At 41.5% G+C, this 575,700-nt stretch overlaps 2 protein-coding genes and 2 long non-coding RNA genes across 4 annotated transcripts; all 4 read left to right on the top strand.

The window, feature by feature from the left end:
* Positions 1 to 82,085: 82,085 nt before the first annotated feature.
* Positions 82,086 to 99,550, top strand: LOC117516608. The gene is made up of 3 exons (XR_004562483.1): positions 82,086 to 82,233; positions 88,593 to 88,597; positions 99,535 to 99,550. It is a non-coding gene; the product is annotated as an uncharacterized LOC117516608 (long non-coding RNA).
* A 106,503-nt stretch (positions 99,551 to 206,053) lies between these two features.
* LOC117517989 (roundabout homolog 2-like) lies at positions 206,054 to 540,822 on the top strand. The gene is made up of 27 exons (XM_034179106.1): positions 206,054 to 206,577; positions 214,475 to 214,801; positions 393,657 to 393,814; positions 393,950 to 394,070; positions 397,181 to 397,319; positions 421,659 to 421,795; positions 429,649 to 429,773; positions 433,552 to 433,723; positions 449,290 to 449,495; positions 457,299 to 457,380; positions 457,470 to 457,635; positions 459,524 to 459,690; positions 459,768 to 459,889; positions 470,743 to 470,974; positions 493,641 to 493,765; positions 493,859 to 494,030; positions 496,454 to 496,630; positions 498,895 to 498,921; positions 499,044 to 499,083; positions 501,952 to 502,079; positions 503,822 to 504,094; positions 513,980 to 514,148; positions 514,433 to 514,690; positions 520,489 to 520,691; positions 529,092 to 529,253; positions 529,376 to 529,637; positions 540,765 to 540,822. The coding sequence occupies exons 1-27, from the start codon at positions 206,523 to 206,525 to the stop codon at positions 540,820 to 540,822; spliced, it is 4,263 nt and encodes a 1,420-aa protein (XP_034034997.1). The 5' UTR covers positions 206,054 to 206,522.
* LOC117517988 (roundabout homolog 2-like) lies at positions 540,746 to 556,825 on the top strand. Its single transcript, XM_034179105.1, has 6 exons — positions 540,746 to 540,933; positions 541,218 to 541,475; positions 547,253 to 547,401; positions 555,857 to 556,018; positions 556,141 to 556,401; positions 556,818 to 556,825. Exons 1-6 carry the CDS (start codon positions 540,848 to 540,850, stop codon positions 556,823 to 556,825), a joined length of 924 nt encoding a protein of 307 aa, XP_034034996.1. The 5' UTR covers positions 540,746 to 540,847.
* On the top strand, positions 547,400 to 558,042 carry LOC117517672. The gene is made up of 4 exons (XR_004562789.1): positions 547,400 to 547,454; positions 555,857 to 556,018; positions 556,141 to 556,401; positions 557,123 to 558,042. It is a non-coding gene; the product is annotated as an uncharacterized LOC117517672 (long non-coding RNA).
* Positions 558,043 to 575,700: the final 17,658 nt, after the last annotated feature.

Raw genomic sequence — 575,700 nt, 5'->3', positions numbered from 1 at the left:
CCAGCTTGGGCACTCCCTGGCATTTGACCTTTTTGATGATATTTCTCCTTATCTTGATACTTCAGAATATAGCCCCAATAAGCTATATTGTCTGTACCCTTCTTTGACCCATCAGTGTACATAGTCCAGTCGTATAGCTCCATAGGGAGTTGCCTCTCCTTCGACAACTTTTTTGTCGCCGACTGTTTTGGCCCAATCTCCAGCTCAGGGTCTAGCAGGATGTCCTCCCACCTTCCCCATCTGGCATTTGTGGCTTTAGTACTCTCAATAGTTCCTTTTCTTAGGAACCGGTGGACTTGGCTTTGAGTGATAACTTTTATTCCCTGACCTTGTGCAAGTTCTTTTAACGCACTCCAATATCTAGCCAGGACTGCCAGTTCTTTTTCTTCCGGTGGATATTTTCTCTCAATCGAAGACAGAGTATAGCTCCACAATGTTACCATACCCCCTCCTTCGTTGCTCACTTTTACCACCGAATCCTCTTCTTCACAGCTTATTTCGGCTAGCAGACGAGTAGTCAGACTACGCGGCTCCAGCCTAACTGCGTCTTGAATGGCTTTCTTTAGCTTTTCCAAGCAATCCTGATCTGTAGCTGTCCAAATCCATTGCTTTTGCTCTTGTCCATTAGGTTTCTTCTTGAGTCGAGCATAAAGGGGCTTTGCGTATCTCTGATAGTGTGGAACGTGATCTCTCACATAGTTACACAATCCCAATATTTTCTGTAGGTCATTCTCAGATTGCGGTGGTTTAATCTGACTCAATTTTTCTCGGTATACTTCTGAGAGTCCCAGATCTGATGATACCTGGAATCCCAAATAGTTAACCTTGAACTGTCCAAACTGACATTTCTTCAGGTTGAGTTTTAATCCAGCTTCTGTGAGCTTCTGAATCACCTTTTGCAGCCGCATTAGGTGTTCATTTTCATCATCATCTGCGATAAACACATCATCGATGTAGACTGTTACTCCCAGATCTTTTAATATGTCCATTACTGCTGCTTGGAACACATTTGATGAATTTCTGTATCCCTGCGGGAGTCGTTGCCACACATAACTTTTCCCTTTATGTGTGAATGCCGTCTTCCCTTGTGACTGTTTTGCTAATCGCAGGGAAAAGAATCCATTTGCCAGATCAATGCAAGATTTGTATTTCTTAATTTGGAGCATTTTCAGTGCTCCTTGGGGATTTATCAAACTCGCTCTATTGGCTATTGTTCGTCGATTGAGAGCTTTGAAGTTGATCACTGATCTCCAGCCTCCTCCTGCCGACTCTGGCTTCTTAACTGCTTGGATGGGGCTGTTAGTGATCGGATTCAATTCCACTCGAATGATCCCCAAAGTTTCCAATTCTTTTACTATTTTATCCATTTCCTCAACCGCTCCAGGGTTCAAGGGATATTGTCGCACCGGCGGATGTACTCCTCCTTCGATGACATGAATGTATTTAGCCCCAAATCTCCACAATCATTTTTAAATCATGCTACTTTAGCTTTGGAGATAATTTTCCTCAATTTTTCTTTCCCTGCTTCAGAGAAATCACTTTCTTCAATCTTTTCTTCTGTGACAGCTGGTACATCCACTTCTTTGTACCAGCTTACCAGACTCTTTCCAATTGGAGTCATATCCATTTGTACAACTCTTGCTTGTAATTTTTTCACTCGTCGTCTTAGAGTTCGAAGCCTCTTGGGCCGATGTAATTCTCTCAAATCCTTGACTGTTATCAAATTAAAGGGGCCTTTTATCCAAACTACCCCTTTCCATATTCCAAATGGTCTTTTCTCCGTTGCCGCATTTGCATACTGGATCATTAGGTATCCTTTGGTCTCGAGGCTTCTGCGGGTCATGGACACCTCTGCTCCCGTGTCTACCAGGTACGGTTCTCCATCCACATCAGTGTAGATATTGTCCCCCTCCCAGTAGGCATGGTCTAGCGTGACCTGCGCCTCCGAAGCCATTACTTCTTCTGCCCTCCAGCCGCCGCTGAGGCTTGGCGGACTTCCTGGAGGGCTTTCCTTTGTTCTGGAGTTAATTTGTCGTACTCCTCTTTAGGGAGATAGCCACCACTACGAGGTGCAGGTGTAGGTCGCGATTGTGGTGGTGGAGGTGGTGGACCTCTTGGGCGAGAGCTCCATTGTCCAACTGGAGGCCTTTGATTATTCCTCTGTGGTGTTTGATGCAGCTGAGGAGGTGGTGGTTTTGGCACTGAATTTCTTTTCTCCACTCCCACCGGTTTTTGTCCTGATCTCGGTGTGCTCTCCTTCTTCCTCTTTTCTTCATAGAACTGCTGCTCCAGATCCCAGCTCTTTACCACCGCGTCCATTTGTGGGACTGTAGTGCCCTCTATGGGCATTTTCACAAAGGTTATCTCCCCTCTTCTTCCATTAGTGACCTCTCTCAGTGCCCTAACATAGCGTTGTGGCAAAATCGTCTGTTTTAGCCCATGCCAAACTTGAACTAATGTTTGACCTTTGTCTAGTCCAGCTTTAGCTCGAGCAATATGGGAATCTTCATCATTGGGATCCTCCAACACTAACCTGGCATAATGGTTTCGTGCTGGTTCACCCCGACTGATGGGTTGACTGGTAACTTGGGCCAGCCACATAGATTTACCCTCTTCGCTGTTAGAAGCTTTGTCAATAAGGGGCCACACTTCTTTCAAATAGTCCTTTAGGTCTTCATTTGGTTCTTTCTCTCTCACCAGCATCTTTAATTTCTTGAATTCACGGAATTCCCTGCCGTCTGCTTGAATTTCAGCTTGAATTGCTGGCCGACTTTGCTCTCTAGATCCAGCAGGAAAGTCCTGATTTGGGAGGCTCGCTTGTAATCCTGACGATGGTGGAATTGTTTCTCCCTCATCATCCAGATTTTCCTCATTAATTTCTCTCAACACTTGTCGTGACCAGCGTAAAGCTGCTGTTTTTAGTTTTCTCAACATCACATCAGGGGCAACGCCTAAATAGGCGACTCTGAAGTTATTTGTTAACTCTTTACAGGCAGTCAGTGTAGGATAGAAGGGCCACATTAGTATATTAGCCCACTCCCCAACAGTGGCTGTTACCTCGAGAGTTTTCTTTTCATCTTGTCGCTCAATCCACTCTTCTGGAATGTCATACCCAGTTTGTCCAACTTCTGGAGCATAGGTTTGTTTCATGTCTCGGGTCTCCACTGGGTTGACCCTGACATCTCTTGCAATTCTCTCTGATGCTACATGCACATTATACACCCCAACTTCTTTCTTTCGTCCTCTGTAGCGTCCAGTTCGTAGTCTTCTGGGCGTGAGACTTCTCTTTCCCCTACCACAGATAGCGGTTCATCCTCTTCCGAGTCTTGTGGATTGATTTCCTCTTCAGACTCTCTTTCCTGGTCCTCATCCATATCAGATTCATGGGAAGGACTTGGGTCTTGTAGTTGTGGGTCCCTGTTTTGTTCTGACTTTCGGGGTGACCCTGTTGCTTCGGCATTTCCGACAGGTAGAGGAATGAATATAGGATCCTCTTCTCCATTATCCGGTGGAGGAGCCTGGAAAGGCTCTCTCATCCGAGATTGGGAGGTTGTGGGTTGTATGATGGTCTGGAGCCCACTTGCAACTTGTTTTAATGTTGGTCGTGGGGTTTTAATCCTTAATTGCTGCACTCCTACAGCATGAACTGATCTTTTCTCACTTGTCGCCGTGGGGATGGACTGCATCACTAGCGGGGGACTAGTTGCCATTCCACCTGCTCCAACTGCACCCTTCCTTGGACCTGCTCTATTTGGTCCTAGGTTCACCGCTTCAAGTGCCCTTCTCACTTGATCTTGCTCCTGCTCATTGCTAGTGACCACCACAATTTCTCTCATTGATCCCCATGCTCCTGGGGTACGCATGTGTAGGTTCACAGCTGCCATGGCAACTTTTTCTGCCTCTTCCCATGTCATATGTCCAGATCGTAATCCGTCCACACATATCACCACTCGCCGATGCTGGCGTTCTTTGGCCAAATCAATAGCTGTTCCCAGAGTTTTCAACATTTTCTCTGTATATTCGATTGAATTTTCTCTCCCTGGGTAGCTTTCAAAGGGCACATGTATGAGTGCATGATAAGCCATTTGTGGTGCACTTGTTATCACTATCGATTTTCCGTCCAGACCTCTCCCCTTTATATTCTTAAGCTCTTCTTGGTATTCTTTGCCTGCCTGCTCCTTGAGCTTTGCTTGGAATTTTCGGTTGGCAATTTTCAGTCTGTGATTTGTGAAGACAATGAGACTATCTCCATCTATATCCCAAGGACTGCCAAAATAATGATATGCCCGTCCTCCGTCTTGGGTCACCATTTTTTTCGTCCCTTCGGGAATAGGGTCCAATTCCTCCATGTAATCAGATTCAGTGTATACATGGTGGGTTTTTGATTTGGATTTTCTAAAAATCTCTTGCGAATGCCCTTCCTCTTTAGTATGATAACTCGGTCCGGCAACACAGTCTTCAGCTTTAAGCTGTTCCAAACTTCTGGGCCCACTTTTCGACAATTGATGGAATATCTGTCCAGACACTCCCTGAAGGCTTCTTCGTCTTTTATCCTGCTCAACCAGGCGTTTTGTCTGTTTTCTGACTGTTGAGGTTGTTCCTCTCACACTTCCCAAGGGCAAATTTGGCCACTCTGGTTCAAAGCTTGTGTGGAGCTGGTCAGGGCTTTTGTATTCTTGACCATTTCCCCCAGGATTAGGACCTCCCGGGGATAGCGGTTCATCTCCACTTCCCTCTGGTTTGTGTTCCTCATCACTTTGTTAGGATTCGGCCTGGAAGTCTATCTTGCCTTCGTCTTCATTATTGAGGATCTGACTTCCACTCATATCGTCCATTTTAGGATATTGTTCCTTAAGCATTCTTCCTAACCCTTTTAGCCGTTCTGCCATGGACTTAAACTCAGCATATACGGACGCTGATTTTGCTTTAACATCAACTAGTACCATCTCTACTCCCAACAACCCAGCTGTCATTTTTACTACAGAGTCATAACTTTTCTCAGGACTTATTAAGGTGGTGATTTGTCCTCCTCTCCACTCTTCTCCGAGAAGTTTGCACCACCATTCAAACCACCCTCTGGTCCCCATCTTGTCCTTTGGGACTGGTGGGCTCCCCAAAACGGCCAGGATCTGCCCCTCCTTATGCTTACCCGGATAATATATCCCTAATGTGTGTATAGTTCCCGCCATATCTTCTTTGAAACATTCTTCATCAGTTTCCACACTTTGGTCTATGACATATTTTTGAACTGTTTCTGCCCAAGTATCATATCCTCGTCCATACAATACCACTCTGTGTGGCCGAAAATCTACTTCTTTTCCCCCTTCAAGTTCGGATTCAGGGTTTGCTACGGAACCTGGCTCTTCTTCAGCCATATTTTCACTGCTTATTCTTAATACTAACCTTACTGTTTCGTACTAATTGTCCCCCCTTTATTCTCTCGGTTGCTGAGATTGTCGATTCCACCACTGTCATCTCCTTGACTTCAGCTATGGTCCTTGTCGTCTCGAGTCGTCTGCCCCTTAAAGCCTCTCTTAGCGCTTCGAGTCAGGGATAAGTGACAGACTACTTGGCTATTCGGTGCTAATTCCAGAGGTTAACTCCAAATCAGCTGCTCCTTTTCCCGCTTCTCCCCTCAGGAACCTCACGGGTTGATGATCCCATTCTCTCTTGTAGATCACCATTTTGCACGGTATACTCTCATACCTGCTTTCTTGACGATCTGATCCAGCAGGCTCCCTCGCCTGCTTCCCTTCCTCGTCGTTTCGTGACGATCCAGCAGGCTATCCCCGTCTGCTTCTCGTCCCAGTCCAGACGATCCAGCAGTGACACGTCTGCTTCTCGTCCTTGATCCCAGCTCCCTGGGATAATTACTCCTGTTATCTTTGCTTCGTCCTTCTGGTGGTCGCCTCCAAATTTTCAGACCTCTGGAGGACAGATATGTTTCAAGCCGTTACTGGACCTATACAGGCCATCAGCCGACACTCTCCACAACGCTGTCTCCTTTGGTGATCCACTCAGGGGCTTTCCACCTACCCAATGGCAAAGACTCTCCTTTGGCCAGGATTCTTCCTCGGACCCGACTACACTTTGTCAGGTCCCTGTTCGGGCGCCACGTGTCAGATCCCTCTTTCTCACATACACGGCACACGCTCACCCCCCGATGAGTGCGTTTGTGTACGAAACCAGCTCTCCGTCTCTGGGGTCCGACCTTCGTGTCTCCACGGGTATTACCCGGCAGGGCTGCACAAAGGCTGTTCAAGCTGGTGGCGAGGAGATTCGTCTAGCTGCTCACTGCCTCCATCCGGACGTCCACCCCGCTGAAGCTGATCTCGCACCCCGGTCGAATAGCCTTCTCAGGAACCAGGATACGAACCGGCCACGCCCGTTAACGGCAGCTCTCCTCTTATGGATCAGGGCTCTTGGAATGTTGCTAGATTTTGAATTCAGTGACTCGTACAGCGAGTCCCCAGGATGTGTTATTTTCATTAAAAACCAGACTAACCTTTTAGAGCACTTTTTGATGTTGTACACCCAATGAACTTTAACTTTTACACCTTAAGAAGCATCAATAATCCAATGTCCGAGCCGTAACACTTTAACTGCATGCTTGGAAATTTATTGCAGGTTTTGCAAGTGCCGATAACATAATCAAAATAGGTTATATGATGATAATTTCACAACAGTAATTCAAGTATAATTAGAATAATGATTGGCAGAGATTTTTGTTTTTAATTCAATAATTCTGACTGATCTTACTTCGACTGGGACTGGATTGACTTCTTAACAATTTTTTCTAGGAGTGAGGGAAGGAGGTTTTTTAGGTTAAGTCCCCAGCTCGATGAACTTGATTTCCTCTTCATCAGCTATTAATCTTTAGCTGACCACGATCCTTGTGTGATGTTATAATCCTTCAGGAAGTTAATCCACATAAGAGTTTATTCCTTCTTCAACCAACCAAAAGTTGATCTAATCCATTCTGGTATGCTGTGTTGTTCCTTGAGAGAGAAAACGTTGAACATTCCCCACTCAGACTTAAGGCCAGTGATTATTCTCCAATGTTCTGCTACTCCGTGACTGGACGGCCTGAGTGGGAGTTGAAATCTCTCTCAGATGATCTTTATGGCTCCAATCCTCTCACTCCACGAGTCCAATTGCTGCTCACAAGATGGTCAAGTCTTGTGATCTCCTCGTAGCAGGGGAGAAGTGGCAACAGCACCTCTCCCTGGAAGAATAACCCCGTTTCCTGGTGTTTCACAGTTTATATATGTGCTTGACTCTTGTTGTCTTCAGATGATCTTGGTTACCATGGGGACGTTGGTGACTCAAAACCTCCTCCCTTCTCCTTCCCTTACTGGAAGTCTTCTACAGCCCCTTGCCAGTAACTTATTTCTCAAGTTCCTCTTTTCTGTTAACACTTCAGCTTTTCTGAGAATTCATTCTTTTTAAATCATTTCTTCAAAATCACATCAATCATATTCAGTCATGTCATTACAACTCTCTTTCACATAAAAACAATTCATATGATCATATACAACCATTTTCATTCCTTATTATTCATTTCATATTTTACTAACATTTTAATCATTTGATCAGTTGTTTAACATCAGCTTTTCTTGCCCTGCTTGCGACATCTTCTTCACTTCCTCTTTTCGTCTGACTCTGCACTCTTTATGAAAAACAACTTCTTCACTTCCTCTTTTCGTCTGACTCTGCACTGTTTATGAAAAACAACTCATATAATCATTCGTTTCACTTATTTGTAACATACTTTTTCTAATCAACTCTTAACTTCAACACATTAATACTTCATTTAATCATGCTTGTCATGTTAGAATCATTCTTAGACATTACTTTTAACACATTAATACTTCATTTGATCATACTTGTCATGTTAGAATCATTCTTAGACATATTCCATCGTATCCCATTTGTAACATATCCCATTTGTAATGGAAAAGTCTGGTATGATCTCACTTACTCCAGGAAAGTACCAAAAACTGTGCAGTAATCCAACAGCATGTATATTAATTCCATGGCACGTATTATATTCCAAGATGAAAACAAGCTGAAAGCAAGCTTAAAGTCATCTTTCTCGACAGTAGTTGTAAAACAGCTAACTGATCATCTGCAGAGGAATTGTCTATTTGAAGAGTTTCAGTCAGGTTTTAGAATTCATCATAGTACAGAAACAGCATTAGTGAAGGTTACAAATGATCTTCTTATGGCCTCAGACAGTGGACTCATCTCTGTGCTTGTTCTGTTAGACCTCAGTGCTGCTTTTGATACTGTTGACCATAAAATTTTATTACAGAGATTAGAGCATGCAATAGGTATTAAAGGCACTGCGCTGCGGTGGTTTGAATCATATTTATCTAATAGATTACAATTTGTTCATGTAAATGGGGAATCTTCTTCACAGACTAAGGTTAATCATAGAGTTCCACAAGGTTCTGTGCTAGGACAAATTTTATTCACTTTATACATGTTTCCCTTAGGCAGTATTATTAGACGGCATTGCTTAAATTTTCATTGTTACGCAGACAATACGCAGCTTTATCTATCCATGAAGCCAGAGGACACACACCAATTAGCTAAACTGCAGGATTGTCTTACAGACATAAAGACATGGATGACCTCTAATTTCTTGCTTTTAAACTCAGATAAAACTGAAGTTATTGTACTTGGCCCCACAAATCTTAGAAACATGGTGTCTAACCAGATCCTTACTCTGGATGGCATTACCCTGACCTCTAGTAATACTGTGAGAAATCTTGGAGTCATTTTTGATCAGGATATGTCATTCAATGCGCATATTAAACAAATATGTAGGACTGCTTTTTTGCATTTGCGCAATATCTCTAAAATTAGAAAGGTCTTGTCTCAGAGTGATGCTGAAAAACTAATTCATGCATTTATTTCCTCTAGGCTGGACTATTGTAATTCATTATTATCAGGTTTTCCTAAAAGTTCCCTGAAAAGCCTTCAGTTAATTCAAAATGCTGCAGCTAGAGTGCTAACAGGGACTAGAAGGAGAGAGCATATCTCACCCATATTGGCCTCTCTTCATTGGCTTCCTGTTAATTCTAGAATAGAATTTAAAATTCTTCTTCTTACTTATAAGGTTTTGAATAATCAGGTCCCATCTTATCTTAGGGACCTCATAGTACCATATCACCCCAATAGAGTGCTTCGCTCTCAGACTGCAGGCTTACTTGTAGTTCATAGGGTTTGTAAGAGTAGAATGGGAGGCAGAGCCTTCATCTTTCAGGCTCCTCTCCTGTGGAACCAGCTCCCAATTCAGATCAGGGAGACAAACACCCTCTCTACTTTTAAGATTAGGCTTAAAACGTTCCTTTTTGCTAAAGCTTATAGTTAGGGCTGGATCAGGTGACCCTGAACCATCCCTTAGTTATGCTGCTATAGACTTAGACTGCTGCGGGGTTCCCATGATGCACTGAGTGTTTCTTTCTCTTTTTGCTCTGTATGCACCACTCTGCATTTAATCATTATTGATTGATCTCTGCTCCCCTCCACAGCATGTCTTTTTCCTGGTTCTCTCCCTCAGCCCCAACCAGTCCCAGCAGAAGACTGCCCCTCCCTGAGCCTGGTTCTGCTGGAGGTTTCTTCCTGTTAAAAGGGAGTTTTTCCTTCCCACTGTTGCCAAGTGCTTGCTCACACGGGGTCATTTTGACCGTTGGGGTTTTTCCGTAATTATTGTATGGCCTTGCCTTACAATATAAGGCACCTTGGGGCAACTGTTTGTTGTGATTTGGCGCTATATAAATAAAATTGATTTGATTTGATTTGAAATATGTCCAAGGAGCACCAAGTCAGCAAGAGGATGAGTCAGATGATCAACCATCTACTTCAAGCAGCCAACAACCCCAGCAAGGTTCAAGTTCAGGTACAGAGTATGGGGGTGGGGGGCCTCCCTGACCAGTTATGCTTAGGGCCTCCAAAACCTTAGCAGCGGCCCTGCATATATATTCTGAAAGTACAGGTTGTCCTGAAAAAAGAGACACAAAAACTTGATTGTGGGATGCAGGGAGAGCTGTTAACAGCAATAATAAAACATTTATGCCAGGTGAGTGAACTGTCCAAAAAATGCCCTTGGACCCCAGAGGGTTAAATTAAGCCAATGTGTGGCATGAACATGTGCCATGAAAACTACTGCCATCTACTGGCCAGTCGAGAGCAGTGTTCATGGCAGTATGAACATTCATTAAAAGTAATGAATCCACTTAATAAACAGAATTTTCAGTTTTCAAATTGTCTTTTTCTTTACAAATGAAACCAGCAAAACCTACAGCACATTTCAGTAAGTTGTGTGTGCAGCCAAGTACTCATGTCAGGAAACTAATTTACCCATAATGCACTGCAGCATGAGTCTAAATGCTAAAACCTTCAAAATTAGTGCATTACTTTCAAACTAAAACATATAGTTGATATTTTCACTCTATAAAATGACATACATGACGTTAATTTAAATTACTTGTCCAGAATTAGTTTGTTTAAAATTTTAACCATAAGTCAAAATTGTATGCCTGTGAATAACTTGGGTGATATGCTGGCAAGTCTGTATGTTGTGAAGTTGTTTTTTCCTCTTTTTTCCTTTTGTTCTTCGCCTCCTTTAGCTCTGCTCACCAGGTCTCCTTTGCTGAGAGAAGGCTCATCTGACACAGAAGCGCTTTCTTGTTGTTGTGTCAGTAGCTGCTACTGTACTGAAGTCAGTACTGAAAGATATCGGTTTAGCTTTTATCTGTAACTTCTGCCAAATTTTTTAGGGGTTTATCGGTTCAGCTTTATAAAAGTTGACTTTTCAGTTAGTGGATTATCAAAGCAAACGTTTTGGTTACCTGTGCCCACCACTGGTGTTCAAGTTTACGTCTTCTAAAAAGAATGGATATAACAATGAGTGGGGAAGCTGGACCAAGTAAGAAAGCAAAAACTTACCACTTCCATCCAGAATGGGAGGAAGACTTTTTTCCACAAAGTCCTATTCGAAATGCGCTTGTCTGATCTGCCAATCTACCATCACTATTCTGAGAAAGGGAAATGTGGAGCGGCACTTTCGGACTGTTCATAAAAGCTGCGAGACTGACTTCCCTCCAAAAAGCGAGCTAAGAAAGAGAAAGGTAAAGGAACTAAAATCACAATTGTCCAGACAGCAGTCATTTTTCTCACACCTGACTTCAAAAGCCACTGAAGCATCCTTCCGGGTGAGTCACTCCATTATTAAGCACAAGAAATCCTTCCAAGATGGAGAGATGATAAAAGAGGCATTTATTGAAACAGCCGACTCCTTGTTTCGGGACTTTAAAAAACAAACTGGACATATTATCTTCAATCAAAGCTCTCCAGCTGTCAAGAAACACTGTTACACTGCTCTGTGAAGTCATGGCCGAGGATTTGACACAGCAGATTTGGAAGGACATCACGCACTGTGTGTGTTTTTCATTGCAATCAGATGAATCTACAGACGTGAGCGATACAGGACTTTTATTCAGATGATGTTTAAAGATATGACTGCAAAAGAGGAGCTGTTAACAATACTGCCCATGAAAGAACATACACGGGGAGAGGACATTGTCCCATCTTTCTAAAACTTTATTGAGAAAAACCATCTTCCAGTGTGCAAATAAGTGTAAATCACCATGGACAGCGCACCTGCAATGATTGGCCATGGATTTATTGCCAAGTGCAGAGAGGATGACGCTTTCCCAGATTTCCTTCATTACCACTGCATAATACACTAGCATGCATTATGCACAAAAAAGCTAAACATAAAAGAGATAATGGATGTGACAATGAATATCACCTGTTCTGTTCGAGCTAGATCTCTTCAAAGACGGCTGTTCTGTGCACTTCAGGAGAAGACTGACTGTGGCTGCTCTGAGTTGTTGCTGCACACTGATGTGAAATGGCTTAGCAGAGGGAAATTCCTGCAGAGTATCTGAGACCTCTGTCTGGAGATAAAGAAGTTTCTCCTAGTTCAGTGGCTACTTAACATAGCATTTTTAACTGATTGGAACAACATGCTGAATGAGCTTAATTTAGAGCAGCAATGACAAGACAAACCATAGTCAATGATTAGCTCAGTTAATGTTTTCAAACGAAAAAGGCAACATCTGGTTTAAAGCTGCAGCACCATGATTTGGGCAACTTCCTAAACTTTGCATCAAAGCTGGAGATGCAATGAAAGGTGTGTCCACAGTGTTGTGTGCGCCGCTGAAGAGGAGGTACTGCTGGCCCACCACCACCAGATGGCGCCCTGCTTGGAGTGCGGGCTTCAAGCACAAGAGGGCGCCGGAGCCACTGGGAGTGACAGCTGTCACTCATCATCAGCACCAGCTGTCACTCAGTCAACTCATCACCATCACCATAAAGGCCGGACTGCAACTCCACCTCCTCGCCGAGAAATCAGCTACCTTGGAGGTAATTTCTCTGCTGACTTACAACATTGAGTAATAATCTGAACTTCTTTGCAGCCGTTTTCCTGTGGTGTTGCCTTATCTGTGGGATTGGCGTTTGGTGTGATCAGCGACGGCTTCGCTCCACACCCCAACCAGATAAGTGGTTAGACAGGAGCTGCACGAGTGTGTGACGGGAGGTGGAGGTGCTCCCTCCCAAAAGAACACAGACTGTGGGATTACTGAGTGTGCGTACTCACACTCACCTGTGCTGTTTCTGTTCTCTGCCAGCAAGTACCAGGTCTGACAGCTGGAGACGGTGACCACCTGGGGACCCAGGACTTGGCGGCTCCGGTGTTCTTCAGATCCATTGGCGGTGAGGGCCGTGTGGGATCCGGCTCGGTTCTGGACGGGCATCTCCTATCCTCAAGCCTGCCCACACGTCACCCAACGTGTAATTGACTATAGTCCCAAACTGATTGTTGTCTGTATTCCGTTGTGCACAATTTACAACATTAAATTGTTACTGTTTGGCTTATCCATTGCCCGTTCTTTTACGCCCCCTGTTGTGGGTCCGTGTTCCTACACTTTCACAACAGGATTTCTCGGCCAGCGTCATGGATCCCAAGGGGCGTCAACCATCGCTTGAACAGCCAATGGAAGAGCGAGGTGCACAGGCACCAGCAGGAGGCGTGTTAGGTGAGCTGCAGCACATCTTAACCGCTTTTACTGCTCGGTTGGACTTAGTTACCGAGCAGAGCATTGTTCTCAGTCGAAGGATGGAGGCTCTCACCGCCCAGGTGGAAGCGCATGCTCAGGGCGCTGCTGCAGCACCTCCTCCTGCTGACCGAATGCCAGAGACAGACATTCCACTGGTCGTTCAACGAACCCCCCCACCTTCCGCTGAAGCATACATAAGCCCTCCGGAGCTGTACGGAGGCTGTGTGGAGACATGCGCGGACTTCTTGATGCAGTGCTCGCTCGTCTTTTCACAGCATCCCGTTATGTACGCGTCAGACGCTAGCCGGGTGGCTTACGTTATAAATTTGCTTCGAGGAGAGGCACACGCCTGGGCTACGGCGCTCTGGGAGCAGAATTCACGGCTCCTAACGATTTACACTGAGTTTGTGAGGGAGTTCCGACAGGTGTTCGAACACCCTCATAGAGGTGAGACAGCTTCAAGCGTGCTGCTGTCGATAAGACAGGGGTGTCGGAGCGCAGCGAAGTATGCAGTCGACTTCCGCATCGCGGCAGTGCGAGCCGGCTGGAATGCTGTTGCGCTCCGCGCAGCCTTTGTAAACGGACTGTCCCTGGTCCTTAAGGAGCACCTGGTGGCGAAGGACGAGCCGCGGGATTTAGACGGGCTTATCGACCTGGTTATACGATTAGACAACCGATTAACAGAACACCGACAGGAGCGAGACGAAGGGCGTGGTCAGGCACAAGCCGTCCCTCTTCCTCCCGGGTCCGAAAGGGAGCCGACTTCCCCACGCTCCACAGCCAGGGCTCTCCACGTGACGACAGCTCCCCCTGCTGACGTTGCTATGGAAACGAGCAGGGCCAAAAAGCGATCAGATCAGAGACAAAGGAGGCTGTGTTTTCTCTGCAGCTCAACCGAGCACACACAGAGAGAATGCCCCAAACGGTCAAAACAGCATCACTCGTCCTTAGAGACTGGGCTAAGGGTGGGTCACAATACCCACGCGGGGAGACCCCGAAAATCTGCACGTATCCCAGTCACGATCCTGAGTGGGGATCTAACCCTTCACGCCCCAGCACTGGTGGACACGGGGTCGGAGGGGAATCTGCTGGATAGCAGATGGGCAAAGGAAGTTGGGCTCCCTCTAGTGGCCTTACCGTCACCATTGTCGGTGCGGGCACTAGATGGCACCCTTCTTCCACTAATCACACACCAGACACAGCTCGTGACTTTGGTTGTATCTGGGAATCACAGGGAGGAGATTGTGTTTTATGTAACACCTTCTACCTCCCGAGTGATTTTGGGTTTTCCATGGGTGTTAAAACACAATCCCCGGATTGATTGGCCGTCTGGGATTGTGGTTCAGTGGAGCGAAACCTGCCACCGGGAGTGTTTAGGATCCTCGGTTCCACCCGGTGTGACAGCTAAGGAGGAGGTTTTAGTCCCCCCCAATCTGGCGGCGGTGCCAGCCGAGTACCATGACCTTGCTGACGTCTTCAGCAAGGATCTGGCACTCACGCTGCCCCCACACCGTCCGTACGATTGTGCCATTGATTTGATACCGGGCGCTGAGTACCCGTCCAGCAGGCTGTACAACCTCTCACGTCCGGAACGCGAATCAATGGAGACCTACATCCGGGACTCGTTAGCTGCCGGGTTGATCCAGAACTCCACCTCACCAATGGGTGCTGGTTTCTTTTTGTGGGCAAGAAGGAAGGCGGACTCCGTCCATGCATTGATTACAGAGGGCTGAACGAGATCACGGTTCGCAACCGATACCCGTTACCTCTGTTGGATTCAGTGTTCACTCACTTGCATGGAGCCCAAATTTTCACAAAATTGGATCTTAGGAATGCTTATCACCTAGTTCGGATCCGGGAGGGAGACGAGTGGAAGACGGCATTTAACACCCCGTTAGGTCACTTTGAGTACCTGGTCATGCCGTTCGGCCTCACCAATGCGCCCGCGACGTTCCAAGCATTGGTTAATGACGTCTTGCGGGACTTCCTGCATCAGTTTGTCTTCGTATATCTAGACGATATACTCATCTTTTCTCCGGATCCTGAGACCCATGTCAAGCATGTACATCAGGTCCTACAGCGGTTGTTGGAGAACCGGCTGTTTGTGACGGGCGAGAAGTGCGAGTTCCACCGCACGTCTTTGTCCTTCCTGGGGTTCATAATCTCCTCCAACTGCGTCGCCCGTGATCCGGCCAAGGTTGCGGCGGTGAGAGATTGGCCCCAACCAACAAACCATAGGAAACTTCCTCGGTTTTGCAAATTTCTACCGGAGGTTCATCAAGGGCTACAGTCAGGTAGTTAGCCCCCTGACAGCCTTGACCTGCACAAAAGTCCCCTTCACCTGGTCGGATCAGTGCGAAGCCGCGTTTAGGGAGTTGAAACGCCGGTTCTCGACTGCACCGGTTCTGGTGCAGCCCGATCCCAATCACCAGTTTGTAGTTGAAGTGGACACCTCTGACTCAGGGATAGGAGCCGTGCTATCCCAGAGCGGGGAGTCCGACAAGGTTCTCCATCCATGTGCCTACTTTTCCCGCAGGTTGACCCCGGCTGAAATGAACTATGACGTCGGCAATAGGGAACTTCTTGTGGTGAAGGAGGCTCTTGAGGAGTGGAGACACCTGTTGGAGGGAGCATCGGTACCATGTACGGTTTTCACGGACCATTGGAACCTGGAGTACATTCGGACCGCCAGGCGTCTGAACCCCAGGCAAGCCCGCTGGTCACTGTTCTTCGGGCGTTTTGACTTTCGGATCACGTACCGCCCCAGGACGAAAAACCAACGATCTGACGCCCTGTCCCGGGTGCATGAAGAGGAGGTCAAGACCGAGCTGTCAGACCCGACGGAAACCATCATCCCCGAGTCCACTGTCGTGGCCACCCTCACCTGGGACGTGGAGAAGACCATCCGGGAGGCCCTGACACGGAGCCCGGACCCGGGGACAGGTCCGAAGGACAAATTGTACGTCCCACCAGAGGCCAGGGCTGCGGTCCTAGACTTCTGTCACGGTTCCAAGCTCTCCTGTCATCCAGGGGTGCGAAGGACTGTGGCAGTGGTCCGGCAGCGCTTCTGGTGGGCGTCTATGGAAGCCGACGTCCGGGAGTATGTCCAGTCCTGCACCACCTGTGCCAGGGGCAAAGCCGACCACCACAAGGCCGAAGGCCTCCTCCAGCCTCTGCCCGTGCCTCATCGCCCCTGGTCTCACATCGGCCTGGACTTTGTCACGGGCCTCCCGCCGTCCCAGGGCATGACTACCATCCTCACGATAGTGGACCGGTTCTCCAAGGCGGCCCACTTCATGGCCCTCCCGAAGCTCCTGACGGCCCAGGAGACTGCAGACCTCCTGGTCCACCATGTAGTGCGTCTGCATGGGATTCAATCGGATATTGTCTCGGATTGTGGTCCTCAGTTCTCCTCCCAGTTTTGGAGGAGCTTCTGCAGGGAACTGGGGGCCACCGTAAGTCTCTCGTCCGGGTACCATCCCCAGACGAACGGGCAGGCAGAGCGGACGAATCAGGAACTGGAGCAGGCCCTCTGCTGCGTGACCTCCATGCACCCGACGGCCTGGAGTGACCATCTGGCCTGGATCGAGTACGCTCATAATAGCCAGGTATCATCAGCTACCGGCCTCTCCCCATTTGAGGTGTGTTTGGGGTACCAGCCCCGATTGTTCCCGCTAGTGGAGGGAGAGGTCGGGGTGCCCTCGGTCCAGGCCCATCTGAGGAGGTGCCGTCGGGTGTGGCGTACCGCCCGCTCTGCCCTGCTCAAGGCCCGGATGAGGGCTAAGGCCCATGCAGACCGCCGGCGTGCCCCGGCCCCTTCGTATCAGCCCGGGCAGGCGGTTTGGCTTTCCACGAAGGACATTCCACTACAGGTAGAATCCCAAAAACTAAAGGACAGGTTCATTTGACCATTTTCCATACTTAAAGTCCTTAGTCCGACCGCAGTGAAGCTGAAGCTACCAGCTTCACTGCGGATTCATCCAGTGTTCCATGTTTCACGAATCAAACCCTACCACACATCAACTCTCTGCACCCCCGGACTGGCGCCGCCTCCTGCCCGGATCATAGATGGAGAGCCTGCCTGGACCGTGCGCAGGCTCCTGGATGTCCGTCGAAAGGGCCGGGGGTTCCAGTATTTGGTGGACTGGGAGGGGTATGGACCCGAAGAACGCTCCTGGGTGAAGAGGAGCTTCATCCTGGACCCGGCCCTCCTGGCCGACTTCTACCGGCGGCACCCGGACAAGCCTGGTCGGGCGCCAGGAGGCGCCCGTTGAGGGGGGGGGTCCTGTTGTGTGGGCCGCTGAAGAGGAGGTACTGCTGGCCCACCACATGGCGCCCTGCTTGGAGTGCGGGCTTCAAGCACGAGTGGGCGCCGGAGCCACTGGGAGTGACAGCTGTCACTCATCATCAGCACCAGCTGTCACTCAGTCAACTCATTACCATCACCATAAAGGCCGGACTGCAACTCCACCTCCTCGCTGAGAAATCAGCTACCTTGGAGGTAATTTCTCTGCTGACTTACAACATTGAGTAATAATCTGAACTTCTTTGCAGCCGTTTTCCTGTGGTGTTGCCTTATCTGTGGGATTGGCGTTTGGTGTGATCAGCCACGGCTTCGCTTTACACCCCACCCAGATAAGTGGTTAGACAGGAGCTGCACGAGTGTGTGACGGGAGGCGGAGGTGCTCCCTCCCAAAAGAACACAGACTGTGGGATTACTGAGTGTGCATACTCACACTCACCTGTGCTGTTTCTGTTCTCTGCCACCAGTACCAGGTCTGACAGCTGGAGACGGTGACCACCTGGGGACCCAGGACTTGGCGGCTCCGGTGTTCTTCAGATCCGTTGGCGGTGAGGGCCGTGTGGGATCTGGCTCGGTTCTGGACGGGCGTCTCCTATCCTCAAGCCTGCCCACACGTCACCCAACGTGTAATTGACTATAGTCCCAAACTGATTGTTGTCTGTATTCCGTTGTGCACAATTTACAACATTAAATTGTTACTGTTTGGCTTATCCATTGCCCGTTCTTTTACGCCCCCTGTTGTGGGTCCGTGTTCCTACACTTTCACAACACACAGCTTGATATTGTGCACTACACAGAGCAAATTGACAGTTGTCTGTCAGATTTTGGAAAGCACTTTCAAGACTTTGCTTTACTTGAGCCAGTTGCTACATTTATGTGCTACCCATTTTGTGTAGCTGATGAGGTTGATTTACTGGCATCCAAAATTTGCAGCAAGTGCCAGTTTCCCTAATGTAATCAGAGCTATTGACTGCACACATATTTCTGTAAACATGCCATCACATGATGAATTTGTTTTTGTTAATAGGAAACATTTTGATTCTATCAATGTTCAAATTATATGTGATGCGCAAATGCATTGGGTTGTGTTGGGAATGGGCTAGGGGTTGGCATGGTGTGTGATGGGTGCCTGCTTGAGTAAAAAGACTATTCATGTAATTGTTCCGAATGAAAACCAGCGCGGGCATATTTGGGGAATATACGCATTCAAATATGATTTTTGTTATTGTTAATTTATTTTTATTTTTATTTCTTTATGGTTAAACTACAGCTACAGAGCTTCTTAACAAGCCCCAGGTTGTGACTGTCACACACTATCAGCTGTGGTGCACCTCATTTTTTTTTAAACTTCACTGTGTGTGCGCTGCTCTGAGTCCACAGCATTAATGGTCTCTCTCTCTCTCACACACCCACACACACACATTCCCACACACTTCCATTTCATATTTATCCCATTTGACAGGATACCAAATAAAATACCCCTGCATGTCTACACTTCATTTCCATTCATCTGTAGCTGACACTCGGCATAATTTCTTTTCTTTGTTTATGTGGAATGATCGGACAGAGAGGTCCCAGGTACCATTTAAATAAATTAGCATATTTAAATGGAGGCTTGGACAGGGACAAGTTTGGTACTTTTGCATGTGCACTCATTTCCACATTGACTGGGATGTATAATCTGAACGTGCTTGGATCCATGCGTACGCACACTTTGATACATCTGAATGTTTTTGAGCGTACAACAGTTTCTGGGTTTTATCGTACACCATGTTTCGGTAGGAAATCCATGCAAGTCTTTGTACATGAGGCCCCAGGACTCTAAAGTCTTGGACCTTTATTCTCTTGCATTCTATTGGTATCACCAAACAGGTCTGTATCAGGATGGTCAGGAATTGCTGGACACAAATGCACGGCTCAAACAAACAGCTCTGTTTGTTAAAAGGCTTTACTCGGGTGGATAGCAGAGGTCGGTACACAAGTAGGCAGTGCAGAAAAAGCAGCAGTACACAAATCATCAGGCTTAAGGTGTGGTCATTGCAACAGGCTGGAGGTCAGGAACACACAAGGAGGCAGGCAGGACTATGGAACGCAGGTACAGAGCTGGAAAGTGGCACAAGGCACAACAAACAGGTGAAGGACTAACACACCCAGTGAGTTTATATAATCCCAGGTGATGAGCAGCAAATCAAGAACAGGTGTGCATGAAAAGCACCAGAACAAACACCCACCACCAAAAACCAAGAGACAGAAAAGAGAGGTAGAGAAAGACAGATCCAAGCAGTAAGACCCAGCAAGAGAATAAACATACAAAACCAATTAATAAAAAATAACAGACCAGAGAAAAATAAAAACAGATAACCAAACAAACTCAAACCCTGACAGTCTGATCACCAATCTTACCCACTCCATAAGCATTTCCCAGGATCTCTCGATCTGAAAGGAAGATGACTCAAAGACATGAATATCACTGTCGAGATAAGTTTTGTAAAATTTACTTTTTTTTTGTTACTTTTGGGATTGATGTGCAACAATTTAACACAGACAAATACCATAGGCAGGAGACCTCACTGTCATTGAAAATCAAACAAACACCAGGAAAAGGCATCATCAATAATTATTTTACATTTTGTGCGTGTTGCACGTGTGCATCATGATATTTAAAGGTCAAACGGTGTCATGCTGCCAGTATTACACTGTGAAAAGACTTAAAAGCGTTGGTGCTCTGGAATGACTGTGTTGCAGAGAGGCAGGACAGCTAATGGAGACAATCTCTCTCCATTACAATACCATCTGTTCCGCTGAGTACTATTGCTGACAGCTGCACACATGCTGGAGTGAGACCTAGAGATCAGACAGAAAGGTCTGACTCCCTGTGCTCTCACAGAACCTAATAGAACCAGTTACTGAACAACAAAGACCTAATTGGCAGAAATGATCAGCATAATTCTAAATTTCCACTGTTTTGTTCTTTCCAGGAACAAGTGCTGAGTTTTGTTCCATTTAGTGACATCAGAAAGACATTTTTCTTTTAGATCATTGCTCCCACTGATCCATTGCGCCTCCTCCCACTTGACTCTACAAATCTCTAAAACAACTGCATGTCTTATTGGTCTTCCAGCTGTTTCAGGTGTACTGTTATTAAGCTATTTTCTTGTTTTATTTAGACTGATCAAAATTTTACATTTATTAGCAGTTACCCACGTACATATTAACATTCAACAGGTTTTGTGGCTATCGGATCAAAAGAGAAAGCAAAGCCTTATGATCTGACAATAAATGTGTTCATAATTCATATTCATATTGTCTCTGGAGACAACCTGAGGGCATCAATCAATCAATCAATCAATCAACTTTTTTCTTATATAGCGCCAAATCACAACAAACAGTTGCCCCAAGGCGCTCCATATTGCAAGGCAAGGCCATACAATAATTATGAAAAACCCCAACGGTCAAAACGACCCCCTATGAGCAAGCACTTGGCAACAGTGGGAAGGAAAAACTCCCTTTTAACAGGAAGAAACCTCCAGATGCCCAAAACACCTCAACTGGCTCTTTCGATGTGAAAGAGCAGAGGCTCTACTCCACATCCCTCCTGGATAGTAAAGCTTCTCACCCTGTCGAGGTGTGTAAGCCCTGATACCTGAGAGGGGAGTCTCATTTCTCCCGCTTATATCAGTGATCTTACTCTTTCAGTCATTACCCAAAGTTCATGACAATAAGTGAGGACAGGAGCCTAAATCAACTGGTAAATTGAGAGTCTCACCTTCTAGCTCAGCGCTCTCTTCACCACGATGGTCCGGAACAGTGTCCATAAAACATCAGACGCCACACAAAGCCACCTATTGATCTCACGCTCGAATTTACCACCACTCCAAACAAGACCCCAAGATACTTCAACCCCTTTACTTGGGGCAATAACTCTCACCCAACCCAGAAGAAATCGTCCACCATTTTCTGACATGGTCACAGATTTGGAGGTGCTGATTCTCATCCCACTTGCTTCACACTCAGCCTCAAGCCTTCTCAGTGCACAGTAGTGCACATTGGAGGTCACTGCCTGATGAAGCCAAGAGAACCACATAATCAGCAAAAACCAGAGATGCAACTCTGAGGTCACCAAATTGGACTCCCTCCAGTCCCTGGCTGTGCCTTGAAATACAGTACATGAACATCATGAACAGGATTGGTGATAAGGGGCTGCCCTGGCGGAATCCAACACCCACTGGAAACAGGTCTGATGTAATTCTGAGAATGTGGACATAAAGTAGCTCCTTTGGTCATACAGAGACCAGATTGCATGTTGCTGTGAATCTGGTACCCCACAGTCCTGCAACACGCCCCATAGGATACCTCAAGGGAACTGGTCATACACCTTTTCCAAGTCCACGTAACACATGTAGACTGGTTGATCATACTCCCAAGACTGTTTTAATATCCTTGCAAGGGTAAAGAACTTGTCCACTGTTCCATGAAAATTCAGTAAGGTATATCTTCTATTATACATTCTAAATCTAAGGTGGAACGCTCCAAGTTTATCCTAAGGTGCAACTCCATGATTTCTAAGTTGGAGAACTTGCAAAACCACAGAGAGTTCAAATACTTATTTTCCTCACTGTATATATATATATATATATATATATATATATATATATATATATATATATATATATATATATATATATACGACCCCAATTCCAATGAAGTTGGGACGTTGTGTAAAATGTAAATAAAAACAGAATACAATAATTTGCAAATCCTCTTCAACCTATATTCAATTGAATACACCACAAAGACACGATATTTAATGTTCAAACTGATAAACTTTATTGATTTTGTGCAAATATTTGCTAATTTTGAAATGGATGCCTGCAACACTTTAAAAAAAAAGCTGGGTCACTGGTATGTTTACCACTGTGATACATCACCTTTCCTTCTAACAACACTCAATAAGCATTTGGGAACTGAAGACAGTAATTGTTGAAGCTTTGTAGGTGGAATTCTTTGCCATTCTTGCTTTATGTACAACTTCAGTTGTTCAACAGGCTGGGGTCTCCGTTGTCATATTTTGTGCTCCATAATGTGCCACACATTTTCAATGGGTGACAGGTCTGGACTGCAGGCAGGCCATTCTAGTACCTGCACTCTTTTACTACGAAGCCACGCTGTTGTAACATGTGCAGAATGCGGCTTGGCATTGTCTTGCTGAAATAAGCAGGGACATCCCAGAAAAAGATGTTGCTTGGATGGCAGCATGTGTTGCTCCAAAACCTGGATGTACCTTTCAGCATTGATAGTGCCATCACAGTGTGTAAGTTGCTCATGCCATGGGAACTAACACACCCCAATACCATCACAGATGCTGGCTTTTGAACTTGGCCCTGTTAACAATCTGGATGGCCTTTCCCCTCTTTTGTCCGGAAGACACGACGTCCATGATTTCCAAAAACAATTTGAAATGTGGACTCATCAGACCACGGCACACTTTTCAACTTTGCGTCTGTCCATTTCAAATGAGCTCGGGCCCAGAGAAGGGGGTGGCATTTCTGGATGTTATTGATGTATGGCTTTCGCTTTGTACAGTAGAGTTTTAACTTGCACTTGTAGATGTAGAGATGAACTGTGTTAATTGACAATGAAGTGTTCCTGAGCCCTCGCGGTAAGATCCTTTACACAATGATGTTGGTTTTTAACGCTCTGGGGTCCAATGGCATTGTTTGGACAGTTCACTCGCCTGGCATAAATGATTTATTATTGCTGTTAACAGCTCTCCCTGCATCCCACAATCAAGTTTTATGTCTCTTTTTCAGGACAACCTGTACTTTCAGAATACATATGCCATAGTTGTGTTTTATAAGTGTAATAAAGGTTTACAATCAGAAATAAGAAAGGCAAAGGTAAAGCGGAAATAATTGTAACTATAATAAACAACTGTTTTGACACTTTATGAAGGTAATTTTGGCTCTTGTGTGAAAGAATGTCCAACAAAAAGGTTCAAATGCACATTTGCACACAAATGCATATTTTGAACAATATATACACAATGGTCTATGTGTTTTGTTTGTGTTCATCTCAAAGTAATTTCTGTCTGCTATTACACAAACGTCGCATCACAAACTTCTGCTTCTAGTGTGTTTTGGAGTGTTGTGTCCTGCTCTGAAAGCAGCTTTGACAGTTTGGCCCATTTACACTCTGAGTACTGGCCCCTCCCCCCTTGCTCCATTGATATGGTAAACAGTGATTTACGCCGGAGCAAGAGAGCTTGCCACAGGCTTATTCAATAACATTCACAGGTAATGAGGAGTGGAGCATCTCTAAAACTCACACAATCTGTGTTTGAGCACGTGAGATTGTCATCAGAGGCCCTCCATCTGCTCACTTTCACGGATCGCTGTGCATAATGGTGCAGGGAGCATTGGAGTGAACAGCCAGATGGCTATTCAAATGGGCCAACTAGTAACACATCACTGCTAAAAAATGATCTTTGGTTTATCATGTGAGGTAAATCTGCTCTACGATTGGATTTTGGAAAACCATGTGATGGTGAACCAATTCCGACTGGACACTCACATTGCGCACATCATCACACAGCTTCTATAAGGAGTACAAAGATGGCCGATGGCTGGCTCAAACGTACGCAGAGGTAACTTTTCAGCAAAAAAAAAAGTATGTTTCTATCTCATATCATAAAAAAGTTATTTATAATTTAGTAGAGCTTGGTCTCAGCCATCGTATATGATGGCGTTGGCCCCAGAGGGTTAATGCAGTGCTGCCTGAGGGATCGAAGGTCACGGGCATTCAATGTTGATTTTCGGCCTTGGCGCTTTTGTGTAGAAAGTTCTCCAGATTCTCTGAATCTTCTGATTATATTATGGGCTATAGATGATGGAATCCCTAAATTCCTTGCAATTGAGAACATTGAGAAACATTGTTCTTAAACTGTTGGACTATTTTTCCATACAGTTGGTCACAAAGTGGTGATCCTCACCCCATCTTTGCTTGTGAATGGCAGAGCCTTTTGGGGATGCTCCTTATATACCAAATCATGACAATCATCTGTTTCCAATTATGTGTTCTTTGAGCATTCATCAACTTTTCCAGTCTTTTGTCGCCACTGTCCCAGCTTCTTTGAAAAGTGTTGCAGGCATCCATTTCAAAATGAGCAAATATTTGCACAAAAACAAAAAAAGTCTATCAGTTTGAACATTAAATACACTGAAAAAAATGATACTTTGGATCAACTTAAAAAAATTGATGTAATTTGTTACAGCTAATTTTTTATAGTTTCTCACAATGTATATTTAGTATTTTGTAAAGTGATTCCAGCAGATTTAAACTGCAAACCACAATTTTCCATTAGACCAATGTAAATAAGTACTTTGAATTAAGTGAACTGTGTTTCACTTTTTTCAGTGTATCTTGTCTTTGTGGTGTATTCAATTGAACTTAGGTTGAAGAGGATTTACAAATTGTATTCTGTTTTTATTTACATTTTACACAACTTCCCAACTTCATTGGAATTGGGGTTGTAACATCTAAATATCTAAGAAAAAAGAAAAAAGAGTAGAGCCACTTAGGTGCCTGGTCTTGAGAACCAGGGATGGTAGGTTGAAAAGCTTTTTTATCCCATGGGAACTCTCTTTACCCACCTAAGTGGCTTAATAATATGGACAGCATGTATATAAGTGAGATTTACACATTTAGGGCAGTAAACATGCACAGGCATTCCGAGTGATAACGACAGTAAACAACATATACAAGAAATATTGTTACTACATAATATTATAGGAGTTACCTCCTGAAACCTAAGTGTTCATACAGGAGAAGCTTGTAATATACATCTACCTAGTCTGTAGACTTGTAAAATTAAATTATAGCCAGTAGGCTAAGCGATAAACCTGGTTATGTTATTATGAAAACAGATGCTATGATGTAATATGTTATAGGTTTCTATCTAAAATTCACTCTGCTAGCTAGGTTATGGATTGCTACTATAGGAAATTCCATACTCTACATGCTTTATAATGCAAACCCCAAACTTAGATACTATCTATTGATATATATTAAAGAACCCTTTAAACTGAAGAACCATTAAAAATCTACACCACGTAAAATAAAAGTGCAAATCTCGAAAGTAGGCTAACTATAGTCAGATGAGCTACTGTTAATTTAGCCGTTAACTAGCCTACGTACCTTGCTAGCCAACAAAGTTAAACAAAGCTAGTAACTGGCATATAAAGCACAATAGCATCGCTTCACGCTACAATAACGGTCATATCAACAAATACATATAACAACAAGTGCAAACAAAAGTTGTATATTAAGTTTAGTTTCCCAAACAGAACTGACTATGTTGTTAGCTATGACAAACCATGCTGCAGCCGGCTCGATGAGCTAACGTTAGCTGCTAGGTTTAGCTAATTGTACCCCACTCCTCCCTTGTTATCACTAATATAATAATATGAAAAAAAATGCCCCCCCCCCCCCCCCCCAAAAAAAAGACATTTGTATATATTCACAACTATAAAACATGCTGAAATGTATATGGAGACAAGATATAAGTACCGTAGTGAAAGGATATTGAGGTGGAACAGCTCCTGGTCCATCCATGACCAGGATGGAACCCGCATTGCTCCTCCTGCATCTGAGGTTCAAATCTAAGGTTGCCGTGAGGGCAAATTCCCAAGTGGACTGACACTACGGGGGAGCAGATTGAGGAAATAACAGTCATTATAAATATTTTTAAAGTTTTCTTTTTTGTTTTTTAAGACTGTACCTCTTGTCACATTTGTTGCATTTTGACTGGATTTTAAGTTTTATTTCTTTTGCAATCTCTGATAATTGTGTTTCTGAATATTTTAGCGACAATAACAAACAAATATTCATCAGTCTAAGATCACGACAAGCTTTATCTCTGAAACGAAATGCACAAACGGAAAAATAATCACCATTCATTCACTAAATGAACTTTGAAAAATCACAAACTTTGTTTTCTTTTAGTTTTTTAATTGGTTTTATTTGCTGTAAATAAATAATTTGGGCTTTTAAATGTTCGACAAAGCAAATAAATTCACGATGCCGGTTTGGTTTCTGGCAAGCTGTAATCATCTGTTTTTTTCTTCTTTATTCTACTTTCTGGATTCCATGTCTTTTAACAATAAACAGTTTGTTTGTTTTGTTTTTTTGTGACATAGCCTTTAACTGTTGCCCTGTGAATCAGTTCAACTGGTTGCCCTGCAAAGATGATGAAAATGGTGATGGTGTCCCGCAGCCCGGATGATTTTCTATAAATTTTACAACAAGTGCAGCCGATGTCATCTAACATTGTATTTCTTGCACACATTTTTGTCAACACTCCTGTTCACAGTATAAAATAAATAAATGCGGCTGCGGATGTGGTCAGAGAGATTCACCGTGAAGCCATCCTTCTACATGAAACATTTATTTCTCCTAATTCTCCTTGCAAAAGCTTTGAGTGGTAATAACATGCTTCTTTCCGCTTGGCCGTGCCAGACGAGCGACAGGAAGACTGTAGGCCATAATTATCCTGTTTGTTCAGAGACCCAGTGCTTTTTATTATTTAAATCTCCTAGGGCTGTGAAAGTGCTGAGAGGCAATTCTTTCTCCCATTTTTTGCCATGCTGTGTTAGTCAGTGCTAATGCCGCTCTATAATTTTTTTGATGTTCTGTTTGCTCTGCATTCATCAACAACGGGAAAATGGCTTTACTGAAAAAAACGAAAAGTGGCATGACAGCACTGACAAATAACTTGAACTAATGTCTTTATGCAGACATAAGCATTGGTGATAAGAGACATAGAATACCCCGTGTTATTATAACAAATCACCTTTTACACAGGATTATTCCATTCAACAGCCCAAATTCTTAAAGGGATAGCGACGTTTTCCTTTTTGACCATCATTTTTTGAGAGTAAAAGGGTATTCACAAATTGTTCAGACACATTTATAAATGGAAAATAGTAAATGGACTCCATTTTTATCACGCATTTATGGTCAAAGCACTTTAAATTGATGCTACACATTCACCCATTCATACATGCACTCACACACCAATGTTAGGGCCCTGATTTTCTGAATTAGGCACCTTGAATGAAACACTTTAATCACTATATCTTCGATTTCATGACTCCATTCTGCATACACAGTCAGGTTCAGATGTTGTTGTTTTTTCTTTTCATCTATGTCACCACACCATCAGAATGGAGTTGAAATTAAACCATCAACACACTTTAATTAACACAAATATTTCATTAAACATTTAGGCATTTTGGTCATTTTTTGGACACAGTCCCTCCTTTTTTCAGATCAATGACACTCTGTTCAGATTGGGGTTTGCGATCCAGCTCAAGCCACATCCTACACCAGATTGGAAAGTTTGGACTCGGTGTTATTTTGCACAGAAAATAAGATGGAAATCAATAATCAACAATAAACTGATAAATTTTATCCCAGAGACTTTGACTCAAGCGTAATTCCTCAACATCATAACAAAATTCCAACTTACCTGGTTTTCCAGAACATGTCACTAGGGGCCATTTTGAGTAATAAATCCATAGAGTATGTTGATAGATACAAATCAAAAGATTGTTTAATGTCAATACCTTGAGCCTTCTATCCTATGCAGCGACGTGCCTATTGGAGACCTGTGACTCAGGCATTAGGAATCCATCTAGAAAAAGGAAACAGAATACAGCAGAATCCATGATCATTTACAAGAGCAACAGAAATGGACTTGTACATTTTCAGAGCAACTTTCAATGTTCAAGTACAGATTGCTCAGTTTTGAGGTCACATAATGCAGATGTTTAATTGTTTTTCTAGCTCTTATTTTGCAAAGATGTGGATTTTGTGGTGAAATCTGTGAGGGGAAGAACTTCTCTGTGTGCAACAAGCTTTCCAGACTGGATCCTGCACACATGTCCAAACTCACAATGGCTCAAGCCCTCCTTACACTTGTGCATGTGTGTATGGAGTGCTTACTGGACCACAAGGACAACCTGGCTGTTGTATATTTGTTGAGTAGGAATAAAGGACAGCGCAATGGATTACTTAAATGCAGAGGATCGCCTGGCTTTGAACAGGTAAATGTGAATATGTACGTTTTCAAAAAGTAATTCATTTATAACCTCACAAAAAGTTAACTTTTTAAGTTGATTTCATCAACCTGCAGTCTGTCACAGCAGATGACATGAATTCTGCTGTTATCTTTTTCTGATGCTGACATCTGAAGGAGTGCAGGGGTGTGTATGCTTGTGAGTGAATTTTAATTAATTAATTAAAAGAATGAATTAAATTGTTTTATGGAGCACTTTACTGGAGAAGACACTGTGGCCGCACAGACTGTTGTTTCATGTCATGGTCCTGAGATAGCTGCATTTACGTTCAGACTGCAGTGAATTCCTCTCAAATCTGCGTGATGGAAAATAATCGGTCTTAAATCTGATTTGCGCCATTCAGATTCAGAACAGAAAAAAAAAAAAAAACAACTATCTGGCTAGAGTTAGATATGGGCCAAATCCCCCTGTAGCTGGATTGCAAATCCCAGTCTCAGTGGGGTCTAAAAGTAACTGGACAAACTAAATGTGATTATTTTAAATATAAATCATGATCACATTTACAGCCAGCCTGAGACAAATCATGACATTGATACATGAACATTTCCAAGAACATCTCAAAAAAGAAAATCATGGAAATGTAAAAAAAAAAAAAAAGTTGTCAATTTTTTTCAGAAGTGAAAATGTTGTATATTCTTGACTCATTACATAGACTCAACAATTTGCATAGATTTTTAAAAGTTATTTCAACTTATTTCAAATTTCAACTCAATTAATGCCACAAGACTTCTCTACTTAAGTTGCAATAACTTTAGTTAAGTTGAAATAACTTTAAAAAGTCTATGCAAATTGTTACGTCACTTTTTTTCTCGTTGAGGCAGCGGTTAATTTTTTAGTGTATAAGATAAAATACGTCTTTATAAAATACTTTTTTTTACATATGGCTTTAAAATCACATTTGAGTAACTTACTATTTATGCAGTATAAATGCTGTGAATATTTCAGTCTGGTTCAGTATTCAAAACTATAACCAGTAATGAATAATTACTTCATCTGTAAAGTAAATAACTGCAGCCAACATGGAACAAATGAGTGTTCAGTTTAGATTTAAAGGACTAAACTTAAACTGTGGGAATGCCATGATGTATGTCATATTGATTTTTCAGTCTTACATCAGTAGATGCTCAAAATTTATGAATAAACTAAAATATTTAACTGGTATGTGTTGATTACAACATAGTCTGGTGGCATACATAAAGCACTTGGATGGTTCTGTAAGTGCAAACTGGCACCTGTCCACAGGCTGAACCTTACCCTGATCTATGAAAAGCTGTTCCCCTGGGTAATTTTGGCTCCAACACTGTGCAGAGACCAGATAAGAGCCAGCCTCCCTGCCACACAAATCCCCACACGGCCAACTACTCTATTTCAAAGCATGATACTGAAACTATGTTGAGGGGCACCTGGATTGTCCCTGGACTTACACCAAAGGGCTGACAAAGTGTCAGTATTAGATACCTCCAGATGAGAGCATGTTTGTTCCACAGTTGGCTTGTGTGCCACAATAAATGACCTTAGTGTTGCCCACTTTCCAGATAATCTTGTTTTTATCCAGTGTCTTTAATCTTGGTCCAGGCTTCTTGAACCATACCTTAGTGGTGCTGCCGTCACTCACGCTGATGCACTGTGCTTCTCTCTCCTCGATTTATCCTCAGCCCTACTCTAAAATCCTCATCTTCTCTCTTCTCTGTCCCTCTTCCCCTTCAAGCAGTTTAAAATCATATTTCCATAGCACGAACACTCCTTCTCTTTCCTCTACTTCTGCTCGCTTATTTCTGCCCCCTATTGGCCTCTACTGGTGGTTGGCTCTCACTGCGGTATTGTATCACTTCCTGTTCCGGAGCACAGCGGTGTTTTGCTGTATCTGTTAGCTGTTTAATCTGCGCAGTTAGATTGATCTAGTTATCAATCAATCAATTTTCAATCAATTTTTTTATATAGCGCCAAATCACAACAAACAGTTGCCCCAAGGCGCTTTATATTGTAAGGCAAGGCCATACAATAATTATGTAAAACCCCAACGGTCAAAACGACCCCCTGTGAGCAAGCACTTGGCTACAGTGGGAAGGAAAAACTCCCTTTTAACAGGAAGAAACCTCCAGCAGAACCAGGCTCAGGGAGGGGCAGTCTTCTGCTGGGACTGGTTGGGGCTGAGGGAGAGAACCAGGAAAAAGACATGCTGTGGAGGGGAGCAGAGATCGATCACTAATGATTAAATGCAGAGTGGTGCATACAGAGCAAAAAGAGAAAGAAACAGTGCATCATGGGAACCCCCCAGCAGTCTACGTCTATAGCAGCATAACTAAGGGATGGTTCAGGGTCACCTGATCCAGCCCTAACTATAAGCTTTAGCAAAAAGGAAAGTTTTAAGCCTAATCTTAAAAGTAGAGAGGGTGTCTGTCTCCCTGATCTGAATTGGGAGCTGGTTCCACAGGAGAGGAGCCTGAAAGCTGAAGGCTCTGCCTCCCATTCTACTCTTACAAACCCTAGGAACTACAAGTAAGCCTGCAGTCTGAGAGCGAAGCGCTCTATTGGGGTGATATGGTACTACGAGGTCCCTAAGATAAGATGGGACCTGATTATTCAAAACCTTATAAGTAAGAAGAAGAATTTTAAATTCTATTCTAGAATTAACAGGAAGCCAATGAAGAGAGGCCAATATGGGTGAGATATGCTCTCTCCTTCTAGTCCCCGTCAGTACTCTAGCTGCAGCATTTTGAATTAACTGAAGGCTTTTTAGGGAACTTTTAGGACAACCTGATAATAATGAATTACAATAGTCCAGCCTAGAGGAAATAAATGCATGAATTAGTTTTTCAGCATCACTCTGAGACAAGACCTTTGTTGTGAAAGTGTAGGTACACGGACCCACAACAGGGGGCGCAATGAACGGACAATGGAGAAAGGTGAATAACAAGTTTTACTGTTGTGAAAAGAGCACAACCAATACAACAATTAATAATTTGGAGTTTGAAGCCGAAATCTGCTGGTGTCGTGTGGGCAGGCTCGAAGGTAGGAGGCGTCCGTCCTAGTCGAACCGGAACCACCCAGATTTCCTCTGCCACCGAACCCCAGAAGTACTGGAACCGCCAAGTCCCGAATTCCCAGGTGGCCACTGCCTCCGCTCGTCGGATCCGGTACTGCTGGCGGGAAAGAGCACAAACACACAGGTATGGATGCGACAGCACCCAGTAGACGGAGAGGGGAGAAGCCGCCTCCACCTCTTGTTACAATGAAGCAGGAAAGGTGAGTACTTATCCAAGCAAGTAGCTTTCTGTAGTCAGCTGTCCTGAAAAGGTTTACCAAGGTTTATCAGAGTCTTCAATATGAGCTTGCAGAGAAGGTTGCCTTAATCTCAAGGCGATATCTCGGCACTGAGGTGGAGACGCTGTCCTGCTGATATACCTCCGTCCTGAGTGCAGTCAGCTGTGTCCAGTAATGGGTGACAGCTGTCACCCTGGCAGCCCTCGTCGGCGGCAGCGCCCTCTGGTGCCTGGAGCCCGCACTCCAGGCAGGGCGCCCTCTGGTGGTGGTGGGCCAGCAGTACCTCCTCTTCAGCGGCCCACACAACAGGACCCCCCCCTCAACGGGCGCCTCCTGGCGCACGACCGGGCTTGTCCGGATGGCGTCGGTAGAAGTCGGCCAGGAGGGCCGGGTCCAGGATGAAGCCCTTCTTCACCCAGGAGCGCTCCTCGGGGCCGTACCCCTCCCAGTCCACCAGGTACTGAAAACCCCGGCCCATTCGACGGACATCGAGGAGCCGGCGCACGGTCCAAGCCGGTTCCCCGTCGATGATCCGGGCAGGAGGTGGTGCCGGACCCGGGGTGCAGAGGGGTGAGGTGTGATGGGGTTTTATCCGGGAGACGTGAAACACTGGGTGAATCCGCAGTGAGTTCTTGGAGCTTGGGGGAGTCCACTTGAAGGGGAATGTCCTTGGTGGACAACCACACTTCCTGCCCAGGACGATACGTGGGAGCCGGGGCCCGCCGCCGGTCTGCATGTTTCTTCGCCCTCGTCCGGGCCTTCAACAAAGCAGAGCGGGCAGCACGCCACACCCGACGGCACTTCCGTAGGTGGGCCTGGACCGAGGGCACACCGACCTCTCCCTCGACCACCGGAAACAAGGGGGGCTGATACCCCAAGCACACCTCAAACGGGGAGAGGCCGGTGGCTGATGACACTTGGCTGTTGTGGGCGTACTCGATCCAGGCCAGGTGGGTACTCCAGGCCGTCGGGTGCGCGGCTGTCACACAGCGTAGTGTCTGCTCCAATTCTTGGTTGGCCCGCTCTGCTTGCCCGTTGGTCTGGGGGTGGTACCCGGACAAAAGGCTGACCGAGGCCCCCAGTTCCCGGCAGAAGCTCCTCCAGACATGTGAGGTGAACTGGGGACCGCGATCGGAGACGATGTCTGATGGTATGCCATGCAGACGGACGACGTGGTGGACCAGGAGGTCCGCTGTCTCCTGGGCCGTAGGGAGCTTCGGGAGGGCCACGAAGTGGACCGCCTTGGAGAAACAGTCCACTATCGTGAAGACGACGGTGTTTCCCTGGGACGGCGGGAGACCCGTGACGAAGTCCAGGCCGATGTGGGACCAGGGGCGATGAGGCACGGGCAGTGGCTGTAGCTGCCCTGAGGTCTTCCTGTGATCGGCCTTGCCCCTGGCGCAGGTGGTACAAGCCTGGACGTAGTCCCGGACGTCGGTCTCCAGGGATGCCCACCAGAAGCGTTGCCGGACGACTGCCACGGTCCTTCGCACCCCTGGGTGACAGGAGAGCTTAGAACCGTGACAGAAGTCTAGGACTGCGGCCCTGGCCTCTGGTGGGACGTATAGTTTGTTCTTTGGTCCGTTTCCGGGGTCCGGGACACGGGTCAGGGCCTCCCGGACGGTCTTCTCCACGTCCCAGGTGAGGGCGGCCACGATAGCGGACTCCGGGATGATGGGATCCGGGGGATCCGACGGTTCCGTTCTGACCTCCTCTTCGTGCACCCGGGACAATGCATCCGATCGCTGGTTCTTGGTCCCGGGGCGGTAGGTAATCCGGAAGTCAAAACGGCCAAAGAACAATGACCAGCGGGCTTGCCTGGGGTTCAGACGCTTAGCGGTCCTGATGTACTCCAGGTTCCGATGGTCAGTGAAAACCGTGAATGGCACGGCTGTTCCCTCCAACAGATGTCTCCACTCTTCGAGGGCCTCTTTCACAGCAAGGAGTTCCCGATTGCCGACGTCATAGTTCCGTTCAGCGGGGGTCACCCTGCGAGAAAAATAGGCACACGGGTGAAGGACCTTATCGGTCTTCCCGCTCTGGGAGAGCACCGCTCCTATCCCTGAGTCCGAGGCATCCACTTCAACCACTAACTGGCGGCTAGGATCGGGCTGCACCAGAACTGGTGCAGACGAGAAGCGCCGTTTCAACTCCTTGAACGCGGCCTCGCACCGGTCCGACCAGGTGAAGGGAACTTTTGGAGAGGTCAGGGCTGTCAGGGGGCTAACTACCTGACTGTAGCCCTTAATGAACCTCCTATAAAAATTAGCGAAACCGAGGAACTGTTGCAGCTTCCTACGGCTTGTAGGTTGGGGCCAATCTCTCACCGCCGCAACCTTGGCCGGGTCCGGGGCGACGGAGTTAGAGGAGATGATAAACCCCAGGAAGGACAAAGAAGTGCGGTGGAACTCACACTTCTCGCCCTTCACAAACAGGCGGTTCTCCAACAACCGCTGCAGGACCTGACGGACATGCCGGACATGAGTCTCAGGATCCGGGGAAAAGATGAGTATATCGTGCAGATACACGAAGACGAACCGGTGCAGGAAGTCCCGCAGGACATCGTTCACCAATGCTTGGAAGGTCGCGGGAGCGTTAGTGAGACCAAACGGCATGACCAGGTACTCAAAATGGCCCAACGGGGTGTTAAATGCCGTCTTCCATTCGTCTCCCTTCCGGATCCGAACCAAATGATAGGCATTCCTAAGATCAAGTTTGGTGAAGATATTGGCTCCATGCAAGGGGGTGAACACCGAATCCAACAGGGGCAACGGGTATCGATTGCGAACCGTGATTTCGTTCAACCCCCTATAATCAATGCATGGACGAAGCCCGCCATCCTTTTTACCCACAAAAAAGAAACCAGCACCCATCGGAGAGGTGGAATTCCGGATCAACCCGGCAGCTAATGAGTCCCGGATGTAGGTCTCCATTGATTCACGCTCCGGCCGTGAGAGGTTGTACAGCCTACTGGACGGAAACTCACTGCCTGGAACCAAATCAATGGCACAATCGTATGGGCGGTGAGGAGGAAGCGTGAGAGCCAGATCCTTGCTGAACACATCAGCGAGGTCATGGTACGCCGCTGGCACCGCCTTCAGATTGGGCGGGACTCGGACCTCCTCCTTAGCTTGGGAGCCGGGAGGAACCGAGGAACCTAGACACTCCCGATGGCAGGTTTCGCTCCACTGAACCACCACCCCGGACGGCCAATCAATCCGGGGATTGTGCTTTAGCATCCATGGAAACCCTAGAACCACACGGGAGGTGGCCTGAGTCACGAAGAACTCAATCACCTCCCGGTGGTTACCTGACACCACCAGAGTTACTGGAGGTGTCTTATGTGTGATTGGTGGGAGTAGGGAGCCATCTAGCGCCCGAACCTGCACAGGCGAGGTAAGAGCCACCAGAGGGAGCCCTATCTCCCTGGCCCATCTGCTGTCTAGCAGATTCCCTTCAGAGCCCGTGTCCACCAGTGCTGGGGCCTTCAGGGTTGAATCCTCATAAAGGATCGTGACTGGGAGTCGTGTAGCAATGTGGGTGTGTCCCACGTGAATGTTTTGGCCCACCCCTGGCCCAGTCTCTAGGGGCGGGCGTTGGAGTTTAACCGCTCGGGGCAGTCGTTTGCCATGTGCTCACTCGAGCCACAAACATAACAAGCTCCGTGGGCCCGCCTCCTTTGTGCTCCAGGTGCCCTAAATGTTGCCCTGCTCGTGTCCATAGCTTCGTCAGCAGGGGGAGCCATAGGCGCACGGAGCGCAGGAACAGAGGAGCGTGGGGAGGGCGGAGCTCGATCGGACCCGGAAGGGAGAGGGACGATGCGTGCCTGGCCACGCCCTTCGCCTCGTTCCCGACGGCGTTCTTCTAACCGGTTGTCGAGTCGTATAACTAGATCGATGAGCCCATCGAAATCCCGCGGTTCGTCCTTAGCCACCAGGTGCTCTTTTAGGACCAGAGACAGTCCGTTTACAAAGGCAGCGCGGAGGGCAGTGCTATTCCAGCCGGATCTCGCCGCCGCGATGCGGAAGGCGACTGCATAGGCAGCTGCGCTCCGACGCCCCTGTCGTATGGACAGTAGTGCGGTTGAAGCGGACTCGCCTCTGTTGGGATGATCGAACACCGTTCTGAGCTCCCGTACAAACCCATCGTATGAATGAAGGAGCCGTGAGTTCTGCTCCCAGAGCGCTGTAGCCCAAGCGCGTGCCTCCCCGCGAAGCAGGTTTATGACATAAGCTACTTTGCTAGCGTCAGTCGCGTACATCACGGGACGCTGTGCGAAGACGAGCGAACATTGCATCAAAAAATCCGCGCACGTCTCCACACAGCCTCCGTACGGTTCTGGAGGGCTTATGTAAGCTTCTGGGGACGGAGGAAGGGACCGTTGAACGACCAGTGGAACGTCACTCTCACGCGCAGGGTCCTCGGGAGGGAGAGCCGCAGCGGCGCCCGGAGGGCGCGCTTCCACTTGTGCGGCGAGAGCCTCCACCCTGCGGTTTAGGAGAACGTGCTGCTCGGTCATCAAATCGATCCGAGTGGTGAAAGCGGTGAGGATCCGCTGCAACTCACCGACTACCCCTCCCGAAGCCGCCGATGCGCCCTGTTCTTCCATTGGCCGTTCAACAGCCGGTTGACGCCCCTCGGGATCCATGACGCTGGCCGAGATATCCTATTGTGAAAGTGTAGGTACACGGACCCACAACAGGGGGCGCAATGAACGGACAATGGAGAAAGGTGAATAACAAGTTTTACTGTTGTGAAAAGAGCACAACCAATACAACAATTAATAATTTGGAGTTTGAAGCCGAAATCTGCTGGTGTCGTGTGGGCAGGCTCGAAGGTAGGAGGCGTCCGTCCTAGTCGAACCGGAACCACCCAGATTTCCTCTGCCACCGAACCCCAGAAGTACTGGAACCGCCAAGTCCCGAATTCCCAGGTGGCCACTGCCTCCGCTCGTCGGATCCGGTACTGCTGGCGGGAAAGAGCACAAACACACAGGTATGGATGCGACAGCACCCAGTAGACGGAGAGGGGAGAAGCCGCCTCCACCTCTTGTTACAATGAAGCAGGAAAGGTGAGTACTTATCCAAGCAAGTAGCTTTCTGTAGTCAGCTGTCCTGAAAAGGTTTACCAAGGTTTATCAGAGTCTTCAATATGAGCTTGCAGAGAAGGTTGCCTTAATCTCAAGGCGATATCTCGGCACTGAGGTGGAGACGCTGTCCTGCTGATATACCTCCGTCCTGAGTGCAGTCAGCTGTGTCCAGTAATGGGTGACAGCTGTCACCCTGGCAGCCCTCGTCGGCGGCAGCGCCCTCTGGTGCCTGGAGCCCGCACTCCAGGCAGGGCGCCCTCTGGTGGTGGTGGGCCAGCAGTACCTCCTCTTCAGCGGCCCACACAACAACCTTTCTGATTTTAGAGATATTGCGTAAATGCAAAAAAGCAGTCCTACATATTTGTTTAATATGCGCTTTGAATGACATATCCTGATCAAAAATGACTCCAAGATTTCTCACAGTATTACTAGAGGTCAGGGTAATGCCATCCAGAGTAAGGATCTGGTTAGACACCATGTTTCTAAGATTTGTGGGGCCAAGTACAATAACTTCAGTTTTATCTGAGTTTAAAAGCAGGAAATTAGAGGTCATCCATGTCTTTATGTCTGTAAGACAATCCTGCAGTTTAGCTAATTGGTGTGTGTCCTCTGGCTTCATGGATAGATAAAGCTGGGTATCATCTGCGTAACAATGAAAATTTAAGCAATACCGTCTAATAATACTGCCTAAGGGAAGCATATATAAAGTGAATAAAATTGGTCCTAGCACAGAACCTTGTGGAACTCCATAATTAACTTTAGTCTGTGAAGAAGATTCCCCATTTACATGAACAAATTGTAATCTATTAGACAAATATGATTCAAACCACCGCAGCGCAGTGCCTTTAATACCTATGGCATGCTCTAATCTCTGTAATAAAATTTTATGGTCAACAGTATCAAAAGCAGCACTGAGGTCTAACAGAACAAGCACAGAGATGAGTCCACTGTCCGAGGCCATAAGAAGATCATTTGTAACCTTCACTAATGCTGTTTCTGTACTATGATGAATTCTAAAACCTGACTGAAACTCTTCAAATAGACCATTCCTCTGCAGATGATCAGTTAGCTGTTTTACAACTACCCTTTCAAGAATTTTTGAGAGAAAAGGAAGGTTGGAGATTGGCCTATAATTAGCTAAGATAGCTGGGTCAAGTGATGGCTTTTTAAGTAATGGTTTAATTACTGCCACCTTAAAAGCCTGTGGTACATAGCCAACTAACAAAGATAGATTGATCATATTTAAGATCGAAGCATTAAATAATGGTAGGGCTTCCTTGAGCAGCCTGGTAGGAATGGGGTCTAATAAACATGTTGATGGTTTGGATGAAGTAACTAATGAAAATAACTCAGACAGAACAATCGGAGAGAAAGAGTCTAACCAAATACCGGCATCACTGAAAGCAGCCAAAGATAACGATACGTCTTTGGGATGGTTATGAGTAATTTTTTCTCTAATAGTTAAAATTTTGTTAGCAAAGAAAGTCATGAAGTCATTACTAGTTAAAGTTAATGGAATACTCAGCTCAATAGAGCTCTGACTCTTTGTCAGCCTGGCTACAGTGCTGAAAAGAAACCTGGGGTTGTTCTTATTTTCTTCAATTAGTGATGAGTAGAAAGATGTCCTAGCTTTACGGAGGGCTTTTTTATAGAGCAACAGACTCTTTTTCCAGGCTAAGTGAAGATCTTCTAAATTAGTGAGACGCCATTTCCTCTCCAACGTACGGGTTATCTGCTTTAAGCTACGAGTTTGTGAGTTATACCATGGAGTCAGACACTTCTGATTTAAAGCTCTCTTTTTCAGAGGAGCTACAGCATCCAAAGTTGTCTTCAATGAGGATGTAAAACTATTGACGAGATACTCTATCTCCCTTACAGAGTTTAGGTAGCTACTCTGCACTGTGTTGTTATATGGCATTAGAGAACATAAAGAAGGAATCATATCCTTAAACCTAGTTACAGCGCTTTCTGAAAGACTTCTAGTGTAATGAAACTTATTCCCTACTGCTGGGTAGTCCATCAGAGTAAATGTAAATGTTATTAAGAAATGATCAGACAGAAGGGAGTTTTCAGGGAATACTGTTAAGTCTTCTATTTCCATACCATAAGTCAGAACAAGATCTAAGATATGATTAAAGTGGTGGGTGGACTCATTTACTTTTTGAGCAAAGCCAATAGAGTCTAATAATAGATTAAATGCAGTGTTGAGGCTGTCATTCTCAGCAGTGTGGATGTTAAAATCGCCCACTATAATTATCTTATCTGAGCTAAGCACTAAGTCAGACAAAAGGTCTGAAAATTCACAGAGAAACTCACAGTAACGACCAGGTGGACGATAGATAATAACAAATAAAACTGGTTTTTGGGACTTCCAATTTGGATGGACAAGACTAAGAGACAAGCTTTCAAATGAATTAAAGCTCTGTCTGGGTTTTTGATTAATTAATAAGCTGGAATGGAAGATTGCTGCTAATCCTCCGCGCCGGCCCGTGCTACGAGCATTCTGACAGTGTGACTCGGGGGTGTTGACTCATTTAAACTAACATATTCATCCTGCTGTAACCAGGTTTCTGTTAGGCAGAATAAATCAATATGTTGATCAATTATTATATCATATACCAACAGGGACTTAGAAGAGAGAGACCTAATGTTTAATAGACCACATTTAACTGTTTTAGTCTGTGGTGCAGTTGAAGGTGCTATATTATTTTTTCTTTTTGAATTTTTATGCTTAAATAGATTTTTGCTGGTTATTGGTAGTCTGGGAGCAGGCACCGTCTCTACGGGGATGGGGTAATGAGGGGATGGCAGGGGGAGAGAAGCTGCAGAGAGGTGTGTAAGACTACAACTCTGCTTCCTGGTCCCAACCCTGGATAGTCACGGTTTGGAGGATTTAAGAAAATTGGCCAGATTTCTAGAAATGAGAGCTGCTCCATCCAAAGTGGGATGGATGCCGTCTCTCCTAACAAGACCAGGTTTTCCCCAGAAGCTTTGCCAATTATCTATGAAGCCCACCTCATTTTTTGGACACCACTCAGACAGCCAGCAATTCAAGGAGAACATGCGGCTAAACATGTCACTCCCGGTCCGATTGGGGAGGGGCCCAGAGAAAACTACAGAGTCCGACATTGTTTTTGCAAAGTTACACACCGATTTAATGTTAATTTTAGTGACCTCCGATTGGCGTAACCGGGTGTCATTACTGCCGACGTGAATTACAATCTTACCAAATTTACGCTTAGCCTTAGCCAGCAGTTTCAAATTTCCTTCAATGTCGCCTGCTCTGGCCCCCGGAAGACAATTGACTATGGTTGCTGGTGTCGCTAACTTCACATTTCTCAAAACAGAGTCGCCAATAACCAGAGTTTGATCCTCGGCGGGTGTGTCATCGAGTGGGGAAAAACGGTTAGAGATGTGAACGGGTTGGCGGTGTACACGGGGCTTCTGTTTAGGGCTACGCTTCCTCCTCACAGTCACCCAGTCAGCCTGCTTTCCCGGCTGCTCGGGATCTGCCAGGGGGGAACTAACGGCGGCTAAGCTACCTTGGTCCGCACCGACTACAGGGGCCTGGCTAACTGTAGAATTTTCCACGGTGCGGAGCCAAGTCTCCAATTCGCCCAGCCTGGCCTCCAAAGCTACGAATAAGCTACACTTATTACAAGTACCGTTACTGCTAAAGGAGGCCGAGGAATAACTAAACATTTCACACCCAGAGCAGAAAAGTGCGGGAGAGACAGGAGAAGCCGCCATGCTAAATTGGCTAAGAGCTAGTAGCTACGCTAAGCTAGCGGATTCCTAAAAACACGCAAAGTGAATAATGTGTAAATAATTTAGAGGTGATTCAGCAGAAGGAGTGCTTTAGTTAAGGCACGTAAAGATTACACTGGGAAACAAATCGTAATCTAGATAACTACATCAATCTAACTGCGCAGATTAAACAGCTAACAGATACAGAAAAACACCGCTGTGCTCCGGAACAGGAAGTGATACAATACCGCAGTGAGAGCCAACCACCAGTAGAGGCAAGCAATCGACTATCACCAGCCAATAACCACTAGTTATCTAGATAACGATTTGTTTCCCAGTGTAATCTTAACGTGCCTTAACTAAAGCACTCCCTCTGCTGAATCACCTCTAAATTATTTACACATTATTCACTTTGCGTGTTTTTAGGAATCCGCTAGCTTAGCGCAGCTACTATCTCTTAGCCGATTTAGCATGGCGGCTTCTCCTGTCATTCCCGCACTTTTCTGCTCTGGGTGTGAAATATTTAGTTATTCCTCGGCCTCCTTTAGCAGTAATGGTACTTGTAATAAGTGTAGCTTATTCGTAGCTTTGGAGGCCAGGCTGGGCGAATTGGAGACTCGGCTCTGCACCGTGGAAAATTCTACAGCTAGCCAGGCCCCTGTAGTCGGTGCGGACCAAGGTAGCTTAACCGCCATTAGTTCCCCTCTGGCAGATCCCGAGCAGCCGGGAAAGCAGGCCGACTGGGTGACTGTGAGGAGGAAGCGTAGTTCTAAACAGAAGCCCCGTGTACACCGCCAACCCGTTCACGTTTCTAACCGTTTTTCCCCACTCGGCGACACACCCGCCGAGGATCAAACTCTGGTTATTGGCGACTCTGTTTTGAGAAATGTGAAGTTAGCGACACCAGCAACCATAGTCAATTGTCTTCCGGGGGCCAGAGCAGGCGACATTGAAGGAAATTTGAAACTGCTGGCTAAGGCTAAGCGTAAATTTGGTAAGATTGTAATTCACGTCGGCAGTAATGACACCCGGTTACGCCAATCGGAGGTCACTAAAATTAACATTGAATCGGTGTGTAACTTTGCAAAAACAATGTCGGACTCTGTAGTTTTCTCTGGGACCCTCCCCAATCGGACCGGGAGTGACATGTTCTCCTTGAATTGCTGGCTGTCTGAGTGGTGTCCAAAAAATGAGGTGGGCTTCATAGATAATTGGGAAAGCTTCTGGGGAAAACCTGGTCTTGTTAGGAGAGACGGCATCCATCCCACTTTGGATGGAGCAGCTCTCATTTCTAGAAATCTGGCCAATTTTCTTAAATCCTCCAAATCGTGACTATCCAGGGTTGGGACCAGGAAGCAGAGTTGTAGTCTTACACACCTCTCTGCAGCTTCTCTCCCCCTGCCATCCCCTCATTACCCCATCCCCGTAGAGACGGTGCCTGCTCCCAGACCACCAATAACCAGTAAAAATCTATTTGAGCATAAAAATTCAAAAAGAAAAAATATAGCACCTTCAACTGCACCACAGACTAAAACAGTTAAATGTGGTCTATTAAACATTAGGTCTCTCTCTTCTAAGTCCCTGTTGGTAAATGATATAATAATTGATCAACATATTGATTTATTCTGCCTTACAGAAACCTGGTTACAGCAGGATGAATATGTTAGTTTAAATGAGTCAACACCCCCGAGTCACACTAACTGTCAGAATGCTCGTAGCACGGGCCGAGGCGGAGGATTAGCAGCGATCTTCCATTCCAGCTTATTAATTAATCAAAAACCCAGACAGAGCTTTAATTCATTTGAAAGCTTGACTCTTAGTCTTGTCCATCCAAATTGGAAGTCCCAAAAACCAGTTTTATTTGTTATTATCTATCGTCCACCTGGTCGTTACTGTGAGTTTCTCTGTGAATTTTCAGACCTTTTGTCTGACTTAGTGCTTAGCTCAGATAAGATAATTATAGTGGGCGATTTTAACATCCACACAGATGCTGAGAATGACAGCCTCAACACTGCATTTAATCTATTATTAGACTCTATTGGCATTGCTCAAAATGTAAATGAGTCCACCCACCACTTTAATCATATCTTAGATCTTGTTCTGACTTATGGTATGGAAATAGAAGACTTAACAGTATTCCCTGAAAACTCCCTTCTGTCTGATCATTTCTTAATAACATTTACATTTACTCTGATGGACTACCCAGCAGTGGGGAATAAGTTTCATTACACTAGAAGTCTTTCAGAAAGAGCTGTAACTAGGTTTAAGGATATGATTCCTTCTTTATGTTCTCTAATGCCATATACCAACACAGTGCAGAGTAGCTACCTAAACTCTGTAAGTGAGATAGAGTATCTCGTCAGTAGTTTTACATCCTCATTGAAGACAACTTTGGATGCTGTAGCTCCTCTGAAAAAGAGAGCTTTAAATCAGAAGTGCCTGACTCCGTGGTATAACTCACAAACTCGCAGCTTAAAGCAGATAACCCGTAAGTTGGAGAGGAAATGGCGTCTCACTAATTTAGAAGATCTTCATTTAGCCTGGAAAAAGAGTCTGTTGCTCTATAAGAAAGCCCTCCGTAAAGCTAGGACATCTTTCTACTCATCACTAATTGAAGAAAATAAGAACAACCCCAGGTTTCTTTTCAGCACTGTAGCCAGGCTGACAGAGTCAGAGCTCTATTGAGCTGAGTATTCCATTAACTTTAACTAGTAATGACTTCATGACTTTCTTTGCTAACAAAATTTTAACTATTAGAGAAAAAATTACTCATAACCATCCCAAAGACGTATCCTTATCTTTGGCTGCTTTCAGTGATGCCGGTATTTGGTTAGACTCTTTCTCTCAGATTGTTCTGTCTGAGTTATTTTCATTAGTTACTTCATCCAAACCATCAACATGTCTATTAGACCCCATTCCTACCAGGCTGCTCAAGGAAGCCCTACCATTATTTAATGCTTCGATCTTAAATATGATCAATCTATCTTTATTAGTTGGCTATGTACCACAGGCTTTTAAGGTGGCAGTAATTAAATCATTACTTAAAAAGCCATCACTTGACCCAGCTATCTTAGCTAATTATAGGCCAATCTCCAACCTTCCTTTTCTCTCAAAAATTCTTGAAAGGGTAGTTGTAAAACAGCTAACTGATCATCTGCAGAGGAATGGTCTATTTGAAGAGTTTCAGTCAGGTTTTAGAATTCATCATAGTACAGAAACAGCATTAGTGAAGGTTACAAATGATCTTCTTATGGCCTCAGACAGTGGACTCATCTCTGTGCTTGTTCTGTTAGACCTCAGTGCTGCTTTTGATACTGTTGACCATAAAATTTTATTACAGAGATTAGAGCATGCCATAGGTATTAAAGGCACTGCGCTGCGGTGGTTTGAATCATATTTGCCTAATAGATTACAATTTGTTCATGTAAATGGGGAATCTTCTTCACAGACTAAGGTTAATTATGGAGTTCCACAAGGTTCTGTGCTAGGACCAATTTTATTCACTTTATACATGCTTCCCTTAGGCAGTATTATTAGACGGTATTGCTTAAATTTTCATTGTTACGCAGATGATACCCAGCTTTATCTATCCATGAAGCCAGAGGACACACACCAATTATCTAAACTGCAGGATTGTCTTACAGACATAAAGACATGGATGACCTCTAATTTCCTGCTTTTAAACTCAGATAAAACTGAAGTTATTGTACTTGGCCCCACAAATCTTAGAAACATGGTGTCTAACCAGATCCTTACTCTGGATGGCATTACCCTGACCTCTAGTAATACTGTGAGAAATCTTGGAGTCATTTTTGATCAGGATATGTCATTCAAAGCGCATATTAAACAAATATGTAGGACTGCTTTTTTGCATTTATGCAATATCTTTAAAATTAGAAAGGTCTTGTCTCAGAGTGATGCTGAAAAACTAATTCATGCATTTATTTCCTCTAGGCTGGACTATTGTAATTCATTATTATCAGGTTGTCCTAAAAGTTCCCTGAAAAGCCTTCAGTTAATTCAAAATGCTGCAGCTAGAGTACTAACGGGGACTAGGAGGAGAGAGCATATCTCACCCATATTGGCCTCTCTTCATTGGCTTCCTGTTAATTCTAGAATAGAATTTAAAATTCTTCTTCTTACTTATAAGGTTTTGAATAATCAGGTCCCATCTTATCTTAGGGACCTCGTAGTACCATATCACCCCAATAGAGCGCTTCGCTCTCAGACTGCAGGCTTAATTGTAGTTCCTAGGGTTTGTAAGAGTAGAATGGGAGGCAGAGCCTTCAGCTTTCAGGCTCCTCTCCTGTGGAACCAGCTCCCAATTCAGATCAGGGAGACAGACACCCTCTCTACTTTAAGATTAGGCTTAAAACTTTCCTTTTTGCTAAAGCTTATAGTTAGGGCTGGATCAGGTGACCCTGATCCATCCCTTAGTTATGCTGCTATAGACTTAGACTGCTGGGGGGTTCCCATGATGCACTGTTTCTTTCTCTTTTTGCTCTGTATGCACCACTCTGCATTTAATCATTAGTGATCGATCTCTGCTCCCCTCCACAGCATGTCTTTTTCCTGGTTCTCTCCCTCAGCCCCAACCAGTCCCAGCAGAAGACTGCCCCTCCCTGAGCCTGGTTCTGCTGGAGGTTTCTTCCTGTTAAAAGGGAGTTTTTCCTTCCCACTGTAGCCAAGTGCTTGCTCACAGGGGGTCGTTTTGACCGTTGGGGTTTTACATAATTATTGTATGGCCTTGCCTTACAATATAAAGCGCCTTGGGGCAACTGTTTGTTGTGATTTGGCGCTATATAAAAAAAAAAAATTGATTGATTGATTGATTCCAATAACCTACTTTCACTTTCTAAAGGTATTTTGGGGGACCATACCTGCTTGTTCCAGATCAATGCCAACTCATTCAGTTGGCAGTCCCCCTACATGACTCTGCTCAACAGTAACATCACTCATGGTAACATCAGTAACAACAATAATAATAATAATACCATCACGTATCACCTTCATGCATCGGAGTGTCCAGGACATTCAGCGTGAAATTCTGCCTGAAGAGGAGGTGGATCAATGCACAAACAGCCAATAATTACATTCATCAGAATGCCCATTTCAATAAAATGTCTGATTTCATCATAAATTAAAAATAATTTAAAAAAAATCAGAAAAAACTCACCTGTTTCTGTCTGTTTTTGTCCTGTACAAATCCTTTTGTCATGTCTTCCTTGTCAGCTCCATCGGAAAGTTGTGTGCATACTCAAAAATTTCAGCAGATTTCAGACAAAGAACTTTACTGATGGTTGCATGTTTGTTTCATCCTGTACTTGTTCTTAGCTTGCCAGTGGATGTCCAGTCAAAGTTAAGCTGCTTTCTCATGTCAACAGCAGAAATACTGTCACAGCATAATTGTGTCTGCAGCGGCAGACTGCAGGAGGTGACATGAAGTGCGGTCATTACTCAATGATAACGACAAGGACAATAATTTACTTAATTGAAATGTTTTACTCAACGTTACATTAAAACTTTGGTCACAGCTTAAAAACGTAACTTTCTGTGAGGTTATGAATTAATTCCTTTCTGAAATATCACATAGATTATTCCTACCTGTTTAAAATCATGTGGCTCTCTGCACTTAAAAAATCAGTCTCTTTTTTTTTCCTTATTAAAGCCAAAACAACATCCATTTGCTACAGATTAAAATTTTCAATCACCTTCTCACTGAAGATAATGCAGTCAGTGATTGTCCACTCATTCTTTCAGAGCAAGAAATGCACTGAAACCTGACACATTCCATGATTTTCTATGTACATTACATATTGTTAATTAAACCCATTCTGATTGGTTTACTCAGTCCACCACAATGTGTGTCGCAACTCTTGCAAACTCTCAAAGTTGTCAAAGTCAGCTTGGGACTCCGGCAAGGACGGTCACATTCCTCGCCTCTCCTCTCCTCCTTTCTGTTCTCTATCTCTGCTCCAACCTTTAAAGTCCCAGCTTCACCAGACTGTGAATTCTTCAAATTAAGATTTGGATTAACCATGGAATTGATCAGTTGGTATCTCAACGTTACTGACACCTTTTTTTCGACAAGGAAATCAGGGCTGGTGGACCCTGCGTGCCCTGATGGAACCTACTCAGTGGACTATGCTCTCGACGCCTGAGAGAATGGAGTGTGACATGCTTGGCTCCACTCTCCGTGGAAGATGAGGATTTATTTCTATTCACTTTTACGGTGGGAGGTTTGGCACTGATTGGTTTGTGTGCTGCCCTGATCCACAGGAATATTAGCAAGACGGCTGCTTCCAGAATCTTGTCCCCTCATCTGTCCATCATGATTAATGAGTTGCAATGCTGTGTAATCTCAGACTGTGTGAACTCTTGAACTCAAATGCAAAATGGATACCATCTTGGAGCATATCACAGCATTGCAAAGGAATGTGCTGTTGAGGACCGGAGAATATTCTTCATAAATTTGGACTCTAGGCAGTCAGAGGTGCAGTAAATGGAATTTGTATCTCTCCACCTAACATCAACATGGCACCCTTATCAGCTCCTGAAGGCCAAATACCCTGCTCTTCCCCCAGAAGGATCTACGGCCTTGGTGAAGGAATCCGGCTCCCCCTTCTCATATGTCACTCCCACCCCCATCCTGCTGTTGCCTAGCAACGTCAGACCTTACACACACACACAAACTTAACTCATCTGCACACGACGCATGTCCCCCTCCCTCCATCCCTATTACCCCCCTGTGTCTCTCCATTCCCGTCACCCTGGCTTCCTCCCTGCCACCTCAAAGGCAGTGCAGTTGGTACTGCTGCAGCCTTCAACTCCCCAAACTGGGTGGCACGGGACCCTCCTGCTGCAGCCTTCACCCACTTTGCCTCAATTCGGATGACGGACTGCTTCAAGTTTAGTGCACATAAACAATGTCAAATGCATATGTGCTGTCTTTAATTCTGATGTGTGCCATTATTACGGTAAACAAGTAATAATTGTGGATTAATTATGCCTATTTGCTTTAGTGAGGGCAATAAAAATAAGAGTTATGTATTTATTTTCTCAGTAATCCTGGAAATACTGGACCGAGGTACCAATAGCTGCTGAAAGTAGATGCTAGCTGACACCATTTGCATACAAAATTAAACAAGATAAAAAAAAATCACTTGATGAAATACTGAAGCACAAACATCTTAAATGATCCTTTAGGACAATTAACAACACATCATGCCATATTATTACAGATATTTGTCATAAAGTACTCAGAAAAGACAAACACGCTCCTTCACAATAGCTAGCAACCACAGTGAGTGACCTCTGTGCTACCGGAGCACTGAGTCTCAATTGAACAGCACAGACTAGCGGTCACTCAAAGGGACGACATCCCTAATTATGCATACTTAGGGATGCATCACCCCATTTATAGTTCGAGAGACCAAAACCACTTTTTTGTTCCACATTGTAAACATGTTTACATCTCCTCTGAAGTTGGGCATTTTAACATGGGCTGCTATGGCAATCTGCTCCTTTCTGGAACCAATCTCAAGCAGCCAGTTAAGGAACTGTAATTTTTTCTTCTCTCTGTTGCGCCTCATTTTGGACCACCAAAGCTCAACATATTGCTTGGAGGTATTTAGAATGATCTGGTGAAAGTTAACTGTCCTCTAGTTCATCATTATTATCTACTCTTTTACTATGGTGAGTTACAAGATAACAGCATTCACTGATGTATGTATTTATTTATTTGTTTTTAAGTTATTGCTTGCACAAAGCTGGCTGTGATAAACTAATGCACCAACCTACCCACATCCTCATCTACATTTTTGCTGTACAAGCCCTTTGCTGTTGCCAGCACAGGAAATTAGATTTTCACTCCTCCCCTTACGTTGACGAAAGAGCTTCACAGTGCATGATTATAACAAAATGCATGTCTTTAGATTTATTTCACACACTCTGATAGAATTTTTTTGCACATTTTCAGGAGAAACACATATATATCCATACAAGGAACCATGTTGATGACGGAGAAAGTGTTCGTTCAGTATCAGCCATGATTGCAGCGTTTTACAACCCCAATTCCAATGAAGTCGGGTTGTTGTGTAAAATGTAAATAAAAACAGAATACAATGATTTGCAAATCCTCTTCAACTTATATTCAATTGAATACACTACAAAGACAAGATATTTAATGTTCAAACTGATAGACTTTTTGTTTTTGTGCAGATATTCGCTAATTTTGAAATGGATGCCTGCAACACAGTTCAAAAAAGGTGGGACAGGACAACAAAAGACTGGGAAAGTTGATGAATGCTCAAAGAACACCTAATTGGAAACAGGTGAGTGTCATGATTGGGTATAAAAGGAGCATCCCCAAAAGGCTCAGTTGTTCACAAGCAAAGATGGGGTGAGGATCACCACTTTATGAACAACTGCATGAAAAAATAGTCCAACAGTTTGAGAACAATGTTTCTCAACGTTCAATTGCAAGGAATTTAGGGATTCCATCATCTACAGTCCATAATATAATCAGAAGATTCAGACAAGGCCGAAAACCAACATTGAATGCCCATGACCTTCGATCCCACAGGCAGCACTGCATTAACCCTCTGGGGCCAACGACGTCGTATACGATGGCTAAGACCAAGCTTTACTAAATTATAAATAACTTTTAAATGATATGAGATAGAAATGACTTCTTTTTTTTTTTGCTGAAAAGTTAACTCTGCGGACATTCGAGCCAGCCATCAGCCATCTTTGTGCTCCTCATAGAAGCTGTGTGATGACGTGCGCAATGTGAGTGTCCAATCGGAATTGGTTCACTGTCACATGGTTTTCCAAAATCCAATCATAGGGCAGATTCACCTCACGTGAAAACCGAAAGATCATTTTCAGGAGTGATATGTTACTAATTGGCCCGTTTGAATAGCCCCCTGGGTGCTCCAATAGTACATACTGTTGGGCTCCAAATGCGCCCTGCGCCATTACGCACAGCGATCAGTGAAGCAGACGGAGAGCCTCTGATGACAATCTCACATGCTCAAACAAAGTGTGTAACTATCAGGATTACTCCACTAGTTTGCATGTGAATGTTACTGGATAACTCTGTTGCTTTCTCTGCATAAAGCACTGTTTACCATATCAATGACAACAAAACGCATAGACCATTTTGTACATACTGTTCAAAGGTTTCTGTGTAGGCTCTCAGTTGTCCAGGTGGTTTCCATAGTAGAGAAGCTTGAATCTTCTACTGGACTGGGTTGCTTGACATGAGGACGTTTCGCTTCAAATCACAGAAGCTTCCTCAGCTAAAATTCTTGCTCTGGTAGTCTGACTTCTGTCTTGACTCTTGTAGAGAAGAATAAACCAGAAGCCAACAAAAGATGGAGTTTTTTAACCTAACCAGACCCCACCTACTGAGAGGCTGACTGCTATAGGCTAGTGACTAAACAATAGCTCTAATTACCACCTATTGTGCTCTAGTTAGCACTCTCCTAATGACAGGACGGAAGCCTCCCCTGATGGCTCCCTTGACGACTCTCTCCTGATGACGTGAATGACTCATTACCATGAACAAAAGACTGAAACTGCTTTGACCTGAGTACCACATTGTAAACAGGGGACAAAGCGTGTCTGAGACCCGCTCCGCGGTTAAGGCTGGGTTTCAACTGTTTTACAAAGAATGCTTCCTTGACTGTGTCAAGGAAGCACCTCCTTGACACCTCCTTGACACGCCTTTGTTGGGTGAGTAACCTGCACTGAGCGAGCATCCCACTGAGGTGTGAATGGTGGTTTCATACTCAAGGCTCCAGGGAAAAAATGACCAAACCATTGGGCCTCAGGATAAAAACTAGGCTCTTTATCTTTTAGAGACTCATGTAGTGTTCACCTCTTTGTGTACCTGCACCACACAAGGCTTGTTTTAATTTTCACGTGTGATAGCAAAAAATAATAAATAAATAATAAAATGTTGATAGGCATTTGATGAAGCCAGAAGAGGGCAATGTTATACAAATACTGACTGTTTATGAGTTCAATGGTACGAATATTTTATGAGGTGAAAGCTGAAACATACCATTCAACGAGGGGAAGCCGAGTTGTATGGTATGTTCCAGCGTCACCAAATTAAATATTCATTCCACTGAAAGAATGTAAAAACATTCATTATTTGTTTTATATAACGGCTAAAATAGATCCTTGTCATTTGGCATTTTATTAATTTATGAACAACAGAAAAGGGACTTACATTTTGGTGTTTCACTGCTGCTAAAGTCCAAATTGTAACGTGTGGTCCAGTGATGTTGTACGTGGACTTCGGACATCCATAAAGAAGAAAAAAAAAAAAACAGAGTTTGTGTAGTTCCTCAGTCCAGCCAAAAATCACATCAGCTTTTCATCTGAACAGCTCTTCATGCATCCAGACGACTTACAGTGGAGTGGATTGTGTGTGTGTTCAAGAATTAGCAGCATCAGTTAGCTCAATCAAATCATCGTGTTGTTGTCCCCCGTGTGCGTGCACACACACATGCAACCAGGTCAGCACTTGTGCATGCGTGTACTACCAAGTGCAGCGAAAAAAATCATGTCAGAAATTAGTCCAGTTTTTCATTCCAACTTCCTGCCAACAGCCTCCAGACAGCACAGTGGATTTGTTTTGTGTGTGTGTTTGTGTGTGTGTATGTTTCTGTGTTACAAGAATTAGCAGCATCAGTTTCAAATCATTTCTCGGTAGAGTCGTTGTCCCCCGTGTGCACGCACACACACTCAACCTGGTCACCACTTGTGCATGCGTGTACTACCAACAAAAAACTGTGTATGTCCTCAGTGCAGTGAAAAGAAATCACATCAGAAATTAGTCCAGCTTTTCATTCCACCTTCCTGCCAACAGCCTCCAGACAGCACAGTGGATTTGTTTTGTGTTTGCGCATGCGCGTGCATTGAGTGTGTGCGCACGCATGTGTAGTCGTGCGTGCATGCACGAGCATGTTTGGACGCGCGTACATGAGCATGTGTATGCAAGAGCATGTGCGCGCGCGTGTACAAGCATATGTGCATGTGTGCAGAGTGCAGTGGTACCATACGTATGGAACCAAATTTGCACACTAAATGGAACCAAACTGCACTCTAAATGCAATGCAACACAAATGGGATGAATTAATCCATGTCATGTGACATACAAAGCACCAATCAAATGACAAGGATCCACTCAGCCTTTATATAAAATTTTATGGAGCCTATAAAATCTTGAGTTAAAACACAGCTGTTCTGTCTTACCTGTGATTAACTGGATATTCTAATCCAATTACATTTTTTTCTGCAAATCTGATTGGTTAATTGTGTGAGATTTCAGACCGTATAATAATCAGGGTAACGGTGGCAAAATATTCAATCATTTCACATTTGGGTGTATTACTCCGTGCCCTGACCGGTGTTCTGACGAGATGTCATTCCTGTCGACAGGCCAGCCCTCCGTGCAACTGTACATGCGCACGCCTGCGCAATATTGTCGGGATGCGGAACTGTCAATTTATGCGCCGATACACACAATTCGACAGAACACGGCAGCGCAGCTGCAAGCTATTAGCGCGAGAAAGTCTCGTACTGACGACGCTGCCGAAATGGGTGAATTTAAGCTACCATACAAAAGTATTGATGTGGATTCTGATACAGAATTACTGTTTCACATTTGATGGATTTCATGGATTTTCACATTTGATGGATTACTCCGCGCCCTGACCGCTTTTGGAGCAATACTGCCTAGAATGGGAATAGCCCACTTGTGTCTGATGATTTGCGGATGTTCATGCTGTTATACGGTTGCAAATATCTGTTTTAAATGGATAACCAGCGATAACCATTCCCTAATTATGTGGTACTTTGTGGTTATTGTAGAATTGACACTGTTCTGGTCTTATGGTTACTTTAATGTGTGATTATTAAATGTGTACTTCATTTTATCGTCATCCATCCATTTTCTATGCCCGCCTACTCCAATTAAAGGACATTAAAGGGAGCCTATCCTAGTAGTCATAGGGCGCGAGGCAGGGTACACCCTGGACGGGACGCCAATCTGTCGCAAGGCTCATTTTATCTTTTTTTTTTTATTTTGAATTTGTTGGTACAGTATAAGAACATGCTTCTTTTTCATTTCTGTATTTTTGTGTTTTGTGGTGTTGCATTGATTTTGTGGACTATGTAGTTTTTGTAATGTCTTATTTAAATTAAGCTGTTATTATTACGTATTATGAAGATTAAGAAGCGTGTGTTTTGCCCCCTGGTTGAACCATGCTGTGCCCTCTGTTAATCAGGGAGTGCCTGTAGAAGCTTTGGTTCAACTCTCTGACATTTGCAGTCAAGTGCGTACTCCCAAACTGCAGAAAATGTCACTCAAGAGCACAGCTTTAATTCTCTCTCGATGACACTTTCAGCAAGTTTCAATAAAATGACTTCAGTTCCTGTTGGAGTATGAAAATAATTTATTCCACATTGTCAGTCATCAAGGGCCACTCTTCTATATGCAGCTACAGCGCATTTTTACTAGACTCAGAACAACTTATCTGTCATGTGAAAACATCTTAAATAAGTTTGTTTTAGGGTGCCTTTAAAGTTATGGTTTCTATTCTCTGGGAAATAAAATTTAAAAAGTAACTGCACAGAGGCTTGTGATGCCACTTGCTGCCTGCTCTTCATACCACCACCGCAACATTACTTCTCAAGGCATGATTCTACAAACCACATCACAGTTTTACACTATCTTTCACTCAGTGCAAAGCAGCACACAGCCCACCACAAGTGTAACAGGTCGGTTGCACACAAAATGTTAAGCTGCCTTGACATTTTGTGAGTGCACTCTCGCGCACTTTGTCGTGACAATGCCACCCGCTGTGTTCCCAGCTGGATGCTGCACTTTGTACACTGGATGCTGCATATTTAAAATAATTACTTCATAGTGGATTAATCATTTTCTCTCAGAGTTTGGGTGTTGAACACACCTCTAATCACTTTCGGAATCACGGGGACCCATTTCATCTGCAGCATTTTTTTTTCTTTTTCTCTTTCTTGCATTTCATGAGGTGGAAAATGCATTTGAAGCCATCTAAAAGGTCACTATTTGCAATGTTTATATTGTAATGGCTTGGTAAAACTGTTGCATGTTCATTCGTTCTTATGAGCAGCTATAAAAGTATGTTTATGATAGATTTGACATCTCGTTATAATCGTTCAGATGAGCTGTGCTGTGATGTGCTGACAGAATCACTCGCACTCACACCCAGTGTTCTTTTAATTGTTTGCGGAATGTTCATGTGACGTTCACGTAATTAACCCTCTGGGGTCGGAGGGCATTTTTTTGGACAGTTCACTCGCCTGGCATAAATGTTTTATTATTGCTGTTAACAGCTCTCCCTGCATCCCACAATCAAGTTTTACGTCTCTTTTTTCAGGACAACCTGTGCTTTCATAATATATATGCTTTTGTTGTGTTTTAAAGTGTAAAAAAGGTTTACAATCAAAAATAAGGAAGGAAAAAGAAAGCAGAAAATAATTTTCCACACACATTTATTCAAAACACAAGCAAACTATGATAAACAACTGTTTTGACACTTTATAAAGGTAATTTGAGGTGTTGTGAGAAAGACTGTACAACAAAAAGGTTCAAACAATAAACACAAATGCACATTTGAACAATATATACAAAATGGTCTATGCATTTTTTTGTCTTCATGGTAAAAGCAACAGAGTTATCCAGTAACATTCACATGCAAACTAATGGAGCAATCCTGATAGTTACATACTCTTTGTGTGAGCACGTGAGATTGTCATCAGAGGCTCTCCGTCTGCTTCACTGATCGCTGTGCATAATGGCACAGGGCGCATTTGGAGCCCAATAGTATATACTCATTGGAGCACCCAGGGGACTATTCAGATGGACCAACTACAACCCTTGGCAAAAAATTATGGAATCACCGGCCTCGGAGGATGTTCATTCAGTTGTCTAATTTTGTAGAAAAAAAAGCAGATCACAGACATGACACAAAACTAAAGTCATTTCAAATGGCAACTTTCTGGCTTTAAGAAACACTATAAGAAATCAGGAAAAAAAAATTGTGGCAGTCAGTAACAGTTACTTTTTTAGACCAAGCAGAGGGAAAAAAATATGGAATCACTCAATTCTGAGGAATAAATTATGGAATCCCCCTGTAAAATCACTAGAATTTTGTTGCACCACCTCTGGCTTTTATAACAGCTTGCAGTCTCTGAGGCATGGACTTAATGAGTGACAAACAGTACTCTTCATCAATCTGGCTCCAACTTTCTCTGATTGCTGTTGCCAGATCAGCTTTGCAGGTTGGAGCCTTGTCATGGACCATTTTCTTCAACTTCCACCAAAGATTTTCAATTGGATTAAGAGCCAGACTATTTGCAGGCCATGACATTGACCCTATGTGTCTTTTTGCAAGGAATGTTTTCACCGTTTTTGCTCTATGGCAAGATGCATTATCATCTTGAAAAATGATTTCATCATCCCCAAACATCCTTTCAGTTGATGGGATAAGAAAAGTATCCAAAATATCAACGTAAACTTGTGCATTTATTGATGATGTAATGACAGCCATCTCCCCAGTGCCTTTACCTGACATGCAGCCCCATATCATCAATGACTGTGGAAATTGACATGTTCTCTTCAGGCAGTCATCTTTATAAATCTCATTGGAACGGCACCAAACAAAAGTTCCAGCATCATCACCTTGCCCAATCAATCAATCAATCAATCAATTTTTTTATATAGCGCCAAATCACAACAAACAGTTGCCCCAAGGCGCTTTATATTGTAAGGCAAGGCCATACAATAATTATGTAAAACCCCAATGGTCAAAACGACCCCCTGCAGATTCGAGATTCATCACTGAATATGACTTTCATCCAGTCATCCACAGTCCACGATTGCTTTTCCTTAGCCCATTGTAACCTTGTTTTTTTCTGTTTCGGTGTTAATGATGGCTTTCGTTTAGCTTTTTTGTATGTAAATCCCATTTCCTTTAGGCAGTTTCTTACAGTTCGGTCACAGACGTTGACTCCAGTTTCCTCCCATTCGTTCCTCATTTGTTTTGTTGTGCATTTTCAATTTTTGAGACATATTACTTTAAGTTTTCTGTCTTGACGCTTTGATGTCTTCCTTGGTCTACCAGTATGTTTGCCTTTAACAACCTTCCCATGTTTGTTTGTATTTGGTCCAGAGTTTAGACACAGCTGACTGTGAACAACCAACATCTTTTGCAACATTGCGTGATGATTTACCCTCTTTTAAGAGTTTGATAATCCTCTCCTTTTATTCAATTGACATCTCTTGTGTTGGAGCCATGATTCATGTCAGTCCACTTGGTGCAACAGCTCTCCAAGGTGTGATCACTCGTTTTTAGATGCAGACTAACGAGCAGATCTGATTTGATGCAGGTGTTAGTTTTGGGGATGAAAATTTACAGGGTGATTCCATAATTTATTCCTCAGAATTGAGTGTTTCCATATTTTTTTCCCTCTGGTTGGTCTAAAAAAGTAACCGTTACTGACTGCCACAATAATTTTTCCTGATTTCTTATAGTGTTTCTTAAAGCCAGAAAGTTGCCATTTGAAATGACTTTAGTTTTGTGTCATGTCTGTGATCTGCTTTTTTTCTACAAAATTAAACAACTGAATGAACATCCTCCAAGGCCGGTGATTCCATCATTATTGCCAGGGGTTGTAGTAACATATCACTCCTGAAAATGATCTTTGGGTTTTCACGTGATGTGAATCTGCCCTACGATTGGATTTTGGAAAACCATGTGATGGTGAACCAATTTCGATTGGACACTCACATTGCGCACATCATCACACAGCTTCTATGAGGAGTACAAAGATGGCCGATGGCTGGCTCAAAGGTCTATGGAGTTAACTTTTCAGCAAAAAAAAAAGTAAGTTTCTATCTCATATCATTAAAAAGTTATTTATAATTTAGTAAAGCTTGGTCTTAGCCGCTCGGCCCCAGAGGGTTAATATGTAACAGAGATTTTGAACATTTCAAAATTTTCTCTGCACACTTGCACAAAGCCAAACTGTTTGCAATGAGTTTATTCTCCTGCACGGCAGAGTGCATGCAAGTGCATGGATCAAAGTCATGCAAGCACCCATGTCATGTAAATAGAGTACAACTGCACTCATTTGTGCAGTGGCTATAGGCCTTGACATGAGGTGCTCAACAGTACCCCCCCCCCCCCCCCATCCCATGTCTGACTCCACAAGGAAGCCCTGGAGGTAAGTCTTTTTCTCACTGCGCCACTCATGAAGAGGTCATTTTTGAATTACCCATTGTCTGCCTCCGCACCTGGGACCAATTTGCCAGTGGAGGCTATTCCACGAGCTGATGCTCCAGAAAACACACTTCTCAGGCTCACTGGAGCTCACTGCGTCTGAGCTGGAGTACTGCATCTGAGGTTCTGCAGACTCTGTACCAGACCTTTGTGGTGAGGAAAGCGCTGAGACAAAAGACAAGACTCTCAATTTTCCAGTCGATTTGTGCTTGTGCCGTCACCTGTGGTTATGAGCTTTGGCATCTGAGTGTGGAATGTCTTGGGGGCTAATTCTTCAATTCTGTTTACCTACTGTGCTTCAACACTGCAGCTGCTGGATTAAACTTCCTCGTATAATGGCAACTTTTTTAGGGAAGTTAATGGAGCCACGCAATAGTATGAAACACTTAGGAGAAAAATGCACGGCAAAGAGTACCAAGAATGCATGCTAGTGACTTCACCTATGCAATGGGACAAATAATGAAGGTCACATCATATAGAATCCACCAATCAATTTCCCTGAGGGAGTGTTCCCAAGGGATCAATACATTTCTATCTAATCTAATCAAATGACAAGGATCTATTAAGGGGTCACACAATTGGAGATAATGTCCTGATTCTACTGAGTCATTTACCTTGCCACTGCTCTTAGTGCTGACACCACGGAATGAGTAAGTTCGAGACCATATTTGTTTATAGTACTTTTTTGGCACTTGTATACATGACTTAAATTGAAACTGAAATTAATCTGCATGGACCACATTTCACTGTGTATGTCAGATTTTAAAGAATGAGAACAAACTCTGCCACAGTCCCTAATACACTGTCACAACTCAAAGGTCAAGCACAAAATGGAAGCAGCATGAAGCAGATATTGATTGTAAAAATAAAACAATTTCTTGTTCGCTTTTAGTCAACTTCTTTCATTTACAAGTTTAACACAGATGCAATAGCAATCAACAAAATTTAAAAAAAGAGGGCCAGTGGTGAATGAAATGAATAGGAATAAATATAACCAGGCAATCTGTTGTCTAAATCAAAAATACAACTCGAAGCTCACTGACTAAAATCCCCAGAAATAGCAAAAACAGAACACCTAAACTATCTGCCTACTTTTGCCTCAAGGAAAGAACAAGAAAAGCAGAGACTCCTACAAGGAGCGAGCATAAATAAGATGAAGAATCTGGATGTTATGTGGACGTGTAAATCTGCTGAGAGTTACACCAGGTGCCTTAGATTAATGATGTAGAAATATAACAAACACTATTCCCATCAAAACAGGTGGCAGAGGGTGAACTGTTTACATGAAATCTCAGGCACCTGGGATGAGAACAGCGCCGACGTATTTATTACAGACAAATGATGGTTCAAAGTTTTGGAATGGAGGGCTTGTTAATGAAAAGGTAGCTAACTTAATAGGGCTGATGGGCATCTGCATGGAACTGGAACAACTGTGCCATAGGTTCAGGAGGTGGTTGAAGTGAATGGGTTGAATGGTAAACAGTAAACAGACTCAAAGCTCCAAGCTTTACAGTGATGCCTCGCATTCACCAATTCAAACACCGATGTCAAGATGCTGCTATGCAAAGTGCTCAAATGCACACAGGGAACAATTTGGGGAATAAGGACCTTGCCCAAAGGCTCTTAGTGATTTTCTGGTATGACTGGGATTTAAAGAGAAGATTCTCCGGTCACAGACCCACTGCTTTAACTTGCTGACCATCACATGAATGGTAAATGGACCGCAGTTATATAGTGCTTTTATTGAAAGGGCTTTACAATGATTCCTCACATTCACCCATACATATATATATATATATACACCTCATATGGCTGCCATATAAAGGGCCTTTCACACTGCAAGCTTCAGCATGACGCTTTAACGCCCCCCAACACATCGTAACGCCAGGCCCAGTGTTGCCACAGTTACTTTGATAAAGTAATCCAATTACTGATTACTCCTTGAAAAAGTAACTTAGTTACTTTACTGATTACTCAATTGGAAAAGTAACTAAGTTAGATTACTAGTTACTTTTTAGTTACTTTCCACAGCTGCTGACAACCACCCTCTGCCACCTCAACATGACAATGATACCTGTTTTGCCAAAACTCACTTTATAGTCACCCTTTCTTGACTTCAATGAAAATAAATACTTGTTTTATAAAAAGTAAAATAATCTTTCTTGACCTCATATTTAACTGTTGACAGCACTGTAACAGTAAAACTTGCAATTTCTAACCTACATTGTTTATAAATGTAACTATTAAATTCTAACATTTTTCTAACATTTAAATTCTCTATAAAGATTTTACTTGTCAAAATTATTATTATTTGTAGTTGTAGTAAAAAACGGCTTCAAAACTGGACCTTTAATCTAGGGGTGTTGTGGGGGGGGGCACATCCTTGCCCCACGCCCCCATTCCATCTAGATTCGCCCCTGCTTTGGCGTTTGAGCACAAAGAATGGATAACATTTATTTATGCAGAAAACATGACCAGATTTACAGGTAAGAAAGTTTTATTGTGTTTTCACATCATGTGGTCCTCAGAGAGTTTAGGTGCATTTGAGTGGAAAATAGTGTTAGTTGTTGACACGTCGCGGAGGATCAGCTGTTTTTAACGAGACGATACGGAGCGGCTCAGCTCAGAATTCTAAATAAAGGAGAAAAATAAAGCATAAAAATGACTTTGTAAAGCTCAGTGCAGGTGTGCTGTTTTCACCGCGCTTTAAGAGTTGAGGACGAGTCGTAGCTGATGAAAAGCTCACAGCTCGCTTAAAGTGGGCAGTTCAGTCGAACCCCGACCCCCTGTCCACGGACCAAATTTAATGCTGCTGTCGACCCACAATGCAAAAATAATAGTAACGCACAGTGACTTGGAGAAGTAACTTTAATCTGATTACTCATTTGGAAAGATTAACGCGTTAGATTACTCGTTACAAAAAAAAAAGTGGTTAGATTAGAGTAACGCGTTACTAAGTAACGCATTACCGGCATCACTGGCCAGGCCGATGTGTTTCCAACACATCGTGACGTCAGACGCGTCGCTTCGGAAGCGGCAAGGGGGGGGAGATTGCGGCTATGTCACACTCTGGCTGTTTCCACAACCTGAAAAAAGTTCAGCGATCGCCATCTTGAATTTGCGTCGCCTGAACCACAAAAAACCTTTAAAAAACAGCAGTAGAGTGATTCTCCCATCACCCTGCTGGGAGAAGCTTTTTTTCAGCTACTTTTCGGAGTAACGCTAACCGAGGGAGGACTGACGACTTGGTGGGATATCGATCGAACCGCGACAGCGGGCCGACCCGCATGGAGAAGCCGGCCTTCAGGCATTATCACTGGGCAGACTGAGGCAGGCAGCTGGGGGGATGGAACAAACCCACTCAGTCTGAAATCTCCCACTTTTTGGATATATGCGAAGACCCAGTTTGCCCAGTGGAGGTTAATTCTGCAGCTTTATCGAGGTGAGGATAAAATAAAAGTAAAATGTGATGTTTCTGCACTGCTGTGAAGGTTTATTGATCGGCTAACGTTAGCTTAGCTTTTTAGCACAGTTGATGTGAGTGAACGCTTTAATTTGTAGATGGTTCAGTCTTTCTTATTTTTACCAAATAAAGCTACAGCTTTTTTCAGACACCAGAAAAGCTCAACTTTAAATAACTTATTTTTTCAGGTGTTTTTTTTTTCCATTGTTTTTTCCTTTTTTATATATATAAACTGTTTAGTGTTTCATTATATTTAAAGAAATATTTTTATTTGTCCCAGTCAGTAACATTTGCTGTGCAGACAACCAAACTTCCATTGATGAGCTGAACACCACGAAGTCCAGTCGAAAGAAAACATCTCTGCTCTTCAAAATAGGACAGAAGTGTCTTTCAGCAACACCACCAGAGTTCAAAGCTGCAGAAGAGACCTTTATCTGGTCCCGAGAATCCAGCATAACATAACCTGCTTCTAAATAAAAGGCTCTTTCAACAGCAACTATTTTATTATTTTTAAAAAGCTGCTTCATTTTATATTTTAACAATAAATGAACGGATCATTAAAAATGTCCACAAATCAAAGTCCAAAGACATTTGCACAGGTAGAAGCACTCCACTTACTGTGCTCAAATTCATATTTTAGAAATGACTGTCCTGATATATATATATATATATATATATATATATATATATATATATATATATATTAATCATGAGGTTTATGTCACAGAAATACTACTTTACAATCACACTGCAGTCATTGTTAAATTATTTCCTGTTGCATTTATAATAAACATTTGTATTTATTTAGTGTCTGTTTTTCTGGTTGAAATGAAATAGAAATAATCTACCAGACTTAAAAAAAATGTACAAATTTCCATGTTATTTTATTTGTCTAAAAATAAATGTCCAAGTTTCCTTATGTTAAACAAGAAATTGTCTAATCTGAAATAACAGGTGGTTTTAATTTACAGATGAAAGGTTTCTATAGAACCATTTATTGATTTATTTAGCTATTTTAATTACAAGTGTTCTAAACTTTTTTAAACAGTAATCAGAAATTTTGAGGTAACAAACAACAGCAACAAAACATTCCCAATGATTTTTCTTCAGAAAACTGCTCTATAAATGAGCAGTCCTGTCGCACGTTAATGTTTTGTAGAGATCAGTGGTTTCTGCACCATTCCATTTTGTACAGATCAGTGGTTTCTGCACCAATCCGTTTTGTAGAGATCAGTGGTTTCTGCACCGATCCGTTTTGTACAGATCAGTGGTTTCTGCACCGATCCATTTTGTAGAGATCAGTGGTTTCTGCACCGATCCATTTTCTAGAGATCAGTGGTTTCTGCCACGAGTCTTCCATGTTTTGGTCTGACGCGTCGTTCCTATTGGACAACGCGAAAGTACATCACAGCTCAGAGTGTCAAAAGTTGGATTGGATTGAACTTTGACCGCGTCAGCCTGCCGACAAGCGCCAATGCGCGCTCCCGTCAGAAGCGCCGGTTTAGCTCGGCTTTTGACGCGACGCTTCTGACGCATCTAAAAAGCAACGCGTCTCATTGAAAATAATGCTTTTTAGACCGATTTTTGACGCTTCTGACGCATCTGATGCATTCAGTGTGAAAGGCCCTTAAGGCAGCATGCTGCACACAAGCAAGCAAAATAGTGATTTTCCTTGCCACCAGACCATCATCTACCATAGGGTATGTCAGAGTAGGTCTGGTACATGTCCATAAACGTTCCATAAGGTAACACTTGAAGCACACACCTGTAATCAGTCTTGGTCTCTATACTGGTCATCCAACTCCTGTGCCACTGATCCAACTGTTTGGTGGCATGGATCGGTCAGAAAGGAAAGGATCTTTCTTATTGAATTGCTGCCATATTATATTTAGCTACTGAAAGACTTTGCTGCCGGGTACCACAAAAACCATCTGCAGCTCAACACCTCAAAGACAAAGGAGCTGGTCATTGACTTTGGGATGTCAAGACCAAGTCTGCATCCACTTCTGATCGAGGGAGCTGAGGTGGAGGCTGTGGATTCCTACAAGTACCTTGGGCTGTGGCTGGACAGCACACTGGAGTGGACAACCCACATCAACTACCTGTACAGGACAGGACAGAGCAGGCTGTACTTTCTGAGGAGGTTGCAGGCATTTAACATCCACAGGAAACTCCTTTGGGTGTTCTACCAGTCCGTAGTAGCCAGCATCCTCTTTTACACCGTGGTGTGCTGGGGGGGCAGCACATCAAAGAGGAACCCATCCAGGCTGGACAAACTGATCAGGTGGGCTGGCTCCATGTTTGGCAGGAAGGTGGACTCTGGTGATGGTGGCAGAGAACACTGGACAAACTGCTGGACATTATGGACGATGCCAGTCACGCTCTGCACACTGTCATCAGCAACCACAGGAGCAGGGTCCCCCAGCCGGGAGCCTGCGTGCCCAGATGGAACCTATCCTGCGGGCTATGTTCTCGATGCCTAGGAGAAGTGGTACATTGCGTGCTTGGCACCACTCTCCATGGAAGATTTTGAGGATTTATTCTTATTTGCTTTTATGGCAGGAGGGCTGCTGCTGCTTGGATTAGGTGCTACCCTCACCTACCGGAGCGCTGCTACCAAAACCACAACTCCATACCTGTCCATCATGATTAATGAGGTGGGCAAGGCAGTACAGTCTCAGACTGCATTATCTCTTGAACTTAAACACAAATTGGAAATCATCTCAGAGCAAATGTCTGCCTTGCAAAGGAATTGATGTTGGAGACCAGTGAATATATTCACAGTTGGATATGGACAGTTAAAGAGAGGTCGTATTGGAACTCTGTGATTCTCTGCCTAACTCAAACATGGCAGCCTTATCAGCTACCAAAGGTTAAAATGCCTCGTTTGTTTTCCTCCAGAAGGATTTCAACGGCCTTGGTGAAGCATCTGGCTCCTTTTCATTTGCCCTCCCCTACAGTCTGCGGTCGTCAAGGCCACTCCAGACTCTACGCATACACAGACAGAGACTGATATGTAGTCATCTTCACACATGATGCATGCCCCCAACCCCTACCCTCTCACATTTGTTCCTTTGTCTTTGTTCTGATGAAATGTTATTGAGCTGTTTTGCACCTGTCTTAACGCAACCCTGAGAATGTACTTGTTATTATTTCACTGATAGCATAACTTTGTTTTTGTAGCCACTAACGACTGGGAGTGAAGAGCTGGAGGTTATTTTGACCTTTATGCTGTACAAATGCTTTGCTTACTGTACAAACCAGGACACTCCAAGCTTTTGCAGAACAGATGATAAGTGCAAACAGAGGAGCCTGCAAGAACGGGATGTGCTGACCTCCATTGATAAGATTAAACAAAAGTTTCTCCACGCAGCTGCAATCATTAGTATACGTGCCATAAGATGTTTTGCTTTACGGGAAGAAACTTGTCTTGCGATGCTTCCCCCCACCCTTAGGACAAGTTTCACAATGTGGGTAGGGCTTTCTCCTAATAAAAAGAGTGAACATGCGCAGCAGTCCTCAGTGCTTTCAGTGGTACTACGTGTACGGACTGTCTGCACTCCTCGCGAGCTAAATTTGACTTTCTGTCTCACTGGTGTTTCTTGACTCTGTTTGTCTTGTTAAAGGTTTTAAGAATGTCTGGAGGAGAAAATACCCAACATTGACTGGGGGCTCAGTCCGGGATCTCAACAACACCGGAGGTGTCCGGCGGAGGTCGTCAAGTCCAGACGTAAATCCTTGGCCAAGGTCCGATCGATTGATCGTGTCTGCAATTGTCGACCGCCGTTGGCATCGTCTGGGTGACGAGATTTTCCCGAAGAAGACAGACAGGAGGTCGAGTCAGTGAGTAGAATTTCTTTGTAACAGTACTGAGTGAGTGGTGATCAGATCACATAAACAGTTAAACTCCGCAAGCGATGACGCAGAATCGTCTGTTAATGAAACACAGTTAAATTCTGCGAGGAGGTCGGACTCCTCTACGATGGCGAGGAACGCACGTAGTTAAATTCCGAAGGAGGGTGCGGACTCCTCTGTTTATATACGCGTACCGGTAGATCACATAAACAGTTAAACTCCGTAAACGATGGCGTGGAATCGTCTGTTAACGTAAAGCAGTTAAACTCCGCGAGGAGGGCGGACTCCTCTACGGTTGCGAGGAACGCACGTAGTTAAATTCCGGAAGGAGGGTACGGACTCCTCTGTTTTAAATACGAAGTAATACCGGTTTTGAGAATAAAAGTGTGAAAGTGTAATACTTTGGACAGAGTAAGTGACAACCGTGTGTGGAAGCAGAAGCAAGTGATTCCGCTTCCTACGGGGAGGTGAAAGGAATCAACCACACGACGGACTGTTAATTGTCATGTCCAAAGAAAGTGAAAAACTTCAGATTTAGAACACCCTAGGTGTGCCCCCATCTGAAGTCCAAATTATAACGAAGAATAATAAAAATGGGGGGACAGACGTCTTAAAAAAAGAAAATTTATCAACTGACGACTGGAAATTTATGGAAGCAAAAAATCCAAAGACAACAAAGAAATTGGAGACCAATGGATGAAAGAGCACAGTGGAGTAAACACCGAAGGCTGGGATTGGTGGCTGGAAGGGATGGGAAAATGGAGGTCTTTGATTTCTTCGCTATTAGTGTCTATAGCAGTGTTTGCTGCGATTTTAACATTGTGTGGATGTTGTTGTATTCCATGTCTTCGAGGCCTTGCAAATAGAATGATAACCACAGCAATAGGTCCAGGACCAGGAGGGGGACCGGCTTCATATCCATGTGCTTCTTATGCTCTGTGCTGCTATACAATGTTGCTTGAACCTCAATTTCCCTGAGGGGATCTTCCCAAGCGATCAATAAAGTTCTATCTAATCTAATCTATCTTGAATCAGACATGTTTATTATTATATTCAGTTGAGATTTGCACAATCCTGGTTGTGATATGATTTCTCTAAGGATCTTTCATTTACAGTCTCACTGTACGTTATCAAAATGAACCAAAAGTCTCAGTCCCTGTCACCCCCCTGTCAATGTTAACTTCTGTATTTTTTTATTAACATATGTTCTTAATCAAATGCATACAATGCATACAAAAAGTATTCACAGTGTTCACAGTGTCACTATTTCCACATTTTGTCATGGTACAGCCGTATTCCAAAGTGAAGTAAATTCCTTCAAATATTTTTTATATATTATTATATTTGCAAATTTATTCAAAATACAAAAACAAACAAACAAACAAACACCTAAGAAATCACAGGTACTTTGCTCAATACTTGTTGATGTGCCTTTGGCAGCAATGACAGACTCAATTCTTCTTGAATATGATGTCATAAGCTTGGTGAACCTGTCTTTGGGCAGTTTTGCCCATTCCTCTTTGCAGCACCTCTCAAGCTCCATCAAGTTGGATGGGAGCATCGTTGCACAGCCATTTTCAGATCTTTCGAGAGAGGTTTCATTGGATTCAGGTCTGGGCTCTGGCTGGGCCACTCAAGGACATTCACAGAGTTGTCCTGAAGCCACTCCTTTGATATCTTGTCTTTGTGCTTAGGGTTATTGTCATTTAGGTGGTTTCTTACAGTTCGGTCACAGACGTTGACTCCAGTTTCCTCCCATCCGTTCCCCATTTGTTTTGTTGTGCATTTTCGATTTTTGAGACATATTGCTTTAAGTTTTCTGTCTTGTTGCTTTGATGTCTTCCTTGGTCTACCAGTATGTTTGCCTTTAACAACCTTCCCATGTTGTTTGTATTTGGTCCAGAGTTTAGACACAGCTGACTATGAACAACCAACATCTTTTGCAACATTGCATGATGATTTACCCTCTTTTAAGAGTTTGATAATCCTCTCCTTTGTTTCAGTTGACATCTCTCGTGTTGGAGCCATGATTCATGTCAGTCCATTTGGTGCAACAGCTCTCCAAGGTGTGATCACTCCTTTTTAGATGCAGACTAATGAGCAGATCTGATCTGATGCAGGTGTTAGTTTTGGGGATGAAAATTTACAGGGGGATTCCATAATTTATTCCTCAGAATTGAGTGATTCCATATTTTCTTCCCTCTGCTTGGTCTAAAAAAGTAACCGTTACTGACTGCCACAATAATTTTTCCTGATTTCTTATAGTGTTTCTTAAAGCCAGAAAGTTGCCATTTGAAATGACTTTAGTTTTGTGTCATGTCTGTGATCTGCTTTTTTTTCTACAAAATTAAACACCTGGATGAACATCCTCCGAGGCCGGTGATTCCATAATTTTTGCCAGGGATTGTATGTGGACAAATGTGTGCCTTTCCAAATCATGCCCAATCAACTGAATTGAGCCCAGGTGGACTCCACTTTAACTGCAGAAACATCTCAAGGAACATCAGTGGTTTCACCTGAGCTCAGTTTTGAGGTTCAAGGCAATGACTGAACAGTTATATACTTTTTGTATTATTATTTTTAATAAATTTGCAAAAAATGTCAAAAAACCTTTTTCATATTGTCATTATGGGATATTGTGTGTAGAATATTGAAGAAAAATTAATTTCATCCATTTTGGAATAAGGCTGTAACATAATATGTGGAAAAAGTGAAGCGTTGTGAATACTCTTCGAATGCACTGTAAAAGACAGAGAAAAGAGGAATTGATGTTGCATGAACATATGATATGTGTGAGACAATATAAATGCAAAATTTCAATATCATAACTTGCACAAACGTGAAATTTCTGCTGTTGCCAAGTAAACAGCAAAATGTTTATTGTTAATTCAACTAACACTTGGTTATACAGTAATTAACACTGTTGTGACTTTTATGTAGAGCAGACATCTCTTGAAATAACTTGCCAGTATGTACACCTGGGTTGGATTCCTGGTCATGCTACTTGTTTGGTTGACCAAAACACTTCATCTCCATTGTCCCAGACCACTTAGATGTAAATGGCTACCAGCCTGGCTTGGAGGCATAACTTGCAATGCATCAATGGGCCTGCGGACGTATCATATCATATCCTCTTCTTTCATGTTTAATTTCAATTCAGTTCAGTTCAGTAGGCCTGACAATGCATATTTCGGCCTTGATTGGTTAGTGCTTCAACACAGCTACTTTCAACAATAGGAGGATGAAATCATATTTACCCAGTGCTTGCCCTATATTGATTTGAATGCGTTCAGAGTTGGTGCAGATGATACCTCTTGGAGGAGTGCATTCCAGGTCCTTGTAGCTGTCAGTGTTAGAAAGGGCTGCTTCACAATAGTTGCTTGACTAGCTTCCTATTGTGCCCTCTGGTATTGCTGTTCCCCAGTTTGATGCAAGGAATATGTTTGTACAACTCGCTCAGGTCACCATGAACCCTTCTGAAACTGAGACTGGGTAACCAGCATCATATGACAGTCATGAAGTCATCCTTCATTGCAGAAATGTTCTGAATGTGAATTGAATGTTCTCCAGCAAGTTGGCATCTTTGCTGTAGACTGAGTTATAGGCTCTGTTCATGTAGTCTCTGTGTGGTCTCTAAAGATGTATAACGTTTTACCAGTATTTCACCATCCAGATATGTCTCAGTAGTTTGCTGGCTTTGTTCACTTGCTGTTCACAGTGGGATCTAAATGTGAGGACTGGGTTAATATAAACACCTAGGGCTTTCCAATAATGTTTTATCAAGCTTGACAACTTGGTTGCCCTTCCTCACATGGTACCTACATAAATGGTTCCTGCTGTTGGTCCGGATCCATAGCTTTGCATTTGTCTATGTTAAATCTCAGCAACTGCTTCCTGAAGTCCTTGTTGGTTTCTGTTGTTCCCTATCTCCGTGAAAATCTTTGTGTCTTCTGCAAGCATCTGTATTGTGGCATGAACAATTATTGGCATGTTATTTTCAAATATAATTACTGGATGACTGGATGTCTTTGGTATTAGATCGCTTTAGAGGATCCTTGGGTACCACTGGAACAATGTTGTATAAAGTACCGGAAAATCACACTTAAGTAAAAGTACAGATACCCACTAAAAAAAAGACTTTGGTAGAAGTTCAAGTCACTGATTGAAATGCTACTCAAGTAAAAGTCTTAAAGTATCTAGTATTTATTGTACTTAAGTATGACAAGTAATGTACAACTAAATGTACTCAAGTATTGAAAGTAAAAGTACAAGTAAATGTTAATAATCAAAAACGGACTGATTTTTTTTATTTTTATAAAAGTTTATCTAGGCTTGTAAATGACTGGTAGTATTAGTCAAAATACTGAAAACTGTGCACATCACACAAAAACACTTCAGAAACAAGGTTTCAAAACCTAAACGAGAGTAGGCTACTCACTAGGTGAACACAGGAAACACTTATTTATAGTTATTTTCATTGTTACATGGTTTTATCTTTTCTGTTGTGTTTTGTTTCATTATGTTCTTTTTGTCTCTTTCTCTAAAATTGTATTGTAACATTATTAGTCTATTTTTATTGACTATTATTGTCTATTATGTAGACTATTATTGCTGTTGCTATAATATATGAATAAAAATAAATTTAAAAAATTACAGTTTGATTCTTTTAAGACAACGAACGCTGAGTCATTAATTATACAGCACAAATGTGCTGATGTGTACAGCTTAATGCTAACTTTAACATTGAAAACGGCATAGACATGCTAACGCATTAGCATCGGTCCCGTTTTTAAGTTCTAAAATACATCTATCAACTGTTTCAGAAGACTATAACAGGTCGGCTTAACATAAAAATATTAAATATTACATATATTACATATTACATACAATATTACATACATACATATGCTCTTCAGGGTTTTAGCGGGGAAAAATTAGGATAAAGCAAAATAAAGCAATCAATCCACGAATCGTAGATCGAACCACTGCTTCGACCTGCGAATCACTGCTTCAATTGGTTCAAGGTTCAAAGCAAAGCAGCGCTGCAGAAAAGTTGATTCCAGACCCGCTGCAGGTCTGTAATCAATGTAGAGAAATGATCATTTTCCTGACAAACACCCTCCAAGTGCGCAACTGCAAAAAAGCCTAGCGGACATGCCTCATGACAAATCGGCCTGCATACATGTCAACCCCTTTGAGGGTCCACCTGTATAACTAAGTGAGAAAATCCTTATAACCTCCAAATTGCACCAAAATCAGTTTTATTACAGTACACACAACCGCATAGTGGTATCACGTAACTGGGTTTTTGTCCACATATTATGAGTTGCCACAATGACATTAAAGTCAGGATCATTAGTTTTTCCCCCACAGTTGAATTTCAAACAATAGAGATCTAGTATTCATGCGTCAAGCTGAATTTTATAGAACTGAATGTGTCAAATTTAGTTATTTTTTACAGAAACAATAACTGTGTGTCACTAGTGGAAATAAAATCATGAAAAATAAATTGAATATAATAAACAAAATAAAAAACATACCTCAGAACTTCATCAAGTTTATCGAAAAATCGCCTCGCCAGTGCCGATGTTGCAGACTGGCATGTCGATGATCCGAAACTTCACCCGGTGTGTTTATTAGGGACGAGTATCGATAAGATTTTATCAATACCATTATCAATTCCGCTTATCATTCTGATTCCTTATCGATACCTCTTGTGAATTTTTTGTGTACTAAAAATAGGCTTTACAGCTTTTCTATGTCAGCGGGTCAAACAGCTTTTTCTTATCGTGCACCCGCTCTGTGGAACGGTCTTCCTGCGACCGTGAGACAGTTGGAGTCTGTGGACATTTTTAAGTCAAGACTTAAAGCCTATTTTTAATTCTCTTTCTTATGAATAGTTTTTATTTTTTATCTGTTTTATTCTTTTACTTCTGTTTTTAATTATGTATTTGAATTTTTTTTTTTTTTTTTTATTTATTTTAATTTTCTATGTTGAACTGTTCTATGTGAGGTGCTTTGAGACGGCTTTTGTTGTGATTTGGCGCTTTATAAGCCGATTAAATTGAAATTGAATTGAACAACATTTTATTGAGTCTTAAAGTAAATAAATATGAAATTGGTCACTGGATCCTTGATTTCTGGACATAATAAACTCTACATGGTGGATCCTTGATCTCTGGACATAAATAGAACTAAAATCTGTAGTTTTTGTCAAAAGCATTTCCTTTCAGACATTTTGGCATGAATGTCTTTCCATATATCTGAGCTCTTACAGCTGGATGTGCTTCACGTCAGCATCAGTTTAATTCATAAAGAACACAGGATGTCTCATTTTGGGAAGAAAAAAAATGTTTTAGTCGATTGTAGTTTATTTTCTGTATTACAGCGTTTGGAAAGAGGTGTCATTTTATTTAAAGCGGTAATTTTGTGTCAACGGAACGTAGGACGATTCTCGTTTCTTGACTACAACATGACAAGAGTCCCAGTTAGTGACTTTAATCCACACAAAAGTGACTCACAATATTTTAATGGCTTTGAGAGGAGTTAAGAAGCGGACTTACCGGTTCTGAAGAGCAACGAATCAAAAGAACCACGAGCCAGTGGTTTGAAGCATTGCTTCAATGGCTCACTTATCAAAGTGGAGTCGTGCTGCAAATGATTACAGACCCACTGCAGACCAAACCCTGAATATCCATCCGTAAGAGTTGTACGCCCGTATGACTCTGAAACTCGGAAAAATCTGTATAATTTACGGACAATCCGTATAGGTTGACATGTATGGGCCTGACTTCGTTGCAGTCACTAGTAATCAGTGGTGTCTCTAGGTGAAAACACGACTTTTTTCGTGTGTGCTTGTTTTTTTTTGTAACGAGTAACGACAGGGCGAACAGAAAATGTATCAGAGTAGAAGTATGCAATTAAGGTCGGAAATGTAGTGAAGTAAAAGTGAAAGTAAGCTGAATTAAAAAACTCAAGTAAAGTACAAAATCTCCCAAAACGTACTTAAGTACAGTAGTGAAGTATTTTTACTTTGTTACTATACAACACTGCACTGGAATGACTGTGTTAAGTGCTGAAATGACTTTGTGTCACCAGTTAGGGAGAAAAATATGAGGAGTATCACTTGTGTTGTGAAATCATCAGCTTTGGCATTTTGGCCATGTGGTTCATTTCTCTGTGCGTGATCCAGCATGCAGGTGTTAAGGACTCCAGTGGCTGGAGAAGACCAAGGGGGCACCCACTTTTTACCTGGCTGCGGTACATAGATGATACTTCCAATGGGGGCGGACCAGTTGTATGGCTTAGTGGTTTCCATCCAGGACCTAAGGCGGTTAAGTGGTATCATGCATACAGCAAAGTGTTGCACCAGCACATATTCCAAGATTTAATGTAATAATAATAATAATAACACAGACAGTTGCTGATGCTTAGTTGTTGACAGTTGCCGACTGTCAAAACCTGATTAAATACAACTCTTTTGAGCACGTAATAGAAATTGCATAGCTTGATCACAGAAAAAATGTGTACTTAGTTTGAAATGTGGTCACACATTGCGCATACTGTTTTTTAGTTTTCAATTCAATTTCAATTTATTTTCATTTATATAGCTCCAAATCACAACAGAGTTGCCTCAAGGCACTTCACGCAAGTAAGGTCTAACCTTAGTAACCCCCAGAGCAACAGTGGTAAGGAAAAACTCCCTCTGAGGAAGAAACCTCAAGCAGAACAGAATGATTTTCCAGCCTATCAAGTAGAATATGATGAGCAGCCGATCTGCTCTGTGTCAGCCTGATCCTGTCAGATCTCATAAGCGTACTTGGATGGGAGACCTCTTTGGAACACCAGCGTCTGTGTGTGTTTCTCCAGGTGAAACTGGAGTTGGGTCAGGAAGGGCATGCGGCGTAAAACAATTACCAATGCGGATCTGGCTGTATCTGCTGTGGCAACCCCGAACAAAACCAGGAGCAGCCGAATGAATGACAACAAGTACAATATGATGATCCACAGTATCAAATGCAGCACTAAGATCTAACAGCACAAGAACCATAGTGGTGTCCGAATCCATTACAAGCAGAAGATCATTCACTACCTTTAGTGAGAGCCGTCTCTGTGGAATGATATTTTCTAAAAGCAGACTGAAGTGGCTCAAAGAGATTATTCTCAGTAAAATAATCCACGAGCTGCCGTGAAACCTCTTTTTCCAGAATTTTAGAGCAAAATGATAGATTTTATATTGGTCGATAGTTTTTTCAATACATTAGGGTCAAGATTAGGTTTCTTAAGTAATGGTTTAATCACTGCAGATTTGAAACATTTAGGAACAGATCCAGAAGTTAAAGAAAGATTAATAATTTCCAGCACAGATGGTATAGGATCAAATAAACAGGTTGTGCTTTTTGTTGATGTTACGAGTTTTGTCAGCATGCCTAGAGAGATAATCTCAAAATCTGCAAATCTAGGCAATACCTCAGTAATGGCACCTACCTCAATAGCAGGGTGTAGTGGCTGGGTTAAGGCATGCTGGGATATGTTTAACCTAAAGTCTTCTATTTTCTTCTCAAAGTAATCAGGAAATCTTGTGCTATAGTGATAAATAAGGTTGTTGTTCCACTAAACACGGCAGTGAAACTGTAAACTTAATAAGTGAGTGATCAGAGACCTCTGATGTAAGAGTCATGATGTCAATATTTGTGACAGCAATACCACGTGCACAAACCAAATCCAGGGTATTTCCACTAATGTGCGTCGATTCCTGAATGCATTGCCAAAATCCTAATGCATCCACAATTTCCATAAATGATTTGCAGAGGTGATCAGAAGGCTTATTTATATGAACGTTAAAGTCACCAATGATCAGAATGTTATCTGCACTAGTTGACAAGTTAGAGATGAATGCACCAAATTCATCTAAGAATTCAGAATATGGGCCAGGAGGCCTATATACAGTGACAAAGTAATATGGCTGATTTTTATTCTTCTGACCTTGGCAATGCATAATATCCTGAGCAGAGCGGAGAATCAGATGCTCAAACGAGTTATATTTGTGACCCCCAACAGCTAATAAGCTAAACCTAGATTTATAAATAAGAGCAACACCGCCACCTTGCTTCGCATCACAAGGGACATTACTAAATGTGTATGTCGGTGGGCAGGCCTCATTTAAGGGGAGGACAGCTGTAGGTTTAAGCAAGGTTTCACATAACTCAATCATATCTAAGTGATGATCACTAATTAGATCATTAATCACAATGATTTTGAGGACAGTGATCTTATGTTAATGAGACCCAGACTAAGGATCTCAGTGGGGTTGACAGTTGGACTGTTGGGTTTAGGGGTGGTTCCAGAGTAGCATATATAAGATGCCTAGAAGTAGGTTTAAGTTTGAGACATTCCACACGAGTTGTAGGTAGCAGACATGAATCTTTGATATTGCTGGAACAACCATTGGGCCATCCTCAATGTCAACATCATTCAATGTAGTAATGGGTATTACGTTTTCAAACATATCTGTCATGAGCTGGGTAGGCGTGGCACAGAAGGAGGTTGAACACAAATGCAGACTCAAAATACTGAGGTTTACGTTAAAGGCTTTATGTCAAAAATCAGGCTGGGGTTCGGTACACAAAAAGGCAGTCCAAGAAGCAGCGGCACAGGCAGGGGTCAGGCAGAGGTGTAGTCAACAACAAGCATGGTTCAAAAATACCAGGAGACACAATACATGGGCAGAGGCAGGAGCAAGGTCAAAAAACAAGCACGGTCAAAAATGGCAAGGCATATACAGAGCAAAAACAAAGGCTGGAACGTGGACAAAAATCAACAAACTACCAGGGAGTGGAGAAAGTGAGGAGCTTAAATAACAGGTGCAAGTAATTAGGGAAACACGGCACAGGTGTCAGGGAAGGTTCTGGAAGGGGTGTGGTCAGATGAGACAGAGGTGAGACAGGAGTCAAGAGAGTGCAAGAAGACAGAGCAGACAGAATTACAATGAAGGTGAGAGAAGCAGATGCAAGATAGTGCAGGAAGACAAATGCAAAGTGAACAGGACCTGACAGATGGTAAAACCTACCACAGTGATCAAAATAAAACACAAAGACAAAAGATGAACAAAACCCAAGTCACAATACAAAAGTCACAATACAAAGAATAAAAGACTAAGACCAAAACCAGAATGGAACTATGTGGAACCATAAAACAGATAATTCAACATAAGACAAAAGAAAAGCAAACAGGAAATAAAACTATGAATATACAAAGGTAGGGATGAAGCTAGACCATGACTAAAGTAAGATAAACAGGAAATAATTGAAACAGAACATAAAACCACAAAAGTATTACACACAGGAACAAGATAATCAGAACCAAAGTATGATGAGACTAGATTAATAACTAAAATAAAATGACCAAATAAAACAATAAGGGACAAAACATGACTGGGCCAGACTGGGGCCGAAACCTGCAATATCCCTCTATGATTTGTATATGTATATGATCTGTATATGTTTTTAAACATTGCATACTTAGCTGTTTTCATTATTTTAAAAAAATGTTTTATGTGTCATAAATGTACAACACGGTCTACTCCAGTTTTTTTAAATGAGAAACATGTCAAATATATAAAAGTTAATAGAAAAATAATCAAGTACTATGTAACAGATGCACATAGAAATTCAAAAATGTAAGACATGGAGCTCAGGAATCAATATTGTGTCTTCGGGGCACAGCATTTTGCAGTTTATCTGTGAAAAATGTGATTTTACCTTTCATCAAATTGCACTGACATAGCAAGGTCTATGACCTGGTCTGACTATAGATGAAAGCTTGTTGTGGCCTTCTACTTCCAATAAACACCATTATGAATTTATGATGGAGCTGTCTGACTGCTTTTAAGGGTAGTAAATATCTGAATGAGATCATTTTAGAGACAGCGCCATAGTGCAGATGAAAGGGTCAAGAAGACTGAAAAGCATTCCTTTGAACAAGAAGGGCACCTCCATTTAGTTTAGTTTTTTGGGGAGTGGATCAGACTTTTTTATTTTCTGAGGACAGGATGGAGAACCACAACTTTTTCATCCTAAAGATCCTTACATAAATTTTACATAAGGTCAGAGGTCTGGAAACATTATAGTGAAGCGAGCTCACATAAATAATAGTAGCTGTGTTGTCCGTATATAACAAAACATCAATCGTCCGCCCATTTATCACACAGTAGTATCTGTCTACTTAGAGGCAGATAATGACTGGTTTCTCCTGATCCCCATAAAGCCTGAACGGGGCTACATTCTCCAACAACTATAACTATGTTTGCATCAGAGAAAGGCCAGGTCACTGTGTGCCAGGGTTCAGCTAACCGCTCTCGCTGCACAGCTATGAAACTGGCGGAAATATAGACTCACCTGGATGATGCAATGATGGTAAGACAGCAGCTCTGCAACAAATATGACAGGATTCAACATAGTGTTGTTTAGATTATTATTACAGTTGTTCATACAGTACGTTTTTGACTTGCACTGTAAAAAATGTCATCACCCACAGTGCAAATGGAAAGTACTCACAATGCTTCAGTTTTTTTCACATTTTGTTATGTTATGGCCTTATTCCAAATGGAGCAAATTTATTTTTCCCCTCAAAATTGTTCTCACAACACCCCATAATGACAACATGAAAAAGGTTTATTTAGAATTTGTTGCAATTTTATTTAAAAAAAAAGTAAGAAATAGCATGTACGTAAGTATTCACACTCTTTGCTTAATACTTTGTTGATGTACTTTTGGCAGCAGTTACAGCCTCAGGTCCTCTTGGATATGATGCCACAAGCTTGGTGTGCCTATCTTTTGGCAGTTTAGCCCATTCCTCTTTGTAGCACCTCTCAATGTCCATCAGGTCGGATGGGGAGCGTCTGTGCACAGCCATTTTCAGATCTCTGCAGAGATGTTCAATCAGATTCAGGTCTGGGCTCTGGCTGGATCACTCAAGGGCATTCACAGAGTTGTCCTGAAGTCACTCCTTTGATATCTTGTCTTTGTGCTGAGGCTCATAGTTCTGCCGAAAGATGAGCCATCATCCCAGTCTGAGGATAAGAGCACTCTGGAGGAGGTTTTCATCTAGGATGTGTTTGTACATTTTTCTCTGTGTCCAAGGTACTGATGATGTCTCACAAGGGTGACAGCTGCACACCACAGGGCACTGGACTGACCATGAGATGCCATAGTTGAAGCTGACACAGCACACTGCAGTCTGGGTTTGGAATAAAACACTGCCACAGTTACAGGCCCAATGATGGCATGATGGATGGACACTGGCCCTGCATCCCAGGGTTCTGGATGCCCCCCTGCTTGTGGAGTAATTGCTTGTGTGGTCATCTAAATAATGCAATTTGTTTTTGATGTACTTTAGATTTCTGTTTTCTGTTTCTTCAGCTTTGTAAAATCTTTGTAAAAACCCAACTATTCGAATAATCTAAGCAGTGGGTCACCGCTCTGAGTCTGGTCTGCTTGAGGTTTCTTCCTCAGCATCATCAGAGAGAGGTTTTCCTTACTACTGTTGCCTGCGTGCTTGCTCTAGGGGTTGGTTAGACCTTACTCGTGTGAAGCACTTTGAGGCAGCTTTGCTGTGATTTGGCAGTATATACGTAAATGAAATAAATTGAAATTGAATTAAATTGAATACTGTGTGTAGAATTAAAAAAAAAAATTATTTCATCCATTTTGGAATAAGCCTGTAACATAACAAAAGTAGAAAAGTGAAGCACTGTGAATACTTTCCAGATGAACTGTAAATATTTCAGTTTTTTAAACCTCATTTATATCCTGGATCGTGTCTAAACTTGATGCCAACATGTAACATACTGGTAACCCAACTGAACTACCTGCGCCGGGTGCAGAACATCAATATGCAAAATTCAAAACCGCAATTTAACAAGTTGTGACATTTTAAATTAAATACTGTCAAACTAAGCATGGTATGCACACTATGAGAAGGCTTGATATAGTTATTGAGAAAAAAAGGTGGACCTTTTTCCACTGCAGAGATAAACTAGTAGTTTGACATTAAAATCTGAGTCCTAAGGGTGGTATTGTCCTTTGCAAAGAGATGAAAAGGCACAATAACATCTGTTCCACTTTAATGCTGCCTGTTTACTGTAGGATGACTACAGAGCTGGAGTTTTATTGACATTTGTGATATGAATGAGCACAAAGACATGTGAATGTCACAGTGTGCGTTATGTGACTTCTGACCTGAAGGGGGGGGGGGGGGGGGATACAGGACCCATTTTAGAGCAGTGCGCTGATTGTGACCCACTCAAGTATATGAATGTGTTTCAACGATGCAAATAATTATAAATAGTGTTGATATGCATAAATGATAAAAATGATCTGATTATAAACCAGTAAAAACCCTGATAGCTAAGTTTAAAACTTCAAAGAATATCTGTTTTGTGTGTTTTGCCAACCACAAACAAGTTATTCAAGTTATTCATTAGGTATTTTCCGTAGTTTCATTATAATTTATTAATCCATGTATAAGTTAATGAAGTGGTTTACCTGCACACAGTTAATAGTGATTACTAAACACAGTTAACAGTTACAACATTTTTCAGAGTAAATGTTGCAATTTTCTAAAAAAGGTTTCCTTGGATTTAATAAAAAAAATTATGTCAACTGGATCTGCAAATCTGTGTTACATAGCTCCTACAATACATAATGTTCTTAGAGCAACATGTAATACATTTTATTTAGGAAGGTTGTATTGATTCAATGAAAAGTTAGTGAGTTAAGCTTAAGTAACTGACTTAATTATATAGCTACAGTCTGCTTCATGATTTACTCCAGTAACACAGTCAATGTGGGCTTTTTTTGTCTCCAAATGTAATATAGCCTTAATATGGTTTTAATATGGCTTTAATTTGGGCCATTTGTTGCACTCAACAAATGTCCATTTCCTTCTCTTGTAACCTGCGGTGTATTCAACATTTCAACAAGTCTCAATAAGACTAAATAATAAAGGATTATTAACTGAGCGCGGAGGTCTGTACAGGAAAATATCAAAGCGAGGTGTAAGTAAAGACCGAGCGTTTGGGCCCCTTCAAACATAACACGATTGAGGCAGAATAACACACTAAGGAAGAGTCAAATGGCAATTTATGGGAAATTGGACCGGCACTTGAACGCCTCGTACAGCAGTCGCCACATTCATTCGGGCAAGGCACATGCACTCTATATTCACGTGCCACTAGCACTGGAAACTCATTCGAACGGCGGGCATGATGAGGTCGCACTGCCTTCTGATCGTGTTCAGAGCATTTGAACGGCATGTCGTACGCAGGTCGGACATATTATGCCGCAGCTGAGCGGCGGCTGAAAATCATCGGCCATGTTGAACTATGGCTGATTGATGCCATCAAGGCAGTCCTCACACCAGCGGCCGAAGTCATCGAATGCCGGACGAAAGCCATTTGACCCACTCTCGGCCGGAGTTGTCTGGAGTCCAGGTGCCACCCACAAACATACAACACTCGCAGGCCACTTAGAAAAGGCAGGGCCATTCACTCTGCCAGGACGAAAATAGAGAGCAGCTGACCACTTTCGACCTGTGTTCTGCGACATGCCAGCACATTTTTGAAATGCGCACGAGTCTGCCGTTACCAAGCACCACATATCATGCAAGGCCCTCCCCAACCCCCAACCATGTGGCATATGAGTGTGTTGTGCCCCACCCCCTCCCCCCACAACACAGATGTTTGTGAGGAGCTGCGTCGGAACTCGCCGGAGGACATATGTCGTGCCATCAACAACATGAACAAAACTCCACACACTGCACCATTTGTGGGCGGGCTCACCATAGCTCTTGTGACATGCTGATAATTACGTACTGAAAAAGATCACATGGGGACCAGCCACCCATGTCTGAGCGTGCACAGCACGGTGTGAAATTTGTCATTCAGCTGGCCAGCCAGGCTAATGAACCTTCCACCACGTAAATTTTACTCCACATAACAGACAGAAAGAGTGGAAATAAAGCATCAGGTAAGGTGTTAACTCATTCATGCTTTGCTCATCACGCTGTGGTCAGTTGTTCCAGCTGGCAGAGGCTCAGTGCACATGACGTGTTAAAATAAAACACAGAGAACAGGACAACAAATAAATACATACAACAATAACTACATACATAATCACATAACAAATACATTAAATAAATCACACAACAAAGGAACAGAGACTGAGACTTTGGTGCTTGAGCTGAGTTGTTCGGTAAGCTGGGAGTGTCCACAACAGCCGCTGCTGTTGGGATCTGTGGATTCGCACATCACAGCTGGAGAACACATACCATGTTATGACGGACATCACCTTACAACACTCATGTGTGTGGGCATGCTGTCCTCACGTGGAAAATACATAAAACATATCGCCTTTGCAAGGGCAAGAATGACAATGCAGTGCGCATTTTGGCAATTGTGTCAAAACTTGACAGTTTTTGTGACAATTCTCAATGATGCATGACAGTTTGGGCTCTACTAGAACCATCACAGAAACCACTACGAACACTATCACACACTCTTCAGGATCACCACTAATCAAGATGGATCAACATGCTCAGTGCGAACTCCACGTCATGAAGCGAAATGAGGGTAGTGCGTGACATTCTTGAAAGATTTTTTTGACAGCTAAAACATCCTCCACCAACACACACTGTTAAGAAACCTATTCAGATCCATTAAGAATGTCAGGAATGTGCCATGGATGACAGAAAAATTACATTCGTAACATGTCATACCTGTGTGAACCCAGCCCAGTCTCACATTTTTTTTCATCCTTCCATCACGAAATGAGTAAAATTTTTGTGACAGGGTTTTTTTTAATTCACTATTCCTAACCCTACTCCTACCCCGACCCTAACCTTAACCATAACCTAATCTTACTCCTTCCCCCCACCCTAACCATAACCACCCCGACCCCCCCCGCTTCACTTTTAATTTTGTGCAGCCATCGCGGAATAAATTAGAATGAATTTGTGCTGCCGTGACAAAAATGAGGTGCTTTTCGTCACAATATCACGAACCAATAGATTAATGTATATTTTGTGCTGCTGAATCACGACTTGCTGTGAGACCAGGGTGGGTTTACCACATTTGTTTTGTGGGCATGACCTGAGATGATGTCCCAAAAATTCATATTCCTCACAGCGTGAGCTTTCTGAGCATTTATCAGAGGCAGGTGAAATCAAGCTAATTTCCCTGTGTTTATGACTTAGTTTCCCTGGGTATATGGCACCAAAAATAAAACAAAATACATCAATATTTTCATAAGTCTTTATTTATTTATAATAGTAAACCCATTTCAGATTTTATTTACTAGTGATATGCACTTTAAGCAACTCAACTTGAACTATGCACAGATATTTCATATTGGACTTTTGAGTTGTATAATATTTTTGTACATTTTTTGGCATTTTAGTTGGATTGTTATTGCCTGATGTCAGTCCATTTGTTTCAAAAACTGTACTTTCACTCTAAGTGCTGACCTAATTCCAACTGTGAACGTTGTGAGTATGGGTTAGAGACTGCACCCTTCCTGACAAATAGCTGCAATCTAACAACCATCATCACTATCAACAACAATAGTGTTATTTCAGCTAAACTGAAAGCAGCACTGGTGAACACAGCAACAACAAATTGATGACAAAATGTCACCCATCCAGCTCTGACACAAGGGACGCCAAGAGAGTCTGAGCACACACAAAAGACTTTACATTAAAAGTAGCAGCTGTGACAGTTGCTGTTGCTCGCAAAACTTTAATAAAGTTGTAAAATATCAGGCTCCGAGAAAACATTCCTCGGGTAAAATGAAAAAATGCATATGCTGACAGAGTTTGAAACCAATCAGGCCCACAGTAGCGGTGGAGATAGCAAACAGGCTAGTGCAAAATAATTCACATTCACGCACACATGCATGCGCCCGCACACTGCTTCTGCCAGCAGCTTTCAGGCACATCACAGCCAATTGTGTGCTCAGTGTCTTGCTCAAGGACACTTTGACTCACAGGCAGGAGGAGCCAGGGATCGAAACAGAAACTCTGTTATTTACCTTTTGCTGAATGAACAGTTACCATAATACCATAGATCATACACAATGCTTAACTAATGTAGAATGCTATTTTTGTAATGCATGAATTAATGCAAGGGTTTTGGCCAAGTGGTTAGTGCCTTTGGTTTCAGTGTAGAAGGTTCCTGGTTCAAACCCCAACCCTGCCACATTTCTCCATGTAATGTGGAGTTGCATCAGGAAGGGCTTCCGGTGTAAAAATTGTGCCAGAATCAACATGCAGGTCCACCTTGGATCTACCCCGAGTGCAAACGAGGGAGCAGCCAAAGGGACTTACTTACTAATGTGAGATGTATCAAGAATTCTTCTTGCTCTGTATGAACTATTGATCAGGTCAATGTTAGTCCAATAGTTGTAACACAAAAAAAGGAAACTTTGCAGGATTGTCCAGAAAATGTGCAGAATCACATACTAAATTCCTTGAAAATTTCCTGTTGCTTTTTAAAAATCCAAGATGTTGTCCAAAGGCCAGCACGGTGGCTTCATGGTGTCTCACAGCAAGGGGGTTATAGGATCAATTCGCACCTGTGGCCTTTCTGTGTGGAGTTGCATGGGTTCTCTCCCATTCCTCTGGTTTCCGCCCACAAAAACAAAACATGCAGGTTAGGTGGATTGGAATCTTTAAATTGTTCGTAGGTGTGCATGCAAGTGTGAATGTGTTTGTCTATATGTGGCCCTGTGACTGACTGGCATCCTGTCCAGGGTGTACCCCGCCTCACGTCCTATGACTGCTGGGATAGGCTCCAGCCCCCATGTGACCCTTAATTGGATTAAGCGGGTGAAGATCAGTGAGTGAGATGCTGTCCATGTCACTTTTTTTTTTGGAAATTATAAATATAATGCAATGCTAAAATACCCTTGACTATATGAAAATAGGAAACAGAATGTGGGCTTTTAACCTCTTAAAATAGGTCAAGGTTACTCATTTTTAAACTTGTCCAAGGTCTGTGTCCCAATAATGTAAAGTTTTCTGTTTTTTTTTTGTTTTTTTTTGTAAAACTTACATCAGTTGCTAACGGTGTATTTTATCATCTTAATTTGGTGATAGAGATAGATAGATAGATAGATAGATAGATAGATAGATAAGCAGATCTGATTTGATGCAGGTGTTAGTTTTGGGGATGAAAATTTACAGGGTGATTCCATAATTTATTCCTCAGAATTGAGTGTTTCCATATTTTTTTCCCTCTGGTTGGTCTAAAAAAGTAACCGTTACTGACTGCCACAATAATTTTTCCTGATTTCTTATAGTGTTTCTTAAAGCCAGAAAGTTGCCATTTGAAATGACTTTAGTTTTGTGTCATGTCTGTGATCTGCTTTTTTTCTACAAAAAATTAAACAACTGAATGAACATCCTCCAAGGCCGGTGATTCCATCATTTTGCCAGGGGTTGTAGTAACATATCACTCCTGAAAATGATCTTTGGGTTTTCACGTGATGTGAATCTGCCCTACGATTGGATTTTGGAAAACCATGTGATGGTGAACCAATTTCGATTGGACACTCACATTGCGCACATCATCACACAGCTTCTATGAGGAGTACAAAGATGGCCGATGGCTGGCTCAAAGGTCTATGGAGTTAACTTTTCAGCAAAAAAAAAAGTAAGTTTCTATCTCATATCATTAAAAAGTTATTTATAATTTAGTAAAGCTTGGTCTTAGCCGCTCGGCCCCAGAGGGTTAATATGTAACAGAGATTTTGAACATTTCAAAATTTTCTCTGCACACTTGCACAAAGCCAAACTGTTTGCAATGAGTTTATTCTCCTGCACGGCAGAGTGCATGCAAGTGCATGGATCAAAGTCATGCAAGCCCATGTCATGTAAATAGAGTACAACTGCACTCATTTGTGCAGTGGCTATAGGCCTTGACATGGGGTGCTCAACAGTACCCCCCCCCCCCCCCATCCCATGTCTGACTCCACAAGGAAGCCCTGGAGGTAAGTCTTTTTCTCACTGCGCCACTCATGAAGAGGTCATTTTTGAATTACCCATTGTCTGCCTCCGCACCTGGGACCAATTTGCCAGTGGAGGCTATTCCACGAGCTGATGCTCCAGAAAACACACTTCTCAGGCTCACTGGAGCTCACTGCGTCTGAGCTGGAGTACTGCATCTGAGGTTCTGCAGACTCTGTACCAGACCTTTGTGGTGAGGAAAGCGCTGAGACAAAAGACAAGACTCTCAATTTTCCAGTCGATTTGTGCTTGTGCCGTCACCTGTGGTTATGAGCTTTGGCATCTGAGTGTGGAATGTCTTGGGTGCTAATTCTTCAATTCTGTTTACCTACTGTGCTTCAACACTGCAGCTGCTGGATTAAACTTCCTCGTATAATGGCAACTTTTTTAGGGAAGTTAATGGAGCCACGCAATAGTATGAAACACTTAGGAGAAAAATGCACGGCAAAGAGTACCAAGAATGCATGCTAGTGACTTCACCTATGCAATGGGACAAATAATGAAGGTCACATCATATAGAATCCACCAATCAATTTCCCTGAGGGAGTGTTCCCAAGGGATCAATACATTTCTATCTAATCTAATCAAATGACAAGGATCTATTAAGGGGTCACACAATGGAGATAATTGTTCCTGATTCTACTGAGTCATTTACCTTGCCACTGATCTTAGTGCTGACACCACGGAATGAGTAAGTTCGAGGACCATATTTGTTTATAGTACTTTTTTTGGCACTTGTATACATGACTTAAATTGAAACTGAAATTAATCTGCATGGACCACATTTCACTGTGTATGTCAGATTTTAAAGAATGAGAACAAACTCTGCCACAGTCCCTATACACTGTCACAACTCAAGGTCAAGCACAAAATGGAAGCAGCATGAAGCAGATATTGATTGTAAAAATAAAACAATTTCTTGTTCGCTTTTCTTTTAGTCAACTTCTTTCATTTACAAGTTTAACACAGATGCAATAGCAATCAACAAATTTAAAAAAGAGGGCCAGTGGTGAATGAAATGAATAGGAATAAATCTAACCAGGCAATCTGTTGTCTAAATCAAAAATACAACTCGAAGCTACACTGACTAAAATCCCCAGAAATAGCAAAAACAGAACACCTAAACTATCTGCTACTTTTGCCTCAAGGAAAGAACAAGGAAAGCAGAGACTCCTACAAGGAGCGAGCATAATAAGATGAAGAATCTGGATGTTATGTGGACGTGTAAATCTGCTGAGAGTTACACCAGGTGCCTTAGATTAATGATGTAGAAATATAACAAACACTATTCCCATCAAAACAGGTGGCAGAGGGTGAACTGTTTACATGAAATCTCAGGCACCTGGGATGAGAACAGCGCCGACGTATTTATTACAGACAAATGATGGTTTCAAAGTTTTGGAATGGAGGGCTTGTAATGAAAAGGTAGCTAACTTAATAGGGCTGATGGGCATCTGCATGGAACTGGAACAACTGTGCCATAGGTTCAGGAGGTGGTTGAAGTGAATGGTTGAATGGTAAACAGTAAACAGACTCAAAGCTCCAAGCTTTACAGTGATGCCTCGCATTCACCAATTCAAACACCGATGTCAAGATGCTGCTATGCAAAGTGCTCAAATGCACACAGGGAACAATTTGGGGAATAAGGACCTTGCCCAAAGGCTCTTAGTGATTTTCTGGTATGACTGGGATTTAAAGAGAAGATTCTCCGGTCACAGACCCACTGCTTTAACTTGCTGACCATCACATGAATGGTAAATGGACGCAGTTATATAGTGCTTTTATTGAAAGGGCTTTACAATGATACCTCACATTCACCCATACATATATATATATATATACACCTCATATGGCTGCCATATAAAGGGCCTTTCACACTGCAAGCTTCAGCATGACGCTTTAACGCCCCCCAACACATCGTAACGCCAGGCCCAGTGTTGCCACAGTTACTTTGATAAAGTAATCCAATTACTGATACTCCTTGAAAAAGTAACTTAGTTACTTTACTGATACTCAATTGGAAAAGTAACTAAGTTAGATTACTAGTTACTTTTTAGTTTACTTTCCACAGCTGCTGACAACCACCCTCTGCCACCTCAACATGACAATGATACTTGTTTTGCCAAAACTCACTTTATAGTCACCCTTTCTTGATTCAATGAAAATAAATACTTGTTTTAATAAAAGTAAAATAATCTTTCTTGACCTCATATTTAACTGTTGACAGCACTGTAACAGTAAAACTTGCAATTTCTAACCTACATTGTTTATAAATGTAACTATTAAATTCTAACATTTTTCTAACATTTAAATTCTCTATAAAGATTTACTTGTCAAAATTATGATTATTTGTAGTTGTAGTAAAAAACGGCTTCAAAACTGGACCTTTAATCTAGGGGTGTTGTGGGGGGGGGCACATCCTTGCCCCACGCCCCCCATTCCATCTAGATTCGCCCTGCTTTGGCGTTTGAGCACAAAGAATGGATAACATTTATTTATGCAGAAAACATGACCAGATTACAGGTAAGAAAGTTTCATTGTGTTTTCACATCATGTGGTCCTCAGAGAGTTTAGGTGCATTGAGTGGAAATAGTGTTAGTTGTTGACACGTCGCGGAGGATCAGCTGTTTTTAACGAGACGATACGGAGCGGCTCAGCTCAGAATTCTAAATAAAGGAGAAAAATAAAGCATAAAAATGACTTTGTAAAGCTCAGTGCAGGTGTGCTACGGTTTTTGAGGAGCGAGTCGTAGCTGATGAAAAGCTCACAGCTCGGCTTAAAGTGGGCAGTTCAGTCGAACCCCGACCCCCTGTCCACGGACCAAATTTAATGCTGCTGTCGACCCACAATGCAAAAATAATAGTAACGCACAGTGACTTGGAGAAAGTAACTTTAATCTGATTACTCATTTGGAAAGATTAACGCGTTAGATTACTCGTTACAAAAAAAAAAGTGGTTAGATAGAGTAACGCGTTACTAAGTAACGCATACCGGCATCACTGGCCAGGCGATGTGTTTCCAACACATCGTGACGTCAGACGCGTCGCTTCGGAAGCGGCAAGGGGGGGGAGATTGCGGCTATGTCACACTCTGGCTGTTTCCACAACCTGAAAAAAGTTCAGCGATCGCCATCTTGAATTTGCGTCGCCTGAACCCACAAAAAAACCTTTAAAAAACAGCAGTAGAGTGATTCTCCCATCACCCTGCTGGGAGAAGCTTTTTTTTTCAGCTACTTTTCGGAGTAACGCTAACCGAGGGAGGACTGACGACTTGGTGGGATATCGATCGAACCGCGACAGCGGGCCGACCCGCATGGAGAAGCCGGCCTTCAGGCATTATCACTGGGCAGATGAGGCAGGCAGCTGGGGGGATGGAACAAACCCACTCAGTCTGAAATCTCCCACTTTTTGGATATATGCGATAGACCCAGTTTGGCCCAGTGGAGGTTAATTCTGCAGCTTTATCGAGGTTGAGGATAAAATAAAAGTAAAAATGTGATGTTTCTGCACTGCTGTGAAGGTTTATTGATCGGCTAACGTTAGCTTAGCTTTTTAGCACAGTTGATGTGAGTGAACGCTTTAATTTGTAGATGGTTCAGTCTTTCTTATTTTTACCAAATAAAGCTACAGCTTTTTTCAGACACCAGAAAAGCTCAACTTTAAATAACTTATTTTTTCAGGTGTTTTTTTTTCCATTGTTTTTTCCTTTTTTATATATATAAACTGTTTAGTGTTTCATTATATTTAAAGAAATATTTTTATTTGTCCCAGTCAGTAACATTTGCTGTGCAGACAACCAAACTCCATTGATGAGCTGAACACCACGAAGTCCAGTCGGAAAGAAACATCTCTGCTCTTCAAAATAGGACAGAAGTGTGTCTTTCAGCAACACCACCAGAGTTCAAAGCTGCAGAAGAGACCTTTATCTGGTCCCGAGAATCCAGCATAACATACCTGCTTCTAAATAAAAGGCTCTTCAACCGCAACTATTTTATTTTTAAAAGCTGCTTCATTTTCTTATTTTAACATAAATGAACGGATCATTAAAATGTCCACAAATCAAAGTCCAAAGACATTTGCACAGGTAGAAGCACTCCACTTACTGTGCTCAAATTCATATTTAGAAATGACTGTCCTGATATATATATATATATAGTATTATATATATATATATATATAATCTATATATATATATATTAATCATGAGGTTTATGTCACAGAAATACTACTTTACAATCACACTGCAGTCATTGTTAAATTATTTCCTGTTGCATTTATAATAAACATTTGTATTTATTTAGTGTCTGTTTTTCTGGTTGAAATGAAATAGAAATAATCTACCAGACTTAAAAAAAATGTACAAATTTCCATGTTATTTTATTTGTCTAAAATAAATGTCAAGTTTCCTTATGTTAAACAAGAATTGTCTAATCTGAAATAACAGGTGGTTTTAATTTACAGAGAAAGGTTTCTATAGAACCATTTATTGATTTATTTAGCTATTTTAATTACAAGTGTTCTAAACTTTTTTAAACAGTAATCAGAAATTTTGAGTGGTAACAAACAACAACGCAACAAACATTCCCAATGATTTTTCTTCAGAAAAACTGCTCTATAAATGAGCAGTCCTGTCGCACGTTAATGTTTTTGTAGAGATCAGTGGTTTATGCACCATTCCATTTGTACAGATCAGTGGTTTCTGCACCAATCCGTTTTGTAGAGATCAGTGGTTTCTGCACGATCCTTTTGTACAGATCAGTGGTTTCTGCACCGATCCATTTTGTAGAGATCAGTGGTTTCTGCACCGATCCATTTTCTAGAGATCAGTGGTTTCTGCCACGAGTCTTCCATGTTTTGGTCTGACGCGTCGTTCCTATTGGACAACGCGGAAAGTACATCACAGGCTCAGAGTGTCAAAAGTTGGATTGGATTGAACTTTGACCGCGTCAGCCTGCCGACAAGCGCCAATGCGCGCTCCGTCAGAAGCGCGGTTTAGCTCGGCTTTTTGACGCGACGCTTCTGACGCATCTAAAAGCAACGCGTCTCATTGAAAATAATGCTTTTTAGACCGATTTTTGACGCTTCTGACGCATCTGATGCATTCAGTGTGAAAGGCCCTTAAGGCAGCATGCTGCACACAAGCAAGCAAAATAGTGATTTTCCTTGCCACCAGACCATCATCTACCATAGGGTATGTCAGAGTAGGTCTGGTACATGTCCATAAACGTTCCATAAGGTAACACTTGAAGCCACACACCTGTAATCAGTCTTGGTCTCTATATGGTCATCCAACTCCTGTGCCACTGATCCAACTGTTTGGTGGCCATGGATCGGTCAGAAAGGAAAGGATCTTTCTTATTGAATTGCTGCATATTATATTTAGCTACTGAAAGCCTTTGCTGCCGGGTACCCACAAAAACCATCTGCAGCTCAAACACCTCACAAGACAAAGGAGCTGGTCATTGACTTTGGGATGTCAAGACCAAGTCTGCATCCACTTCTGATCGAGGGAGCTGAGGTGGAGGCTGTGGATTCCTACAAGTACCTTGGGCTGTGGCTGGACAGCACACTGGAGTGGACAACCCACATCAACTACCTGTACAGGACAGGACAGAGCAGGCTGTACTTTCTGAGGAGGTTGCAGGCATTTAACATCCACAGGAAACTCCTTTGGGTGTTCTACCAGTCCGTAGTAGCCAGCATCCTCTTTTACACCGTGGTGTGCTGGGGGGCAGCACATCAAAGAGGAACCCATCCAGGCTGGACAAACTGATCAGGGGGCTGGCTCCATGTTTGGCAGGAAGGTGGACTCTGGTGATGGTGCAGAGAACACTGGACAAACTGCTGGACATTATGGACGATGCCAGTCACGCTCTGCACACTGTCATCAGCAACCAACAGGAGCAGGGTCCCAGCGGGAGCCTGCGTGCCAGATGGAACCTATCTGCGGGCTATGTTCTCGATGCCTAGGGAAGTGGTACATTGCGTGCTTGGCACCACTCTCCATGGAAGATTTTGAGGATTATTCTTATTTGCTTTTTATGGCAGGGAGGGCTGCTGCTGCTTGGATTAGGTGCTACCCTCACCTACCGGAGCGCTGCTACCAAAACCCACAAACTCCATTACCTGTCCATCATGATTAAGAGGTGGGCAAGGCAGTACAGTCTCAGACTGCATTATCTCTTGAACTTAAACACAAATTGGAATTCATCTCAGAGCAAATGTCTGCCTTGCAAGGAATTGATGTTGGAGACCAGTGAATATATTCACAGTTGGATATGGACAGTTAAAGAGAGGTCGTATTGGAACTCTGTTGATTCTATGCCTAACTCAAACATGCAGCCTTATCAGCTACCAAAGGTTAAAATGCCTCGTTTGTTTTCCTCCAGAAGGATTTCAACGGCCTTGGTGAAGCATCTGGCTCCTTTTCATTTGCCCTCCCCTACAGTCTGCGGTCGTCAAGGCCACTCCAGACTCTCCGCATACACAGACAGAGACTGATATGTAGTTCATCTTCACACATGATGCATGCCCCCAACCCCTACCCTCTCACATTGTTCCTTTGTCTTTTGTTCTGATGAAATGTTATTGAGTGTTTTGCACCTGTCTTAACGCAACCCTGAGAATGTACTTGTTATTATTTCACTGATAGCATAACTTTGTTTTGTAGCCACTAACGACTGGGAGTGGAAGAGCTGGAGGTTATTTTGACCTTTATGCTGTACAAATGCTTTGCTTACTGTACAAACCAGGACACTCCAAGCTTTTGCAGAACAGATGATAAGTGCAAACAGAGGAGCCTGCAAGAACGGGATGTGCTGACCTCCATTGATAAGATTAAACAAAAGTTTCTCCACGCAGCTGCAATCATTAGTATACGTGCCATAAGATGTTTTGCTTTACGGGAAGAAACTTGTCTTGCGATGCTTCCCCCCACCCTTAGGACAAGTTTCACAATGTGGGTAGGGCTTTCTCCTAATAAAAAGAGTGAACATGCGCAGCAGTCCTCAGTGCTTTCAGTGGTACTACGTGTACGGACTGTCTGCACTCCTCGCGAGCTAAATTTGACTTTCTGTCTCACTGGTGTTTCTTGACTCTGTTTGTCTTGTTAAAGGTTTTAAGAATGTCTGGAGGAGAAAATACCCAACATTGACTGGGGGCTCAGTCCGGGATCTCAACAACACCGGAGGTGTCCGGCGGAGGTCGTCAAGTCCAGACGTAAATCCTTGGCCAGGTCCGATCGATGGATCGTGTCTGCAATTGTCGACCGCCGTTGGCATCGTCTGGGTGACGAGATTTTCCCGAAGAAGACAGACAGGAGGTCGAGTCAGTGAGTAGAATTTCTTTGTAACAGTACTGAGTGAGTGGTGATCAGATCACATAAACAGTTAAACTCCGCAAGCGATGACGCAGAATCGTCTGTTAATGAAACACAGTTAAATTCTGCGAGGAGGTCGGACTCCTCTACGATGGCGAGGAACGCACGTAGTTAAATTCCGAAGGAGGGTGCGGACTCCTCTGTTTATATACGCGTACCGGTAGATCACATAAACAGTTAAACTCCGTAAACGATGGCGTGGAATCGTCTGTTAACGTAAAGCAGTTAAACTCCGCGAGGAGGGCGGACTCCTCTACGGTTGCGAGGAACGCACGTAGTTAAATTCCGGAAGGAGGGTACGGACTCCTCTGTTTTAAATACGAAGTAATACCGGTTTTGAGAATAAAAGTGTGAAAGTGTAATACTTTGGACAGAGTAAGTGACAACCGTGTGTGGAAGCAGAAGCAAGTGATTCCGCTTCCTACGGGGAGGTGAAAGGAATCAACCACACGACGGACTGTTAATTGTCATGTCCAAAGAAAGTGAAAAACTTCAGATTTAGAACACCCTAGGTGTGCCCCCATCTGAAGTCCAAATTATAACGAAGAATAATAAAAATGGGGGGACAGACGTCCTTAAAAAAGAAAATTTATCAACTGACCGACTGGAAATTTATGGAAGCAAAAATCCAAGACAACAAAGAATTGGAGACCAATGGATGAAAGAGCACAGTGGAGTAAAACACCGAAGGCTGGGATTGGTGGCTGGAAGGGATGGGAAAATGGAGGTCTTTGATTCTTCGCTATTAGTGTCTATAGCAGTGTTTGCTGCGATTTTAACATTGTGTGGATGTTGTTGTATTCCATGTCTTCGAGGCCTTGCAAATAGAATGATAACCACAGCAATAGGTCCAGGACCAGGAGGGGGACCGGCTTCATATCCATGTGCTTCTTATGCTCTGTGCTGCTATACAATGTTGCTTGAACCTCAATTTCCCTGAGGGGATCTTCCCAAGCGATCAATAAAGTTCTATCTAATCTAATCTATCTTGAATCAGACATGTTTATTATTATATTCAGTTGAGATTTGCACAATCCTGGTTGTGATATGATTTCTCTAAGGATCTTTCATTTACAGTCTCACTGTACGTTATCAAAATGAACCAAAAGTCTCAGTCCCTGTCACCCCCCTGTCAATGTTAACTTCTGTATTTTTTTATTAACATATGTTCTTAATCAAATGCATACAATGCATACAAAAGTATTCACAGTGTTCACAGTGTCACTATTTCCACATTTTGTCATGGTACAGCCGTATTCCAAAGTGAAGTAAATTCCTTCAAATATTTTTTATATATTATTATATTTGCAAATTTATTCAAAATACAAAAACAAACAAACAAACAAACACCTAAGAAATCACAGGTACTTTGCTCAATACTTTGTTGATGTGCCTTTGGCAGCAATGACAGACTCAATTCTTCTTGAATATGATGTCATAAGCTTGGTGAACCTGTCTTTGGGCAGTTTTGCCCATTCCTCTTTGCAGCACCTCTCAAGCTCCATCAAGTTGGATGGGGAGCATCGTTGCACAGCCATTTTCAGATCTTTCGAGAGAGGTTTCATTGGATTCAGGTCTGGGCTCTGGCTGGGCCACTCAAGGACATTCACAGAGTTGTCCTGAAGCCACTCCTTTGATATCTTGTCTTTGTGCTTAGGGTTATTGTCATTTAGGTGGTTTCTTACAGTTCGGTCACAGACGTTGACTCCAGTTTCCTCCCATCCGTTCCCCATTTGTTTTGTTGTGCATTTTCGATTTTTGAGACATATTGCTTAAGTTTTCTGTCTTGTTGCTTTGATGTCTTCCTTGGTCTACCAGTATGTTTGCCTTTAACAACCTTCCCATGTTGTTTGTATTTGGTCCAGAGTTTAGACACAGCTGACTATGAACAACCAACATCTTTTGCAACATTGCATGATGATTTACCCTCTTTTAAGAGTTTGATAATCCTCTCCTTTGTTTCAGTTGACATCTCTCGTGTTGGAGCCATGATTCATGTCAGTCCATTTGGTGCAACAGCTCTCCAAGGTGTGATCACTCCTTTTTAGATGCAGACTAATGAGCAGATCTGATCTGATGCAGGTGTTAGTTTTGGGGATGAAAATTTACAGGGGGATTCCATAATTTATTCCTCAGAATTGAGTGATTCCATATTTTCTTCCCTCTGCTTGGTCTAAAAAAGTAACCGTTACTGACTGCCACAATAATTTTTCCTGATTTCTTATAGTGTTTCTTAAAGCCAGAAAGTTGCCATTTGAAATGACTTTAGTTTTGTGTCATGTCTGTGATCTGCTTTTTTTTCTACAAAATTAAACACCTGGATGAACATCCTCCGAGGCCGGTGATTCCATAATTTTTGCCAGGGATTGTATGTGGACAAATGTGTGCCTTTCCAAATCATGCCCAATCAACTGAATTGAGCCCAGGTGGACTCCACTTTAACTGCAGAAACATCTCAAGGAACATCAGTGGTTTCACCTGAGCTCAGTTTTGAGGTTCAAGGCAATGACTGAACAGTTATATACTTTTTGTATTATTATTTTTAATAAATTTGCAAAAAATGTCAAAAAAACCTTTTTCATATTGTCACTATGGGATATTGTGTGTAGAATATTGAAGAAAAATTAATTTCATCCATTTTGGAATAAGGCTGTAACATAATATGTGGAAAAAGTGAAGCGTTGTGAATACTCTTCGAATGCACTGTAAAAGACAGAGGAAAAGAGGAATTGATGTTGCATGAACATATGATATGTGTGAGACAATATAATGCAAAATTATCAATATCATAACTTGCACAAACGTGAAATTTCTGCTGTTGCAAGTAAACAGCAAAATGTTTATTGTTAATTCAACTAACACTTGGTTATACAGTAATTAACACTGTTGTGACTTTTATGTAGAGCAGACATCTCTTGAAATAACTTGCCAGTATGTACACCTGGGTTGGATTCCTGGTCATGCTACTTGTTTGGTTGACCAAAACACTTCATCTCCATTGTCCCAGACCACTTAGATGTAAATGGCTACCAGCCTGGCTTGGAGGCATAACTTGCAAGGCATCAATGGGCCTGCGGACGTATCATATCATATCCTCTTCTTTCATGTTTAATTTCAATTCAGTTCAGTTCAGTAGGCCTGACAATGCATATTTCGGCCTTGATTGGTTATGTGCTTCAACACAGCTACTTTCAACAATAGGAGGATGAAATCATATTTACCCAGTGCTTGCCCTATATTGATTTGAATGCGTTCAGAGTTGGTGCAGATGATACCTCTTGGAGGAGTGCATTCCAGGTCCTTGTAGCTGTCAGTGTTAGAAAGGGCTGATTCACATAGTTGCTTGACTAGCTTCCTATTGTGCCCTCTGGTATTGCTGTTCCCCAGTTTGATGCAAGGAATATGTTTGTACAACTCGCTCAGGTCACCATGAAACCCTTCTGAAACTGAGACTGGGTAACCAGCATCATATGACAGTCATTGAAGTCATCCTTCATTGCAGAAATGTTCTGAATGTGAATTGAATGTCCTCCAGCAAGTTGGCATCTTTGCTGTAGACTGAGTTATAGGCTCTGTTCATGTAGTCTCTGTGTGGTCTCTAAAGATGTATAACGTTTTACCAGTATTTCACCATCCAGATATGTCTCAGTAGTTTGCTGGCTTTGTTCACTTGCTGTTCACAGTGGGATCTAAATGTGAGGACTGGGTTAATATAAACACCTAGGGCTTTCCAATAATGTTTTATCAAGCTTGACAACTTGGTTGCCCTTCCTCACATGGTACCTACATAAATGGTTCCTGCTGTTGGTCCGGATCCATAGCTTTGCATTTGTCTATGTTAAATCTCAGCAACTGCTTCCTGAAGTCCTTGTTGGTTTCTGTTGTTCCCTATCTCCGTGAAAATCTTTGTGTCTTCTGCAAGCATCTGTATTGTGGCATGAACAATTATTGGCATGTTATTTTCAAATATAATTACTGGATGACTGGATGTCTTTGGTATTAGATCGCTTTAGAGGATCCTTGGGTTACCACTGGAACAATGTTGTATAAAGTACCGGAAAATCACACTTAAGTAAAAGTACAGATACCCACTAAAAAAAAGACTTTGGTAGAAGTTCAAGTCACTGATTGAAATGCTACTCAAGTAAAAGTCTTAAAGTATCTAGTATTTATTGTACTTAAGTATGACAAGTAATGTACAACTAAATGTACTCAAGTATTGAAAGTAAAAGTACAAGTAAATGTTAATAATCAAAAACGGACTGATTTTTTTTATTTTTATAAAAGTTTATCTAGGCTTGTAAATGACTGGTAGTATTAGTCAAAATACTGAAAACTGTGCACATCACACAAAAACACTTCAGAAACAAGGTTTCAAAACCTAAACGAGAGTAGGCTACTCACTAGGTGAACACAGGAAACACTTATTATAGTTTTTTCATTGTTACATGGTTTTATCTTTTCTGTTGTGTTTTGTTTCATTATGTTCTTTTTGTCTCTTTCTCTAAAATTGTATTGTAACATTATTAGTCTATTTTTATTGACTATTATTGTCTATTATGTAGACTATTATTGCTGTTGCTATAATATATGAATAAAAATAAATTTAAAAAATTACAGTTTGATTCTTTTAAGACAACGAACGCTGAGTCATTAATTATACAGCACAAATGTGCTGATGTGTACAGCTTAATGCTAACTTTAACATTGAAAACGGCATAGACATGCTAACGCATTAGCATCGGTCCCGTTTTTAAGTTCTAAAATACATCTATCAACTGTTTCAGAAGACTATAACAGGTCGGCTTAACATAAAAATATTAAATATTACTCACAGACATATGCTCTTCAGGGTTTTAGCGGGGAAAAATTAGGATAAAGCAAAATAAAGCAATCAATCCACGAATCGTAGATCGAACCACTGCTTCGACCTGCGAATCACTGCTTCAATTGGTTCAAGGTTCAAAGCAAGCAGCGCTGCAGAAAAGTTGATTCCAGACCCGCTAGGTCTGTAATCAATGTAGAGAAATGATCATTTTCCTGACAAACACCCCCAAGTGCGCAACTGCAAAAAAGCCTAGCGGACATGCCTCATGACAAATCGGCCTGCATACATGTCAACCCCTTTGAGGGTCCACCTGTATAACAAGTGAGAAAATCCTTATAACCTCCAAATGCACCAAAATCAGTTTTATTACAGTACACAAACCGCATAGTGGTATCACGTAACTGGGTTTTTGTCCACATATTATGAGTTGCCACAATGACATTAAAGTCAGGATCATTAGTTTCCCCACAGTTGAATTTCAAACAATAGAGATCTAGTATTCATGCGTCAAGCTGAATTTTATAGAACTGAATGTGTCAAATTTAGTTATTTTTTACAGAAACAATAACTGTGTGTCACTAGTGGAAATAAAATCATGAAAAATAAATGAATATAATAACAAAATAAAAAACATACCTCAGAACTTCATCAAGTTATCGAAAAATCGCCTCGCCAGTGCCGATGTTGCAGACTGGCATGTCGATGATCCGACTTCACCCGTGTGTTTATTAGGGACGGTATCGATAAGATTTATCAATACCATTATCAATTGCTTATATTCTGATTCCTTATCGATACCTCTTGTGAATTTTTTGTGTACTAAAAGTAGGCTTTACAGCTTTTCTATGTCAGCGGGTCAAACAGCTTTTTCTTATCGTGCCCGCTCTGTGGAACGGTCTTCCTGCGACCGTGAGACAGTCGGAGTCCGTGGACATTTTTAAGGCAAGACTTAAAGCGTATTTTTATTCTCTTTCTTATGAATAGTTTTTATTTTTATCAATTTTATTCTTTTACTTCTGTTTTTAATTATGTACTTAATTTTTTTTTTTTATTTATTTTTTTAATTTTCTATGTTGAACTGTTCTATGTGAGGTGCTTGAGACGGCTTTTGTTGTGATTTGGCGCTTTAATAAAGCCGATTAATGAAATTGAATTGAACAACATTTTATTGAGTCTTAAAGTAAATAAATATGAAATTGGTCACTGGATCCTTGATTTCTGGACATAATAAACTCTACATGGTGGATCCTTGATCTCTGGACATAAATAGAACTAAAATCTGTAGTTTTTGTCAAAAGCATTTCCTTCAGACATTTTGGCATGAATGTCTTTCCATATATCTGAGCTCTTACAGCTGGATGTGCTTCACGTCAGCATCAGTTTATTCATAAGAACACAGGATGTCTCATTTTGGGAAGAAAAAAAATGTTTTAGTCGATTGTAGTTTATTTTCTGTATTACAGCGTTTGGAAAGAGGTGTCATTTTATTTAAAGCGGTAATTTTGTGTCAACGGAACGTAGGACGATTCTCGTTTCTTGACTACAACAGACAAGAGTCCCAGTTAGTGACTTTAATCCACACAAAAGTGACTCACAATATTTTAATGGCTTTGAGAGGAGTTAAGAAGCGGACTTACCGGTTCTGAAGAGCAACGAATCAAAAGAACCCACGAGCCAGTGGTTTGAAGCATTGCTTCAATGGCTCACTTATCAAAGTGGAGTCGTGCTGCAAATGATTACAGACCCACTGCAGACCAAACCCTGAATATCCATCCGTAAGAGTTTGTACGCCCGTATGACTCTGAAACTCGGAAAAATCTGTATAATTTACGGACAATCCGTATAGGTTGACATGTATGGGCCTGACTTCGTTGCAGTCACTAGTAATCAGTGGTGTCTCTAGGTGAAAACACGACTTTTTTCGTGTGTGCTTGTTTTTTTTTGTAACGAGTAACGACAGGGCGAACAGAAATGTATCAGAGTAGAAGTATGCAATTAAGGTCGGAAATGTAGTGAAGTAAAGTGAAAGTAAGCTGAAATTAAAAAACTCAAGTAAAGTACAAAATCTCCCAAAACGTACTTAAGTACAGTAGTGAAGTATTTTACTTTGTTACATACAACACTGCACTGGAATGACCTGTGTTAAGTGCTGAAATGACTTTGTGTCACCAGTTAGGGGAGAAAATATGAGGAGTATCACTTGTGTTGTGAAATCATCAGCTTTGGCATTTTGGCCATGTGGTTCATTTCTCTGTGCGTGATCAGCATGCAGGTGTTAAGGACTCCAGTGGCTGGAGAAGACCAAGGGGGCACCCACTTTTTACCTGGCTGCGGTACATAGATGATACTTCCAATGGGGGCGGACCAGTTGTATGGCTTAGTGGTTTCCATCCAGGACCTAAGGCGGTTAAGTGGTATCATGCATACAGCAAAGTGTTGCACCAGCACATATTCCAAGATTTAATGTAATAATAATAATAATAACACAGACAGTTGCTGATGCTTAGTTGTTGACAGTTGCCGACTGTCAAAACCTGATTAAATACAACTCTTTTGAGCACGTAATAGAAATTGCATAGCTTGATCACAGAAAAAATGTGTACTTAGTTTGAAATGTGGTCACACATTGCGCATACTGTTTTTAGTTTCAATTCAATTTCAATTTATTTCATTTATATAGCTCCAAATCACAACAGAGTTGCCTCAAGGCACTTCACGCAAGTAAGGTCTAACCTTAGTAACCCCCAGAGCAACAGTGGTAAGGAAAAACTCCCTCTGAGGAAGAAACCTCAAGCAGAACAGAATGATTTTCCAGCCTATCAAGTAGAATATGATGAGCAGCCGATCTGCTCTGTGTCAGCCTGATCCTGTCAGATCTCATAAGCGTACTTGGATGGGAGACCTCTTTGGAACACCAGCGTCTGTGTGTGTTTCTCCAGGTGAAACTGGAGTTGGGTCAGGAAGGGCATGCGGCGTAAAACAATTACCAATGCGGATCTGGCTGTATCTGCTGTGGCAACCCCGAACAAAACCAGGAGCAGCCGAATGAATGACAACAAGTACAATATGATGATCCACAGTATCAAATGCAGCACTAAGATCTAACAGCACAAGAACCATAGTGGTGTCCGAATCCATTACAAGCAGAAGATCATTCACTACCTTTAGTGAGAGCCGTCTCTGTGGAATGATATTTTCTAAAAGCAGACTGAAGTGGCTCAAAGAGATTATTCTCAGTAAATAATCCACGAGCTGCCGTGAAACCTCTTTTTTCCAGAATTTTAGAGCAAAATGATAGATTTTATATTGGTCGATAGTTTTTTCAATACATTAGGTCAGATTAGGTTTCTTAAGTAATGGTTTAATCACTGCAGATTTGAAACATTAGGAACAGATCCAGAAGTTAAAGAAAGATTAATAATTTCCAGCACAGATGGTATAGATCAAATAAACAGGTTGTGCTTTTTGTTGATGTTACGAGTTTGTCAGCATGCCTAGAGAGATAATCTCAAAATCTGCAAATCTAGGCAATACCTCAGTAATGGCACCTACCTCAATAGCAGGGTGTAGTGGCTGGGTTAAGGCATGCTGGGATATGTTTAACCTAAAGTCTTCTATTTTCTTCTCAAAGTAATCAGGAAATCTTGTGCTATAGTGATAAATAAGGTTGTTGTTCCACTAAACACGGCAGTGAAACTGTAAACTTAATAAGTGAGTGATCAGAGACCTCTGATGTAAGAGTCATGATGTCAATATTTGTGACAGCAATACCACGTGCACAAACCAAATCCAGGGTATTTCCACTAATGTGCGTCGATTCCTGAATGCATTGCCAAAATCCTAATGCATCCACAATTTCCATAAATGATTTGCAGAGGTGATCAGAAGGCTTATTTATATGACGTTAAAGTCACCAATGATCAGAATGTTATCTGCACTAGTTGACAAGTTAGAGATGAATGCACCAAATTCATCTAAGAATTCAGAATATGGGCCAGGAGGCCTATATACAGTGACAAAGTAATATGGCTGATTTTTATTCTTCTGACCTTGGCAATGCATAATATCCTGAGCAGAGCGGAGAATCAGATGCTCAAACGAGTTATATTTGTGACCCCCAACAGCTAATAAGCTAAACCTAGATTTATAAATAAGAGCAACACCGCCACCTTGCTTCGCATCACAAGGGACATTACTAAATGTGTATGTCGGTGGGCAGGCCTCATTTAAGGGGAGGACAGCTGTAGGTTTAAGCAAGGTTTCACATAACTCAATCATATCTAAGTGATGATCACTAATTAGATCATTAATCAACAATGATTTTGAGGACAGTGATCTTATGTTAATGAGACCCAGACTAAGGATCTCAGTGGGGTTGACAGTTGGACTGTTTGGGTTTAGGGGTGGTTCCAGAGTAGCATATATAAGATGCCTAGAAGTAGGTTTAAGTTTGAGACATTCCACACGAGTTGTAGGTAGCAGACATGAAATCTTTGATATTGCTGGAACAACCATTGGGCCATCCTCAATGTCAACATCATTCAATGTAGTAATGGGTATTACGTTTTCAAAACATATCTGTCATGAGCTGGGTAGGCGTGGCACAGAAGGAGGTTGAACACAAATGCAGACTCAAAATACTGAGGTTTACGTTAAAGGCTTTATGTCAAAAATCAGGCTGGGGTTCGGTACACAAAAAGGCAGTCCAAGAAGCAGCGGCACAGGCAGGGGTCAGGCAGAGGTGTAGTCAACAACAAGCATGGTTCAAAAATACCAGGAGACACAATACATGGGCAGAGGCAGGAGCAAGGTCAAAAAACAAAGCACGGTCAAAAATGGCAAGGCATATACAGAGCAAAAACAAAGGCTGGAACGTGGACAAAAATCAACAAACTACCAGGGAGTGGAGAAAGTGAGGAGCTTAAATAACAGGTGCAAGTAATTAGGGAAACACGGCACAGGTGTCAGGGAAGGTTCTGGAAGGGGTGTGGTCAGATGAGACAGAGGTGAGACAGGAGTCAAGAGAGTGCAAGAAGACAGAGCAGACAGAATTACAATGAAGGTGAGAGAAGCAGATGCAAGATAGTGCAGGAAGACAAATGCAAAGTGAACAGGACCTGACAAGATGGTAAACCTAACCACAGTGATCAAAATAAAACACAAAGACAAAAGATGAACAAAACCCAAGTCACAATACAAAGTCACAATACAAAGAATAAAAGACTAAGACCAAACCAGAATGGAACTATGTGGAACCATAAACAGATAATTCAACATAAGACAAAAGAAAAGCAAACAGGAAATAAAACTAATGAATATACAAAGGTAGGGATGAAGCTAGACACATGACTAAAGTAAGATAAACAGGAAATAATTGAAACAGAACATAAAACCACAAAAGTATTACACACAGGAACAAGATAATCAGAACCAAAGTATGATGAGACTAGATTAATAACTAAATAAAATGACCAAATAAAACAATAAGGGACAAACATGACTGGCCAGACTGGGGCCGAAACCTGCAATATCCCTCTATGATTTGTATATGTATATGATCTGTATATTTTTTAAACATTGCATACTTAGCTGTTTTCATTATTTTAAAAAAATGTTTTATGTGTCATAAATGTACAACACGGTCTACTCCAGTTTTTTTAAATGAGAAACATGTCAAATATATAAAAGTTAATAGAAAAATAATCAAGTACTAATGTAACAGATGCACATAGAAATCAAAAATGTAAAGACATGGAGCTCAGGAATCAATATTTGTGTCTTCGGGGCACAGCATTTTGCAGTTTATCTGTGAAAAATGTGATTTTACCTTTCATCAAATTGCACTGACATAGCAAGGTCTATGACCTGGTCTGACTATAGATGAAAGCTTGTTGTGGCCTTCTACTTCCAATAAACACCATTAATGAATTTATGATGGAGCTGTCTGACTGCTTTTAAGGGTAGTAAATATCTGAATGAGATCATTTTAGAGACAGCGCCATAGTGCAGATGAAAGGGTCAAGAAGACTGAAAAGCATTCCTTTGAACAAGAAGGGCACCTCCATTTAGTTTAGTTTTTTGGGGAGTGGATCAGACTTTTTTATTTTCTGAGGACAGGATGGAGAACCACAACTTTTTCATCCTAAAGATCCTTACATAAATTTTACATAAGGTCAGAGGTCTGGAACAATTATAGTGAAGCGAGCTCACATAAATAATAGTAGCTGTGTTGTCCGTATATAACAAAACATCAATCGTCCGCCCATTTATCAACACAGTAGTATCTGTCTACTTAGAGGCAGATAATGACTGGTTCTCCTGATCCCCATAAAGCCTGAACGGGCTACATTCTCCAACAACTATAACTATGTTTGCATCAGAGAAAGGCCAGGTCACTGTGTGCCAGGTTCAGCTACCGCTCTCGCTGCACAGCATATGAAACTGGCGGAAATATAGACTCACCTGGATGATGCAATGATGGGTAAGACAGCAGCTCTGCAACAAATATGACAGGATTCAACATAGTGTTGTTTAGATTATTATTACAGTTGTTCATACAGTACGTTTTTGACTTGCACTGTAAAAAATGTCATCACCCACAGTGCAAATGGAAAGTACTCACAATGCTTCAGTTTTTTTCACATTTTGTTATGTTATGGCCTTATTCCAAAATGGAGCAAATTTATTTTTCCCCTCAAAATTGTTCTCACAACACCCCATAATGACAACATGAAAAAGGTTTATTTAGAATTTGTTGCAATTTTATTTAAAAAAAAAGTAAGAAATAGCATGTACGTAAGTATTCACACTCTTTGCTTAATACTTTGTTGATGTACTTTTGGCAGCAGTTACAGCCTCAGGTCCTCTTGGATATGATGCCACAAGCTTGGTGTGCCTATCTTTTGGCAGTTTAGCCCATTCCTCTTTGTAGCACCTCTCAATGTCCATCAGGTCGGATGGGGAGCGTCTGTGCACAGCCATTTTCAGATCTCTGCAGAGATGTTCAATCAGATTCAGGTCTGGGCTCTGGCTGGATCACTCAAGGGCATTCACAGAGTTGTCCTGAAGTCACTCCTTTGATATCTTGTCTTTGTGCTGAGGCTCATAGTTCTGCCGAAAGATGAGCCATCATCCCAGTCTGAGGATAAGAGCACTCTGGAGGAGGTTTCATCTAGGATGTGTTTGTACATTTTTCTCTGTGTCCAAGGTACTGATGATGTCTCACAAGGGTGACAGCTGCACACCACAGGGCACTGGACTGACCATGAGATGCCATAGTTGAAGCTGACACAGCACACTGCAGTCTGGGTTTGGAATAAACACTGCCACAGTTACAGGCCCAATGATGGCATGATGGATGGACACTGGCCCTGCATCCCAGGGTTCTGGATGCCCCCCTGCTTGTGGAGTAATTGCTTGTGTGGTCATCTAAATAATGCAATTTGTTTTTGATGTTACTTTAGATTTCTGTTTTCTGTTTCTTCAGCTTTGTAAAATCTTTGTAAAAACCCAACTATTCGAATAATCTAAGCAGTGGGTCACCGCTCTGAGTCTGGTCTGCTTGAGGTTTCTTCCTCAGCATCATCAGAGAGAGGTTTTCCTTACTACTGTTGCCTGCGTGCTTGCTCTAGGGGTTGGTTAGACCTTACTCGTGTGAAGCACTTTGAGGCAGCTTTGCTGTGATTTGGCAGTATATACGTAAATGAAATAAATTGAAATTGAATTAAATTGAATACTGTGTGTAGAATTAAAAAAAAAAAATTATTTCATCCATTTTGGAATAAGCCTGTAACATAACAAAAAGTAGAAAAAGTGAAGCACTGTGAATACTTTCCAGATGAACTGTAAATATTTCAGTTTTTTAAACCTCATTTATATCCTGGATCGTGTCTAAACTTGATGCCAACATGTAACATACTGGTAACCCAACTGAACTACCTGCGCCGGGTGCAGAACATCAATATGCAAAATTCAAAACCGCAATTTAACAAGTTGTGACATTTTAAATTAAATACTGTCAAACTAAGCATGGTATGCACACTATGAGAAGGCTTGATATAGTTATTGAGAAAAAAAGGTGGACCTTTTTCCACTGCAGAGATAAACTAGTAGTTTGACATTAAAATCTGAGTCCTAAGGGTGGTATTGTCCTTTGCAAAGAGATGAAAGGCACAATAACATCTGTTCCACTTTAATGCTGCCTGTTTACTGTAGGATGACTACAGAGCTGGAGTTTTATTGACATTTGTGATATGAATGAGCACAAAGACATGTGAATGTCACAGTGTGCGTTATGTGACTTCTGACCTGAAGGGGGGGGGGGGGGGGGGGATACAGGACCCATTTTAGAGCAGTGCGCTGATTGTGACCCACTCAAGTATATGAATGTGTTTCAACGATGCAAATAATTATAAATAGTGTTGATATGCATAAATGATAAAAATGATCTGATTATAAACCAGTAAAAACCCTGATAGCTAAGTTTAAAACTTCAAAGAATATCTGTTTTGTGTGTTTTGCAACCACAAACAAGTTATTCAAGTTATTCATTAGGTATTTTCCGTAGTTTCATTATAATTTATTAATCCATGTATAAGTTAATGAAGTGGTTTACCTGCACACAGTTAATAGTGATTACTAAACACAGTTAACAGTTACAACATTTTTCAGAGTAAATGTTGCAATTTTCTAAAAAAGGTTTCCTTGGATTTAATAAAAAAAATTATGTCAACTGGATCTGCAAATCTGTGTTACATAGCTCCTACAATACATAATGTTCTTAGAGCAACATGTAATACATTTTATTTAGGAAGGTTGTATTGATTCAATGAAAAGTTAGTGAGTTAAGCTTAAGTAACTGACTTAATTATATAGCTACAGTCTGCTTCATGATTTACTCCAGTACACACAGTCAATGTGGGCTTTTTTGTCTCCAAATGTAATATAGCCTTAATATGGTTTTAATATGGCTTTAATTTGGGCCATTTGTTGCACTCAACAAATGTCCATTTCCTTCTCTTTGTAACCTGCGGTGTATTCAACATTTCAACAAGTCTCAATAAGACTAAATAATAAAGGATTATTAACTGAGCGCGAGGTCTGTACAGGAAAATATCAAAGCGAGGTGTAAGTAAAGACCGAGCGTTTGGGCCCCTTCAAACATAACACGATTGAGGCAGAATAACACACTAAGGAAGAGTCAAATGGCATTTATGGGAAATTGGACCGGCACTTGAACGCCTCGTACAGCAGTCGCCACATTCATTCGGGCAAGGCACATGCACTCTATATTCACGTGCCACTAGCACTGGAAACTCATTCGAACGGCGGGCATGATGAGGTCGCACTGCCTTCTGATCGTGTTCAGAGCATTTGAACGGCATGTCGTACGCAGGTCGGACATATTATGCCGCAGCTGAGCGGCGGCTGAAAATCATCGGCCATGTTGAACTATGGCTGATTGATGCCATCAAGGCAGTCCTCACACCAGCGGCCGAAAGTCATCGAATGCCGGACGAAAGACCATTTGACCCACTCTCGGCCGGAGTTGTCTGGAGTCCAGGTGCCACCCACAAACATACAACACTCGCAGGCCACTTAGAAAAGGCAGGGCCATTCACTCTGCCAGGACGAAAATAGAGAGCAGCTGACCACTTTCGACCTGGTTCTGCGAATGCCAGCACATTTTTGAAATGCGCCACGAGTCTGCCGTTACCAAGCACCACATATCATGCAAGGCCCTCCCCACCCCCAACACATGTGGCATATGAGTGTGTTGTGCCCCACCCCCTCCCCCCACAACACAGATGTTGTGAGGAGTGCGTCGGAACTCAGCCGGAGGACATATGTCGTGCCATCAACAACATGAACAAAACTCCACACACTGCACATTTGTGGGCGGGCTCCCATGCTCTTGTGACATGCTGATAATTACGTACTGAAAAGATCACATGGGGACCAGCCACCCATGTCTGAGCGTGCACAGCACGGTGTGAAATTTGTCATCAGCTGGCCAGCCAGGCTAATGAACCTTCCACCACGTAAATTGTACTCCACATAACAGACAGAAAGAGTGGAAAATAAAGCATCAGGTAAGGTGTTAACTCATTCATGCTTTGCTCATCACGCTGTGGTCAGTTGTTCCAGCTGGCAGAGGCTCAGTGCACATGACGTGTTAAAATAAAAACACAGAGAACAGGACAAACAAATAAATACATACAACAATAACTACATACATAATCACATAACAAATACATTAAATAAATCACACAACAAAGGAACAGAGACTGAGACTTTGGTGCTTGAGCTGAGTTTGTTCGGTAAGCTGGGAGTGTCCACACCAGCCGCTGCTGTTGGGATCTGTGGATTCGCACATCACAGCTGGAGAACACATACCATGTTATGACGGACATCACCTTACAACACTCATGTGTGGGCATGCTGTCCTCACGTGGAAATACATAAAAACATATCGCCTTTGCAAAGGGCAAGAATGACAATGCAGTGCGCATTTTGGCAATTTGTGTCAAAACTTGACAGTTTTTGTGACAATTCTCAATGATGCATGACAGTTTGGGCTCTAAGAACCATCACAGAAACCACTACGAACACTATCACACACTCTTCAGGATCACCACTAATCAAGATGGATCAACATGCTCAGTTGCGAACTCCACGTCATGAAGCGAAATGAGGGTAGTGCGTGACATTCTTGAAAGATTTTTTTGACAGCTAAAAACATCCTCCACCAACACACACTGTTAAGAAACCTATTCAGATCCATTAAGAATGTCAGGAATGTGCCATGGATGACAGAAAAATTACATTCGTAACATGTCATACCTGTGTGTAACCCAGCCCAGTCTCACATTTTTTTTCATCCTTCCATCACGAAATGAGTAAAATTTTTGTGACAGGGTTTTTTTTAATTCACTATTCCTAACCCTACTCCTACCCCGACCCTAACCTTAACCATAACCTAATCTTACTCCTTCCCCCCACCCTAACCATAACCACCCCGACCCCTCCCCCGCTTCACTTTTAATTTTGTGCAGCCATCGCGGAATAAATTAGAATGAATTTGTGCTGCCGTGACAAAAATGAGGTGCTTTTCGTCACAATATCACGAACCAATAGATTAATGTATATTTTGTGCTGCTGAATCACGACTTGCTGTGAGACCAGGGTGGGTTTACCACATTTGTTTTGTGGGCATGACCTGAGATGATGTCCCAAAAATTCATATTCCTCACAGCGTGAGCTTTCTGAGCATTTATCAGAGGCAGGTGAAATCAAGCTAATTTCCCTGTGTTTATGACTTAGTTTCCCTGGGTATATGGCACCAAAAATAAAACAAAATACATCAATATTTTCATAAGTCTTTATTTATTTATAATAGTAAACCCATTTCAGATTTTATTTACTAGTGATATGCACTTTAAGCAACTCAACTTGAACTATGCACAGATATTTCATATTGGACTTTTGAGTTGTATAATATTTTTGTACATTTTTTGGCATTTTAGTTGGATTGTTATTGCCTGATGTCAGTCCATTTGTTTCAAAAACTGTACTTTCACTCTAAGTGCTGACCTAATTCCAACTGTGAACGTTGTGAGTATGGGTTAGAGACTGCACCCTTCCTGACAAATAGCTGCAATCTAACAACCATCATCACTATCAACAACAATAGTGTTATTTCAGCTAAACTGAAAGCAGCACTGGTGAACACAGCAACAACAAATTGATGACAAAATGTCACCCATCCAGCTCTGACACAAGGGACGCCAAGAGAGTCTGAGCACACACAAAAGACTTTACATTAAAAGTAGCAGCTGTGACAGTTGCTGTTGCTCGCAAAACTTTAATAAAGTTGTAAAATATCAGGCTCCGAGAAAACATTCCTCGGGTAAAATGAAAAAATGCATATGCTGACAGAGTTTGAAACCAATCAGGCCCACAGTAGCGGTGGAGATAGCAAACAGGCTAGTGCAAAATAATTCACATTCACGCACACATGCATGCGCCCGCACACTGCTTCTGCCAGCAGCTTTCAGGCACATCACAGCCAATTGTGTGCTCAGTGTCTTGCTCAAGGACACTTTGACTCACAGGCAGGAGGAGCCAGGGATCGAAACAGAAACTCTGTTATTTACCTTTTGCTGAATGAACAGTTACCATAATACCATAGATCATACACAATGCTTAACTAATGTAGAATGCTATATTTTTGTAATGCATGAATTAATGCAAGGGTTTTGGCCAAGTGGTTAGTGCCTTTGGTTTCAGTGTAGAAGGTTCCTGGTTCAAACCCCAACCCTGCCACATTTCTCCATGTAATGTGGAGTTGCATCAGGAAGGGCTTCCGGTGTAAAAATTGTGCCAGAATCAACATGCAGGTCCACCTTGGATCTACCCCGAGTGCAAACGAGGGAGCAGCCAAAGGGACTTACTTACTAATGTGAGATGTATCAAGAATTCTTCTTGCTCTGTATGAACTATTGATCAGGTCAATGTTAGTCCAATAGTTGTAACACAAAAAAAGGAAACTTTGCAGGATTTGTCCAGAAAATGTGCAGAATCACATACTAAATTCCTTGAAAATTTCCTGTTGCTTTTTAAAAATCCAAGATGTTGTCCAAAGGCCAGCACGGTGGCTTCATGGTGTCTCACAGCAAGGGGGTTATAGGATCAATTCGCACCTGTGGCCTTTCTGTGTGGAGTTTGCATGGGTTCTCTCCCATTCCTCTGGTTTCCGCCCACAACCAAACAAAACATGCAGGTTAGGTGGATTGGAATCTTTAAATTGTTCGTAGGTGTGCATGCAAGTGTGAATGTGTTTGTTTGTCTATATGTGGCCCTGTGACTGACTGGCATCCTGTCCAGGGTGTACCCCGCCTCACGTCCTATGACTGCTGGGATAGGCTCCAGCCCCCATGTGACCCTTAATTGGATTAAGCGGGTGAAGATCAGTGAGTGAGATGCTGTCCATGTCACTTTTTTTTTTGGAAATTATAAATATAATGCAATGCTAAAATACCCTTGACTATATGAAAATAGGAAACAGAATGTGGGCTTTTAACCTCTTAAAATAGGTCAAGGTTACTCATTTTTAAACTTGTCCAAGGTCTGTGTCCCAATAATGTAAAGTTTTCTGTTTTTTTTTTTTGTTTTTTTTTGTAAAACTTACATCAGTTGCTAACGGTGTATTTTATCATTCTTAATTTGGTAGATAGATAGATAGATAGATAGATAGATAGATAGATAGATAGATAGATAGATAGATAGATAGATAGATAGATAGATAGATAGATAGATAGATAGATAGATAGATAGATAGATAGATAGATAGATAGATAGATAGATAGATAGATAGATAGATAGATAGATAGATAGATAGATAGAAAGTTCTTTTAAGCAATGGTATGACATCTGTTGAAGCATATCATTTCAATGTTTTGTTTTTCCTATTATCCAATAAGGACTTTTGGGAAATGAACAATTTTCCCAAATATGACTGTCTTAATATTCCCCATCACTGAGAGAAATTAGCACAAGCAACAATTACATACAATTCTGTGCCATAATTACAATCAATCTTTATTTTAACACAAAGAAAGAAGTCAATTATGAAGGAAACTTTCATTTAACTGAAATCTCCACACTGCTGTCAATGTTCTGGCACATTTCTTAATTTGCTTGTTGTGATCCAATATGGTTAATGAATCTTGCTGAGTGGGCTGGGGGACTTAATGGGAGCCAGCTGTGCACATCTTTAGTTTTAATAGCTGATTGTTCAGATGATAGTTGGGTGGAAACATCATAGTAGGTTTTTTATGTTTGTTTTCAGTTAAAAGACAACTATGTTGAGAAAAACAGCAAAGTTTACACACTGCAAAAATGGGACCTCTCAAAATAAGCCAAGTCATCAATCTTGCCAAACTGTCTTGTATTTAAAAAAAAAATAAAAAAAAACCTGCAAATGGGGTAAGAAAAATTTAATTGCTTAGAATTCTCAAAACTAGCAAAAAATGCCTAAGCACTGAATAATCAAAACGAGCATTAAAACTAGACGGAAATGCTAAAATTGAAGCAATCTGTGCTGACCTCAAGCAATTAAATCGCACTTATTTAAGACAAAGATTAGATTAGATTAAATTAGATTAGATTAAATTAGATTAGATTCAATTAAAAAACAGTTTCTACCCAACTGCTGTTAGATATATGAATGCAACTGGAATCAAATAGCCATGCCACATGGCACACTTGAAATGAGTGCAGTATTTGTTTATGTGCAAGTATCCACAGTTTTGTACATACTTTTCTCTTTTTTATATGCAGTCTCGTTTTGCTACTGCATTCTTATATAGTTTTTTTCTTTTTTATTTGCACTCTGCACATACCTCTTTCATTCTGTTAAATTTTATGTTTATTTTATTTTCTTCTCCAGACCATTCAAGTCAGCATGTGGTTTACTCAGGTTTATATTTCTTTATATTTGCACTGAAAGCCTTGTACCTTAACTTTCGTTTTACTGGTTACTGTGACAATAAAGAATCTGTATGCCAAGATGTTAGTGCGCTTGGTTTCAGAGCGGAAGCTTCTCGGTTCAAACACTATGTCATGCCGGCCCTGTTCCAGGCTTTAATCCTTATTTTGCCTCTTTATTTGGTTCATTTCCATCTGCCCCAGTTGTGGTTATTCTCTGTTCTAGTTTTGCTTTGTTACTTTGTTTTTTGTTGCTTTTATACTTTGGCCATAAGTTCAGTTCCATTCTAGTTTGTGTTTATGTTTGGAATTTTATCACTTCTGTGTAGGTTTTACAGAAAACTCACTCACACTGACCAATATCTGCTCTTTGGCTCAAACCACCCCCTTGAACACAAACTCAGGGTGATCAGGACTCTTCAACATAGAGCCCTACAGGTGCCCACAACTGTAGAGGGAAGGGCTAAAGAACAACAACTTGTACGGAAAGCCCTCACAGTATGTGGGTACCCACGATGGTCCCTGGACAAAGTGCAGAAAGTCCCAGAAAACAAAGAGACCAGATTGACAGGAGACGGAGACAAGAAGAAGAGGATTGTCTCTCCCTTATTTAGCAGGAGTAGGGGAAAAACTACAGAGGATCTTCAGACAGCACAAAATTCCACTTTACTTTAAACCGGTTAACACCTTGAGACAGAAATTAGTTCACCCTAAGGACAGGATCCCTAGTTACAAACAGAGCAGTGTAGTGTATTCTATCAGATGTCAGGAAAACTGTAAAGAACACTACATAGGTGAAACTAAGCAACCTTTACACAAAAGGCTATACCAGCACCGCAGAGAGGGTGCCAGTGGACCTCAGTCTGCAGTTCATCTCCACCTGAAAGACACTAACCACACGTTTGAGGACAAGGAAGTTAAAATCTTAGCCAGAGAGAAGAAATGGTTTGAGAGAGGTGTCAAGGAAGCATTCTTTGTAAAACATTTGAAACCTAGCCTTAACCGGGGAGGGGTCTGAGACACGCTTTGTCCCCTGTTTACAATGGGGTGCTCAGGTCAAAGCAGTTTCAGTTTTTTGTTCATGGTAATGAGTCATTCATGTCATCAGGAGAGTCATCAAGGGAGCCATCAGGAGAGACTTCCGTCCCATCATTAGGAGGGACAGCTGCCCTGTCATTAGGTGTGCTAACTAGAGCACAAAAGGTGCTAATTAGAGCTATTGTTTAGTCACTAGCCTGTAGCAGTCGGCCTCTCGGTAGGAGGGGTCTGGTTAGGTTAAAAACTCCAGCTTTTGTTGGCTTCTGTTTTATTCTTCTCTACAAGAGTCCAGACAGAATTCAGACTACCAGAGCAAGAATTTTAGCTGAGGAAGCTTCTGCGATTTGAAGTGAAACGTCCTCAGGGTTTTGTTTTCTGTCATCTTGTGGGTTCTGTTTTATTCATAATTTGTTTAACCTATTTGTTTTCTTTATCAGTGCCAGTTCAGTTTTGCTTCAGTATTTATTTTCCATGTATTCTCTAATCAGTTCTCGTGCAGTTTCTTCATGCTTATTAATTTCTGTTTTAGTTCTCATGTACATGACCGATTCTATATTCCTGTTGATTGTTATATTTTATTGTCCTCAGTCTCTGTTCATCGTTCTCTGTTTTTCTCACACCCCTCTGATTATGTCACCCCCAAGAGCCTGGTCTGCTTGAGGTTTCTTCCTTATAGGGAGTTTTTCCTCACCACAGTTGCCTAGTGTTTGCTCTGGGGGTTGGTAAGGTTAGTCCTTACATGCGTAAAGTGCCTTGAGTTGACTTTCTTGTGATCTGGTACTATATAAATATAATTATAAGTGAATAGTATTGATGTGTATGTCTCTGTGTTGACATGTAGCAGTGAATTTGTATTTATGGAAATATGACTGATTAGAACTGATGGACTTGTACTACCAGGGGTGGGCGCTGATAAGCTTTGCTTCAGCCCACAACCTTTCAGACTCACAAGTATTGTTTATGAGTTTGTGGAATTGTTTTTGAATATTTTGTGTGCTGAATAAATTCTATTCTATGTTCTCTCTGCATCTGCCATGTGTCCCTGTCTCTCACTTTGATTCAGTTTACTTTGTCTTTCTATTCACTCACTCACATTTCACTCACATATCTTTGTGTATTACATCACTACAGTTTGTGCACTCCCCACCTCACAATCTTGCCCATATATAATCTTTGTCCACTACCCTTACCAAAAAGTAGTATATGCAAGTATGTTTCAAGTATACTTCTAGTTTACTTTTTATATACTTATAAGTACTATTTTTGGTAAGGAGTTTGCCAAGCCGTGTTCCATTTTTTGCTCTGTTCTCCTCGACTATGCCTCTTGCCTCTCCTCAGATGTCCGTGTTTGCTCGTGCCACAGAACCCCGCTTGTCCATGACTGGATCTCAGCCTGACTGTGCTTGTACCTCTGCCTCGCTGACTGATCACATGTGTACCGTACCTGAGCCTGGAATAAAGACCATGATTTCATTCACACCTAAGCCTAGTCTGGGAGTCTGTATTGCGGGTCCAGCCGCTCCCGGTGCCGGGCCACGGCCTGCCCTGACACCCTACCCTGTCATATTTCTCAATGTAATGTGGAGTTGCGTCAGGAAGGGCATCCAGTGTAAAAATTGTGCAAAATCGACATGCAGAGCCACCTTGGATCTGCTGTGGCGACCCCGAGTGAACACAAGGGAGCAGCCAAAGGGACTAACTTACTTACTATCTGTATCTGTATATTTGGAGAAACTATGGATATTAGTTAACAACACTGAACAATGTTTGATAATTACATTCTGGACTGAAAAGCCATTTCATCAGGGGGCAGTAAATCATCTATATATTAAAGTGTACGTGCGTGCATGATTTTATCTCATAAGTTCAATGTAAATACATAATATAATTGTAAATAGGTTAAAAATACATGGGTGACACAAGAAACTGAAAACACTTATTTCCATTGTGGTCCATTTAAAGTAGACCTGCACTAAAATAAATGCAGTCAGATCTTCGGTCATGTCATTTTGTGTCCCGTGGCCATTCTGATTACAGCATGGTGGCCGCTGTGATTACACCGTGCATTTGGCGAACAATTGCAGAAGTTTCAACGTCGGCGTGAAGAAGCCTCACGGCACCGTGGTGCTGTGAGAGATCCGCTGCTAACAGAAATCCACTGCTCCCAGAATTTTATTTGGCAATAAAATTATATAACAATAGATAAAAATACCGCAGAGGATAACACAAGAACGCTTCCAATACGGATGCTTATTTACATTGTGGTCCTAGAGCACCAAGCTGCTGATCCGCAAGCTGCCCTTGCAGCGCCTGGTGAGAGAAATCGCTCAGGACTTCAAGACCGACCTCCGCTGTCTTGCGGCACGTTTGGTGAGTATACATTTCTTTTATTGTTGCTTGAAAATGATTTTTGGGGACTTTTTCCATACGCCCATTTGATTGAGTGGTGTCGCATTGAAAATGTACTGTCTTTTGCCTCCGGTGTTACCATCGCGGGGTACGGATGCGGGACCTGCAAAGAATTCAAGTCATTAAAAAGATATAAACCTCTCTCAGCGGCCACGGAGCTCTGCGGCTCCGATTACCGAGACCGTGCAGCGCTGCGGATTTTGCAGCAAGAAGTCTGTCTTTGCAGGCAACAGGTGTTACTGGCCGCTCCGCATCAAAACAGAGAAGAACATCACCTGCTGTCGATGTTGCCGCTGATCTGAGCATGCAGAGCTGTATCTCGCATTCATTGCAGCTTACTTTTGGATGTTGAAATCCAGATGTGTATAACAGTAACATTACTAACAGATAAAATCAATTTCACGGCAGGATCTGACTGAAGGCTTTTTTTTTTTTTGATCGGACTGAAGGCGCAAGCGCGTCGTCTTCTCCCCGACGTCATGGAAATGACTTGGATGTACAAACTGTTTTCATGGAGGGCTAAATTTTAGCTGCAAATTTGTGATTTTTTAACAAAGATTTCTCTGCTGAATTACAAATTTGGGCTTACAGATTTACTTTACTGCATTCATAAGAGTCTTATAAATACATATCAGCTATTTCTTTCTGAGATCTGACCACATTTATTTCAATGCAGGTCTACTTTAAAAATAAAGTGATGAAATAAACGTAAATAAAATTTATAAAGGCAAAGAGGATATCTCATGCCAATAGAGGAGATCTCGTGGGAATTCAGTGGAAAGTCAACACGGAAACAGGAAATGCAAAATGTTGAACACTTCCTGAACCGACATTACAGGAGATTAACATGTTTTTGAGTATGTTGTTTTTGCTGTGGTATGTTTATCCTTCGTAAGGTTTTGGTGTAACTTTTTGTTTGTTTCAATTAAAACTCTGGGGCCGACGCCGTCGTATACAATGGCTAAGACCAAGCTTTACTAAATTATAAATAACTTTTGAATGATATGAGATAGAAACTTACTTTTTTTGCTGAAAAGTTAACTCTGCGGACTTTGAGCCAGCCATCGGCCATCTTTGTACTCCTTATAGAAGCTGATGACGTGCGCAATGTGAGTGTCCAATTGGAATTGGTTCACCGTCATATGATTTTCCAGAATCCAATCGTAGGGCAGATTTACCTCACGTGAAAAGCCAAAGATCATGTCTTTTGTTCATTCGCGTTATCAGGAGAGTGTCAAGGGAGCCATCAGGAGAGGCTTCCATCCCATCATTAGGAGGGACAGCTGCCCTGTCATTAGGATGGTGCTAACTAGAGCACAATAGGTGCTAATTAGAGCTATTGTTTAGTCACTAGCCTATAGCAGTCGGCCTCTCGGTAGGAGGGGTCTGGTTAGGTTTTAAAAACGCCAGCTTTTGTTGGCTTCTGTTTATTCTTCTCTACAAGAGTCAAGACAGAATTCAGACTACCAGAGCAAGAATTTTAGCTGAGGAAGCTTCTGCGATTTGAAGCGAAACGTCCTTGCGTCAAGCAACCCAGTCCAGTCGAAGATTCAAGCTTCTCTACTATTTCACACAAGACCTCAAATTACCTTTATAAAGTGTCAAAACAGTTGTTTATTATAGTTTGCCATTTGTTTTGAATAAATGTGTGTGGAAAATTATTTTTTGCTTTATTTTTTCCTTGCCTAGTTTTGATTGTAAACCTTTATTACACTTATAAAACAGAACAAGAACATATATATTCTGAAAGCACAGGTTGTCCTGAAAAAACAGAGACATAAAACTTGATTGTGGGATGCAGGGAGAGCTGTTAACAGCAATAATAAAACATTTATGCCAGGCGAGTAAACTGTCCAAAAAATGACCTCGGAACCCAGAGGGTTAAGAAAAACAAAAAGACAAAGAGGAGATTTCATGCGAACAGAGGAGATCTCATGGGAATTCAGTGGACAGTTGACACTGAAACAGGAAATGCTAAATGTTGAGTCGACACTGAAACCGGGAAAGCTAAAGTGAGAGGCAGTGCACACATTGACAGCTCATGAGGTCAGACAATGACTTTTTAGTGTGTAAATTACATGAAGGGTTTTAGCCATGCAAATGTTCCCCAGGACCATTTACTGAAAAAAAGTCTGAAGGACCTAAATGAGATGGTGAGGACTTTCCAGGCATGTGAGAGGCACATAAAAATAAAATAAAATAACATGGTAGGGGGTTAAGAGCGTTTTAGCCATGCAAATACTCCCCAGAACTATTTTACTGAAAAAAGTCTAAAACTAAATGATATGGTGAGATGGTGAAGTGCTTTGCTCATTCATGTCGGCAACATACACATATTAATAATAATACTGTGTATATGATAACAAAAACCTAAACAATTTATAAATACTCAGACTCACTTTATTGTCACTCGACCTTTACAGGCAGAATGAAATGCAGTTTCTCCAGGTCTTGGTGTAGTTAACTGGGACAATTTAATCTAACCTTTGTAAACTTTGCAATGTACAATATGCACACCTCTGTGGACATAGAATATACACTCAACAAAAATATAAACGCAACACTTTTGGTTTTGCTCCCATTTTGTATGAGATGAACTCAAAGATCTAAAACTTTTTCCACATACACAATATCACCCTTTCCCTCCCCAGTTTAAATCTGTGATAGTGAGCACTTCTCCTTTGCTGAGATAATCCATCCCACCTCACAGGTGTGCCATATCAAGATGCTGATTAGACACCATGATTAGTGCACAGGTGTGCCTTAGACTGCCCACAATAAAAGGCCACTCTGAAAGGTGCAGTTTTATCACACAGCACAATGCCACAGATGTCGCAAGATTTGAGGGAGCGTGCAATTGGCATGCTGACAGCAGGAATGTCAACCAGAGCTGTTGCTCGTGTATTGAATGTTCATTTCTCTACCATAAGCCATCTCCAAAGGCGTTTCAGAGAATGTGGCAGTACATCCAACCAGCCTCACAACCGCAGACCACATGTAACCACACCAGCCCAGGACCTCCACATCCAGCATGTTCAGCTCCAAGATCGTCTGAGACCAGCCACTCGGACAGCTGCTGAAACAATCGGTTTGCATAACCAAAGAATGTCTGCACAAACTGTCAGAAACCGTCTCAGGGAAGCTCAACTGCATGCTCGTCGTCCTCATCGGGGTCTCGACCTGACTCCAGTTCGTCGTCGTAACCGACTTGAGTGGGCAAATGCTAACATTCGCTGGCGTTTGACACGTTGGAGAGGTGTTCTCTTCACGGATGAATCCCAGTTCACACTGTCCAGGGCAGATGGCAGACAGCGTGTGTGGCGTTGTGTGGGTGAGCAGTTTTCTGATGTCAATGTTGTGGATTGAGTGGCCCATGCTGGCAGTGGGGTTATGGTATGGGCAGGCGTCTGTTATGGACGAGGAACACAGGTGCATTTTATTGATGGCATGTTGAATGCACAGAGATACCGTGACGAGATCCTGAGGCCCATTGTTGTGCCATACATCCCAGAACATCACCTCATGTTGCAGCAGGATAATGCACGGCCCCATGTTGCAAGGATCTGTACACAATTCTTGGAAGCTGAAAATGTCCCAGTTCTTGCATGGCATACTCACCAGACATGTCACCCATTGAGCATGTTTGGGATGCTCTAGACCAGCGTATACGACAGCGTGTACCAGTTCCTGCCAATATCCAGCAACTTTGCACAGCCATTGAAGAGGAGTGGACCAACATTCCACAGGCCACAATTGACAACCTGATCAACTCTATGCGAAGGAGATGTGTTGCACTGCATGAGGCAAATGGTGGTCACACCAGATACTGACTGGTATCCCACCCCAATAAAACAAAACTGCACCTTTCAGAGTGGCCTTTTATTGTGGACAGTCTAAGGCACACCTGTGCACTAATCATGGTGTCTAATCAGCATCTTGATATGGCACACTTGTGAGGTGGGATGGATTATCTCAGCAAAGGAGAAGTGCTCACTATCACAGATTTAGACTGGTTTGTGAACAATATTTGAGGGAAATGGTGATACTGTGTATGTGGAAAAAGTTTTAGATCTTTGAGTTCATCTCATACAAAATGGGAGCAAAACCAAAAGTGTTGCGTTTATATTTTTGTTGAGTGTATATACAAGGCACAGGGTCAGCAGCAGTGTTAGAGTATTAAGAAAGTCACAATGTGCATGTTTGGTGGTGGATGTTGAACTGTTCAACAGCCTGAAAGCATTTGGGTAGAAGCTGTTTTTTCAGTCTGGATGTTTTTTTCCTCAAAAAATAGAGGCGTTGGTGGGCTTTCTTATTGACAGCTGTGGTGTTGGTGTGCCAGGTGAGAGTGTTGGAGAGGTGGACTCCAAGGTACCTGATGGAGGAGACGAGCTCCTCTGCTGCTCCGTCGATGTAGAGGGGGGAGGGGATGGTGGGGGCTGACCTGCGGAAGTCAACAAACAAACCAATCAACTTTACAAGTTGAGTTTGAGTTGTAAAGTTGAGTTCAACATCCAAAACTTGTAAGATCTCTTTATGTTAAAGAGAGGTAGCAAGTGGACACATAGTGGGGAAAATACGTATTTGACCCCCTGTCTGTTTTGCAGTTTTTTCCATCTACAAAGAATGGAGAGGTCTGTCATTTTTATCATAGATACACTTCAACTGTGAGAGACAGAATCTAAAAACAAAATCTAGAAAATCACATTGTATGATTTTAAATAATTAATTTGCATTTTATTGGATAAAAACGTATTTAACCCTCTACCAACCAGCAAGAATTCTGGCTCTCACAGACCTGTTAATTTTTCTATAAGAAGCCCTCATATTCTGCACTCTTTACCTGTATTAATTGCACCTGTTTGAACTTGTTACCTGTATAAAAGACACCTGTTCACACACTCAATCAATCACACTCCAACCTGTCCACCATAGCCAAGACCAAAGAGCTGTCTAAGGACACCAGGGACAAAACTGTAGACCTGCACAAGGCTGGAATGGACTACAGGACAACAGGCAAGCAGCTTGGTAGAAGACAACAGCTGTTATGATTATTTATTAAAAAGTGGAAGAAACGCAAGATAACTGTCAGTCTCCCTCAGATCTCACTTTGTGGGGTAAGGATGATTCTGAGAAAGCTCAGAACTACACAGGAGGACCTGGTCAATGACCTGAAGAGAGCTGGGACCACAGTCACAAAGATTACATTAGTAACACATGATGCTGTCATGGTTTAAAATCCTGCAGGGCAGCAAGGTCCCCCTGCTCAAGCCAGCACATGTCCAGGCCCGTTTGAAGTTCACCAGTGACCATCTGGATGATCCAGAGGAGGCATGGGAGAAGGTCATGTGATCAGATGAGACCAGAATAGAGCTTTTTGGAATCAACTCCACTTACCATGTTTAGAGGACAAGAACAACCCCAAGAAAACCATCGCAACCATGAAGCATGGGGGTGGAAACATCATACTCTGGGGGTGCTCTTCTGCAAAGGGGACAGGACGACTGCACCATATTGAAGGGAGGATGGATGGGTCATGTATTGCGAGATTTTAGCAAACAACCTCCTTCCCTCAGTAAGAGCATTGAAGATGGGTCATGGCTGGGTCTTCCAGCATGACAATGACCCCAAACACACAGCCAGGGCAACTAAGGAGGGGCTCCGTAAGAAGCATTTCAAGGTCCTGGAGTGGCCTGGCCAGTCTCCAGACCTGAACTCAATAGAAAATCTTTGGAGGGAGCTGAAACTCCAAATCTGAAAGATTTGGAGAAGATCTGTATGGAGCAGTGGACCAAAATCCCTTATGCAGTGTGTGAAAACTTGGTCAAGAACTACAGGAAACATTTGACCTCTGTAATGGCAGACAAATGTTTCTGTACCAATTGTTAAGCTCTGTTTTTCTAGGGGTCAAATACTTATTTTATGCAATAAAATGCAAATTAATTATTTAAAAATCATACAATGCGATTTACTGGATTTTTTTTTTGTTGTTTTTTTTTAGATTCTGTCTCTCACAGTTGAAGTGTATCTATGATAAAAATTACAGACCTCTCCATTCTTTGTAGGTGGGAAAACCTGCAAAACTGACAGGGGGTCAAATACTTATTTTCCCCACTGTAACAAAATGAGGCTGCAATGTTTTAGAGTGTAGATAGATGGCAGAGATATGATGGACACAATATTTCACATTATTTATGTTGCCCATAAGAAGGAATGGAAAGGTATCTGTACTGTAACGTCTATGGATATAACAGCCTGTTCAGATCTCCGGCGGTGTGCACTGTGCAACACACTGACCTGCACTGAGACACGGTGCTTTCAGTTTGTTTGTGCACTGTTCACATTCACAGCACATGATGAATGCCTGCCACATACATGTTATTACATATCAACATTTCTTTTGCCCTCCCTGCTCGGGGTCCAGTGGAGGTGGACAGACGAGGCACAACATGCTGGCAGACTTTGCTGTGACCGATTGATCTCTGAGCTCAATCAGCTGTGATCAGATCATTTCAAATGTTATGAGGCCATCAGAATATGTAGATTGAGATCAGTTGGTGCACAAACTGCACATAGCCCGCCTCAGATGTGCGTCCCATCTTGACAGCACCAAGAGTGTTTTGAACTGTGCAACACACTTGGGACAGCCGAGTGAATGGGACCAAATATGTAGACTGCTCGGAGACTACTGTCTGTCAGTCTTCAGACAGCACCTGAACACTTGAAGTCAGAGAGTGATTTGATATCTGTAAGTCCCTTCAGCTGCTCCCTTAGTTTCACTCTGGGTTGCGACAGCAGATCCGAGGTGGATCTGCATGTTGATTTGGTAGATGTTCTACACCAGATGCCCTTCCTGATGCAAATCCACATTATGTGGAGAAATGTGGCAGAGGTGGGGTTTGAACCAGGAACTTTGGGCACTGAAACCAAGCACACTAACCACCACTTGGCCATCATCCCTGCAGAGTGATTTTTTTTTATTCTGCATTCAGACGAAAACATTTGAAGATACACATAATATAAGCAACATCACCAGAACATTTGACAATTCTGAATGTATAAATCTGTAAAAACATGGAATGATTAAAAAAAACAAAAAAAAAAAACATAGAGTTTACCCACTTTGTGGCTGTTTTCATAACCTAAATGGAGAAAGGCCAACACTGGCTGCTGCCAAAGTCAAGTTACACGGGCAACAATGACACAAAACTTACTCAGTGAAAGCCCTCCACTTGGTCATGGTCTTATTTGCTTTCGCGAGCCATTTCACATTTTTTTGCAAGAAACATACTGGTGTTTTTCCTGTGCCGCCGCACCACGCCGGCTTCGTACCGACGCGCGGACCCGTCCGCACGTCTTTCATTAAAAAAATCTCCTTTAACAGTGGAATATCCAGATAAAATGCTGAAACCGACTTCTTCTGAAACTTCTCTGTTCTCTCACGACGTCATGGATCAATAGAGCCTGAAATGTGGAGGTTTTCAGCTTGAAACAGGCTGACGACGGCACCTGATAGCGCTGCGCGACGTCTCGCACCGTGGGAAGTCCTTAAAGTGACAAGATCACCTAAAAATCTCTCATCAGCCGTTAAAATTTTCACTGAAAACCAGCTTAATTTTTCGAACCGTGTCCACGTATTGACAGCCCTCGTACCTTCCACCTCCAGGAAGAGAGAAAGTAGGAAAGTAGAGAGGGAGATATTCCACAAGCATCCTATCAGAGCAGAGGGATGAAAGCTCACATTATCCCACACTACCACATACTTTGTCAGATTGTCACCAATTTGATCTCTCTCATTCTCAGGGAGTATGTCCCTGTAAAGTGTGTCAAAAAATGTCAGCAGATGTTGGGAGATGTCGCCCCTCTTCCACGAGGCTGACCTTCCATGTGTTGCCATATTGTAGATACAGTATGCACCTTGTGCCTATCACACCTCTTGGTTTACACATTCTTGTCAAGTGGGGGTTCATGGGATTCAACTGGGAGTGACTGTCAAGAAGTGTCTCAACATTGGTTGTAACTACAGTTTTTATTGATTGCTTTGACGCAGTAGTCGACTCAAAATCCACATTTCTCAAAACAGTTAATGCAGAGGCCTAAACAGTGGCACCAATGGTCAAAATGACACATTTTGCTCACAAAAGGCTCCAACTCTGCTAAAACATTTAAAATATGGACCAAAAGCAAATTTTGCCCTCAAACAACACAACTTGCACACAAGTGCATAAGCGCTTCCAATCAGTCATTAGACAAGGGGCATCAAAATACAAAATAAAGCACTCAGTGTGAATCAGTGCTGCATTACTGCTCATTGTACCTAAGAGCTACAGTAATGACTGAGCAGCTTACATGTCAGTGCCATTTGTAGTCAAATTTGCCTTCTTGCAAAAAAATAGATCCAGAATCAGATATGCTGTGATGAAAATTTTATTGATTGCAGTATTCATTCTTGATTTTTTTATAGAGTATGAAAGAAAAATAAAATCCATCACTGTGTAAGACATTAGAAAAATAAAAATAATAATTCTGTACAATAAAGAAAAAAATCTCTTCTAGTCTATTCTCTCTTGATGAATAGGCCACATGGCCTATCTACATCACACTCAATATTCTCCCTTGCGATGCACCTAGGGAAAAATCTTCTAGCATGCCTTATCCATCCTTGGCATGCCTCTGCATTTATATCTTGGGCAGCAGTGGTCATTGCATCGAGCAAGGGCATCTGCTCATATTTACATTTCTAAATACCCCCTGATCTGCAATCACTGCTGCCCTGATTTCACGCAGCCTAATGGCATTATTTGCCAGAACCATGTTCACAATGGCTGCCTCCTGCTCAGCATTCAAAATTCTGCGTCTACCACCACCGACCGGTAGCCTTTCGATTCTATAAAGAAATTACATGAAATACTGTATATCACTACAGATATATCTGTATATACTGTATAAGCGACATTACCTGTTCTCCAGTCGAAAAACTCTGACAATGGATGCAACCGTGTTTCTATTGAGAACAGGTTGGACTCTTTGTCCAGCCTCTCTAAGTGAAAGACCATGATTTACCACATGATCAATCACAGTTGTCCAAATTTCATCTGTGACTTGAGCCCTTCCAGCTGCACCTCCACCTCGCACACGGACTCCTCTTCCTTGGACTCCTCTTCCCCCGAGCCCTCTACCTCTTACTCTCACTCTCATGTGCCTTAGACCATCCATGCTTGCAAGTTACCACACACAACATGGCACCTTTTAAGCCTGCAGACTGATTGCAAATTGAAAAGTTGTGTGAAGCAGTGTCAAACAGGTGCTCCAGTGATTTGATACCGGTCAAGATGTTTCTAAGAGATGGGAACATATGGTTTCTGGTTACCACAGCTAAAGCAATGGAGTTTGGACTGCTTGAATGACATCTGCGTTAACTGATTTGCAAAAGGGTGGGGGAAGTGTATCAAACCATTGACAATGGGTTAACTCATTTGCAAGAGGTGTTTTTTGCTCTGCTGAGAGAGTGATGATGAAGACTGAGAGGTTACCAGTTTCTTCAAACAGGTCAAAGCAATCAATAAAAACTGTAATGCTTCACACACCCCTTTCATTAGTAAAAGCTAAAGTTCAGCTGAGAGAAGTTAATGAATTAAGGAGACATTTTCAGGAGAACAAAATAAAAAAGATTATATATATATATATATATATATATATATATATATATATATATATATATATATATATATATATATATATATATATAAAGTGCTTGACACATTTTGACGTGTTCAACATTTTTGAGTGGAATGACTCAAGCAATGAAACAAGGACTATTAGTTGTAAAGAGAATGACTATTCAGCTTTTACAAGAATAGTTTATTTTGACAGACATGACAAAAACAAGTTCAAATTGATCAAATTGCAGAGAGATGTATGTACTCAATTGCTGCATGTGCAAAAGCATGTGCACTTTGATGAAATGAACATGAAACTGCCACTTGGTTGTGCTTAAATGACTAAATGTTGTGGAGGTTGCACTAACTAATGTGTAAATTTTAATACTGTTATGAGAAATGCACCAAAGTGATTGTAGTATTAGTATTATAGGAAGGAGTATTAGTAGAACTGTAGTAAGAAGAAGAAGCAAATTCTACTAGTTTTGAGTTCCAGAATAGTATTTTGCACTACATCCAAAACTGAATCATTTATTTCCAGGAGGATTATCTACAGTAGTGTTCAGAATAATAGTAGTGCTATGTGACTATTTTTCAATTTCAATTTATTTTCCTTTATATAGCACCAAATCACAACAGAGTTGCCTCAAGTCGCTTCACACAGGTAAGGTCTAACCTTACCAACCCTATCTAAAAAGACTAAAAAGATTAATCCAGGTTTTGAGTACATTTCTTATTGTTACATAGGAAACAAGGTACCAGTAGATTCAGTAGATTCTCACAAATCCAACAACACCAAGCATTCATGATATGCACACTCTTAAGGCTATGAAATTGGGCTATTAGTAAAAAAAAGTAGAAAAGGGGGTGTTCACAATAATAGTAGTGTGGTATTCAGTCAGTGAGTTCACCAATTTTGTGGAACAAACAGGTGTGAATCAGGTGTCCCCTATTTAAGGATGAAGCCAGCACCTGTTGAACATGCTTTTCTCTTTGAAAGCCTCAGGAAAATGGGACGTTCAAGACACTGTCCAGAAGAACAGCATAGTTTGATTAAAAAGTTGATTGGAGAGGGGAAAACGTATACGCAGGTGCAAAAAATTATAGGCTGTTATCTACAATGATCTCCAATGCTTTAAAATGGACAAATAAACCAGACACACATAGAAGAAAACGGAAAACAACCATCAAAATGGGTAGAAGAATAACCAGAATGGCAAAGGCTCACCCACTGATCAGCTCCAGGATGATCAAAGACAGTCTGGAGTTACCTGTAAGTGCTGTGACAGTTAGAAGATGCCTGTGTGAAGCTAATTTATTTGCAAGAATTTGAAAGAAGTCCCTCTGTTAAATAAAAGACATGTGCAGAAGAGGTTACAATTTGCCAAAGAACACATCAACTGGCCTAAAGAGAAATGGAGGAATATTAGTTGGACTGATGAGAGTAAAATTGTTCTTTTTGGGTCCAAGGGCCACAGACAGTTTGTGAGACGACCCCCAAACTCTGAATTCAAGCCACAGTTCACAGTGAAGACAGTGAAGCATGGTGGTGCAAGCATCATGATATGGGCATGTGTCTCCTACTATGGTGTTGGGCCTATATATCGCATACCAGGTATCATGGATCAGTTTGGATATGTCAGAATACTTGAAGAGGTCATGTTGCTTTATTCTGAAGAGGACATGCCCTTGAAATGGGTGTTTCGACAAGACAATGACCCCAAGCACACTAGTAAACAAGCAAAATCTTGGTTCCAAACCAACAAAATTAATGCCTCGCAGATGGGAAGAAATCATGAAAACTGTGGTTATCCAACTAAATAATAGTTTAGTCATTCACAGGATTGTTAAAAAAGCAGTTTGAACATAATAGTTTTGAGTTTGTAGCGTCAACAGCAGATGCTACTATTATTGTGAACACCCCCTTTTCTACTTTTGTTTTGTTGTTGTTACTAATAGCCCAGTTTCATAGCCTTAAGAGTGTGCATATCATGAATGCTTGGTCTTGTTGGATTTGTGAGAATCTACTGAATCTACTGGTACCTTGTTTCCCATGTAACAATAAGAAATATACTCCAAACCTGGATTAATCTTTTTAGTCACATAGCACTACTATTATTCTGAACACTATTGTATGTCCTCACCAAATGTCATTGCACCAGGAAGGGCATCCGGAGTAAAACTTGTGCCAATTCAACATGCAAATCGACCTCGGATTTGTTGTGGGAGGAGCCAAAGGGACTTACTAGTAGTAGGAGTATTACTATTACGTAGTAGTAGAGGTAGTTGAAGCAGCAGAATCTCAGTCAGAAAGTGTAGCAGAGTAGTACTAGAATTAGAGGAAGTAGCAATAGCATTTCATTAACTCACTCGATGCCATTGACTCTAAAACGCGTCTTTTCCAATAGTAACGCCCCGTGCCAAAGACACGTCATTGAGCCAATTTCTTTTCTTCTCTTTTCTTTTCTTGTGGTATGTTTGTTGTTGACATGGACATAGAACTCAATTTTCTGTGGGTCTTGAAAACACTCAAATGCTGAAGAAATCCTGGCACTGGGATGTTCTGAACTTTGAAAATGGCTGGCACTCAATGAGTTAAAAACACGTCAGTAGTAGTAAATGTATAAGTGGTTTTCATAGTAGTAGAGTAGCACTATGTTATTTTAAAGTTATTTTATATACTCAACAAAAGTATAAATGCAACACTTGGTTTTGCTCCCATTTTGTATGAGATGAAGTCAAAGATCTAAACTTTTTCCACATATACAATATCACCATTTCCCTCAAATATGGTGTCTAATCAGCATCTTGATATGGCACACCTGTGAGGTGGGATGGATTATCTCAGCAAAGGAGAAGTGCTCACTATCACAGATTTAGACTGGTTTGTGAACAATATTTGAGGGAAATGGTGATATTGTGTATGTGGAAAAAGTTTTAGATCTTTGAGTTCATCTCATACAAAATGGGAACAAAACCAAAAGTGTTGCGTTTATATTTTGTTGAGTGTACTAAAGTTTTAGCAGTATTAGTAATAGTACGTGAAATATCAGAAATAGCATTAGCAGTAACAGAAGAAGCAGTAGTAGTTGCATTTTACAGAGAAACTATATAGAATTAGTAGTATTAGTAGTAGCAGCAGTAAACAAAGTAGTAGTAGCATTTCATTAAGAAACAAAGCAGTATTAGTGGCAGTAATATGAGCAGAGGAGCTAGTAGTAGTACTAGTACTAGTAGTAGTAGCATTTCATTGAAAAATGAAGCCATAATAGGAGTAGTAGTGGAGGTAGTAGTAATAGTAGAATGTCACGAAGAAACAAAACTAGTAGCAATACCTGTAGTCACAGTAGTGGAGGAAATAGTACTAGTAGTAGCATTTCATTAAGAACCATATGATTTGTGACTTCACAAATCATATATATCAGTTGTATTTGCAAAGACAAGATTCAAGTTTTTTAATGTTTTTCAATAATTTTAGGTAATTTACTGAGTGAAAGCAGGAAAAATATTTTCACAATACATACAGTATATTACACTATTTTGTCACCCTTCTTTTCGGAACAATTCACTATTTGTAGTTACGGCTTAAAATTTGCTTTGATTAGCAGATTCACACAATGACTCACAAAATTACAGTGAACTCAACAGTGTGTGTGTGTCTGTGTGTGTGCGTGTGTCAATGCATCAACAAAAGAAACTTTTATACGTCTAAAGATAACAACTGACTGCCTCTACTGGTGGTTGGCTCTCACTGCGATATTGTATCACTTCCTGTTCCGGAGCACAGCGGTGTTTTGCTGTATCTGTTAGCTGTTTAATCTGCTCAGTTAGATTGATCTAGTTAACTAGATAATGATTTGTTTCACAGTGTAATCTTCACGTGCCTTAACTAAAGCACTCCCTCTGCTGAATCACCTCTAAATTATTTATACATTATTCACTTTGTGTGTTTTTAGGAATCTGCTAGCTTAGCGCAGCTACTAGCTCTTAGCCGGTTTAGCATGGCGGCTTCTCCTGTCTCTCCCGCACTTTTCTGCTCTGGGTGTGAATTGTTTAGTTATTCCTCGGCCTCCTTTAGCAATAATGGTACTTGTAATAAGTGTAGCTTATTCGTAGCTTTGGAGGCCAGGCTGGGTGAATTGGAGACTCGGCTCCGCACCGTGGAAAATCCTACAGCTAGCCAGGCCCCTGTAGTCGGTGCGGACCAAGGTAGCTTTTCCGCCGTTAGTTCCCCTCCGGCAGCCCCCGAGCAGCCGGGAAAGCAGGCCGACTGGGTGACTGTGAGGAGGAAGCGTAGTTCTTAACAGAATCCTCGTGTACACCGCCAACCCATTCACATTTCTAACCGTTTTTCCCCACTCAGCGACACACCCACCGAGGAACAAACTCTGGTTATTGGCGACTCTGTTTTGTGAAGTTAGCAACACCAGCAACCATAGTCAATTGTCTTCCGGGGGCCAGAGCAGGTGACATTGAAGGAAATTTGAAACTGCTGGCTAAGGCTAAGTGTAAATTTGGTAAGATTGTAATTCACGTCGGCAGTAATGACACCCGGTTACGCCAATCAGAGGTCACTAAAATTAACATTGAATCGGTGTGTAACTTTGCAAAAACAATGTCGGACTCTGTAGTTTTCTCTGGGCCCCTCCCCAATTGGACCGTGAGTGACATGTTTAGCCGCATGTTCTCCCTGAATTGCTGGCTGTCTGAGTGGTGTCCAAAAAATGAGGTGGGCTTCATAGATAATTGGCAAAGCTTCTGGGGAAAACCTGGTCTTGTTAGGAGAGACGGCATCCATCCCAGTTTGGATGGAGCAGCTCTCATTTCTAGAAATCTGGCCAATTTTCTTAAATCCTCCAAACCGTGAACATCCAGGGTTGGGACCAGGAAGCAGAGTTGTAGTCTTACACACCTCTCTGCAGCTTCTCTCCCCCTGCCATCCCCTCATTACCCCATCCCCGTAGAGACGGTACCTGCTACCAGACCACCAATAACCAGCAAAAATCTATTTAAGCATAAAAATTCAAAAACAAAAAATAATATAGCACCTTCAACTGCACCACAGAGTAAAACAGTTAAATGTGGTCTATTAAACATTAGATCTCTCTCTTCTAAGTCCCTGTTAGTAAATGATATAATAATTGATCAACATATTGATTTATTCTGCCTTACAGAAACCTGGTTACAGCAGGATGAATATGTTAGTTTAAATGACTCAACACCCCCGAGTCACACTAACTGTCAGAACACTCGTAGCACGGGCCGAGGCGCAGGACTAGCAGCAATCTTCCACTCCAGCTTATTAATTAATCAAAAACCCAGACAGAGCTTTAATTCAGATGCTGAGAATGACAGCCTCAACACTGCATTTAATCTATTGTTAGACTCGATTGGCTTTGCTCAAAATGTAAATGAGTCCACCCACCACTTTAATCATACCTTACATCTTGTTCTGACTTATGGTATGGAAATTGAAGACTTAACACATATTCCCTGAAAACCCCCTTCTGTCTGATCATTTCTTAATAACATTTACATTTACTCTGATGGACTACCCAGCAGTGGGGAATAAGTTTCATTACAGTAGACGTCTTTCAGAAAGCGCTGTAACTAGGTTTAAGGATATGATTCCTTCTTCATGTTCTCCAATACCATATACCAACACAGGGCAGAGTAGCTACCTAAACTCTGTGAGTGAGATAGATTATCTCGTCAATAGTTTTATATCCTCTTTGAGGACAACTTTGGATGCTGTAGCTCCTATGAAAAAGAGAGCCTTAAATCAGAAGTGCCTGACTCCGTGGTATAACTCACAAACTCGCAGCTTAAAGCAGATAACCTGTAAGTTGGAGAGGAAATGGTGTCTCACTAATTTAGAAGATCTTCACTTAGCCTGGAAAAAGAGTCTGTTGCTCTATAAAAAAGCCCTCCGTAAAGCTAGGACATCTTACTACTCATCACTAATTGGAGAAAATAAGAACAACCCTAGGTTTCTTTTCAGCACTGTAGCCAGGCTGACAAAGAGTCAGAGCTCTATTGAGCCGAGTATTCCTTTAACTTTAACTAGTAATGACTTCATGACTTTCTTTGCTAATAAAATTTTAACTATTAGAGAAAAAATTACTCATAACCATCCCAAAGACATATCGTTCTCTTTGGCTGCTTTCAGTGATGCCGGTATTTGGTTAGACTCTTTCTCTCCGATTGTTCTGAGTTATTTTCATTAGTTACTTCCTCCAATCCACCAACATGTCTATTAGACCCCATTCCTACCAGGCTGCTCAAGGAAGCCCTACCATTAATTAATGCTTCGGTCTTAAATATGATCAATCTATCTTTATTATTTGGCTATGTACCACAGGCTTTTAAGGTGGCAGTAATTAAACCATTACTTAAAAAGCCATCACTTGACCCAGCTATCTTAGCTAATTATAGGCCAATCTCCAACCTTCCTTTTCTCTCAAAAATTCTTGAAATGGTAGTTGTAAAACAGCTAACTGATCATCTGCAGGGGAATGGTCTATTTGAAGAGTTTCAGTCAGGGTTTAGAATTCATCATAGTACAGATCAGCATTAGTGAAGGTTACAAATGATCTTCTTATGGCCTCAGACAGTGGACTCATCTCTGTGCTTGTTCTGTTAGACCTCAGTGCTGCTTTTGATACTGTTGACCATAAAATTTTATTACAGAGATTAGAGCATGCCATAGGTATTACAGGCACTGCACTGCAGTGGTTTGAATCATATTTATCTAATAGATTACAATTTGTTCATGTAAATGGGGAATCTTCTTCACAGACTAAGATTAATTATGGAGTTCCACAAGGTTCTGTGCTAGGACCAATTTTATTCACTTTATACATGCTTCCCTTAGGCAGTATTATTAGACAGCATTGCTTAAATTTTCATTGTTACGCAGATGATACCCAGCTTTATCTATCCATGAAGCCAGAGGACACACACCAATTAGCTAAACTGCAGGATTGTCTTACAGACATAAAGACATGGATGACCTCTAATTTCCTGCTTTTAAACTCAGATAAAACTGAAGTTATTGTACTTGGCCCCACAAATCTTAGAAACATGGTGTCTAACCAGATCCTTACTCTGGATGGCATTACCCTGACCTCTAGTAATAGTGTGACAAATCTTGGAGTCATTTTTGATCAGTATATGTCATTCAATGCGCATATTAAACAAATATGTAGGACTGCTTTTTTGCATTTGCGCAATATCTCTAAAATTAGAAAGGTCTTCTCTCAGAGTGATGCTGAAAAACTAATTCATGCATTTATTTCCTCTAGGCTGGACTATTGTAATTCATTATTATCAGGTTGTCCTAAAAGTTCCCTGAAAAGCCTTCAGTTAATTCAAAATGCTGCAGCTAGAGTACTGACAGGGACTAGGAGGAGAGAGCATATTTCACCCATATTGGCTTCTCTTCATTGGCTTCCTGTTAATTCTAGAATAGAATTTAAAATTCTTCTTCTTACTTATAAGGTTTTGAATAATCAGGTCCCATCGTATCTTAGGGACCTCATAGTACCATATCACCCCAATAGAGCGCTTCGCTCTCAGACTGCAGGCTTACTTGTAGTTCCTAGGGTTTTTAAGAGTAAAATGGGAGGCAGAGCCTTCAGCTTTCAGGCTCCTCTACTGTGGAACCAGCTCCCAATTCGGATCAGGGAGACAGACAAGAGACAAGATTAGGCTTAAAACTTTCCTTTTTGCTAAAACTTATAGTTAGGGCTGGATCAGGTGACCCTGAACCATCCCTTAGTTATGCTGCTATAGACTTAGACTGCTGGGGGGTTCCCATGATGCACTGAGTGTTTCTTTCTCTTTTTGCTCTGTATGCACCACTCTGCATTTAATCATTAGTGATTGATCCCTGTTCCCCCCACAGCATGTCTTTTTCCTGGTTCTCTCCCTCAGCCCCAACCAGTCCCAGCAGAAGACTGCCCCTCCCTGAGCCTGGTTCTGCTGGAGGTTTCTTCCTGTTAAAAGGGAGTTTTTCCTTCCCACTGTCGCCAAGTGCTTGCTCACAGGGGGTCATTTTGACCGTTGGGTTTTTCCGTAATTATTGTATGGCTTTGCCTTACAATATAAAGTGCCTTGGGGCAACTGTTTGTTGTGATTTGGCGCTATATAAATAAAATTGATTTGATTTGATTTGAACAAATAACCAGTGTCCATGTTTTATGCACTGTTGCATGTTGGTGTTATCTTGTCCAGCATGCACACATGGATGCATATCTGTCCACCTTTATAGTTTGCCACTAGTGCAGTGCCACCTACACTGCCTGAAAGCTCAGCACCATTGAAACCCAGAAGAAGAAAAGGAATTTTAATCCTATGTAGGCTTGTAGCCTTTCTAAAGACTTTTCAGGTGTTGATTTGTAAACTCTACCCCCTAGCTCCTTTAACGTAACACCTCTCCCTAAACTGAAACCCTACTTGACAATATATCTTGTCAATGATTAAGAAGCTATTCCTTTGCTGGCTGGGGAAAACTTTGCAAATAAGTAACAGAGAAGCAGTGGTGGGCATAGTCCTGCTAATCTATTAATTAGTGATGCTAAGTCTTTTGTCAGCAAATTAGCTTTTCAGCTAACTATGAAAACCATTAGCAGACCAATTAGCTTCTGCTAAATTTAGTTTATTTGCACAGAAATACACAGAGAAGAGTTGATCTTAATATACATACAAGACAACAGCAAGGATGCCAGGTCTGCATTTGTTTGGCATGCTTTTTATCTTTTAGAACTTACTATGTCAAGAAAGCTCAACCGAGGTTTACCTGTGTGTGACCTTTTGCTCAGTCACATGCTGTTTTTCTCTTTCTCCAACAGTGGTTTTCTTTGCTTTTTCCCCCACTCTATCATGACGATGAACCTGTAAGAATTAAAGCCATCATTGGATCGTTCTATTAGCTGCTACCTTACCGAGGTCTCGATGGGCGGTGGTAATGGTGGTGGTGGTGGGGGGAAGTATATATTGTTGTAGTGCCGTAAAGCAATTTGTGTTTTTTGCAAGTCCCGAGACTCTCACTCAAAGGGCACCGGGTCTACGTCGCTAAATGATTACAATTACTCCCAAACTGTAAAATTAAGGTAAAAATGTTGCATAGTTCCCCTTTAAGTTAGCTAACATTCTTGTGAATAAGGTTGAATGGTCAAAAAACGTCTGTAAACCCTAACATCATACATTTGTATCAGTTGTTTGTCACTAATGACACATGGGACATTTTATTGATATATATTCCAATGTCAAAGAACATTTTTTTAATCACTTTGGGTTTACACTTATGTTCAAGTTATTTTTTTGTTTGTATACAAAGATGTTTTTTGTTCTTGGTGTCCTTTCATGCTGTAGCAGTTAGCTGGTCATCCTCCATTGCATCCTGCAGTGCTGGTCTGTCAGCAAATCAAATCCCAACTGCCGGTCCTGTTAAATGAAGCAAACACTAGTGACAAATGTTGCAGTTCCTTCAACGGCTCCAAATGCGAGTCACTGCCCCATGTTAAAATCCACAACTTTAGATCAGACTAGAGAAATATATTAACAGCCTCGTAAAAAAATGTTTTTGTTTTTCGACAGTTTCCCCTTTTGGGGCAACTGTACAGGGGTATTTATTCATTAATTTATTTATTTCGTTTAATAACTTATCAGTTTAAGATATGTTGAGATATAGTGTTATGAATAATTAGGTCAGTTTAACTGATAAGCACTGTATGCCGCCAAACCCTGTCCAGAGGCCGCTAACAATGGCTATGTTTACATGCCGTTAATATTCAGGATAAGGTCAATATTCTGGTTTCTGAATCATTAGGAATAACCTGTTTACATGCTTAAGCAGACAGAGTTACTCCTGTATACGAGGTCTGTTAGAAAAGTATCTGACCTTTTTATTTTTTGCAAAAACCTGATGGATTTGAATTACGTGTGCTTGCATGAGCAAACCTTGAACCTTCGTGCGCATGCGTGAACTTTTTCACGCCTGTCGATTGCGACATTTCCTGGTAAGCAGCCTTTGTGTGGGATGTGTGCTGTGCGCTTGGCGGATTTTCATTTCAAGGAAAAAGGAATGACTGGAGCAGCGCCGCATCAAATTTTGCCAGAAACTGGGCGACAGCCAGGTGGAAACCATTCGGATTATTCAGACAGCTGTCGGTGACGATCCTGTGGGCATCACACAGATTAAGGAGCGGTACAACCGGTTTAAAGACGTCCGCACAACGGTGGAGAGCGAGCCACGCTCCGGGCGGCCATCAACATGCTGAAATGAACGCTGTGGTGAACGCTGTGGTGATGCGGGACCGTTGTGTGACTGTCCGAGAAATTGCGGAAGAGATGGACATCAGCACTTTTTCGGTACATTCCACTGTAGAAGATTTCCACTGTAGAAGACAGAAGATTTGGCCATGAAAAGAGTGGCTGTGAAATTCATGCTGCTTCTGACGGCGGAGCAAAAGCGCCTTCGTGTTGAAGTCTCACAGGACATGCTGTGACATGCCTACCTCTTCCACAATTACTCGGCTAGTCACACGACTGAAAAGTCACCGAAAGCTGTCTGAATCATCTGAATGGTTTCCACCTGGCTGTCGCCCAGTTTCTGGCAAAATTTGATGCGGCGCTGCTCCAGTCGTTCCGTCTTTTTCCTTTGAAATGAAAACCCGCCGAGCGCACAGCACTTGTCCCACACAAAGGCTGCTTACCAGAAAATGATGCAATCGACAGGAGTGAAAAAGTTCACGCATGCGCACGAAGATTCAAGATTTGCTCATGCAAGCACACGTGATTCAAATCCATCAGGTTTTTGCAAAAAATAAAAAGGTCCAATACTTTTCTAACAGACCTTGTACATGGTCATTGGTATCATTTGGAATATCCCTATCTAAACAGCGATGCATGTCTTCCACCGGTGGTTGATTTGGTCTGGCGTTCGTGCAAATCCTGCTTCGTGTAACTTTTTGGCCACCTTCTTGTAAATGTCGCTATCTTGGTACTTTCTACCGTCAAAAATAGACATTATATTCATGTCTTTCACGATACTAATGAAGTACTCGGTTTCCTCCTCGCTTCAAAAGTGCGGTGCTGTGCTGCCGCGTCTGGATTTCCCCGTGCTTGTTTACCTCTGCTTCTGTGGTGTCCGGTGGGTTGCGCGCACCGCATACAAGTAGTTGCCGTACTCAAAAAACCAAGATTCCTTGCAGATAGGACATGTACAGAACACAAAATACTGTTCTTTTCTATGGGGATATTCCGATGCGCGTTTATATGACCTGATGTTCGGGTTAGAAAAGGAGTAACCCAGGGGTCATATTCAGGTTTTTAAAAACCGGAATATGAGCATATTCGGGTTTTTATGGGTGTTTACATGGCCGTGCGCAACCGGGTTATTGCTAATATTCCGGTTATGAAAGGGTTACAAAAGGGTTATTGGCTGCATGTAAACATAGTCAATGGCTGTGAGCTGTTTTACGTAGACTGACCTTGTCTGTCCTTTCTGATAATTTTATGACAAATTTGTGAGATAATCTGTGCATTTTACAAGCAGACAGCTTAAGAAGTCAGTGCTCCAGTATTTCCATTGAGTGAAATTTTAATGTTATTTCAATTGTATGTTAACACAGTTAGCAGGGTTAGCAGCTCTCACTAGCTTGGTCATGTTAGTTCACAGTTACTGAGGCAGGTCATGAATTTTAATACTTGCACCCTTCGCATGTTATGAAAACCACTGCCCAGTTTGCAAAAATATTCACTAATAAAATATCTGAACCATGTTTAGTCTGTTGCTTTGGCTTGTTTGGTCAATGAGTGGGGTCATGTTTGGACTTCATCCTTCTTGGCCAGGCCATTCAGGTTTTGCTCATGCGACACATTTTCATCCATTCAGCAGAGTGGAGCACTGCCAAGATGGTGAGAATTTGTACTGCCGCATTTGAGCTTCAAACCAGCTCCTCAGAAAACCTGTGAGTGACATCACAGACAGTTTGCTGTGAGTCATCTGATTGGCTGTGTCTCTTCTAACTGCTTTCTTCCCATTCATTCACCTTTAAGTTTAAACCAATTACTTTCTTCATCCCACATGGTTTTAAAGACAAGAAATGTAGACAAGCAACAATCGACTTCATAGTTATGAACGCTGCCCTGAAGCGAACTCTTCTTGATATTTATTTCAAGGATTTATTCCTGCTTATCGGCAGCTTCATCTCCTCCAGTGACACAGGATTAATATATGCAAAAGGTCAGACTGTTATGTGCAGACGCGAGTTGAGGAGCGCGACCAGCGTCTGACTGGACCCAGCGCTAAATAACCAGAAAGCGGTTCCAAAAACAAAACAATTTTATTTTTCTCCCGTGCAATAATTGGTGTACAACATAAATGTGCATTTGTCTGGCGAGGTGAAGGACGGCGCGCTCTCCAGCGCCGAAATGGATCAAAGCTCGGCGCTTCTGGACCCAGACTCACCGCCGAACACCCCCCAGGTGGATACGACAAACTGACTCTGTGAAGGATGGAAAAGGTGAGGTAAGTCAACAGCTACAACAAATATCCTTCAAAGGCATGCACTATCAGCAACACATTCAGGTCTGAATTTAAGCTTTATGTAAATGAGCAGCTTCTCACAACAGGTGGAGGATCATCAGTCCGTACGCCACGGCAGTGAGAAGCGAGCTGCACAATTCTCAACAATGTTCAAATATACTGCGTAACAAAATACCAAATTACTGTTAACACTTATTCAGACAATCATCACCTCTGATGTGTGCTGACAGCATGTGTCCCTCACCCGTCCTTCTTCACAGGCACGATGTGTCAAACCCAGGCGCGGTCCTCAGCGTCTCACAAACGAACGTCACAAGGTCGAGTTCCCGGCAATTCTGCTTGAACCACTCATGGCTTAAATGCAGAACGCCATCTCATTATCTGCTTCAGCTGAAAGTCTTTAAGTTTACACTTGAGCATCATCCACAGGTGCTGCGAGTCAATAGGCCTGCACGTGAACATCCTCCACAGGTGCAGCTAATAATGCTGATGAGGGTGAAGGACTCTTCTGCCAGCACCTTCTCCACAGACAAAAACCAGTTTGCATACCACCTGGAGAGCAAAGAAAAGAAAACAGCACAAAAACATCCAGCCAAACCCCCCAACACACAACACAGACTCTATGAGAAAAAAGTCTTATGCTTCGCTTGCCATCTTCAGAGGCTGCAAAGTCCAATTACACATCTCAGCATTAAAAAATGTCGATGAACAAACATCATGTTTGATTGTTGTAGCTTCAGGCTCCCTGTTGGTTTGAGTGCAGTTACTACACTCATTTTATCTCATTTTCATATTGCATACTTCATGCTAACTAAAAGAAAACATTTTTTAGTGTTTTTTTTTTGTTTTTTTTCTTTGCAGAAAATACCAGTGTAGAAGATCAGATCTCTGGATATGCTTTGCAGTTTCAATGGCAAAAGGTCTCAGAGTTCAAATATCATGAACTGTGTTGGCGGCGTTGAGGCATAAAGTTGTGGTGGAAAATTGGAAGTAGCTCCACTGCATGGTTTAGTGTCAGAGATCACTACATTGTAAAACAATGGGTCAAGCTTTGCAGAACATTCTCACACTACCTCACATATGTACCACCAACCATGTCAAGACGATTTCATTTTAAGACATTGAGAGGATGGTGCTGAGACTGCCGCTTGAGTATAGTCGAAGTCTATACAGGTCTCCCAAAATAGATCTCGAGCTCAGTGAGACTAACCTGGTTAAATAAAGGTTAAATTAAATTAATACATGATCAGCATGTTCCACAGCAGTTAGTCTGAAAATGTGTGCAGGTTGAGATCAGTTCATTTGGGTGCTATTGTAATGTTATTCTGGTATTATATCCAGCTGCAGCATCTTCAAGTACAAGTACAATCTGTTCCAGTATGCCAAATGAACAACCATGTGGTGTAAAAAAATGGATAATTGCAAACAGGAAAGGAGGAGAAACAAGCAAATAAATCAGCTAAAGATCACAATTCTGTTTTAGAAGCAACTGATAAAATAAACATTCTGAAACAAGGAACAATTTGATTTCTTTTGCCACTGGGACGATGGTTTGGTCCAGATCACAATTTCACAAATCTTTGATGGAACAGAAAAATCTGAAAGTCTGACCAAACTACTTACATCTGAAAGTACACTTAGAAAAGCCACATTACCAGGATGAGTTAAACATCTTGAGCAGTCCTACCCATGAAGACCAGACCCATAAGTATTTGTACAGTGACGTTATTATTATTATTTTTTTGGAATTTTTCATCTGTAACTGGATAAACTCAATTCAATTATATGCAGGATTTCCATCTAATAAATATATGTAGCCCAAACTCAAAAAAAGCACATTCATGCAAGATAATTTAATTTACAAGAGATTACATATACATATTTATTAGATGGAAATCCAATCCAATGTGTCAGTTTTTTAAGTGTAACATTCCATACACTCAAAATTGGCTCTTTGGATGAACTCAGTTCAATCATGTGCAAGATTTTCATGTAATAAATATATGTAGCCCCAACTCAAATAAAACACATCCATGCAAGATAATGTAATTTAATTGAGTTGAGGCTACATATATTTATTAGATGGAATCCAATCCAATGAGTCAGCTTTTTTGAGTGTATCACACAAACAAATGATTTATTGGATGAACTCAATTCAATTATGTGCAGGATTGCGATATATATATATATATGCATTTCTTAATGATTGATGTAAGTGAAATTTAACACATGGTATGTGACTTAAATGGAGAAAACTTGTTGTTAAAGTGATGATTTGTGGTAATCCTGATATTTAGATTGTCCAGTTACTCACTGGCTCTGAAAATGGAGATACAGAACATAAAAAAATACAGTAGTTCCTAAATAGTTAAAGCAGTATTTTTGTTTAACCCCTTGAACTTAAACTGACAGTATATCACAAGAGAACTGGCTCTGTCCTGGGGGTTGAGCTGGAGACTGTGGTGGAGTTGTCAGAGAGGAGGATGCTGAGGAAGCTGCTCAGCATACTGGACAACACCTCCCACCCCCTGCATGCCACACCGGCATCCTGTCGGTGCACCTTCAGCCATAGACTGACACCACCAAGGTGCACCACAGGAGGTCTTTCCTACCTGTGGCAATCAGACTGTATAATTCCTCCCCCTTCTACAGGATGAATACGTGGTCTATTAGATAATAAACCGACCCTTTTATTTATTTTTTTAACTATATGGATTTGAATGACGTGCGATTCCACCAATCATGCTTGAACCCTCGTGCGCATGCGTGAGTTTTTTCACGCGTGTTGGTGACGTCATTTCCCTGTGGGCAGGCCTTGAGTGAGATGTGGTCCCGCCCTCTCGGCTGAATTCCTTTGTTTCACACGCTGCTCGAGACGGCGCGCGTTGCTTTATCAACATTTTTTCTGGACCTGTGAGGAATATCCGAGTGGACACTATTCGAGAAATTAAGCTGGTTTTCGGTGAAAAGTTTAACGGCTGATGAGAGATTATGGGGTGTTTCTATCGGTGTAAGGACTTCCCACAGAGCAGGACGTCGTGCAGCGCTTCCAGGCGCCGTCGTCAGCCTGTTTCGACCTGAAAACATCCTAATTTAAGGCTTAATTCACCCAGGACGTCGTGAGAGAACAGAGAAGATTCAGAAGAGGCCGGCATGAGGACTTTATGTGGACATTCCACTGTTTAAGGACATTTTTTAATGAAAGACGTGCGCGCAAATTCGCCGAGTCCTTTCCGTGACGACTCGGCGAATCTGTGTGCGCCGCGACAGGAAAAACACCTCCGTATTGAAAACCATTTGTAAAATTCAGGCGGCTTTTGATGGCTTTCAACAAGTGAGTAACTGAGAAATTGTTTAACAGCTTGGGCATGTTCCCACTTGCCCATTAAGGTTTCCAACGGAGGTGTTTTTCCTGTTGCGACCCCCCGCGGTTGGGTCCGGCCCGACACGTGACTCTGCCCGCACGTTCTTTCATTACAAAATGTCCGTTAACAATGGAATGTCCGAATAAACTCCTCATACCGACTTCTTCTGAAAGTTCTCTGTTCTCTGATGACTTACTGGATCAACAGAGCCTGAAATGTGGAAGTTTTCAAGTTGAAACGACGAAACGCTGCCGCCTTGAAGCGCAGATTTCCGTCAGGCGCCGTAGGCCGTCCTTACGGCGACACTACCAGACCAAAATCTCTCATCAGCCGTTAAAATTTTTACCGAAAACCAGCTGAATTTATCGAATGGTGTCCACTCAGTTGTGCCTTACAGTTTTGAAAAAATTTTGATCAAACAAAGCAGCAGTCTCTGAGCCATTCCTAAACAATGAAAAAAACGACGAGAGGGTGGGCCACTCCTCACTCAAAGACTGCCCACAGGCGAATGACGTAACCGACAGGCGTGAAAAAACTCTCGCATGCCCACGAGGGTTCAAGCATGTCTGATGTAATCACACGTGATTCAAATCCATATGGTTTTTGAAAAAAAATAATAAGGTTGGATACTTTTCTAATAGACCTCGTACATAACAAACACATTTATTCAGAATTATGTGCAATATTGTCAAACATTGCAAATGTCTTCCAGTCATTTTGCATAAATTTGTTATTGTAAGAAAAAGGAGAAATTGTTCACTGTTTAGTTTCTGTACTCTGGCAAAATAATTTCATTTGGGATGAATGAAGTTGATCCTATCTCATCTTACACAACAAGCATATCTTTACTGTTTTATTTCAACCCCATTGTGGTGGTGTGCAGAGGCAAAATTACAACAACTGTGTCACTGTGCAAATACCTATGGACCTGACTGTGTGCTTTTACCTGCTATATGCAGAGCTAATTGTCTTAACTGGGGTTCACAGGTGCAGGCGATAAACAGCTGATAGAGACCACACTTACCTGGTCAGGTGTGGGTGGAACTGAGAGACATGATGGAAAAGCGGCTTGTGCACTTGCTTTCAAAACAGAAGCTTCCTGGTTCAAGACCAAACATGCTTATTATCCATGCAGTTGGAGTTGTGTGAGGAAGGGCATCCGGATTGAAACATGCCAACTCAACATGCAGATCCATGTTGGACCTGCTGCGTCAACCCCAAACGAAAAGAGAGAAGACAAAAAATGCACAAGGTCATCCTCAAATAATAACTGGACAAAATTTGTAGTTAAGTCTTTGATACTGAACTATCTCACTCAGACTGGCAAACATTTAAGTATTGATGGTAAATTAATGGAATTTCTGTTGCACCTTCACACATTTTATCTGTTCACAAACAAAAACGTTAATATCAGGAATTGTCATGTCAGGCTCCTGCACACTCACATCACCTGAGGGATTATGGGTATTGCTCAAGGGTATTTTAGTAGGGATGATGATGTTTGGAAAAGTGTTTTAATTTTCTCCTCAACTTTTCCCACCCAGATTTATCCATCCAGGCAAGGTATGAAACTTATAACCCTACCCAAGGCTGCTTCTCTAACCTCTGTCCATTTGAGGAAGATGGACTAAAGAATTCAGCAGTGGAACAAAATATTATGATGACCAGCTGAAATAATAAGAAGAATGTCACATGATGATCAAACTGAGAGATTTGGTTGATTTGAATTCCTTCATCCTGCAATGACAGCTGCTGGCCAGCAGATGGCAGCAATATTTTGCTTCAGCACTAAAACATTCCCCTTGCTTCTGTGAGGGTGTGTCAGTGTGTCTGTTTATTTCTGTTTATCTCAGCCAAATGTCGACACTCGAGAATTTAGGACAGCAGACAGAAAATCGTGAGGTGTCAGGCTGAGCCCTCATTATAGTTTAAATTCATCCCATCTATGCACTCTTCCACTGTAAAGCTTTGCAGGCCTGACTGTCATATCCGCTGGGGGTAGCGCAAAATCCAAAAGAAATGTAATTATTAGGTTAACATTAATTAAGATTTTGCTCATTTGTCCTATCACTTGTAAAATAAAGCTGCGCCTGCATTTTAGACATCTGTATCTACTGCAGAACAACATGCAGGCGATGACAACCATGCAGGCTTAAAGGCTCATGTTTTGTTCAGTGGCATTAAATTTTACCCTGCAGTCCAAAGTGTATGCAGATAATGGCGTTTAGCCACTGGATGGCAGTGCTACTGAAGACATGTACATAACATGAAGCAGTGTGCCTTTGTTGATGAGAAGGGTGTGTGTGTGTGTGTGTGTGTGTGTGTGTGTGTGTGTGTGTGTGTGTGTGTGTGTGTGTGTGTGTGTGTGTGTGTGTGTGCATGTGGGACACAGGCAGTGATCTGTGCATGCTGGCCCATTAAAAAATGCTTTAAAATGCACATGTGCACCCACAGGATGCATGCACTTTGCAGGTGAGATGTGCAGGCATAAAATAAAGTGAAGAGAATGCAAGCAAATAACAAATAAGACAGAGCTAAAGTGCCAGCATGAGCCATTCATCAGGATTTACTCTTGATGTGAACTAATGAATAGGATCAGAGAGCTCGCTGCTTCATGCAGAGAATTTAGTTTCAAAATTCAATTTATCTCTTTAGAAACATAAAATATGCTGTATATTCAGTGTGAGCATCTGTTCTTCAGCAGAGCAGGAGGTGTCCAGCAGATAGCACCGCTTGAAATGATGAAATCCATGTTGTGATCCAGCCACCGTGAGCGTGATGAAGACTGCAGGCAGCCTGCAGACTAAGTTTTAATGTTAACGCGGTGCGGTGTTAAGACGAATATTTTATTATGAAATTCACAGCATGCAGTGAAGAGACCTCGTTAGTATACATTTTATTTTCAGCAGTTAAAGCCATTATCTGTGCAGGGGTAATTAGATGAATATTTTCCCTGAGGATGCCAACCTGTCGCATAAGTCTACTGCAATATTAGTCTCAGGTCAGGTCTGGGTGCATGCGCCAGTGTCACGTGTTGCTGTAGCCACCACACCACAAAATTGCCTTGGATACTGGATATCAACCTCTCAGGTAGACAACTTGTCAAACTTCGCCTCTTGGATGTAGGTATCTATCTGCAGCAGCCGGGGGAAAGATGTGCAGCCCTTTGTCCTTCTCCAGCCCGTGGGATCCCCAAAAGTGAAGCACGGGAGTGTTGCATGATGCACAATGGTTCCAAAATGACACAGGTGATGTTCCCTCACAGGGCAAGGGATACGGTTCAGTTCCACTGAAGGAGCTCAACCTACTGCCTAGAGTTCACTAACGGTGAAGAATGATCGGATGTCCACTGAGAGAAAACATCAATTACTAGTGATAGCTAGTAAAAAAAACAAAACAAAAAAAAAAACCTTTAACCTCAGTGTTATACTTAAAGTGACATTTAAAAAAAATGTCAGCATCCAATAGCAGTGCATCAGTCAGAACTCAAAAATAAGAGTAATTTCTGCTTCTTATTTTATATTTATATATTTATTTATTTGAATTTGGCTTTCCACAAGATTGCTCAGTAATGCAAACTCTTAAAATGCCTATATTTCTTGTTTACCTGATTGCACATCCTCCCCTCCGCAACCTCCGGCATCGACAAAACAGGTTTCACAGTGTTTTTGATTCCATGATCCAGGTCCAATGACGGAAATGTTTGCATTCTTCCTCAGCTATTCAAACCATTGCTGGACCTCTTCCATCTCCTATACCTCATTCGTAGCTTCTACTTAATCCATCGCCAGTACTTCCTCATTTGTCCATCAGATTTTCTCTCCATTGAGGTTATTCTGCTCATTTCTGCTTGCTTTCACTTTCCCAAATGCCGAATGTGGTTGTCATGTTCTGTGGTGGAGTTCAATCAGCATTTCGGCCCATCCAACAGCATTAAAGGAGCAATCAGAAGCACATATCCTGCTGCAGGGACACACTAAGAAGTAAGACCCCTTAGAATGGCCCATAGGTTCCTGTGGTGGAAATGGACCTACACTCCTCTGAGTCTAGGTCATGTCTAATAGTAACCATATGTCTCTCTAAGTCTCCCTATGTAATCATTTGTTTGGCACATAGTAATTCCAGTAGTACCCCATAATCCTATGAATAGAATTAGTGTCAAGCACATCTAGTCATCACCTTATGGAGCTTCCCCACTCCCTGGTACCCACTCCACTCAACTCAAACCTCAACAATGCTGCAATGCTGAGATCCTACCATCCCGTAGAAAAGCAAAATTAGGTCACTGGTTTGTGTCCAATTTTCAAAACCTTACATTAAGACAGGAAGTACCAGGAACTTAAAGGCCTTGGCCCATATTCACAACGCATGCTAAAGCTAAAAGTAGCACTTAGTGACATAATTCTTCAGCAGGGGTGGTGGCCAAGTGGTTAATGCGTTGGTTTCAGTGCAGAAGGTTCCGGGTTCAAATCCCACCCCTGCCACATTTCTCCATGTAATGTGGAGTTGCGTCATGAAGGGCATCTGGCGTAAAACCTGTGCCAATTCAACATGCAGATCCACCTTGGATTTGCTGTGGCGACCCCGAGTGCAAACTTGGGAGCAGCCGAAGGGACTTACTAGTGACATAATTCTAATAAAGATCTTAGAATTCTTGGGATTCTAAGACATTTCTCAGAAATTTTAATTGGTAATACACAGAGCAAAACAGTTAAGAGGAGGAGGGAGGAGTTTTAATAACAGAGAAGATGACGGAAAAGGTATCTGAGTCTATCTATATGAACACTTGAGAGCTTTAATGGCTTTTATCTAATCAGTTGTGTTCAATTAACAATTTTTAGAACAAAGTAAATGTTACAAACATATGTACAGTATGTGTAGCATTTGCATTTATCTACATTTTTTATTTATAATCCCACACATGGCTTATTACTGTCGCCAGATGCTGTCATCATTGAGAAACATCAACACTCAAAGTTCAACTTCTTGGCTGTCACGCAGCAGGGGAGTGCTGTGGATGTACAAGGTGTGTCAGCGAGCTACAGCAGAGTAAAAAAAAAAAATCCTGAGGCGAAGATTGTAATAAGGTTAATGTGAAGTGATTTGAAGAGGCAGTGGGAGAGTTTCTATAAGAGGCTGAACATTGTGGTGTGCCCTGATGCGAAGGGTGCGCAGTGTGATTTATCTTGTGTGTCTAAGTGAGCTTGTAAGTGCGCTACTTCATGCTTAAGGATAGCAGGTCACAATAGTTCAGCATAGATCAAGCAGCTTGTCACGCTTGATGGGAGAGTAAAATTGGCAGCGTCTCGGAAACAAGAGCGGCACTCCGCTGGAGGTTAGTAAATGCAGATATTATTAAAACAGTGATTTCACTTTTGCTTTCTTTCTTCTTTTCCACTTGTTTACTTGTTAATTCCTGTGTATGTGCTCTATTGTTTTTGTTTGTTTCTTTTTTAATCTGTATCGTTCCAAAGATACACTCAAGCCCTGTACTAGCATCTTACACTGAGGTACTCCTGAAACAACTTATAATGGATAGGAAAAAAAATATCCCTGAAATGAGCAGAACGAGCATATAGCAATAGAGTCAGTCAATTGTCCCATTACATTTCCTTTGTGTGTGTATGTATATATATATATATATATATATATATATATATATATATATATATATATATATATATATACACACACACACAGCGGTGGGCACAGTTCCAGTAATCTGCTAATCACTAATTAGCAAAGTTCACGTTTTTGTTAGCCGATTAGCTTTTCAGCTAACTTTGAAAACCATCAGCAGACCCATTAACTTCTGCTAAATTTATTTACTTTTAGATGGCTACACATCTGTTTGCTCGCATAGTGAATAAAGCTTAACAGTTAAAAACATTTGTAAAGACTGAAATCATACATTTTAGTTCCTGTCTGTCACATACTTTGCAGCAGACAAACAGCTATGGGAGGTATAGCTCAACCCTCTGGCAGCACAGAAGACCTGGCTACCAGAGAGAAAGGAAGAGAAGAAAAAAAAGATAATTTATTTTCACAGCCATACAGTCTTGCAGACGTGTCACGGGACACATGCACAGCAAGGCAGTTTTGACTTATGGTTAAAATTTTAAAGAAACAAATTCCGGACAAGTTATCGAAATTAATCTCACCTCTGTCATTTTTACAAAGTGAAAATATCAGCTATATGTTTTAGTTTTAAAGTAATGCAGTAATTTTGAAGGTTTGAGCATTTACAGACACACATGCCAAAAGGCATTATGGGAAAATGAACTTCCTGTCATTAGTGGTTGGTCAGTTTATATATATGTAGAAACCAACACACAAGTTATTGTAATGTGTGCCGGTTTTTACAAATTAATCTGTATTTGTAAATATGTCATTTTTTCATTGAAATTTGAATTTGAAAACTGAAAATTCTGTTTGTTAAGTGATTTAGCACTTATAGCAAATGTGTGGCAATTGGAATGTGAAAAAATATTGAGACTTTTGCAAATTTATTAAGAATAAAAAAATTAAAAACCTAAGAAATTACATTTCTTAGGTTGAAGCTCAACTTGAGCTCATGTGCATGTTTCCACTGCTCATTCTTGGGATGTTTCTACAGCTTAATTGGAGTCCATCTGGGACAGTTGATTGGACATGATTTGTAAAGGCACACACCTGTCTACATATAAGATTCCACAGTTGACAATGCAAGTCAGAGCACAAACCAAGCATGACGTCAAAGGAATTATCCATAGACCTCTGAGACAGGATGCTCCCCAGCCAACCTGATGGAGCTTGACAGGTGCTGCAAAGAGGATTGGGCAAAACTGCTCAATGATAGGTGTGCCAAGCTTGTGGCATCATATTCAAGAAGAGCTGACATTGTAAATGCTGCCAAAGATGCATCAACACAACACTGAGCAAAGGGTGTGAGTACTTATATATGCAATTTATTATTTTTTTATTTTTAATAAATTTGCAAAAATTTCAAAACACCTTTTTTCATGTTGTCACTATGAGGTGTTATAAGTAGAATTTAGAGGGATAAATTACAGTTACTCCATGTCGGAATAAGGCTGTACCTTAACGAAATGTGGAAAAAGTGAAGTGCTGTGAATACTTTCCGGATGACCGTACATACTCTCTCCACTTCTGTATGTGATACTACATGCAGTTTGTACATTTCATTGAGTATCCATGTACACACAAGGCAAAATAAATGTGTTATTGATTGAAAGTCCATGCTTGCAATGGTGTGACTATACGTAAAAATGAATTATTGCTTGTCCAGCTGAAGTTGACATTTATATTATTTTGTTTTGGATAACCCACAAGATTAATCATATGAAGAAATTGCAGTAGACATGTGAATACTTCCTGAGAGTATACTGAAGAAAAAAGTTTCAAATATCGTATCAATAATATAAAAAAAAAAAATAATAGTACTTGATGAGTTTAAGATTGATAGTGTTAGTGAAACTGATACTGAAGGATATTAAACCCACTTTTATTTTCTCCGTTGTGACTTTCTGTTGATGGATGCATCCTGCAAAACTGAATTATATATTTTCGTTTTTGCACAATGAGACATTTAAAATTTTCTCTGCTGTGCCATACAGTGTTTTATATTCCTGGCTGTATTTGTATGGAAGCTTCTTGGTGTCATTGAGTAAATCTGAAGGATACTTTGTGCTCATACCCAGGCTGAGCTACCACAAAATACACACTTGAAACTTCATGCTGGTGTTTACAGATCAGAGTGAGCTGAGAATCCACAATAACTGTTTTTGAGCCTCATAAGTATGGCTTATAAATGTGTGAGGTGAAAAAGCCTGGAATATAAGAAACATTTCCAGCTGAGAAATAACAGCCCATTAATTTTCCGGCCATAAGCTCTGAACACACTCAGTGAATTCTGTATTTATTTTATTTCAATTTGTTTTTGCCTGGCATTACTCAAAGATGTTTATTTGCATGCTGGAGCAAATTTAGACAATAAGGATTGAAACGGAATAACAGCTCGCTCCGTGATTGCTTTAAGGAAATACACACAGCTCTGACTCGCTTGTTAAGAAATGAAATATGCATAAAATCAATATGATTTATGCTTATTGTAAATCATTCCTGAGGTAAACAATAATCACAATGAAATAAATGAAAAGACTGAGTGAATAATACCAATAAAATCCGCATTAATGATCTCGTGGAGAAAGTGAGAATATAACGATTGTGTGTGCATGTCAGAGAAAAACAAAGCAACGAATAAGACAAACATGCAAATTACATAATGTGTTGCTGTACTGTAAAGTGATCTATAATGTTTTTCTTTTTTGACAACAGCTACAAAGCTGACCAGTTAAAATAATGCAAACAGCTATTTATCAAGAAGAATATAGATGCATCCACAGATAAACCCAGAATATAAAGTTAAATAATAGTTTTTTTTTTTTGTTGTTTTTTTTTTCTCACATGGTCACCATAATTTATTCCATATATTAAAAGTAAAGTGGCCTCTGTGTACATGTATGCGTGCATGTGTGTGTGCGTGCGGATGTGTACCTCATATCATGGAGAAACTGGTGAGAACTGGCATTTGCCATTTGGTAAACATATGTACACTCAACAAAAATATAAACGCAACACTTTTGGTTTTGCTCCCATTTTGTATGAGATGAACTCAAAGATCTAAAACTTTTTCCACATACACAATATCACCATTTCCCTCAAATATTGTTTACAAACCAGTCTAAATCTGTGATAGTGAGCACTTCTCCTTTGCTGAGATAATCCATCCCACCTCACAGGTGTGCCATATCAAGATGCTGATTAGACACCATGATTAGTGCACAGGTGTGCCTTAGACTGCCCACAATAAAAGGCCACTCTGAAAGGTGCAGTTTTGTTTTATTGGGGGGGGGGGATACCAGTCAGTATCTGGTGTGACCACCATTTGCCTCATGCAGTGCAACACATCTCCTTCGCATAGAGTTGATCAGGTTGTCATTTGTGGCCTGTGGAATGTTGGTCCACTCCTCTTCAATGGCTGTGCGAAGTTGCTGGATATTGGCAGGAACTGGTACACGCTGTCATATACGCCGGTCCAGAGCATCCCAAACATGCACAATGGGTGACATGTCTGGTGAGTATGCCGGCCATGCAAGAACTGGGACATTTTCAGCTTCCAAGAATTGTGTACAGATCCTTGCAACATGAGGTGATGTTCTTGGATGTATGGCACAACAATGGATGAATATTTTTGGAGAAATTACAGGTAATATGTAACAACAGAGAACAATGGACGTTGATAATTATATTCTGGTGTCACACGCCATTCCAAATCATAATAGAAACTTTGCATAATGTATGAGCACCCTTGAAAAATTCTACCCAATCAACGGGCAACGTGCTAGTATCACTATTTACATTGTTTACACAAATTCCTCAAAAGCTTCAGCTTAAAATGCTATTATCCACTTCTTTAGTTTTGTCTTAGTACCATTATGATTTTTTTTCATAAAACAGTGATTTATATGTGAGAAAGCAACATAAATTCAAAGTGAATTGTGTTGATTTTTTTTTTTTAACTGAAATGCAAAAACAAGATTCTAAAAATTCCTTTAACATTTAGCTTGCCTACAATTGTGGGAGGCCTTTTGTGTTTTCACCTGCACACATATTTCAGATATTTCAAAAGTAATTGAAGAATTTTAACCATATCTTGTAGATTCCTCAAGTTCCCAACAAAGGATGAACCCAGTAACGTTTCATGCTGAAGGTTCCACAGTAAAGGTCAAAAATGTTTGAAAATGTTAATAGATGGTGTTGTTGGGGCAAGGGTGATGGCCAAGTTGTTAACTGTGCTTGCTTCTAGTGCGGAAATCTCCCGGTTCAAGCCCACCCTGCCTCTAGCCGTTGTCCATGCAAGATAAGTCATATATATATATATATATATATATATATATATATATATATATATCCACCTCAGATCTGCTGAGGCAACCCTGAGTGGAACAAAGGAGAAGCCAAAGGGACTTACAAACAGATGGCAGTGTTGGTCTAAGACTTGTAACACATCAATGAGAGGCAATGGGCCGATGATTACTATTAGACATGAATAGGAAGTCGTAAGTGGCCTTTCAAAATGTGCCATCATATGTGACTTTGAGTGACACTGAAGGCTGCAATCAAAGTCACACAAATTTTGACTCTTGCAGTGGCTGAAACAATGTCAAAAATGCCAACAGCAACTACTGGACACAGATAGGAAGCCATGTATGGATTTTCAAATATACCATCTAATTCACCTTGAGTAGTGTTGAAGGATGTCACAATCAAGCTCATTCAAGTTCTGATTTTCAGTGGCTAAACACTGATTGATAGGCTAATAGCTAGAAATGTATAGGAAACACTGTGTGGGCTTTCAAAGTATGATACCAAAATTTGACTGTATAGTGGCAATAGTGTGACGGAAAGGAGCATAGTTTGTTTTAGATATGTAAGCTTTCAAAATGTACAATCTGATTTCACCTTAACCGACCATGAACGTCATAATCAAGGTTTCTCAAACCCTGATTATTTAAAGTGGTGAAGTGGTGCCAGATAGTCCAATAATTACTATTTTCATGTGAATAGGAAGTCATATGTAGACTTTGAAAATATACCACTGACCTTGAATGACCTTGAAGGTCAAAATATAAGTGGTGGATTTTGCGCTTGATAGTGTGTCCCTAGCTAGGTCTATTTCTGTGGTTCCACTGTGAAGCATCATGCTCTTGGTTCACTTATTACAGTGCTATGTCAGCCAAATGGTCCCTTTTCCATGTGAAGCTTTTTAATCTTAATGAATTTTAAAAATACTTTCCATCTTTTGTAATCATCAATGCTTGAAATATTGATGCATAGACTTCTTTTGACCTGACGAGTGCCTCATATCCTGATGATCAACCTTAAGGCCTAAGCTGGACTACAGTAGTGGGTACAAGCTTACCACCAGAGAGTCATACATTCAATTCCCCTATCAGACAGGAAAATCACTAAGGTGCTCTGGAGCAAGATTTTTAATCCCCATTTTGCTCCTGGTGTGGAGTTGAGTGTGTTGTATGTCAGCACACCGATAATGATGCATGCATGCAGGCATGTGTGAATAGTTTCCTATGAACCATCATTATAAAGTGCTTTGAGCTGATGCAGCAATGGAAAAGCACAATAGTGATACAGTGTATGTAGTATTTTGTTGTTACAGTTTTTTACTTGTCTTTCATAGTACATTCATCAAAGCAATTCTGGAGAATGAATGCATGAACATTATGCTAATGCCTTTTTTCAGATGAGCTGTCCATGGTGCTGATCTGACACAACACACATCATGTAAAAGTGCTGAAGAACACTTAAAAGACTGTGTGTGTTTCTCCAGCTTAAACAGGAGTTGCATCAGGACAGGTGTCCGGCATAAAATTTGTGCCAAATCCCAAAGAGGATCTGTGCTGGATCCGCTGTGGTGACACTGAACAGACGGGGGCACCCGCAAGAACAACAACATATAGAGTTTGGGAAGGTTGGCTGTGTACCATTAACTCTTCATGAGTGTCTTGTTGGCTTCCCTCACTCATCTCCTTCTTGAACAGTCACTCAGTTTTTGACAACTGCCTACTCCAAACAAATTTCCCACACACTGCCATACTCTTTGAATTTCTTAATTACACCCACCAAGGATGTAATGAAATCGTCAGCGTGTATTTTTCTGTCTGTCTGTCTGTCTGTTAGCAGGATTACGTCAAAACAACTGCATGGAATTTGACAAACTTTTCACCACAGACACATATTATGCCATGGAAGACTCCATTAAATTGTGGAAGTGATCCGGATCCTGATTGCGGATCAAGATTTCTGGATCAGGATTTCTGGATAAAGATTACACTTTATATAGGCTGTGATTATGGGGTTTATTAGGATTATGTCAAAACTACTTCAGGGGTTCTAGGCAAATTTGCACCCCAGATAGATTAGGACATGGAAGACTCCACTGAATTTTGGAGGTGATCCGGATTCTGGCTTACGTCAAAACTACTGCACAGATTTTGACAAACGTTTCACCACAGATACATATTAAGCCATGGAAGACTTCATTAAATTTTGACGGTGCTCTGGATTTGGATTCTGGATCAAGATTTCACTTTTTATAAGCTTTGAAGGATTATGTCAAAAGTACTTCACAGATTCTCACCAGAGGGTCACCCCTTTGAGTCTGGCCTGCTTGAGATTTCTTCCTCAAATCATCAGAGGGACTTTTTCCTTACCACTGTCACCTCTGTGCTTGCTCTAGGGGTTAGACCTTACTTGTGTGAAGTGCCATGAGGCAGCTTTGTTGTGATTTTGCACTATATAAATGAAAAAAATAAATAGAATTCACCAAATTTGCACCACAGACAGACATTAAGGCATGAAAGACTCTAATGAATTTTGGAGGTGATCTGGATCCGGACTGGCAGACATCAGAAATATCAGATTGCCCTTGTAATTCAAATAATGATAATATTTATTTAAGGGCCCTGAATTTCCTGAATTTGGTCTGTGTTCAGACCAGAAGCTTCTCTTTCATGGATGGCCCTTAATTTTGAGTTCTGTGATCAAGCTTTGACAAAGACATAAAAATACTACATTTGGGTTATTTCTCAGCCTCCATTCAACATCATTTTCTGGAGGTGCACTTTCTGACTGCTCTTTGTGTCATTCAGATGATGATATGTATCACCAAGAAATAATTAAATCTCATGCAGAGCGTGCTGGATATGGTCAGTCGCTTGAATTAATGCCAACATTATGTAAAATTACATCAGCCGGGAATATAAGTGTCTAACTCTCATTTCCAATTAAACTCAATTTCCTACATATTAAGCAGTGAAGTTAAGCTGCAGGCGGCAGAGGACGCATTTCATCACAGCTGGATGTGCTTTCATTCTCCACAGCACATACACTATATGCAAAGAAATCTCTAAACCCTTCTAGATTTGAGTCGTTTGAGTACAAAAAACAGGAGCCAGTGTACGTTTCTCTTCATCTGTAAGCTGATTTAAGGCTCATGTTCGGCTTAGCTCTCCCTTATGAGTATCAGCCACTGTGTAGATTCAAATGACACCAGCTTCCCTCTCATTGCCACCCATCTTTGTGCTTTTGATGCAAAGATGTGCAGTTTCAGCGCTGGCTTCACTCTTGAAATGTTACCACAGCAACACAGACATTACAAACATATTATCTGTCAGTCCAGTGCACTTTCCAAGCTCACACTTCTTCATATACAGTGGATACACAAACATCTGTACACGTTGGGCTTTTACATTTTCTTTTCTGTTTTTATTTTGTCATTTGGAAAAAGAAAAATCAGTCTTCATGATATTAACATTTAAAAAAATTACCCTCTGTAAAAAAACAAAACAAAATAATCTCAAGTTATTAATTATTAATCTGTACTTGCAAAGCAAGAGCTGTGTTCAGGTGCTCAGCAGTAAGTCAGACTTGTATCTGGTGGGGGTTGGCCTCTGCTAGGGCTGCGCCTTGTCACCAATCCTGTTTATGATATTCATGGACAGGATATCGAGGCGTAGTCAGGGGAAGGTGGGTTTCCAGTTTGGTGGGCTCAGGGTCTTATCACTGCTTTTTGCAAATGATGTGGTCCTCTTGGCTTCGCAGATGAGTGTGAAGAAGCTGGGATGAGGATCAGCACCTCCAAATCTGAGGCCATGGTTCTCAGCAGGAAACCCATGGATTGTCTACTCCGGGTAGGGAATGACATGTTGCTCCAAGTGAAGGCATTCAAGTACCTTGGGGTCTTGTTCATGAGTGAGGGGACAATGGAGCGTGAGATTGGCCAGAGACTCGGCACAGCAGGGACGTTGTTGCATTTGCTCTACCATACTGTTGTAACGAAATGGGATCTGAAGCTCTTGATCTACTGGTTAATCTTCATTCCTACTCTCACTTATGGTCATGAGGGTTGGGTCATGACCGAAAGAACTAGATCATGGGTACATGTGGCCAAAATGGGTTTCCTTAGGAGGGTGGCTGGTGTCTCCCTTAGAGATAAGTTCAGAAGCTCAGTCATCTGTGAGGAGATTGGGGTAGAGCCACTGTTTCTTCACGTTGAAAGTAGCGAGCCGAGGTGGTTCGGCCATCTGGTAAAGATACCCCCTGGGCGCCTCCCTAGGGAGGTGTTTCAGGCATGCCCAGCGGCGAGGACCCAGTACTAGATGGAGAGATTATATCTCCACACTGGCCTTGGAATGCTTTGGGATCCCCCAGTCAGAGGTGGTTAATGTGGCCTGGGAAAGGGAAGCTTAGGTTCCCCTGCTGCAGGTGTTGCCATGCGACCCATTCCCGTATATCAATCAATCAATCAATTTTATTTATATAGCGCCAAATCACAACAAACAGTTGCCCAAGGCGCCTTATATTGTAAGGCAAGGCCATACAATAATTACGTAAAAACCCAACGGTCAAAACGACTCCCTGTGAGCAAGCACTTGGCGACAGTGGGAAGGAAAAACTCCCTTTTAACAGGAAGAAACCTCCAGCAGAACCAGGCTCAGGGAGGGGCAGTCTTCTGCTGGGACTGGTTGGGGCTGAGGGAGAGAACCAGGAAAAAGACATGCTGTGGAGGGGAGCAGAGATCAATCACTAATGATTAAATGCAGAGTGGTGCATACAGAGCAAAAAGAGAAAGAAACACTCAGTGCATCATGGGAACCCCCCAGCAGTCTAAGTCTATAGCAGCATAACTAAGGGATGGTTCAGGATCACCTGATCCAGTCCTAACTATAAGCTTTAGCAAAAAGGAAAGTTTTAAGCCTAATCTTAAAAGTAGAGAGGGTGTCTGTCTCCCTGATCTGAATTGGGAGCTGGTTCCACAGGAGAGGAGCCTGAAAGCTGAAGGCTCTGCCTCCCATTCTACTCTTACAAACCCTAGGAACTACAAGTAAGCCTGCAGTCTGAGAGCGAAGTGCTCTATTGGGGTGATATGGTACTATTGTTGTGTGTTGGGGGGTGTGGCTGGATGTTTTGGTGTTCTTTTCTTTTCTTTGCTCTTCAGGTGGCATGAGAACTGATTTGTCTGTGGAGAAGGTGCTGGCTGAAGAGTCCTCACCCTCATCAACATCATGTGTAGCACCTGTGACTGGTGCTCACATGCAACCTTAAAGACTTTCAGCTGAAGCAGATAATTGGATGGTGTTCTGCATTTAAGGCATGTGTGATTCAAGCAGAATTAGCCGTTCGCCAAAGTTGAGCCGCCGAGGGGCTCTGGGAGGGACCCGGGGTCTTTCGGGGTGCCGGGGAGGGTAACAGGGTTTACGGTCGTTTTATATCCCCCGGGGTTGTTTTTGGTAGTCCTCCGGGGGTTGATTTTTGATTTTGTTCTGTTTCCTTCCGGGTTCCACCTCCAGGGTTGATGGGACGGTCCTCTGGGGGGGAATTGGCCTGGGGCCAACTAGCCAAGTCTGACCGGGTCTGGGGTTCCGGGGTTGTGGGGAGGGTACCTCCTGGGGTTGATGGTACGGTCCCCTGGGGGGTGCCGTTTTGCTCCATGTACACCTGGGGACCTTTGTGGGATTATGGTTCTGGCTGTTCCTCCTGGAACTGGCGATGAAGGCTTTCGGGGGGGGGGGGGGGGGGGTTGGGCTCTGCAGGTCATTCTGGGGGGGTTGTTTGTTATTTTTCTTTTATGCATTTACGTTTGTATTGTGTTTGTGGGGCTGTGTTGGGTTTTTGCGTTTGGGAGTTTTTCTTTTCTTCCCGGGGTTTGATGGGACGGTCCCCTGGGGGGGTTTTGGGTGGGTTTTATGTTTTTTTCTGTGTGTTGAATTGTACTGGGGAATGTTTTGGGGCTTTTGTTGATTCCAGCCGGCCTTCCAGCTGCGGTGCCTGTCCTGCTGTCTGTGGTGGACCTTAGGAGCGTGGTGCTGTCTGCTTCCTGACGTGGACCCCGGAGGGAGGTGCTGTTCTCGGGCCTGGTCTGTTCGGTCGCCGGGAGGCTTCCCGTTGATGGGGGGGTACTGTTGTGTGTTGGGGGGTGTGGCTGGATGTTTTGGTGTTCTTTTCTTTTCTTTGCTCTTCAGGTGGCATGAAAACTGATTTGTCTGTGGAGAAGGTGCTGGCTGAAGAGTCCTCACCCTCATCAACATCATGTGTAGCACCTGTGACTGGTGCTCCCATGCAACCTTAAAGACTTTCAGCTGAAGCAGATAATTGGATGGCGTTCTGCATTTAAGGCATGTGTGATTCAAGCAGAACTGCCGGGAACTCGACCTTGTGATGTTCGTTTGTGAGACGCTGAGGACCGCGCCTGGGTTTGACACATCGAGCCCGTGAGGCAAGGAAGGGTGAGGACACATGCTGTCAGCACACATTAAAGGTGATTAAGTGTTTGACTAATTGTTGATAGTAACTTGGTGTTTTGTTACGCAGTATACTGGAATTGTGATAAGAATTGTGTAGCTTGCTTCTCACTGCTGTGGCGTGCAGGATAAGTGATCCTCCACTTGTTGTGAGAAGCTGCTCATTTGCATAAAGTTAAAAAAGATACAGACCTGAATGTGTTGCTGATAGCGTGTGTCTTTTGAAAGATATTGTTGTAACTGCTGACTTACCTCACCTCTTCTTTGCTTCACAGAGAGTCAGTTTGTTGTGTCCACCTGGGGGGTGTTTGTCTGGTGGTAGTGGGTCCAGGAGCGTCGGGCTTCTATTCTTTTGGGCGCTTAAGAGCGTGCCAACAGTCACTCCACCAGAAGGACGTTGTTTCAGTTTTGTACACATTATTATGCACAGGTGAACAATAAATTGTTTCTGTTGTTGGAACCGCTTTCTGGTTATTTTTAGCGCTGGGTTCTGTCTGACGCAGGTCTGCTCCTCAACTCGCGTCGACACATAACAGTAACAACTATGAGGTCCCTAAGATGGGACCTGATTATTCAAAACTTTATAAGTAAGAAGAAGAATTTTAAATTCTATTCTAGAATTAACAGGAAGCCAATGAAGAGAGGCCAATATGGGTGAGATATGCTCTCTCCTTCTAGTCCCCGTTAGTACTCTAGCTGCAGCATTTTGAATTAACTGAAGGCTTTTCAGGGAACTTTTAGGACAACCTGATAATAATGAATTACAATAGTCCAGCCTAGAGGAAATAAATGCATGAATTAGTTTTTCAGCATCACTCTGAGACAAGACCTTTCTAATTTTAGAGATATTGCGTAAATGCAAAAAAGCAGTCCTACATATTTGTTTAATATGCGCATTGAATGACATATCCTGATCAAAAATGACTCCAAGATTTCTCACAGTATTACTAGAGGTCAGGGTAATGCCATCCAGAGTAAGGATCTGGTTAGACACCATGTTTCTAAGATTTGTGGGGCCAAGTACAATAACTTCAGTTTTATCTGAGTTTAAAAGCAGGAAATTAGAGGTCATCCATGTCTTTATGTCTGTAAGACAATCCTGCAGTTTAGCTAATTGGTGTGTGTCCTCTGGCTTCATGGATAGATAAAGCTGGGTATCATCTGCGTAACAATGAAAATTTAAGCAATGCCATCTAATAATACTGCCTAAGGGAAGCATGTATAAAGTGAATAAAATTGGTCCTAGCACAGAACCTTGTGGAACTCCATAATTAACCTTAGTCTGTGAAGAAGATTCCCCATTTACATGAACAAATTGTAAACTATTAGATAAATATGATTCAAACCACCACAGCGCAGTGCCTTTAATACCTATGGCATGCTCTAATCTCTGTAATAAAATTGTATGGTCAACAGTATCAAAAGCAGCACTGAGGTCTAACAGAACAAGCACAGAGATGACTCCACTGTCTGAGGCCATAAGAAGATCATTTGTAACCTTCACTAATGCTGTTTCTGTACTATGATGAATTCTAAAACCTGGCTGAAACTTTTCAAATAGACCATTCCTCTGCAGATGATCAGTTACCTGTTTTACAGCTACCCTTTCAAGACTTTTTGAGAAAAAAGGAAGGTTGGAGATTGGTCTATAATTAGCTAAGATAGCTGGGTCAAGTGATGGCTTTTTAAGTAATGGTTTAATTACTGCCACCTTAAAAGCCTGTGGTACATAGCCAACTAATAAAGATAGATTGATTATATTTAAGATCGAAGCATTAAATAATGGTAGGGCTTTCTTGAGCAGCCTGGTAGGAATGGGGTCTAATAGACATGTTGATGGTTTGGATGAAGTAACTAATGAAAATAACTCAGACAGAACAATCTGAGAGAAAGAGTCTAACCAAATACCGGCATCACTGAAAGCAGCCAAAGATAACGATACGTCTTTGGGATGGTTATGAGTAATTTTTTCTCTAACAGTTAAACTTTTATTAGCAAAGAAAGTCATGAAGTCATTACTAGTTAAAGTTAAAGGAATACTCGGCTCAATAGAGCTCTGACTCTTTGTCAGCCTGGCTACAGTGCTGAAAAGAAATCTGGGGTTGTTCTTATTTTCTTCAATTAGTGATGAGTAGTAAGATGTCCTAGCTTTACGGAGGGCTTTTTTATAGAGCAACAGACTCTTTTTCCAGGCTAAGTGAAGATCTTCTAAATTAGTGAGACGCCTTTTCCTCTCCAACTTACGGGTTATCTGCCTTAAGCTGCGAGTTTGTGAGTTATACCACGGAGTCAGGCACTTCTGATTTAAAGCTCTCTTTTTCAGAGGAGCTACAGCATCCAAAGTTGTCTTCAATGAGGATGTAAAACTATTGACGAGATACTGTATCTCACTTACAGAGTTTAGGTAGCTACTCTGCCCTGTGTTGGTATATGGTATTAGAGAACATAAAGAAGGAATCATATCCTTAAACCTAGTTACAGCGCTTTCTGAAAGACTTCTAGTGTAATGAAACCTATTCCCCACTGCTGGGTAGTCCATCAGAGTTAAAGTAAATGTTATTAAGAAATGATCAGACAGAAGGGAGCTTTCAGGGAATACTGTTAAGTCTTCAATTTCCATACCATAAGTCAGAACAAGATCTAAGTTATGATTAAAGTGGTGGGTGTGCTCATTTACATTTTGAGCAAAGCCAGTTGAGTGACTCGGGGGGTGTTGACTCATTTAAACTAACATATTCGTCCTGCTGTAACCAGGTTTCTGTAAGGCAGAATAAATCAATATGTTGATCAATTATTATATCATTTACTAACAGGGACTTAGAAGAGAGAGACCTAATGTTTAATAGACCACATTTAGCTGTTTTAGTCTGTGGTGCAGTTGAAGGTGCTATATTATTTTTTCTTTTTGAATTTTTATGCTTAAATAGATTTTTGCTGGTTATTGGTGGTCTGGGAGCAGGCACCGTCTCTACAGGGATGGGGTAATGAGGGGATGGCAGGGGGAGAGAAGCTGCAGAGAGGTGTGTAAGACTACAACTCTGCTTCCTGGTCCCAACCCTGGATAGTCACGGTTTGGAGGATTTAAGAAAATTGGCCAGATTTCTAGAAATGAGAGCTGCTCCATCCAAAGTGGGATGGATGCCGTCTCTCCTAACAAGACCAGGTTTTCCCCAGAAGCTTTGCCAATTATCTATGAAGCCCAGCTCATTTTTTGGACACCACTCAGACAGCCAGCAATTCAAGGAGAACATGCAGCTAAACATGTCACTCCCGGTCCGACTGGGGAAGGGCCCAGAGAAAACTACAGAGTCCGACATTGTTTTTGCAAAGTTACACACCGATTCAATGTTAATTTTAGTGACCTCCGATTGGCGTAACCGGGTGTCATTACTGCCGACGTGAATTACAATCTTACCAAATTTACGCTTAGCCTTAGCCAGCAGTTTCAAATTTCCTTCAATGTCGCCTGCTCTGGCCCCCGGAAGAAAATTGACTATGGTTGCTGGTGTCGCTAACTTCACATTTCTCAAAACAGTCGCCAATAACCAGAGTTTGATCCTCGGCGGGTGTGTCGTCGAGTGGGGAAAAATGGTTAGAAATGTGAACTGGTTGGCGGTGTACACGGGGCTTCTGTTTAAGGCTACGCTTCCTCCTCACAGTCACCCAGTCGGCCTGCTTTCCCGGCTGCTCGTGATCTGCCAGAGGGAAACTAACGGCGGCTAAGCTACCTTGGTCCGCACCGACTACAGGGGCCTGGCTAGCTGTAGAATTTTCCACGGTGCGGAGCCGAGTCTCCAATTTGCCCAGCCTGGCCTCCAAAGCTACGAATAAGCTACACTTATTACAAGTACCGTTACTGCTAAAGGAGGCCGAGGAATAACTAAACATTTCACAACCAGAGCAGAAAAGTGCGGGAGAGACAGGAGAAGCCGCCATGCTAAACCGGCTAAGAGCTAGTAGCTGCGCTAAGCTTGCGGATTCCTACAAACACACAAAGTGAATAATGTGTAAATAATTTAGAGGTGATTCAGCAGAGGGAGTGCTTTAGTTAAGGCACGTGAAGATTACACTGTGAAACAAATCGTTATCTAGTTATCTAGATCAATCTAACTGCACAGATTAAACAGCTAACAGATACAGCAAAACACAGCTGTGCTCCGGAACAGGAAGTGATACAATACCGCAGTGAGAGCCAAGTATAGGCAGTTGAAGATTAATGAGTGAGTGATTGATTTGCAAAATGGCATGAATAACTTTAAAAATGTAAAAGTCCAAGGGTGTGTTTTACTTTTTTATATCCATTGTACTCTTCCCAGTCATTCACATCTTTGTCTGCTCTGGTAAAAAGTTATCATGGATAATTGAGGTTTCCATGGAATATTTCATGGCTGGAGGTGAGATTACAGCAGGTGAGTATGTGTTTGTGGGGAAATATTTCATGCATGTGAAAGACAAAGTCTGTCTGTGAAGAATCTTAAATCTAAGAATAGTCTACTTTTTCTAGTTGGATGTGCAGAGAGCAGCACCTCTCCTGGGAGTGAATGCAAATGTTGTTGGATATATTTCTTTGTATCTTTGCAGTCTTCAGAGTTCCATCTATTTTATATTATGCATCAGCCTTTCTCCTGTCTGTTTGACACCCAGAACAACAGCACTGAATGAACAAATGTCTACAGAGGCTGCTGAAGACACTGACTGCTTGTCATATTTTTTTTCTTTTATACATTGTTTGGAATAGAATGGATGATTTCTCAAGGAGGTGGCAAACTGTCTCTGAAGTCTGGAATATTTCAAAAATAAAACAGAAATATCTAAAAAGGGAAAATCAGAAGTTGGTGCATAGTGGGGCGGTACAACTTGCAAATGTGTTGCGTTTGAGAAAGTTACAGTTCTCCTACCTTAAAGGAGGAAAAAAAAACAGCAGGTGCAAATATCTGCTGTATTGATTGTGCACCACAGGGGGCAGTAGTGTAGTACAGACAGGATGCCTACCAACACTCTACAAACACAATTAGTGTGAATGACCTTTACTGTGTGTAGTGTTACCTGTTTTGCTGGATCATTGTCGGACTTGGATGCTCACCAGTGACCTAAAGCAATGGCTGAATGTCTTTGGTACTTGGTCTCTTGGGAGGATCATTGAGTACTACTAGAATGACTTCATATGAAAGGAGCAGTTCTTACAGCCACTTCACACATAGTGCAAATAAAGTACAACTCAGGGCGACTCACGGCGAAACAGCTTGTATGATCGAACCACGAAACATCTCGCTGACGGGCAGGCGTGCGCGATGCTGATGCAACGGTTTGTGCATGCAAGAACACACTGCCAGCAGCTGCACGACGTGGTTACATATCGCGCAGCTGCTGAAAATAAAAAAATAAAAATTAAATGCCACCTGCGGGACTTGAACCCACACCTTCCAAAAGCTCTGATTGTCAGTCAGAAACTTTACCACTGAACTATGATCACTGTCCTGTGAAAGCTGCGGGAACCTGCCTGATGTGAGGAAGGAGATGGACATATTTAAAATGAAATAAACCCACACACCATATAAAAACACCACATTTATCAAGCGGGCAAAACATATGATCCATCTGTTTCTCTGTAGATGACCCATGGTCACTGACTTACAGTCATGAAATGACATGAATGAGAAGCAGTTCACTCTTCTCATGTCCACATCTGCTGGTCTGGTGTGTCCAGCCGGTCAGCGCATGTTCTGCCCAACACACGTGTCTTGTGGACGGCGCGCCGCAGCACAGACACCGTGTCATGTGGAACAGAGCTCATGGGCCCCATGTGGGCCCCACATGGGTGGCCCAAGCCCAACTCCAACCTGCTGGCCCTCAGGTGGAGCCCCTGACAAAACTGCATTGGCCCCATTTGGGCCGCCAGTGAGACGGGTGTGGACATGTTTGCTGAGATAGGTGACCATGTTTAAATGTCCAACCTTAGAGCATAAATAAACATGTTTACAGCCTGGGACAAAAACACTTTTGGTCTCTGTAAATTGTTTCCTCCTCCTTGACAACTGTACCGGGGCTCAATAAAGTTCTTTAAAATTAGGGGTGTGGTCACTTTGAGTGACAGTGGCTCAGCTGAATGTTTGCTTCTCGTAGCATCTGTAGCTCAGAGGTTGCTGCGGCTGCTTGCTGCTGTGGAGGCTTTGTCTATCAGTTGGAGTATTTTATTACAAACACCTGGATGAATACAGCTTGTTGTGTGGTGAAACGTCCTAATGGATGTCCCTGCTGGAATTTTCACACTGAATGAAACTTGTGTCTTATGTAATGTTTTATCCTAATGTTAGCACGTTTACCAGCTGCCTTTAATGCACATTTGCTTAGAAAACCATTAGCACTTTTAATGTCCACACCAAAGCAAATCATTAATTAAGAGGACCACCACACAGTCCCCAGAAATGTGATTTAATAAACATTGAAGGTTAGCCTATTAGCTTAGGTGGTTCAGACTTGAAGAGAAGGGCATGTTTAGGCTTCTTTCATCACGTGCATTCTCCACCCATTTATGCATTAATGAATTCATTGTGCTGCTGCTGTCAAAATGGCGACACCCAGATATGGGCTTCATATCAGCTGTTCCCGGTCTCTGTAGAAAACCTTTGGGGAGACATCAGTGTGCAGGTGCCTCAGTGTTGAGGACCTCAGTAGCTGGAGAAACCAATGGGGATGCCTATGATTCACCTGGCTGCAGTAGATAGATGTTATTTTAGATATGGGGATGGACCAGTTGTCTGCCTGGGTGGCTGCCATTCAGGACTCAAGACAGTTCTGTGGTGTTGTGGATGCTGCAAAGTACTATATCAACACATTTTTCAGTATTTTGAGGACAGTACTAGCCACCAGCAACTTGGATATTTCTACGGGACAAGAACCACCCGCATTCCTGGATTCAAATTTTACATTATGCTGAAGATGGAGTAATTTAGCACTCGGTCTCTTGCTGAAGGACACTTCAACACACAATACAGGAATGTCAGTAGCATGACCTCAACTGGTGGAAAACCCACTATTCAGACTGAGCTGTGACAATAAAATATCTTTGATTGCTTCCTGTTACCAAGTAAAACCATCTGTGCATCACACAGATGTGTCTTTTCCATAATCCATCTGCAGCATCGTCAAAGCAATAATGACTACTTTGGTTGCAGATTATATTAAAAATATTAGATGGATAATGATGGCAATGCATATAGTGCCTATAAGTCAACATCAGAGTTATTGTTATCTCGATAATCTGTGACATTTTCAATGCATACCAACAACCATGTATAACAATTAAACAAATATGCTTCAATCTCTCACATTTAGCTCAAACTAATTAAGGTATACACAACAGTACATTACGTGCAACCAGAAGAAGCTCATGAATAATGCAAAACACAACTTGAAAATATGCCTAGGTGACGACGATCTGTCGTGTGTTACCTGTGCTGCTCCACAGCCTGTTCAGTGGATTTTTATTTTATTTTAGCACTGTTGTCGTGCGTTACCTGTGCTGCTCCGCAGCCTGTCTAGTGGATTTTTATTTTATTTTTAGCACTGTTGTCGTGCTGTTACCTGTGCTGCTCCACAGCCTGTCTAGTGGATTTTTATTTTATTTTTTAGCACTGTTGTCGTGTGTTACCTGTGCTGGTACACAGCCTGCCCAGTGGATTTTTATTTTATTTTTTAGCACTGTTGTCGTGTGTTACCTGTGCTGGTACACAGCCTGCCCAGTGGATTTTTATTTTATTTTTTAGCACTGTTGTCGTGCGTTACCTGTGCTGGTACACAGCCTGCCCAGTGGATTTTTATTTTATTTTTTAGCACTGTTGTCGTGTGTTACCTGTGCTGGTACACAGCCTGCCCAGTGGATTTTTATTTTATTTTTTAGCACTGTTGTCGTGTGTTACCTGTGCTGGTACACAGCCTGCCCAGTGGATTTTTATTTTATTTTTAGCACTGTTGTCGTGTGTTACCTGTGCTGGTACACAGCCTGCCCAGTGGATTTTTATTTTATTTTTTAGCACTGTTGTCGTGCTGTTACCTGTGCTGGTACACAGCCTGTCCAGTGGATTTTTATTTTATTTTTTAGCACTGTTGTCGTGTGTTACCTGTGCTGGTACACAGCCTGTCCAGTGGATTTTTATTTTATTTTTTAGCACTGTTGTCGTGCGTTACCTGTGCTGGTACACAGCCTGTTCAGTGGATTTTTATTTTATTTTTTAGCACTGTTGTCGTGCGTTACCTGTGCTGGTACACAGCCTGTTCCAGTGGATTTTTATTTTATTTTTTAGCACTGTTGTCGTGTGTTACCTGTGCTGGTACACAGCCTGCCCAGTGGATTTTTATTTTATTTTTTAGCACTGTTGTCGTGTGTTACCTGTGCTGGTACACAGCCTGCCCAGTGGATTTTTATTTTATTTTTTAGCACTGTTGTCGTGTGTTACCTGTGCTGGTACACAGCCTGCCAGTGGATTTTTATTTTATTTTTTAGCACTGTTGTCGTGCGTTACCTGTGCTGGGTACACAGCCTGTTCAGTGGATTTTTATTTTATTTTTTAGCACTGTTGTCGTGTGTTACCTGTGCTGGTACACAGCCTGCCCAGTGGATTTTTATTTTATTTTTTAGCACTGTTGTCGTGTGTTACCTGTGCTGGTACACAGCCTGCCCAGTGGATTTTTATTTTATTTTTTAGCACTGTTGTCGTGTGTTACCTGTGCTGGTACACAGCCTGCCCAGTGGATTTTTATTTTATTTTTTAGCACTGTTGTCGTGTGTTACCTGTGCTGGTACACAGCCTGTTCAGTGGATTTTTATTTTATTTTTTAGCACTGTTGTCGTGTGTTACCTGTGCTGCTCCACAGCCTGCCCAGTGGATTTTTATTTTATTTTTTAGCACTGTTGTCGTGTGTTACCTGTGCTGGTACACAGCCTGTCCAGTGGATTTTTATTTTATTTTTTAGCACTGTTGTCGTGTGTTACCTGTGCTGGTACACAGCCTGCCCAGTGGATTTTTATTTTATTTTTTAGCACTGTTGTCGTGCGTTACCTGTGCTGGTACACAGCCTGTTCAGTGGATTTTTATTTTATTTTTTAGCACTGTTGTCGTGTGTTACCTGTGCTGGTACACAGCCTGCCCAGTGGATTTTTATTTTATTTTTTAGCACTGTTGTCGTGTGTTACCTGTGCTGGTACACAGCCTGTCCAGTGGATTTTTATTTTATTTTTTAGCACTGTTGTCGTGTGTTACCTGTGCTGGTACACAGCCTGCCCAGTGGATTTTTATTTTATTTTTTAGCACTGTTGTCGTGCGTTACCTGTGCTGGTACACAGCCTGTTCAGTGGATTTTTATTTTATTTTTTAGCACTGTTGTCGTGCGTTACCTGTGCTGCTCCACAGCCTGTCAGTGGATTTTTATTTTATTTTTTAGCACTGTTGTCGTGTGTTACCTGTGCTGGTACACAGCCTGTCCAGTGGATTTTTATTTTATTTTTAGCACTGTTGTCGTGTGTTACCTGTGCTGGTACACAGCCTGCCCAGTGGATTTTTATTTTATTTTTTAGCACTGTTGTCGTGTGTTACCTGTGCTGGTACACAGCCTGCCCAGTGGATTTTTATTTTATTTTTTTAGCACTGTTGTCGTGTGTTACCTGTGCTGGTACACAGCCTGTTCAGTGGATTTTTATTTTATTTTTTAGCACTGTTGTCGTGTGTTACCTGTGCTGGTACACAGCCTGTCCAGTGGATTTTTATTTTATTTTTTAGCACTGTTGTCGTGTGTTACCTGTGCTGGTACACAGCCTGCCCAGTGGATTTTTATTTTATTTTTTAGCACTGTTGTCGTGTGTTACCTGTGCTGGTACACAGCCTGCCCAGTGGATTTTTATTTTATTTTTTAGCACTGTTGTCGTGTGTTACCTGTGCTGGTACACAGCCTGTCCAGTGGATTTTTATTTTATTTTTTAGCACTGTTGTCGTGTGTTACCTGTGCTGGTACACAGCCTGCCCAGTGGATTTTTATTTTATTTTTAGCACTGTTGTCGTGTGTTACCTGTGCTGGTACACAGCCTGTCCAGTGGATTTTTATTTTATTTTTTAGCACTGTTGTCGTGTGTTACCTGTGCTGCTACACAGCCTGCCCAGTGGATTTTTATTTTATTTTTTAGCACTGTTGTCGTGTGTTACCTGTGCTGCTCCACAGCCTGTTCAGTGGATTTTTATTTTATTTTTTAGCACTGTTGTCGTGTGTTACCTGTGCTGGTACACAGCCTGCCCAGTGGATTTTTATTTTATTTTTTAGCACTGTTGTCGTGTGTTACCTGTGCTGGTACACAGCCTGCCCAGTGGATTTTTATTTTATTTTTTAGCACTGTTGTCGTGTGTTACCTGTGCTGGTACACAGCCTGTCCAGTGGATTTTTATTTTATTTTTAGCACTGTTGTCGTGTGTTACCTGTGCTGCTCCACAGCCTGTTCCAGTGGATTTTATTTATTTTTTAGCACTGTTGTCGTGTGTTACCTGTGCTGGTACACAGCCTGTTCAGTGGATTTTTATTTTATTTTTAGCACTGTTGTCGTGTGTTACCTGTGCTGCTACACAGCCTGCCAGTGGATTTTTATTTTATTTTTAGCACTGTTGTCGTGTGTTACCTGTGCTGGTACACAGCCTGTCCAGTGGATTTTTATTTTATTTTTTAGCACTGTTGTCGTGTGTTACCTGTGCTGGTCCACAGCCTGTTCAGTGGATTTTTATTTTATTTTTAGCACTGTTGTCGTGTGTTACCTGTGCTGCTACACAGCCTGTCCAGTGGATTTTTATTTTATTTTTAGCACTGTTGTCGTGTGTTACCTGTGCTGGCTACACAGCCTGTTCAGTGGATTTTTATTTTATTTTTAGCACTGTTGTCGTGTGTTACCTGTGCTGCTACACAGCCTGTCCAGTGGATTTTTATTTTATTTTTTAGCACTGTTGTCGTGTGTTACCTGTGCTGGTACACAGCCTGCCCAGTGGATTTTTATTTTATTTTTTAGCACTGTTGTCGTGTGTTACCTGTGCTGCTACACAGCCTGTTCCAGTGGATTTTTATTTTATTTTTTAGCACTGTTGTCGTGTGTTACCTGTGCTGCTCCACAGCCTGTCCAGTGGATTTTTATTTTATTTTTTAGCACTGTTGTCGTGTGTTACCTGTGCTGCTCCACAGCCTGTTCAGTGGATTTTTATTTTATTTTTTAGCACTGTTGTCGTGTGTTACCTGTGCTGCTCCACAGCCTGTTCAGTGGATTTTTATTTTATTTTTAGCACTGTTGTCGTGTGTTACCTGTGCTGGTACACAGCCTGTCCAGTGGATTTTTATTTTATTTTTTAGCACTGTTGTCGTGTGTTACCTGTGCTGGTACACAGCCTGCCCAGTGGATTTTTATTTTATTTTTTAGCACTGTTGTCGTGTGTTACCTGTGCTGCTCCACAGCCTGTTCAGTGGATTTTTATTTTATTTTTTAGCACTGTTGTCGTGTGTTACCTGTGCTGGTACACAGCCTGCCCAGTGGATTTTTATTTTATTTTTTAGCACTGTTGTCGTGTGTTACCTGTGCTGCTCCACAGCCTGCCCAGTGGATTTTTATTTTATTTTTTAGCACTGTTGTCGTGTGTTACCTGTGCTGGTACACAGCCTGCCCAGTGGATTTTTATTTTATTTTTTAGCACTGTTGTCGTGTGTTACCTGTGCTGCTACACAGCCTGTCCAGTGGATTTTTATTTTATTTTTTAGCACTGTTGTCGTGTGTTACCTGTGCTGGTACACAGCCTGCCCAGTGGATTTTTATTTTATTTTTTAGCACTGTTGTCGTGTGTTACCTGTGCTGGTACACAGCCTGTCCAGTGGATTTTTATTTTATTTTTTAGCACTGTTGTCGTGTGTTACCTGTGCTGGTACACAGCCTGTTCAGTGGATTTTTATTTTATTTTTTAGCACTGTTGTCGTGTGTTACCTGTGCTGGTACACAGCCTGCCCAGTGGATTTTTATTTTATTTTTTAGCACTGTTGTCGTGTGTTACCTGTGCTGCTCCACAGCCTGTTCAGTGGATTTTTATTTTATTTTAGCACTGTTGTCGTGTGTTACCTGTGCTGGTACACAGCCTGTTCAGTGGATTTTTATTTTATTTTTTAGCACTGTTGTCGTGTGTTACCTGTGCTGGTACACAGCCTGCCCAGTGGATTTTTATTTTATTTTTTAGCACTGTTGTCGTGTGTTACCTGTGCTGCTCCACAGCCTGCCCAGTGGATTTTTATTTTATTTTTTAGCACTGTTGTCGTGTGTTACCTGTGCTGCTCCACAGCCTGTTCAGTGGATTTTTATTTTATTTTTAGCACTGTTGTCGTGCGTTACCTGTGCTGGTACACAGCCTGTTCAGTGGATTTTTATTTTATTTTTTAGCACTGTTGTCGTGTGTTACCTGTGCTGCTCCACAGCCTGTTCAGTGGATTTTTATTTTATTTTAGCACTGTTGTCGTGCGTTACCTGTGCTGCTCCACAGCCTGTTCAGTGGATTTTTATTTTATTTTTTAGCACTGTTGTCGTGTGTTACCTGTGCTGGTACACAGCCTGCCCAGTGGATTTTTATTTTATTTTTTAGCACTGTTGTCGTGTGTTACCTGTGCTGCTCCACAGCCTGTTCAGTGGATTTTTATTTTATTTTAGCACTGTTGTCGTGCGTTACCTGTGCTGGTACACAGCCTGTTCAGTGGATTTTTATTTTATTTTTTAGCACTGTTGTCGTGTGTTACCTGTGCTGCTCCACAGCCTGTCCAGTGGATTTTTATTTTATTTTTTAGCACTGTTGTCGTGTGTTACCTGTGCTGGTACACAGCCTGCCCAGTGGATTTTTATTTTATTTTTTAGCACTGTTGTCGTGTGTTACCTGTGCTGCTCCACAGCCTGTTCAGTGGATTTTTATTTTATTTTAGCACTGTTGTCGTGCGTTACCTGTGCTGCTCCACAGCCTGTTCAGTGGATTTTTATTTTATTTTTTAGCACTGTTGTCGTGTGTTACCTGTGCTGCTCCACAGCCTGCCCAGTGGATTTTTATTTTATTTTTTAGCACTGTTGTCGTGTGTTACCTGTGCTGGTACACAGCCTGCCCAGTGGATTTTTATTTTATTTTTAGCACTGTTGTCGTGTGTTACCTGTGCTGCTCCACAGCCTGTTCAGTGGATTTTTATTTTATTTTTAGCACTGTTGTCGTGTGTTACCTGTGCTGCTCCACAGCCTGTTCAGTGGATTTTTATTTTATTTTTTAGCACTGTTGTCGTGTGTTACCTGTGCTGCTCCACAGCCTGCCCAGTGGATTTTTATTTTATTTTTAGCACTGTTGTCGTGTGTTACCTGTGCTGCTCCACAGCCTGTCCAGTGGATTTTTATTTTATTTTTTAGCACTGTTGTCGTGTGTTACCTGTGCTGCTCCACAGCCTGCCCAGTGGATTTTTATTTTATTTTTTAGCACTGTTGTCGTGTGTTACCTGTGCTGCTCCACAGCCTGTCCAGTGGATTTTTATTTTATTTTTTAGCACTGTTGTCGTGCGTTACCTGTGCTGCTCCACAGCCTGTCCAGTGGATTTTTATTTTATTTTTTAGCACTGTTGTCGTGCGTTACCTGTGCTGCTCCACAGCCTGTTCAGTGGATTTTTATTTTATTTTTAGCACTGTTGTCGTGCGTTACCTGTGCTGCTCCACAGCCTGTCTAGTGGATTTTTATTTTATTTTAGCACTGTTGTCGTGCGTTACCTGTGCTGCTCCGCAGCCTGTCTAGTGGATTTTTATTTTATTTTTTACCACCGTTGTCGTGCGTTACCTGTGCTGCTCCACAGCCTGTCTAGTGGATTTTATTTTATTTTTTACCACCGTTGTCGTGCGTTACCTGTGCTGCTCCACAGCCTGTTCAGTGGATTTTTATTTTATTTTTTTCCGCCGTTGTCGTGCGTTACCTGTGCTGCTCCACAGCCTGTCTAGTGGATTTTTATTTTATTTTTTGCCGCCGTTGTCGTGCGTTACCTGTGCTGCTCCACAGCCTGTCTAGTGGATTTTTATTTTATTTTTTACCACCGTTGTCGTGCGTTACCTGTGCTGTTCCACGGCCTGTCTAGTGGATTTTTATTTTATTTTTATTTTTTTTTACCACCGTTGTCGTGCGTTACCTGTGCTGCTCCGCAGCCTGTCTAGTGGATTTTTATTTTATTTTTTGCCGCCGTTGTCGTGCGTTACCTGTGCTGCTCCACAGCCTGTCTAGTGGATTTTTATTTTATTTTTTACCACCGTTGTCGTGTGTTACCTGTGCTGTTCCACGGCCTGTCTAGTGGATTTTTATTTTATTTTTATTTTTTTTTTACCACCGTTGTCGTGTGTTACCTGTGCTGCTCCGCAGCCTGTCTAGTGGATTTTTATTTTATTTTCTACCACTGTTGTCGTGTGTTACCTGTGCTGCTCCACAGCCTGTCTAGTGGATTTTTATTTTATTTTTGCACCGTTGTCGTGCGTTCGCTGTTGCCGTGCGTTACTTGTGCTGCTTCATGGCCTGTCTGGTGCCTTAACTAAAGCACTCCTTCTGCTGAATCACCTCTAAATTATTTACACATTATTCACTTTGCGTGTTTTTAGGAATCCACTAGGTTGCGTAGCTACTAGCTTTTAGCCGATTTAGCATGGCGGCTTCTCCTGTCTCTCCCGCACTTTTCTGCTCTGGTTGTGAAATGTTTAGCTGTTCCTCGGCCTCCTTTAGCAGTAACGGTACTTGTAATAAGTGCAGCTTATTCGTAGCTTTGGAGGCCAGGCTGGGCGAATTGGAGACTTGGCTCCGCACCGTGGAAAATTCTACAGCTAACCAGGCCCCTGTAGTCGGTGCGGACCAAGGTGGCTTAGCCACCGTTAGTTCCCCCCTGGCGGATCCCGGGCAGTCGGGAAAGCAGGCCGACTGGGTGACTGTGAGGAGGAAGCGTAGCCCTAAACAGAAGCCCCGTGTACACCGTCAACCCGTGCACATCTCTAACCGTTTTTCCCCACTCGACGATACACTCGCCGAGGATCAAACTCTGGTTATTGGCGACTCTGTTTTGAGAAATGTGAAGTTAGCGACACCAGCAACCATTGTCAATTGTCTTCCGGGGGCCAGAGCAGGCGACATTGAAGGAAATTTGAAATTGCTGGCTAAGGCTAAGCGTAAATTTGGTAAGATTGTAATTCACGTCGGCAGTAATGACACTCGGTTACGCCAATCGGAGGTCACTAAAATTAACATTAAATCGGTGTGTAACTTTGCAAAAACAATGTCGGACTCTGTTGTTTTCTCTGGGCCCCTCCCCAATCAGACCGGGAGTGACATGTTTAGCCGCATGTTCTCCTTGAATTGCTGGCTGTCTGAGTGGTGTCCAAAAAATGAGGTGGGCTTCATTGATAATTGGCAAAGCTTCTGGGGAAAACCTGGTCTTGTTAGGAGAGACGGCATCCATCCCACTTTAGATGGAGCAGCTCTCATTTCTAGAAATCTGGCCAATTTTCTTGGATCCTCCAAACTGTGACTGTCTAGCGTTGGGACCAGGAGGCAGAGCTGTGGTCTTATACACCTCTCTGCAGCTTCTCTCCCCCTGCCATCCCCTCATTACCCCATCCCCGTAGAGACGGTGCCTGCTTCCAGACCACCAATAACCAGCAAAAATCTATTTAAGCAAAAAAATTCAAAAAGAAAAAATAATATAGCACCTTCAACTGCACCACAGACTAAAACAGTTAAATGTGGTCTATTAAACATTAGGTCTCTCTCTTCTAAGTCCCTGTTGGTAAATGATATAATAATTGATCAACGTATTGATTTATTCTGCCTAACAGAAACCTGGTTACAGCAGGATGAATATGTTAGTTTAAATGAGTCAACACCCCCGAGTCACACTAACTGTCAGAATGCTCGTAGCACGGGCCGGGGCGAAGGATTAGCAGCAATCTTCCATTCCAGCTTATTAATTAATCAAAAACCTAGACAGAGCTTTAATTCATTTGAAAGCTTGTCTCTTAGTCTTTTCCATCCAAATTGGAAGTCCCAAAAAACAGTTTTATTTGTTATTATCTATCGTCCACCTGGTCGTTACTGTGAGTTTCTCTGTGAATTTTCAGACCTTCTGTCTGACTTAGTGCTTAGCTCAGATAAGATACTTATAGTGGGCGATTTTAACATCCACACAGATGCTGAGAATGACAGCCTCAACACTGCATTTAATCTATTATTAGACTCTATTGGCTTTGCTCAAAAAGTAAATGAGTCCACCCACCACTTTAATCATATCTTAGATCTTGTTTTGACTTATGGTATGGAAATAGAAGACTTAACAGTATTCCCTGAAAACTCCCTTCTGTCTGATCATTTTTTAATAACATTTACATTTACCCTGATGGACTACCCTGCAGTGGGGAATAAGTTTCATTACACTAGAAGTCTTTCAGAAAGCGCTGTAACTAGGTTTAAGGATATGATTCCTTCTTTATGTTCTCTATTGTCATATACCAACACAGAGCAGAGTAGCTACCTAAACTCTGTAAGGGAGTTAGAGTATCTCGTCAATAGTTTTACATCCTCATTGAAGACAACTTTGGATGCTGTAGCTCCTCTGAAAAAGAGAGCTTTAAATCAGAAGTGTCTGACTCCGTGGTATAACTCACAAACTCGTAGCTTAAAGCAGATAACCCGTAAGTTGGAGAGGAAATGGCGTCTCACTAATTTAGAAGATCTTCACTTAGCCTGGAAAAAGAGTTTGTTGCTCTATAAAAAAGCCCTCCGTAAAGCTAGGACATCTTTCTACTCATCACTAATTGAAGAAAATAAGAACAACCCCAGGTTTCTTTTCAGCACTGTAGCCAGGCTGACAAAGAGTCAGAGCTCTATTGAGCTGAGTATTCCATTAACTTTAACTAGTAATGACTTCATGACTTTCTTTGCTAACAAAATTTTGACTATTAGAGAAAAAATTACTCATAACCATCCCAAAGATGTATCGTTATCTTTGGCTGCTTTCAGTGATGCCGGTATTTGGTTAGACTGTTTCTCTCCGATTGTTCTGTCTGAGTTATTTTCATTAGTTACTTCATCCAAACCATCAACATGTTTATTAGACCCCATTCCTGCCAGGCTGCTCAAGGAAGTCCTACCATTATTTAATGCTTCAATCTTAAATATGATCAACTTATCTTTGTTAGTTGGCTATGTACCACAGGCTTTTAAGGTGGCAGTAATTAAACCATTACTTAAAAAGCCATCTCTTGACCCAGCTATTTTAGCTAATTATAGGCCAATCTCCAACCTTCCTTTTCTCTCAAAGATTCTTGAGAGGGTAGTTGTAAAACAGCTAACTGATCACCTGCAGAGGAATGGTCTATTTGAAGAGGTTCAGTCAGGTTTTAGAATTCATCATAGTACAGAAACAGCATTAGTGAAGGTTACAAATGATCTTCTTATGGCTTCGGACAGTGGACTTATCTCTGTGCTTGTTCTGTTGGACCTCAGTGCTGCTTTTGATACTGTTGACCATAAAATTTTATTACAGAGATTAGAGCATGTCATAGGTATTAAAGGCACTGCGCTGCGGTGGTTTGAATCATATTTGTCTAATAGATTACAGTTTGTTCATGTAAATGGGAAATCTTCTTCACAGACTAAAGTTAATTATGGAGTTCCACAAGGTTCTGTGCTAGGACCAATTTTATTCACTTTATACATGCTTCCCTTAGGCAGTATTATTAGACGGTATTGCTTAAATTTTCATTGTTACGCAGATGATACCCAGCTTTATCTATCCATGAAGCCAGAGGACACACACCAATTAGCTAAACTGCAGGATTGTCTTACAGACATAAAGACATGGATGACCTCTAATTTCCTGCTTTTAAACTCAGATAAAACTGAAGTTATTGTACTTGGCCCCACAAATCTTAGAAGCATGGTGTCTAACCAGATCTTTACTCTGGATGGCATTTCCCTGACCTCTAGTAATACTGTGAGAAATCTTGGAGTCATTTTTGATCAGGATATGTCATTCAAAGCGCATATTAAACAAATATGTAGGACTGCCTTTTTGCATTTACGCAATATCTCTAAAATCAGAAAGGTCTTGTCTCAGAGTGATGCTGAAAAACTAATTCATGCATTTATTTCCTCTAGGCTGGACTATTGTAATTCTTTATTATCAGGTTGTCCTAAAAGTTCCCTAAAAAGCCTTCAGTTAATTCAAAATGCTGCAGCTAGAGTACTGACGGGGACTAGCAGGAGGGAGCATATCTCACCCGTGTTGGCCTCTCTTCATTGGCTTCCTGTTAATTCTAGAATAGAATTTAAAATTCTTCTTCTTACTTATAAGGTTTTGAATAATCAGGTCCCATCTTATCTCAGGGACCTCGTAGTACCATATCACCCTAATAGAGCGCTTCGCTCTCAGACTGCAGGCTTACTTGTAGTTCCTAGGGTTTGTAAGAGTAGAATGGGAGGCAGAGCCTTCAGCTTTCAGGCTCCTCTCCTGTGGAACCAGCTCCCAATTCAGATCAGGGAGACAGATACCCTCTCTACTTTTAAGATTAGGCTTAAAACTTTCCTTTTCGCTAAGGCTTATAGTTAGGGCTGGATCGGGTGACCCTGGACTATCCCTTGGTTATGCTGCTTTAGACGTAGACTGTGGGGGGGTTCCCATGATGCACTGTTTCTTTCTCTTTTTGCTCTGTGTGCATCACTCCGCATTTAATCATTGGTGATCGATCTCTGCCCCCCTCCACAGCATGTCTTTTTCCTGGTTCTTTCCCTCAGCCCCAACCAGTCTCAGCAGAAGACTGCCCCTCCCTGAGCCTGGTTCTGCTGGAGGTTTCTTCCTGTTAAGAGGGAGTTTTTCCTTCCCACTGTTGCCAAGTGCTTGCTCACAGGGGGTCGTTTTGACCGTTGGGGTTTTTCATGATTGTTGTATGGCCTTGCCTTACAATATAGAGCGCCTTGGGGCAACTGTTTGTTGTGATTTGGCGCTATATAAAAAAAAAGTTGATTGATTGATTGATTGATGGGTACTTACGTCAAGAGTGGCAGATAAAAAAAAAAAAAAACATGTAAGCACTCCCATAAACAATATAATAGTGGCAACTTTATATTTTTCAGCAGAGGAGATAGTTCACAGCGTAATCCATAAAACTTACAGCTTGGTGCTAAGAAACAGCCACATACTCCACCAGGGATTTAACTTACTATTACGTTTAAGGTGAGAAGCAGTCTCCAGAGAAGGGAGGGGAAGCAAGGATAGCTTGCTGAAGAAAAACATTACCATCAAAAGATCAAGCAGAGTGAAATCGGCACAGTTTAGACAACCCAGGGCACAGCCACATAGTCTGGTGAAACTGAAGGATGCCACACACCATACAGTTGCTTGGGGTACAAAGAGTTTTAAATTAAATTAAATATTTATTTATTATTTTGAGATGGCTCCTCAAGAGGTTACCTAAATTGAGTAAATCAAAGGTGTCCTAACCTCCGATGTATGCCTTTTAGCCATTCAGAAGGTTGCAAAAGTAATTCCATCACTTTTTGTGTTATTCTGAGTTGTTTAAGAGGCATTAATCAGTTGTTTTAATTATTTCTAAATACATTTATATGAAAATAAAGATACATTACAATTTGCGTAGCTGGACGTTGGAACGATTTAAGTGGTAAGGTGTATTTAAATGTAATTCTGAAAGTGGATGCTTACGCAGGCTAACATTTACAGTGCTGTGCATCAACATAACTTGTACCTGATGCAGAATATACAAATAATGAATGTGTATGAGTGCAATGGTAAGAATATTTCATGAGCCTCATTGAATTGAACATTCCATCTTTCACAGAATTAAATATTCCTTCCATTGCTTGAATGAAAAAACACGGAGGCTAACATTTACAGTGCTGTGGATCAACATAACTTGTGTCTGATGCAGAATATACAAATAATCAGTGGTGGGCACAGTTCCGCTAATATGCTAACCACTAAGTGAATGGAAATGGTAAATGGACTGCATTTATATAGCGCTTTTCCAACAGTATCAGTCGCTCAAAGCGCTTTACAATTATGCCTCACATTCACCCCAATGTCAGGGTGCTGCCATACAAGGTGCTCACTATACACCGGGAGCAATAGTGGATTAAAGACCTTGCCCAAGGGCCCTTAGTAATTTTCCAGTCAGGCGTAGATTTGAACCAAGGATCTTCTGGTCTCAAGCCCAACACCTTAACCACTAGACCATCACCTCCCCTAATTAGCAAAGATAACCTTTTTGTTAGCAGATTAGCTTTTCAGCAAACTTCAGAAACCATCAGCGGACCAATTAGCTTCCGCTAAATTTGTTTTTTTAGTCCACTAATATATATATATATATATTTTTTGCTGGCATAGTTAGCAACGGTCAAAAACATTTGTAATCCCTAAAATCATACATGTTGGTTCCTGTCTGCTACATGTTTTGCAGCAGTCAGGCAGCTGTGAGGAGACGAGCTCAACTCTACCCCAGCAGAAGGGTCCTGGCTGCCAAGCTGCTACAAAAAAGTCATTTACATTTATATTCAACATACAGTGCTCCAGACATGTAGCAGAAGTCATGAAAACAATGGTGGCGTGACTCAGGGTTGCTGGAAGACCTTCACCCACTTGCCTCAATTCGGATAACGGACTTCTTCAAATTTAGTGCACATAAACAATGTCAAATGTGTATGTGCTGTCTTTAATTCTGATGTGTGCCATTATTACGGTAAACAAGTAATAATTGTGGACGAATTGCGGTCTGGGCTAATTGGAGGGTAAACAGAATTTCTCCACTGTGAGATCAATAAAGTATATCTCATCTCATTTCATCTCAAAAGCAAAGCAGGTTTGACCTATGGTTTGGATTTATAAACCAAATTAATCCGAATAGTTTATCTACATTAATGTCAACTCTGTCATTTTTACAAAGTGATAATATAACACATTTCTTTTAATTTTAAAATAATGTGGTAATTCTGAAGGTTTGAACATTAACACACATAGATGCATCCGCTCATCACTGATTGGTTGAAAAAGTGCTGATGTCCACCCCTTCTGCCTTTTTGTGAAAGTCACACGACGTCCCGGATCAACAAAGCCTTCATGTTGGAAATGATCTGGTTGTTTCAGCGGGGTTTGAGCCTGTCGATCGGCACTCGGAGCGCGCCGCACTCTCAGCAGCTGTGGACGGTCTTTAAACCGGCTGGAGCACTCCTTAATCTGTGTAATCCCCATAAAATCGTCCCTGAAAGCCATATTAATTTTCCAAATGGTTACCACCTGGAGCTCTCTCATAGTTTCTGGAAACAATTGATGCAGCAAAGCTCCAAATCGTTCAGACATTTATTCGCAATAAAAATCCGATGAGAGGGGTGGACCACTGCTCACACAAAGCCTGCTCACAGGCGAATGACGCAACCGACAGGCGTGAAAAACTCACGCATGCGCACGAAGGTTCAAGCTTGGCTGATGCAATCACACGTGATTCAAATCCATATGGTTTTTGCAAAAAATAAAAAGGTCCGATACTTTTTGGACAGACCTCGTATCCCTTTTCTGCCTGTTTCAGTTTACACATCATCGCTTTGTATGCCTTATGACTATGATGAAACTTACCGGCTTTGGTAATATCAACATCTATCACGGTCTTAAAATGACGATGTAGTCTGTAGCTGATTCAGTGCATTGACTTCTTCGTGTACAGACTGCCGTCTGCTTTCCTCAGTCCAGTGAAAAATCGTGACAGAAATTTGTTGAGCTCTTCATCTGACAGCATTTCTACTTCAGCTAAAGACATCCCAGTGAATACTGCAAATGCCCCCAGATGGCTTACAGCGTACTGAATTTGTTTTTTGTGTTAGAAGAAAGAGCACTGTCAATACGCTCGTTCAAAATGTTGTCTGTCACCAAAACATACCCTGCTATGTTTGTTTTTAAACTAAGCACCATTGCCATGTCAAAGGTTGCGAGAGTGCTAGTGTGAGCTCCAGGTCCGTTGATGCTTGATTGCTGCATTCGTGCAAAGTTTTTTACGTTAAGGTGGTCACAGCGTGCAATGGTGCAAAATGTATGGAACCAAAATTTGCATGGTAAATGGAACAAAATTGCAAATGGGACAAATGATCAATATCACATGACAAACCACCAATGAAATGACAAGGATCTATTTAGGTGTTATATAATGTAGAATATAGAATTATGGGTAATAATATGACAGAAGTTCTCTGATGCCCCAATGTGGTGCACTATACCAATTCTGGTGAATTCACCATGGCAGTCATGTGATGAGCTTCAACCACAACACAATAACAATGCCAAAGGGGCGGGGGAGGGGGGCGATTCTACTAAATGCCCAGACATGCAAACAAATTTCAGTACAATTGATTTATTTTGCAATTTCAATATATTATCTCCCCAGGAGAGGTAATAAAAATGGTAAATGGGCTGCATTTCTGTCACACTTTTTTATCTGAAGCAGATGCTCAAAGGGCTTTATAGTGACGCTTCGCATTCATCCATTTACATGCACTCACACACAAACATCAGTGTACTGTCATGTGATCCACTCAACTACACACTGGAGGAATTCTGTATTTCTCAGAAGTAAAAACAGGTTATTATAGTGTCCCTTAAAACAAACACGATCCATCCGTTCAACAAAGAACAACAAGAAAGAGATCACTTTGGTTTTTTTTTGTTTTGTTTTTCAGAGTCTGAACAGCATTTTAAACATTAATAAACCAGCCAACAGCTCTGTATAAAGGCTTTGTGACTTAATGGTGTCCTGTCCAAAGAATGAAGCCATGCCCCCTCTGTGTGCCGTGCTTTTCTGTCCCCCGTTTGGCCTGGCCCCATGTGTACGTTTACTGCATGTGATTTCCCCATGTGTGCATTTAGTGCACACGAGCCCTGCACTCTGCCTCTCTCCACAGATGACAGGTGCTTTCCATAAATACACACACACACACACACACACACACACACACACACACACACACACACACACACACACACACACACACACACACACACACACATAAACACATTTAGAGGCAAAAACGTCCTCTGACCAACAATGCCATTCTGGTTTTTCCCACATCATTCATTCTGGTCAATATAGAAGGGGTTAAGGGTGGGTGGGGGGGTTTGAGGAGGAGTGGCTGAGGATGGAAGCTTTGTTTACAATCTGAAATATGGCACAAGTGTGACATTTAGTAGCATGATGGTATGATTGGCACACTGCTCGAACACCATTTTCATCTACACTCACCGGCCATTCAGACCAGCCCATCTGGCAACAAGAACCATGCCACGAACAAAGTCACTTAAATCCCCTTTTAGAATAGACCACTTGTCACCATTTTTTTTCAGGAATTATCATTTTTTTTATAACAAACCAGCTAGAAGTTGGTAACCACTCTTTTTGGATGGAATAAACTCTTCTGAATGGATACCATGCTCAAAATTAAAGATTTTTCATTGGAAAAAACTTACTTAGAAATGTATCCTGAAATAAGCAAAATTTGTAGTACTTCTGTGTTTCAGCCTATACTCTTTGCGAGTGATGTTATCCAGTATGTGCAATGTGATCCTACTGTATATTGCTGTCTCATTTTTGAATATTGTTTAATAATGTTTCCACCTGTCAAGCATATCATGTTAAAAAAAAGAACAGGTGTTTGGATGGCAGTACCTAAAATATGTATCCTCTCAGTAACAAACATGCATGCTGTTATTATATGGATATAATAACAACGATAGTATTTGTCTTTAATTCTTATTTTGGTCTAATGTTCATTTATGTGTTGGTCATGATTGAAAAAAAAAAAAAAAAAACATAGCCTGGACATCAGAATACATGCACTTTGTTTGTTCCTCATTAGCGGTATTCTGCGACTACTGTTAAGTCAATGAATAACAAACATCAGATATAACTTTTTAATGAAATGGCATAGAACATATAGAAGTGACAAATTAAGATGTTCATTGTGTTTATTCAACATTTTTAGAATAATATGATTTTTGTTGTGATGTTATTCAGGAAATGTTAAATACTTGACTTAAAAGATTTTGTTTATCTACTGTGTACTTTTTTGTCCATTTACAAGCTAAAAAAATGCAATGCTAAAATACCGAAGTCCATATGAGCAATGTGTTCTTTATAATTTGCAGTTGTTAATTAATTATTAAGATCCCATTATCTTATGTATAATTTATATGTGTTCAATAAAGCCCCTCTATCAATCAATCAATCAAAAATAATAATTAAATTTTCACAGCATCTGCAGGAAGCCTTGCATATGAGTGTGTGTACAACCTCAAATCCAATGAAGTTGGGACGTTGTGTAAAATGTAAATAAAAACAGAATACAATGATTTGCAAATCCTCTTCAACTTATATTCAGTTGAATACACCACAAAGACAAGATATTTAATGTTCAAACGGATAAACGTTATTGTTTTTGTGCAAATATTTGCTCATTTTGAAATGGATGCCTGCAACACGATTCAAAAAAGCTGGGACAGTGGTATGTTTACTACTGTGTTACATCACCTTTCCGTCTAACAACACTCAATAAGCGTTTGGGAACTGAGGACACTAATTGTTGAAGCTTTGGTGGAATTCTTTCCCATTCTTGCTTGACGTACGACTTCAGATGTTCAACAGTCCGGGGTCCCCGTTGTCGTCTTTTGCACTTCATAATGTGTCACACACTTTTAATGGGCGGCAGGTTTGGACTGCAGGCAGGCCAGTCTAGTACCCACATTCTTTTACTACAAAGCCACGGTGTTGTGACATGTGCAGAATGTGGCTTGGCATTGTCTTGCTGAAATAAACAGGGACATCCCTGAAAAAGATGTTGCTTGGATGGCAGCATGTGTTGTTCCAAAACATGGATGTACCTTTCAGAATTGTTGGTGCGGTGCCATCACAGAAGTTTAAGTTGCCCATGCCATGGGCACTAACACACCCCCATACCATCACAGATGCTGGCTTCTGAACTTTGCGCTAGAAACAATCTGGATGGTCTTTTTCCTCTTTTGTCTAGAGGACACGACGCCCATAATTTCCAAAAACAATCTGAAATGTGGACTCATCAGACCACAGCACACTTTTCCACTTTGTGTCTGTCCATTTCAAATGAGCTCCGGCCCAGAGAAGACGGCAGTGTTTCTGGATGTTGTTGAAGTATGGCTTTTGCTTTGCATGGTAGAGTTTTACCTTGTAGATGTAGCGACGAACTGTGTTAACTGACATTGGCTTTCTTAAGTGTTCCTGAGCCCATGTGGTAAGATCCTATACACAATTAATGCAGTGCCGCCTGAGGGATCGAAGGTCATGGCCATTCAATGTTGGTTTTCGGCCTTGTTGCTTACATGTAGAAAGTTCTCTCTCTTCTCTGATTCTTCTGATTATATTATGGACTGTAGATGATGGAATCCCTAAATTCCTTGCAATTGAACATTGAGAAACATTGTTCTTAAACCATTGGACTATTTTTTTTTACGCAGCTGTTCATAAAGTGGTGATCCTTGCCCCATCTGAGCCTTTTGGGGATGCTCCTTTTATACCCAGTCATGACACTCACCTGTTTCCAATTAACCTGTTCATCTGTGGAATGTTCCAAACAGGTGTTCTTTGAGCATTCATCAACTTTTCCAGTCTTTTGTTGCCCCTGTCCCAGCTTTTTTGAAATGTGTTACAGGCATCCATTTCAAAATGAGCAAATATTTATACAAAAACAAAAAAGTCTATCAGTTTGAACATTAAAAATCTTGTCTTTGTGGTGTATTAAATTGAATATAGGTTGAAGATGATTTGAAAATCATTGTATTCTGTTTGTATTTACATTTCACACAACGTCCCAACTTCATTGGAATTGGGGGTGTACATGAGCTTTTGACAAGAGTGGAAATTGTGCAAATCAAGGAATATTTGTTGATCATCCTCTGTGCATTTGCAGGTATTAATGAGTCAATTTTAACTCCATAAGAAGTTAGCTTAGAGTTAGCGGAAGTTAGCGTGCATGCTACCATCCACAAATTGTCTTGTAAATGACTCTAGAGGTGTTATCAGGTTACTGAAACAGCATTTTCAGTTGTATAAGTACTGATTTCTCACTAGCTTTTGCATGATATATGACAAAGAGGTTATATTTGCACACAAACGAAACTCAGTTTTGCAACTAGCTACCAGCCTGTAACATCACCATGCTAACATCTGCGAAATAATAAGTTCAGAGGTATTATTTGGTTCCACTTCAGTTTTAGAAGTGTTTATTTCTCCCTAGCTTTTACATAATATATGAGGAACATGTGTATTGACTCAGTCACACATCTGGGAACTCTGCCTGTGAGCTCTTAACAACGTGCTTAGCAATGATGGCTGGTGTGAAAGCAATCCATAGCGGACATTGTAAGTTGATGTGAGATTTTTTTCATTTTCACCACTGTTTTGTTTATTTAATGCCTCAACAATGCGAGACAGTGGGTAGTACCTACAAAGCGAGAAATAATATTAAAATCCATCATGAAACACCAAGAGCATTATGTATCACATCAATCATGCATTACTCTGTGGGAAATAATCAGCAGCTGGCCCCTCCTGGAGGAGACCAGCAATTCACAATGCATACGTGACATAAATCATATAAAATACAAAAATACCTGGTGTGTCTATGAGTTAGGAATAAATATCTTGATATTCATTCAACATCTGAGCATGGTGTGGGATCATTTTTCCATCGTCCAGCTTTGTGTTGGTATGGACGAGATGCCAGTCCTGCTGCTAATTCAGATTTATATTGCTCCTGGGTGAGATGATCCAAACCCTCTGAATATTTAAAGGCCATACTAAGGTCCCAACACCAGAAATACGAGGGCTGTCCATAAAGTATAGGTCCTTTTTATTTTTTTCAAAAAGTATATGGATTTCATTCATATGTTTTTACGTCAGACATGCTTGAACCCTCGTGCGCATGTGTGAGTTTTTCCATGCCTGTCGGTGACGTCATTCGCCTGTGAGCACTACATGTGGGAGGAGTCGTCCAGCCCCTCGTCGGAATTCCTTTGTCTGAGAAGTTGCTGAGAGACTGGCGCTTTGTTTGATCAAAATTTTTTCTAAACCTGTGAGACACATCGAAGTGGACACGGTTCGAAGAATTAAGCTGGTTTTCGGTGAAAATTTTAACGGCTGATGAGAGATTTTGAGGTGATACTGTCGCTTTAAGGACTTCCCACGGAGCGAGACGTTGCGCAGCGCTCTCAGGCGCCGTCGTCAGCCTGTTTCAAGCTGAAAACCTTCACATTTCAGGCTCTATTGATCCAGGATGTCATGAGAGAACAGAGAAGTTTCAGAAGAAGTCGGTTTCAGCATTTTATCCGGATATTCCACTGTTAAAGGAGATTTTTTTTAATGAAAGATGTGCGGGCGGATTGCAGCGTCAGCTCGCAGCCGCCGCGACGCTCCGCCACAGGAAAAACACCTCCGTTGGAAGCCTTAAGGACAAGTTGGAACATGTCCAGCTGTTAAACAATTTCTCATATACTCACTCCACTGAAAGTCATCAAAAGCCGCCTGGATTTTACAAATGGTTATCAACACGGAGGTGTTTTTTTTCCTGTGCCGCCGCACCGCGCCTGCTGCGTCCCGACGTGCAGACCCGTCCGCACGTCTTTCATTAAAAAAATCTCCTTTAACAGTGGAATATCAATCAATCAATTCAATCAATTGTTTTATATAGCGCCAAATCACAACAAACAGTTGCCCCAAGGCGCTTTATATTGTAAGGCAAGGCCATACAATAATTATGTAAAACCCCAACGGTCAAAACGACCTCCTGTGAGCAAGCACTTGGCTACAGTGGGAAGGAAAAACTCCCTTTTAACAGGAAGAAACCTCCAGCAGAACCAGGCTCAGGGAGGGGCAGTCTTCTGCTGGGACTGGTTGGGGCTGAGGGAGAGAACCAGGAAAAAGACATGCTGTGGAGGGGAGCAGAGATCGATCACTAATGATTAAATGCAGAGTGGTGCATACAGAGCAAAAAGAGAAAGAAACACTCAGTGCATCATGGGAACCCCCCAGCAGTCTAAGTCTATAGCAGCATAACTAAGGGATGGTTCAGGGTCACCTGATCCAGCCCTAACTATAAGCTTTTTCAAAAAGGAAAGTTTTAAGTTTAATCTTAAAAGTAGAGAGGGTGTCTGTCTCCCTAATCCGAATTGGGAGCTGGTTCCACAGGAGAGGAGCCTGAAAGCTGAAGGCTCTGCCTCCCATTCTACTCTTACAAACCCAAGGAACTACAAGTAAGCCTGCAGTCTGAGAGCGAAGCGCTCTATTGGGGTGATATGGTACTATGAGGTCCCTAAGATAAGATGGGACCTGATTATTCAAAACCTTATAAGTAATAGGAGAATTTTAAATTCTATTCTGGAGTTAACAGGGAGCCAATGAAGAGAAGCCAATATGGGTGAAATATGCTCAAATATGATTCAAACCACCGCAGCGCAGTGCCTTTAATACCTATGGCATGCTCTAATCTCTGTAATAAAATTTTATGGTCAACAGTATCAAAAGCAGCACTGAGGTCTAACAGAACAAGCACAGAGATGAGTCCACTGTCCGAGGCCATAAGAAGATCATTTGTAACCTTCACTAATGCTGTTTCTGTACTATGATGAATTCTAAAACCTGACTGAAACTCTTCAAATAGACCATTCCTCTGCAGATGATCAGTTAGCTGTTTTACAACTACCCTTTCAAGAATTTTTGAGAGAAAAGGAAGGTTGGAGATTGGCCTATAATTAGCTAAGATAGCTGGGTCAAGTGATGGCTTTTTAAGTAATGGTTTAATTACTGCCACCTTAAAAGCCTGTGGTACATAGCCAACTAACAAAGATAGATTGATCATATTTAAGATCGAAGCATTAAATAATGGTAGGGCTTCCTTGAGCAGCCTGGTAGGAATGGGGTCTAATAAACATGTTGATGGTTTGGATGAAGTAACTAATGAAAATAACTCAGACAGAACAATCGGAGAGAAAGAGTCTAACCAAATACCGGCATCACTGAAAGCAGCCAAAGATAACGATACGTCTTTGGGATGGTTATGAGTAATTTTTTCTCTAATAGTTAAAATTTTGTTAGCAAAGAAAGTCATGAAGTCATTACTAGTTAAAGTTAATGGAATACTCAGCTCAATAGAGCTCTGACTCTTTGTCAGCCTGGCTACAGTGCTGAAAAGAAACCTGGGGTTGTTCTTATTTTCTTCAATTAGTGATGAGTAGAAAGATGTCCTAGCTTTACGGAGGGCTTTTTTATAGAGCAACAGACTCTTTTTCCAGGCTAAGTGAAGATCTTCTAAATTAGTGAGACGCCATTTCCTCTCCAACTTACGGGTTATCTGCTTTAAGCTACGAGTTTGTGAGTTATACCACAGAGTCAGTCACTTCTGATTTAAAGCTCTCTTTTTTAGAGGAGCTACAGCATCCAAAGTTGTCTTCAATGAGGATGTAAAACTATTGACGAGATACTCTATCTCACTTACAGAGTTTAGGTAGCTACTCTGCACTGTGTTGGTATATGGCATTAGAGAACATAAAGAAGGAATCATATCCTTAAACCTAGTTACAGCGCTTTCTGAAAGACTTCTAGTGTAATGAAACTTATTCCCCACTGCTGGGTAGTCCATTAAAGTAAATGTAAATGTTACTAAGAAATGATCAGACAAAAAGGGGTTTTCAGGGAATACTGTTAAGTCTTCTATTTCCATACCATAAGTCAGAACAAGATCTAAAGTGTAGTTAAGGTGGTGGGTGGGCTCATTTACATTTTGAGCGAAGCCAACTGAGTCTAATAATATATTAAATGCAGTGTTGAGGCTGTCATTCTCATCATCTATGTGGATGTTAAAATCACCCACTATAATTATCTTATCTGAGCTAAGCACTAAGTCAGACAAAAGGTCTGAAAATCACAAAGAAACTCACAGTAACGACCAGGTGGACGGTCACGGACATCACGGTCGCAAATGGTATGTTGCGCATGCAGACAGAGTAGGCATGGATGGAGCGAGTGCATCACGGCCGCTGTGCCCCTCATGGGGGTCGCCTCCGCGGTCGCCTTCGCTTCTGTTCCCTGTTATATCCGCTTTTCTTCCTCATGTATTCGCTGATCCACCCCGAGACATTTGTCATTTCCGCCCACCTTTGTTGCAGATGCACAGCTTTTGTCTCCTCATTTCATGCGCAAATCCTCCTAAACGCCAGTGGGACAGGGCCCTAACTTCACATTTCTCAAAACAGAATCGCCAATAACCAGAGTTTGATCCTCGGCGGGTGTGTCGCCGAGTGGGGAAAAACGGTTAGAGATGTGAACGGGTTGGTGGTGTACAGGGGGCTTCTGTTTAGGACTATGATTCTTCCTCACAGTCACCCAGCTGGCCTGCTTTCCCGGCTGCTCGGGATCTGCTGGGGGACAGCTAACGGCGGCTAAGCTACCTTGGTCCGCACCAACTACAGGGGCCTGGCTAGCTGTAGGATTTTCCAAGGTGCGGAGCCGAGTCTCCAATTTGCCCAGCCTGGCCTCCAAAGCTACGAACAAGCTACACTTATTACAAGTACCGTTACTGCTAAAGGAGGCCGAGGAATAACTAAACAATTCACACCCAGCGCAGAAAAGTGTGGGAGAGACAGGAGAAGCTGCCATGCTAAACTGGCTAAGAGCTAATAGCTGCGCTAAGTTAAAGGATTCCTAAAAACACACAAAGTGAAGAATGTGAAAATAATTTAGAGGTGATTCAGCAGAGAGGGTGCTTTAGTTAAGGCACGTGAAGATTACACTGTGAAATAAATCATTATCTAATTATCTAGATCAATCTAACTACGCAGATTAAACAGCTAACAGATACAGCAAAACACTGCTGTGCTCCGGAACAGGAAGTGATACAATACCACAGTGAGAGCCAACCACCAGTTTGAGAGAGATTAAGAGAGAACAATGTTCAATGTTTCATCAGAATTATGTGTCACTCTTCACTGGCCTCTCATTAATTGCCTGACAGGGAGGTTATGTTTTTATCTGTAATTATTTAACAGTGAGCAAGATTATACAAAACTGTTGAAACACATTTCATTAAACTTGTTAAGGGAGTGTGGCATGGTCCAAGGTAGAATCCATTACACTTTTAATTCAATTCACTTTAATTATACAGAGTAAAATCACATAATTTGGCCCAAGGTGCCATGCACAAACCAGGGTTAAACTCCACCACCCCCCCCCCCCCCCCCCCATAAGGAAGCATGCTGACTTATTTACAATAGATTATTTTTCATAGTTTAACAGCATGAGATAAATTTTTAGAGAAATATGTATGGTGAAATATAGTAGCGTGCATCCAGAAAGTATTCACAGCGCTTCACTTTTTTCACATATTGTTATGTTACAGCCTTATTCCAAAATGGATGAAATTCCTTTTTTCATCAAAATTGTACACACATAATGACAACCCATAATGACAATGTGAAAAAGTGTGGGGTTTTTCAGATTTTTGCATATTTAGGAATAATAATAAGTAAGTAAGTAAGTAAATTTTATTTATATAGCACCTTTCACAGACGAGAGCCACAAGGTGCTTCACAACATAAAAGCAGAGTACACCACACAAAACATCAGACAATGGCTGAGACATAAAAACATAAAACATAACATAGGATCACAGAGCAGCCTAAAAGCTAAGCAAACGCTTGAGTAAAAAAGAAAGTCTTAAGTTGGCTTTTAAAAGTATCGACAGAGTCCAGTGAGCGCAGAGAGAGCGGGAGACCATTCCAAAGCCTGGGAGCAACAGCCTGGAAGGATCGCTCTCCTCTGGTTGCAAAATGGGTGCGAGGAACCATCAACAGATTTTGGTCCACAGACCTCAAAGCCCTGGCAGGGGCATAAGGCTGGATGAGGTCACAGATATAGGGAGGCGCCTGGCCATGTAGAGCTCTAAAAGTTAAAACCAAAATTTTAAAATTGATCCTGAAGGACACTGGCAACCAATGAAGCTCCTTTAAAATTGGGGAAATATGAGTCCTTCTGTTAGCTTGTGTCAGAATTCTTGCTGCAGAGTTCTGTACCAACTTCAGTCAATGCAGCTCCTTCTTGTTTAGACATGAAAACAAACTGTTACAATAGTCTAAACGTGTTGAGACAAAAGCATGAATAATAAGCTCTAAATCATTTCGAGACACCATTTTCCTGAGCTTAGAGATGTTTCTTAACTAATAACTAAACTAATAACTAAAAACCTTAAGAAAGCACATGTACATAAGTATTCACAGCCTCTGCCATAAAGCTCAAAACTGATCTCAGGTGCAACATGTTTCCACTGATCATCTTTGAGATGTTTCTACAGCTTAATTGCAGTCCACCTGGGGTAAAGTCAGTTGACTGGACATGATTTGTAAAGGCAAACACCTGTCTGCATATAAGGTCCCACAATTGACAGTGCATGTCAGAGCACAAACCAAGCATGAAGTCAAAGGAATTATCTGTAGACATCCAAGACAGGATTGTCTGGAGGCAAAAATCTGGGGAAGGGTACAGAAAAATTTCTGCTGCTTTGAAGGTCCCATTGAGCACAATGGCCTCCATCATCCATAAATGGAAGAAGTTCAGATCCACCAGGACTCTTCCTACAGTTGGCTACCCGTCTAAACTGAGTGATTGGGGGAGAAGGGTCTTAGTGAGGGAGGTGACCAAGAACCAACCCAATGGTCACTCTGTCAGAGCTCCAACCCTCCTCTGTGAAGAGAGGAGAATCTTCTAGAAGGACAACCATCTCTGCAGCAATCCACCAATCTGGCCTGTATGGTAGAGTTGCCAGACGGAGCCACTCCTCAGTAAAAGGCACATGACAGCCCACCAGGAGATGGACTCTCAGCCCAGGAGAAACAAACTTCTCTGGTCTGATGAGACAAAAATTGAATTATTTGGTGTGAATGCCAGGTGTCATGTTTGGAGGAAACCAGGCACCACCCTAAACTCAAGCATGGTGGTGGCAGTATCATGCTGTGGGGATGTTTCTCAGCAACAGGAACTGGGAGACTTGTCAGCTTGAGGGAAAGATGATTGCAGCAATGTACAGAGACATCCTGGATGAAAACCTCCTCCAGAGCGCTCTTGACCTCAGACTGGGGCGACGGTTCATCTTTCAGCTGAACAATGACCCTCACCACACAGCCATGACATTAAGGGAGTGGCTTCAGGACAAATTTGTGAATGTCCTTGAGTGGCCAAGCCAGACCTGAATCCGATTGAACATCTCTGGAGAGATCTGAAAATGGCTGTGCACCGACACTCCCCATCCAGCCTGATGGACCTTGAGATGTGCCGCAAAGAGGAATGGGTAAAACTCCCCAAAGATAGGTGCTCCAAGCTTGTGACATCATATTCAAGAGGACCTGAGGCTGTAATTGTTGCCCATAGTACTTCAACAAAGTATAGAGGAAAGGGTGTCAGTACTTTTGGACATGTGATTTTTTTTTTTTTTTTTTTTAATACATTAGCAAGTATTGCCAAAAAAAAAAAAAACTCCTTATGTTGTTATTATGGTGTGTTGTGAGGAGAATTTGGAGGGGAAAAAATTAATTTACTCCATTTTGGAATAAGGCTGTTGAAAGGTAAGTAATTCAAGATGGCTCTTGTATTATTATTATTACAATTATTACGAGCAGAGGTACCTGTTTCTTAAAGAGTAGTTAAAAAATTGTCAGTGATTTTCATTTAAAAACAAAAAACATAAGTGGACTGTTGAAATCAGGGCATTAGCGCTGACACTTGTTTGCTCAAGGCCAAACAAGACTGAATCTTTTAAAAGTGCTGTTCAATTTTAAAATGATCAAACTTGTGCTGTTTCCTAAGTCGTACAATATGTTTTGTATATTTTCAATATTTTATTTTATTTTTTCATTGTTTCAATTTGTGTATTGTATAAACTTAGAACAATTGTAGCCATTATTCCACACATTCCAATAGAGAGGATGGTGGTATGCACCCCTAAGCACAAAAAAGAAGTAGTTTTAATTTGTGATTCATTGATAAGTGTTAAGTATATTTTTATACTGTGGCTGATGATGTGACTAAAGTGGGCACCTTGAAGCAGTGATTCATGATGGATCTGGACATGATGTTGGCAACCATACTGAACTCTCATGGTCCGCGAGGTGCTAGCATGACCAAAACAATTGTGGCATCAAAGATGAAGCATTGGAGATATGTAAGAGAGATTAAGCAGCCTGCACTTGACAGTGGTGCAAAATTTCAACTCCATAATAGCCTATATAGGGAAGGCCATGATAATAATCCTTTCCTTGGCAGTGTGATTGGACCAGTTTCAGTGGAGCAGTTGGTGGAATAACAGCGGACAGCGACATCCACACACACACAACTCAAATTATAGGTGGGAGGATTATAATGAATCCCTAACATGTATCTGGTGTCTGGGCCTGTATATTTGTACATTTGAATATTTTAACTGTAACCCCGACATGGCCTCATTTCAGTTTGTTCATATACTAGTAAATACTTTAAGTTATTCATGTTGCACTCTGCTTTCTTCATTGCCAAGAAAGCTGATAGATGTCTAGCTGATAGATTTCTAATTGGAGGACAAAATGTTATTGCAGTATTTCCTGCTGCTGTTTTCTGGCTCCACAGAGCAGCTCTCAGGGGGCAGCCTGAACTACCTAACAACATTTGTGGAGGAGAAGCAAAGATGCAAAAGTCCTCTCGGTTTATTAAACTCCTCACCCTGTCACACAGTGAGGCCATAAACCGTGTTTCAGTTGTATCCACAGTCTCTTTCTTTCAATCATTACCCAAAACCTTTTGACCATAGGTCAGGGCCAACCATAACACTCACGAGCAAATGGAGCTTTTTTCTTTTGCTTCTTGGAGACACATCTCTTCTTTTCCCACAAGAACCCATTGCAGCTCCTCAGTGACTACAGCTGAAGCACTGAACCAGCAGTCAGTTTCACGGTGCTTCTCTCTCCCACTGAGTGACACACCTGAACTCTTCTCTCTGGGTCACATGACCCCTTATTGGAGCAGCAGAGCTTTTATCCAGAAGTGATCTGGAGGCAGTGATTCTGGTAGCTGCTTCAGAACAACCATTATTTCATTTGCTGATCATCAATAAATCATTTTAATCTGCTTTCAAATTAAAATCAGTGAGTATTATATAACATCTGAATAGATCCTTGTCATTTTATTGGTTGTTTGTGCTGTACATCAAGTGATATTGATCATTTGTCTCATTTGCAATTTTGCTCCATTTACTGTGCAATTTTGGTTCCATATGTTTGGCCTCATTGGATGCTGCGACCACCAAATGTAAAAACAATTAAGCATTGACGGGCCACGCGCTCACACTGGAACTTTCACAACCTGGCGAGAAAGAATGTCAAAACATTCATTATTTGTTTTATATAACAGCTAAAATAGATCCTTGTCATTTGATATTATATTAATTTATAAACAACAGAAAAGGGACTTACATTTTGGTGCATCACTGGTGCTTTGACATCAACAGTCTGACACAAACTTTAAATAGGAGTCCAAAATTGTTCTCAGTCAACTTGAAAAAAACAGATGCAATCTATGATACTTCCAAAAAAAACAACAAAAAAAACACTTTGTCTACTTCATCAGTCCAGCGAAAAATCACATCAACCATATTTGCATGCTAAATGCAATGCAACACAAAACGGAACGAATAATCCATGTCACGTGACATACCAAGCAACAGTCAAATAACAAGGATCCACTCAGCTGTTATAATTTAGAAACAAACATAGCGGAGTTTGTTTTGATGACAGACACGAATGGCCACATATTTTCTAAGTCCCAAATGAGCAGTGTTAGATGTTCGTGTGTGTCACCTGGAATTTGGCTGACACCTCCAATGAGAGGGATTGATGGGCTCGCACAGCGCACACTCTGTCTTTCAGCTGCTGGTGTGCACAAATAGCTGTAGCAACAGGTGTATGAGGCAGCTATGATTTTCTACGTTTTGCAAATGATTCCTGACTTCATGTGCACTTTATGCGCAAATCAAAGAAATTTGCAGTACGTGTGAAAGGGCCCAAAACAAATACATAAAAAATTACACAATTAAAATCCTCAGCTTCTTGAACATCAGTATATATGTTGGATAACAACAGTAGCGTAAGTCAGTCATTCCAAAATTTAGGGCCGCTTCACACATAACACAAAAGACACAGAAACCGGAAGAAAATCTGCAAACCAATCATGAAATGGGGAACCACAAAACATTGTGCATGTGCACAAACACAGTGCGAGCAGCTGGAATGTGGTGCACCACATTGCACTGCTGATGTGGAGAAAAATAAAATAAAAACCAGTTGTATAATTAGTGAATATCACTGGGTTGATATAAACAAGTAAAAGGGGACACAATACATAACCCTGGTTAAATAAAAAATAAATGCCACTCAAGGGATTCGAACCTGCAATTTACAAAAGCTCTGATTACCAGACGAAAACTTCACCACTGTGCTACAATCACTGTCTTAAAACAGGATCAACAAGGAGATAAATGTATTTTTTTTTTAAAAAGAGGAAAAAAGTACCGTAATAACGGACAAAATGGCATTTGTTACAGCGTATTTTTGGTGATACGTAACTGAGAATGGCGTATTTGTGGCACTGTTGGCTTGTCATATTGTCATAGTCCTGTGGTGTGTGTGTTCTGCCAGGCACGCGTGTTGGCCTGGACACGGATGACATTCAGATTGCCTGCTACGTAATCTGATGGTTTGTTTCACATAGAGCAGCCTGCCGACGTACGCTGTGTGCTCTCAGACGTGGCTGTCTGGCCCCCAAGTGATCATGTCTGTAAATACATACAGCATGTCATGCAAGTGCGCTTTCCCCCTGCGCACCACATGTTGAGGGGGTATGACACACGTGCACGCCACGTGTGTTGCTTTTGCAACGCCACACTCATGGGGGCACTTACACAAATTTCATTGCCAGCTTGAAAGTGATCATATGCTCACTATTTTTGTGCTGACAGCGAGAATGGCACCACATTTTCTAAGTGGCCAGCGAGTGATGTTGGATGTTCATGTCTGGCACCTGGAATTTGGCTGACACCTGCCGCGAGAGGGATCGAATGGGCTCTCAAAGGGCACTCTCTGTTTTTCGGCCACTGGTGTGTGTGTGTGTGTGTGAATAGTTGTCATGACAGGTGTACAAGGCATTGGAGGCAGCTCTGATTTTTCATGACTGGCATGCAATTCCTCCTTCGTGGGCTAGTCGGCTTAAATCATGTTATGTGTGAAAGGGCCTTTAACAATAGCATGACCCACGTTCATGGCTTATCTGCAGTACCTTGATGGCACACCAAGGGGCCATGACCTACAATTTGGGAACCCCTGGTCTTGTTATTAAAATAAATTAGATAAAACATGATAGGCCATAAACAGCTGCTTTGACAGTACCAATTCTTCTTTCTTCTGAAGATCACAATCTGTCTCAAGGTTGAGCAGTTTATGGAGTCCTTACCTTTGCCACTCACCACTACTCGAGAATTAAACCCACAACCCTTCCATCAGTTCTCAACTCATTCTCCTGACTAATTTTTAGTTATGCTTGCATTATTGACAGACTAAAAACATCAAAATCAACCATCGCTCTTACTGTTTAAAACAGCAACGTCAATATAGTAGTTGACACTGTTATTGCTTTGCTTGCCGCCCTCTTTTTTTTTTTCATAAAAATGTAATACAATTAACAGGTAAGTGTCAAATAATGCTCCCACAAGTGACTACGCATGTGAGACTCAGAAAGAAAGCATTTCTTTGGAAACGCCATGTTTACAACTAGGTCTACAAACTGGCATTTTGGAAATGTTAAGAGCACAGAGATATGTGTGGTTTCTCCCTCAAATTGCCGTAGGCATCCTTTCCCTGTGCCCATCCAGAAGAAGAAAAAAGAAAACATCCCAAAAAACAAATGGTGAAAACATCCTCACGCCTGATAAAGCACAAACCTCTTCTTTCTCCTCCAGGTCTATATAGGTAGGGAGAAACCTCACCGGTGTCCATGAGAGTACCTCTCCTCGAACCTAAATGGGGCCCTTTTTCACCTTGAAAGCATTTAAATGGAGTTGGCGGGTTTGGACCCTTCCCTGTCTACTCCAACAAGGTGTGTCAGGAGTTCAACAGTGTTTTGTAGAGCGTGAAGGTACACAGAGAAAGCCATGTCCACAGCAAGAGAATAAAGTGATAGTAATGCACAGACACCACCACTCACCTCCGACAACGAAAATGGTGTCCCATGAGAGGTGACATCGCATCTCGCTTTACTTTTAAGAGTCCTTTGTACACTACTTCAGAAACATCTTCATACTAGTAGCTATGGTGCACTTTGAGAAAAACAGTTCAAACCTGGCAAAAGAGATAGTACAGCCATTTCTCAAAATTCAAACATCTGGAAGACAAAGATTGTTAACACTGACATTTGACTTTATTAATGTCCATAAAAGAATAATAGACTGCAGTTACAAGGAGTGGACACAATCATATGATTGACCTTGTAAAATAAGTTCCAGTAAAAACAGCAGACGTGTCAGGATTATACACTGTGTAGTTTTAGTGGAATCTGTTTCTATCAGTGATGAACAAACTTCAGCTAATTATCTAACAGCAGTTAAGCTAACGTTGTTGTTAGCAGACTAGCTTTTATGCTAACTTTGACCATTAGTGGACCAATTAGCTGGTGCTAATTTAGTTCTGCTAACTTTTTTTTAAAGAAGTTTGACATTATATATGCTTAAAATCCTGAAAATCACGCATTTGTTCTTGCTGGACCTTATACACTAGTCCAATAAGTGAAAGTGACACATTGCACAGAAGCAACAAGCATCATCTTATGGAAGATGGAAGAAAGTAAGGATAAATTATTTGAATTTGAAAATTGTTTTCCATGTGATTTTTTTTCATTTCTAAATAATTCTTATTCATTTCAGTCTTTTTGTGTTGTGAAAAACTGTTTGTTGAATGGAAGCTGCTGTTTAATTCAATTTGCTAGTTTAATTATTTGATCACTAGCTGATCTTGGCAAGCTAAACCATTTTAAGAATCTCCAAGTTTACACTTCACCATATTACATTTTCAGCTATTTAAGTCTGTTTTTGAGGGTCTAAGAAACAAAAATCCAGGTCAAAATAAAATTCATATCATAAATATTTGTGTTTTCAGTTATTGGTAGCTTCAGCTAAATATTTGAGTGTTTTATCGGTTTATCTTTACCACAGTTAGCAGATTTCCAGTTACTCCATTTAACTTTAAGCTTTTCTGTGCCCACCACAGGTTACTAAGATTGCCCGTGTAGGTGGCTATAAGATGGTGCTGCATGTTGTCACATTCATCACATCATCGAACTGCCTTGGTTCCTGGATGGTATCCAACCAGGCAGACAACTGGCCCAACACCACTTCTTCCCCAGGTGCCAAACTTTGGCTGCCCACTGCTCCTAATGGTTGGATTGTGTCTAACTGCAATTTGTATGCGTTAAATGTAGAGGACAAATTTCATTGTATGTATGTATAGTATGTACAATGACAATAAAGGCTATATTATTGTTATTATTATTATTATTAAGAGTAACACTCTGTCCACTGCAGCCATAATTTTACACCCACATTTCACCTGGTTGTGGCAGATTCATGATCTGATTGGCCTAGGTGGTTCTCATCAACTACCCAGAGTGTTTATGTTGTGGGGTGGATGTCTACACATGGCAGCGGTTCATGCACCCAGCTCTGTCCTGACCTGAAACAAATAAGGGTCATAGATCAAAGATCAAAGGCCAGAGTTCAAAGGCACCCCTCCATGCGGCTCAATACCCAAATTTAATCAGCTCTTTTCTGACCTAAGGTGGACCTCCCTCCTGTTGTTTAATTGAAATCCATTAATGCCCTTTTGAGATATCTTGCTGATAATCAAAGTGACAAACAGCAAAGAAAACATAACCTTCTTGCACAAGATCATAATGAAAACCATCTAAACCCTGAAACTGCTCAACAAATATTCTTGTCACTTATATTACGGTACATGATCAACAGGATTTCAGTAAACAGCACCTCTGGGGAGCCACATATTATAAAGGAGGTGTTTTTGTACCGGGGCTGACCATCCGTGCTATAAGACATAGATTTATCACTGCAGTCGCTTGTCTGCAGGTTTGTGTTTGTGATCAGGACACACGTCTACTCTGCAAGGCTGAGCATGAGTGCACGTGAGCACACTGTCACACACACACCATCTGTTCCAGACGGCGCTCCTGGCTCGGACAAACATGGTTATGAGTAGGTAATGGTGCAGACGAAACTTGTGACCTTGACACCGTCTCTCCTACGTGTGATCAGCTGAGAGAGCGAGAGAGGCAGATTGATGAGAGTTGCCTGCCCTTTGAATTTCAGTTTGTGTGAGGAAAGCAGAATCCCAGGTTGCCTGGAAACATCTGTCTCTGCATGATGACACAGACTCTGAGTCTGCCTCGACTACCTTATTCAACTTCAAAGATAAAGATCAAAATATCTTGCTGAGTAAAAATGCACGTTCTTTATTAGACCTGATGATAGACATGAAATACAATGATGCACTTATACTGCAAGTCATTTTCATGCAGATTTCACCATTTTAATGCCATTTTCAAGACGATTGTAGTTTTAGTTCATTTGTACTACAGTTATCAGACATTGACAAAACAGAAATACACTGATACAATTTCAATACAACACATTTTTTTTTATTATATCTGCCAAGAAGATGATTATCTTGCATGTCAATCAATCAATCAATTTTATTTATATAGCGCCAAATCACAACAAACAGTTGCCCCAAGGCGCTTTATATTGTAAGGCAAGGCCATACAATAATTACGTAAAAACCCCAACGGTCAAAACGACCCCCTGTGAGCAAGCACTTGGCGACAGTGGGAAGGAAAAACTCCCTTTTAACAGGAAGAAACCTCCAGCAGAACCAGGCGCAGGGAGGGGCAGTCTTCTGCTGGGACTGGTTGGGGCTGAGGGAGAGAACCAGGAAAAGGACATGCTGTGGAGGGGAGCAGAGATCAATCATTAATGATTAAATGCAGAGTGGTGCATACAGAGCAAAAAGAGAAAGAAACACTCAGTGCATCATGGGAACCCCCCAGCAGTCTAAGTCTATAGCAGCATAACTAAGGAATGGTTCAGGGTCACCTGATCCAGCCCTAACTATAAGCTTTAGCAAAAAGGAAAGTTTTAAGCCTAATCTTAAAAGTAGAGAGGGTGTCTGTCTCCCTGATCCGAATTGGGAGCTGGTTCCAGAGGAGAGGAGTCTGAAAGCTGAAGGCTCTGCCTCCCATTCTACTCTTACAAACCCTAGGAACTACAAGTAAGCCTGCAGTCTGAGAGCGAAGCGCTCTATTGGGGTGATATGGTACTATGAGGTCCCTAAGATAAGATGGGACCTGATTATTCAAAACCTTATAAGTACGAAGAAGAATTTTAAATTCTATTCTAGAATTAACAGGAAGCCAATGAAGAGAAGCCAATATGGGTGAGATATGCTCTCTCCTTCTAGTCCCCGTTAGTACTCTAGCTGCAGCATTTTGAATTAACTGAAGGCTTTTCAGGGAACTTTTAGGACAACCTGATAATAATGAATTACAATAGTCCAGCCTAGAGGAAATAAATGCATGAATTAGTTTTTCAGCATCACTCAGAGACAAGACCTTTCTAATTTTAGAGATATTGCGTAAATGCAAAAAAGCAGTCCTACATATTTGTTTAATATGCGCTTTGAATGACATATCCTGATCAAAAATGACTCCAAGATTTCTCACAGTATTACTAGAGGTCAGGGTAATGCCATCCAGAGTAAGGATCTGGTTAGACACCATGTTTCTAAGATTTGTGGGGCCAAGTACAATAACTTCAGTTTTATCTGAGTTTAAAAGCAGGAAATTAGAGGTCATCCATGTCTTTATGTCTGTAAGACAATCCTGCAGTTTAGCTAATTGGTGTGTGTCCTCTGGCTTCATGGATAGATAAAGCTGGGTATCATCTGCGTAACAATGAAAATTTAAGCAATGCCGTCTAATAATACTGCCTAAGGGAAGCATGTATAAAGTGAATAAAATTGGTCCTAGCACAGAACCTTGTGGAACTCCATAATTAACCTTAGTCTGTGAAGAAGATTCCCCATTTACATGAACAAATTGTAATCTATTAGATAAATATGATTCAAACCATTGCAGCGCAGTGCCTTTAATACCTATGGCATGCTCTAATCTCTGTAATAAAATTTTATGGTCAACAGTATCAAAAGCAGCACTGAGGTCTAACAGAACAAGCACAGAGATGAGTCCACTGTCTGAGGCCATAAGAAGATCATTTGTAACCTTCACTAATGCTGTTTCTATACTATGATGAATTCTAAAACCTGACTGAAACTCTTCAAATAGACCATTCCTCTGCAGATGATCAGTTAGCTGTTTTACAACTACCCTTTCAAGAATTTTTGAGAGAAAAGGAAGGTTGGAGATTGGCCTATAATTAGCTAAGATAGCTGGGTCAAGTGATGGCTTTTTAAGTAATGGTTTAATTACTGCCACCTTAAAAGCCTGTGGTACATAGCCAACTAATAAAGATAGATTGATCATATTTAAGATCGAAGCATTAAATAATGGTAGGGCTTCCTTGAGCAGCCTGGTAGGAATGGGGTCTAATAGACATGTTGATGGTTTGGATGAAGTAACTAATGAAAATAACTCAGAACAATCTGAGAGAAAGAGTCTAACCAAATACTGGCATCACTGAAAGCAGCCAAAGATAACGATACGTCTTTGGGATGGTTATGAGTAATTTTTTCTCTAATAGTTAAAATTTTATTAGCAAAGAAAGTCATGAAGTCATTACTAGTTAAAGTTAAAGGAATACTCGGCTCAATAGAGCTCTGACTCTTTGTCAGCCTGGCTACAGTGCTGAAAAGAAACCTGGGGTTGTTCTTATTTTCTTCAATTAGTGATGAGTAGTAAGATGTCCTAGCTTTACGGAGGGCTTTTTTTATAGAGCAACAGACTCTTTTTCCAGGCTAAGTGAAGATCATCTAAATTAGTGAGACGCCATTTCCTCTCCAACTTACGGGTTATCTGCTTTAAGCTGCGAGTTTGTGAGTTATACCACAGAGTCAGGCACTTCTGATTTAAAGCTCTCTTTTTCAGAGGAGCTACAGCATCCAAAGTTGTCTTCAATGAGGATGTAAAACTATTGACGAGATACTCTATCTCACTTACAGAGTTTAGGTAGCTACTCTGCACTGTGTTGGTATATGGCATTAGAGAACATAAAGAAGGAATCATATCCTTAAACCTAGTTACAGCGCTTTCTGAAAGACTTCTAGTGTAATGAAACTTACTCCCCACTGCTGGGTAGTCCATCAGAGTAAATGTAAATGTTATTAAGAAATGATCAGACAGAAGGGAGTTTTCAGGGAATACTGTTAAGTCTTCAATTTCCATACCATAAGTCACAACAAGATCTAAGATATGATTAAAGTGGTGGGTGGACTCATTTACATTTTGAGCAAAGCCAGTTGAGTCTAATAATAGATTAAATGCAGTGTTGAGGCTGTCATTCTCAGCATCTGTGTGGATGTTAAAATCGCCCACTATAATTATCTTATCTGAGCTAAGCACTAAGTCAGACAAAAGGTCTGAAAATTCACAGAGAAACTCACAGTATCGACCAGGTGGACGATAGATAACAACAAATAAAACTGTTTTTTGGGACTTCCAATTTGGATGGACAAGACTAAGAGTCAAGCTTTCAAATGAATTAAAGCTCTGTCTGGGTTTTTGATTAATTAATAAGCTGGAATGGAAGATTGCTGCTAATCCTCCGCCTCGGCCCGTGCTACGAGCGTTCTGGCAGTTAGTGTGACTCGGGGGTGTTGACTCATTTAAACTAACATATTCATCGTGCTGTAACCAGGTTTCTGTAAGGCAGAATAAATCAATATGTTGATCAATTATTATATCATTTACTAACAGGGACTTAGAAGAGAGAGACCTAATGTTTAATAGACCACATTTAACTGTTTTAGTCTGTGGTGCAGTTGAAGGTGCTATATTATTTTTTTCTTTTTGAATTTTTATGCTTAAATAGATTTTTGCTGGTTATTGGTGGTCTGGGAGCAGGCACCGTCTCTACGGGGATGGGGTAATGAGGGGATGGCAGGGGGAGAGAAGCTGCAGAGAGGTGTGTAAGACTACAACTCTGCTTCCTGGTCCCAACCCTGGATAATCACGGTTTGGAGGATTTAAGAAAATTGGCCAGATTTCTAGAAATGAGAGCTGCTCCATCCAAAGAGGGATGGATGCCGTCTCTCCTAACAAGACCAGGTTTTCCCCAGAAGCTTTGCCAATTATCTATGAAGCCCACCTCATTTTTTGGACACCACTCAGACAGCCAGCAATTCAAGGAGAACATGCGGCTAAACATGTCACTCCCGGTCCGATTGGGGAGGGGCCCAGAGAAAACTATAGAGTCCGACATTGTTTTTGCAAAGTTACACACCGATTCAATGTTAATTTTAGTGACCTCCGATTGGCGTAACCGGGTGTCATTACTGCCGACGTGAATTACAATCTTACCAAATTTACGCTTAGCCTTAGCCAGCAGTTTCAAATTTCCTTCAATGTCGCCTGCTCTGGCCCCCGGAAGACAATTGACTATGGTTGCTGGTGTCGCTAACTTCACATTTCTCAAAACAGAGTCGCCAATAACCAGAGTTTGATCCTCAGTGGGTGTGTCGCCGAGTGGGGAAAAACGGTTAGAAATGTGAACGGGTTGGCGGTGTACACGGGGCTTGTGTTTAGGGCAACGCTTCCTCCTCACAGTCACCCAGTCGACCTGCTTTCCCGGCTGCTCTGGATCTGCCAGAGGGAAACTGGCAGATCCCTGCTACCTTGGTCCGCACCGACTACAGGGGCTTGGCTAGCTGTAGAATTTTCCACGGTGCGGAGCCGAGTTTCCAATTCGCCCAGCCTGGCCTCCAAAGCTACGAATAAGCTACACTTATTACAAGTACCATTACTGCTAAAGGAGGCCGAGGAATAACTAAACATTTCACACCCAGAGCAGAAAAGTGCGGGAGAGACAGGAGAAGCCGCCATGCTAAACTGGCTAAGAGCTAGTAGCTGCGCTAAGCAAGCGGATTCCTAAAAACACACAAAGTGAATAATGTGTAAATAATTTAGAGGTGATTCAGCAGAGGGAGTGCTTTAGTTAAGGCACGTGAAGATTACACTGTGAAACAAATCGTTATCTAGGTAACTAGATCAATCTAACTGCGCAGATTAAACAGCTAACAGATACAGAAAAACACCGCTGTGCTCCGGAACAGGAAGTGATACAATACCGCAGTGAGAGCCAACCACCAGCAGAGGCAAGCAAGTGTGTGTGATTTTCATTGTATGTTGGTGAAGTGGCGATAGCAGGGTGTTATTTTTACTGGTGTGTGTGTGTGTGTGTGTGTGTGTGTGTGTGTGTGTGTGTGTGTGTGTGCGTGTGTGTGGACAAAATAACACACACATAAAAGAAAACCCTGGATGTATTTCCTTCATCCTTTCTGGATATCTAGAGATTATTATATTTAGAAGAAGTTTGGTCAAAGGTCGAGATCAAGAAAACATGTCCAAAAAACACATTTTTGTTGTATATCTCAACAAGCAACCAGCCTTGATGGATGATGTATTGCATAAGTGATCAGCAAAATATTTGTGACTAATTGGTGTGAATTATTTCATAATGAAGTCACATTTTGTAAATTTACTTCTAAATTTATCTTGTGGTGTGTCAAGTGTGCAGGATATCCATCGGCCACTTCATTGTACAAAATTTGTCAGCGGGATGTAGTAGAAGAACGTGGACACGGTTCAAGAAAATTTCGTGGAGAGGTTGGCCTCGGGTGCAAGCAAATTGATTAAATCCTGATCAAAAGGTAGATATTACCTGTCATCTTTGATCCTTAATCCTTGATTTCTGATAATGTATTTAATCTCCGACCAGGTAGAAGTTCAAAGCCAGAATCCAGATTAAGGGGTGGATCTTGCATATGATCTTGTGTGGCTGCAGTAATATGGCATCCATGATAAGGTTCACACATCACATATAACCAATCAGGATGAAATATAAATATCAAAGACAAGGGGTCAAGATCAAAGTTGTGTATTCAGTATCAAAAAACAGTGATGAGCATCTGAACTAAGCATCAAAGGATGACAAAACAGGAACAAATACCACAATCAGGGCTAAAGGTGTGGCATCAGTACTTAGGAAAGTTAGAGAACAGATCAAAGAAATAACCCTTTCATGATGAAAAACAAATGTCGGGTGCTGATTTTGTTTGATTGTTTGCTTGTTTGTTATTTGCTTGTTTGTTCTGTAGTCATCACAGTGTTTTTCAGTGATGCTCAGTAATTGCAACATTTCCCAAATCTAGACCCAGTCTGTAGACACATCTTACCCCAACGTTGTTTTTCTCCCACTCTGGGTTTAGCTCTGTTATTATTATTTTTTTTTTTTTCAGTGTGTTTATTGCTTCTTTGCTGTGCTCCTAATTTTCTGTGAGATGCTTTCGGATTAATGCTTGCAACAAGGCGCTAATGACGATGTTGTGTATGAGGTCATTTGGCACAATTGGAGACAATGGATCACGAGAATTCTTACGTCATTCAAGTTCACCTTGGAGGGTTTTTTTTTTTTGTATGATTAATTTTGCAAAGCTTGCTTATTATTATTGTCCTTACCCTCCTCAATGGCAGGATGTGTTCTGAACTAATGTCACCTTCAGGTTTAAATGCAAAAACCTTCCATTAATGGCAGCCATTACTAATTGATGTTTTTATTTTATTTATTTATTTTTTTTGCTCCTCTGCGAGGACTTCAATGAGTTCAGTTTTATGAAAGTTTTACACAACAAGAATAACGAGCTTTACACAAGACCACGAACCGAGCAGGTGCCATAACAAGAACCTAACCGGAAAATTCTCTTGAAGTCATCATTGTCTGATGGATGAGATCCATCCAATTGAAATGATTGTGTTCATTTCACACACCCCTTCTTACGAACTCCATTCAGCTGTTGTGCACAATTATTATTCGATCTACTGCTGTGAACACGGTGCCAAAAATGGTTTAATTTCACTCTCTGGATCAATACCACCTTACACAGCCCAGTACATTCTCATCTCACAGTGAGGCGCTACATTTATAATGCTATTGACAATATTGAACCGTATTGACCACAGGGTAGGATAACTACCTCAGGCACTGCCATTTTCTTTACAGCTGTAGACCTTTTTAACAGCTTTTTCCAACCATGAGAGGAAATAAAACATCAGGTTTTACAGGCAGTCAGGTTTGTTTAAGTAGCTTTATTTGAATATTTCCTTGTGTGCTCGTGTGGTGCATGCATTTACTTTGATTGGATATGCAAAGTCATTACATTCCAAAGCTACAAAATCCTGTTTAATTATGAGGTGTTTGCACACAGGAGGCACGTTTGTTTCTTTTAGAAATACAATTGATCATCTTGCAATCTAGAGGTGTCTAGAAATGTAACAGTTCAATGTGAAAGTTTTGAATGTATTGTTGATTTAGTTTTAGCAGCATTGGATTTTTTTTTTTTTTTTAATGAATGTGTAAAATCAAATCAGACATGTACTATGTAGTATTCAGTGCTTTTCGGATGTTTCTGCTGATTGTGATGTGAATGAATCAAGAGAAATAAAGGCAAACAAAGATGTAGTCCTGTTTGATTTTTCACAAAACTTACTATTCTGTTGTAGTTTAATTATTAAATTACCTTTATTTCTGTGGAACATGACAAAATTACAGCTAATTTTCTGATGAAATATTTATTTTTTCGGGGTGGAGGATTTTTTTTTTGTTTGTTTGTTTTTTGTTTTGTTTTTTTTTTGTCAGATATTGCAGTTGGCAATGTCAGTCAATGTATTGGGGAAAATTGTAACCGTGCATGTTAAAAAAGGTCACTTGTTTCATTTTCAAACAAGCCCAAAACACAGACGCCTCATAACCTGTGATTTTAGTATATGTAGAGATGCAGACAGTTTTTGCTAGTTGAAGATCAGAAAAGCCACCAATGATTTCTCTAATGTGACCACAGAAAGCATGTCATGGCATCTTGGTGCCATATTTTAACCAATGTGAGTCAAAATCTAAAATGATTTCCCAAAATAGCCATTTTTCAAATATCGTATTGTGAATCCTTTATTTGAATCCAAAAGAATAACATCACAGCAATGCTGAAGAAAATATTTTTCATGACTTAAATGGTAAAAAAAAAAAAAAAAAAAAAAAAAAAAATCTAGCTAACATTTAAGTGCTGATTTTTCAAGATGGTGCAACAAAATGATGATTACTGCTGTCAAGGAGGTCATGTGATCATCAGCTTTTCTTTGTCTCTGTCTTGATGAACTCACTCAAAAACATTTCCTCAGCTCATCTCTTCAGTACTTGGTGCAGTGATGATTCTTGCTCTTATCAGAAAAATCATTAAATATTAGTGCAGATCGGCATATGGATGTGGAGTCTGTATAATTATACTCTATTGGGGAATTTCAATCGGTTTCTCAATACATGTGTTAAAATAAATCAATCTTGTTAAAACCTACGTTTTAACAAGATTGATCATTTTGGTTTTGATCAGCACCAAAATGTGAATTTCATATAGTTCCTTTACTTGCAGTTAGGTAGTAAAATGGTAAACTTTTGTTTTTCTTTTGTTTTGTTCATATTTCAAACAAATTCTGAAAATATTTTCAGTCACCCTCCAAGAAACCTGGTGGAATTACCTGTGTTATCCAAGAAGAGGAACAGCTTTAATTGTGTCGCTGATCACGATCCAAATGTGCATTCAGATAATTTTGTTACATTCATTAATCTTGGGAGATAAGACATTGTGACATTTTAATCTTTTTTTGTTTAAATCTATCCAACCTTCATGAAATCTAATAAGATGATTAATCTTACCAAGTGGAAGAATGTAGTTCATTTTAGTGTGACTTGACCTCTCAATGTGAATTCTGAGCCATTTGTTTGTTTTTTGTTTTTTTGTTTTTTTTGTATTAACATACATACACAGTAAAATCACCAGTGTAAAACTAACACTGACAGTGTTGAATTAACACTGCTAGTGTACATATGGTCATACTCTAGTCAGAGTGGAACCATATGTACATTGTCAGTGTTAATTTAACACCGGTGATTTTACTGTGTCGCAAGATGATTTTCAGATATTGCCTTAATGACCTTCTAAAAATGTCAATCAATCAGTCAATCATATTTACTTCCACTAAACATGATGGAACAATCACACTCATCAAGATAAGAAACAAAATGGTGTTGATCTGATCAGACAGTGAATTATTTTACAATTTGCAATGGTGCACTTCTTAAAATGTCAATGAATTTGAAAAAAAAATGTTTCAGTTGAATTCAGCTTGTTTGAAGATCAAAGTCATCAAAGGAAAAACGTCTGATGTTGATGTCATTTTTATCACTTTCATTTTCACAGTAAACACATTTTATGCCATAGAGCAGGCAGATCAGGCTGCACAGAAGTTGGACTACCAACATGCAGACCTAGGTTTGATTCCCAGTCATGCTACCTTCTGTGTTCTTCAACACCTCATCTGTATTGTGTCAGAGCTCCCAGCTATGAATGGGCGCTAGTATCCTGTCCAGGAAGGGTCGTAGATTCTCATTCGCTTCGCAGTATAGAATCTGGGGATAAACACCGACACTAACGGATCTCTGGGTGGTGATAGTCAACATGCTTGGTTCGATTCTCCATCAAAAAAATCAAGAAGGTTTCCTTGGGGAAGATCTATAATCCCCAAGTTGCTCTTCATGTACTGTTGAGCACTTTGCATGGCAACGGCTGACTGGGGTGGGTATGAGTGGATGTATGTGAGGTATCTTTATGTACATCACATACAAAAGTGGCATAGAAATACAGTTCATCTAGGATTTAAGTATTTACACAGTGGAATTGTGCATTTTCAGCATTTTGGTCATGTTCTCAAAATGCTTGATGGCACCTGACGGTCAACTCCAAAACCCAGAACACACAATAATGAACTTTGAGGTGATCCAGATAAGGTGTTGGCTCTATTAAAATACACATTTGGATGGGAGTGATGGTAAGAAATTGAGCTACAGACGTGGAATAACATTGTTAATCCCAAAGCAAAATTCCATTATTGTTTGGATTTAGTGGAAGCATGCGCTCTTGGATTGGTGCAGTTCCAGTAATTTATTGGTATTACTCTACAAAAAAAAAAAAAAAAAAAAAAAAACGGCACATCCAAGCACTCGGCAGCCGGTGTAAAGTGTGACAGTCAGATGTGGTTTATTGGTTGGCTCGGCGCTGGCAGGGCAGCGGAGCGGAGAGGAGGAGCAGAGCTCTGCTGCGCCGCGCGACTCCTCACCTCTCCGACTCAATCCCATCTCCACCTTTCATCCCTCAACTTGTCCCGCACCAGGATGGACGCGTTTGGCCGGAAAATGTCGAAAGAATGCGGGAGACGAGGGCGAGGAGTGCATCGGTAACCGGAGCGGCTTTGGGCGTCGGTGATGTTTGCAATTTATGACTGCAGAAATTACGCGTAGACCAGATCGGCGCACCGGTGCGCTCCCGGAGAGGAAGAATGGACATGTGAACGGGCATGATTCCCGAAATAAGTCCAGTTTTGGTTCATTAACTTGAAAATTGTCAGAGTCGCGCAAGTGAAGAGGATCGATTGCTTAATTGATTGAGATTTTTGTGCACTGGAGGAGGAATTCGTGCGCCAATAGCTCACGGGGCCAATATGCCAGAATGGGTCCTCTACGGTATTTATTCCTCTGTGGACTTCTGCACACTCAAACCGACGGTAAGTTTGTACATCTTTTCCTAACCTTCATTCTCGCCAGTGCGCAATAATTACAGCTGCCAAGTGGATCAAGAAGATACCAAACTTCACTGAGATGTTCCCCTTCAGTTTTAATGGAGCCAAACGTGCAAAAACGCACAAATGCAGCACACATCAAAGCGCATTAATGTGCCTTTCTCGGGGCCCAGTGGGATTCCTTGACTTGGTGTCTGCAGGTTTTCTTTATTTCCACCACAAGTCACCACACCACTTTATCTTCTCAAAGCAGAGAAGCTTTAATTAATAATGTGATTTTTACTCACTATATCTCAGTGATCACAGGCGTTGCTCCTCCTGCACATCATGTCAGAAGGTGCAGCAGCATCATTATTTTTTGCATTAAAATACCAGAATGTATCTGTGTCTGTAAATCAGACCCAGTAATGCATGAGGACTTGCAGTTCTCCATGCATGGGACATGCACCGGTGGAATTTAGTAGTTGTGCAATCAAATCCATAATAAGTGTTCAACTCTGTCTGTTTTCAAGTCACATGGTTTTATGTGACTTTCTTAAATTCAGATTTACTTCTGAATGACTTGCTTTCAATCAACACTTCTGTCACAGTAAATAACTTAAATTTGAAATATTTAAGATAAATATGCATTGCATCTCACAGTGAGAAGGTCTTGAGTTCGATTCCCGCTCGATTCCCGATATGGGGCCCTGCAACAGACTTGCGCCCTGTCCAGGGTGTACCCCGCCTCGTGTTCTATCACCACTGGGATAGGCTCCAGCCCCCCGCCACTCCCTCAACTGGAGTAAGTGGTTGAAGATGAGTGTGTGAGTGATGCATTGCATTGCGTTGCTCATATTGTCTTTGTGTTACATTCTAAAAGAAGAATTTAGGATATGGTCGTGCAAACTTTGTGGAACATCTAGGAAATGTAGGAGACTAAATGATGTCCTGACTGAATTATTTGCAATAGATAATCTATCATCTGTAAGGAACTGTCATATACTATTTAAAAATTAGCAAATAATCTGTCTTGTAAGGTGTTGGGTTATAAGTATTTTGACCTGGGGTTGGTTTCACTTCAATCTTGATGTGTCCTTGTACATGACACTTCCTCTGCATTATCTCCCAGCTCTATGGGGAGTGGTCTTGGTTTGAGAAGTAACCTGTGATGGACTGGCATCTGATCCGCTTCACACTTCATAATGGGGGGATAAGCATTGGCACCAGTGGCCATCAGGACATACAATTTATTGTGCTCATTGTGGCTGAGTTTATTATATTTGTTAATATCTGCTAAATTTTGATGAAACATGCTGAAATTGTTCATCTTGTCTTGGAGCAGAAACCACCACATGTAACAATCTTGCAGTTTTCCCATTACAAAATGGATTTCTGTTGGTTTTGCTGAATATTCCCACCAATGAGTGTGCTGCTAGTTCTCTATTTTCTTGAGTTCTGATTGATTTCTTACATCAGCGTGAGTTTCAGGATGACAGGAAGAATGTGTCAAAAAGACAGATGTTCTGTGGTCAGTGGTCAAATGGGTCATGTGGTTATTAGCCTGAAATTGAGTTTCTCTGAACGGCGGTGGCAGGAAGTTGTCGCCCCAAAGTAGCGTCTATCACATTGGCCCCTTTTCACAAGACTGACTATTTCAAGAAAACCTTGAATATCTGTTTCAGCACCATGGACAGATCTGCATTAGTAGGACTTCTAGCAGAGAACAAAAGACTGCTGCCCAAAATGTTGGATGCATCACAGCTCTTTTGTAGATTCTTAAATAAACAATGATACTGCATGTTTTTCAAGCTGTACAAATATATTTCTGTAGGGCCTTCAGTGTAAGATTCTAGGAAATGCAGCAACTAAATAAGCCCAGCTAAATAGAGAGAGTTAGGATCAGGAAATGCATTTCACAATAAAACCAATCAAATTGAAAAGTATATTTATAATAATTATTATAAAATAAAACAGTGGTGAGTACAGAAAACCCAAATATTAGCTTTGCTAATTACTAATTGGCAAACTGAAAAGTTTACATTTATAATGCCACACCACTAAACGACTAAAACTGTTACTTTGGCTTTTTTTTTGTTTTTTGCCTTTAAAATCTGAAAAACAGGCCTAAAGAGATGAAATTTTAAAATGTAGTGTGAACATGGGATTTCTACCAATCTCAGATGATGATAAAGGTGTATATAAATAATTAAATGACACTAATCAGTGGTATAAATTCATGGTGCAGTTTGTTCAGGAAATAGAAAAAATACACATGAAAAATATATATTGTTTTAATATAATTAATGCATTTACTCTGTCTCGACCTCCTGCGACTCCATCTCCTCGAGGTGATTCTTGTTGCCTTCAAGCAATGTGTCAGTTTTGCTCATTTGATTATTGTATAAGTTGCAAACAGAAAAGCATGTATTTTATATATATATATATATATATATATATATATATATATATATATATATATATATATATATATATATATATATATATATATTGGTGTTTGCAAATATGTTGAACATTACACTGTATTTTAAAAATTGTTAACTGAAATGTAATGGAAATATATTTAGTGGAAGCTAACTGGTCTGCAAATAGTTTTCAAAGTCAGTTTTCAGCTGACTTTGGAATTGATTAGCAGCTCATCAGCTAAGGATTTGTGAACTATTAGTTATTGGAAGCCTTAACTTTACTAAGTAGCTGTTAACTGAACAGCTGAAATGTGCCCACCAATGAAATTAAATCATAAAAGGGTAACTCCATGACTGATTCATGGGGGCCACACCAGGTGCAAGTGTGGACATGCACTCAGCTAGCCCAAGTAGAGAAGATATTAAAAACCAAGATCAATAGAGAAGGTTCATCGGAAACAATGACTTTGCTGCAAAGTGTGAAACGATGGATGGAAAGAACAAAACTATAAAATTACCATGCTGGTACTTAACTTCAAAAGATGGACATGTATCAACATTAAATCACACCTAGACACAAAGTCATTCCAGTGGTACCTGGGGATCATCCAAAGAGACAAAGGACTAAAGACATCTACATAGTCATTACCTCCGGTCATTGGTTAGCATCCAAGTCTCACAATCGTATACGGTGCATCCAGAAAGTATTCACAGCACTGCACTTTTTCCACATTTTCTTGTTACAGCTCTACTCCAAAATGGATTAAATTGATTTTTCTTCAAAATTCTATACACTATACCCCATAATGACAATGTGAAAAAGGTTTTTTAGATTTTTTGCATATTTATTAAAAATTAAAACAAAAAAAAATGAAGAAATCACATGTACGTAAGTATTTACAGCCTTTGCCATGAAGCTCAAAATTGAGCACAGATGGATCCTGTTTCCACTGATCATCTTGAGATGTTTCTACAGCTTAATTGGAGTCCACCTTGGGTAAATTTAGCTGATTGGACATGACATGGAAAGGCTCACACCTGCCTACATATAAGTTCCAACAGTTTACACTCCCCAAAGATAGGTGCTTCAAGCTTGTGGCATCATTTTCAAGAAGACTTGAGGCTGTAATGCATCAACAAAGCATTAAGCAGCGTGTGTGAATACTTATATACAAGTGATTTCTTAGTTTTTTATTTTTAATAAATTTGCAAGAATTAAAAAAAAACCTTTTTCATGTTATTATGGGGTGTTGTGAATAGAATTTTGAGGGAAAAATTAATTCACTACATTTTGGAATAAGGCTGTAACAACAAAATGTGGAAAAAGTGAAGCGCTGTGAATACATTCTGGGTGCACTGTAGTAAGAAAGGAACCATCAGGACCCTAAAAGCAAATGCCTTTGTTTTCCTGCGAAGGTATTGGCATTGCCAAGCACTTCTGTCCAGCAACCTCAGATGCCATACATTCTTCCTAGGTGGCTCTCTGTCTCAAAGGATGAGGACTCAGAGACATTAACATCACATGAAGTGAATGAGTCCGCAATTTTATTACATAAAGATACACTTATGATGGCCGAGTTTAGGAAGACATTAAAATACTGGAACTTAGTCTGGATCACAAACTCAGAAACTGACTCATATTCACTAGTGCTGCAATCATGGTACATATTGAAGGTTGTGTCAGGGTTTTGGACATGTTGCAAATTTCTCTGGGCATGAACCAGTGTGTAGGTACCTCAGTATTGTGAACACTAGTGGCTAGAGAGTGCCAAGGGGACACCCATGTTTATGATAGCCATCTATCTACGGTAGATCGATGTCTACTTTCTAGAGATGGAGATGGGTTGGTTGTCTACCTGGTTGCTGCCACCCAGAACACAAGATGATTCAGTGTGTTGAATGTAGTGATATGCAGCCCCATGTCTCACCACTCAACCAACTTCAATGAACTTTAATGAAGAATGATAATTAAAAACTATGGCAGAGGTCATCAATGTACACATTCTTCCATTTTCGATACCAAATAAATGTGACTGTGGGTCAGGGCAGGCTGGAGCATGCATTGTGCAGACATGAAAATCCCTGTAGACACATTGCCAGTCCATCCACAGACAGTACCCTGCAGGTTCTCCTTGCTGGTGGCACCTCAGTGACACCTGTAACCTATACCACCCAATTAACTTAGGTTTTTTTCTGACAGCACAAATCTCCAACTGTACCTTAGCCACAGTGCAGACTGTCTAATGGGTCAACCAATTAGAATAAGTCACAGTGGCACAAACTGTTTGTTTTGTGTGACACTGTGGATCCACAGAGGCGTTATTTACCCAAGGCACATTATGTATAGTGTTTTAAAAGCATGTTAAAAACATAATGTATCACAATGTTTTTGCGTGTTGGCGCCGGCTAATGGAATGCCTTTTGTCACCAGTCCACTTAACATTACAGATCATCACATCAATTTGACTCACAATTGCAGCTTTATTTCAATGCCTGCAAAACCGCCAGTCACTACGGGTGCCTTTTACAATTTGTAAAATATGTCACCATGAAAAAAAAAAAAAAGATGAGACAGTGTAACAGTGCTTTCGTGCATCTATATCCTATTTATTTCCTTGCATTAAAACAGCTTAAAAGTTTATCGCGCTCAAATCACCCTTGAGATTTGTTTGCAAGCATGTTTCAAATGCACCCATTCTAATGTGCTCACACTCCGTGAAACAGATGAGAGTTGTGATGTTGTGATGTGATGTAAACAAACACAGTGACATTACATTTGGGTCACTCCTCAGTGACATTTCGAGGTGGGCTTTGAAGGATTGAGCTCATTTAAATGGAGCTAAGATGTTCCCATGACAACATAAGTGGGAAGAATTGACCGAGTAAAGGTTGTTAACTTGATATTTCTATGAGGCCATTCATGATGAGGCATTTATAGAATATTTGCTAAAGTATTGTTGACACCGTTGGTTAAATTCTGATATTTAGATGTGTAATGTGCTTTTGATGAAGACAGCGACAGAGGATGTCTGATTTGTGTACTTTGCACATTCAAAATATTGGTGCATAAAGTGAAAGGCTCCATGTAGCAGTCAGTTCTACACCCACGGGGACAACATGTTTGATGATGGCAGCGTTTGATGGAATGTGTTAATGAAAAAGCTAATGAGACATAATGACTCCTCAGCTTCTGTCTGTGAAAGTAAATATTGGAGCACAAGTACTGCACCAACGCAGCATGTAGTGCAGCAACGAATAACCTGATACTTATCAAATATCCCATTAAACACCACAGTGATTTTCCACATTTTCTCTGCCAGTACTGACAAATCTCCTGTGTATTTTCACTGTAAGTATTGTCAATAATAACAGTAATAATAATAATGAAATCACAATTTCCAATTTAATATACAATTCATGCAGTCATTCATTCATTCATTCAGTTGTAATTTATTTACAGATCAAGAACCTGGATTTTAATGGCTTCCTGGACTCAGCTACCATAAGTGTATGTGTACGTGGTGAAAGTTTCGAACTTATAGACACTCACTTATCTCAACAGTGACGTTCATGTCTCTCGATCCTCATGCACACGGCCTTTAATTAGACCAGGATTTCCCAAACTGAGGTGCCTGTACCCCTGGGAGAGCTAGGGTGTGCACAAGAGAAAAATATTAAATCGTAGAAATTATATATATATATATATATATATATATATATATATATATATATATATATATATATGCCGTGGCTATTCGCACGGCGGCCGTGTCCATAACTGTCAATTGGCTATTCGCACGGCAAGACTCTGGTGGCAAAACTTGGAACTAGTTGTATAAACAAATACTGCATTCAAGATGTCATAACTCCTTTAATATTTTTTCAATTTTTCATGATTTTTTTTTTTTTTATTCGGCCGTGTCCACATTTCACTATTCGCACAGCAAGACTCTGGTGGCAAAACTTGGAACTACTTGTATAAACAAACATACTGCATTCAAGATGTCTTAAGTCCTTTAATTTTTTTCGATGTTGATTTTTTTTTTTTCGGCCGTGTCCACAGCTCTCATTTCAGTATTCACACTGCAAGACTCTGGTGGCAAAAGGCCGACCCTATTCGAACGGTGGCCACGTCCATAACTCTCATTTAATGCAGTATGTTTGTTTATACAAGTAGTTCCAAGTTTTACCACCAGAGTCTTGCCGTGCGAATAGCCAAATGAGAGTTATGGACATGGCAGCCGTGCAAATAGCCACTTTCACACACACACACACACACACACACACACACACACACACACACACACACACACACACACACACACACACACACACACACATATATATATCAAAAGTTCCATTTATCCAATCCAAATCCAATCCAATTTCCATGGATTTTGGATAAATGATCACTATTTTCATTTGTTTGCTAAGACCCTCCATACTTTAGGTTGAGTCCAGTCAATAAGCTCAGCTTTTTTGTTTGTTTGTTTGTTTCTGGTTTATATGGCCTTCACTGGACAGTAGCTCCCTGAGTGTTGAATGTTTATTTTTCTTTTATGGAGCGAGCAGTGAGCAATTTCATGGCACTTGGCATCAAAAGGGAAACAATTACAACTTCTGCCTGCAGCGGCAACACACAAAGCAGATGTTTTATCATTGACAAGAAGAAAAAAAGGCTATTTTGCACAGCACTGGTTACTAATATCGGGGGGGGGGGGGGGTACTTTAATGGTGGTATGGGATGCGCAACTTAAGGTGCCTTGGCACTTGCATGAATTTGATTCACTGGCACGCAATCTTGCCATAAACTGTTGTAAACTGCACATGAACTGCAGCTGCGTGCCAGTGCGCAAAGAAAATTTTGAAATGTTCAAAACTTCTGGCATGCACTACTTTCATGAACTAATTGTGAACATTACACAACCTATTCGAAAACACTGTGTCAATGCATGTCATTGCGCACAGGGCATCTGAACGATTATGACAACAAGTCATAAGAAGGAATGAAAATGCAACTGTTTTACCAATACACTACTATATAAGTATTATAAATAATTACCTTTGAGTAAAGACTCCAAATGCGTTCTCTACCGCACGACACACACGAGACAACCTGCAGTTGTAGATAATTTCTCTGTGATTCTGGGAGCGATGAGCCAAATTCTGAGAGCAAATACATCATTGGCTATGAAATGATTATTTTATATAGTGCGGCGTCCAGCAGGACAACGTAGGTTGCATTGGCACAAAGAATTGCACAGCAGTGCAGAGATCAAGTTCATGCAAGTGTCAAGGTGGCTTTAGTCAGGAGTGCACACGGATGCATGAGTGGAAACATTTGTGAATTTTGTTGGGTTGCTTTTTTTGGTCATCAATGAATTTCTTTGGTTGTGCAACATGTATGTTGTGGGACCACAGGACCAGAATCAACCACAGCTTTAACAGTTCTATCCACCCTCTTCTTCCCTTTTCAGGGTCTCGTCTTCGCCAGGAAGACTTTCCTCCTCGCATTCTAGAGCATCCTTCTGACCTCTTTGTGTCTAAAGGCGAGCCAGCCACTCTGAATTGTAAAGCAGAGGGTCGCCCAACGCCGACAGTAGAATGGTATAAAGACGGTGAGCGTGTGGAGACAGACCGGGACAACGCACGCTCTCATCGTATGCTCCTGCCCAGCGGGTCCCTCTTCTTCCTACGCATTGTCCACGGGCGACGCAGCAAACCTGATGACGGCAACTATGTGTGCGTGGCCCGCAACTATCTTGGAGAAGCCGTGAGCCGGAATGCATCTCTACAAGTAGCACGTGAGTGTGATTTTCACATAGCGAGCACTGAAAACAGTGCCGTTTATGCTCAGTGGGGTGGAACATTTTGTGGTTGATGCACTAGGAAATAACATCTCTCGCAACATGAGCGGTGTTGCCTCTTCACGGCACACACAAATGTGTGTGCACGTTTGTGTGGCGTGATTACTCATTTGCATAGCATGTGTGCATGTTTGTGTGTAAATATGTTTTCAGACTGCTACCGAGACCTGCTTGCATGACCTGTTTGAGTAATGTATGGGCAGAACTGTGAATCGCCCCAGGGGGTGAGGGAAAGGGGGCAGTATTTTAACCTAGCTTACTCCCTTTCTCTGTTTGGTTTTGGAATGCTGCAGCATGCTCCCAGCCAGTTCTCTCCCTGTGTGGGAAGAGAGGTGCTCGGGGCTGTTCACATTTCCATTATGTGCTAAACTGAGCTGATTTCTTGCCATGAACAAGATGCACGCACGCTCGGGCGCACACACAGATGTATATGGATGCCTGTGTGCATAAACACCCACATTGTCTTTTCTGCTGTGTGATTCTTTCTTCCCCTCAAAGAGATGCAACACAAAAGTCAAAATTGGGTATTTGAGTCTGAAGTCTACTGCGCATTTAATTTTTAACTCACGAAGGCAAACATCTGTGTGTACTTACTGAGAGTGTGCATCTCTTACTTATAAAGTGATACATTTCTAGATACATGGGCGACGATACGATTCAGGAATGATATTTATTATAGAATTATATATCCATAAAGCAAGAAACATCTGTGTGTGTGTATGTGGCTCACATATCTCTGACTGTCAGATCGACCTCAGCTTTCAGATATAGCTTGCTCATGGCACGACGATGTCCTTTATTATGAAAATTTTAATTTTCAAAAAGTTTCTTTTGACATTAAACCTTTATTTTGGCATTGTAACATTAGTACTTCCAGGATAGCGCCCTGTGTGGCGTCTCTGTCTTGCAAAACCTCCGTTTGTATACAGGTTTCCTTCAAAAGTTGTTTCCATGTTCCATTCATTCCATTTATTTCATTATATACAGTAAAACCGCCAACTTATTTTATATATATATATATATATATATATATATATATATATATATATATATATATATATATATATATATATATACAACCCCTGGCAAAAATTATGGAATCACCCTGTAAATTTTCATCCCCAAAACTAACACCTGCATCATATCAGATCTGTTCGTTAGTCTGCACCTAAAAAGGAGTGATCACACCTTGGAGAGCTGTTGCACCAAGTGGACTGACATGAATCATGGCTCCAACACGAGAGATGTCAATTGAAACAAAGGAGAGGATTATCAAACTCTTAAAAGAGGGTAAATCATCACGCAATGTTGCAAAAGATGTTGGTTGTTCACAGTCAGCTGTGTCTAAACTCTGGACCAAATACAAACAACATGGGAAGGTTGTTAAAGGCAAACATACTGGTAGACCAAGGAAGACATCAAAGCGTCAAGACCGAAAACTTAAAGCAATATGTCTCAAAAATCGAAAAATGCACAACAAAACAAATGAGGAACGAATGGGAGGAAACTGGAGTCAACGTCTGTGACCGAACTGTAAGAAACCGCCTAAAGGAAATGGGATTTACATACAGAAAAGCTAAACAAAAGCCATCATTAACACCTAAACAGAAAAAAACAAGGTTACAATGGGCTAAGGAAAAGCAATCGTGGACTGTGGATGACTGGATGAAAGTCATATTCAGTGATGAATCTCGAATCTGCATTGGGCAAGGTGATGATGCTGGAACTTTTGTTTGGTGCCGTTCCAATGAGATTTATAAAGATGACTGCCTGAAGAGAACATGTAAATTTCCACAGTCATTGATGATATGGGGCTGCATGTCAGGTAAAGGCACTGGGGAGATGGCTGTCATTACATCATCAATAAATGCACAAGTTTACGTTGATATTTTTGACAATTGAAAGGATGTTTGGGGATGATTAAATCATTTTTCAAGATGATAATGCATCTTGCCATAGAGCAAAAACTGTGAAAACATTCCTTGCAAAAAGACACATAGGGTCAATGTCATGGCATAGGGTCAGTGTCAACGAGCAGATCTGATTTGATGCAGGTGTTAGTTTGGGGGATGAAAATTTACAGGGTGATTCCATAATTTATTCCTCAGAATTGAGTGATTCCATATTTTTTTCCTCTGCTTGGTCTAAAAAAGTAACCGTTACTGACTGTCACAATCTTTTTTTCTTGATTTCTTATAGTGTTTCTTAAAGCCAGAAAGTTGCCATTTGAAATGACTTTAGTTTTGTGTCATGTCTGTGATCTGCTTTTTTTCTACAAAATTAAACAACTGAATGAACATCATCCGAGGCCAGTGATTCCATAATTTTTGCCAGGGGTTGTATATACGAGGGCTGTCCATAAAGTATAGGTCCTTATTATTTTTTTCAAAAACTATATGGATTTCATTCATATGTTTTTTACGTCAGACATGCTTGAACCCTCGTGCGCATGCGTGAGTTTTTCCACGCCTGTCGGTGACGTCATTCGCCTGTGAGCACTCCTTGTGGGAGGAGTCGTCCAGCCCCTCGTCGGAATTCCTTTGTCTGAGAAGTTGCTGAGAGACTGGCACTTTGTTTGATCAAAATTTTTCTAAACCTGTGAGACACATCGAAGTGGACACAGTTCAAAAAATTAAGCTGGTTTTCGGTGAAAATTTTAACGGCTGATGAGAGATTTTGAGGTGATACTGTCACTTTAAGGACTTCCCACGGAGCGAGACGTCGCGCAGCAGTCCCAGGCACCATCGTCAGCCTGTTTCAAGCCGAAAACCTCCACATTTCAGGCTCTATTGATCGAGGACGTCGTGAGAGAGAAGAAATCGGTTTCAGCATTTTATCCGGATATTCCACTGTTAAAAGAGATTTTTTTAATGAAAGACGTGCGGGCGGATTGCAGCGTCGGCTCGCAGCCGCCGCGATGCTCCGCCACAGGAAAAACACCTCCGTTGGAAGCCTTAAGGACAAGTTGGAACATGTCCAGCTGTTAAACAATTTCTCAGATACTCACTCCACTGAAAGCCATCAAAAGCCGCCTGGATTTTACAAATGGTTATCAACACGGAGGTGTTTTTCCTGTAATGCCGCACCGCGCCGGCTGAGTCCCAATGCGCGGACCCGTCCGCACGTCTTTCATTAAAAAAATCTCCTTTAACAGTGGAATATCTGGATAAAATGCTGAAACCGACTTCTTCTGAAACTTCTCTGTTCTCTCACGATGTCCTGGATCAATAGAGCCTGAAATGTGGAGGTTTTCAGCTTGAAACAGGCTGACGACGGCGCCTGGGACTGCTGCGCGACGTCTCGCACCGTGGGAAGTCCTTAAAGCGACAGTATCACCTCAAAATCTCTCATCAGCCGTTAAAATTTTCACCGAAAACCAGCTTAATTTTTCGAACCGTATCCACTTAAAATTTTGATCAAACAAAGCGCCAGTCTCTCAGCAACTTCTCAGACAAAGGAATTCCGATGAGGGGCTGGACGACTCCTCCCACAAGGAGTGCTCACAGGCGAATGACGTCACCGACAGGCGTGGAAAAACTCACGCATGCGCACGAGGGTTCAAGCATGTCTGACGTAAAAACATATGAATGAAATTCATATAGTTTTTGAAAAAAATAAAAGGACCTATACTTTATGGACAGCCCTCGTCCGTTACTTTTCTAACAGACCTCGTATATATATATATATATATATAATATATATATATATATATATATATATATATATATATATATACATATATATATATATATATATATATATATATATATATATATATATACGAGGTCTGTTAGAAAAGTAACGGACCTTTTTATTTTATGCAAAAAATATATGGATTTGATTCATATGTTTTTACATCAGCCAAGCTTGAACCTTCGTGCGCATGCATGAGTTTTTTCACGCCTGTCGGTTGCGTCATTCGCCTGTGGGCAGGCTTTGAGTGAGCACTGGTCCACCCCTCATCATATAAAACTGCTAACAAAACCGATATGGAGTGATGAGATATATATATATATATATATATATATATATATATATATATATATATATGTATTCACATTTTGTAATTAACGGTTTGTGGATAATTCACTATTTGCTGCTGATTCAAACAGAGGCAATACATGTTTAAACTCTTTTTTCCAATCTGGTGAAAGTGAAAATTATGTGTTTACAGCTGCTGCTTGGACACAATAAATCATGTGAATATTCCACCATGATCTCTGAGAAACTGAAACTGCCATTTTTACTCTTTTCTTGACATTTTATAGACTCCATAATTGGCTGCCCTGCTTGTTTTACAATGGTGAAAGTGAGTTTGGTGAATGCTGGGCCTAATGACTTGACAGTGATGTATGCACCGCGCTCCATTGTGTTGTGATAAGCGTTGCAGAGGGACTGCAGTGAGGTTGCGACTCGCGTTGATTTGTCAGCCTCTGTGTGTCTGTGTTTGACTTCAGAATGAAACCACAAGAAAAAATGAAAAAGTCAGCTAACAGCCCTGAACGTAATAGCCAGCCTGTTGAGACATTATCTGAGATCTTCTGGTGCCCACAACCTCGTTTTGTCTTATTGCTTTTTCCACATTATGGACATTTTTATTTCTATTGTCTAGTCTTACGGGTGTTATGCTCTTTCCTTCCTTCCTAATCAATGATGCTGAACTGTCTGGGAGATGCTAATGCCCTGCGTCCGTTGGATCCTCTGAAATTTATGTTGCACATCTTTAAAGCTACAGTATGTAGGATTTAGTGCCGTCTAGTGTTGATGTTGCAGATTGCACTATGCCATTGCTTGTCATGATTCCCTGTCTCTTCATGCTTTCACATCTTTGGTTTTGGTGATTCATGCTACCTTGCAATATATATGGGCCCCCATTTCACAAAAATGAGGATTTCCAAACTTTCAAGCCTACAAGAAGACAGTGAAAAGGGGAGAAACCACTTTTGGGCTTCTGTATCAACTAGGGCTGCCACAAACGATTATTTTGATAATCGACTAGTCACTGATTATTTTTGTGATCAGGCGACTAATCGGATCACATGTAAATTGCGACTTATCGCAGGTGCTCTTATATAACCACCACCAACTTCAAGCTTGAAGTCTTTAAGGTATTGCTAGCTACAAACAAAGACAATTAAGATGATAGTTCATTCAACTTTTACTTGTTAACTAAGTCATCCATTGAAGAGGAACATATTTTTTTAGCACTGTCCTATTGGCATCCATCTGTCTGTGTGGGTTTGATGGCGTGGCATCCAATTTGTTTTTTTGCTTTTGTTTGTTTGTTTTTATACACTTTTTCAATTCAATTTCAATTTATTTAATTTATATATCACAGCAAAGCTGCCTAAAAGGCGCTTCACACAAGTAAGGTCTAACCTTACCAACCCCTAGAGCACTGTAATGTAGCATTATAAAACATTAGCATTACCATATTTCCTTCAAATATGACATTGCTGTTATAACATGATAGCAAACACATATGTGTGCTAAGACTAATGAAATCGTTATCGTTAATGTTTACAACTAAGTAACTCACTATAGACGTGAATGTTAGCCGCTAACTAGCCAGTTAGCTTAACGAGACAAATCTTGCTTCGTCAGAATCAGCCACAGTGTGTTTCCTTCTCAGATACTCCTGCATCGCCGTTGTACTGCAGTGGAAGGCGAGTTCTGTCTTGCAGATTTTACATTGCACGTTTTTCTCTTTAATTTGGTGAAAATGCTCCCGAACTTTGAGTGTCGTTGCATGATATTTTGGGGATAACTTTTCTGGTGACATCACAGCTGACTTGGATCACCGCCATCGCTAGGACAGAAAGGCAGCGGAAGGTACAGCGGCAGTTTTGAGAGAAAAACAAAGCTTAAACAAACAAGCGATTACGTCCATCCATCCATCCATTTTCTTCCACTTTATCCGGAGTCGGGTCGCGGGAGCAGCAGCTCAAGCAAAGCCGCCCAGACCTCCCGATCCACACACACCTCCCCCAGCTCCTCCAGGGGAACCCCAAGGTGTTCCCAAGCCAGCCGAGAAATGTAGTCCCTCCAGCGTGTCCTGGGTCTTCCCCGGGGCCTCCTCCCAATGGGACGTGCCCGGAACACCTCTCCAGCGAGGCGTCCAGGGGGCATCCAGAAAAGATGCCCGAGCCATCTCAACTGACTCCTTTCGATGTGGAGGAGCAGGGGCTCGACTCCGAGCTCCTCCCGAGTGACCGAGCTCCTCACCCTATCTCTAAGGGAGCGCCCAGCCACCCTGCGGAGGAAACTCATCTCGGCCGCCTGTACTCGCAACCTCGTTCTTTCGGTCATGAGCAAACCTCATGACCATTAGTGAGGATCGGAACGTAGATCGATCGGTAAATCGAGAGCTTTGCCCCCTTACTCGGCTCTCTCTTCACCACGATGGTCCGATACAGTGACCGCATCACTGCAGATGCTGCACCGATCCATCTATCGATCTCACGCTCCATCCGTCCCTCACTCGTGAACAAGACCCCGAGATACTTAAACTCCTCCACTTGAGGCAAGGACACTCCACCGATTACGTTGATTATTAAATTAGTCACAGATTATTTTGATAGTCAACGTAATCGTGACTAGTCAACTAATCATGGCAGTAGAAAAAAATCTCACAACCATCACCTGCAATAAATACAGAACGACAGCAGCAACATTACCCACAGCTATTAAATTATACAATTTATCAGTGATGGGGAAAATAGCATAATGATGAACACACACAATTTTACCTCATGTCCTTGTTTTCCCGGATCGGAAAAATTTTTTTTTTCATAATGTTAGGTGTTTTGTTTTGTCTTCTTATATGTGTTGTTTTCTTATTTTTGAATGTCCCTTTAGCTTATTATTAGACTCTTTTGCAAATTTTGCTTTGATTTAGATTTTAACTGCAAAGCAAATGTAAATAAACTCAAACTCAGCCCTAGTATCAACATGGCTGCACAACATGGCGGCCTCCATGACGGGGCCCGCTCCCGGGTAGATATGAAGGTCACGTTCTAAGATTATGGCAACACATTGATGTGTTGTAGCAGGTAATTAGATAGATATGAACATTATATTCTATTTCTGCTAATAAAAAACCCCATAAATCCTACACACAGTAGCTTTAACAGTACACTACAACAAGACTAATCCCGCCTGAAAAGAAGAAAAAAAAACTCAGAACACAAACTGTCATTAGAATGTCAAAAGACAAATGTTTGAGCTGCCTTGCTGACTTCTTTAAGTGAGCAGTGGTTGGTTTTATGAACACAGTGTAAGTAAGTAAGTAAGGTTTATTTATATAGCACCTTTCAAGATAGAAATCACAAAGTGCTTCACATAAGAACAGAGAAATTAAAAACAGCAGAAACATAAAACCATAAAAACTAGGTAAAAGCCAGCCTATACAAAAGGGTCTATAGCTTCACTTTAAATGTTTCAACAGAGTCCACGGAGCGTAGGTCCAAAGGCAATGCATTCCACATTTTAGGTGCCACCACCTCGAAAGCACAGTCTCCCCTGGTCTTCAGTCTTGTCCTAGGCACAACCAATAGGCCCAGGTCCGAAGACCTCAGAGACCTACTTGTCACATATGGATGTAATAGCTCGGTGATATAAGATGGTATTTGACCATGCAGAGCTCTAAAAGTCAGTACTAGAATTTTAAATTGGAGTCTGAAATGGATGGGGAGCCAGTGCAAGGAGGACAGGATTGGGGTTATATGTGACCTCTTTGATGACCTCGTCAGCAGCCTCGCAGCCGCATTCTGAACCATTTGTAAGCGGTCCAAAGAGGACTTGCTAAGGCTAAAAAATAGAGAATTACAGTAATCCAAACGTGATGACACAAATGCATGAATGATCATCTCCATCTCCGCCCGAGACACAATGCTGCGCAGACGGGCAATATTGCGCAAATGGAAAAAACAAGACTGTGCCAGGCGGGTAACATACGCGTCAAAATTGAGGGAGTGATCAAACGTAACACCCAAGTTCCTCACTGCTGAGCGAACAAAAGGGGCCAGAGAACCAAGATTCCCAACCACAGTGGGAACAAACTCGTCAGGGGCACAAACAAGGACCTCAGTCTTTGCTATATTTAAGGACAAATAGTTGGCCGCCATCCAGTCACCAATAACCTCAACACAGTTCTGAAGAGCAGATACCCTAGAGACCGTTTGAGGAGTGAATGAGATGTACAGCTGGATGTCATCCGCATAACAGTGGTAGGAGACATCTTTAAAACTACTCAGGACATGACCAAGTGGGAGCAAATATAGAGCAAACAATATAGGTCCCAGAACAGAACCCTGAGGCACACCACAGGATAGCATGGCAGAGGAGGACATAAATTTACCAGCAGCAACAGTGAAAGTCCTGTGTGAAAGATAAGACAAAAACCAGTCCAGAGCAGACCCAGAAATGCCCACCCAAGTCCTTAGTCTCTCAACTAAGACTCCATGATCCACCGTGTCAAAAGCTGCAGAGACATCCAAAAGGACAAGCACAGAATATTCACCTGCATCTCTGCGCATTAAAATATCATTTGAAACTCTGAGAAGGGCAGTTTCTGTAGAGTGCAAGTGGCGGAACCCAGACTGGAATTTATCAAGAATATTATGTTCAGCTAAAACCTCATTAAGCTGTTTGGCCACCACTTTCTCTAAGACTTTGGAAATAAAAGGCAACTTTGAAATTGGTCTAAAATTTTGAAGGAGTGAAGGATCAGCATTAGGCTTTTTTAAAAGAGGGTGAATAACTGCCTGTTTAAAATACTGAGGGACATAGCCGGAAAGCAGTGATCTATTTATTATCAATAAGACAACCGGGCCAATAGAATGGAAGACCTTTTTAAAAAAGGAGGTAGGGACGATATCAAGTGGGCAGGAGGAAGGTTTCAATCTGTCCACCAGACCAGTGAGCTCTTTCAGTGATATAGGTTTAAAACTATCCAGAACTGATGGCCGGGTAAGAGAGGGATTAATATTTGCCCTGATATCATGAATTTTGCTGATAAAAAAGGACAAAAAATTGTCACAGTCTTCATTTGACTGAATGATAGCAGCAGGAGATGCAGGTGTAACAATGTCTCTGATTGTGTCAAACAAAATCTTTGGATTCCGTCGGCTGTTAGAAATTAAAGTGAAAAAATAAGCAGCCCTCGCATCTTTTACCATATTATTAAAAGAGATTAAAAACTCCTTTAAATGAAGGAGGTGGACCTGGAGCTTTGTAGATTTCCACAACCGACGATGTGACGATGACAGATTTTGTGGGGGTTTACTTTTTATGCTGGAATACAATGGAGTGTATCTGTACTTTGATACTGACACAAGCATTCTGAATCCATTTCATTAGAACTGTCACATTCTCTGTCAGTGTCAGGACAGCATTTAATTTGAATTGTGTTAAGTGTGAAGCAGCTTATGTCTGAACAAACCTTGCCAGGAAGGTGAGGTCAGGTCTGGGAGCACGCCTTGGTGCCACACATTGCGGCATCGACCACACTATGGAATCATGTTTGGTCCTAGATGGCAACCACCCAGGCAGACAAGTGGTCCATTCCCACCTCTGACAAGTAGCCATCTAATCTGCCGCACCCAAGTGAAAAGTGAGTATTCCGTCGGCCTATTTCGGCTGCCAGGGTCCTCAAAAAGGAGGCACCTGTGTGCTGCATCATGCACAGAGAAATGCGCAACATGGTCCAAATATCCGAGATGACATTCCCTCACAATGTTAGCGAAACTCCTCATCTTCATTTAACACAAGTCATTAAACATACACTAGGATATTGACCCGTAGGGAACCACGGGTTCTAAATGTGGTCATTTTTTATATTTACAGAGGACAGCTGACCTTTGGGAAAATATGTTTACAGTTATGTTACATTTTTTAAGGATTGGCATAGAAATATTTCTTGGCTTTTACGAAAGTCTTTATTGAAGGTTTAATCGGTTTTGTCGTGTTCAATTTTCCCAAATTAATTTTTGCTGTCAATGATCTTTTTTTTCTGAAACTGCTTAACCAGAGCAATATTCCATGTAAAGACATTATGAAGAACTGAAGTTTTGTATTTGCACTGTAACAGTGTTTATATAAGATCAAATTTCTTGGCCTGTGTGAGACACTGTTGAGACACAATTCTGCTGTTTTATCTGAAGTGTGAACATGTTAATTCTGGGTTTGGGGTCACATGCATACAGAAAATGTACACATTTGAATCTGCTGTCTGAGATTTTACAGGATGGACAGACTGATGAAATCTGTCAGCTCTGCAGCCACCTCACAGACTTTTATTTTGAAATTCAGGCTGTCATTGTGGAAGTCTGCATTGGTCCGGTCACCTTGCTGTTTTCACGACTTGAGCCCTCATGGAAAAATACATAGGTATGCCAAAGGAAGAAAGTCAGCTTTTTCTGGATTTCAGCTAATGCTCCAGAATCACAAACACACAGAGGCCACTTCCCTTTTACTACATGGACGACTTGAAAGAATCATTAATATTAAAATAGTTGTATTTATTTGTTTATTTTTGCTGGTCTCATAATCAATTTATTGCATTGCATCTTTTCACTATAAAACCCTATTCTCAATTTAACTACAATTTGTAACTATGCAAAATCATTTGTGCTTCCACAAAACCACACAGGAATTTCACATGACAGGATAGGACTCCAATGAACAATTATTTTCATTATCAATTAATTAATTGATTATTGCCTTGATTAATCAGTTTGTGGTTTGGTTCAGAAAATGGTGATCATCGTCGATAGGTTTTTCATGAGGACGAACATCCATCTAGCTATCAATTTTCTAAACCCACTTACTCCAATTAAGGGTCGGTCGGGATTGGGGGGTGGTGGTGGCTGGAGCAGGATACACCGTGGACAGAACACCAGTCTGTTGCAGGGCAGGCCTAAGATGATGTATTCAAATAAATTGTTTTGTCCACTACTCACAGATATCAATTTACTGTCAGAAAAGGGGTAAAGAAACTACTAAAGAACACAACATTTTTACATTTAAGAAGCTGAAATTACCCAATTTGGACATTATTTAAAAATAAAAACATTACAAATGATGACTCGATTATTATAATAGTTGCCAATTACTGCATATTAACTGCAGATTAATAATCAAGAGCAAGATGGTGGCTTAGTGGTTAACATTGTTGACTCACAGCAAAAAGGTCCCACATTCACTTCTGACTTGGTACTTTCTGTGTTCTCCCCATTTACGTGGGTTTCCTCCTAATGCTGCACCCTCCCCCCACTTATAAAGACATGCAGGTTAAGCACATATGGGAGTCAAAATTGAATGCAGTTGTGAGTGGGAATGTAATTTAATTTGTTTATACAGTATGGGTCGGCCCTGCGATAGACTGGCGGCCTGTCCAGGGTGTACCCTTCCACCCAGTGACCACCCACTGGGACCCGTAACTCAAATAAGTGGGATTGAAAAATTAATGGATGAATTAATAATCAATTATTTGATAAGATGTATCGGCCCAGTCTCACGCTTGCTATTTTGAACCCTCTCCCTTCCCCAAACCCTAACCATACCCCCCAGACCTCCCCACATTACCCCGCTTTGGATCAAAACGAACAGATTAATTTACTTTTTGTGATGCCATCATGAAATGCCGTGAGATTTGGTTATCCATGTGCCATGGAAATGCAAGGGAGTGCCTGTCAGGCCAGGCAGAGGCCCAGCATCCAGGTTGGCTGGACCTGCAAAGCAAAGTCCCAGACTAGGCTTTGGGACTTTGAAATCATGGTCTTTATTCCAGGCCTTGGTTTGGTACACATGTGGTCAGTCAGTGAAGAAGAAGTACCAAGATTAAGCAGTAATGCAGCCATAAACAAGCAGGGGTCAGAGGCACAAGCAAACGCACACTTCTGGGTTGAGGCAAGAGGCATGGTCGAGGAGTACAGAGCAGGATTTCGAACACGGCAAGACAAGAACTCGGGATTGTGAGAGATGCTGGAAAGTGTACAAATACAACAATCTGGCAATGAGCTGTGAGACTGTGAGGGCTTAAATAACAGGTGGTGTAAACGAGGTGCATGTGCAGACTGATTAGGTAACAAGGTGCACGTGTGGAGGGAAGATTCTAGAAAGGAGGCATGGCTGTTGTGTGGGCCGCCAGAAGAGGAGGTACTGCTGGCCCACCACCAGAGGGCGACCTGCCTGAAGTGCGGGCTTCAGGCACAAGAGGGCGCTGCCGCCACAAGAGGGCGCAGCCGGGAGTGACAGCTGTTACTCATTACTTCCTGACAGCTGTCACTCATTCTTCATCACCTCACTCCATAAAACCCAGACGTCATCTCCACCTCATCGCCGAGATATCGTACTTCATTGAAGGTAATATCCTCAGCCGTTTTGTGTTAAATTATATCTGTATATTGTGAGTGTTTGCAGGAGTACCGGTTCCTCTATCTGTGGAAGCTGAGTGAGTGCAGGACGGCACTCTTTTCCCCTGAGGAATCACTGCGGTACTCATCACATATTGAGTGAGAGGTGGAGGTGGCATTCCCACCGTTGTTGTTACTGGGTGTACACACACCCACACTTGACTGTCTTTGTTCTCGCCAGCAGTACCAGATCCGACAGTCGGAGACGGTGATCACCTGGGAATTCGGGACTTGGTGGCTCCAGTATTCACCAGGTTCGGTGGTGGCAGAAATCATGTGGTTCCGGCCCTTCTCAGGACAGACGTCTTCTATCCTTGAGCCTGCCCACACGTCACCTTTGTAATTTGACTGTAATCATATTCTGAGATTGTCTGTATATTCGTTGTGCACATTTCACAACATTAAATTGTTACTTTTTGGCTCATCTATTGACCGTTCATTTGCGCCCCCTGTTGTGGGTCCGTGTCACTACACTTTCACAACAGGATATCTCGGCCAGCGTCATGGACTCCGAGGGGCGTCACCCGGCTGTTGAACGACCAATGGGAGAGCAGGGAGCGCAGGCGTCTGCAGGAGGCGTGATTGGTGAGCTGCAGCACATTCTCACCGCCTTTATGGCTCGGTTGGATCAAATGACTGAGCAAAACATCCTCCTGAACCGCAGGGTGGAGGCTCTCTCCGCGCAGATGGCGGCGAGCGCTCAGGGCGCTGCTGCAGCTCATCCTCCTGTCGACCCTGTGCAGGATATGAATGTTCCAGTGGTGGTTCAACAACCCCTCCCACCATCCCCTGAAGCATACATAAGCCCTCCTGAGCCGTACGGAGGTTGTGTGGAGACGTGCGCGGACTTTCTTATGCAGTGTTCGCTCGTCTTCGCACAACGTCCCGTCATGTACGCGTCAGATGCTAGTAAAATAGCTTATGTGATTGCTCTGCTTCGGGGTAAAGCACGCGCCTGGGCTACGGCGCTCTGGGAACAGAACTCACGGTTGTTATCAGCATACACTGGGTTTGTGGGGGAGTTCAGAACAGTGTTTGATCACCCTAACAGAGGAGAGACCGCTTCAACTGTGCTGCTGTCAATGAGACAGGGACGCGAGAGCACAGCCGCTTATGCAGTCAACTTCCGCATCGCGGCCACGAGGTCCGGCTGGAATAACGTTGCGCTCCGCGCCGCCTTCATAAACGGACTGTTGTTGGTTCTGAAGGAGCAGCTGGTAGCTAAGGAGGAACCGCGGGATTTAGATGGGCTTATCGATCGTTATACGGTTAGACAATCGGTTGGAGGAACGCCGTCGGGAGCGAGGCGAAGGACGTGACCGGATACGCGCCGCCCCTCTCCCTTCCGGGTTCGAAAAGGGGCCGCCCTCCCCACGCTCCACAGCCGCAGCGCTCTGTGGGGCAACAGCTCCCCCTGCTGACGTTGTTAGGGAAACGCACAGGGCCAAAATGAGGAGGTTGATCCGTGGAGAGTGTTTTCTCTGCAGCTCAACTGAGCACACACAGAGAAACTGCCCCAAACGGCCAAAACGACAACACTCGCCCTTAGAGACTGGGCTAAGGGGGGGTCAAAACATTCAAGTGAGACACACACAGATTGCCACACGACTCCCAGTCACAATCCTGAGCAGGGATTTAACCCTTCAAGCCCCAGCACTGGTGGACACGGGGTCAGAAGGGAATCTGCTAGACAGCAGATGGGCAAGGGAGGTAGGGCTCCCTCTGGTGGCGCTTCCTTCACCATTGCAGGTGCGGGCACTAGATGGCACCCTCCTCCCTTTACTCACACACAAGACACAACCAGTAACTCTGGTGGTGTCTGGAAACCATCGGGAGGAGATTGAGTTTTTTGTAACTCCTTCTACCTCCCGCGTGATTTTGGGCATCCCATGGATGTTGAAGCACAATCCCCGGATTGATTGGCCGTCTGGGGTGGTGGTTCAGTGGAGCGAAACCTGCCATCGGGTGTGTTTAGGATCCTCGGTTCCTCCCGGTTTACAGGCTAAGGAGGAGGTCAAAGTCCCTCCCAATCTGACGGCAGTGCCGGTTGAGTACCACGATCTTGCTGACGTCTTCAGCAAGGATCTGGCACTCACCCTTCCCCCGCACCGTCCGTACGATTGTGCCATTGATTTGGTTCCAGGCGCTGAGTTCCCGTCCAGCAGGCTGTACAACCTCTCACGACCTGAGCGCGAATCAATGGAGACCTACATCCGGGACTCATTAGCTGCCGGGCTGATCCGGAACTCCACCTCCCCGATGGGGGCAGGTTTCTTCTTTGTGGGCAAGAAAGATGGCGGACTCCGTCCATGCATTGATTACAGGGGGCTGAATGAGATTACGGTTCGCAATCGATACCCGTTGCCATTGTTGGATTCCGTGTTCGCCCCCCTGCATGGAGCCAAAATCTTTACTAAGCTGGATCTTAGAAATGCGTATCACCTGGTTCAGATCTGGAAGGGAGACCAATGGAAGACGGCATTTAACACCCCGTTAGGTCACTTTGAGTATCTGGTCATGCCGTTCGGCCTCACCAACGCGACGTTCCAAGCCTTGGTTAACGACGTCTTGCGGGACTTCCTGCACCGATTCGTCTTCGTATATCTGGACGATATTCTCATCTTTTCTCCGGATCCTGAGACCCATGTCCAGCATGTACGTCAGGTCCTGCAGCGGTTGTTAGAGAACCGACTGTTTGTGAAGGGCGAGAAGTGCGAGTTTCACCGCACGTCTTTGTCCTTCCTGGGGTTTATCATCTCCTCTAACTCCGTCGCCCCTGATCCGGCCAAGGTTGCGGCGGTGAGAGATTGGCCCCAACCAACAAGCCGTAGGAAGCTGCAACAGTTCCTCGGCTTCGCTAATTTCTATAGGAGGTTCATTAAGGGCTACAGTCAGGTAGTTAGCCCCCTGACAGCCCTGACCTCTCCAAAAGTCCCCTTCACCTGGTCGGATCGGTGCGAAGCCGCGTTCAAGGAGTTGAAACGACGGTTCTCTACTGCGCCAGTTTTGGTGCAGCCCGATCCTAGCCGCCAGTTCATGGTTGAAGTGGACGCCTCTGACTCAGGGATAGGAGCCGTGCTGTCCCAGAGCGGAGAGACCGATAAGGTTCTTCACCCGTGTGCGTACTTTTCACGCAGGTTGACCCCGGCTAAACGGAACTATGACGTCGGCAATCGAGAACTCCTTGCGGTGAAAGAGGCTCTTGAGGAGTGGAGACACCTGTTGGAGGGAGCGTCTGTGCCGTTCACGGTTTTCACTGACCATCGGAACCTGGAGTATATCAGGACCGCCAAGTGGCTGAACCCTAGGCAAGCCCGCTGGTCACTGTTCTTCGGGCGTTTTGACTTCCGGATCACCTATCACCCCGGGACCAAGAACCAGAGGTCGGATGCCTTGTCCTGGGTACACGAAGAGGAGGTCAAAACTGTGTGGCCACCCTCACCTGGGACGTGGAGAAGACCGTCCGGGAGGCCCTGGCACGGAGCCCGGACCCAGGAACAGGTCCGAAGAACCGTTTATACGTCCCACCAGAGGCCAGAGCTGCAGTCTTGGACTTCTGTCACGGTTCCAAGCTCTCCTGTCATCCAGGGGTGCGAAGGACCGTGGCAGTTGTCCCGCAGCGCTTCTGGTGGGCGTCTATGGAGGCCGACGTCCGGTAGTATATCCAGGCCTGCACCACCTGTGCCAGGGGCAAGGCAGACCATAAAAGGTCCCAAGGACTTCTCCAGCCATTACCGGTGCCTCATCGCCCCTGGTCCCACATCGTTCTGGATTTCGTCACGGGCCTCCCGCCGTCCCAGGGCAACACCACCATCTTCACGATAGTGGACCGATTCTCCAAGGCGGCCCACTTCGTGGCCCTCCCGAAGCTCCCAACAGCCCAGGAGACAGCAGACCTCCTGGTCCACCACGTCGTCCGTCTGCATGGGATCCCGACCGACATCGTCTCTGACCGTGGTCCCCAGTTCTCCTCACACGTCTGGAGGAGCTTCTGCAGGGAACTGGGGGCCACCGTGAGCCTCTCGTCCGGGTACCATCCACAGATGAACGGACAGGCAGAGCGGGCCAACCAGGAACTGGAACAGACCCTTCGCTGCGTAACATCCGCGCACCCGACGTCCTGGAGTAACCATCTGGCCTGGATCGAGTATGCGCATAACAGCCACGTGTCTTCTGCCACCGGCCTCTCCCCATTTGAGGTGTGTTTGGGGTACCAGCCCCCATTATTTCCCGTGGTGGAGGGAGAGGTCGGTGTGCCCTCGGTCCGGGCCCATCTTCGGAGGTGCCGTCGGGTGTGGCGCACCGCCCGTTCTGCCTTGTTGAAAGCCCGGACGAGGGCCAAGACCCATGCAGACCGCCGGCGGTCCCTGGCCCCTGCATACCAGCCCGGGCAGGAGGTGTGGTTGTCAACAAAGGACATCCCCCTGCAAGTACAGTCTCCAAAATTGATGGACAGGTTCATCGGCCCCTTCCATATCCTCAAAGTCCTCAGCCCTGCCGCGGTGAAGCTCCAGCTCCCAGCTTCACTGCGGATCCACCCGGTCTTCCATGTTTCCAGAATCAAACCTCACCACACCTCACCCCTCTGTGCTCCCGGTCCGGCGCCGCCTCCTGCCCGGATCATTGACGGGGAGCCGGCTTGGACAGTGCGCCGGCTCCTGGACGTCCGTCGAATGGGCCGGGGGTTCCAATATCTGGTGGACTGGGAAGGGTATGGACCCGAAGAACGCTCCTGGGTGAAGAGGAGCTTCATCCTGGATCCGGCCCTCCTGGCCGACTTCTACCGCCGACACCCCGACAAACCTGGTTGGGCGCCAGGAGGCGCCCGTTGAGGGGGGGGTCCTGTTGTGTGGGCCGCCAGAAGAGGAGGTACTGCTGGCCCACCACCAGAGGGCTTCAGGCATGAGAGGACGCTGCCGCCACGGACACAGCCGGGAGTGACAGCTGTTACTCATTACTTCCTGACAGCTGTCACTCATTCTTCATCACCTCACTCCATAAAACCCAGACGTCATCTCCACCTCATCGCCAAGATATCGTACTTCATTGAAGGTAATATCCTCAGCCGTTTTGTGTTACAATATATCTGTATATTGTGAGTGTTTGCAGGAGTACCGATTCCTCTATCTGTGGAAGCTGAGTGAGTGCAGGACGGCACTCTTTTCCCCTGAGGAATCACTGCGGTACTCATCACATATTGAGTGAGAGGTGGAGGTGGCATTCCCACCGTTGTTGTTACTGGGTGTACACACACCCACACTTGACTGTCTTTGTTCTCGCCAGCAGTACCAGATCCGACAGTCGGAGATGGTGATCACCTGGGAATTCGGGACTTGGCGGCTCCAGTATTCACCAGGTTTGGTGGTGGCAGAAATCGTGTGGTTCCGGCCCTTCTCAGGACAGACGTCTTCTATCCTTGAGCCTGCCCACACGTCACCTTTGTAATTTGACTGTAATCATATTCTGAGATTCTCTGTATATTCGTTGTGCACATTTCACAACATTAAATTGTTACTTTTTGGCTCATCTATTGACCGTTCATTTGCGCCCCCTGTTGTGGGTTTGTGTCACTACACTTTCACAACAATAGCTAGTGGACAAAGATAGTGTACTGTGCAAGATAGTTGAGGGAGGACTGATGAAAGAGACAGAGATGTGTGAGCAGGTGCGAGAGCACGAGTTAACTGAAACACAAAGCAGACAGAAACAAGGTGAGAGACAAAGACATGAGGCAGGTGTAGTGATGTGAAGTGAGAACATGATCAGATACGAGTGAGGGATGAAGACAAAATGGCAGGTGCAGGACATGGAGTGAAACAGAGGTCTATGAAAGAACATAAGAAAATAAAACCAAGGACAAAACGAGACTAGAACTGACTAATGATGAATACTATAAATGATAACCAGATAACAAAACAAGCAAGCAAAGACTAAATGATCATCAGAAAGCAAAACCCGATAATAAAGTACAATGGATAATAACAGAAATGAGAACAGCCAGAAATAAATGGATGATAACTAAATGATCCATAATGTGAATACATATAGCCAAAGAATAAAAGTAACAAAGAAACAAAATGACAAAGCAAAATAGAACAGAGAATAACCACATCATGAAAATAAACAACTAATAAATCAAAGCTGGGGCACGTGAAGGGAAAAAGAAAGAGGGAAAAAATGAATTCATGCCCAGAGCTGGCCAAAATCATGACAGTGCCAAAGTATGTCAAAATTCCTGACAGAAAAAAGTACATTTTTTCATATCTTGAATTTTTGCCCTACACCCTACACTGTGTCCATCACATGGAACAAAAATAATTGTATTTCCTGTATCATTGTGTGTGAAGTGCCTTGAGGCAGCTTTGGTGTGATTTGGCACTACATATACTAAATGAGCTGAAATTGAAATGGCATGAAATTGGTATATTTTATGCTCAACACAATGACTTTTCAGATTTGGTATTTTTGTTTGTTGCTTGGTTCCAAATCATTCGCAGCTTCATCTAAATGCTCCCATCACTTTCTTATCCAGAAAAAAAAATGAGTGTTTGCATTGGCTGCCATATGTAATACCTAGTAAGAAGCTCTTGTGTGCAGATGGTGTCAATGGGTTGTGTTTTCTGGAGGTTCCATAACATAAAAGATGGCGAAGCACATGGCAGCCTCAAGTCTTCTTTGTGTAATGCAGACGAGCACAGCTACAGGGAAGACTAATCGCACGACTCCCTCACAGGCTGCAGATCTTGCCAGTACTGCCGCAGCCAAAGTTGTCATGCAACTGCGGGTGGGTAGATGAAACTGCTGTGGGAACGCCGGTGACGGTGACACTGAGCCGCACTCAAAAGCCTTTTGCCTTCCTCAAATTTTCTAATAGGCTATAGCAATGTATCTCCGCCAGTCCCTCAGAAAATGCAGAGGGGCGCTTCGTCCGTGAGGACGTTTGTGCTGTACAAGCTCAATTTTGGTGGTTGGTTGTGCATATTATTGGGTTTATTCTTCCTGAAATGTGAAGGGATATTATTCATTCCATGTACTGCACAACACTTTTTCTGCTGTTGCTTAAAATGTGCAAATTGTGTAGCCTGGCAGCCTGGCAAAGACAAATCAGCTTCTCTGTTTACTAAATAGATTAACGAAGCATGATTCAAATTCTCTTTCTTTTGGAAGAAAAAGCATTATAAATATGAATACAAACAATCAATAACCAGTAACTAACAAAGTCAAACCATGATGTGTTTGTATGGCAGTTAGTCTGAAGTGAGTCTCCATGGTACTAAACCAACATGTGACCTCATGTCCTGTAGCCACATGGAAGATTAACGTTTGTCATTATCCTGGAATCACGTGGCTCACAAAGGCTAACCTTACTGGTTATCATAGAATGACTCAGGTAAGACTAACCTTTCTAGTTATTCTGGAAGCACTGGACTCGTGTAAGGCTAACCTTAGTTCTTCTCTGGAAACATGTGACTAACATAAGGCTAACCTTTTCTGGTTATCGTTGAATCATGTGACTAACATATGGCTAACCTTTTCTGGTTATCATTAAATCATGTGACTAATGTAAGGCCAAACGTTTCTGCTTATCATCAAATCATGTGACAAACATGAGGCCAACCCTTCTGGTTATCATTGAATCATGTGACTAATATAAGGCTAACCTTTCTGGTTATCACTGAATTATGTGACAAACATAATGCTAAACTTTAGTGTTATCATTATATCATGTGACTAATATAAGGCTAACCTTTCTGGTTATCATTGTATTATGTGAATAACATAAGGCTAACCTTTCTGGTTATCAAAGGCTAACCATTCTGGTTATCATTGTATTATGTGACTAACAGGAGGCTAACCTTTCTGGTTATCATTGAATTATGTGACAAACATAATGCTAAACGTTAGGGTGATCATTATATCACGTGACTAATATAAGGCTAACCTTTCTGGTTATTGTATTATGTGACTAACATAAGGCTAACCTTTCTGCTTATGATTGAATTATGTGACTAACATAAGGCTAACCTTCCTGGTTATCATTGAATTATGTGACTAATATAAGGCAAACCTTTCTGGTTATCATTGTATTATGTGACTAACATAAGGCTAACCTTTCTGGTTATCATTGAATTATTTGACTAGCCTTGCTGGTTATCACTGAAACATGTGACGAACATAAGGCTAACCTTTCAGGTTATCACTGAAACATATGACAAACATAAGGCTAACCTTTCTGGTTATCATTGTATTATGGTGACTAACATAAGGCTAACCTTTCTGGTTATCATTGTATTATGTGACTAACATAAGGCTAACCTTTCTGGTTATCATTGAATTATTTGAGAAACATAAATCTAACCTTTCTGGTTATCACTGAAACATGTGACTAACATAAAGCTAAACCTTTGGGTTATCATTATATCATATGACTACCATAAGGCTAACCTTTCTGGTTATCATTGAATTGTGTGACTAACATAAGGCTAACCTTTCGGGTTATCATTATATCATATGACTACCATAAGGCTAACCTTTCTGGTTATCATTGAATTATGTGACTGACATAAGGCTAACCTTCCTGGTTATCATTGAATTATGTGACTAATATAAGGCTTACCTTTCTGGTTATGGTTGTATTATGTGACTAACATAAGGCTAACCTTTCTGGCTATCATTGAATTATTTGACTAACCTTTCTGGTTATCACTGAAACATATAACTAACATAAGGCTAACCTTTCTGGTTATCATTGTATTATGTGACTAACCTTTCTGGTTATCACTGAAACATATAACTAACATAAGGCTAACCTTTCTGGTTATCACTGTATTATGTGACGTACATGAGGCTAACCTTTCTGGTTATCATTGTATTATGTGACTAACATAAGGCTAACCTTTCTGGTTATCATTGAATTATTTGAGAAACATAAGTCTAACCTTTCTGGTTATCACTGAAACATGTGACTAACATAAAGCTAAACCTTTGGGTTATCATTATATCATATGACTAACATAAGGCTAACCTTTCTGGTTATCATTGTATTATGTGAATAACATAAGGCTAACCTTTCTGGTTATCAAAGGCTAACCTTTCTGGTTATCATTGTATTATGTGACTAACAGGAGGCTAACCTTTCTGGTTATCATTGAATTATGTGACAAACATAATGCTAAACGTTAGGGTGATCATTATATCACGTGACTAATATAAGGCTAACCTTTCTGGTTATTGTATTATGTGACTAACATAAGGCTAACCTTTCTGCTTATGATTGAATTATGTGACTAACATAAGGCTACCCTTCCTGGTTATCATTGAATTATGTGACTAACATAAGGCTAACCTTTCTGGTTATCATTGAATTATTTGACTAGCCTTGCTGGTTATCACTGAAACATGTGACGAACATAAGGCTAACCTTTCGGGTTATCATTATATCATATGACTAACATAAGGCTAACCTTTCTGGTTATCATTGTATTATGGTGACTAACATAAGGCTAACCTTTCTGGTTATCATTGTATTATGTGACTAACATAAGGCTAACCTTTCTGGTTATCATTGAATTATTTAACCTTTCTGGTTATCACTGAAACATATGACTAACATAAGGCTAACCTTTCTGGTTATCATTGTATTATGGTGACTAACATAAGGCTAACCTTTCTGGTTATCATTGTATTATGTGACTAACATAAGGCTAACCTTTCTGGTTATCATTGAATTATTTGAGAAACATAAATCTAACCTTTCTGGTTATCACTGAAACATGTGACTAACATAAAGCTAAACCTTTGGGTTATCATTATATCATATGACTACCATAAGGCTAACCTTTCTGGTTATCATTGAATTATGTGACTAACATTAGGCTAACCTTTCGGGTTATCATTATATCATATGACTACCATAAGGCTAACCTTTCTGGTTATCATTGAATTATGTGACTGACATAAGGCTAACCTTCCTGGTTATCATTGAATTATGTGACTAATATAAGGCTAACCTTTCTGGTTATGGTTGTATTATGTGACTAACATAAGGCTAACCTTTCTGGCTATCATTGAATTATTTGACTAACCTTTCTGGTTATCACTGAAACATATGACTAACATAAGGCTAACCTTTCTGGTTATCATTGTATTATGTGACGTACCATGAGGCTAACCTTTCTGGTTATCATTGTATTATGTGACTAACATAAGGCTAACCTTTCTGGTTATGGTTGTATTATGTGACTAACATAAGGCTAACCTTTCTGGCTATCATTGAATTATTTGACTAACCTTTCTGGTTATCACTGAAACATATGACTAACATAAGGCTAACCTTTCTGGTTATCATTGTATTATGTGACGTACATGAGGCTAACCTTTCTGGTTATCATTGTATTATGTGACTAACATAAGGCTAACCTTTCTGGTTATCATTGAATTATTTGAGAAACATAAGTCTAACCTTTCTGGTTATCACTGAAACATGTGACTAACATAAAGCTAAACCTTTGGGTTATCATTATATCATATGACTAACATAAGGCTAACCTTTCTGGTTATGGTTGTATTATGTGACTAACATAAGGCTAACCTTTCTGGCTATCATTGAATTATTTGACTAACCTTTCTGGTTATCACTGAAACATATGACTAACATAAGGCTAACCTTTCTGGTTATCACTGAAACATATGACTAACATAAGGCTAACCTTTCTGGTTATCATTGTATTATGTGACGTACATGAGGCTAACCTTTCTGGTTATCATTGTATTATGTGACTAACATAAGGCTAACCTTTCTGGTTATCATTGAATTATTTGAGAAACATAAGTCTAACCTTTCTGGTTATCACTGAAACATGTGACTAACATAAAGCTAAACCTTTGGGTTATCATTATATCATATGACTACCATAAGGCTAACCTTTCTGGTTATCATTGAATTATGTGACTAACATAAGTCCAACCTTCTTGTTTGTCCTGGAATCACATGACACATATAAGGCTAACCTTAGTGTTAATCTCAGAATCAAGTGTTTAATATAATGCTAAACTTTATTGTTATTCTGGCTCACATGAGTCTGCAGTGCAGTAGTCACTAAATTAATGGGGCACGAGTACAGAACCAAGAATGAGGGATTCTGTGATCAAAAATGGGTTTGTTTTCCGATTTGCTGTGGATGGTAGCTTGATCAATGCTGCTGTGTACAGCACCACCACTTACACCCACACCTGACCTGCCTTACTTGAAATGGTAAATAAAAATGTCACATTTTTCTGCTTTCAAAGGTGGATTGTAGGCTTTTAGGAACTGCCGATGTATGTCTGGTTAAAACAATCAAAGAACACCTGAAATGAAGCAACAAAATGTTCTTCCAAAATCTGGATTCCTGTACCATAATCTATTTAATTTATCTCACCATGAGTGCCTTATCACTTGACTTGTATTCATTTGATCCCAATGTGCTTCTACATGCTGGCATTTTAAAGTTTTGCTTTTTAAGGTTTTATCTGACAGTTGTTCTTTTGTTTAACGCATATGCCCACTCACTCAAGCATAATTACAGTGTTCATTAAAACAGATTTTTCCAGCTACATGACACATAACCCAGCTGGATGGCAGACATGAGAAAGAAAGCTGTAGGTAGACGGCAGCACCGGGCCAGTAATTGTATTGTGTGTCAGCTGACAGACCTTCACTCGGAAAAATCTTGGCTATTTTCACCCTTGTTGAAATTCTATTTCCTGAACAGTGTTCTTTACTGCATATTTGACACAAAGATAACATCAGCCATTTCAAGGTGTGTGGGGGTGGGAGTGGGGCGTAGGCAATGTCTGTATATTATTATAAGGCCTTGCTTTGCTTCATACATGGCTGGTTTTGATTCTGGCAGGTTTACAGCATATTCATTATATATATATATATATATATATATATATATATATATATAATTTCTAATTTATGCAGTGTAATAAAACACCAAATTCTGACTACAAAACAAGAACAGTTACAATAATATCAAGTGTAAATAAGACATACAGGCACCAGATGCAATTATACTATGGCAAAACTATAAATCAAATGATAAAAAGTAGAAAACTTAGTTTTAAGTTCCAACCAAAGTGGATGTTTAACTATCAATTGTCAAGATTTTCCACAAAGTAGGATCATGGTCGGAAGAGGATCTGGTGCCTGCCGACATCTTCATAACCCTTGGAACACAAAGCAAACTCAAATGTTGTGACAGCAGGGCACTAGAAGGCACATAAGGCTTTATAAGTAAAGCAAGGTAGTTGGGTGCATGACCATTGACAGCTTTATATGTCAGCAGCAAAATCTTAAACTCTGCTCTTAGAGTCACAGGGAACCTTTGAACAGAAGCATGGACAGGAGGAATGTAACTGGGCAGCATGCACAGTCTCGTTTGAGGGCGGGCGCTAAAGGGGTAAAATGTGATGCATATGATGTTATTTGTCTACTTACGGGGACAGAAATATGACACTTTCTCTGAGTTTTTGGGCAAATTACATGCAAACAAAGTGGAAATGCAAAGAAAAAGTAACAATTCAATGGAAAGTGGACATGTGTTGTGGTTTGTTTATGAGCTGGAGCTTAAATGTGTCGAGGCAGTTGTGCAGGTGAGAGAACAGAGCTACTCTGGTTAGCTGTGCAGGCTAACACTTACTAATACGAACTCTCCCATTTGCCTCATCTCCCCTTGTCCACTGAAAACCAAAAAAACTGCACTTTTCACGACGCCATTTTCCCATTAGAATTGATATCTGTTTGTGGGAAGAGACTAATCCCTGGGAAGAGTGTGAAAGTGTCAGCACAAACCTTTCGGAGGATGGGGTTTCAGCGGAAACTATTTTAAACCGGCACGTCTTAAACTGGCAAGTCCACTAGGTGACAGCAAGTATGCTTTTAAGTTTACCGAGCCGGGCTGAATGGTTTGTGCTGAAACTCCCCCACTCCGCTGTGTTCGTACCGGCTGTCCCTATATGTGGCCAGATCCCAGAGCTCTCAAGTCTCACTCATTTGGAGTGAGACTCACGCTTAAAAGCAGTCCTGTCAGGTCTCATGCATTCGGCGTGAGACTCAACACTCTCATCACACTCTCATGCTAGTGCATGAAATTCTGAAACATTTCACTGCTGTGACCTGCAAGATGAGATTTGGCTGAAACAAAGTCTTGAGCATATGTCAAGTTGAGAGCTCTGAGACCCCGCGATATCATGCAGGGGTTCAACTAGACTGCGCTGCCCTATTATACGAGGTCTATTAGAAAAGTATCCGACATTATTTTTTCAAAAACCATATGGATTTGAATCACGTGTGATTACATCAGACATGCTTGAACCCTCGTGGGCATGCAAGAGTTTTTTCACGCCTGTCGGTTACGTCATTCGCCTGTGGGCAGTCTTTGAGTGAGGAGTCGCCCACCCTCTTGTCGATTTTTTCATTGTTTAGGAATGGCTCAGAGACTGCTGCTTTGTTTGATCAAAATTTTTTCAAAACTGTAAGGCACAACTGAGTGGACACCATTCGATAAATTCAGCTGGTTTTCAGTAAAAATTCTAACGGCTGATGAGAGATTTTGGTCTGTAAGTGTCGCTTTAAGGACGGCCCACGGCGCCTGACGGCGATCTGCGCTCCAAGGCGGCGGCGTCTCGCTGTTTCAAGCTGAAAACTTCCACATTTCAGGCTCTGTTCACCCAGGTCGTCGTCAGAGAACAGAGAAGTTTCAGAAGAGGTTGGCATGAGGAGTTTATCCAGACATTCCACTGTTAAAGGAGATTTTGTAATGAAAGAACTTGCGGGCAGATTCGCATGTCGGGCCGGACCCGACCGCGGGGGGTCGCGACAGGAAAAACACCTCCATTGGAAACCTTAACGGGCAAGTTGGAACATGCCCAGCTGTTAAACAATTTCTCAGATACTCACTTGTTGAAAGCCATCAAAAGCCGCCTGAATTTTACAAATAGTTTTCAACACGGAGGTGTTTTTCCTGTCGCGGTGCAGACGGATTTGCGTCGTCGTCATGGAACCGACTCGGCGAATTTGCCCGCACGCTCTTTCATTACAAAATCTCCTTTAACAGTGGAATGTCCGCATAAACTCCTTATGCCGACTTCTTCTGAAACTTCTCTGTTCTGTGACGACGACCTGGGTGAACAGAGCCTTAAATTAGGATGTTTTCAGCTCGAAACAGCCAGACAGACGCCACCTCCGACCGCGCCGCGCCGATCCGCTTTGTGAGTTGTCCTTAAAGCGAAATAAACTCCACAATCTCTCATCAGCCGTTAAACTTTTCACAGAGAACCAGCTGAATTTCTCAAATAGTGTCCACTCCGATATCCTTCACAGGTCCTGAAAAAATTTTGATAAAGCAACGCGCGCCGTCTCCAGCAGCATCTCAGACAAAGGATTTCAGCCGAGAGGGCTGGACCAGTGCTCACGCAAAGCCTGCCCAGAGGCGGATGACGTCACCGACACGCGTGAAAAAACTCACGCATGCGCACAAGGGTTCAAGCATGTCTGGTGTAATCGCACGTGATTCAAATCCATATAGTTTTTTTTTTTTTATAAAACTGCCGGTTAGTTTTCTAATAAACCTCGTATCTCCTAGTTATAGTAAAAACTCTACTAGTAAAATTCTGAGCCAATCCGCAGATGTCATATACCCTTACGTGGAAATGTTTCAGAACACATAGAAAACATAAAACATTGAAAAAACAATTTTCAGTCTTTTTCAACAGAACAGCATTTGTAGTTTGAAGAATCAACAATCACCCAACACCACTGTGGACAATCACTGAGCCAGATTTTTACTTCTTCGGCCCATTTACTTACACTCCAGCTGGGTGTCACTTCAGAGACAACAAACAACGGCGTGACCCCTAGGCCACCAGCAGACTGGCACTAATCATCAGAGTGAGTGGCTGTTGATGGATTTGGAAGAACTCCCTCTAACTATTAACAAGACACACAACGACATCAACAACAATGTGCTGATGGGAGGTGTGGGTAGAAGGGCAGCGGATGCAAAGGTATTTATTTGTACAAACCTCAAGCAGAAGATGAACCCCCCCCCCCCCCCCCCCCCCCCCCCCCCGTTTGATTGTGCAAAGTGAATTAGATGTACAGCCACTCAGCCAGACAATCATCTATTAAATCCGCCCAGTGCCTCTCAAACAAACTGAGCAGCCACAATGACAGATAAATGCAATGTCTGGGCTGTGTTTGTGTGTATTTTGATGAGCGTCGAAGCACTTTGGATATTTATGTGGAATTTAAGCAGAATGATAATTGCGCATCGGCTTGTGATTCTTTCAGTGAAATGCAGTTATGAGTTGGGTATTTTAATATGAAAAAAGTATGCATAAATAAAGCATAAATAAACATTTTTTTCCATCACTAAAAGGAAAGTAGACCTAACTCAATTCAGTGACTCTCTTAGCCCTCTGGAGTCCGAGGGCATTTTTTAGACAGTTCACTCGCCTGGCATAAATGTTTTATTATTGCTGTTAACAGCTCTCCCTGCATCCCATAATCAAGTTTTATGTCTCTTTTTTTCAGGACATCCTATGTTTTCATACTATATATGCTTTTGTTGTGTTTTATAAGTGCAATAGAGGTTTACACTCAAAAATAAGCAAGGTAAAAGTAAAGTGGAAATAATTTTCCACACACATTTTTTCAAAACACACAGCAAACTATAATAAACAACTGTTTTGACACTTTATAAAGGTAATTTGAAGTCTTGTGTGAAAGACTGTACAACAAAAAGGTTCAAACAATAAACACAAATGCACATTTTGAACACTATATACAAAATGGTCTATGCGTTTTTTTGTCTTCATGGTAAAAGCAACAGAGTCATCCAGTAACATTCACATGCAAACTAGTGGAGCAATCCTGATAGTTACACACTCTTTGTTTGAGCATGTCAGATTGTCATCAGAGGCTCTCCATCTGCTCCGTCTGCTTTCACTGATCGCTGTGCGTAATGGCGCAGGGCGCATTTGGAGCCCAATAGTATGTACTCATTGGAGCAGCCAGGGGGCTATTCAAACGGGCCAACTAGTAACATATCACTCCTGAAAACAATCTTTGGCTTTTCACGTGAAGTGAATCTGCCCTACGACTGGATTTTGGAAAACCATGTGATGGTGAACCAATTCTGATTGAACACTCACATTGCGCACGTCATCACACAGCTTCTATGAGGAGTACAAAGATGGCCGATGGCTGGCTCAAAAGTCTGCGGAGTTAACTTTTCAGCAAAAAAAAAAGTATGTTTCTATCGTATATCATTAAAAAGTTATTTATAATTTAGCAAAGCTTGGTCTTAGCCAGCGTATATGATGGCGTCGGCCACAGAGGGTTAACATACACCCATGTCAGGTCACATGTTGGACCAAGAGTCATTAAGCCACAAGTCTTTAAATGCATAAAGCAGCATGAACATTTGGGGATAATCCATGATGATAAACTGTTTGACAAGAAAGATGGAAATTAAACGAGACTCATGGATGTTTTCTCATGATGCAACAATGCTAGCTACTAAGATATTCTCCTATGGCGGAGTATCTGTAAAGGCCCTTTCACACCCACACCCACACCCACACACACACACACACACACACACCAACCATGGTGTGCTCCAGTGCAACCTGGGAGCAACTTGGCTATTAAGGAAGATGCCCACGAGACCTTAGTGTTTTGTTGTGACTGAAGGGGAAATGAACCCTCACACAGGTTGTTATAAAACTCATTCATTATTTTCTTCTTTGTTGTCAAAAAAGTTGCAAGTTGGGCTCAGCATCCAGTTGATGATGCAAACTGATGAAAATAATTTAACTTAATTTGCAATTTTTCAAATTATTTGCAAAAGCACAGTAATTGCACTCACAAATGCAGTGTTTGGCTTGAATTTTAATTGTTGCATTAATCAGTGATTTGCAAAACAACAAGTGCAAAGGCGAGCTACATAATTCCTCTGTGTGTCATTAAACCCTGTCCCATGATGATACCGTGTGTGACTCATGCAGAAGCAAATCCCTTTTGGCCACACCAGTGATTTTTGGAGACAGTGCAATAAAATCACTCCATTGCAAACTAATCAACATAACAGACATGTGAACTGGTCCAGTCATGGTATATGAACGGGAGGTTATGATGTTTAATATGAGCATTTCACATGCTTTAGGCCATTGGATTTGTGTTAAATAAGAAAGTGATGCAACACAAACACAATGAAACAAGATGTGTAAAGCCATCAATGCACTTTCAAGACTGTAATTCTGTAAAAGCCTCAGGCAGAGATCAGTGAACACCTGCAAAGTATAGCGCACTGTAACGGTTTTTCACCTTGCAGCTCTTTAGGAATCACACTGAGGTATTTTTTTCACTGAAGGACGGCTCTTATTGCAAGGCAGCATGTAATCAGATGTCAATCACTTGTCTGTTGGTTAGCTATTAGCAACTGCTACATTTAAGCAATTAAAGCACAGTGTTAAATGGAAAAACAAGTTTAAAATTTCACCCATACGTCAAAGTGCCCCCCAACATCCGCCTGACCTTGAGATTTGTTATTTCTGCACTAATGTTTGTCTGTCAGATCACTTCTGGATGTCAAATAAAAAGCTTTGCCTTTATTTCTGTTGACAGTTCAGTTGAGGTTTTTTCAAAGTACAGCAATCGACAAAAAATGTGAGACAGATAAAATGAAGCACAGTAGATTTTAATCATTGCCACAAGGACCATGAAATTAGCAACAAGGTTTCATAAAGTGCATGTAAAAAGAAGGCCGACTTTACATGAGCATGTCTGAACAAGCCCAGACATGCCCCACTGTTAAACTAATCTCTCTCCCTATATATATATATATATATATATATATATATATATATATATATACACACACAAACCAGGAAGCAAAAAAACACGATTAAAAAACCAAGTCGGACAATTTAAAAAAAATATTTTTTTTCTACACACAATACCCCATAATGACAATGTGAAAAAGTTTTTTGTTTTGTTTTAGATTTTTTTCTTTTTTTTAATGAAAGAACTAAAAAAATATCACTTGTACATAACTATTCACAGCCTTTGCCATGAAGCTCACAATTGATCTTAGATGCATCCTGTTTCCACTGATCATCCTTGACATGTTTCTCCACCTTAATTGGAGTCCACCTGGGGTAAATTCAGTTGATTGGACATGATTTAGAAAAACACACACCTGTCTGCATATAAGGTCCCACAGTTGACAGTGTATGTCAGAGCACAAACCAAGCATGAAGTCAAAGGAATTGTCTGCAGACCTCTGAGATGGGATTGCCTGTAGGCATAAATCTTTGGAAGGGTACAGAAACATTTCTGCTGCTTTGAAGGTCCCAATGAGCACAGTGGCCTCCATCATCCGTGAATGGAAGAAGTTCAGATCCACCAGGGCTCTTCCTGACCGCCTGTTGAAGTTGAGCTAGAGAAAGGTAGAGAAAGGCCTTTGTCATGGAGGTGACCAAGAACCCAATAGTCACTCTGTCAGAGATCCAGCATTCCTCTATGGGGAGAGAAGAACCTTCCAGAAGGACAACCTTCTCTGCAGCAATCCACCAATCAGGCCTGTATGGTAGAGTGACCAGACGGAAGCCACTCATTAGTAAATGGCACATGGCAGCCCATCTCAAGTTTGCCAAAAGACACCCGAAGGACTCGCAGACCATGAGAAACAATGAGATGATGAAACATGAGACAATGATTGAACTCTTTGGCATGACTTCCAAGCATCATGTTTGCAGGAAATTAGGCACCGCTCATCATCACCTATGTTTTTACTTGCCGGAACTGGGAGACAAGTCAGGATTGAGGGACAGATGAATGCAAACCTGCTCCAGAGCGCTCTTGACCTCAGACTGGGGTGACGGTTCATCTTTCAGCATGACAATGATCCTAAGCACACAGTCAAGATATTGAAAGAGTGACTTCAGGACAACACTAAATGTCCTTGAGTGTTCCAGCCAGAGCCTAGACATGAATCCGATTGAATAGCTTTGGAAAGATCTGAAAATGGCTGTGCACTGATGTTCTCAGTCTAGCCTGATGGAGCTTGAGTGGTACTGCAAAAAGGAATAGTCAAAATGTCTAAAAGATAGGTGTGCCAAGCTGGTGGCATCATATTCAAGAAGACTTGAGGCTGTAATTGTTGCCAAAGGTATTGATCAAATGGTGTCAATACTTATGTACCTGTGATTTCTTAGTTTTTATTATTATTATTATTATTATTATTATTATTATTAATAAATTTGCAAAAAATTCAAATAAACTTTTTTCATGTTGTCATTATGGGGTGTTGTGAGCAAAATTTTGAGCGAAAAAATGAATTTACTCCATTTTGGAATAAGGCTGTAACATAACAAATTTGGGAAAAGTGAAGCACTGTGAATACTTTCTGGATGCACTGTAAATACAAACCCAAATCAGAAAAAGGTTGGGACAGGAATAAAATTGAGTCTTGGAGGAGCAATGACCTGCAGAGACTCTCCAGTTCAGCAACAAATGCATGAGAAAATCAAATAAGTCCCTTCGGCTGCTCCCTTGTTTGCACTCGGGGTCACCACAGCAGATTCAAGGTGGATCTGCATGTTGAATTGGCACAGGTTTTATGCCGGATGCCCTTCCTGATGCAACTCCACATTACGTGGAGAAATGTGGCAGGGGTGGGATTTGAACCGGGAACTTTATGCACTGAAACCAAATGCACTAGCCACTTGATGGGAAGGTACTTCAATGTTTCTCTCTCTACCATGCATGAAATCATTAACCAACTCAAGTACTCTTGAGGAAATTTAGTATATAAAGGGCAAGAGCGCAAGCCTGAGCTGAATGCCTGTGATTACTGATCCCTTACACAGCATACTATCACGATCTGTCACTCATCAATAGCTGATATAACTGTTTTGGCAAGGGATTACTTTGGGAAACCTTAGTAAAAGTTACATGGCAGCCTGCCTGGACTTTGCCAAAAGGCATCTGAAAGACTCTCAGACCATGAGAAACAAAATTCTCTCATCTGATTAGACAATGATTGAACTCACTGGCGTGAATGCCAGGTGTCATGTTTGGAGGAAACCAGGCACCATCCCGACAGTGAAGCATGGTGGTGACAGCATTATACTGTGGGGATGTTTTTCAGCAGCAGGAACTGGGAGACTAGTTAGGATTGAGGGAAAGATGAATGCAGAAATGTACAGAGACATACTGGATGAAAACCTGCTCCAGAGCGCTCTTGACCCCACACTGGAGTGACAGTTCATCCTTCAGCAGTACAATGCCCTTGAGTGGCCCAGCCAGAGCCCAGACCTGAATCTGATTGAACATACCTGGAAAGGTCTGAAAATGGCTGTGCACCGTTGCTCCTCATCCAACCTGATGGCGCTTGAGAGGTGCTGCAAAGAGGAATGGGCAACACTGCCCCAAGATAGGTGTACCAAGCTTGTGACATCATATTTAAGAGGACCAGGCTTTAATTGCTGCCAAAGGTGCATCAACAAAGTATTGAGCAAAGGGTGTGAATTCTTATGTACATGTGATTTCTTGTTTTTTGTTTTGTTTTGTATGTTGAATAAATTTGCAAAACTTTCCAAAAAACATTTTTTATGTTGTTATTGTGAGGTGTTGTGAGTAGAATTTAGAGGGAACAAATGAATGTAGTCCATTTTTGTATAAGGCTGTAACAAACAAAATGTGGAAAAAGTGAAGTGCTGTGAATATATATATATATATATATATATATATATATATATATATATATATATATATATATATATATATATATATATATATATATATATATGTACATGCTTGGGGAGTAACGGAGCATTACGTAATTAGGATACAAAAAAAATGTATTAGGGATTAGTTCCCAGGATTACAATTTTAATGCATTTTATGATATTATCTATATATAATATATATATTTTTTCTTTGAAACGAAAACGTGGACAGCATGATGTCTCCTAACCAGGCAAAATATTGATGAAGTTCCCGGATGTTAATGCATTTTCAATGGAGATTCGCGACTGGACACACTCAGAAAAATGCTCACAAAATATGTGTGGAAAAAATGCCATTTTCATCATCAATTTTATTTATATAGCGCCAAATCACAACAAACAGTTGCCCCAAGGCGCTTTATATTGTAAGGCAAGGCCATACAATAATTAAGTAAAAACCCCAACGGTCAAAACGACCCCCTGTGAGCAAGCACTTGGTGACAGTGGAAAGGAAAAACTCCCTTTTAACAGGAAGAAACCTCCAGCAGAACCAGGCTCAGGGAGGGGCAGTCTTCTGCTGGGACTGGTTGGGGCTGAGGGAGAGAACCAAGAAAAAGACATGCTGTGGAGGGGAGCAAAGATCGATCACTAATGATTAAATGCAGAGTGGTGCATACAGAGCAAAAAGAGAAAGAAACACTCAGTGCATCATGGGAACCCCCCAGCAGTCTAAGTCTATAGCAGCATAACTAAGGGATGGTTCAGGGTCACCTGATCCAGCCCTAACTATAAGCTTTAGCAAAAAGGAAAGTTTTAAGCCTAATCTTAAAAGTAGAGAGGGTGTCTGTCTCCCTGATCCGAATTGGGAGCTGGTTCCACAGGAGAGGAGCCTGAAAGCTGAAGGCTCTGCCTCCCATTCTACTCTTACAAACCCTAGGAACTACAAGTAAGCCTGCAGTCAAAGAGCGAAGCGCTCTATTGGGGTGATATGGTACTATGAGGTCCCTAAGATAAGATGGGACCTGATTATTCAAAACCTTATAAGTAAGAAGAAGAATTTTAAATTCTATTCTAGAATTAACAGGAAGCCAATGAAGAGAGGCCAATATAGGTGAGATATGCTCTCTCCTTCTAGTCCCCGTTAGTACTCTAGCTGCAGCATTTTGAATTAACTGAAGGCTTTTCAGGGAACTTTTAGGACAACCTGATAATAATGAATTACAATAGTCCAGCCTAGAGGAAATAAATGCATGAATTAGTTTTTCAGCATCACTCTGAGACAAGACCTTTCTAATTTTAGAGATATTGCGTAAATGCAAAAAAGCAGTCCTACATATTTGTTTAATATGCGCTTTGAATGACATATCCTGATCAAAAATGACTCCAAGATTTCTCACAGTATTACTAGAGGTCAGGGTAATGCCATCCAGAGTAAGGATCTGGTTAGACACCATGTTTCTAAGATTTGTGGGGCCAAGTACAATAACTTCAGTTTTATCTGAGTTTAAAAGCAGGAAATTAGAGGTCATCCATGTCTTTATGTCTGTAAGACAATCCTGCAGTTTAGCTAATTGGTGTTTGTCCTCTGGCTTCATGGATAGATAAAGCTGGGTATCATCTGCGTAACAATGAAAATTTAAGCAACGCCGTCTAATAATACTGCCTAAGGGAAGCATGTATAAAGTGAATAAAATTGGTCCTAGCACAGAACCTTGTGGAACTCCATAATTAACCTTAGTCTGTGAAGAAGATTCCCCATTTACATGAACAAATTGTAATCTATTAGATAAATATGATTCAAACCACCGCAGCGCAGTGCCTTTAATACTTATGGCATGCTCTAATCTCTGTAATAAAATTTTATGGTCAACAGTATCAAAAGCAGCACTGAGGTCTAACAGAACAAGCACAGAGATGAGTCCACTGTCTGAGGCCATAAGAAGATCTTTTGTAACCTTCACTAATGCTGTTTCTGTACTATGATGAATTCTAAAACCTGACTGAAACTCTTCAAATAGACCATTCCTCTGCAGATGATCAGTTAGCTGTTTTACAACTACCCTTTCAAGAATTTTTGAGAGAAAAGGAAGGTTGGAGATTGGCCTATAATTAGCTAAGATAGCTGGGTCAAGTGATGGCTTTTTAAGTAATGGTTTAATTACTGCCACCTTAAAAGCCTGTGGTACATAGCCAACTAATAAAGATAGATTGATCATATTTAAGATCGAAGCATTAAATAATGGTAGGGCTTCCTTGAGCAGCCTGTTAGGAATGGGGTCTAATAGACATGTTGATGGTTTGGATGAACTAACTAATGAAAATAACTCAGACAGAACAATCGGAGAGAAAGAGTCTAACCAAATACCGGCATCACTGAAAGCAGCCAAAGATAACGATACGTCTTTGGGATGGTTATGAGTAATTTTTTCTCTAATAGTTAAAATTTTATTAGCAAAGAAAGTCATGAAGTCATTACTAGTTAAACTTAAAGGAATACTCGGCTCAATAGAGTTCTGACTCTTTGTCAGCCTGGCTACAGTGCTGAAAAGAAACCTGGGGTTGTTCTTATTTTCTTCAATTAGTGATGAGTAGTAAGATGTCCTAGCTTTACGGAGGGCTTTTTTATAGAGCAACAGACTCTTTTTCCAGGCTAAGTGAAGATCTTCTAAATTAGTGAGATGCCATTTCCTCTCCAGCTTACGGGTTATCTGCTTTAAGCTGCGAGTTTGTGAGTTATACCACGGAGTCAGGCACTTCTGATTTAAAGCTCTCTTTTTCAGAGGAGCTACAGCATCCAAAGTTGTCTTCAATGAGGATGTAAAACTATTTTGACCTGGATATTGAGCCAGTATAATTAAATTACATTAAATTATGTCAGGAAAGTATTAAACTTCTTCTGACACACACACACATTCCCAAATATTAGTGTTGAAAGTTACATGGATATGCGCTCTTCAAGCTGCTGAGCTGAGGCGTCCTGCTGCTGCAGCTGTGTTCAACGCAGCGTGGCTCCTAAAACCATTACAATACATTATATATATATATATATATATATATATATATATATATATATATATATATATATATATATATTATCCTTTATTGACAGAGTTTCATCCATGAAGTCAGTGGTGTGGGTACACATCTCTATCTGTGGGTGTGACTGCGAGCGGCATAGCGTGGGTCATTATAATCTCATTATTTTAAGGTGCCAGTCTTGTCGAACAATTTTAATCACTAACGACAAGTTTTTAACTAGACATTGGTCTAGCAGTGGAAAATATCAACTAGACATAAGTGAAGAGTTAATGGTCCGTGTCATCGGGCGACACAGGTACGGCAGGAGACATACAGCTGTTTATCATCCAAATATCACGGACAAAGTGACAAGAAGAACCAAAACCACTTACTTATGGAAGGAAATATTGTCTCCCTTGTTCTTCCGTTTGTGGCTTTGCCAACATGTGCAGCTTTCTGGCATATTCCACCTGTTTCTTGAACTTCTATGCACGCAAATCACTAACTTGCCCAGAATTAAAATGCCAATCACGCCTCCTTACTGACAGTATTTACTTAATGGTTTTCATTATGCTGTTGTTCTTATTTTGAAAGTTCAATAAGTGGACTGATATGTTAAACATGGTGCGAATTTACTGAACAAGTAGCAGACTTTTTTTTTGTTTTGTATATTGTTCTGCAAGCCACTTTTAATTACAAATTCATCTGCACATGCCTGAGTTTTCATTATCCTTCATTTGTTTGGCATTTTTTGTTGAAAATTTAGCAGTTGAACACTGGGTGTGTTTAAAACAATATTGTGGCGCTCTTAATTCATAATGTGAAGTAAAAAAGAGCATGCCATGTAAAAGAAACAGTTTTATTTTTGCTTAATAAACTGTACTATGTAGTCAAGACTATTTATATTTAGTTTCTTTTGTCTGTATTAGCATATTTGATATTGGAGTAATCCAGAAGTAATTGAAAGTAATCAAATTACATTACTTTAATATTATGGTACTTGGATTACGTTACTGATTACATTTTTCAACAGGTAACTAGTAACTGTATCGGAATACATTGTTAAAGTAACCCTCCCAACCATATATATATATATATATATATACATATATATATATATACAAGGTCTGTTAGAAAAGTGTCCGACGTTATTATTTTTTTCAAAAACCATATGGATTTGAATCACGTGTGATTGCGTCAGCCAAGCTTGAACCCTCGTGCGCATGCGTGAGTTTTTTCACGCCTGCCGGTTGCGTCATTCGCCTGTGAGCAGGCTTTGAGTGAGGAGTGGTCCACCCCTCTCATCGTTTTTTTCATTGTTTAGGAATGGCTCAGAGACTGCCGCTTTGCTTGATCAAAATTTTTTTCAGAAACTGTGAGGGACATCAAAGTGGACACCATTCGAGAAATTCAGATGGTTTTTGGTGAAAATTTTATGGGCTTCAAAGAGATTACGGAGTGTTACTGTCGCTTTAAGGACGGCCCCCAGCGGCTGTGGGGCGCGCCGCGCTCCGAAGCTGCCATCGACAGGCTGAGCGACCATTTCATTTCTAAACGGATGGCTGTATGGATCCGTGACCATCATGTGGAATTTCTCTGGTTATCACCTGAGCTGGACATCAACCATTTTCCAGCAGATTTCACTTTTAACAAGAGATTTTGTCATGGAAAGCCGAGCGGAGGCTTCGCGCATCACGATGGATTCACTACTGGAGCGAGACAAAACCACCTCCATTTTGGTCTCACAGGACGGCTTTGAGATGGCGTTCAGACAGCTGTCGGTGGTTTTTCCATCGAGTGATTATCCGAGAAATTGTGGATGTGCCTGGACATGCCAGAACATGTCCTGTGAGGCTTCATCACGGCGTTGCTTTGCGCAATGCAGCAGAGGAGCAGAGGAGCGGAGGAATGTGCCACCTTGCCGCTCATGGCGCGGCACAAAACCACCTCCGTGTTGGTCTGCATGGCGCAAAGCAACGCCATGATGAAGCCTCACAGGACATGTTGGGGCAACACGGAGGTGGTTTTGTGCCGCGCCATGAGTGGCACGGTGGCGCATCCCTCCGCTCCTCTTTCCATGAAAAAAAACTCCTGTAACAGTGGAATGTGCCGAAAAAGTACTGGTGTCCACGTCTTCTGCCATTGTTGTGTAAGTCAGACGACGTCCCGGATCAACAAAGCCTTCACGTTGGAAATGATCTGGTTGTTTCAGCCTCTTGATCGGCGCTCAGAGTGCGCTGCGCTCTCAGATGCTGTGGGCAGTCTTTAAACCGGCTGGAGCACTCCTTAATCTGTGTAATCCCCATAAAATCATCCCTGAAAGCCATATGATTTTCCGAATGGTGTCCACCTGGAGGTCTCTCACAGTTTCTGGAAAAATTTGATGCAGCAAAGCTCCAAATCATTCAGACATTTTATTCGCAATAAAAATCCGACGAGAGGGGTGGACCACTGCTCACACACAGCCTGCTCACAGGCGAATGACCAAACCGACAGGCGTGAAAAAACTCACGCATGCGCACGAAGGTTCAAGCTTGGCTGATGCAATCACACGTGATTCAAATTCATATGGTTTTTGAAAAAAATAAAAAGGTCGGATACTTGTCTAACAGACCTCGTATATATATATATATATATATATATATATATATATATATATATATATATATATATACACACACACAATCTATTATATATAAAGTGGTCTTATGCTTGAAATGCAAATAAAGAGGTAGCAAAGGCAGGTGAGTGGAGCAAATTTATGCACATCTTTTGGCTGAATGCAGTGAGATAAGGGGCCAGCATCTGGTGCTAAGTGGACCATGCTCCCTCCTTGGAGGTCTGTTTGGTAAGTTTGCTAAGGGCTAGCATCTGTTGTTAACTGGACCATGCAAACACCTTTAAGAGCTCTGGTGCACTTTTACAGTTGGTTGGAAGAAAACATGCCTGGTATGAAGAAACCCTGCACTTTACTTTCCTGTTTTTAGATACACATGTAAGTGGTTAATTCAACACACTTATCCTCATATATATATATATATATATATATATATATATCAATCAATCAATTTTTTATATAGCGCCAAATCACAACAAACAGTTGCCCCAAGGCGCTTTATATTGTAAGGCAAGGCCATACAATAATTATGTAAAACCCCAACGGTCAAAACGACCCCCTGTGAGCAAGCACTTGGCTACAGTGGGAAGGAAAAACTCCCTTTTAACAGGAAGAAACCTCCAGCAGAACTAGGCTCAGGGAGGGGCAGTCTTCTGCTGGGACTGGTTGGGGCTGAGGGAGAGAACCAGGAAAAAGACATGCTGTGGAGGGGAGCAGAGATCGATCACTAATGATTAAATGCAGAGTGGTGCATACAGAGCAAAAAGAGAAAGAAACAGTGCATCATGGGAACCCCCCAGCAGTTTACGTCTATAGCAGCATAACTAAGGGATGGTTCAGGGTCACCTGATCCAGCCCTAACTATAAGCTTTAGCAAAAAGGAAAGTTTTAAGCCTAATCTTAAAAGTAGAGAGGGTGTCTGTCTCCCTGATCTGAATTGGGAGCTGGTTCCACAGGAGAGGAGCCTGAAAGCTGAAGGCTCTGCCTCCCATTCTACTCTTACAAACCCTAGGAACTACAAGTAAGCCTGCAGTCTGAGAGCGAAGCGCTCTATTGGGGTGATATGGTACTACGAGGTCCCTAAGATAAGATGGGACCTGATTATTCAAAACCTTATAAGTAAGAAGAAGAATTTTTAATTCTATTCTAGAATTAACAGGAAGCCAATGAAGAGAGGCCAATATGGGTGAGATATGCTCTCTCCTTCTAGTCCCCGTCAGTACTCTAGCTGCAGCATTTTGAATTAACTGAAGGCTTTTTAGGGAACTTTTAGGACAACCTGATAATAATGAATTACAATAGTCCAGCCTAGAGGAAATAAATGCATGAATTAGTTTTTCAGCATAACTCTGAGACAAGACCTTTCTGATTTTAGAGATATTGCGTAAATGCAAAAATGCAGTCCTACATATTTGTTTAATATGCGCTTTGAATTACATATCCTGATCAAAAATAACTCCAAGATTTCTCACAGTATTACTAGAGGTCAGGGTAATGCCATCCAGAGTAAGGATCTGGTTAGACACCATGTTTCTAAGATTTGTGGGGCCAAGTACAATAACTTCAGTTTTATCTGAGTTTAAAAACAGGAAATTAGAGGTCATCCATGTCTTTATGTCTGTAAGACAATCCTGCAGTTTAGCTAATTGGTGTGTGTCCTCTGGCTTCATGGATAGATAAAGCTGGGTATCATCTGTGTAACAATGAAAATTTAAGCAATACCGTCTAATAATACTGCCTAAGGGAAGCATGTATAAAGTGAATAAAATTGGTCCTAGCACAGAACCTTGTGGAACTCCATAATTAACTTTAGTCTGTGAAGAAGATTCCCCATTTACATGAACAAATTGTAATCTATTAGACAAATATGATTCAAACCACCGCAGCGCAGTGCCTTTAATACCTATGGCATGCTCTAATCTCTGTAATATAATTTTATGGTCAACAGTATCAAAAGCAGCACTGAGGTCCAACAGAACAAGCACAGAGACGAGTCCACTGTCCGAGGCCATAAGAAGATCATTTGTAACCTTCACTAATGCTGTTTCTGTACTATGATGAATTCTAAAACCTGACTGAAACTCTTCAAATAGACCATTCCTCTGCAGATGATCAGTTACCTGTTTTACAACTACCCTTTCAAGAATTTTTGAGAGAAAAGGAAGGTTGGAGATTGGCCTATAATTAGCTAAGATAGCTGGGTCAAGTGATGCCTTTTTAAGTAATGGTTTAATTACTGCCACCTTAAAAGCCTGTGGTACATAGCCAACTAACAAAGATAGATTGATCATATTTAAGATCGAAGCATTAAATAATGGTAGGGCTTCCTTGAGCAGCCTGGTAGGAATGGGGTCTAATAAACATGTTGATGGTTTGGATGAAGTAACTAATGAAAATAACTCAGACAGAACAATCGGAGAGAAAGAGTCAAATACCGGCATCACTGAAAGCAGCCAAAGATAACGATACGTCTTTGGGATGGTTATGAGTAATTTTTTCTCTAATAGTTAAAATTTTGTTAGCAAAGAAAGTCATGAAGTCATTACTAGTTAAAGTTAATGGAATACTCAGCTCAATAGAGCTCTGACTCTTTGTCAGCCTGGCTACAGTGCTGAAAAGAAACCTGGGGTTGTTCTTATTTTCTTCAATTAGTGATGAGTAGAAAGATGTCCTAGCTTTACGGAGGGCTTTTTTATAGAGCAACAGACTCTTTTTCCAGGCTAAGTGAAGATCTTCTAAATTAGTGAGACGCCATTTCCTCTCCAACTTACGGGTTATCTGCTTTAAGCTACGAGTTTGTGAGTTATACCACGGAGTCAGGCACTTCTGATTTAAAGCTCTCTTTTTCAGAGGAGCTACAGCATCCAAAGTTGTCTTCAATGAGGATGTAAAACTATTAATGAGATACTCTATCTCACTTACAGAGTTTAGGTAGCTACTCTGCACTGTGTTGGTATATGGCATTAGAGAACATAAAGAAGGAATCATATCCTTAAACCTAGTTACAGCGCTTTCTGAAAGACTTCTAGTGTAATGAAACTTATTCCCCACTGCTGGGTAGTCCATCAGAGTAAATGTAAATGTTATTAAGAAATGATCAGACAGAAGGGAGTTTTCAGGGAATACTGTTAAGTCTTCTATTTCCATACCATAAGTCAGAACAAGATCTAAGATATGATTAAAGTGGTGGGTGGACTCATTTACTTTTTGGGCAAAGCCAATAGAGTCTAATAGTAGATTAAATGCAGTGTTGAGGCTGTCATTCTCAGCATCTGTGTGGATGTTAAAATCGCCCACTATAATTATATATATATATATATATATAAAAACATGAGGATTTCATTTATTTATTTATTTTTACCAATTAGTCATTGTTATTTGAATAATTCATCGTGGGACTAAAATCTGCAAAATTGTTTAGGTGCTGTTGGTGGTTATATTATGTGATTATGAATTGTCAATTCTACTTTGATGATGTGTGATGGGCAATTTTACTTTGTGTGAATTTGACATATATTCAGTTTGGTAGCACATTACTGACAATAGTCATCCTATGACATCTGTGTGGTTTATAGTAATTAGTAAGTTCGTTTGGCTTCACCCTTGTTTTCACTTGGGGTCATCACAGCACATCCGAGCGGGATCTGCATGTTGGTTTGGCACAAATTTTACATCCTTCCTCATGCTTCTCCATATTACATGGAGAATGGGCAGGATTTGAACTAGGAACCTTCTGCACTGGCAAGAAGCGCACTTAACCACTCTGTCACCACCCTTTCATTTTACATCAGTTCAATAAATAAAAAAGGAGCTGTGAAGAAAAAGTGTTGAAATTCAGTTAAAGAGGCAACAAAAGCTATTTTGCCTGATGAAGGGATACTATAAAGATTTCTTCAAGTAAATGCAGTATTAAAGCTACTTAAGTAAAGTCTGGGAGCATGTGATGATATTGCATGTTGCCACATGCACCACACCATGGACAGGCCTTGGGTGCTGGATGACAACCACCCCCGACAGACAAACGGTCAACCCCCACCTCTGGAAAGTAACCATGTATCTGCCGGAGCCAGGTGAAGCTATGATCCCAGAGATATTAATGTCACTGCAAAGAAATGTGAATGTATCCACAAGTTCAACACTTTCTAGTCTATGAAAGCCTTAATCTCAGTTTTGATCCTGGCCAAATGAAAAAGCCATACACTCTGATTCCTTACTGAGGTTCTAAGGTACTGCAATCAACTCACCATTTGAAGGCACAGCACTTCCTGCCTTCCTCCACTGGACACTGCCTGTACTGTGTTGATGCATGGCAGTTACATAGTCATATCTGTCTTATTGTCATCCAGAAGGGTTCATTGAGAAAATAAATTTCAAAACTTGGCTCTATAATTTGACCCTTACATTGAAAAAAGCAAACATTTCAGAAGTCTGTGACTATGTCACTCAACAAGCAAGGTCAGAGGACAAGGTGAAATTTTGGCCCCATGAGTGTGGCATCAGTGTGATCACTGATAGTAAGTCTCATATATTTCCTGAGGCCCTTTGGGATTCTGCTCCACGAAGCCAATGAGAGTCTGTGACTCCCCGGATGGGACGCCAGCCGGATACAGATTACGTCTTCACCCAAGGCCGGCACCCACTGACAGTTGGATGGACTCAGACAGTGAGCCGACGTGAACTTGTAGTTACCAAGTAGGCTGTCTACCAGCCTAACTTTAGTTTTGGGTCCTTGATTAACACATACAGTGAGGAAAATAAGTATTTGAACACCCTGCAATTTTGCAAGTTCTCCCACTTAGAAATCATGGAGGGGTCTGAAATTTTCATCTTAGGTGCATGTCCACTGTGAGAGACATAATCTAAAAAAAAAAAATCCAGAAATCACAATGTATGATTTTTTTAATCATTTATTTGTATGTTACTGCTGCAAATAAGTATTTGAACACCTGTGAAAATCAATGTTAATATTTGGTACAGTAGCCTTTGTTTGCAGTTACAGAGGTCAAACATTTCCTGTAGTTTTTCACCAGGTTTTCACACACTGCAGCAGGGATTTTGGCCCATTCCTCCATATAGATCTTCTCTAGATCTTTCAGGTTTGGAGTTTCAGCTCCCTCCAAAGATTTTCTATTGAGCTCAGGTCTGGAGATTGGCCAGGCCACTCCAGGACCTTGAAATGCTTCTTACGGAGCCCCTCCTTAGTTGCCCTGGCTGTGTGTTTGGGGTCATTGTCATGCTGGAAGACCCAGCCATGACCCATCTTCAATGCTCTTACTGAGGGAAGGAGGTTGTTTGCCAAAATCTCGCAATACATGACCCCATCCATCCTCCCTTCAATACGGTGCAGTCGTCCTGTCCCCTTTGCAGAAGAGCACCCCCAGAGTATGATGTTTCCACCCCCATGCTTCACGGTTGGGATGGTTTTCTTGGGGATGTTCTCATCCTCTAAACATGGTAAGTGAAGTTGATTCCAAAAAGCTCTATTCTGGTCTCATCTGACCACATGACCTTCTCCCATGCCTCCTCTGGATCATCCAGATGGTCACTGGTGAACTTCAAATGGGCCTGGACATGTGCTGGCTTGAGCAGGGGGACCTTGCTGCCCTGCAGGATTTTAAACCATGACAGCATCATGTGTTACTAATGTAATCTTTGTGACTGTGGTCCCAGCTCTCTTCAGGTCATTGACCAGGTCCTCCTGTGTAGTTCTGAGCTTTCTCAGAATCATCCTTACCCCACAAAGTGAGATCTTGCATGGAATCCCAGACCGAGTGAGATTGACAGTCATCTTGTGTTTCTTCCACTTTCTAATAAATAATCATAACAAGCTGCTTGCCTGTTGTCCTGTAGTCCATCCCAGCCTTGTGCAGGTCTACAGTTTTGTCCCTGGTGTCCTTAGACAGCTCTTTGGTCTTGGCTATGGTGGACAGGTTGGAGTGTGATTGATTGAGTGTGTGAACAGGTGTCTTTTATACAGGTAACAAGTTCAAACAGGTGCAATTAATACAGGTAAAAGTGCAGAATAAGAGGGCTTCTTAAAAAAAAATTTAACAGGTCTGTGTGAGCCAGAATTCTTGCTGGTTGGTAGTGGGTCAAATACTTATTTGCAGCAGTAACATACAAATAAATGATTTAAAAATCATACATTGTGATTTCCGGATTTTTTTTTTTTTTTTTTTAGATTATGTCTCTCATAGTGGACATGCACCTAAGATGAAAATTTCAGACCCCTCCATGATTTCTAAGTGGGAGAACTTGCAAAATCGCAGGGTGTTCAAATACTTATTTTCCTCACTGTATGTATACGGACTGGGCAGCACAGTGGCTTAGTGGTTAGCACTGTTCCCTCACAGTGAGAAGGTCATGGACTCAATTCCCACCTGTGGCCTTTCTGTGTGAAGTTTGCGTGTTCTAGTCGTGTTTGTGTGGGTTCTCTCCGGGTGCTCTGACTTCCTCCCACATCCAAAGACACGAAGGTTAGGTGGATTAGAAACATTACATTGTCCGTAGGTGTGCGTGCGGGTGTGAATATATTTGCTTGTCTGCATGTGGCCCTGCGACAGACTGCAGCCCTGTCCAAGGTGTACCCCGCTCTGTGACTGCTGGGATAGGCTCCAGCCCCCCGTGACCCTCAATTTTGGAGTAAGCAGTTGAAGGTGAGTGACTGAGTATACGGACTGGATGGCAGTTTTCATAATGGGTGACTTAGCTATTCATACTCATGTTAAACACTACAACAAACATAATGCTTCAGTAACTGTGGCGCCATCACTGGAGCCAATTCGCATGTTTAAATCTATCAGCAATATGCTAATTTGTGCTACCAGTGCTGAAATTCATATTAAATATTAATTAAATGTCACAACACTAGATGGACATGGAAACACTAGATGGACATGACAACTTGTGGCCATCTGCTAGCCTAGCACAGGATGTGGCTAGTGGTGGCTGAATGCACCTTGGAGATGGCCACTCATGGCAAAAAAGGACAGAAACACTGCAAAATGAAATGCGACAAATGGCTATTATTTCTTGATTGTGTTATTTTTAGTATTGTGGGAAGCTCAAATTATAACTGGAATCAAAATTTTAATTACCCAGTCTGACTCACTGAAGACTTTTAATTTAGTAGCTCTTTGTGATGTCATAAGTAGATTTAACCTAACATCACATGTCAGGAAGGTTGGGTTTTCTATACGATTCGATGGCTCAAGACAAGAATGTTGGGACTTCACAAAAGTTAAAAAGAAAAGAAATAACCTTTAATATTTCATGAAGATTTGCCTGCAGGCTTTTCAAGAGTCCTCCTCACAAATAAACACCAGTCAATACATATATACTCTTCGGTAGATGCAATTGGTCAAAGTTATACTGGATTTTCACAGACTTAACCAACCGACTGAAATATTGGAGGTCTGTCTCAGTTGATAGCAGGGGTCACTCCTGCCCATCCGCGCTTACAAAGCAACTAGCGAAACTCATATTAAAAGGATTCAGTGGATCAAGTTGTCAGCATGTGCCCGTCATAGCCATTGATTGAAAATAGGTGTTATAAATAAACCAAATATTCCTGTCTTCTGATGTTTCTTGCTCACAGATTGAAATCCTCCAGCTAAAAAAAATAAAGGGTGAAGCGCAGCTGGCAGCTAGAGCGTCCTTCTGACACACAATAGTTCTCACAGTGGAAAAACTACTGTCAAAGCAGCCTTAAGTGAGGTTCCTGTTTTCATTCTCTACCATCAAAAATCTAGAATACTGTGGTAAAAGTGTACACAAATGCACTGCAAAAACTGGTATCTAAGAAAGCAAAAAATCCAATCCACTTTATTTATATAGCACCTTTAACAACAAAAACGTCCCAAAGTGTTGCACATACAGTAGAATCACAATAGATAAAACCCCAATAGTCAAGAAATAAATTAAAAATAAGAAAATTAACAATGAAATAACTAAAATGTGCAAGATAAATAAATAAATACATACAGCATACAAAAGATAAAACCAATAAAATCTACCAAAAATAAAACCAAACCAATAAAACAGAGGACCACACAACTCACGCAGTGTTAAAAACCAGAGAATAAAAGTGGGTCTTCAGACGAGACTTAAAACACTCCACTGTGGGGGCTGTTCGGACATGGAGGGGAAAAAAAGTTAAACCAGTTAAACCAGTCAAAAAGCCTGGTTTAAATAGAATTTGACTTAATTATTGTCTAAATAGAAAAATTATCTTGTCAAGCGTTTTTTACATAAGAAAAAATGTCTTATTTTGGGAAAATGTATCTCAGTTTTTCTTAACAATTTTTTTCCAGCTAATATCAAGCTGTATTTAACCAGTCACGAGGAAAGGCAATGGATTTCAAATCATCCAAGCAAAGGAACAAGATTGTTTTCCTTATTTTAAGACAGAGGCTAATCTTACAATAAGAATTCTGTCTAGTTTTAAGGCACATTTTGATTATTCACTGCCTAGACACTTTGCTAATTTTGAGAATTCTAACCAAGTAAATTTTTTACTCCATTTGCAGATTTTTTTATTATTTTTTTATTTTTCTTTATTTATTTATTTTTGCTTAATACAAGACATTTTGGCTAGATTTCAGATTATTTGTTTTATTTTGAGAGGGACAGTTTTTGCAGCGTGTTAGTATGATGTTTCCCTAAATACACATGTACACATGTATGATATGCCTAACCTGAGACTGGATAATGTGTTTTATATTCATATCATTTGACTGGAATTGGCAACAACTGCACAACACAATCCATTTTCAGTCTTACTGATCACATTGTCATTCATCACGCGACACGCTCTACGTTTCCAGGAATTACACTGTGAATCATATTCTGTGCTTGCTAGTATTGGGATAAGGTAGTTCAAGCTCCTCTAATAAGGGATTGTGCTTTCACACATCTTTTTCTTTGTTATTGTGCTTTAGTATAATCAATTTAAAGTGTTGAAAAAGTTAGATGTGATCCAGCTTTTTTTTTTTTTTTTTTTTTTCTGTTTCAAACCATGTCCAGCCAAAGATTTTGGATGTAGCTTATGCTAGCTCCACTTTCTGGATCTTTCGCAACAAAAACATTTTACCTGATGTAGGGTTGGGTATCGGTAATCAGTTCTTTTCGGGTATCGTTAAGAAATTATTCGATCCAACGACATCAATAGCCTTTTTTGCTTTCTGCAAAACGAGACGTCCTGCGCTGATGTGCAGCAGCCAGCTGAGCTCAACTCAGAGGTATGGAGAGATATTCATGCCAAAATGTCTGAAAGGAAATGGTTTTGACAAAAAAACTACAGATTTTATTTATTTTTATTTATGTCCAGAGATCAAGGATCCAGTGAGCAATTTAAATGTTGTTGACATAGAAAACCTGTAAAGCCTGCTTTTAGTACACAGAAAAAATTCACAAGAGGAATCGATAAGGAATCAGGTCAATAAGCAGAATCAATAATGGCATCGATATTGATAAAATCTTATCAATACACATCCCTAGTTGTAACACAGACAACAAACTACAACAGACTAAAATGTTTTTCCTCCCAAAATGAGACGTCACGCATTCTTTATGAATTACATTGATGTTGACTTGCATTGCCACTGGCTGAGCTCAGCTCAGAGGTATGGAGTGACATTCATGCCATTAATGTCTGAAAGGAAATGGTTTTGAGAAAAACTACAGATCTTGTTTATTTTTATTTATGTCCAGAGATCAAGGATCCAGTGACCAATTTCATATTTACGTATTTACTTTTAAGACTCAATGAAATGTTGACATAGAAAACCTGTAAAGCCTACTTTTAGTACACAGAAAATTCACAAGAGGTATCGATAAGGGAGTCGATAATGAATCGGATCGATAAGTGGAATCGATAATGGCATCTACGAGGTCTGTGAGAAAAGAAACTGACCTTTTTATTTTTTTCAAAAACTATATGGATTTGAATCACGTGCGGACAGATTCGCGCGTTGGGACGCAGCCGCTCATCGCACGGCGCCACATGAAAATGCCTCCGTGTTGATAACCATTCGTAAGATTTAGGCGGCTTTCGATGGCTTTCAGTCGAGTGAGTATCCGAGAAATTGTTTAACAGCTGGGCATGTTCAAACTTGTCCTGTGAGACTTCCAACGGAGGTGTTTCTCTGTGGCGCCGGGCCATGAGCGGCTGGGTGCCGACGCGCGAATCTGTCCGCACGTCTTTCATTACAAATTCTCCTTTAACAGTGGAATGTCCGGATAAACTGCTGATCCCGACCTCTTCTGAAACTTCTCTGTTCTCTCATGACGTCCTGGGTCAACACAGGCTTAAATTTGGAAGTTTTCAGCTCGAAACAGGCTGACGACGGCGGCTCGGGGCGCGGTGCGCTGTCCGGCTCTGTGGGCAGTCCTTAAAGCGACAGTAACACTCCATAATCTCTCATCAACCCTTACAATTTTCACTGAAAACCGTCTGAATTTCTCGAATGGTGTCCACTCGGATCTGCCTCACAGTTTCTGAAAAAATTTTGATAAAGCAAAGCGCCAGTCTCTCAGCACGTTTTCAGACAAAGGAATTCTGACGGGAGGGGTGGACCAGTGCTCACTCAAAGCCTGCCCACAGGCGAATGACGCAACCGACAGGCGTGAAAAACTCACGCATGCACACGAGGGTTCAAGCTTGTCTGATGTAATTGCACGTGATTCAAATCCATATAGTTTTTGAAAAAAATAAAAAGGTCCGTTTCTTTTCTCACAGACCTCGTATATCGATAAAATCTTATCAATACCCTTCCCTGCTCTGATGTGAGCTTCAGCATAAAAATGTTGGTAGTATGACCAGAAGCTAGAATATTTCATTTTCAGCAATGCTGTTGTCTCATTACAGTTGGAGCTTAGAGTGAGACAACAGACACAACACCCAGTGAATGTTTGAGTCTGAGCCTCATAATGCGCTCACTGACAGAGGTAACATCCGACAACATTCGCTCTATTGAGATATCCCATAATCCATTGATCATAAGGTAGATCATAAGGTATTCAACCATGCTCACAACTCAGTTGCTTAGGTTTCATTTACAGTGCCTTGCAAAAGTATTCCGCTCCTTGGTATTTCTCACGTTAATTTGTTTATGCCATTTCAAATACAAGTAAATCAGGCTTCTCAATATAAAAATTCAAATTTCAATATAAAAATTTATGATCTACTTTGAAAATACAATGCTTCACAACAATATTCAAGTCAAGTCTGAGAGCATGCAGTGGTGCTGCACTTTGCTGCATCCACAATACCACAGAACTACCCCAGGTCCTGGATAGCAACCAACCAGGCTGACAACCAGTCCTTTCTCACACCTTGAAAATAACAATCTACGAGGTCTGTCAATAAAGTAATGGTCCTTTTTATTTTTTTCAAAAACTATATGGATTTCATTCATATGTTTTTACGTCAGACATGATTGAACCCTCGTGCACATGCGTGAGTTTTTCCATGCCTGTCGGTGACGTCATTCGCCTGTGAGCACGCCTTGGGAAGGAGTGGTCCCGCCCCCTCGTCAGATTTTCATTGTCTGGAAATGGCGGAATGAAAAGGACTTTTTTTCCATCAGAATTTTTTCAGAAGCTCTTAGAGACTGGCACCTGGAAACCATTCGAAAAATTTATCTGGCTTTCGGTGAAAATTTTGCGGGCTTCAAAGAGAATAAGGTCTGTTAGTACAGCTTTAAGGACCCCTTTAAGGACGCTTGGCGTGCTGCACTCCGAGCTGCGACGACGTGGCACAAGCCACCGGACCATTTCTAAACGGATGGCTCTGTGGATACGAGACCGTCGTGTGCTCTTTCACTGGTTATCACAAGAGCTGGACATCAGCCATTTTCCGTCAGATTTCACTTTTAACAAGCGATTTTGTCATGGAAAGCCACGCGGAGGCTTCGCGCGTCACGACCGATTCGCTTTGGAAGCGAGACAAAGGAACACCTCCGTTTCGGCATGTCAGAGGACAAGTTTGGACATGTCCAGCTCTCCACAATTTCACTGATACTTACTGGACTGGTAAGCATTGAAAGCCGAGATAGACATGTCCAAACTTGTCCTCTGACACGCCGAAACGAAGGTGTTCCTTTGTCTCGCTTCCAAAGCGAATTGCATGCTGGATCATGCACAGAGAAACAGGCCACATTGCCAAAATTTTGTAGCTGACACTCCCTCACAATGCAAGTGATACTACTCATCCTAGTCACAATAAACGCCTATTTCTTTCACCAAAACATCAAATCCAGGTTTACTTCTCAGATGTACCTTCTGGCAAATTGTAGCTGAACTTTCAGGTCTTCTTTTTAATAAAACCCTCCTCTATAGCACGTTATCATGAAACTGTATAAATCAAATCAAATCAAATCAATTTAATTTATATAGCGCCAAATCACAACAAACAGTTGCCCCAAGGCGCTTCATATTGCAAGGCAAAAGCCATACAATAATCACAGAAAAACCCCAACGGTCAAAACGACCCCCTATGAGCAAGCACTTGGCGACAGTGGGAAGGAAAAACTCCCTTTTAACAGGAAGAAACCTCCAGCAGAACCAGGCTCAGGGAGGGGCAGTCTTCTGCTAGGACTGGTTGGGGCTGAGGGAGAGAACCAGGAAAAAGACATGCTGTGGAGGGGAGCAGAGATCAATAACTAATGATTAAATGCAGAGTGGTGCATACAGAGCAAAAAGAGGTGAATAAAAAGAAACAGTGCATCATGGGAACCCCCCAGCAGTCTAAGTCTATAGCAGCATAACTAAGGGATGGTTCAGGGTCACCTGATCCAACCCTAACTATAAGCTTGAGCAAAAAGGAAAGTTTTAAGCCTAATCTTAAAAGTAGAGAGGGTGTCTGTCTCCCTGATCTGAATTGGGAGCTGGTTCCACAGGAGAGGAGCCTGAAAGCTGAAGGCTCTGCCTCCCATTCTACTCTTACAAACCCTAGGAACTACAAGTAAGCCTGCAGTCTGAGAGCGAAGCGCTCTATTGGGGTGATATGGTACTACGAGGTCCCTAAGATAAGATGGGACCTGATTATTCAAAACCTTATAAGTAAGAAGAAGAATTTTAAATTCTATTCTAGAATTAACAGGAAGCCAATGAAGAGAGGCCAATATGGGTGAGATATGCTCTCTTCTTCTAGTCCCAGTTAGTACTCTAGCTGCAGCATTTTGAATTAACTGAAGGCTTTTTAGGGAACTTTTAGGACAACCTGATAATAATGAATTACAATAGTCCAGCCTAGAGGAAATAAATGCATGAATTAGTTTTTCAGCATCACTCTGAGGCAAGACCTTTCTAATTTTAAAGATATTGCGTAAATGCAAAAAAGCAGTCCTACATATTTGTTTAATATGCGCTTTGAATGACATATCCTGATCAAAAATGACTCCAAGATTTCTCACAGTATTACTAGAGGTCAGGGTAATGCCATCCAGAGTAAGGATCTGATTAGACACCATGTTTCTAAGATTTGTGGGGCCAAGTACAATAACTTCAGTTTTATCTGAGTTTAAAAGCAGGAAATTAGAGGTCATCCATGTCTTTATGTCTGTAAGACAATCCTGCAGTTTAGCTAATTGGTGTGTGTCCTCTGGCTTCATGGATAGATAAAGCTGGGTATCATCTGCGTAACAATGAAAATTTAAGCATACCGTCTAATAATACTGCCTAAGGGAAGCATGTATAAAGTGAATAAAATTGGTCCTAGCACAGAACCTTGTGGAACTCCATAATTAACTTTAGTCCGTGAAGAAGATTCCCCATTTACATGAACAAATTGTAATCTATTAGACAAATATGATTCAAACCACCGCAGCGCAGTGCCTTTAATACCTATGGCATGCTCTAATCTCTGTAATAAAATTTTATGATCAACAGTATCAAAAGCAGCACTGAGGTCTAACAGAACAAGCACAGAGATGAGTCCACTGTCCAAGGCCATAAGAAGATCATTTGTAACCTTCACTAATGCTGTTTCTGTATAATGATGAATTCTAAAACCTGACTGAAACTCTTCAAATAGACCATTCCTCTGCAGATGATCAGTTAGCTGTTTTACAACTACCCTTTCATGAATTTTTGAGAGAAAAGGAGGGTTGGAGATTGGCCTATAATTAGCTAAGATAGCTGGGTCAAGTGATGGCTTTTTAAGTAATGGTTTAATTACTGCCACCTTAAAGGCCTGTGGTACATAGCCAACTAATAAAGATAGATTGATCATATTTAAGATCAAAGCATTAATTAATGGTAGGGCTTCCTTGAGCAGCCTGGTAGGAATGGGGTCTAATAAACATGTTGATGGTTTGGATGAAGTAACTAATGAAAATAACTCAGACAGAACAATCAGAGAGAAAGAGTCTAACCAAATACCGGCATCACTGAAAGCAGCCAAAGATAACGATACGTCTTTGGGATGGTTATGAGTAATTTTTTCTCTAATAGTTAAAATTTTGTTAGCAAAGAAAGTCATGAAGTCATTACTAGTTAAAGTTAATGGAATACTCAGCTCAATAGAGCTCTGACACTTGGTCAGCCTGGCTACAGTGCTGAAAAGAAACCTGGGGTTGTTCTTATTTTCTTCAATTAGTGATGAGTAGAAAGATGTCCTAGCTTTACGGAGGGCTTTTTTATAGAGCAACAGACTCTTTTTCCAGGCTAAGTGAAGATCTTCTAAATTAGTGAGACGCCATTTCCTCTCCAACTTATGGGTTATCTGCTTTAAGCTACGAGTTTGTGAGTTATACCACGGAGTCAGGCACTTCTGATTTAAAGCTCTCTTTTTCAGAGGAGCTACAGCATCCAAAGTTGTCTTCAATGAGGATGTAAAACTATTAACGAGATACTCTATCTCACTTACAGAGTTTAGGTAGCTACTCTGCACTGTGTTGTTATATGGCATTAGAGAACATAAAGAAGGAATCATATCCTTAAACCTAGTAACTGCGCATACAAAATGCAAAACATGTACTAAGCACAATTTCTCCAATCACAAGTAGGACCTGATTCCCATCAGATCTGTCCTTATTCCCTGTTCCTGTGGGATGAAGTGGATGAGAGTCTATGACTTCCCCTGGATCGAACACCAGTCCATCAAAGGTTATTTGCCAGCCAAGGCAGTAGCCAATTTACAACTGGGTGGACTGAGGCAATGCAGATTAAGTGTCTTCTTCAAGGACACAAACAGGAAGCATGAGCAGGATTCAAACCCGAGTCTACATATTGCTTATCCACTGATCTACCTGCTCTGCCCGTGACAGTCTTTGGATCCATCACGCAGGTGCCTCAGTGTCAAGGACCCCAGCAGTTGGAATGCTGGCTCTGGGCCATATTTTTTTATGTTCTCAAGAACCTTCTGAAATGTTTTATTTTTATACTGCAACAGGGTTCAAGACCTTGGTCATCATACGGTACAGACTCTAATAGGTTATTTTGTAGGTGTTGTCAATGGCTGTGGGAGCTGCATTCTCCTGAAAACAGTCCATCAAGCCGTGTTTTATAACCACTATATCATTTTGAGCAGCACTATCAGGATTTACAGATGAGATTATAGTCAGAGAGAGACACACAGAGAGAGAGAGAGAGAAGAATAAAAGTAAAAATTGCATCAGTAATATTTTTACTGACCCCTAGTGTGACCGAGCGCTCATGGGACAAAGCCAAATGAGTCACGTGTCTCTTAGCAGAATGATAATAGGGTTCTAATTGACATGCAGCTTCTGTGTGATGATAAGAAAGACACTCAGGGACATTTACAAGCAGCAGTACTAAAAATATAATATCTTGTTTCTCCTTTATTAAGGCAGATATGAATCTTCTCCAAAAAAATGTGTTTTCTTGGTGTAACGCCCGCTCCCTTCCATGGTCTCTGGGTGGGGTGGTATAAGTGAAGAAGATCCGTGTGCAGCCAGAGGGGCTCTGTCTTTGGCTTATTATTCATGTGGCCTACCCTACATTCCAACCCATCTAGGCCATACTGCTCTTATAACCGCTAAGGGTCACAATCCAGACATTCATTCCCCTCCATCACTTCAGTATGCATTGGAATCATCAACTACTCAGTCCATCATGTGATCCAATTCACAAGGAGTAGGGAGACCACCAGGTGAGGGAGGCAGCAGCGTGACATCAGATTTACCTACTTCACTCTTCAATGAGTAAAAAGGGAGGGATATCCGGAAGCTTGATTAATTCATGACATCTCCTGCATGTAGTATCTCTTTTATCCTTTCCCCCTACCAATGACATGACCTGTTTCCACTTGTTTTTTTGCACGGGTTATTTCATAAATGTTCTGCTCAAGGTAGAAGGAGCAGCTGTACCTAACACTTGCTGGCGAATCCTCCTGCAGCTTGATGCTTGTCAGTTAATTCTGCACTGTTTCACGGGGTGTAATTACAACACGGATTCAAAGATGATTCCATGCCATCATGCATTTGACACGTGTCTACCTCTGTTAGACAGGTGCAGTGCATTCCTAAATCAGAGCCCACACCTCCTTCACATCCCATCGCGTGGTACCAAACAGCTACTGTCTAATTCTCATTCATTCACACAGTCAATCTATTCCCATTCATCTCAATGAGTCTCTTCTGTACTTTGTAACGCCTTTGATGCTTCAACGCCTTCCTCAATCACTGCTTCTTTGGTGAGAGCCACATTCATCCCATGCCATGCTTAGTTTTTTGTTCTGATTTGAATATATATACAGCATATACTTGTTTACTTTGTGGCGTTTGAATACCTCATGATTTTACCCGAGCCCAAAGTATGGCCATTGGGTACTGCGAAGGCCTTGTGTCCATCTTTCCAGCTGTCTGGAAAGGTCACTGAGACAGCCAATCAGAGTAGAGAGGCACCATGATGTCACTGGCTGGGCTCTCTCTGGCTGCTAATCCAACATGGCGGAATCCACTCTGAAAATGCTGCGTTTTTCTGTAAATCAAATACGTTTCTCATATATTATGTAAAAGCTAGCAAGAAAGAAACACTTCTAAAACTGAAACCAGTGTTTTTGTAACCAGGTAACAGCTCTGGAGTGATTTACAAGACATCTCGCAAACAACAGCATACAAAAGCTCATGTATGCGCACACGCACTACCCCCCCCCCCCCCCCCCCCCCCCCCCCCCCCCCCCCGACAGACAGGTATATAAGATATTGTTTATGATTGAGTTTATTCTGAAACATCAATATAAACATACAGACGTGAATAGATCAATGATACGTGTTTAACACAATAAAGCATAATGGCTTATTTCCATTGTTGTCCTTGTGAAATTATCATGTGACAAAATAGGGGGACTTGATTGAACATGTACAAATTGTAAATAAGAAAATAGGATCTTAATAATTAATGTAAATAGCAACTGTATATCTATAGATATGTACACACAAAAACAAATCCAGCGCTAAAATTAGAACTAGAAAAACAATGGACTAGAACATAGGCTAAACATTTGAATGAAAATTCACATTCATAACAAATAAAACGGTTGAATTCCTCTTCCCTTAACTGACTCAATAAAAATGACTTTAACTCTATTTTAAAACTTACCTTGTTGCTTATGGCTAACCTTGACCTATTTTAAGAGGTCAATTGGTCACATTCTGTTTCCTATTTTTATGCTCATATGGCAGAGGGTATTTTAACATTGTGTTATATTTTAAAATTTACATTGCAATTAGGAATTTAAACATGGACCATTTTGCTACTTGGATCTTGCCCAGTTGCAATGTTCTGGCTAAAGCAGCAGCCTGTAGAGTTGCTGCCATATTGCAACACAAAGCTTGTGGTGTTGGGTTGTGCATAGGTCACCATACACACCATACACCATAACCCAATATGAAAATATGTTAACTGACTTAAAAAGATACTGGATTATTAGTCATACTTTTGGATTCTTTTCCATTGAGTCTCCTAAAGCTTGGTAGAGGCACACTTCAATTTTAGTTAGACAGAACTTTGTCTGATATCTCAGCAAAGTAGCTGCTGGTAGTTCCTCCATGTACCGTGTATGTAAGACATCCTACTGTACAAAGTTATAGGTTGGTACCTCATAAAATGCAGTAATCCACATTTGGGTTGTAGTCTGATATTGCTTGATCCCCCTTTGAGTGTATTGGCCTGGGCATGGGCGAGACACAACAACAAGTGTACGACCAATGAGTGAGTATTATGATTTGATGACCTTGAAATGGTGTTTACTGAATGTACTGTAATGTACAAGGTACAACATTATGTCATGCACTTATCCATTACCTAATTTGTTTGTACGGAAGGGTGTTGGCGTTTATAAGGTTTGCTTCGCCGTACTCCTTTTGGGCATCATGTATATATTTATCTTAACTAATGTCTGCTTACAACCATGCAAATCTGTTACTGAAATAAAAAAAAATAATAATGAACTCAACTGAAAAATACTGCTGTATTACTACACTGCACGTCAATTTTATGTCACCTCAACCTTCCCAATAGACATAAGAAATGATTCACAGATTGTATATGAAAATTCAGTAAGGTATATCTTATATATTATATTCCAGTTCTAAGGTGGAACTATGCCAGTATACAAAGGTATATCTAAATATCTAAAAAGGAAGAGTAAAATAGGAGAGTAGAAAAGAGTAGAGTAGACCCACTTAGGTGCCTGGTCTTGAGAACCAGGGATGGTAGGTTAAAAAGCTTTTTTATCCCATGGGAACTCTCCCTACCCACCCTAGCAGCTCAAGAAAAATGTATATATAATATAATAAGTAATAAGACATAAGAAGGATAAGACATCACAGGAGAAGAATGTAGTAAAGGTAATTAGTATGTAGACTAGTAGTGAAATCAAATATAGTTAGTAGGTTAAGCTGTAGAAGCAGAAGCTGTGAGTGTGTGAGTGTAATGGTATCTGTCTAAAGTTACTGTTAGCATACTATAGGTAAATAAAAAGTATAATCATTATGCTATCAAATGGAAAACTAAGAACTTAAGTACTATATGTTGATGTCTTTAGAGATACACATAAACTGATGAATCATAAAAATCTACACCATGTAAAATAGAATTGTAAATGGTGAAAATAAGCTAGTTATGGTAGAGGAGGTAAATTAGTCGTGAATAAGCCAACCGTACCCAGCAAGCTAACAAAAACAGTAATTAGTGTATAAAGTATAATAGCGTAGTTAAACCTACAGTAGCGGTATTAACAAATACATATAAAATAAATGTGGGCAAAAGTATGAATTAATGTAATTCAGTGTAGACCAAGTACCTCAGTGTGATGAGGAAGTGAGGTACCAATATGTAAACCTGGGTTCGATTCTCTGTCAAACTACCTGTTTGTGTGTGTCCTTGGACTAGACACATCCTCTGCATTGTCTCACTCCACCCAGCTGGATATAGGTATCGGCCTTGGCTTAAGAAGTAGTTGCTGTTTGACTGGCATCCCACCTGGGGGAAGTCATTGACTCTCATCCGCTTTACGCTATGAAATCTGGGATAAGGATGGCACCAATGGGCCTCAGGGCTTGGATAGGACTGTCTTCTTCTAACTCACAAACACACTGAAAACATTTCAGATAACCTAAAGCTCAGGAGAGTTGACCTTCCTTCCAAGAGAACAACCTGACTGTTGGCCCCTTTGGAAATTTGAAATTAAGATCCTTCTTCACTTCTGTGAAACACTGTGTTGTATTTTTTATTTGTAATAACGAACCACAGCTTTTTATGATAGCCTGAGACTGTAGCTATGTACAACAGCAAAATATTCAAAATGAAAGGAAAGATATAGAAAGAAAAGAAGACACTGGATACTGTGAATTAAATCAATGACTCTTCTCACAGTAACAGCTCCCCAGCCTTGCATGGATGATAATTTGAATATTGTGGAGAATTATTTTTCCACCATTCCACCTATTCATTATACAGGCTGCGTATAATATTTAAAAAATCGAGCCAGCACTTTTGCTTATGTAGCATTAGCGTAAAACATGGTGTGCAGTATTATTGCCCTGATCATACAAGGTGCATTAATGTTTGAATATTAATCAAATTTCCATGCTTTATTGCTTATATGCACAAAGTGGAAATTCTTGTCTGGTTGCATTCTTGTCCAAAGATGTTGGAACATGCCTGCCTGAAGGAAAATTGTTTCATCCTAATATTTGTATGTATGTATTTATTTATTTGTTGGATTTGTTTTTTATTTTTCTGTCCATATCGATGAAATAACATTCAAATCTAAATGATGGAGATATGTGCAGTCTACATTGAAGCTTTTGAAGTGGGAATTTTGTGTGTGGGGGTCAATTTAAAGTTTCCAATCCACCCAACCTGCATGTTTTTGGATGTGGGAGGAGCACCCACAGGTAACCCACACAGACACAGGGAGAACATGCAACCTCCACACAGAAAGGGTGGGAAGCCACGACCTTTACCATTCTGCCTCTGCATTGATTCAAGCAAAAGAAAAGAAAATTATTTATTTATTTTTTTTTTAAACGTGGTATTTTGCAGAATATAACAGTGTAGAAGATCACATTTCTGGATATGCTTTGTAGATTCAGTGGCAAAAGGTGTCAGAGTTCAGATATCATGAGAGGTAACCACTAAGCCACCACGCTGTCTGTCTATCTATCTATCTATCTATCTGCCCGGGTTAACCTGTTTTAGACATGAGCCACAACAATTCAAAACAATTGCCCAACATTTGTTTTTGTAATGCTGATGTCTTACAAATGTATAATTTAATGGGCTAAAGTTTGTCCAGCAGAACTATAAGAGGTGGACTCCCCAAACTAAGTGGAAATACTTGGTTAAAAGACAAACACATTTGAAGTCCTTCATGCAGACTTTGTTTTGCCCTAAAAACTTTAATCAAAATTAGAATTCTGACCACTTTATACTTTTTGTACTCAGGCTTTCTTGGTGACATCCTCAGGATGGGGTGGGGTGGTGGTGGTGGGGGTGTAATTAAAATTCTGACCACTTTACTCAGGCTTTCTTGATGACTAAAAATACTTGATGAAGGTTGTTTTTCTTCTTCTTCCCACTGTCACCACTGCCGTTGCTCATGGGTTTGGTAAGATTAAAACCTTGTGCATATATTGTCCCTTGGGGTGACTTTTGTTGTGTGTTAGCACTGTATGAATAAATGAATTCAAATTCTTCTTCTGTTTTTCTTGTTGCTTAATGCTGACAAATTATACTGTATTTGTTGTCTTTCTGCCACCTGATTCTGTTTTTTTCTCTCTCTCTCTGTTTGAGGTGTGGCTCTATCCAGAAGTGGGAGTGGGTGTTTTCTTCTGCGGGCTTTTGGTCCTGTGCACCAGCATGGACTCCCAAAATTTCCTCTATATTTCTATTGTCAATTGTGTCTGTAGCATGGCCCAAGCAGAGGCTCACCCCTTTGAGTCTGGTCTGCTTGAGGTTTCTTCCTCAAATCATCAGAGGGAGTTTTTCCTTACTACCATTGCCTGTGTGCTTCCTCTAGGGGTTGGTAAGGTTAGACCTTACATGTGTGAAGCACCTTGAGGCAGCTTTGTTGTAATCTGGTGCAATATAATTGAAATGAATTGAATTGAAATGGAATATATTTTATTCCTTACCTAATCAGCATATTGATGCATTTTGCTGTTGTATTGGAAGTTGTCCTCAGTTCTTAGGACAGATGTGTGTAAAATATCACTGCAATTATGCATTTTACAGTAAAAGCACCAACTACAGGGCAGCACAGTCTCGTTTGAACCCCTGCGTGATATCGCGGGATTTGACTACTTCTAGGGACACTCTCCCGTTGCGCAATACTAACAAATCATCACTTCAGTGTTAGCCTGCATCGCTAACCAGAGTACCTGCATTCTTTCACCTGCAAAACCCCCTTGACATGTTTGAGCTCTGCGTAATAAACAAATGGCAACAGATGTCCACCTTCTACTGCATCATCAGTTTTTCTTTGTATTTTCACTTTGTTTGCCATGTAATTTGCCCAAAAACTCAGAGAGGGCTATGCTCAGATGTAAGATTATTGCATCATATGCACCATATTTTGACCCTTTAGTGCCCACCCTCAAACGAGACTGCACTGTCCAGTTGTGCATATATTGTTTGATACGTAATTAAAAATACAGATCATGCCTCAATCAGTTTTTTTTTTAATCAATGTAATTGTGGCTGGAATGGATTCAGTACGTAAGAAGACAAAGAAAAGGACACTTCATCTGGTCATACTGGTTGTATTCAAGTAAATAACCCAAATAGTGTGAACTGAATGCAAATGTGAAGACAACATGGTTAAATGTTTGTGGCACTGAGCAGATCACAGTCACTGCGGGGCCTCTGATTTTCTTTTCTATTTCTGTCAACATTTTTTCCCCTGAGGCCAAGTGCCCAGGAGGCAAGGAGAAGGCATCATTACGCATCATCTGACTTTTAAAGATGAAGAAACTCATAGCAACCAAGATCTACAGTCAATACAACAATGAGTCACCACTGGGCTGATGAAGTCCCAAAATGCCTGGATTTGACTACAGTTGAATAAATCACAGAACTACTGATTAAAAACAGCGAGTCTTGTTCAAAGAATACAGGAACAATTGTGTTCCAGTCTGAATGGTAAATTGTAGTCATGGTTAGTGGGTTTGCTTGGTGTTATGCTTCAGTAGTTAATGTTCAGCAGTCCATCACTGCAGATGTTGTCCACTTTAAGACCGGCACTGCCGAATGACCATCGGCTCCACGTGAGGAGGAACAGGAGCATGTTCAGGAACAGATGTTTCCAGCCTTTATGCCTTTGTCATTTGGGCTTTAATCTGGTCACTAAAGGGCATTAGAGGATGTATGTGCATGGGGGACCACAGCTGTCCAATCCTTTTGGAATACCCCGTCCCTTTTCCCCGCCAACTCCACCTCTTCACATACACTCCATCAGCTCCACTGTCCCAAATCCAAAATTTACTCAGTCAAACCCACACACCTAGAAACCAAATGACACACACTGTGTAATTGTCTCAGAAATAGGGCACATGCTGTATTGTTTAACCTGTGGAGATTATGCTTAATGCTTGAATCTGTGCAGATTATGCAGCACAGGGATATTATGACTCCATTTTCTCTGATTGCTTCTCTGTGTAATTTCCCTATCTGTGCCATTGTGAATATCCCACTCATTTCATTTGATTTCCCCCTTCATAATATTGTACCTCATTTTACTTTCCTCTCAATGCCCTTCTGTTTTCCTGCACCCTGTCTGCCTCTCTCTCGTTCTTTGCTCTTCTCCCACCTCTCCTCCACTTCGCCTCCTTGGAGCCTCTGGCTGTCTCCCCACAAGTGATGTTCTCCTGGCCAGATGATGCATGCATATCTCTTGTGTCTTCTTGACGCTAACGCTCGTCGACATTTGCACGGCATTGTGGGATTCTGCTCTGGGTCATATTTCATGTAATGATGAAAATGATGATGGTGATGAGGATTCTGGGAGGGGTGAGCGCGCCTGTTTTTGTGCCCTTGTCTTTATTTTCGTATCAATCAGAGCAGGGAAATAAGAGGCATTTGTGAAAGTGTTTCTTTCAAACTTTAGATGAGTTAAATTCCACAACTGATGAATGTGGTGTGGCTGGTTAGTGTTAAAGTAAAAATAATGATATATATATATATATATATATATATATATATATATATATATATATATGTAATAATAATAATTATTATTATTATTATTTGAGTTTCTTGCAGGTTTCTCTTCACCCCCTTTTTCTGCCTGGAAACTGCTGAGCTCTGACATTACCACATAATATTTTGTCAAGTAGGATTTTTGGATCAGTGTACCCTTAGATATTTCTGATACAGTCTCAGAATTCAGATGAGAGATTAACAATGACATTTTTCCAGTTCATTTAAAATCCAATCTCCATCTGATGCAGCCCTACTGATTAATACAGTTTTGTCCTACCTGATCATGTGTGCACATTAGAGATGTGAATCTCTCCCTTAACTGTTGCGATATGTGCCAAGATACATGGACTGTGATATGATTCAGTGATGATTTATTATTATTATTATTGTTGTTGTAATAGAACAATTCAATTTCATGTGATCATGATATATTTATTTAATGCAGGTGCTCATTTTCCATGATAAATGAGAATAGGCAAACAATGGCATTGCTTCCCTTCAAATATATATTTCACCAAAAACAAGTGACCAAAATTTCTGATTCATGAGCCATTTTAAAACAAAAGTTTTATTTGCATACTTCCTATGCACAACAAATTCCCTTCAGCATCTCCCTTGTTTTTACTAGGGAAGATACGACCACTACCTTTGCACCCCCCCCCCCCCCCCCCAGGACTAAACCAGACCAACTTTTTAGGTTCCTTAGATGACCCCAAAACACAATCAGGATGTTCCCAAAAGTAAAAACTGGCCTCAAGCCAGTTATCCAAGATGGTGTCCAAGATGGCCACCAAAATAGGGTTTTTCACTTAAACACCAATGATTTCTGTCATTATTAAGTCTATTGTTTGTTCCTACTATGTATTTTAATGATAAGGGTCTATTGGCGGCCATTTTTTACACCATTTTGAATCTTAAACCCATGAATTAATTTAGTTTAGGCACAAATGAGTTTGCTGTGACCTGCAATGGTCTTCCCATTGAATTGCTATGATATTTAAGTTGTTGTATACATATATATATATATATATATATATATATATATATATATATATATATATATATATATATATACAACAACTTACACAACATACAAACAACCCTGAACCATCCCTTAGTTATGCTGCTATAGACGTAGACTGCTGGGGGGTTCCCATGATGCACTGTTTCTTTCTCTTTTTGCTCTGTATGCACCACTCTGCATTTAATCATTAGTGATCGATCTCTGCTCCCCTCCACAGCATGTCTTTTTCCTGGTTCTCTCCCTCAGCCCCAACCAGTCCCAGCAGAAGACTGCCCCTCCCTGAGCCTGGTTCTGCTGGAGGTTTCTTCCTGTTAAAAGGGAGTTTTTCCTTCCCACTGTAGCCAAGTGCTTGCTCACAGGGGGTTGTTTTGACCGTTGGGGTTTTACATAATTATTGTATGGCCTTGCCTTACAATATAAAGCGCCTTGGGGCAACTGTTTGTTGTGATTTGGCGCTATATAAAAAAATTGATTGATTGATTGATTGATATAAAGCGCCTTGGGGCAACTGTTTGTTGTGATTTGGCGCTATATAAAAAAAATTGATTGATTGATTGATTGATTCTTGAACTCTTTCGGCAAACGGAACCGCTTCTGCCGGTGGGTCCATTTTGGAATGGCCGGGAACTACTGTTATGTGCAGACGCAGGTTGAGGAGCGGACCAACGTCTGACCGAACCCAGCGCTAAATAACCAGAAAGCAGTTCCACAAACATAACAATTTTATTTCCCCTCCAGTGCAATAATTAGTGTACAACATAAATATTTGGTTTGCCTGGCGGAGTGAAGGACGGCGCGCTCTCCAGCGCCCAAAAGGCTCGAAGCCTCGGTGCTTCTGGACTCAGATTCACCGCCAAACACCCCCCAGGTGGACACGACAAACTGACTCTGTGAAGGATGGAAAAGGTGAGGTAAGTCAACAGAGCTACAGCAAATATCTTTCAGAGGCACACACTATCAGCAACACATTCAGGTCTGAATTTAAGCTTTATGTAAATGAGCAGCTTCTCACAACAGGTGGAGGATCATCAGTCCGTACGCCATGGCAGTGAGAAGCAAACTGCACAATTCTCATCAATGTTCAAATATACTGCGTAACAAAATGCCAAATTACTATTAACGATCATTCAGACAATAATCACCTCTGATGTGTGCTGACAGCATGTGTCCCTCACCCGTCCTCCTTCACAGGCACGATGTGTCAAACCCTGGCGCGGTTCATGAAGTTTTTACCTGTTCAAGACTATTTTTGTGGCATAAGCAGGAAAATTGAAATGTCAGTTTTAAATAAAAGAGGGACAGAGTGACAAGTTGCCATTTTGCCAGTGAAACGAGTGAAGTTTGCTTAGGATTTCTTGAAATAAAGTCTTGAAATTAGCTGATAAAACTCATTTTGAGCTATATTTTACTAGTACTAGGAAGTATTACATTTTTGACAAACAACACAGCAGCTGACAAATGCTATGATGAGTCAAAAAAAAAAAAAAATAATAATTTGATGTCAGATGTGACACAGAACAAGATGTGTCCAAGACTATTTCATGAAATAAGATTTTAAAGATGAATTCCTTATCTAACTTACTGTACATTGTTCTGTCTTATATCAGGTTATCCTCACGAAACTTTGGAATAAATTGTATGAAATGTAATGGACAAAATTTGGAACATATCCCACATTTTCCTCAGCAAGCAGGAAGTGATAACCGGAAAAAGGAGGAAATTCATTTTGTACACAATATTATTGTTATTTGATCCCTCACCGCTGAACATGCAAAATGTGCATTGCATATAAAATATCATGCCTTAGTTTTTGTATATCATAAGAAATGCATCATGAGAATATGTTGCTTATATTAGTTGTCGACTGGATATTTTAACTGGGAATTAGACAAACATACTTAATGAGATTTTGTGTTTTTGCACGCTTGCATTGAGCTTTTCAAACACAAAATAGTTGGTCAAAATATATTGTTGGTAAAGGGTACGCGACTCTGTGAGTGTGATTTGTTACCACTTTCTATGAACTATGAAATCACAAAGTCAAACACAAGACAAATGATTCAGCTATTTTCCATTTTGAATTGTGGGAGAAACAGGAGTGAGGAGAAAGCTACAGCAAGTTTTCCTTATCAGCGACTCTCTCTTTTATTCAAACATAATGCCAAAATGGAATATTGGATGCATGGCTTATGTACTTCAGTCGCCCTCCAAACCACATCTTTACCACCATGTGCCGCAAAACGAAAAAGGGAAGTGAAAATCATGTAATTTTCTTTGCAAATACAAATGGAGTTGAAGCTACAACAGAGTGTGTGTGAGAGAGAAAAGGGGATAAACACACTTCGGGAAAGTAGGATGGTTTGATTATTGGAATAACCCTGGAGAAAGAGTATGAGTGGGGGCTCCAGCAGACTTTGGCCCTGCAGCAGTGCCTCTTCTGTGCATATGTGAGAAGGAGAAAGCGCTCGAGAGAGACATGCACATTTCAGGGACTTGCCTGTATGCAAAGCTGTGTCAGTGGATATAGCATCTATGGAAGAGAGACTTCTACACAGTATTCGCTACACCCTAATTAATCTGCTTAAACCTGCCAGGCTTGTCTCCGGCGCTCTTATGCATCACAAAAGCCAGGCAGCTCTGAAACCAACCAAGATTTTCTCCATGCACTGCGGTGGAAAATCACTCCAGCCCCACAGCTGACAGCTTTCTGCCAAAAATGGCAGAAATGCATATAAAGTGGAGTCAAACACGCTTCATCATTTGTCATGATGGATGTCAGATGGTGAGCCAGTTATAGGCCTTAGGAAGTTCGCAAACAACCAGGTTGCTGTTCACATGTCCTCCCAGCATCCTTTGTCCATTCAGTGTCAGAAACGTCCGCAGCCAAGAGATGATGCAAATTAAGTTTAGTGATCTCTTAACCTTGCTCCTGGTTACTGCTGTCATCTATAACATAGAACATAAAAAATCAACAGCAGTAAGCTTTTAATCCTCCAAATCTTATCATGTGAGCAGTTTGACTGAATATCAATAAATTTGTTGCTGTGACGGCACTCTGAACTTCACACGGTTGTATATGCTTCTTTTATTATGTTTAGCACTCTTCTGGTTATAATTGTATCTGCTCTGAACATTATTTAACATCAGTCCTGTTGTGAATTGCTAGCGGTTAGCATTCGCTAGCAGTTAGCTTTCGCTGGTTAGGTGGACCCCGCCCCTCTCCGTTGTTACTTTTTATAGCTATTTCTTTTCTACCCGTTAATACTTCTGTTAATTTTTCAGTTGAACTGCTGTGAATTTTAAGTAATTATTTTACTCCTGTGTAAAATCTTAGGAGCGGCTAGCATTTTCGCTAGCAGTTAGCTTGCCTTAGCTATTTCGACCCCCATCATCATTTTTCATTTCATTTTTTTTACACTCCCGTTAGTTAGTTAACTGTTTAGTGTATTTTATAGCTGCTGCTTTTTTACCTGTTTAATACTTACTCTAAGTTTTTCAGTGTAACTGCTGTGAATTTTAATAAATTATTTGCATCTGTGTGAGCCTTAGGAGTGGTTAGCTTATCCATTATTGGTTAGCTCATGTTTGCTTGGCTACATTCTTGAATTTCTTAGTGCACAAAGTACACTACTAATTCTACTTTACACCCTCCGTAAATCCTGCGTGATGTTGGAAGATAGGGTGGCTCTCTTAGAGAGCCGTGTCCGTAAGTTAGAGCAGCTTCTTAGCGCAGTGGATGCGCTAGATGTTAGATGTTACGGGCACTCCAGATGAGGTTAGCGTTGGGCCGGCTAGCGAGCCCATTAGCATCAGCTTAGAAACGCCGGCTGTGGAGGACGGCTTTCAGACTGTGGCTAGGTGGAGGAAGCCCCGTAGGGCTTGCTGCCCGGTTGTGGCACCCCGATCACACTCGCCAGTGCGAACTGTGAATCGGTTCTCTCCCTTGGATTTGCCAGATGTGAATTCTCTGAGCCCACAAGTGACTTCCACTCCTGTCTCTAGGCCGAAACACCGGACTTTAGTGATAGGGGATTCTATCTTCCGCAAAGTCAGGTTACAGATGCCGGCTGGTGTTAAATGTATTCCTGGGGCCAGAGCTCCCGACATTGCATCTCATCTTAGGGTGCTGACGCTGCAGAAGGGAAGACAGACGACGGAACATGACATGAGGTATAGTCACATAGTTATTCACGTTGGCACCAATGATATCAGGATGAAGCACTCAGAGGTCACAAAAATGGACATAGAGAGGACTTGTGACCTTGCCAGAAAGATGTGTCGGCATCAATTAATAGTCTCTAGTCCCCTCCCCTCCCGGGGTACTGATGAGGCGTTTCACAGGCTGACATGGCACAGTTTGTAGACAGCAAGGCTTTAGCTTTATTGATAACTGGCCTTCGTTCTGGGGCAGCCGTGGCTTGCTGATGCCGGACGGCCTCCACCCTACTGGGGAAGGCGCCGCCATCTTGTCTGCGAACATAGATAGAGCTTTACAGGGAGGGTAACATTAGGAATATACAGCAGACCACTGAGCAGGTGATTAGAGACCCTGCAAGGCTTATGACAAATGTGGGTGTGGAATCCATTAGCTTAGCTGGGAATTTAGTGCAGAAAATCCACTATGGTGATAGTGCAGTTTATTTGCCAGGGAGAGAATTTCAACAAGTTGAGACTGTGGCCTGCTTCCGTAGTCGTGTCCATAAAAATCATAGAGGGATATGCTTTCCAAACTAATACCCATTACTATATTGGATGATGTTGAAATTTGAGGATGGCCCAGTGGTTGTTCCAGCAATAGCAAAGATTTCGTGTCTGCTACCTACAACGTGTGTGGAATGTCTTAAACCTAAACCTACTTCTAGGCATCTTATATATGCTACTCTGGAACCACCCCTAAACCCATACAGTTCAACTGTCAACCCCACTGAGGTCCTTAGACTGGGTCTCATTAACATAAGATCACTGTCCTCAAAATCATTGTTGATCAATGATCTAATTATTGATCATCACTTAGATATGATTGGGCTATGTGAAACCTGGCTTAAACCTACAGCTGTCCTCCCCTTAAATGATGCCTGCCCACCAGCATATACATTTAGTCACGTCCCTCGTGATGCGAAGCAAGGCGAGGGTGTTGCTCTTATTTATAAATCTAGGTTTAGCTTATTAGCTGTAGGGGGTTACAAATATCACTCGTCTGAGCATCTGATTCTCCGCTCTGCTCAGGAATTACACATTGCCAAGGTCAGAAGAATAAAAATCAGTCGTATTACTTTGTCACTGTATATAGGCCTCCTGGCCCATATTCTGAATTCTTAGATGAATTTGGTGCGTTCATCTCCGACTTGAACATTCATATAAATAAGCCTTCTGATCCCCTCTGAAAATCATTTATGAAAACTGTGGATGCATTAGGATTTCGGCATTTATGCAATGCACATTAGTGGGAATACCCTGGATCTGGTTCTCGCACGTGGTATTGCTGTCACGAATACTGACATCATGCCTCTTACATCAGTGGTGTCTGATCACTCACTTATTAAGTTTACAGTTTCGCTGCCGTGTTTAGTGGAACAACAACTTATATATCATTACGGCGATGCATCAACTCCTCAACTAAGACTGAACTCGAAGCAAGACTGCCTGATGTCTTAGCTTCACATTTGACAAATACCCAGTCAGTAGACAGACTTGTGGATAGTTTAAACTCAGTGCTCAAAACTACACTTGACATGATTGCACCACCTGTGTTAAAACCACGCTCTCCCAAATCACAGTCACCTTGGTTCAATGATTATCTGTGTGACCTCAAGCATAAAGCAAGAGATCTAGAACGGAAATGGCGTCGTTCAAATTAGAAGTATTTCACCTTGCATGGCGTGATGCTATCTTAGACTATAAGCATGCATTATTGGCTACAAAGCGGAATTACTACTCTGATTTGATCAACAAAAACAAGCATAACTCAAAGTTCTTGTTTGACACGGTGGCAACACTTATTCATGGACAACCAGCCGTAGTTCGCTCTCCTTTTACAGCACAAGATTTCCTAGATTACTTTGGGAAGAAAATAGAAGACATCAGGTTAAACATATCCCGGCATGCCTTAATCCAGCCACTACACACTGCTATTGATGTGGGCGCCACTACTGAGGTATTACCTAGATTTACAGAATTTGACAGTATCTCACTAGGCATGCTGACAAAAACTCGTAACGTCAACAAAAAGCACAACCTGTTTATTTGATCCTATACCAACAAAACTGTTTAAGGACCTGTGGCCCACTCTTGGGCCGACTGTGCTGGAAATTATTATCTTTCTTTAACTTCTGGATCTGTTCCTAAATGTTTCAAATCTGCAGTGCTTAAACATTACTTAAGGAACCTAATCTTGACCCTAGTGTATTACAAACTATTGACCGATGTCAAATCTATAATTTTTCTCTAAAATTCTGGAAAAAGTGGTGTCACAGCAGCTCATAGACTATCTTACTGAGAATAATGTCTTTGAGCCACTGCAGTCTGCTTTTAGAAAATATCATTCCACAGAGACGGCTCTCACTAAAGTGGTGAATGATATTCTGCTTACAATGGATTCAGACACCACCACGGTTCTGTTGCTGTTAGATCTCAGTGCTGCATTTGATACAGTGGATCATCATATTCTACTTGATAGGCTGGAAAATCATTTTGGGATTACTGGGAGTGCCCTTGCATGGCTGACGTCATACTTGACCAGTAGTTCTCACTGTGTTTGGTACAGTAACACTACTGCTAACCTTAGTGACATGAATTTTTTGAAATTACTTGTGAGGGAATATCAGCTATAACATTTGGCCACATGGTATGTTTTTCTGAGCATAATGCAGCATGCAGGTCCCCTCAGTATTGAGGATCTCAGTTGTTGGAAAAGGCCAGGACATACGTACAGTACATTTCACCTGGTTGTGGTAGATGGATAATTATTTTGAGAGGTGGGGATGGACCGTTTGTTTGCATGGGTGGATTGTCATCCGGGATATGGGGTGTGGTGAACTGTGATGATGCATACCAGCAGCACATCTTCCCAGACATGAGTTAGTTGCACATTATGAAGATACAGTCATCTTCATTTGTTTAAAAATACATATATAATCAATTTTAATGATACATTTAAATATAATTCTGTCAGTTTACTATTTCAAATTAGTAAATCATCTTACACTTGGTACGTAAATATTATATATAGGATGCATACACTAAGTAACTGTTGCTCAGCGTTGTTACCAATCACGCTTCCAATAAATATGATTTGACTTCAAAACAAACTGCTGAGCTTCATTAATGTCAGGCTTACTCAACATTTAAGGGCTTGATGGCCTTATTGAAATGGAAGAATGTAATTTACAGCCAGTGTGTAGAAGCAGTTGCTGTTTGTCTTGTTACTACATGGCATGAACTACTGGCATGTCCCTTTTTGGGGCTTTTAACATAATTAATTTATGTTTTGATGGTGGTGCTGCTTGTTGAGTGGAAAAATCATGAGAAGATTAACAAAATGACTCCATTCATGTAATCGGCTGAAGCCACAAAGCACTTTAGGTGTGGCTTTATTTAGTATGGGACAAGATGTTTGCTGATTTTGTCCTAAAATGAAATTTTGAAATATAAGGCACAGGAATGTACAGTGATTCCAAAAAGTATTCACACACTGCACTTTTTTTTTGACATTTGTTATTTTACAGCCTTATTCAAAATGGATGAAATTCATTTTTTCCTCAGAATTCTACACACAATAGCCCATAATAACAATATGAAAAAAGTTTTTATGAAAATTTTTGCCAATTAATTAAGAATAAAACCAAGAAATCACAGGGTATATAAGTATCACAGCCTTTGCCCTAAAGCTCAAAATTGAGCTTTAGGGCAAAGATGTTCTACAGCTTAACTGGAATCCACCTAAGGTAAATTCAAGTTGATTGGACATGATTTGTCAAAGGCACACACCGGTCTACATATAAGGTCCCACAGTTGACAGTGCATGTCACAACACAAACCAAGCATGAAGTTAAAGGAATTGTCTATAGACCTCAGAGACAGGTTTGTCTCAAGGCACAATCTGGGGAAGTGCAGAAGCATTTCTGTTGTTTGAAGGTCTCAATGAGCACAGTGGCCTTCCATCATCTGTGAATGGAAGAAGTTCAGATCCACCAGGGCTCTTCCTCGAGCTGACCGCCTGTCAAAGTTGAGTGATAGGAAGAGAAGGGCCTTTGTCAGGGAGGTGAACAAGAACCCAAGAGTCGCTCCTGTCAGAGATCCAGCATTCCTCTATGGGGATAGAAGAACCTTCCAGAAGGACAACCATCTCTGCAGCAATTCACCAAACAGGCCTGTATGGTAGAGTGGCCAGACGGAAGCCACTCATTAGTAAATGGCACATGGCAGCCATCTGAAGTTTGCCAAAAGACACCCTAAGGACTCGCAGACCATGAGAAACAAACTTCTCTGGTCTCATGAGACAAAGCTTGAACTCTTGGCATGAATTCCAAGTGTCATGTTTGGAGGAAATTAAGCATCACTCATCAACTATCCAATACCATCCCTACAGTGAAGCATGGTTGGTGGTGGCAGCATCATGCTGTGGAGATGTTTTTTAGTAGCAGGAACTGGGGACAAATGAATGCAAACCTGCTCCAGAGCGCTTTTGACCTCAGACTGATGGTTCATCTTTCAACAAGACAATTATCCTAAGCATACAGCCAAGATATTGAAAGAGTAGCTTCAGGACAAACACTGAATGTACCTTAGTGTTCCAGCCTAGAGCCTAGACATGAATCTGATTGATTTACGTGGAGAAATGTGGCAGGAGTGGGATTTGAACCGGGGAACCTTATGCACTGAAACCAAATGCACTAGCCACTTGATAGGAAGGTACTTCAATGTTTCTCTCTCTACCGTGCATGAAACCATTAACCAACTCAAGCACTCTTGAGGAAATTTGGACATAAAGGGCAAGATTGCAAGTCTAAGCTGAATAACTGTTATTGCGGATCCCTTACACAGCATACTATCAAGATCTGTCACTCATCAATAGCTGATATAACTGTATTGGCAAGGGATTACTTTGGGAAACCTTTGTCAAGCACTACAATACGGAGTAGCATTCACAAATGCTGCATAAAACATTACTGTGCAACAAAGAAGTCATATGTTTACCTTGTCCGAAAGTGGCACTGCCTTTTTCTGGGATCATAGGGCATCTGGGTTGTACCATTACACAATGGAAACATGTATTGTGAGCATACAAATTAGTATTGCATATCGTATCATAAGAAATTGCCGCTGTATGCTCTGGACCAAACATAGAAAAGATTTGGAGTGGACTGCTGCTGGGGAGATAGGGGCTGTGGTCCTTGCGGGGGGGGTGCTGTTCTGCTCTTACTTGGATGGTCTGCTGATCTACGGCTTTGGTGTGCGGTTGGAGTCCGGGGATAGCTGGGGAATTGGGGTGGGGTCATGGGGGGTCCTGTTGGCTGTGTTGGGCGAGTCTCGGGTGGGGGAGAGGTCTATGATGTGTGTCCTGGCTCAGGGGTTTTGGTCCTGCCCTTTGTCTGGGGGCTGGGTTTCACCTTTGCCGGCTCTGTGGTCCCTGCCCGGGCTTGGGGTTTAGACATGCTGGCTCTTCTGCCCTCGTCCCCACCACTGCTCACTTCACCTTGGGGGAGTTTTGGCCCATGTGGTGTGGTTCTGGTGTGCTGGGGTGCCCTCCCCCCCTCCGTGGGCCTATGCTGGCTCCCTGTATGCTTCCCCATGTGTGCAGGGTTGTTTCCTGTGCCTCCATGGGGGAGTAGCATGGGGGGGTGTAATGGGGTTCCACCTGTGGTGTTTCCCTTGGCGGTTCATCGGGCTGCTTCGGTGGTCCTGGTGGTTGCCCTTCCCTGGCCCCTGGGTCCTTTTACTGTCCCTTTTCTCCTTGTTTTCCTTGGAGCTCTGCATCCTGGACCCCTTTCCATCAAGTTGCACGCAATCACCCATGTGACTCCTGCATGCAGGAGTGGTCCATGTCATATGGTAAGGTTGGTACTTTTTGTCTTTGCTCAACACACCACCCACAGTAGTGATCAAATATTTAGCTGTGATCTGGGTCGCTGTGTGTGGATGGTTAGGTGTTTTTGGCCGTCACCACAATTCGGTTTGGGTGTTCCCAAAAGGATCAAGACTGTGGTGTCCTAGAATAGGGTAGGGATGCTCACTAAATAGACAACAGACTATTGTTGTCACTGCTTGTTCATGTGTGGGTTGTTTGTCCTGGTATATGTATTGCTGGGGTTCCTCCTCCTTGGTGTCTCAACATTTTCATCACTTCACAGTTATTACTGTCACCACTTGTGCTTCCCGTCTTGTCTGTCTTCATGTTGTTTTGGTGGTCAGCCCTTCCTGATAGAATTATCTGTTAGCTTGAAATAAATGTTTACGGCTGATCAGGAAGGCCAGGTGAAGGTCACACACCCACTGCACTCACCACTACATGCTATCGGTCTTGCCAGAGCGAATTGCATATATTGCATACGAGGGCTGGTTTAGGGTATATTAGGTTTTTCAAAAACTATATGGATTTCATTCATATGTTTTTTAGACGTCAGACATGCTTGAACCCTCATGCGCATGCGTGAGTTTTCCACGCCTGTCGGTGACGTCGTTCGCCTGTGAGCTGGTTTTCGGTGAAAATTGTAACGGCTGATGAGAGATTTGAGGTGATACTGTCGCTTTAAGGACTTCCCACGAGCGAGACGTTCGCAGGCGCTCCCAGCACCGTCGTCAGCCTGTTTCAAGGTGAAAACCTCCACATTTCAGGCTCTATTGATCCAGGACAGTCGTGAGAGAACAGAGAAGTTTCAGAAGAAGTCGGTTTCAGCATTTATATCCGGATAGTCCACTGTTAAAGGAGATTTTTTTAATGAAAAGACGTCGGGCGGGATTGCAGCGTCGGCTCGCAGCTGCCGCGATGTGCCCCACAGGAAAAACACCTCTGTTGGAAGCCTTAGGACAAGTTCGAACATGTCCGCTGTTAAACAATTTCTCATATACTCACTCCACTGAAAGCCATCAAAAGCCGCCTGGATTTTACAAATGTTATCAACACGGAGGTGTTTTCCTGTGCCGCCGCACCGCGCCGCTGTGTCCCGACGCCGACCCGTCCGCATGTCTTTCATTAAAAAATCTTCCTTTAACAGTGGAATATCCGGATAAAATGCTGAAACCGACTTCTTCTGAACTTCTCTGTTCTCTCACGACGTCCTGGATCAATAGAGCCTGAAATGTGGAGGTTTTCAGCTTGAAAACAGGCTGACGACGGCGCCTGGGAGCGCTGCGCGATGTCTCGCTCTGTGGGAAGTTGTTAAAGCGACAGTATCACCTCAAAATCTCTCATCAGCCGTTAAAATTTTCACCGAAAACCAGCTTAATTTTTCGAACCGTGTCCACTTCGATGTGCCTCACAGGTTTAGAAAAAATTTGATCAAACAAAGCGCCAGTCTCTCAGCAACTTCTCACACAAAGGAATTCCGACGAGGGCTGGACGACTCCTCCCACAAGGAGTGCTCACAGGGGAATGACGTCACCGACAGGCGTGGAAAAACTCACGCATGCGCACGAGGGTTCAAGCATGTCTGACGTAAAACATATGAATGAAATCCATTATAATTTTTGAAAAAATAAAAAGGACTTATACTTTATTGACAGACCTCGTATATGTATATAAATGGTTCTGCCAGTTTGGCATTTACCATTAATATATGCAGACAGAGTGAAAGGCACAAAAAAAAAAAAAAAAAAAGATTTGGGATTGTAATATAATTTTCAGGTTAAGAAATTTTCTGGATGACTACAAACTAATATAAAAAAATACAAATTTAAAAAGCCATTGGTTTTATCATGGGGAGGAAATACATCATTTCTGAGGTGAGCAGCACTGACAAAGAAACTATATTAAAGTGTAGTTAATTCTCACATGCTATTATTTGCTCACATCTGAGGCCAAGTTTCTAATATTTATTAAGGACATCGGCAGCATTATATTTCATCCACTTGAGTTTGTAAGGGCATTGTAGATGAAGGTCAGAAGAGCCTTTGTATTTTATTCATTTAGACAGGCTGGACTGGGGTGGAATAAAGAGACTCTTTTTACAGACAGTTTTCATTGAATTTAAACAATCTTGGTACATTTTCATCATGATCACTTTTCATTCCCATTTTCTTGCAGCAATTTGCAGAGGAATCAATTTGAATAAAGTTAAAGATTAGCCTGAGATTAGCCTCTTTGTTTGAGATCGAGGGACACAGTGGAAAACATTTGGACTTATTTGTCTTTGCAGAAGAATGAAGGTTACAGTATGGTTGTGAGACTTCAAACCAGAGACCTATGATGTTGTGTTGTAAATGGTAAATGGTAAGTGGTAAATGGACTGCATTTATATAGCGCTTTTCCATCTGCATCAGACGCTCAAAGCTCTTTACAATAATGCCTCACCATCACCCTGATATCTGGGTGCTGCCATACAAGGTGCTCACTACACACTGGGAGCAGTTGGGGATTAAAGACCTTGCCCAAGGGCCCTTGGTGATTTTCAGTCAGGCTGGGATTTGAACTGAGGATCTTCTGGTCTCAAGCCCTCTAAGCAATATTCGGCAACATGTATGAATGTGAAGTTAATACCAATTCACTGAGATACCACATGTGAATTTGTCGCAATTCGTATCTCCAACTACTCTCCAACAGTCGCTTTCCACTGGGATAGTACCCTTGGGAAGACCAAGATAAATAATAGCTTTTTTACTTCCAGAGGATGTCATCTATGATACTATGGTCTTGTTGAGCATTTATCTGTCCATGATCCAGCACGTAGGTGCCTCAGTGTTGTGGATCCTAGTGGCAGGAGAAGGCCAAGGGGACGCCCACGTTTTATGTGGCAACAGAAGATAGACTATCACTTTTGAAAGGCAGAAATGGCATGGTTGTCTCTCTGGGTGGTTGTTATCCAGTAACCAAGGTGGTTCCATATGTTCCCGACCTGACCTGTCCTAACCTTAGCGTAAAAGACACAGAAAGAAAGTTGGGTTGATTGGACATGTTTTGTCTACCTGGTCTCACGGCAAGTCGTGATTCAGCAGCACGAAATCTACATTAATCTACTGGTTTGTGATATTGTGACGAAAAGCACCTCATTTTCATCACAAAATTCTCGCGCATTATGAGTCGCAGAGACTACATTCAGAGAGGTCTTTGTGATGCCCGCGACAGCTCTGTGAGTATGTGGTGACAACCTTTGTCGCCTTGCCAACTTTGATTTGTTCAAAATTCAGGAACAATGCGTGCGACACATGTTACACCCTGCGAGTCACATGAGGGGATAGTGACACTCAACGAACATCACGTGAACTCTTATGAAATCCCTTGCAAATACCATTAACAAGCTGTCGCACCTAAGTGAGATAGTACACTAAGCTTACCCATAATGGAACCTCATGCCAGCAAGAAACACACACACACACACACACACACACACACACACACACACACACACACACACACACACACACACACAAGATTGTATATTACACAAATAATGAATGTTTATGAGTTTAATGATATGCATATTTCATGAGATGAAAGCTGGAATGTTCCATTCAACTTGGCTTCGCCTCACCGAATGGAACATTCCAGTTTTCACCAAATTCGTTCCATTGAAAGAATGAAAAAACATTCATTTTTTTGTTTTATGTAACAGCTAAAATAGATCCTTGTCATTTGATATTTTAAAAAGTTCTAAACAACAGAAAAGGAACTTACATTTTGGTGTTCCACTGGTGCTTAACAAATCCAACACAAACTTTAAATTGGAGTCCAAAATTGCGATGATGTAGTCCATGTTGCCATGCACTGACTTCATGTACTTCCAAAAAAAAAAAGACCTCTTCAGTACAGCAAAAAATCACATCAGAAATTTGCCCAGCTTTTCATCCTAACAGCTCTTCATGCCTCCAGACGGCTTACAAAGGAGTGGATTTGTTTTTGTTTGTGTTAGAAGAATTAGCAGCGTCAGTTAGCTCCTTCAAATTGTCATCCGCCAGCACAACAAACACCGCTAAGTTTAGCTAAATGCCACCCCCGGCAGCGTGAGTGTGTGGGGTGGTCGGGGCATGCACTAGTACATTTCATATAGCACCAAAATTGCACGCTAAAAAAGAACTATTGCACAGTCAATGAAACACAACGGCAAATGGTACAAATAATCCATGTCACGTGACATACAACCCACCAATCAAATGACAAGAATCTACTCGACCGTTATATAAATGAATATTCTGGATGTGTCCTTGCCTGCATTTCCTATACAAGCCTATAGTTGTCACATAGTGCCTGAATACAGCTGGTGTCTTTTGAATGGTGGGTTGGTCTTATTTTCCCATGCTGCTCAACTTTAAGTAATTTGATAACTGCTTCATGCTGACCATTGACCAGAAGCCAACCAGATAATTTCTCACAGTGCCTGCTGTTGCCCAACAATGACGCAGCAGACGATCATGATGCACACATATTCATTATCTGACAAACAGTGCTTTAACTTCATCTTACAGCCCATTAATTACACTTCATAGACCACTTAATGTGACAAGTACGAAACACTTTGACTCTTTGCTTAAGTTTAGTAGCAGACACACTAATAGCAAATTTGCAATTCAGGGTATAACTTTGTGTGAGTGCATTTGCAAAGAGGCTTGTCCTTCTTCCCGGCAGTCTGCTTCAAATTGCCTTTGAAAAACATCTTCTCTCGTGACTCAGCTCCAGAACAGCTCAGTCCCGCTGTGGTCATATACAGAGATCTTTCTTGTCTGTTTTGCATATTTTATTGAATGATCTTAAGTTCACATTAAGTATTTAGAGTATTAGAATTTGTAATGCAACCTTGTACATAGTAAAGTGGCGTGGGACGCACTCCCCAAAGGAAGAGATAAGTTTGTAAATATTTTAGTTTTAAAACTGCATTAATTTAGAAACTTTTCTGCAATTGGATAGCTTAAGGATGATTACATAAACAAAATTATTTGGGCTTATGAAAGTCACTTTGCCTTATGGAAGTAGACACGTTGAACTTCCCGATCTCCAGATAATGTGATTTACGTCATTTGAGGTCTCACAGCACGAGTGGCTTGCTTTTACTGATAATGGGTAGATCAGCTATTTCTCAGATGAGAATCCTCATAAAAGCAGCCTCATAAAATCAGACATAGCTCTCTTAGAGTAGACTGTGATTTAGTACCTGCCACCAGTACTGCATTCCTTCTGTCACCAAGGCTCCAAATGTCTTTATTTTATGTTAATATGGGCCAGATTTATTTACCAAAACCCTAATTTTGTAATGTTAGTACAACCCTCTTTTTTATAATGGCTATTGCTTTTAGTCATGAAATGAATATTTATGCCCTTCTTTCTTTTCTTGTTATATTCAGTAGATATTATTGTTTGCATCCCAGTCAGTCTACTCTGTAAGTCTGATGCTGTCAGATCTCAGAAGCCAAGCAGGGTGGGTCCTAGTTAGTAGTTGGACCATTTAGGAAGACCAGGCCCATGTGTGTTGCTCCAGGTAGAACTGGAGTTCTTTCATGAAGGATATCTGGTGTAAAGCTTGTGCCAGATCCATGTGCAGACCTGTACTGGATTCACTGTGGTGACCCTGTACATCTGAAAGACTAAACATTGTGTGTACCCACTACTGCAGTGCTGCATTTTACTGATCTTGATGATCTATAGTGCACAAGTGTATTTTGGGCATGTCCAACTCCACTTGCCTATTTACACGATGCACAATCTGAGTAAAAAGTTGGTTACAAAATGGATTCATTCATCTTGCTTGTATTTTGGGCCTTACATGAAATGTATGATTTTTAAATAATTAATTTGCATTTTATTGCATAAAAATAGTGAGGAAAATAAGTATTTGAACACCCTGCAATTTTGCAAGTTCTCCCACTTAGAAATCTTGGAGGGGTCTGAATTTTCATCTTAGGTGCATGTCACTGGGCCTCATGTATCAACGTTGCGTACGGCTATATTTGAGCGTATATGGGGTGTACGCCAAAATGGCTGCGCTACTTGGCATTTATCAATGTGGTCGTTGGCGTACGCTGCGCTGAAAATATACACCAGGTCGAGAGGTGGCGTAAATTATACACCACATAAAAATGAAGATGATCAACATGATAAACAGTTCCATTATACAAATCAATGCATATGTTACATAAATAACACTTTCCTGATTATACTACATAATAATCAATACAAATCCCGCCTTTGCGGGATTGTTATGGAGTACGATCCGTGGCGCTGACTGCAAAGACAGCGCTGCACACCTTTTCTCCAGACTTCGAGCCTGGAGCCAGAGCAGCGCTTAGCTTAACTTCATGTGTGTGTGATCATTTTAGACTATGAAATTGATAATAACAACTGTAGTTCCGTCATTCCCTTAATTCGCCCGTGCTGCAACCAGGTTTTGTCATCTCCATTCGGTTGTCACAATAAAATAAATACAGAAATACATTTAAAAAATAAAGAAATCTGACAGATTAGGCGTGTCTTATTAATTGAGCGAGCAAATATCCACATGTCAAGAATTATTGACATGTGAAAAGAGAATACAGTGGTCCCTCGCTATAACACCGTTCACCTGTCGTGGCCTCAGAGTCTCGCGGAGTATTTAGTCCAATTTTGCATGCCTTTTTTTTTTACAGTGTTCTCTGTTCTGCGTATCTGTTTATAAGAATCTTGTCGCCCAGAAGAGAAAAGAGCGCCAACAACTACTCATAACTGTGTTTGTCACACGGAAACACACATCTGCTGCAGTGAGATGTGAGTCGGAAAAGGTGCAGCGTCAGGACGCAGAGGCCCAATCTGTGAAATACTGGTCAGTCACTATTAATAATTTCTTATGTGTCCGACCTCGTTCGTTGATCGTTAAAATTAATTTGTTAGTTCTAAATGCCATCATAATTATTTATAGGAAAACGTTCTATTTTATTTCTCAAACAAATGTTTGGGCCTGAAAACAGTTTGGTATTATTTTCCTACTAAGGTTTGAACTTTGAGAGTGTTTACACACGAGAGAAAAGTGAGAAAATGTTCATGCCTGATTGAGAAAGTGTATAAACTGTGTAGTGAGGGGTTTTACAGCTTTGAAACGTCTATAATAATTGTAAAAAATAAAGCTGACTACGTCGCGGTTTCGCGTATTATGGGCTATTTTTTAGAACGTAACTCCAGCGATTAATGAGGGACCACTGTAACACTTTACTGATTTATACTACAAAACAATTGATACGACGGCCGCTTTTGACGCTCTATTGGCACGCGTCATGATTGGTGGAGTTCTTTTTCATTGCCGTCTTTCCGGCTTCAGTGTCGTAAAATGAGGGTGTGTCTGAAGCAGAGTCTGAATATTTATGGGCGTGTTTATTATAATTACGATCATTTCCACTCGCTGCATTTATCAAGATCATGTCAGGCGTACGCCAGAAATGGGTAGGTGCGCACGGCTTGATACATGTTACGGCGACTTTGGTGTATTTCAAGTTTACGCCATAAATTTACGCCACAAGTGCGCAACATTGATACATGAGGCCCACTGTGAGAGACATAATCTAAAAAAAAAAAAAAAAATCCAGAAATCACAATGTATGATTTTTTTTTTTAATAATTTATTTGTATGTTACTGCTGCAAATGAGTATTTGACCCCCTACCAACCAGCAAAAATTCTGGCTCACACAGACCTCTTTATTTTTCTTTAAGATGCCCTCTTATTCTGCACTCTTTACCTGTATTAATTGCACCTGTTTGAGCTTGTTACCTGTATAAAAGACACCTGTTCACACTTTCAGTCAATCATACTCCAACCTGTCCACTATAGGCAAGACCAAAGAGCTGTCTAACGACACCAGGGACAAAACTGTAGACCTGCACAAGGCTGGGATGGACTACAGAACAACAGGCAAGCAGCTTGGTAGAAGACAACAACTGTTATGATTATTTATTAGAAAGTGGAAAAAACACAAGATGACTGTCATTCTCACTCGGTCTGGGATTCCATGCAAGATCTCACTTTGTGGGGTAAGGATGATTCTGAGAAAGCTCAGAATTACACAGGAGGACTGGTCAATGATGTGAAGAGAGATGGGACCACAGTCACAAAGATTTATTAGTAACACACGACGCTGTCATGGTTTAAAATCCTGCAGGGCAGAAAGGTCCCCTGCTCAAGCCAGCACATGTCCAGGCCCATTTGAAGTTCACCAGTGACCATCTGGATGATCCAGAGGAGGCATGGGAGAAGGTCATGTGGTCAGATGAGACCAAAATAGAGCTTTTTGGAATTTACTCCACTTACCATGTTTAGAGGATGAGAACAACCCCAAGGAAACCATCCCAACCATGAAGCATGAGGGTGGAAACATCATACTCTGGGAAGGCTCTTCTGCAAAGGGGACAGGTCGACTCCACCGTATTGAAGGGAGGATGGATGGGGTCATGTACTGCGAGATTTTGGCAAACAACCTCCTTCCCTCAGTAAGAGCATTGAAGATGGGTCATGGCTGGGTCTTCAGCATGACACACAGCCAGGGCAACTAAGGAGGGGCTCCACAAGAAGCATTTCAAGGTCCTGGAGTGGCCTGGCCAATCTTTGGAGGGAGCTGAAACTCCAAACCTGAAAGATTTGGAGATCTGTATGGAGGAGTGGACCAAAATCCCTGCTGCAGTGTTTGAAAACTTGGTCAAGAACTACAGGAAACGTCTGACCTCTGTAATGGCAGGCAAATGTTTCTGTACCAATTGTTAAGCTCTGTTTTTCTAGGGGGTCAAATACTTATTTTATGCAATAAAATGCAAATTAATTATTTAAAAATCATTCAATGTGATTTTCTGGATTTTTTTTTTTTTTTTTAGATTCTGTCTCTCATAGTTGAAGTGTACCTACGATAAAAATGACACACCTCTCCATTCTTTGTAGGTGGGAAAACCTGCAAAACTGACAGGGGGTCAAATACTTATTTTCCCCACTGTACATGGGGAGAACATGTAAACTCCACACAGAAATAACCAGGTGGGTAGCAATCCCAAGGCCCTCTTGTTGTGAGACAGTAGTGCTTAGCTCTAAGTCACCATGACGCCACATCAGCAACTGTGTTGAGTAAAAACATCCTCTCTATAAATAAATTGAACTGAAATATTACTGTTGGGTCAAACATTGATAGTTTCTCCTTGAGGTTGTTTTGTCAATGCATACAATATACTGCAGCAATTTACGACAAAAACAAAATGTTAGACTTGAAAACTTGATGAAAGCAGTTTGATGACTGCAGAATCACAAAAATTTATGCACCGCTTAACATACACATGTGCTGACAAGTGCCCATAGACAATCACAGCCATCAGACAGACAATCAATTAAATGATGTTTTAATTGGGCTTAGGAACAATGCAAAAGCAGAATAATTCCAGAACCACCCTCCTCCTTCTGTGTTAGCTCAATTAATCTCTGATTGGAGCTAATTGCTTGTGCAAAGTCTGTCTAAAATAACAGCGGATATAAAGTAGACTAGCCATGTCTGCTTGTGTCTCCTCTCTCCTTATTGCTGTCTTCCTGCCAAACAAACCCAATATTGATGGCAGAGTGTCTAATTGTCTCCTTTCTGTCTCACTTACTCTGTCACTGTCGTTGATTAACAAGCGAGGAGAGGTGCTTGCTCTATTGATTTGTATGGAGTTTTGATTTACACCCGTGCGCTATTTTTTATGCGCCATTTCCATGAAAGATGATTTCAATCACTTCACTTTGTTCGGGCATTAAGAAGTCACCATGCACCAGTCCAATAGTCTGACTTGTTCTTATACCATTAGGGCACTCTGGTCCAGCTTCACTCAGGCTATTAGCAGCTGTCAAGCGGGCCGAGAAAACTGTGAGCTAATCATTAGAATGCATCTGTGAAATCTGAACTCCATAGCACCACATTTAGCGACACTTAATTAATCTTAATGGATTCTGAAATAAGCCAGCCAAAGAAATATCTTTTCCATAAATTACTTTTCTTTGTTTCATACCACACGTTGCCACAAAGCACTCTCTGGGGATCCTCTGGTACACGCAGACGCACATACAGTCAACGCGAGCCATGTACCCGTAAGTGCTATCAACCTCATATCAACTTACTTCTGTCTCTGATCATAAATGACGTCGTCTTTTTCAAATTCTTCTCCCCTCATGCCACAATTCTTTGTCTTATGATGAAAAGAGAAAAAACAAACATCAGGTATTTGAAGGGATTATGTTCAGAGTTGATGTTGATGGAAAGGTTTCAGTAAGAAGTATTTCCAGAAGTATGTATGGGTGTTTTTTTATGTGCGTTTGGGTGTACACAGCATTCTTATCACCTCCTCGCACACCTGCTACCCTCCAAGACCGAGGCTCCCCTCCTCTCATTTCTCCTCATCAAAGCCAAATCCAGGCACAGTTGTTCCTTCCTTCTCCCTGCATGCCACCGCCCCCCCATCCCCATCCCCGCACCATCGGTCTGGCTGTTGTTCAACAGCCGTCACCACAATACTATAGCATCACTGGATCTCCCATTCACTTGCAAATTGCTGTAACTTCCATCAGTGGAAAATTCATGTGGTTTGGAGGATTTATGTTCAGATGCTGTACCTCTATGAAACATGATTACAGATCATGAAAAAATGCTGAAAGTACAAAACATAAAGTTGGTGGTATTCGGTGGAAGGTCTTTTTGCTTGGGCTATGGTAAAGCAGATGATGAATGTGTTGTGTAAGAGAAATCCCCTTTTCTCTAATATCACTTAGGCTTTTGTAGTAGTGGTCTAATTGAGCACAACTGCATTTGTACAAATTTTATACTTACATGGTGTCTTTAATTAAATTATCTTACATTTTATGATTACTCACAACATACATTGTTGTTGATTTGTTAAATTTTTGAGAGGTTTTGGGTGAGGTCCACTGACAATGTAAAGTCCTTTGTAGAACTACAGGAAGATATAAATAGACTTGTAAAGTGGGCTGAAAAAATGGCAGTTGAATATCAATTAAACAAAATGTGCTGTACTACACATTGCAAATAGGATCACTGGATGTACAAATCAATCTGGAGGGATATTGTGAGCTCTTGGTGAGACAGTCCTGGAAAGGGACCTGGGAGTGCATATTGACAAGGAATTGTATTCAGCAAAATCCCAAGATCCAGTTTAAAAAAAAGCCAAGAAGCTTGTGGGGCTAATAAGATAATGATCATATTAGCTGCACAAGCTTGCAGGCTTGCATCACCAGTGAAACCATGTTGACTCAACAAATTGATGATCAGATCCCTATTGAAATATGGACATGTTATAACAAATCCCTGTTTGAAAAAGGACAGGAATCTTAAAAGGTCCAAAGACATGTACCGAAGTTCATCCCAGAGATGAAGCAACTCAGCGACGAAGATAAACTGAGATGTTTAAGGTTACCTTCGCTGTACTATAAGAGAGACCGTGGCTATATGATAGACTACTATATGTTGTTCTACAACAAGTATGACATACTCTGTCTGCTTAAACTAGACAGTAATGCAAGAACAAGGCGGAGTTTCCAAAGGTTGAGCAACCACCACGGTGTAACATTTCTTCACAATAACATTTCTTCACAGAGTAGACACCTTATAGAACTCCCTGTCCAATCAAGGGGTGGATACACTGAACTTAAAAACATTTAAAAACACAAAGGATCTACATTGGAGAGAGAACCAATATTTACATGTGCAAATACACCAGGTGTGTACTTCAAGCAACTTGCCTGTGTCCTTGAATAAGACACAACATCTGCATTGTCCCCGTCTACCGAGCTGTAAATGGGTACAGGACAGGCTGGGAAGTTGGGAGTAATCTGTGATAGACTGTTGTCCCATTCAAGGGGAGTTGTAGACTCTCAACTGCTTCACCTTTTTTTATCTAGGGCTAACCACTGGTCCAAAAGGCCTTAGGGTGTGTATAATATTACTTATGTCTCACTATTTACACACTGGTGGTACTTGTACTGTAAACTTCCACTGAATACTTAAGGTGTTCTTTTGGTGATCATAGTTGAAGCAAGTTTTTTTAAAAAGCAGTATGTTAGCTGGTTTAGCTAATATCAAATCAAATAAGCACAGTGCCAATTAGGGATGCACCGATCCCAATACCAGTATCAGGTATCGACCCAATCCCGTATTCACTTACTTGTACTTGTAATCACAAAACGTCTCTGATACTACAACACCCAATACCCCTTTTATCCCTTTACAGCAGCCTGATGTCAACTTCTCAGTGGGGGATTTTCATGCACACGCTCCATAATTTCCAGACTATACGCCACTACTTTTTTTTATACATTTTGAACACTGCAGCTTAAACAAAGATGCGGCTAATGTATGTATTTTTACATGTTTTCATATAATTTACTCGCGCGCTCTCCAGCGCCCAAAAGGCTCGAAGCCTCGGTGCTTCTGGACTCAGATTCACCGCCAAACACCCCCCAGGTGGACACGACAAACTGACTCTGTGAAGGATGGAAAAGGTGAGGTAAGTCAACAGAGCTACAGCAAATATCTTTCAGAGGCACACACTATCAGCAACACATTCAGGTCTGAATTTAAGCTTTATGTAAATGAGCAGCTTCTCACAACAGGTGGAGGATCATCAGTCCGTACGCCATGGCAGTGAGAAGCAAACTGCACAATTCTCATCAATGTTCAAATATACTGCGTAACAAAATGCCAAATTACTATTAACGATCATTCAGACAATAATCACCTCTGATGTGTGCTGACAGCATGTGTCCCTCACCCGTCCTCCTTCACAGGCACGATGTGTCAAACCCTGGCGCGGTTCATGAAGTTTTTACCTGTTCAAGACTATTTTTGTGGCATAAGCAGGAAAATTGAAATGTCAGTTTTAAATAAAAGAGGGACAGAGTGACAAGTTGCCATTTTGCCAGTGAAACGAGTGAAGTTTGCTTAGGATTTCTTGAAATAAAGTCTTGAAATTAGCTGATAAAACTCATTTTGAGCTATATTTTACTAGTACTAGGAAGTATTACATTTTTGACAAAACACAGCAGCTGACAAATGCTATGATGAGTCAAAAAAAAAAAAATAATAATTTGATGTCAGATGTGACACAGAACAAGATGTGTCCAAGACTATTTCATGAAATAAGATTTTAAAGATGAATTCCTTATCTAACTTACTGTACATTGTTCTGTCTTATATCAGGTTATCCTCACGAAACTTTGGAATAAATTGTATGAAATGTAATGGACAAAATTTGGAACATATCCCACATTTTCCTCAGCAAGCAGGAAGTGATAACCGGAAAAAGGAGGAAATTCATTTTGTACACAATATTATTGTTATTTGATCCCTCACCGCTGAACATGCAAAATGTGCATTGCATATAAAATATCATGCCTTAGTTTTTGTATATCATAAGAAATGCATCATGAGAATATGTTGCTTATATTAGTTGTCGACTGGATATTTTAACTGGGAATTAGACAAACATACTTAATGAGATTTTGTGTTTTTGCACGCTTGCATTGAGCTTTTCAAACACAAAATAGTTGGTCAAAATATATTGTTGGTAAAGGGTACGCGACTCTGTGAGTGTGATTTGTTACCACTTTCTATGAACTATGAAATCACAAAGTCAAACACAAGACAAATTATTCAGCTATTTTCCATTTTGAATTGTGGGAGAAACAGGAGTGAGGAGAAAGCTACAGCAAGTTTTCCTTATCAGCGACTCTCTCTTTTATTCAAACATAATGCCAAAATGGAATATTGGATGCATGGCTTATGTACTTTAGTCGCCCTCCAAACCACATCTTTACCACCATGTGCCGCAAAACGAAAAAGGGAAGTGAAAATCATGTAATTTTCTTTGCAAATACAAATGGAGTTGAAGCTACAACAGAGTGTGTGTGAGAGAGAAAAGGGGATAAACACACTTCGGGAAAGTAGGATGGTTTGATTATTGGAATAACCCTGGAGAAAGAGTATGAGTGGGGGCTCCAGCAGACTTTTGGCCCTGCAGCAGTGCCTCTTCTGTGCATATGTGAGAAGGAGAAAGCGCTCGAGAGAGACATGCACATTTCAGGGACTTGCCTGTATGCAAAGCTGTGTCAGTGGATATAGCATCTATGGAAGAGAGACTTCTACACAGTATTCGCTACACCCTAATTAATCTGCTTAAACCTGCCAGGCTTGTCTCCGGCGCTCTTATGCATCACAAAAGCCAGGCAGCTCTGAAACCAACCAAGATTTTCTCCATGCACTGCGGTGGAAAATCACTCCAGCCCCACAGCTGACAGCTTTCTGCCAAAAATGGCAGAAATGCATATAAAGTGGAGTCAAACACGCTTCATCATTTGTCATGATGGATGTCAGATGGTGAGCCAGTTATAGGCCTTAGGAAGTTCTCAAAACAACCAGGTTGCTGGTTCACATGTCCTCCCAGCATCCTTTGTCCATTCAGTGTCAGAAACGTCCGCAGCCAAGAGATGATGCAAATTAAGTTTAGTGATCTCTTAACCTTGCTCCTGGTTACTGCTGTCATCTATAACATAGAACATAAAAAATCAACAGCAGTAAGCTTTTTATCCTCCAAATCTTATCATGTGAGCAGTTTGACTGAATTATCAATAAATTTGTTGCTGTGACGGCACTCTGAACTTCACACGGTTGTATATGCTTCTTTTATTTATGTTTAGCACTCTTCTGGTTATTAATTGTATCTGCTCTGAACATTATTTAACATCAGTCCTGTTGTGAATTGCTAGCGGTTAGCATTCGCTAGCAGTTAGCTTTCGCTGGTTAGGTGGACCCCGCCCCTCTCCGTTGTTACTTTTTATAGCTATTTCTTTTCTACCCGTTTAATACTTCTGTTAATTTTTCAGTTGAACTGCTGTGAATTTTAAGTAATTATTTTACTCCTGTGTAAAATCTTAGGAGCGGCTAGCATTTTCGCTAGCAGTTAGCTTGCCTTAGCTATTTCGGACCCCCATCATCATTTTTTCATTTCATTTTTTTTACACTCCCGTTAGTTAGTTAACTGTTTAGTGTATTTTATAGCTGCTGCTTTTTTACCTGTTTAATACTTTACTCTAAGTTTTTCAGTGTAACTGCTGTGAATTTTAATAAATTTATTTGCATCTGTGTGAGCCTTAGGAGTGGTTAGCTTATCCATTATTGGTTAGCTCATGTTTGCTTGGCTACATTCTTGAATTTCTTAGTGCACAAAGTACACTACTAATTCTACTTTACACCCTCCGTAAATCCTGCGTGATGTTGGAAGATAGGGTGGCTCTCTTAGAGAGCCGTGTCCGTAAGTTAGAGCAGCTTCTTAGCGCAGTGGATGCGCTAGATGTTAGATGTTACGGGCACTCCAGATGAGGTTAGCGTTGGGCCGGCTAGCGAGCCCATTAGCATCAGCTTAGAAACGCCGGCTGTGGAGGACGGCTTTCAGACTGTGGCTAGGTGGAGGAAGCCCCGTAGGGCTTGCTGCCCGGTTGTGGCACCCCGATCACACTCGCCAGTGCGAACTGTGAATCGGTTCTCTCCCTTGGATTTGCCAGATGTGAATTCTCTGAGCCCACAAGTGACTTCCACTCCTGTCTCTAGGCCGAAACACCGGACTTTAGTGATAGGGGATTCTATCTTCCGCAAAGTCAGGTTACAGATGCCGGCTGGTGTTAAATGTATTCCTGGGGCCAGAGCTCCCGACATTGCATCTCATCTTAGGGTGCTGACGCTGCAGAAGGGAAGACAGACGACGGAACATGACATGAGGTATAGTCACATAGTTATTCACGTTGGCACCAATGATATCAGGATGAAGCACTCAGAGGTCACAAAAATGGACATAGAGAGGACTTGTGACCTTGCCAGAAAGATGTGTCGGCATCAATTAATAGTCTCTAGTCCCCTCCCCTCCCGGGGTACTGATGAGGCGTTTCACAGGCTGACATGGCACAGTTTTGTAGACAGCAAGGCTTTAGCTTTATTGATAACTGGCCTTCGTTCTGGGGCAGCCGTGGCTTGCTGATGCCGGACGGCCTCCACCCTACTGGGGAAGGCGCCGCCATCTTGTCTGCGAACATAGATAGAGCTTTACAGGGAGGGTAACATTAGGAATATACAGCAGACCACTGAGCAGGTGATTAGAGACCCTGCAAGGCTTATGACAAATGTGGGTGTGGAATCCATTAGCTTAGCTGGGAATTTAGTGCAGAAAATCCACTATGGTGATAGTGCAGTTTATTTGCCAGGGAGAGAATTTCAACAAGTTGAGACTGTGGCCTGCTTCCGTAGTCGTGTCCATAAAAATCATAGAGGGATATGCTTTCCAAACTTAATACCCATTACTATATTGGATGATGTTGAAATTGAGGATGGCCCAGTGGTTGTTCCAGCAATAGCAAAGATTTCGTGTCTGCTACCTACAACGTGTGTGGAATGTCTTAAACCTAAACCTACTTCTAGGCATCTTATATATGCTACTCTGGAACCACCCCTAAACCCATACAGTTCAACTGTCAACCCCACTGAGGTCCTTAGACTGGGTCTCATTAACATAAGATCACTGTCCTCAAAATCATTGTTGATCAATGATCTAATTATTGATCATCACTTAGATATGATTGGGCTATGTGAAACCTGGCTTAAACCTACAGCTGTCCTCCCCTTAAATGATGCCTGCCCACCAGCATATACATTTAGTCACGTCCCTCGTGATGCGAAGCAAGGCGAGGGTGTTGCTCTTATTTATAAATCTAGGTTTAGCTTATTAGCTGTAGGGGGTTACAAATATCACTCGTCTGAGCATCTGATTCTCCGCTCTGCTCAGGATATTACACATTGCCAAGGTCAGAAGAATAAAAATCAGTCGTATTACTTTGTCACTGTATATAGGCCTCCTGGCCCATATTCTGAATTCTTAGATGAATTTGGTGCGTTCATCTCCGACTTGAACATTCATATAAATAAGCCTTCTGATCCCCTCTGAAAATCATTTATGAAAACTGTGGATGCATTAGGATTTCGGCATTTATGCAATGCACATTAGTGGGAATACCCTGGATCTGGTTCTCGCACGTGGTATTGCTGTCACGAATACTGACATCATGCCTCTTACATCAGTGGTGTCTGATCACTCACTTATTAAGTTTACAGTTTCGCTGCCGTGTTTAGTGGAACAACAACTTATATATCATTACGGCGATGCATCAACTCCTCAACTAAGACTGAACTCGAAGCAAGACTGCCTGATGTCTTAGCTTCACATTTGACAAATACCCAGTCAGTAGACAGACTTGTGGATAGTTTAAACTCAGTGCTCAAAACTACACTTGACATGATTGCACCACCTGTGTTAAAACCACGCTCTCCCAAATCACAGTCACCTTGGTTCAATGATTATCTGTGTGACCTCAAGCATAAAGCAAGAGATCTAGAACGGAAATGGCGTCGTTCAAAATTAGAAGTATTTCACCTTGCATGGCGTGATGCTATCTTAGACTATAAGCATGCATTATTGGCTACAAAGCGGAATTACTACTCTGATTTGATCAACAAAAACAAGCATAACTCAAAGTTCTTGTTTGACACGGTGGCAACACTTATTCATGGACAACCAGCCGTAGTTCGCTCTCCTTTTACAGCACAAGATTTCCTAGATTACTTTGGGAAGAAAATAGAAGACATCAGGTTAAACATATCCCGGCATGCCTTAATCCAGCCACTACACACTGCTATTGATGTGGGCGCCACTACTGAGGTATTACCTAGATTTACAGAATTTGACAGTATCTCACTAGGCATGCTGACAAAACTCGTAACGTCAACAAAAAGCACAACCTGTTTATTTGATCCTATACCAACAAAACTGTTTAAGGACCTGTGGCCCACTCTTGGGCCGACTGTGCTGGAAATTATTAATCTTTCTTTAACTTCTGGATCTGTTCCTAAATGTTTCAAATCTGCAGTGCTTAAACCATTACTTAAGGAACCTAATCTTGACCCTAGTGTATTACAAACTATTGACCGATGTCAAATCTATAATTTTTCTCTAAAATTCTGGAAAAAGTGGTGTCACAGCAGCTCATAGACTATCTTACTGAGAATAATGTCTTTGAGCCACTGCAGTCTGCTTTTAGAAAATATCATTCCACAGAGACGGCTCTCACTAAAGTGGTGAATGATATTCTGCTTACAATGGATTCAGACACCACCACGGTTCTGTTGCTGTTAGATCTCAGTGCTGCATTTGATACAGTGGATCATCATATTCTACTTGATAGGCTGGAAAATCATTTTGGGATTACTGGGAGTGCCCTTGCATGGCTGACGTCATACTTGACCAGTAGTTCTCACTGTGTTTGGTACAGTAACACTACTGCTAACCTTAGTGACATGAATTTTTGAAATTTAATTGTGAGGGAATATCAGCTATAACATTTTGGCCACATGGTATGTTTTTCTGAGCATAATGCAGCATGCAGGTCCCTCAGTATTGAGGATCTCAGTTGTTGGAAAAGGCCAAGGACATACGTACAGTACATTTCACCTGGTTGTGGTAGATGGATAATTATTTTTGAGAGGTGGGGATGGACCGTTTGTTTGCATGGGTGATTGTCATCCGGGATATGGGGTGTGGTGAATGTGATGATGCATACCAGCAGCACATCTTCCCAGACATGAGTTAGTTGCACATTATGAAGATACAGTCATCTTCATTTGTTTAAAAATACATATATAATCAATTTTAATGATACATTTAATATAATTCTGTCAGTTTACTATTTCAAATTAGTAAATCATCTTACACTTGGTACGTAAATATTATATATAGGATGCATACACTAAGTAACTGTTGCTCAGCGTTGTTACCAATCACGCTTCCAATAAATATGATTTGACTTTCAAACAAACTGCTGAGCTTCATTAATGTCAGGCTTAACTCAACATTTAAGGGCTTGATGGCATTTATTGAAATGGAAGAATGTAATTTACAGCCAGTGTGTAGAAGCAGTTGCTGTTTGTCTGTTACTACATGGCATGAACTACTGGCATGTCCCTTTTTGGGGCTTTTAACATAATTAATTTATGTTTTGATGTGTGCTGCTTGTTGAGTGGAAAAATCAATGAGAAGATTAACAAAATGACTCCATTCATGTAATCTGCTGAAGCCACAAAGCACTTTAGGTGTGGCTTTATTTAGTATGGGACAAGATGTTTGCTGATTTTGTCCTAAAATGCAAATTTTGAAATATAAGGCACAGGAATGTACAGTGATTCCAAAAAGTATTCACAACACTGCACTTTTTTTTGACATTTTGTTATTTTACAGCCTTATTCAAAAATGGATGAAATTCATTTTTTTCCTCAGAATTCTACACACAATAGCCCATAATAACAATATGAAAAAAGTTTTTATGAAATTTTTGCCAATTAATTAAGAATAAAACCAAGAAATCACAGGTATATAAGTATTCACAGCCTTTGCCCTAAAGCTCAAAATTGAGCTTTAGGGCAAAGATGTTTCTACAGCTTAACTGGAATCCACCTAAGGTAAATTCAGTTGATTGGACATGATTTGCAAAGGCACACACCTGTCTACATATAAGGTCCCACAGTTGACAGTGCATGTCACAACACAAACCAAGCATGAAGTTAAAGGAATTGTCTATAGACCTCAGAGACAGGTTTGTCTCAAGGCACAAATCTGGGGAAGTGCAGAAGCATTTCTGTTGTTTGAAGGTCTCAATGAGCACAGTGGCCTCCATCATCTGTGAATGGAAGAAGTTCAGATCCACCAGGGCTCTTCCTCGAGCTGACCGCCTGTCAAAGTTGAGTGATAGGAAGAGAAGGGCCTTTGTCAGGGAGGTGAACAAGAACCCAAGAGTCGCTCTGTCAGAGATCCAGCATTCCTCTATGGGGAGAGAAGAACCTTCCAGAAGGACAACCATCTCTGCAGCAATTCACCAAACAGGCCTGTATGGTAGAGTGGCCAGACGGAAGCCACTCATTAGTAAATGGCACATGGCAGCCCATCTGAAGTTTGCCAAAAGACACCCTAAGGACTCGCAGACCATGAGAAACAAACTTCTCTGGTCTCATGAGACAAAGCTTGAACTCTTTGGCATGAATTCCAAGTGTCATGTTTGGAGGAAATTAAGCATCACTCATCAACTATCCAATACCATCCCTACAGTGAAGCATGGTTGGTGGTGGCAGCATCATGCTGTGGAGATGTTTTTAGTAGCAGGAACTGGGGACAAATGAATGCAAACCTGCTCCAGAGCGCTTTTGACCTCAGACTGATGGTTCATCTTTCAACAAGACAATTATCCTAAGCATACAGCCAAGATATTGAAAGAGTAGCTTCAGGACAACACTGAATGTACCTTAGTGTTCCAGCCAGAGCCTAGACATGAATCTGATTGAATTTACGTGGAGAAATGTGGCAGGAGTGGGATTTGAACCGGGAACCTTATGCACTGAAACCAAATGCACTAGCCACTTGATAGGAAGGTACTTCAATGTTTCTCTCTCTACCGTGCATGAAACCATTAACCAACTCAAGCACTCTTGAGGAAATTTGGACATAAAGGGCAAGATTGCAAGTCTAAGCTGAATAACTGTTATTGCTGATCCCTTACACAGCATACTATCAAGATCTGTCACTCATCAATAGCTGATATAACTGTATTGGCAAGGGATTACTTTGGGAAACCTTTGTCAAGCACTACAATACGGAGTAGCATTCACAAATGCTGCATAAAACATTACTGTGCAACAAAGAAGTCATATGTTAACCTTGTCCGAAAGTGGCACTGCCTTTTCTGGGATCATAGGCATCTGGGTTGTACCATTACACAATGGAAACATGTATTGTGAGCATACAAATTAGTATTGCATATCTGTATCATAAGAAATTGCCGCTGTATGCTCTGGACCAAACATAGAAAAGATTTGGAGTGGACTGCTGCTGGGGAGATAGGGGCTGTGGTCCTTGCGGGGGGGGTGCTGTTCTGCTCTTACTTGGATGGTCTGCTGATCTACGGCTTTGGTGTGCGGGTTGGAGTCCGGGGATAGCTGGGGAATTGGGGTGGGGTCATGGGGGGTCCTGTTGGCTGTGTTGGGCGAGTCTCGGGTGGGGGAGAGGTCTATGATGTGTGTCCTGGCTCAGGGGTTTTGGTCCTGCCCTTTGTCTGGGGGCTGGGTTTCACCTTTGCCGGCTCTGTGGTCCCTGCCCGGGCTTGGGGTTTAGACATGCTGGCTCTTCTGCCCTCGTCCCCACCACTGCTCACTTCACCCTTGGGGAGTTGTGGCCCATGTGGTGTGGTTCTGGTGTGCTGGGGTGCCCTCCCCCCCTCCGTGGGCCTATGCTGGCTCCCTGTATGCTTCCCCATGTGTGCAGGGTTGTTTCCTGTGCCTCCATGGGGGAGTAGCATGGGGGGGTGTAATGGTTCCACCTGTGGTGTTCCCTTGGCGGTTCATCGGGCTGCTTCGGTGGTCCTGGTGGTTGCCCTTCCTGGCCCCTGGGTCCTTTTACTGTCCCTTTTCTCCTTGTTTTCCTTGGAGCTCTGCATCCTGGACCCCTTTCCATCAAGTTGCACGCAATCACCCATGTGACTCCTGGCATGCAGGAGTGGTCCATGTCATATGGTAAGGTTTGGTACTTTTTGTCTTTGCTCAACACACCACCCACAGTAGTGATCAAATATTTAGCTGTGATCTGGGTCGCTGTGTGTGGATGGTTAGGTGTTTTTGGCCGTCACCACAATTCGGTTTTGGGTGTTCCCAAAAGGATCAAGACTGTGGTGTCCTAGAATAGGGTAGGGATGCTCACTAAATAGACAACAGACTATTGTTGTCACTGCTTGTTCATGTGTGGTTGTTTGTCCTGGTATGATGTATTGCTGGGGTTCCTCCTCCTTGGTGTCTCACATTTTTCATCACTTCACAGTTATTACTGTCACCACTTGTCTTCCGTTCTTGTCTGTCTTCATGTTGTTTTGGTGGTCAGCCCTTCCTGATAGAAGTTATCTGTTAGCTTGAAATAAAATGTTACGGGCTGATCAGGAAGGCCAGGTGAAGGTCACACACCACGTGCACTCACACACTACATGCTATCTGTCTTGCCAGAGCGAATTGCATATATGTGCATACGAGGGCTGGGTTAGGGTATATTATTTTTTCAAAAACTATATGGATTTCATTCATATGTTTTTACGTCAGACATGCTTGAACCCTCATGCGCATGCGTGAGTTTTTCCACGCCTGTCGGTGACGTCGTTCGCCTGTGAGCTGGTTTTCGGTGAAAATTGTAACGGCTGATGAGAGATTTTGAGGTGATACTGTCGCTTTAAGGACTTCCCACGGAGCGAGACGTTGCGCAGCGCTCCCAGGCACCGTCGTCAGCCTGTTTCAAGGTGAAAACCTCCACATTTCAGGCTCTATTGATCCAGGACATCGTGAGAGAACAGAGAAGTTTCAGAAGAAGTCGGTTTCAGCATTTTATCCGGATATTCCACTGTTAAAGGAGATTTTTTTAATGAAAGACGTGCGGGCGGATTGCAGCGTCGGCTCGCAGCCGCCGCGATGTTCCGCCACAGGAAAAACACCTCTGTTGGAAGCCTTAAGGACAAGTTCGAACATGTCCAGCTGTTAAACAATTTCTCATATACTCACTCCACTGAAAGCCATCAAAAGCCGCCTGGATTTTACAAATGGTTATCAACACGGAGGTGTTTTTCCTGTGCCGCCGCACCGCGCCGGCTGTGTCCCGACGCGCGGACCCGTCCGCATGTCTTTCATTAAAAAATCTCCTTTAACAGTGGAATATCCGGATAAAATGCTGAAACCGACTTCTTCTGAAACTTCTCTGTTCTCTCACGACGTCCTGGATCAATAGAGCCTGAAATGTGGAGGTTTTCAGCTTGAAACAGGCTGACGACGGCGCCTGGGAGCGCTGCGCGATGTCTCGCTCTGTGGGAAGTTGTTAAAGCGACAGTATCACCTCAAAATCTCTCATCAGCCGTTAAAATTTTCACCGAAAACCAGCTTAATTTTTCGAACCGTGTCCACTTCGATGTGCCTCACAGGTTTAGAAAAAATTTGATCAAACAAAGCGCCAGTCTCTCAGCAACTTCTCACACAAAGGAATTCCGACGAGGGGCTGGACGACTCCTCCCACAAGGAGTGCTCACAGGGGAATGACGTCACCGACAGGCGTGGAAAAACTCACGCATGCGCACGAGGGTTCAAGCATGTCTGACGTAAAAACATATGAATGAAATCCATATAATTTTTGAAAAAAATAAAAAGGACTTATACTTTATTGACAGACCTCGTATATGTATATAAATGGTTCTGCCAGTTTGGCATTTACCATTAATATATGCAGACAGAGTGAAAGGCACAAAAAAAAAAAAAAAAAGATTTGGGATTGTAATATAATTTTCAGGTTAAGAAATTTTTCTGGATGATCAAAACTAATATAAAAAATACAAATTTAAAAAAGCCCATTGGTTTTATCATGGGGAGGAAATACATCATTTCTGAGGTGAGCAGCACTGACAAAGAAAACTATATTAAGTGTAGTAATTCTCACATGCTATTATTTGCTCACATCTGAGGCCAAGTTTCTAATATTTATTAAGGACATCGGCAGCATTATATTTCATCACTTGAGTTTGTAAGGGCATTGTAGATGAAGGTCAGAAGAGCCTTGTATTTTATTCATTTAGACAGGCTGGACTGGGGGTGGAATAAAGAGACTCTTTTTACAGACAGTTTTCATTGAATTTAAACAATCTTGGTACATTTTCATCATGATCACTTTTCATTCCCATTTCTTGCAGCAATTTTTGCAGAGGAATCAATTTGAATAAAGTTAAAGATTAGCCTGAGATTAGCCTCTTTGTTTGAGATCGAGGGACACAGTGGAAAACATTTGGACTTATTTGTCTTTGCAGAAGAATGAAGGTTACAGTATGGTTGTGAGACTTCAAACCAGAGACCTATGATGTTGTGTTGTAAATGGTAAATGGTAAGTGGTAAATGGACTGCATTTATATAGCGCTTTTCCATCTGCATCAGACGCTCAAAGCTCTTTACAATAATGCCTCACCATCACCCTGATATCTGGGTGCTGCCATACAAGGTGCTCACTACACACTGGGAGCAGTTGGGGATTAAAGACCTTGCCCAAGGGCCCTTGGTGATTTTCAGTCAGGCTGGGATTTGAACTGAGGATCTTCTGGTCTCAAGCCCTCTAAGCAATATTCGGCAACATGTATGAATGTGAAGTTAATACCAATTCACTGAGATACCACATGTGAATTTGTCGCAATTCGTATCTCCAACTACTCTCCAACAGTCGCTTTCCACTGGGATAGTACCCTTGGGAAGACCAAGATAAATAATAGCTTTTTTACTTCCAGAGGATGTCATCTATGATACTATGGTCTTGTTGAGCATTTATCTGTCCATGATCCAGCACGTAGGTGCCTCAGTGTTGTGGAATCCTAGTGGCAGGAGAAGGCCAAGGGGACGCCACGTTTTATGTGGCAACAGAAGATAGAACTACACTTTTGAAAGGCAGAAATGGCATGGTTGTCTCTCTTGGGTGGTTGTTATCCAGTAACCAAGGTGGTTCCATATGTTCCCGACCTGACCTGTCCTAACCTTAGCGTAAAAGACACAGAAGAAAGTTGGGTTGATTGGACATGTTTTGTCTACCTGGTCTCACGGCAAGTCGTGATTCAGCAGCACGAAATCTACATTAATCTACTGGTTTGTGATATTGTGACGAAAAGCACCTCATTTTCATCACAAAATTCTCGCGCATTATGAGTCGCATGAGGACTACATTTCAGAGAGGTCTTTGTGATGCCCGCGACAGCTCTGTGAGTATGTGGTGACAACCTTGTCGCCTTGCCAACTTGATTTGTTCAAAATTCAGGAACAATGCGTGCGACACAGTTACACCCTGCGAGTCACATGAGGGGATAGTGAACACACTCAACGAACCATCACGTGAACTCTTTATGAAATCCCTTGCAAATACCATTAACAAGCTGTCGCACCTAAGTGAGATAGTACACTAAGCTTACCCATAGGAACCTCATGCCAGCAAGACAAACACACACACACACACACACACACACACACACCACACCACACACCACACACACACACACACACACACACAGATTGTATATACAAAAATAATGAATGTTTATGAGTTTAATGATATGCATATTTCATGAGATGAAAGCTGAATGTTCCATTCAACTTGGCTTCGCTCACCGAATGGAACATTCCAGTTTTCACCAAATTCGTTCCATTGAAGAATGAAAAAACATTCATTTTTTTGTTTTATGTAACAGCTAAAATAGATCCTTGTCATTGATATTTAAAAAGTTCTAAACCAACAGAAAAGGAACTTACATTTTGGTGGTCCACTGGTGCTTAACAAATCCAACACAAACTTTAAATTGGAGTCCAAAAATTGCGATGATGTAGTCCATGTTGCCATGCACTGACTTCATGTACTTCCAAAAAAAAAAACGACCTCTTCAGTACAGACAAAAAATTCACATCAGAAATTTGCCCGCTTTTCATCCTAACAGCTCTTCATGCCTCCAGACGGCTTACAAGGAGTGGATTTGTTTTTGTTTGTGTTAGAAGAATTAGGCAGCGTCAGTTAGCTCCTTCAAATTGTCATCCGCCAGCACAACAACACCGCTAAGTTTAGCTAAATGCCACCCCCGGCAGCGTGAGTGTGTGGGTGGTCGGGGCATGCACTAGTACATTCATATAGCACCAAAATTGCACGCTAAAAAAGAACTATTGCACAGTCAATGAAACACAACGGCAAATGGGTACAAATAATCCATGTCCACGTGACATACAACCCACCAATCAAATGACAAGAATCTACTCGACCGTTAGATAAATGAATATTCTGGATGTGTCCTTGCCTGCATTTCCTATACAAGCCTATAGTTGTCACATAGTGCCTGAATACAGCTGGTGTCTTTTGAATGGTGGGTTGGTCTTATTTTCCCATGCTGCTCAACTTTAAGTAATTTGATAACTGCTTCATGCTGACCATTGACCAGAAGCCAACCAGATAATTTCTCACAGTGCCTGCTGTTGCCCAACAATGACGCAGCAGACGATCATGATGCACACATATTCATTATCTGACAAACAGTGCTTTAACTTCATCTTACAGCCCATTAATTACACTTCATAGACCACTTAATGTGACAAGTACGAAACACTTTGACTCTTTGCTAAGTTTAGTAGCAGACACACTAATAGCAATTTGCAATTCAGGGTATAACTTTGTGTGAGTGCATTTGCAAAGAGGCTTGTCCTTCTTCCGGCAGTCTGCTTCAAATTGCCTTTGAAAAACATCTTCTCCTCGTGACTCAGCTCCAGAACAGCTCAGTCCCGCTGTGGTCATATACAGAGATCTTTCTTGTCTGTTTGCATATTTTATTGAATGATCTTAAGTTCACATTAAGTATTTAGAGTATTAGAATTTGTAATGCAACCTTGTACATAGTAAAGTGGCGTGGGACGCACTCCCCAAAGGAAGAGATAAGTTTGTAAATATTTTAGTTTTAAAACTGCATTAATTTAGAAACTTTTCTGCAATTGGATAGCTTAAGGATGATTACATAAACAAAATTATTTTGGCTTATGAAAGTCACTTTGCCTTATGGAAGTAGACACGTTGAACTTCCCGATCTCCAGATAATGTGATTTACGTCATTTGAGGTCTCACAGCACGAGTGGCTTGCTTTTACTGATAATGGGTAGATCAGCTATTTCTCAGATGAGAATCCTCATAAAAGCAGCCTCATAAAATCAGACATAGCTCTCTTAGAGTAGACTGTGATTTAGTACCTGCCACCAGTACTGCATTCCTTCTGTCACCAAGGCTCCAAATGTCATCTTTATTTTATGTTAATATGGGCCAGATTTATTTACCAAAACCCTAATTTTGTAATGTTAGTACAACCCTCTTTTTTATAATGGCTATTGCTTTTAGTCATGAAATGAATATTTATGCCCTTCTTTCTTTTTCTTGTTATATTCAGTAGATATTATTGTTTGCATCCCAGTCAGTCTACTCTGTAAGTCTGATGCTGTCAGATCTCAGAAGCCAAGCAGGGTGGGTCCTAGTTAGTAGTTGGACCATTTAGGAAGACCAGGCCCATGTGTGTTGCTCCAGGTAGAACTGGAGTTCTTTCATGAAGGATATCTGGTGTAAAGCTTGTGCCAGATCCATGTGCAGACCTGTACTGGATTCACTGTGGTGACCCTGTACATCTGAAAGACTAAACATTGTGTGTACCCACTACTGCAGTGCTGCATTTTACTGATCTTGATGATCTATAGTGCACAAGTGTATTTTGGGCATGTCCAACTCCACTTGCCTATTTACACGATGCACAATCTGAGTAAAAAGTTGGTTACAAAATGGATTCATTCATCTTGCTTGTATTTTGGGCCTTACATGAAATGTATGATTTTTAAATAATTAATTTGCATTTTATTGCATAAAATATAGTGAGGAAAATAAGTATTTGAACACCCTGCAATTTTGCAAGTTCTCCCACTTAGAAATCTTGGAGGGGTCTGAATTTTCATCTTAGGTGCATGTTCACTGGGCCTCATGTATCAACGTTGCGTACGGCTATATTTGAGCGTATATGGGGTGTACGCCAAAATGGCTGCGCTACTTGGCATTTATCAATGTGGTCGTTGGCGTACGCTGCGCTGAAAATATACACCAGGTCGAGAGGTGGCGTAAATTATACACCACATAAAAATGAAGATGATCAACATGATAAACAGTTCCATTATACAAATCAATGCATATGTTACATAAATAACACTTTCCTGATTATACTACATAATAATCAATACAAATCCCGCCTTTGCGGGATTGTTATGGAGTACGATCCGTGGCGCTGACTGCAAAGACAGCGCTGCACACCCTTTTCTCCAGACTTCGAGCCTGGAGCCAGAGCAGCGCTTAGCTTAACTTCATGTGGTGTGATCATTTTAGACTATGAAATTGATAATAACAACTGTAGTTCCGTCATTCCCTTAATTCGCCCGTGCTGCAACCAGGTTTTGTCATCTCCATTCGGTTGTCACAATAAAATAAATACAGAAATACATTTAAAAAATAAAGAAATCTGACAGATTAGGCGTGTCTTATTAATTGAGCGAGCAAATATCCACATGTCAAGAATTATTGACATGTGAAAAGAGAATACAGTGGTCCCTCGCTATAACACCGTTCACCTGTCGTGGCCTCAGAGTCTCGCGGAGTATTTAGTCCAATTTTGCATGCCTTTTTTTTTTTACAGTGTTCTCTGTTCTGCGTATCTGTTTATAAGAATCTTGTCGCCCAGAAGAGAAAAGAGCGCCAACAACTACTCATAACTGTGTTTGTCACACGGAAACACACATCTGCTGCAGTGAGATGTGAGTCGGAAAAGGTGCAGCGTCAGGACGCAGAGGCCCAATCTGTGAAATACTGGTCAGTCACTATTAATAATTTCTTATGTGTCCGACCTCGTTCGTTGATCGTTAAAATTAATTTGTTAGTTCTAAATGCCATCATAATTATTTATAGGAAAACGTTCTATTTTATTTCTCAAACAAATGTTTGGGCCTGAAAACAGTTTGGTATTATTTTCCTACTAAGGTTTGAACTTTGAGAGTGTTTACACACGAGAGAAAAGTGAGAAAATGTTCATGCCTGATTGAGAAAGTGTATAAACTGTGTAGTGAGGGGTTTTACAGCTTTGAAACGTCTATAATAATTGTAAAAAATAAAGCTGACTACGTCGCGGTTTCGCGTATTATGGGCTATTTTTTAGAACGTAACTCCAGCGATTAATGAGGGACCACTGTAACACTTTACTGATTATATACTACAAAACAATTGATACGACGGCCGCTTTTGACGCTCTATTGGCACGCGTCATGATTGGTGGAGTTCTTTTTCATTGCCGTCTTTCCGGCTTCAGTGTCGTAAAATGAGGGTGTGTCTGAAGCAGAGTCTGAATATTTATGGGCGTGTTTATTATAATTACGATCATTTCCACTCGCTGCATTTATCAAGATCATGTCAGGCGTACGCCAGAAATGGGTAGGTGCGCACGGCTTGATACATGTTACGGCGACTTTGGTGTATTTCAAGTTTACGCCATAAATTTACGCCACAAGTGCGCAACATTGATACATGAGGCCCACTGTGAGAGACATAATCTAAAAAAAAAAAAAAAAAATCCAGAAATCACAATGTATGATTTTTTTTTTTTAATAATTTATTTGTATGTTACTGCTGCAAATGAGTATTTGACCCCCTACCAACCAGCAAAAATTCTGGCTCACACAGACCTCTTTATTTTTCTTTAAGATGCCCTCTTATTCTGCACTCTTTACCTGTATTAATTGCACCTGTTTGAGCTTGTTACCTGTATAAAAGACACCTGTTCACACTTTCAGTCAATCATACTCCAACCTGTCCACTATAGGCAAGACCAAAGAGCTGTCTAACGACACCAGGGACAAAACTGTAGACCTGCACAAGGCTGGGATGGACTACAGAACAACAGGCAAGCAGCTTGGTAGAAGACAACAACTGTTATGATTATTTATTAGAAAGTGGAAAAAACACAAGATGACTGTCATTCTCACTCGGTCTGGGATTCCATGCAAGATCTCACTTTGTGGGGTAAGGATGATTCTGAGAAAGCTCAGAATTACACAGGAGGACCTGGTCAATGATGTGAAGAGAGATGGGACCACAGTCACAAAGATTATATTAGTAACACACGACGCTGTCATGGTTTAAAATCCTGCAGGGCAGAAAGGTCCCCCTGCTCAAGCCAGCACATGTCCAGGCCCATTTGAAGTTCACCAGTGACCATCTGGATGATCCAGAGGAGGCATGGGAGAAGGTCATGTGGTCAGATGAGACCAAAATAGAGCTTTTTGGAATTTACTCCACTTACCATGTTTAGAGGATGAGAACAACCCCAAGGAAACCATCCCAACCATGAAGCATGAGGGTGGAAACATCATACTCTGGGAAGGCTCTTCTGCAAAGGGGACAGGTCGACTCCACCGTATTGAAGGGAGGATGGATGGGGTCATGTACTGCGAGATTTTGGCAAACAACCTCCTTCCCTCAGTAAGAGCATTGAAGATGGGTCATGGCTGGGTCTTCAGCATGACACACAGCCAGGGCAACTAAGGAGGGGCTCCACAAGAAGCATTTCAAGGTCCTGGAGTGGCCTGGCCAATCTTTGGAGGGAGCTGAAACTCCAAACCTGAAAGATTTGGAGATCTGTATGGAGGAGTGGACCAAAATCCCTGCTGCAGTGTTTGAAAACTTGGTCAAGAACTACAGGAAACGTCTGACCTCTGTAATGGCAGGCAAATGTTTCTGTACCAATTGTTAAGCTCTGTTTTTCTAGGGGGTCAAATACTTATTTTATGCAATAAAATGCAAATTAATTATTTAAAAATCATTCAATGTGATTTTCTGGATTTTTTTTTTTTTTTTTTAGATTCTGTCTCTCATAGTTGAAGTGTACCTACGATAAAAATGACACACCTCTCCATTCTTTGTAGGTGGGAAAACCTGCAAAACTGACAGGGGGTCAAATACTTATTTTCCCCACTGTACATGGGGAGAACATGTAAACTCCACACAGAAATAACCAGGTGGGTAGCAATCCCAAGGCCCTCTTGTTGTGAGACAGTAGTGCTTAGCTCTAAGTCACCATGACGCCACATCAGCAACTGTGTTGAGTAAAAACATCCTCTCTATATAAATAAATTGAACTGAAATATTACTGTTGGGTCAAACATTGATAGTTTCTCCTTGAGGTTGTTTTGTCAATGCATACAATATACTGCAGCAATTTACGACAAAAACAAAATGTTAGACTTGAAAACTTGATGAAAGCAGTTTGATGACTGCAGAATCACAAAAATTTATGCACCGCTTAACATACACATGTGCTGACAAGTGCCCATAGACAATCACAGCCATCAGACAGACAATCAATTAAATGATGTTTTAATTGGGCTTAGGAACAATGCAAAAGCAGAATAATTCCAGAACCACCCTCCTCCTTCTGTGTTAGCTCAATTAATCTCTGATTGGAGCTAATTGCTTGTGCAAAGTCTGTCTAAAATAACAGCGGATATAAAGTAGACTAGCCATGTCTGCTTGTGTCTCCTCGTCTCCTTATTGCTGTCTTCCTGCCAAACAAACCCAATATTTGATGGCAGAGTGTCTAATTGTCTCCTTTCTGTCTCACTTACTCTGTCACTGTCGTTGATTAACAAGCGAGGAGAGGTGCTTGCTCTATTGATTTGTATGGAGTTTTGATTTACACCCGTGCGCTATTTTTTATGCGCCATTTCCATGAAAGATGATTTCAATCACTTCACTTTGTTCGGGCATTAAGAAGTCACCATGCACCAGTCCAATAGTCTGACTTGTTCTTATACCATTAGGGCACTCTGGTCCAGCTTCACTCAGGCTATTAGCAGCTGTCAAGCGGTGGCCGAGGAAAACTGTGAGCTAATCATTAGAATGCATCTGTGAAATCTGAACTCCATAGCACCACATTTAGCGACACTTAATTAATCTTAATGGATTCTGAAATAAGCCCAGCCAAAGAAATATCTTTTCCATAAATTACTTTTATTTGTTTCATACCACACGTTGCCACAAAGCACTCTCTGGGGATCCTCTTGGTACACGCAGACGCACATACAGTCAACGCGAGCCATGTACCCGTAAGTGCTATCAACCTCATATCAACTTATTCTGTCTCTGATCATAAATGACGTCGTCTTTTTCAAATCTTCTCCCCTCATGCCACAATTCTTTGTCTTATGATGAAAAGAGAAAAAACAAACATCAGGTATTTGAAGGGATTATGTTTCAGAGTTGATGTTGATGGAAAGGTTTCAGTAAGAAGTATTTCCAGAAGTATGTATGGGTGTTTTTTTATGTGCGTTTGGGTGTACACAGCATTCTTATCACCTCCTCGCACACCTGCTACCCTCCAAGACCGAGGCTCCCCTCCTCTCATTTCTCCTCATCAAAGCCAAATCCAGGCACAGTTGTTCCTTCCTTCTCCCTGCATGCCACCGCCCCCCCCTCCCCATCCCCGCACCATCGGTCTGGCTGTTGTTCAACAGCCGTCACCACAATACTATAGCATCACTGGATCTCCCATTCACTTGCAAATTGCTGTAACTTCCATCAGTGGAAAATTCATGTGGTTTGGAGGATTTATGTTCAGATGCTGTACCTCTATGAAACATGATTACAGATCATGAAAAAATGCTGAAAGTACAAAACATAAAGTTGGTGGTATTCGGTGGAAGGTCTTTTTGCTTGGGCTATGGTAAAGCAGATGATGAATGTGTTGTGTAAGAGAAATCCCCTTTTCTCTAATATCACTTAGGCTTTTGTAGTAGTGGTCTAATTGAGCACAACTGCATTTGTACAAATTTTATACTTACATGGTGTCTTTAATTAAATTATCTTACATTTTATGATTACTCACAACATACATTGTTGTTGATTTGTTAAATTTTTGAGAGGTTTTTGGGTGAGGTCCACTGACAATGTAAAGTCCTTTGTAGAACTACAGGAAGATATAAATAGACTTGTAAAGTGGGCTGAAAAAATGGCAGTTGAATATCAATTAAACAAAATGTGCTGTACTACACATTGCAATAGGATCACTGGATGTACAAATCAATCTGGAGGGATATTGTGAAGCTCTTGGTGAGACAGTCCTGGAAAGGGACCTGGGAGTGCATATTGACAAGGAATTGTATTCAGCAAAATCCAAGATCCAGTTTTAAAAAAAAGCCAAGAAGCTTGTGGGGCTAATAAGATAATGATCATATTAGCTGCACAAGCTTGCAGGCTTGCATCACCAGTGAAACCATGTTGACTCAACAATTGATGATCAGATCCCTATTGAATATGGACATGTTATAACAAATCCCTGTTTGAAAAGGACAGGAATCTTAAAAGGTCCAAAGACATGTACCGAAGTTCATCCCAGAGATGAAGCAACTCAGCGACGAAGATAAACTGAGATGTTTAAGGTTACCTTCGCTGTACTATAAGAGAGACCGTGGCTATATGATAGACTACTATATGTTGTTCTACAACAAGTATGACATACTCTGTCTGCTTAAACTAGACAGTAATGCAAGAACAAGGCGGAGTTTCCAAAGGTTGAGCAACCACCACGGTGTAACATTTCTTCACAATAACATTTCTTCACAGAGTAGACACCTTATAGAACTCCCTGTCCAATCAAGGGGTGGATACACTGAACTTAAAAACATTTAAAAACACAAAGGATCTACATTGGAGAGAGAACCAATATTTACATGTGCAAATACACCAGGTGTGTACTTCAAGCAACTTGCCTGTGTCCTTGAATAAGACACAACATCTGCATTGTCCCCGTCTACCGAGCTGTAAATGGGTACAGGACAGGCTGGGAAGTTGGGAGTAATCTGTGATAGACTGTTGTCCCATTCAAGGGGAGTTGTAGACTCTCAACTGCTTCACCTTTTTTTATCTAGGGCTAACCACTGGTCCAAAAGGCCTTAGGGTGTGTATAATATTACTTATGTCTCACTATTTACACACTGGTGGTACTTGTACTGTAAACTTCCACTGAATACTTAAGGTGTTCTTTTGGTGATCATAGTTGAAGCAAGTTTTTTAAAAGCAGTATGTTAGCTGGTTTAGCTATATCAAATCAAATAAGCATAGTGCCAATTAGGGATGCACCGATCCCAATACCAGTATCAGGTATCGACCCCAATCCGTATTCACTTACTTGTACTTGTAATCACAAAACGTCTCTGATAACTACAACACCCAATACCCCTTTTATCCCTTTACAGCAGCCTGATGTCAACTTCTCAGTGGGGGGATTTTCATGCACACGCTCCATAATTTCCAGACTATACGCCACTACTTTTTTTTATACATTTTGAACACTGCAGCTTAAACAAAGATGCGGCTAATGTATGTATTTTTACATGTTTTCATATAATTTACTCATAAAGCCCCTTTCACATTGGTGTATTCATAGAGCTGCTCATTGTGGTGTACCATTTACGCTGAGATGAGCAGCTCTATGCCCACTTTTAACAGCTCTGCGTCGAGGTTTTGCTCCCTACGCAACAGTATGTTGAGGGCTATGCGCATAGGATGGAAGAAATTAAACATAGAGCACTGGACACAGCGTAGAGCACTGGACACAGTTTTAAGCAGGTCTGCACAGCACAGCGTTACTGCATGCACGTCTGTGCAACACTGCGCTTCTGTACACAACCAAAAACTGAGTGCGTGAATCCAGAGGAATCAGCTGAGAACATCATCACATGATCACGCAGCCCACAGCACCTGTGTACTCAGAACAGGGAATCGAACCTCAACTCAGAAATCCAGAAACACAACAGAAACAGTCAGTCGGTTGCTCGTTCTCTATCTCACACGCTCTCCCTCACTCTTACTCTGTCTCTGTGTCTCTCTGTGTCTCTCTCTCTCTCTCTCTCTCTCTCTCTCTCTCTCTCTGTCTCTCTCTCTCTGTGTGTCTGATCAAACCTGTGACTTTAAAATAAAAGCGAACTCGCTGCATGTCGGTGCGCTCATCAATTGCCCTGATCGATCAGCTCAGAACAAACCTGTGACTTTAACATAAAAGCGCACTCACTGCATGTTGGTGCGCTCCTCAAATGCCCTGATCGTGGCAATAATGCAACTGTAAAAACCTCATGATACAGTCCACTGTTTTCCAAGTGCCGTGATGTGTTCTGCACAGCCAGCAGGAGTGAACTGGGTTATATAGTGGCATGGTACACGCGATATTAAAAAAGCGAACACACGCAGCTGCAAGTATGAAACGAACATGGAAAAAGGCTGAGTACGCGTCCATTTCGGGCGAATTTAAATGAAACACAATGCTGCAATATGCAGCTCTACGAATACGCCAATGTGAAAGGGGCTTAAGTCGAAATATGGCCATCAATGCTGTCCATTGATTGGCTGAAAGCTGCAGTCATCATGTGAAGTAAATTCACACACAGAGTTAATATAAAGTCTTACCTGTTCATGAAATTCAACATCATGTGATCCTGAAGAAAAATAATCCACATGCAGACTCCTGAGTTTGGAAAACAACATCTGAAAATACTTTAATTCTTGTCGTGGCTGAAAAAAGTTCTTCTGTGAGTTCGGGACTTTCCACCACAGTTCCATCTGTCAGATCACAGTTTCAGCAGTGGAGATTGTCCATCAGGTTGGTGAGTTTCAGCCCTTGGTGTGGCTGTTCAGGATGATGTGAGACGGGCTCGGTCCGCTACAGGTGTAATCCGTTTGTTGAATGTCTGTGGTGCTATGTTCAGATCTTAATTGCTCTCCTTCCCATGGGCTGCACTTTTGTGCCAGAAATTGCAAGTGTGCAATCTCCTCGTTAACAGCTCAGTTATCTCAGGCAATGGGCTATTCTGTGTGCACACGATGAATTATCCCGTGATTCCACAAAGAAAAAAAGAAAAGTTAAAATGACTCCGTTTTGCCTCCGTGTGATGTGGAGATGCCGCGCAACACCGTGTGTGCATGTGTGTGGGACGCTGTGCTCCTCCAATATTTACATATTCCACCTTTGGGGAAAATAAACATTTATGGTATGTGTTTGTGTATGTTACCTGTATGTATTTAATTAAAAGTTTAAAAAATTGTGTGGAGAGTGAAAGGCTGTTTAGCTCAGTGTCACACATTGTAGATAAAAACAGAAACAGGCTCACAGCTGATAACACAGAGAAGCTTCTTTTCATCAAACCGAATCTGCCCCTTCCCAGTGTTGTTGTCAAAGTAACTTTGAAAAGTTACTTCATTAGTTACTTTATACAGTTATATTTTACAGTTACTTTATACAGTTACTTTATTAACAACGGCAGACAACTTGTCGGCAACTGCTGAATGTAATTAATAAAGTAACTCATAGTCTAACTTGGTTATTTTTAAGATTTAGTACTCAGAAAAGTAACTATTAGTTACTTTGCTAATTACTTACTTTGCTGATTACTCAGTCTTAAGAGTAACAAAGTTAGATTACTAGTTACCTTATTAGTTACATTGCTTATTAGTTGCAAGTTTTCGGCAGCTTCTAATAAAGTAAATGCATAAAGTTGCTAATGAAGTAACTGCATAAAGTAACTGTATAAAGCAACTAAAAAAGTAACTTTTCAAAGCTACTTTGACAACACTGCCCCTCACATTTTCAAAAAAAGGCTTTTAGTCCTCACAGACATACATAAAGTTACTGATGGAAAATTTCAGTTCTGTTCCTGCTGTGGTGTTGTATATTTTGTAGTGCTGAAGTCCACAGGTTACATTTAAGTGAGATGTCTGGCAGTGTCATGTTTGTTAAGAAACATACGGTTAACTTTAAACATACGGTTAAAGGACAATTTGTTGTAGCCAAAAAGTGATGTTACATGATTTAAGTGAAATGTTTGTAATTAAAAACAAAGCTAATGATACTGGTAGCAGTTACAGTCAAAAAGTAAGGAACAACTTATGAATAAAACATGTTTTCAAAGTCATCATAAAACTGTAATGGTATCATTAAGTATTCATATTGTATAAGTATTGGATAGGAAGTCTCAGCGCTACCACCACTGTGCTATTTTACAAAAATATAAACTTTTAAATTGGCAAAATATGATTAAATATGTAAATTTATGTCTCTTGTTTAAAGTTATAAATGGTCTGTCCTCTCCCCCTCTGGAACAGTTTGTGAATGTAAGGTCTGCTGCTGTTTGTAACACCAGGGGAGCCACTAGAGGAGACTGTGTGGTCCCACTGAGGAGAAGTGCTTTTGGTCAGGCTTCTTTCTCTGTGAGGGCAGCACAAGAGTGGAACACAGTACCTGTGGTCATTAGAGAAATGACCACCTTTAACACATTTAAGGTTAATCTGAGGAAGTGGTTCGTTGACCATCAAACATGTAAGCACCAAATCTCCTGAATATTCTTAGAAAATATATTTAACCTGCATGTTTAATTCTTTTTTTTTCTTTTTTTTATATAATGTTTACTAAATTGTATAATATGTGAAGTGTTTTATTTATGTATTTTAACTAACACTTATTTTTAGGGTGATTGCTACCACCTGTCCAGGGACTGCAGATGAAAAATAGCCGCTAAGGCTAATTCTGGTGCATTTACAGAAATGTTCATTAATGTACATTGTCCCTGTCAAATAAACTAATAAATAAATAAGTATCGGTACTTGGTCTCGACAAGTACACAAATCTAGGTACTCGTACTTGTACTCAGTCTGGAAAAAAGTGGTATTGGTGCATCCCTAATGTAAATACAATAAATAATTCTGGAATCATAAATGCTAATAGATACATTTTATACCTTGATTAAAAACTACAACTGACTTTGCTTCTCCAGTTATAGCTGGTAGACGATTCCACAAAGTCAGAGTCTGATGAGCAAAGGCTCCACAACACCCCAAATCATTTTAGTACGGCACTTACTGGCACATACGTCACCATAAAACTTGTTGAATCATAAACAGGTGTCACTTCCTCCTTGGCTGACTTACCACTGTGGCTTGGAACATATTTTATTTATCTTGCGTAAGTTTAGTTTTATTCTGCTTGCTATATGTTGTAAGAATAATGGTGTTTAAAAATGAACTGGAATGCAAGGTACATGCTCAACATCAATGGTAAACAAAATAACTGTAGGTAAACTCTAAAGTGGAGCACTGTTCATGTATACCAAAAGAAATAAAACTAGCTGGGTATATTTCTTCAGTTGTTGTTATACCACTAATCTGCCTATTATTACAAATTAGGGTGTTCCTGCTTTTATGTTAAAATCTTTTGGTGTGACACTCATTGAAGAAAATGATTATTAAAAGGTTTTCACATTACACTTTACTGCCCGCAACATGATGGACAGCAATAAGAATTCACTCTTATTATTTAAAATGTATTTTATGAAAATGTCATGCCCACAGGTGCATAGCTGTTGAAGAATGTACTGTATCCTGGACCACCCCTTTTTAAATATAGTTGTTAAACGCCCACCCGAAATCAAATTATTTTTTATTCAAGTTTATTAAATGCCCATCCTAAAATAAATTCATTTTGTACTTGAACACATTGTAAAAAACAAAAAATAATGACTATTCAAGATGTTATTCTTGTCTCTTCAGTGTGTAACCTGTAATGACGTCATCAGTGTGTGGCGGTAGTAGTCACATGACAGTGATTTCAGTTTGAAAGTTTGCGGCTCAAGAGTAGTGGTAGATACTGGGAGACATTGAGTAAACTGATCAGAATTAATTTAATCAACAATTTGTCCTGCATGGAAAATCATCAAATGTGTCCATTTTTTGGTGGATTTCATGCTCTGAAGGAATGACGAGGGATGGGTATTGATAAGATTTTATCAATATCGATACCATTATTGATTCCGCTTATCGATCCGATTCCTTATCGATTCCTCGTGAATTTTTTGTGTACTAAAAGTAGGCTTTACAGGTTTTCTGTGTCACCGGATCAAAGACCTTTTTCTTATCGTGCACCCGCTCTGTGGAACAGTCTTTCTGTGACCGTGAGGCAGTCGGAGTCCAAGGAAATTCAAGACTTAAAGCCTGTTTTTATTCTCTTTCTTATGAATAGTTTTTTTAATTTTTTATCTGTTTTATTATTTTACTTCTGTTTTTAATTATGTATTTGAAATTTTTAATTTTTATTTATTTATTTAAATTTTTTTTATGTTGAACTGTTCTATGTGAGGCGCCTTGAGACAGCTTTTGTTGTGATTTGGTGCTTTATAAGCCGATTAAATTGAAATTGAATTGAAACTGAACAACATTTTATTGAGTCTTAAAGTAAATAAATATGAAATTGGTCACTGGCTCTTTAAACTTTGGACATAATAAACTCTACATGGTGGATGGACATAAATCGAAATAAACAAAATCTGTAGTTATTGTCAAAAGCATTTCCTTTCAGACATTATTGGCATGAATGTCTTTCCATACATCTGAGCTGAGCTCTTACAGCACATCAGGATGTAATTTATAAAGAACAGAGGACGTCTCATTTTGGGAGGAAAAAAAAAACATTTTAGTCGACTGTAGTTTCTTGTCTGTATTACAACGTTTGTAAGAGGTGTCATTTTATTTAAAGTGGAAATTCATTTTGAAGTTATTAATTCCGAGCGGACTCTGTCTCAGCAGAGAACCACGCAGCGTTTGGAGCTGTGCCAATGGAACAGAGGATGTTTCTTGACTGCAACAAGACAGTAGTCCCAGTTAGTGACTTTAATCTGCACAAAAGTGACTCATGATATTTTAATGACTTGAAGAGGGTTTAAGAAGTGGACTTGCCGTTTCTGAAGAGCAGCGAATCAAAGAACCAGTGACGTAGTGGATTGAAGCATTGCTTCATTGATTCACGCTTCAAACTGGCGTTGCGCTGCAGAAACGGTTGATTACAGAGCCGCTGCAGGGTCTGTAATCAATGTAGAGGAATGATCATTTTCCTGACAAACACCCTGAAAAACAGCAGCTGCTCTGAAAGACCGATAAGGGAATCATTAAACAAAAAGCCTATTGATATCGGTGGATCGAATCATTTCTTAACGATACTCAAAAAGAACCGGTTCTTGATACCCAACCCTAGGAATGACTGGACAAACACTGACCACTGGTGTGCAGTGCTTCTGGACGCAAACAGAAGATAAGCAGATAGCATGAATAAAACTGTCTCCATGTCAGCAGTCAGCAGCAGGACAAATTGGATGTTCTATTATTTTCAGCAAGAAGCAGATGGAAAAATTCCACCTTCTGTGGCAAATGGATGTTGTTTTATCTTTAACAAGGACAAAAAAGTGATGGATTTTTGAAGTGCAGAGTTGCCTGGTTTCAGTGGTGGGCACAGCTAACCAAAAAGTTAGATTCGATAACCACTCATCAGCTAACTGAAAAGTTAAGTTTTATAACGCTAAGGGCCCCTTCACATATAGTGCGAAGTTTGGACGAAGTGCACACTCAGTGTGCATGACGTAGGAATAGTGTGCAAACTGTGTAATGTCGTCCCTGCCGCAAACACCTCGTACACCTGTTGCTACATTTGTGCACACAAGTACCTGAAAGACAAAGTGTGCGCTGTGCGAACACCCTCTTGTGGTAGGTGCTGGACAAATTCCAGATGACATGCAAGAACACTTAACACCACTCACATGGCACTTAGAAAATGTGTGGCCAGTTGCACTCTTGGCATGACAACAGACTGCAGACAATCACTGTAGTACTGCTGTGAAATTTGTTCCCCACGAGTGTGACTTTGCAAACACACACACTGACACGTGGGTGTGTGCGCTCCACTCACGGGAGGTGTGGCTTCCAACAGAAGTAGCTGTGGTGATCTGTCATTCTGGACATTCCAGCTGGACAACACCTACTGTGTTTGGACAGTCATGGACTAACAACTGTCCACTGTGAGGTGCGTGTGTCTGATTTATGTGGATTTACGTGATTTACGGCATTTACTTGGACATAAATAAAAACATATATCGCCGTGGTGGCAACAAGCTGCAGCAAGCGAGCACACGCACGGAGCAGACACTGATAGCCCCCCAGGTTGAAACGGACCATCAGATCAGAATACACAGCAGGCGATCTGACCATCACGTCACCCACGTGAGCTCTGTTCCACATTGCATGGTGTGTGTGCTGCGGCGCACCGTCCACAAGACACGCCAGCTGGATGCACCTGACCAGCAGTTGTGGACATGATCAGAGCACACTGCTTCTCATTCATGTCATTTCATGACTGTATGTCTGTGACCATGGGTCATCTACAGAGGAACAGACAGATTACATTTGTATTTCTCGCTTGATAAATGCACTGTTTTAATATGGTGTGGGATTTTAATTTCTTTTTTTATAATACATCCATGTGCTTTCTGATATGAGGCAGCTTTCTGCAGCTTTCAAAGAACAGTTCTGTAGCTCAGTGGTAAAGTCTCTGACTGGAAATCAAAGCTTTTGAAAGGCGCATCCCGGGTGGTGTTTTTTTTTTGTTTGTTTTATTACTTTTTTATTTATTCCACATAAGTGGCGTGATGTGGTTCAACACGTACCAGCTGGTTTTTATTTCTTCCACATAAGCGGCGCCATGTGCTGCACCTGGCACTGTTCCTACTCAACAGACACCGGCATGTGCATGAACTCTTGCACGGGGTTCATGCATGCCTGCCCGTCGGTGCAATGTTTCGTGTGCTAATTTCAAACTGTTTTGAGCTGTTTTGCTGTTTTCGTCCAAACGACATCCAAACTTCGCACTATGTGTGAAGGGGCCATAAACTGATAAAACACTAAAAAATTTAGCAGAAGCTACAGCTAACTGCTAACTTTCAGTATTGTCTCCAGTACACTCTCAGCTACTGACAATCCGGTTTTGACTTTAAGCACCACCAGTGATTTGATTAGAATCAAAGACAATTACAAACCCAACACAACCAATAAGTCAGTGTTCTTATCTTTGTGCACCCAGCCCACTGCTGTAAGGAACAATTATTCACAACATACAGCGGTCCAGATGTGAGGCAGAAGTCCTCAAAAAGAAATGAGGTTTGACTTATGGTTTTGATTTATAAACCAAATTCATCTTAACAAACAGAATTTTTAGTTTTGCAAATGACTTTTTTTTTACAAATGAAAAAAAATACATATTTTACAAATACACATTTATTTATAAAAACCATCACACACACATTAACTTGTGTGTTGGTTTTTACATATAATGAATGAATCAATCAGTGATGAATGGAGGCTCAGTTTACCCATAATGCCTTTTGGCAACTGTGCGCATTAATGTACAAAACTTCAGAATGAGTGCATTATTTCTAAATTAAAAGATCTGTGTTATATGTTCACTTTGTACAAATGACAGACTTGATATTATGATATTATTGTAGTTAAACTATCCTGATTAATTTAGTTTATGAATCAAAACCATAAGTCAAACCTGCTTTCCTTTTGAGGACTTTGGCTTCACGTCTGGACCACTGTATGCTATGAATATAAATGACTTTGTTTGTTTGGGGTTTTTTTTTTTGTTTTTGTTTTTTTGGTATCAGCTTGGTAGCCAGGTCCCTTCTGCTGGGGTAGAGTTGAGCTCCTCTCAACTGCTTGACTGCTGCAGGATACATAGCAGACAGGAACCAACATGTATGATTTTAGGGTTTACAATTGTTTTTCAACATTACTAACTATGCAAAAAACCTTAGCAAACTAAATTAGTGGAAATACATTTAGCGGAAGCTAATTGGTCTGCTGATGGTTTGCAAAGCTAACAAAAAAGTTAGCTTTGCAAATTAGCGGTTAGTGGTTCCCCATTTCGTGTTTGGTTCATGGATTTTGATCCAGTTTCTACGTATTTTGTGTTATCTGTCAAGGGGTCCTAAGAAGCATATATCTAAATATATATATATATATATATATCTAAAATAAAAACATTACTAGACATAATATAATTATTTTGCTCAAATTTCAATTATGACAAAATGAATGAATGGATATAGGTAAGTTTACTTCTTACTAGTCAAATATATTTGACATTTTTCATAAAATGATGCATAAAGAATTTTGCCTCTGCATGGTTTGTTATCTTCTTTGGACATAACTACAGATAAATGACTAATCTGGCCACTCATAACACAGTTTGCTATCTATCCCATGGACACTATGTGATATCTGCAGTGGGACGCTGTTGGTGCTTCAGGCTTCTGTCCAGTCACACTTCAGATCACAACATCTCCAAGAACTCTATATGTATCCTGTGCATCTGTCTCACATTTTCTGTTGGGTTTGTCAGGCCCTGATGTCCTGCTCCTGTGATTTTAACACTACATCTGACAGCTGTTAGATGTTTGTTGGCTTGTCGTTTTACATTACTGCTCCTGTCTTCCTTTGTGCACAGTCTGAGTCGATTCCAGGTTTAACACACTGGTGATGCACAGGGGATACTTTGGATCTCTGGATTCCCAGCCTCCCTGTGTGCAGTTAAGTTTGCTATTCAGTTATCCATCCATCCATAGATCCATCCAGCTATCAGTCCTGGCAACAGATGTGGTATTTATTATCCTCAGGGATCTCCATGCACTGCTTAGTCACTTGATATCCTGTTATCTTCGTTCTGTAACTTTATTATAAATTCATTTTTGGTTGGTTGGTTGTTTGTTTCTGGCATTTACATCCAAATTAAAAGCAATTATGATTCATAAATATAATTTAGACTAATGGGCAGGAACAACCAGCCACCTGTGCCAATATCAAGAATCAGACTTTGTTTTTTATATCTCCCCACTATGAACATAGCGTGTGGGAAATTATTTTCCAATGCTTGCTTGCCTCTGTGTGAGTGTGTTTGACACATTCTTGTGAATATCATAACTCAAAAATAAAAAATGGTCCACAACTGATACCTGCCCACTCCACTGGTAGTAAATGAGCTCATTAGAGTTTCAGATTGTTGGTTGCATATGTTTGCATGAAGCGATTTCATCCATGGACATGATGACTCATACTTAAGCAGTAGGTACTGCCTTGGTAGAAATTTTAGACATATTTTGTTGCATATATTTGCATGACTTGCAAATGTGTAGATTTGAGTTCAAATCCCACTAATGCTACCTGTCTGTATCATTAAGCTCCTATTTAATCTACTTTGTCTCATCCACCCAGCTGTAAGTGGGTACTGGACCTGGCTGGGGAAGTAACCTACATCCGACTGCTGCCCTGGTTTCACACTATGGAATCTGGAGATAACCATTGGCACCATTGGTCCTCAGGGCCTCAAAATGTTTCTCTTTTGAACATAACTCATTAAGAATTATGGTAGACATTTTGTAACAAAGTGGATTAGCTGCTTATAGATTGTTGTTTGATACATTTGGTGTATATATTTGCCACAGCAGATCTGTTTCAGAACTGCTGTGGTGACCAAGAGCAACTGGGGTTGGGGGCAGTGGATGGAAAACTGTGTGTGTGACTATATATATATATATATATATATATAGGTCTTTTTTATTTTTTTCAAAAACTATATGGATTTCATTCATATGTTTTTACGTCAGACATGCTTGAACCCTCGTGCGCATGCGTGAGTTTTTCCACGCCTGTCGGTGACGTCATTCGCCTGTGAGCACTCCTTGTGGGAGGAGTCATCCAGCCCCTCGTCGGAATTCCTTTGTCTGCGAAGTTGCTGAGAGACTGGCGCTTTGTTTGATCAAAATTTTTTCTAAACCTGTGAGACACATCGAAGTGGACACGGTTTGAAAAATTAAGCTGGTTTTCCGTGAAAATTTTAACGGCTGAAGAGAGATTTTGAGGTGATACTGTCGCTTTAAGGACTTCCCACGGAGCGGGACGTCGCGCAGCGCTCCCAGGCGCCGTCGTCAGCCTGTTTCAAGCTGAAGACCTCCACATTTCAGGCTCTATTGATCCAGGACGTCGTGAGAGAAGAGAGAAGTTTCAGAAGAAGTCGGTTTCAGCATTTTATCTGGATATTCCACTGTTAAAGGAGATTTTTTTAATGAAAGACGTGCGGGCGGATTGCAGCGTCGGCTCGCAGCCGCTACGACGCTCCGCCACAGGAAAAACACCTCTGTTGGAAGCCTTAAGGACAAGTGGGAACATGTCCAGCTGTTAAACAATTTCTCATATACTCACTCCACTGAAAGCCATCAAAAGCCGCCTGGATTTTACAAATGGTTATCAACACGGAGGTGTTTTTCCTGTGCCGCCGCACTGCGCCGGCTGCGTCCCGACGCGCGGACCTGTCCGCACGTCTTTCATTAAAAAAATCTCCTTTGACAGTGGAATATCTGGATAAAATGCTGAAACCGACTTCTTCTGAAACTTTTCTGTTCTCTCACGACGTCCTGGATCAATAGAGCCTGAAATGTGGAGGTTTTCAGTTTGAAACAGGCTGACGACGGCGCCTGGGAGTGCTGCGCGACGTCTCGCTCCGTGGGAAGTCCTAAAGCGACAGTATCACCTCAAAATCTCTCATCAGCCGTTAAAATTTTCATGGAAAACCAGCTTAATTTTTCGAACCGTGTCCACTTCGATGTGCCTCACAGGTCTAGAAAAAACTTTGATCAAACAAAGTGCCAGTCTCTCAGCAACTTCTCAGACAAAGGAATTCCGACGAGGGGCTGGACGACTCCTCCCACAAGGAGTGCTCACAGGCGAACGACGTCACCGACAGGCGTGGAAAAACTCACGCATGCGCATGAGGGTTCAAGCATGTCTGACGTAAAAACATATGAATGAAATCCATATAGTTTTTGAAAAAAATAAAAAGGACCTATACTTTATTGACAGCCCTCATATAGTGCATCTGGAAAGTATTCACAGCACTTCAGTTTTTTCACATTTTGTTAGGTTACAGCTATATTAAAAAATTGATAAATTATTTTTCCCCACAAAATTCTACACACAATACCCCATAATGACAATGTGAAAAAGTTTTTTTGAAATTTTTACAAATTTACAAAAAATTATAAAAATCTACAAAATCACAGGTACGCAAGTATTCACAGCCTTTGCCATGAAGCTCAAAATTGAGCTCAGGTGCATCCTGTTTCCACTGATCATCCATGCGATGTTTCTAGAGATTAACTGACTTAACAGACCACCTGGGGTAAGTTCTGTTGATTTGAAAATTATTTGGAAAGGCATACAACTGTCTACATATAAGGTCCCATGGTTAACAGTGCATGTCAGAGCACAATCCAAGCATGAAGCCAAAGGAATTATCTGTAGACCTCCAAAATATTGTCTCAGGCACAAATCTGGGGAAGGGTACAGAAACATTTCTGCTGCTTTTATGGTCCCAATGAGCACAGTGACCTCCATCATTCATAAATGGAAGATGTTCAGATCCACCAGGACTCTACCTAGAGCTGGCCACCCATCTAAACTGAGCAAGAGTGGACGAAGGACCTTCGACAGAGAAGTTACCAAGAACCTGATGGTCACTCTGTCAGAGCTCCAGCATTCCTCTGTGGAGAGAGGAGAACCTTCTAGAAGCAATCCTCCAATCAGGACTGTATGGTAGAGTGGCCAGATGGAAGCCACTCCTGAGTTAAAGGCACACGGCAGCCTGAAGGACTCTCTCTTTGGTGTGAATGCCATAAGTAATGTTTAGAGGAATTCAGGCACCATCCCTACAGTGAAGCTTGGTGCTGGCAGCATCATGCTGTGGGGATGTTTTTCATCTACAGGAACTGAGAGACTAGTCAGGATTGAGAGAAAGATGAATGCAGCAATGTACAGAGACATCCTGCATGAAAACCTGCTCCAGAGTGCTCTTGACCGCATACTCGGGTGACAGATTATCTTTCAGCAGGTCAGTGACCCTAATTACACCACCAAGATATCAAAGAAGTAACTTTAAGACAACTCTGTGAATGTCCTTGAGTGGCCCAGCCAGAGCCCAGACCTGAATCCAATTGAACATCTCTGGAAAGATCTGAAAATTGCTGTGCACGACACTCCCCATCCAACCTGATGGAGCTTGACAGGGGCTGCAAAGAGGAACAGGCAAAACTGCCCAAAGATAGGTGCACCAAACATGTGGCATCATATTCAAGAAGACGTGAGGCTGTAATTGCTGCCAAAGGTGTAACGTATTGAGCAAACGTTGTGAATACTTATGTATATGTGATTTCTTTTTTATTATTATTTTTTGTAAATCTTAAAAATATTTACAAAAAAAATTTTATGTTGTCATTATGGGGTGTTGTGAGTAGAATTTTGAGGTGAAAAAATGAATTTACTTCATCTGTTAACAAAACAAAATGTGGAAAATGTGAAACGCTGTGAATACATATACGTATATATGTAGTGCTCATAGTCTATGTACTACCATAACAAGGGTTCGTTGTGATTACAAAATCAACTTTTAGCAGTTTGTGAGGACTTTTATTTCAATGCTAAAAATGGGAGTGAAAACAAAAAGTATTACATTTATATTTTTGTTGAGTATTTGTATTTATTATTTGGTATTCAGAAATCTAAGAAAAAATATTGACAAGGTAATTCATGAATAAGGCCATTATATTCACATGGCTTCTAATATTCTCTTTCTGCTTCAAGAAAGTCTTCTAGTGTTTTTCTTGCTTTTATTTTCATGCACAGAGTGCTTAGCTCATACGCCCGAAAGCAATGCGAATTAATCCCTGTCCTGCAATACTAGTACTGTATATAAATTTTGTGGAATTCTTTCACTACTTCTCTTTCTTTTACAGAGTTTCAGCTCTTCAATCTGCCAACCACTTAACACTGTATAATTGCCTGCCTCTATGCCATTGTTGCACATGCAATATGAACCAACTGTTAAGTTTCCTCTTTTCCCACTCATTCACTTTTTTTTTCTTTTTGTCTCTTTCTCCTTAACTCTTCACATTAGTGGTAGACAGTTGTGCACATTTTTAATTAACATTGCCAAAAGAAAAAAAACATCTTTGGATTTCTAATTAACAGGGGTTGAGGTTTAAGTATGTGAAGAGTAAAATGAGAGTTTCCACTTTGTTGTCTCCCCGGAGGCTTCAATTTTTCGAGCAATTCTGCTATGTTCCATCAAGTACCCTTGGTGGTGTGAGGTTATCGTATCTTGCTGCTCACCGCTACCTCGATAAGTCTGATAATAGCGCGCCTGGTAAAGGATTAGTTTGTGCTGGATGCTTTCTGTATCTCTTGGTGCCGTCTAATTCCTCCGCTAAAAGAAATGGTAATTTTCCAGTGGCTGGAATAATGCAAACATCCTCCATGCATGTAATGTAATCGGTCCCACCTTCAGTGGCTGAGTCACATGCCAGCATTTGTACATGTGCTGCAGTGCCTGCTCCATCCTCCCTGGAGAGCTGCAGCATTAATAACTGTAAGTGGATAATGCCCGAGCTCCAATTCCGATCAAGGTTTAATAACAGCATGATTCAGTTGGCCACTGGCAGCAGGAGGCACTTTTTGTGGGAGCGTGCAGGCATGTGTGTTGTCTGCATGTGGACGCACGCTTCCATTTTGTGGCCTTTTGCCTCACGTTGACATAAACCTCGTAGCTTTCTATGTGTCAACATCAAACTGCGGTCAATAGAATTAAGTAGAGGATATTAAAAGGCATCAATAACTTAATTAGCAGGGTAGAATAATCTACCATTGCTGGTTTCTTTTTTGTGGTTAAACACATTTCTTCTTCTTCTTTCAGCTGCTTTCACTATAGGGCTCATCACAGCAGATCACCCGTTTCCAACTCTCCCTGTCCTCTGTCACACTAACCACCTGCATTTCCTCTCTTAGCACAGCCACAAACCTCCTCTTTGGTCTCCCTCTTCTCCTCCTGCCTGGTGGCTCCATCCTCAGCATCCTTCTCCCTATATATCCTGGGTCCCTCCTCTGTAAATGTTCAGACTATCTAATTCTCATCACTCTGACTTTGTTTGCAAGCTGTCCTACCTGTGCTGTCCTTCTGAATTGTCCATCCTAATCATGCACATCCACATTACTCCCTAAGAAAAATCACAGCATCTTCAGCTCTGCCTCCTCCAGCTCTGGTTCCTTTGTTTTTGTTAGTGCCACCTCCTCTAAGTCATATAGCATAGCTAGTCTGACAGTCTTGTAAACGTTCCCTTTCATTCTTGCATTTCCTTTTCATTTTGCGACCCAGTTCATCCTGCTTTCACTCCCTTCTCCACCTCTCTACCACACTCTCCATTACTTTGGAGAATTAACATCAAGTATTTAAACTCATCTGTCATCTTTCCTCCTTACAACCTCACTATTTCACCCCCTTCTCCCTGGGGAAAAAAAAAAAAGTTTCATACATATATACTCCATTTTGTTCCAACTGACTATCAAAAACATGCTTATTTAGGGTCTGCCCCTTTACTACATCTAAGGTAGATGGCAGTGTTCTATGCATTTTGACCCATCTACTGGATGGCAGTGTGAATGAGGCCCGGTTATATCACATGGTTCTTGCTGAATCATAACTTAACAAACAGAATTTTCAGTTTTGCAAATGCCTTTTTTTCTACAAATGAAAAAAATGACATATTTCACAAATACACATTTATTTGTAAAACCCAACACACGTCAACTTGTGTGTTGGTTTTTACATTTAATGAATCAACCAATCAGTAATGAGCAGAGGCTCAGTTTACCCATAATGCAGTTTGGCATCTGTGTGTATTAATGTTCAATACTTCAGAATTACTGCATTATTTTAAAATTGAAAGATATGTGTTAGATTTTCTCTTTGTACAATGACAGACTTGACATTAATGCAGTTAGACTATCCTGATTAATTTGGTTTATAAATCAAAACCATAAGTCAAAGATGCTTTCATTTTCAGGATATCTGCCTCACGGCTGGCTCGCTTTTTTTTTTTTCTCAGCAGTGGGCAAGGTGCAGAAAGACCGAAGGACTGACTCATTGGTTGTGTTGGGTCTGTGATGATCTTTGATTCTAATCAGAAACATTGGCAGTGCTTAAACTCAAAGCCAGCTTGTCAGTAGCCGAGAGTGTACATGAGACAATACTGAAAGTTAGCAGTTAATGATTAGCTGTAGCTTCTGCAAATTCTTTTTTTTTTTTGGTGGTTTATCTGTTTAGCATTATAAAAGCTAACCTTTCAGTTAGCTAACTAGCAGTTATCCAAGCTAACTTTTTGGTTAGCTGTGACCACCACTGTCCATATGTGTGCCATGTACATCAGGTTAAACAAAACTGATTTTAATGTTTGACCCCAATAATCTTGAACTTTGTCCTGCCACTTGCCCAGTGACCACTGGGACACCCCCCCAGTGACCCTTAATTGGCATAAGTGAGTATACAAAAAATGAATGAAGGAATGACCGAAACTTACACTTTAGTGCAATTCAAAGTTTGACCTTCATTGACATCATAACCTTGGTGGAAGTTGCTCAAATTATAGTTTGATGTTAATCCTGTTTAATTTTATTTTTTTCACTGGGTCTTGTTGAAATAATTAAATGAAATAAAATTGATATACACGGGGTGTTTAATTTTGAAAAATAACGGGATATGCTATCCCTTTTGTGTGATGATTTGAATTGAAGTCTGTTTGATCTAAAGAAGACATGGTGCATATTCCACCAAAGCCACCTCTGAGACATGGCTGAATCATGCTCTGGTGCTGGTGATGGAATTACAAGCCTTGAGTGGAATTGTCACAACAGCTCCGACAGTTGTGTCGCAGACTTGACGCCTGGAATTTAGGGGGCAGCCTTTGCTCAAACTAGCAATATTTTATTAAGTAAAGCAGTTTACAACCTTGATGGATGCCCTTGGCAGCAGAATGTGATTGCAAGTTACTTTGGATAAAATGTTCATCCAAATGCATAAATAAGAATGCAAATTAAACCTTGTCAGAATTTGATTCTCTTTGTAACAATTAGCTGTAGAACCTAATTAAATTCCCAATGAGTTCCAAATGCAGCTCCACAGACGGGGCTGGAGTGTTGCATGAAGCGTGTCTGCTATAGGAAGTGTTCGAACGCAGCGAGGCATTATACATTACAGCTAGAGGAACTGGGAATTAAAAAGTACTCCAACATCAGAGGAAACGGTTTGGAATTATTAATGTTTTTTTATGTATTATGTAATATGAAGTTCCCCATTGATGCCAAAGGACACTACAGGGGCAGCATTATTCATGTTGAGAAGACGTGTGTTTTGCAGAGAGCCGAAGCCATTAAACATGCTATCTGTTCATTGCCATTAGCTGAGGATGCGCCGAGAGCCACCCTGGCTTTGACAACTAATCCTCTTACTCGGATGAGGCCTAATGCACGCCGAGTGTGCAGTCCAGCCGACCGTCAGATACATTTTTTATGTGCATATGCTGAATTGCACAATATCGATGAGATTGTCTGACTCTCTGTCTCTCTCTCTCTCTCTCTCCCACTGCCCCTCCCTCCGTCCAACCAGATGGTCTCCCTCTAATGGCGCGTTGACACCAGATGTGCATTTCCAGTGTCGACTCGGGGACCAGCTGGGGTGGGTGTGCCAGTGGTTCTGCTAATGAAAGGGGCTGCACCGTGTGTGTGTGTGGGTGTGTGCACGCGTGTGGTTTACCGCGCTTTAGTGGCATGTAACAGTCGGGGAAACTCTCTGCGGGTGACGGCTTTGAGAGTGTGAGTCGTGACGATGTCGCAAGGCTCAACAGCACAGCCAGCCAGGCTGCAAATACCACCCAGCTCATCCAAAATAAACAGAAACAGTCTCTGCATTGCGCTCCCCTCAACATCTTGCAGGTTTTTTTTCTCTCTATCTGTAGGACTGTCTCACACAACCCCCCATCTCCCTTCATACATAATTATATATTCTTCCCCTCTTACCTATTTAGCAGCGATGGGATCGCCGGGCTTATTATTAATTCATACTGTCTCCTCAAACAAAGAAGTAAGAGTACACACCGGCAAGGCGAGACATATCCAGCTGCAACTGCTTAAGATGATAAATTTTATGGAATATTTCTCTAATTTTGATTGGTTCCCGATAGAAAAATTGAATGCACGATGGGTGTTTGATTGCGATAAAACCTCGAGCCCTCAGCTAATGAAGTTGTTACTACACGCCGCACTCATTAATTTATGAATTTGCGCTGAAACAATTCATTATTACAGATCGTTCTGCTGATCAATTAAATGATAATGAAACAAAGAAATCCTGTTTGCTTAGCAATAATTCTGACTTCCTATATCCCACATAGAGAAATGAGCCAAGCAGGAAAAGAGAAGTTAAAAAAAAGATTACGTGAAGCAAAAAGTGATAGATTTGGAAGCCTCTACACCTCGGTGATAGCCTACTTATCTGAGCTGATTATGGTTTGGCCGTATCTCCCAGCGTGGAAATAATAAATGGGTGTGGTTTAATACTGACACTGAAGGGCTGACAAGGTGGGTGAGATTCCTCAAGCACTTAAGCATCCTGTAAAAGATGCTTGCACTTACAATATGAATGGAAACCTTTTTTGAATGTCTTGAAGGGAATGATAGAATGCACTGTGTATGGTGGATTTTTTTTTTTTGTTTTTTTTGAGTGGTAGATCCAAGTGACATGGGGGCGAAGGTTTCCGTCAGTTTCAGTGCAATAATCCAAAGGAGCAGAGATGTGTCTCCAGATATGGGAGACTTTCTTCTGCAGTAAGATAACCTATCTGTCTTCACCCAGGCTATCCTTGAATGGTCTGTTTCTCACCTGACTTTTACTGATAAAATTTCCACAGTTTTCAATAATTCATTGGCTAATTTGAAACAGACTGGCACATATCACACTAACACCCTATTAATTATTCTCACCCTGCCCCCAGAGGCGGCACAAGGCTCTAATCGGCTCTGATTCCCCGCCTGTGTGGTTGTGAGTGTGTTTGCCAAAATAACATGAAACCCAATGGTCCCAATGACTTGAAAAGTTTGCACAAAATCTATGGTGTGGTGCTCCTGATCATGTTACCCATAAGATTCTTTTTTTTTTCTTTCAAAATTTTTATTTGCCATTGAGGTTTGTGTGTGTGTGTGTGTGTGTGTGTTTCCCTTCAAGTGTTATGCAACCTGTGTTACTGAAAACTGATGTAATGGTTGTCTAGTGGAGATCCGAGGTAAAAACAACAGCGATGGAAAGTTCAAAAAGTCTTTATTTCCTGCTACTTGGAAATGAGGCATAACCAACAACGAGCTGTAGAGGTCCATTGACAATGGTGTCTGACAACTGTGCATGGATCAGAACAAACATCATGTGTTACTGAAGGTCATCAGTAACACAGACGTTGCTTTGGTTCATAGCAAAGCCATTCAAAAGGCAACAGTGTTTGTAAGGGCAGTAACAATGGGGGAGTCCAATAACAACAGAAAAAGTCAGTGAATACTAATCAAACACACCATGCAGGAAGTCGATGCAGGTGAAACTCTGGAAAACAGAAAGGCAATGGAGGACGGTGGCTGAAGTTCAAAACACTGGTGACAAATGCAAGAAACCAGGTATGAAGATGAAACAATCTGGCCACATTAATCCTTGAATGAACCAGAAATCCTTTCACTTCTATTTACTTCCTCAATAACAGTGCTTGATGCCTGACCCACTCCAGTTTTAGATAGGTGCTACTCTGACTAGTTCATGTTCAGTTTTAGAAAATTCCCATGAATAATGAGTACATTAAAACTAACCCTTTTACATGCAGCCCCAGCTGTGTACTGGTATTTCCCACAACTTGAACAGTGCACGAAAACATGACTCAAAATTGCTTGTGCACTTTGTTGCAAATTCATTTTGCATGTTCCAATAAAATAGTGCCCTCTGTGTTACTGATCATACAATACCCCACAATAACAATGTGAAGAAGTAGTTTTTGAGGTGTTTTTTTTTTAATTATTATTTATTTTAAAAACAACTAAGAAATTGCATGTACATAAGTATTTGCAGCCTTTGCCATGAAGCTCAAAATTGAGCTCAGGTGGATCCTGTTTCCACTGATCATTCTTAAGATGTTTCTGCAGATTAATTGGAGTCCACCTGGGGTAAATTCAGTTGTTTGGACATGATTTGGAAAGGCACACACCTGTCTACATATAAGGTCCCACAGTTGACAGTGCACGTCAGAGCACAAACCAAGCATGGAGTCAAAGGTATTGTCTGCAGATCTCTGAGACAGGATTGTCTTTACGCACATATCTGAGGAAGGGTACAGAAACATTTCTGCTTCTTTGAAGGTCCCAATGAGGACAATGATCTCCATCATCCACAAATGGAAGAAGTTTGGATGCACCAGGACTCTTCCTAGAGCTGGCCGCACATCCAAACTGAGCGATCTGGGAGGAGAACCTTCGACAGGGAGGTGATCAAGAACCTGATTGTCACTCTGTCAGCGCTCCAGCATTCATCTGTGTAGAGAGGAGAACCTACCAGAAGGACAACTCTCTCTACAGCAATCCACCAATCAGGCCTGTATGGTAGAGTGGCCAGGTGGAAGCCACTCCTAAGTAACAGGTACATGGCAGCCCACCTGGAGTTTGCCAAAAGTTACCTGAAGGACTCTCAGGCCATGAGAAACTAAATTCTCTGGTCTGATGAGACAAATATTGAACTCTGTGTGAATGCCAGACATTATGTTTGGAGGAAATCAGGCACCATCCCTACAGTGAAGCATGGTAGTGGCAGCTGTGGGGATGTTTTTCAGTGGCAGGAACTGGGAGGCTAGTCAGGATTGAGGGAAAGATGAATGCAGCAATGTACAGAGACATCCTGGATGAAAACCTGCTCCAGACCGCTTTTGACCTCAAACTGGAGTGATGGTTCATCTTTTAGCAGGACAATGACCCTATGCACACAGCCAAGATATCAAAGGAGTGGCTTCAGGACAACTCTGTGAATGTCCTTGAGTAGCCCATCCAGAGCCCAGACTTGAATCCAATTGAACATCCCTGGAGATGGTGCTTCCCTGGTGAAGCGCGATGAATACTTCCTAGATGCACTGTATACCTCTAGAGTTCATTCTGCTGTTATAGCAACTAGTATCAAGTAGCTTCTTGATGTTACAGCCTTTCAACCTGAAACTCTGTTGACCAAAATTTCTTTAAAAATTTTTTTGTTGTATACATACATATGAATGCCAAATACAATATAGAAGAGTATTCTAATCATTTTAAATTTTATGGTTGATCAATCAATCAATCAATCAACTTTTTTCTTATATAGCGCCAAATCACAACAAACAGTTGCCCCAAGGCACTCCATATTGCAAGGCAAGGCCATACAATAATTATGAAAAACCCCAACGGTCAAAACGACCCCCTATGAGCAAGCACTTGGCCACAGTGGGAAGGAAAAACTCCCTTTTAACAGGAAGAAACCTCCAGCAGAACCAGGCTCAGGGAGGGGCAATCTTCTGCTGAGACTGGTTGGGGCTGAGGGAGAGAACCAGGACAAAGACATGCCGAGAAGGGGGGCAGAGATCGATCACTAATGATTAAATGCAGAGTGATGCATACGGAGCAAAAAGAGAAAGAAACAGTGCATCATGGGAACCCCCCCACAGTCTACGTCTAAAGCAACATAACCAAGGGATGGTCCAGGGTCACCCGATCCAGCCCTAACTATAAGCCTTAGCGAAAAGGAAAGTTTTAAGCCTAATCTTAAAAGTAGAGAGGGTATCTGTCTCCCTGATCTGAATTGGGAGCTGGTTCCACAGGAGAGGAGCCTGAAAGCTGAAGGCTCTGCCTCCCATTCTACTCTTACAAACCCTAGGAACTACAAGTAAGCCCGCAGTCTGAGAGCGAAGCGCTCTAATGGGGTAATATGGTACTACGAGGTCCCTAAGATAAGATGGGACCTGATTATTCAAAACCTTATAAGTAAGAAGAAGAATTTTAAATTCTATTCTAGAATTAACAGGAAGCCAATGAAGAGAGGCCAACACAGGTGAGATATGCTCTCTCCTGCTAGTCCCCGTCAGTACTCTAGCTGCAGCATTCTGAACCAACTGAAGGCTTTTTAGGGAACTTTTAGGACAACCTGATAATAATGAATTACAATAGTCCAGCCTAGAGGAAATAAATGCATGAATTAGTTTTTCAGCATCACTCTGAGACAAGACCTTTCTGATTTTAGAGATATTGCGTAAATGCAAAAAGGCAGTCCTACATATTTGTTTAATATGCGCTTTGAATGACATATCCTGATCAAAAATAACTCCAAGATTTCTCACAGTATTACTAGAGATCAGGGAAATGCCATCCATAGTAACGATCTGGTTAGAAACCATGCTTCTAAGATTTGTGGGGCCAAGTACAATAACTTCAGTTTTATCTGAGTTTAAAAGCAGGAAATTAGAGGTCATCCATGTCTTTATGTCTGTAAGACAATCCTGCAGTTTAGCTAATTGGTGTGTATCCTCTGGCTTCATGGATAGATAAAGCTGGGTATCATCTGCGTAACAATGAAAATTTAAGCAATACCGTCTAATAATACTGCCCAAGGGAAGCATGTATAAAGTGAATAAAATTGGTCCTAGCACAGAACCTTGTGGAACTCCATAATTAACTTTAGTCTGTGAAGAAGATTCCCCATTTACATGAACAAACTGTAATCTATTAGACAAATATGATTCAAACCACCGCAGCGCAGTGCCTTTAATACCTATGACATGCTCTAATCTCTGTAATAAAATTTTATGGTCAACAGTATCAAAAGCAGCACTGAGGTCCAACAGAACAAGCACAGAGATAAGTCCACTGTCCGAAGCCATAAGAAGATCATTTGTAACCTTCACTAATGCTGTTTCTGTACTATGATGAATTCTAAAACCTGACTGAAACTCTTCAAATAGACCATTCCTCTGCAGGTGATCAGTTAGCTGTTTTACAACTACCCTCTCAAGAATCTTTGAGAGAAAGGGAAGGTTGGAGATTGGCCTATAATTAGCTAAGATAGCTGGGTCAAGTGATGGCTTTTTAAGTAATGGTTTAATTACTGCCACCTTAAAGGCCTGTGGTACATAACCAACTAACAAAGATAGATTGATCATATTTAAGATTGAAGCATTAAATAATGGTAGGACTTCCTTGAGCAGCCTGGCAGGAATGGGGTCTAATAAACATGTTGATGGTTTGGATGAAGTAACTAATGAAAATAACTCAGACAGAACAATCGGAGAGAAAGAGTCTAACCAAATACCGGCATCACTGAAAGCAGCCAAAGATAACGATACATCTTTGGGATGGTTATGAGTAATTTTTTCTCTAATAGTCAAAATTTTGTTAGCAAAGAAAGTCATGAAGTCATTACTAGTTAAAGTTAATGGAATACTCAGCTCAATAGAGCTCTGACTCTTTGTCAGCCTGGCTACAGTGCTGAAAAGAAACCTGGGGTTGTTCTTATTTTCTTCAAATAGTGATGAGTAGAAAGATGTCCTAGCTTTACGGAGGGCTTTTTTATAGAGCAACAAACTCTTTTTCCAGGCTAAGTGAAGATCTTCTAAATTAGTGAGACGCCATTTCCTCTCCAACCTACGGGTTATCTGCTTTAAGCTACGAGTTTGTGAGTTATACCACGGAGTCAGACACTTCTGATTTAAAGCTCTCTTTTTCATAGGAGCTACAGCATCCAAAGTTGTCTTCAATGAGGATGTAAAACTATTGACGAGATACTCTAACTCCCTTACAGAGTTTAGGTAGCTACTCTGCTCTGTGTTGGTATATGACATTAGAGAACATAAAGAAGGAATCATATCCTTAAACCTAGTTACAGCACTTTCTGAAAGACTTCTAGTGTAATGAAACTTATTCCCCACTGCAGGGTAGTCCATCAGGGTAAATGTAAATGTTATTAAAAAATGATCAGACAGAAGGGAGTTTTCAGGGAATACTGTTAAGTCTTCTATTTCCATACCATAAGTCAGAACAAGATCTAAAATATGATTAAAGTGGTGGGTGGACTCATTTACTTTTTGAGCAAAGCCGATAGAGTCTAATAATAGATTAAATGCAGTGTTGAGGCTGTCATTCTCAGCATCTGTGTGGATGTTAAAATCGCCCACTATAATTATCTTATCTGAGCTAAGCACTAAGTCAGACAAAAGGTCTGAAAATTCACAGAGAAACTCACAGTAACGACCAGGTGGACGATAGATAATAACAAATAAAACTGGTTTTTGGGACTTCCAAGTTGGATGGACAAGACTAAGAGACAAGCTTTCAAATGAATTAAAGCTCTGTCTAGGTTTTTGATTAATTAATAAGCTGGAATGGAAGATTGCTGCTAATCCTCCGCCCCGGCCCGTGCTACGAGCATTCTGACAGTTAGTGTGACTCGGGGGTGTTGACTCATTTAAACTAACATATTCATCCTGCTGTAACCAAGTTTCTGTTAGGCAGAATAAATCAATATGTTGATCAATTATTATATCATTTACCAACAGGGACTTAGAAGAGAGAGACCTAATGTTTAATAGACCACATTTAACTGTTTTAGTCTGTGGTGCAATTGAAGGTGCTATATTATTTTTTCTTTTTGAATTTTTATGCTTAAATAGATTTTTGCTGGTTATTGGTGGTCTGGGAGCAGGCACCGTCTCTACGGGGATGGGGTAATGAGGGGATGGCAGGGGGAGAGAAGCTGCAGAGAGGTGTATAAGACCACAGCTCTGCCTCCTGGTCCCAACGCTAGACAGTCACAGTTTGGAGGATCCAAAAAAAATTGGCCAGATTTCTAGAAATGAGAGCTGCTCCCTCTAAAGTGGGATGGATGCCGTCTCTCCTAACAAGACCAGGTTTTCCCCAGAAGCTTTGCCAATTATCAATGAAGCCCACCTCATTTTTTGGACACCACTCAGACAGCCAGCAATTCAAGGAGAACATGCGGCTAAACATGTCACTCCCGGTCTGATTGGGGAGGGGCCCAGAGAAAACAACAGAGTCTGACATTGTTTTTGCAAAGTTACACACCGATTTAATGTTAATTTTAGTGACCTCCGATTGGCGTAACCGAGTGTCATTACTGCCGACGTGAATTACAATCTTACCAAATTTACGCTTAGCCTTAGCCAGCAATTTCAAATGTCCTTCGATGTCGCCTGCTCTGGCCCCCGGAAGACAATTGACAATGGTTGCTGGTGTCGCTAACTTCACATTTCTCAAAACAGAGTCGCCAATAACCAGAGTTTGATCCTCGGCGAGTGTATCGTCGAGTGGGGAAAAACGGTTAGAGATGTGAACGGGTTGACGGTGTACACGGGGCTTCTGTTTAGGGCTACGCTTCCTCCTCACAGTCATCCAGTCAGCCTGCTTTCCCGACTGCACGGGATCTGCCAGGGGGGAACTAACGGCGGCTAAGCTACCTTGGTCCGCACCAACTACAGGGGCCTGGCTAGCTGTAGAATTTTCCACGGTGCGGAGCCGAGCCTCCAATTCGCCCAGCCTGGCCTCCAAAGCTACGAATAAGCTGCACTTATTACAAGTACCGTTACTGCTAAAGGAGGCCGAGGAATAACTAAACATTTCACACCCAGAGCAGAAAAGTACGGGAGAGACAGGAGAAGCCGCCATGCTAAATCGGCTAAGAGCTAATAGCTGCGCTAAGCCAGCGGATTCCCAAAAACACACAAACTGAATAATGTGCAAATAATCCAGAAGTGATTCAGCAGAAGGAGTGCCCCAATCAAGGCACCAAACAGGCCATGAAGCAGCACAGGCAACGCACGACAACAGCGAACGCACGACAACGGTGCTAAAATAAAATAAAAATAAAAAAATAAAAAAAATAAAAAAATAAAAACGAAAGCGTTAGCAAGCTAGTTAGCCTGCCAACGCTAATGAAAGTTAGCTGATAAAAGTGCTCCGTCGCGATGTTTCGACCGTTAGAGGTCTTCCTTAGGCGTTGGAGCACAGTAAAAAAGTAAAAAAAAGTAAAAAGGTAAAAAAGTAAAAAAGTCTTGAAAAAGACTGTTAGTTCAAGTCCAAAGCAGCAGGTAGCAGTCTCTATGTAAACAGTCCCAACAGAGAGCCAAAATCTCTCTGTTGATATTCATAACTATTTGTCTAGCTGTCTAGATAAGTGATAACTGTTTTCAGTGATTCAACTTATTGTATTTTGTGTAGCCATGTATTCAATGTCAAGAAAAATCTGTAAAAACTATGTTGTGAATTGAATAATTATTCTTTTATTTAAAATATTTTCAAAGTTGAATTAATTATTTCCTCAAATTACTGTTTTTGCCATCTCCTTAATTGTCTGATTTGCATTTTTGTTGAAACAAAACTTACAAGTACTCAGCATACATGGAAATAAAGACTGTGAAAGGCAATTTCTCCTGCTTCATTAGAAGGATGCTTTTGGAATATTTTTAGCTGCCTTGGGTACTGGCGGCCATATTGGAATTTTTTATTTTTGTGTGAGTAAATCTGAAAATAAAATATGATATATTTAGTATGTGATTGGAATAATATTGTGCATTCTATATAGCATTTATGTGGTTGAAAAAAAATGTTATTTCATAAACAGATTTTTTTTTTTTTTACTCTAAGCTGCAAAAACATTTATAGCTCCTAAAAATATGCCAAAGCTTCTTGTTTTGACAAAATAAACATAAAAAAAAAAAAAAAAAATCTGCCAATGAGAAAAGCCTGTTTTTCTTGGCTTGAATACTTAAACTTAGTACATAAATGTAGCCGCTTTCAGACCATAATGTACCTTTAAACATGTAAAAAAAATAGTCTCAAATTTAGGAAAACTGTATTTATTACAAGCAAAGAACCTCCATTAGATACATGTTTATTAAAATGGGTGCTCTACTTTCTTTTTGGGAAGTAGAGACGCAATTTCGTCCTTTATGAGGGAGACAGGAATTGCGGAGTCAGAGGAACACACACAGCTAAGACCTTATGCTGGTTGGGTTTCGATCTAGTGACAAAAACACTTACCATCTGTCGCTTCCAACAAAGCTGTAGCCAAGTTGTGCTCATCGTGCCTCCCGCTGCTTGCCAGTCGGTGTCCATAAACAGCGTTCCTGCGGTCGAATCGCTTCCAGCACTTACGGTCCGACCTGCTCCGGCCGTTGTGGTCCTGTAATCATTTTTAAGCTTTTTCAGCTGTTTTCTGCGTTGGTGTAATGTCCGGTATCCGTGAGCAGCCAAAGACTGGGAGATTTTCTCATTTTGGATCACTTCATCCAGCTCTCTGTATTCTCTCCTCCGCCACTAAACACAGAAACGTCCGCAGCTCATCCGCGGACCACGGTGTGGTTTTGTACGAATAAAAAACTTGCCGTAAAACGAAATAACAGGTCGGTCGCTGTAACACCGCTGTGAGTATTTAAAAATGGCGGGTTTGATTCTCATCTCAGATGGCATGCTCATGACTCGCCCAGTGACAACATTCTCTGACCAATCAGTGGCCAGCAGCCTGTTGATGTCACATTTTAGTATCGGCTCGGCTCGCTTGGAACCGATCCTGAGCAAGTACCAAAAAAAGCATCAGGTACCAGGTACTAAGCATAATGGAAAAGCAAAAAAAATGAGTAGAGTCGAGGTGAGTAGTGCTACTTTTGTGTAGTGGAAAAGGGCCTTTTGAGGTACGCTGCACACTGCGGCATGTGTTTCAAGCACCCAGATTTTCTGCTTTCTTGTTTGCAGCTTGTGTTTGGGTTTTTTCTTTTTTGTATGTCTGTTTTGATTTCCTCATCAAGTAAAATGCAAAGCTGTTGACCGTGTTAAAAAAGGTTAATTCAAACTTAAATTGGTATTATTTCATAAATTCTTAAATTGAGAAATTGTGTTAAGCTGTCTTACTATTTTGTTATTTTCTGCTGGTATTTTCATGCAAACCATTGGACCTTGAAATTTGTACAGTCTCGCTCAATATTAGCTGTAATATGTCATTAAGGCAAAGTCAGATATATTTTCTTAAATGAAATAGTTTTTCTCATGTTAAACTTTTTTGTCAAGATGACTTTTCTTTTAGGGAAAAATAAGAGCAGTTCCCCACAAACAAGGCTTTACTTTCATGAAAATCATTTTTTTATTAGTATTATTTTTTTCAGTGTGTATTGCTGAAATGAATTGATACATAGCTTTCAGAAAAAAAAAAAAGTAAGCATTTAACCCCCCCCCCCCCCCCCCCCCAAGTGATACTCCTGAGCCATATTTAGTGGGTCTGGCCCATACACAGATTTATTTGATTGCATCAAAACAAATTTGCTGATGCTTTTGTAACCTGTCAATCAGCTGAAACACTATCACTCAGGATGAAAAGGACTTAAGCAGGAGACGTCTTTCCATGCAGGGAGTGTAATAATCCTTTAAATCGTGGTAAAACAGCTGCTGTGAGGGGCTGAATGTACGGCGTGCACGTCTGTACTGCTCCGCTGCTGACAGACTGGACTCGATCTGCACCGACTTTACTATTTCATCTACATACGATGTTGTGTGCCAAATACAACTGTGCACAGTTACTCGAACAACAAGAAAAAAAAAAGAGAAAGAGAGGAGGAGACAATATTTGGGTTTTGCATCAGTAGGAAAAAGCTCAAGAATGTCAAATGTGCACTGAATGACTGACAGATGCAAGAGTGGACACGGATGCCAACTCATATTTTCTAGGAACTTGGCGTAAGGAAAGTGACAATCCTGTCATCATCTGTTGCAAATTCAACCAAGATGCCTCCAGCAGGGAAATAGACAGTTTAAAAACTGGCACCACAGAGGTGGGAAACAACACAAAATAAAACAGTTTTGTGGAGACACTGCGCTTTTTCAGTTCAACACTGTTAAATTTAATCAAAGTTATAAGGCAAACTTTTTGCACATTCTTGAATGCCAGTGTCCTCATAGTTTAGTTGATGTGTTGAATTTACCTGATTGTTTTGGTTGAACTTATTTTCCTTCTTCTTCTCTTTTTACTTAAAAACTGAGATCCAGATTTGACATTTCATTGAAAGTAATATAGGATTATCCTTGATAAACATCAGAGTCTACTGATTCCATCACACAGTGCTGAGCCACTTTTACCTTCTGATGAAGAAGAAACGCCTCAATGAAATTTGCCCTCTGCATTTAACCCATCCTTATTATAGTTAGACACAATCCAAGCACTAGGAGCAGTGAGGAGCCACAGTCTGGCACCCAACTCCAGATGTAGAGACGCTGCCTTGGTCAAAGGCAGAGAAATGAGCAGACCCTAAATAAGCATGTTTTTGATTGTGGGAGGAAACCCACATAGACACAGGGAGAACATGCAAACTCCACACAGAAAGGGTGGGAAGCGATCCGACGACATTCTTGCTGTGAGGCACCAGTGCTAACCACTAAGCCACCGTGTTGCCTTGTTACAGGTTCGTGCCTTTACAGTTCAAACTTGCATTTTCAAAATGTGAAGGAAGCAACCAAAAACAATCATAACACCTATGAAGAGGTTCTAGACTTCTGTGGCTGTGTTTGGAGAAACTAGGTTCAAGACTCCATGGTTTATTCTGTTAAACTGGAGCTAAAATTTCACATCTTCCTGTTAAGCAAAACCATCTGTGTACAGTGGGTGGCTCAGTGGGACAAGAGTTGAGCTACCAATAGTTAGACCTGGGATTGATTTATGGTCATGTGTCCTTGGACAAGTCACATCATCTAAATTATCCCGCTTCCCCCACCTGTGAACGGGTATTGTCTTTGGCTAGGGAAGTAACCTGCACTGGACTGGCATCTGGTCCATGGGTTGTTGTTGACTCTTATCCACTTCACGCTATGGAATCTGGGAATGAGCACCTGCACCAATGGGCCTCAAGCCTCACTATATTGGACTTAAGTCTTCATCTTCTTTTCTTGTCATTGCCACACCACCATGAAGCTGTATCATTGGTAGTGCAACAGACAACAGTTGCATTTTGCATAGTTTCTCCAGTCACACTCAAAGAACTCTTTAACTCCTTCAGATTTGCCAGGTGTTGGTGGCTAACCTCACTTATCTTCCTGTGCATACTTATTCAGTTTTTGAGAGCTGCCTGTTCTAGACAACTGTATCACACCTTCCGTAATGATTGAAGTGAATGAAGTCCTACATACATATTCAGTGACTTCTTCATATTTAGTTTGTCCAATTACTTTAGAGCCCCGAAAATGGAAGAAGCGGAGATAAAAATGACCCTAATTCATAAATGATGAATGAGATATTGTTGTTATAACCCCATCTGTGCTACAAGCACATTGCGAATCTTTCATTTCAAGTCCAATGTGGTGGTATACAAAAGCAATTTTTAAAATCACTGTCCAAATAACTATGGGCCTGTCTGTATTGTATTAAAGCCTGACTGAGGAGAGTTAAATCAATAAACGTTGGCTTTCGTTATCAATGCATCTGTATTCAGAAGATGCATTATGAAGATTGCACTTCTTCCAGTTTCAGCTCGGTGGAGTCATCTGAGAAAAGCCGCATCAATTCCACCATCCAACGATACAAAAACCGCCTGGTGTTTCCTCTCACGGGAATGACTTGATGTTGTAACATCAAGTCCCACTGTAAATTATTACAGCGGACACATTTTTTTAAACAATCTCTGTAAAAATGTCAACATTATTATAACAGTATCAGAAGTAGCAAACAAATGTAGTGCAATACTGATATTAAAACCTCAAAACAATATATTTAGGTTCAATGAAATTCCATAAAATATCTACATGGTGCTCAACATCACTGTGAAACAAACATCGTCTCTGCAGTGAGTGTTTGCACACGTACGTTTCGGCATCTTTTCCTGGCAGCGAATATATGCATAAACATAGATCTGCATTCAGCAGACAGACTAATCCACACAGCAGCAGGGGAATCATCCGCCACACTGACACAGTCAGTTCTCTACCCATCACCGCTTCAACTTCTCCCAATCCAAATAAACTTGTTTAAAACACTTTGAGGGCAGCACGGTGGATCAGTGGTTAGCACTGTTGCCTCACAGTGAGTGGGACATGGGTTTGATTCCCACCTGTGGCATTTCTGTGTGAACTATGCATGTTCTCTCCGAGTGCTCCAGCTTCCCTCTGCATTGAAAGATATGCAGGTTAGGTGAACTGGACACTTTAAATTGTCTGTAGGTGTGCATGCCTGTGTGACTGTGTTTGTTTGTCTGCATGTGGCCCTGTGACAGACTGGTGTCCTATCTAGAGTGTACCCCGCCTCATGCGTTATGACTGCTGGGATAGGCTCCAGCCCCCCACACCCCGATCTTGGATAAGTGGTTGAAGATGAGTGTGTGAGTGTGAAAATATTATGAAGCACCTTATGGACAAATCAATTTCTGAAACCTGTGTTGAAGTTGCATGCAGGTGTGAATGAGTTTATGTATACCTACAGTCTTCATAGGTATAAAAAATATGGTCAGAAATAAATGCAAATTAAATGCAAATTAACTGATTTTGTTTAATCAGAATATGTAATCAAATCAAATCAATTTCATTTATATAGCGCCAAATCACAACAAACAGTTGCCCCAAGGCGCTTCATATTGCAAGGCAAAGCCATACAATAATTACAGAAAAACACCAACTGTCAAAACGACCCCCTGTGAGCAAGCACTTGGTGACAGTGGAAAGGAAAAACTCCCTTTTAACAGGAAGAAACCTCCAGCAGAACCAGGATCAGGGATGGGCAGTCTTCTGCTGGGACTGGTTGGGGCTGAGGGAGAGAACCAGGAAAAAGACATGCTGTGGAGGGGAGCAGAGATCAATCACTAATAAAACAACAAAAAACACTATCATATATTCCAGTGACTGAAAATGTTTTAGACTGCATTTCCACCATCATGCCTTTGTTTCCTCCAGATTGGATTACTGTAATGTTCTATTTTCAGGGTTGTCGCAGTCCAATATCAGGGGTCTCCAATTACTTCAGAATGCTGCTGCCAGACTTTTGACATGGAGCAGAAAGTTTGACCATATTACACCGGTTCTGGCATCCCTTCATTGGTTACCTGTCTAAGTGAGATCAGACTTTAAGGTTCTGTTATTAGCCTATAAAGTTGGGGGTGGTGGTCAAGTGGTTAATGTGCTTGGTTTCAGTTCAGAAGGTTCCGGGTTCAAATCCCACCCCTGCCACATTTCTCCATGTAATGTGGAGTTGCGTCAGGAAGGGCATTCGGCGTAAAACCTGTGCCAATTCAACATGCAGATCCACCTTGGATTTGCTGTGGCGACCCCGAGTGCAAACAAGGGAGCAGCTGAAGGGACTTACCTATTAGCCTATAAAGTTGTTCATGGACTGGCACCGACCTACTTAGCTGATCTGATTAAACCCTATGTACCGCCCCGGGCTTTGCGCCCATCTGATGCAGGACTGCTTTGTGTCCCGGGGGTAATGAAAAAGTCTGTGGGTCAAAGGCCTTTTCTTATCATGCCCCAGTATTGTGGAATGGTCTCCCAGTGTCAGTAAGACAGTCTGATATTGTGGAGACCTTCAAGTCAAGACTAAAGACATATTTATTTCTATCAGTGCTTTGGTTAATATAGTGTGTTATTATGCTTTATTTCAATTCTTTTAAATTTTATTCATTTAATTTTTGCTTTTAATTGTGTTTTTAAACTTATTGTTTTTAATTCATTTTAAACTGTTTTTGAACTGTTTTGTGTGAAGTGTCTTGGGGCGATGTGATTTGGTGCTTTTATAAATTGAATAAACTGAAAATTGAAATTGAAATCATTGTATGTACCCAGCTGTACCCGTAACAGTTTTGAGCTCTGGTTTTGTTTTGTGTCTATTTTTGAAGTATATAAAATAAGACAAGTAGCTCAGTGAGATATGGAGTTGAGCTGCCACTATGTAAACCTCAGTTTGAGTCCAGGTCATGCTACCTTTAAGTATCCAAGAAAATACGTGTCCAAGAAACTGTACTTCAACCTGGTGGTTCTTGTCCCAATGCTGCACAGTCTCCTCCCTCCACAGTTCATGTGCAGAGTGGGTGGAGTGGGAGGTGGAGTCCTTCATGAGGCACTCTGCCTTGTCCTTAATCAATATTCTGATTAAAAAATCTGTATATTTGCAGGCAGCACAGTACCCAGTACCACTTCAAATTCTCCAAATCCAAATAAACTTGTTTAAAACATTATGAGGGCGGCACAGTGGCTTAGTGGTTAGCACTGTTGCCTCACAGCAACAAGGTTGTGGGTTTGCTTCCCACGTGGGTCTTTCTGTCTGCATTTTGTCCCTGCGTTCATATCGAGTCCCTCTGGGTGCTCCAGCTTCCTCCCACTTTTAAAGACATGCAGGTTAGGTGAATGGGAAACTGTAAATTGCCCGTGCATGTGAAAGTGTTTGTCTGTCTATATGCTGGCTTGTGAAAGACTAGTGTCCTGTCATGGGTGTACTCTGCCTCATGCCCCATGACTGCTGGGAAAGGCTTCAGTGCCCCATGACCTATATTTGGAATAAGCAGATATTGAAAATGAATGAATGTTAATTTATATGTACCTCTGCACCAGTGCAGAGGTACAGTTTGCAGAATTTGGAGGGTAATGAAAACCTACCTAGGTTTTTCATTACAGTAAAACCTGATGCAAAGAATGGATATAATGTTTGACTGGGGATGGCATCAAAACTTTTCATTGGATACTGCAAATTAGTGATGAATAACTCTAATCATCATTCAATGAAGCTGTTTTGGGAGTCAATATCAAATGTCATTGCCCCCTGTACAGTTAATGAATGTATAGTTTCAGAAAATTTTGGATTTCATATTTAAAGAATACAGTCAGCACGCATACTTTGCGTGCATAAGGATTGTAATGATACATTGTCCATCCATCCATTTTCTTCCGCTTTATCCGGATTCGGGTCACGGGGGCAGCAGCTCAAGCAAAGCCGCCCAGACCTCCCGATCCACACACACCTCCCCCAGCTCCTCCGGGGGAACCCCAAGGCGTTCCCAAGCCAGCCGAGAGATGTAATCCTTCCAGCGTGTCCTGGGTCTTCCCCGGGGCCTCCTCCCAATGGGATGTGCCTGGAACACCTCTCCAGCGAGGCGTCCAGGGGCATCCGGAAAAGATGCCCGAGCCACCTCAACTGACTCCTTTCGACGTGGAGGAGCAGCGGTTTGACTCCGAACTCCTCCCGCGTGACCAAGCTCCTCACCCTATCTCTAAGGGAGTGCCCAGCCACCCTGCGGAGGAAACTCATCTTGGCTGCTTGTACCCGCGATCTCGTTCTTTCGGTCATGAGCCAAATCTCATGACCATAGGTGAGGATCGGAGCGTAGATCGGTTGGTAAATTGAGAGTTTTGCCCCCCTACTCAGCTCTCTCTTCACCACGATGGTCCGATACAGGGACCGCATCACTGCAGACGCTGCACCGACCCGTCTATCGATCTCACGCTCCATCCGTCCCTCACTAGTGAACAAGACCCCGAGATACTTAAACTCCTCCACTTCAGGCAAGGACACTCCACCGACCTGAAGAGGGCAAAGCACCTTTTTCCGGTCGAGACCCATGGCCTCGGATTTGGAGGTGCTGATTTTCATCCCGGACGCCTCACACTCGGCTGCAAACCGCCCCAGTGCACGCTAAAGATCCTGATTTGATGAAGCCAACAGAACCACATCATCTGCAAACAGCAGAGACGAGATTCTGTGGTTCCCAAACCCGACCCCCTCTACACTCTGGCTGCGCCTAGAAATTCTGTCCATAAAAATAATGAACAGAACCGGTGACAAAGGGCAGCCCTGGCGGAGGCCAACGTGCACTGGAAACAGGTTTGACTTACTACCGGCAATGCGAACCAAGCTCCTGCTGCAGTCGTACAGGGACCGGATAGCCCTTAGCAAAGGACCCCGGACCCCATACTCCCGGAGCACTCCCAACAGGGTGCCCCGAGGGACACGGTCGACATGATACATTGTGAACTGTGATAATCGTTTTATGAAAACTGTATTGAATTATTTTTATTCATTTGAATCGTGATACTGCCATAAAAAGTCAACTACTGCATGGAAGAAATAACGACCTCTTGCAGAAGAATTATAACAATGAAAACTTGACACGGGGAGAGAAATGTAGACAGACATGCCACAAAAGTAAAGCAGAATTCAAAAGAATAGAAGAAAAAAATTCAAACTGACAAACTGGTGACCACTTTAACTCCTTGTCTACAAGCATGGGTCACAAATATTAGGGTCACAAATCACACAAAAAGGAATTTCTGGAGACTTCAACCCAAGACCATCTGATCTGGGAGACCAGAGTACCAACAAGCAATTGGACTATTAAAACTAGCACCAGTATTGTTAGAAAAAAAATGTTTTCTGGTGGTCTGGTTTGTTTTCTTTTTCATGCCACATTCACTTCAACATCTCTAATTTGATTCCCAGCCTGGGAAAACTTTGTTGCTTGTCATGTCCCTATATGGAATTATATCTCTGTTCAGTTTGCATAATTAAAGCAAAATGGCCCAAAAATTATGTTGAAAAATGTTAAACAATTTTGTGCTCAACAACATCGACACTCAACCTCAATTCACTAGTGTTGTTCTTTCTGTGTGGTAGTTTTGTGAGCCATCCATTTTTGTTTTTTGAGTTTGAAGTGCAAAAATAATCAAGTAACCATTTTGATAATTTAATAATTTCAGCCTGTAATGCTGTAACAGTGTCAGTAGCACATTTAGTCAGAAGACTGCTTGATGTGACATAAAGATGGCACCATGTGGAGCCACCATCCAGGACTAGCAGATTCACAGCTTATTGTGCCTACATGTGAGCATCAGGCCTGTCTGATGCCTTCAACCCACTTGGCAACTGAGCGACTGCTGCTCATCTGTCCCCAAGCCAGTGTGAACAGATCACCGATCTGGACCAGGATTAAAGGACCTAATTCTAACATCTGTGCTCAGATTAGCTATGTCACTATTTACAGTTATCTTGTGCTCCATGTACTCTCCCCAAATAATCAACTTGTATATTTGAATTTTCTGTTTATTTTCCTTTAACTGAACACTGAGTTTCTGTGGATCCTGAAACGCATCTTTGCCTGCTTTACATTTATTTTTCCTTCCCCTGAATGAGGAGTTACATGGTGACTTTGGCAAGATGAACTGTTACATATGTAGAATAATGATAACCAAAGATATTTATGCTGTGGTTAGAGAAGAAACAAACTCTCATAGTACCCCCCCCCCCCCCCCAAAAAAAAAAAAAAAAAAACTGTAGTTCAAGACATTCTGTTTGGTTTTAATTGCATTATGTACCTCCTGGTGAACTGAGCCTCCATTTCAACTAATTTGAACCACTTAGTTCCCATTTCACCCATGCAACATCATCATTGGAAAAAGCATTTCCAGAGAGATTGCAGGATTTCAAGGCACAGTCAGGAATTGAAGGGTGTGAATCTGTGGTGATCGCAGAATTGCATCTCTGCTTTTTGCAGATGATGTGATTCTGTTGGCTTTATCAGACAGTGATCTCCAAAGTGCACTGGGCAGGTTTGAGGCCCAGTGCAAAGCAGCTGGAATAAGGATCAGCATGTCCAAATCTGAAACCATAGTCCTTTGTTGGAAAAGGGTGGATTGCCCCTCTGGCTCAGGGAAGAGTTACTGCCCCAAGTGGAGGAGTTTAAGTATCTCATTCTTGTTCAAGAATGGAGATAAGATGGAGCCTGAAATTGAAAGATGGGTCTTATGGATGCTGTACCATGGTGAAGAAAGACCTGAGCTAGGAGCCAGTTTATCAGTCAATTTAAACTCCTATCCTCACCTATGATCATGAGCATTGAGTAATGACCAAACGAGTGGTGGAAATGAGTTAGGGCCCTTTCACACATAAAACGATTGAGGCCGACTAGCGCACGCAGGAGGAATTGCATGCCATTCATGAAAAATCAGAGCCTCTAATGCCTCATACACCTGTCACTACAACTATTCGCGTACACCAGTGGCCAAAAGACAGAGAGTGCCATTTGAGAGCCCATTCAATCCCTCTCACAGCAGGTGTCAGCCAAATTCCAGGTGACACACATGAACATTCAACACCACTCACTGGACACTTAGAAAATGTGTGGCCATTCACATTGTCAGCACAAAAATAGAGAGCATGCAACCACTTTCGAGCTGGCTGTGAAATTTGTCAAAGCGCCCCCACACATGTGTCGTCTGTGACCATGGGTCATCTACAGAGGCACAGAGGGATCATACTTGTACTGTCTCCTCAGTAAGAGGGATTAATTATTGGATATTGAGATGTTTTATATGGTGTGTGTATGTTATTCGTGCTATATGTGAAGGGGCTCTTACCTCTGTCAGGTATCTGTGATTACACTCAGGGACAGGGTTAGAGGCCTGATTATATAGCAGGGACTTGGAGTAGAGATGATGATCATTTACACTGAAAGGAGCCAGTTGAAGTGCTTCGGCCATCTAATAAGGATGCTATGTGTTCATCCTCCTGGGGAGACCTTACAGTCACTTGCAACTGAAAGCAGGGGATGATCCAGGACATGCTTGGTGGAGTTGCCTACGTGGATTCCTTGGGAGAACAAGCTTCTGACCTTCTGAATTAGTTTTAGTTTGGTCGACATACACTGAAACAGTCAAAGTCCATGGACATGGCCAATCAGATAAGCTGGATGAAGTCATGATATGCTAGAAGTACCTCAGCATCACCTGACTTGCTCAAAGTACTGTAGAGCAGCCTTCTGACATCTGAGGTTGAAGACAGGAATGATTAAGTTGAAGTGTCTGCAGCACAAAGGTGTTGATGGATTAAGTGGTTTCATTCTTCATTTTGTGAGACTGTGTTTACTTCACACTGGTGAGTGCATGAATATCCACGTGTGTGTTCCCACGGGGAGCAATGTTCTCTATCAGTAGAGACTGATCACTCTGCAATGGGCGATCACTGGAAGATTGGGCTCAGTTTCCACACCTATCTGTCTACGGAACTGTCAGACGTTAAAAATTGATGCCATTTACTGAAGTGGCACTGCAGTCTTTCTTCTGATAGATAGTCCATTTTAATCTGCTTAGATGTCGTGCATAATGGACGAGGCAAAAACCGTTCCTAGGAAGGTGTGGCGCCGTATCATCCTGGAGAGAAGCGGGGCAGCCAGAGCCGGAAAATGCTGCTGTCTTTCAATCTCGGCAGGCTTTATCTGCACTGGGTGGGCTTATGGAGGAGAGGGGAGGGGGTGGGGGTTATGGTTGTGATTAACAGCGATTTGGGATGAATAATCATCTAAGCTGCTCAGTTGAGCATACGAAAGTATTGGGGGCTTTGGGTGGAGATGTGAGCAGCTTAGCGATGCCAAAAGATATACCTGGATTTCTAGCCTCCTTAGAAGGTGACTCACAGATATTAAAGATTTCACCCTCCTTGATATCTTGATATGCTGGTATTTTGTGCAATATAGTAGTGTGAAGAGTAGAATATGTGGTCAGATATAACAACATCACAAGGTCACAGGAACCTTGTGTACTACACCATTTTTCAGTTAATTTACTCATTTACAGATCAAAGGTCAAATCGGTGCAACCAAAGCACAATGTGTGCCTTATATTATGAGTTCATGTTGAATCATGAGATTACCATTTTAATTAGTTTTCTTTTGTGCTGAATGCCAACATCGGAGCTGCAGAATTTTACCTCCTTGATAGCTTGAGGCATTTATTCAAATGCATTCATACTTAACCCTATACTAACCAAATATGCACATATTGTGGTCCATCTGTATGTGCATATGCAAAGGCAGGTGATGTGGTGGTAAACCCAGCTTAGCACTACCATCTCTAGGGGCCAGCAGAAGGTGTTTTTTTGGGGGGGGGGCTTGATGGAGCACATACACCGATGATTTCAGGCAGTTCCAGGTTTCTCTGACACTATTTTTCCCCATTTGGACCTACAACACGGAAATAAATATATGATACAGCTTGATGTATGTGATGAGAATGATAATACAAAGGCCAGCTTGCATGACTTATGGTGCCTTGACACTTGCACAAATGTGATCTGCGCACTGGTATGCAATGAGGGTGGACTTTTTTCTGGTTCCGGAGCACAGCGGTGTTCTGCTGTATCTGTTAGCTGTTTGAACTGAGCTGTTTGAGTTCTTTGAATTAACAGTCTTTTTCAAGACTTTTTTACTTTTTTTTACTTTTTCACCGTGCTCCAACGCCTAAAGAAGACCTCTAACGGTCGAAGCATCGCGACGGAGCTCTTTTATCAGCTAACCTTCATCAGCGTTGGCAAGCTAACTAGCTTGCTAACGCTTTCGTTTTTATTTTTATTTTATTTTTTAGCACTGTTGTCGTGCTGCTCCACAGCCTGCCTAGTGGATTTTTATTTTATTTTAGCACTGTTGTCGTGCGTTACCTGTGCTGCTCCACAGCCTGTTCAGTGGATTTTTATTTTATTTTTTGGCGCTGTTGTCGTGCGTTACCTGTGCTGCTCCACAGCCTGTCCAGTGGATTTTTATTTTATTTTTTAGCACTGTTGTCGTGTGTTACCTGTGCTGTTCCACAGCCTGTCCAGTGGATTTTTATTTTATTTTTAGCACTGTTGTCGTGTGTTACCTGTGCTGTTCCACAGCCTGTTCAGTGGATTTTTATTTTATTTTTTACCACTGTTGTCGTGTGTTACCTGTGCTGCTCCACAGCCTGTCCAGTGGATTTTTATTTTATTTTTTAGCACTGTTGTCGTGCGTTACCTGTGCTGCTCCACAGCCTGTCCAGTGGATTTTTATTTTATTTTTTACCACTGTTGTCGTGTGTTACCTGTGCTGCTCCACAGCCTGTTCAGTGGATTTTTATTTTATTTTTTAGCACTGTTGTCGTGCGTTACCTGTGCTGTTCCACAGCCTGTCCAGTGGATTTTTATTTTATTTTTTACCACTGTTGTCGTGTGTTACCTGTGCTGTTCCACAGCCTGTTCAGTGGATTTTTATTTTATTTTTTAGCACTGTTGTCGTGTGTTACCTGTGCTGTTCCACAGCCTGTTCAGTGGATTTTTATTTTATTTTTTAGCACTGTTGTCGTGCGTTACCTGTGCTGCTCCACAGCCTGTCCAGTGGATTTTTATTTTATTTTTTACCACTGTTGTCGTGTGTTACCTGTGCTGCTCCACAGCCTGTTCAGTGGATTTTTATTTTATTTTTTAGCACTGTTGTCGTGCGTTACCTGTGCTGTTCCACAGCCTGTCCAGTGGATTTTTATTTTATTATTATTATTATTTTTTTTTTTTTAGCACTGTTGTCGTGCGTTACCTGTGCTGCTCCACAGCCTGTCCAGTGGATTTTGATTTTTATTTTATTTTTTTGGGCGCTGTTGTCGTGCGTTACCTGTGCTGCTCCACAGCCTGTCCAGTGGATTTTTATTTAGCGCTGTTGTCGTGCGTTACCTGTGCTGCTCCACAGCCTGTCTAGTGGATTTTTATTTTGTTTTAGCACTGTTGTCGTGCGTTGCCTGTGCTGCTCCACAGCCTGTCCAGTGGATTTTTATTTTTATTTTATTTTATTTTTTAGCACTGTTGTTGTGCGTTACCTGTGCTGCTCCACAGCCTGTCCAGTGGATTTTTATTTTGTTTTAGCACTGTTGTTGTGCGTTACCTGTGCTGCTCCACAGCCTGTCTTGTGGATTTTTATTTTGTTTTAGCACTGTTGTCGTGCGTTACCTGTGCTGCTCCACAGCCTGTCTAGTGGATTTTTATTTTGTTTTAGCACTGTTGTTGTGCGTTACCTGTGCTGCTCCACAGCCTGTCTAGTGGATTTCTATTTTGTTTTAGCACTGTTGTCGTGCGTTACCTGTGCTGCTCCACAGCCTGTCTAGTGGATTTTTTTTTGTTTTAGCACTGTTGTCGTGCGTTGCCTGTGCTGCTCCACAGCCTGTCCAGAGAATTTTTATTTTTATTTTATTTTATTTTTTAGCACTGTTGTTGTGTGTTACCTGTGCTGCTCCACAGCCTGTCCAGTGGATTTTTATTTTTATTTTATTTTATTTTTTAGCACTGTTGTTGTGCGTTACCTGTGCTGCTCCACAGCCTGTCTAGTGGATTTTTATTTTATTTTAGCACTGTTGTCGTGCGTTACCTGTGCTGCTCCACAGCCTGTCTAGTGGATTTTTATTTTGTTTTAGCACTGTTGTCGTGCGTTGCCTGTGCTGCTCCACAGCCTGTCCAGTGGATTTTGATTTTATTTTTTTTGGCACTGTTGTCGTGTGTTACTTGTGCTGCTCCACAGCCTGTCTAGTGGATTTTTATTTATTTTTTACCACTGTTGTCGTGTGTTACCTGTGCTGCTCCGCAGCCTGTCCAGTGGATTTTTATTTTATTATTTTATTTTATTTATTTATTTATTTTTATTTTTTTAGCGCTGTTGTCGTGCGTTACCTGTGCTGCTCCACAGCCTGTCCAGTGGATTTTTATTTTATTTTTTAGCACTGTTGTCGTGCGTTACCTGTGCTGCTCCACAGCCTGTCCAGTGGATTTTTATTTTATTTTTTACCACTGTTGTCGTGCGTTACCTGTGCTGCTCCACAGCCTGTCCAGTGGATTTTGATTTTGATTTTATTTTTTTGGGCGCTGTTGTCGTGCGTTACCTGTGCTGCTCCACAGCCTGTCCAGTGGATTTTTATTTAGCGCTGTTGTCGTGCGTTACCTGTGCTGCTCCACAGCCTGTCTAGTGTCGGATTCCCTGTTTGGGAATCCGCTAGCTTAGCGTAGCTACTAGCTCTTAGCCGTTTTAGCATGGCGGCTTCTCCTGTCTCTCCCGTACTTTTCTGCTCTGGGTGTGAAATGTTTAGTTATTCCTCGGCCTCTTTTAGCAGTAACGGTACATGTAATAAGTGCAGCTTATTCGTAGCTTTGGAGGCCAGGCTGGGCGAATTGGAGGCTCGGCTCCGCACCGTGGAAAATTCTACAGCTAGCCAGGCCCCTGTAGTCGGTGCGGACCAAGGTAGCTTAGCCGCCGTTAGTTCCCCCCTGGCAGACCCCGTGCAGTCGGGAAGGCAGGCTGACTGGGTGACTGTGAGGAGGAAGCGTAGCCCTAAACAGAAGCCCCGTGTACACCGTCAACCCGTTCACATCTCTAACCGTTTTTCCCCACTCGACGATACACTCGCCGAGGATCAAACTCTGGTTATTGGCGACTCTGTTTTGAGAAATGTGAAGTTAGCGACACCAGCAACCATTGTCAATTGTCTTCCGGGGGCCAGAGCAGGTGACATCGAAGGACATTTGAAATTGCTGGCTAAGGCTAAGCGTAAATTTGGTAAGATTGTAATTCACGTCGGCAGTAATGACACTCGGTTACGCCAATCGGAGGTCACTAAAATTAACATTGAATCGGTGTGTAACTTTGCAAAAACAATGTCGGACTCTGTTGTTTTCTCTGGGCCCCTCCCCAATCAGACCGGGAGTGACATGTTTAGCCGCATGTTCTCCTTGAATTGCTGGCTGTCTGAGTGGTGTCCAAAAAATGAGGTGGGCTTCATTGATAATTGGCAAAGCTTCTGGGGAAAACCTGGTCTTGTTAGGAGAGACGGCATCCATCCCACTTTAGAGGGAGCAGCTCTCATTTCTAGAAATCTGGCCAATTTTTTGGGATCCTCCAAACTGTGACTGTCTAGCGTTGGGACCAGGAGGCAGAGCTTTGGTCTTATACACCTCTCTGCAGCTTCTCTCCCCCTGCCATCCCCCTATTACCCCATCCCCGTAGAGACGGTGCCTGCTCCCAGACCACCAATAACTAGCAAAAATCTATTTAAGCATAAAAATTCAAAAAGAAAAAATAATATAGCACCTTCAATTGCACCACAGACTAAAACAGTTAAATGTGGTCTATTAAACATTAGGTCTCTTTCTTCTAAGTCCCTGTTGGTAAATGATATAATAATTGATCAACGTATTGATTTATTCTGCCTAACAGAAACTTGGTTACAGCAGGATGAATATGTTAGTTTAAATGAGTCAACACCCCCGAGTCACACTAACTGTCAGAATGCTCGTAGCACGGGTCGGGGCGGAGGATTAGCAGCAATCTTCCATTCCAGCTTATTAATTAATCAAAAACCTAGACAGAGCTTTAATTCATTTGAAAGCTTGTCTCTTAGTCTTGTCCATCCAATTTGGAAGTCCCAAAAACCAGTTTTATTTGTTATTATCTATCGTCCACCTGGTCGTTACTGTGAGTTTCTCTGTGAATTTTCAGACCTTTTGTCTGACTTAGTGCTTAGCTCAGATAAGATAATTATAGTGGGCGATTTTAACATCCACACAGATGCTGAGAATGACAGCCTCAACACTGCATTTAATCTATTATTAGACTCTATCGGCTTTGCTCAAAAAGTAAATGAGTCCACCCACCACTTTAATCATATTTTAGATCTTGTTCTGACTTATGGTATGGAAATAGAAGACTTAAAAGTATTCCCTGAAAACTCCCTTTTGTCTGATCATTTTTTAATAACATTTACATTTACCCTGATGGACTACCCTGCAGTGGGGAATAAGTTTCATTACACTAGAAGTCTTTCAGAAAGCGCTGTAACTAGGTTTAAGGATATGATTCCTTCTTTATGTTCTCTAATGTCATATACCAACACAGAGCAGAGTAGCTACCTAAACTCTGTAAGGGAGTTAGAGTATCTTGTCAATAGTTTTACATCCTCATTGAAGACAACTTTGGATGCTGTAGCTCCTCTGAAAAAGAGAGCTTTAAATCAGAAGTGTCTGACTCCGTGGTATAACTCACAAACTCGTAGCTTAAAGCAGATAACCCGTAAGTTGGAGAGGAAATGGCGTCTCACTAATTTAGAAGATCTTCACTTAGCCTGGAAAAAGAGTTTGTTGCTCTATAAGAAAGCCCTTCGTGAAGCTAGGACATCTTTCTACTCATCACTAATTGAAGAAAATAAGAACAACCCCAGGTTTCTTTTCAGCACTGTAGCCAGGCTGACAAAGAGTCAGAGCTCTATTGAGCTGAGTATTCCATTAACTTTAACTAGTAATGACTTCATGACTTTCTTTGCTAACAAAATTTTGACTATTAGAGAAAAAATTACTCATAACCATCCCAAAGATGTATCGTTATCTTTGGCTGCTTTCAGTGATGCCGGTATTTGGTTAGACTCTTTCTCTCCGATTGTTCTGTCTGAGTTATTTTCATTAGTTACTTCATCCAAACCATCAACATGCTTATTAGACCCCATTCCTGCCAGGCTGCTCAAGGAAGTCCTACCATTATTTAATGCTTCAATCTTAAATATGATCAATCTATCTTTGTTAGTTGGTTATGTACCACAGGCCTTTAAGGTGGCAGTAATTAAACCATTACTTAAAAAGCCATCACTTGACCCAGCTATCTTAGCTAATTATAGGCCAATCTCCAACCTTCCTTTTCTCTCAAAGATTCTTGAGAGGGTAGTTGTAAAACAGCTAACTGATCACCTGCAGAGGAATGGTCTATTTGAAGAGTTTCAGTCAGGTTTTAGAATTCATCATAGTACAGAAACAGCATTAGTGAAGGTTACAAATGATTTTCTTATGGCTTCGGACAGTGGACTTATCTCTGTGCTTGTTCTGTTGGACCTCAGTGCTGCTTTTGATACTGTTGACCATAAAATTTTATTACAGAGATTAGAGCATGTCATAGGTATTAAAGGCATTGCGCTGCGGTGGTTTGAATCATATTTGTCTAATAGATTACAGTTTGTTCATGTAAATGGGGAATCTTCTTCACAGACTAAAGTTAATTATGGAGTTCCACAAGGTTCTGTGCTAGGACCAATTTTATTCACTTTATACATGCTTCCCTTGGGCAGTATTATTAGACGGTATTGCTTAAATTTTCATTGTTACGCAGATGATACCCAGCTTTATCTATCCATGAAGCCAGAGGATACGCACCAATTAGCTAAACTGCAGGATTGTCTTACAGACATAAAGACATGGATGACCTCTAATTTCCTGCTTTTAAACTCAGATAAAACTGAAGTTATTGTACTTGGCCCCACAAATCTTAGAAGCATGGTGTCTAACCAGATCGTTACTCTGGATGGCATTTCCCTGATCTCTAGTAATACTGTGAGAAATCTTGGAGTTATTTTTGATCAGGATATGTCATTCAAAGCGCATATTAGACGAGTGTGTAGGACTGCCTTTTTGCATTTACGCAATATCTCTAAAATCAGAAAGGTCTTGTCTCAGAGTGATGCTGAAAAACTAATTCATGCATTTGTTTCCTCTAGGCTGGACTATTGTAATTCATTATTATCAGGTTGTCCTAAAAGTTCCCTAAAAAGCCTTCAGTTGGTTCAGAATACTGCAGCTAGAGTACTGACGGGGACTAGCAGGAGAGAGCATATCTCACCCGTGTTGGCCTCCCTTCATTGGCTTCCTGTTAATGCTAGAATAGAATTTAAAATTCTTCTTCTTACTTATAAGGTTTTGAATAATCAGGTCCCATCTTATCTTAGGGACCTCGTAGTACCATATTACCCCATTAGAGCGCTTCGCTCTCAGACTGCGGGCTTACTTGTAGTTCCTAGGGTTTGTAAGAGTAGAATGGGAGGCAGAGCCTTCAGCTTTCAGGCTCCTCTCCTGTGGAACCAGCTCCCAATTCAGATCAGGGAGACAGATACCCTCTCTACTTTTAAGATTAGGCTTAAAACTTTCCTTTTCGCTAAGGCTTATAGTTAGGGCTGGATCGGGTGACCCTGGACCATCCCTTGGTTATGTTGCTTTAGACGTAGACTGTGTTTCATAATTATTGTATGGCCTTGCCTTGCAATGTGGAGCGCCTTGGGGCAACTGTTTGTTGTGATTTGGCGCTATACAAGAAAAAAGTTGATTGATTGATTGAATCTGCCATGCCAGAGAGTAAACTCATTGTAAACCATTGTAAACTGTGCACGGCTTCATGCAAGTGTGCAAAGAAAATTTTGAAATGTTCAAAATCTCTGTCACGCATGAATGATGTGAACTTCATGTGAACATTGCGCAAACAGTTCAAAAACACTGAGTGTCAGTGCCAGTCATTGCGCCAGCGCAGCGCATCTCAGCGCAACTCATTTGAACAATTATGATGAGATGTTAAATCTATAATAAACATAATTTTACAGATACTCATAAGACGAAATGAACATGCAATATATAACATAACATGAAATACATTAGTAGAGTTCTACTTTAGATTTGGAATATATTATAGAAGACATACCTTACTGAATTTTCATGTAACTGTTTTACCAAGTCATTACAACTAAATAATTACCTTTTAGACAATTGCAAATGCGTTCTCCATGTCAGGAAACACACGAGAGAGACAGAAAAAAGCCGCAGCTGTAGAAAATTCCTCTGTGATTCCAGAAGTGATTAGAGGTGGTTTCATTAATCCACTACAAAAGAATTGTTTTATATAGCGCATCCAGTGGCACAATGCACAGCATCCAGCCAAACTCAGTGGGTTGCATTGGCATGACAAATTGTATGGCAGTGTGGGGGTTAAATGCATGCAAGTGTCAAGGTGCTTTTATTCATCAGTAGTATGTTTTTGGTCAACAATCCTTCCAAACAGTGCTGAGGTGCTTCCACCCCACTACAGTTTTCGTGTGAATTATTTGTTTGCCTGTTTGTTTTGTATTTTGATGGTTGGAAACAGATGATGGTTGCATAGTCCCAAATCAGTAGAATATGGTCAGTCAGGCACAGCAGCCATGACAACCAAACATACATATATGTGCCGGGGAACTGTGGCATTGACACAAACTGCCAGCTCTTTGTTGTAGATGATAGGTACTTTCATAGATCGTAGCTATTTGTTGTAAATGTTAGCTAGTTTTTGTAAATAGGTATTTACAAGTCAAGTAAATTCTTTCACAGTATCAATCAATTTCAATCAATCAATTTTATTTATATACCGCCAAATCACAACAAACAGTTGCCCCAAGGCGCTTTATATTGTAAGGCAAGGCCATACAATAATTACGTAAAAACCCCAACGGTCAAAACGACCCCCTGTGAGCAAGCACTTGGTGACAGTGGAAAGGAAAAACTCCCTTTTAACAGGAAGAAACCTCCAGCAGAACCAGGCTCAGGGAGGGGCAGTCTTCTGCTGGGACTGGTTGGGGCTGAGGGAGAGAACCAGGAAAAAGACATAGTGTGGAGGGGAGCAGAGATCAATCACTAATGATTAAATGCAGAGTGGTGCATACAGAGCAAAAGGAGAAAGAAACACTCAGTGCATCATGGGAACCCCCCAGCAGTCTAAGTCTATAGCAGCATAACTAAGGGATGGTTCAGGGTCACCTGATCCAGCCCTAACTATAAGCTTTAGCAAAAAGGAAAGTTTTAAGCCTAATCTTAAAAGTAGAGAGGGTGTCTGTCTCCCTGATCTGAATTGGGAGCTGGTTTAAATTCTATTCTAGAATTAACAGGAAGCCAATGAAGACAGGCCAATATGGGTGAGATATGCTCTCTCCTTCTAGTCCCCGTTAGTACTCTAGCTGCAGCATTTTGAATTAACTGAAGGCTTTTCAGGGAACTTTTAGGACAACCTGATAATAATGAATTACAATAGTCCAGCCTAGAGGAAATAAATGCATGAATTAGTTTTTCAGCATCACTCTGAGACAAGACCTTTCTAATTTTAGAGATATTGCGTAAATGCAAAAAAGCAGTCCTACATATTTGTTTAATATGCGCTTTGAATGACATATCCTGATCAAAAATGACTCCAAGATTTCTCACAGTATTACTAGAGGTCAGGGCAATGCCATCCAGAGTAAGGATCTGGTTAGACACTATGTTTCTAAGATTTGTGGGGCCAAGTACAATAACTTCAGTTTTATCTGAGTTTAAAAGCAGGAAATTAGAGGTCATCCATGTCTTTATGTCTGTAAGACAATCCTGCAGTTTAGCTAATTGGTGTGTGTCCTCTGGCTTCATGGATAGATAAAGCTGGGTTTCATCTGCGTAACAATGAAAATTTAAGCAATGCCGTCTAATAATACTGCCTAAGGGAAGCATGTATAAAGTGAATAAAATTGGTCCTAGCACAGAACCTTGTGGAACCCATAATTAACCTTAGTCTGTGAAGAAGATTCCCCATTTACATGAAGAAATTGTAATCTATTAGATAAATATGATTCAAACCACCGCAGCGCAGTGCCTTTAATACCTATGGCATGCTCTAATCTCTGTAATAAAATTTTATGGTCAAGAGAAAGAGAAAGAGTCTAACCAAATACCGGCATCACTGAAAGCAGCCAAAGATAACGATACGTCTTTGGGATGGTTATGAGTAATTTTTTCTCTAATAGTTAAAATTTTATTAGCAAAGAAAGTCATGAAGTCATTACTAGTTAACGTTAAAGGAATACTCGGCTCAATAGAGCTCTGACTCTTTGTCAGCCTGGCTACAGTGCTGAAAAGAAACCTGGGGTTGTTCTTATTTTCTTCAATTAGTGATGAGTAGTAAGATGTCCTAGCTTTACTGAGGGCTTTTTTATAGAGCAACAGACTCTTTTTCTAGGCTAAGTGAAGATCTTCTAAATTAGTGAGACGCCATTTCCTCTCCAACTTACGGGTTATCTGCTTTAAGCTGCGAGTTTGTGAGTTATACCACGGAGTCAGGCACTTCTGATTTAAAGCTCTCTTTTTCAGAGGAGCTACAGCATCCAAAGTTGTCTTCAATGAGGATGTAAAACTACTGACGAGATACTCTATCTCACTTACAGAGTTTAGGTAGCTACTCTGCCCTGTGTTGGTATATAGCATTAGAGAACATAAAGAAGGAATCATATCCTTAAACCTAGTTACAGCGCTTTCTGAAAGACTTCTAGTGTAATGAAACTTATTCCCCACTGCTGGGTAGTCTATCAGAGTAAATGTAAATGTTATTAAGAAATGATCAGACAGAAGGGAGTTTTCAGGGAATACTGTTATGTCTTCAATTTCCATACCATAAGTCAGAACAAGATCTAAGATATGATTAAAGTGGTGGGTGGACTCATTTACATTTTGAGCAAAGCCAATTGAGTCTAATAATAGATTAAATGCAGTGTTGAGGCTGTCATTCTCAGCATCTGTGTGGATGTTAAAATCGCACACTATAATTATCTTATCTGAGCTAAGCACTAAGTCAGACAAAAGGTCTAAAAATTCACAGAGAAACTCACAGTAACGACCAGGTGGACGATAGATAATAACAAATAAAACTGGTTTTTGGGACTTCCAATTTTTTAATTAATAAGCTGGAATGGAAGATTGCTGCTAATCCTCTGCCTCGGCCCGTGCTACGAGCATTCTGGCAGTTAGTGTGACTCGGGGGTGTTGACTCATTTAAACTAACATATTCATCCTGCTGTAACCAGGTTTCTGTAAGGCAGAATAAATCAATATGTTAATCAATTATTATATCATTTACTAACAGGGACTTAGAAGAGAGAGACCTAATGTTTAATAGACCACATTTAACTGTTTTAGTCTGTGGTGCAGTTGAAGGTGCTATATTATTTTTTCTTTTTGAATTTTTATGCTTAAATAGATTTTTGCTGGTTATTGGTGGTCTGGGAGCAGGCACCGTCTCTACGGGGATGGGGTAATGAGGGGATGGCAGGGGGAGAGAAGCTGCAGAGAGGTGTGTAAGACTACAACTCTACAACTCTATAGATAGAAGATGTTTGTTGTGGGTGATGCAGATTTTTTGTAAGTATCTGCTGTACCAACCCGGTCTCACGGCAAGTTGTGATTCAGCAGCACGAAATATACTTTAATCTATAGGTTTGTGATATTGTGACGAAAAGCGCCTCATTTTCCGCACGGCAGCACAAATTCATTCTAATTCATTCCGTGATGACTGCACGAAATTAAAAGTGAAGCTCAGCGGGGGCGGGGGGGGGGGGGGGTTATGGTTAGGGTTGGGGGAAGGAGTAGGGTTAGTAATAGTGAGTTAAAATAAACTCTGTCACAAAAATTTGACTAATTTTGTAGCTCACAAAAAAAAAAAAGCATGAGGCTGGGCTGGCTGTAGATGGTAGGTATTGATTGCCGATGAAAAGTATTCATTGTAGATGATAGGTATTTAAAATCACTCAATTTCAATTTATTTCATTTATATAGCACCAAATCACAACAGAGTTGCCTCAAGGCGCTTCACACAGTTAAGGTCTAACCTTACCAACCCCCAGAGCAACAGTGGTAAGGAAAAACTCCCTCTGAGGAAGAAACCTCACGCAGACCAGACTCAAAGGGGTGACCCTCTGCTTGGGCCGTGCTACAAACATAAGTTACAGAACAATTCACAGAACAGTCCACCGACGAATATACAAGAAATGCTGTTGGTGCACAGGACAGGAGGGTCGCCAACACAAATACAACTCCCATCTCTGGATGGAGCTGCACCTTAAACAGAGAGAAAATCACAACAAGTATTGTCATGTTTGTCTAGGTATTTGTCACAGATGATAGGTATATTTCACAGCTGGCAGATATTTGTCATGCATGATAGATATTTGTTGTAAATGAGAAGTATTTCTCACAGAGGGAAGTTGTTTGTCAAAGATGATAGGCATTTACTGTAGATGGTAGACATTTGTTGTAGATGATAAATATCTATTGATGGTTGGTAATTGTAAATTGTAGACATTTGTTGTAGATGACAGGTATTTGTCATAGATGATAGATAATGTTGCAGATGGTTGTTGATGTTTTCCTTAAATGTACATATTTAAAATGCATTATTAATTAATGAAGACAGGTTTATCATCATGAAATGCAAAATGAAAACTAAAGGTCATGTAGAGAGCCTGTGTGTTTGCATAATGCATGCAGTTGTGTATCTGGACATACAGGTGTAAGCAGATGAGAGCAGGCGGAAGCAGATTTACAAAGGCTAGCGTGAGAGATGGAGAAATGTGTTGTAGTGAAGAAATGCATGGCAACAGGGGTAATTAATTATATATGTGGAAATGGAGTCTGAGGGAACGCCGTTACAGTTAGTAGATGGATGGCAAGTGAGAGAGGAGGAGGGGGAGGAGGGAGAAACCTTCTCCTCATATAGCATCCACAACTTCAATTTACATTACATGACAAGAGAATGGAGGTTAATTAAACATGACAATGGTAGGCCGTCAGTGGCAACCCTTCATGGTGCTTTGCTGGCTTCTACCTCAAAGGCCAAAGAATGCATAACAAATGCTGTATGTTTTTTTTTCAACCCAAAAGTGTAAATTCACATTCACACAGATGAAGAAAATGAAGATGGGAAAGCTATGTCACAATTTAAAATAAAGACCATGCACATAATGCAAACGCAAAGTTGGACAAACAGAATGAAATAATTCAAAAGTCATGGATTTACAATATTAATAAGTAATGCTTTATTTAAGACGCCTTCTCTTGCCTATAGTAGCTAAATCGCATCTAAAGTCTTGCTAAATTTTATGCGTTGCCATGGGCGTGCTTGAATTCTGTGCCACATCTATTTCCGGCCGTCATACTGAAGCTAATTGGACCTGACACTAATGATGCCGAAAAGGCGACTCAAGGTTTTTGAGCTGCCCGCATTCAAATTTGGAAGCTGCTGATTTTGGTTACCTCCTGATCTCACGCTGCTTTTGATTTGAGAATGTATATCAGGTATTAAAATTGGAAATGGACTCAGTATTTGAATAAAATTAGAAGAGCTTTTCACATATTCTCTTGACCTTTTACTAACTCATGCTGGAATAGGCACATGATTCCCCTGACCATTAAATATAAAAGATTTTAAATTTTTGGACTATGCTTGAATGCATTACCAAACACCGTCTGAAATATTTTATCTTACGAATTTTATGTCATGCAATTTTAAGGACAGCTATATTCGGTAATGTGTGGTTGCGCTGGGTTCGTGGCTGGGTTCATGGCCTGAGGGGACACCTTGTAAACGTTCATCACATATCCATGAGTTGTGGCTGTGACTGATTGCTGATGACTTTTTTAGGACACAGACATACTAAGTTGTCATTTTTTTAATGTAATCGCCAATGCAAATAACCTCTATTGTTAAATTCCTCCTTCTTCCAGTTATCTGCCAGTTTGTTTGAAATGGTTTCTGTTTCTTGAGTACACATGATATGTTGTGGTCATCAAAAAATGTGACATAACAAAAGGGCAACTGTTTTGTTTTTTATTTGTTTTGTTTGCGCGTTTTATGAATGTGACAGATATGGGACACATATTTGACTGCTGTAGATAAAGTGACACTCCCCTAGAGCTTCTTTCTTTTTTATTTTTTCAAAAAGAATCCTCAGCAAACTCAAATTTGCTGTGAAGCAGGCTGTTGTCATAAGACATCTCAGTCGTACTGCATTTTTGTATGCTGGACTACAAACTGTATCCACGATGACAGAGTGTTTGACGTTGTTGTACCTGAAGTCGGGATCTCATAATCTGACATACAGTGCATTTGTAGAAGAAGACAAATCTGAAAAGGGTAACAATGGTAATATGTTAGTCAATGATAAGAAGAAAAAGTATGTTCTGTTTACACCCTAAAGGCATTGGTGTCATTGCTTAATTTGGGATACCATAGTGTAATGTGGATGACTCCCCCTGGACAGGACACACGCCCATTGCAGGTTACTTCCCCAACCAAGGCCAGTAGACATTTACATTTGGTTGGACTGGGACAATACATCTGAAGTGTCTTGTTCAAGGGCACACAGCAAGCATGACTGGGAATTGAGCCAACATCTTTTGTTGGCCAACTCCTATAATATTGAGCTGAACTGAATACTAGCACTAATCCTGTGACCACAAGCTAGTTAGGGAGTATATGGATGTCTGTATTGGGCAAAGGACAGCTAAAGGACAGCAACAAATTTTAGCACTTTTATAGATCACAAGTTGAAGTGCTAAAAAGTGTAATAGAAGAAGGACAGAGGGCCTCATCCCATGAGAGCAGAAAGATACAAGTAGAGAGAGAAAGAGTGAGTTTCCTGATGACAAGAAACACTCTGATAAGAAAGGAAGGATAAAAGACAAAAAGGACAAAGAACCCAAAGAAAACACAGGAAGAAATAAAGATAAAGATCAGGCAAGGGAGGCTAAAAACAATACTAGCCACATACTGTTCCACGACAAAGAAGAGCAAGAAGAGGAACGAGAAAGTGAACATTAAAGCAACAAACTGGTCTGAAGAAAGCAATAGTAACAGAAGGAAGTAATGTGCTTAAATTGAAAATGATTACATTGAATATAACATATTAATTCATTGAATTTACAAAATGCTTAGGGTAAATGGACTGCATTTATACAGCACTTTTCCATCTGCATCACATGCTCAAAGTGCTTTACAATTACACCTCATATTCACCCATTCACTCAAACACACTCACACACCAAGGTGCTCCCAACACACCGGGAGCAACTCTGGGATTAAGGACCTTGCCCAAGGGTCCTTGGTGATTTTCTGGTCAGGCTGGGGTTTGAACCAAGGATCCTCTGGTCTCACACCCAACGCTTAACCACTAAACCATCACCTCCGCTTAATCACTAGACCATCACCTACCATATCATTCCTTATCATCAACTATAGCCTCTTAAATGTGGAACTGAAAGTTCTGATGACTGTGACAGCAGATGTGGAAAATCATGTTCATGTTTTTCAAGGATGTTTTTGGTGCACTCAATGAAGAAATTGTTTTATTGACCACAGTAAACCTAAATTCATGAATTATGGTTAAACAAGGACAGAAGTAATGTATGATTGGTCCAAGCCTGGGTGTCTCTGGTAGCACATATTTCTGGAGAATGCTTACCACCAGAATACCCTTTTGTCAAACAAAGGGTAAATTTGGGAGGAAGAGCATAGTTTTTGTGTGTTTGCTTGTTTGTTTGTTTTCACAAAAATATTATCTTATTGTCCAGATAAGCACAGATATGTATAAAGCGTTTGAAAGCATCGTTGTTATGGGACTAGTAAAAGTGACATGCTATACACACAGGAATTATATGAAAGACATATTCCAAAGAAAGAAACGGCCAGAGAAAAGATCACAGATATCACTTTATATACTCAATAAAAATATAAACGCAACACTTTTGGTTTTGCTCCCATTTTGTATGAGATGAACTCAAAGATCTAAAACTTTTTCCACATACACAATATCACCATTTCCCTCAAATATTGTTCACAAACCAGTCTAAATCTGTGATAGTGAGCACTTCTTTGCTGAGATAATCCATCCCACCTCACAGGTGTGCCATATCAAGATGCTGATTAGACACCATGATTAGTGCACAGGTGTGCCTTAGACTGCCCACAATAAAAGGCCACTCTGAAAGGTGCAGTTTTGTTTTATTGGGGGGGGGGGGGGATACCAGTCAGTATCTGGTGTGACCACCATTTGCCTCATGCAGTGCAACACATCTCCTTCGCATCATCCGTGAAGAGAACACCTCTCCAACGTGCCAAACGCCAGCGAATGTGAGCATTTGCCCACTCAAGTCGGTTACGACGACGAACTGGAGTCAGGTCGAGACCCCGATGAGGACGACAAGCATGCAGATGAGCTTCCCTGAGACGGTTTCTGACAGTTTGTGCAGAAATTCTTTGGTTATGCAAACCGATTGTTTCAGCAGCTGTCAGAGTGGCTGGTCTCAGACGATCTTGGAGGTGAACATGCTGGATGTGGAGGTCCTGGGCTGGTGTGGTTACATGTGGTCTGCGGTTGTGAGGCTGGTTGGATGTACTGCCAAATTCTCTGAAACGACTTTGGAGACGGCTTATGGTAGAGACATGAACATTCAATACACGAGCAACAGCTCTGGTTGACATTCCTGCTGTCAGCATGCCAATTGCACGCTCCCTCAAATCTTGCAACATCTGTGGCATTGTGCTGTGTGATAAAACTGCACCTTTCAGAGTGGCTTTTTATTGTGGGCAGTCTAAGGCACACCTGTGCACTAATCATGGTGTCTAATCAGCATCTTGGTATGGCACACCTGTGAGGTGGGATGGATTATCTCAGCAAAGGAGAAGTGCTCACTATCACAGATTTCGACTGGTTTGTGAACAATATTTGAGGGAAATGGTGATATTGTGTATGTGGAAAAAGTTTTAGATCTTTGAGTTCATCTCATACAAAATGGGAGCAAAACCAAAAGTGTTGCGTTTATATTTTTGTTGAGTGTATATTTTAGATCCCCAAGAGCGAGTAAGCTAGATCCAGATTTGTGAATTAAAGTAACACCTCCAACTTGCTTTGTATCATAAGGGATGTGACTAAATGTGTACACTGGTGGCAGGCTTTATCATATCTAAGTGGTGTTTCATAATTGGATAATTTACCAACAGTGATTTTGAGGACAGTGACCATATGTTAATGGAACCCAAACTCAGGACCTCATTAGGGTTGACATTTTGACTGCTGGGATTCAGGGATGGTTGCAAAGTAATATATGTAAGATGCCTAAGATTAGGTTTGGGGTTGTGAAGTTCCACACAGGTTGAAGGTAGCAGACACGGAATATTTGACACTGCAGAAACAGCCAGTGGGGCACCTTCAATTTTACTGTTGTCCAGTGTAGTAACAGGAACTAAATTTGCAAAACATGTCTCTCTAAGCTCTTTATGGGTATGTCTGTGGAAACAGGCCACAGTCTCAACTTGAAAAATTTCCCTTCCTGGCACGTAGACTACACTGTCATTATGGTGACAGTGTAGTCCTGTGCTAATTTCCACACTAGGCTATAGGATTCCACAGCACATTAATAGCAGGCCCCACAGGTTCTCTAATCACCTGCTCCTTGGCCTGCTGTAGTGACCTAATATTACCCTCCCTGTAGAACTCTATGTTTCCAGATAAGAAGGTGGCTCTTTCCCCAGTAGTATGATGGCCACCCACTATCAGCAAGCCACAACAACCCAAGAAAAATGGCCAGTTATGAATAAAACTAAACCCTTGCTGTGTACAAAACTGCACCAGCCACCTATTCAATGACGTCAGCCTGCTAAATGCCTCATCATTCCCCAGAGATGGGAGGGGAGCAGAGACTATTATTTGATGCCAACACATCTTTCTGGTGAGATTGCAAGTCCTCTCTATATCCATTTGACCTCAGATTGTCACATCCTAATAACACTGGTGCTGACATGAATAACTATGTGGTTATATCTTGTGTCATGTTTCTTCATCCGAATATCCTTATACAATGTCAGCACCCTAAGGTAAAAGGCAATGTTGGGTGCTCTGGCCCAGGAATATATTTACCTAAACACGTAGCAAAACCTAGTACAAGCTAAGCACTAACAAAAAGCTAACCACTCCTACAATTCACACAGGAGTAAGATAATGAGCTAAAATTTAAAAACTTAAAAACTAACAGAAGTGTTGCATAGGTAATAAAAATAAAAATTACATCCTTGCATTAATTAAAAGAATGCTGTTCAGTCCATCCGTTGAAGAGTTGGTCCATCCAAGAAAGAGGTCTGACTGGTCACACAAACTGACCATTGTGCTCACTGTCATTGCTTACCTTCCAGTTCAGTTCATTTAATTTATATGGCACCAAATCACAACAAAGTTGCCTCAAGGCACTTCACACAAATAAGGTCTAACCTTACCAACTGAGAGCCCGGGCTGGTACGTAGGGTTCAAGTAGGTCAGCTAAGTAGGGAGGTGCTAGTCCGTGAATAATTTCATAGGTTAGTAACAGAATCTTAAAATCCTATATCACAGGGACAGGAATCCAGTGAAGAGATGCCAAAAGTCAAAAGTCTGGCAGCAGCATTTTGAACAAATTGGAGACCCCTAATGCTGCACTGTGGTAAACCAGAAAATAGAACATTGCAGTCGTCCAATCTAGAAGAAACAAATGCATGAATGAGGGTCTCAGCATCAGCCATAGACAGGATGCGACAAACAAACACCTTCAAACACACATTTCAATAAAACCAGGTTTTTCTACTGTGCTGTAGCACATCAGTGCTGCCTCTGCCCACCTTTGTTCTTCACTAGCGGCAGCAACACATACAATAGCAGAAGATGCTCTTGTTAGCTTAGCATCACTAAGCCGTTCTTAAGTGGTACATCAGTACTAACAAATTATGAAGTGAATGTACAGTTCCAGCAGGTACATTTATCTGTTTTACAGCCTCCCACTATCAGACATGTTGATTTCATTTTTACCTCACGGGGAATGTTAACATTTCAGTCACCAGTCCCATGAGAGCCTTGTCCTGACCTTTGAACTTTTTCAAAATTTTTAAGACTTGGAAGTAGCAACAAAACAAGCTTAACCGAATTACATTGTTCATAGTGATCCATTAACTAGTTTAGAACAGTGGTGAGCACAGTTCCGATAATCTGATAACAGATAATTATCGAAGATAATGTTTTCATTATCAGATTATCTTTTTAGATAACTTTAAAAACCATTATCAGACTAATTATCTTCCGATACATTTTTGTCCAATAACTTCTAGACTGATAACGTAGTAAACAAAGCTGAACAGTGGCAAACATTTTTAAAATTTAAAATCAGTTGATACCTGTTAAAAGTTTCCTAAGAGATCCCTACAGAATTGACAATTCCTGACAATTCCTACAGACATTAATGGAGTTATTCTATCAGTATTCACACCAAACCATAAGTCAGCATGACTTTATTATCCAACACCTCCGCCTGACCCGGAGCACTGTGATTGGTAGAGAGCTGGGCTTTGTGGCTGCTCTCAGGGTGCTTCTGTGCTGCTGCAAGCTGTGTAGTAAACAAGAGCTTCCAGCAGGGGCAACATGTTCAAACATAGAAGCGTGGGCTCATTGTTTGTGTCTGTTTTCGCTTTTGGTGCTTCCAAAAGCGATCGTGGTGTTAAAACTCAAATTCAGCTTGTTAGTAGTTGCAAATGTACCAAAGACAATACTGGAATTTATCGGTTATCTGTAACTTCCAATACATTTTTGGGTGGTTTATCAGTTTATCTTTATCAATGATAGCTTTTCGGTTATCTGATTATCTGTTATCGAAGTAAATTTTTTGGTTATCTGTGCCCACCACTGGTTTAGAATAGATTTACATCAATTTAGGATATTCAGTTGTATTTTGTTACTTTAAAATCAAGTTTCAGTTCTTATCAGTTAACGGTTCCACCCTTAATAAAGTATACAGTAAATGTACCATGTATTCTTTCTTGTTTGCTTTGCTTGCATTATAATGTTTTGAAAGATGTTTGGTGTTTCTGGTAATGTTGATTGAGAACATGTGATCACCTTGTGAGATAAATTCCTCAGAATTGTTCAGTAGCCTCAAACCTTCTTGTGGTAGTTAAAGTTAAAGCTTAAAACTTTCCTTTTTGCTAAAGCTTATAGTTAGGGTTGGATCAGGTGACCCTGAACCATCCCTTAGTTATGCTGCTATAGACTTAGACTGCTGGGGGGTTCCCATAATGCACTGTGTTTCTTTCTCTTTTTGCTCTGTATGCACCACTCTGCATTTAATCATTAGTGATTGATCTCTGCTCCCCTCCACAGCATGTCTTTTTCCTGGTTCTCTCCCTCAGCCCCAACCAGTCCCAGCAGAAGACTGCCCCTCCCTGAGCCTGGTTCTGCTGGAGGTTTCTTCCTGTTAAAAGGGAGTTTTTCCTTCCCACTGTCGCCAAGTGCTTGCTCACAGGGGGTCGTTTTGACCATTGGGGTTTTTACGTAATTATTGTATGGCCTTGCCTTACAATATAAAGCACCTTGGGGCAACTGTTTGTTGTGATTTGGCGCTATATAAATAAAATTGATTGATTGATTGATTAAAGTGACTAACTTACAATTTAATTGCAAGCCTCCATTTATTTATGAACTTATTTTCAGTGGCTGTCTGTATGTAATGCATCTTTTTTCTTGTGTGCAATGGAAACTCTGTATGCAAGCATGCTGATGTGTGGTGTTGTTGACCTGTGCAAAATTTCAAAGATCTACCCTACCTGTAAGGTTTAAAAACAAATCCGGCGTAGTGCTTTATTACTTTGTTTTTCCTTGCACGAGCGGCGTGCTGTAATAACACTTGGCACACTGACTGCTTGAGGGGAGATGGTGCAGTAAATATGTGTGAGCTTAATGAATAAACGAGACGTTAAGTGTACCGGGGAAAATGATAAATGCATTATCTGTGCAAACCTTAGGCATGTTTTGAAATATCACCTGCGGTGGAGCCATAATTGGAGACAGCTTGAAATCTATGCGTTACCAACTGGAGTTGATTTTCTGCTTTGGAATTATTTTGAGCAGTTTGTAACCTGAGCAGCACACACTGAGATCTCAGCCTGGAACTATATGGATTTGAGATCATGGTGAAATATATGGTATTGCTACTAAGTAACTGGAATGTGGGAAAACATAACTACTGCACCAGCCTCTGCTTCTCCTGCTAATCACGTAATGAGCCCCTGAATAGTTATTTGCATTCAGATTCTTGCCCCTTGTCACATATTTTTTTACCACCAATTCTACCATAGAATGAAACCCATTTACAAATCATTCGGCTTGTGATTTGATAAATGAATGCGAGCGGCCTCTTGAATAGCTTGTTTGAATAAATGAGCAGTATTCAATCAAACAACATTCAACAGTGGTGGGGGGCCCAGCATCTGAAATAATTACCACCACAGAGGTGATGCCTCTCAAGGGGATCCACGTTTGAAACTAGAAGATAAGATCCTCCACCATCCCATGAATGCCACTTCACATAAAACCTGTGAAAACCCCACCGGTTATAACAGCAAAGGAATGGGGGACACCAGTAGACCGTACATGTATACAACCCGAAATCACAAAAAGAAAAAAAAAAAAAGTTGGAACGATATGAAAAATGCAAATTAAACAAAAGATAGTGGCTGCTACATTTATTTTGACATTCATTTATTTAATTGGGGACAATATGAATCCAAGATATTTTATGCTTTGTGTAGTCTGCTTCCTGTTGGGAAAGTGTAGGAACACGGACCCACAACAGGGGGCGCAAATGAACGGACAATGGAGTAAGTCAAATAACAACGCTTTACTGTTGTGAATGTGCACAACAAATACAACCAATCACAGAAATGGACAACAGTCAATTCACAAAAGTGTCGTGTGGGCAGGCTCGAAGATAGGAGACGCCTCTCCAAGGTAAGACCGGAACCACACGGCTTCCTCCGCCACAGGACCCCGGGAATACTGGAGCCGCCAAGTCCCGAACTCCCAGGTGGCCACTGCCTCCGCGTGTCGGACCTGGTACTGCTGGCGAGGAACAAAGTACAGTTAGATGGGGGCGCGTTTGCACCCAGGACTCCGAACAGCAGGAAAGTTACCTCCACCTCTCGTTGGAACAGTAATCCAAAAAAACTAGCTCAATCCAAAAAGATACACTCTGTTAGCTTCAATACGTTACCTCTCCGGTAGAAACGATATCTCGGCAATGAGGTGGAGATGCCGTCCTGCTGATATACCCCACTGATGATTGCCGTCAGCTGTCTCAGGTGATGGGTGACAGCTGTCACCGAGGCTGCTCCCGTGAGGCGGCGGCGCCCTCTGGTGCCTGGAGCCCGCACTCCAGGCAGGGCGCCCTCTGGTGGTGGTGGGCCAGCAGTACCTCCTCTTCAGCGGCCCACACAACAGGACCCCCCCCCTCAACGGGCGCCTCCTGGCGCCCGACCGGGCTTGTCCGGGTGGCGACGGTAGAAGTCGGCCAGGAGGGCCGGGTCCAGGATGAAGCTCCTCTTCACCCAGGAGCGTTCTTCGGGACCGTACCCCTCCCAGTCCACCAGATATTGAAAGCCCCGGCCCATCCGTCGGACGTCCAACAACCGGCACACTGTCCAAGCCGGCTCGCCATCGATGATCCGGGCAGGAGGTGGTGCCGGACCGGGTGTACAGAGGGGCGAGGTGTGATGGGGCTCCACTCTTCAAGAGCCTCTTTCACCGCAAGGAGTTCTCGGTTGCCGACGTCATAGTTCCGTTCAGCCGGGGTCAACCTGCGGGAAAAATAGGCACACGGATGAAGGACCTTATCGGTCTTCCCACTCTGGGACAGCACAGCTCCTATCCCTGAGTCCGAGGCGTCCACTTCAACCACTAACTGGCGACTAGGATCGGGCTGCACCAGAACGGGTGCAGACGAGAAGCGCCGTTTCAACTCCTTGAACGCGGCGCCGCAACGATCCGACCAGGTGAAGGGGACTTTTGGTGAGGTCAGGGCTGTCAGGGGGCTAACAACCTGACTGTAGCCCTTAATGAACCTCCTGTAGAAATTCGCAAAGCCGAGGAACTGTTGCAGCTTCCTACGGCTTGTAGGTTGGGGCCAGTCTCTCACCGCCGCAACCTTGGTCGGATCAGGAGCGACGGAGTTGGGGGAGATGATGAACCCCAGGAAGGACAAAGAGGTGCGGTGAAACTCACACTTCTCGCCCTTAACAAACAGCCGGTTCTCCAATAACCGCTGCAGGACCTGACGTACATGTCGGACATGGGTCTCAGGATCCGGAGAAAAGATGAGTATGTCGTCTAAATATACGAAGACGAATCGGTGCAGGAAGTCCCGCAAGACATCATTAACCAATGCTTGGAACGTCGCGGGAGCATTTGTAAGACCGAACGGCATGACCAGGTACTCAAAATGACCTAACGGGGTGTTAAATGCCGTCTTCCACTCGTCTCCCTTCCGGATCCGAACCAGGTGATACGCATTCCTAAGATCAAGCTTGGTGAATATCTTGGCTCCATGCAGGGGCGTGAACACCGAATCCAACAAGGGTAAGGGGTATCGGTTACGAACCGTGATTTCGTTCAGTCCCCTGTAATCGATGCATGGACGTAATCCGCCATCCTTTTTCCCCACAAAAAAGAAACCAGCACCCATCGGGGAGGTGGAATTCCGGATCAACCCGGCAGCCAAAGAGTCCCGGATGTAGGTCTCCATTGATTCGCGTTCAGGTCGTGAGAGGTTGTACAGCCTACTGGACGGGAACTCAACGCCTGGAACCAAATCAATGGCACAATCATACGGGCGGTGCGGGGGAAGGGTGAGTGCCAGATCCTTGCTGAACACCTCCGCAAGGTCATGGTACTGCACCGGCACCGTCCCTAGATTGGGCGGGGCTCTGACCTCCTCCCTGGCCTGGGAACCGGGAGGAACCGAGGAACCTAAACATACCCGATGGCAGGTCTCGCTCCACTGAACCACTACCCCGGACGGCCAATCGATCCGGGGATTGTGTTTCAACATCCAGGGAAAACCTAAAATCACACAGGAGGTGGCCGGAGTCACGAAAAACTTGATTTCCTCCCGGTGATTCCCCGACACCACCAGAGTTACTGGTGGTGTCTTGTGAGTGATTGGAGGGAGTAGGGAGCCATCTAGCACCCGTACCTGCACAGGCAAGGTAAGCGCCACCAGAGGGAACCCTATCTCCCTAGCCCATTTGCTATCTAGCAAATTCCCTTCTGAGCCCGTGTCCACCAGTGCTGGGGCCTTCAGGGTTAAATCCTCATAAAGGATTGTAACTGGGAGTCGTGTGGCAATGTGGGTGTGTCCCACGTGAACGTCTCGGCCCACCCCTAGCCCAGTTTCTAGGGGCGGGCGTTGGTGTTTAACCGCTCGGGGCAGTCCCTTACTTGATGCTCAATCGAGCCACAAACAAAACACGCCCCGCGGGCCAGCCTCCTTTGTGTGACCGGTGCCCTAAATGTTGCCCTACTCGTGTCCATAGCTTCGTCAGCAGGGGGGGCTGTAACCGCACGGAGCGCAGGGGCCGTGGAGCGTGGGGAGGGCGGAACGCGGTCGGAACCGGAAGGGAGAGGGACGACGCGTGCCTGGCCACGCCCTTCGTCTCGTTCCCGACGGCGCTCATTTAACCGATTGTCTAAACGTATAACAAGATCGATAAGCCCATCTAAATCCCGCGGTTCGTCCTTAGCCACCAGGTGCTCCTTGAGGACCAATGACAGTCCGTTTACGAAGGCGGCGCGGAGGGCAGCGCTATTCCAGCCGGACCTCGCAGCCGCGATGCGGAAGTCGACTGCATAGGCAGCTGCGCTCCGGCACCCCTGTCTCATTGACAGCAGCACGGCTGAAGCGGTCTCTCCTCTATTAGGGTGATCGAACACCGTTCTGAGCTCCCTCACAAACCCATCATATGTCAGAAGGAGCCGTGAACTTTGCTCCCAGAGCGCTGTAGCCCAAGCGCGTGCCTCACCACGAAGCAGATTTATCACATAAGCTACTTTGCTAGCGTCAGTCGCGTACATGACGGGACGCTGTGCGAAGACGAGCGAACACTGCATAAGAAAATCCGTGCACGTCTCCACACAGCCTCCGTACGGCTCTGGGGGGCTTATGTATGCTTCAGGGGAAGGTGGGAGGGGTCGTTGGACAACCAGTGGAATGTCGCTGTTACGCACAGGGTCTACGGGAGGGAGAGCCGCAGCGGCGCCCGGAGGGCGCGCCTCCACCTGCGCGGCGAGAGCCTCCACCCTGTGGTTCAGGAGGACGTTCTGCTCGGTCATCAAATCTAACCGAGTCGTGAAAGCGGTGAGGATCCGCTGCAACTCACCGATTACCCCTCCTGCGGACGCCTGTGCGCCTTGTTCTTCCATTGGCCGTTCAACAGCCGGTTGACGCCCCTCGGGATCCATGACGCTGGCCGAGATATCCTGTTGGGAAAGTGTAGGAACACGGACCCACAACAGGGGGCGCAAATGAACGGACAATGGAGTAAGTCAAATAACAACGCTTTACTGTTGTGAATGTGCACAACGAATACAACCAATCACAGAAATGGACAACAGTCAATTCACAAAAGTGTCGTGTGGGCAGGCTCGAAGATAGGAGACGCCTCTCCAAGGTAAGACCGGAACCACACGGCTTCCTCCGCCACAGGACCCCGGGAATACTGGAGCCGCCAAGTCCCGAACTCCCAGGTGGCCACTGCCTCCGCGTGTCGGACCTGGTACTGCTGGCGAGGAACAAAGTACAGTTAGATGGGGGCGCGTTTGCACCCAGGACTCCGAACAGCAGGAAAGTTACCTCCACCTCTCGTTGGAACAGTAATCCAAAAAAACTAGCTCAATCCAAAAAGATACACTCTGTTAGCTTCAATACGTTACCTCTCCGGTAGAAACGATATCTCGGCAATGAGGTGGAGATGCCATCCTGCTGATATACCCCACTGATGATTGCCGTCAGCTGTCTCAGGTGATGGGTGACAGCTGTCACCGAGGCTGCTCCCGTGAGGCGGCGGCGCCCTCTGGTGCCTGGAGCCCGCACTCCAGGCAGGGCGCCCTCTGGTGGTGGTGGGCCAGCAGTACCTCCTCTTCAGCGGCCCACACAACACTTCCTCTCATTTAAAAATCATCCATTCTTGCATTTCATGTCTACAATACATTCCTATAAAAGTTTAGATGATGGCAATTTAGGGCTAGTAATGAAGTTTAAAACTTTTTTGTTGCAAAACTGAGCAGTGCACGTAATGCAAGATTTCTGGAACATATCATTGGGGAGGTGATAGTCTAGTGGTTAAGCATTGGGCTTGAGACTAGATGATCCTTGGTTCAAATCCCAGCCTGACTGGAAAATCACTAATGGGATTAAGGACCTTGCCTTAATGGAAATAAGTGTTTTCACTTTCATGTGTCATCCATATATTTTAAGCGTATTTACAATGATATTATGTACTTACTTTGAACTTACAAAATAAAATCACTCATCGCAGTCACACTTAGAATATAAACATAACTTACCGCCTCCTACTGGAATGACATGTGAGTCCAGAATGTAGTTAGCAACATCCATTAAGTGTTGTTAGCTAATATCTGTAGCTTCTCCAAAATTATTAGTCCTGTCAACTTTCCATTTTTGCAGCGTTCATCCTTGACCCAAAATACATAAGCATACCAAGCAGCAAATGGCAGCTCTCCCCGGTTTTGCAGTGATTGAAGCCATACACACGCACGCCATCACACATGCACACAGAGGCCACTTGACTGTTATAATATGAGCGAAGCATCATGATACAGGGTGTCCTAAACAGGAAGTGCCAAATTTTGATTCCACATTAAAACAGGAAATGTTCAAATTTCAAACACTTCCTGGATTGACAGACAAGATCCCCTGGAATCTTGCGGGATCTCAGTGACAAGCTCACACTCAAACAGGAAATGCCAAATTTTCAGTCACAGTGAAACAGGAAATGTCAAATGTTGAACACTTCCTGGCATGGGTGGAGCTAGAACGGAGGCCAGGGTTGCACTGGACTCCCCTGAAATCTGATTGGACACAGATGATTGACATGTCACAGCACCACACGTCTGGTTGAAGGAGCTACATTTTCAAATTTGTGAGTCACATTGACTGCTAGGTTCCTCCTGTCCAGTAGTTTGTGCTGTGTACCACAAATGGTTCTAATGCACCTTAGTAGAAGAAGAAAAATGTTTGCCTCAGATTTGAACTGAACACGTCGTTTGAACTATGGACTTCTAATCACACCAAACTTATATTGATGAGTAAACGACCATATTTTATGCCAGAAATGAGGTCCGGGTTGTTAAAAGCAGCATAATTCGGGTTGCCTTATATACACATGTTTAAGCTAACAGACAACAGCTGGTTCATGCTCAGTTGGCTTACTGCAGCAGATAACGGAAACAATCCTTCAAATGGTGATACAAGCATCAAATTCAGCACAAATACAACTGGAGCAAAATTTAAACTTTGACCCCTGTACAAACTGAAACTGACCTTTGTCACCATTCTTGCTGCTTTTACCTCATAACTGCATAACGTTCAGTCACAGATTGTCCAAACTAGACCTTTTTGGAATCTTTATGATCAGGCAAATAATGTGGTGTAGTTTTCTATATGATTGGAGCATCTTTTAATTTAGACCAAGGGTGGGCAACTTTCACTGATTAACTGATTCCATCTGCTCAAAGAGATATTAATCAGTGAAATCACCTGGTGGAGTCAGTGGCTGCAAAGAAAACCTGCATCCTTTTGGCCCTTTCTGGAACAAGTTCCCCACCCCTGATTTAGACCCCTGTGTAATTCTTCAATTGACCCCTACCTGGCTGACTACTGAAAATTCAAGTGGCCAATCAGTTTTTCAAGAGTTCATGTCTGTGGATTATTTGTGCCAAATTTGATGTTTGTATCACCATTTGCAGGCTTCCACTCTAAATATTCTCTTATCTGCTGCACTATATATGAGATGTAAGATGCTGCTCCTCAGTGTTTCTCAATTGCCCTCAAAAGTATTGGAACACTTGGTATTTCACATATTTTAATTTGTTTATTCCATTTCAATTTTTTTTTTTTTTCTAAAATGATCTTCCTTAACTCAAACTGAAAGCAAATCTCTACAACTTGATGTAAATTAATTAAAAATATAAAATCCAGCTTCCTGATGAACTGGTGTAGAGGAGGATTTTATTAAAAAGAAGACCTGAAAGTTCAGCTACAATTTGACAGAAAGTACATTTGAGATGAAAGCCAAGATTTGATGTTTTGGTAAAAGAAACTTTTGAATTTCTTCATAATTGTTGTAAATAAAGTACAAGACATATTCAGTGACTTCAAAATGTTTCCATTCCCTGACTTGTCTAAAGAAAACTGGCAATAAAACTGATTATTATTTCCAGGTTTTATCAAGTTTTAGAGATCTGATTTCAGTTTGAGTTTGAGGAAGATCATTTTATAAATTTATTTTATTATTATTATTATTATTATTATTATTATTATTATTATTATTATTATTATTATTATTATTATTTGTATTTCTTGTATTTAGAATGGCATAAAATTGTGAAATTCCAAGTGTTCCAATACAAATACAAAATGAGTGTGGTATTATTACTGTTTTGTTTAAGAATGTTTAATTTTCACTGTTGCTGCACTTTGTGTCAAATCATAGTCATATCGTATATCATATTGATATGAAAATTCAGTAAGGTATATCTTCTATTATACATTCCAAATCTAAGGTGGAACTCTACTAGTGTTTACTAAGGTACACCGAAATATCTTTTAAAAAAAAAGAGAGAGAGAGAAAGAGAGAGTAGAGCCACTTAGGTGCCTTGTCTTGAGAACCAGGGATGGTAGGTTGAAAAGCTTTTTTATCCCATGGGAACTCTCCTGACCCACCTAAGCGGCTCAAGAATATGGACAGCATGTATATAAGTGACATTTACATGATTTAATTACATAATTACATAATACATAATTACATAAATAATTTATATGACAATATTGAGATACGATAATTTGGCCATATTGTACAGCCCTACTGTCAACTAGATGAAAACTTTGAATATTAATTTAAATCTATATTTAAAAAATGCTTAAAGTGGCAGGGGGTTAAGAGGGCTGTAATTAGGGGGTCAGCTGAAAAACAAAAAAAGAAAAATGATTAAAAAGGCTGAGAGTATGGGGGACATAGCTATTCCAGAAGCTGTAAGGAAAATGCTTAAAAAGGCATTTACTCAAAATAAAGTTTGAAGAACCTAAATGACATGGTGAGATGCTGACGAGCTTCACTCATTCATGTCGTGACATATGCATATTATAGATGATGGTTGTAAGCATAAGTGAACATGGAAAAAGTCCAAAAGACTGTAATCTGAATCTTAAAAAACAAACAAACCCTGTGACAAATAAAAAATAATACCTGTGCCATTATGTTGCCAAGAAATTGCATATCTACATAGGTATTCATTCATGTCTACATATGTGCAGAAATATGTGAAATAGTATGTATTTGTTAAATCTGCAATCTTCACAGTAAGTATAATTTCCACCAACTCCACCACTGGAACATCTTATTAAACTAAAAAAAAAAATGTCAGCACCATTCTGAGGGGTCATGGATGTTTTATCATCTTATCATTGGTCCAGGCAGTGGTGTGTGTTCAGTATGTGCCTTAGCTTTACTGCTTGCACTACCAAAATGTAAAATCTTACAATTAAAAATTTGAAAGCGCACAGGTATTGGATACACTTTAAAATAGGTAATAAGATACACTGGAACAAAGGCAAATTGTTTTTAATTGTGTTTTAGCGATGTAACATGTAATGACCGTCTATTTTTCTGTGTTTCGAGCGTCAGGTTTTGCTGCCGTTCTAGCTGTCAGCTCCACTTTATAAAACACAATGCCTGGTATATGTCTTCCAGGAATATTGCTGTAATTGGGATTTCACCTCATACCGTGACATACCCAGTACTCAAGTTTTTTTTCTCTGTGGCATCTAGGCTTCACAGTCTCTCGAGACGAACTTTGCTGCTATAGAAGCAACTTTAATGTGACAATGCAAGTATGAGATAGTAATGTCACTGGATGAGTAGAGTTTTGCCTTTATAGAATAGGTCACCATGCGTATCGGAGCACGTGGCAACCAGTCGGGCGTACGTTTTTGTTGTGTTACAGCTCAGACTCATTTACTCCAGCATGGAACACCTGTGATTGACAGCTTGGCCAAAGGGCCTGATTTTCCTTTTCACTAGAGGTGTCCTCTGGGACATGGAGCTCATGCTGCAGTGTGCACCGCAATGGCAGTAATGAGGGGAGAAAGTAAACCAGATACCGAGACACTTAATATCAATTTATGTCACTTTAAAATTCACAAATGATTATTTCGACACATTTTTTTTCCCTAGAAAAACAAAGTCAGTAACAATACTTAACAAAATTGCTTAAACATTGACTGCTGCAATGTCATGTATGTGTAATGTATTTCATAATTTAAATGTTAAATCAACTGAAATCAGACCTTAACAATCTAGTCACATTCATTTATTTACTTAATTATTATTAATTTTCTCTGTTTTGGGTGTCATACAGTGCACCATATTATTCAAAAGCAGGCCTACAATAAGCATCATTACAAACTCTAGATTGTAGCATGCATAGGATCAGCACCACAAAGACATTTTACTCAAATTTCCAGCAATGCCAACACTGTTATTCCTGCATCTTAGAGTGGATATATGAGATAACAGTTATGACAGAATTAGGGTGTTGTGAAGCTGTAACCTTTTAACAACAGTAGCTCACACAGACATATGTTCACAATATGGCTTTAACAGACATTTCTTTGACAATCCTTGATGTTTTTATTCCTTTGAACAAATAAAATACAGAAGACATCCCCACAGCAGAGAAATGAACATGTTTGGGCAGCTGTGGAAGAACAAAGACAAAGTACTCATAAATTATATTCTAACTTAAGGAGTGACATAAAAATGTAACATATTTCAGGGGCCATATTTCATAGAGCTGTCATGTGGTCTGTGTTTTTGTTCCTGTTTTAGTTGCTCTTCTCTATTAGTGATGACTCTTGTAAACAAAAAAGTTTGGAGGAGTTTTAACTTCATTATCAAAACATGTACAAACAGAAGACAGTTTAAAAAATATATAGAGCATTCTGTCATCTGCATATAAACTTTTGCAAAGTACTTTTTTGGTTTCTTAACTGCAGTGAAACAACCTTTCTTGAAGGAACTGAAGTCTCTGACTTTGTCTCCAGCATTTTTAGACAAACATAACTCCATGTTATATCTTTGAAAACTGGAATCTGATAATCACCTACAAATCAATTATCTAAAGTGGGCATTAGATGTTCAAAAACCTTTGGAATTTATAAAAGCCACAGTGTAGAAACAGGTGTGCTCAGGTCTGGGAGCATGCACTGGTGCTGAGCATTGCTGCATCCATCACACCATTATACCACAGTATACCGCAGAAGTATACCATATACTGCGGTATACTGTGGTATACCTTAAAATATTACTTTACCTAAGTAACCATTCATTTGACACAAAGGCATTCTAGCAACACCCAAGGATCCTCCAAGGAGACCTAATACTATAGCTACGTAGATGTTGTCTCAAGTCACTGGTTAGTGTCTTACAACATATTCTAAGACAAGAAAGTACTTGGATCTTTGTGCTCCTGCAAAGGTGTTGGCATCACCAAACCTGTGTTGGCATCACCTCTCCTGTGACCTCATGACTCAGATACTTTTCTGATGGCTAATTTCAGGCAGTCACTGAAAACATAGTTCTTAGTCTTGATCCAAGACAATAACAATCCCAGACACTTCAGTTTCTCACTCAACTTCTCAGGTTCTCCAGTCATGGTATGGACATATGGACATTAACATATTATTCATAAAGACTTTTGAAATTATTACTTTATTCATAAAGACTGTGCAAAATATTACTGTAGCTGTGGTTTCCAAACTTTGTCTCCCATCTCCTGTGAGAAACCCAAAAAATCTCAGGCCTCCTACAAATAATCCCTTGTCCAACAATGCTGTTTAATTTGCAAACATTTTTTTTAGTATTTGAGACACTAGAAAGCAAGTTAAATTTTATTTTAGTATTTTAAGAAATCTGTCCTGAAATATGGTTTTGTTTTGTTTTTTGTTGTTGTTTGTTTGTTTGTTTTTTTACTAAAAAAAAAATGTTCTTCAACCTTTTCCACATCAGCATTCACAGGAAAAAAAAATTGGGTACATTCTTTTATTTTTGTCAGTGTTATTCAATCAAAAATTAGGAAACTGGACTTGTGTGTATGTTTCTTTTCTACAAGTTACTCGTGATTGAGAAGGTGTACACATTTAAAGTCTGGTATAGACCAAGCATGTGAACCAAGGGCCAGCTGAAAAGGTGGGACTCAGAATGGTTTCAAGTGTATAGTTACAAACAGGGTTTTCAATTGTTGTGAAAATTCAAATTGAACAAACTGTCCAAATACCCAATCTGTACATGGATATCACTTTTATAATGAGAATTCAATTTGGGATGCCATTTTGTCTGTCACAAGTTGTCATAACTGCTGTGCTTGAAGTTACCTTCATAACTGACCATGTTTTATATGCAAAAAAAGATAATGTTCTTGGTATTTTTTGTTGTGTGAACCTTTGTCATCCTATGATCCATTTTCATTTGCTTCTCATTATTCATGCCTTGGCCATGAGGTCTCAAGTCTTGTCCTTTGCCTTGAGGGTCAAAGCTTTGGTCTTGGCATTGAGCCAAGGTCCAGCTGAAAAGGTGGGACTCAGAATTGTTCCAAATGCGACTTTCATTTGTCGTGAGAATGCAAATTGAACAAACTGTCCAAATATCCAACCTGTACATTAATTTAATTTTTATATCGTAAATTCAGTTTGGAATGCCATTTTGTCTGTCACAAGTTGTCACAACCGCTGTGCTTGAAGTTACCTTAATAATTTATCATGTTTTATATGTAAAAATGTTCATGTTCTTGGTTTTGTTGTGTAAACCTCTGTCTTCCTATGATCCATTTTCATTTGCTTTTTATTAGTCATGCCTTGGCCATGAGGTCTCAAGTCTTGACCTGTGCCTTGGAGGTCAAAGCTTTGGTCTTGACATTGACCTTGGACTTGGCCTTGAGCATTTGGCCTTGACTCAAACACCTCCAAAGACTCTTTGAAATCTGTCTCCTTTTCCTGTAGTGTTGCGTGATGACTTCAGACAGAACCCACAAGATGTGGTAGTTGCAGTCAGTGAGACAGCCAGTCTCGAGTGTCAACCTCCACGAGGACATCCTGAACCCACCACCTTCTGGAGGAAGGATAAAGCTCGTCTGGACCTCAAAGATGATAGGATCACGGTCAGTTTCTTCTCACAATGCACTCATTGACTTCTTAATCGACTGTCATGTTGAAAATCACAGTCAGATGTTGAACACCGAATATTTACAGTGTCAATGGAGCCAATAGACGTAATTAAAATCATCTTCTTCCAGGTTCGAGGTGGAAAGCTGACCATCACTAACTCCAAGAAGAGCGACACAGGCATTTATGTGTGTGTGGCAGCCAACATGGTTGGAGAGAGAGAAAGTGAAACTGCTCAGCTCTCAGTGTTTGGTAAGATGTCTGTTGAGTCCATATATATTTGGACACTAAACAAACCATTATACAGCAAGATCCATAACTATTTGGACGGTGATGCAAATTTTGTAATGTTGCTGCCATACACTGCCACAGTGGGATAGAACTAAAACAGTCAAAAGGTGCCATTGGTGCCATGCTTATTTCAGTGAAATTAAAGTAACAGTGTGTAGGATTTAGTGTCATCTAGTGGTGAGGATGCAGAATATATTGTGTTGTTGCCAGTCATGATTTTGTTTCCTTGCATATCTTCACTTTTTTGGTGACAGGGATTTATGCTCCTTCACCTTCTCTTGCGATAAGCAATATGCCTGACAATCCATTTCACAAAAATGAAGGTTCTCAAACTTCTTAGCCTCCTGCTAACAGCCATTAGACACTATATGGGGGGAAACCAGTGATTTTGCTTATTTTTTATTCAGTATTCTGGCCAGTGCTGGGCAGAGCTAACTGAAAAGTTAGCTTTAATAACCATTAATCTGCTAACTGAAAAGTTAACGCCAAACTAATAAACCGCTAAAAAAAATCTAGTGGAAGTTACTGCTAACTGCTGTATTAGAAGTCACAGTTTGTCTCTATATTATATAATACTATATAATATTATTAATATAATAATATATTATATATTATATTAATATTAATTTCATATAATACTAATATTAATTATTATTAATATTAGTATTATATAATATTAATATTATAATATAATATTATTATATTATATATACTATACTCAACAAAAATATAAACGCAACACTTTTGGTTTTGCTCCCATTTTGTATGAGATGAACTCAAAGATCTAAAACTTTTTCCACATACACAATATCACCATTTCCCTCAAATATTGTTCACAAACCAGTCTAAATCTGTGATAGTGAGCACTTCTCCTTTGGTGAGATAATCCATCCCACCTCACAGGTGTGCCATATCAAGATGCTGATTAGACACCATGATTAGTGCACAGGTGTGCCTTAGACTGCCCACAATAAAAGGCCACTCTGAAAGGTGCAGTTTTGTTTTATTGGGGGGGGATACCAGTCAGTATCTGGTGTGACCACCATTTGCCTCATGCAGTGCAACACATCTCCTTCGCATCATCCGTGAAGAGAACACCTCTCCAATGTGCCAAACGCCAGCGAATGTGAGCATTTGCCCACTCAAGTCGGTTACGACGGCGAACTGGAGTCAGGTCGAGACCCCGATGAGGACGACAAGCATGCAGATGAGCTTCCCTGAGACGATTTCTGACAGTTTGTGCAGAAATTCTTTGGTTATGCAAACCGATTGTTTCAGCAGCTGTCTGAGTGGCTGGTCTCAGATGATCTTGGAGGTGGACATGCTGGATGTGGAGGTCCTGGGCTGGTGTGGTTACACGTGGTCTGCGGTTGTGAGGCTCGTTGGATGTACTGCCAAATTCTCTGAAACGCCTTTGGAGACGGCTTATGGTAGAGAAATGAACATTCAATACACGAGCAACAGCTCTGGTTGACATTCCTGCTGTCAGCATGCCAATTGCACGCTCACTCAAATCTTGCGACATCTGTGGCATTGTGCTGTGTGATAAAACTGCACCTTTCAGAGTGGCCTTTTATTGTGGGCAGTCTAAGGCACACCTGTGCACTAATCATGGTGTCTAATCAGCATCTTGATATGGCACAGCTGTGAGGTGGGATGGATTATCTCAGCAAAGGAGAAGTGCTCACTATCACAGATTTAGACTGGTTTGTGAACAATATTTGAGGGAAATGGTGATATTGTGTATGTGGAAAAAGTTTTAGATCTTTGAGTCCATCTCATACAAAATGGGAGCAAAACCAAAAGTGTTGCGTTTATATTTTTGTTGAGTGTATATAAAACAAATGCATGAAAAATAAATAAATAAAAAATAAAATCCCAAACGAGCCATTGTCTTTATAAAAAGCAGTAAATTGCAGTATTAATAGTCACAGTTTATCTCTGTATTATATTTATAAACTGTTACAGGAACGGCTCACCCGTGTTGTGTTCAATGCAGTGGGTGAGATAAATTCTACACCTTACTCATCACGTAGAGCTTCCTCACCGAAGAAAACCCACGTAGGTTTTGTCTTTACATAGAAAATACAGCAATAAGGGTCTTTGTCTTTTCACTTTAAAAAAGTAAAGATTTGCATGTACATGCTGTGTTTAAAGCAGACCACGGTAAGCACAGCTCGACAGGGGAGCTACACTCAACATGCTAACTGTCGTACGCTAATGGGAGCTCATCTCAACAGAACACTGGCCTGACTGTTGCAGACACACAACAGACAGGAATTAACATGTATGATGTTAGGGATTACAAACGTTTTTGACAGTTAAACCTTAAACCTTTACCAGCAAAAAAAAAAAAAAATGTTAGCGGACTGAAAGTTAGCAGAATTAAATTTAACGGAAGCTAACTGGTCCGTTGGTGATTTTCAAAGTTAGCTGAAAAGCTAATCGTCTAATGAAAAAGTTAGCTTTACAAATGAGTGATTAGTGATTAGCTTATTAGCAGAACTGTGCCCACCACTGCTTCTGGCCACACCACAAAATGTGAAAGATGGAATAAGTGTGTCACTTTTGGGCTGCCGTGACAACAACAGTATAGGAGGCCCACTCCCACGTAGAAATGAAGCGGTCCTTCTAAGCTAATGAGAACGCATTGATTTGTTGTTGCAAGTAATTATTATACACTAATGAACAGATGGACATGAATGAATCTTACACATAGAGGAATCTTACACAACGAAACATCATCAATAATTAACCATGTTTATATTGCTTACTTACAAACAAGGTTTGTTGATGACGTTTGTAATTGGTAATCTGCTTCTTTAAAATATTTGAGTTGAACAAATGTCTCAGTTTTTATATTGCAGTGTATTAAAGTGGAAAGCTGAACACCGACTATGGGCTCATAATTCAGACTGTCAGATTTAATTTAAGGGTAATCCCATCAATTACATTACATGCACCCAACTATAGCCCAGGCACTGACAATAAAGTTGCATAACTTTAACTTATAATCTCATTTTGCACCAAGTGTTTTTAGTATCTATGATTTGTGTATTGTCTACATCCAGAGAGACCCGTGTTCGTGCAGCGGCCCGTGAACCAGGTGGTCTTAGTCGATGAGAGTGTTGAGTTCAGGTGTCAGGTTCACGGTGACCCGCCGCCTACACTGCGCTGGAAAAAGGAGGATGTGGACATTCCCCGTGGCAGGTAAGGAATGTGTGTGTCTGTATAAGTGATACTGAAGATTATTGAAGTTTAGCTAATGAGTCCTGGTCTACAGCACACATTCAATGTGACTTGTGAAAGACTTTCATCATTGTGACAAAAGTCTTTCAATTGCAGAGAATCTCATTACGTGCTGTTTTGACTCGTGCATGACGGCACATAAAAGCACGTCTCGCTTTTGAATACAGCTCCCTTTCATGTGCACGCTTGCTTCATGTGCTGCTCTAAAAGATATAATTAGCGTTCAGGTGCACCGGATAAATCGTGTGGAAATGGTCATTCTCTATTTCATTATTTAAAAAAAAAAAAAAATTAGACAGATAGTCAAAATTTTGAGTTTTATTCATAACTTTATCTGTCTGATTTATTTTTAATAACTAATAATATTTGTAATTATTAGGGCTGCACTGATCCTATATTTTTAATCAAAAGTGTTGCAGGGGTGGTGGCCAAGTGGTTAATGCACATGGTTTCAGTGCAGAAGGTTCCCGGTTCAAATCCCACCCCTGCCACATTTCTCCATGTAATGTGGAGTTGCGTCAGGAAGGGCATCCGGCGTAAAACTTGTGCCAATTCAACATGCAGATCCACCTTGGATTTGCTGTGGAAACCCCAAGTGCAAACCAGGGAGCAGCCGAAGGGTCTTACTTTTATCAGCCCAGTGTTGGACAAAATTACTGAATCAGGTATCAGAAATTAAAAAAGAAAACAAAATTTGGCCCAAGTCTTCTCTTGCACATCTCAGTCATATTATTTTCCTTTAGGGGAGAAGAATAATTGTTTGTTTGTTTATTTGGCATCCTGTTAGTGCAGTACCACCAACAATTGGGCATTAATTTGTACTGCTATTTTCTCTTCTGTCTTACCTTGTCTAAACACACAACTTTATTATAATTATGGCAAACTAGTGATTGAAATTAAAACACTACAATAATCAGGCCCCTGTTTTTTTTTTTGTTTTTTTTTTTTTAAGTCAACACTACAGTAATGCCTCATGAACTGAATTGATAAGAGCCATATTAAAAAATAACCTTTTTTTTTTTTTTTTTTTTTTTAAATATCAGCAACATTAAAATCAGCTTGGACTGCAAGTAGTTTCTCCGTAATACATTGCACAGCTGTTCAGTTGTCAGGGCTATACACTGGATTGATTTGCCAATGTGTTCTGTGCAAATAAAAAATACAAGTTCCCAATCAGAAGTCAGTATCAGCAGATAATCAATATTAAGTGATTCAGGTCAAGATCCATGGGAAAAAAGAAGAAGAAGAAAAAAATAAAATCTTCATTGGGGCATCCCTTCTTATGAAACAGTAGATCTTTATGCTGATTTGGCAGAGGTTTTGCACCAGATGCCCTTCCTGACACAGCTCCACATTACATGGAGAATAAGTGGGGGGACTGAACTGAAAACTGCTTGGCCATCATTTAGTGTCTCATAATGATTTTTTTTTCCCTGAAATGTTAAAGCATTGTGTACAACTCTTAATCCAAGATATTTTCAAAGAATTCTACAGGTAAAAATGAGACATATTTCCAGTTAATTTAATAAAGTAACAGGAGGACAGTGAACAGGAAGGAGAGGAACAGTAGTAGCCAGCAAACCAGTATTGATCAGTGTGTCTGGTATTTATATTTATATTTGTGTATTTATATTTTACAAACTGTTTGTTTTTGTTTTTTTACCTTCACTTTTGATACTCTGTGTGCTTCTTACCCTGTGTGCTGCCATACAATGCTGCTGGAACCTCAATTTCCCTGAGGGAGTCTTCCCAAGGGATCAATAAAGTTCTATCTAACCTAATCTAATCTAAATTAGGACATGATTTCAGTAACTCAAACTGATTGGCGTTTCTCTGCAAGAATAGTATTTTTATGTCAGTTTGTATGTCATGAGAAAGCACGAGAATTAAATAACCACGTGGTCATTATTTCAGCAACTTGACATTTCAATAACTGTAATTGTGCTATTGATTCACACTAACTATTAACAATGGTGAACTGTTAAAACAAAACTTGCGGAACTATCATGTGAGTGCATCATTCTGCCACAATGCAAATGTTCCCTTTTTGTTTCTCCAAATGTTGTGCTGTTTAAAGACATTACAATTCCACATATACTTGGGTTATGTTGTTGTTTTTTTTTTGTTGTTGTTGTTGTTGTTGTTTTGTTTTGTTTTTTAAAGTAGCCTTCATTCTGTTCTGTCACGGCATTGCCAGCCACACTAGACTATGTACACGTCACACAGAGACATATGGACTTCTGTGACATATGTCACAGAACATTAAAATGAGTCGTTTCAGGCCTCAACTTTGCTTATAACTCCAGAAATTTATCTGCACAGTCATAGAAGTGTGTGACTCTGGGGGTGTTTAACCCTCAAGCGACCAAGTTATTTTAGTGACTAATATGACCGAGTGGTGTCATTTATGACCCCACTTACTTTATATTGGAATATGTCTATTAAATGATTGTTTTTGGGTTCTTCATATTTAATACACTCCCTAATATAGTTGTCATCTATCATCTAATGTAGCAAGGTATGGAATTTGATGTGTATTTTACAAAAACATAGGCAAAAAACACACACCGCTTACCTTGTTGTTACATCATATAAAATGCACGTAACCTTTATTCCATGCATTTTATTTCCTTGCATTTTATGTCATGGCATCAAAAATGAACCAATACATCATAAACAGTAATGTTTTCTTGAGTACAATATGTATTTCAATGTGGTAGGATACTTATAGCATCACAATATTCCATAATGATTCTATATCAGGGTGGTTTGACATCTCAAAGGCACGATCTTCACTGTCTGATACTCATCTCCTCAGTGGAGCTATTTTCTTCCTCACTCTAGGCATCAAGAATCAATCTCAATGGTTGTGCAGCTGTAAATCTTGCCAAATCTTGGCCATGCTTCCCTGCTAAACAGTAAAATACAATGATTAGCATTGGCAAATAGTATCAGCTGAAGCTATAATGTCAAAAATGTCATAGATATCCCTGGGGTCGTAAATGACCCCACACAAGTTTGGATTATAGTTGTCAAAGTTCGATGAGCACATGCAGGACAAATAGATTGATGAATTCCTGGTAGGAAACCTTTTTCCCATTTGAATTGGAGGAATGGTGCACCAACAAATATGCCTGGGGTCATAAATGACCCCACTCGGTCGCTTGAGGGTTAATAAGAAACTCTGTCCATGTTTTACTGCGAAAGATAAATGAAATGGATTTTGCATAATATGACCCCTTTAACTCAATGAGGCATTCCAACAAGTTGAACTCTCAGCTGTTGGGAGCTTGTAAAAGGAACCACACAGTGTTGTATTCTCAGAGGTGCTGCATGATTGGGGTTGAAAATAATCACTACCCATCTCTCTGACTGTCTCGCCGTCTGTCTGCCTACCTGCCGTCAACTGCTGCAACCCATGATTCCAGAAACATGTCCTAGTTTCCAAACTCCGTGACCTCACTTCCCTTTCTTTCATTCTTTTCCTAAACCTGTCAGCCTCCTGGGAAGTCTCTATCTGGGTCAGAGATGTGCTGCTAAAGGAGTCCTCAGACCCCCACTGATATTCTCCCCACACCCCGTTGGAATATTGACTTCAGATGGTACTTTTTCCTCACCCCTTGTGCCATTTCTTTGCCTGACTTGTCTTCGCTCTCAAAATCAGTACGGCTGGCTAGACAATTTCACAAGATCCCTCTCGCCGCAGAAGGCCCCAGAGAGGAAAAGCTCAACTGCTTTTCCTCTGCTCGTTCAGTCTGCAGCTCCTCGGAGGCTCTTACCTGGACTCGACTCGAGCTGCTGCCTTCCACAATGATGCACCGATGCACAAAAACTCTGATGCATGTAACATTTCCATAAATTTGTTATTTCTTGCTACTCACCTGATTCCATAAATGCAGTTGTTGCCACACCTTTATTACAAGACTGTTTGCCTGTCGCCTCCTCATATACAGCAGAGCATACCACGAAGCCCACGCCATAGTGGGGGTCTCACCAATATAAATATTGAAATAGTGGAACAGTGAGGGTTCCAGCTCAAACCACCTTTCATTTTACTGTGCCTTCATCTCAGCATCATTTCTCCTCTTTCCCTGCCTCTTTAACAGAGTTTGTGCAGTGGGGAGTCTTATTTGCTTCAGAATTTCTAGTGAGAGAGTAAGCTGAGCGACCTTATGTCAAAAAGTGATTTATGGCCCTGTCAGCCAATCAGAATCGATTACGTCACTAAGCCCCGCCCCTAACCCCCACCCCTTATGACGTCACAGCCAATCATAATCGATTATGTCACTATGCCCCGCCCCTAAGCCCCGCCCCTAAGCACACCCCTGGCTCCTCCCCTAGCCCCACCCCAAGCCCCGCCCCTAGCTCCTCCCCTAACCCTGCCCCCAAGCTCCACCCCCTAACCCTGCCCCTAGCACCTCCCCTAATCCCGCCCCAAGCTCCGCCTCCAAACCCTACCTCCCCTCCCACCCGGGTCTAATATTTTAATGTCATTTTATTTCATGAATTAAAGAACGATTAAAAAATACCTAGATCTTTTTTAATGTATTAAAGAATTAACTAATTCTGAAATAATTAAACATAAATCAGTGTCTAATATTTAATACCCCTTTAATATTTTTTAATTCTTAAATTAAAGCGTGTCCTTTTATGGTTTTTAATGCCTCAATTAAAGAAGGATTAAAAAATACCCATATCTTTTGCACAATTATGGGAGGTTTTCTTCAATTTAGTGATTAAACACGAATATTTTAATACCCCTTTAATATTTTTTAATTCTTAAATTAATGCGTCTCCTTTTCTGTTTTTTAATTCTTAAATTAAAGAAGGGTTAAAAATAACCGTCTCTCGGCTGTAACGGCTGTAAGTCTTTGCAGCAAGACGGTCAAATACCCACGCATAGAGCTCCTCACGGAAACATGACCCCACGGCTGTAATACCTGTTGCAGACGCTAGCTGTGTGCGTGTGTGTCTGTCTGGGGGTGTGTGTGCATGTGTGTGTGTGTGTGTGTGTGTGTGTGACCTGCGCAGCGGGGGTGTCACGCCGGATGGTCTTTTACAACATAGTAGAGAAGCTTGAATCTTTGGTTGAAGCTTGAATGTTTTATTACATCCGATTTCCTGATGACGGGGTCGTTCGCTGGGCTTGTTTGAAGACGGAAAAACAAAGCTTATTCTTAGTCACGATAGATGCAGTTTCTTTTAAGATATTACCCGGTCGATCAGGGGCTGCGGGACACCCGCTGATAAGAGATGCCGCCCGAGGTGATGAAGGCGGAAAAAACAAAGTTTCTTCTCAGTCACGCCAGATGGTGTTTTTATTCATCCGAGGCATTGAATTAAGCCCAGCGGGCCGAAGACAGGGTTTAAAAATCCCCTTTTCAATGACAGAGTGACATACAGCATCCAGCATGGCGAGACGAACTTCGATCCTCCGTTACATCTGTGAGACGCCCGTGAACATCACCATGACGACAGAGGGCTCACTCGCTCCAAAAAAGTGAGGATGACGTCAGCCGCTTGAGTCAGCCGATACCGGAGGAAGATTTGACGTACGGCCTGGAGAGGCCCGAAGGTTTAACTTACACGTTCGATCCGTATTTTGCCCTAGTACGTTTCTTCACTCTGGCTGAGGGTGAGACTGCCACTCGAGGAACCCCGCGGGTGGCGCTTACTTCCGCCGACTGGGGAGTGTTCTCCACGGCTGCAGGGTCGATGATTCGTGACACGGTCAACCCTGAGCCTCCAGGAGATCGGACGCTGGAAAAGAGGAAAACTCACTTCCAACTCACCTGGCTCAGCCCCCAGGGGCCGTGCTATAGGGTGATATTTCAGCGGGGACCTCCTGACGCTGACTCTGAGGGTGAAATTAAATTGGAGAGAGTTAGTGCCAGCGGCCGCGTCAGATCCATCACAGCCGCGGCTGAGAGCTGGGAAGAGTTGTTCAACACCTGCGACGAGAGGATTACGGGCCTTTTTACAAGGTGTCTGGCCTGGAGGGACGTGATCGAAGTCCGAAAAAACTTGGCCCCTCTTTTTACTTAAAAAAAAAAAAAACTCTGCCGTAGCTCCTCCCCCGCATGCACGGGGATTTCTATAAAAAAAACCAGCGGACCACATCTCATTTAAGCATCGGACGACGAACCAGCATGAGCTCCTCAACCTCCCCCATTGCACCGGCCGATGACATCACTTGTGACTGCGCACTCGCCTGTGGAAGAGACCTGCCATCCCCGGGGCAGGCCTGGACGAGATCCGCCGAGCCGGTCGTGAACCAGGACCGGCGCCAGAAGGCTTCACGGACCCACGGCGGGTACGAGACCCCGTGGGGAGTTCAGCTCGAACCGGTCTGGGGTGAGATCCATCCTTCTCACGCGCTTTCTAGCCCGGGAGGTGTGGGCTCTCTTCCCGCTGTCACGGAGGCCGCAAGTCCGGGGGAGGTACAAGACCTCGAGCGGGCTGAGAAATACGCCACATCTTACGCATCAGACCGGCCAGACGGGTTCCTGTCAGAGGAATTCCTGAAAACGGTGAAAGTCGGCATGGCCCACTTACTTTTGGCTGTGATCAAAAGTTACAGACAAAAACTCTGTTACGGGTGTGAGATCGATCACCCCAGCCAGCGCCAGCACGAGTGCCTTGACCCGTTAAATGAATATTTCTTTACCGGACATTTTGAGAGATTAATGGTGAGACTATGGAGACCGACCTTCATTCCGGCTGTGGTAAAACTCCTAGCCCAGCGCTTCCTCAACCCATCGGCGGCGAGGGTCCAGGGGGCGGTAGAAAACATCCTCACTGAGCTGAAATACACTGATAATTTTGAAGCAAAGATCAACGAACTGTACACGTTTCGGTGAAGACGCCGATCTCGACCTGGAGGGGATGGTAGCCGTCTATAACCCCGACGACTGAAAAAAAAACCTGCATTTTTTTTTTTTTTTTATATCATCATTATATTGTTTACAGTCATGGGTAATTGTGTGATGAGTCTCTTTCAAAGCCTGCGGGAAGTTTATATTATACGTGGACTCTCGTATAAGCTGGAGCGGGCCGTCATTCGCAGGCTGGAGACCCCAGACACCCCGTCTTCAAGCGTTATGGAGAGGGTCTTCGACGTTATCAGACGTCGCCCCGGGCCCGAAGTCTGGACAGAACATATCTACAACGCGGCTCTCCATTCATCTGAAAAATCTCTGTACAACGTATTACTGAAAATCTCTGTTTTGACCACAGACGATTTTACACGGTGTAATCCGCTGCACCTGCTCACATTATACACAGCTGGAACTGCCCAGAGGGGAGATTGTTCCTACACTTTTACAGCTGAATACTGAAATAAGCCGTAAATGCGGGGGAGATGTATTACTCAGAGTTTTCCAGTTTTGTACGTGAACGTATACTTTTTTCCTCCACGTATGTTGTGTTTAATAAACATGAACGTATACTTTTTTCCTCCACGTATGTTGTGTTTAATAAACATCAACAATGTTTTTTTTTCTCTGTGTGTGACTTCAATGAATGTAATAAAGCATATATTCTAAAACTTAGACGGTCAGTGTTCTTTCCAGTAATATTGTTGAAAAAAGGGTGAAATGTTTTCAAATCAAATTTATATAGCGCCAAATCACAACAAACAGTTGCCCAAGGTGCTTCATATTGCAAGACAGAGTCATACAAACGAGGTTTTGGTGGAAAAAAAGGTTCTCGTATGAATTTATGCAGGGTTTTAACACGGTCTTATTAAAAGGTCGAGGCTGATCTGTGAGCGCTCGCCACGGTACTGAATCAGAGTTCAATTTAACGTCTCCAAGAGCGGCTGTATTAAAGGCCCGCGCTCATCGATTTGCTAAAAACACACGAAGATACATCGACGTCCTGCCGTCTTTACTCACGGCTTATAACGAGAGTTATCATAAAAGCATTAAGATGAGACCGAATGAGGTTAAGTGTTTCAAAATTTGTACGGGGCATCCACCCTACGCAGGAGGCCTGCAAAGTTTAAATATAAGGTCGGAGATATAGTCAGGGTCTCCAAGCTCAGGGGAGTTTTTGATAAAAAATATGAACAAAGTTTTACGGATGAAATGTTCACGGTGTCAGAATGTATACAACGTGCACCGCCTGTTTATAAATTGAAAGATTATGACGGCGAGATCATTGAAGGTTCATTCTATGAACCAGAATTGCAGAAGGTTAAAATAGCAAAAGACAGACCGTATCAGGTTCAAGAAATTATTCGTGAACGTTTTACCAAGGGGAAGAAATTTGTATTTGTCAGATGGAAAAATTGGCCCGAGAAATTTAACTCCTGGGTTCCCGCGGACCAGCTGATGGCCATATAAATATGAGAACATCTATCTTCAACCGACATATGAGAAATGGATCGGGATCTGAAACACAGATTTTATATGACTCTGCCTTCAAACGCCAGCCTAAAAGTATTCCCGGACAACACAATTTCATGCTACCAGGTGGACTTGGCTCGACACCTGGATCTAGAGGGTGACTGGGATGTGGCGCTGACGGAAATTTCTTATCCGCACACCTGGTTAAATATCCCGGAAAAGCCTTGCTGTACGTTTCAGGTGAAGAAAATTACGGGCTTACCGCCCAAGAACAAACTCGCCGTTCACTCGCAATTTTTTGACACGGGATATTACGATAACTTTGAGGTTATTGCAGCACGGATAAACCCTCGTTTGAAGACTATAGATCCGAACCTGACTTTAAAATATGACGATATCCAGAAAAAGTTCTGTGGGAAGGAGACGGTACCTGCCAGGTATATTTTGAAGCCCCGACGGCGTACATGCTGGGGATACAGCCTAATCAATGGCTGAGATGCGGACCCGGGGTCACGAGCTCTCCCCGCTACCCCGATATAAAAGCGGGCATGTATCACCTGTTCTGTTATACAGACGTTGTACAGCCTCAGGCGGTGGGCGACGCTGTTGCTCCTCTCCTCCGAGCGTTCGAAATTGGAGGTTGTTTCGGGGAAATAATTACAAAGAAATTCAACCCTGCTTATTACATCCCGGTCTCCAAAAGACATATTGAGACGATACGCATCGAAATCAAAAGCGATCAAGATCGACCGGTGAATTTCAGATACGGTAAAGTGGTTGTGACATTACATTTTAAACCGGCGGGATAAAAAAATGGCCAGGGCAGCGCACAAAGCCGACATTTATAGATTTGTGCCTTACTATGAAAATCAAGTCGGGAACGCCCTTCACGGCTTCCACGGTGCTACTGTTATGTACGGGCGCGGGCTCGGGAACGTATTTTCGAAACTGTTCAAATTTGTGTCGCCGCTGATTAAACAAGGATACACGATTGCCAAACCTCACCTGAAAAACGCAGCTCGAAGCATCGCTTCCGACATAGTGAACCGCGTTGTTGAGAGGGCCGGACGGAGTCAGGAACCCGAGCAGTAGCGGGGGTCTGGAATCATGGTGCTCTCAAGAAGGCCCCGGAAACGCCCCCCGGGGAAACGGATCAGAACGGTTAAAAAGCGAAAGACCCCCGGAAAAAGCAGAACAGTTCGAAGGAAGCATAAGAAGAGGAGGTTGTCCGGGGATATTTTCTCTTAAACAATGTCTCTTTTGCGAAATAATTCCCCCGAATGCACCATGAGCGAATTGGATTTATTCGCCGTCCCCGGGACCCAGCTGTCCATCGAGCAAAGCCAATACATTGAGGTCAGCCCGTTATCAGCCCTGACGGACACGGGCCCTATCAAATTTTTTATCCCCGGAGACGGTGAGAGGTATTTATACCTCAATAATACGCTGCTTTATCTGCGATTGAAAATTACAAATGCCGACGGGACTGACCTGGCTAATGACGCCCGCGTGGGGGTAATAAATTACCCTCTCAATACGATTTTCTCGCAAGTCGACGTGACTCTGGGAGACCGGCTAATTTCCCAGTCCAGCGCGACGCATCCGTACAGGGCGATGATTGAGACGCTGCTGAACTTTTCGCCCGCTTCATTGAAATCGCAGTTCACGGGCGGATTGTTTTACAAAGACACCCCGGGTCAGCACAATTCGACCGCTGTGGATGACGCGGGCCCGAATAAAGGCCTCGTGAGCAGAGCGCGCTTTAGTGCCGAATCGCGTGAATTTCAAGTTCAGGGCCCGCTGCACGCTGACATATTTTTCTGCGAGAGGCTTCTTCTGAATAATGTTGATCTAAGAGTTAAATTAATTCGAGCCAGCGATGCTTTCTGCCTGATGGGGCTGGCGGCCTCCACTTTCAAGCTGAAAATTCTGGGCGCGTCCCTATTCGTTAAGAAAGTCACCGTATCCCCTGCAGTGAGATTGGGTCACTCCGCAGCTCTCATGAAAGGGAACGCCGTGTACCCGTTATCACGAATCAACGTTAAGACTTATGTGATCCCCAGCCATTCCAGGATATGCAACCAGGAGAACCTGTTTTTAGGAACCATGCCCAAATATGTGGTTCTGGGTATGGTGAATCACAATGCATTCAGCGGGAGAAGAGATCTGTCCCGTTTGAATTTGCACACTATGACCTGGAGTACCTCGCACTCAGTCAAAACGGGAGACAACTGCCGGCTAAAGCTTTCCAGCCTGAATTTAACAACGGACTCTCTGTGAGGGGGTTTTACAATCTCTACACGGCAACCGGGCGACACCTCAAGGACCTGCCTCTCTGTATAGACCGGGAGGATTTTGCACACGGCTATGCGCTGTACGTCTTCAATTTAAACCCGGAGGAGGACAGCGGCGCTCTGAGCCCCGTCTCCACAGGGACCCTGCGACTTGAGATGAGATTCAGAGTCGCGACTCCGCATACCACCACGCTGATAGTGTACGCGTGTTACAATTCTCTCCTGGAGATTAATTCCAAGCGACAGGTCCTTGTGGATTTTTACTGATGAACACCCTGGAATTGGACGCTGTTATGAGGTTCTTAATAGGAGACCTGTTCGCCGGTGTTTTCGTGTCTGACGAGTTATTCCGGATCAAGCGGGACCCTCCCGTATATTTCATTGTAAACACCCACCCTAGACATTTACCGGGGAACACTGGTTAGCGCTCACTGTTGAAAAAAATGGTCGAGCCACATTTTTTGACTCGTTCGGCCTCAGGCCGGACTTTGAATACTACCCTAAAAGCATCCTGCGATATCTGGAGAATCTCCCAGATGTTAAAAACATTCTGTATCACAACAAACAGCTTCAGCACGAGTTATCGGACGTATGCGGACAACACTGCATGTATTATCTGTATAACAGAGCCGCCGGGAAGATGTACCAGGACGTGGTGTCTTTATACACCGAAAATACTATCGCGAACGATGATTTGGTTTCTGATTTTTTGAAAAGGTATCGTTATTGCCTTAAGAAAAGCTGCAATACCTCCTGTAACCAGCTAGCAGGGCCTTTGCATGAGTTGAAATATTGTCACGGCTTGTGTTAACTGGCGTTCCTATTATTTTATGTTTTTCCGTGTGAAAATGTAACCCCCGTCTTAGAACGCTCTCCCGATCATACCTTTAAAGTTTTATCTCGTTTGCATAATTTAATACCCCATTATTAAGCGTAGAAAGAAGCGTTGACCTTTGATTTTTTTATGTGTGTTTTTTGTGAAAAAAATGCTTCGGATGTGTAGAAAACGCTCTCCCGATCATACCTTTAAAGTTTTATCGCGTTTGCACGCTTTAAACCCCCGTTATTAAGCGTAGAAAGAAGCGTTGACCTTTGACCTTTGATTTTTTTATGTGTGTTTTTTTCGCCTGAAAACGGGATGGATGTGTGAGAGCGGCCTCCCGATCATACCTTTAAAGTTTTATCGCGTTTGCACGCTTTAAATCCCCGTTATTAACCGTAGAAAGAAGCGTTGACCTTTGACCTTTGATTTTTTTATGTGTTTTTTTTGTGAAAAATGTTCCAGATGTGTAGAAAACACACACCCGATCATACCTTTAATGTTTTTCGTTTTTTGCATCATTGTTATTAAGTAGAGAAGTGCTGAAAGTTGTTTTTAAACCATATGCCGAATAAAAGTGATGAAGGCCGGAGATGAGTTTCAGTCGGTGTTTTATTAGTAACAATATACAAAAACGTGTCTGACTGTGATGTATTTTAAAAATCTTGATCATAATATCCAGTCAGTTTTTAATTCGACACCCTCCTTTTATGGTGAGAAACCTTCCCAGCGTTGGAAGTCTTTTTTTTTCTTAAGTTTCTTCCTGGCCGGCGAATCGGTTAAAAGAAGGGTTTCATCCGGCGAGCTGCTCCGTCCTTTTTTAAGCTTCTGAAACTGCTCGCGGGCTTGCGGGTTTGATACGCACGCCACCGGAATGTTCCGCTCCTGTAAAATATTGAGGAACTTCACCCAACCTGTAGGGGGGCTCGATTTCTTGAACGAGGATCTGAGATGTTTCATAAGATCTATGGCGTGAGACCCCCTCACGACTTTCCCCTTGTAAATAAATTTCCCCGACGGACTCCAGCGCGTATCACCCATCGACAATTTCCTCATAATATATTCAGCGTTTCTACGCTCTCTGGAGGGGATATTCTTCAGGACCTCTGTGACAGTCTCATCCAGCTCCTCCTCCACCCCCTCCTCCTCAGGTTGCTTAGCGACGCGAGTCTCTTGCGGGGGTGAAACGCGTGATTCGAGTTCCCCCTGTTTGATCAGGGTTAAATAGCGCTGCAACAGAGCCTCATACCTTCATAAGGGGAGTGAGTACGTTCCTCCAGCACGGCCCGCATTCGCGAGTCTAAATCATTTTCCGCCGTTTGTGTGATGTTATTTCCGCTCGGCGGAACGGAATGTCATAGTTGAAGCATCTGTTGAGGAGTCAGTAAAAACATCTTTTGCGCCGCTTTGAATGCCATTATCCTCTGGGTACTATTAGACTTGTTATAACGGACAGGGCCGCGGCGAGCAGAGGCAGGAGAAAGCCGCCCGTCTGAATCAGCGCTCCCCGCTTCCCTTTGTAACTGGTTTTTCTATCGGCCAGAAGACGTAAAACTCTTTTTCGTTTTTTCAAGGCATGGAATTGAGAGTCGCTCAAGGTGATATTCCCCTTTAATATATTCAAAGCGATCTCGGATAAAGTTTTCAGAAGCTCCGGCCTGCAGGTCTTCAGGCTGTGGTGACGCTCCCTCGCCCCAGCTCTGATTAGCGCTTTAAGAGCGGGGGCGTTCCTTTTTAAAAGAGAGCTCATATCCGTTTATCTTTCTGTAAATAAACCGCGGGCCACTCGTGCGGGAGTAATCCCGATCTCAGTCTGAACTGATCTGGACACTCCTGCGTGCAATCCAGTAATAAATACCCGTAAGGTACGCTCGTAGCATCGTCAAGAGCCTCCAAAAAAAATTGTTTTCTGCCGGGAAACATTTGCTGAGCCAGAATGTTCATCTGTAACTTGTCTCTGGGGTTTTTAAACAGCACCATATAATTACAATTCAAACTGATGGTTCGACTGTATTTCCCTTTATGAAACACGTTCTGTGTGATCATGATGACGCTCATATTCCGGTGATGTCTGTACTGGGTGAAAATTCTTACAACTTCAGGATGACCCGTTGCTTGAAAGATGAGATCATCCAAAATAACCAGATGGCTCTGACCTTCAGGGAAAAGGCTTTCGTCCAGAAATGAGTCAGGGAGTCCTCTTACAAATTTAATATTTTTATTCTTCAGTTCAGAATACAGAGATTGTTCAGACGTATACAGCCATACAATGTTGTCAGGCACATATCTCATAGCGTGGCTACAATTTTCCAGCAATGTTTTCACAAACACAGTCTTTCCCGAACCACTCGGTCCAACGATGAGACAGGAGAATGGGGGCTGAAGTCTGGGGTCAAACTCCACCGTATTTCCCGAGTGAGACGTTTCAAAATCCGAACGGTTCGGTTTCCCCGTCCTTTAAAAGACGCCGCTTGTCATACACCACCCTGAAGGATTTTTGAAATGACACGTTTGTCAAACTGAAACTGCTTTTATGATGTTTAATTCCCTGCTGCGGTGTTTTGATAGATGCAGCGAGGGTGGGGTCTTTTATATAACCCTCGACCAGATCTTTGACACTGTCAAAGTTTATTTTCTGACAGCTCTCGTGGGTTTGAGTGATCCCCTTCACACGCATGACCGTTTTACCTCGTACGGTTTTATATGCGTAACTTTTAGGCCCCGCTGCTGCAAACTCTGTGATGACGTCGCCGTTCAACTCGTCGGTGAGCTGCCCCAGATAATTACCGGTAGGCAGCGGGGTTTCACCCCGCCTACAAACGTAAATCAGGCTATCGGTATCATAATACAGAATCCTGTCAGGATTTGCCACAGCCTCCATAAAACCGTACAAGGTCAAACACGCGTACGCCGTTGTAAACGCTGCGATGAAAATATTGACGGCTTTACCTGGTCGGCTGACGTACCGCGGGCCGGACCTCCATTGAACCATAGCCACCTGACTGCTGAGGAATGTTAGATATGTGACCTCGTACTCTTCAGAAAACAGATACCTGAACAGATCGTCAGCATTTTTAACGAGCGCGGTCTGCGTCAGATTTGACCTCTGGGCGAATTTCCCCCAGAAGGAGTTGAGGCAGATCTTAGCCATCTGTCGTTTTGCCGGATTGTGACTGATTTTTTCTGGGTCTAAACCAATCTTCTGATTCAGCCAGTAGTCCATGATATATTTTTCTCTGCTCTCGGGGTCTTTATCAAATTCGGGAGGGAAACCGGAGGCTTCCTGCTTGTGTTTTAAGAAGGTGTTTATGTACCCCTCAAAGATTTTATCACTTTTTTCCTCAAAATGCCAGACTTCAAAAATCTTAGCTACAATGTAGCCTGTATCCAGAGCTTTGTGGAATTCCGGGGTCGTCCAAGTCCCAGACAGAGCTCTCTGCTGCTGACTGTGTGTGCACACTCCCGCTTGATTATTTTCATCAGCACAGGTGCGACACAGAGTAAACACCAGTTTACCGTGAGGAGTTCTGTGTGGGAGGACGGGGAATTTTAGCCCCCGGGGCGGATACACGATGGCTTTGATGAGCCCGAAATAAGTCCTGGGGTCTCGGAAATTTCTCTCGATAATTTCCAGATGCCCCGTAGGATATGTGAAATTTACGTTAACGTAAGGATACAGCGAGGTCACGTCGACATAATAGACCCTCTCATCTTGCTTAGCCGTGTACCTCAGACGGGACGCGCAAGTTCGACCTCCGTATAAAGCGTCGCGAGGTTCGAGGGGCGGCGGTAACCCCCTGCAGCTGAGGAAACGGCGAACGTTCTCATCCCTCAGCCTCATTTCAAGCCACTGATGTTCCCAAATTACGCTGAGGGTGACGCCCGGCATAGCCCGCAGAAAGGCTATTTTTTTCTGACACACTGCGTGGAGCTCTCCAAATGAGGTGTTTGTGAGAGGGTTTATTTCGTGCTGTGTAAAACACGTTGCACACCCGCGGTAAAAACACCCGAGAAACTCCCACACTTTTATCCGCCCGTCAATCTGAGCATACCCATCAACATAATAACCTCCTATTTTTTTCTCGCCCCTGTTTAGAGCGTGATCGATGGTAATGTTTCGCGTCTCAGCAACCCATTCTAACCACTGCACGGCCACGTCCGAATATTTTTTATGCTTCGTTCTATAATTGTCAGCGGAGGGGATCGCCAGCGTTTTTGGAGTGAGAAAGTTAGTTTGGAAGACTTTCATACACGCCGAGGCAATTGTAACGCAGGTAAAAGGATCCACGCGTGTTTCAGCGATGAATTCAGCCATAAATTTGGAGCAGGCTGCAGCCAGGATTTTTGTATCGTTATCACAATATATAACGGCCTCGGCTTTAAAATCGAAAATCACGTTTTTTTTGCTCACGTACCACGCATTAAATTCCTCTCTTTCTCCCTCTGACATATTTGCGACCCCGTAAGCTGCAGAGTCAGGGTACGGACCGACATAGTTCAGATTTTTTTCTGAACTGAACAGGTGCGGAAAGTATCCTTTGCGGATGATTTCGTCTTTCAGCCGGATTCCCAGAGCTTTAGGCATCTGAGATAAGCGCATTGTAAGGAAAGATAACGAATCTATATATTTCTGTTTAAAGGTGGCGTCTGTCATGAGTAATAGTTTACTCCCGGTCATAATCACAGCGGGGGTTACGCCCTGCTGGACTAAATAATTTAGAAGCAGATAGCCATCAAAACCTTTTGAGTTGTGAGCGATGAACACGTATTCCTTGAATTTTCTCGTTCTAAAATGTTTAAAGAAGCGGGCTACGCAGTCTGTCCCCCATGCGCTCCAAAAATCACCCGTCTTTGTTACAGCGCTGATGTAAAATGGCACGTGTTACCCGTTATTATCGACATACGTTTCAAAGTCATAAAAAACATATTTCTCTGAATGCATCTCTTCAGCTTTGACTCGGCTCCTGGAGAGCCTCGCCGCATATATAACACCTCTTCTGCTTACACACATGCGGAGCGCTGTTTTTAGAAAATGCTACGTAATACTCGCGTTTACATCGAGGGCATTTTTTTCTGTTATCACACACATTAACGAAATTAACGGCGGAAGGACGATACTTCGGCTATTTATGCAGGCTGAAACAGGCGGGCGAGCGACACTTCTTGTTACATTCGCTGCAGAATACCGGGTTTTTTTCTCGTAACACTGCGTGGATTCACAAATTTTACAATATGATGGACAATTATGGGAGGCGGGGTTATTGTACCCCTCAAAGCAAAACTCACATACATATCTCACTCCCAAAAATCTCTTTAAATCCGTGATTCCGTAAAAATGATTATTAAACAGAAAAACGAAAAGAGTTTTCTGCTGCGCCAGTATTCCTGTTTGGAATTTTGTCAGCTTTCTCTCCCCTTCAGCTCTGAAAAACACCACAATTTTACAACCCAGAACGTTTTCAAATTTTCCCACCTGCTCTAAAGATACCGGCGTAGCAGCCGTTAATCCGATGCTAATTTGTAACGCCAGCCCACGCTGCTCTGCCTCGTGCGTAGTCAGATGAGGATTCAATAATTGAACGAGGTTTATCGGGAAACATAAACTGTTGTCAGGATTATACACGATATTAAGGCATTTGGATTTTTTCCTCAGAACCTTGTGATGGAGGAGGTCCTCTATTCTGCGTTTCCCCGTGCCGTTCTGGTTGCGGATGACTTGGACCACTAATTCCAGAGACTCGTCGGATAAAACGTTGGAATTCGACTGTATCAATCATTCTAGCAGGACCGGACTCGTCTGGAGGCGGGGTCTGCGGGGGGTCAGGGGGCTCTTCAGTATCAGACTGGACCGTTGAATTTATCGCGTTAATCGGAGAAATGATGTAGGGGTTAATTTCTTCCGATTCTCGTTCAGCAGCCAAATTGTTAAGAGCATCATTTTGCGGTGTTAAACGAACACGGCTTAAAAGTCTCTCTCCGGACTCGATGTTATTTCGAGGCGGCAAATTTAATGCCTCGGGTAATGGGCCATCTGTTCCAGGAGCGCTCCCCGCTGAGTTGATTATTGAAGCTTTTAAATCCAATACACGTCTGAAGTTATTTTCCGGACCTGAATTCTCTCCTTCCATCTTTTAAAATCCGTACCAGGATGAATCTATCTCAAGAAAATCAATTAATATACCTCTTCAAAATGAATTCTCCCGTTCCATCGGAATCAGAAAAAAAACAGAATACACATTTTCAAAAAAGTTGCAAGATGAGATTAATCCCAGCTCAGAATATCTTCGAGCCTTGCGTCTCGGTGGAAAATAGATGGTCTCCCTCCACCGCGTGCTGAAAAAAAAGAGAAAAACGTTTAAATATTTAAAATAAATAAATACATAAACTCCGACTCCTTACCGTGTAAATCCGTGGATCGTTTTACGGTTCTCTGCCGCTGACCCGCTTCTCCACGGGCCGTAACAGAAAAAATCGGGTTATTCCAGAGTTTTAACCGTGATTTAATTTCGGTCGGTGTACTTACATCTGCGTGGTGAAGTCGGGGCTTCCAACTTTCGAACTTCTTCAGGGGGCTCTGACTTGATTTCTAGAATTAAAATCAATCAATCAATCAACTTTTTTCTTATATAGCGCCAAATCACAACAAACAGTTGCCCCAAGGCGCTCCATATTGCAAGGCAAGGCCATACAAAAACCATGAAAAACCCCAACGGTCAAAACGACCCCCTATGAGCAAGCACTTGGCCACAGTGGGAAGGAAAAACTCCCTTTTAACAGGAAGAAACCTCCAGCAGAACCAGGCTCAGGGAGGGGCAGTCTTCTGCTGAGACTGGTTGGGGCTGAGGGAAAGAACCAGGAAAAAGACATGCCGAGAAGGGGGCAGAGATCGATCACTAATGATTAAATGCAGAGTGATGCATACGGAGCAAAAAAAGAAAGAAACAGTGCATCATGGGAACCCCCCCACAGTCTACGTCTAAAGCAACATAACCAAGGGATGGTCCAGGGTCACCCGATCCAGCCCTAACTATAAGCCTTAGCGAAAAGGAAAGTTTTAAGCCTAATCTTAAAAGTAGAGAGGGTATCTGTCTCCCTGATCTGAATTGGGAGCTGGTTCCACAGGAGAGGAGCCTGAAAGCTGAAGGCTCTGCCTCCCATTCTACTCTTACAAACCCTAGGAACTACAAGTAAGCCTGCAGTCTGAGAGCGAAGCGCTCTAATGGGGTAATATGGTACTACGAGGTCCCTAAGATAGGATGGGACCTGATTATTCAAAACCTTATAAGTAAGAAGAAGAATTTTAAATTCTATTCTAGAATTAACAGGAAGCCAATGAAGAGAGGCCAACACGGGTGAGATATGCTCTCTCCTGCTAGTCCCCGTCAGTACTCTAGCTGCAGCATTCTGAACCAACTGAAGGCTTTTTAGGGAACTTTTAGGACAACCTGATAATAATGAATTACAATAGTCCAGCCTAGAGGAAATAAATGCATGAATTAGTTTTTCAGCATCACTCTGAGACAAGACCTTTCTGATTTTAGAGATATTGCGTAAATGCAAAAAGGCAGTCCTACATATTTGTTTAATATGCGCTTTGAATGACATATCCTGATCAAAAATAACTCCAAGATTTCTCACAGTATTACTAGAGATCAGGGAAATGCCATCCAGAGTAACGATCTGGTTAGACACCATGCTTCTAAGATTTGTGGGGCCAAGTACAATAACTTCAGTTTTATCTGAGTTTAAAAGCAGGAAATTAGAGGTCATCCATGTCTTTATGTCTGTAAGACAATCCTGCAGTTTAGCTAATTGGTGTGTATCCTCTGGCTTCATGGATAGATAAAGCTGGGTATCATCTGCGTAACAATGAAAATTTAAGCAATACCGTCTAATAATACTGCCCAAGGGAAGCATGTATAAAGTGAATAAAATTGGTCCTAGCACAGAACCTTGTGGAACTCCATAATTAACTTTAGTCTGTGAAGAAGATTCCCCATTTACATGAACAAACTGTAATCTATTAGACAAATATGATTCAAACCACCGCAGCGCAGTGCCTTTAATACCTATGACATGCTCTAATCTCTGTAATAAAATTTTATGGTCAACAGTATCAAAAGCAGCACTGAGGTCCAACAGAACAAGCACAGAGATAAGTCCACTGTCCGAAGCCATAAGAAGATCATTTGTAACCTTCACTAATGCCGTTTCTGTACTATGATGAATTCTAAAACCTGACTGAAACTCTTCAAATAGACCATTCCTCTGCAGGTGATCAGTTAGCTGTTTTACAACTACCCTCTCAAGAATCTTTGAGAGAAAAGGAAGGTTGGAGATTGGCCTATAATTAGCTAAGATAGCTGGGTCAAGTGATGGCTTTTTAAGTAATGGTTTAATTACTGCCACCTTAAAGGCCTGTGGTACATAACCAACTAACAAAGATAGATTGATCATATTTAAGATTGAAGCATTAAATAATGGTAGGACTTCCTTGAGCAGCCTGGCAGGAATGGGGTCTAATAAGCATGTTAATGGTTTGGATGAAGTAACTAATGAAAATAACTCAGACAGAACAATCGGAGAGAAAGAGTCTAACCAAATACCGGCATCACTGAAAGCAGCCAAAGATAACGATACATCTTTGGGATGGTTATGAGTAATTTTTTCTCTAATAGTCAAAATTTTATTAGCAAAGAAAGTCATGAAGTCATCACTAGTTAAAGTTAATGGAATACTCAGCTCAATAGAGCTCTGACTCTTTGTCAGCCTGGCTACAGTGCTGAAAAGAAACCTGGGGTTGTTCTTATTTTCTTCAATTAGTGATGAGTAGAAAGATGTCCTAGCTTCACGGAGGGCTTTCTTATAGAGCAACAAACTCTTTTTCCAGGCTAAGTGAAGATCTTCTAAATTAGTGAGACGCCATTTCCTCTCCAACTTACGGGTTATCTGCTTTAAGCTACGAGTTTGTGAGTTATACCACGTAGTCAGACACTTCTGATTTAAAGCTCTCTTTTTCAGAGGAGCTACAGCATCCAAAGTTGTCTTCAATGAGGATGTAAAACTATTGACGAGATACTCTAGCTCCCTTACAGAGTTTAGGTAGCTACTCTGCTCTGTGTTGGTATATGACATTAGAGAACATAAAGAAGGAATCATATCCTTAAACCTAGTTACAGCGCTTTCTGAAAGACTTCTAGTGTAATGAAACTTATTCCCCACTGCAGGGTAGTCCATCAGGGTAAATGTAAATGTTATTAAAAAATGATCAGACAGAAGGGAGTTTTCAGGGAATACTGTTAAGTCCTCTATTTCCATACCATAAGTCAGAACAAGATCCAAAATATGATTAAAGTGGTGGGTGGACTCATTTACATTTTGAGCAAAGCCGATAGAGTCTAATAATAGATTAAATGCAGTGTTGAGGCTGTCATTCTCAGCATCTGTGTGGATGTTAAAATAAATAAATAAATAAAAAGCAGCACCCTCGCAAGCAGATATTCTGTAATATTTCAAATATATTACCGAGGCCGGGTCCGAACGCACTCTGGAGCGTCTGCGTGGTTTTGTCTAAAAAAGACACAGTTTCAGACCGCGTGCATCATTTAAAAAGTCATTTCTATCAAAAAAGATTACTTAAATCACTTACCCTGAAAGCTGATGTGGTTTTCGCACTCTGCTTGAAGATAAGAAAACTTAAACAACATGGTTTTTCAGGACCAGGGGATTTTTTTTAACCGCAAATTAATTCTATTTTATACCCATCACGGGGTCCAGACGCCTTCACTCTTCATCGGTCATAGTGGAAATGAGCGGTGACTCCTTCCCACAGGGGGACGTGGCTGAGAAGAAACTTTGTTTTTTCCGCCTTCATCACCTCGGGCGGCATCTCCGATCAGCGGGTGTCCCGCAGCCCCTGATCGACCGGGTAATATCTTAAAAGAAACTGCATCTATCGTGACTAAGAATAAGCTTTCTTTTTCCGTCTTCAAACAAGCCCAGCGAACGACCCCGTCATCAGGAAATCGGATGTAATAAAACATTCAAGCTTCAACCAAAGATTCAAGCTTCTCTACTATGTTATAAAAGACCATCCGGCGTGACAGCCCCGCTGCGCAGGTCACACACACACACACACACACGCACACACACCCCAGACAGACACACACGCACACAGCTAGCGTCTGCAACAGGTATTACAGCCGTGGGGTCATATTTCCGTGAGGAGCTCTATGCGTGGGTATTTGACCATCTTGCTGCAAAGACTTACAGCCGTTACAGCCGAGAGACGGTTATTTTTAACCCTTCTTTAATTTAAGAATTAAAAAACAGAAAAGGAGACGCATTAATTTAAGAATTAAAAAATATTAAAGGGGTATTAAAATATTCGTGTTTAATCACTAAACTGAAGAAAACCTCCCATAATTGTGCAAAAGATATGGGTATTTTTTAATCCTTCTTTAATTGAGGCATTAAAAACCATAAAAGGACGCACTTTAATTTAAGAATTAAAAAATATTAAAGGGGTATTAAATATTAGACACTGATTTATGTTTAATTATTTCAGAATTAGTTAATTCTTTAATACATTAAAAAAGATCTAGGTATTTTTTTAATCGTTCTTTAATTCATGAAATAAAATGACATTAAAATATTAGACCCGGGTGGGAGGGGAGGTAGGGTAGGCGGAGCTTGGGGTGGGGTTAGGAGAGATGCTAGGGGCGGGGTTAGGGGTGGAGCTTGGGGGCAGGGTTAGGGGAGGAGCTAGGGGTGGGGTTGGGGGTGGGGCTAGGGGAGGAACCAGGGGCGGGGCTAGGGGAGGAGCCAGGAGCGGGGCTTGGAGGCGGGGCTAGGGTAGGGGTTAGGGGCGTGGTTAGGGGCGGGGCCTATGGGTGGGACATAGTGACATAATCGCTTATGATTGGCTGTGATGTCGTAAGGGGGTGGGGTTAGGGCGGGGCTTGGTGACATAATCGATTCTGATTGGCTGACAGGGCCATAAATCACTTTTTGACATAAGGTCGCTCAGCTTACTCTAGTGTTATGTCATTAAAAGTGATGCAGCTTTTGTGAAAGCTTTCATCGAAGACATCATACATGTTTACAATATCTTTGATTCAATTTCAGGATCTTGTTCTCTATTTTTGCATTATTCAAATAAATATTTGAAACACATTGTTTTCAATCCCATTAAAAGCAGATGTTAGAAACCAGTGGCAGCTGCACAGCTGTTTTCTTGGGTGGGCTTGGTGCAGGACAGGATTATTTATTGGTGAGGTGGCACAGTTGGTAGTACATGTGCCAATATGCATATAATTTTGATTCATACTATACAAAACAGAGAAAAATAACAATGGTTATTGATTGATTGATTGATTTTTTTTAATGAAAGCAGTTGGTCTTTTGACAGGATACAAAGCAAATTTAGAATAATTGGGAAAATCTAGATAGGAGGAAGAAATCTTTAAAACAAAGAAGGGAAACACACATACTCAAAAAAATGGCTCATTGGATGAACTCGCTTCAATTATGTGCAGAATTTCCATCCAATAAATATATGTAGTCCCAACTCAAATAAAACACATCCTTGCAAGACAATTTATTTTAGGTGGGACTACATGTATTTATTAGATGGAATCCAATCCAATGAGTCAGTTTTTTTTGAGTGTATCACTTAAACAAATGACTCACTGGATGAACTTAGTTCAATTATGGGCAGGATTTCCATCTAATAAATACATGTAGCCCCAACTAAATTAAATTAAACTATCTTGCATGGATGTGTGAGTCCAAAAGGTATGCCTTACATTTGGCAAAGATTTGTTTAAATGGTTGATTGTGATTAATTGATTCCATAATAAATGCTTCTGTGTGGATAACACACAACCCTTTGACTTCAACAAATTATTGCAAATTATGAATAATTTGTTTATTATTATTATTATTATTATTATTATTATTATTATTATTATTTATTTTAATTGATTTGTTAATTATTATGACATTGAGTTTGGACTTTTAAGGTCATCCAGAGTCATCGGTCATGTGACCAAGAGACACAGCTGGTATATGACTTCATGTTAGTGTTTCACAGTTGTATATTTAGACTTTTTTCTTTTTTTTTTTTAAAGCTAATCTGAATCCATTTGACTTTTCAAAGTCACTCAAGAAAGGTCATGTATGACTTCATATTAGTGTTTAATCATCACTGTAAGTGTACCTTTGACTATTACAGATTATTCTGTAGTTATTCTAAACTGGGGGAAATTTAAATCTCCCCATTTGACCAACCCTTCAACCTTATTCGATGACTTTGACCAAGGAAAAAGGCTAATCAAAATCAAATAATTTTGTCCTGTGGCTGATCCTCAATCCTTCCAAAACATTTAGTCAAAATTGGATCAAAACACTTTCATTTGCACTTGCTACCAACACACACACACACACACACACACACACACACACACACACACACACACACACACACACACACACACACACACACACACACACTACATCTTGCTTTGTGTGAGTGTGTGAACTTGTTCCACTGACCCCACTACAGTGCATAAACAATATAATATGGGTCTGACGGAGATTTGAGGGTATTATAGCACCAGATCAGTCAGAGACAGTTGTGGTTAGAAAATGGAGCTGAAAACAGGATTTTGAGATTGTGAATGGAAAATGTCAGTTTACTGGTGATGTGTTGGTGGGGCTGCTACAATTGCTGCAGGGCTCCAGCCCCATCAAGCCCTGACCTTGGAGCCGCCTGTGCTTTCCAGTCATACTTGCTGCTGTTCTTGCTGCTGACTCCCGTGTTCCTCTCTGCTTCCAGATATGACATCAGATATGAGAAGGAGGATTTTGTGCTGAGGATAAAGAAAGCCTCAGCCAGTGATCAGGGAACTTTTATCTGCCTGGCAGAGAACCGAGTGGGTAAAGTGGAGGCTTCTGCCTACCTGACAATCCGAGGTGGGTATGTAGTTGTGGAGCAAAGCTCATAATGAAGCCCTCCACTTTATTTTATTTTTATATTTCCCAGCGCAGTCTGCAGAACAATCAGTCTTTTATTGCCCACTTTACGAGTGTTATTGGCCCCCTGCTGAAACCTCGGTCCTGGCCTCAGCTTTTGTTTCATATGGTGGGATGATGTATTTGATTGCTCCAGAACTCCAGCTAGGCTCCAAATATGAGCAGCCTAGCCAACTTTAAGTGAACTATTATGACCTCTCCTGGGGGGGCGCATCCTCCATCCTGCCTACTCACTCCATATTTCCATCATTATCAGTGGGAGGAAACACTTCCACAGTAAACATGTATAATGTAAATGTAATACTAATTGGCAAATGGACTTCCTTTTGCTGACTGTCCCTGTCATCTGGGACATAACTATACTTTATTATTATTATTATTATTATTATTAGTAATATCATCATCATCATCAAAAACCCACCCAACAGACAGTGTGTGTATGGTCTGGGGGGCAGGGGTGCCACATACATATGATTCAACCATTATAGTAAGATTATTATTATTATTATTATTATTATTATTACATTTCAAATTGAAACAAGATTTAGGAAAGTTTCAGCAATTTTTTAGAGATTAACAGTTCTTTTGATGTCCTGCCACTCTGGGCATTTTGTGAATTTGTGTGTGTGTATGTATGTGGACACCTTCTTGTGAACACAGTAACTCACATGCTACATATTAGACTCTTACTATGAGCAACAGAGGTAGATCTTATGAATTAGATGATCTCATTGAGGTCGGAGGGATTTCTGTGAATAAATATGCATACTAATGAAGGAAACATGCTCATTTGGAACTACTTACTGTGTCTTAATATTACAAACAAATGGCAGAAATCCATAATTCCACTACAGGTATCACCCATGGAGTACTTGGTGCAACATGTCTGTTTAGATTTTTGCTTAAAATTACACACTGAGCAGGACAGGTTCACTTGCATGCATTCATTCAGACATTCAGTTCAGTTCATTCATATTTATATTGTTGTTATGTCTTGTGGGGTAGATGGTACAGTTGATATGTCACTATGATATCTGCATACGTTTGCATAAAAGTGATTGAATTCATACATGTGATACAGTCAATATTGGTAGCCTTTTGGAAGTAGATGAAGTGATTCCGTGCACAAATTTACATACTAATGAGTTGGGCATGATATTTTTACAATTACTATTTACTGAATGGTGGGAAATTTATGTGGTATCATTGATACCTCGTGTGGACTCCATGGTGGTATTTTCTCTTTAACAGCCTGGGTGTGTTGACATTTACCTTAGTTTACTATTGAAGTATTTTCTACACTGCGGTACCTTATAAGTTGAAATAACTCTGAACTGCTGTATGCACCAACCCACCACTAGTCCATTTATTTAATTTCATGTAAATGAAACATTATTAACATTATTAACTATGGTTATACCCTCTGGGGTCCACAGACTCACCAGCGTGACCAAGTCATTTTACCATATCTTCAGTAATCCCTTTTTAAGGTACTTTCCTATGGAACAATGCCCATTATGTTCTGAACAATCTCTGTTGTTGCGGTTAGAGGTCTGGACAGGATGGGACCGGTTCAGGTGATGGACTGAAATGCTGGGAGCAAGGACGAGACAGGAATGAATGAAAGGAGATTTATTTACAATAATGGATTAACAAAGGATTTAATAGGGCTGAAGCTGGAGCTGGTGCCTGCAGAGCCGAGACAGGGCCCGCTTGTAGTGGTGGAAACCCGGGAGCTGCAGTGCACACGGAGCCAGGCTTGAGAATGTTCACAGGAAAGCTTAATGCAGGAACGTTCACAATTTAGCCAGATGGTGGCTCCAGGCCATCGGGTGCGCGGAGGTCATGCAGTGGAGGGCCTGCTCCAAGTCCTGGTTCTCCCACTCTGCCTGTCTGTTTGTCTGAGGATGGTATCCAGACGAGAGACTCACGGTGGCCCCCAGTTCCCTGCAGAAACTCCTCCAGACTTGAGAGGAGAACTGAGGACCACGATCAGAGACGATGTCGTTCGGGATCCCATGCAGATGCAAGACGTGGTGGACCAGGAGGTCTGCAGTCTCCTGGGCCGTCGGGAGCTTCGGGAGGGCCACGAAGTGGGCCGCCTTGGAGAACCGGTCCACTATCATGAGGATGGTGGTTATGCCCTGGGACGGCAGGAGGCCGTGATGAAGTCCAGGCCGATGTGGGACCAGGGGCGATGAGGCACCGGTAAAGGCTGGAGGAGACTTTGGGTCTTATGATGGTCCGCCTTGCCCTTGGTGCAGGTGGTACAGGCCTGGACGTAGTCCCGGACGTCGGCTTCCATAGACGCCCACCAGAAGCGCTGCCGGACCACTGCCATGGTTCTTCACACCCGTGGGTGGCAGGAGAGCTTGGAACCGTGACAGAAGTCCAAAACCGCAGCTCTGGCCTCTGGTGGGATGTACAATCTGTCCTTCGGGCCGGCCCCCGGGTCTGGGTTCCATGCCAGGGTCTCCTGGACGGTCTTCTCCACGTCCCAGGTGAGGGTGGCCACGACAGTGGACTCGGGGATGATGGTTTCCGTTGGGTCTGACAACTCGGCTTTGGCTTCCTCTTCGTGCACCCGGGACAGGGCGTCAGATCATTGCTTCTTATTCCCGGGGCAGTATGTGATCTGGAAGTCAAAACACCCAGTGACCAGCAGGCTTGCCTGGGGTTCAGACGCTTGGCGGTCCAGATGTACTCCAGGTTCCGATGGTCCGTGAAAACCGTGAATGGTACTGTCGCTCCCTCCAACAGGTGTCTCCACTCCTCCAGAGCCTCTTTCACCGCCAGAAGTTCCCGATTGCCAAAGTCATAGTTCCTTTCAGCTGGGGTCAACCTGCGGGAAAAGTAGGCACAAGGATGGAGAACCTTATCGGACTCCCTGCTCTGGGACAGCACGGCTCCTATCCCTGAGTCACAGGCATCCACTTCAACTATGAACTGGCGATTTGGATCAGGCTGCACCAGGACTGGTGCAGTCGAGAACCGGCATTTCAACTCCCTAAACGCGGCTTTGCACTGATCCAACCAGGTGAAGGGAACTTTAGTGGAGGTCAGGGCTGTCAGGGGGCTAACTACCTGACTGTAGCCCTTATTGAACCTCCTGTAGAAATTTGCAAAGCCGAGGAACTGTTGCAGTTTCCTACGGCTTGTTGGTTGGGGCCAATCTCTCACCGCCGCAACCTTGGCCGGATCAGGGGCGACGGAGTTGGAGGAGATTATGAACCCCAGGAAGGACAAAGAAGAGCGGTGGAACTCGCACCTCTCGCCCTTCACGAACAGCCGGTTCTCCAACAACCGCTGCAGGACCTGACGTACATGCTTGACATGGGTCTCAGGATCCGGAGAAAAGATGAGTATATTGCCCAGATATACGAAGACAAACCGATGCAGGAAGTCCCGCAAGACGTCATTAACCAACGCTTGGAACGTCGCGGGCGCATTGGTGAGGCCAAACGGCATGACCAGGTACGCAAAGTGACCTAACGGGGTGTTAAATGCCGTCTTCCACTCGTCTCCCTCCCGGATCCGGACCAGTTGATAAGCATTCCTAAGATCCAGTTTAGTGAAAATTTGGGCTCCATGCAAGGGCGTGAACACTGAATCCAACAGAGGTAACGGGTATCGGTTGCGAACCGTGATCTCGTTCAGCCCTCTGTAGTCAATGCATGGACGGAGTCCGCCGTCTTTTTTGTCCACAAAAAAGAAACCAGCACCCATCGGGGAGGTGGAGTTCCGGATCAACCCGGCAGCTAACGAGTCCCGGATGTAGGTCTCCATTGATTCGCGTTCCGGACGTGAGAGGTTGTACAGCCTGCTGGACGGGTACTCAGCGCCCGGTATCAAATCAATGGCACAATCGTACGGACGGTGCGGGGGCAGCGTGAGTGCCAGATCTTTGCTGAAGACGTCAGCAAGGTCATGGTACTCGGCTGGCACAGCCGCCAGATTGGGAGGGACTAAAACCTCCTCCTTAGCTGTCACACTGGGTGGAACCGAGGAGCCTAAACACTCCCGGTGGCAGGTTTTGCTCCACTGCGTCACAACCCCAGATGGCCAGACGGGGATTGTGTTTTAACACCCATGGAAAACCCAAAATCACTCGGGAGGTAGAAGGTGTTACATAAAACAGAATCTCCTCCCTGTGATTTCCAGACACAACCAATGTCACTGGCTGTGTGATTAGTGGAAGAAGGGTACCATCTAGTGCCCGTACCGACAATGGTGACGGTAAGGCCACTAGAGGGAGCCCAACCTCCTTTGCCCATCTGCTATCCAGCAGATTCCCCTCCGACCCCGTGTCCACCAGTGCTGGGCTGTGATGGGTTTAGATCCCCACTCAGGATCGTAACTGGGATGCGTGCAGGTCATCGGGGTTTCCCCGCGTGAGTATTATGACCCACCCTTAGCCCAGTGTCTAAGGACGAGTGCTGCTGTTTTGGCCATTTGGGGCAGTTTTTCTGCGTGTGCTCGGTTGAGCTGCAGAGAAAACACTCCCCACGGACCAGCCTCCTTTGTCTCTGATCTGATCTCATTTTGGCCCTGCTCGTTTCCCTAACAACGGCAGCAGGGGGATCTGTTGTCACGTGGAATACCCTGGCTGTGGAGCGTGGGGAAGACGGCTCCCTTTCGGACCCGGGAGGAAGAGGGACGGGTTGTACCTGACCACGCCCTTCATCTCGCTCCCGTCGGTGTTCTGTTAATCGGTTTTCTAACCGTATTACCAGGTCCATAAGCCCGTCTAAATCCCGCGGCTCGTCCTTCGCCACCAGGTGCTCTTTAAGGACCAGAGACAGTCCGTTTACGAAGGCGGTGCAGAGCGCAACAGCATTCCAGCCGGCTCGCGCTGCCGCGATGCGGAAGTCGACTGCATACTTAGCTGCGCTCCGGCACCCCGTCTTATCGACAGCAGCACGCTTGAAGCAGTCTCACCTCTATGAGGGTGGTTGAACACCCTCACAAACCCAGTATATGTCGTTAGGAGCTGTGAAGTCTGCTCCCAGAGCACCGTAGCCCAGGCGCATGCCTCTCCTCGAAGCAGATTTATAACGTAAGCCATCCGGCTAGCGTCTGACGCGTACATGATGGGACGCTGTGAAAAGACGAGCGAACACTGCATTAAGAAGTCTGCGCACGTCTCGACACAACCTCCGTACGGCTCCGGAGGGCTTATGTATGCTTCAGGGGATGGTGGGGGGGTTCGTTGAACGACCACTGGAATGTCTGTGTCTGGCATTCGGTCAGCAGGAGGAGGTGCTGCAGCGGCGCCCTGTGCGCGCGCTTCCATCTGGGCGGTGAGAGCCTCCATCCTCCGATTGAGAATAACGTTCTGCTCGGTTACCAAGTCCATCCCAGCAGTGAAAGCGGTTAAGATGTGCTGCAGCTCACCTAACATGCCTCCTGCTGGCGCCTGTGCACCTCGCTTGGCTGTTCAAGCGATGGTTGACGCCCCTCGGGATCCATGACGCTGGCCGAGAAATCCTGTTGTGAAAGTGTAGTGACACGGACCCACAACAGGGGGCGGTAATGAACGGACAATGGATTAAGCCAAAAAGTAACAATTTAATGTTGTGAATTGCACAACGGAATACAGACAAGTGCAATTGAGGAGTACAGTCAATCATACACAAGGTGACGTGTGGGTAGGCTCAAGGATAGAAGACGTCTGTCCAGAGAAGAGCCGGATCCCACACGGCTTCCACCTCCAACAGATCTGAAGAACACTGGAGCTGCCAAGTCTTGGGTCCCAGGTGGCCACCGTCTCCAGCTGTCAGACCTGGTACTGCTGGCAGAAACAGAAACAGTTAATGGTGGGTGTGTGGATACACACCCAGTAATCTCTCCGTACTCAGTTCCTCCGGGAGGGAGAACCTCCACCTCCAGACACAGAATCACCCGTGCAGCTCCTGTCAGTCACTTCCCTTGAAGGAGTGAGAGGCGAAGACGTCGCAACTCACACTATCCGCCAATCCAGCTACAGACTGTATCCACACAGAACAATATTTAGTCTTGATAAGTTACAGCAGAGAAGGTTACCTGAGTGGTAGCTGATTTCTCGGCGGGGAGGTGGAGTTGCAGTCCGGCTTTTATGGTGATGGTAGAATGAGTGACAGCTGGTGCTGTTGACGAGTGACAGCTGTCACTCTCTGTTGCTCCGATGCCCTCTCGTGCTTGAAGACCGCACTTCAAGCAGGGCACCCTCTGGTGGTGGTGGGCCAGCAGTACCTCCTTTTCAGCGGCCCACACAACAGTATAAGATCAAATTTGGCTCTAAAGTTGAAAACTGAAAATGTGTTTTAAAAATTCTTGAAATATTTAGGTAAAATGCCTTCATCCATGTGGACAAACTGTTGAGGTCTTAGACATGGGGTTGAGCAAAGTCTTTGGGTCACAAACATAATGTAATATATTTAAAAAGGTTTTTTTTAGATCAAGGCCATGGCATTTCCAGAAGATGGAACAGCCTTTGCTTTCTTTGGCGGGGATAGAACCCACATGTTTTGACTTTTGTTTGGTCTCTGGTTCAAAGTGATGGACCCAGGTCTCATCCGTGGTCACGAATCCTCACAAGAAGTTACCCAGATCTGCCTCAAAAAGCCAAAGATTGTCCCTGGACATCAAAACTTGGTGCATTTCTAATCGGTCATGAGAAGCCTTGGGGCCCATCATGCTGAACATTTCATCATTCCTAGTTCTTCCATCAGAACCAAATGAACTATCCATATCATGGATCTTCTGGATCATATTTTTCGAAGTGGCAGTTGTAGGTATTCCTGATCTTCCTCCATCTTTGACACTTGTTTTCTTGAATTAATCTCAGGACCATTTGATATTCTCAGGCTTCTATGATTGACTGTGAGTCACCATTTGTCTCAAGTGAAGATGGAATCTGCACCTAAGAAGTTGTAGTTTCAGGTAGAGGTCCGAAGAAGTCTATGTGACAGTCCATCACTGATTTGTTATAGAAACCTGACACTGCACTGGCACATCTGTGGGCTCTAGATGGTTCAAAATAGTATTACAGATAATTCTGTGTAGGCAGTGGTTCTTTACACTGGTTGCAATGTTTACCAGTGTGACCATGGTGATCCCCTTTGACTGAGGCCCATGCCATCACCAACTTTGGTGACGAGGCTCCACTTTCCTTTCTCCAAACTTCATGGATGGAAACCCAACTCCATCTCATTCATTTCTGATTTGTTTTTTTCTGTCCCTCTGTTCTACTCTACCGCTACCTTTTTCTCTGTGTTGTACGTTTTTGTCATCCTCACCATTGCTGTGTCCATAGCTCGCCCTGTTGGTAAGTAAGAGCTGATCCCATTGTGCATGTGTTTCTGTTTTTGCCCTCACACGTATGCATGTGTACCAGTGCCATTCCACGAGCACATTCATCAAACAAGTGGACATGCACTTCTAAGATGAGCCTATCAACCCTGCCTTCAACAACAGCAGATGTAACATCTCACATCTTCTCAAACGGGCACTCACGTTGTTATGAAGAGAGAAGCTTATTGCAGCTTTCATCCAGGTTCTTCTCAAACGGGCACTCACGTTGTTATGAAGAGAGAAGCTTATTGCAGCTTTCATCCAGGTTCTTCAGCAGCCAGATGAATGCCATCATGTGAAGTCCTGACTCATGAATAACATAGACCTAATGCATGGAGCTCTTAGCCTGCAGCTTAGTGTTACCCTTTTATTACAAGTTTTTTTTTTCATTTAATGTACATGATGGAGCTCTGTACACCTGTTGCTACTGTGTTGTCATTGTATTTGATCTTTGACCTCAGAGGCGCCCCAGTTTGTGGTGCGACCCCGCGACCAGATTGTGGCCCAAGGACGAACAGCTACCTTTCCATGTGAGACAAAAGGCAAACCTCAGCCTACTGTCTTCTGGCAAAGAGAGGGTAGCCAGGTGAGGATAGATATTTTGGAAAACAAAAATTAGATTATTTTTATGTGTCTGTCAGTAAGCATGCATGCAAAATGAGAGTATTATTTCTTATTTTCTGCCAACTGTGCCAGTCAGATATAAATTCTGCAGCAGCAGCAGCCAAAATAACCACCCCTAGATGTAACTGAAGGATGGCCAAGGATATGACTAAATAGGTGGAAGCAGGGGAGTAGCAGAACATGGTTCTGTGCCATGAAGCAGTTATTAGTCATCAGTCTGACCAGCCAATTCACTTTGCAAGGAGCAATGTCATGTTCCGCATTACAGTCATTAAACATAATGAAAGTGGGCTAATGTCCTTTCCTGCCCATCAGCTTGTCTGCTTGGGGTGCAGAAATAAGCAACGCTGATGCCTCAATTTCATCACCATGCCTGCAAGTGATCACATAGGATTATCAGTGTTGGTGTAAACTGCCATTCAGCCTGAGATATAAAGAGATCCTGAGCTCCTGCTGCACCTACGTTTTTGTAAATATGTGTTGGAAAGAGAATATTGAGGCCTTATCTTGAACAGTCTTTAAAATTGTTTGCATTGGTAAGGGCCCCTTCACATATGACACGAAAGATGAAGAAGAAAAACTGTGAACCAAACACGAAATGGGGAACCACGAAACATTCCACCTGTCGCACAGGCGTGCATGGCACACCAGCGACAGTTTCATACACGAACACAGTGCGAGCAGCTGGAACTTGTTGCACCACATTGTCCCGCTGTTGTGGGAAAAAATAAAAACCAGCTGGAACGTGTTGCACCGCATCACGCCGCTGATGTAGAGTAAAAGAAAAAAAATACATGCCACCCTGAGGGATTCAAACCTGCAGTTCACAAAAGCACTGATTAACAGACGGATACTTTACCACTGCACTACCATCATTGTGCTATAACAGAAGTGTAAAATGCATAAAATCAACAAGGAGATAAACATATTTTTTTATTAAAGAAATTAGAAGATGTTGACAAAGTCTTTAATTTTTCCCATAATAACTGATGAAACGGCATTAGTTATGGCATATTTTTGGTGATACGTGACTGAAAGTGGCGTATTTGTTGCACTGTTGGCTTATAGTCCTGTGGCACACTGGCTGTGTTTTTAATGTGAAACGTCGTGTGCACTGAGCAGTCATTTCCAGGTCTCAGTGAGTCTCTGGTCAGCGATCAGTTGAAAGGCGGTCCACCATGCTGTGTGTACCCTGGCTGACCGCTACCCATCTGTACATTAATATCAGCATGTCATGCAAGTGTGCACGCCGGGGAGCAGCTGGTGGTGCACGAAACACTCGCACCCATGTGTTGTGGGGGGCAGGGGAACAACACACACGCAGTTCACACGCACAGCACATGTGTTGGGGGGGAGCCGACACTCTGGTAAGCCACGTGTGTTGCTTTGCAACTCCACAATTCCACAGCCAGCTTGTAAGTGGTTGTGTGCTCACTATTTTCGTGCTGACAGCGCGAATGGCCACCCATTTTCTAACTGTCCATCGAGCAGTGTTGGATGTTCATGTGTGTCACCTGGAATTTGGCCGACACCTGTCACAACAGGGATTGAAAGGGCTCTCACAGGGCACCCTCTGTCTTTCAACCGCTGGTGTGCGCAAATAGTTGTAGCGACAGGTGTACGAGGCATTAGAGGCAGCTCAGATTTTTCACGACTGGCATGCAAATCCTCCTTCGTGTGCGAGTGAGCTTCAATCGTGTTATCTGTGAAGAGGCCCTAAAGCTTGTCACTGAACTGGATAAAATGTTATTACAGTCAATACAGCAAAGCAATTCATGAGAAGACGTAGGCTGTCAGTATCATAGCCACACTGTCAAATAAATAAACATATACACACACACATATATATATATATATTTATATATACAAAAATATTTTTGTGTTTTTGCTACAAAGTGTCTTGTAGATAGTTCATGTTGCTCAAACCATTTCACAATAAAATGTTTAATGCCAGCATCCCAGTAAACACTTTTACTGTGAACGGCATGGTGCCAGTGTTCCTTGCGGCTAAGTTAAACTTGACAACACTGAGGAGACATTAGCTAAAATCTGTTTTTTTGATAACAACAACAAATTTTCCACTATTTGTACAGTGTTCAGTAAGTACATAAGCTGAATAAAATGTTATATTTGCTGTGAGTTCAAATTTCAAGAAACTATTCAGGAGGTGGGATACTGATTTGCTGTTTCAAATATTCTAAATATTCTGTTTAATTTTGTCTGAGTCTCTTCCAATAACCTGTTAAATAGGAATATATTTTTTAGATAATTCATAATAACACTGATTTTTAAAACAATATGAAATACTATTTTCAAATAATAATATAATATAACATAAGTACACCTCTTTCTACATCCCACCTTCAAACACAGCTTCATACGATCATCCAAGATATACTCAACAAAAATATAAACGCAACACTTTTGGTTTTGCTCCCATTTTGTATGAGATGAACTCAAAGATCTAAAACTTTTTCCACATACACAATATCACCATTTCCCTCAAATATTGTTCACAAACCAGTCGAAATCTGTGATAGTGAGCACTTCTCCTTTGCTGAGATAATCCATCCCACCTCACAGGTGTGCCATACCAAGATGCTGATTAGACACCATGATTAGTGCACAGGTGTGCCTTAGACTGCCCACAATAAAAGGCCACTCTGAAAGGTGCAGTTTTGTTTTATTGGGCGGGGATACCAGTCAGTATCTGGTGTGACCACCATATGCCTCATGCAGTGCAACACATCTCCTTCGCATCATCTGTGAAGAGAACACCTCTCCAACGTGCCAAACGCCAGCAAATGTGAGCATTTGCCCACTCAAGTCGGTTACGATGACGAACTGGAGTCAGGTCGAGACCCCGATGAGAACAACGAGCATGCAGATGAGCTTCCCTGATACGGTTTCTGACAGTTTGTGCAGAAATTCTTTGGTTATGCAAACCGATTGTTCCAGCAGCTGTCCGAGTGGCTGGTCTCAGACGATCTTGGAGGTGAACATGCTGGATGTGGAGGTCCTGGGCTGGTGTGGTTACGCGTGGTCTGCGGTTGTGAGGCTGGTTGGATGTACTGCCAAATTCTCTAAAACGCCTTTGGAGACGGCTTATGGTAGAGAAATGAACATTCAATACACGAGCAACAGCTCTGGTTGACATTTCTGCTGTCAGCATGCCAATTGCACGCTCCCTCAAATCTTCCAACATCTGTGGCATTGTGCTGTGTGATAAAACTGCACCTTTCAGAGTGGCCTTTTATTGTGGGCAGTCTAAGGCACACCTGTGCACTAATCATGGTGTCTAATCAGCATCTTGATATGGCACACCTGTGAGGTGGGATGGATTATCTCAGCAAAGGAGAAGTGCTCACTATCACAGATTTAGACTGGTTTGTGAACAATATTTGAGGGAAATGGTGATATTGTGTGTGTGGAAAAAGTTTTAGATCTTTGAGTTCATCTCATACAAAATGGGAGCAAAACCAAAAGTGTTGCGTTTATATTTTTGTTGAGTGTAAATCTACTTAAGCTCCCAATTTTCTATAGGAAAGCAAACGTCCTATGGACACTGCACTAGTAATAATAATAATCTTTTGAAATCACTTTCCAATCAAGGCAAAGTACTTTAGAAAATAAAATATGACAAGAAGCCACTTGGAACATGTAGATAGGAAGTTTCAGTGAAAAAAAGATAAACCACTATGGAGTCTTGTCATATTTACTTTAGATTTTTCTCTCTGCAGGATCTTCTGTTTCCCAACCAGCCGACAGAAGAAGACAGCCGTGTGTCTGTGTCTGTCAATGGAGAGCTGACAATTTTGTCTGTGCAACGGTCTGACGCAGGATATTATATCTGCCAGGCCCTCACTGTAGCAGGGAGCATCATGACCAAGGCCCAACTTGAAGTTGCAGACGGTGAGGACAAGTCATTAACCTACATATAAACCAAAGGGATTTGAAAGAGAGCGCACACACCCAAGGTTGCATGGACACATCCGTGGGAGGTCTTGGGTGGCATGAGCCACTCCAGGTTCCACACTATTATTGTAAAACTATGACTGGCTACCTGTCCACTGAGTGGCACAGCATAGATTCAGTTATTTGCATGCACACGCAGCAAACCTTTGCTGAGAGTCAAAGGACACCTTTGCCTAAAAGTCTGTAGTGAGCTTGCCTTTCCAGCAAACTTTAATTTCTTTTTTTGCCACAACACAACTCTACATCATGATTTCTAGTTGGATTATCACATGGGATTTATTTATGGCGTCGTTTCCAGCCTTCCACCACAGGCTGCAGGTCCTGGCTCCTAATGTGATGTCGCAGATCTGATGGGCACAATATTTCACATTGTTTTTGTCGCCCATGGGTAGGAATATTATCTGTACTGTAAGGTCTATTATGGGTATAACAGCCTGTCCAGATCTACAGTGCTGTGTGCTGTGCGACACATTGACCTGCAGTGGACATGGTGCTTTCAGTTCGTTCACACTGTGTTCACATCCCCTGCACATGGATGGCTGCGTGCCACATCCATATCAACTAGAGTTGAGCCGGATACTTGTTTCAGATGAGTATCAGGTACGGATAAAGCATTTTTGACGAGTAGGAGCATGATACGAATAAAACTCATCAATATCTGTGCTCGTGCAGAAGGAAAATTCTTATTGGCTAAGTGACTGTCTTCACGCTCTGTGATTGGCCAGTCACACACAGCGCCCGCCCCTCCCTACACAGACACATTTCTCTGCAGGCTCCACACGCACACACACACACACACACACACACACACACAGGATCTCTTTCTCTGCGCTTGGCTTGATTCTATCTCACGTTGCTCTCTCAGTACTCCTTAAGTTTTCTTCAGTTCACCTCTTTTTTGGTTTGTATGATATTTAAAGTTACTTGGTGAACTTGTTTCGTATCGTACGCAGTGGTTTTGACAAGACAGAGCTGAAAATGGCTCGTGTCACGTCTGTCACTCCCTCCGCCCCGGTCGGGGTTTTTAATTATTTATTTATTTTGACCATTTGTTTGCTCTTCATTTTGTTGGTGATATAAAGGCAGTTGGAAAACTTTGCTCCTACTGAACGCGGTGCTTTGGAGAAGAATAAAGTGAACTTCTTCTTCTTTGTCTTTCGGCTGTTCCCGTTAGGGGTCGCCACAGCAGATCAATCGTTTCCATCTCACCCTGTCCTCTGTATCTTCCTCTGTCACACCAACCACCTGCATGTCCTCTCTCAGCACATCCATGAACCTCCTCTTTGGTCTCCCTCTTCTCCTCCTGCCTGGTGGCTCCATCCTCAGCATCCTTCTCCCTATATACCCTGGGTCCCTCCTCTGCACATGTCCAAACCATCTCAATCTCGCCTCTCTGACTTTGTCTCTAAACCGTCCCACCTGAGCTGTCCCTCTGATATGTTCATTCCTAATCTTGTCCATTCTTGTCACTCCCAAAGAGAATCTCAACATCTTCAGCTCTGCCACCTCCAGCTCTGCCTCCTGTCTTTTTGTTAGTGCCACTGTCTCTAAACCGTACAACATAGCTGGTCTCACTACTGTTTTGTAAACTTTCCCCTTCACTCTTGCTGATATTCTTCAGTCACAAATCACTCCTGCCACCTTTCTCCACCCACTCCTCCCTGCCTGCACTCTCTTCTTCACCTCTCTACCACACTCTCCATTACTTTGAACAGTTGACCCCAAATATTTAAACTCATCTACTTTCACCACTTCTACTCCTTGTAACTGCACTATTCCACTGGGCTCCCTCTCATTCACACACATGTACTCAGTCTTGCTTCTACTGACTTTCATTCCCCTTCTCTCCAAAGCATATCTCCACTTCTCCAGACTAGACTCAACTTGCTCTCTACTCTCACTACAGATCACAATGTCATCTGCAAACATCATAGTCCATGGGGACTCCTGTCTGATCTCATCCGTCAACCTGTTCATCACCACTGCAAACAAGAAAGGACTCAGAGCTGATCCTTGGTGTAATCCCACCTCCACCTTGAATGAGTCTGTCATTCCGACTGCGCATCTCACCGCTGTCACACTATTCTTGTACATGTCCTGCACTACCCTAACATACTTCTCTGCCACTCCAGCCTTTACAATACCACAACTCTTCTCTTGGCACCCTATCATAAGCTTTTTCTAAGTCCACAAACACACAATGTAACTCTTTCTGTCCTTCTCTGTACTTTTCCAACAGTATTCTCAGAGCAAACATTGCATCTGTAGTGCTCTTTCTCGGCATGAAACCATATTGCTGCTCACAGATCTTCACCTGTTTTCTAAGCCTAGCTTCTACTACTCTTTCCCATAACTTCATGCTGTGGCTAATCAGCTTTATGCCTCTGTAGTTACTGCAGCTCTGCACATCACCGTTGTTCTTGACAATAGGAACCAGCACACTTCGTCTCCACTCCTCAGGCATGCTCTCACTTTCCAAGATTTTATTAAACAATCTGGTTAGAAACTCTACTGCCATCTCTCCTAGACATTTCCATGCCTCCACTGGAATGTCATCTGGACCGACTGCCTTTCCACTCTTCATCCTCTTCATAGCAGCCCTCACTTCTTCCTTGCTAATCTCTTTTACTTCCTGATTTACTCTCACCATATCATTCAGCCTTTTCTCTCGCTCATTTTCTTTATTCATCAACTCTGCAAAATATTCCCTCCACCTTCTCAGCACACACTCCTCACTTGTCAGCACATTACCATGTGCATCTTTTACCACCCTAACCTGCTGCACATCCTTTCCAGCTCTGTCCCTTTGTCTGGCCAATTGGTACAAGTCCTTTTCTCCTTCCTTACTATTCAACTTCTTGTACAGCTCACAATATGCCTTTTCCTTTGCTTTTGCCACTTCTCTTTTCGCCTTACGCTGCATCTCCTTGTACTCCTGTCTACTCTCTTCATCTCTCTGACTATCCCAAAACTTTTTCGCCAACCTCTTTCTCCTTATGCTTTCCTGGACCTCTTCATTCCACCACCAAGTCTCCTTGTCTTCCTTCCACTGTCCAGATGTCATACCCAGTACTGTCCTAGCTGTCTCTCTCACCACATCTGCAGTACTTTTCCAGTTGTCCAAAATTGCTTCCCCTCCAACCAGTGCTTCTCTCACCTGCTCGCTAAATTTCACACAACAGTCTTCCTCCTTCAGCTTCCACCATCTGATCCTTTGTTGAGCTCTCACTCTCTTCTTCTTCTTTACCTCTAAAGTCATCCTACAAACAACCATCCTGTGCTGTCTAGTGACACTCTCTCCTGCTACCACCTTACAGTCTGTGATTTCTTTTAGCTTGCATCTCCTATAAAGAATGTAGTCCACCTGTGTGCACCTTCCTCCACTCTTATATGTTACCCTGTGCTCCTCCCTTTTCTTAAAGTAGGTATTCACCACAGCCATTTCCATCCTTTTTGCAAAATCAACTACCATCTGTCCTTCCCCATTCCTATCCTTGATACCATATCTACCCATTACTTCCTCATCACCTCTGTTCCCTTCACCAACATGCCCATTGAAGTCTGCTCCTATCACCACTCTTTCATGCTTGGGCACACTCTCCACCACCTCATCTAACACACTCCAGAAATCTTCTTTCTCCTTCATCTCACAACCAACCTGTGGGGCATATGCACTGATGATATTCATCATCACCCCTTCAATTTCCAACTTCACACTCATCACCCTGTCAGACACTCGCTTAACCTCCAACACACTTTTAACATACTCTTCCTTTAAAATGACCCCAACACCATTTCTCTTCCTGTCCTCACCATGGTACAACAACTTGTACCCACCGCCGATGCTCCTGCTCTTACTTCCCTTCCACTTGGTCTCTTGCACACACAATATGCCTACCTTTCTCCTCTCCATTATATCAGCCAGCTCTCTCCCTTTACCAGTCATACTACCAACATTCAAAGTCCCCACTCTCATTTCCACCCTTCTAGTTTTCTTCTTCTCCCGCTGTTCGTGGCAACGTTTTCCTCCTCTTCTTCGTCGTCTTCGCCCAGCAGTAGCCCAATTTCCACCGGAACCCTGTTGGGCAATAGCACCGGTGGCGGACGTTGTTAACCCGGGCCGCGACCGATCCAGTATGGGAAGAAGAATAAAGTGAACAAGGCTGACATATTATTTCCCTGTTTTCCATCACTAGATGTTTGCATGAATCGCCAAGTTCACACAGGTCCTTAAAAAATAAATAGTCTTACAGACCACTTACACACATACACACATATAGCTGAACACACAAAGTAACCTATATTAATATTTTTATTGTATATGGCTGCATGCAGTATCTGACACTTTCTCACTGCAGTTCATAAAAATAAATTGGTCAGTCGAACAACATCTCTCTCTCTCTCCCTCTCACAGAGTCACTCAGTCACACACACATGCACACACACACACACATATAGCTGAACACACAAAGTAGTCTAGATTAATATTTTTATTGAATGTGCCTGCATGCAGTATCTGACACTTTCTCACTACAGTTCATAAAAATAAATCGGTCAGTTGAACAACCTCTCTCTCCCTCGCACACAGTCACTCAGTCACACACACATGCACACACAGACAGACATGCACACACAGACACAGACACACACACCTTAATATTGTTGTGTGGAAAAAAAATGCCAAGAACGTTAGGTAGTAAAAATAAATGAATAATTGAAAACAAATCACAGTTTGATCATGAAATAAAAGTTGTGTTGAGTATGACAACTCTTGTTCATGCATACTTTGTAGTTCATAATTTCCTGCTACAATGAATCTCAATTCCGAGGCTGTTCTGTTATTCATTCATACATTTAAGAATATTCATGTTCTGAGTTTATAAAAAAAACTTGTTCTGTAAATAATTCTCTTACTTTTGTGATCAAAAACATTGATTTGAATCTCAATTTTGAGGCTGTTCTGTAAATAGTTTTCAAATAAACAATAAATATAGCAACTTCTGATCAATCCATATCAATTTCAGACTTAAAATAATGTACTGATTTAAGCCCTTGCCATATTGGGTTAAACCACGACCACTTCTGGTTTAGGCCCCACCCACTATGAGTACAGATATGGATACAGATAATTTAGATGGTTGTACAGATACAGATACAGATAGTGGTGCACTCGCTCAATTTGTGACCGTATAACCAGCATGAACGTCCGCAAATCATCAGACACAACAGGGTTATTCCCTAAATATAAAACATTCAGTCACCTCGACTGAGTGATTGATTCAGCTTCCTGCAGCTAAAGGCTAAAGACTGAGCTAACATTAAATGATAAAACTTCAGTGCACTAACGGCACGTTTTATTTTCAGATTACTCACGCACATTTGCAGAACATACATTTGGTGCAGCCACCTGCAGCATGGAAATGGTAGAGACCTCCGTTCTGTTCTGGAAAATAAAAGTTTGCGTTCAACAAGTTAATACGCTTGTTCAGCCCCTGTACCATGGTTAAGAGATCACTGAGCAGGGGAAGAAACTAACACTGAGCTCTGCAGCTGTCTGTCTGACTGAACCAGCAGGTGTATTGAACCATTTTACTTAAATACGATGGGGCGGTGAGCGTTGAGAAATTTCTTCAAAACAAATAAACTTAGTGTTACCAATGCATTGTACATTGAGTATCATATTATTTTGTCAGTATTATAATTGTATTTGGGCCCCTGTCCACCATGGGCCCCTAGAATCCTTCTCCTTATTCTCCCCTTTTTGGTGCCCCTGATTTCAAGTCACAAACACATAAAAGCGTTTTCCACCTAGCAATATGGTGAACACAGCACAGCTCAGTCTTGTTGTTTATGCTTTAAGGGCAGTCTCGTCTAGACATTATTTTCATTAACACCTGGTTGTGGTAAAGTTGAATGGTCTGAAACGCTGGAAACATTTCAAACAAGCCTGTCTGTGTTCTTGATGGAAAGCCACTTTACACTTTTTTAGAACAAGCTTTAACGTCAGCATTAATTGCTGAGCCACTGCCAGCTGGGATCCGTTAATGCCCTTCTCTCCATTTGTTCCTTGGCTATTTCTCCCACACATTATTAAATTAACATCTGTTCAAGTGTTTTTTGGAGAGGAAATGACTCTTGTTCTGTCACTCAGAGGAGATGGATCAATATCAAAATGTTTGCGATGGAGCACTTGAGATGGGAGAAAGGTCACTTACTGATGGCTCAAAACAGATGGACAGAAAGTCATCAGGATGAAAAGTGATTTTTTTTTTTAATATATATGTTGTCAGCTGTCCCTAATGTTGGTGCTGCAAAGCATCTCAAACTGGGAGTTCATGCCTGGGTTTCTGCTGTTTTCAGAGTGCACACTCTTGAAAACACTGTAATGAAAGCCAACGCTGGAATTACACAAACAACAGAGGGCAGCAGTTACAAATCAGAAAGTACTTTGTGTGTGGTGAGCCTTTGAGTATTGCTGGAACAACTCTGTGTTGAATTCAGTTATTTAAGAAAACCAGATCCCACTGAATAACCTCAGGATGACTTACACTGCATTACCATAATGCAGATCTTACTTGGATTCTTGGTCACACTACCTGTGTCCTTCCACAAGACCGTTCCCTTCTTCTCCATTGGCCCAGTCCAACCAGCTGTACATGGCTGTGGAAATTGAATTTGAATTTATTAGACACCATGCAATAAAATTTCACTCAGAACTCAAACAAAGTATTCAAAGAAAAAAGACGGTAAGAAAAAATAAATAAATAAACAATGTACACGGTGCCTAAAGGCGTAGGCAGAAGCAAAGCTTATCAACGCCTACACCCCCCCCCCCCCCCAGTAAAATCAAATCAAACCACGCGTATGTGCCTGTCCATTGACATTCATTTCTAAACAAAATCTGAACAACCGCAGCTCATAATTACAATTAAAAGAAAACAAATATTTCCCAACAGCTCCCAATACAAGCTGGTTACCATCTACATATTTCAATAGAAAAGGTTCAAGTATAATACCTTCATACAAGACAACTCAACCACTTTCCTCTAATACATATTTGGAGAATACCATTTCTTTGTATAAATATTTGAACCAGTTGATATCCGGACATCGCTTGAGTTTCTCAGGTAGATTATTCCATTTTTTTAGGACCACAAATGGAGACACAGAAGCATTTCCTGGTTGTCCTTGCGCCGGCAATTTTAAAATGATACAAACCCCTTAAATTATACATTCCTTCTCTTTGTGTAAAATATTCTTGATTTCTAACTGGTAATTGCTTATTTTTCACTTTATACATCAATTGAACAGTCTTGAATGAAATCATATCATAAAGTTTTAATATCTTCGATTTTTTGAACAATGGATTGGTATGGTCCCAATACCTGCATTGTGAATTATTCTTAATGCTCTTTTTTGAAGGATAAATAATGGTTGCACTGTAGTTTTATAGTCATTGCCCCAGACTTCAGCACAGTACGTCAAGTAAGGTGCAATCAATGCACAATACAGTGTGTGTTGTGATTTTCCATCAAGAATGTGCTTTGCCCTATTTAATACTGCAATACTTTTGGATGTTTTCTTTTGAATATGTAAAATATGAGCTTTCCAGTTAATTCTATCATCAATAATCACACCTAACAACTTATTCTCTTTGACACATGCTATGTTTACCCCAAGTATATTTAACTGTATATGTACATCCCTTTTGTAATTTCTAAATAACATCATTTTAGTCAATAACATCAATTTAGTGACAGTTTGTTAATATCAAACCAACTCTTCATCTTTATCATTTCAGTTCTTAAATCAAATAATAGTTGTTGCAAATTCTCTCCTGAAAAAAACAAGTTTATGTCATCAGCAAAGAGAACAGCTTTAAACACATCCAAAACTTTACATAAATCATTGATATATAAAATAAATAATTTTGGTCCCAACACAGAGCCCTGGGGAACCCCACAAACAATGTCCAGATACGTAGAACAGCAGTCCCCAAATTCAACAAACTGCTTCCGGTTTTGTAAATAGCTTTTAATCCAATTCAGAGCTACTCCTCTAATCCCATAGAGTTCCATCTTTTGAAATAATATTTTGTGATCAACTGTGTCGAAAGCCTTTCTTAGATCAATAAATAAACCAATTGCTAATTCCCTTTGGTCCACATGTTTATTGATCTCTTCTCTTACATCGAACAAAGCCAGAGCGGTGGACCTTTTCGCTCTGAACCCATACTGTTATTCGTCAAGCAAGTTGTCGTTCAATACATTTATCCAATCTGTTATTATAAAGTTGTTTTCCAATAGTTAGTAAAAAGATGTTTGTCAGCAGATTTGAATAGAGGAATCACTTTTGCCACTTTCATACCATTTGGGACAATTCCAGTTTGAAATGATTTATTAAATATATAAGGTAGTGGTTTAGCAATTTCTGTAATTATTTGCTTTACTAAGGCCATATGTACATCATTATGATCAGTTGACTTTTTGCTTTTACATGTGCTGACTACCATAATAATTTCCCTTTCTTCTACTGGGCCAAGAAACATTGTGTATGGATTTCTATTAATTAATTGCTGGTTTACCCAAGTAGTGTGTGGAATGTCAGCTGCTAAATTTGGTCCAACATTAGCAAAAAATGTATTTGGTTCATGTCATATACATCTTTGTTATAAGTAGTGTCTGGTCAAGAAGGAGTCCTAGACTCTCATCTACTTCATACTACTAAGTCCAGGGATAAACACCAACACCAAAGGGTCTATATTGGACTTACTTCTACTAATGAGGCTTTGTGAGGCAGCATCAGCAAAGACATGAAATCTATGTGGACCATTTTCTCCAAGAATAATCTGGCATACACATGCCTCACTGCTGATTTCACTTGGCCAAGGAGATATCCCCATGACATCAGGCTGACACAGATAGATGGTTACCTTCAAAAGATAAAGATGGAGCACAGTTATGCCAGGGTGGATGGCACAAAAGCCCAAATCCATTTTCATGAGGTGGTGAATGAGGCAATGTTGCATCTCTTGAAAATGTTTTAAACCTTTTTCTGAACATGTTTTATACACGATTTTTCATGGGGGGGACAGAAATCAGACAATAAGGGGTGTAATAGCAACATTACATTTTAAAATTAAAAGTATAGATATTTTCACTCCCAACTCATCACATATTTCTGCTTGGCAGTGCTCCTTTACATCACTATGTGACAATTTAAGTAGGCCCTTAATGTCATTTAGTGAAACACAAGGAAACTGTTTTTATTTCACACAGAACACAGAACTATCAGCTTCACTATGGTATCATCAGGAAACATTCATTGACAGTATGCTTGGGTTATGGCTATGATCATTGTTAATGTTAGGGTTAGGTTAGCATTTCCATGTGGGTCACTAAATTATACGAAGAGGCTACACAACTTGTCACATATCGATGTTCATTCAAAAAAACAGTTTTTGCATTCAAATATGACAAGTTGAGAGAGAGAATGTGTTGGATAGACATGCATAATCAGACTGCAGTGACTGTGGAAAACTGAGATGAAACATCAAGTTTTAGGCGTTTACTTTTAGTAAGACACAAGTGGTATGCCAGAGATTGATGTTAAAGCTGCATGGGTGTGTCAGAAAGGTCTAATAGTCCATTACAGTTAATTAAATTGATGCTTTCAAAATTTGCACACAAATGAAGAATGTAGAAGTAGTAAATCCTTTATAGGCCTTGAGGCCCATTGGTGCAGGTGCTTATCCCAGGAATGTGTAACGTGAAGTGGAGAGAGTGTACCTTTCCTACATCCTGCATTGACGCCAGTCCATTGTAGGTTACTTTCCCCAGCCAACTCTGGTACCCATATACAGCTAGGTGGGCTGGGACTGTGCAGATGAAATGTCTTGTCCAAGAACACAGACAGGTAGGATGAGTGAGAATCAAACCCGGATCTACATATTGGTAGTGCAACTCCAACAATCCCACTCAGCTACATGGCACATTAGTGAAGGACTGATGTTCTAAAAAATATTCAAAAAAAAAAAAAATCCCAAATAGAATTTTTGCCAATATCTTGACACATCATGTTGTTTCATCTCTGTAAAAAGTGTTATTGTATGCAGGTACCCAGCAGACAGACTATGAGGTAGTAAGCAGAACTATATCAATCATGGGTGAACCAAAATATATCCGGGGACATGAAAAGATTGGACAAACGAGAATGGCCAGAGACTTGGATGATGCCAGTAGAGTTGGAAGAGTTCTTCATGTATCAATGCCAAGATTCACTTGATATTGATGAAACATCAGAAAAAAACTGGCAAACATTTTCAGTGGTCAGGTTGCATCACCAGAGGTACAGGAATCATTGGCCTCACTGCTGCCATGTACACTCAACAAAAATATAAATGCAACATTTTTGGTTTTGCTCCCATTTTGTATGAGATGAACTCAATGATCTAAAACTTTTTCCACATACACAATATCACCATTTCCCTCAAATATTGTTCACAAACCAGTCTAAATCTGTGATAGTGAGCACTTCTCCTTTGCTGAGATAATCCATCCCACCTCACAGGTGTGCCATATCAGGATGCTGATTACACACCATGATTAGTGCACAGGTGTGCCTTAGACTGCCCACAATAAAAGGCCACTCTGAAAGGTGCAGTTTTATCACACAGCACAATGCCACAGATGTTGCAAGATTTGAGGGAGCGTGCAATTGGCATGCTGACAGCAGAGCTGTTGCTCGTGTATTGAATGTTCATTTCTCTACCATAAGCCGTCTCCAAAGGCGTTTCAGAGAATTTGGCAGTACATCCAACCAGCCTCACAACCGCAGACCACGTGTAACCACACCAGCCCAGGACCTCCACATCCAGCATGTTCACCTCCAAGATCGTCTGAGACCAGCCACTCGGACAGCTGCTGAAACAATCGGTTTGCATAACCAAAGAATTTCTGCACAAACTGTCAGAAACCGTCTCAGGGAAGCTCATCTGCATGCTCATCGTCCTCATCGGGGTCTCAACCTGACTCCAGTTCGTCGTCGTAACCGACTTGAGTGGGCAAATGCTCACATTCGCTGGCGTTTGGCACGTTGGAGAGGTGTTCTCTTCACGGATGAATCCCGGTTCACACTGTTCAGGGCAGATGGCAGACAGTGTGTGTGGCGTTGTGTGGGTGAGTGGTTTTCTGATGTCAGTGTTGTGGATCGAGTGGCCCATGGTGGCTGTGGGGTTATGGTATGGGCAGGCGTCTGTTATGGATGAAGAACACAGGTGCATTTTATTGATGGCATTTTGAATGCACAGAGATACCGTGACGAGATCCTGAGGCCCATTGTTGTGCCATACATCCAAGAACATCACCTCATGTTGCAGCAGGATAATGCACGGCCCCATGTTGCAAGGATCTGTACACAATTCTTGGAAGCTGAAAATGTCCCAGTTCTTGCATGGCCGGCATACTCACCGGACATGTCACCCATTGTGCATGTTTGGGATGCTCTGGACCGGCGTATATGACAGCGTGTACCAGTTCCTGCCAATATCCAGCAACTTCGCACACTGAAGAGGAGTGGACCAACATTCCACAGGCCACAATTGACAACCTGATCAACTCTATGCGAAGGAGATGTGTTGCACTGCATGAGGCAAATGGTGGTCACACCAGATACTGACTGGTATCCCCCCCAATAAAACAAAACTGCACCTTTCAGAGTGGCCTTTTATTGTGGACAGTCTAAGGCACACCTGTGCACTAATCATGGTGTCTAATCAGCATCTTGATATGGCACACCTGTGAGGTGGGATGGATTATCTCAGCAAAGGAGAAGTGCTCACTATCACAGATTTAGACTGGTTTGTGAACAATATTTGAGGGAAATGGTGATATTGTGTATGTGGAAAAAGTTTTAGATCTTTGAGTTCATCTCATACAAAATGGGAGCAAAACCAAAAGTGTTGCGTTTATATTTTTGTTGAGTGTATATCACCATATGAAAAATTCATACAAGAATGTTTTGACTAAAAGGTTTTTGGGTTTCTCCTTCAAAGAGAGCAGCCTTGAAGTTTACTGATATGAAGACACAGCTGTCAAATGACAAAAAGAGAAGCATTGTCATTGCAGCTGAGGTGCTTTTCAGGAGGCTGTTGGGTGTGTGAAAGAAAAGAAATGCAGATATGAGACTGATTTCAGCCATCCCTCGTTCTCGTTTCCATCATGATGGATCAATGCCAAAGACATTCAAATCCAACTTGGCAAAAAAAAGCTTGAGGTCTTGTGTGAAGTCACTGGGTGTTGCTGGGTTAGTGATGTCACAACTGCATACAGCCAGGTACAATAGAATCCATGCATCAGCGCTTACTTACTTCTGCACACAGATACTCTCTGGTCCATAAGTATTTGGACATTGACATAACTGTTATAATTTTGTCTCTGAATATTTTCACAGTGGAGTTAAGAGCCAATATTTTTAAAGTTCAGGCAGGTTTACATTAGGGTGTGATTCAAGCCGACTCAGATATCAATGAAACATGGCTCAGAGATGGAACCTACCAAGAAATGAACTTTCCCAAAATTTCTCGACCAAAAACCAAATGGTGACCTTGCCAGGGGTCATCAAAGTTCAAGGCAAAAATATGCAAAAACTGATATTTCATTAAATTTCCATCTTTCAAGTGGTGTAACATTCAGCGCCATCAAGTCCCCAAGCTAGTTTAACTATGAAATGACATAGAGAGGCAAACTCTTTCATCTTATATACATATTTGGTTGGGGGATCGATGGCGCTGAATATAGGGGGCATGCAAAGTCTGGTCATTTTGTGAAATTGGCTGTATTTAAAGGCCCATAATCTTCTGCACCATCAAGACCCCAACCAGATTTCAATCTTAACAACAAATATAGGCCCTACTCTATCAATTGCAACTGAAAAAGCACTAGGGTCTTGATGGCGCTGGCCACCAGGGGGTGCCAAAGTACTCGACTTGCCCAATTTTGAGGAAGTTTAGTGCCACCTGGTGGGCCGTGCATTCAGCTTTTTTAACGAAATTTGCAGGCCTGCAATCACAGCCTGCCTGATCCTTAAAAAAAACTGGCTCTTAAAATGCAACAATCAAGATGTGATTGTACTATAGGTTTTTGCCTCAATTGAAGGGGTTTTAACAAAAATATAACATTAGCTATTTAGGAATTAACATCCATTTTTTTACAAAGTCCCCCCATTTTTAGAAGCCATATGTAATTGGACAAACTAAGTATAAGAACTGCGGTTACTACAAATCATCACTTTTACAGCCAATTTTCTTTAGTGCAGCCATTCATTTTTTTAGTCCACCTGATCCCACTACATCTCAGAAGTAAGCAGAGTAGGTCCTGTTTAGTATTGGCTGGGAGACAGCTTGCAAAGACCAGGGACTAGTTAGTATGTGTGATTCTTCCTGTAGAAGAGGAGTTGCATTCAGAAGGGCATAAAACCTGTGCCAAATCCCAATGTGGATCTGCAGTGGATCCACTGAGGCTACTCTGAACAACAGGGGGCAGCTGAAAAACAAAACAACAGCCAGTTTGTTTTTCTTTTCTTTTTTTAGTCAAGCCAAAGGATGGATACGTGAACATTTACAAGTCAGTGAATTTGAACATCTGGGATAAAAAGTGCTAACTTTAAAAACTATTATAGCAAATTGTTTAATAACTTCTTACATCCTATGTGCTCAGTATATTGGCATATTGACACAAAGTCATTCAGAGTTGTTTTTTTTTAACCCCTTAACGCCTGAATTTATATAGCTATATATAAAAAAATGTTTTGTGTGTGTTTTTGCCTTTAGGTAGATGGTAAATAATGTTGAGATTATTAATTTTACTTTTGCACAAAACATAAATAGTAATTTTGGTAATAATTTATGTTATAATGTTATAATAATAATACTGGTATGTTGCAAATATGCGACAACAGGCATACTGGTAAATTTGGTATGTTGCATATTTGAGTCAAATACTGTAGCATACATGCGACAATAGGCGTTAAGGGGTTAAGGGAGACCTTGTCCCAGATGCTAGATTTGTTAGATCATTTGGGTTTGGAACAGAAAAGCCTCGGTTCAATCACCTGTCAGCAAAAAATCATTAAGGTACAAGGAGCAAGGACCAAGGTATAAATGCATGGCAACACATTGGCATCTGTGTATGTGTGTGTGTGTGTGTGTGTGTGTATGTGTGGTTGAATGTGAGACATCGCTGTAAAGCACTTTGAGCATCTGCATCATGTGGAAAATGCATCATAGATATGCATTTACTAATGTCTCCTACATCACAGAGCACCAACCAAAAAAAATCTTTGCATTGTTAAAAGGAAGGGTTTTTTTCACCAATGTTAGTATATCAAAAGCAGCGTTATGTATTGAGAGGAAAAAAAAACAAAACTTTAATTTTCTTTGTGGTTGATACGATGTCTGTCTAGCTACATGACTGTCTGCTTGCCTATCATCTAAAAATGAGACAAAGCATTTTAAGACAAATTTGCATCACAATCGAATTTGAATCAAGTCGCCACCGTCATCAGGATTAGTGGTTAAAGGTCTTGGCCCGAACCCTCCTCTCCCCCCGCCGCCAAAGTCATTCCGTGCATCTCTCGGTCTGGGTTATTTCACAGTTGTAACACTTCATCGTACTATCGGCACCCTTTGCCGCCAATATGATGTTGATGCTTTGCCATATAAATGCAAATGTGTTAATAATAAGAACTCTTGTATTATATGTGGTACTGAATACTGTACTGCACTGCCCTGGTTCTTGTTGAACCTGATTTCTCTGCTAGTCTGCTTGAGCTGCTGTGTTCCTCATTGTGGTAAAGGAGGAGTGATAAAAGATAAGGCTAAGGCAACCTGCTGTAAACACTTGTGCGAATGGAAGCAGACCTGATAAGACTGGATAACAGCCGTGAGGAAATTGGAAGCGGGGGGTAGGTACATGGCCTAGAGAGATTCAGCACTCCAGAAATTACTGCAGAGTGCAAAAGCTGTTTTCAGGATGATATAACATGCTTTTACCTTTAAACGCACTGTGCCATTGTTCTGCTCGGCATGCTAATTTGGAGTTGCGTCTTTTTGTACGGGTTGAGGGGGAGAGAGAGCGCAGGTGCTGCCATGAGTCAGTGGTAGTGGGGAGAAGATCGGCACAAATGTGTTGAGAGATGTTACAAAAAGGTACTGTAATTAACACCATGGGTGAAGCTTCGTTAAGCGGCACCTATTAATTACCACGCGTACCCTAGCCGGCAGTGGAAAAGTTCACAAGACAGTCACTTCTGCTCACATCAGAGCCCTCAGATTGAATCCAAACATCTTGAGCCTGTAAACACAAAATGCAATTACAGCAATCATAAATTATCACATTGTGATAAGGTCACGTATGCCGTTTTTTCACACAGCTTCTCAAGGCCATGATGTTAACAACTATACCAGCTGTAAATCTAATGCTTCTTCTTTTCATTTCTAACCTCAGCTCTGAAGGACCGCCCCCCACCCATTATCAGGCAGGGACCCTCCAATCAAACGCAGGCGATGGGTGGTGTGACCATACTTAGGTGCCAGGCATCCGGGGACCCAGAACCGACAGTTACCTGGAGAAAGAATGGGGCCAGTTTGCTGGGAAAAGACCTTCGGTTTTCCCTGTTGGAACACGGCAGTCTTCAGATCCAGAGCACGAGGGTGGGTGTCACTGACCATGCAAAGAGTTTTTACCCAGCAACACCAACCTATCATCACCAATCAATCCCTAAGCATCTGACAATTCCAGTAACTGAGGACCCAGAAACAAGAATATTACTGTCGAGATAAGTGAACATCTCTACAAGGTCAACAATTTTGCTATATAAAGAAATACCTCTGATGGCTGAGTCCAGGAAATTATTGAAGGGTATCATTTAAGTAATGACTGCAATAGTTAGAAAGCTAAATCCCTTCATTTATTCATCAGTGGGCCACAAATCTAGATACATTTACTAGATACTATTGTTGGTGGCTCAACAATGAACATGCAGAGCTCATTTGTGGGCAAAAATAAATATATGCTGATAACAAGCAAAAGCATGAGGTTCCTCAACTGGAGTGGTTCCCAACCCTAGTCATCTGACCCCTAACCTGCAGATTTTCCAGCTCTCCCTGCTCTGCCAAAAGCTGGATATCTCATTCAGGTGTGCTCAGACACTCAAGAGCTATCAGACAATTGAAAATGTGCACGTTATGGGGCAGAGGACCAGGGTTGGGAAACGCTGCTCCACTGCATTCCCACTTGGAATACAGTGGAGCAATCCATCCATCCCACCATCAATCCATCAACATGTCCACCTGAGATATTTCCAGGACTGCAGTACAGTGCATCTGGAAAGTATTTTTCCTAAATATTTTACACACAATACCCCATAATGACAATGTGAAAAAAGTTTTTTTTTTTTTTTTTTTTTTTAGATTTTTGTAACTTTATTAAAAATAAAAAAGCTAAGAAATCCCATGTACATAAGTATTCACAGCCTTTGCCATGAAGGTCCTTGAGATGTTTCTACAGCTTAATTAGAGTTCACCTGGGGTAAATTCAGTTGATTGGACATGATTTGGAAAGGCACACACCTGTCTACATATAAGGTCCCACAGCTGAAGGTGCATGTCAGAGCACAAACCAAGCATGAAGTCATAGGAATTGTCTGTCAACCTCTTAGACAGGATTGTCTCAAGGCACAAATCTGGGGAAGGGTACAGAAACATTTTTGCTGCCTTGAGAGTCCCAATGAGCACAGTAGTCTCCATCATCCATAAATGGAAGACGTTTGGATCCATTGGGACTCTTCCTCGAGCTGGCTACCCGTCTAAACTGAGCTATCATGGGAGAAGGACCTTAGATAGAGAGGTGACCAAGAACCCGATGGTCATTTTGTCAGAGCTCCAGCATTCTGCTATGGAGAGAGGAGAAGCTTCTGGAAGGACAACCATCTCTGCAGCAATCCACCAATCAGGCCTGTGTGGTAGAGTGGCCAGAAGGAAGCCACTCCTTAGTAAAAGGCACATGGCAGCCCACCTGGAGTTTGCCAAAAGGCACCTGAAGGACTCTTAGACCATGAGAAACAAAATTCTGTGGTCTGATGAGACAAAGATTGAACTCTGGTGTGAATGCCAGGCATCATGTTTGGAGGAAGCCAGGCACCATCCCTAAAGTGAAGTGTGGTAGTGGTAGCATCACTCTGTGGGGATGTTTTTCAGTGGCAGGAACTCCAAGACAAGTCATCTTTGAGGGTAAGATGAATGCAGCAATGTACAGAGACATCCTGGATTAAAACCTGTGCTAGCGCGCTCTTGACCTCAGACTAGGGCAACGGTTCAGCTTTCACTGTGAATACTTATGTACATGTGATTTCTTAGTTTTTATTTTTAATAAATGAGCAAAGTTTTCAAAAATGTTTTTTTCATGTTGTCATTATGGGGTTCTGTGAATACAATTATAAAGTAATAAAACAATAAATGGGAGTAAAATACACTAAAACAATGCACAAAAATCCCAAATTCAAGAGCTCCTAACATGGAAAAAGGTGTGACTTACGAGGTCTGTTAGAAAAGTATCCGACCTTTTTATTTTTTGCAAAAACCATATGGATTTGAATCACGTGTGATTCCATCAGCCAAGCTTGAACCTTCGTGCGCATGCATGAGTTTTTTCACGCCTGTTAGTTGCGTCATTCACCTGTGAGCAGGCTTTGTGTGAGCAGTGGTCCACCCCTCTCGTCGGATTTTTATATAAATGTCTGAATGATTTGGAGCTTTGCTGCATCAAATTTTTCCAGAAACTGTGAGAGACCTCCAGGTGGACACCATTCGGAAAATTCAGATGGCTTTCAAGGATGATTTTATGGGGATTACACAGATTAAGGAGTGCTCCAGCCGGTTTAAAGACCGCCCACAGCATCTGAGAGCGCAGCGCACTCCGAGCGCCGATCGACAGGCTGAAACAACCAGATCATTTCCAACGTGAAGCTTTGTTGATCCGGGACATCGTCTGACTTCCACAAAAAAGGCAGAAGGCGTGGACATCAGCACTTTTTCGGCACATTCCACTGTTACAGGAGTTTTTGTCATGGAAAGAGGAGCGGAGGAATGCGCCACCATGCCGCTCATGGCGCGGCACAAAACCACCTCCATGTTGGTCTCACAGGAGGGCTTTCAGATGGCTTTCAGACGGCTTTTGGTGGCTTTTCAGTCGTGTGACTATCCGGGAAATTGTGGATGACCTGGACATGCCAGAACATGTCCTGTGAGGCTTCATCACGGCATTGCTTTGCGCCATGCGGCTCCACCGTGACGCGCAGAATTCCTCCGCTCCTCTTTCCATGACAAAAACTCCTGTAACAGTGAAATGTGCCGTTCATTTCCACACTGGATGCTGTGTTGATCCGGGACGTCATCTGACTTCCACAGGAATTGCGGAAGACGTGGACATCTGCACTTTTTCGGCACATTGAGACAGACGTGCATAGGAATTCCACACGTCACGGTGGAGCCGCATGGCGCAAGCAACGCCGTGATGAAGCCTCACAGGACATGTTCTGGCATGTCCAGGTCATCCACAATTTCTCGGATAGTCACACGACTGAAAAGCCACCGAAAGCCATCTGAAAGCCGTCCTGTGAGACCAACACAGAGGTGGTTTTGTGCCGCGCCATGAGCGGCACGGTGGCGCGTACCTCCGCTCCTCTTTCCATGAAAAAAACTCCTGTAACAGTGGAATGTGCCGAAAAAGTCTTGATGTCCACGTCTTCTGCCTTTTTTGTGGAAGTCAGACGACGTCCCGGATCAACAAAGCTTCATGTTGGAAATTATCTGGTTGTTTCAGCAGGGTTTCAGCCTGTCGATCGGCGCTCGGAGTGCGCCGCGCTCTCAGACGCTGTGGGCAGTCTTTAAACCAGCTGGAGCACTCCTTAATCTGTGTAATCCCCATAAAATCGTCCCTGAAAGCCATCTGAATTTTCCGAATGGTGTCCACCTGGAGGTCTCTCACAGTTTCTGGAAAAATTTGATGCAGCAAAGCTCCAAATCGTTCAGACATTTATTCGCAATAAAAATCAGACGAGAGGGGTGGACCACTGCTCACACAAAGCCTGCTCACAGGTGAATGACGCAACCAACAGGCGTGAAAAAACTCACGCATGCGCACGAAGGTTCAAGCTTGGCTGATGCAATCACACGTGATTCAAATCCATATGGTTTTTGCAAAAAATAAAAAGGTCGGATACTTTTCTAACAGACCTCGTATAGTCAGGTGTGACATATTTTGCATCACTACTCTTAGCTTCGCAGTGGAGTAGAGCAGAGAAGGATTTTCTTTCACCAAAACAGATCAAATCCAGGCTTGCATCTCAGCTGTACCTTCTGGCAATTTGTAGCTAAACTTTCAGGTCTTCTTTTTAAGAAAATCCTCCTCTATACCACTTCATCATGAAACTGGATAACTTGCACTGTGCATAATTTCTCCAATCACAGCCACGTAAGCCTATAACTTCTTCTGTGTTGTCTGGGTGTCTTGGTGGCTTTCCTCACTCTTCTACTTCTTGCACAGTCACTCAGTTTTTGAGAACTGTCTACTCCATGCAGATTTACCATAAAGTGCCATACTGTTTGTATTTCTTTGTAATTGATGTAAATAAAGTCCAAAACATATTCAGTGGCAGCTTTACCATCGGAGAGTCTCGTCCACAAACCACCACAAAAGACTCCAAGCTGTCGTTGATGTTAAAGGGGGCAACACACAGTATTAAGAACAGGGGTATGTAAACTTTTGATCATTATTGTTGTCATTATGATTTAAAAAGAGTAAACCTGGTTGTTTGACAATAAATGGCTTCACCCAACCACTAACCATGAGTGAAAAAAAAGTTTTTATGCTATCATTCATATTCTCTGAAAAATGGCCAAAAAAAACAAAAATTCCACCAGGGCATGTAAACTTTTCTCAAGCCCAACACTTAACCACTAGACCATCACCTCCCTGACATGCGTACATGCTGCTATCTTAAATTTTGTAGATTTTGTAATCTACTGTTTTCTTCTGGTTTATGACACTTTATTTTAATATGTATAAAATACTTATTTTGCTTGCTCAAGTTTCAGTTTATTATAATATGCAATTAAAGTACAAGGTACAATAGAAATGATTCCGATAAATGTGAAGGTATTTAAGCAACGCTCAGGAGTGATATGGGGATACATTTCACTGCAGGTTGTACATGAAAACTGTGCATGTAACAAAATAAATGATTGATTGATTGATTTCTGCTATGGTCACCCCGACCAACTAGAGACAGCCTAAGCTCTTTGCATCAACCAAAAGATTGTTATTTGGCACATATTTCATAGTACTCCATCTGGGATGCTATACGACACATCTAAATAAAGGAAGGAGGTCTTCCATATCTTTATCAGGTTACTTTACAGCACCTTCCACAACAACTTTTACAAACTCAAAAAAATACAATGCAGGCTGCATGCTTACATGCAGATTTTATGTTTGCACATCACCTGCTTTAGTGACGTGAAACAAGAAATGTTGTCATCTGTCAGCTGATGTCAGCTTGATGTAATTCAACCAGACAACTACCGTCACATTACTATTCATCTCTGAGAAGATGATTGATTTTATTGATTTTTTTTGAGTCGTTAACTGCTGGTATTTAGTTTGACTCTGAGCTGGTGGTTAGACTTGAAGATTTAAGGACAAGGATCAGTGACAGGAGGCGGCTGGAGGAACGGCAGTAGGTGTCAGAGTGCTCCTTCTCTCTCTCTCTCTCTCTCTCTCTCTCTCTCTCTCTCTCTCTCTCTCTCTCTCTCTCTCTCTCTTCCCCCCCCGGACAGAGTGGCTGTCAGTGGCTCCAAAGCATCTCCAATGTGAAACAGATTGTAATATTTCCTATTTCCTGTGTCAGCGGTGCTGATGATAATGTTGATGGCTTCGGGAATGGGAGCGGGGGATGGGGGTGATGGTGGGGGAGTTGACTATTATTGGAGGAAATCAATTAAGAAAATTAATGTAAGCTCTTACTGGGCTCGTTTTTTCATTGGCTGGTGTTAAAGTTTCCTCTCATCCACTCTCAGGCTTTTCTCAAGCCAAACGCAGGCCAGGAGAGGTTAATGCATTTTTACTGTTCTACTAGCTGCGAACCTCCCTCAAAAGACAAGACTGACGTAAGAGCTTGTACAAGTCATCTGGGATCACAGTTACAAAGCTGCCAGATTAATACGAAAGCAGCAACAAAATGCAGATTGAAAAATGTGTTTTCTGTGATTTGGATGAGCACAGAAAATAAATATGAGCATGATTTATTTAAAGGTTTGATGGAAATCATAGGCTATACACAGAACTAAGAAAGTGAGCTGTGGTGACCCTGACAATAGACAAGGTCGTTGTTAGAGGAATCTTTGATTAGGTGACAAAACATCTGTGGTCTAGTGACCCTCGACCTGCTTACAAAGGAATCAAAGCACTTTGTTTCTCTAAACCCACACCTCGCCCCACTGCATTTATGGTGGAAGATGGTTCAGTCATGATAGATGCTTCTGCTGTACTGTTACACTGAGCCGACTACTTTCATTAGTTTTATGAGGCTGATCTTTCTGCTGGGACGTTAGACATTTCTGGTGCAAGGGTTCTTATATTGCTGATTCTCCAGTCAGATATGAACCACCAAATCTTGATGAGATCACAAAGGCAGTGAAACAGCTGAGGGCAGGGAAAGCTCCAGGGATCAACGACATTGGAGCTGACGTCCTTGAGGTGGGTGGAGATGCTGTTCTCCTGGCAAGGTTTGTTTCTATCTGGGAGACAGGCATCATCCCTACAGATTGAAAGAAAGGACTTGCTGTCCCAATCAGTAAAGGAAAGGGTGATTGTATGGATTGTAACAACTATAAAGGTATCACACTGCTCTCTGTGCCAGTAAAGCTGCCTACAAGGATTATTCTAAATACGATTCAGCTCCAACTATTTGCTGCTCAGTGACTGTAACAGTCTGGTTTTATGCACAAGACGTCACCAATCAATCTCATTTTAGCCTTGGGAGTATTCATACAATGCAAGCATTTCACAAAATGTTTGACTCAGTTCATTGGACTGCCCTCTGGGACATCCTGAGAATTTGTAGGATCAACAAAAAGTTACTGGACATCATAGTCAGCCAAATCCCACCCCTGCCACATTTCTCCATGTAATGTGGAGTTGCGTCAGGAAAGGCTTCTGGCGTAACACTTGTGCCAATTCAACATGCAGATCCACCTTGGATTTGCTGTGGTGACCCCAAGTGCAAAACAAGGGAGCAACCCAAGGGATTTACTATAGCCAGCCTATACTCTGAATTTTCTACACTGAAAACTGGCATTCATCAGGGATGTGTTCTGGCTCCTACACTCTTCAATCCTTGCATGGACTGGGTGTTGGGAAGGATTGTGGATACCGGTGGTGAAGGTGCTTTGTTGGCAATGACAGGTTTACTGACCTTTACGTCACAGATGATGCTGTGACGGATATGCTAATCGCAGCTCTTGAGAAGCTGAGTGAGGAATCATAGTGTCTGGATTTGTGATTTTCTTGGATCAAGAGTAAATTCAGGCTTGGTGATGCTGTTATCTTTTGGGTCCTGGTGGTACCTGTCTTACTGTGTGGTTGTAGGACTTGGGCACTAACATTGACCTAAGGTGACAGCTAGATTTCATTGCTGCTAGGTCACTTCAGACAATCCTTGGCTACTACCGGAATGACGTTGTTGCAAACGAGCGGTTACTTAGAGAGATGCAGATGAGGAGTATCTCTTGCATTGTAAGGGAGTGTGCTTGGACATTTTGGTCATGTGGTGCATTTCTCTGTGCGTTATCCAGCGTGCAGGTGCCTGAGTGTTGAAGAACCCAGTGGCTGAAGAAGGCCAAGGAGACACCCACAAGTCACTTGCTGTGGCAGATAAATGTTTATTTTAGGGTTGTGGGAATGGACTGGTTGTCTGCCTGGGTGGTTGCTGTAGTGTTGTGGACGTGGCAACGTGCAGCACCAGTGTATGCTCGCACACTTGACATGACTTTATTTAAGAAGATGGACAAAAGATTCTATTTTTCTTTTTAAAATTCTAATTTGGCATTTAACTGATGTTGCAATTGAGAAAATATCAAGATTTATACAGAAACACTGGGTGCTTAAGACTTTTGCACAGTGCAGTACATTTGATGAATAGATTTAATAAATCTCATAAGCTCTCCATGGACCGACCTCGCTATCCTCTATAATCACTTTATCATTTGGGCTGTAAGTATTTGACAGTGAATGATGAAGCCATTGTTAGCTCACATCTGATATGAAAAAAAAAAATCTGATATAGCATGTTTATGAGACTGTTAAGACTTAAAAAACTGATTTGGGTGACTTAAAATGGTTATGTGGACAGACTAATTGAATATGAATAATTTGTTCATTTTTTCTTTCTGCCATAGCTGTCTGACTCTGGATCGTACACGTGTGTTGCCACCAGCTCCAGCGGTGAAACATCATGGAGCGCTTACCTGGATGTCAAAGGTCTTCTTCATTTTACATCATCCTGTTTATGTTCATTGCTTGAATGGTCTCGTATTCATTTGATCTGTTTACTTTTCTTGCTCTGTCAGACTCTCCTGACCTTGTTGACTTCATGTTCCACAATGTGACTGCCCTGCCGGGGCCGCCCTCCAAGCCAGAGGTCACTGATGTTACCAGAAGCAGTATCTCGTTGTCATGGGAACCGGGGCCAGAGACAAGCTCCCCAGTATCTTCCTATGTCATTGAGGCCTTTGGGTATGTCTGTGACCTAAGGCCCCCGGCTACCATTACTGACCCCAAATATTCATGGCAGTAACAGATGTTGAAATTTCTATAGCAGTTCAAGTGAAGCCACACTATCTCAACCCTGAAAAAATTATTTTATGACATTACTAGCACAATCCCATGTAGAAATCCTCTGTAATCTTGCAAATTTTTCACACACACACACACACACACACACATATATATATATATATATATATATGTGTGTGTGTGTGTGTGTGTGTGTGTATGTACGCATACATACATTTTTTATAGAATTCAGTTAATGCTGTGTATATAAAATCTCCCAAATTTCAATACCTAGCTGTTTTAGTAGGTTTTATTAGTCATAGTATTTGGGAAATATGAGTTAATTAATCATTTTGTTTTGATCACAGCCAATAAATGTGACTATAATCTGTTGAATCATTAGTGTTTCTTTGGAGCAGTTACTGCAAACATTCTGAGAAACATATTTCAAGGTCTAGCCATTCCATCCAGTTGTTGGTAATAATTGGTCAATGATGTCATTGTGTTGCAGCACTGTTTTCTTATTTTATTAAAGTTACAGTTTGTTGCATAATTGGCTTGGCACTAGCTTGGCATTAGGTACATTGTGAAGATGCTGACATTGCAATTCATGTCAGGACAATTTGAGTGCCTCCATTGTGAGCAAGGGATTTATAATGTGCTTAAAAAATACACGCTAATTGTGGCTGCGGACCTGAGTGACAGGAGGGCCATAAAGCAATGATTCACGATCATTTTAATCATTCACGTTTCTTAAATACTCGCTAGCATCACATAACGCAACGCTAATGGGCTAATGTTGGCATGCAAAGTTGTGACTTTCACGTAATGTGATGCTATCGGGCATCACATTATGTGATGCTAATGGATAATCTTAACATGAAAAATGATGGAAAATTGCTAAAGTCACATAACACAGGGCTCCTGGGTGTCACAAAATGCTAATGCACTTACATTAGCATTAGAATGTGCTTGTGCCACATAATGTGCTGCTAATTAGCATCACATGATGCAATGCTCACTGGCTAATATTATCATGAAAGTTACTAGCATGACATAACACAGTGCTAACAGGCTAACAGCATGAGCTAAATGCCTCTATTGGGCAGCGCAGCCTCATTTGAGGATGGGCACTAAAGGATTAAAATATGACGCATATGACGCAATAATCATACATCCAGGGACAGCCCTCGTATGTCCCCATCAGAAACATGGCACTTTCGCTGAGTTTTTGGGCAAATTACACAGAAAACAAAGTAAAACGCAAATGAAAAAGTGTGGAAAGTGGGCATGTGTTGTGGTTTGTTTATGACCCGGAGCTCAAACATGTCAAGGCACTTGTGCAGGTGAGAGAACACAGCTACTCTGGCTAGGTGTGTAGGCTAAAACGTACCGACACGACCTCCCCCATTTGTCTTGTCTTCCCTTCTCCACTGGGAACCGAAAAAAAACCCTGCACTTTTCACAACTGCCTTGGTGATTGCAGCCAAAAACACAACTGTACAACATCTTTCCGTGTAAAGTGATGCAGTGTTTGTATTGCGCACTGGCAGGCTGTCCCCGGAAGTGGTCAAATCCCATGATATCACACAGGGGTTCGAACAAGACTGTGCTGCCCTATAGTGAGCAATGGTACTTAAAAAAAATTATTTTGCTAAGAAAACTCTTACTGCACATCTTCAGGTAATTTTGTATGTTGTCTAAAAAACTAGCAATCTAACTTTGTGTGGATTTTGAAATGTTTGGCATAGTATAACAGAGAGATTTGGGCCTTCAAGAATTATGTTATAGATTGTGTTTTTTGATTGGGTTATATAAATAAAACATCAGTGTTGCTTGCTGTTTCCAGTCAGTCAGTCAGTAACAGCTGGCAGACAGTAGCAGACCATGTGAGGAGCGCGGATTTTACCGTCAACGACCTACGACCCAATACAGTGTACCTATTCATCATCAGGGCAGTTAATGCTCAAGGACTTGGAGACCCCAGCCCCATGTCAGATCCTGTCCGTACACAAGGTAAATCCATCTCAAAACAGCTGCAATGGAGTCAAGTGATCAAATGAGCCCACATGGCTTCTCTCTTATTCTTCTAGACATTAGTCCTACAGCACAGGGTGTGGACCATCACAGAGTGCAGAAGGAGTTGGGAGATGTATTGGTCAGCATGCATAACCCTGTAGTCCTGAGCTCCACTTCTGTGCAGGTCACATGGACTGTGAGTATTTGGCATTTGTATTTTTGAAAACAATTGTTGCATTTATTACAATTGTAATTTTGTGGCAGCCCAATGAAAACAGAAAAAAAACCATCTTGCCTCAGTATTAGATGAGAAATTTACACTTGCCATGTTCCTGTGTTTGAGATTAGTTGGCACCCACAGAGAAATGGTGTTGCCACAGTTACTTTGAAAAAGTAATCCAATTACTGATTACTCCTTGAAAAAGTAATTTAGTTACTTTACTGATTACTCAATTTTAAAAATAACTAAGTTAGATTACTAGTTACTTTTATTAGTTACTTTCAACAGCTGCTGACAACCACCCCTTGCAACCTCAGTATGAAAATGAGAACCAGTTTGGGCAATACACACTTTATAGTCACTCTTTCTTCACTTCAATGAACATAAATACTTGTTTTATAAAAAATAAAGACATCTTTCTTGACCTCATATTTAACTGTTGACGGCACTGTAACAGTAAACTTGAAATTTATAATCTACATTGTTTAAAAATGTAACTACTAAATTCTTTGTAACATTTAAAATTCTTAAGATTTTAATTGTTAAAATTCTTCTTCTTCTTCTTCTTCTTATTATTATTATTATTATAGTAGTAGTAGTAGTAGTATGAAAAATTTAGTTCAAAAGTGGACCTTTAAACTAGGGGTGTTGTGGGAGGGCCATGCTCCCCCTTCACCCCCCCTGGATCACCCCTGGATGGCCATCAAAGCAGGCAGAATTGACAACATGTACAACCCCTGGCAAAACTTATGGAATCACCGGCGTCGGAGGATGTTCATTCAGTTGTTTAATTTTGTAGAAAAAAAGCAGATCACAGACATGACACAAAACTAAAGTCATTTCAAATGGCAACTTTCTGGCTTTAAGAAACACTATAAGAAATCAAGAAAAAAAGATTGTGGCAGTCAGTAACGGTTACTTTTTTAGACCAAGCAGAGGAAAAAAATATGGAATCACTCAGTTCTGAGGAAAAAATTATGGAATCACCCTGTAAATTTTCATCCCCAAAACTAACACCTGCATCATATCAGATCTGCTCGTTAGTCTGCATCTAAAAAGGAGTGAACACACCTTGGAGAGCTGTTGCACCAAGTGGACTGACATGAATCATGGCTCCAACACGAGAGATGTCAATTGAAACAAAGGAGAGGATTATCAAACTCTTAAAAGAGAGTAAATCATCACGCAATGTTGCAAAAGATGTTGGTTGTTCACAGTCAGCTGTGTCTAAACTCTGGACCAAATACAAACAACATGGGAAGGTTGTTAAAGGCAAACATACTGGTAGACCAAGGAAGACATCAAAGCGTCAAGACAGAAAACTTAAAGCAATATGTCTCAAAAATCGAAAAATGTACAACAAAACAAATGAGGAACGAATGGGAGGAAACTGGAGTCAATGTCTGTGACCGAACTGTAAGAAACCGCCTAAAGGAAATGGGATTTACATACAGAAAAGCTAAACAAAAGGCATCATTAACACCTAAACAGAAAAAAAACAAGGTTACAATGGGCTAAGGAAAAGCAATTATGGACTGTGGATGACTGGATGAAAGACATATTCAGTGATGAATCTCGAATCTGCATTGGGCAAGGTGATGATGCTGGAACTTTTGTTTGGTGCCTTTCCAATGAGATTTATAAAGATGACTGCCTGAAGAGAACATGTAAATTTCCACAGTCATTGATGATATGGGGCTGCATGTCAGATAAAGGCACTGGGGAGATGGCTGTGCATTTATTGATGATGTAATGACAAGTTTATGTTGATATTTTGGACAATTGAAAGGATGTTTGGGGATGCTGAAATCATTTTTCAAGATGATAATGCATCTTGCCATAGAGCAAAAACTGCAAAAACATTCCTTGCAAAAAGACACATAGGGTCAATGTCATGGCATAGGGTCAATGTCAATGAGCAGATCTGATTTGATGCAGGTGTTAATTTGGGGGATGAAAATTTACAGGGTGATTCCATAATTTTTTCCTCATAATTGAGTGATTCCATATTTTTTTCCTCTGCTTGGTCTAAAAAAGTAACCGTTACTGACTGCCACAATCTTTTTTTCTTGATTTCTTATAGTGTTTCTTAAAGCCAGAAAGTTGTCATTTGAAATTACTTTAGTTTTGTGTCATGTCTGATCTGCTTTTTTTCTACAAAATTAAACAACTGAATGAACATCCTCTGAGGCCGGTGATTCCATAATTTTTGCCAGGGGTTGTATTTATGGAAGAAGCACAACCAGCTTGACAGGTAGGAAATGTTTTTTTTTTATGTTTTTCAGCATTTTTTTTACGTCATGTCATCCTCAGAAAGACTTTACGCATGTTTGGGTGGAAAAAACAAGCATTTGTTAATGCGTGCGGATCAGCTGTTTTAGCGAGGACACACATGGAAGGGCACAGAGTTTTAAAGAAAAAAAGCGTAAAAATGTCTTTGTAAAGCTCAGTGCAGTGCTGCTGTCACCACGCTACGAGAGAGGACAGCCGTTCTTTCAACTCAGAGCTGCACTGCAGAAAACAGATGAAAAGCTCACAGCATCAAATGCGTCGTGGGCAAAGTGGGCAGTTCTGTCAAACCCCGACCTCCGCCTATCCACGGGCTGCTGCAATCGACATACAATACAAAAATTATAGTAACACACAGTGACTTTGAGAAGTAACTTTAATCTGATTACTGATTGGAAAAGATTAACGTGCTGGTGCTCGTTACTGAAAAAAGCGCATTACTGGCATCACTGCAGAGAAGGCATTGTGAAATAGATATTCATAGTCTGGACAGCTGGTGCTCTATCAGTGTCGAATGGTTTGAGGTGACGGTGGAATTAAGAATAATGTTTGTGCGCAGGATCAATGTGTCACCATTAGATGCAACATGTGTTACTTCTACAGTCAATTTGGAGTCAGTCCTTTATTTGGAAAATGTTGTTTTTGTCTGTTGGCAAGTTCTTACAGCTATCTGCATTCTGGGTTAATGACAGACCTTATTCATGCTTGTCACTTGTAGAGGCTGACTTGTGGCTGATCTGAATGGGTCAGTGCACATTATCTGACATGACTCTGAGTGACATAGTTCAATAAGCTCCTTTATTCAATTTCAGTACAATCCACTGTCGGATGGTGAACAAAAATCAGAAAACAACTCCAGACCTCCCCATACCAAATTTGCTTCATTTTATGCACATGACTGAAGCCCCACAAATGGCATCTCAAAGCTCTAAGCAATTGTGTATTCAGCATATAGGGAAGGCCAGGCCTGAAAAAATAAATATTTATGAATGAAAAGAAGGGTAAGCCCCAACAAAAGGCAGAAACTGGTCAGAGATATGTGTCAGTGCAATCCAAGTCCAGAATGCCCAAAGCTTTATAGGAGGAGGTGGTGGTGAAAACAGTGGGCTCGTGACCAGAGGGTCCTCATTTCAAATCCCCGTCAGACCGGAAAATCATTCATGGTCCTTGGGCGAGGTTATTCATCCCCAAGTTGAGTGAGTAGTGAGCGCCTTGTCTTACCGTAGCACTGCCTCACCGTCAGTGAGGGTGTCGTATTATTTCAGAAAAGCAGTGTTACATCCATGATAGGATATGGACCACATTTTTATGTTACAGGAAAAAAACATGATTGTGGTATGACAATTTTTTTTTTTTTTTTGAGTGTGGCGGAGGGTGAAGTATTGGAAAAGATGCCTCCTCTACCTCCTCTGATAGAATTAGATCACAATGATATGCTCTTATCAAACTACTGTTGTAAAAACTAAGACCCTTTGGCTGCTCATTTGTTTTGCCACAGCAGATCCAACGTGTATCTGCATGCTGATTTGGCACAGGTTTTACGCCGTATGCCTTTCCTTCGCAACTCCACATTGCATAGAAAATGTGGAAGGGTTGGGGTTTGAACCAGGAACCTTCTGCACTAAAAAAAATACAATTTTCAATTTTTTTGTTTTTTAGTATATATATATATATATATATATATATATATATATATATATATATATATACGAGGTCTGTCCATAAAGTATTGTACCTTCTTATTTTTTTTTAAACTATATGGATTTGATTCATATGTTTTCACGTCAGACAAGCTTAACCCTTGTGCGCATGCGTGAGTTTTTCCACGCCTGTCGGTGACATCATTCGCCTGTGAGCACGCCTTGTGGAAGGAGTGGTCCCGCCCCCTCGTCGGATTTTCATTGTCTGGAAATGGCGGAATGATTTGGGTTCTTTTTCCATCAGAATGTTTTCAGAAGCTGTTAGAGACTGGCACCTGGAAACCATTCGAAAAATGTATCTGGTTTTCGGTGAAAATTTTACGGGCTTCACAGAGAATAAGGTCTATTAGTACAGCTTTAAGGCCCCCTTTAAGGACGCTCAGTGCGCCACGCTATGAACTGCGACGACGCGGCACAAGCCACTGGACTATTTCTAAGCTGATGGCTCTGAGGATACAAGACCGTTGTGTGCTCTTTCTCTGGTTATCACAAGAGCTGGACATCAGCCGAGATAGACATCATGTCTATCTCGGCTTTCAATGCTTACCAGTCCAGTAAGTATCAGTGAAATTGTGGAGAGCTGGACATGTCCAAACTTGTCCTCTGACACGCCAAAACGGAGGTGTTCCTTTGTCTCGCTTCCAAAGCGAATCGGTCGTGACGCGCGAAGCCTCCGCGCGGCTTTCCATGACAAAATCTCGTTAAAAGTGAAATCTGCCGGAAAATGGCTGATGTCCAGCTCTTGTGATAACCAGAGAAAGAGCACACGACGGTCTCGTATCCTCAGAGCTATCAGCTTAGAAATGGTCCGGCTCACAGGCGAATGACGTCACCGACAGGCGTGGAAAAAAATCACGCATGCGCACGAGGGTTCAAGCTTGTCTGACGTCCATATAGTTAAAAAATAAATAAAAAGGTATGATACTTTATGGACAGACCTCGTATATATATATATATATATGCCATTGGCTCCTGTCTTGTCCCATATCTCCTCCATCAGTTTTTTTTTTTCACTACAGCTACAGTACATATGAGGGTGAGTCAAAGATCGATGCAGTTTATTTTATTATACAGTGCATCTGGAAAGTATCCAGTGCTTCACTTTTCCCGCATTTTGTTCTGTTACAGCCTTATTCCATACTTTATGAAATTCATTTTTTCCTTAAAATATCTACACACAATACCCCATAATGACAATGACAGTGTGCAAAAGTGTTTTTTTTTAGATTCATGCAAATGTATTAAAAATAAAAGTTAAAATCTAATTATTTAATTAAATAAATAAAAGTAAAATGTTGTCATTATTGGGTGTTGAGAGTACCGATGTCCCAATCAGGTTTTTTTGGCCCTGATCCGATTCCAAGTCATCTGATTTTGAGTATCTGCCGATACCGAGTCCCGATCCGATACTTTAAAAACCTGAATGAACAATGAACAAATGCTAAATATATAATAATTTCATTTTAATCACCTTATTTTATTATTTATCACTTAAACAGTGCACTTCTCCTTGAGGTAGCTTGATCAAGTAATAATCTACCAGACTTAAAAAATGTACAAATTTCCATGTTATTTTATTTGTCTAAAAATAAATGTCAAAGGTTACTTATGTTAAACAAGAAATTATCTAATCTGAAATAACAGGTGGTTTTAATTTATAGATGAAAGGTTTGTAAAGAACCATTTATTGATTTAGCTATTTTAATTACAAGTGTTCTAAACTTTTTTAAACAGTAAATCAGAAACAACAAAAAACATTTCCAAGGATTTTTCTTCAGACACGCGGTTTCTGCACTGATCTGTGGTTCAAATCCCAGCCTGACTGGAAAATCACTAAGGGCCCTTGGTCAAGGTCTTTAATCCCCTATTGCTCCCGATGTGTAGTGAGCACCTTGGTATGGCAGCACCCTGACATCGGGGTGAATGTGAGCCATAATTGTAAAACGCTTTGCGCATCTGATGCAGATGGAAATGCGCTTTATAAATGCAGTCCATTTACCATTTGTACAGATCAGTGGTTTCTGCCACTAGTCTTCTGTGTTTTGGCCCGACGCCTCATTCCTATTGGACAGCACGAAGCTACGTCACAGCTCAGAGCGTCGAAAATTCAAAAGTCAACTTGAAAAGTAAAAGGAAAAAAAAAATTTACATTTGCGTCCTGACAGTCCTCAGTGTCCCTCTGATGCTTTATCAGTGTTCAACAAGTTCAGAGAAGCGTAGTGAACATGAATGAAGACGGAAGCTCTTTAAGATGCGCTCCTAAATGTGATGAATGTGCACGTCGCTCATGTGCACACCATCTCTCGCTCTGTTTTGCAGACAAACAATCACAGGACAATTTGTTTTTTTCAGTGGTGGGCACACTTCCAATAATCCAATAACAGATAATTATCAAAGAACGTTTTCATTATCGGATTATCTTTTTAGATAAATTTAAAAACCATCACCGGACTAATTATCTTCCAATAAATTACTGTCCGATAACTTTTAGACAAATAACATACTAAACTAAGATGAACAGTGAAAAACATTTCTAAAACTGTAAAAGCTTTTGAGACCTATCTGTTAAAAGTTTCCTAATAGGCATGTTATTCTATCCTCTGCAATCAGAAACCACTCCATCATCTGTAAGCAAAAGAGACTGGTGACCCAAAAAAAAGTCATTTCTTTTAACACCATACTAATATAATCGCAATGTCACCAAGTCATCCAGAGGCATACATGTTTAACTTATGGTTTAAATTTTAACCACTCATTTTAGACAAGTTATTTAAAATTATTGTCATGTCTGAAGTTTATAAAGTGAAAATATCAGATATATGTTTTCGTTTTAAAAGTAATGTGCTAATTTTTAAGGTTTTGTGAGCACATGCTGTGCCAGGCAGCAATGCTTTATGGGTAGCATAAGGTAATCTCAGACGTTCACGACAGGACAAATGCATTTCAGACACTCTGTTCAGGGTTCACAGATAACAGCATTAAACTCTAGTGCCTAAAACTCTCGTCAATATATTCTCTGGGTTTATAGACGTTAGTGTATTTGCATTTGTTAAATTCCACGCATCTTAAATGTAGCAGACACGGATTATCTGGAATTTTGTTTGACATTTTTTCAAGCTACTGCCATCTACTGGCCAGGAGTGTTCATGGCAGTATTAAACGTCTGGGCAGACTAATTAAAACACATTTATACAGTTCGATGTGGATGGATTTTTTTTTTTAAACAACGTAGTGTGGATGAAGTTTTTTCCCCAAACTGAAAGGGTAAGATATTCGGTTTTACAAATACCCGACAACGTGTGTACATGGCCTTATGTCTGTGAACGGCCCTATATAAATAAATTTACTTACTTACTAATATTGAGTGCACGTTTTACAACATCATAAAAGTTTTAACACATGCAATTGCGATGACACTTCCAGGGCTCCGTAAAAATGCCTGTTTTTACAAATAAAAATGGAATATTTTACAAAAGCACATTTATCTTTAAACCAACACACGACACACGTCACATTAATGTGTTGGTTTACATAATGGATTACTGAACCAATCACTGTTTAGCACTTTTTCCCAGAATGCTTTGCGGTCTGTGTTTGTTACAAAACCTCAGAATTAGTGCCATATTCAACATTAAAAGATATATGTTATATTTTAACTTTGTACAAATGACAGAATTGACATTAATGGAGTTATTCTATCAGTATTTTCAAAAAACCATAAGTTAGTATGACTTTATTTTTCAAGACCTCCGCCTGACCGGAGTGTTGAAAGTGATAGAAAGCTGGCTTTATGGCTGTTCTTGATGTGCTTTTATGGTGAGAGTATTGTTGTAAACAAGCGCAAAGAGTTGATTATGTGGGTGCTCTCAGGATTTGTTTGTAGTATTTCCTGCAGGGAGCAGCATGGTCTAACTTTCATTGCTTATTCTTCAGGTTTTTTACTGCTTTTGATGCTTTCGAAAGCGGTTGTGTTAAAAATCAATTTCAGCGCTTTAGTAACTGCAACTGACCCATAGACAACACCGGAATTTATCGATTATCTGTAACTTCCGGTACATTTTTGGGTGGTTTATCGGTTTATCTTTATCAAAGATAACTTTTCAGTATCTTATTATCTGTTATCAAAGTTAATATTTTGGTTATCTGTGCCCACCACTGGTTTTTTTCTTTTTGTTAATCAGATGACAGATCATCGTCCTGAGGACTTGGTCAGCACCGGGTGCTGCTGTGCACAGAAGGATGACTGAGCAAGAGTTTCGGTGGGAAAGTGTCCATCATCCTCTTGTCATTCCATCTAGGCGTCAGGCTGAGTGCGTAAACACACAAACAGCAGTTCTGCGAAAGAAACTTTGCGTGCGTAACTCCCCCACCTCTGTCCGGTTGAACTTATGTTTTTTCTTTTGTTCAATTAAAAAAAAAAAAAAAAAAGATTGGGTTGAACTTTGACCACGTCAGCCTGCCGACAAGCGGCAATGCGCGCTCCCATCAGAAGCGTCAAGTCATAGCCGAACTAAAGCGATGCTTGTGACACCTCTAAAAAGCAACACGTCTCACACCTCTGACGCTTTAATGAGCCTGAAATAGCGCTGATCAAAATAATGAGGATAAAATGAGGATAAAATCTATATCAGATTCCTGATCGGGATGCAACGTCCAATTTTGATCAAGTTTGAAACCACGTGCTCGGGCCCAATTTCCGATCATGTGATCAGATCGGGACATTCCTAGTTGAGAGTAATGTTTTGATGGGAAAAAATTAACTTACTCTATTTTGGAATAAGGCTGTAACAAAGCACAATGTGGAAAAGTAAAAAGTGAAAGAGTGAAGCATTGTGAATACTTTCCAGATGCACTGTATGTTGGTTTTTAAGTGAGCTGTTGCAGTCCAGAGCATACCTATTGGTTAGTGGGTCAACAGGCATCATGAGGACATAAACTGGGGGTAACCTTTTTAATGACTGAAAAAGTGAAGTGCTATGAATACTTTCCAGTTGCATTGTATAGGAAATAAGGAACACAATCATACATATTGCCCATCAAGACATAGCTACTGTATATAATCCAGGTTCACATCCCTACTTCTCAGCATAGTCACATCAGTGCCTCTTTCATTGGACCAAAGAGATGGAAGTCTGAGGGTGCTAAATCAGGTGATTAGAGAAAATGTGACAGAGTTGTCCACCCAAGAGCGCTGATTGCCTCCCTTGTTTGAGGCTCAAGTGAGGCCTGGCATTGACGTGTTGAAGAAGAACTTCATTCATCTCCAAATTTGGTCTTACTTGGCAGATTCTTGCTCTCTTTTAAGGGTCTCAGTGTATGTGTTAGAGTTGACTGTTTCTAGTCTTGGCAAGAAGTCAACATGAACATCCTAATAGACAGTCCCAATGGTTTTTCCAGCGGACCTTTCTGCCTTGAACTTTTTTGTCTTTGGAAAAGGCGGATGACACCATTGTCTTTTGGGTTCTGGTTCATAATGATGAGTCCAAACTTCTGTCTCCTTGGTCCAATGAAAGAGGCACTGAGGGGCAAACGTTATGATGGTAATGTAGAAGTGAAAATTGTTGGAAGGAGATGACTACATCAGTAACCAGCTGAGTTTTACCAAGCTGGGCTACATGCCGTCATTCATAGGTGGAAAGAAGTCATTAAGAGAGGTGGTGACTATATTGAGAAGTAGGGATGTGAACCTGTGTTGTGTATATATAGAGTGTCTCAAAAAATGTTCCCAAAATGGACTCTGAAATATGAATACCAGGATTTGGTTTTACTGGGAAATAATGGTGTTTTTTTTTCCTTTCAGGAACCCTAAAGTTTGTTTTGCAAGACATTAAAGTCCAAGAAAATTGCTGCAGTTGACCCTAATTCAGAGAATAAAAATTGTTGAGTTCTGTGCAACGCATCCTAAGGGCTGACTTGCAACTTTTTCCATACAAAATTCAGTCTCATTGCGAACTAACTCCCCAGCAAATAGCAAGGAGACTTGAATTTGCTAGGTGGTTTTCCGGAAAATTGAAGACTGATGATTTGTTTCTTCGGAAACGTCTGACAAGGAGGTTATATTGGTCATGTGGTGTAAAAGATAAAGGGTTAAAACATCAAAAATGAAAGACTGAACTAAAAACTGTGCATTGGGCAAAAAAGTATATGCTTCAGCCACATGGTCATGCAGAAAATGTCTGATAATATTGATTGTTTTTTCTGTGCTGTCAAAATACTTTGACACTTTTTGAATACATTTTGAATAATACTTTTTGAATACATTTGATGCTTCTGTTACAAGTCTGTAAATAAGATTTTAGAATAAGTTCTCATTTCAAAAACCTGTGTACGAGCAAAAAGTGGTAACATTTTATTGGCCCACCCTGTATGTATATATATATATATATATATATATATGTGTGTGTGTGTGTGTGTGTGTGTGTGTGTGTGTGTGTATCTATCTGTATATTATGTATAGTTTGTATCTGTTTATTGCAGAACTGAGTCCTGAGTTGCAACTGCAGCATCTTTATGAAGGTTCAAGGGTAACAATAGGCAGCTTATTTATATTTTTTGTAATCTTTTCATCACACAACACACACTTTTTCACTTTTCATTATTATAATGAAGTTATCTCAGATGTGACTATTCTGAGCTTTGGCAGATATTCTCCAACTTTATAACTAATTAGACTGTAAGAATTACTGAGGCATAAATTGTCACTGACAGGGGGTACGAACCAAAATGCTAATCCAGCACTGTAAAAGACTTTTCACATAGATGTATACCCCCCCCACACACACTTTATGAATGAACAGTACCTCTCTAAAACTGTCTCGTCTCCTTCTGCTTTCCTCTCAGGTGGAGAATCCATCACAGTTTATTCAAGGCTACCGGGTTCTGTACCGACAAACGTCAGGGTTGCCCTCCCCAGGACCTTGGCAGATGCAAGATTTGAAGGTGGCTTCAGAGAGGGACATAACTCTCTCCGCTCTGAAGAAAGGCATCGTCTATGAGATTAAAGTGCGACCGTACTTCAATGAGTTCCAGGGCGCAGACAGTGAATCCATGACAGCACGCACCATGGAAGAAGGTAGTTTGCAAAAGCCATAATTCACCTTCCTGACAAACAGCATTGTCTCTAACCTACTGCATGTTGAAAAATGTAAGATTTATCTGTTATTGTACGTGCAGAAGCACTCACGGAAATGATTGTACCCACTATTATCTTTAGTTGCCTGCAGTAATGGTTTCATGGCTGGATTCTAATGGGTAATGGCATTTCAAGTGCACCCACCCACACAGGCGTACTGCCACAGTGGCATGTCCCCTGTGTGTGAAAACAGGTCTCACAGACAGCGCAGTGGGGGTCTGTGACAGGCTCAGGACTCTGTCTCTTGATGTGTTGAGGGGGAGGAGAGAAGCTGTCTCCTTCAACATGAGCTCAGTTTTCTCTCTGCCCCTCTATGGACCCCTGCTGCCGTGTTCCTTTCACACACCAACCACATGCACAATGAGGCTGCCAGAAGTGACCATTTTCTCTGCCAAGCAAGTCGTCTCAGTTTCCATTGAACTTTGTTTGTCATAATTAGCCTTTTTGTGGTGATTTTCATGTCCTCTTGTTTTATACAGTTGAACATAATGGCTGGTAGCTCTTCTTAGTTGATTGTCTTTGTTCTTACTAACCTTGGGTTTTTAGATGATACATTCAAGGGACTTCTGTAGGATTAATAGCAAAATTTAAAAAGTAAGTACATAACCCTCTTATACAAAATGAAGAATTTTATTTTAATTTTAAATCTAAATTCAGCAATTAGCATCAGAGTTCAGAATCTGCCTCTTTATCCTCAGTCCTTTGATCTTGATTACAGAATCAGAGTGATCAGGATCAAAAGTCAGGATCCATGATCAAGATTAAATATGAATGAATGAGCACTGTTCAGCAGTAAGGATCAAAAGTCAGCGTTCAGGATGAGAACTCAGGATCAGAGGTCACTAATCAGTTCATCAATCAGGATGTCAGATCAGCTATTACCATCAGGTGGGGTCAGAATCTACTGCTTGGTTGTGATTTCTTGGATTGTGGTTACAGGATCAGCAATCAGGATCAAAGGTCAGCATCAAAGATCCAAATGAAAGATGATGTGTGTGTGTTCCTCACCTGTAGGATATTCCCCTCTTACTATTCAGTTGTGACACTTGGACACTAACCAATCACCTGCAATGACAACTGGATGTTTCTGATACTCGATCTCTTTGGAGGATCCTTGGGGACCCCTGGAATGACTTTACATCAAAAGAAAGATGCATTGAGGAGCCTCTGATGAGGAGTATAACTTGCATTTTAAGGGAATGTCAGTTATGATATTCTGCTAGTGTGTCAGATTTCTCATGAAGTAGGGATGGACTGGCTATTTGCCTGGGTGGTTGCCATCCAGGACCCAAGACAGTTCAATGGCATGGTGTATACAGAGACACATGGCACCAGAGCATGCTCCAAGACCTGCACCCAGATCTGTCCTGACCTGGTTATAAGTACTGTATTTTAATGTTGAGGTTGTTTGATAGCTGCATTATTATCATAATTCCTTATGTTTGCACTTTTTCAATCTGTACCTGAAGTCTTGAAGTATCTTTGGTTCATCTTGGTTATTGCTCTGTACATAATAGTGAAAGCCTTCTTAGGGTTTGGAATCATTAACAGCTTAAAACGTCTTTTACATCTTTTTGCCAGTATTAGATGCATTTATAAGAAACACACTCTGATCCAACCTGAGTCTTTCCGATGTTGTGACCATTTATTGTAATATGAGCCTGGATCATTACTGGTAGTGTAGTCATTATTCATCTGATGGGATTGCACTCTTGCATAGGGAAATTGCAAAACTTTGTTTAATGGTTCCTGTCTTCCCCTAATGTGAATCTGTGATTGACTGGACAAGCTCCACCAGTTTGCTGAAACAGCACCATTGAAATGACATGCAGAAAATTGTAGCTCACATGCTTATTTTTTCTTGAAAAGACCATAAATTCATGATAAGTCAAATATATGTGTAGTTGTGAGCAAAACATTATTAGCTGTTGCACACAGAATGAATACCCAAGCAGCAGTCTGTGCCTTTTTAAAATACTGTTCAGCTTCCTGAAATGTAGACAAAAAAAAAAACTCCAAGAACAAATAAACATTATCCCCCCCAACTCCTCATACAAATTGAGGTTTGCTTCAAAGCATTCGTCAGCATGCACACCCGCATACATGTAGCATATTTGATTGTGTTTAAATCAAGACGGGCAGGTATAGTAAGAGAGCAGTTTTTCTGACAGTAGTTTATTATGCAACCAACATGTGGACACAAGAAAACTGGCAGAATGAGTGAAAAAGCACAGCACTGGCAGCATTGATAATGATAAGGCAGATGCAGTGAGAATGTGGTACACACATTGGGCCTCATGTATCAATGTTGCGCACTTGTGGTGTAAATTTACGGCGTAAACTTGAAATACACCAAAGTCGCCGTGACATGTATCAAGCAGTGCGCACCTGCCCATTTCTGGCGTACGCCTGACGTGACCTTGATAAATGCGGCGGGTGGAAACGATCGTAATTATAATAAACACGCCCATAAATATTCAGACTCCGCTTCAGACACACCCTCATTTTACGACATGGAAGCCGGGAGACGGCAATGAAAAAGAACTCCACCAATCACGACGTATGCCAATAGAGCATCAAAAGCGGCTGTCGTATCAAATGTTTTGTAGTATATAATCAATAAAGTGTTACAGTGGTCCCTCATTAATCGCTGGAGTTACGTTCTAAAAAATAGCCCGTAATATGCGAAACCGCGACGTAGTCAGCGTTATTTTTTACAATTATTATAGACGTTTCAAAGCTGTAAAACCCCTCACTACACAGTTTATACACTTTCTCAATCAGGCATGAACATTTTCTCACTTTTCTCTCGTGTGTAAACACTCTCAAAGTTCAAACCTTAGTAGGAAAATAATACCAAACTGTTTTTAGGCCCAAACATTTGTTTGAGAAATAAAATAGAACGTTTTCCTATAAATAATTATGATGGCATTTAGAACTAACGAATTAATTTTAACGATCAACGAACGAGGTTGGACACATAAGAAATTATTAATAGTGACTGACCAGTATTTCACAGATCGGGCCTCTGCGTCCTGACGCTGCGCCTTTTCCCACTCACATCTCGCTGGAGCAGGTGTGTGTTTCCGAGTGACAAACACAGTTATGAGTAGTTGTTGGCGCTCTTTTCTCTTCTGGGCAACAAGATTCTTATAAACATGTGACATGTGGATATTTGTTCGCTCAATTAATAAGACACGCCTAATCTGTCAGATTTATTTATTTGTTAAATGTATTTCTGTATTTATTTTATTGTGACAACCGAATGGAGACGACAAAACCTGGTTGCAGCACTGGCGAATTAAGGGAATGACGAACCTACAGTTGTTATCAATTTCATAGTCTAAAATGATCACACCACATGAAGTTAAGCTCACCGCTGCTCTGGCTCCAGGCTCGAAGTCTGGAGAAAAAGGCGAGCAGCGCTGTCTTTGCAGTCAGCGCTGTGACCACGGATCGTGCTCCATAATTTGTGCTCCAGATTTGTATTGATTATTATGTAGTATAATCAGGAAAGTGTTATTTATGTAACATATGCATTGGTTTGTATGATGGCACTGTTTATCATGTTGATCATCTTCATTTTTATGTGGATTCCAGTGCTGGTTCATTTTGGTGTATAATTTATGCCACCTCTCAAATCATCTTCATTTTTATGTGGATTCCAGTGCTGGTTCATTTTGGTGTATAATTTATGCCACCTCTCAACCTGGTGTATATTTTCAGCGCAGCGTACGCCAATGACCACATTGATAAATGCCAAGTGGCGCAGCCGTTTTGGCGTACATCCCATATACGCTCAAATATCGCCGTACGCAACGTTGATACATGGTTGCTCATTGTAACAACATTGCAAGAACAAATTGGATGTTGTACGCACTGGTGGACACAGTTCCAATAATCCGATAACATAATTATCAAAGATAACATTTTCATTATCAGATTATCTTTTAAGATAACTTTAAAGACCATCATTGGACCAATTATCTTCTGATGAATTTTTTTCTGATAACTTTTAAACTGATAAAGATGAACAGTGACAAGCATTTTTAAAATTAGTTCAGCATCCACCTATTAAAACTTTTTTACCAGATGCACAGTTATAACTTTTGCAAACAGAAGATAATTGCTTGTATAAAAAGCATCTCAATCCTCTGAAGAAAAAGAAAAAAAAAAAAAAATTTTCTTTAATACCATACTGAGATGCTGGCAATATGACCCAAGTCATCCAGAGGCATACATCTTTAACTTATGGTTCAAATTTTAACCAAACTAATTTTGGATTTTGGAAGTTATTTAAAATTACTGTCATGTCTGAAGTTGTATAAAGTAAAAATATCAGATATATGTTTTAGTTTTAAAGTAATGTGTTAATTTTTAAGGTTTTGTGAGCACATGCTCTGCCCCGCAGTGCATTATGGGTAGGATGATGTAATCTCAGTACGTCACGACAGGACAAATGCATTTCAGACACTCTGTTCAGGCTCCAAGGACAACAGCATTAAACTCTAGTGCCTAAAACTCTCTTGTATATATTCTCTGCGTTTATAGACGTTGATTTTTTAATTGCGTTTATTAAATTCCATGCATTTTAAATGTGAACAGACAGGGATTAGCTAGAATTTGTTTTGAAAGCCTCTACTGCCATCTAGCATCTACTGGTCAGTAGTGTTCATGGCAGTGTCTGGGGACCAGTAGATGGCAGTGTTCTATTTATTTTGACCCCAGTTATGTCAGATATAAGACTTGTTCTCTCTGCTACAAAAAATAAAACGTCAGGGTGCCAACCGTCTAAAACCTTTGGAAAGCCTGTTTAAAAAGAGAATCTTGAGTTGCTTTTTAAAGGTCTCTACACAATCCAGATAATGCAAGGACAAGGGCAGTTCATTCCAGAGACAAGACGCTGTGGCTTTAAAAGATCTGTCACCTGGGGTTTTGAAGCAAGTCTTGGGAACCAACAGCAGGTTATGTCTCAAACTGTGAGCAGAAGTGTATGGCTGGATCAGGTCAGCAATATATTCATGAGCCTGTCCATGAAGGGCTCTGAATGTCAATACTAGTATTTTAAAATTTATTCTGAAGGCAACCGGAAGCCAATGAAGAGACTCTAGAATGGGAGTGATGTGGGCTCTCCTATTAGTGCTGGTCAGAAGTCTCGCAGCAGAATTTTGGACATATTGTAACTGTTTCAGCAACTTCTTATTGAGACGTGAACAAGCTATTACAGTAGTCCAACCACAAGCAAATAAATGCATGGATAATTGTCTCCAACTCATTATGAGATAGCATATTTCTCAGCTTGGCAATATTACGAAGTTGGAAAAACAGTTTTTAACCAGCCTACTCGAATGTTGTGAGAAAGACAGCTTCATCAAAGATAACACTGAGATTGCGCAGGCTTGCTTTGGCTGTTGAACTCAAGTTGCCCAGGTACTGCTTAATGTCAGGCATAGCACTACCAGGAGCAATAATAAGTGTCTCTGTTTTCTCTGAGTTCAGTTGTAGACTGTTGTCATTCAGCCACTTCTTCACCTGTAACAGGCAATCAAATAAAGAGTGGCCCTAGCACTGAGCCTTGTGGAACACCACACTGTAAATCCGCTAATTCAGACATAACATGGTTCACTGACACACTAAAACTCCTGCAGATCAAGTAGGAGGTAAACCAGTCCAACACAGAACCTGTCATCCCCACCAAATCTCACAACCTGTTGACCATGATGGTGTGGTGGACCATGTCAAAGGTGGAGGACAGGTCTAACAGAACCAACACCGTGCACCTCCCCGAGTCAGCGGACATCATGATGTCGCTGGACACTTTCAGCATTGCGGTCTTGGTAGAGTGGTGTTTCTGAAAACCTGACTGAAATTTATCGTATATGTTCTAGAAATAATATGTCAATTGTTTTGCTACCACCTTTTCCAGCATTTTTGATAGAAATGGGAGCTTGGATATTGGCCAAAAGTTCTTAAGTTCAGATAGATCCAGGTTAGGCTTTTTGAGTCTGGGTTCTATCACCGTGTGTTTAAAGGAGGCTGGGAAAACACCGGATGAAAGGGAGATGTTAATGATTTTGGTGACCCATGGCCCAATTGATTCAAGAACATTTCCAAAAAGCTTAGACAGGAGGACATCAAATACACTAGACATCAAAATCGAGTGTACACTTGGACACCAGAAGAGGAAGCACCAGGACTGGTTTGATGAGAATGACCGGGGCCTCCAACAACTCTTTGACCAAAAGTGAAAAGCTATCCTCAACTTCCAGAAAGATCAGAGCTCGCAAGAGAAAAAGTCTCAACTACAGCAAAGCAAAGCAACTCTGCAAAGTGAATCTCGTAAACTGAAAAATCACCGGTGGATCAACAAGGTTGCTGAAATCCAAGCCCTCGCTGACAGAAATGACAGCAGAGGCTTTTTCAGTGCCACCAAAGCACTCTACCCCCCCACCACACACACACCCCTAAGGACAAGCGGCTCTTGAAAGGATTGCTTTGAGCCTAGTGAAGACCAGAGCCTAGTGAAGACCATTAATGCTCATTTGGAAAGAACAGTTTGGTCACCACTGGAACACCGACCTGATCATGGAGGAGGAGAAAGTACTCAGCCGTTTACCAATATAAGACATCTTTGCTGAACCCCAACCCTCGAAGAACCTTTTGCCGCCCTTGAAGGCATGAAAAACAATGAAGCACCCACGGACGACAATATTCCAGCTGAGGTCTTTAAAGAACAAGATCCTTTTCCATAACACTAACTGCACCTACTTATTGCCAAATCTGGACTCAAGAAGAAATACCTGCAGACCGGAAAGACTCAATGATTGGCGCTGTCTACAAGTGGACAGGAGAGAAGTCTGACTGTGGAAACAATCATCGAATCTCCTTGCTGTTTACTGCAGGCAAGGTTCTTGCTCAGATTGCCAATAACCATCTGAGACCATGAGTAGAAAACATCCATCCTGAAACTCAAACTGGCTTCCGATCATCAAGAGGGACAAAAGACATGAGCTTCACTGTCTGCCAGTTACAAGAGAACCAACCATTCCGCCTTGCATTCATTGACTTGACAAAGACATTTGACAGCATGTCATTCCCACTTCTGTGAAAAATTCTGAGCAGAACAGGCTGTCCAGAGAAATTCATAAACATCCTGAGGTTTCTCCATGATGACATGTCTGCCACATTTCTGGAAATGGCATAAAAACTAAACCATAAAAAGCCTTCAGTGCTCCATCAGGATTAAATCAGGGTTGTGTCATTGCTCCTACGCTCTTCATCATCTTTGTGGCAACAGTCCTCCACCTGATCAAGCACAAGGTACCACCAATAACTGACATTGTGTACGGGCCTCTTCAAACATAGTGCGAATACGTACAACTCCAGGGCGACTCATGGTGGTAGAGATCGTATGAGCGCACCACAAAACATCCGGTGCGACAGTTCATGCATGCGGGAACACAGTGCCAGCAGCTGCTGTGAAGAAAAAATTAATAAAAAAAAAAAAAAATACATGCTGCGATGGTTCCGTGCACATGGGAACATCAGCTTTTCACAGCATGTGTGCAATGTGGTTGAAAAAAAAAAAAAAACTTACATGCCACCCACAGGAATCAAACTCGTGCCTTCCAAAAGCTGATTTCCAGTCAGAAACTTCACCACTGAGCTACCATCACTGTCCTGTGAAAGCTGCGGCAAACTGCCTGATATTAGAAAGGACATGACATATTTAAAAAAATAAAAATCACTCACAAAAAAAACATTGCATTTATCAAGCAGGCAATACAAAGATGATCCGTCTGTTCCTCTGTAGATGACCCATGGTCACTGATGTACAGTCATGAAATGACATGAATGAGAAGCAGTGTGCTCTAGTCATGTCCACATCTGCTGGCGCATGTCCAGCCGGCCCGCGCATGTGTCCGGCTGGTGCGCTGCAGGACTTACACTGCGTCACGTGGAACAGAGCTCACGTGGGTGACGTGACAGTCAGATCGCCCGCTGCGTGTTATTATCTGATGGTCTGTTTCAACCTGGGGGCAGCCTGTCAACGGGCTGCAGCGTGCATGGCTTGCTCACTGCAGCCCGTTGCCACAGCGATATGTTTTTATTTATTTGATGACAGCAAGCAGACACGCGCGTCACAGTGGGCAGTTGTTAGTCCATGTCCGTCCAAACACAGTATGTAAAAAAAAAAGAAAAGGAAAAAGCTCCGCTCCCCGCTGCTGCTCGGTCCAAAAACTCTGTCATAATTGTGTTTAGAAACCAGTCACCATTTGCTTTATACAGGTGTGTAGTTAATAAGTAAAATAATCTCCAGGACGATTCGCGCGCGCACGTAAGATAAAAATAAAAATAAACTCCGCTCCCCGCTGCTGTGGTGCTGCTGTTCGCTCCAAAAACTCTGTCATGATTGTGAAATAAAGGACAAAAGAGACATAAGTCCTGGTCACAGGCTGCTACCAGATACAGGACATGTTCACATCTTCAGTCAAACTCCAGACATCTCCACGTCACTACATATTCAGTGCCCGATTGGTCATCGCGGCGCGACGAGATGAAAAAGTTCAGATTTTTGAACTTGGGGAGGAGGGCAGCGCGACGTGAGGCGACGCAATATCGCGCCACAAATGCGCAAAACGCTCAAAATCGCTTCACTCGCCTCCATTGCGTCACGCTGCGCGGTTTGGCGCCAAAACGCATCCTTACATAGGGATTACATGGCAACCTGTGGCTGCAGTCGCTCGCGTCGCGCCCGGTGTGAACGCAGCATAAGATGAAGCCTACACCAACCTTGGTTTTCACATTTACCTGAAGAGGACACACATCCTGTACCAGCTTCCACCCAACATGGTCAATCCAACGTTCCCTGCTGTGAAACACTATGGACAGGTCCTGAAGAACGTGAGCCACTTTCCATACCTGAGCAGTTATGTGTCATTAAACGCTGATTTCAATGACAAGATCCAGCACTGACTCCAGTGTACAATAATTGCCTTTGGTCAGCTTGGCAACTGTGTTTTCAACAACAGAGACCTTTGACACTTGACAGAACTCCTTGTCTAAAAAGCTGTCATCATGCTAACCCCGCTCTATGGATCTGAGACCTGGACCACCTACCACCACCTGAAGACCCTCGAGCAATTCCACGAACATTGTCTGAGCAGTGTCCTCTGCATCAGGTGGGAAGATTACCATACCAAGATCTTTGGCAATAAATACATCATGTTTCTGACAAGATATGTTTGATGGTTATATGTACTATATGTGTAGTGCTGCAATAGGACATCCATTGATTCCACAAAGACTACAGAATCATCTGCAAGGTTATGTGCAGTGGAGTTTAACTCACCAAAAAATGCACACAAGTTGCTGGACTCCATGTCCTTACACAACTCCCAATCCATGGAAGACCTCCTGAAAAGAGCCAAAGCCCAAACACATCCCTGGAAAGAAATTACAGACACTCTTCACAGCACTGACACTCCTATCTACAACCTTGCTTTGATATCATGGAAATTATTAGATGTCACACAAATTATCAAGATGCTTTCAAAAGTAGCCAGAAGATCCAAAATAAAATGTGAAGTACTTCAAATAATTAAGCAGCAACCTGATGCACTGAATCCTACTGATAACGACTCTTGGAAGTACTTTGCCTGGCACATGGAGCAGTGGAATACCCCTGTAGTTTTTGTAATTCGTGTGACCTACCTTTCTTTTCTGGAGGCACTGACTCCTTTCTTGTTGAGATGGCACCCATTTTCAAAATTGAAGAAAGAGTGATTGTAATGCCAAAACAAGCAAGTCCTGAAGGAAGGAAGTCCTATATAATTAATGTGGCATGAATCGGATGAGACCCTACAACTGCTGGACTGGATGTTAGTTTGACACAGGTTACTTTCCCCAGCCAAGGCCATTACCCGTTTATACCTGGGTGGACTAGGACAATGCAGATTTAGTTTCTTGTTCAAGGAAACAGACAGGTAGCATGAGTGAGATTCAAAAACAGGTCTACATATTACCAGGTCAGTTTCTTATCCACCACAGATCACTGCAGTTTTAAGCTCCATTCCGACTTCCATGATATACATCCCGGAAGGTTACAGTATGAAGCCATGTCTATGCCTTGGAAAATTCCAGTATGATATCCATGACAAACCGGAACATTCTTTTATTGTGTCACTGTCTTATTTTATTAATGGCAGGGTTTTTTAAATCCACCAAATTTGACATAATTTGGTGATCTCTTCCATTTCCGTGGAGTCCATGACATTGTCACATATTCTGGAACATCATCAGGACGTTTTTCCAGAAGTAGCAAGGTTTTGCTAAAATAATATGGTGGTGCAATGGTTGTTTTTATATGAGTCATAAATCCAGGGGGTTACAGCACCAGACCATGCGCTAGATCACATTTGTGATGGTTTGTCATGGTTATTGATTGTGACCTTTCTGGATACACATCTATGAATGTGAGAACCTTACTTCAACAGCTTCGCCACCTTTGCAATCTCAGTGAGATTCAACGGTTGCACTTCTGACAGGAAATTTTGAGAAAACCTACAGGCAGGGGAAACAGAAAAACATAAAAAAAAAAACATACGGAGGGCTGTAAGACAATGGTGGCAGTGGAAAGAAATGGAGTGCAAAAAGACTGGCTTTTGAATAGCAAATGTAATTTGTGTTGGGGTTTATGATGCTACACAAATTACGCGGGGTTGGCGGTGTGGGGTGATGGGCCTGGTTACAGCTCCCAACTAAACCAACTCTAGAGCTGCCTACGAGCTCAGCCAGAGATGAATAAACATCAACTGACCACTGTTCATGGCCAGACTTCTGTTCTTCTGCCTTTCTCTTTTTCCGTTTCCTTCCACACAGAACATCCATTGTTGTCAAGCTGCACTGAGGGTGAATTATGTTGCATTGTTTGCAGAAATGTTTTCAGCAGCAGCAGCTGTATAAATAAGCACTCTTGTATAGTGCGTTTGACAAAAGCATCAGACTTTTTTAAATTATATTCTTGCACCATAAGGAAATGCTGAATGTGAGTTTTGAAGCAGTAATAAGAAACATCATGTGTGCATGCCTGTTTTATTTATGTCTCTCTCTCTCTCTCTATCTATCTCTCTGAAGGTTATTTCATAAAAGCAGATATTGTCGACGCTCAGTTTTTGGCCCAGGTCTCTGCTGATTTTGGAGATGATCCAAATGTGCATTTTCCATTATTAAAATTATTTTGGGGTTTTGGTTTGTTTTTCTCTGGGTAGAGCTTTTATTATTCTGCGTTCATTTGCAAAAATCCAACATCTGCAAATTGCAACTTGGCTATTGAACAGCTTTGCAGCTTTATTTTATATATACCTGATTTTTAGTATATGCATAATTCAGGGTGGTTTACATCATCTTTTTAACTTTAAAAAATATAAATTTCCAGTGTTTAGTCTGTGGCAGAGCAACCGTGTTTAGATTTTGGAGGACAGGTGGAGGTCAGGCTCAGCATTGGCTTCTGAAAGCAGTCCTGCTGCTCTTTGTGGTGCTTGGCTTTATTCCTCTTATCTGTGGCGTACATACCTCCACCGAGGCTGAATAATCCTGGAATTCTGCTTTGGGATTAACAACTGTAGTGCATGTTTGTCACACTAATTCCAACAATGCAAAAACTAAATACATGCGAATGGTGTCTCAATATGCGTTTCACTGAAATGGATTTGAATGTTCATAAACCACAACTACAGATTTTGTGTTTTGATTGTCAGGTAAGAGCAGCTATTTATTTTATTTTCAGAAACGGATTTATAAACTTCCAAGAAAAAGGGAAAAAAATAAAAAACAATGCAGAATCCAAACCAAAATTTATTCACCAGCAAAATGTACAGGTTCTTCCTCTATATAACTCCAGTCATTTCACCCATTTTACTGAGATTTTGCAATTTCTTTCAGTGTTATCCTTGCTGCTAAATAGCAGAAGTGGCCTTAGTGGCAACTAGACCTCAGCTTTGGAAATGAAAAACCACACATAAGACTTGCAACATAATAGCATCTATTGTTTTGGAGTTGCTAGGTGATAGTACCTGGGCTACAGCATTCTGACATTTGACCGCAGTGCCTTTAATTTTCAGGGAAATGTCTGATGAATGGATGACATTTCTAGGACAATTCCAGAATAAACCTGTGTATATTACATTTTGGTCCAAATCGGCATGGAAATCAATTGACCTTCTTTAAGGACAGTTTCAGAGTCAAACTTCATCGATATACCACGTTTGGTAAAAATCAGCAAACAAACCCGGTAGTAGTAGACCAAACAAATCAGACAGGTACGCATGACTTTAGCTCCAATAATGAACCACTGACTGACATTGCTGGGCAATTCCAGAACTCACTTATATATTTTTTTTACCAAGGTTGGTGAAAATCAGAGTGAAAAAGCTAAATTTTATTCTTTAACTCCAATGGCCTTGATTCCAGTGACTCAACTTTGGTAAAAGACCAACCAACATAGATATGGCAGCTTTCGTGCAAATTGGAGCTCTAATTTGGCCATGAGACCCAGGGCCGGCCCAAGCCTTTATGGGGCCTTAAGCAGAATTTCATTTGGGGGCCCCCTACCATCACCTCAGCACCAGATGCCTCATTATTCCATAGGCTACACTGTTATGTGTGTAACGTACCCACAATCATTAGCATTATTTGTAATTATCTTACATCATACTGGTGTCATTCTTGTTTTTAACCTTAAAGGGGTAGCAAACTCATAAATATGTTTTAATTAACTTCTACATACAGAGTGATGTAGAAGTATGGCTCATTAATTTAACTATTTGAAAGTAACATCAGCAGGCAGGAGGCTGCATTTATAGTAAAAACGTTAAATAGTTTAATTTCTTTCAGATGTGCAATGGTGTGCAAAATGTTCAATATCCAAATACAAAATAGAATCAAATGACATTCACATTATCTTACAGAAAAATAAAGTTGTAATCAAAATTAAATACTTAAATAAATACAATACTTAAATAAGCTCCAAAATGAACATAGAAATCCACAACATAACAGCAATGTGTGTGCATAGCAATGCACAAACATTGGGGGCTATTGCTTTAACTTTGGCCTGCAAACCATTGAGAGCTGAGCTACTTTTCCTTTTGCACCAAATTAATCTGAGGAGTTGATCTGCCCTGCTGTTTAAGTTTTTCTTCATAAGGAAGACTATCAAATGGCTTCGCCAAAATCCGGTCCACAACATTCAAATTGTCTGCCATTATGTGCAGCTTGCTACCTAGCTAGCTCGCTAGCTGGGACTGGCGCGAGGCTAGTGTGAAGTTTGTCCGCCTGTGAGTGCTTTGTGACGGTGGAGGAGCTCAGTAGCACCCGCTGCTCGGTAGGGACAGAAATTGCGATAGAAGTCAGAAAGAGTGATAGAAGTCAGTCTCCAAACATAAGCAGCTACAAAAAATAAATAAATAAAAACACCAGAAATAGAAGCTCGATTTGTCGCTAGTCATTTTTAACAAAGAAAATGCCGCAAAGAGGATTAGGAAAGTCTCCAGTTCAACTCAGAACAGAATGAAAATGCTCCCTTGGATGTTTACACCAAAAGATCGCTGATTCGCTCATTTCGCTGTCAATCAAAAAGGGCCTCAGACAGATCATCCAATCATCATGCAGAAGCTGAGCATCTGGGCCGGCCGAGACCAGCCCACTGCCCCATAGACCCAAGGACACGCTGAGCGTCCGATGGGCGGGACAAAGCCCAACATTTATCCAATGACTCATCTCGTTTTGCTGCATGCTTTGTGTCGCTATTGAAGTCTGTGGAGCGTCCACACTGTTTAAAGCACTGTGAAGCTGCGGGTTTGAGTGAGGAGGAAAGCCGCGTCGTTACCAGTGATAAGAAGCTGATTCTGAACAAAAGTTGAGCGCGTTGTAGCGCATATTTAGTCAATGACATGTACACACAACAGTATATATTCAGTCTTAGAGCAATCGCCTCTGACTTTAAGACACCTAAAGCACTAAACGAACGGAGCATTTCGCATATAATAACAGAAATTGTAATATTGGACATGCAAACCTACCTTTGTCTTGTTGTTTTTTCTTGTCTTCCAACTTCTTTTTTCTTTTCTCCGCTCCAGAGGGATCATTTCTTTTCTGAGACATGACTTGCACTCATTTCCTTCCTCACAATTAGTCATCGACCACCTGACCCAAGCGGTGCATCTAAATTTGCCCAACGGTGGCAGCAGCCAACAGGAGGCATCAATTAACCTAGTATTGGTATTTTGTCAAAATGAATTTATTTTATTTTTTTCGGGTGTAATACAATTTTGTTTAAATTATTCAATATTATTTTAATTTCATGTATATATTTACTTTTTTATCACAACGTCTCGGTGCTCTCGGGGCCCCCTGGTGGTGTGGAGGCCCTAAGCGACCGTGTAGTTGGCGTATGCCTTGGGCCGGCTCTGATGAGACCTAGCATCAAGCAGATGAGAGTCTACCCCCCCCCCCCCCCCCACCCGGATGGGACCCCAGTTCAGCACAGGTTACTTTCTCAGCTGAGGCCAGTACCCATTTATACCTGGGTGGATTTTCTAAAGACAGACAATTGGCATGAGCAGGATTCAAACCCAGGTTTACAAATTTGCCAAGCCAGCTGCTTATCTACAAATCTACAAATCAGAGTGAAGAACTTAAATTTGACCGGTGACCCCAGTGACCTTAATTTCCACTGATTGACCTTTGGTGAATTTGATCTTGTATGGGCAATTCCAGAAACCACCGACATATGTGTGCCAAGATTGGTAGCAAAAAAAAAAAAAAAAAACTTTGTCCTTGGCGTTTACCCCAAAACACCCTTTAGGGACAATTCTGGGCTCAACCCTCCTCTTCATGCCAAGTTTGGCGGGAATCGAGCCAAGGTCCAGGAGGGAGTAGGGGAACAAACAGACGTTTCTCATTTTATAGTATGATTATGTTTTCAGACAGGAGGGGATGAACTTATTCATCTTTCTGTTCCCTCACTGCATTTTATTAGGTACATGCCTAGACTTTTGCCAAAGCCTAGAGATAATCAGACAAATGCTACTGAGCACATAACATCCTGGGCAGAGCACATAAGCCACTGCACACACATTCTCTGCATTTCTTTCCATCCATTGACAGAAACCAACCCATCTGGAGATTTGAAGTCGGCGTTCCTGAGCTGCTCTCTGGCCAGGTGGCAAATACTGCGCTTGTGTCGCGGTCCACATGCTTTGCTTCATCTGCTCCGCTGTGGATTTCAACCACTTGTTCAAAGTGGTCTGCTACACATTTTACAACTTAGCAGCTCCCTAATTGACTTCCGAATAGTTATTTCATCCACTCAGTCAGAACGCAATGATTTTTAAAGTGGGATTTGTAAAATACAATAAAAAAAAATACCACACACCCACAACGGTTGTGTAGTCCATTCGGTGAGAAATGATGCACTCAGTTGCATCAGCATGTTGTTTACCTCCTGCCGCTTACAGTCTCTTATAATCACCATTCTGTTTGTGTAGGTTATCAGGCCAGTTTGGAAGCTTTTTCTAATTTTATTTTTTTAATTAACTCTCCTGGAAGGTGTTGGAAATTTTTTTTTGCCAACGTCACACCATATCAGCTCAACAGTTCTGATAACACACAGGGGTGTAGCCAGGAATAGCCAGGATGCAGGGGGTGGGGTGGGGTGGGGTGGGGTGGGGGTGTTGTACTGTCCATTAGATGTTGCCATCATGATAGTTTGTTCATCTGGAAATACTGAATACTTTTCTGAAGCAATTGGTTCATTCAGTGCTTTGATGATTTCAAAACATTTTCTGAAGCAGATGTTTTATTTGTTGTCATAAATTTTTGCAGGTTGAATTGTTTCCTGTCAGAATTGTTTGTTTGTTTGTTTGAGCATTTAATATACCAATACAGAATTTCTCAACCAAAAAATTCCAAATGTCCACCAGATATTACCATCTTTGCTTTTTCAGCATTTTGAAAAAAAAAAGAAAGTGAAGTCGTTTTTTATTTACTGTTTTGATAATTCATAGAATTGCTCATATCTTTGAAATTCTGCAAAAAATCATTTTGCAAAGCAACTGTTTCATTTTTCTGTTTGGTGCATGTTGAAGTGATGAATTCATTTTTGGAGCAGTCGGTCCATTACTGCTTTGAGCCTTAATACTTTTCTAAAGCTTTTTGAATTCTTTTGAGAATTTTTTAATAGAGCACCTGGTGTCCATTCCCATTTTTTAAGGACCTATCTGTTGACTTAGTTCAAACATTGACATCTTGACTTCATCTCCTTCCATCGTGTTTAATGATGGATTTCCACTTTGTTCCTTGGAAAACTCTCAGGAGAGATGGCTTTCAATGTTATGGACAATCAGTGGTGGGCACAGTTCTGCTAATCTGCTAACCGCTAATTATTGAAGCTAACATTTTCATTAGCAGATTACCATTTCAGATAACTTTGAAAACCATCAGTGGATTCAGATAACATTGAAAACCATCAGTGGATAAATTAGCTTCTGGCAAATTTAGTTTTTCAAGCCATTTTGAATAAAGCTTAACAGTTGGAAACATTTGTAAAGTCTGAAATCATAGATTTTAGTGCTTATCTGTTACATGTTTTGTAGTAGACACAGCTATTGGTAACAGTCCTCAATTCCCTGCCAACAGAGAATAGCTAGCTACCATTTTCACACCATGAAGACTTGCAGGCATATCACATAAGTCATGCACAAGCAGACAGTTTTGACTTATGGTTAAAATTTTAAACAAACTAATTCCAGACAAGTTATTGAAATAACACCACCTCTGTTATTTTACAAAGTGAAAATATCAGCTACGTGTTTTAGTTTTAAAGTAATGCACTAATTTTGAAGGTTTTAGCATTTAAAGACACATATGCCGCAATGCATTATGAGAAAATTAGTTTCCTGACATCAGTGGTTGGCTGGTATATAACACACAAGTAACTGGTAACGTGTGGTGGGTCTTACAAATAAATCTATATTTGTAAATATGTCTTTTTTTTCATTTGTAAAAAAAAAGCAATTTGACCTATTATACTAGCACTTTTAGCGAATGTGTCGTAATTGCTCTTCACAATGCCATGAACACTGCCATCTACTGGATGGCCAGTAGATGGCAATTTTCCAATAATACACTGTGGCATGTGTGTCTGTACTCTGTAAATACTAAAACCTTCAAAAGTAGTGCATTACTTTAAAACTAAAACATATAGCTGGTATTTTCACTTTATAAAATGACAGAGGTGATGTTAATTTCAATAACTTGTCCAGAATTAGTTTGTTTAAAATTTTAACCATAAGTCAAAACTGTCTGCCTGTGCACAACTTGTGTGATATGCCTGCAAGTCTGTATGGTGTGAAAAATATTTGTTTGTTTGTTTTTTCTTTATTTGTCTCCTCTCCTCTCCTCTCCTCTTCTCTTCTTTTCCTTTTGTCTTGGGTTATGAGGTGTCTTTTGCTGAGAGAAGTACTGATTTGTTGTTGTGTCAGTAGCTGCCAGTGTACTGGAAACAACACTGAAAGTTATCAGTTTAGCTTTTAGCTGTAACTTCTGTTAAATCTTTTAGAGAGTTATTGGTTTAGCTTTATAAAAGCTAACTTTTCATTTAACGGATTAACGGTTATCGAAGCTGACATTTTGGTTAGCTGTGCCCACCACTGTGGACAATACAGAGACCCACTGAGAGTTTTTATAATTTGATGCTTTATAAATAAATTATAACTGTTTCATTGATTAAATGTTTCAAAACAGAAAATCAAGTTGTGAAGCAATGTTTCCTTTCTCACTCTTTCTATAGCAGTTGATTCATTTGATTTCAGCCATTGTTATTTGTGGTATATTTTGTGGAGACTTTTTTTAAGTCCCACTAGCTAGTGAAATCATATGATTATCCAACATGAAATTAATCCCATTTTCATCCATGGAAGAATGTACTTTAGAAGCATGCACACATGATGGTAATCCATTATGGAAGGGTTCATTGCTGGCAAGATCATTCTCTCTTGGCAGACATATAATGTGCTGATGTGACTCGCTGTTTGAAAATGGTGGTCTAATTAGGAAAGCACAATTTGGATGAAGTCTGTTTGGTTTGTTTAACTTTGAATGCGAGTGTGGGTTTCAGCATAGAGTCTATGGGTTTCAGTGCATCTCATCTTAGCAAGAAAAAGTAATGATTTATACTAAAACTGTGATAAAGTACCATCTGCCATACTTGTTTAGAAAATCCAGTGTTGTGTGGCTCAATCTGTGAAAACAAAATGAGAGAATTCTTTCTCTGACTGGACTCAAACATTTTATTCATTTTCGCAACAATAATCAACTTTATATATATATATATATACACACACATTAGTGGTGGGCACACTTCCAATAATCCGATAACAGATAATTATCAAAGATAATGTTTTCATTATCAGATCAACTTTTTACATAAATTTAAAAACCATCATCAGACTAATTATCTTTGGATGAATTGCCATCTGACAATTTTTATACCAATAACATAGTAAACCAAGCTTTACAGTGAAAAACAATTTTAAAGCAGTTGAAATCTATCTGTTAAAACTTTCTTAATACATATTTTGTTCTACCCTCTGCAAACAAAAGAAAGCTGTTTTAGAAGAAAGCACTCTATCCTCTATAAGCAAAGGTGAACTGGTGACCAAAAAAAATAATCATTGCCTTTAACACCATACTGATATAATTGCAATATCACCAAGTCATCCAGAGGCATACATTTTTAACTTATGGTTCAAATTTTACCCTACTCATTTTGGACAAGTTATTTAAAATTACTGTCATGTCTGAAGTTTAGAAAGTCAAAATATCAGATATATGTTTTTGTTTTAAAGTAATGTGCTAATTTTTAAGGTTTTGTGAGCACATGGTGTGCCAGGCAGCAATGCATTATGGGTAGCATAGTGTAATCTCAGACGTTCACGACAGGACAAATGCATTTCAGACATTCTGTTCAGGCTCCACAGATAACAGCATTAAACTCTAGTGCATAAAACTCTCGTGAATGTATTCTCTGGGTTTATAGACGTTAGTGTATTTGCGTTTAAATTCCACGCATCTTAAATGTAGCAGACACGGATTATCTGGAATTTTGTTTGGCAAGTTTTCAAGGCTGCTACTGCCATCTGCTGGCCAGTAGTGTTCATGGCAGTATTCGCCCCAAGTACTAAGCGTCTGGGTACCAGTAGATGGCAGTGTTCTATTTATTTTAACCTGGTTATAGCAGATGGTGGTCAAATCAACTTTTTGACTTTGCAAATGGCTTTTTTTTTAACAAATTAAGTTTAAAAAAAAAACATTACAAGACAGCTCTGCGGTTGGATGCTTGTAGCTTTTAGCAGCAGGAGGTGGTCGTGAGATGTTAAAGCTTGTTACTCCACTACACGATGCAGGACGTGCGATTAACCTGAAACTCGGTCCAAAAAATTCTCGCACGAATGAAAAATCATCTGAAAAATGGCCAAAACACGCACCAGTGTAAAGCCAACATTATGTGTCAAGATAAGGCTTTTCAGAACTGACCAATTGTTAACCTTGTCCTTTGTTTTATCTATGTTTTTATTATTTATTATTGCATTTTAACCTGTGAAGTGCTTTGTGACTTATGTCTGTGAAAGGCACTATATAAATAAATTTACTTACTTAATTATATTGAGTGCACGTTTTACAACATCATAAAACATGCACACATCATCAAACGTGCGCACGGCATTAATAAAACATGCGCACATTCTCTCCACATGCAAAACATTTTGCGATGACACTTCCAGGGCTCCGTAAAAATGCCTGTTTTTTACAAATAAAAATGGAATATTTTACAAAAGCACATTTATCTTTAAACCGACATGACACACGTCACATTAACGTGTTGGTTTGCATAATGAATGACTGAACCAATCAGTGTTTAGCAGAGGCACTTTTACCCAGAATGCTTTGCGGTCTGTGTTTGTTACAAAACCTCAGAATTAGTGCATTATTCAACATTAAAAGATATATGTTATATTTTAACTTTGTACAAATAACAGAATTGACATTAATAGAGTTATTCTATCAGTATTTTCACAAAACCATAAGTTAGTATGACTTTATTTTTAAAGACATTCTTTAAGCATTCTGATTAGCAGAGAGTTGATTTTGTGAGTGTTCTGAGGATTCATCTGTGTAGCTTCCTACAGGGGGCAGCATGGTTAACTAACTAATTTTGGGTCTTTTGATGCTTTCAAAAGCAATTGTGTTAAAAATCAGTTTTCAGCTTCTTAGAAATTGTAAATGTACCAGTGACAACACTGGAAGTTATCAATTATCTGTAACTTCTGATATATTTTTGGGTGGTTTATTGGTTTATCTTTATCAAAGATAACTTTTCAATTATCTGTTATCGAAGTTAATTTTTTGGTTATCTGTGCCCACCACTATATATATATATATATATATATATATATATATATATATATATATATATATATATATATATATATATATATATATATATATTATATCATTATTTTTTACACCCACAGTCAAAAGGGGCATGAGTATAGTCAGATCAAGGAATTCCATCCATCCTTCTGTCCATCTGTCCAACAATTTTAATTATTTGGCCAATATTACAAAAAAAAAAAAATCAGTAATTTTTTTTCAACCCTGGTTTATGTAATCTACATCACTAGGAGGAGTGACAGTAGAAATATTCTTTTAATTTTATTTAATCATTTTTAAAATTTTAATCTTGCAAATTTCTGAACAAAACAAATTAGTCTCTCATTATCTTAAACTCCAAAACAATGTAGCTGCATTTTGTTATGTCCACGTGCTACCTCTCTTTAACATAAAGAACTCTTACAGGTTTTGGATGTTGAACTCAACTTTACAAGTTGACTTGATTTCTAAAGTTGAGTTCAACATCCAAAACTTGTAAGAGTTCTTTATGTTAAAGAGAGGTAGCACGTGGACATAACTAAATGCAGCTGCAATGTTTTAGAGTGTATACAATTTAGACTTTTTTTGTTTTGTTTTTTGTTATTACTGTAGTATCAGACCTTTTTATTTTTTGCAAAAACCTGATGGATTTGAATCACGTGTGCTTGCATGAGCCAACCTTGAACCTTCGTGCGCATGCGTGAACTTTTTCACGACTGTCGATTGCGTCAGTTGCTGCCATCATCCTTTGTGTGAGGATGGGTGGAGTCTCTCGTCTGATTTTCTTTGCAAGGAAAATGGCGGAACGACTGGAGCAGCACGACTGCATCAAATTTTGCCAGAAACTGGGCGACAGCCAGGTGGAAACCATTCAGTAGATTCAGACGGCTTTCGGTGACGATCCTATGGGCATCACACAGGATCACGCATGCGTGAAAAAGTTCATGCATGCGCACGAAGGTTCAAGGTTGGCTCATGCAAGCACACGTGATTCAAATCCATCAGGTTTTTGCAAAAAATAAAAAGGTCCGATACTTTTCTAACAGACCTCGTATATTTGTTAAAACTACAAAGTGTCGGATTTCACGTTATTTATTACCAGAAACAGTATATAGCATTCATAACCATCTGTTCATTTGTGTATAAAATACGCTCTTTTGGCTTTTCCCTCCTTCTCTTGAGGTCACCACAGCAGATCCGATATGTGTCTGCATGTTGACTTGGCACAGGTTTTGTGCCCGATGCCCTTACTGATACAACTCCAAGTTATATACACTAAAGAATGCACAGGAGTGGACTTGAACCAGGACCCTGTATAAGGGAACGGGCCCACACTTGGAGGTCGCCATGTTGCAGCGCCATGTTGATAAAGTAGTCCAAAAGGGACATCATCATTTTCCAGCACAGCTGAAAGACTGAATAAATAACTAAGTACTGTCTACTGGTTGCTAGTGTAGGCTAACAAGTTTAAGAATCTTCATTTTTGTTTATCACAAGATAAAGCAAGAGAGTGTGAATCCCCATTGGCACAGAAGTGAAAACAGAAAGGAAAACAATCATGCAATCTACAACCTCACCACTAGATGACACCATATCCTGAACATTCTACCTTTAAATTTGTGTGACTGATTTCACAAAATCTTTCAAGCAGTTCCTTTAAAATAAATAGGAGAGTTAGAACTAGAAGTAAGCTCTATGCAGGCGCCAAGGGCCATTGGTGCAGGTGCTTACCTACGAATTCCATCGTATGAAGCAGATGAGAGTCTATGACTCTCCCTGAACTGGATGTCAGTCCATCACAGGTTACTACATCAGCCCAGATCGATACCCATTTACAGCTAGGTGGAATGAAATGATGCAGATAAAGCATCTTGTCCAAGGACACAGACAGATCACATAACCAGGAATCAAACCGAGGTCTACATATTGGTATTCTGGCATTACACTTCCCAAATCCCAATTGCAGATGTGTATTGCATCTTCACTTACAACTGGAGGCAACTGAAAGCATAAAAAAGGAGGTCATGAGTTCTGGATTTCGGTTGTTTGGGAGGTATTAGTAAGCCCTGATTACTTTTTTGCTTACTTTCTGTTTTTAATGTTGACCTATTAGCACCCAGTGCACCTCCCCAGCAAGTGACAGTGTTGACAGTCGGGAATCATAACAGCACCTCCATCAGTGTATCATGGGACCCTCCACCCTCCGACGAGCAAAACGGCATCATCCAGGAGTACAAGGTAGGGGCAAAGCATTTCTCTGAATCATTGCACGACCCTGCGTAATTATTTTACTGCACAACCCACAAAAGATTGTTTTTCTATATGTGGCAGATCTGGTGTTTGGCCAATGACACACAGTTTCATGTCAATAAAACTGTGGATGCAACCATCCGTTCAGTGGTCATCGGGGGCCTACAGGCTGGGGTCCAATACCGCGTAGAGGTGGCTGCAGGCACCAGTGCAGGGGTGGGGGTCAAAAGCAAACCCCAACTCATCATGCTGGGTAATCCACTCTCACACACACCAAAGCTGGAGTCAAATAAAATGACCTAATAACGTGCAACCTGGGTTACCATCAGAGCTCAGGCTGTGAAAAAAAAAAAGATTCAACAATTTATCTCACGCTAGGAAAGAAGATTGCACATTGCAACACAGACATCCACTGAGAAATCGATAGGGCTTCATTAAGTGTAGTGTCCAGTAACACTGTGCCAAGTACTGTTAGCCATATCAATAATCCCCATCAATATGTGGGCATGTGGCACTAACAAAGTGGACAGTGTTTTTGTAGGGGCTTATCAGCCTATCACATCTTATCAAATAGCTGAAACACGGGCTGAGCGTATAAGCCCAGAATCAATACGGGAACCCCGGCCAGATGCTCTTCATGTGGGACTTTTGACTGGTACACAATAACACCCAGCGAGGGAAGCACAGGCCCGCCGACTGAAGCTTAATGATGGGGGGGTTCCTGCTGGAGACTGTGAATCTAATTTCACAGCACAGTAACTGCAACAGAAAATCAAACTCTGTCAGAGCTGCTCTGTCAATCTCACGTCTCGCAGCTCAACTTGATAAGTGCACTGCTGAATTGATTAACCGTGCCTACATATTGGATCCTCTTTTTTTCTTATTCTTTTTTATACTTTTCACTGTGTGTGTGTGTGTGTGTGTGTGTGTGTGTGTGTGTGTGTGTGTGTGTGTGTGTGTGTGTTTTTTTCATGGCCTCAGCCTTTGACTGCTTCAGTGTTCCATGTGTCTTTGTGTTTGATCATGTTTCACGCTGTCTAGATTTTCTTTGTAATGCACATATTTTGACATGGACAGCAGAGATTGTGTATCTGGCTGTTGTTAAAAATACCCTTTCATTCATTCATTCATTTTGTATACCCGCTTACTTCAATTAAGGGTCACGGAGAGCTGGAGCCTACCCCAGCAGACAGAGGGCGTGAGGTAGGGTACACCCTGGACAGGACCCCAGTCTATAGCAGGGCAACATACCCTTGTTATCATTATTATTATTATTCTTTATATAGAGCAAAATCACAACACAAGTCACCCCAAGGCACTTCACAAGGGTAAGGTCTAACCTTACCAAGCCCCCCTAAGCAAGCACATTTTCAAGAAAAACTCCCTCAAGCATATTTTGAGGACGAAACCTCAAGCAGACCCGACTCAGAGGGGTGACCAACTGCTTACGGTATACTAAATATACGAAAGGTCAATTAAACAAAGTGCAACAAAGACTTTTCAAACATAAATGGTAAATAAATGGACTGCATTTATATAGCATTTTTCCATCTGCATCAGATGCTCAAAGCGCTTTACAATAATGCCTCACATTCACCCGATGTGAGGGTGCTGCCATACAAGGTACTCACTACACACCAGGAGCAACTACGGGATTAAGGACCTTGCCCAAGGGCCCGTAGTGATTTCCCGGTGAGGCTGGGATTTGGTCTCAAGCCCAACGCTTAACCACTAGACCAGGGGTAGGCAACCTGTTCCAGAAAGATCCATGAGGGTGCAGGTTTTCTTTGCAGCCACTGACTCCACCAGGTGATTTCACTGATTAACTGATTCCATCTGCTCAAAGTGATATTAATCAGTAAAATCACCTGGTAGAGTCAGTGGCTGCAAAGACAACCTGCACCCTCATGGCTCTTTCTGGAACAGGTTGCCTACCCCTGCACTAGACCATCACCTCCCCTTGCAAAACATGCAAAACAAAAACAGAAATTGTACCAGATAAAGACCAATATCAGGGTTTTCAATGACTTCCTAGATTTGGCAAACAGATGATTTGGACATAAATGTTTGGGAGATGATTTAAGTCGTTAGGGTGCTGATACTTTCTGCCTTACTGTATGAAGGAATTAATTTATTTATTCGGCACACAGATCAACAACAACAAAAATTAATTTATAAACACCAGCCATTTATACTATAAAGGGTACTTTCTGCCTTACTGTACGGTGATGATTACAGTATGTCTTTAGAAGTAGGTCTCTTTGGAGGATCCTTGGGTACCACTGGAATGACTTTGTGTCAAAAGAGCAGTTTCTGAGGAAGCTCAAATGATTTGGACATGTCCACCATTTCTCTGGGTGAAATCCAGCTTGCATGTGCCTCAGTGTTGAGGACAGGAGCGGCTGAAGAAGGCTCAGGGGACGCCCACGTCTCACCTGGCTGCAGCAGAGAGGTGGGGATGGAACAGTTGCTTGCCTGGGTGGTTTCAGTGCAGGTCTCAAGACGGTTCCTCAGTGTGGGGGATGGAGCGCTGTGTGGCACCAGCACATGCTCCCAGAGCTGACCTGACCTGGTCATCCAGTGTCAGATAACTTTATTTAAATGCTGAATTATTGTGAAATTGAACCATCCCTTTATGTTTCCCTGATTATGGACATGTGTGCGTGATGCCCCCAGGTGCAGAATTGAGGGACGTAATGACGGGGTCAGAGGGCAACAACAGCATCTCAGATGTGGTGAAGCAGCCGGCCTTCATCGCTGGGTTGGGCGGAGCCTGCTGGATTGTTCTCATGGGCTTCAGTGCCTGGCTGTACTGGAGGAGAAAAAAGAGGAAAGGCCTGAGCAACTACGCAGGTAGAAATCAATTTACATGGTTCTGCATCCACACAGAATCTCAATGCACAGTGCAGCGCTCCCGCTCTCTCTCTCTCTCTATCTCTCTCTCTCCAGTGATGTGAGTCCATTTAAGCTGGCTAAAATGCAGAACAAAGGAAATATATTCAGCACATATGGAAATGGGCCCTATTTACTTTAATTCACTGTGCACTGATGTGCATCAGCTGTGCTCAGTTCCATCATCAGTGCAGCTCAACACACTTAATACCTTTATTCCAGATAAGTAATTTAACATTTCCTTTCATTATTGGACCGAGGCTGCTGTTGTTTCCACATTAGCTGGTGAACCATCTAGATTTAGGTATGAAATACTCCCTAATTCATTTGTGAGTCAAGCATATAGCCATTATCGTAATGCGTGGTGCAGCTTTCAGTGCACACTTTGGGAAAGGCCCATTGGATTCATAGGTTGAGTGCTGACTGTCTGATCTCATTGACAGAATGCAACATTAAAATATAAGATTGGAATTGTTTGCTGTTGTTGTTTTGTGTGTGAATGTGTGTGTGTTGTCAAATCTTCAATGGACGTGCTCTGTCGTCATCATCATCAACCTTTAAAGCACCACTGTAAAGCAGGAAATCTGTTTGATTTTAATATGTCCACCAAGGACGTATTAAAATGTCTGTCTGTTAGCAGGGTTGCGTCAAAACTACTACACAGATTTTGACAAAATTTTCACCACAGATAGATATTAGGCCATGAAAGATTCCAATAAATTTTGGAAGTGATCTGGATCCGGATTCTGGATAAAGATTTCACTTTATAGGCTTTTAAGGATTACGTCAAAACGACTTCATGGATTCTCACCAAATTTGCACCACAGATCGACATTGGGGCATGGAAGAGTCCACTGAATTTTGGAGGTGATCCGGATCAGGATCTGGATTGTGAATCAAGATTTCACTGTATATTGGCTTTGAAGGATTTTGTAAAAAAAAAAAAACCTACTTCACTTGATTCTCACCAAATTTGCACCACAGATACATATCAGGGCATGGAAGACTTCACTGAATTTTGGAAGAGCTCCACCTTGGTGGATGTCAGAAATCTTGATTGCTCTTAATTGTTTTGAATGTCACCAGAAGTTCTTCCTTGTTACCATGTCATTTGCAGGTGATGCACATCCCTGTTGCATGGCTGTGGGGCTGCATCTAGAATTTAGGGCTATGTGGCTTTATGTAACACACATGGGTGGAAAATATACAAAATACAAAATAAATAAATTATTGATTAAAAACAAGAGCAATCAAAGAAATCAGTGGTGTATTCTATGTCATAATATCTATCTGTGGTGCAAATTTGGTGAGAAACTGTGAAGTAGTTTTGACGTAATCCTTAAAAGCGAAAGTGAAACTTGATCCAGAATCAGGATCCAGATCTGGATCCAGATCACCTCCAAAATTTAATGGAGTCTTCCATGGCATAACATGTATCTGTGGTGCAAATTTTGTGAGAATCTGTGAAGTAGTTTTGGTGTAATCCTTCATAGTGTATATAAAGTAATGCTTGATCCAGAATCTGGATCCGGATCACCTCCCAAATTCAGTGGACTCTTCCATGGCCTTATATGTATCTGTGTTGAAACGTTTGTGAGAATCCGTGCAATAGTTTTGATCCTGCTAACAATAATTCTTCAAAGTCTATATAAAGTGAAACCTGATCCAGAATCCGGATCCAGATCACCACTAAAATTTAATGGAGTCTTCCATGGCTTAATATGTATCTGTGTTGAAAATTCGGTCCAAATCCGTGCAGTAGTTTTGACGTAGTCTTGCGAACAGACAGACACCTAAATAAACGCAGCTGAAGGGACTTATCACGTCCTTGGTGGACGTGATAAGTCCCTTCAGCTGCTCCCTAGTTTTTCTCTTGGGGTCACTAGAGCAGATGTTGATTTGGTGCAAGTTTCACACCAGATGCCCCTGATGCAACTCTACAATACATGGAGAAATGCATGGGTGGGGTTTGAACTGCAAACCTTAAGCACTAAAACCAAGCACACTACTTGGCCGCCACCGCTGCTGCCACAAAGAGCTCATTATGCTTGCAGCAAAGAATAGTTAAATGTCACCTTCTTGTCGCTTTCGCGCTCACAACAAATCACTGTAATTCTAAAATTAATGAAATGCTTTGGGTTGTACTCTTAACCTTCTTTTATCACAGTGTGATTAGCCTCCGTATTCTGTCAAATCTCCTTTTAATGTGTCTTTATGATTTACAGTTCAGTCCTTCACCTTTACGCGTGCAGGTACGTTATTACATTTTGATTTTGAATTGTATGTTGTATTGCATTACTACATGACATCTGTTGCTTTTGTGGTTGTATGTTTTCAGATAATATATTTAATGTTAATTATTTTACTCTCACAGTTACCTTCCAAAGAGACAGAGGCCTGATCAGAAATGGAAGGTAAGAAATATATTAAAAAAAATATTGGGCTACACAGCTCCCCCCCCACACACACACACACACTAGTTGCTGGTGTGTGTTCTATATGAATACACAGCAGCACACCAGTTGTATGATATCAACAAATATGATATAATTATATGATATAATTATAAATATGATATAATGTTTATTGCAATTATCTCCTCTTGAAGACATAGAAAAGAATTGTTTGTTTTTTTCATGCAAATATTCATATTCATATGGTGTGTAAACAGTCTGTCCAGCCACAGATGAGCTGCACAGACCAGATTCATTGTGTTTACCCCCATTTATTTATTTATTTTTCTGAGGACAGAAGTGTGATGTAAGTGATTTAAGTTAAAGCGCCTGCTCAGCACACACCCCACTTGCATGTGTGGGTTGGACACGTCCTTCAGGACTTTTCAGAGGACAGAGTTGGATTTAAGTTTAATGCTCCTGGTCGGTGCACACTTGTTGTGAACTACACACGTGCATGCCGTGCTGGATGGACGATGTCAGCACTCTGGTTTCATTCTTTTATTTTGTTTTTATTGGTGCATTTCCAAAGAATCACGGTGCCCATGCTTCCTGTCCTGCCACAGCAAAGCTGTGCCATCCAATGGAACTCAGTTTATTGCGTGGCCCCGAGGTGAACGTACAGTCCGGCTGGGCATGGACGCTTTACGTGTCGTGCCCGCCATGAACCAGATTTTATCTTTTTATTTATTTATTTTCCTGAAGACTGCAGTCTAATGCTGCCGGCTGGTGGCAGAGACAGTAGACTTCACCTGTGTGGGGAATGTGGATGAGATAATCCAGATTTATTGTTTTATTTTCATTGTCTGTGAGGACATCAATGGAATTTGAGAGACGCAGCTCAGTGGACATCATTCTGTAAATCCGTGAGTGACTATTCACGCTTTTCTTGCTTTCTATGTAATAGTCTACAGCCATCCTGAGCACTGTGTCCACAAACGTGTTTCCATCTCAGCCACGGCAGGGGCACTCTACATCCGTGAGAGTGCTGCATGGTATTCACGCACAAATCCTTGCGTCTGAAACGACCGTGCCAGTGCTGCTCAACTGTGACATGTGCACTGCACAGCATGTCAGGGGGTCTTGTATGTATGCGGAGCTGCTCGAGATTTGTGGCTGTATTTTCAGCGCCACTCGAACGGCATGTGGCTGCGCATATGTATCTGGAAGAACAATTCAGTGAGATTCCACATGAGAAAGTTAGCTCCTTTTCACCTGTTTTTTGCACAGTGTTGCATCTGGTCGGTGACATGTGACGCATCAATTGAATCTAAAAGTCCAGACATTGGACCAAAATTGTTTTCATTCATGCACATCTTCATATCGTGTGTAATCATTGTGTGAGTTAACTTAAATCCATAAATCAGTTTAGGAGGACTCATAAAGACTCATAAAGAGATGGACAGACATGGTGATTCCTATACACCCACCGTATTTTTGATTGTGGGGGTTGTAATCAACTAACCAACACATAAAACGTTCTGCAGTGAAGTTGTACAACAATCCACACTTCTCCTCCCATTGTGGAACCTAAAATGAAAAGTTCTTCCATGATGGTATGAATTTGCATACATGTCCCATTATTCTCTCTGCTTACTTATATCAGGGTCGGATCCGCGCTAATGTGCACTTGATGGAATCATCAATCACCCTTTTCACGTGAGCGGTAGCAATTAATGCAGGTGGATGGATGTTTTATTCTCTGACTCGCTCTTGGTTCGTCTGAGGTTGTTGTCAGAGCGAGAGGTTGTAGGAGGAGGGGAGAGGTGATAAATGTGCTGTTTAAAAGGTTTGGAAAAACACGCTGAGGGGGTCACATGCCAAAAACCTTGCACCTTGAGACTCTGCCAGAACGTCCAAAGCAAGCATCTGCCGATTATTAAAGTCGAAACAGCAAGAACTGAAGAGACGCTGCAGAAATGTAAAGAACGAAGGCCCCTTTTTATTTGATCTCTCACTCCTCTCTCTTCCCGAGTAAATGTTCCAGATAACTCAAAAAAAAAAAAAAAAGTCTCTTTTTTTGTTCGTACACACATACAACGGCATGGCTGTGCCGGCATATGATTCCATGTAAAATGTATGCAAATGCATGCATGTGCATTTTGAAATAGAAATTATTGACGTGAATTTCTTTAAAATCATCTGAGCCGTGACCAAGTCATCTGCAGACAATTCCCCTGCCACCTGGAAATTAGGCTCAGGGGGAAAATTCACTGTGTAAATGAATAGGGTGCACGAGACACGTGACTGTTTTGTCATTTTAACAGCAACAGATATAAAGTATTCAGAATTATGTTTTTTTTTTTTTTTCCCTTGAAGTAAAAGATTGCATGCGTGAGTGTTGTATTTCACTGAGACAAAATGACGCGCTAAGCTTTCCTAAACCAGCTAATGGGCTTTGCTGTTTCTGTTGCTATGGAGACGGCGCACCACTATAGCCAATCTGCCAGTGGCTGTCCATGATTCTCAATTTAAAATGTAAATTTGTGTTGTGCCAGAGCTCTAAAGTGGATTTAGTGTGTATTTAGGCCCGCTGTGTTTCTCCGGGGGAGAGTTGCGGGCTGTGGAGTCGAGGACTGGCAGAAATCTGATTTATAGACTTAGCATTTTATGTCTCGGTGTTTATTGTCGCCTATGCACCGAGAAGCTCCACAGGCGAGAACATGCCGAATGACTTTTCACATAAAGTTGTTGTTGATGAAGCAAGATGAGGAAAAAAAGAAGCGATTGTGTTTATGGCGCAGACTGGATATTTAACTGCATCACTCATCATATTCTGTCTCTTTGTCTCTCATTGCACTCTATCTCTCTTTCACTCTCTCTCCACAGTCGTCCCGGTCTGCTGAAGGCAGGCGATCAAGGCCTGCCCTGGTTGGCTGACTCATGGCCCTCCACCAGTCTCCCAGCTAACGAGGGCTTAGGGAGCCCAAAGGGCAACAGCAATTTTGGCCGTGGAGGTAAGAAACAGAGGCATGGTGGCAGAATGAGACACAGCATTTTAGTGATGCCTGACCACCTAGATTTGTTTATCCTTTGGGAAGAGCAATGACATGGCATCACGAACAAAACAAGTGCACATGCACAAATTAAAACATCCTTTGAGGGCAGTAGTTGGCTAATTTGACGTGACAAGCCTGATATTTAACTTAAAATATGCTGTGTTTGAATATATATTGTGTTGCATGCCTTTGGTTTTTGGTTTGCTTGTTCGTTTATGGAGGATGCAGATGAGATTTTAGTTAGTTTTTAAAAATAAATTTGCAGGTTAATGGAACACGGGAACATGAAAACATGATGTTTGGGAACCACTATGTCTCACTTGCACTGAATGGTGGAAAGGTTACACCATGAATACCTCATGTGGGGTTGAATTGAGTTTGTACTAGTAGAAACTGTGATTCAAGTGGTAGAAAGTATTATTTAACTAACAGACACACTATTTCGAGTTTCTACTGAAAGAAACTCATTCTCTGATCATAGCTTCTAATACCAATACAAACTCTTGTTCAACTGGTAAAAACGCAGATTACACTTTCTAACAGTAACTTGAATTTCTCCCAGTGGAACCCGTGATTCTACTGGTTAAAATTTGACTGGTAAAAAACCCAGTCTGATTTTACAGTAGTGGTGGAGCCAAGGTTATGAGATTCTACTGGTATACAAATAATGAATGTTTCTGAGTTCAATGGTATGAATATTTTATGAGGTGAAAGATGGAACGTTCCATTCAACGAAGCAAATGGTACGTTTTGTCTTTTACCTCATGAAATATTCGTTCCGTTGAAAGAATGGAAATCATTCATTATTTGTTTTATTACGGGTGAAAATAGATCCTGGTCATTTGATATTTTATTAATTTATAAAAAACAGAAAAGGGACTCATGTTTTGCTGTTCATCACTGTTGCTTAACAGTCCAACACAAATGTTAAATAGGAGTCCCAAATTGTTCTCAGTAGTCCATGGTGCAGTCCACTGACTGCCATCTGTTTTCCTCACTCCAGCGAAAAATTTGTCCAGCTTTTCATACTAACAGCTCTTCATGCCTCCAGGTGGCTTATGGGGAGGTGGATTTGTTGTGTGTGTGTGTGTGTGTGTGTGTGTGTGTTAGAAGAATTAGCAGAGTCAATTGGCTCCTACAAATCATCGTCCACCAGCAAAGCAAACTCTGCTATGCTTAGCTAAGCACATTTCATATAGCACCAAAACTGTATGCTCAAAAATAACTATTGCACAGTCAATGAAACCCAGCAGCAAATGGTAGGAATAATCCATGTCACATGACATACAAGCCACCAATCAAATAACAAGGATCCACTCAACCATTATGTAATAGAAATTATCATTCTATCAAACAGCCATTTTTACCCTGACATATGCATGTGTTTGCATGTTATCTAAAGTCAATGGAACCCTAGTAAGCTGCAGGCTTCATTTGTGCAAGACAGCAGAGCTGAAGGTTAGCGCTGCTTGAGTAGCCCACCATTACTGGGGTTCCACAGCATGCTGCATGCTAATTATGGTTGTAGATAATCACTTTCATTTTATCAAGACCATTTGAGACCTGTATTTAACTAATACCGAGCGCCTGAGCAGCAGGGAGTGTTAATGACCTTAAAGATCATTAACTTCTTGTCAGCTTATCGCTCCATGATCCCTCTTCCCTTTCCCTTCTTGCTCTGTCACACTCTTTTGTCTCAGATGTTTTACCGTCTGCAGCCGTAGAGAAGACGGGCACCATGCTGTCTGATGGTGCCATCTACAGCAGCATTGATTTCATGGGGAAGGCAGGCTACAGCAGCCCAGTGAGAAGCAGTCAGCCCACCCCCTACGCCACCACTCAGATACTGCAGTCCAACAGTTTCCACGAGTTGGCAGTGGATAGACCAGATCCCCGCTGGAAAGCATCTCTCCAAGCCCAGCAGGAAATAGCAAACCTGGGCTATTCGCTGACTGACAGACGCCCTGGTAGCGGTACTATGCATAAAAAAATAAATAAATTCACAAGCTCAAGCTTAATGTTCTATTTACTAATGCAGGTCTGAGCCATTTTGGACCATAATAACATATTTCTCTCTCAAAAGAAAAATTATGTAGGTGCAGTGTGTGTTTGTGATACAATACATTAAACAGAGCATGCATACGATCATGCCCAGAGAAACACAACACTTGCTTTGATTCAGCTGTTGTCTGTTGCATCCTGAGAAGTTGTGGAATCCCCAGGAAGTTGCTGGACATCATAGCCAACCTATTGTAATGGTTTGACAGTAAATCCCAATGCAGAAAAAAAGCATGTTTAAAGCTTGGTCAAAAAACAGGCAATAGGTCAAGCACATGGGTGATCAGTCCAATGGGTAACAGTTTTTCAAAGGGAGGTAACAGAGGCCTTTCCAAAATCAACAAAATGTCAGTAACAGAGTTCTCATACCAAGCAATGAATCCAAATGAACAGGCAAAAACCAGGAACATGGATGGCAGCAAAGGCCCACAGCAGGAAGACAGAAACATGAGAAAAAGTCACTGAAACAATAATGTGAGAGAGCAGGATGCACTTATACCATCTGGTGATAAGTGACACAATTAAAAGCAGACCTGTGATCCTGGAAGACCAGAAATGAGAAGTTAAACCACACAAAATGAACAGAGAAGAGACATCAAAGTAAAAAGCACCAGAGAATATTTAATACAGGAGAAAATTTGTAACATAGCATGGAGAATAATAATGATACATGGAGAATAATACTAAAGACTTAATAATGCTAAGAGTAGAATAATGATAATGTGCAGATAGAACCTGAACACCAATACATGACCTATGACACTTAAACACAGGAACCGTATATTATTATTATTATTATTATTATTATTATTATTATTATTATTATTATTATTATTATTATTATTATTCTGAATTACTTCTGGGCAGCACAGTGGATTAGTGGTTAGCACTGTTGCCCTACAGCAAGAAGGTCATGGGATCGATTCCCACCTGGGGTGTTTCTGTGTGGAGTTTGCATGTTTTGAAAACTTCTCCCCGTGTTTGCGTGGATTCCCTCCAGTTGATCCAGCTTCCTCCCACATCCAAAGACATGCAGGTTAGGTGGACTAGAAACTTTAAATTGTCTGTAGGTGTGCGTGCAGGTGTGAATGTGTTTGTTTGTCTACATGTGGCCCTGCAACAGACTGGCATCCTGTCCAGGGTGAACCCTACCTCCCACCCTATGACTGCTGGTATTGGCTCCAACCTCCCTGACCCTTAATTGGAGTAAGCGGTTGAAGATGAGTGAGTGAATGAGTGAGTGAGTGAATTAGGTCTCCTTCTCTGTTCAGTGCTTGCGTGGAGTAGGTGTTGGGTGGTGTTGTGGAAACCACTGTCTTTGGTGCCTGGTAAATTAGGGTTTACTGAACTTGACTTCATGGATGATGCAGTGTTCTTCGCATAATCACTGGATGTCTTGATTACATCACTTGAGAAGCTGAGTGAGAAATCAGACTGAGTTTGCGATTGTCCTGAATCAAGACTAAGATCTAGGCTTTCATTGACCCTTTGGACTCAGCCATCAGAAATGTATCTGTATGCAGTGAAAGTGTCAAACCTGTGGAGACATTCACTTTTTTCAGCAATGATGTTCCTGTTTCTTGGTCCTAAGGGCCCTGTCCCACTGGGGAGAGGATTAATTGCGCATGAATTGAGTACACAGATTACGGGCATTCGTTGTCTACAACAAAAATGGCTAAAAATGACAAATGTCCCAGTATGAATTATGGATATATTAATAATACTCGTATATAGCGAATATATGATGAACAATCACGGTTGTATAACGCATGTAGTGAGGAAACGGATCTGATGCATTGCGATTATCACGGCAGTATTATGAATGCATCGCGCACGTGTTTGCACGTGCACGTCATCTGCATTGCAGTCATAAAAGAAGTGCACTCGGGGTGTCTGCATCACAATTCACACCAACAATACAGGCTCTGGAGCATTTTCTGGACTTGGACAAGTTGATTGGAGTAAACAAGCAGTGAACAGAGCGAGTGGTGACGTCAGCGGATCACATCAGAGCGCAGCTCATCTGAACAATTATAAGAAGAAGGTCAATCTGTTCTAAACATAGGAATAAATACTGTAACAGCTGCAGACTTCTTCTTCTTTGTCTTTCGGCTGTTCCCGTTAGGGGTCGCCACAGCAGATCAATCGTTTCCATCTCACTCTGTCCTCTGTATCTTCCTCTGTCACACCTACCACCTGCATGTCCTCTCTCAGCACATCCATGAACCTCCTCTTTGGTCTCCCTCTTCTCCTCCTGCCTGGTGGCTTCATCCTCAGCATCCTTCTCCCTATATACACTGGGTCCCTCCTCTGCACATGTCCAAACCATCTCAATCTCACCTCTCTGACTTTGTCTCCAAACCGTCCCACCTGAGCTGTCCCTCTGATATGTTAATTCATAATCTTGTCCATTCTTGTCACTCCCAAAGAGAATCTCAACATCTTCAGCTCTGCCACCTCCAGCTCTGCCTCCTGTCTTTTTGTTAGTACCACCATCTCTAAACCATACAACATAGCTGGTCTCACTACTGTTTTGTAAACTTTCCCCTTCACCCTTGCTGATATTCTTCGGTCACAAATCACTCCTGCCACCTTTCTCCACCCACTCCACCCTGCCTGCACTCTCTTCTTCACCTCTCTACCACACTCTCCATTACTTTGAACAGTTGACCCCAAATATTTAAACTCATCTACTTTCACCACTTCTACTCCTTGTAACTGCACTGTTCCACTGGGCTCCCTCCCATTCACACACATGTACTCAGTCTTGCTTCTACTGACTTTCATTCCCCTTCTCTCCAAAGCATATCTCCACTTCTCCAGACTACACTCAACTTGCTCTCTACTCTCACTACAGATCACAATGTCATCTGCAAACATCATAGTCCATGGGGACTCCTGTCTGATCTCATCCGTCAACCTGTCCATCACCACTGCAAACAAGAAAGGACTCAGAGCTGATCCAGAGCAGAGCTTCTACTACTCTTTCCCATAACTTCATGCTGTGGCTGATCAGCTTTATGCCTCTGTAGTTACTGCAGCTCTGCACATCACCCTTGTTCTTGAAAATAGGAACCAGCACACTTCATCTCCACTCCTCAGGCATGCTCTCAGTTTCCAAGATTTTATTAAACAATCTGGTTAGAAACTCTACTGCCACCTCTCCTAGACATTTCCATGCCTCCACTGGAATGTCATCTGAACCGACTGCCTTTCCACTCTTCATCCTTTTCATAGCAGCCCTCACTTCTTCCTTGCTAATCTCTTGTACTTCCTGATTTACTCTCACCACATCATCCAGCCTTTTCTCTCGCTCATTTTCTTTATTCATCAACTCTGCAAAATATTCCCTCCACCTTCTCAGCACACACTCCTCACTTGTCAGCACATTACCATGTGCATCTTTTACCACCCTAACCTGCTGCACATCCTTTCCAGCTCTGTCCCTTTGTCTGGCCAATTGGTACAAGTCCTTTTCTCCTTCCTTACTATTCAACTTCTTGTACAGTTCGCAATATGCCTTTTCCTTTGCTTTTGCCACTTCTCTTTTCGCCTTACGCCGCATCTCCTTGTTCTCCTGTCTACTTTCTTCATCTCTCCGACTATCCCAAAACGTTTTCGCCAACCTCTTTCTCCTTATGCTTTCCTGGACCTCTTCATTCCACCACCAAGTCTCCTTGTCTTCCTTCCACTGTCCAGATGTCATACCCAGTACTGTCCTAACTGTCTCCCTCACCACATCTGCAGTACTTTTCCAGTTGTCCAAAATTGCATCCCCTCCAACCAGTGCTTCTCTCACCTGCTCGCTAAATTTCACACAACAGTCTTCCTCCTTCAGCTTCCACCATCTGATCCTTTGTTGAGCTCTCACTCTCTTCTTCTTCTTTACCTCTAAAGTCATCCTACAAACAACCATCCTGTGCTGTCTAGTGACTCTCTCTCCTGCTACCACCTTACAGTCTGTGATTTCTTTTAGCTTGCATCTCCTATAAAGAATGTAGTCCACCTGTGTGCACCTTCCTCCACTCTTATATGTTACCCTGTGCTCCTCCCTTTTCTTAAAGTAGGTATTCACCACAGCCATTTCAATCCTTTTTGCAAAATCAACTACCATCTGTCCTTCCCCATTCCTATCCTTGATACCATATCTACCCATTACTTCCTCATCACCTCTGTTCCCTTCACCAACATGCCCATTGAAGTCTGCTCCTATCACCACTCTTTCATGCTTGGGCACACTCTCCACCACCTCATGTAACACACTCCAGAAATCTTCTTTCTCCTTCATCTCACAACCAACCTGTGGGGCATATGCACTGATGACATTCATCATCACCCCTTCAATTTCCAACTTCACACTCATCACCCTGTCAGACACTCGCTTAACCTCCAACACACTTTTAACATACTCTTCCTTTAAAATGACCCCAACACCATTTCTCTTCCTGTCCTCTCCATGGTACAACAACTTGTACCCACCGCCGATGCTCCTGCTCTTACTTCCCTTCCACTTGGTCTCTTGCACACACAATATGTCTACCTTTCTCCTCTCCATCATATCAGCCAGCTCTCTCCCTTTACCAGTCATACTACCAACATTCAAAGTCCCCACTCTCATTTCCACCCTTCTAGTTTTCTTCTTCTCCCGCTGTTCGTGGCAACGTTTTCCTCCTCTTCTTCATCGTCTTCGCCCAGCAGTAGCCCAATTTCCACCGGCACCCTGTTGGGCAATAGCACCGGTGGCGGACGTTGTTAACCCGGGCCGTGACCGATCCGGTATGGGAATTCGATTCTGAGTCTGCATAGTTCGGTTGGCTTGTTTTACGCCGGATGCCCTTCCTGACGCAACCCTCCTCATTTATCCGGGCTTGGGACCGGCACTCAGAATGTACTGGCTGCACACCCCATGTGGCTGAGTTACTGTAACAGCTGCAGACAAGAAGGAAAAAACACGCAACTGTTTTATCAAGCCTTGACAATGTAAACATGTCAAATAATTACCTTTTTAGATGGCTCAAAATGCTTCTGCAGCTTGTTAGGCCCAGCTGCAGCTTCCTGTGATTCAGAAGGTGATTAGAGACATTTTCAACAGCCAATTTGCAGAATAAAATGATTAATCCACCACGAAATAATTATTTTATATAGGCAGCATCCAGCGCAGAGCGCATGGCAGCCGGTAGAACAAAGAATGGCATCCAGCTGTGAACACAGCGCATCTGATTTGCATCCGCCACAAAGCAGACGTAATAAAACGCTTTATTCGTGGCCAGTCTGTATGCAGTCGCTACAACTTATTTTAGTTTGTGATGTGGACATGATGGGCAAGCAAAATATCCATTTTACACACTGTCCCAGTCCGCTGCCAAGCCACAAATCCCTGTCAGTTGCGGATATCAGCACATGACAGCGAATATACAGCGCATAGATTGAGTATGTTTGTGTATGTATTGAGTATGTGTGGAGTACGTAAGGCGGATGTCATCAGCAGTTAAAATTTTGTGCAGCTCAAAAATCCTGGCAATGGAAAAACATGCCTCTACGGATAACTGCGGATGTGTGCGAGTGTCAGCCGACTCATACAAGCATGTTTCACGCATATTGCGGATGTTAAGCGAATATGAACCAATTTTGTGCGCAATCCATACGCAAATCCTCCTAAACGCCAGTGGGACAGGGCCCTAAGTCTTTGAGATTGAGAAAGACCTGGGAAGAGGTTATGGAGTGATGAGGTCATTTGACAAAGATGCTTGGTAATGCCAAAACCTTTGCAAGAGAACAAATGTCCAAGTCTTTAGAACTTTCTGTTTTACTGAATGGGTGTAAGACGGACACTAATGAGCGACCGAGGGTGATGACTGGATGTCTTTGGTGCGAGGTCTCTTTGAAAGATCCTTGGTTACTGCTGGAATGACTTTGTAGCAAAGGAATGGTTACTTAGTGAGACTCAGATGCTGAGTGTCACTGTACCATTTTACCATGTACCAAGTATATTCAACTCTAAATATCATAGCCGAAATATGCCGGCTTTGTTTCACATGATTTAGGGGGTACCACACATAATAATTTGCCTTTCTAAATTTGTTTGTTGCTCCTCATCATAAAATATACCTTCGAGTTTTGTGCTATACTTACATATGTAGACCTGACTGCATGTTTCTGGGGTCTTGCATTTTGCAATAATAACACGAAAGAAGTTATTTTTCTCGACAACATGGAAGACTGGATACTAAATGGATGAAGGAGCAAAATGGAAAGGAGTGAAAATATTTACACATTCACTTAAAATTAACCCCCAGGATAATGTTCTTAATTACTCCTCCATCTTCTTCACAATTCTACCCTGGGAGCATCCGTATCCCAGAAATGTCAAATAATCATGACACGTGTCTTTGGGGTGACTTGGTGATGGCAGAAAAACCCTTCGTTGTATAACTTCTGAACACATCAACATTTTAAATGGTGATGGAGGCATGTCTGCCAGTACTTAGTAGTTATGTTGTGCTCAGTGTGTTGCATGCTCAATGAAATGTCAGGCTTATCACAGATAAAGCCGTATGGAAGAAAGCTAAAATGGTTTGCCGTAGGTTTTGATGCCTCTTTAAGAAATGTCAACTTTAAGAAAAAGTGCTGTCAGCAAACAAAAGAAAAGAGACATAATGAGTGCTGGGAAGGAGACAGGCTAAGTTAAGATAGCATGAAAGATAGACGATTGCTTTCAAGACAGTACTGTTTTTCTCTGTGTGTGAATTCAGTGTAGAATACTGAGATTCTGCCTCCGTTTGCTTGCCAGTATCGCAAATGCTGCAAGCAGAGGTTTACCTCTGCCAACAATGCTGTGGGATCAGGTGCTTGTTTGTTCCCTGTGATAAGCAGGCAAAGCATAGCATTGATGCAGTCAGTCAATGAGTTTAAATATTTTCCATTAATAACACTATAAAATGGCTTTTAACACTTAGCAGTGCTGTGACATTTAATCCTGGTTTTATGTACAGACTTATTTATTATCCTTGATTTTATTTTGTTATTGTATATTGTCCTTGTGTTGTCTGTTTCTAGTTTCACTGGAAAACACTTTGGTTGCTCTTTGGCTGGTGCAAAGGGCTATATAAAAAATTTGATTGATTGAGTGAGTGATTGATTGGTTGATAAAAGGACTGCATTATCATTTCTGAAAAGTTGGGTTCAGATAGATACAGGTGAGGACAAATGAACCACCTGTTTTGTGTAATGTTGGCCTTTTTTATCAAGCACAATAGAACATACGAGGTCTGTCAATAAAGTATAGGTCCTTTTTATTTTTTTCAAAAACTATATGGATTTCATTCATATGTTTTTACGTCAGACATGCTTGTACCCTCGTGCGCATGCGTGAGTTTTTCCACGCCTGTCGGTGACGTCATTTGCCTGTGAGCACTCCTTGTGGGAGGAGTCATCCAGCCCTTCGTCGGAATTCCTTTGTCTGAGAAGTTGCTGAGAGACTGGCGCTTTGTTTGATCAAAATTTTTTCTAAACCTGTGAGGCACATTGAAGTGGACACGGTTCGAAAAATTAAGCTAGTTTTTGGTGAAAATTTTAACGGCTGATGAGAGATTTTGAGGTGATACTGTCGCTTTAAGGACTTCCCACGGTGCAAGACGTCGCGCAGCGCTCTCAGGTGCCGTCATCAGCCTGTTTCAAGCTGAAAACCTCCACATTTCAGGCTCTATTGATCCAGGACGTCGTGAGAGAACAGAGACGTTTCAGAAGAAGTCGGTTTCAGCATTTTATCCAGATATTCCACTGTTAAAGGAGATTTTTTTAATGAAAGATGTGCGGACGGATTGCAGCATCGGCTCGCAGCCGCTGCGACGCTCCGCCACAGGAAAAACACCTCTGTTGGAAGCCTTAAGGACAAGTTGGAACATGTCCAGCTGTTAAACAATTTCTCATATACTCACTCCACTGAAAGCCATCAAAAGCCGCCTGGATTTTACAAATGGTTATCAACATGGAGGTGTTTTTCCTGTGCCGCCGCACCGCGCCGGCTGCGTCCCGACGCGCGGACCCGTCTGCACGTCTTTCATTAAAAAAATCTCCTTTAACAGTAGAATATCCGGATAAAATGCTGAAACCGACTTCTTCAACTTCTCTGTTCTCTCACGACGTCCTGGATCAATAGAGCCTGAAATGTGGAGGTTTTCAGCTTGAAACAGGCTGACGATGGCGCCTGGGACCGCTGCGCGACGTCTCGCACCGTGGGAAGTCCTTAAAGCGACAGTATCACCTCAAAATCTCTCATCAGCCGTTAAAATTTTCACCGAAAACCAGCTTAATTTTTCGAACCGTGTCCACTTCGATGTGCCTCACAGGTTTAGAAAAAATTTTGATCAAACAAAGCGCCAGTCTCTCAGCAACTTCTCAGACAAAAGAATTCCGACGAGGGGCTGGACGACTCCTCCCACAAGGAGTGCTCACAGGCGAATGACGTCACCGACAGGCGTGGAAAAACTCACGCATGCGCACGAGGGTACAAGCATGTCTGACATAAAAACATATGAATGAAATCCATATAGTTTTTGAAAAAAATAAAAAGGACCTATACTTTATTGACAGCCCTCGTATTATAAAATATAGGCAGACGGGTCTATCAAGTTGCTTGTCGAAGGGTCTGTGGAAGCCATAAAGGTTAAAGTTGCTGGTCTTTGAGCAGGATTACATAAAAGATTTCAGCCTATCTCCAAGAAATGTGGTAAAATAACCACTGTTTGTGAAATGAACAGCACTTACTAATTATTTATAAATAATAATAATTTTTGTTACTTTATTTTTGCAACAAAAAAGAGCATTTTATACATTTTGGTTGATTTTGCAAATTGTTTCAGCCATTTTTCATAAAATATGGTGGAATAATTACATTCATCAGGAGTAAGTCCCATTCAAATTTTGTTTTGTATTGGCATCCAGATGGGGATTGTTGATAGTTTCCACTTTTTTAACATAATGAAAGAGGACTTTTAAAAAAAGCTTGGCAAATTATGCAAAAAGTCTTCCTGCAGTTCCCATGAAACTTGATTGAATAACAAATTCATCACGATGAGAAACCCTTTAAATTTTGGTATTTTTCGGTAACCTGAGATGCATTATCAAACACTTTTTTTTCCTACTTTTTGAAAACCTTTTTCATATATATAGTTTACAATTTTTAATAAGTTTCCTAAACTGTGCAAAATGTTTGACAATTTTCCCTTAACCTTGGTAATGATAACATATATAAGTTATGAAGACAAAGAATCCTTTCAGTTGTAGTCTTTATTAACATCCAGTTGAAGATACCTAAGGGTTTGTTTGTTTCTTTGTTGTTAATCCATATCTGATCAGCATTCATAAGTCTGAGCAAAGAGAAGATGCATGAAAAGCTCAGTTTAGTTTTTTGTTTTAATTTAAACATAACCTAATGGTCTATTTTCACCATCAAGCGTTAAAAATTCCCGGAAATTAAAAAAGAAACAAAACCTGACAGCTCTCATTCATCTTACACAATTATTAATTCCAATACAAAATTTCATTTTTTTTTTAGTGACACTCTGACTGCTTTCCTGGTTATGAAAGTATAATAATGATTGGTTGGGGACTGGGAAAATGGAACTATATTATAGAAATGATTGAGATCTGCATCTAAGAATTGATTTTCTTTGCTATTGTGTGAAATACATTTTTGGACAATGAGGACCCCATGTAGTTGTTTATTACAAATGCCTGGTGCACAGGGATTGCTTAGCATCTCGCATAGTGAACTTTCTTTATTCTTTATTCACCCTCAGGTGGAAATGGAAAGGTTGGGAAGAAGAAGAAGGCGAAGGGTGGAACAAAGACTTCTAAATCAAATGGGACGTGTTGGGCGAACATGCCCCTGCCTCCTCCACCCATGCACCCTCTCCCTGGTACCGAGGTTGACCTTGACCAGTACCCCCAGGAAAGCCACGGAGGAGGGTAAGACATGTTCATATCTCATCCATCTCTGGACTCCAACGCACACACAAACATGTCTACACACAGAAACACAAACACCTAGGTCAGAATCCCCAGCACCTGTGTCCAGTGACTGTGTGTTTGCTTTCAATCAGAGATTCTGGTTAAGAGCATCACAGGGTTCATTTTGCTGGCTGTCTACTTCTGTAATACAGATAAAAGAAAAAAAAAAATATTTTTCAGAAAGAATCATCTCTTCAATTAAATAATTATGTTTCACCATCACATTTTTGTCCACACATTAGATATGACGGAGACAGCTGGGGTCCACCCCTGTCAGTCCAGCCTTACCTTCACCAGAACTTGGATAACGAATTGGAAGAGGAACGAGGTCCCACTCCACCCCTGAGGGGGAGAACTTCCTCACCTGCAGCAGTTCCATTCAGCCAACCACCGTCTTCTTCTCTCAGCTCCGCCCACCATGAAGAAATGCAGTCCATTTTACAGGCTCACTTGGATGAGCTGACCCGAGCCTACCAATACGAGGTGGCGAAGCAGGCATGGTAAAGCTCTTTGAACATCCAATCTACCACATTTTAATGCCTGCTCTGAAACCTGGTGTATTTTATTGTTTAAAATATCAGATTGATAAGATTACAGTGATGAGATCCATTGGCTATATGTTGATTATATAAAACCAATGACAATTCATACAAATATAATGACATTTAAAAGTGGTCAAGATTTTACAATGTATTACTGGTTAGCAATACCACTTTAAAGTCCTCTCTGTTTCTCTTTTAAATCAACAGCAGCAGACATTATTTCAAATAGATTTCTCAAACTCAGTACTCCAGCAGCTACTAACCAGGTTAGGTTATCTCAGGCAAGCAAATTTAAATACAGAAAAAAGGGAACATAAATAGTCATGTTCTTCTTGGAAGGTTTTCATCAAGGCGCTTGCTTATGGGATGGTAGGATCTCCATTTGACTCCTGGCCAGCCAAATGAGTAAAGGGGTAGACCATGGGTAAAACCAGTGTGACCCAGGTGGGATGAATGTATCCCAAACATGCCAACCTATCTCAAAGTTATCAAGCTAACTAAGGTTACAAAGTACAGTTGTACGTAAAAGTTTTGGCACCACTGATAATTTTCATGATTTTCCTTTATAAATCATTGGTTGTCTGGATCACAAATTTCTGTTAAATATATCATTTAGCAGACAAACAGTGATATTTGAGAAGTGAAATGAAGTTTACAGGATTTACAGAAAGTGTGCAATAATTATTTAAACAAAATTAGACAGGTGCATTAATTTGGGGAATCCAACAGAAAAAAAATTACATCAATCCTCCTTTTGCAGAAATAACAGCCTCTAAATGCTTCCTATAGCTTCCAGTGAGAATCTGGATTCTGCTTGAAGGTATTTTTGACCATTCATCTTTACAAAACATCTCAGGTTTGTTGGTTTCCAAGCATGGACAGCTCGCTTAAAATCACACCACAGATTTTCAATAACATTCAAGTCTGGGAACTGAGATGGCCATTCCAAATCATTGTACTTGTTCCTCTGCATGAACGCCTTAGTAGATTTTGTGCAGTGTTTCGGGTCATCGTCTTGTTGAAAGATCCAGCCCTGGCACAACTTAAACTTTGTCACTGATCTGAAGAATCTGCTGATATTGACTGGAATCCATGTGAGCCTCAACTTTAACAAGATTCCCAGTACCTGCATTGGACACACAGCATGATAGAACCACCTCCAAATTTTACTGTAGGTAGCAAGTGTTTTTCTTGGAATGCTGTGTTCTTTTTCAGCCATGCATATCACCCCTTGTTATGTCCAGATAACTCAATTTTAGTTTCATCAGTCCTTATTTCACCAGCAAATTATTCCAAAATGAAGCTGGCTTGTCCAAATGTGTTTTAGCATACCTCAAGCGCCTCTGTTTGTGGTGTGTATGCAGAAAAGGCTTCCTCTGCATTACAGCATCTCCTTGTGTAAAGTGTGCTGTATAGTTGAATGATGCACAGAGACACTGTCTGCAGCAAGATCATGTTGTAGGTCTTTGAAACAGTTCTGTGGGTTAACTATGACTGTCAACCCACAGAACTGCTTCAGCTTATCTGAGATTTTTCTTGGCCTGCCACTTCGGGCCTTAACTAGTACTGTGCCTGCGGTCTTCCATTTCCTCACTATGTTTCTCACAGTGGAAACTGACAGCTGAAATCTCTGAAATAGCTTTTTGTATCTTTTCCCTAAACCATGATGCTGAACAATCTTTGTTTTCAGGTCATTTGAGAGTTGTTTAGAGGCTCCCATGTTGCCACTCATTAGAAGAGATGCAAAGAGGGGAAACATTTGCAAATGTCCACCTTAAATACCCTTTCTCATGATTGGATTCACCTGTGTGAGGAGGTTAAGGGTCAATGAGCTTAGCAAACCAATTTTGTGTTCTAATAATTAGTGCTGAATGTATTCAAAGCAATAAAATGACAAGGGTACCCAAATTTATGCACCTGCCAAATTCTGTTTAATAATTATTGCACACTTTCTGTAAATACTAGAAACTTCATTTCACTTCTCAAATATCAGTGTGTTTGTATGCTATATGATATATTTAACTGAAATTTCTGATCCAGACAACCAATGATTTATAAAGGAAAATCATGAAAATTATCAGGGGTGCCAAAATTTTTGCATACAACTGTCGGTAATCTGGTTTCAGGTGATTGATTAGCAAATGCATTTTGTGGTGCTAATAACCTGGGCGCAGGTGTTAAAAACTATGACCAGTATATAGCCTGTGTAACTATGATATTATCAGTGTAAGTAATATTTCCTAGCTATCTGTGCCAGCTAAAAAGTCCTAACAACCCTATTCCACAGAACACCCTTGTATTACAATTGCCCATGACTCAAAAAAGTGCAAATTTGGAATGAACAGTGGTGGGCACAGATAACAAAAAAAAAAAAAAATTAACTTTGATAACAGATAATCAGATAACTGAAAAGTTATCTTTTAAAAGATAAACTGATAAACCACCCAAAAATGTATCGGAAGTTACAGATAACCGATAAATTCCAGTACTGCCTCTGGTACATTTGCAACTACTAACAAACTGAATTGGAGTTTGAATTTGAACACCACAATCCCTTCTGGTAGTAAAAGAGAGAACAGACCCAAACAATGAGCCTGCACTTCTGTCTTTGAACATCTTGCCCCCTGCTGGAAGCTCTTGTTTACTACATGGATTCCAACACAGGCGCAAACTGTGCACAGCCACAAAGCCCAGCTTCCCAATCCCAACCCAATCACAACGCTCCGGTCAGGCGGAGATCTTGGAAAATAAAGCCCTGCTGAGTTATGGTTTGGTGTATAAATAAAATTAATACTGATAGAATAACTTCATTAATGTCAATTCTGTAATTTGTACAAAGTTAAAATATAACATATATCTTTTAATGTTGAATAATGCACTAATTCTGAAGTTTTGTAAAAAAAAAAAAAAAAAAAAAACACAGACAGATCGCAAAGGATTCTGGGTAAAATGTGCCTCTTCTGCTAAATACTCATTGGTTGAGTTTTGTAAACCAACACGTTACCAAACCAACACATTATGTAAACCAACACGTTAATGTGACGTGTGTCGTGCGTTGGTGTTTACAGATAAATGTGTTTTTGTAAAATATTCCATTTTTTATTTGTAAAAACAGGCATTTTTACGGAGCCCTGGAAGTGTCATCGCAAAATGTTTTGCATGTGGAGAGAATGTGTGTTCATTTTATTATATTGTGCACATGTTTTATTATATTGTGGACACGTTTTATCATATTGTAAAACGTGCATTCAATATTGTCTTGACACATAAATGTTGGCTATTCGCCCTATTGGCGTTTTAAATCCCGCAAAACCTCAGAGAGGTCCCGCACTGCGAGATCTCAGTAACACTGAGAACTGCATTGAGACGCTCTGGTCACACTGCACTTTAACCGCTGCACACGGACACCATTAACCATTAACATCGCAACATAAAACTATTTTTATATTGTGCCTAAAACTCTCGTGAATATGTTTTCTGGCTTTTTAGACGTTGTTATTGCATTTGTTTTATGTAAACATGGGAGAATCACAGGCTGTCTCTCCGTTATTTTCAGTGGGAGCTGCTGTGAGCTACACTCGCTTCCTGATTATGTCGTTCTGGGGGAAAGTGAAGTTTGCTCTTTAACGTCTTGATTGTTGTTCTTTACAACACTTTGTCCTCCGAGTGTTAGAGGACAAGTTAGAGGACAAGTTAGGACATGCCCAGCTCACCACAATTTCTCTGATACTTACTGGACTGGTAAGCATTGAAAACTGAGATAGGCATGTCCCAACTTGTCCTCTAACACTCCGAAACGGAGGTGTTCCTTTGTCTCGCTCAAACAGCGAATCGGTCGTTACGCACGAAGCCTCCGTGCGGCTTTCCATGACAAAATCTCTTGTTAAAAGTGAAATCTGCCGGAAAATGGCTGATGTCCAGCTCTTGTGATAACCAGAGAAAGTGCACACGACGGTCTCGTATCCACAGAGCCATCAGCTTAGAAATGATCTGGCGTTTTCTGCCTCGTCGTCGCAGCTCGGAGCGCGGCGTGCCGAGCGTCCTTAAAGCTGTAGTAACAGTCCTTATTCTCTGTGAAGCCTGTAAAATTTTCACCGAAAGCCAGATAAATTTTTAAAATGGTTTCCAGGTGCCAGTCTCTAACAGCTTCTGAAAAAATTCTGATGGGAAAAAAAGTCCAAATCATTCCGCCATTTCCAGACAATGAAAATCCGACGAGGGGGCGGGACCACTCCTTCCACAAGGCGTGCTTACAGGAGAATGACGTCACCGACAGGTGTGGAAAAACTCATGCATGCGCACGAGGGTTCAAGCTTGTCTGACGTAAAAACATATGAATCAAATCCATATAGTTTTAAAAAAAAAATAAAAAGGACAGTTATTTTATTGACAGACCTCGTATACCAAGTTTGTTCAAGACTGACAACAACAGATCAAGAAGTTAGTACTGTGATACTTCAAAACACACCTCGATTTGCTATTTGGAATTAAATGGGAAGTAACGGCGTTCTGTGGAATAGCCCCATAACAGTGCTAAATAGAATTTAAATAAGGATAAAATTTCAGTGTTTTTTGTTTTGTTTTGTTTAGTACAACAACACTGAAAGTCATATTATCTCAGATATTTGTTTTGAAATGCTTAGAAAGGAGTGAGCAGCCTACTAGCAGCATACTTGCAAAAGACTACCTATGACACCCACACCTAGATGTCATTCAAATGCCAATAATTATGCATAAATTCATTACTTGACAAATTACCTGACTTCAAAATAAAAAAATATAACATTGATTTATATTCACGATCATCCATTAAATTAATTTGTCCAGTTTGTTATGGTGTCTCAAAATAAGGGACTGTGTATAAAAAAGCCCTAAATTGTTAATGCAGTTTTGTTAAATCCCTTGAATTAAAGCCAACAGTACAAGCGCATGTTGATTGTTTCGAGCAAAATTATATACAGAAAATATTATGAATGAAATATTATCAGTATAAGTCCTTTGTTGTGTCATTTTCATTATTTAAAATAATGAAAAACAATAATATATGATTTTCTTCTAATGCATTCCATGTATGTTTTGTTCATAAGGAGTTATAGTATCTCCAAACCCAGTTGTTTTTAAGACAACTAATTCCAATATTTCCCTTGCACAGTGAAACAACTGCCTGCAATTTTAGATATTTTCTTCTGTTGATATTTTCGGGTTTAACATATCAGTGACCGATGTCTGAACAGTGTATAGTGCTGGTATTTGCACATCAACCCAGTCCTCTGTTCATTGATTACACCTTTGAGGGAGGTTTGGAAAACTTGACAAGCCAGCGGCAACATGTGTTGGAGGCTAATGACTAGGTTTGGTCTAACATGCTGCTCTGACATCAGTAAATAGAGTTGGTAATTATGCATGCATCTCCGCTATGGTGGGATGTGAGCCATCACAGAAGACAGCTGCGGGGGAGATAACAGGCATGTTGGTGACTGTCCTGCCCATCCAGATATCCTTTATCCCATCCAATTACAACTCCTTTGTGTTAAAACAACACACATCCACACTGGCAAAGTAATCTGTGAAATCACTGCAGGCTGTCATAGCTGGTTAAAAGAAGAATTAAGTAAATTTATGCATATTGCCTCTGTACCTTTCTGAAGATGCACCAGTTCAGCACTCTGGAAATTCTGTTGCAGTCTCTGTGCTCAGTGCCTCATGTCAGTTGCTTTTCTTCATTAATGCATATTATTTTCCTCCAACTTCATTAGGCACATGAAGAGTAGTCCAAATATGTCTAACACACCAATCCCTCCTGTGGACTTCATGTCCAGTACACTGGGCTCTGACTTTGGGGCCACCCTCCTTTCTGAAGATGATGAGGATGAGGATGAAAGATATGCTGTGGTGTCAAAGAATTTGTGCGGCTTTGAATACACGCCAAGTCATAGTTTGGAGAACTTTGATGGGTCAGGTATGTTTAAAATATGGTCAAATAGATTATTCATCCATCCATCCATCCATCCATCCATTTTCCTCTACATATCCAGGTTAAGTCAGGTAGCCCAGATGTCTTTCTCCCAAACCACACATACCCCACCTAAAGGTTTTCCCAAGCCAGATGGGACATACTGTAATCTATTATGGTTCAACCTTGGGTTCCTCTCCCAGAATCCTATTCAGATGTTCATTTTGTGTTTTGTTAAATTTGTTATTTTTGTATTGGTAGCATGTCCAAAGCAGATGGCCACCCCTGTGTGTCTAGTCTGTTTGAGGTTTCTCACTACTATAAAAAAAGCATTGTTAGCATTAGTTGGTTTCATTCAAATTATCAAATTAACTTCATCTCAGTAAAACAAAGTGCATTATATTTGGAAATAAGCCTAGGAATTCAAGTCAGAATCTAACAATACAGTATATGATGTTGAAATTGAAATTGTAACTGAAATTAAAATTTTTGGAGTTATTACTGATGAAAAATTAAGATGGAAAACACAAATAAATTATGTTAAATCCGTTGTTGTCCATTCGGCTGCTCCCGTTTTTTGTGTTTGGGGTCGCCACAGCAGATACAGCCAGATCCGCATCGACAGTTGGCACACGTTTTACGCCGGATGCCCTTCCTGACGCAACTCCAGTTTCACCTGGAGAAACACACACAGCCACTGGTGTTCCAAAGAGGTCACCCATCCCAATACTAACCAGATGCCACACTGCTTAGCTTTTACATAACATAATAAATTATGTTAAATCCAAAATGTCAAAATCCATTGCAATGCTGCCTAAAGCCCAAGATTTCCTCTCTCGGTTTTCACTAACTACTTTATATTATTCATTAATAGTTCCATACATGACATATTGCATTGAGGTTTGGGGAAACACATATATATAAAACAAAAACATTCAATGTTTTTATTGCCAAAGAAAGCCATACAAATTATCAATCAACCAATCAATCAATTTTATTTATATAACACCAAATCACAACAAACAGTTGCCCCAAGACGCTTTATATTGTAAGGCAAGGCCATACAATAATTACGTAAAAACCCCAGTGGTCAAAACGACCCCCTGTGAGCAAGCACTTGGCGACAGTGGGAAGGAAAAACTCCCTTTTACCAGGAAGAAACCTCCAGCAGAACCAGGCTCAGGGAGGGGCAGTCTTCTGCTGGGACTGGTTGGGGCTGAGGGAGAGAACCAGGAAAAAGACATGCTGTGGAGGGGAGCAGAGATCAATCACTAATGATTAAATGCAGAGTGGTGCATACAGAGCAAAAAGAGAAAGAAACACTCAGTGCATCATGGGAACCCCCCAGCAGTCTAAGTCTATAGCAGCATAACTAAGGGATGGTTCAGGGTCACCTGATCCAGCCCTAACTATAAGCTTTAGCAAAAAGGAAAGTTTTAAGCCTAATCTTAAAAGTAGAGACGGTGTCTGTCTCCCTGAGCTGAATTGGAAGCTGGTTCCACAGGAGAGGAGCCTGAAACCCTAGGAACTACAAGTAAGCCTGCAGTCTGAGAGCGAAGCGCTCTATTGGGGTGATATGGTACTATGAGGTCCCTAAGATAAGATGGGACCTGATTATTCAAAACCTTATAAGTAAGAAGAAGAATTTTTAATTCTATTCTAGAATTAACAGGAAGCCAATGAAGAGAGGCCAATATGGGTGAGATATGATCTCTCCTTCTAGTCCCCGTCAGTACTCTAGCTGTAGCATTTTGAATTAACTGAAGGCTTTTCAGGGAACTTTTAGGACAACCTGATAATAATGAATTACAATAGTCCAGCCTAGAGGAAATAAATGCATGAATTAGTTTTTCAGCATCACTCTGAGACAAGACCTTTCTAATTTTAGAGATATTGCATAAATGCAAAAAAGCAGTCTTACATATGTGTTTAATATGCGCTTTGAATGACATATCCTGATCAAAAATGACTCCAAGATTTCTCACAGTATTACTAGAGGTCAGGGTAATGCCATCCAGAGTAAGGATCTGGTTAGACACCATGTTTCTAAGATTTGTGGGGCCACGTACAATAACTTCAGTTTTATCTGAGTTTAAAAGCAAGAAATTAGAGGTCATCCATGTCTTTATGTCTGTAAGACAATCCTGCAGTTTAGCTAATTGGTGTGTGTCCTCTGGCTTCATGGATAGATAAAGCTGAGTATCATCTGCGTAACAATGAAAATTTAAGCAATGCTGTCTAATAATACTGCCTAAGTTTGATTGTGTACAATTACTTTTGGATATGATGAGAAATTTAAGTTCACTGATTAATTTAAAATGTTTGTGTTTTGTTCTCTTTATATTTGTACTGAATTGTATTGACTTGTTGAACTTCTACATATAAACGGATACACTGCACTCACGAATAAAAGGTGCCAAACATAAACGAAAACTGTGAAAGAAAAAGAAAAATGTCTGCACACTTAAATCCTTTTGTACATTTAATAACCAAGCTTTCGGTCGAGGAAGGTCTGTCGACCGAAAGCTTGGTTATTAAATGTACAAAAGGATTTAAGTGTGCAGATATTTTTCTTTTTCTTTCACATTGAATTGTTGAACTTCTATAAAAGGTAGACCGTGATAGCAAAATTGGCTAGCTTGCTAACCTTGATGTTCTATTTTTCAGAGAATTCAAACTTGTTACCTTCAGACACTGCAGAGCACCAAAGGCAAATAGAAATATCTATAAGAAAGCCTTTGTACCAAGTGCTGTTAGAGTTTTAAATGAAGTGCGGATTTTATATTTTTGGGATCCAAGAATGTTCTCCTGACTTTACAATGGCTCCATGTGAGCTGTGACAGGGGTTTCTTGTAATATTCATCACTTTATTGCCAAAATTGGTGCAACCTTAACTTTTGACCCCTGTATAACTGAAAGTGGCCTTTGTCATTGTTTTTGCTCTTTTTACCCTGTAAATCCACAACATTTACTCTAGAATAGTCTAAACTATATCTTTTTGGAGTCATTATGATTATGCTGGGCGAAGACGACGACGAAGAAGAGGAGGAAAACGTTGCCACGAACAGCGGGAGAAGAAGAAAACTAGAAGGGTGGAAATGAGAGTGGGGACTTTGAATGTTGGTAGTATGACTGGTAAAGGGAGAGAGCTGGCTGATATGATGGAGAGGAGAAAGGTAGACATATTGTGTGTGCAAGAGACCAAGTGGAAGGGAAGTAAGAGCAGGAGCATCGGCAGTGGGTACAAGTTGTTGTACCATGGTGAGGACAGAAAGAGAAATGGTGTTGGGGTCATTTTAAAAGAAGAGTATGTTAAAAGTGTGTTGGAGGTTAAGCGAGTGTCTGACAGGGTGATGAGTGTGAAGTTGGAAATTGAAGGGGTGATGATGAATATCATCAGTGCATATGCCCCACAGGTAGGTTGTGAGATGAAGGAGAAAGAAGATTTCTGGAGTGTGTTAGATGAGGTGGTGGAGAGTGTGCCCAAGCATGAAAGAGTGGTGATAGGAGCAGACTTCAATGGGCATGTTGGTGAAGGGAACAGAGGTGATGAGGAAGTACTGGGTAGATATGGTATCAAGGATAGGAATGGGGAAGGACAGATGGTAGTTGATTTTGCTAAAAGGATGGACATGGCTGTGGTGAATACCTACTTTAAGAAAAGGGAGGAGCACAGGGTAACATATAAAAGTGGAGGAAGGTGCACACAGGTGGACTACATTCTTTATAGGAGATGCAAGCTAAAGAAATCACAGACTGTAAGGTGGTAGCAGGAGAGAGTGTCACTAGACAGCATAGGATGGTTGTTTGTAGGATGACTTTAGAGGTAAAGAAGTAGAAGAGAGTGAGAGCTCAACAAAGGATCAGATGGTGGAAGCTGAAGGAGGAAGACTGTTGTGTGAAATTTAGCAAGCAGGTGAGAGAAGCGCTAGTTGGAGGGAAAGCAATTTTGGACAATTGGAAGAGTACTGCAGATGTGGTGAGGGAGACAGCTAGGGCAGTACTGGGTATGACATCTGGACAGTGGAAGGAAGACAAGGAGACTTGGTGGTGGAATGAAGAGGTCCAGGAAAGCATAAGGAGAAAGAGGTTGGTGAAAAAGTTTTGGGATAGTCGGAGAGATGAAGAAAGTAGACAGGAGTACAAGGAGATGCGGCGTAAGGCGAGAAGAGAAGTGACAAAAGCAAAGGAAAAGGCATATTGCGAGCTGTACAAGAAGTTGAATAGTAAGGAAGGAGAAAAGGACTTGTACCGATTGGCCAGACAAAGGGACAGAGCTGGAAAGGATGTGTAGCAGGTTCGGGTGGTAAAAGATGCACATGGTAATGTGCTGACAAGTGAGGAGTGTGTGCTGAGAAGGTGGAGGGAATATTTCGAAGAGTTGATGAATAAAGAAAATGAGCGAGAGAAAAGGCTGGATGATGTGGTGAGAGTAAATCAGGAAGTAAAAGAGATTAGCAAGGAAGAAGTGAGGGCTGCTATGAAGAGGATGAGAGTGGAAAGGCAGTTGGTCCAGATGACATTCCAATGGAGGCATGGAAATGTCTAGGAGAGATGGCAGTAGAGTTTCTAACCAGATTTTTTAATAAAATCTTGGAAAGTGAGAGGATGCCTGAGGAGTGGAGACGAAGTGTGCTGGTTCCTATTTTCAAGAACAAGGGTGATGTGCAAAGCTGCAGTAACTACAGAGGCATAAAGCTGATCAGCCACAGCATGAAGTTATGGGAAAAAGTAGTAGAAGCTAGGCTTAGAAAACAGGTGAAGATCTGTGAGCAGCAATATGGTTTCATGCCGAGAAAGAGCACTACAGATGCAATGTTTGCTCTGAGAATACTGTTGGAAAAGTACAGAGAAGGACAGAAAGAGTTACATTGTGTGTTTGTGGACTTAGAAAAAGCTTATGATAGGGTGCCAAGAGAAGAGTTGTGGCATTGTATGAGGAAGTCTGGAGTGGCAGAGAAGTATGTTAGGGTAGTACAGGACATGTACAAGAATAGTGTGACAGCGGTGAGATGCGCAGTCGGAATGACAGACTCATTCAAGGTGGAGGTGGGATTACACCAAGGATCAGCTCTGAGTCCTTTCTTGTTTGCAGTGGTGATGGACAGGTTGATAGATGAGATCAGACAGGAGTCCCCATGGACTATGATGTTTGCAGATGACATTGTGATCTGTAGTGAGAGTAGAGAGCAAGTTGAGTCTAGTCTGGAGAAGTGGAGATATGCTTTGGAGAGAAGGGGAATGAAAGTCAGTAGAAGCAAGACTGAGTACATGTGTGTTGAGAGGGAGCCCAGTGGAATAGTGCAGTTACAAGGAGTAGAAGTGGTGAAAGTAGATGAGTTTAAATATTTGGGGTCAACTGTTCAAAGTAATGGAGAGTGTGGTAGAGAGGTGAAGAAGAGAGTGCAGGCAGGGTGGAGTGGGTGGAGAAAGGTGGCAGGAGTGATTTGTGACCGAAGAATATCAGCAAGAGTGAAGGGGAAAGTTTACAAAACAGTAGTGAGACCAGCTATGTTGTATGGTTTAGAGACAGTGGCACTAACAAAAAGACAGGAGGCAGAGCTGGAGGTGGCAGAGCTGAAGATGTTGACATTCTCTTTGGGAGTGACAAGAATGGACAAGATTAGGAATGAACATATCAGAGGGACAGCTCAGGTGGGACGGTTTGGAGACAAAGTCAGAGAGGCGAGATTGAGATGGTTTGGACATGTGCAGAGGAGGGACCCAGGGTATACAGGGAGAAGGATGCTGAGGATGGAGCCACCAGGCAGGAGGAGAAGAGGGAGACCAAAGAGGAGGTTCATGGATGTCCTGAGAGAGGACATGCAGGTGGTTGGTGTGACAGAGGAAGATACAGAGGACAGGGTGAGATGGAAATGATTGATCTGCTGTGGCGACCCCTAACGGGAACAGCCGAAAGACAAAGAAGAAGAAGAAGAAGATGATCAGACAAATAATATGATATTCCTTTCAATATAATTGGAATATTTTAAAATTTTGACCCCTTTAGGTCATGAGAGGTCAGCTCCAGGATACCTCCACATCTGAAAATAAGTATTAGTTATTAGTGTTTAGAACTAGAACACACTCTGTTTAGAACACAGGCAGCCTGTCAGGCTCTTGCTCCCTCACTAGTGAACAAAAAAAACAAAATAAGAACCCAGTGATACCTAAAACACTTCTCTTGTGGCAGAGTGTGATTCCCAACTCGGTGGATGTAATCCTCTGGTTTCCAGCAGAGTGCCACAGCCTCTGATTTGGAGGTTGTGATTCTCATCCCAAATGCTTCACGCTCAGCTGCAAACCATCCCAGTGAGCGCTGGAGGTCACCTACTGAAGAAACCATGACAAATAAACCCTGCTGCCACCTTAAAATTCTGTTTGTAAAAAAAAAAAAAAAACATGTACAAAGCATAACCTGGCATAAACCAAACCAACTGAAAATCAGTTAGATTATAGAAGATAAATAGATTACAGGAGTTCTAAAAGGATGCTTTAGTCACATTATAGACCCATGACTTTGTGTATGTAAGTGAATTGAAGACCACATTCCCACATCATTTCTGCACATTTTTTATTTATTTATTTTCCTACAAAGTGTTAGATATATTTTTAGAAAGACTGTGTACTCGCATGCATCAGAAACCATGCTGTAGACTGCTTCAGAAGTCATGCATTTAATATTAAAGATTTGATCAATTCAAAAATAGCTTTCTATCTGAAACCATTTGCTTATAGAGAGACCTGAATGTGGTCTCCCACAGGGACAGGATGTTACTCTTTATTTAGATTCCACTGTTAGACAGGTTAAGAGATCACTCATGCACTGAGAATGTGTTTTTCATTGCTTTTATTACTCTACTGCAGGGCAGGAATGAAGGACAGTGTGGCTATAAATAATCCCAAAAATTAGCAATACAAAGAATTTTGAAGTTGTCATATATTGTATGGCTGTTTATTTAAAGTTCAGTCATGCATATGGAGCAATGTCTTCAGTCCAGAGAATCAAGACACGAACAAAGTCGGTAATGTTGGCAGTATTTCCACAGGGGACACCGAGTTGCAGTTGAAGCTTCCCGCTTCCAATGGTGAATTTGTAAATACATTTTAGGGTGACAGCTTCTTTGGATGACATTTTTGATCATATGGTGCGTATTCCGTTCCCATTTCCTGATATTTCATAGTGATTTTTTGCCATATTTTGACCCAACTTATGTCGAGGTGGCATCAGGCTGCTTTGAGGCGAGTGCAAGGTGGTAGAGTCCGTCTGTCTTTAACATGTTCCTTTAACATGAATGTACAACTGCTTTTTCGCCACTCATCGAGTACTTTGATATCGCTGCACCTCTGCATGATGTTTAAGCAAGCGTGTTGTCGTGATGATTCACCGTGTCTAGATTTACTTCTAATTTGCCATTTTATTTTTTTATGGACCACAATGGAAATAAATGTTTTCACTTTCTTGTTTCATCCATTTTTAATGTATTTACAATTACATTATGTATTTACATTGAACTTATTAATAAAATCATGCAAGCACTCATGCTTTTAATATATAGATGATTTACCGCCCCTGTTGGATCAGTGTGTAAGTCCAGAATGTAAAAATCAGTGCTCATTGTTCACTGTTATTAACTAACATATGTAGCTGCTATAAAAATATTAGTCCTATCAATGTTTGGTTTTGGCGCCATTCATCCTTGACCCAAAATATGTAAACATACCAAACGGCAAATGTCACCTCTCCCCAATTTTTGCAACATAACACTTTATTAAACTGACTAAACCAATTGAATTACAAAAACACAAAAAATCAATAATACTAACAACACTGTTATTGTGGTTCATGTTATAAACTAACATGAACCACAATAACAATATTTAAAACCCCAAAACCCCAAACTCCCATGGTGCATTGCAACACAATGTCCATTGTTTACTGGTTTGCTAAAATTTGTCCTATCAACTTTCCATTTTCGCAGTATTCATCCTTGAACCAAAATACATAAGCACCAAACGGCAAATGTCAGCTGTCCCTGGTTTCGCCATGATCAAAGCCAGACACATGCATGCACACACGCACACAGAAGCCACTTTGTTATTACAGTATTATATAGATTCACCATTATAATAAATCTGAATTTCACACCTGTATGTAAACTTTGAATCCATCTTCATATGCATGCAGAACTGTGTGTGTATGTGGGAATGGGAGGGGGGTTATACTGTACAAATTATAGATCAGCTATTGTCTGTTTAACTGCTTGTCATAAAAGTCTAAAATGGTCTAATTTCAAGTCCAAATTTTGCTTAGACGCAACCATATTTAACTGTAAAATTTTGAAAAAAAAATTGATATTGCACAATATGATCCCTTTAAATCGTCTGGTCCTTCCTGTTGTGTAGGTATAACTTCTCAGCAGTGCCACTCGGACAGCTCTGGCACAGCTGACACAGGTGCACAGGGCACGCATAGCCTTGGACACAAGAGGGCACCACTTACTGGCCTCAAACCGCAATCAGACAAAGTTGGAACTCTGCCCAGACCAAGAAACACCAACACAGACTGTAAGTTGTGTCTTTTATTCTCTTAGAGAATCCTGTGTTACAAGAAGGAGAATAATGAGTAGCTGCAGTATGATGTCTTATTCATATGCGTTGCCAAATATGCTCGTCTGCCATCCTCTCAGCAGCCCACACACGAGCCATGAAGTCCCCGCACAGCGCGGGCGCTGCCTGCATGCACAGCTCATGGGCAGCTGCAGCCTCAGACCCATCTCAGGAGTGCATGGTAACGGTGTCGACACTAGAACAGCAACATATGGTGTCCTGGAGTGGCACAACAGCATCCAGCAGGGCCACCCTGAGTCGGGGTTCCCACCAGAGACCTGGCACAGATTCCATCTCGCAACGGGCATCCACCAACAAGCAGCACAGAAAAAAGGGAACACTGTAAGTGTTTTTCTTTGGCGACATTGTGCTCTGTGAGGTGATTCCTAAATGCCCCCCACCCCCACCCCCGCCCCAAGCCAAACATACACTGCAAAGGTTGAAATACTGCTCACTTTTGACTAAAACATCTTTAATCTTTCATAGTTCTGAGAAATGTTGTTTGCATCCCATCATATGGCTCTAAATAACAGTAGTGGTAGGGCTGCACAGTGTTGAAGTGCCTTGTTGCTCGGCTTTAGAATGAAGGTGTGTTAAGGCCCTGTTTATTTGTTTGTTGTGTTTTTAAATCGATTGGGAGTACACTTTTTAATATTTATCAGAACAGCGAGCATGAATGCACAGTGTACTCAACAAATATTGTCATAAATGTGTGTAATGTAAGATGCATCTTTACATAAATGTAACTCTGTCTGTAGATTCTTAGTCAGACAGCAATCGCAATCATTCACAATAATTATTACAATTGCAGGTAACATTTGCTTGCAAAAAAATGCAACAAAAGTGTCCTTTATTGGGTTCCTATCAGACATTGCGACGATATGCTATTAGACCACTACATTTTCTTTTAGACTGTTGGCATAAATGGGAAATTTGTATCAATCAATTCTGTGTTTGGAACCAAAATTATACTGTGAACCTCACAAGTGTAATATTTTGTCTAATACATGATGGACATGAAATAAATATTCAACAGAATTTTTTTCTGCCTGCCTCTTTCAGAGTCTTTGTGAAGCAACTTTGCCGCAGTTGCCGCCTTGTTCATAAACGCTATGAGATTTTCTCTCTGCGAGCGACAGAGAATGATGGCAGAGAAAGAAAGTGCAAGATAAAATGTGGAGCTGTAAATGTCATGTACAGACACAGACACCAGTCTCACAGTGTTATTTTCATCCCCCTCTTCAAAAGAGTCGACACTATGTTCTATGTCTGCTTCTGTTTTCTGTCACACCATGTACAACAATTCACACAGCGGAGATGAAGCGTAATCACAAGAAAATGGCTAAAATCAAAGGACTTGCATCATTTGTAAATATATTTTTTAATGTCATTTGTTTTTCTTTTAAATTATTATTATTATTATTATTATTTTATTTTGCTATGCAAGCCGAACCTGATGTTGTCTCTTTTGTAATTTATTAATGTGAGCCATTCTCAATAATGCTCAAAACCTTAGTTTATTTTGATGAAGCTTCTGTATTGTTGTATTTTTGCACAGAGAGGTCTGGTGGAAATAAGCACAAACTCATTGGTCGGCCGAGCTGAGGAAGGTGAGACAGACGTCTCAGTTCAACAGAACCTAAACAGATGATAATATATACTGTTGCAATTGTTTTGAGAAATACCAATATATATCGTATGGAGCGTTCAAGGCAAAAAAAAAAGAAAAAAAAGAAAAAAGGGAGTAATATGCCAAAATAATGTTTGCTGAGAACCTATTATGCATTGTACTTATAATAACACTTGGCATATCTTTATGGTAACAAAAGCAAATATCAGATATCCAAAGTTACTTCTCTGCCATGTCCAAAAGGGTCTGTTAGCAAAATTCTATGTATATTCTTTCAGATAGAGCTACTCAAATTACACAAATGAGTGATGTGATGACAGTGCAATACTCAAAGGACAGCATGGGAACATGGATTTAAGGCCATACGTTACTTTGAGGAGGCAAAGACAGTTACTTTAAAACATGCCGAGGTAGAGCATTCAATGGCAAATACGTGATGTTAAACATCACTGTGTGATTTCTTTGTATCAAGTACTGCGTTGTTGAATTATGGATTTTCACTGCGTTTTACAAAGATGTACAGAATTAAGTGACTGATGTTTTGAAAAACCTTTTTCCAATTATGTGCCATTGAGATTCACAATGTAATGCTTTTACACTTGTTTGATGGTTTGGTTCTGATCATTGTTCTGGTAATGGCTCCTTCACTTGAAGAATCTTCCCCTGCCACATTAGTTTGACCCCAGGAACACACCATCACATACCACAAGGCAGTTTTTTTTTTCTTTTCAATAATTTGATGCAAAATAAAATGTGTATGTGAAACTGAGTTTTTTTATTATTATTTGTTATTGGTGGAGTTTTTTTTTTATCATTGGCAAGATCATGTCTACGAAGTGTGTAACAATTTATTTTTCACAAATTATTCAGCCTCTCAAATGCAAATTTTGAAATATTTCAAATTCCAATGGAGTTGATTCCAAAAAACTCTATTTTGGTCTCATCTGACCACATGACCTTCTCCCATGCCTCCTCTGGATCATCCAGATGGTCACTGGTGAACTTCAAATGGGCCTGGACATGTGCTGGCTTGAGCAGGGGGACCTTGCTGCCCTGAAGGATTTTAAACCATCACAGCATCATGTGTTACTAATGTAATCTTTGTGACTGTGGTCCCAGCTCTCTTCAGGTCATTGACCAGGTCCTCCTGTGTAGTTCTGAGCTTTCTCAGAATCATCCTTAACCCACAAAGTGAGATCTTGCATGGAATCCCAGACCGAGGGAGATTGACGGTCATCTTGTGTTTCTTCCACTTTCTAATAAATAATCATAACAGTTGTTGTCTTCTACCAAGCTGCTTGCCTGTTGTCCTGTAGTCCATCCCAGCCTTGTGCAGGTCTACAGTGTTGCCCCTGGTGTCCTTAGACAGCTCTTTAGTCTTGGCTATGGTGTACAGGTTGGAGTGTGATTGATTGAGTATGTGAACAGGTGTGTTTTATACAGGTAACAAGTTCAAACAGGTGCAATTAATACAGGTAAAGAGTGCAGAATAAGAGGGCTTCTTAAGAAAATGAACAGATTTGTGAGAGCCAGAATTCTTGTTGGTTGGTAGGGGGGTTAAATACTTATTTTAGTAATTAAAATGCAAATTAATTACTTAAAAATCATACAATGTGATTTTCTGGAATTTTTTAGATTCTGTCTCTCACAGTTGAAGTGTACCTATGATAAAAATTACCGACCTCTCCATTCTTTGTAGGTGGGAAAACCTGCAAAACTGACAGGGGGTCAAATACTTATTTTCCCCACTGTACATATAGATGATGAAACCCAATTGTATTCAACACTGCTAGAAATGTTCTATACAAAGGATCAGCGGGTGTGTTATTAAGATTGTTAAAATACTCCTCAATCAAGAATTTAAAACAGGTTGCACATAACATTCACTAAATTCATCAACAAAAATTTTACATACAACTGTGGATGCCTGCTCAACACTATAATTCAACTTATGAGTCACCTGTTTGAACTTACCACATTTTGTCAGATTATAGGAACGTAAAACCAAAAAACTCGAATCACTAAAGTAAAGTAAGTCAGTACAGTATAGTTGACATAAAATCTTAAATCCTGGAGGCCTACATCACCGCAATGTTCATATCCAAACATTTACCCCACACAGTAAATTTTGTAGAGTAAATTGACTCTGCTGGGTTAACATTTGAACAAAGTCCAATAGAGTTAAATATACTCTATCACAGTGCTAAATCAACTTTTACTGGAGTAGAAGCACTTGATTTTACAAGACGGTAGAGCTGATTTCACTCTATAATATACTCAACAAAAATATAAACGCAACACTTTTGGTTTTGCTCCCATTTTGTATGAGATGAACTCAAAGATCTAAAACTTTTTCCACATACACAATATCACCATTTCCCTCAAATATTGTTCACAAACCAGTCTAAATCTGTGATAGTGAGCACGATCTCCTTGCTGAGTAATCCATCCCACCTCACAGGTGTGCCATATCAAGATGCTGATTAGACACCATGATTAGTGCACAGGTGTTGCCTTAGACTGCCCACAATAAAAGGCCAACTCTGAAAGGTGCAGTTTTATCACACAGCACAATGCCACAGAGTGTCGCAAGATTTGAGGGAGCGTGCAATTGGCATGCTGACAGCAGGAATGTCAACCAGAGCTGTTGCTTGGTGTATTGAATGGTTCATGTCTCTAACATAAGCCGTCTCCAAAGGCGTTTCAGAGAATTTGGCAGTACATCCAACCAGCCTCACCACCGCAGACCAGGTGTAACCAACCCAGCCCAGGACCTCCACGTCCAGCATGTTCACCTCCAAGATCGGTCTGAGACCGGTCACTCGGAAGCAGCTGCTGAACACAAATCGGTTTGCTAACCAAAGAATTTCTGCACAAACTGTCAGAAACCGTCTCAGGGAAGCTCATCTGCATGCTCGTCGTCCTCATCGGGGTCTCGACCTGACTCCCGTTCGTCGTCGTAACCGACTTGAGTGGGCAAATGCTCACATTCGCTGGCGTCTGGCACGTTGGAGAGGTGTTCTCTTCAACTCTATGCGAAGGAGATGTGTTGCACTGCAGGCAAATGGTGGTCACACCAGATACTGACTGGTCCCCCCCCCCCCCCAATAAAACAAAACTGCACCTTTCAGAGTGGCCTTTTATTGTGGACAGTCTAAGGCACACCTGTGCACTAATCATGGTGTCTAATCAGCATCTTGGTATGGCACACCTGTGAGGTGGGATGGATTATCTCAGCAAAGGAGAAGTGCTCACTATCACAGATTTAGACTGGTTTGTGAACAATATTTGAGGGAAATGGTGATATTGTGTATGTGGAATAAGTTTTAGTTTTGAGTTCATCTCATACAAAATGGGAGCAAAACCAAAAGTGTTGCGTTTATTTTTGTTGAGTGTAGAATTGCTCTGTTTAGACTGGGACCAAATGTTATCCCGGCAGAGTAAATTTTACTCAGCAAAATTTACAGTGCAGGAAAGGAAGAATTAGCCAAAGTTATCCAGATGGAGCCAGACTCACAAGCCACCTGGGATGCACATCTTACCAGGAAGAGGTTGTGGAAGTCTACTTTACAAGTGTGGAGCCACAATGACCAAAGAAGCTGGAACTGGCAGAATCAAACAGTACCTGAGTTCACGTGAGTGCCAATCCAGGCTACATGTGCATGAAAACATTCTGGGATTCTCCCACACACATGACTTTTGGGTATTTTCTGTGAGGCTGAACAGATGATAGGTGGCATAAGCAAGCTGGTAAATATGGATGGAAGACATGTAGTACTTCCTCCCAAATAGTGGTGAGAAAATTTTTCAACAATTCTGTGCTGCATAAAGCTTGGTGAGCAGAGCAGAGGGGCACTGTTACACACATTTAAAAATAGGCAAAGGCTATACGCCCAACCTTTGGGCAGATAAATATAATGTCTTATTCGCCCAACCATGATCGTGTATTTGACACATTTTGTGCATCTAAACTACATTTTTTACACCACTTTTTAAGGCTCTATTGTGGCATATGTTTGACACATTTAATGGCGCCGTCTTTAATTACTGCAAAAACGCAATGGATCAAAACAGACAAACTTCATAAGCATTTTGAATGGAAGTCTGTTAACGACGAAACAGTTTTTGAACAAAATGCTGCTTGTTGGCTGTAAGATGGTGTTAGTTTGACACTGTTCCCTGGGTGTGATGAGCCAAACAGAACCGCTTTAGATCACTGCTCCTTGGCGGGCTGTGAACCCTCCCGCAGCCGGCGAGAAATATCTGCCTTGTTTCCCTCCCACGTTGAAACCGGAAGTGAGCTTACAAGTGCGCTCATTGGTCGGTTGTGGTTGGGCGTATATGCTCGCGTATTTACTTTATTGACCCAACGGTTGTGTATAGCCACTCTGTTAAAAATAACTATTGAAAAACAGAAAAGGTATTGCAGCAGTGCATCACTGTTATGTGGGGGTGGGGAGAAATTAGGTGTTTTTTTGGTCTAAAAAAATAAGGTAAGCTTGGATCCCCTTGGCATCCAGGGACAAACACCAACACCCAAAGCAGACAACACCTAAATGAAATGCAGTGCAGATCCAGGTAAGGCTCCTGATTGGTTACAGTGAAAGTGCACATTTGATGTGAATGAAGTTGCATTAGAAAACACTCATTGGTCTTTTTTTTATCTATTCCCTTCTTGGGGATACCTTTTGCATAAAGTGGGTGCTGGGCTGTGGAAACCAAGGGCTTGGGTGACTTTCTTGGTGAGGAAAGGCTTAGGCACAATCCTGTGACCTTTGCAGATCATTGGAAAACCTGATTGCAGCAACTGAGAAGCTGAGCAAGGAATCTGGGTGTCTGGGTTTTGATGGTCCTGGATCAAGACTAAGATCCATTCTTTCAATGACTTCATGAACGTGGCTGTCAGAAGTGTATATGTACAGTCCAGTCTCACTTTTTTTTCTTCTTCTTCTTCGTGCTCCCGTGACGACATGAGCCAAATTTTCGTGATGGGTTTTTTTTAAACTCACTATTCCTAACCCTACTGCCTCCCCCAACCCAAACCTTAACCATAACCAAATCTCTCTGGGTCATCAACCTTTGAGATCAAGAGAAACCTGGGAAGAGCTTATGGAGTCATGATTTTACTGGACAGAGATGTTTTGCAATGCCTATATCTTTGCAGGAGAAGGAAGGTCCAAGTCTCGGGTCTGGGTGCTTCCTATGTTACTGTGTGGTTGGAACACTTGGATGTTAACCAGTGACTGTTACGGTTCAAGCGGGTGTCGAGTCAAATCGAACCCCAAAAGCAGGCAGCCAGGTGACAGGAGGTAGAGGTGCAAAAAAAACAAAAAAAAAAACATGGTACTTTAATAATCTAATATGAAAAAACTTCAACTTACAGTGACAGGGCAGATGACAAAGGGAGGATCCATGAGATAATTATGTGGACAGGAGGCAGGGACACAGTGGGGGATAATCACACAGACAGTACTTACAAAACAGGAAATCATACAACAAAACTGACAAAAAACTATAACAAAATCAACAGACAGGCAACTAACACAGTAAAAGGTGTGGCTTATAAACTGACTGACTGATTGACAGCAGGTGCAAAGAACAAACCAGAACAGAAACTTTGAATCACGTGAGAATACCAGAAAACTGAAAAGACTGAATGTGAAAAATAGAACTGAATCCAGAAACGTAAAGCCAACACATGAAGTACATAACAAATGAAAAAGCAAACATGGAACTAAAAAACATGAAACGTGATAAAAGATGAATCCAAAAAAACCCCCCCAAAAACAGAGCCAAACACAAAAAGTAAAACACAACATGAAAAGTGATGAAACATGCACCCAAAAGTGAAACAGAGCCAAACCCAAAAACGCAGACAAAAGATGTATTCAGTAAATACACATGGAACTCAACCTGAGACATATAAGACAAACTTACGCAATTCATGAATACCTGAAGAGCATGAATCATACAGTCCAGAGAACAATGAAAGGGTGAAGCATAAAGACACAACAGGAACACAACAGCATGGAGGGCTTACATAGGCAGCTGACACACACAGAATAAACACACACGTAGGGGAGTGCACACCATGGACAACAAACACACACACAGCCAAGACACAACAGAGACACCCATAGGACTCAGACACAAACCAGACACATGCTCACACATACACCAGACAGACATGGTCCCGGGGTGCACAGTCTGTTGGGTGTTTGCATTTTGCAATAATAACACGAAAGAAGTTATTTTTCTCGACAACATGGAAGACTGGATACTAAATGGATGAAGGAGCAAAATGGAAAGGAGTGAAATATTTACACATTCACTTTAAAATTAACCCCCAGGATAATGTTCTTAATTACTCCTCCATCTTCTTCCAATTCTACCCTGGAGCATCCGTATCCCAGAAATGTCAAATAATCATGACACGTGTCTTTGGGGTGACTTGGTGATGGCAGAAAAAACCCTTCGTTGTATAACTTCTGAACACATCAACATTTTAAATGGTGATGGAGGCATGTCTGCCAGTACTTAGTAGTTATGTTGTGCTCAGTGTGTTGCATGCTCAATGAAATGTCAGGCTTATCACAGATAAAGCCGTATGGAAGAAAGCTAAAATGGTTTGCCGTAGGTTTTGATGCCTCTTTAAGAAATGTCAACTTTAAGAAAAAGTGCTGTCAGCAAACAAAAGAAAAGAGACATAATGAGTGCTGGGAAGGAGACAGGCTAAGTTAAGATAGCATGAAAGATAGACGATTGCTTTCAAGACAGTACTGTTTTTCTCTGTGTGTGAATTCAGTGTAGAATACTGAGATTCTGCCTCCGTTTGCTTGCCAGTATCGCAAATGCTGCAAGCAGAGGTTTACCTCTGCCAACAATGCTGTGGGATCAGGTGCTTGTTTGTTCCCTGTGATAAGCAGGCAAAGCATAGCATTGATGCAGTCAGTCAATGAGTTTAAATATTTTCCATTAATAACACTATAAAATGGCTTTTAACACTTAGCAGTGCTGTGACATTTAATCCTGGTTTTATGTACAGACTTATTTATTATCCTTGTTTATTTTGTTATTGTATATTGTCCTTGTGTTGTCTGTTTCTAGTTTCACTGGAAAACACTTTGGTTGCTCTTTGGCTGGTGCAAAGGGCTATATAAAAAATTTGATTGATTGAGTGAGTGATTGATTGGTTGATAAAAGGACTGCATTATCATTTCTGAAAAGTTGGGTTCAGATAGATACAGGTGAGGACAAATGAACCACCTGTTTTGTGTAATGTTGGCCTTTTTTATCAAGCACAATAGAACATACGAGGTCTGTCAATAAAGTATAGGTCCTTTTTATTTTTTTCAAAAACTATATGGATTTCATTCATATGTTTTTACGTCAGACATGCTTGTACCCTCGTGCGCATGCGTGAGTTTTTCCACGCCTGTCGGTGACGTCATTTGCCTGTGAGCACTCCTTGTGGGAGGAGTCATCCAGCCCTTCGTCGGAATTCCTTTGTCTGAGAAGTTGCTGAGAGACTGGCGCTTTGTTTGATCAAAATTTTTTCTAAACCTGTGAGGCACATTGAAGTGGACACGGTTCGAAAAATTAAGCTAGTTTTTGGTGAAAATTTTAACGGCTGATGAGAGATTTTGAGGTGATACTGTCGCTTTAAGGACTTCCCACGGTGCAAGACGTCGCGCAGCGCTCTCAGGTGCCGTCATCAGCCTGTTTCAAGCTGAAAACCTCCACATTTCAGGCTCTATTGATCCAGGACGTCGTGAGAGAACAGAGACGTTTCAGAAGAAGTCGGTTTCAGCATTTTATCCAGATATTCCACTGTTAAAGGAGATTTTTTTAATGAAAGATGTGCGGACGGATTGCAGCATCGGCTCGCAGCCGCTGCGACGCTCCGCCACAGGAAAAACCTCTGTTGGAAGCCTTAAGGACAAGTTGGAACATGTCCAGCTGTTAAACAATTTCTCATACTCACTCCACTGAAAGCCATCAAAAGCCGCCTGGATTTTACAAATGGTTATCAACATGGAGGTGTTTTTCCTGTGCCGCCGCACCGCGCCGGCTGCGTCCCGACGCGCGGACCCGTCTGCACGTCTTTCATTAAAAAAATCTCCTTTAACAGTAGAATATCCGGATAAAATGCTGAAACCGACTTCTTCAACTTCTCTGTTCTCTCACGACGTCCTGGATCAATAGAGCCTGAAATGTGGAGGTTTTCAGCTTGAAACAGGCTGACGATGGCGCCTGGGACCGCTGCGCGACGTCTCGCACCGTGGGAAGTCCTTAAAGCGACAGTATCACCTCAAAATCTCTCATCAGCCGTTAAAATTTTCACCGAAAACCAGCTTAATTTTTCGAACCGTGTCCACTTCGATGTGCCTCACAGGTTTAGAAAAAATTTTGATCAAACAAAGCGCCAGTCTCTCAGCAACTTCTCAGACAAAAGAATTCCGACGAGGGGCTGGACGACTCCTCCCACAAGGAGTGCTCACAGGCGAATGACGTCACCGACAGGCGTGGAAAAACTCACGCATGCGCACGAGGGTACAAGCATGTCTGACATAAAAACATATGAATGAAATCCATATAGTTTTTGAAAAAAAATAAAAAGGACCTATACTTTATTGACAGCCCTCGTATTATAAAATATAGGCAGACGGGTCTATCAAGTTGCTTGTCGAAGGGTCTGTGGAAGCCATAAAGGTTAAAGTTGCTGGTCTTTGAGCAGGATTACATAAAAGATTTCAGCCTATCTCCAAGAAATGTGGTAAAATAACCACTGTTTGTGAAATGAACAGCACTTACTAATTATTTATAAATAATAATTTTTGTTACTTTATTTTTGCAACAAAAAAGAGCATTTTATACATTTTGGTTGATTTTGCAAATTGTTTCAGCCATTTTTCATAAAATATGGTGGAATAATTACATTCATCAGGAGTAAGTCCCATTCAAATTTTGTTTTGTATTGGCATCCAGATGGGGATTGTTGATAGTTTCCACTTTTTTAACATAATGAAAGAGGACTTTTAAAAAAAGCTTGGCAAATTATGCAAAAAGTCTTCCTGCAGTTCCCATGAAACTTGATTGAATAACAAATTCATCACGATGAGAAACCCTTTAAATTTTGGTATTTTTCGGTAACCTGAGATGCATTATCAAACATTTTTTTTCCTACTTTTTGAAAACCTTTTTCATATATATAGTTTACAATTTTTAATAAGTTTCCTAAACTGTGCAAAATGTTTGACAATTTTCCCTTAACCTTGGTAATGATAACATATAAGTTATGAAGACAAAGAATCCTTTCAGTTGTAGTCTTTATTAACATCCAGTTGAAGATACCTAAGGGTTTGTTTGTTTCTTTGTTGTTAATCCATATCTGATCAGCATTCATAAGTCTGAGCAAAGAGAAGATGCATGAAAAGCTCAGTTTAGTTTTTGTTTTAATTTAAACATAACCTAATGGTCTATTTTCACCATCAAGCGTTAAAAATTCCCGGAAATTAAAAAAGAAACAAAACCTGACAGCTCTCATTCATCTTACACAATTATTAATTCCAATACAAAATTTCATTTTTTTTTAGTGACACTCTGACTGCTTTCCTGGTTATGAAAGTATAATAATGATTGGTTGGGGACTGGGAAAATGGAACTATATTATAGAAATGATTGAGATCTGCATCTAAGAATTGATTTTCTTTGCTATTGTGTGAAATGCATTTTTGGACAATGAGGACCCATGTAGTTGTTTATTACAAATGCCTGGTGCACAGGGATTGCTTAGCATCTCGCATAGTGAACTTTCTTTATTCTTTATTCACCCTCAGGTGGAAATGGAAAGGTTGGGAAGAAGAAGAAGGCGAAGGGTGGAACAAAGACTTCTAAATCAAATGGGACGTGTTGGGCGAACATGCCCCTGCCTCCTCCACCCATGCACCCTCTCCCTGGTACCGAGGTTGACCTTGACCAGTACCCCCAGGAAAGCCACGGAGGAGGGTAAGACATGTTCATATCTCATCCATCTCTGGACTCCAACGCACACACAAACATGTCTACACACAGAAACACAAACACCTAGGTCAGAATCCCCAGCACCTGTGTCCAGTGACTGTGTGTTTGCTTTCAATCAGAGATTCTGGTTAAGAGCATCACAGGGTTCATTTTGCTGGCTGTCTACTTCTGTAATACAGATAAAAGAAAAAAAAAAATATTTTTCAGAAAGAATCATCTCTTCAATTAAATAATTATGTTTCACCATCACATTTTTGTCCACACATTAGATATGACGGAGACAGCTGGGGTCCACCCCTGTCAGTCCAGCCTTACCTTCACCAGAACTTGGATAACGAATTGGAAGAGGAACGAGGTCCCACTCCACCCCTGAGGGGGAGAACTTCCTCACCTGCAGCAGTTCCATTCAGCCAACCACCGTCTTCTTCTCTCAGCTCCGCCCACCATGAAGAAATGCAGTCCATTTTACAGGCTCACTTGGATGAGCTGACCCGAGCCTACCAATACGAGGTGGCGAAGCAGGCATGGTAAAGCTCTTTGAACATCCAATCTACCACATTTTAATGCCTGCTCTGAAACCTGGTGTATTTTATTGTTTAAAATATCAGATTGATAAGATTACAGTGATGAGATCCATTGGCTATATGTTGATTATATAAAACCAATGACAATTCATACAAATATAATGACATTTAAAAGTGGTCAAGATTTTACAATGTATTACTGGTTAGCAATACCACTTTAAAGTCCTCTCTGTTTCTCTTTTAAATCAACAGCAGCAGACATTATTTCAAATAGATTTCTCAAACTCAGTACTCCAGCAGCTACTAACCAGGTTAGGTTATCTCAGGCAAGCAAATTTAAATACAGAAAAAAGGGAACATAAATAGTCATGTTCTTCTTGGAAGGTTTTCATCAAGGCGCTTGCTTATGGGATGGTAGGATCTCCATTTGACTCCTGGCCAGCCAAATGAGTAAAGGGGTAGACCATGGGTAAAACCAGTGTGACCCAGGTGGGATGAATGTATCCCAAACATGCCAACCTATCTCAAAGTTATCAAGCTAACTAAGGTTACAAAGTACAGTTGTACGTAAAAGTTTTGGCACCACTGATAATTTTCATGATTTTCCTTTATAAATCATTGGTTGTCTGGATCACAAATTTCTGTTAAATATATCATTTAGCAGACAAACAGTGATATTTGAGAAGTGAAATGAAGTTTACAGGATTTACAGAAAGTGTGCAATAATTATTTAAACAAAATTAGACAGGTGCATTAATTTGGGGAATCCAACAGAAAAAAAATTACATCAATCCTCCTTTTGCAGAAATAACAGCCTCTAAATGCTTCCTATAGCTTCCAGTGAGAATCTGGATTCTGCTTGAAGGTATTTTTGACCATTCATCTTTACAAAACATCTCAGGTTTGTTGGTTTCCAAGCATGGACAGCTCGCTTAAAATCACACCACAGATTTTCAATAACATTCAAGTCTGAACTGAGATGGCCATTCCAAATCATTGTACTTGTTCCTCTGCATGAACGCCTTAGTAGATTTTGTGCAGTGTTTCGGGTCATCGTCTTGTTGAAAGATCCAGCCCTGGCACAACTTAAACTTTGTCACTGATCTGAAGAATCTGCTGATATTGACTGGAATCCATGTGAGCCTCAACTTTAACAAGATTCCCAGTACCTGCATTGGACACACAGCATGATAGAACCACCTCCAAATTTTACTGTAGGTAGCAAGTGTTTTTCTTGGAATGCTGTGTTCTTTTTCAGCCATGCATATCACCCCTTGTTATGTCCAGATAACTCAATTTTAGTTTCATCAGTCCTTATTTCACCAGCAAATTATTCCAAAATGAAGCTGGCTTGTCCAAATGTGTTTTAGCATACCTCAAGCGCCTCTGTTTGTGGTGTGTATGCAGAAAAGGCTTCCTCTGCATTACAGCATCTCCTTGTGTAAAGTGTGCTGTATAGTTGAATGATGCACAGAGACACTGTCTGCAGCAAGATCATGTTGTAGGTCTTTGAAACAGTTCTGTGGGTTAACTATGACTGTCAACCCACAGAACTGCTTCAGCTTATCTGAGATTTTTCTTGGCCTGCCACTTCGGGCCTTAACTAGTACTGTGCCTGCGGTCTTCCATTTCCTCACTATGTTTCTCACAGTGGAAACTGACAGCTGAAATCTCTGAAATAGCTTTTTGTATCTTTTCCCTAAACCATGATGCTGAACAATCTTTGTTTTCAGGTCATTTGAGAGTTGTTTAGAGGCTCCCATGTTGCCACTCATTAGAAGAGATGCAAAGGGGGAAACATTTGCAAATGTCCACCTTAAATACCCTTTCTCATGATTGGATTCACCTGTGTGAGGAGGTTAAGGGTCAATGAGCTTAGCAAACCAATTTTGTGTTCTAATAATTAGTGCTGAATGTATTCAAAGCAATAAATGACAAGGGTACCCAATTTATGCACCTGCCAATTCTGTTTAATAATTATTGCACACTTTCTGTAAATACTAGAAACTTCATTTCACTTCTCAAATATCAGTGTGTTTGTATGCTATATGATATATTTAACTGAAATTTCTGATCCAGACAACCAATGATTTATAAAGGAAAATCATGAAAATTATCAGGGGTGCCAAAATTTTTGCATACAACTGTCGGTAATCTGGTTTCAGGTGATTGATTAGCAAATGCATTTTGTGGTGCTAATAACCTGGGCGCAGGTGTTAAAAACTATGACCAGTATATAGCCTGTGTAACTATGATATTATCAGTGTAAGTTATTTCCTAGCTATCTGTGCCAGCTAAAAAGTCCTAACAACCCTATTCCACAGAACACCCTTGTATTACAATTGCCCATGACTCAAAAAAGTGCAAATTTGGAATGAACAGTGGTGGGCACAGATAACAAAAAAAAAAAAAATTAACTTTGATAACAGATAATCAGATAACTGAAAAGTTATCTTTTAAAAGATAAACTGATAACCACCCAAAAATGTATCGGAAGTTACAGATAACCGATAAATTCCAGTACTGCCTCTGGTACATTTGCAACTACTAACAAACTGAATTGGAGTTTGAATTTGAACACCACAATCCCTTCTGGTAGTAAAAGAGAGAACAGACCCAAACAATGAGCCTGCACTTCTGTCTTTGAACATCTTGCCCCCTGCTGGAAGCTCTTGTTTACTACATGGATTCCAACACAGGCGCAAACTGTGCACAGCCACAAAGCCCAGCTTCCCAATCCCAACCCAATCACAACGCTCCGGTCAGGCGGAGATCTTGGAAAATAAAGCCCTGCTGAGTTATGGTTTGGTGTATAAATAAAATTAATACTGATAGAATAACTTCATTAATGTCAATTCTGTAATTTGTACAAAGTTAAAATATAACATATATCTTTTAATGTTGAATAATGCACTAATTCTGAAGTTTTGTAAAAAAAAAAAAAAAAAAAAACACAGACAGATCGCAAAGGATTCTGGGTAAAATGTGCCTCTTCTGCTAAATACTCATTGGTTGAGTTTTGTAAACCAACACGTTACCAAACCAACACATTAGTCAACCAACACGTTAATGTGACGTGTGTCGTGCGTGGTGTTTACAGATAAATGTGTTTTTGTAAAATATTCCATTTTTTATTTGTAAAAACAGGCATTTTTACGGAGCCCTGGAAGTGTCATCGCAAAATGTTTTGCAGTGGAGAGAATGTGTGTTCATTTTATTATATTGTGCACATGTTTTATTATATTGTGGACACGTTTTATCATATTGTAAAACGTGCATTCAATATTGTCTTGACACATAAATGTTGGCTATTCGCCCTATTGGCGTTTTAAATCCCGCAAAACCTCAGAGAGGTCCCGCACTGCGAGATCTCAGTAACACTGAGAACTGCATTGAGACGCTCTGGTCACACTGCACTTTAACCGCTGCACACGGACACCATTAACCATTAACATCGCAACATAAAACTATTTTTATATTGTGCCTAAAACTCTCGTGAATATGTTTTCTGGCTTTTTAGACGTTGTTATTGCATTTGTTTTATGTAAACATGGAGAATCACAGGCTGTCTCTCCGTTATTTTCAGTGGGAGCTGCTGTGAGCTACACTCGCTTCCTGATTATGTCGTTCTGGGGGAAAGTGAAGTTTGCTCTTTAACGTCTTGATTGTTGTTCTTTACAACACTTTGTCCTCCGAGTGTTAGAGGACAAGTTAGAGGGACAAGTTAGGACATGCCCAGCTCACCACAATTTCTCTGATACTACTGGACTGGTAAGCATTGAAACTGAGATAGGCATGTCCCAACTTGTCTCTAACACTCCGAAACGGAGGTGTCCTTGTCTCGCTCAAACAGCGAATCGGTCGTTACGCACGAAGCCTCCGTGCGGCTGTCCATGACAAAATCTCTTGTTAAAAGTGAAATCTGCCGGAAAATGGCTGATGTCCCAGCTCTTGTGATAACCAGAGAAAGGGCACACGACGGTCTCGTATCCACAGAGCCATCAGCTTAGAATGATCTGGCGTTTTCTGCCCTCGTCGTCGCAGCTCGGAGCGCGGCGTGCCGAGCGTCCTTAAAGCTGTAGTAACAGTCCTTATTCTCTGTGAAGCCTGTAAAATTTTCACCGAAAGCCAGATAAATTTTTAAAATGGTTTCCAGGTGCCAGTCTCTAACAGCTTCTGAAAAAATTCTGATGGGAAAAAAAGTCCAAATCATTCCGCCATTTCCAGACAATGAAAATCCGACGAGGGGGCGGGACCACTCCTTCCACAAGGCGTGCTTACAGGAGAATGACGTCACCGACAGGTGTGGAAAAACTCATGCATGCGCACGAGGGTTCAAGGCTTGTCTGACGTAAAAACATATGAATCAAATCCATATAGTTTAAAAAAAAAATAAAAAGGACAGTTATTTTATTGACAGACCTCGTATACCAAGTTTGTTCAAGACTGACAACAACAGATCAAGAAGTTAGTACTGTGATACTTCAAAACACACCTCGATTTGCTATTTGGAATTAAATGGGAAGTAACGGCGTTCTGTGGAATAGCCCCATAACAGTGCTAAATAGAATTTAAATAAGGATAAAATTTCAGTGTTTTTTGTTTTGTTTTGTTTAGTACAACAACACTGAAAGTCATATTATCTCAGATATTTGTTTTGAAATGCTTAGAAAGGAGTGAGCAGCCTACTAGCAGCATACTTGCAAAAGACTACCTATGACACCCCACACCTAGATGTCATTCAAATGCCAATAATTATGCATAAATTCATTACTTGACAAATTACCTGACTTCAAAATAAAAAATATAACATTGATTTATATTCACGATCATCCATTAAATTAATTTGTCCAGTTTGTTATGGTGTCTCAAAATAAGGGACTGTGTATAAAAAAGCCCTAAATTGTTAATGCAGTTTTGTTAAATCCCTTGAATTAAAGCCAACAGTACAAGCGCATGTTGATTGTTTCGAGCAAAATTATATACAGAAAATATTATGAATGAAATATTATCAGTATAAGTCCTTTGTTGTGTCATTTTCATTATTTAAAATAATGAAAAACAATAATATATGATTTTCTTCTAATGCATTCCATGTATGTTTTGTTCATAAGGAGTTATAGTATCTCCAAACCCAGTTGTTTTTAAGACAACTAATTCCAATATTTCCCTTGCACAGTGAAACAACTGCCTGCAATTTTAGATATTTTCTTCTGTTGATATTTTCGGGTTTAACATATCAGTGACCGATGTCTGAACAGTGTATAGTGCTGGTATTTGCACATCAACCCAGTCCTCTGTTCATTGATTACACCTTTGAGGGAGGTTTGGAAAACTTGACAAGCCAGCGGCAACATGTGTTGGAGGCTAATGACTAGGTTTGGTCTAACATGCTGCTCTGACATCAGTAAATAGAGTTGGTAATTATGCATGCATCTCCGCTATGGTGGGATGTGAGCCATCACAGAAGACAGCTGCGGGGGAGATAACAGGCATGTTGGTGACTGTCCTGCCCATCCAGATATCCTTTATCCCATCCAATTACAACTCCTTTGTGTTAAAACAACACACATCCACACTGCAAAAGTAATCTGTGAAATCACTGCAGGCTGTCATAGCTGGTAAAAGAAGAATTAAGTAAATTTATGCATATTGCCTCTGTACCTTTCTGAAGATGCACCAGTTCAGCACTCTGGAAATTCTGTTGCAGTCTCTGTGCTCAGTGCCTCATGTCAGTTGCTTTCTTCATTAATGCATATTATTTCCTCCAACTTCATTAGGCACATGAAGAGTAGTCCAAATATGTCTAACACACCAATCCCTCCTGTGGACTTCATGTCCAGTACACTGGGCTCTGACTTTGGGGCCACCCTCCTTTCTGAAGATGATGAGGATGAGGATGAAAGATATGCTGTGGTGTCAAAGAATTGTGCGGCTTTGAATACACGCCAAGTCATAGTTTGGAGAACTTTGATGGGTCAGGTATGTTTAAAATATGGTCAAATAGATTATTCATCCATCCATCCATCCATCCATCCATTTTCCTCTACATATCCAGGTTAAGTCAGGTAGCCCAGATGTCTTTCTCCCAAACCACACATACCCCACCTAAAGGTTTTCCCAAGCCAGATGGGACATACTGTAATCTATTATGGTTCAACCTTGGGTTCCTCTCCCAGAATCCTATTCAGATGTTCATTTTGTGTTTTGTTAAATTTGTTATTTTTGTATTGGTAGCATGTCCAAAGCAGATGGCCACCCCTGTGTGTCTAGTCTGTTTGAGGTTTCTCACTACTATAAAAAAAGCATTGTTAGCATTAGTTGGTTTCATTCAAATTATCAAATTAACTTCATCTCAGTAAAACAAAGTGCATTATATTTGGAAATAAGCCTAGGAATTCAAGTCAGAAATCTAACAATACAGTATATGATGTTGAAATTGAAATTGTAACTGAAATTAAAATTTTTGGAGTTATTACTGATGAAAAATTAAGATGGAAAACACAAATAAATTATGTTAAATCCGTTGTTGTCCATTCGGCTGCTCCCGTTTTTGTGTTTGGGGTCGCCACAGCAGATACAGCCAGATCCGCATCGACAGTTGGCACACGTTTTACGCCGGATGCCCTTCCTGACGCAACTCCAGTTTCACCTGGAGAAACACACACAGCCACTGGTGTTCCAAAGAGGTCACCCATCCCAATACTAACCAGATGCCACACTGCTTAGCTTTTACATAACATAATAATTATGTTAAATCCAAAATGTCAAAATCCATTGCAATGCTGCCTAAAGCCCAAGATTTCCTCTCTCGGTTTTCACTAACTACTTTATATTATTCATTAATAGTTCCATACATGACATTGCATTGAGGTTTGGGGAAACACATATATATAAAACAAAAACATTCAATGTTTTATTGCCAAAGAAAGCCATACAAATTATCAATCAACCAATCAATCAATTTTATTTATATAACACCAAATCACAACAAACAGTTGCCCCAAGACGCTTTATATTGTAAGGCAAGGCCATACAATAATTACGTAAAAACCCCAGTGGTCAAAACGACCCCCTGTGAGCAAGCACTTGGCGACAGTGGGAAGGAAAAACTCCCTTTTACCAGGAAGAAACCTCCAGCAGAACCAGGCTCAGGGAGGGGCAGTCTTCTGCTGGGACTGGTTGGGGCTGAGGGAGAGAACCAGGAAAAAGACATGCTGTGGAGGGGAGCAGAGATCAATCACTAATTGATTAAATGCAGAGTGGTGCATACAGAGCAAAAAGAGAAAGAAACACTCAGTGCATCATGGGAACCCCCCAGCAGTCTAAGTCTATAGCAGCATAACTAAGGGATGGTTCAGGGTCACCTGATCCAGCCCTAACTATAAGCTTTAGCAAAAAGGAAAGTTTTAAGCCTAATCTTAAAAGTAGAGACGGTGTCTGTCTCCCTGAGCTGAATTGGAAGCTGGTTCCACAGGAGAGGAGCCTGAAACCCTAGGAACTACAAGTAAGCCTGCAGTCTGAGAGCGAAGCGCTCTATTGGGGTGATATGGTACTATGAGGTCCCTAAGATAAGATGGGACCTGATTATTCAAAACCTTATAAGTAAGAAGAAGAATTTTAATTCTATTCTAGAATTAACAGGAAGCCAATGAAGAGAGGCCAATATGGGTGAGATATGATCTCTCCTTCTAGTCCCCGTCAGTACTCTAGCTGTAGCATTTTGAATTAACTGAAGGCTTTTCAGGGAACTTTTAGGACAACCTGATAATAATGAATTACAATAGTCCAGCCTAGAGGAAATAAATGCATGAATTAGTTTTTTCAGCATCACTCTGAGACAAGACCTTTCTAATTTTAGAGATATTGCATAAATGCAAAAAAGCAGTCTTACATATGTGTTTAATATGCGCTTTGAATGACATATCCTGATCAAAAATGACTCCAAGATTTCTCACAGTATTACTAGAGGTCAGGGTAATGCCATCCAGAGTAAGGATCTGGTTAGACACCATGTTTCTAAGATTGTGGGGCCACGTACAATAACTTCAGTTTTATCTGAGTTTAAAAGCAAGAAATTAGAGGTCATCCATGTCTTTATGTCTGTAAGACAATCCTGCAGTTTAGCTAATTGGTGTGTGTCCTCTGGCTTCATGGATAGATAAAGCTGAGTATCATCTGCGTAACAATGAAAATTTAAGCAATGCTGTCTAATAATACTGCCTAAGTTTGATTGTGTACAATTACTTTTGGATATGATGAGAAATTTAAGTTCACTGATTAATTTAAAATGTTTGTGTTTTGTTCTCTTTATATTGTACTGAATTGTATTGACTTGTTGAACTTCTACATATAAACGGATACACTGCACTCACGAATAAAAGGTGCCAAACATAAACGAAAACTGTGAAAGAAAAAGAAAAATGTCTGCACACTTAAATCCTTTTGTACATTTAATAACCAAGCTTTCGGTCGAGGAAGGTCTGTCGACCGAAAGCTTGGCTATTAAATGTACAAAAGGATTTAAGTGTGCAGACATTTTTCTTTTTCTTTCACATTGAATTGTTGAACTTCTATAAAAGGTAGACCGTGATAGCAAAATTGGCTAGCTTGCTAACCTTGATGTTCTATTTTTCAGAGAATTCAAACTTGTTACCTTCAGACACTGCAGAGCACCAAAGGCAAATAGAAATATCTATAAGAAAGCCTTTGTACCAAGTGCTGTTAGAGTTTTAAATGAAGTGCGGATTTTATATTTTTGGGATCCAAGAATGTTCTCCTGACTTTACAATGGCTCCATGTGAGCTGTGACAGGGGTTTCTTGTAATATTCATCACTTTATTGCCAAAATTGGTTGCAACCTTAACTTTTGACCCCTGTATAACTGAAAGTGGCCTTTGTCATTGTTTTTGCTCTTTTTACCCTGTAAATCCACAACATTTACTCTAGAATAGTCTAAACTATATCTTTTTGGAGTCATTATGATTATGCTGGGCGAAGACGACGACGAAGAAGAGGAGGAAAACGTTGCCACGAACAGCGGGGAGAAGAAGAAAACTAGAAGGGTGGAAATGAGAGTGGGGACTTTGAATGTTGGTAGTATGACTGGTAAAGGGAGAGAGAGCTGGCTGATATGATGGAGAGGAGAAAGGTAGACATATTGTGTGTGCAAGAGACCAAGTGGAAGGGAAGTAAGAGCAGGAGCATCGGCAGTGGGTACAAGTTGTTGTACCATGGTGAGGACAGAAAGAGAAATGGTGTTGGGGTCATTTTAAAAGAAGAGTATGTTAAAAGTGTGTTGGAGGTTAAGCGAGTGTCTGACAGGGGTGATGAGTGTGAAGTTGGAAATTGAAGGGGTGATGATGAATATCATCAGTGCATATGCCCCACAGGTAGGTTGTGAGATGAAGGAGAAAGAAGATTTCTGGAGTGTGTTAGATGAGGTGGTGGAGAGTGTGCCCAGCATGAAAGAGTGGTGATAGGAGCAGACTTCAATGGGCATGTTGGTGAAGGGAACAGAGGTGATGAGGAAGTACTGGGTAGATATGGTATCAAGGATAGGAATGGGGAAGGACAGATGGTAGTTGATTTTGCTAAAAGGATGGACATGGCTGTGGTGAATACCTACTTTAAGAAAAGGGAGGAGCACAGGGTAACATATAAAAGTGGAGGAAGGTGCACACAGGTGGACTACATTCTTTATAGGAGATGCAAGCTAAAAGAAATCACAGACTGTAAGGTGGTAGCAGGAGAGAGTGTCACTAGACAGCATAGGATGGTTGTTTGTAGGATGACTTTAGAGGTAAAGAAGTAGAAGAGAGTGAGAGCTCAACAAAGGATCAGATGGTGGAAGCTGAAGGAGGAAGACTGTTGTGTGAAATTTAGCAAGCAGGTGAGAGAAGCGCTAGTTGGAGGGAAAGCAATTTTGGACAATTGGAAGAGTACTGCAGATGTGGTGAGGGAGACAGCTAGGGCAGTACTGGTATGACATCTGGACAGTGGAAGGAAGACAAGGAGACTTGGTGGTGGAATGAAGAGGTCCAGGAAAGCATAAGGAGAAAGAGGTTGGTGAAAAAGTTTTGGGATAGTCGGAGAGATGAAGAAAGTAGACAGGAGTACAAGGAGATGCGGCGTAAGGCGAGAAGAGAAGTGACAAAAGCAAAGGAAAAGGCATATTGCGAGCTGTACAAGAAGTTGAATAGTAAGGAAGGAGAAAAGGACTTGTACCGATTGGCCAGACAAAGGGACAGAGCTGGAAAGGATGTGTAGCAGGTTCGGGTGGTAAAAGATGCACATGGTAATGTGCTGACAAGTGAGGAGTGTGTGCTGAGAAGGTGGAGGGAATATTTCGAAGAGTTGATGAATAAAGAAATGAGCGAGAGAAAAGGCTGGATGATGTGGTGAGAGTAAATCAGGAAGTAAAAGAGATTAGCAAGGAAGAAGTGAGGGCTGCTATGAAGAGGATGAAGAGTGGAAAGGCAGTTGGTCCAGATGACATTCCAATGGAGGCATGGAAATGTCTAGGAGAGATGGCAGTAGAGTTTCTAACCAGATTTTTTAATAAAATCTTGGAAAGTGAGAGGATGCCTGAGGAGTGGAGACGAAGTGTGCTGGTTCCTATTTTCAAGAACAAGGGTGATGTGCAAAGCTGCAGTAACTACAGAGGCATAAAGCTGATCAGCCACAGCATGAAGTTATGGGAAAAAGTAGTAGAAGCTAGGCTTAGAAAACAGGTGAAGATCTGTGAGCAGCAATATGGTTTCATGCCGAGAAAGAGCACTACAGATGCAATGTTTGCTCTGAGAATACTGTTGGAAAAGTACAGAGAAGGACAGAAAGAGTTACATTGTGTGTTTGTGGACTTAGAAAAAGCTTATGATAGGGTGCCAAGAGAAGAGTTGTGGCATTGTATGAGGAAGTCTGGAGTGGCAGAGAAGTATGTTAGGGTAGTACAGGACATGTACAAGAATAGTGTGACAGCGGTGAGATGCGCAGTCGGAATGACAGACTCATTCAAGGTGGAGGTGGGATTACACCAAGGATCAGCTCTGAGTCCTTTCTTGTTTGCAGTGGTGATGGACAGGTTGATAGATGAGATCAGACAGGAGTCCCCATGGACTATGATGTTTGCAGATGACATTGTGATCTGTAGTGAGAGTAGAGAGCAAGTTGAGTCTAGTCTGGAGAAGTGGAGATATGCTTTGGAGAGAAGGGGAATGAAAGTCAGTAGAAGCAAGACTGAGTACATGTGTGTTGAGAGGGAGCCCAGTGGAATAGTGCAGTTACAAGGAGTAGAAGTGGTGAAAGTAGATGAGTTTAAATATTTGGGGTCAACTGTTCAAAGTAATGGAGAGTGTGGTAGAGAGGTGAAGAAGAGAGTGCAGGCAGGGTGGAGTGGGTGGAGAAAGGTGGCAGGAGTGATTTGTGACCGAAGAATATCAGCAAGAGTGAAGGGGAAAGTTTACAAAACAGTAGTGAGACCAGCTATGTTGTATGGTTTAGAGACAGTGGCACTAACAAAAAGACAGGAGGCAGAGCTGGAGGTGGCAGAGCTGAAGATGTTGACATTCTCTTTGGGAGTGACAAGAATGGACAAGATTAGGAATGAACATATCAGAGGGACAGCTCAGGTGGGACGGTTTGGAGACAAAGTCAGAGAGGCGAGATTGAGATGGTTTGGACATGTGCAGAGGAGGGACCCAGGGTATACAGGGAGAAGGATGCTGAGGATGGAGCCACCAGGCAGGAGGAGAAGAGGGAGACCAAAGAGGAGGTTCATGGATGTCCTGAGAGAGGACATGCAGGTGGTTGGTGTGACAGAGGAAGATACAGAGGACAGGGTGAGATGGAAATGATTGATCTGCTGTGGCGACCCCTAACGGGAACAGCCGAAAGACAAAGAAGAAGAAGAAGAAGATGATCAGACAAATAATATGATATTCCTTTCAATATAATTGGAATATTTTAAAATTTTGACCCCTTTAGGTCATGAGAGGTCAGCTCCAGGATACCTCCACATCTGAAAATAAGTATTAGTTATTAGTGTTTAGAACTAGAACACACTCTGTTTAGAACACAGGCAGCCTGTCAGGCTCTTGCTCCCTCACTAGTGAACAAAAAAAACAAAATAAGAACCCAGTGATACCTAAAACACTTCTCTTGTGGCAGAGTGTGATTCCCAACTCGGTGGATGTAATCCTCTGGTTTCCAGCAGAGTGCCACAGCCTCTGATTTGGAGGTTGTGATTCTCATCCCAAATGCTTCACGCTCAGCTGCAAACCATCCCAGTGAGCGCTGGAGGTCACCTACTGAAGAAACCATGACAAATAAACCCTGCTGCACCTTAAAATTCTGTTTGTAAAAAAAAAAAAAAAACATGTACAAAGCATAACCTGGCATAAACCAAACCAACTGAAAATCAGTTAGATTATAGAAGATAAATAGATTACAGGAGTTCTAAAAGGATGCTTTAGTCACATTATAGACCCATGACTTTGTGTATGTAAGTGAATTGAAGACCACATTCCCACATCATTTCTGCACATTTTTTATTTATTTATTTTCCTACAAAGTGTTAGATATATTTTTAGAAAGACTGTGTACTCGCATGCATCAGAACCATGCTGTAGACTGCTTCAGAAGTCATGCATTTAATATTAAAGATTTGATCAATTCAAAAATAGCTTTCTATCTGAAACCATTTGCTTATAGAGAGACCTGAATGTGTCTCCCACAGGGACAGGATGTTACTCTTTATTTAGATTCCACTGTTAGACAGGTTAAGAGAATCACTCATGCACTGAGAATGTGTTTTTCATTGCTTTTATTACTCTACTGCAGGGCAGGAATGAAGGACAGTGTGGCTATAAATAATCCCAAAAATTAGCAATACAAAGAATTTTGAAGTTGTCATATATTGTATGGCTGTTTATTTAAAGTTCAGTCATGCATATGGAGCAATGTCTTCAGTCCAGAGAATCAAGACACGAACAAAGTCGGTAATGTTGGCAGTATTTCCACAGGGGACACCGAGTTGCAGTTGAAGCTTCCCGCTTCCAATGGTGAATTTGTAAATACATTTTAGGGTGACAGCTTCTTTGGATGACATTTTTGATCATATGGTGCGTATTCCGTTCCCATTTCCTGATATTTCATAGTGATTTTTTGCCATATTTTGACCCAACTTATGTCGAGGTGGCATCAGGCTGCTTTGAGGCGAGTGCAAGGTGGTAGAGTCCGTCTGTCTTTAACATGTTCCTTTAACATGAATGTACAACTGCTTTTTCGCCACTCATCGAGTACTTTGATATCGCTGCACCTCTGCATGATGTTTTAAGCAAGCGTGTTGTCGTGATGATTCACCGTGTCTAGATTTACTTCTAATTTGCCATTTTATTTTTTTTATGGACCACAATGGAAATAAATGTTTTCACTTTCTTGTTTCATCCATTTTTTAATGTATTTACAATTACATTATGTATTTACATTGAACTTATTAATAAAATCATGCAAGCACTCATGCTTTTAATATATAGATGATTTACCGCCCCCTGTTGGATCAGTGTGTAAGTCCAGAATGTAAAAATCAGTGCTCATTGTTCACTGTTATTAACTAACATATGTAGCTGCTATAAAAATATTAGTCCTATCAATGTTTGGTTTTGGCGCCATTCATCCTTGACCCAAAATATGTAAACATACCAAACGGCAAATGTCACCTCTCCCCAATTTTTGCAACATAACACTTTATTAAACTGACTAAACCAATTGAATTACAAAAACACAAAAAATCAATAATACTAACAACACTGTTATTGTGGTTCATGTTATAAACTAACATGAACCACAATAACAATATTTAAAACCCCAAAACCCCAAACTCCCATGGTGCATTGCAACACAATGTCCATTGTTTACTGGTTTGCTAAAATTTGTCCTATCAACTTTCCATTTTCGCAGTATTCATCCTTGAACCAAAATACATAAGCACCAAACGGCAAATGTCAGCTGTCCCTGGTTTCGCCATGATCAAAGCCAGACACATGCATGCACACACGCACACAGAAGCCACTTTGTTATTACAGTATTATATAGATTCACCATTATAATAAATCTGAATTTCACACCTGTATGTAAACTTTGGAATCCATCTTCATATGCATGCAGAACTGTGTGTGTATGTGGGAATGGGAGGGGGGTTATACTGTACAAATTATAGATCAGCTATTGTCTGTTTAACTGCTTGTCATAAAAGTCTAAAATGGTCTAATTTCAAGTCCAAATTTTGCTTAGACGCAACCATATTTAACTGTAAAATTTTGAAAAAAAAATTGATATTGCACAATATGATCCCTTTAAATCGTCTGGTCCTTCCTGTTGTGTAGGTATAACTTCTCAGCAGTGCCACTCGGACAGCTCTGGCACAGCTGACACAGGTGCACAGGGCACGCATAGCCTTGGACACAAGAGGGCACCACTTACTGGCCTCAAACCGCAATCAGACAAAGTTGGAACTCTGCCCAGACCAAGAAACACCAACACAGACTGTAAGTTGTGTCTTTTATTCTCTTAGAGAATCCTGTGTTACAAGAAGGAGAATAATGAGTAGCTGCAGTATGATGTCTTATTCATATGCGTTGCCAAATATGCTCGTCTGCCATCCTCTCAGCAGCCCACACACGAGCCATGAAGTCCCCGCACAGCGCGGGCGCTGCCTGCATGCACAGCTCATGGGCAGCTGCAGCCTCAGACCCATCTCAGGAGTGCATGGTAACGGTGTCGACACTAGAACAGCAACATATGGTGTCCTGGAGTGGCACAACAGCATCCAGCAGGGCCACCCTGAGTCGGGGTTCCCACCAGAGACCTGGCACAGATCCATCTCGCAACGGGCATCCACCAACAAGCAGCACAGAAAAAAGGGAACACTGTAAGTGTTTTTCTTTGGCGACATTGTGCTCTGTGAGGTGATTCCTAAATGCCCCCCACCCCCACCCCCGCCCCAAGCCAAACATACACTGCAAAGGTTGAAATACTGCTCACTTTTGACTAAAACATCTTTAATCTTTCATAGTTCTGAGAAATGTTGTTTGCATCCCATCATATGGCTCTAAATAACAGTAGTGGTAGGGCTGCACAGTGTTGAAGTGCCTTGTTGCTCGGCTTTAGAATGAAGGTGTGTTAAGGCCCTGTTTATTTGTTTGTTGTGTTTTTAAATCGATTGGGAGTACACTTTTTAATATTTATCAGAACAGCGAGCATGAATGCACAGTGTACTCAACAAATATTGTCATAAATGTGTGTAATGTAAGATGCATCTTTACATAAATGTAACTCTGTCTGTAGATTCTTAGTCAGACAGCAATCGCAATCATTCACAATAATTATTACAATTGCAGGTAACATTTGCTTGCAAAAAAATGCAACAAAAGTGTCCTTTATTGGGTTCCTATCAGACATTGCGACGATATGCTATTAGACCACTACATTTTCTTTTAGACTGTTGGCATAAAATGGGAAATTTGTATCAATCAATTCTGTGTTTGGAACCAAAATTATACTGTGAACCTCACAAGTGTAATATTTTGTCTAATACATGATGGACATGAAATAAATATTCAACAGAATTTTTTTCTGCCTGCCTCTTTCAGAGTCTTTGTGAAGCAACTTTGCCGCAGTTGCCGCCTTGTTCATAAACGCTATGAGATTTTCTCTCTGCGAGCGACAGAGAATGATGGCAGAGAAAGAAAGTGCAAGATAAAATGTGGAGCTGTAAATGTCATGTACAGACACAGACACCAGTCTCACAGTGTTATTTTCATCCCCCTCTTCAAAAGAGTCGACACTATGTTCTATGTCTGCTTCTGTTTTCTGTCACACCATGTACAACAATTCACACAGCGGAGATGAAGCGTAATCACAAGAAAAATGGCTAAAATCAAAGGACTTGCATCATTTGTAAATATATTTTTTAATGTCATTTGTTTTTCTTTTAAATTATTATTATTATTATTATTATTTTATTTTGCTATGCAAGCCGAACCTGATGTTGTCTCTTTTGTAATTTATTAATGTGAGCCATTCTCAATAATGCTCAAAACCTTAGTTTATTTTGATGAAGCTTCTGTATTGTTGTATTTTTGCACAGAGAGGTCTGGTGGAAATAAGCACAAACTCATTGTCGGCCGAGCTGAGGAAGGTGAAGACAGACGTCTCAGTTCAACAGAACCTAAACAGATGATAATATATACTGTTGCAATTGTTTTGAGAAATACCAATATATATCGTATGGAGCGTTTCAAGGCAAAAAAAAAAGAAAAAAAAGAAAAAAGGGAGTAATATGCCAAAATAATGTTTGCTGAGAACCTTATTATGCATTGTACTTATAATAACACTTGGCATATCTTTATGGTAACAAAAGCAAAATATCAGATATCCAAAGTTACTTCTCTGCCATGTCCAAAAGGGTCTGTTAGCAAAATTCTATGTATATTCTTTCAGATAGAGCTACTCAAATTACACAAATGAGTGATGTGATGACAGTGCAATACTCAAAGGACAGCATGGGAACATGGATTTAAGGCCATACGTTACTTTGAGGAGGCAAAGACAGTTACTTTAAAACATGCCGAGGTAGAGCATTCAATGGCAAATACGTGATGTTAAACATCACTGTGTGATTTCTTTGTATCAAGTACTGCGTTGTTGAATTATGGATTTTCACTGCGTTTTACAAAGATGTACAGAATTAAGTGACTGATGTTTTGAAAAACCTTTTTCCAATTATGTGCCATTGAGATTCACAATGTAATGCTTTTACACTTGTTTGATGGTTTGGTTCTGATCATTGTTCTGGTAATGGCTCCTTCACTTGAAGAATCTTCCCCTGCCACATTAGTTTGACCCCAGGAACACACCATCACATACCACAAGGCAGTTTTTTTTTCTTTTCAATAATTTGATGCAAAATAAAATGTGTATGTGAAACTGAGTTTTTTTATTATTATTTGTTATTGGTGGAGTTTTTTTTTATCATTGGCAAGATCATGTCTACGAAGTGTGTAACAATTTATTTTTCACAAATTATTCAGCCTCTCAAATGCAAATTTTGAAATATTTCAAATTCCAATGGAGTTGATTCCAAAAAACTCTATTTTGGTCTCATCTGACCACATGACCTTCTCCCATGCCTCCTCTGGATCATCCAGATGGTCACTGGTGAACTTCAAATGGGCCTGGACATGTGCTGGCTTGAGCAGGGGGACCTTGCTGCCCTGAAGGATTTTAAACCATCACAGCATCATGTGTTACTAATGTAATCTTTGTGACTGTGGTCCCAGCTCTCTTCAGGTCATTGACCAGGTCCTCCTGTGTAGTTCTGAGCTTTCTCAGAATCATCCTTAACCCACAAAGTGAGATCTTGCATGGAATCCCAGACCGAGGGAGATTGACGGTCATCTTGTGTTTCTTCCACTTTCTAATAAATAATCATAACAGTTGTTGTCTTCTACCAAGCTGCTTGCCTGTTGTCCTGTAGTCCATCCCAGCCTTGTGCAGGTCTACAGTGTTGCCCCTGGTGTCCTTAGACAGCTCTTTAGTCTTGGCTATGGTGTACAGGTTGGAGTGTGATTGATTGAGTATGTGAACAGGTGTGTTTTATACAGGTAACAAGTTCAAACAGGTGCAATTAATACAGGTAAAGAGTGCAGAATAAGAGGGCTTCTTAAGAAAAATGAACAGATTTGTGAGAGCCAGAATTCTTGTTGGTTGGTAGGGGGTTAAATACTTATTTTAGTAATTAAAATGCAAATTAATTACTTAAAAATCATACAATGTGATTTTCTGGAATTTTTTAGATTCTGTCTCTCACAGTTGAAGTGTACCTATGATAAAAATTACCGACCTCTCCATTCTTTGTAGGTGGGAAAACCTGCAAAACTGACAGGGGGTCAAATACTTATTTTCCCCACTGTACATATAGATGATGAAACCCAATTGTATTCAACACTGCTAGAAATGTTCTATACAAAGGATCAGCGGGTGTGTTATTAAGATTGTTAAAATACTCCTCAATCAAGAATTTAAAACAGGTTGCACATAACATTCACTAAATTCATCAACAAAAATTTTACATACAACTGTGGATGCCTGCTCAACACTATAATTCAAACTTATGAGTCACCTGTTTGAACTTTACCACATTTTGTCAGATTATAGGAACGTAAAACCAAAAACTCGAATCACTAAAGTAAAGTAAGTCAGTACAGTATAGTTGACATAAAATCTTAAATCCTGGAGGCCTACATCACCGCAATGTTCATATCCAAACATTTACCCCACACAGTAAATTTTGTAGAGTAAAATTGACTCTGCTGGGTTAACATTTGAACAAAGTCCAAATAGAGTTAAATATACTCTATCACAGTGCTAAATCAACTTTTACTGGAGTAGAAGCACTTGATTTTACAAGACGGTAGAGCTGATTTCACTCTATAATATACTCAACAAAAATATAAACGCAACACTTTTGGTTTTGCTCCCATTTTGTATGAGATGAACTCAAAGATCTAAAACTTTTTCCACATACACAATATCACCATTTCCCTCAAATATTGTTCACAAACCAGTCTAAATCTGTGATAGTGAGCACTTCTCCTTTGCTGAGATAATCCATCCCACCTCACAGGTGTGCCATATCAAGATGCTGATTAGACACCATGATTAGTGCACAGGTGTGCCTTAGACTGCCCACAATAAAAGGCCACTCTGAAAGGTGCAGTTTTATCACACAGCACAATGCCACAGATGTCGCAAGATTTGAGGGAGCGTGCAATTGGCATGCTGACAGCAGGAATGTCAACCAGAGCTGTTGCTTGTGTATTGAATGTTCATGTCTCTAACATAAGCCGTCTCCAAAGGCGTTTCAGAGAATTTGGCAGTACATCCAACCAGCCTCACAACCGCAGACCAGGTGTAACCACACCAGCCCAGGACCTCCACGTCCAGCATGTTCACCTCCAAGATCGTCTGAGACCGGTCACTCGGACAGCTGCTGAAACAATCGGTTTGCATAACCAAAGAATTTCTGCACAAACTGTCAGAAACCGTCTCAGGGAAGCTCATCTGCATGCTCGTCGTCCTCATCGGGGTCTCGACCTGACTCCAGTTCGTCGTCGTAACCGACTTGAGTGGGCAAATGCTCACATTCGCTGGGGTCTGGCACGTTGGAGAGGTGTTCTCTTCAACTCTATGCGAAGGAGATGTGTTGCACTGCATGAGGCAAATGGTGGTCACACCAGATACTGACTGGTCCCCCCCCCCCCCCAATAAAACAAAACTGCACCTTTCAGAGTGGCCTTTTATTGTGGACAGTCTAAGGCACACCTGTGCACTAATCATGGTGTCTAATCAGCATCTTGGTATGGCACACCTGTGAGGTGGGATGGATTATCTCAGCAAAGGAGAAGTGCTCACTATCACAGATTTAGACTGGTTTGTGAACAATATTTGAGGGAAATGGTGATATTGTGTATGTGGAATAAGTTTTAGATTTTTGAGTTCATCTCATACAAAATGGGAGCAAAACCAAAAGTGTTGCGTTTATATTTTTGTTGAGTGTAGAATTGCTCTGTTTAGACTGGGACCAAATGTTATCCCGGCAGAGTAAATTTTACTCAGCAAAATTTACAGTGCAGGAAAGGAAGAATTAGCCAAAGTTATCCAGATGGAGCCAGACTCACAAGCCACCTGGGATGCACATCTTACCAGGAAGAGGTTGTGGAAGTCTACTTTACAAGTGTGGAGCCACAATGACCAAAGAAGCTGGAACTGGCAGAATCAAACAGTACCTGAGTTCACGTGAGTGCCAATCCAGGCTACATGTGCATGAAAACATTCTGGGATTCTCCCACACACATGACTTTTGGGTATTTTCTGTGAGGCTGAACAGATGATAGGTGGCATAAGCAAGCTGGTAAATATGGATGGAAGACATGTAGTACTTCCTCCCAAATAGTGGTGAGAAAATTTTTTCAACAATTCTGTGCTGCATAAAGCTTGGTGAGCAGAGCAGAGGGGCACTGTTACACACATTTAAAAATAGGCAAAGGCTATACGCCCAACCTTTGGGCAGATAAATATAATGTCTTATTCGCCCAACCATGATCGTGTATTTGACACATTTTGTGCATCTAAACTACATTTTTTACACCACTTTTTAAGGCTCTATTGTGGCATATGTTTGACACATTTAATGGCGCCGTCTTTAATTACTGCAAAAACGCAATGGATCAAAACAGACAAACTTCATAAGCATTTTGAATGGAAGTCTGTTAACGACGAAACAGTTTTTGAACAAAATGCTGCTTGTTGGCTGTAAGATGGTGTTAGTTTGACACTGTTCCCTGGGTGTGATGAGCCAAACAGAACCGCTTTAGATCACTGCTCCTTGGCGGGCTGTGAACCCTCCCGCAGCCGGCGAGAAAATATCTGCCTTGTTTCCCTCCCACGTTGAAACCGGAAGTGAGCTTACAAGTGCGCTCATTGGTCGGTTGTGGTTGGGCGTATATGCTCGCGTATTTACTTTATTGACCCAACGGTTGTGTATAGCCACTCTGTTAAAAATAACTATTGAAAAACAGAGAAAAGGTATTGCAGCAGTGCATCACTGTTATGTGGGGGTGGGGAGAAATTAGGTGTTTTTTTGGTCTAAAAAAAATAAGGTAAGCTTGGATCCCCTTGGCATCCAGGGACAAACACCAACACCCAAAGCAGACAACACCTAAATGAAATGCAGTGCAGATCCAGGTAAGGCTCCTGATTGGTTACAGTGAAAGTGCACATTTGATGTGAATGAAGTTGCATTAGAAAACACTCATTGGTCTTTTTTTTATCTATTCCCTTCTTGGGGATACCTTTTGCATAAAGTGGGTGCTGGGCTGTGGAAACCAAGGGCTTGGGTGACTTTCTTGGTGAGGAAAGGCTTAGGCACAATCCTGTGACCTTTGCAGAATCATTGGAAAACCTGATTGCAGCAACTGAGAAGCTGAGCAAGGAATCTGGGTGTCTGGGTTTTTGATGGTCCTGGATCAAGACTAAGATCCATTCTTTCAATGACTTCATGAACGTGGCTGTCAGAAGTGTATATGTACAGTCCAGTCTCACTTTTTTTTCTTCTTCTTCTTCTTCGTGCTCCCGTGACGACATGAGCCAAATTTTCGTGATGGGTTTTTTTTAAACTCACTATTCCTAACCCTACTGCCTCCCCCAACCCAAACCTTAACCATAACCAAATCTCTCTGGGTCATCAACCTTTGAGATCAAGAGAAACCTGGGAAGAGCTTATGGAGTCATGATTTTACTGGACAGAGATGTTTTGCAATGCCTATATCTTTGCAGGAGAAGGAAGGTCCAAGTCTCGGGTCTGGGTGCTTCCTATGTTACTGTGTGGTTGGAACACTTGGATGTTAACCAGTGACTGTTACGGTTCAAGCGGGTGTCGAGTCAAATCGAACCCCAAAAGCAGGCAGCCAGGTGACAGGAGGTAGAGGTGCAAAAAAAACAAAAAAAAAAACATGGTACTTTAATAATCTAATATGAAACAAACTTCAACTTACAGTGACAGGGCAGATGACAAAGGGAGGATCCATGAGATAATTATGTGGACAGGAGGCAGGGACACAGTGGGGGATAATCACACAGACAGTACTTACAAAACAGGAAATCATACAACAAAACTGACAAAAAACTATAACAAAATCAACAGACAGGCAACTAACACAGTAAAAGGTGTGGCTTATAAACTGACTGACTGATTGACAGCAGGTGCAAAGAACAAACCAGAACAGAAACTTTGAATCACGTGAGAATACCAGAAAACTGAAAAGACTGAATGTGAAAAATAGAACTGAATCCAGAAACGTAAAGCCAACACATGAAGTACATAACAAATGAAAAAGCAAACATGGAACTAAAAAACATGAAACGTGATAAAAGATGAATCCAAAAAAACCCCCCCAAAAAACAGAGCCAAACACAAAAAGTAAAACACAACATGAAAAGTGATGAAACATGCACCCAAAAGTGAAACAGAGCCAAACCCAAAAACGCAGACAAAAGATGTATTCAGTAAATACACATGGAACTCAACCTGAGACATATAAGACAAACTTACGCAATTCATGAATACCTGAAGAGCATGAATCATACAGTCCAGAGAACAATGAAAGGGTGAAGCATAAAGACACAACAGGAACACAACAGCATGGAGGGCTTACATAGGCAGCTGACTACACACACAGAATAACACACACGTAGGGGAGTGCACACCATGGACAACAAACACACACACAGCCAAGACACAACAGAGACACCCATAGGACTCAGACACAAACCAGACACATGCTCACACATACACCAGACAGACATGGTCCCGGGGTGCACAGATACACACGGGAACCACATGGATGAGGAGGACATACACAACACACAGACAAGGAGCACAGATGCACGCTTGCACACATACATACACACACACCAGACTCCGACATGGACCACAGGCACACACCACAGGGACCCACACAAGAGACAAAGGGAGGATACACCCAAAAACGGACACGGGAAAAATCCAAAATACATACAGACATAACCACAACAGTGACCTAAGGCAGCAACTAGATGTGTTTGGCATTTGGTCTCTTCAGAGGGATCATTGGGTACCACTGGAATGACTTTGGGTCAAATTAACTATTACTTAGGGAGACTCAACTGAGATTGTGAGGGAGGGCCATATACATCATTTTGGCCATGTGGAGCGTTTTGCTGTGCAAGATCCAGCACGTAGGTGCCTCAGCATTAAGAACTTCAACAGCTGGAGAAGGCCAAGGGGGCAGCCACACTTCACCTGGCTATGGCAGATAGATGATTACTTTCAAAAGGTGGACCCAAGGGGGATCTCTAGTGTAGTGGATGCGGTGACACATGGCAACACCACATGTTCCCTGGTTTGACTCAGCATTCTTTATTTGAGTCATTTTTAAATAGATACAAGGGACATATCTGTAAAACTTCCACTAAACTGTTATAGAAACCTTACTTTCTACACAATATTGCTTGAAATTAGTCTTTTTGAATGCATTTCATAATTGCATGTGCTATATTGAGTCAAAGGACATTCCACGTCCCAACAGCCAGGGGCTGTGAGCATGGACCGGGCCGCCGTGCCACCCGCCCTCGACCGCCACCCAATCCTCTCTGCACCCGACCCCCATGGCCCTCTCTGCAGGTGGTGAACCCACAGGAGGGCGGGCCCACGTTGCTCCTTTGGGCTGAGCCCAGCCACCCCGGCCGGGCCCCATGGGCTAAGGCCCGACCACCAGGCGCTCACGCGCAAGCCCCAACCCCAGGCCTGGCTCCAGGGTGGGACCCCGGCTCCGTCATACCGGGCGACGTCTCGGTCCTTGATCTTTCACTGGTCATGGAGGTAGGAGTCGAGCCGCTGCTCCTCCACGTTGAAAGGAGTCAGTTGAGGTGGCTGGGGCATCTTTTCCGGATGCCCCCTGGACGCCTCGCTGGAGAGGTGTTCCGGGCACGTCCCATTGGGAGGAGGCCCCGGGGAAGACCCAGGACACACTGGAAGGATTACATCCCTCGGCTGGCTTGGGAACGCCTTGGGGTTCCCCTGGAGGAGCTGGGGGAGGTGTGTGTGGATCGGGAGGTCTGGGCGGCTTTGCTTGAGCTGCTGCCCCCGCGACCCGACTCCGGATAAAGCGGAAGAAAATGGATGGATGGATATTGAGTCAAAGGAAGGATAGAAAAAGGGGAAAAGGTGGGGGGTATTACTCTATGTAAAATCAGGTTTAACATGTAAGCAGTCGGCATTGCCAGCAGCTTTTGAATTTGATGGTGTTGGTGTGGAAATCAAGTTGTCCAATGAAATGTCTTTAGTTTGTATTTGTGTGTATTGCCCCCCAAATGCCAAGGCTGTGTTTTATGATGAGCTAAAGACAATGTTAAACTCATTTAACCCAAACAAAGAAATAATTATCATGGGTGATTTTAACGTCATGTTGTGTGGGCCGCCAGAAGAGGAGGTACTGCTGGCCCACCACCAGAGGGCGCCCTGTCTGGAGTGCGGGCTCCAGGCACCAGAGGGCGCAGCCGCCTCACAGGAGCAGCCAGGGTGACAGCTGTCACACATCACCTGCAACAGCTGTTACCAATCACCTGATCAGCAGAGGTACATCAGCAGGACGATGTCTCCACCTCTTTGCCGAGATATCGTTCTACCTGGAAGGTAACGTACCTCAGCTGACTGTTTTGACAGTATCCTTTGTGACTTTGTGCATTATATTGTGAACTGCTTTTCCAACGAGAGGTGGAGGTAGCTTTCCTGCCGTACTGATTCCTGGGTGCAAACGCATCCTCAGTTAATTGCTTTTTTGTTCCTCGCCAGCAGTACCAGGTCCGACACGCGGAGGCAGTGGCCACCTGGGAGTTCGGGACTTGGCGGCTCCAGTATTCCCGGGGTCTGGCGGCGGAGGAAATCGTGTGGTTCCGGTTCTGCTTTGGACAGGTGTCTCCTATCTTCGAGCCTGCCCACACAACACCTTTGTGAATTGACTCTTGTCTATTGTTGCAATCTGTTGTATTTGTTGTGCACATTCACAACAGTAAAGTGTTGTTATTTGACCTACTCCATTGTCCGTTCATTTGCGCCCCCTGTTGTGGGTCCGTGTACCTACACTTTCCCAACAGGTCAACTGGGATGACAAAAAAGAAAGGAAAAAACTTAAACAACAGAAAATTTTAGCCTCAAACAGTTAATAGACAAATCAACGAGACTGACTACTAAATCACAAACAACAAAAGACCTTTTGTTTACAAATAAGTCTGATAGAATTGCTAAGACATATAATTCTCTTACTGGCATTTCAGATCACAATTGCATATTTTTGTCCAGGAAGCTCACCAACTCAAGATTTTCAAGATTACTTAAAACCTCCTCTCCCTCCTTTGTTAATACCAAAAAAAAAAAAAAAAAAAAAAAAAATTGCAAAATTTTGGTGAAGCAATAAACAGAATTAATTGGTAGGAAACTCTCACATCATGTACCATAGACACTAGCAGTGAATTTTTTATTAAGAAAATCAAATATGTAATATCTGTTTTTACTAGGAAGTTCAACTTCATGGTCAAGAAAGGTCAAAAACAACTCCCATGGTTAGATCAAACCTGTAAAGATGAGATGAGATCTAGAGACATGCAGCTTAAGCTCTATGTGAAAACTTGACTGCTTACAGATAGGTTAAAATTCGTTCATTTGCGGAACAAAGTTATTAAAACTTTAAGGAAAGTCAAAGCCATTTTTTTTCATCTCAGTTATTGAGGATTCAAAGGGTAATATGAAGAAAGTTTGGCAGACACTAAATAAATTACTTGGTAAAAATAGCAAATATGACAATAGCACTTTTCAGTTAGATATTGATAATGCTCTGGAGAAGGATCCTAAAAAATAGCAAATACTTTGAATGACTATTTTATAAATAGTGTGCTCAATATAACAAATCACTTTTCCCCCACCACTGTTGCACCTTGTTTTTGAACTGTGACAACCCATTTTTCAACTGGACAAAATAACTGAAGACGAAGTATGAAAAATTATTAAAGGACTCAAATGTTCCAAAGCTAAAGATGTGTATGGTATGGATACCAACTTTCTAAAAACACACACTAATGCATTCATACAACCTATCACTCACTTGGTTAATTTGTCAGTTCATCATAAAACAGTCCCAACAGCCTGGAAAGTTGCTTCAGTGACTCCCATTTTTAACCCTCTGGGGTCCGAGGGCATTTTTGGACAGTTCACTCACCTGGCATAAATGTTTTATTATTGCTGTTAACAGCTCTCCCTGCATCCCACAATCAAGTTTTTGTCTCTTTTTTCAGGAGAACCTGTACTTTCAGAATATATATGCTATAGTGGCGTTTTATAAGTGTAATAAAGGTTTACAATCAGAAATAAGAAAGGAAAAAGTAAAACGGAAAGTAAAGTCCCGTTTACACATAGACGGTAAGAGCTCCCAGAAGCGTCCCGGAAGAGTTTTTAGCCGTCTTAAGGATCACATGCCGTTGTTAACGCTGGCACTAGGGGGCGTGGCTTAGTTCCGGCTTTACCGGGAATCGTCGAAAAAATTATTCAACATGTCGAATAATTCCGGGAGCGCTCCCAGAGAATTTGCGTGATGATGGAGACAACGCGAACAATGGCGTTTGATACTTTTTAATCACCGTTTCATCCTGCCCCTTCTTGTAGTGCCGCAGTTTACACCGCCGTAATTGGCAGCCAGCGTTGTATCCCTAATCAATGGTGTGTAAAATGGCGATAGAGCCCACATGGGCGTCCTCAAGGGCGTTTTAACCCACGACAGAGGCAGACAAAATGGCGGCGTTAGCAGACAGTACGCCGTTCTAAACGCCACCTCCCAGTTAATGGCATTCCAAACTGCCGATAGGCGGCGGTCAATATAAAAACGCTAGCGCGCTGCATGCAGGCCTTTCACTCGTGGCCAGCTCCAGATATTTTTGCAGAGAAGCTCCAGTATGCCTCCTAAAAGAAAATTGGCAGTGGCAAGGACTTACCAAGCGGTCTGGTTCAGAAGCAGAGGTTAGCCCTGTGGTGGAGACGGAGCAACACGTTGAGGAGAGGAAAAGGAAGGAGAAGAAAAGGCTGATGATCTCCCTCCACCTGCAGTGACAGAGGCATGTATTCCTGCTGCTTCAGCCTATTAAGCCCCTTTTACACACAGACGGTAAGAGCTCCCGGAAGTGTCCCGGAAGAGTTTTTGGCCATCTTAAGGATCACACGCCGTTGTTAACGCCGGCACTAGGGGGCGTGGCTTAGTTCCGGCTTTACCGGGAATCGTCGAAAAAATTATTCAACATGTCGAATAATTCCGGGAGCGCTCCCGGAGACCTCCCGTGATGACAGCGACAACGCGAACAACGGCGTTTGATACTTTTTAATTGCCATTTCATCCTGCCGCTTCCTGTAGTGCCATAGTTCTCGTCGCGCCGCGATGACCAATCAGGGACTGAATATGTAGTGACGTGGAGATGTCTGGAGTTTGAAGATGTGACCATGTCCTGTATCTGGTAGCAGCCTGTGAGCAGGACTTATGTCTCTTTTGTCCTTTATTTTACAATCATGACAGAGTTTTTGGAGCGAGCAGCAGCACCACAGCAGCGTGGAGCGGAGTTTCTTTTTATTTTTATTTTACGTGTGCGCGCGCGAATCGTCCTGGAGATTATTTTGCTTATTAGCTACACAGCTGTATAATAAAGCAAATGGTGACTGGCTTCTAAACACAATTATGACAGAGTTTTTTGGGGGAAAGAGCGAGGAGGAGCCCCGCTGCAAACAGCAGCAGCAGGGAGCGGAGTTTCTTTTTTTCTTTCTTTTTTTTTACGTGCGCGCGAGCGAATCGTCGTAGAGAATATTTTATTAATTAACTACACAGATGTATAATAAAGCAAATGGTGACTGGTTTCTAAACACAATTATGACAGAGTTTTTTGGGGGAAAGAGCGAGGAGGAGCCCCACTGCAAACAGCAGCGGGGAGCGGAGTTTCTTTTTTTCTTTCTTTTTTTTACATGCGCACGAGCGAATCGTCTGTAGAGAATATTTTATTAATTAACTACACAGATGTATAATAAAACAAATGGTGACTGATTTCTAAACACAATTATGACACAGTTTTTTGGGGGAAAGAGCGAGGAGGAGCCCCGCTGCGCGCACTCCGCCCCTTTCCACCGCAAAAACAGCCGGAACTACCGCGAAATTCGGTCTACGTACTACTCGCCGACAAAACCGTCTATGTGTAAACTGGGCTTTATACTCTGGGGGCGGTGCCTATATGCAAAAGTTCCTGGAGTAACGTAGGATTTGCCTGGATAAATCCAGCGGTAGACAGGGCATTATCGGTGGCAGCAGAACACCGCTGTTCTCACGCGTGTCTTAACCTGCGATTGTAAAGGATAGAACTGGGTATTAACCCCCATTGCCTGACATGTGCCAGATGCTATGGCGTCAAAACGCCGCTTTATTCGGCGGATTTAGCGGCGTTTTATCCACGTATTTGTGGCTAGTACGGCAGTCAAAATGCCGGCGAAATGCTCTGCCCCTTTTCACCATGAAAACAGCCGGAACTACCGCAAACTTCGGTCTATGTACTACCCTCCGACAAAACCGTCTATGTGTAAATGGGGCTTAAAACTCAAGAGGCCAATTACAGGCCAATCAGCATTCTTCCAATTATCTCCAAGGTAGCTGAAAAATGGGATGGAAATCAGCTGATTAAACACCTTGATAAAGGCTTCACACCACTACATCAAATGCAGTTTGGGTTTTGGTCACACTACTCAACTGAAACAGCTAACTGTATGTTAACTGAAAAGGTTAAGTGTCTATTGGATAAGTATTCCTATGTAGGTGCAGTGTTTCTAGAATTCAGGAAGGAATTTGACACCATCAATCACAAAGTTTTGCTTAATAAACTCTCATACTTTAATTTCTCACCTGGTGCGGTTCAGTGCTTTGAGTCGTATCTTTCAAATAGAACTAAATGTGTTACAGTTGACGGACTCAAATCTTCCTTTCGTAGCTGTCCTGTAGGTGTCCCACAGGGGTCAGTCCTGGGGCCCTTATTATTTTCATTGTACATAAATGACCTTACAGAGGTATGCTGTGATCTCAATACTCAAATGTATGCAGACGATGCAGTCATTTACACCTATGGTTCTACAACTGATATAATATCTTACAAACTTACAAATATTTTAAACAAGGTACAAGACTGGCTGAATGATAATTGCCTTATGCTTAACCCAACTAAAACAGCTTGTATGACATTTTCAAAAAGACCAGTAGAGCAGAACAGTCTCAAAGTGTCGATAGGTGGAGAGATACTTGAAATATCCAATTTCAAGTACCTTGGAATCATCTTGGACTCTAATCTTTTCTACAAAAAAACATGTGAAAAAAGTTGTCAACACTGTAAAATTTAACCTTCAAAACTTTAAACAAATCAGGCTCTGTATTTCGAGTGATGCTGCTAGATCGTACCTTCATTGTATGATCCTGTCTCATATTGAATATTGCTGCACAATATGGTCATTTGCTGGTATGACAGTACTAAAACCTTTAGAGCAACTTTATAAAAAAGCCATCAAAATGTTTGCCAAAAAGCCATATTCCACTCATTACTGTGAAATTCTGAAGAAATACCATCTTTTAAGTTTTAACAATTTTATAATGTTTAAGCTTGCTTGTCTCATTTACAAAACTCTCCATGGCCTAGCCCCACCTCCTCTGGAGGAATTTATTAGACATAGAGATCATAACCTCAGGACTAGGTCTGCTTCTAGAGGGGAGTGAGGTGCCCCTCAGACGAACTGCCACAGGACAAAACATCATCTCTGTGAAGGGTTGTACAAACTGGAACAGCCTTCCAACAATTCTACAAGACAGTCCCACCCTGAGTGCTTTTAAAAATGAGCTTAAAAAATGGCTCAAAAACAATCAAACCTGTCCACACAGGTGAGCTGTATTGTACATAATTTAATGTTTTGTATTTATTCATTTATTGTAATTATTGTTTGTTGTTGTGTGTCTGAGGACTACAGATGGAACGTAGCTTTTAGCTAAATCTGGTATATTTACACTGTCATGAAAATGTACAAAGTGTTCATTAATGTGCATTGTCCTCAACAAATAAACAATATATATTTATATATATATATTTTTGAAAGAAAGAGCCTGACCTATGCCAAGATGCCCTGTTAAGTAAAATTCACTTGCTGCACGGGCAGCCAAATTTGCATACATTCACACTTATATCTGGAGACTGTTCTAAAGCTGGTGCACTAACCATCACAACAGTATGCTTGCTGCGAATCCACTTTGGTTGAGATGAGATTTATGGCATCCTGAATCATTATTAAAAGCCCCACATGGGTCATAATTGCTAAAGACAGTTGGGATGTGAGGGGTGAGGATTAAAACCACAACTCAAATGAGACGTGAAGTGGTGGTAATGCTGCAGCCAAACATACCTGCAGCTGTGAAGATTACGAACCCCCGCCAAGAGCCACAAAGCACCACGTGACAGCATCGTGTTTCCTGGAGATGGCGAAGCTGTTGCCATTGCGCCAGTCTGGATGGATCTGGGTGTAAATGCTGCAGGGGATTGTTGTCATGATTATGTGTAACGCGGCACAGTCTGAAAATATGTGTGTGTATCTTGTGACGGTAAATGATTATCTGATGACATGGTTCCAAGGGAACCTTTTCGACCCACAGTTTTGGATTCAAGTCCAGCTGGTTTGGTTTGTTAAAGTGAAATATGGAGATAGATTGACACTGTGCGATTAGATTTACAGTCCCTTATTTTTGGCCTCCATTGGCTGCAGTTTTAGAGGGTCGCATGAGGTTGTTTGGCTTGGCTCAGTATGAAGTTTAGTGGTTGGAGAGCCTGAGATGGATCCACAGCTAAGCCCTCTGAGCCCAATTAAAGAGATGCAGCTACAATCAGAGAACTGCAGCTCCTCCTCATAAAGATTTAACGTTGGTATATTGGTCTTAAGATTTCCAGGTCATTTAGGGCTGATTTTTGGTGAAGACGAAAATGTCTACAATTAGAAAATAAATAAATAAATGTCTCCAGTGACCTTCAGTTTGATGTAGAAGCCATTTATCGCAATGATTCTTTTTCAGTCCACAACAGACCTGATTACATTCAGCCTGCTTCAGATCTTCACACACTGAAATAACTGTAAAATCTTTTTTTTTGTTTGTTTTTTCTTCAAAGTAAAACCACTATCAGTAACAGCAATGCACAACAGACCATAATCATCCATTCTTGTTAGTTTTATGAATATTTAAACAAATATGATGCAACAGCATGACAACATTAACACGTCATTGAATACAGATGCGAGACATTACATGGGTGATTTCAATTTCAATTTATTTTCATTTATATAGCACCAAATCACAACAGAGTTGCCTCAAGGCGCTTCACACAAGTAAGGTCTAACCTTACTCACCCCCAGAGCAGCAGTGGTAAGGAAAAACTCCCTCTGAGGAAGAAACCTCAAGCAGACCAGACTCAAAGGGGCAGAGGGGTGACCCTCTGCCCAATTACAGAACAATTCACAAAAATGATGGCAGGTTTTGCTTTCAAAGATTTAGATTTGTATCTTGTAAGTCAGACTTTAATTACTACTTGATTGCATTATGATTATTATCTAAAGATACTGTATTCACTTATGAAAACTCAGTGTTTGCCCACTTTCCAGTTTTTTTTTTTTACTATTTTAGATGACCCCGGCTTAATTATTATCTGAATACATAGTCAGATCCAGGTATCTGGACAGCCATACAATATTTTGGTGATGTTGTCTCTGTACACCACCAAAATGGAGTGGAAACTGAGCAATCACGATGTGACTGTCCTTCAGATTTTATTCACAGGGTTCAACTAAATGTCACATTAAACATTTTGGAATTACATCCATTTTTATACATGGTCCCTCTATTTTCAGAGGCCTTAAGTGATTGGACAATCTTGACATAAGGAATATTGTTGATACATATCATGATGTTTACAGGCAGTTTTTCAGACAAGTCAGGGGATCCATGAACATTTCTAAGTCACTGAATATGCTTTGGACATCACATGAGTCACTAACATATACACACAGTATCAAACGGTATCATAATCTATATAGAGTAGGCAGTTCTACCAGAAATCGTGAAAAACAAAAGAACGCTCCAACACATCACTAGTATTTTGTTGCACCACCTCTGGCTTTTATAACAGCTTGCAGTCTCTGAGGCATGGACTTAATGAGTGACAAACAGTACTCTTCATCAATCTGGCTCCAGCTTTCTCTGATTGCTGTTGTCAGATCAGCTTTGCAGGTTGGAGCCTTGTCATGGACCATTTTCTTCAACTTCCACCAAAGATTTTCAACTGGATTAAGATCCGGACTATTTGCAGGCCATGACATTGACCCTATGTGTCTTTTTGCAAGGAATATTTTCACAGTTTTTGCTCTATGTCAAGATGCATTATCATCTTGAAAAATGATTTCATCATCCCCAAACATCCTTTCAATTGATGGGATAAGAAAAGTGTCCAAAATATCAACGTAAACTTGTGCATTTATTGATGATGTAATGACAGCCATCTCCCCAGTGCCTTTACCTGACATGCAGCCCCATATCATCAATGACTGTGGAAATTTACATGTTCTCTTCAGGCAGTCATCTTTATAAATCTCATTGGAACGCCACCAAACAAAAGTTCCAGCATCATCTCCTTGCCCAATGCAGATTCGAGATTCATCACTGAATATGACTTTCATCCAGTCATCCACAGTCCACGACTGCTTTTCCTTAGCCCATTGTAACCTTGTTTTTTTCTGTTTAGGTGTTAATGATGGCTTTCGTTTAGCTTTTCTGTATGTAAAACCCATTTCCTTTAGGCGGTTTCTTACAGTTCGGTCACAGACGTTGACTCCAGTTTCCTCACATTCATTCCTCATTTGTTTTGTTGTGCATTTTCGATTTTTGAGACATACTGCTTTAAGGTTTCTGTCTTGACGCTTTGATGTCTTCCTTGGTCTACCAGTCTGTTTGCCTTTAACGACCTTCCCATGTTGTTTGTATTTGGTCCAGAGATTAGACACAGCTGACTGTGAACAACCAACATCTTTTGGTTTGGGGCAACTGTTTGTTGTGATTTGGCGCTATATAAAAAAATTGATTGATTGATTGATTTTGCAACATTGCGTGATGATTTACCCTCTTTTAAGAGTTTGATAATCCTCTCCTTTGTTTCAATTGACATCTCTCGTGTTGGAGCCATGATTCATGTCAGTCCACTTGGTGCAACAGCTCTCCAAAGTGTGATCACTGCTTTTTAGATGCAGACTAACGAGCAGATCTGATTTGATGCAGGTGTTAGTTTTGGGGATGAAAATTTACAGGGTGATTCCATAATTTTTTCCTCAGAATTGAGTGAGTCCATATTTTTTTTCCCTCTGCTTGGTCTAAAAAAGTAACCATTACTGACTGCCACAATTTTTTTTCCTGATTTCTTATAGTGTTTCTTAAAGCCAGAAAGTTGCCATTTGAAATGACTTTAGTTTTGTGTCATGTCTGTGATCTGCTTTTTTTCTACAAAATTAAACAACTGAATGAACATCCTCCGAGGCCAGTGATTCCATAATTTTTGCCAGGGGTTGTAGATTGATCAAAAAGACAGATAAACCAAAATTCTGATCTTTGACCCCGATGACCCTGACCTTTGCAAAAATCAAATCTTTTAAGGGCAATTCTTGCATGCAAACAACAAATTTTGGTCCAACCACACTGGAGGATTAGTTGAACAAACACACAAAAATTTCTTAAATTATCATGATTGTGTGTCCGAATGGTGCTGACTGCATCAAAGAATGTGCAGAGCATACTTTATCAGTCTTCTGATGTGCTTCATCAGTACTTTTCGTTTTGTTTTTTAGATCTGCTCAGCATTGCACTTTGTGAAATGTTTCCAATCTGCAGTAAAGAACCTTTTCACTATGATTATATGTTACCCTGCATTGTGGCCTTAAATGGTACAACCCCAATTCCAATGAAGTTGGGATGTTGTGTGAAATGTAAATAAAAACAGAATACAATGATTTGCAAATCTTCTTCAACCTATATTCAGTTGATAAGATATTTAATGTTCAAAACTGATAAACTTTATTGTTTTTGAGCAAATATTTGATCATTTTGAAATGGCTGCCTGTAACACGTTTCAAAAAAGCTGGGACAGTGGTATGTTTACCACTGTGTTACATCACCTTTCCTTCTAACAACACTCAATAAGCATTTGGGAACTGAGGACAGTAATTGTGAGTGTCATGATTGGGTATAAAAGGAGCATCCCCAAAAGGCTCAGCCATTCACAAGTAAAGATGAGGCGAGGATCATCACTTTGTGAACAACTGCATGAAAAAAATAGTCCAACAGTTTAAGAAAAATGTTTCTCAACGTTCAACTGCAAGGAATTTAGGGATTCCATCATCTACAGTCCATAATATAACCAGACGATTCAGAGAATCTTGAGAACTTTCTACACTTTAGCGACAAGGCCGAAAACCAACATTGAATGCCCG

The sequence above is a fragment of the Thalassophryne amazonica genome, chromosome 9 (genome assembly GCF_902500255.1).
Source record: "Thalassophryne amazonica chromosome 9, fThaAma1.1, whole genome shotgun sequence".
NCBI classification, from domain to species: Eukaryota; Metazoa; Chordata; class Actinopteri; order Batrachoidiformes; family Batrachoididae; genus Thalassophryne; species Thalassophryne amazonica.
The sequence above is the reverse complement of the archived record's forward strand: the minus strand, read 5'-3'. Positions and strand labels throughout refer to the sequence as shown.

Coding starts and splice junctions, on each gene's coding strand:
- LOC117517988 (XM_034179105.1), top strand. CDS start 540,848: ATGCCCCTGCCTCCTCCACCCATGCACCCTCTCCCTGGTACCGAGGTT. Junction 547,402..555,856: donor TGCTGTGGTGTCAAAGAATT/GTGCGGCTTTGA, acceptor CCTGTTGTGTAG/GTATAACTTCTCAGCAGTGC. Junction 556,019..556,140: donor AAGAAACACCAACACAGACT/GTAAGTTGTGTC, acceptor CCATCCTCTCAG/CAGCCCACACACGAGCCATG.
- LOC117517989 (XM_034179106.1), top strand. CDS start 206,523: ATGGGTCCTCTACGGTATTTATTCCTCTGTGGACTTCTGCACACTCAA. Junction 421,796..429,648: donor TGCCTACCTGACAATCCGAG/GTGGGTATGTAG, acceptor CTTTGACCTCAG/AGGCGCCCCAGTTTGTGGTG. Junction 496,631..498,894: donor AGGCCTGAGCAACTACGCAG/GTAGAAATCAAT, acceptor TATGATTTACAG/TTCAGTCCTTCACCTTTACG.